The sequence below is a fragment of the Triturus cristatus genome, chromosome 7, assembly GCF_964204655.1.
Source record: "Triturus cristatus chromosome 7, aTriCri1.1, whole genome shotgun sequence".
Taxonomy (NCBI): Eukaryota; Metazoa; Chordata; class Amphibia; order Caudata; family Salamandridae; genus Triturus; species Triturus cristatus.
This window is the reverse complement of record NC_140590.1, coordinates 1,760,806,863-1,761,383,578: the sequence shown is the minus strand read 5'-3', so window position 1 is coordinate 1,761,383,578 and position 576,716 is coordinate 1,760,806,863. Positions and strand designations below refer to the sequence as shown.

Genomic DNA, 576,716 nt, shown 5'->3' with positions numbered 1-576,716 from the left:
GGATAGAAAGACCCATGATTGTCCTCATATTCATTCTTTTCTGCTGAATCTTTATTCATGCTTGGCCACTCCGCAGCCATGATGTGGTGGAATGCTTGTCTGCTACTGATCTATCTCAGGGATCGTGTGGATGTGTCACTTGAATAGAATGCATCAAAGAACACAGTGTACCAGCCGTAGGCCGAGCCAGCTCGAGAAAAAGGAGCAGGAATCAGGGACATCCCAGTGCTTGTAGTATGGGGCAGCAACCCACATACTCAACAGTTTGTCGTGTTCACCACAAGCTGGTGCTGGTGTAGCATTTGAATGAAAGTGTTGTTAAAGAAACCTGTCCTTCTGTTTCTCTCATGGGTGGGTAATGACACATGTTGATGAGGCGATTCTGTAGTGGTAGGAGGCTCAGATGCTGCAAGGGTAGCATGTAATACCCATCCGAGGCAGGCCAGTCCCAGTGAAATAGTCATTAATACGATTAGACAGATCGAGTACCGGCCACGTATTGTCTTCATGTACTCTTGTTTCTTTATTTCTTTGCTCTTCAAGCTTTCAGTGTTCATTTTGTTCATCGTCTGCTTCACTTGGTCTTCCCTAGTTGCTGCCTGTGATTGGTGGTTGCTTCGCCGGTCAGTGATTCCAGCGGCCCTATTGGCACGTTCCGGTCCGCTGTACCGGCTCCGGCCAAAAGCGCCGGTGTATCACAGCCCTGCAGCGGTTTGTCAGACCATGTCAAGCAGAGGGCAGAGACCCTTGTCTCTTCAGTCCTTTTTTCTGGGTTGGAGGTTGTACCGGGTGGACCTGGGCGTTGGCTGATCAGGAAACAAAGGCTCTCGCTGTTGAGTGTCCCGCAACCTCAGATGCGGGGAAAAGGCAGATTGCAGGATGTCGTCGTCCTCTCGTTCAGATGAAGCCCAGGCAATGTTGGCGTCACTGAAGGGTACAAAGCACGGGACTCTTTCACATTCGTCGTCTCCCAGGCCTTCCTTGACCCACTGGTCGTATGGTAGTGGTAGAGGCACTTTCTTGCAATGCACTCCGTGGACCCAGTTTTTTCTTCCTGCCACCTTCACTGCAGACCTGGTAGCCAGCAACACTTGCTGGGGCGACTTCCACCTCGGCTCCAAGTTCTTTGTTCTCTGGAAGTTCCGGATGCAGACCCAGTCACCGGGCTGGATGGTGTGACCAGGGCCCTCTGGTGTGGGTGGCAGGATAGCTTGTACCTGACGATGAATGAGACGCAGGTTAGTGGTCAATTCATGTAAATAATCAATCAACAATGGGTATTCAATGTCAGAGTACTTCTTGGGGTACTCCCCAAACATTTGCTGGCCGACCAAACACTAGTTCGTATGGAGATAGTCCGGTACGAGAATGTGCCGTGGCTCTAGTTGATAGGAGGGAAGGGGCAGGGCGTCCAGCCAAAACAGTCCTGTGTCAGCCTGGATCTTTGCCATTTTTAATTTTAGTGTTCCATTGTGGCGCTCAACCAAACCTGCTGACTGGGGGTGATTGGCCGCATGGAATTTCTGCCTGATCCCCATCCCTACACACACTTTCTTCATTATTTCCCCTGTAAAGTGGCTTCCGTTGTCGCTCCAGATAATTCTGGGCATCCCAAATCTGGGAAAAAATTATTTCAACAGTATTTTGGCAGTGCTTATAGCAGTGTTGTCTTTAAGGGGGTAGGCTTCGATCCACTTACTAAAGGCACCCAAAACTACCAGGACATATCGGAGATTGTTGCATCTTTCCATCTGTATGTAATCAATTTGGAGCACTTCGAAGGGGTAAGATGGGGGTGCAAAATTCCCAGCAGGTGTCGGTGTGCCTTTTCCGGGGTTATGCATCAAACAAATCATGCAATGCCTGACTAACCTCTCAGCATATTTTGGGATGTGTTTGTTTTGCCATACCAAAGCTAGAAATTTGCAAATACCTTTTGCACTAATGTGAGCTGGGCCATGAGCCATAGTGACCACTGGCAAAACATAGGCATCGGGTAACAACCATCGCTGTTGTTCAAACAGATCAGTCCAACAGCCATTCTCATTCAATAGGCCTGTTTGCTCTTCCCAGAGAGCCTTTTCTTCTCTAGTCGCCTCTGCCTGTATTTCCTTCACATTCTCAATAGTGTCCTCGTGCATCCCTTTCTCCGGTACCCAGTTTGAGGGGTCAGCTACATACATGCGAGCAGAGACATCTTTAGCTGTCATCTTTGCAGTCTGGTCAGCAAATGCATTACCCCTTCCTATGTCATCAGTTACTTTCTTGTGGGCGCTACATTTGATCACAGCTATCTTTGAAGGAAGAGTCAATGCTTCTAACAGCCTGCTGACCAGACAGATGACCATGCTGTATCTTAGTACCGTGAGAAGTAAAAAATCCCCTCTAAGCCCATAGTCGCCTAAAATTATGGGCCACGCCAAAGGTGTACTGGCTGTCAGTGTAGATGTTGATGGCCATCCCTGTACTTAGTTCACAAGCTCTGATCAGTGCTACTAACTCAGCAGCCTGGGCTGATTGGTAAGGTATTCTCTCACTCTCCACTACTGTCTGTAACGTGGTGATGGCGTAGGCAGCAGTTGTGCTACCATCAGGGAGTTTGAAGCAAGAACCATCCACATACAGGGTCAGTTAGGGGTGTGTCAGTCAAATCCACACGGCCTTTAGTCTCTTCCTCCGTCCGGAGGACACAATCGTGCGGATCAGAATTAGTGTCATCATTAACATAGGGTAGCAATGTGGCTGGATTGAGCGTAGTGCAGTGGCGGATGGTGATATAACTGGCTAAGAGAGTCAATTCATATCCGGACAAACGTGCACTAGTAAGGTGTTGGGTTTTTGTCCTATTCAATAAAGTGTCAACTGCGTGTGGGACCATAACTGTAAGTGCAGTATCAAGGACCAGACCAGCAGATTGGCGAATGGATATGGCAGCAGCAGCTGCTGCCCTCAAGCAACTGGGTAGTGCACGGGCCACGGGATCTAAGACTGCAGAAAAATATGCACAGGGGCGTTGTCTGTCACCAAAACGCTGTGTTAGCACTGACAATGCGCAACCATCATGCTCGTGTACAAAAAGAGTGAAGGGCTTCTGATAACTAGGGGTGCCTAGCACCGGGGCCGAACACAAAGCTGTTTTCAGTTCTTCAAATGCATGCTGGCACTCATTTGTCCAAGGGAGTGGGAGAGGAACATCTTTAAGTGTGAGGGTCAATAAAGGTTTAATGAGTAAAGAAAAGTTGGGCATCCACTGGCGGCATTAGGAGGTGATACCAACGAAAGCACGGACCTCCTTCTGCGTCTTTGGTGGGGGAATTTTACTGATTGTTTGTATTCGTTCAGGGGTGAGGCGACGTCCCTCCTTCGACAGGAGATGACCTAAGTAGGTCACCTCATGTCGACAATATTGGAGTTTGGATAAAGAAACTTTGTGATTGAACTGGGCCAGATGTAGGAGCAATTTCATTGTAGCTTTTTAACACAACGCCGCGGTGTCTGCTGCTATAAACAAATCATCAACGTACTGGAGTAGTGCTGTACCTTGGGGTAGGGTCAGGGAGTCAAGTTGGCCTTTGAGGGCCTGACTATAAATGGAAGGGCTCTCTGTATATCCTTGTGGAGCTCTGCAGAACCGGAAACTCCGTCCTGCCAATGAGAATCCAAAAAGGTCCCTACTCTGTTCATCAACGGGTATACTAAAGAAGGCGTTTTTTAAGTCAATGACAGAGAAAAAACATGCAGACGGGGGAACCATAGTCAGTAGGTTGGTGATATCTGGGACCACAGGAAACTGGGGAACTACTATTTTGTTTATCTTGCGCAAATCAATGACAAAACGATAAACAGGGGGCTTGGAAGGATCGGTGCATTTTAGGACAGGCAAAATTGGGCTATTGCACATATTTCCTCTTGTCCCTTCAACTACACCCTTGTCAACAAGTTCAGAAATGATCTGGAGTAATGCCCTTTCCCCTTCTTTGGGTATTTTGTATTGGGGAAGTCGGGGAGGGCGAGCATTTTCCTTCAGGGTAACAGAAAAGGGGGGTATGGACAAAAGGCCGACATTAGTATCACCTTGGGCCCAAAGATCAGGAGGGACATTCTGAAGTTCCTGGGGAATTGGATCTGAGGAGGCTAAATATACTGGGTGTGTGGTGGGGGGACCCATAGTGATGTAAACCCCATCAGGAGAACAGTATATTGTTGCATGTAATCTTTTTAATAGATCTAAACCCAACAAATTTTCGCCACATGTGGAAGTCAAAACCAAAGGGGAATCAACTGTGTAGGGTCCTATCGTTAGTTCCAGTGGTTGTGAAATGGGGCTAGATACTGGGGTGCCAGAAAACCCTACAGAAATGTTATTCGCGCCAGACAAGGGGGCCCCAGGGACTTTGGACCTAGCAATAGAACTTTTGGTTGCGCCAGTGTCGACCAAGAATTTTTCCGTAGAGCCCAGTTTTGTAACATGAACATACGGTCCCTTCTGGTCAACAGGAATAGGCACGGGTCCCTTCTCTTGTCCTTGGCAATCCTAGTGGGACAAAAACCCAGTCCCTTCTTCAGGCTCATAATCCTCAGTAAAGTAATTGCGGTCCTCATAATTAGCGGTATCAAATCTATTCTCTTGCATAAGGGAGCGCCTGTCCTGTAACTGTGTTCTAGGTCCGCCTCGGCCTCGTCCTCTCTGGGGATGTTGTCCTGTGAAGCAGTCAGCGGGGGCAGAGTTGTTCTGGGCCAACAAGGGACACTCGTCACGCCAATGACCCTCTTGGTGACAATAAGCGCACTGGGTGGGTCCCAGCGGCGGACGAGGAGTCACGGGGGCAGGTCTCTGAGCTATTCGTTGAAACTTAGGGGCACCTCTGTTTTGGGTCTGGGTCGGGTATGCTTGTTGGAGTAAGACCTTTGTCTTTAAGTCTTTAGTCTTTTTATCCGTTCTATCTCGCTCTTTATTCTCCCTATTCTCATAGTACTGGGTCATTGTCAAAATATCAGACGGGGTGGAAATGGGCCATGCACTTTCTGACATTTTGAGCTTAGTCCCAAGTTCTGGCAACAGATTAGATACAAATTTATCCACAAACAGTCGCTGTCCCCCTTCTGTAGTCATGTCCTGTCCACTATAGTCATTGAATGTGCTTTCGAATCGTGTGAAAAAGTCAGAGACACTTTCATCTTTCTTTTGTTTGCAAGCAGCTAATCTGTCCCAATTAATACGGTGGGGTGTCAACATCTTTTTCATGGCAGTAAGTATCTGGGCCGGAAGGGCCAAGATCATGGGATCGGGTTTCTCACCGCCATTTCGAGCTCTGTCAGCTTCCTCAAATTCCTTCCACGTATGGCCAGATTCAGTTTGATCATTATGGCGTATTTTGGACCATACTTCAGTCGGTACTACTTGTCCCATTAACATATCTATAACTGCTAAAGTCATTACGCAAGATTGGAGTGTCTGAGTCAATTCCTTATAATAACCCGCTGGATTTTTACGCGGGTCAGGCAATTGATTTTTAAGTTGGAGGACGTCAGACCTTTTCCAAGGGACATGGACCCACATTTGCCTAAAACCTGTCGGTATTTCAGGGTTGCCATCTGCGCCAGCAACGCGATCTCTCCAAACAGGCTGTACCTCCCTCATTGGGAAACCCTTATTTAACGAAACACCAGGTAAGGAGTCTCTGTAGGCTACTAACGTGATTAGATTGCATAATAGTGCTGGGCCCTCAATGTCCCCTTTTTCAACCTTATAGCGAAGGTCAGACAGACCTAGGGGGGGACCTGATTCTACAAAATCCTCCCACATTTGGATCAGTATGTCACACATTTCACAAAAAATGTCAATCTGTTGAATGCGTGTCCACTGATCCATTGTCATCCATATATCCTGAGCGGTGTACATAGTGTTATTTTCCATCCATACATGAGCTTGTTGACTCATAGCGAGTTGTTCCTGTGTACTACCTATCTATCTGCGCAAGGTGCGTCGTCTGGAAGTGGGTGGTCTATGCGGAGTTACATAAGGGATATAATCACGGACCACTGACCATGCATTCGCTAATAGCCCTGCACTGGGGGAAGGAGTCGGATGACTGTCAACAAGAAATGGGTTGGTTGCAACGGGAGTTAAAGGCACGTTAGGTTGGACAGGTACGGGACTAGTGGAAGGTGCAACAAGGGGAAAGGAAGGGTGGACTTGCATTGGTGCGGTTGCCTGAACAGTCGGGGCGTTGGGAACGAGTGGCTGAGGTATCGGATGGACCGAGGCAGGGGCAACAACTGGAGCAGTAGCGGGGGTCAATTGGGCGGGATCAAGGGCCGGATACATGGCGGGAGTATAAGGGGGAGGGGTGTTCAACATGGAGGCCATGAGAGAGTCATCCTCCTTGTCCCGGGCCTTTTCCGGAACCTTTTTTGTAACGTAACATCCATTTATCTGCATTCTATTTAATCTATCATGTATTACTATACCCTCTTCTATTCTCTGATTATCATGATTCTGGGCTTTCTGAATCACACTCATACGCATTATTTTAGCTTCGTTCTTTTTGAGTTTGATTTCTTTCTGTTTGGACTCCTTGCGCCAAACCCGAAAGGAATCAAGCATTGTAGGCCTCACTTTTCTCTGAAACAATTTCTCCTCTAAATTATCTAATACAGGAGACTCAAAACTACCATATATTGGCCATTGCAATTCAGTATTACCCTTTGTATACTTGTGCCAAAGTGAAGAAAACATAATCGGGCCAACACTATGTTTAGCATAGACTTCATGATTAGGGGTCCCCAAAGGAGAAATCGGACAAGATTCCTCCAATGCGGAGTCCTGTGTACAATAACAACAACACCATTTCCGGAATTTACTAAGTCCAGGCATCTCTAGATGTGTATCCTGGATCCAAACGTCAAAGGGTACAATCGAATATTTACAGCCTATAACTGTGCTTACCCCTTGGCTTCGGCTTTTGCAAAAGTCGAATCAAATACCAAAACCAAAATACAATTCACCAAAGAAGTGGGCCACTCCCACTCTTACCTGACTGTTAATCTTCCGTCACACGGCAAGTGTCACAAAGGTCTCGATCTCCAAAGACTAGGAACGAGAACTGGGGCATCAGTTGGGGCCGCAGTCAGGTAGCCCACTGGAGGGAGGAATCACGCAATCGGAGGCCTCGGGCCCACAAAGACAATTTTCAGCCAATTTAGTGGCGTGCCTATCTTGGAATTCGATCACGGACCCCTCACAAACCACCAGGCTTGATGACGACCACCGAAGACGCCCCACGATTGGGCGCCAGATTGTAGAACCGGCTTTTTGGAGACCACCACCACTAGGAGAGTCAAAGCCAGTGGTGCAGGGGACACCTTAAAATCTACGGGTTCTTCTTGCTCAAATCATACATTACCAAAGAGACCAGGACAACCAGCCGTGGAGGAAAGTAAGTTATTTATTAGCTCAAGCTAAGGACAGAGGTCCTAGAATGGTACAAAGACAATTCTACGGAGACTGCTGTTTACTCCACAGCTCACACATATTTATAGCGCTAGCCACGCCCATTTGTACAATACACAGTTCCACATTTTGATAAGTTCCTCATTCTGACAAGTTCTTCGTCAGTCTTGTGGTGCAATCGTGGTCACGGGACATCTGTTCTCTGATTGCTCAATGTTCACAGCCCGTGCTTCCTTGCCCAACTGGTGTGGTCATGGGGCACAGCCTTGTGCTTACTCTATTAGTTGGTGTGGTCACAGGGTACAGCCTCGTGCTTCCTCTATCAGTTGGTGTGGTCACAGGGCAGCTGGTCGTGACAGGTTGAGTTACCAACAATGGACAGGATGTGGCTGAGTCTCTGGCACAACTGGGGGGTGAGGCACACAGGCAGCTTCTCGAAATCGGCTCGACCACAAGGAGCAGGGAGGGTTGGGCAAGTTTCAACAGGGACGTGGAAAGCAATTCTTCATCAGGTTGCCGAGAGCATGGCAACACAAAATGGAGTCATGTGGGTCATTTTAAAATGCAGTTCAACAGATAGAATACTTAAACCGGAAGAGAGAACAGCAAGCCTTGCAAGGCAAAAAGCAGGTCGATGTTAGCCGGAAGAAGTGCCATACTCTAGGTGAGTCGCCATTCAGCTAATAAGTTAAGCGTTAAACAGCGATTTTTTGTTGACAGCTCCATGTGGCAAATTAGCGTGAGTACGCATTATTTCACTTATTATGAGAACACCATAGTCAACTATTACAGGTGTAAACCACTAAGTCGAGTCATGACGAAATTAGTTAAGCTTGAAATATAGCGATTTTTGCAGACAGCCTTAAAGGTCAAAATGAAAACGCTTTTTTACAATCATAAAAAAGAGCATATCATTTCAAATGATATTAGTTGTAAACCCATTATGATTGATATGTAAGATATAAGGCTCAGTGATATATGAGGTTTAAAACAATCGGAAATACAATTAGCATAGCATAGACACCACCACATATTTTGCTTGTAAATCGACATATGGAACAAACTCAACGATAGGTGACTGTTTATACTCTAAGAGTGCTTTTTATGAATTGATATCATGTGAAATTAGTTACAATTTAACACTGAGCCTCTGGCTGATTATATACGTGCGGCAAATTAGTGTTATAACAATAAAATCTAATTTTGGCTATGTGGCCACCAACAAGTATGTTGTATGATCTTTGGCATTAAAAACTATGTAGGGTCTGGCAAGATATTGGTCGCATATTAATGATAATTAATGTCATATGGAGAGGTTAAGGGATGCCATATAAAAATATATCTGGTTGGCTCATATTTGAATGTGGCTCGTGACTAGAGCTAATTATTTCCCTTTTTTTTTTCTCGTTTATAACTTTGTGTTTACAGTGGCCTTGAAATAATCTAAAACAGACTTACGGAAAATGACTATGCTCATCTCAAGTACCTAAAGAAGAAAGAAACGGCGATATGTGATATTTTAGGTGAAGGCATGTTTTAATTTCCCTTTACAGTTATTGTAATGAGAGTAGAGTTGAGCTAGACATAAAAATATCTAGGTGCAATTATGGGTCTCTATATATGTTTTTTATTTTTATACATATAGGATTCTACAATTTTTTGCTAAACAGACTGACATATTTGGGAGATAATGAAATAATAATCGCGATACAGTAAAATTGTTCCTGTGTAAGCTAGGTTGGTATACATGTATTAATATAATGTCTATATAATTTAGTATAATAAATCATAAGGATTAAAAATGAGAAAATTAATTATTAATGTATTAATATTTCAGAAGAGATATATACATAAATACTACATACCGGCGACATCTACAATTAGACAAGATAATTAAATAGATGGAACAAAAAGCTTCTTAAAGTAAGTAGTAAAGAATAATAGTGTCAGCATCTAAGAAAAAGTGCGGTAGCATGATTGCTCTAGAGAAGAGATCTTTATAGAGTGTATTCCATGCTTTTCAGACAAGCAAACACGTAGGATCCACTCGTGTATCTCGAACAACATTGGAAACATTAAGAAATACTCACGTCTAGAAGCAGGTACCTTATAAAATGTGATTATAAGCGAATATAGTGATCCATATCTAAAAACAGTATTAGATCATAAAGATATACTGACAAATATAGATAACAAGTGTTTTATATTTTGGAATTAAATAGAATTGTCAGCTCATAGTTTAAAATTGGCGAATTAGTTGGAAGAATATCTTTAATAATATGGAGGGCATTGGTGATAAACAATTTGGCTAGTTATTGAGCCCTTGTTCTTTCTGATTGTGGCTCTACAACTATACTGGAAATGCTCATGTCAGAATATATAACATGAAATATCTCTTTAAGAGAAAATGCATAGTTACATCACTCACAGTGGCTGTTTACAGTGTTGTTCGATTTTAATCATCTTAGACCTCATTTCAGAATTTCTATTTGTGTGTTATATGTATACATAAAGTACAAGCATTTTTGAACTGGCGCAGATTAATTTTGGATGACAACCGTTATTTGTATTTAATTTTTATTTTTATTTTTAGTTTTCACTGGTAAGAAAATCCTGAAGAAGGCATTTGCCGAAACGCGTTGGTGGTATTCCTCAAATCACTGCCAGTGTTTTATCTATATGAGTTTGATTTTATTGCAAATTGTGGTCTGATAACAAAAAATGTGAAAAATATAGTATGCTGTTGAAATTATTGATTCCATATTATATTGTGATCAAATCTGTGCAATACAAATTATAATGTAAATTTATCTAGTTATTGAAAAGGATCATATCAGATTTTGAATTTGTATAAATAATTAATTGTTTATTAATGAGTAAAGGGAGATAAAATCATAAAACGACTAATATAAAAAAGGAAAAAAACTATTTTTATAAAAATAAAAAAAATTATAACTGATTTTTATTGTGTGTCATATTGTATAGTATGTGGTTGTATGTCTGAAACTGCGCCTTTTCTGTGTTATTTTCAATCGGCACTGAACCCGGTGCAACCTCTTTTTTCCAATATAGTTTAATTCCCTGATAGGGTTATCCAATTATTCAGGGGCCCCGTGTGTTTTTAAAAAAAACACACAAAAAACAGCTGTAGCACCCTCTCAAGAAAATTTCAATAGAAAGAAGTAAAGGAATAAAAGGGGAACTTTAAAAGGAGAATATTGGACACTAAAGGATTGTCTCACAGCCATAACACTGAATCCGGTCTTATTTTCAGGTGGATGTACACGCGATCACAAAATACTGTCATTCACACAGTAGAGAGCCAATGACTGATATGCGCTTAACCACTACCCCATACAGTACGCTGTTGTGGATGGAAGACAGACAAACCAATGGGAGAACAGAGCTGACCAAAAGTTATAAAGATAGACAGACAGACAGATGCACACCAACTTCTGTTGGCGAGGACACTGTTATGACGACTTGTAAAGGCAGTGATTGGCTGGTGAGCCTTCTGGGAGTGGTTGTTGTTCCAGCAGGAGACGCGTGCTGCTGCATCAGGTTCTTCAGCTCACCCAGCCCCTCTCAGGGATGGTCAGGGGTCTGCTCAGGGTCATCTTGAGAGGTACCAGCCTCACGTGTCCGTGTAATGATGCATTCTTTGTTAAACATCTATTTCTCATAAACTCATGCGTACTGCCCTGTCACCCCCTCCCAGGGCTCATTTGCTCTCTGATGACCTACAGCCCCAGCACCTCCAGAGTAGGTGGAATTCTCATAAGAGATCTGAATGTTACATGAACAGTGTTCATATCCCCATCAGGAGCAATAAATAGTTACAGATTTGTAATTTCAGAATACTGTAAAAAATGACGTCTTTATTGTCCCTACTCAGTGGAAATCATTGTTTTGACCTTGAAAGGATGAAAACTAAGAGGCTCCACCAGGATCTGAATCTTGCCCACAAGCTGCAGCACCTAAGGTGTAAGAACATGGCTGATCTACTATACTTCAATTATTAAGGTTCATATAAAAATGGTCCCAAAACCAGGTGGTAATTGTGGTCGAAGAAAAGAATACTACCCTGTTATGTTATTGATATTTATAAGGCGCTCAAATCACCCCCTAAGAACTGCATAGATTCATTTGATTGAGATTTACAAATTAAATAGGAAAGTTTTCAGTAGCTTTTTGAATGCCGATAAATTGGCACAGGAGAGTAGGTTTAGGGGCAGCTGATTCCAGTGATGTAGGGCCGATAAGGAAATGGCGTGCCCCCCCATACCTGACCGTTCAATGCACCAGGGGCATAGTAGCGGTTGATCCCTGGATCTCAAATTCCAGGTGGGAATGTCTGGTTGCACCCTATTTTGTAAGTAACAAGGCCCTTTTCCATGCAGAGACCTATTGGGGAGACATAGAAGTTTACAAAGAGCACGCTTTCTTATGGACACCCAGTGGAGAGATCTCAGAGTAGGCTCCGAAGGAGAGCGCGATGGTAGGCCTCAAACAACTGTGCTGTTTGTTTTGCATCACCTGGACCTTAGAAAAGAGACCCTCAGTCATTGCAACCATTAGCGGATTTCCGTAATCCAAGCGGCTCACAATGAGTGCCTGGATGAGTGATTTCCTTGTCTGCAAGAGTAGCCACTGAAAAGTTTTTCTAAGCGTTCACATTATGCCAAAACAGGTTCCGGAAATAGAGTTCACGTGTTCTTTCATGAACAGATTTTCATCAGTTAGAACCCCTATGTTTTTACTACATTTTTGGAGTGGGAGTGATGCCCAGATTCCTCAGCCACCAGTCATTTGACCAAAAAGAATGAGCTTTCCCGAAAAGCAGTATTTCTGTCTTGCCTGTTTTCATTTAAAGTTGATTAGCAAACATCCATGCGGCGATCTTGGTCATACATTCCCTGCATCTTAGTTTTGTAGATTCAGCATTGGGATCCATGCTGGGGACATGCTGGTTGTCATCTGCATACGAGATGACCCCAAAGCCACATGATCTTATCACTGTGGCTAAGGGGGCCACATAATTGTTAGAGTCAGGCTCAGAGGTGAACCCTTTGGCATACCCTTGTCCAATTCCATAGTTCTGGAATTGAACAAGTCCAACTGTATGGGCTGGGTTGATCATCCATGAAACTTTCCAACCAACCTAACACCTTGCCCTGATTCCAATCTCTCTCAATCTTTGAGCTAAGATTGCATGAGAGATGGCATTAAATGCTGTGGACAGTTCAAGCCGAACCAGCATGGCGAGTACCTCCCCTTCAGAGCAAGTTTGATAGAATAAAGGGTCTCTATTAGTGCTGTTTCTGTACTGTAAGATGCTTGGAATCCTGACTGGGAAGAGTCCAACAAGGAATGAGTTTCTGAGAAAAGTAATAAATTGTAGGTTAACTAGGGTCTCCAAACCTTCACCCAGATAGGGGAGCAATGATATAGGTCTATAGTTGGCCAGCTCTTGAGAGTCAGCCGTAGTCTTTGTTAACTTGATCTAACACCGGCGCTTTTATACTTATTCCAGACTCAGGGAAAGATTGAGCAGGTCGGTGACCGAGGGGAGAAGATAAGAGGTCAGACCAGCCATAATGTGCTATGTAGCTGGGGTAATCTGTGGACCCCGATTCTATTCTATTAATCAAGATCAGTATTTGTTCATAGGTAACTGGATTAAAAGTATCCAGGAGAGTAAGATCAATGGTTTCCGAAAAATTAGTCGGAGTTAATCTTGGCAGGTTCCTACCATTGGGATAAGACTTGTAGATGTTGGGATTTTTTTCCTCAAATAAGTTAGCAACATTATCGCAGAGATCCAGTGAGGCTGGACTCGTGTACCAGAGTCCATCCTTTCATCCTAAATTACAAGTCTAGACCACTGATTTGCATCCAACTAGGAAATCAAGACACTCTAGATTCGGTAAAAATATATAACCCTTATTTACACTCCAAATACGTAAGTTTAGTACTACCGGTACACCTAGTGACCACACCTCATAAGATCGGCCAAATAATGTCACAGGCTCTTTACCGTAGCTCTTGAATGGAGCTTCATGTGCTCCCTTTAAGTAAAATAGCCCAGTACCATAGACTATTTACCACTACTTCAATTACTCCTTTACATGTAGTCGGCTCGCAAGGTCTGATCTAAGAATGGGTAAAGAGGTTTTTTCTTTCTATGGTGGAAGTAAATCAAAAGATAATTCAGCCTCACAATCATACTCTTCTGCACCAACTGACAGAAAAATATTTAGATGAAACAGGGAGGTATTTCGCAATGAGCCACAAAAGACCAAGATTGGAAGGCCAGCCATCTCAATACAGATCGATGACAAACTGCATTGGCCTGAACTCAAGACAGTGACATTTTGAACGGCTGCACTTCATACAATCGCAACTGTCTGAAAGCAAGAACCATTTGGGATTAGCTGAATACCTTAAAAATGTAACTGGTGCTCATGTAAAGCATGCCAATACCTTCGGGTCGAGTTTGCACTATAGAAACTGCAAAAAAAAAGAAAATGGCAGCCAGCCATTGCGATTTGCTGCCATTCAACCAATCATAATACGTCTTTGCATTTAACCTAGTCTGAGTGGCTTCAGGATAGCCATTCAAAATAGCTATGGTCAGTATCTGTCAGTTTGGGGTTCGAGTAAAATAGAACTCTGTTACAAATACATTATCCGTAACTCCTATAGTTGTATTCCAGTAGATGGCGGCAGTCGTAAAAAAAATAAACGTCTAGAACCCAGACCGACTGGCCTGTACGCCTCTCCCCTTCTATTGGCATTTTTGTTGTTCACCCCTGTTTGTGTGCATAGCCAATATGCAGATAAAGATGGTTCGAAGCAGGCTGAGGCAAATGGGCAGGAGGCCTAGGTCTCAGGCCGAAAAGTCGGTAGACATCTCACCTCCACTAGCTTTTTTACAAAGCGTTCCATGAACCTGACCAAGGCGCAATTTAAGGTAGTGTTCTGTGGGTCGAAACAAGCCAGCACTGCACCTCTGCAAGATCTTACCTCCTTCTCGATCCAACCCCTTCGTAGGAGAGCCTTTCTATTCTCTAGGAGGTTAGGGCACGAGCATAGCATATGCATTATGTCTTCCCTATGGTGGCCACAGAGCCGGCACGTTTCCAGGGAGCAATCTCTTTTCCATTTAGGGAGCTAACAGTTTGTTGGGATCACCCCCATTCTCATTTTAAAAAAACAGAGCTTAGTGCGTGCATTGAAGGTGAGTGTTAAGTAGCTTTGGGGTTTCAACTGTACTTAGGTGCGACGGGTCATCCAACCGTGACTCCGTGCCAAGAGGCTGGCCCTGTCTTCTACTGAAGAGAGTCATTTTGCGCTGAGTTTTGCTAGACTCTTGAACTCATGTTGGCTTGCATGTAGGCCCATAGAGCTCGCTCAGGCCGAGAGTGCTAATGCCGCAGGACAAATTGCGATGCCCCGCTGGCCATCAACTTGTATTCAGCTGGACCCATAAGTGGTGAGCCAGGCTGCCCTCCTTTGACACCCTCAACTTATAGCAGCTTACTAAAAAAGTCGCCATTCGGCCCAATGACTGTCTGCCGATGCCTAATTCCAGCCTAATTTGTGCTGGTGAAGTGTAGGGAGGTAGCTGGAAAATCATTCTGAAAATGTTCATGACTATTTTATCTAATTGGCTGCTGTCCAGCCCTTTTAGCACTGTACTCTCATAAGTTAGAGTTGGAATCACCTTTGCCTGGGCCAACTGAAGAATTGGAGCGAATGTTGGGCCATTTAATATCTTTTGAGTGGAGCTGAGTGCAAATGACAGCGCAATTCCTTTCTTTTTTTTTCACCCAGTTGGTTTGCATCTCTGCCATTATTATTAAAAAAGACCCCTAAGTACTTGTGGCATCCGATTGCTTCTATTCCTTCCAGATTTAAAAACCATGCCAATTTCTTGGGCCCTGACGAACGAACCGCTAGAATTTTGGTTTTCTTGTTGTTGATCTGAAGCCCATTCCTATTTGAATATGTGGCGGTTGCATCCAGGAGACGTTGTAGTCCTACCTTAGTGTGGCTAAGAAGGACCAGGTCATCGGCATGCAATAGGTTGGACAGATGAAGACTACCTATTTTAAGTGGGTGTGAATTGACTGAATTGAGGGCTTCCGGGAGATCAGACAGGAATAAATTGAAAATTGTGGGAGCCAAAACACACCCCTGCTTAAGGCCTTGCGTTGTTGAGATTGGTCGTGACAGTCATGAGCCATCTCCGATCTTAATCCTGACCCACATGTCCTGATGCAGGAGCTGCAAGGCCCTAAGTAAGCTGTTTGGAATGTTCAATAAAGAAAGCTTCGGCCACAGCTTCGACATGTTGACCTTATCGAAAGCCGATTTATAATCAATAAACCACATTTATATGGGGCTAGTATTGGATTCAGCCTGGTCGATCAGAAAAGAAAGTGCCATAAGATTGACCGTTGTGCGGATGTTACTTCTAAATCCAGTTTGATTTGGTGGAATTATTGAACTTGCATCAGCCCATGCCAGAAAAGAATTTTACAGTATGCCTGCGAAGTACTTTGCTTCATTGTCGATTAGAGCAACCAAGCGGTAGTTGCCTGGAGATTTTTTGTCTCCTCCTTTGAAAATTGGGGTGAGTATCGATCCTTGCCATGAGGCTGGAATGATTTGCTTTTCCAAGATGGTAGAATAGAGCGGAGCTAGCGGAATGGCCCAAAAAGCTGTATCCTTCTTAAACAGGGCTGGTGGAATGTCGCCTGAGCCAGGGGCCCCAACTTTACGTCCCTTTTCAATCTGCTTTTAATTGTTGACACTGTATAGATATGCCCTAGAGGTAGGTTGTCATCGTGCAAGGAATGAACCGCCTGGGCATTACTGCACTCAATAGCAGTAAACAGATTGTGATTCAGGCCATGCAGATCATTAAAATGATTATGTAAGAAAATGTGCCACTCAGATTCCAGTATGTTAGATGAAGCAACTTTGGGGACTCTGCCCCCTAAGCTACTTATAGTGCACCAAAACCTCGCAGCATTGCTGGACCTTATATCATATTGTAGTCTGGCCCAGAAGAAATTCCATTGGATCCTTCATTGTTCCCGTTTGTCCGCTTTCAATTGACTTTGAGCCTCTCTTAGTTTGGTTATAGTGGTTAGGTCCATTGACTTCCTTTTAAAGCAGAGTGGTGTGGAGTAAAGCAGAGTGGTGCGTAAACATGCAGTTTGTACTTCTAGTAGTTGCTTACGAGAAGCAAGGCTGGCAGTAACTGTGCCTCTTCTTCTGCCAGCCGTGCTTCTGGTAAGCAAGGACTAGAAGTACAAACTGCGTGTTTACTCACCGCTTGCCCGTTTTCAAAACACATAAATAAAAGGCATTGTCATTTACAATGCCAATAGCTCACAAATGCGAGACCTATTGCACGGCAATTGCTTGTTGGCTTTGCCAGCCGTTGAACATTTTTTTCCCACAACTTAAATAGTGTAAAAGAGGGTGCCACACCTTAACACACGCATTAACAATTCCAGCAAAAGATCATGGCACTAGGGCTGCAGATACATCCTCCAAATCTTGGCTACATTCTTTGGCCAACCACAGCATCTGCCATTGTCGATGCTCGGCGTCATAATGTAAGTCACATGACAGCAAATGTTGTCAAGAAATACTTTGCATATAAGAAATATGTTTGAGGGAGCTTTACTTCAGCCCTCGTTAGGGGAGGCCTGGTGACCTCTGAGTCCCTGCGTCAACACCTGTGCAGTAGGGACATCACACAAAGAGCGTAGTGCTGAAAATGTATTTTTTGACTGTATTAACCCCAAAATGAGTATAGTGGTGATTTAAAAAATACACAGAGGTAAAGGTAGGCCTGTTGTGTCCAGCAATCCTTTATTTGTAAACAGGATACAATTCAGTATTTAAGTACACACTACAATTATAGAATCCAATTATTTGTATGCCACAATGTTGCAATCCACTTAATTTATGTTGAGAATCATATATATTTGTGGTTTCCATAGGATGAGGTTCCAAAATATATTTCCATCCTCGTATAAATGCATCTGTTAGTTGCCTTAATTAAAATCGGAAACTTAATTTTGATCATTGCTGGTGTGATTCGGATTTAGATATTTCAGTGGATTACGCGTTAACAGTGCCGTGGCAAAAAACACCGGTGCCAGGTAAAAGGGCTGAAAGAAATGACGAAGTGCGGTGTGGTATTCCACCTTTCATGACATCCCTTTGTTGTGGTGAATAGAATTGTAAGTATGTCATGGGGTTCTGAGGTTGAGAATGTAAAACTGTCAGTTAAGGCTGATGCTGGCTTGCTGATGGATGGGATCCTTCTCTTTCTCCTGGAATAAACTTCATGGTATCAGCCTTCCTGTGTCCTCAATTTGTCTATCAGGAATGCTTCATGAGGCAATCCAGTGCATTGTATGTGGTGAAGAGAGCCCCGGGGCTTGAGTCTGTTAGTTATTCCTATTCCTTCTTAATGTATCTATGTGGCAAAACACGCACCTTATAACATGACTCAGCAGTAAAAGTTTGTTTACAATAATTTATCTAGAGCAGCGGATTGGAACTCTTCCCATTCCTAACACTGCATGAAAGAATGATTTGCTCTGAAAGCACTTGAATCGAGTGAGCATGAAGCCATAAGTAGGTGTGTATTCGAGAACAGATCGCTGATGTAAATACCCAACAGTTACTGTTTTCTGTTGGAGAGGTCACCGGTGACCTGTGAAAGCCACTGATTCACAACTCCCGTGCCATAACATTCCCAGATTGATTGTGAAGGAGCACGCATTTGAAATATACTGATTTTTGTTCTCCAAAAGATCCTGTTTGTTGAGCTCTGAGATGGAGGCTGCAGCAGCCAAAGGAAGGCAGGAACCATGACGCCAGGCCATGTGTTTCAAAAGCATGAGGGAGGAGGAGGAGGCGGCAGCCAAAACAGACCTCGGGTCTTTCAATGCACAGCAAATGGGGCAAGTTAAGTGCAAGATTTACAGCCCTGTTTACAACAGAGCTCTGTAAACCACCAGCACTTAGCTCCAGTGCTCATGTTAAAGAAAGAAATAGTGCTCACAAGCCCTGAGTAACTACACATGTAACAGAGGCAGTCCCTGAAAATGGGCGGAGCTTTGAAACGCCCATATCTTGAATACAGCATGTCTCGCTGAGAAAGCGCAAGAGCTGCCTAGGCGAGACCTTAAGAATATCTCTCACAACAGACTGTGTGGTTTGTCCAGAAAAACATACTTGTCTCCTCCAGTTATGATCTGGCCTTGGAGTGGAATGTGCTCCCCCCAAACCTTAAAGCTGAGAAGGAGGGTCTATAATGTCATGAAAAAGGTTTTTTTTTTTTTTAAATGGTTGTTCAAGGTGGGTTTTCATATACAGACTTCCTCCCTCAAACATATGTGTTCCAAAACAGAACCACACTCACCTCTTGTGTTAAGCACTAAGGCTATAATATATACAAGTGACACTTGCATTTTTTTGTTTTGGTTCTTGTCCAACTTCAGAGCACATGTCTACTCCTCGTGTTTTCCTTTCTTGCAAGATGATTTATAAAATAAAGTTCTGGCAAGAAGTCGATCCCCACCTTTATCTTGCTTCGGTGAGTGCCTGTCTTAGGACACCTCCCTTTGCTCTGTCATCAGGACTGGGTGATTGAGCCCAAGGCGGCTTATCACACAGGGTGGACTTCCTGGAGCTGTCTCTAAGAGTGCATTGACTGTGGATGTCAATTCAACAAAAGGGCAGGGGTAGAGGGAGTGCGATTCTGCAACCTTTTACCCCTTACGCAGTGCTTTAAATGGGCCGGTACTCACCGGTACTGAGTACCGGCACTTCCGAATTTTCTGGCCCTTAGTACCGGCACTTTTCTTAGGTCAGGGAGAGTACCGGTACCCTCATTAAGAGCACAGCAGGCTCCGGCTAGGTATGTCCTCCAGCTCAGGGCAGACGCCGCTCTGCTTCGAAGGAGCTTGCAAGTCACTGAGCCCCTCAGTGGCCTTTTGCAGAGTCGCTGCTGGAGATTCCAGCAGCGCTCACTTGAATGGCCCCAGACTGCAGGGGTCTGAGAGGGCTTGTCTTGTGTCATGCTGTGATCAACAGGACAGGGTCTAGACAGACCCTGCACTGTTGATCAGGTGCACAAAGGCTACTTTCCTTTGTGTGCCCCTCCGACACTAATCACTGCCTTTGCATGACAACATGACTGACCTGGGTACTGGCTCCATGGGTGTAAAGTTAGCCCTTCAGTGCTTAATATGTACCTGTGTTTTCCGGTGCTCAGCACCGGCACTTATTTTCCAGGATCAGCACTATAGCTATCTTTTATGTGGGCAGCTGTGGTACAGATCATTTTTCAAAGAGGAATGCACGCAGCAGGGTTGCTGTATTTTCCTTAATCATCTTCCGAGCTGCTTTCACTTTTATTCAAAAGGCCTGCACCCTGCCCGAACCTCCAATTGGGGATAGTTATTGCTGGGGGCTGGCTCGTGACTCAGCTGGGGCGAGGCAAGCTTGGAAACAGCAAGCCCAGGACGATGAAGGAACGTGACAAACACACGAAAATGGGTACACTACGCTAGCCTGTGTGCTTAGCGCCTAGCAATACAATATTGCACAGAGGCCTAGGGCACACAGCTAAGCCGGCAGTAGGGCTGAGCTCACAGTTCTTCTCACCCCTCAGACACTGCCTGTGTCATGAGGGCTACAGAAATGTACGTAGTGGGTGAGGGTAGGTAGGCAGATAAATATCACTGTGCCTTCTTTTTAAAATTACGAATAGTGCCTTAACTTTGGACCTCTTGTTTCCTTCGCCGTCTTGTGCCATTGCTAATTCCTGGGACAGCCTCGTGGGCACTTCGTTGCCGGAGCTGGGCTGGATGGGACCGCTGGGATGCACTTCACTGTGAATCTGCCAGTGAATGTCTGTTTCTGCCTCCTCCTGTACTGGGCCTTGTTGAACATGCTCGGCTACACAGAAAGAGAGAATTTCAATACCTAATTATTGTCAACTTAGCCTGGGTAACAAATACGTGCGTGTTTTTTTTACATTTAAAAATCAAGACAGGCCCAGAGAGCCAACGTCTAGGCCCACACTACCACCACAAATCCTATTTCCAGTGCTTAATTTTAGCTGGTGTTTGCAGGTGCTCAGTAGCACTTATTTTTAGGGATTGGTTCAGAACGAGAGAGAAAGGCAAAAATGGGTGAAGATGCAAGAAGGTAACAACAAGCAAATTGAGACAAGGGGAAAAAGTAGGACTGAAAAGTACCTGCAAAACTGAGATAAAGAGGGAGAGAGTTTCTGGTGGTAGATGAAACAAATGTCAACCTCGCATTTGGCAGCGCTGGAAACGAGGTTCTGAGATAAAAATTTGAGCCCTGGCACTTATGTTTTTTCCAAATTAAGTACTGGCCCTTCCCATAGAGCAATGAACAGCAGGGAACGCTGCAGCACTCCAGGAATGAGCTCCAGGACAACTGGCAAATGGATTTGGTTGAGGGTAAGTTAAGATGAACATAGAAGGAAGGGGGAGGGATGAATGTATAGAAGTGAGGTGACAGGTGAAGTTAGGTTTGACACTTTTTTTCACATAAAAATACCAGATATTTGTTGATTTCTGAAATCATGAATGGGCTTTGAAATGGTATTTTAACACAAATTTGTGTACAGTCAAAAATCCTGTGCATTTCTTGTTAAATTTAACAATCGTTTAAACATACATATTTATATGTCTGTGTGCTTGCCAACCTGTGTGTCCCTATTTTTGTGTGAGAGAAAAGAGAGAGAAAGAGTGAGAGAATCAGGACACTCTCAGGAGATATTTTAAAGGGAATGGGTGGAATGCATTTGTGTTCATCTCAGCTTGTTTTGCTCTCTGTGTGTGTGCACGCTTGAAAATATATAGTATTGTGCCAAACACAAAATAACATATGGCATTAAGAAACAGCAAATATTACAAAACAAGGAAATGTTAACATATCCGTCCTGTTTGGCTTTCATTTTGTGTAATGAGTTAACCTGATTTGTTTACATAAACGCATTTCTCATGCGTTTTGATATATGCTACAACTGGTACAGAAGTCATTATGTATCATCATACCTTGCCCTTAGCCCCGCCCCTAGCCCCACCCCTAGCCCTGCCCATTTGTCACACCTCTAACTCATTTTAATGAGTACCTGCACTTATTTTTTCCCATTTAAAGCACTGCCCTTACGACATCACAATGTTGCCCTCTGGCCCCATCCCTAGCCACTAAACACCTTCTACTTACAAGGAGAGTGTATTGCAGAAAGTACAGAGGGCTCTGAAAACCATGCTACATTCTCTTCCCACTAATGCCTTCATCACCTCTGAGAGCAGAGTCACCATGGTAACCGTCAGGTGTGCCAAAGCGCGATGCCTGATGTAACAGCTGCTGTACCTGGCAACCCTTCATTAACTCCCATGACTTCACCTCCCGTATAATAACATCTTAATTACATGCGTGTCCCATGGGGGTGTCCATGCCTCAAAGCTGCAGGTTACAAAACAAGCTGTTGATAACACCTGGCATTGGTGGTGTTTTTCCACCAGATAGATCGATCGTGGATATTAGAGTGAGCACTGCCCAGAAAGGGGTTTATGCCTGCTTTGAGCTCAACACTAACCTGTTTACTCACAGACAGTGAAAAGAGGATGGTGACAGCAAGTGTTAGATATGAGCGAGGGAAACTTCCACTCAGTTCAAAATGTGCCCAAAGGAAGAATGGATGCAAACACCAAACACCGCGGTCACAAGGAGGCACTAAAAACAACCCTGGGGAGACTTAGACCTGATGCAAATTATTGGTCTGTTCCTCTGGGGACATGTTAGGATCCTGAGAGCAGCAAAAACTATACAGGGAAATGAATATTTACAAGGACTTGACATTTCTCTGCCCTCATCAAACATGAGCTTCTCATTCAAATTATAATCAAATCATAGACTTCATCTGTCCAGGAAGCAGATTACAAGCAAGGACAGGCCAACAGGTTTAAACAAAGGCAAGCACAAATACACACTGGCTATTGGTGACGTGGAACCTCTCTCCTTTTTACTTAAAGCAATAAAGTGAAAAAGTGGGTGTTGCTTTGCCATCATACTTACCGTAGGCCTATACACAATGTTCTTTCTCTCGCGAAATTCCCGAATTCTAGCAACCTGAAATTCAATAAATAATGTTGTTGTAAAATTCCGCACAATTTTGTTCCACTGGAGCCTGGTTTGAGAAAAGATGTATTATGGGTGCAGAAAATGTCTTGTGGGAGACATTTCCTTCCCAAACCAGTCCATTGCTGGTGTGTCACTTCACTTTTGAACATGAGACGTGCCCTTGCCTGCAATTTCTATTTAAGATACTGAAAAGTGTTGTCATGTGATATTTCACATAATGTCACATAATTGCCACATTTCACCAAACAACTTTTTGCAATTTTGTTCAGCCTTAGCATATACCTGTACCTGTTGATCGTGCCTTAAGTATGTGGATCACATTCCTGTTTAAGGGATGAAAAGCAGTGAATGCTTAAAGGGAATGTTTGACTTCGCTCACTGGCTTGGCTAATGTTTTGCATATCAGGCCCAATTCTTTAAAGGAAATCAGAAATTAGTTCCATGTGTTTATGCCTTTGTTTGGAGTAAATTATTTTCTTTTTGGAAATTCAAAGAGAATTTCAAGAATACACCCCAAAATCTGATCTGTAAAATAAGCACGCTCCCAAGAGAATTTCTGAAATTCTTTGTGATTTTAATATTACTTATATGCAAAATAATTTTTGCATGTTTATGCGTAGTAAGTGTACATCTACATATTCGTAAATGAGCGTCCGTAATAAGATGTGCTCTTGCTAGCTTTTTTGTAATTCATCAGAGTACATTTTCTCTCTTCTCCTAACATTTTTAGTTCAAGCTTAACAGCACTTGCTGTCACTTAGCAACCTGTTGTAGATGGTTTGTGGAGTTAAAGTCATCCCACTGGTTGCCACTGCTTTTTATTTGTCTGTGCTACTGTCATTTAGAAATCCTTGCTTGGATGTTCAACCAATAGGAGATCTATCAGCATCATTCGATCGCGCCTTGAGACCCTCACGGGTGAAGCAGCCGCACTCTACAAATCCTGATGGATTGATACTGGGCAATCGTTCCTCTTTTCCCTCCTTTGTGTTTCCACTTTCCTGCCTTGCAGCACCTGCCAAGTACTGCATCCTGCCACTTTCAGTGTTTATTTATTCCTCTAGCACTACCTTGTATTTTCTTGGACCAAGTTCTATATCTAGACAACGCGCCACCGCTTTTGTTTGCTCCTGAATATCAGTGCTGCACGCCATGCGTTATCTTTTTCAGTTTTCAAGCGCTTGTGTTTTCAGCCGATCCTCGCCCCCTCCAGTCCTTCTCTCCTGGTGAAAGGCATCCCTGCAGTTACATTTACTTAAGAGCTAAGGACACCAGAAATTGTCTGCACTCTGCAGAAACACTTACTTTAGAGGCGTCGACACTACCGGCTGCCTGCTCACCGTACTCCTGCAACTGACCCACAGCATGTGTGAGCGATTAACTTGACCATACCCATTTTGTTGCATTCTGTGTTTTGTGGCTTTTATTCTTGACATAGATCCAGGACTACAAGTCCCAGAATGCATATAGACATTGAGGACTGTGCACTCTGCTGACACAGCACAATATGTGGTGACACTCTTGTATATGCACTGCTCAGTCTGAGGTACACTAAGTTTGTCTTGCACTTAACCTGCCTTTGTAGGTACCAGAGGCTCTTGTGTTTGCCAGTTATTAACACACCTAATGAACCTTTGCCATTCCAAGATTTCCGTCCGGTTAGCGGCTGCTAATAGTTGTGCTGGAGTCTTGACCTATTTCTCTTTTTATGCTCTATTGTAAGGACTCGCTGTGGCCTGGGAAAGAAGGGTGGAACATGAGCTGCATCCAGCCGCAGCCTCTCTACCTTAGAAGCATGTATTACTGCAATGGGGTCAACTGCAACCAGACTGACAACGCCAAGGTAGGTGACCCTGGTTATTTCTGTCTGAAAGCTCCACACGAGTGCTGTGTTTTTACAAGCTCTGTCCCACTCAATGCAGAGCTCTCTCCCTACAGTTTTCAGACAGTCTGCCTGTTGCGCCCTCCCTCCCATCTGCCTCCCTCTCCATCCTCCTCCCATTTCCCTTTTCCTCTCCCAGCAGCCTCCAGACAGTCTGACTGTTGCGCCCTCCATCCCTGTCTTCCTCCCTCCCCTCCCAGCCCCCCCATTCCCTTTTCCTCTCCCAACAGCTTACCGTTTCAACCTGTGATAGGGTCCCTGCTCCTCCATGACCACCACAGCTCCCCGTCTCTGGCAATCTGTCGTCTTGCTGCCATTGGGGAGTATGATATGTGCAGGGAGACCAAATTTTGTAAACCAAAAACCGGGAGTTTACTTCACTTATTGCCATTTTTTTTTTAAGTTCAAATAATTTTATTGACAAGAATTTGAATTAACGGAACACAGTATACAAAAATAAACAGTATATCTTAGTATTCCAAGCTCATCAGATAAGAATAATAACATCGGACTGCCAATATAAGATTAAAAAGAAGAATACAGAACAACTAAAATATATATGTCATCCAGATACATAGAGATAACGCATGGAGCATTCAGGGAATCTAAGGTGGTTTAAGAACCTCCTGTTGAGAGGGTATTGGTAACGAACATTGCTTAGCACATGTATCAATGAACATTGTTAACAGGCGACCATAGGTCAGCACGTTTTGTAGCCATACGGGGAGGGTACACAAAAGCAGTATCTAATCTGTGATTATGGCAAACAGTGTACCACCAAGCCCTATAAGAGATTTTCGAGGAATCCTTCCAATTGACAGTAATCTGCTGGAAGGCGACTGCCAATAATAAATCAATAATTTGGACATTGAGAGTAGTGTGATCCCAGATGGGGGAAAGGCTACCTAAAAAAATATGAGTGAGAGAAAAAGGAAATTTAGTGCTGAAAATTAAATTAATTTGAGACCATACCTTTTGCCAAAAGCTATGTACCTGTGAACAATGAAACAGCATATGAGATAAATCAGCATTAGGGGAAGAGCATGTCCAACACGTGTCTGGAGTAGACGGGAAGTGTTTGGATAATGTGACCGGCGTAAATAACAATCTATTATAGACAAAAAACAAAGTTTGGGTGATATTAGCAGTTCTAGAAGCCTTACGTAATTTATTCCAGATGCCTTTCCATGTTGATAAAGACCAGGAGGTAGTAAAATGTCGTTCCCATGCCTCTTCAGTTTTTGTCTTCTGCCTGTTAGCATCAGTACCCTGCAAATAACTGTAAATAGTGGATGCCTTGGGCATAGTCAATAACAAGGTCTGAAGACAAGTGGGAGATTGTGGGTCACTTGGAGCGTCTTGTGTGATAGGGAGAAGGGAAAGGGATTCCAGCACAGTGTGTTTGAGCCGGTTATACTTATTAAGGAAGAAAGCCGGAAGATTGAATAATAGCCTGAGCCTATCAAAAGGTAGAAATTGTGACTCTGAAAATAATTGGTGGATCCAAATTAAGCCCCTATGTCTCCAAGTTTTCCAATAAAAGGGCTTACCTTGAATCAGCAACTTAGTATTGTGCCAGATTGTTGAGCTGAAAAAGAATCATGAGAATCCTTAAAAGAATATAAGGTGGAAGCGAGTAAACTGGAGGTATGTTTTATAACGGGGTAGAAACGGACTGTGGTTTACGAGAAAAAGACAGAAATTCATGAAATGACTAAGGTGCTAAAAAGAGGCGTTCCACTGAGGTCCAAAGAGGACAATCATCCACAGAGTCAAGCAACCAAAGAGAAGCCTGACGCAGTAAAAAAGCTTTCTGATAAGCCTGGAAATTGGGAAAATTGACACCCCCTGATTTAGGTCGAATCAATTTTAACAAGGACATTCTGGGTTTTTTATTACTCCATAGAAAAGAGGATAAAATAGAGTTAATTTAAAAAAAAAACTTAGTTGTAATTGGAACCGGAATGTACGAAATAGTGTACAAAACTAAAGGCGACAACATCATCTTGATGGTATCCAAGCGGCCCCACCAAGATAAATACAGAGGATGCCATTTAGAGGTCAAATCTGAGAGTTTCTGGATACACTTATTCATGCATAAAGTTACAGTTTCCGATATTGAAGGCGTGAAATGAAGGCCTAGATATTTAATATTGTTCGGACTCCATTTAAAATGGGAGGATTGAAAATCTGAACTAAAAGTGTATTTTGTTAAAGGCAAAATTTCGCATTTATTATTATTTAATTTATATCCAGAAATAAGAGAATAAGATTTCACCTCCTCTAAATATGCAGGGATAGATTCTTCTGGTTTAGATATAAAAAGTAAAATATCATCAGCGTAAGCTGCAAGTTTAACGTGGACATTCGATGTTTCAAATCCAGAAATATTAGGGTTATGACGCAATTTAGATAAAAATGGTTCAAGGGCGAGGTTAAAAAGGAAAGGTGAAAGAGGACACCCTTGACGCACTCCTCTGCCCAAGTTAAAAAAAGGAGAAATTAGGCCATTAGCACAGATTGCTGCACGTGGATTAGAATAGAGGAGAGATATAACATTTATGAAATTCGGGCCAAACCCAAACCATTTTAGAGTGTAAAATAAGTATTTCCATTCCACTCTATCAAATGCCTTTTCAGCGTCTAATGCTATTGCCGCTAGAGAATGATTAAAATGGGATGATTTCGACAAAATATCGAAAAAGAGTCGACTATTAAAGGTATTAACTCGGCCTTTAACGAAGCCAGATTGCTCTTTCCCCAATAAAGTTGGTAAGAAGGAATCAAGACGTATGGCTAAAGCTTTAGAATTTTTTTTATAATCGACGTTAACAAGTGAAATAGGTCTATAATTTTTGCAATACTTGGAATCTTTACCTTCCTTAGGGATAAGACAAATGTGTGCTTCTGAGAAAGAGCCAGAAGAATTTGTGGAGGAAGAAAAGAAACTAATAAGAGAAGATAACTTGGGAATTAGAAGCTTAGAGAAGTGTGTGTAAAATTCGACAGTAAAGCCATCGGGACCAGGAGCTTTGTCTTTTTTGAGAAGTTGAAGCGTGTTAAGAAGTTCATGTTGGGAAAGATCAGATTCTAAAGAAGAGAAATCCGGGGACGTTTCCTGGGGCTGTTGGATATTAGTGAAGATTTGCAATAACGAGTGGTCTGTGGGCTGAGTTTCTGAAGAATATAAAGATTTATAGAAAAGAGAAAATTCATTGAAGATTTCGACATCTTTGAACTTTAAAACTGAATTGTCGTCAAAGATAGTCAATGTTCAATTTATTTTGGCGCATTTTTTAATAATTGGCAAGGTTTTTCCCAGCTTTATTTTTACCCCCATAAAATTTAGCACTAGATTTTAGCAAGTAAAGTGAAGCGTCTTCAGTTGACTTCTTGTTAAATGTCAGTTTAGCATTAAACAGCGAGAGACTTTATTAAAATCTTTGTAGCGAAGAAGCGAAAATCTGCACGCGAGTCCACACTAGCGGGGGCGGGGGCGGCCTCTGCTAAAACAGTTTTTAAACAGTCCTCCGAATGGGAAGTATAATATGAATGCTCTAATGCTTTAATATCATGCAAGAGAGCTAGTGTGGACTCGCGTGCAGATTTTCGCTTCTTCGCTACAAAGATTTTAATAAAGTCCCAAAGTGAGTGGCCGTACTCCCACACACCGCCCGGTGTGTCTCCTTCGCACCCTTGGTTCCTTTCGTCCCTGTCAGCACTGCGACGCTGCTGTTGTAGGTGTGGGTGGGTGGGACTCAAAAACGTTGGTGCCGCTCCCCCAGCTCCCTGATGTAAAAGGTGAGCTGCCCAGGGGGAGCGTTGCCTTATATCTCCCTCCCCCTTTCCTTCTTCCCCTTTGTCCTTGGGGAGGGGGAGGAGAGGGCCTTGGGCGCTTTTGCAGCGCGGCGATTCCCGGATCCGTTTCTTGTGGGCACGGGCGGCCATTACGGCGCCGGCCCTCGAGGCCCCCTTCGGGGGCGGCCTCTGCTATAACAGCCGCACTGTGCCCATTCCCAGAACCGTCCCATACCAGTGTATCTGTATTACTACGCACAGCCAACAGTCATTGTTTTTTGTGGTGGTTGTTGGCCGCAGTTTTTATTTTACATTACATACGTCATATTTGTACAATTCCCCTGGACACCTTCTCGGGCCGGGGTCAAAAATCATTATCATACATTATCACAATTGGTTATCACTCTGTGTCATTTGGACATCATAAATCAGGGGTCATAAATCATAGGGTATCCTAAATCATTCTGTCACAAATCTGTCATCAGTTTGTTGCCATAAATCATGGTCGTAACTCATCGGGATGTCATAAATCATTGTCATAAATCTGTCATCCTTTTGTTGTCATAAATCATTCTGTATGGGTATCATAAATCATCAGCCATAAATCATCGGCTGGCCATAAATCACTGGTTTGTCTTTTGCTCATTTGCATATCCTAGGGGTCGTAAATCACCCTGACCGCTTGTAGATTGTTCTTTGTTGTTTTCCATGCACTTTGGGTGTGGGGGGTAGCCTTTTGCCGGAGCCAGGCCACAACTCGCTACCTTGCTAGTCTCTCCTGCGCCCTGCCGTCTGGTGGGGGCTGGGCTGCGAGTGCCGTCTCCGTTTGCTACCCCGATTTTTGTCAGGCGTACTCACCCAGCCGTAAGGCATCCCAGAGTGAGTGGCCCTCCTTCTACACACCGCTCTGTCAGTGTGTTTCCATTATCAAACCAATACACCTTTTGTTTCCGCCACGCCGCCAGGGAGGCTTCCGTCTTCCTGCGGCTCCCCCTACCCTGTGTCGTCTCTTTACGCCTCCGTTGCTCTTTGTGGGCCCGCCCATGCTGTTGTACCACTCAAGCGCTAGGATACCCACCTCTAGCTGTGTCTCTGGGAGGCTGACGTCTGGTAAGGTCTGGCAATCTTCCCCACAAACACCATGGTGTGCTCTGCTCCGCCCTTGCCCACATGTAGCAGCATGCTTGTGTCCTGTTCGGAGTCTTATGGCACTGTATTCTCTCGCCATGGGTCCCACATGAAATTAAACAAAATTGGGAGATAGTCAGATACCGCTTGTGGAGGCATGATACAACATACATTGCTTAATTACACCCTCTACTTCGTCCATGCTCCTGGCAGGCTCCCCCGGTAGGTACCGGTCTGCTCCTGTCTGGGGGCCAAGTGTTTAGCGCCCGGCCTGCCTGTAAGCCTCCTATGCTGCGCATCTTATTTATTTATTTAATTTGAAGTATCGCTACCCTTCCCTCCTGCAATGCGCAATGGTCGCGGGCGCAGGTCCCTCTAGTACCCTGGACACCCCAGGGGGCGCTCCCAGCCCTTGTCTACGGGAAGCCGGTCCCTAGAAACTGACTATGGCCTTCCCACTTGAAATACCGTACAAATAGGGGACACTGGTGCTGCATAACAGATGTTTATTGTTACCCATTCAATGGTACTGCTTTTATTTATTTATTTATGGCTCCGTGGACAGGCTATCACCAGAAAATTGTCTTTGATTTGACATACTCTACTGGTGAGCCGCTAACCTTCCTTCTTCCAAACTGTTTGTAAGCCCACTTTGGAGTACAATAACTCTAATATATTTGAAGGGGTTGGCTCATGTTGCTGCGCTAAGAATATATGTTGCTGAAACCCTCTGCCCTTCCGGCCCTGTGGATTGATCAAACCTGAATGGCCCATGTAGTGGCACCTCAGAAAACTATATATTGTGGTCCTTGACAATGAATTCCCCTGCTATGACTATTATATCCTATAACTCATACAGTTTTTTGTATTGGACCTTTCCCGCTTAAACTTCGAGCGGGCGCCCCGCGGAATGGAATGTTTTCAAAACATTATCCCCGTCGTATACCAGAAGTGCTGCTGCTCCATTACTACGCTGGATTCCTCATTACAACGCGACTGTGTGTTCCGTTGTGGTGCTTTCCCCATTGGATATTTTCTTTACCTCCTGTCTACAGAACTGCCATTATTTCATACTGGACAGGTGAAATACCGGGTTGGCCCTGCCTGGGGGCGCGGGAACCTGCCCTTCGTAGGAGCGAGACATGAAACAACCATGCAGGGGTTTGCGTTCGGAAAACCGATCAGTGTTTGTATCGCCTTGTTTAATACGAGCTGCGTTGGTAAATGGTCTGTTTAGCTGAATGGCCTCAATTGCATTTGAGTGCTCCCCCCTCTCGGGCCCCGTGCTCTGCGCACCGGCACGCCTGCCTGCAGTGCTTTCCAGGGTACTAAGTGGAAATATCACGTGAGCATTCTGCGAGACCACGCAAAATGTATTTATTTATTTAATTCCTCTTCTGTCCTGCCCATCTGGGAAAATGCCTGCCTTTCTCTCGAATCTTGTAGAGGAAGCGTTTTGGGTCTTTTACAAACTGCAAAGTTGGCAGCTATATAGAGAAAACAAGTAACCCTGTGAGTTTCCAGGCGAGACCGAACTCACCATCTACGAGTGCAAATTGAAACAGAAAGAAGTCAATCCTTAATTTAACAACGTGAAAGCTATTGGCTTCAGGGCCATTGGCATACAAGTCGTCACTGACTACCATTCGTAGAGGTAGTTGTAGGCTGCGCCTATAGCGTCACAGGCGGACCGTCTACTACACTTACCCGTTCGGGGTACTCCTTCGTCACGCAGTCTGTACACATTGCACCTGGTCCTCACTTGGGAGTTCCTGCTCTAAATATTATCGTTATTATTAAGGTAGTTTAGCGGAAACGCAAGCGATGATAACGAATTCCTCTTTCACTATTCAGAATCAGTCACACATTTGGGTGCAGCCTTTCAAGGTGATCTGCACTGGGCCCTGATCTTTGCAGCATGCATGTTAACCCTCGGCACTGCTTACTATAAATAAAACAAAAAGCCTTTGCGCCATCCCTGCTGCGATTACTTATACCATTTATCCGAAGTATGCTATTATTTGCCCCTGGATGTAGCGTGAGCGCGTGTAGAGATGTTAACGGCAACCAAAGCCAAGGAGCCCCTTTCAAATTAAATTCAATCCATGGGCCGATCGTTCGCTGTTCTGCGCACCACTCGGTGCCCACGTGCAGCGCCCTGGCCCTTGGTCGTTAGCCTTGCCGCCTCAATAACTCAGCTGGTGAGACATGCCTTATTCATCCTATATTACGTTGCGATATGCCCCAGCAACGCAGCACCAACCTCAAAAACAAGCGAGCTACCCTTCCCCGCTCATTTGTGCTGTAACTTATTCCGCGTAACTGACCTTTGCATCCCTGTTATCCCGGGTGTCCCACCGTTAACCCGGGATGCTTCAGTGCACTACAAGCTGCCGGTGGTATTCCCTGGACCCTAGGTGCTCGCTTTTTTTTTTTTTTTTTTTTTTTAGTAAAGGCAAATCGGTCTCAGTCTCCCCTTGTTCAGCTTATGCGCCCACCTGAGTTTGGAGCCACACAGCCACTAACTTTCGCGGAAGAGGGGAGCCGGGGCCACCACCCCAGCTGTGGCGTAGGGGAAGGTAAACTTTGCATACCCATCAGCGGCAGTGAGCGGGATTTGAGCAGCCGTTAGCGCCGTGTTCGAGCCTGCCCTCCCCCCCCCCGGTTTAAGACTAAACTGCCCTCAGAGCATGCCACAAATCGTTCCGCTGAGGGAGGGGGGGTGCGAAGCCCTGAATCTCCCGCCTAAACAATGCACCTTACCCCCTGGCCCCGGTTGGCCGCGGCTAACATGCCGCTCTAGAACCCTGTGGCCAAGACATGCCCTATGGTGAGTACCTTTAAAAATAAAGCATTTCTGCGTAACTTGACCAGCACGGGGGATGTTTGAACCCGGCTCGCGACTGCACATCCAGCGCTTAACTACTGAGCATTAGCCCCGGTAACTGTTCGAGCTCCCCTCCCAGAGCAAGTTTCTCCGTGCTCACCTCCACTGCCTGCAGACTCGTCTTCGGGGGCACCGTCACCCGCTCTGCCCCCACTCAGCAGTTCGCTCCTTTAGCCGCCAGCCCTTTCGTCGCGAGGCAGGGTCCCGGTGTGGACTATCCTGAGCATGAGAAGGCTCCGTCACTATCCATCCGCGTTCTTCCTCGTTGGTAGGCCGCAGAGTGTGGCCTAATTCTCGCTGCATAGCCCGGAGCGGCTTCGATTCTTCTTCCAAGGTGATGGGAATTGGAAGATGGGTCCCGCCACTCGCTGCGACTGGACCGTGCATGTAACTTCCCCTTTCCTCGATCGACCGGGTCCATGTCGCCTTCAACTCAAAAACGTTGGTGCCGCTCCCCCAGCTCCCTGATGTAAAAGGTGAGCTGCCCAGGGGGAGCGTTGCCTTATATCTCCCTCCCCCTTTCCTTCTTCCCCTTTGTCCTTGGGGAGGGGGAGGAGAGGGCCTTGGGCGCTTTTGCAGCGCGGCGATTCCCGGCGGCGCTGACCAGCGCAAACCGGATCCGTTTCTTGTGGGCACGGGCGGCCATTACGGCGCCGGCCCTCGAGGCCCCCTTCGGGGGCGGCCTCTGCTAAAACAGTTTTTAAACAGTCCTCCGAATGGGAAGTATAATATGAATGCTCTAATGCTTTAATATCATGCAAGAGAGCTAGTGTGGACTCGCGTGCAGATTTTCGCTTCTTCGCTACAAAGATTTTAATAAAGTCTCTCGCTGACGCTTTAAAGGCATCCCAAACAGTAGCGGGGGACAGAGAATCTATGTAGTTCCATTCCTAACAATCATTAAAGAAAGAAGTAAAGGAAGTTAAGAAGTTGGGATCTAAGAAGAGTGTGTTATTAAAACGCCATCTTTTAGGGGCAGTATTCTTGGGCAAAATATCAAAGCCAACGGAAACGGGTGCGTGATCAGATAAAAGAATAAGACCAATATCTGCAAATGTAAGGGATTGCGAAATATTATGAGAAACAAAGACATAGTCAATTCTTGATTGGGTGTGATGTGTGGGAGAATAAAAAGAAAACTCTCTAGTGGTAGGATTACAGAGGCGCCAAGCATCAAGCAATTTATGTTGGGCTATAGTGTGAACAAAAGACTTCTGCGTTTTGTTGGGAATGAAGGGCACTTTAGAGTTTCTATCAATGAAGGGATCAAACACTTGATTACAATATCCGCCCATAACAAAATTATCTTCAATGCATTTGGAGATTTGGGAAGCTAAGGCATTCCAAAACGAGGGATCCCCCCCGTAGGTGCGTAAACGTTAAGAAGGGAAAATGGAATATCTTTTAGGGATAATCTAACAAAGAGCCATCTTCCTACATCATCCCTTTCATGTGACAGAAGTGTAACTGGGAGGGATTTGCGACATAATATTCCTACCCCATTCCGTTTGCCATCTCCAGGAGAAAAATAAGCCTCTCCTACTGTGAGAAGTTGGCCTGGTATATGATGTTCACTAGTTAAAGTGACCACCTTGTACCATGCCAAGCAACCCTTATGGTGTGGTTGTAAGTCAACCTTTTCGGACTAGCTGCCCTAGTGGTAGCGTAGGCTAAGCAGTCTTTGAGGCTAAACTCGTGATGCGTGTTAAGCCAGCTGTTTTACCAAAAGTAACCCCCTTTTATACCAATGAAAGGACACCACACAGATATATATTCAAAATATATATGTATTTATTTCTCAAAGTAACCCCTAGTCTCTTTATGAGCACAGGAGCACAAATTGTCAAACAAGATTATCACAGAATACACAGAAGTTGCACTTTATATGGATAGGCCCTGGTGGCCACTCGAACCATATACTAAAATAGTGGTATAAGTACCACGAACAGAAAAGGGAAAAGGCCTAGGGCCTCTAGAATCGCTGGGCCTACAAGGAGCTAACTTCAGTTAGTGACCAGGAGGTCCACGGGTTGCGTGTGCAGAGCAAATAGTCACACGCGTGCTCCCATAGGTTTCAATGGGTGCGTAAAAAGTACAAAGTTACTGCAAAGAGGATCTTCCGGATGGGCTAGGAACTCAAGATTTGGAACACAGGCACTAGAGATGTAATACTACACTTGAGCACAGGAGTGCCAGCTTTACCTCACCCACAGGAAGCGGGTGCATAGGCCTCGAAGTGCGTCGGGTTTCTTCTATCTGTTCCGTGGAGCCTGAAGACAAAGATGCTGCAGGCGACCTGCCCGGAGGAGATGCAGTGGATCCAAGGGTGGATCGGAGATGTCGAAGACCTGTAAGCAGAGGGGACAGTGTTCACAGTCACTAGCCAGTGACCAGCGTGGCACCAGGTGGGTACCAGGCGATGTCGGGTGCAAACAGGAAGAAAGGTGTAGCTTGTCTCTGCAGCCACGTGGTCCCTGAAGGTCGACGACGTCCAGGAGTCGAGTCACGAGCTGTCCCACGCAGGCTCTCGCTGTCGGCGGCGTCGGCGATTTGATCGAAGCAAACAAGCCATGGCAAAAGCAATTGTTGTAGGAAAGAAAATAAGCTGAAGGCTCTGACCAGTAAGGTCAGAGGAACTGCTCCTTTGGAGGGGAGCAAGGGCCAGTCGGGAGCAACCAGACCAGTGGTGTATTTTGTAGAGTTCGTCGCCAAGATGGCCACTAGCCAGCGGGCCAGCAACCGGTTAGGCGCGTCGAGTGGCACAATGCAGAAGGGCCCCACGCAGATCGTGGAGATGCTGGAAGGCTCACCTTTGTTGCAGATGCTGCTCGAGGGTTGGGCTTCTCAGATCCCAAAGCACAACTTGGAGGGAGCCTCGGTTGTTGCACTTGTCAGCTTGTCGTGGTCGTTTCAAGATGGCTGGCTCCACGTGTCTCGGTGCCTCCACGGGTCTCCTCTTTTCAGGGACTGTGGATCGGGCGGTGAGAGGTCTGGAGGTCCAGGTCTTGTCAGTCTCTGGGCTCGGGCTCCGGCGGGAGGCGGCGGCAAAGCAGACGTTGATTCGCTGGATGGTGCTTGCGTTAGCAAGGTGGTCACTCCCTGACCACAGGGGAGATTGGCTTCAGTCCTCTGTGCGGCAGAGCGTCGAAGTTCCCGTCTTCTTCTTAGTTTCAAGTTGATTCCAGGATGTCTCAAGTCTTAGGACACAGCTCCTACCTTTAAGCGGATTCTAGGGGCCGGACTACCTGCTAGGTCCCTCCCTAAGGGTGGGACCAGGAAGGGGGGTGGTTACACCCCCAATCCTTTGTCCAGCTCTCCCCAGGCCCGGGACTGGTGTGCCCCAGGACCGGTTTGAACTGGCATATGCACCGAGGCTCCTTGTGAGCCTCAGGCATGTCTGATTCTATTCAGCCCTACCTGACCAATACACAAAATCCTGTCTGGGGGGGTGCACGCACCTCCCCTGGCAGGAAACCCTTTGTCCACACCTCCCAAGCTGGAAGGACTCCCAGCAGCAGGAGGGCAGACTTGTGTCTGTGGTGGCAGCATCCATTTTGTGGAGCTGAGGCTATGTCTGATTTTACCCGGGTTTCAGGTACTGTACATGTCGTGTCCCTCTAGAAGGGTGGAATGCTAACCCCGTCGCCAGAACTGGCGAGGGGTTAGTATTCCAATTCGTATGACACCTTACTCGACATGTTTTGATAAAGCCAAACTAAAGATAGCATTTAACCGCGAGGTTCATAATGCACTTAAGAGTATATGGTATGACGATATCTGGAAACAGTAGAAGGAAGTTGTTCCGACCACTGCAGACAGGCTCAGCTCATGCCAGAGCACCATCTCACATGGAACCAAGCACTCTGCCTTCAGGATTGTTAAGGCCTGCCATAGGAGTGACTTATAGGTTACCAGGTGTCCCATTTAAGGTTAGGTATAGGTATACTACACCTAAGTAAGAGGTGATTACACCAACTTACCCCAGCTGAGTGATCAGCCAGTTGTGTCAAATTTGTTAGGCCAAGCCTGGGGTGGCATAATACATGCTTCAGCCCTTGGTAGGCCTTAGATACACCAATGCCCTGGGTACCTAGTGTACACTGGTACAGGGGCTCACAGGGTGATCCAACCAATTGGGTATGTACCTAGGGTACATGGAGTCCATTTTAAAGAGAGAGCAGATAGCCTGAGAGCCTGAATGGCAGGATCTCAGGCCAACTAAGTCGAAAAACCAGCTAGACACTAGGCAAAAATTTGGGGGTAACCATAGTCAGATATCCACCTTCCTACACAATCCCCCCCCAAACGAAGGGAGATAAGGCTGACCTTGACCAGGTAAGCCTATATTGCCCAAGTGGCCATATAAGGAGGAACCAGCACTGGCATGGTTACCCCCTGTCTCATGGTCCACTAAGCAATCCCTCACCCTAAGGGTATCAGAGGGTCTCCACCATAGGGAATCTCTACCTTTGGTGTGTCTTGGCAAAGTAAAAGGCTGGTGTTGAGATGGAGTACTGAAGTGAGTGTCCTCAAAGTGAGGCCTCAGCTTCCTCCAATCATTCTTCACCATGGATGCCTTTCTTTCCTTAACTGAGTTGCACTGTGCTCTCAGGGTCAGCCTCTGGCTACCTAAAGCTGGAGGCTGGGTCCCTTTTGTGGGCTTACTGGAGGGACAGGTCAGGTTTGGGGCCCTAAGGTCCCAGGTTTGCCTGTGCCCAACAGAATCCCTCTGGGGGAGGTCCCTAACTACCTGTAAAGGAGATCCCTCAGGAATGTTTTTACCCATCACCTGACTAGGGCTACTAGCCAGGCAATCCTCATTCTTTTGATGGGGGGGTTCTTGTGGACAGGGGCCCTCTGGGGGTCCACTGGCCTCCCTGACCTCTGCAGCCCTGGGCTGACTGAGGCAGGGTAGAGAGAGGCAGGCTACCTGCACCAGACTGGATCCCACCTTGGAAGGGGCCACTGACATCAGAGGCTCTGCCAGGCCAGGCCTGGCTACCTCTGGGGCAGTTCCTTCACAAGGGGTGAGGTCAGATCCCTGAGGAGACTGACCTTTTCCTAATGTCTGGGGAGAGGGAGACTTTTCTTCCTCTCCACTACTCTCTGTTTGTGTGGAGTGATCCATAGTTTCAGGCTTCACTACACCTATGTCAGTCTGAGTATAGGCTGAGACCATTACAGCCTTGCCAACCTTTTCAGGGGGGCACTCAGTTTGTGTTTGAGCTGTGACTGTCACAGCTCTGCCAGTCTCTACAGGGAAGTCTGTCTGTGCCTGGGCTGTGGCTACCACTGCCCTTCCAACCTTTTCAGGGAGGAAATCTATTTGGACAGGGGTTGTGAATGGCACAACCCCCCTACCCTTTTGTGAAAGGCCTACCATTTTAGAATGGGTGTCTTGTTCAACTCCAGCCCAAGCTGAGAGTTCTAAGTCATTCCCCAGTAAGCAGTCTACAGGCAAGGTTGGGGACACTGCTACCCTTTTAGGGCCAGTGACCCCTCCCCAGCTGGGACATACCTCTGCCATGGGATGACTGTTCTGTTTGCCATCAATGTTAGTCACCTGGTAGGAGAAACCAGGCAAAAGCTGCTCAGAGGGAACTAGCCAATGGGCCACCATTGTGATGCTAGCTCCAGTGTCTCTGTAGGCCTCAGCTTTTGTACCATTGATGTAGGGCTCCTGTCTGTACCTACCCAAAGTGTTGGGACAGGCAGTGAAGTTGGCAAACCCCATGCCACCATCACAGACAAGAGTGGTTGCTGTAGGGGAATTGGCTAAGCCAGGGTCCCCCTGTGTTCCCCAAGTAAACCCACCCAGATTTCTGGGGGCACTCCCACCACCTGGGGGATTACTGCTGACAGTAATAGGTGGTGTGACAGGAGTAATTGGAGGAACAGTTTTGTTTTTAGCCCTTGGGCAACCGCTGTCAGTTTTCCAATGCCCAGGAGTTTTACACTCATGGCAGTAGGGCTTTTTAGCTGTGGTAGAGGAGGGAGCTTGGGACCCACCACCCTGTGTGGAGTTTTGGGGCCCTGAGGAAGGTTTCTCTTTTTCTTTATCCCCACCCTTCTCTTGAGGCTTGGTGGTATCTTTCTTTTGGTCACCACCCTGGTTTTTAGGCCTGATCCTGGTCCTGACCCATTTATCTGCCCTCTTTCCCAATTCTTGGGGAGAGGTCAAATCTGAGTCTACCAGGTGCTGATGGAGAAGCTGGTTTTGACAATTACTTAAAATCTGCTCTCTCATCATCAAATTATACAATCCTGTAAAATCAGATACCTTACTTCCCAGCAACCAACCCTCCAAAGCCTTAGTTGCACATTCCACATATTCAGACCAGTCCTGAGTCTGTGTCTTCTGGGTGTCTCTGAACATTAACCTGTACTGTTCAGTGGTTAAGCCTAACCCATCAACTAGGACACTCTTCAGGACTCTGTAGTTTCTGACATCCTCTTCTCTAACAGTGAGGAGTCTGTCTCTGCCTCTTCCTTCAAAGGAGAGCCAGAGGATTGCTGCCCACTGGTCTTCAGGAACCTGCTGTACTTTGCAGGCTCTCTCAAGAGCAGTTATCCATTTGTGGATATCATCCCCACTTTTGTAGGGGGGCACAAACTTAGACAGGTTCCTATTGTCAAAGACCCTATCTTTGTCCTTAGGGACAATGCTGCCACCAGTGGGTATAGACCCACTCTCTCTAGGTTGCCTAGCCTTGTTCAGTTTTTCTTCCATCAGGGCTACTTCTAGCTCCTGCTTCCTGATCCTCAACTGGGCTTCCTGCATTCTGGCCTCATGTTCCCTCCTCTGAGGGGTGGTCAGTCTCCTTCTGGAGTGACCTTGAGAGCCTCTAGAGCCATGGGAAGCATTAGAGTCACCTGAGCGATTCCTTTGCCTTCCAAGCCCTGTGTTAAGTCCACTGGGGAGATCCAATGGGGTGAACCCACTATCAGTCCCCAATAGCCTTAGTTTAGCTGGGCCAAGTATAACACTTGGCACTGGGCTAGTTCTCCCTTCATCCCCACTCACATCTGTATCCCCATCACTTTCTTCCTCTGTGGTAGGCATCCCATCTAAGAGGTGACTATTGGAAGGGGGTACCTCTGTGGCATCTTCAGAAGGGGGGACTCCTGTTCCTGTCCCTAAGGGGGCTAACTGGGAGGCTTTCCTGAGAGCTTTCTGATCTTCATCAGCCTGTAAAAGCTCCCTGAGTTCAGCAGAAGTAGGATTCTTGGGCTGTTTAAGGCCCCTGATATTTGCCAACTGCCTGAGCTCATTTTGATTAAGGGTAGCAAAGATGGATGGTGCCCTCTGGGGGTCACTCTCAACAGAGATGGGTACAGTGGACCCCTCTGCCCCAGCCATTGCTCTTAAGTGTGGGTGGATGTGTTGCAATCTACCTACACTTGGGTTTACCTACTAAACCTATCTAGTAGTTGTAGTTAGGGTGTGCTACTCCCTTTCCTCTACAACAACTAAGTTGAGTAGAACTTATGTATATCTAATCTTGTTTTATATGTACCTACAGGTACCTATGTGATCTTTCAATTGGTAACCAAGAGATTACAATGGTAAAACACAGCAAGCTCAAATCCAACCGCTGCTCACCAATGTGAGAAGTTGGCCTGGTATATGATGTTCACTAGTTAAAGTGAGCACCTTGTACCATGCCAAGCAACCCTTATGGTGTGGTTGTAAGTCAACCTTTTCGGACTAGCTGCCCTAGTGGTAGCGTAGGCTAAGCAGTCTTTGAGGCTAAACTCGTGATGCGTGTTAAGCCAGCTGTTTTACCAAAAGTAACCCCCTTTTATACCAATGAAAGGACACCACACAGATATATATTCAAAATATATATGTATTTATTTCTCAAAGTAACCCCTAGTCTCTTTATGAGCACAGGAGCACAAATCGTCAAACAAGATTATCACAGAATACACAGAAGTTGCACTTTATATGGATAGGCCCTGGTGGCCACTCGAACCATATACTAAAATAGTGGTATAAGTACCACGAACAGAAAAGGGAAAAGGCCTAGGGCCTCTAGAATCGCTGGGCCTACAAGGAGCTAACTTCAGTTAGTGACCAGGAGGTCCACGGGTTGCGTGTGCAGAGCAAATAGTCACACGCGTGCTCCCATAGGTTTCAATGGGTGCGTAAAAAGTACAAAGTTACTGCAAAGAGGATGTTCCGGATGGGCTAGGAACTCAAGATTTGGAACACAGGCACTAGAGATGTAATACTACATTTGGGCACAGGAGTGCCAGCTTTACCTCACCCACAGGAAGCGGGTGCATAGGCCTCGAAGTGCGTCGGGTTTCTTCTATCTGTTCCGTGGAGCCTGAAGACAAAGATGCTGCAGGCGACCTGCCCGGAGGAGATGCAGTGGATCAAAGGGTGGATCGGAGATGTCAAAGACCTGTAAGCAGAGGGGACAGTGTTCACAGTCACTAGCCAGTGACCAGCGTGGCACCAGGTGGGTACCAGGCGATGTCGGGTGCAAACAGGAAGAAAGGTGTAGCTTGTCTCTGCAGCCACGTGGTCCCTGAAGGTCGACGACGTCCAGGAGTCGAGTCACGAGCTGTCCCACGCAGGCTCTTGCTGTCGGCGGTGTCGGCGATTTGATCGAAGCAAACAAGCCTTGGCAAAAGCAATTGTTGTAGGAAAGGAAATAAGCTGATGGCTCTGACCAGCAAGGTCAGAGGAACTGCTCCTTTGGAGGGGAGCAAGGGCCAGTCGAGAGCAACCAGACCAGTGGTGTATTTCGTAGAGTTCGTCACCAAGATGGCCACTAGCCAGCGGGCCAGCAACCGGTTAGGCGCGTCGAGTGGCACAATGCAGAAGGGCCCCACGCAGATCGTGGAGATGCTGGAGGGCTCACCTTTGGTGCAGATGCTGCTCGAGGGTTGGGCTTCTCAGATCCCAAAGCACAACTTGGAGGGAGCCTCGGTTGTTGCACTTGTCAGCTTGTCGTGGTCGTTTCAAGATGGCTGGCTCCACGTGTCTCGGTGCCTCCACGGGTCTCTTCTTTTCAGGGACTGTGGATCGGGCGGTGAGAGGTCTGGAGGTCCAGGTCTTGTCAGTCTCTGGGCTCGGGCTCCGGCGGGAGGCGGCGGCAAAGCAGACGTTGATTCGCTGGATGGTGCTTGCGTTAGCAAGGTGGTCACTCCCTGACCACAGGGGAGATTGGCTTCAGTCCTCTGTGCGGCAGAGCGTCAAAGTTCCCGTCTTCTGCTTAGTTTCAAGTTGATTCCAGGATGTCTCAAGTCTTAGGACACAGCTCCTACCTTTAAGCGGATTCTAGGGGCCGGACTACCTGCTAGGTCCCTCCCTAAGGGTGGGACCAGGAAGGGGGGTGGTTACACCCCCAATCCTTTGTCCAGCTCGCCCCAGGCCCGGGACTGGTGTGCCCCAGGACCGGTTTGAACTGGCATATGCACCGAGGCTCCTTGTGAGCCTCAGGCATGTCTGATTCTATTCAGCCCTACCTGACCAATACACAAAATCCTGTCTGGGGGGGGTGCACGCACCTCCCCTGGCAGAAAACCCTTTGTCCACACCTCCCAAGCTGGAAGGACTCCCAGCAGCAGGAGGGCAGACTTGTGTCTGTGGTGGCAGCATCCATTTTGTGGAGCTGAGGCTATGTCTGATTTTACCCGGGTTTCAGGTACTGTACATGTCGTGTCCCTCTAGAAGGGTGGAATGCTAACCCCGTCGCCAGAACTGGCGAGGGGTTAGTATTCCAATTCGTATGACACCTTACTCGACATGTTTTGATAAAGCCAAACCAAAGATAGCATTTAACCGCGAGGTTCATAATGCACTTAAGAGTATATGGTATGACGATATCTGGAAACAGTAGAAGGAAGTTGTTCCGACCACTGCAGACAGGCTCAGCTCATGCCAGAGCACCATCTCACATGGAACCAAGCACTCTGCCTTCAGGATTGTTAAGGCCTGCCATAGGAGTGACTTATAGGTTACCAGGTGTCCCATTTAAGGTTAGGTATAGGTATACTACACCTAAGTAAGAGGTGGTTACACCAACTTACCCCAGCTGAGTGATCAGCCAGTTGTGTCAAATTTGTTAGGCCAAGCCTGGGGTGGCATAATACATGCTTCAGCCCCTGGTAGGCCTTAGATACACCAATGCCCTGGGTACCTAGTGTACACTGGTACAGGGGCTCACAGGGTGATCCAACCAATTGGGTATGTACCTAGGGTACATGGAGTCCATTTTAAAGAGAGAGCAGATAGCCTGAGAGCCTGAATGGCAGGATCTCAGGCCAACTAAGTCGAAAAACCAGCTAGACACTAGGCAAAAATTTGGGGGTAACCATAGTCAGATATCCACCTTCCTACACCTACCCATCCCCTTTTTAATTTCATAAACTCAATATCTGTAAGGTGCGTTTCTTGTAGAAAGACAATATCAGCATTTAACTTTGCTAAATGTGCTAAAACCCTCTGCCTTTTGATAGGAGAGTTTAATCCCCTAATGTTCCATGAAACCAATTTAAGCGACATATCAAATTAAGACAAATCGTAAATAACAGTTAATAACAACAGTCCGAATGATTGAAGTAAAATGAACGTCAATAAAAAAGTTCAAACTTATGATGCTAAAATCCAAACCTGTGCAAAAACATTGTAAGTTGATAGAGGAGAAAGAAGAAAGGAAGCTGAAGAGAATGAGCTTAGAGTAAAAATAAGCAAAGGTAAGAAAGAAGAAGAGGAAAATTCACACGGATAAGAAAAAGTGTATAAGCAAAAAGTTGAAAGAAAAAGATAGAACATATTACAGAGCAAAAAACAAAAAAGCTGACAAGGGACAAACAAACAAATAACATACCTACAAGGAGAAAACTCAGAGAAGTACGTGAGGGGGGATGGAGCCGCATAGGAAAGGCAAGACGACGGGGGTCAGCCACACGGGGAAGCCAGGAAAAACCACGGTGCATAAATGAGATATCTGTAAGGACGATGGATAATAAGAGTTAAAAACCATAGCTAAACAAATGTTGAGGCTGAGTAACAGACCTAATAGAAACAGGAGCAACATTAAGAAGCCAAAGAAAGAGCATATAAAAGTCATAACAAAGAAGTAAATACAAATACAGTTAAGATAAGTTAAGAGGTTAACTTATGTGTAAGTTGCCGCAGATATAGACCAACATCTAAATAGATTGAAAGTAATACACAAGAAAGCCAACAATAAATGGAGAAAGAGTCAAGAGGATAAAGAAACATGCAATCCATGAAGAAATAGAAACTATATAACTTCAAAAAGTTCATGAAGTATCCGAAGGAGATGATCGTCGAGTGTCCATAGCATTTGGATTACAGGAATTGATGAAACACTGCAACCTTACTGGATCTTCATACGTTGTTGTTATATGTGACCTTAAACAAGCACGGATGGAAGAGACCATAGCGGGCCCCCAATGATCGAAGAGCTGGCCTCAAATTAAGAAAAGCTTTCCGCCTGGCAGCCGTAGACTTAGCATAGTCCTGCGCAAAGAACAAAGTCGAGCCAGACCAAGTAATGCGTTGAGCGGATTTGACCGCAGATAGCACCAATAACAGATTTGTGTACTCTAAGAAATGAATGATTACTCCTCTTGGTCGATGGGAAGATGAATTTTTGGGGAAGGACGACCCAGACGATGTGCCCTCTGAATGTTGAGGTTTATGCCTTCCGCTAGATGAAGAACCTTAGGAAGGAAGGACGCAAAAAAGGCCAGGGGATCTGACCCTTCAATTCCCTCCTTCAGGCCATAAATGCATAGGTTGTTCTGTCTGCTGCGATTTTCAAGGTCCTCGACCTGCTTTTGGAGCGTCAGAACTTGAGACTGAAGCTGAGAGACATTCGCATTTGTATCGCTGAACGTGGAGATGCTTTGTTCAACTGCATTGACTCTTACATCAAGTTGAGACCAATTGTCTGTGAGGACTTGTAACTTAGAATTAGTCTCCTCCATAAAGGGCCTAAGAGCTCTTATCTCATCCAACAGCATCTCCATGGATACCGGAGAGGCTGGTTTAGGAGGAGAGGGAGAGTTATGTTTTAAGCGCTTAGTGAGCGATTTTCCAGGTGGTGTAGGTAAAGGGTCCATGTTGGCTGTCAGGGAACTTGACGACGACTGCAAAGAATCTTCTAGGTGAGAAAATGCAGTACATTTTTTTGAATTTTTAATAAAAGCGTTCTTTTGTTTTGGCTTTGTAGGTAAGGCACCTTTTACTCTGCCCATAGAGACGTAACGGAGCCTCGAAGACAAAAGAGGTGCAAAAGAGAATGATAATGAACAGAGGAGCGTTTCGAATGGCAACCGAATACGCTGGGAGATGACTAGGTCAGAGGCACAATACCCAGCAAATCAGCAGCAAAGCAAACAAAGTTTATTATAAAATAATAATTGGACCAAACATGAAGAAGAAAAATTAAAGTGTCACAATCCTTAGTACATGACACTACAGCGTAAAAAATAAAATTGGTGCTGCGAAGGTCCAGTAAGCTGAGGTAACAGCATCAGAAGGAGTTTCAGAGGCAGTTAAAAACAATTAAAACGGCCACCAGTAAACCTCTTCAACCAAAAAAAGAAGAAAGAAAAAAAAACATTGAGGAGACAGCAACTTGGCAAAAACTGCATGTGCGGAACAGAGGAGGACCATAATGCAGAGCAAATGAAGTAAAACAGTCTTTTGGTGAAATAGGTAGAAAGAAAGATGCAGCGCTGCAATAATATAAAGTTTTACCGATCGCGGGTAAAACAAAATGGCGTCCGCGACCTCATTTGCAAAGAAAAAACAACCCACGAGTCAAAAATCCATAAGGTGGCGAATGCAGCGTCGTCAAGGCATCCAGGGTGGTCAGTAGGGGTTCCAACGTCCTATGTGCGAAGACATAGCGGCCAGCGCTTCCTAAAACCGCAGAAATCCAAACTCCCGGCGGAGCGCTTCACACCGACGCCGCCATTAGCCGCGGGCGCCAAGCCACGCCCCCTTCACTTATTCCCATGGAAGGACCACACTGGCACATCCCATAAACCATTTTGTTAAGCTCTGAAAAAGTAGGTCGCACACCGCTCGTCACACCAGCAAGTTGCCCCAAAGGACTGTGGGAAATGTAGTGGCGACGGCAGGTACGCCTGTGCCACAAAAAGTCAATAGAACAGTATGTGTATGCGTTAGCCATCCCTGGACACGTGTTTCGAGGTAGTTGCCTCTCGTCAGCAGGGAGCAGGTCAGTGTAAAGGGGTGCCGCGTGGACTGCCAAATGTAATTAAAAGCAGGTCAAGTACCTCTCCTGGCGCGCAGGTGCAGACACAAGGCTCGTCAGCCCGCCAGCCGAAGCCGTTTAAATTGTGAAAAAGTAGGTCGCACACCGCTCGTCACACCAGCAAGTTGCCCCAAAGGACTGTGGGAAATGTAGTGGCGACGGCAGGTACGCCTGTGCCACAAAAAGTCAATAGAACAGTATGTGTATGCGTTAGCCATCCCTGGACACGTGTTTCGAGGTAGTTGCCTCTCGTCAGCAGGGAGCAGGTCAGTGTAAAGGGGTGCCGCGTGGACTGCCAAATGTAATTAAAAGCAGGTCAAGTACCTCTCCTGGCGCGCAGGTGCAGACACAAGGCTCGTCAGCCCGCCAGCCGAAGCCGTTTAAATTGTGAAAAAGTAGGTCGCACACCGCTCGTCACACCAGCAAGTTGCCCCAAAGGACTGTGGGAAATGTAGTGGCGACGGCAGGTACGCCTGTGCCACAAAAAGTCAATAGAACAGTATGTGTATGCGTTAGCCATCCCTGGACACGTGTTTCGAGGTAGTTGCCTCTCGTCAGCAGGGAGCAGGTCAGTGTAAAGGGGTGCCGCGTGGACTGCCAAATGTAATTAAAAGCAGGTCAAGTACCTCTCCTGGCGCGCAGGTGCAGACACAAGGCTCGTCAGCCCGCCAGCCGAAGCCGTTTAAATTGTGAAAAAGTAGGTCGCACACCGCTCATCACACCAGCAAGTTGCCCCAAAGGACTGTGGGAAATGTAGTGGCGACGGCAGGTACGCCTGTGCCACAAAAAGTCAATAGAACAGTATGTGTATGCGTTAGCCATCCCTGGACACGTGTTTCAAGGTAGTTGCCTCTCGTCAGCAGGGAGCAGGTCAGTGTAAAGGGGTGCCGCGTGGACTGCCAAATGTAATTAAAAGCAGGTCAAGTACCTCTCCTGGCGCGCAGGTGCAGACACAAGGCTCGTCAGCCCGCCAGCCGAAGCCGTTTAAATTGTGAAAAAGTAGGTCGCACACCGCTCGTCACACCAGCAAGTTGCCCCAAAGGACTGTGGGAATTGTAGTGGCGACGGCAGGTACGCCTGTGCCACAAAAAGTCAATAGAACAGTATGTGTATGCGTTAGCCATCCCTGGACACGTGTTTCGAGGTAGTTGCCTCTCGTCAGCAGGGAGCAGGTCAGTGTAAAGGGGTGCCGCGTGGACTGCCAAATGTAATTAAAAGCAGGTCAAGTACCTCTCCTGGCGCGCAGGTGCAGACACAAGGCTCGTCAGCCCGCCAGCCGAAGCCGTTTAAATTGTGAAAAAGTAGGTCGCACACCGCTCGTCACACCAGCAAGTTGCCCCAAAGGACTGTGGGAAATGTAGTGGCGACGGCAGATACGCCTGTGCCACAAAAAGTCAATAGAACAGTATGTGTATGCGTTAGCCATCCCTGGACACGTGTTTCGAGGTAGTTGCCTCTCGTCAGCAGGGAGCAGGTCAGTGTAAAGGGGTGCCGCGTGGACTGCCAAATGTAATTAAAAGCAGGTCAAGTACCTCTCCTGGCGCGCAGGTGCAGACACAAGGCTCGTCAGCCCGCCAGCCAAAGCCGATTAAATTGTGAAAAAGTAGGTCGCACACCGCTCGTCACACCAGCAAGTTGCCCCAAAGGACTGTGGGAAATGTAGTGGCGACGGCAGGTACGCCTGTGCCACAAAAAGTCAATAGAACAGTATGTGTATGCGTTAGCCATCCCTGGACACGTGTTTCGAGGTAGTTGCCTCTCGTCAGCAGGGAGCAGGTCAGTGTAAAGGGGTGCCGCGTGGACTGCCAAATGTAATTAAAAGCAGGTCAAGTACCTCTCCTGGCGCGCAGGTGCAGACACAAGGCTCGTCAGCCCGCCAGCCGAAGCCGTTTAAATTGTGAAAAAGTAGGTCGCACACCGCTCGTCACACCAGCAAGTTGCCCCAAAGGACTGTGGGAAATGTAGTGGCGACGGCAGGTACGCCTGTGCCACAAAAAGTCAATAGAACAGTATGTGTATGCGTTAGCCATCCCTGGACACGTGTTTCGAGGTAGTTGCCTCTCGTCAGCAGGGAGCAGGTCAGTGTAAAGGGGTGCCGCGTGGACTGCCAAATGTAATTAAAAGCAGGTCAAGTACCTCTCCTGGCGCGCAGGTGCAGACACAAGGCTCGTCAGCCCGCCAGCCGAAGCCGTTTAAATTGTGAAAAAGTAGGTCGCACACCGCTCGTCACACCAGCAAGTTGCCCCAAAGGACTGTGGGAAATGTAGTGGCGACGGCAGGTACGCCTGTGCCACAAAAAGTCAATAGAACAGTATGTGTATGCGTTAGCCATCCCTGGACACGTGTTTCGAGGTAGTTGCCTCTCGTCAGCAGGGAGCAGGTCAGTGTAAAGGGGTGCCGCGTGGACTGCCAAATGTAATTAAAAGCAGGTCAAGTACCTCTCCTGGCGCGCAGGTGCAGACACAAGGCTCGTCAGCCCGCCAGCCGAAGCCGTTTAAATTGTGAAAAAGTAGGTCGCACACCGCTCGTCACACCAGCAAGTTGCCCCAAAGGACTGTGGGAAATGTAGTGGCGACGGCAGGTACGCCTGTGCCACAAAAAGTCAATAGAACAGTATGTGTATGCATTAGCCATCCCTGGACACGTGTTTCGAGGTAGTTGCCTCTCGTCAGCAGGGAGCAGGTCAGTGTAAAGGGGTGCCGCGTGGACTGCCAAATGTAATTAAAAGCAGGTGAAGTACCTCTCCTGGCGCGCAGGTGCAGACACAAGGCTCGTCAGCCCGCCAGCCGAAGCCGTTTAAATTGTGAAAAAGTAGGTCGCACACCGCTCGTCACACCAGCAAGTTGCCCCAAAGGACTGTGGGAAATGTAGTGGCGACGGCAGGTACGCCTGTGCCACAAAAAGTCAATAGAACAGTATGTGTATGCGTTAGCCATCCCTGGACACGTGTTTCGAGGTAGTTGCCTCTCGTCAGCAGGGAGCAGGTCAGTGTAAAGGGGTGCCGCGTGGACTGCCAAATGTAATTAAAAGCAGGTCAAGTACCTCTCCTGGCGCGCAGGTGCAGACACAAGGCTCGTCAGCCCGCCAGCCGAAGCCGTTTAAATTGTGAAAAAGTAGGTCGCACACCGCTCGTCACACCAGCAAGTTGCCCCAAAGGACTGTGGGAAATGTAGTGGCGACAGCAGGTACGCCTGTGCCACAAAAAGTCAATAGAACAGTATGTGTATGCGTTAGCCATCCCTGGACACGTGTTTCGAGGTAGTTGCCTCTCGTCAGCAGGGAGCAGGTCAGTGTAAAGGGGTGCCGCGTGGACTGCCAAATGTAATTAAAAGCAGGTCAAGTACCTCTCCTGGCGCGCAGGTGCAGACACAAGGCTCGTCAGCCCGCCAGCCGAAGCCGTTTAAATTGTGAAAAAGTAGGTCGCACACCGCTCGTCACACCAGCAAGTTGCCCCAAAGGACTGTGGGAAATGTAGTGGCGACGGCAGGTACGCCTGTGCCACAAAAAGTCAATAGAACAGTATGTGTATGCGTTAGCCATCCCTGGACACGTGTTTCGAGGTAGTTGCCTCTCGTCAGCAGGGAGCAGGTCAGTGTAAAGGGGTGCCGCGTGGACTGCCAAATGTAATTAAAAGCAGGTCAAGTACCTCTCCTGGCGCGCAGGTGCAGACACAAGGCTCGTCAGCCCGCCAGCCGAAGCCGTTTAAATTGTGAAAAAGTAGGTCGCACACCGCTCGTCACACCAGCAAGTTGCCCCAAAGGACTGTGGGAAATGTAGTGGCGACGGCAGGTACGCCTGTGCCACAAAAAGTCAATAGAACAGTATGTGTATGCGTTAGCCATCCCTGGACACGTGTTTTGAGGTAGTTGCCTCTCGTCAGCAGGGAGCAGGTCAGTGTAAAGGGGTGCCGCGTGGACTGCCAAATGTAATTAAAAGCAGGTCAAGTACCTCTCCTGGCGCGCAGGTGCAGACACAAGGCTCGTCAGCCCGCCAGCCGAAGCCGTTTAAATTGTGAAAAAGTAGGTCGCACACCGCTCGTCACACCAGCAAGTTGCCCCAAAGGACTGTGGGAAATGTAGTGGCGACGGCAGGTACGCCTGTGCCACAAAAAGTCAATAGAACAGTATGTGTATGCGTTAGCCATCCCTGGACACGTGTTTCGAGGTAGTTGCCTCTCGTCAGCAGGGAGCAGGTCAGTGTAAAGGGGTGCCGCGTGGACTGCCAAATGTAATTAAAAGCAGGTCAAGTACCTCTCCTGGCGCGCAGGTGCAGACACAAGGCTCGTCAGCCCGCCAGCCGAAGCCGTTTAAATTGTGAAAAAGTAGGTCGCACACCGCTCGTCACACCAGCAAGTTGCCCCAAAGGACTGTGGGAAATGTAGTGGCGACGGCAGGTATGCCTGTGCCACAAAAAGTCAATAGAACAGTATGTGTATGCGTTAGCCATCCCTGGACACGTGTTTCGAGGTAGTTGCCTCTCGTCAGCAGGGAGCAGGTCAGTGTAAAGGGGTGCCGCGTGGACTGCCAAATGTAATTAAAAGCAGGTCAAGTACCTCTCCTGGCGCGCAGGTGCAGACACAAGGCTCGTCAGCCCGCCAGCCGAAGCCGTTTAAATTGTGAAAAAGTAGGTCGCACACCGCTCGTCACACCAGCAAGTTGCCCCAAAGGACTGTGGGAAATGTAGTGGCGACGGCAGGTACGCCTGTGCCACAAAAAGTCAATAGAACAGTATGTGTATGCGTTAGCCATCCCTGGACACGTGTTTCGAGGTAGTTGCCTCTCGTCAGCAGGGAGCAGGTCAGTGTAAAGGGGTGCCGCGTGGACTGCCAAATGTAATTAAAAGCAGGTCAAGTACCTCTCCTGGCGCGCAGGTGCAGACACAAGGCTCGTCAGCCCGCCAGCCGAAGCCGTTTAAATTGTGAAAAAGTAGGTCGCACACCGCTCGTCACACCAGCAAGTTGCCCCAAAGGACTGTGGGAAATGTAGTGGCGACGGCAGGTACGCCTGTGCCACAAAAAGTCAATAGAACAGTATGTGTATGCGTTAGCCATCCCTGGACACGTGTTTCGAGGTAGTTGCCTCTCGTCAGCAGGGAGCAGGTCAGTGTAAAGGGGTGCCGCGTGGACTGCCAAATGTAATTAAAAGCAGGTCAAGTACCTCTCCTGGCGCGCAGGTGCAGACACAAGGCTCGTCAGCCCGCCAGCCGAAGCCGTTTAAATTGTGAAAAAGTAGGTCGCACACCGCTCGTCACACCAGCAAGTTGCCCCAAAGGACTGTGGGAAATGTAGTGGCGACGGCAGGTACGCCTGTGCCACAAAAAGTCAATAGAACAGTATGTGTATGCGTTAGCCATCCCTGGACACGTGTTTCGAGGTAGTTGCCTCTCGTCAGCAGGGAGCAGGTCAGTGTAAAGGGGTGCCGCGTGGACTGCCAAATGTAATTAAAAGCAGGTCAAGTACCTCTCCTGGCGCGCAGGTGCAGACACAAGGCTCGTCAGCCCGCCAGCCGAAGCCGTTTAAATTGTGAAAAAGTAGGTCGCACACCGCTCGTCACACCAGCAAGTTGCCCCAAAGGACTGTGGGAAATGTAGTGGCGACGGCAGGTACGCCTGTGCCACAAAAAGTCAATAGAACAGTATGTGTATGCGTTAGCCATCCCTGGACACGTGTTTCGAGGTAGTTGCCTCTCGTCAGCAGGGAGCAGGTCAGTGTAAAGGGGTGCCGCGTGGACTGCCAAATGTAATTAAAAGCAGGTCAAGTACCTCTCCTGGCGCGCAGGTGCAGACACAAGGCTCGTCAGCCCGCCAGCCGAAGCCGTTTAAATTGTGAAAAAGTAGGTCGCACACCGCTCGTCACACCAGCAAGTTGCCCCAAAGGACTGTGGGAAATGTAGTGGCGACGGCAGGTACGCCTGTGCCACAAAAAGTCAATAGAACAGTATGTGTATGCGTTAGCCATCCCTGGACACGTGTTTCGAGGTAGTTGCCTCTCGTCAGCAGGGAGCAGGTCAGTGTAAAGGGGTGCCGCGTGGACTGCCAAATGTAATTAAAAGCAGGTCAAGTACCTCTCCTGGCGCACAGGTGCAGACACAAGGCTCGTCAGCCCGCCAGCCGAAGCCGTTTAAATTGTGAAAAAGTAGGTCGCACACCGCTCGTCACACCAGCAAGTTGCCCCAAAGGACTGTGGGAAATGTAGTGGCGACGGCAGGTACGCCTGTGCCACAAAAAGTCAATAGAACAGTATGTGTATGCGTTAGCCATCCCTGGACACGTGTTTCGAGGTAGTTGCCTCTCGTCAGCAGGGAGCAGGTCAGTGTAAAGGGGTGCCGCGTGGACTGCCAAATGTAATTAAAAGCAGGTCAAGTACCTCTCCTGGCGCGCAGGTGCAGACACAAGGCTCGTCAGCCCGCCAGCCGAAGCCGTTTAAATTGTGAAAAAGTAGGTCGCACACCGCTCGTCACACCAGCAAGTTGCCCCAAAGGACTGTGGGAAATGTAGTGGCGACGGCAGGTACGCCTGTGCCACAAAAAGTCAATAGAACAGTATGTGTATGCGTTAGCCATCCCTGGACACGTGTTTCGAGGTAGTTGCCTCTCGTCAGCAGGGAGCAGGTCAGTGTAAAGGGGTGCCGCGTGGACTGCCAAATGTAATTAAAAGCAGGTCAAGTACCTCTCCTGGCGCGCAGGTGCAGACACAAGGCTCGTCAGCCCGCCAGCCGAAGCCGTTTAAATTGTGAAAAAGTAGGTCGCACACCGCTCGTCACACCAGCAAGTTGCCCCAAAGGACTGTGGGAAATGTAGTGGCGACGGCAGGTACGCCTGTGCCACAAAAAGTCAATAGAACAGTATGTGTATGCGTTAGCCATCCCTGGACACGTGTTTCGAGGTAGTTGCCTCTCGTCAGCAGGGAGCAGGTCAGTGTAAAGGGGTGCCGCGTGGACTGCCAAATGTAATTAAAAGCAGGTCAAGTACCTCTCCTGGCGCGCAGGTGCAGACACAAGGCTCGTCAGCCCGCCAGCCGAAGCCGTTTAAATTGTGAAAAAGTAGGTCGCACACCGCTCGTCACACCAGCAAGTTGCCCCAAAGGACTGTGGGAAATGTAGTGGCGACGGCAGGTACGCCTGTGCTACAAAAAGTCAATAGAACAGTATGTGTATGCGTTAGCCATCCCTGGACACGTGTTTCGAGGTAGTTGCCTCTCGTCAGCAGGGAGCAGGTCAGTGTAAAGGGGTGCCGCGTGGACTGCCAAATGTAATTAAAAGCAGGTCAAGTACCTCTCCTGGCGCGCAGGTGCAGACACAAGGCTCGTCAGCCCGCCAGCCGAAGCCGTTTAAATTGTGAAAAAGTAGGTCGCACACCGCTCGTCACACCAGCAAGTTGCCCCAAAGGACTGTGGGAAATGTAGTGGCGACGGCAGGTACGCCTGTGCCACAAAAAGTCAATAGAACAGTATGTGTATGCGTTAGCCATCCCTGGACACGTGTTTCGAGGTAGTTGCCTCTCGTCAGCAGGGAGCAGGTCAGTGTAAAGGGGTGCCGCGTGGACTGCCAAATGTAATTAAAAGCAGGTCAAGTACCTCTCCTGGCGCGCAGGTGCAGACACAAGGCTCGTCAGCCCGCCAGCCGAAGCCGTTTAAATTGTGAAAAAGTAGGTCGCACACCGCTCGTCACACCAGCAAGTTGCCCCAAAGGACTGTGGGAAATGTAGTGGCGACGGCAGGTACGCCTGTGCCACAAAAAGTCAATAGAACAGTATGTGTATGCGTTAGCCATCCCTGGACACGTGTTTCGAGGTAGTTGCCTCTCGTCAGCAGGGAGCAGGTCAGTGTAAAGGGGTGCCGCGTGGACTGCCAAATGTAATTAAAAGCAGGTCAAGTACCTCTCCTGGCGCGCAGGTGCAGACACAAGGCTCGTCAGCCCGCCAGCCGAAGCCGTTTAAATTGTGAAAAAGTAGGTCGCACACCGCTCGTCACACCAGCAAGTTGCCCCAAAGGACTGTGGGAAATGTAGTGGCGACGGCAGGTACGCCTGTGCCACAAAAAGTCAATAGAACAGTATGTGTATGCGTTAGCCATCCCTGGACACGTGTTTCGAGGTAGTTGCCTCTCGTCAGCAGGGAGCAGGTCAGTGTAAAGGGGTGCCGCGTGGACTGCCAAATGTTATTAAAAGCAGGTCAAGAACCTCTCCTGGCGCGCAGGTGCAGACACAAGGCTCGTCAGCCCGCCAGCCGAAGCCGTTTAAATTGTGAAAAAGTAGGTCGCACACCGCTCGTCACACCAGCAAGTTGCCCCAAAGGACTGTGGGAAATGTAGTGGCGACGGCAGGTACGCCTGTGCCACAAAAAGTCAATAGAACAGTATGTGTATGCGTTAGCCATCCCTGGACACGTGTTTCGAGGTAGTTGCCTCTTGTGAGAAGTTGGCCTGGTATATGCTGTTCACTAGTTCTAGTGACCACCTTGTACCATGCCAAGCAACCCTTATGGTGTGGTTGTAAGTCAACCTTTTTGGACTAGCTGCCCTAGTGGTAGCGTAGGCTAAGCAGTCTTTGAGGCTAAACTCGTGATGCGTGTTAAGCAAGCTGTTTTACCAATAGTAACCCCCTTTTATACCAATGAAAGGACACCACACAGATATATATTCAAAATATATATGTATTTATTTCTCAAAGTAACCCCTAGTCTCTTTATGAGCACAGGAGCACAAATCGTCAAACAAGATTATCACAGAATACACAGAAGTTGCACTTTATATGGATAGGCCCTGGTGGCCACTCGAACCATATACTAAAATAGTGGTATAAGTACCACGAACAGAAAAGGGAAAAGGCCTAGGGCCTCTAGAATCGCTGGGCCTACAAGGAGCTAACTTCAGTTAGTGACCAGGAGGTCCACGGGTGGCGTGTGCAGAGCAAATAGTCACACGCGTGCTCCCATAGGTTTCAATGGGTGCGTAAAAAGTACAAAGTTACTGCAAAATGAATCTTCCGGATGACCTAGGAACTTAAGAATTGGAACACAGGCACTAGAGATGTAATACTACACTTGGGCACAGGAGTGCCAGCTTTACCTCACCCACAGGAAGCGGGTGCATAGGCCTCGAAGTGCGTCGGGTTTCTTCTATCTGTTCCGTGGGGCCTGTAGACAAAAGTGCTGCAGGCGGTCGGTCGGGAAGAGATGCAGTGGATCCAAGAGTGGATCGGAGATGTTGAAGACCTGTAAGCAGAGGGGACAGTGTTCACAGTCACTAGCCAGTGACCAGCGTGGCACCAGGTGGGTACCAGGCGATGTCGGGTGCAAACAGGAAGGAAGGTGTAGCTTGACTCTGCAGCCACGTGGTCCCTGAAGGTCGACGACGTCCAGGAGTCGAGTCACGAGCTGTCCCACGCAGGCTCTCGCTGTCGGCGGTGTCGGCGACTTGATCGAAGCAAACAAGCCTTGGCAAAAGCAATTGTTGTAGGCAAGGAGATAAGCTGATGGTTCTGACCAGCAAGGTCAGAGGGACTGCTCCTTTGGAGGGGAGCCAGGGCCAGTCGAGAGCAACCAGACCAGCGGTGTTTGTCGTAGATTTCGTCGCCAAGATGGCCACTAGCCAGCGGGCCAGCAACCGGTTAGGCGCGTCGAGTGGCAAAATGCAGAAGGGCCCCACGCAGATCGTGGAGATGCTGGAGGGCTCACCTTTGGTGCAGATGCTGCTCGAGGGTTGGGCTTCTCAGGACCCAAAGCACAACTTGGAGGGAGCCTCGGTTGTTGCACTGGTCAGCTTGTCGTAGTCGTTCCAAGATGGCTGGCTCCACGTGTCTCGGTGCCTCCACGGGTCTCCTCTTTGCAGGGACTGTGGATCGGGCGGTGAGAGGTCTGGAGGTCCAGGTCTTGTCAGTCTCTGGGCTCGGGCTCCGGCGGGAGGCGGCGGCAAAGCAGACGTTGATTCGCTGGATGGTGCTTGCGTTAGCAAGGTGGTCACTCCCTGACCACAGGGAAGATTGGCTTCAGTCCTCTGTGCGGCAGAGCGTCGAAGTTCCCGTCTTCTTCTTAGTTTCAAGTTGATTCCAGGATGTCTGAAGTCTTAGGACACAGCTCCTACCTTTAAGCGGATTCTAGGGGCCGGACTACCTGCTAGGTCCCTCCCTAAGGGTGGGACCAGGAAGGGGGGTGGTTACACCCCCAATCCTTTGTCCAGCTCGCCCCAGGCCCGGGACTGGTGTGCCCCAGGACCGGTTTGAACTGGCATATGCCCCGAGGCTCCTTGTGAGCCACAGGCATGTCTGGTTTCTTTCAAGCCCTACCTGACCAATACACAAAATCCTGTCTGGGGTGGTGCACGCACCTCCCCTGGCAGGAAACCCTTTGTCCAAACCTCCCAAGCTGGAAGGACTCCCAGCAGCAGGAGCGCAGACTTGTGTCTGTGGTGGCAGCATCCATTTTGTGGAGCTGAGGCTATGTCTGATTTTACCCGGGTTTCAGGTACCGTACATGTCGTGTCCCTCTAGAAGGGTGGAATGCTAACCCCGTCGCCAGAATTGGCGAGGGGTTAGTATTCCAATTCGTATGACACCTTACTCGACATGTTTTGATAAAGCCAAACCAAAGTTAGCATTTAACCGCGAGGTTCATAATGCACTTAAGAGTATATGGTATGACGATATCTGGAAACAGTAGAAGGAAGTTGTTCCGACCACTGCAGACAGGCCCAGCTCATGCCAGAGCACCATCTCACATGGAACCAAGCACTCTGCCTTCAGGATTGTTAAGGCCTGCCATAGGAGTGACTTATAGGTTACCAGGTGTCCCATTTAAGGTTAGGTATAGGTATACTACACCTAAGTAAGAGGTGGTTACACCAACTTACCCCAGCTGAGTGATCAGCCAGTTGTGTCAGATTTGTTAGGCCAAGCCTGGGGTGGCATAATACATGCTTCAGCCCCGGGCAGGCCTTGGGTACACCAATGCCCTGGGTACCTAGTGTACACTGGTACAGGGGCTGACAGGGTGATCCACTTCCAATTGGTTATGCACCTAGGGTGCATAGTTTTAATTTAGTAGAGAGAACAGCAGGCTGGGGGTCTGATTGGCAGGCCCACAGCCTCAATATGTCAAAAACCAGTGAAGCAAAAAGCAAAAATTTGGGGTGACCATAGGATAGCAGACCCTACTCTCCTACACAACCCCCCCCCAAACGCTGGGACATTAAACTAGCCTTGACCAGTCTCGTCTTCATGTCCTAAGTGGAAGTACCTGGAGAGACCATCTGCATTCCCATGGTCAGTACCTGGCCGGTGCTCCACTGTAAAGTCCATCCCCTGTAGGGAAATGGACCACCTAAGCAGTTTGGGATTTTCACCCTTCATCTGATTTAGCCACAAGAGGGGCTTATGGTCGGTCTGAATCTTGAAGTGAGTGCCAAACAAGTATGGCCTCAGCTTCTTCAGGGCACACACCACAGCAAAGGCCTCCCTCTCAATAGCTGACCAATTCTTCTCTCTGGGGGTCAACCTTCTGCTAATAAAAGCAATGGGTTGGTCTTGACCATCTACATTAAGTTGTGACAGCACAGCTCCCACACCCAACTCAGAAGCATCTGTTTGGACAATAAACTCTTTGGAGTAGTCAGGACTTTTCAGGATAGGTGCAGAGCACATGGCCTCCTTCAGGTCATCAAATGCCTTTTGACAGCTTACTGTCCACTGAACCTTTTTGGGCATCTTCTTGGATGTCATATCATTAAGAGGAGTCACAATGGACCCATAGTTCTTAACAAACTTCCTGTAGTACCCAGTCAAGCCCAAGAAAGCTCGAACTTGAGTCTGGGTGGTTGGAGGGGACCAATCCTTGATGGACTGTATCTTACTCTCCAGTGGTTGAACTTGGCCTCCACCTACAAGGTGGCCCAAATACACAACCTTACTCTGCCCTATCTGGCACTTAGTAGCCTTGATAGTGAGGCCTGCCCTTTGCAGAGCCTCAAGAGCCTTCTTCAGGTGGATCAGGTGATCCGCCCAGGTGGAGCTAAAGACAGCAATGTCATCAAGATATGCTGCACAAAAGTCATCCAACCCAGTGAGGACTTGGTTCACCAACCGTTGGAAGGTGGCAGGTGCATTCTTCAGACCAAAGGGCATCACCACAAACTGATAATGCCCACCTGGGGTTGAGAATGCTGTTTTGGCCTTAGACTCCTCAGCTAATCTGATTTGCCAATAGCCAGCTGTTAAGTCAAATGTGCTCAAAAACTTTGCAGAAGCTAGTTTGTCTATGAGCTCATCTGCCCTTGGAATAGGGTGTGCATCTGTCCTGGTGACAGCATTGAGTCCTCTGTAATCCACACAGAACCTCATCTCTCTCTTGCCATCTTTGGTGTGAGGTTTGGGGACCAGAACCACTGGGCTAGCCCAGGGGCTCTCTGAGGGTTCAATGACACCTAATTCCAGCATTTTATGTACCTCAGCCTTTATACAGTCCCTGACGTGGTCAGGTTGTCTGTAAAGCTTGTTCTTTACAGGCAGACTGTCACCAGTGTCCACAACATGGGTACACCAGTCAGTTTGACTAGGTATCAAGGAAAACATATGTGAAAATGATTGTAGAACCTGTCTACATTCAGTCTGCTGATGGGCAGTGAGGTTGCCTCCAAGGGTCACTCCTTCAACTGAGCCATCTTCAGGGTTCTGAGACAACAGGTCTGGGAGAGGGTCACTCTCTTCCTCCTGTCCCTCATCTGTAGCCATGAGCAAGCCCATGTCTGCCCTGTCAACATATGCTTTAAGCCTGTTAACATGGAGTACCCTGTGGGGACTCCTGGGAGTTCCTAGGTCCACCAAGTAGGTGACCTCTCCCTTTTTCTCCAGGATTGTATGGGGTCCAGACCATCTGTCTTGGAGTGCTGCTGGGGCCACTGGCTCCAACACCCATACCTTCTGTCCTGGCTGATACTCAACCAAGACAGCCTTTTGGTCATGCCAAGCTTTCTGTAAGGCCTGGCTTGCCTCAAGGTTTTTGGATGCCTTCTCCATATACTCAGCCATCCGGGAGCGGAGACCAAGTACATAGTCCACTATGTCGAGCTTAGGCTTTTTGAGAGGTAACTCCCATCCTTCCTTCACCAAACACAGTGGGCCTCTCACAGGGTGCCCAAACAACAATTCAAAGGGGCTATAGCCAACCCCCTTTTGTGGGACCTCTCTGTAAGCAAACAGAAGGCAGGGTAGAAGGATGTCCCATCTTCGCCTGAGCTTTTCAGGTAATCCTTTGATCATACCCTTTAGGGTCTTGTTGAATCTCTCAACAAGCCCATTGCATTGTGGGTGATAAGGGGTGGTGAACTTGTAGTTGACACCACATTCCTTCCACATAGCTGTCAAGTATCCTGACATAAAGTTGGTACCTCTGTCAGATACTACCTCCTTAGGAAACCCCACTCTGGAGAATACTCCCAGCAGGGCCCTGGCCACAACAGGTGCTGTAGTGGTCCTAAGGGGAATTGCCTCTGGATACCTGGTGGCATGATCCACTACCACCAGTATAAATCTGTGCCCAGATGCAGTGGGAGGATCCATGGGACCCACTATGTCTATTCCCACTCTTTCAAAGGGAACCCCCACCACAGGTAGTGGTATCAGGGGGGCCTTTGTTGTGCCACCTGATTTGCCACTGGCTTGGCAGGTAACACAGGAGCGACAAAACTCCTTTGTATCTTCATTCATATGAGGCCAGTGAAAGTGAGGGACAAGTCTGTCCCAGGTCTTATTCTGGCCTAGGTGTCCTGCTAAAGGAATATCATGGGCCAAGGTAAGAAGGAAGCCCCTAAATTGCAGAGGTATAACCAACCTCCTGGTGGCACCAGGCTTGGGGTCTCTAGCCTCTGAATAAAGGAGCCCTTCATCCCAATACACTTTATGGGTACCTTGAGCATTCCCAGCAGCCTCAGCAGCAGCCAGCTGTCTGAGGGGTTCAAGAGAGGGACAGGATAACTGAGCCTGCCTCAAGTCAGCCCTTGAAGGTCCCCCTGTCCCCAGAAACTCAACCTGATCAGGTTCAAGCTCTTCAGGGACAGTTCCTTCAGGGTTCTCTAGATCAGCTTCCTGGGAAGACTGATCATCACTCTGAGGCAGGGGGGAAGGCACAGCCTTGACCCTCCTGTTCTTCTTCTTGGTAGGTGCTTGGTCCATTGTTCCAGGATCCAAGACCTGTGGTTCAGTGAGGCACTTTTTGGCCTGTGACCTGGTCACAGCAAGGACATGTGATGATATACCTAACATCTCTGCATGAGTCCTGTACTCCACTTCTGACCATAGAGAACTCTCTAGGTCATTGCCCAACAAACATTCTACTGGGAGGTCTGCACTAACCACAACCCTTTTGAGGCCAGTTACCCCTCCCCATGAGAAGTTAACAACTGCCACACTATGTGAAGTAGTGGCATTGCTGGCATTGGTCACCAGGTAGTTCTCACCTGGTATGTACTGTCCAGGGTCCACAAAGCCTGGTGTCACCATAGTGACACTGGCACATGTGTCCCTGTAGGCTTGAGCCACTTTTTCGTTTATTAAAGGAGTCTGTCTGTACTTGCCCAGGTTACTGGGGCTCACAGTCAGGGACAAGTCAATGTCCCCATCACAGATCAAGACTGCCTGTGTCAGGGTTCTGTCTAAGTCAGAATCTCCTTCAGTTCCCATAGTGATTCCCACTACACCCTTTGTCTGGGGACCAACACTGCTAACAGTAGTACTGGGAGCAGGTGCCTTAGGGGCAACAGTGTTGGGGGCTCCACCCTTTTTGCAATCACTAGTCCAGTGAGTTGTATTTTTACAATGATTGCACCAGGGTTTCTTTTGACCTTCTTTCTTCTTTTTGGACTGTTGGGACCCACCCTCCTTAGCAGTAGTTTGGGGCCCTGTTGAAGACTTCTGGTCTTTAGGTTTCTGATCTCCACCCTTTTGGTCTGTTTTCTTCTGATCACCCCCTTGGCCCTGGTTCTGGTTCTTTTGCTTAACCCTGGTTCTGACCCATTTGTCTGCCTTCTTTCCCAATTCTTGGGGAGAGGTCAGATCAGAGTCAACCAAGTGTTGATGCAGTTGCTGGTTTTGACAGTTATTTAAAATCTGTTCTCTCATCATCAAATTATACAATCCTGTAAAATCAGATACCTTACTTCCCAGCAACCAACCCTCCAAAGCCTTAGTGGCACATTCAATGTATTCAGACCAGTCCTGAGTCTGTGTCTTCTGGGTGTCTCTGAACATTAACCTGTACTGCTCAGTGGTTAAGCCTAACCCATCTACCAGAACACTCTTCAGGACTCTGTAATTTCTGACATCCTCTTCTCTAACAGTGAGGAGTCTGTCTCTGCCTCTTCCCTCAAAGGAGAGCCAGAGGATTGCTGCCCACTGGTCTTCAGGAACCTGCTGTACTTTGCAGGCTCTCTCAAGAGCAGTTATCCACTTGTGGATGTCATCCCCACTTTTGTAGGGGGGCACAACCTTAGACAGGTTTCTATTATCGAAAACCCTATCTTTGTCCTTAGGGACAATGCTGCCACCAGTGGGTATAGACCCACTCTCTTTATGCTGTCTAGCCTTGCTCAGTTTCTCTTCCATCAGGGCTACTTCTAGCTCCTGCTTCCTGATCCTCAGCTGGGCTTCTTGCATCTTGGCCTCATGTTCCCTCCTCTGAGGGGTGGTCATCCTTCTCCTGGAGTGACCTTGAGAGCCTCTAGAGCCATGGGAAGCATTGGAGTCACCTGAGCGATTCCTTTGCCTTCCAAGCCCTGTGTTAAGTCCACTGGGGAGATCCAGTGGGGTGAACCCACTGTCAGTCCCCAATAGCCTTGGTTTAGCTGGGCCAAGTATAACACTTGGCACTGGGCTAGTTCTCCCTTCATCCTCACCACTGTCTGTATCCCCATCACTATCTTCCTCTGTGGTAGGCATCCCATCTAAGGGGTGACTAGCGGAAAGGGGTGTCTCAGTGGCATCTTCAGAAGGGGGGCCTCCTGTTCCTGTCCCTAAGGGGGCTAACTGGGAAGCTCTCTTGAGCTCTCTTTGATTCTCATCATCTTGCAAGAGTGCTCTGAGCACAGCAGAGGTAGGGTTCTTGGGCTGTTTAAGGCCTCTAAGAGTTGCCAACTGCCTGAGCTCATTCTGATTAAGGGTAGCAAAGATGGATGGTGCCCTCTGGGGGTCACTCTCAACAGAGATGGGTACAGTGGACCCCTCTGCCCCAGCCATTGCTCTTAAGTGTGGGTGGATGTGTTGCAATCTACCTACACTTGGGTTTACCTACTAAACCTATCTAGTAGTTGTAGTCAGGGTGTGCTACTCCCTTTGCTCTACAACAACTAAGTTCAGTAGAACTTAAGTATATCTAATCTTGTTTTATATGTACCTACAGGTACCTATGTGATCTTTCAATTGGTAACCAAGAGATTACAATGGTAAAACACAGCAAGCTCAAATCCAACCGCTGCTCACCAATGTGAGAAGTTGGCCTGGTATATGCTGTTCACTAGTTCTAGTGACCACCTTGTACCATGCCAAGCAACCCTTATGGTGTGGTTGTAAGTCAACCTTTTTGGACTAGCTGCCCTAGTGGTAGCGTAGGCTAAGCAGTCTTTGAGGCTAAACTCGTGATGCGTGTTAAGCAAGCTGTTTTACCAATAGTAACCCCCTTTTATACCAATGAAAGGACACCACACAGATATATATTCAAAATATATATGTATTTATTTCTCAAAGTAACCCCTAGTCTCTTTATGAGCACAGGAGCACAAATCGTCAAACAAGATTATCACAGAATACACAGAAGTTGCACTTTATATGGATAGGCCCTGGTGGCCACTCGAACCATATACTAAAATAGTGGTATAAGTACCACGAACAGAAAAGGGAAAAGGCCTAGGGCCTCTAGAATCGCTGGGCCTACAAGGAGCTAACTTCAGTTAGTGACCAGGAGGTCCACGGGTGGCGTGTGCAGAGCAAATAGTCACACGCGTGCTCCCATAGGTTTCAATGGGTGCGTAAAAAGTACAAAGTTACTGCAAAATGAATCTTCCGGATGACCTAGGAACTTAAGAATTGGAACACAGGCACTAGAGATGTAATACTACACTTGGGCACAGGAGTGCCAGCTTTACCTCACCCACAGGAAGCGGGTGCATAGGCCTCGAAGTGCGTCGGGTTTCTTCTATCTGTTCCGTGGGGCCTGTAGACAAAAGTGCTGCAGGCGGTCGGTCGGGAAGAGATGCAGTGGATCCAAGAGTGGATCGGAGATGTTGAAGACCTGTAAGCAGAGGGGACAGTGTTCACAGTCACTAGCCAGTGACCAGCGTGGCACCAGGTGGGTACCAGGCGATGTCGGGTGCAAACAGGAAGGAAGGTGTAGCTTGACTCTGCAGCCACGTGGTCCCTGAAGGTCGACGACGTCCAGGAGTCGAGTCACGAGCTGTCCCACGCAGGCTCTCGCTGTCGGCGGTGTCGGCGACTTGATCGAAGCAAACAAGCCTTGGCAAAAGCAATTGTTGTAGGCAAGGAGATAAGCTGATGGTTCTGACCAGCAAGGTCAGAGGGACTGCTCCTTTGGAGGGGAGCCAGGGCCAGTCTGGAGCAACCAGACCAGCGGTGTTTGTCGTAGATTTCGTCGCCAAGATGGCCACTAGCCAGCGGGCCAGCAACCGGTTAGGCGCGTCGAGTGGCAAAATGCAGAAGGGCCCCACGCAGATCGTGGAGATGCTGGAGGGCTCACCTTTGGTGCAGATGCTGCTCGAGGGTTGGGCTTCTCAGGACCCAAAGCACAACTTGGAGGGAGCCTCGGTTGTTGCACTGGTCAGCTTGTCGTAGTCGTTCCAAGATGGCTGGCTCCACGTGTCTCGGTGCCTCCACGGGTCTCCTCTTTGCAGGGACTGTGGATCGGGCGGTGAGAGGTCTGGAGGTCCAGGTCTTGTCAGTCTCTGGGCTCGGGCTCCGGCGGGAGGCGGCGGCAAAGCAGACGTTGATTCGCTGGATGGTGCTTGCGTTAGCAAGGTGGTCACTCCCTGACCACAGGGGAGATTGGCTTCAGTCCTCTGTGCGGCAGAGCGTCGAAGTTCCCGTCTTCTTCTTAGTTTCAAGTTGATTCCAGGATGTCTGAAGTCTTAGGACACAGCTCCTACCTTTAAGCGGATTCTAGGGGCCGGACTACCTGCTAGGTCCCTCCCTAAGGGTGGGACCAGGAAGGGGGGTGGTTACACCCCCAATCCTTTGTCCAGCTCGCCCCAGGCCCGGGACTGGTGTGCCCCAGGACCGGTTTGAACTGGCATATGCCCCGAGGCTCCTTGTGAGCCACAGGCATGTCTGGTTTCTTTCAAGCCCTACCTGACCAATACACAAAATCCTGTCTGGGGTGGTGCACGCACCTCCCCTGGCAGGAAACCCTTTGTCCAAACCTCCCAAGCTGGAAGGACTCCCAGCAGCAGGAGCGCAGACTTGTGTCTGTGGTGGCAGCATCCATTTTGTGGAGCTGAGGCTATGTCTGATTTTACCCGGGTTTCAGGTACCGTACATGTCGTGTCCCTCTAGAAGGGTGGAATGCTAACCCCGTCGCCAGAATTGGCGAGGGGTTAGTATTCCAATTCGTATGACACCTTACTCGACATGTTTTGATAAAGCCAAACCAAAGTTAGCATTTAACCGCGAGGTTCATAATGCACTTAAGAGTATATGGTATGACGATATCTGGAAACAGTAGAAGGAAGTTGTTCCGACCACTGCAGACAGGCCCAGCTCATGCCAGAGCACCATCTCACATGGAACCAAGCACTCTGCCTTCAGGATTGTTAAGGCCTGCCATAGGAGTGACTTATAGGTTACCAGGTGTCCCATTTAAGGTTAGGTATAGGTATACTACACCTAAGTAAGAGGTGGTTACACCAACTTACCCCAGCTGAGTGATCAGCCAGTTGTGTCAGATTTGTTAGGCCAAGCCTGGGGTGGCATAATACATGCTTCAGCCCCGGGCAGGCCTTGGGTACACCAATGCCCTGGGTACCTAGTGCACACTGGTACAGGGGCTGACAGGGTGATCCACTTCCAATTGGTTATGCACCTAGGGTGCATAGTTTTAATTTAGTAGAGAGAACAGCAGGCTGGGGGTCTGATTGGCAGGCCCACAGCCTCAATATGTCAAAAACCAGTGAAGCAAAAAGCAAAAATTTGGGGTGACCATAGGATAGCAGACCCTACTCTCCTACACCTCTCGTCAGCAGGGAGCAGGTCAGTGTAAAGGGGTGCCGCGTGGACTGCCAAATGTAATTAAAAGCAGGTCAAGTACCTCTCCTGGCGCGCAGGTGCAGACACAAGGCTCGTCAGCCCGCCAGCCGAAGCCGTTTAAATTGTGAAAAAGTAGGTCGCACACCGCTCGTCACACCAGCAAGTTGCCGCAAAGGACTGTGGGAAATGTAGTGGCGACGGCAGGTACGCCTGTGCCACAAAAAGTCAATAGAACAGTATGTGTATGCGTTAGCCATCCCTGGACACGTGTTTCGAGGTAGTTGCCTCTCGTCAGCAGGGAGCAGGTCAGTGTAAAGGGGTGCCGCGTGGACTGCCAAATGTAATTAAAAGCAGGTCAAGTACCTCTCCTGGCGCGCAGGTGCAGACACAAGGCTCGTCAGCCCGCCAGCCGAAGCCGTTTAAATTGTGAAAAAGTAGGTCGCACACCGCTCGTCACACCAGCAAGTTGCCCCAAAGGACTGTGGGAAATGTAGTGGCGACGGCAGGTACGCCTGTGCCACAAAAAGTCAATAGAACAGTATGTGTATGCGTTAGCCATCCCTGGACACGTGTTTCGAGGTAGTTGCCTCTCGTCAGCAGGGAGCAGGTCAGTGTAAAGGGGTGCCGCGTGGACTGCCAAATGTAATTAAAAGCAGGTCAAGTACCTCTCCTGGCGCGCAGGTGCAGACACAAGGCTCGTCAGCCCGCCAGCCGAAGCCGTTTAAATTGTGAAAAAGTAGGTCGCACACCGCTCGTCACACCAGCAAGTTGCCCCAAAGGACTGTGGGAAATGTAGTGGCGACGGCAGGTACGCCTGTGCCACAAAAAGTCAATAGAACAGTATGTGTATGCGTTAGCCATCCCTGGACACGTGTTTCGAGGTAGTTGCCTCTCGTCAGCAGGGAGCAGGTCAGTGTAAAGGGGTGCCGCGTGGACTGCCAAATGTAATTAAAAGCAGGTCAAGTACCTCTCCTGGCGCGCAGGTGCAGACACAAGGCTCGTCAGCCCGCCAGCCGAAGCCGTTTAAATTGTGAAAAAGTAGGTCGCACACCGCTCGTCACACCAGCAAGTTGCCCCAAAGGACTGTGGGAAATGTAGTGGCGACGGCAGGTACGCCTGTGCCACAAAAAGTCAATAGAACAGTATGTGTATGCGTTAGCCATCCCTGGACACGTGTTTCGAGGTAGTTGCCTCTCGTCAGCAGGGAGCAGGTCAGTGTAAAGGGGTGCCGCGTGGACTGCCAAATGTAATTAAAAGCAGGTCAAGTACCTCTCCTGGCGCGCAGGTGCAGACACAAGGCTCGTCAGCCCGCCAGCCGAAGCCGTTTAAATTGTGAAAAAGTAGGTCGCACACCGCTCGTCACACCAGCAAGTTGCCCCAAAGGACTGTGGGAAATGTAGTGGCGACGGCAGGTACGCCTGTGCCACAAAAAGTCAATAGAACAGTATGTGTATGCGTTAGCCATCCCTGGACACGTGTTTCGAGGTAGTTGCCTCTCGTCAGCAGGGAGCAGGTCAGTGTAAAGGGGTGCCGCGTGGACTGCCAAATGTAATTAAAAGCAGGTCAAGTACCTCTCCTGGCGCGCAGGTGCAGACACAAGGCTCGTCAGCCCGCCAGCCGAAGCCGTTTAAATTGTGAAAAAGTAGGTCGCACACCGCTCGTCACACCAGCAAGTTGCCCCAAAGGACTGTGGGAAATGTAGTGGCGACGGCAGGTACGCCTGTGCCACAAAAAGTCAATAGAACAGTATGTGTATGCGTTAGCCATCCCTGGACACGTGTTTCGAGGTAGTTGCCTCTCGTCAGCAGGGAGCAGGTCAGTGTAAAGGGGTGCCGCGTGGACTGCCAAATGTAATTAAAAGCAGGTCAAGTACCTCTCCTGGCGCGCAGGTGCAGACACAAGGCTCGTCAGCCCGCCAGCCGAAGCCGTTTAAATTGTGAAAAAGTAGGTCGCACACCGCTCGTCACACCAGCAAGTTGCCCCAAAGGACTGTGGGAAATGTAGTGGCGACGGCAGGTACGCCTGTGCCACAAAAAGTCAATAGAACAGTATGTGTATGCGTTAGCCATCCCTGGACACGTGTTTCGAGGTAGTTGCCTCTCGTCAGCAGGGAGCAGGTCAGTGTAAAGGGGTGCCGCGTGGACTGCCAAATGTAATTAAAAGCAGGTCAAGTACCTCTCCTGGCGCGCAGGTGCAGACACAAGGCTCGTCAGCCCGCCAGCCGAAGCCGTTTAAATTGTGAAAAAGTAGGTCGCACACCGCTCGTCACACCAGCAAGTTGCCCCAAAGGACTGTGGGAAATGTAGTGGCGACGGCAGGTACGCCTGTGCCACAAAAAGTCAATAGAACAGTATGTGTATGCGTTAGCCATCCCTGGACACGTGTTTCGAGGTAGTTGCCTCTCGTCAGCAGGGAGCAGGTCAGTGTAAAGGGGTGCCGCGTGGACTGCCAAATGTAATTAAAAGCAGGTCAAGTACCTCTCCTGGCGCGCAGGTGCAGACACAAGGCTCGTCAGCCCGCCAGCCGAAGCCGTTTAAATTGTGAAAAAGTAGGTCGCACACCGCTCGTCACACCAGCAAGTTGCCCCAAAGGACTGTGGGAAATGTAGTGGCGACGGCAGGTACGCCTGTGCCACAAAAAGTCAATAGAACAGTATGTGTATGCGTTAGCCATCCCTGGACACGTGTTTCGAGGTAGTTGCCTCTCGTCAGCAGGGAGCAGGTCAGTGTAAAGGGGTGCCGCGTGGACTGCCAAATGTAATTAAAAGCAGGTCAAGTACCTCTCCTGGCGCGCAGGTGCAGACACAAGGCTCGTCAGCCCGCCAGCCGAAGCCGTTTAAATTGTGAAAAAGTAGGTCGCACACCGCTCGTCACACCAGCAAGTTGCCCCAAAGGACTGTGGGAAATGTAGTGGCGACGGCAGGTACGCCTGTGCCACAAAAAGTCAATAGAACAGTATGTGTATGCGTTAGCCATCCCTGGACACGTGTTTCGAGGTAGTTGCCTCTCGTCAGCAGGGAGCAGGTCAGTGTAAAGGGGTGCCGCGTGGACTGCCAAATGTAATTAAAAGCAGGTCAAGTACCTCTCCTGGCGCGCAGGTGCAGACACAAGGCTCGTCAGCCCGCCAGCCGAAGCCGTTTAAATTGTGAAAAAGTAGGTCGCACACCGCTCGTCACACCAGCAAGTTGCCCCAAAGGACTGTGGGAAATGTAGTGGCGACGGCAGGTACGCCTGTGCCACAAAAAGTCAATAGAACAGTATGTGTATGCGTTAGCCATCCCTGGACACGTGTTTCGAGGTAGTTGCCTCTCGTCAGCAGGGAGCACGTGTCCAGGGATGGCTAACGCAACACATACTGTTCTTTATACATCGTGGCATAGGCGTACCCGCCGTCGCCACTACATTCACCACAGTCCTTTGGGGCAACTTGCTGGTGTGACGAGCAGTGTGCGACCAACCTTTGCACAATTTATTACGGCTCCCTTGAGCCAACGGGCTGACGAGCCTTGGATCTGCACCTGCGCGCCATGAGAGGTACTTGACCTGTTTTAATTACATTTTGGCAGTCCACACGGCACCCCTTTACACTGACCTGCTCCCTGCTGACGAGAGGCAACTACCTCGAAACACGTGTCCAGGGATGGCTAACGCAACACATACTGTTCTTTATACATCGTGGCATAGGCGTACCCGCCGTCGCCACTACATTCACCACAGTCCTTTGGGGCAACTTGCTGGTGTGACGAGCAGTGTGCGACCAACCTTTGCACAATTTATTACGGCTCCCTTGAGCCAACGGGCTGACGAGCCTTGGATCTGCACCTGCGCGCCATGAGAGGTACTTGACCTGTTTTAATTACATTTTGGCAGTCCACACGGCACCCCTTTACACTGACCTGCTCCCTGCTGACGAGAGGCAACTACCTCGAAACACGTGTCCAGGGATGGCTAACGCAACACATACTGTTCTTTATACATCGTGGCATAGGCGTACCCGCCGTCGCCACTACATTCACCACAGTCCTTTGGGGCAACTTGCTGGTGTGACGAGCAGTGTGCGACCAACCTTTGCACAATTTATTACGGCTCCCTTGAGCCAACGGGCTGACGAGCCTTGGATCTGCACCTGCGCGCCATGAGAGGTACTTGACCTGTTTTAATTACATTTTGGCAGTCCACACGGCACCCCTTTACACTGACCTGCTCCCTGCTGACGAGAGGCAACTACCTCGAAACACGTGTCCAGGGATGGCTAACGCAACACATACTGTTCTTTATACATCGTGGCATAGGCGTACCCGCCGTCGCCACTACATTCACCACAGTCCTTTGGGGCAACTTGCTGGTGTGACGAGCAGTGTGCGACCAACCTTTGCACAATTTATTACGGCTCCCTTGAGCCAACGGGCTGACGAGCCTTGGATCTGCACCTGCGCGCCATGAGAGGTACTTGACCTGTTTTAATTACATTTTGGCAGTCCACACGGCACCCCTTTACACTGACCTGCTCCCTGCTGACGAGAGGCAACTACCTCGAAACACGTGTCCAGGGATGGCTAACGCAACACATACTGTTCTTTATACATCGTGGCATAGGCGTACCCGCCGTCGCCACTACATTCACCACAGTCCTTTGGGGCAACTTGCTGGTGTGACGAGCAGTGTGCGACCAACCTTTGCACAATTTATTACGGCTCCCTTGAGCCAACGGGCTGACGAGCCTTGGATCTGCACCTGCGCGCCATGAGAGGTACTTGACCTGTTTTAATTACATTTTGGCAGTCCACACGGCACCCCTTTACACTGACCTGCTCCCTGCTGACGAGAGGCAACTACCTCGAAACACGTGTCCAGGGATGGCTAACGCAACACATACTGTTCTTTATACATCGTGGCATAGGCGTACCCGCCGTCGCCACTACATTCACCACAGTCCTTTGGGGCAACTTGCTGGTGTGACGAGCAGTGTGCGACCAACCTTTGCACAATTTATTACGGCTCCCTTGAGCCAACGGGCTGACGAGCCTTGGATCTGCACCTGCGCGCCATGAGAGGTACTTGACCTGTTTTAATTACATTTTGGCAGTCCACACGGCACCCCTTTACACTGACCTGCTCCCTGCTGACGAGAGGCAACTACCTCGAAACACGTGTCCAGGGATGGCTAACGCAACACATACTGTTCTTTATACATCGTGGCATAGGCGTACCCGCCGTCGCCACTACATTCACCACAGTCCTTTGGGGCAACTTGCTGGTGTGACGAGCAGTGTGCGACCAACCTTTGCACAATTTATTACGGCTCCCTTGAGCCAACGGGCTGACGAGCCTTGGATCTGCACCTGCGCGCCATGAGAGGTACTTGACCTGTTTTAATTACATTTTGGCAGTCCACACGGCACCCCTTTACACTGACCTGCTCCCTGCTGACGAGAGGCAACTACCTCGAAACACGTGTCCAGGGATGGCTAACGCAACACATACTGTTCTTTATACATCGTGGCATAGGCGTACCCGCCGTCGCCACTACATTCACCACAGTCCTTTGGGGCAACTTGCTGGTGTGACGAGCAGTGTGCGACCAACCTTTGCACAATTTATTACGGCTCCCTTGAGCCAACGGGCTGACGAGCCTTGGATCTGCACCTGCGCGCCATGAGAGGTACTTGACCTGTTTTAATTACATTTTGGCAGTCCACACGGCACCCCTTTACACTGACCTGCTCCCTGCTGACGAGAGGCAACTACCTCGAAACACGTGTCCAGGGATGGCTAACGCAACACATACTGTTCTTTATACATCGTGGCATAGGCGTACCCGCCGTCGCCACTACATTCACCACAGTCCTTTGGGGCAACTTGCTGGTGTGACGAGCAGTGTGCGACCAACCTTTGCACAATTTATTACGGCTCCCTTGAGCCAACGGGCTGACGAGCCTTGGATCTGCACCTGCGCGCCATGAGAGGTACTTGACCTGTTTTAATTACATTTTGGCAGTCCACACGGCACCCCTTTACACTGACCTGCTCCCTGCTGACGAGAGGCAACTACCTCGAAACACGTGTCCAGGGATGGCTAACGCAACACATACTGTTCTTTATACATCGTGGCATAGGCGTACCCGCCGTCGCCACTACATTCACCACAGTCCTTTGGGGCAACTTGCTGGTGTGACGAGCAGTGTGCGACCAACCTTTGCACAATTTATTACGGCTCCCTTGAGCCAACGGGCTGACGAGCCTTGGATCTGCACCTGCGCGCCATGAGAGGTACTTGACCTGTTTTAATTACATTTTGGCAGTCCACACGGCACCCCTTTACACTGACCTGCTCCCTGCTGACGAGAGGCAACTACCTCGAAACACGTGTCCAGGGATGGCTAACGCAACACATACTGTTCTTTATACATCGTGGCATAGGCGTACCCGCCGTCGCCACTACATTCACCACAGTCCTTTGGGGCAACTTGCTGGTGTGACGAGCAGTGTGCGACCAACCTTTGCACAATTTATTACGGCTCCCTTGAGCCAACGGGCTGACGAGCCTTGGATCTGCACCTGCGCGCCATGAGAGGTACTTGACCTGTTTTAATTACATTTTGGCAGTCCACACGGCACCCCTTTACACTGACCTGCTCCCTGCTGACGAGAGGCAACTACCTCGAAACACGTGTCCAGGGATGGCTAACGCAACACATACTGTTCTTTATACATCGTGGCATAGGCGTACCCGCCGTCGCCACTACATTCACCACAGTCCTTTGGGGCAACTTGCTGGTGTGACGAGCAGTGTGCGACCAACCTTTGCACAATTTATTACGGCTCCCTTGAGCCAACGGGCTGACGAGCCTTGGATCTGCACCTGCGCGCCATGAGAGGTACTTGACCTGTTTTAATTACATTTTGGCAGTCCACACGGCACCCCTTTACACTGACCTGCTCCCTGCTGACGAGAGGCAACTACCTCGAAACACGTGTCCAGGGATGGCTAACGCAACACATACTGTTCTTTATACATCGTGGCATAGGCGTACCCGCCGTCGCCACTACATTCACCACAGTCCTTTGGGGCAACTTGCTGGTGTGACGAGCAGTGTTCGACCAACCTTTGCACAATTTATTACGGCTCCCTTGAGCCAACGGGCTGACGAGCCTTGGATCTGCACCTGCGCGCCATGAGAGGTACTTGACCTGTTTTAATTACATTTTGGCAGTCCACACGGCACCCCTTTACACTGACCTGCTCCCTGCTGACGAGAGGCAACTACCTCGAAACACGTGTCCAGGGATGGCTAACGCAACACATACTGTTCTTTATACATCGTGGCATAGGCGTACCCGCCGTCGCCACTACATTCACCACAGTCCTTTGGGGCAACTTGCTGGTGTGACGAGCAGTGTGCGACCAACCTTTGCACAATTTATTACGGCTCCCTTGAGCCAACGGGCTGACGAGCCTTGGATCTGCACCTGCGCGCCATGAGAGGTACTTGACCTGTTTTAATTACATTTTGGCAGTCCACACGGCACCCCTTTACACTGACCTGCTGTAGGAGAGTAGGGTCTGCTATCCTATGGTCACCCCAAATTTTTGCTTTTTGCTTCACTGGTTTTTAACATATTGAGGCTGTGGGCCTGCCAATCAGACCCCCAGCCTGCTGTTCTCTCTACTAAAGTAAAACTATGCACCCTAGGTGCATAACCAATTGGAAGTGGATCACCCTGTCAGCCCCTGTACCAGTGTACACTAGGTACCCAGGGCATTGGTGTACCCAAGGCCTGCCCGGGGCTGAAGCATGTATTATGCCACCCCAGGCTTGGCCTAACAAATCTGACACAACTGGCTGATCACTCAGCTGGGGTAAGTTGGTGTAACCACCTCTTACTTAGGTGTAGTATACCTATACCTAACCTTAAATGGGACACCTGGTAACCTATAAGTCACTCCTATGGCAGGCCTTAACAATCCTGAAGGCAGAGTGCTTGGTTCCATGTGAGATGGTGCTCTGGCATGAGCTGGGCCTGTCTGCAGTGGTCGGAACAACTTCCTTCTACTGTTTCCAGATATCGTCATACCATATACTCTTAAGTGCATTATGAACCTCGCGGTTAAATGCTAACTTTGGTTTGGCTTTATCAAAACATGTCGAGTAAGGTGTCATACGAATTGGAATACTAACCCCTCGCCAATTCTGGCGACGGGGTTAGCATTCCACCCTTCTAGAGGGACACGACATGTACAGTACCTGAAACCCGGGTAAAATCAGACATAGCCTCAGCTCCACAAAATGGATGCTGCCACCACAGACACAAGTCTGCCCTCCTGCTGCTGGGAGTCCTTCCAGCTTGGGAGGTGTGGACAAAGGGTTTCCTGCCAGGGGAGGTGCATGCACCACCCCAGACAGGATTTTGTGTATTGGTCAGGTAGGGCTTGAAAGGAACCAGACATGCCTGTGGCTCACAAGGAGCCTCGGGGCATATGCCAGTTCAAACCGGTCCTGGGGCACACCAGTCCCGGGCCTGGGGCGAGCTGGACAAAGGATTGGGGGTGTAACCACCCCCCTTCCTGGTCCCACCCTTAGGGAGGGACCTAGCAGGTAGTCCGGCCCCTAGAATCCGCTTAAAGGTAGGAGCTGTGTCCTAAGACTTCAGACATCCTGGAATCAACTTGAAACTAAGAAGAAGACGGGAACTTCGACGCTCTGCTGCACTGAGGACTGAAGCCAATCTCCCCTGTGGTCAGGGAGTGACCACCTTGCTAACGCAAGCACCATCCAGCGAATCAACGTCTGCTTTGCCGCCGCCTCCCGCCGGAGCCCGAGCCCAGAGACTGACAAGACCTGGACCTCCAGACCTCTCACCGCCCGATACACAGTCCCTGCAAAGAGGAGACCCGTGGAGGCACCGAGACACGTGGAGCCAGCCATCTTGAAACGACTACGACAAGCTGACCAGTGCAACAAGCAAGGCTCCCTCCAAGTTGTGCTTTGGGTCCTGAGAAGCCCAACCCTCGAGCAGCATCTGCACCAAAGGTGAGCCCTCCAGCATCTCCACGATCTGCGTGGGGCCCTTCTGCATTTTGCCACTCGACGCGCCTAACCGGTTGCTGGCCCGCTGGCTAGTGGCCATCTTGGCGGCGAAATCTACGACAAACACCGCTGGTCTGGTTGCTCCAGACTGGCCCTTGCTCCCCTCCAAAGGAGCAGTCCCTCTGACCTTGCTGGTCAGAGCCATCAGCTGATCTCCTTTCCTACAACAATTGCTTTTGCCAAGGCTTGTTTGCTTCGATCAAGTCGCCGACACCGCCGACAGCGAGAGCCTGCGTGGGACAGCTCGTGACTCGATTCCTGGACGTCGTCGACCTTCAGGGACCACGTGGCTGCAGAGTCAAGCTACACCTTTCTTCCTGTTTGCACCCGACATCGCCTGGTACCCACCTGGTGCCACGCTGGTCACTGGCTAGTGACTGTGAACACTGTCCCCTCTGCTTACAGGTCTTCAACATCTCCGATCCACTCTTGGATCCACTGCATCTCTTCCCGACCGACCGCCTGCAGCACTTTTGTCTTCAGGCCCCACGGAACAGATAGAAGAAACCCGACGCACTTCGTGGCCTATGCACCCGCTTCCTGTGGGTGAGGTAAAGCTGGCACACCTGTGCCCAAGTGTAGTATTACATCCCTAGTGCCTGTGTTCCAAATCTTAAGTTCCTAGGTCATCCGGAAGATTCCTTTTGCAGTAACTTTGTACTTTTTACGCACCCATTGAAACCTATGGGAGCACGCGTGTGACTATTTGCTCTGCACACGCCACCCGTGGACCTCCTGGTCACTAACTGAAGTTAGCTCCTTGTAGGCCCAGCGATTCTAGAGGCCCTAGGCCTTTTCCCTTTTCTGTTCGTGGTACTTATACCACTATTTTAGTATATGGTTCGAGTGGCCACCAGGGCCTATCCATATAAAGTGCAACTTCTGTGTATTCTGTGATAATCTTGTTTGACGATTTGTGCTCCTGTGCTCATAAAGAGACTAGGGGTTACTTTGAGAAATAAATACATATATATTTTGAATATATATCTGTGTGGTGTCCTTTCATTGGTATAAAAGGGGGTTACTATTGGTAAAACAGCTTGCTTAACACGCATCACGAGTTTAGCCTCAAAGACTGCTTAGCCTACGCTACCACTAGGGCAGCTAGTCCGAAAAGGTTGACTTACAACCACACCATAAGGGTTGCTTGGCATGGTACAAGGTGGTCACTAGAACTAGTGAACAGCATATACCAGGCCAACTTCTCACATTGGTGAGCAGCGGTTGGATTTGAGCTTGCTGTGTTTTACCATTGTAATCTCTTGGTTACCAATTGAAAGATCACATAGGTACCTGTAGGTACATATAAAACAAGATTAGATATACTTAAGTTCTACTAAACCTATTTAGTTGTTGTAGAGCAAAGGGAGTAGCACACCCTGACTACAACTACTAGATAGGTTTAGTAGGTAAACCCAAGTGTAGGTAGATTGCAACACATCCACCCACACTTAAGAGCAATGGCTGGGGCAGAGGGGTCCACTGTACCCATCTCTGTTGAGAGTGACCCCCAGAGGGCACCATCCATCTTTGCTACCCTTAATCAGAATGAGCTCAGGCATTTGGCAACTCTTAGAGGCCTTAAACAGCCCAAGAACCCTACCTCTGCTGTGCTCAGGGAGCTCTTGCAAAATGATGAAGATCAAAAAGAGCTCCAGAAAGCTTCCCAGTTAGCCCCCTTAGGGACAGGAACAGGAGGCCCCCCTTCTGAAGATGCCACTGAGGTACCCCTTTCCAATAGCCATCCCTTAGATGAAAACCATACTACAGAGGAGGAAAGTGATGGGGATACAGAAAGTGGTGAGGATGAAGGGAGAACTAGCCCAGTGCCAAGTGTTATACTTGGCCCAGCTAAACTAAGGCTATTGGGGACTGACGGTGGGTTCACCCCACTGGATCTCCCCAGTGGACTTAACACAGGGCTTGGAAGGCAAAGGAATCGCTCAGGTGACTCCAATGCTTCCCATGGCTCTAGAGGCTCTCAAGGTCACTCCAGAAGGAGAATGACCACCCCTCAGAGGAGGGAACATGAGGCCAAGATGCAAGAAGCCCAGCTGAGGATCAGGAAGCAGGAGCTAGAAGTAGCCCTGATGGAAGAGAAACTGAGCAAGGCTAGACAGCATAAAGAGAGTGGGTCTATACCCACTGGTGGCAGCATTGTCCCTAAGGACAAAGATAGGGTTTTCGATAATAGAAACCTGTCTAAGGTTGTGCCCCCCTACAAAAGTGGGGATGACATCCACAAGTGGATAACTGCTCTTGAGAGAGCCTGCAAAGTACAGCAGGTTCCTGAAGATCAGTGGGCAGCAATCCTCTGGCTCTCCTTTGAGGGAAGAGGCAGAGACAGACTCCTCACTGTTAGAGAAGAGGATGTCAGAAACTACAGAGTCCTGAAGAGTGTTCTAGTTGATGGGTTAGGCTTAACCACTGAACAGTACAGGTTAATGTTCAGAGACACCCAAAAGACACAGACTCAGGACTGGTCTGAATATGTTGAATGTGCCACTAAGGCTTTGGAGGGTTGGTTGCTGGGAAGTAAGGTATCTGATTTTACAGGATTGTATAATTTGATGATGAGAGAACAGATTTTAAATAACTGTCAAAACCAGCAACTGCATCAACACTTGGTTGACTCTGATCTGACCTCTCCCCAAGAATTGGGAAAGAAGGCAGACAAATAGGTCAGAACCAGGGTTAAGCAAAAGAACCAGAACCAGGGCCAAGGGGGTGATCAGAAGAAAACAGACCAAAAGGGTGGAGATCAGAAACCTAAAGACCAGAAGTCTTCAACAGGGCCCCAAACTACTGCTAAGGAGGGTGGGTCCCAACAGTCCAAAAAGAAGAAAGAAGGTCAGAAGAAACCCTGGTGCAATCATTGTAAACATACAACTCACTGGACTAGTGATTGCAGAAAGGGTGGAGCCCCCAACACTGTTGCCCCTAAGGCACCTGCTCCCAGTACTACTGTTAGCAGTGTTGGTCCCCAGACAAAGGGTGTAGTGGGAATCACTATGGGAACTGAAGGAGATTCTGACTTAGACAGAACCCTGACACAGGCAGTCTTGATCTGTGATGGGGACATTGATTTGTCCCTGACTGTGAGCCCCAGTAACCTGGGCAAGTACAGACAGACTCCTTTAATTAATAACAAAGTGGCTCAAGCCTACAGGGACACATGTGCCAGTGTCACTATGGTGACACCAGGCTTTGTGGATCCTGGGCAGTACATACCAGGTGAGAATTACCTGGTGACCAATGCCAGCAATGCCACTACTTCACATAGAGTGGCAGTTGTTAACTTCTCATGGGGAGGGGTAACTGGCCTCAAAAGGGTTGTGGTTAGTGCAGACCTCCCAGTAGAATGTTTGTTGGGCAATGACCTAGAGAGTTCTCTATGGTCAGAAGTGGAGTACAGGACTCATGCAGAGATGTTAGGTATATCATCACATGTCCTTGCTGTGACCAGGTCACAGGCCAAAAAGTGCCTCACTGAACCACAGGTCTTGGATCCTGGAACAATGGACCAAGCACCTACCAAGAAGAAGAACAGGAGGGTCAAGGCTGTGCCTTCCCCCCTGCCTCAGAGTGATGATCAGCCTTCCCAGGAAGATGATCTAGAGGACCCTGAAGGAACTGTCCCTGAAGAGCTTGAACCTGATCAGGTTGAGTTTCTGGGGACAGGGGGACCTTCAAGGGCTGACTTGAGGCAGGCTCAGTTATCCTGTCCCTCCCTTGAACCCCTCAGACAGCTGGCTGCTGCTGAGGCTGCTGGGAATGCTCAAGGTACCCATAAAGTGTATTGGGATGAAGGGCTCCTGTATTCAGAGGCTAGAGACCCCAAGCCTGGTGCAACCAGGAGGTTGGTTATACCTCTGCAATTTAGGGGCTTCCTTCTTACCTTGGCCCATGATATTCCTTTAGCAGGACACCTAGGCCAGAACAAGACCTGGGACAGACTTGTCCCTCACTTTCACTGGCCTCATATGAATGAAGATACAAAGGAGTTTTGTCGCTCCTGTGTGACCTGCCAAGCCAGTGGCAAATCAGGTGGCACAACAAAGGCCCCCCTAATACCACTACCTGTGGTGGGGGTCCCCTTTGAAAGAGTGGGAATAGACATAGTGGGTCCCATGGATCCTCCCACTGCATCTGGGCACAGATTTATACTGGTGGTAGTGGATCATGCCACCAGGTATCCAGAGGCAATTCCCCTTAGGACCACTACAGCACCTGTTGTGGCCAGGGCCCTGCTGGGAGTATTCTCCAGAGTGGGGTTTCCTAAGGAGGTAGTATCTGACAGAGGTACCAACTTTATGTCAGGATACTTGACAGCTATGTGGAAGGAATGTGGTGTCAACTACAAGTTCACCACCCCTTATCACCCACAATGCAATGGGCTTGTTGAGAGATTCAACAAGACCCTAAAGGGTATGATCAAAGGATTACCTGAAAAGCTCAGGCGAAGATGGGACATCCTTCTACACTGCCTTCTGTTTGCTTACAGAGAGGTCCCACAAAAGGGGGTTGGCTATAGCCCCTTTGAATTGTTGTTTGGGCACCCTGTGAGAGGCCCACTGTGTTTGGTGAAGGAAGGATGGGAGTTACCTCTCAAAAAGCCTAAGCTCGACATAGTGGACTATGTACTTGGTCTCCGCTCCCGGATGGCTGAGTATATGGAGAAGGCATCCAAAAACCTTGAGGCAAGCCAGGCCTTACAGAAAGCTTGGCATGACCAAAAGGCTGTCTTGGTTGAGTATCAGCCAGGACAGAAGGTATGGGTGTTGGAGCCAGTGGCCCCAGCAGCACTCCAAGACAAATGGTCTGGACCCCATACAATCCTGGAGAAAAAGGGAGAGGTCACCTACTTGGTGGACCTAGGAACTCCCAGGAGTCCCCACAGGGTACTCCATGTTAACAGGCTTAAAGCATATGTTGACAGGGCAGACATGGGCTTGCTCATGGCTACAGATGAGGGACAGGAGGAAGAGAGTGACCCTCTCCCAGACCTGTTGTCTCAGAACCCTGAAGATGGCTCAGTTGAAGGAGTGACCCTTGGAGGCAACCTCACTGCCCATCAGCAGACTGAATGTAGACAGGTTCTACAATCATTTTCACATATGTTTTCCTTGATACCTAGTCAAACTGACTGGTGTACCCATGTTGTGGACACTGGTGACAGTCTGCCTGTAAAGAACAAGCTTTACAGACAACCTGACCACGTCAGGGACTGTATAAAGGCTGAGGTACATAAAATGCTGGAATTAGGTGTCATTGAACCCTCAGAGAGCCCCTGGGCTAGCCCAGTGGTTCTGGTCCCCAAACCTCACACCAAAGATGGCAAGAGAGAGATGAGGTTCTGTGTGGATTACAGAGGACTCAATGCTGTCACCAGGACAGATGCACACCCTATTCCAAGGGCAGATGAGCTCATAGACAAACTTGCTTCTGCAAAGTTTTTGAGCACATTTGACTTAACAGCTGGCTATTGGCAAATCAGATTAGCTGAGGAGTCTAAGGCCAAAACAGCATTCTCAACCCCAGGTGGGCATTATCAGTTTGTGGTGATGCCCTTTGGTCTGAAGAATGCACCTGCCACCTTCCAACGGTTGGTGAACCAAGTCCTCACTGGGTTGGATGACTTTTGTGCAGCATATCTTGATGACATTGCTGTCTTTAGCTCCACCTGGGAGGATCACCTGATCCACCTGAAGAAGGCTCTTGAGGCCCTGCAGAGGGCAGGCCTCACTATCAAGGCTACTAAGTGCCAGATAGGGCAGAGTAAGGTTGTGTATTTGGGCCACCTTGTAGGTGGAGGCCAAGTTCAACCACTGGAGAGTAAGATACAGTCCATCAAGGATTGGTCCCCTCCAACCACCCAGACTCAAGTCCGAGCTTTCTTGGGCTTGACTGGGTACTACAGGAAGTTTGTTAAGAACTATGGGTCCATTGTGACTCCTCTTAATGATCTGACATCCAAGAAGATGCCCAAAAAGGTTCAGTGGACAGTAAGCTGTCAAAAGGCATTTGATGACCTGAAGGAGGCCATGTGCTCTGCACCTATCCTGAAAAGTCCTGACTACTCCAAAGAGTTTATTGTCCAAACAGATGCTTCTGAGTTGGGTGTGGGAGCTGTGCTGTCACAACTTAATGTAGATGGTCAAGACCAACCCATTGCTTTTATTAGCAGAAGGTTGACCCCAGAGAGAAGAATTGGTCAGCTATTGAGAGGGAGGCCTTTGCTGTGGTGTGGGCCCTGAAGAAGCTGAGGCCATACTTGTTTGGCACTCACTTCAAGATTCAGACCGACCATAAGCCCCTCTTGTGGCTAAATCAGATGAAGGGTGAAAATCCCAAACTGCTTAGGTGGTCCATTTCCCTACAGGGTATGGACTTTACAGTGGAGCACCGGCCAGGTACTGACCATGGGAATGCAGATGGTCTCTCCAGGTACTTCCACTTAGGACATGAAGACGAGACTGGTCAAGGCTAGTTTAATGTCCCAGCGTTTGGGGGGGGGTTGTGTAGGAGAGTAGGGTCTGCTATCCTATGGTCACCCCAAATTTTTGCTTTTTGCTTCACTGGTTTTTGACATATTGAGGCTGTGGGCCTGCCAATCAGACCCCCAGCCTGCTGTTCTCTCTACTAAAGTAAAACTATGCACCCTAGGTGCATAACCAATTGGAAGTGGATCACCCTGTCAGCCCCTGTACCAGTGTACACTAGGTACCCAGGGCATTGGTGTACCCAAGGCCTGCCCGGGGCTGAAGCATGTATTATGCCACCCCAGGCTTGGCCTAACAAATCTGACACAACTGGCTGATCACTCAGCTGGGGTAAGTTGGTGTAACCACCTCTTACTTAGGTGTAGTATACCTATACCTAACCTTAAATGGGACACCTGGTAACCTATAAGTCACTCCTATGGCAGGCCTTAACAATCCTGAAGGCAGAGTGCTTGGTTCCATGTGAGATGGTGCTCTGGCATGAGCTGGGCCTGTCTGCAGTGGTCGGAACAACTTCCTTCTACTGTTTCCAGATATCGTCATACCATATACTCTTAAGTGCATTATGAACCTCGCGGTTAAATGCTAACTTTGGTTTGGCTTTATCAAAACATGTCGAGTAAGGTGTCATACGAATTGGAATACTAACCCCTCGCCAATTCTGGCGACGGGGTTAGCATTCCACCCTTCTAGAGGGACACGACATGTACAGTACCTGAAACCCGGGTAAAATCAGACATAGCCTCAGCTCCACAAAATGGATGCTGCCACCACAGACACAAGTCTGCCCTCCTGCTGCTGGGAGTCCTTCCAGCTTGGGAGGTGTGGACAAAGGGTTTCCTGCCAGGGGAGGTGCATGCACCACCCCAGACAGGATTTTGTGTATTGGTCAGGTAGGGCTTGAAAGGAACCAGACATGCCTGTGGCTCACAAGGAGCCTCGGGGCATATGCCAGTTCAAACCGGTCCTGGGGCACACCAGTCCCGGGCCTGGGGCGAGCTGGACAAAGGATTGGGGGTGTAACCACCCCCCTTCCTGGTCCCACCCTTAGGGAGGGACCTAGCAGGTAGTCCGGCCCCTAGAATCCGCTTAAAGGTAGGAGCTGTGTCCTAAGACTTCAGACATCCTGGAATCAACTTGAAACTAAGAAGAAGACGGGAACTTCGACGCTCTGCTGCACAGAGGACTGAAGCCAATCTCCCCTGTGGTCAGGGAGTGACCACCTTGCTAACGCAAGCACCATCCAGCGAATCAACGTCTGCTTTGCCGCCGCCGGAGCCCGAGCCCAGAGACTGACAAGACCTGGACCTCCAGACCTCTCACCGCCCGATCCACAGTCCCTGCAAAGAGGAGACCCGTGGAGGCACCGAGACACGTGGAGCCAGCCATCTTGAAACGACTACGACAAGCTGACCAGTGCAACAACCGAGGCTCCCTCCAAGTTGTGCTTTGGGTCCTGAGAAGCCCAACCCTCGAGCAGCATCTGCACCAAAGGTGAGCCCTCCAGCATCTCCACGATCTGCGTGGGGCCCTTCTGCATTTTGCCACTCGACGCGCCTAACCGGTTGCTGGCCCGCTGGCTAGTGGCCATCTTGGCGGCGAAATCTACGACAAACACCGCTGGTCTGGTTGCTCCAGACTGGCCCTTGCTCCCCTCCAAAGGAGCAGTCCCTCTGACCTTGCTGGTCAGAGCCATTAGCTTATCTCCTTTCCTACAACAATTGCTTTTGCCAAGGCTTGTTTGCTTCGATCAAGTCGCCGACACCGCCGACAGCGAGAGCCTGCGTGGGACAGCTCGTGACTCGACTCCTGGACGTCGTCGACCTTCAGGGACCACGTGGCTGCAGAGTCAAGCTACACCTTTCTTCCTGTTTGCACCCGACATCGCCTGGTACCCACCTGGTGCCACGCTGGTCACTGGCTAGTGACTGTGAACACTGTCCCCTCTGCTTACAGGTCTTCAACATCTCCGATCCACTCTTGGATCCACTGCATCTCTTCCCGACCGACCGCCTGCAGCACTTTTGTCTTCAGGCCCCACGGAACAGATAGAAGAAACCCGACGCACTTCGAGGCCTATGCACCCGCTTCCTGTGGGTGAGGTAAAGCTGGCACACCTGTGCCCAAGTGTAGTATTACATCCCTAGTGCCTGTGTTCCAAATCTTAAGTTCCTAGGTCATCCGGAAGATTCCTTTTGCAGTAACTTTGTACTTTTTACGCACCCATTGAAACCTATGGGAGCACGCGTGTGACTATTTGCTCTGCACACGCCACCCGTGGACCTCCTGGTCACTAACTGAAGTTAGCTCCGTGTAGGCCCAGCGATTCTAGAGGCCCTAGGCCTTTTCCCTTTTCTGTTCGTGGTACTTATACCACTATTTTAGTATATGGTTCGAGTGGCCACCAGGGCCTATCCATATAAAGTGCAACTTCTGTGTATTCTGTGATAATCTTGTTTGACGATTTGTGCTCCTGTGCTCATAAAGAGACTAGGGGTTACTTTGAGAAATAAATACATATATATTTTGAATATATATCTGTGTGGTGTCCTTTCATTGGTATAAAAGGGGGTTACTATTGGTAAAACAGCTTGCTTAACACGCATCACGAGTTTAGCCTCAAAGACTGCTTAGCCTACGCTACCACTAGGGCAGCTAGTCCGAAAAGGTTGACTTACAACCACACCATAAGGGTTGCTTGGCATGGTACAAGGTGGTCACTAGAACTAGTGAACAGCATATACCAGGCCAACTTCTCACACCTGCTCCCTGCTGACGAGAGGCAACTACCTCGAAACACGTGTCCAGGGATGGCTAACGCAACACATACTGTTCTTTATACATCGTGGCATAGGCGTACCCGCCGTCGCCACTACATTCACCACAGTCCTTTGGGGCAACTTGCTGGTGTGACGAGCAGTGTGCGACCAACCTTTGCACAATTTATTACGGCTCCCTTGAGCCAACGGGCTGACGAGCCTTGGATCTGCACCTGCGCGCCATGAGAGGTACTTGACCTGTTTTAATTACATTTTGGCAGTCCACACGGCACCCCTTTACACTGACCTGCTCCCTGCTGACGAGAGGCAACTACCTCGAAACACGTGTCCAGGGATGGCTAACGCAACACATACTGTTCTTTATACATCGTGGCATAGGCGTACCCGCCGTCGCCACTACATTCACCACAGTCCTTTGGGGCAACTTGCTGGTGTGACGAGCAGTGTGCGACCAACCTTTGCACAATTTATTACGGCTCCCTTGAGCCAAAGGGCTGACGAGCCTTGGATCTGCACCTGCGTGCCATGAGAGGTACTTGACCTGTTTTAATTACATTTTGGCAGTCCACACGGCACCCCTTTACACTGACCTGCTCCCTGCTGACGAGAGGCAACTACCTCGAAACACGTGTCCAGGGATGGCTAACGCAACACATACTGTTCTTTATACATCGTGGCATAGGCGTACCCGCCGTTGCCACTACATTCACCACAGTCCTTTGGGGCAACTTGCTGGTGTGACGAGCAGTGTGCGACCAACCTTTGCACAATTTATTACGGCTCCCTTGAGCCAACGGGCTGACGAGCCTTGGATCTGCACCTGCGCGCCATGAGAGGTACTTGACCTGTTTTAATTACATTTTGGCAGTCCACACGGCACCCCTTTACACTGACCTGCTCCCTGCTGACGAGAGGCAACTACCTCGAAACACGTGTCCAGGGATGGCTAACGCAACACATACTGTTCTTTATACATCGTGGCATAGGCGTACCCGCCGTCGCCACTACATTCACCACAGTCCTTTGGGGCAACTTGCTGGTGTGACGAGCAGTGTGCGACCAACCTTTGCACAATTTATTACGGCTCCCTTGAGCCAACGGGCTGACGAGCCTTGGATCTGCACCTGCGCGCCATGAGAGGTACTTGACCTGTTTTAATTACATTTTGGCAGTCCACACGGCACCCCTTTACACTGACCTGCTCCCTGCTGACGAGAGGCAACTACCTCGAAACACGTGTCCAGGGATGGCTAACGCAACACATACTGTTCTTTATACATCGTGGCATAGGCGTACCCGCCGTCGCCACTACATTCACCACAGTCCTTTGGGGCAACTTGCTGGTGTGACGAGCAGTGTGCGACCAACCTTTGCACAATTTTGTTAAGCTCTACCTAGCTAAAGGACGACATTACAAAGACCTAAAGTTGCTTCAGAGTAGATCATTGAACCTATTGGCATTCTGGGACTTGCAGTCTTGGCTGTACCTGTAAAAGGTGCACACGGAGCTGATAGGGCCAAAAGCAAATTATAAAACTAAGACTTGATAAAAGAACACACGTGCCTACAACATCTAACATGGAGAGATGCACACAGATCCTTAAAAATATATATATTTGCCTTGTCTAAAATATAGAATCAAAAATAAAACATACAGGGTTTCTTTTTGAAGGTGAGATAGCATTAAAGTTGTGCCCACGTACCACAATCCCCCAAAAAATAGTGTAAACAGCGTTTTCATTAAATAACCCCTCTCCTTCCTTCCCAGATGTTGTGATGAACCTAAGGGGACAGCTTTAAAAGCTTGGCCATCAACTGAGGGTCTTTTCAGATTCTGGTGTGCCCCTCTTTACCTCCTGCTGTGCTGCTTCATTAACACTGCAGCAAGGTCGGAGAGTCTTTAAAACGAAAGAAAACCGTTTACGTCAAATGTGCACGCTACCCGTCCCTCTCCCCCAAACCGGAATATTAGTCAGTTTTAATTAAAACTGTTGGAGGCCGGGACTGTACGGGGAAATCCAGGACGTCTGGTCACCTGAGATATGTGCCCACAGCAGGATTTAGCACCCCCCTATGCATCCCAGCCCGGACTGATGCAGTTTCCAGGAGACACAAACACACAGTCCATGAGCTTTGATAGAGCGCTTATAGAACTCTAAATTGTATGGGTGCGCTATACTCATGGTTTAAATACACTTACATATATTTTTATTGTTGCATGTTTTATGATTATTAAGATGCATTTATTCGAGTTACATTAGCTTCGTAATGTAGTGTGCACATTTAAGTAGGCTTTGTATGTATTAAAGAAACTTATAATTCCTGTATGTGTAATGTGCAGGATGAATTTATACTCGTGTAATGTAATTCGTATTTAGTTTAAGTTGACTGAATTGTAGGCCCAAATGGTAGGTTGTTTTGAGTTTCATTTCTCCTTGGTTGCTCAAGAATTATAATTAAATTAATCTTTTTTGTGCTCGAAGACAGTATGTTCTCATCCTACTGCAGGTGCCGGAATTCGACCTTGTTATTCTTAGATTTAAGAAGATACTCGGAATGTCTTTGAAGAAGTCTGGAAGGCGAAAAGGGAGGACGCCTTTCGTTTCTGGCCTATCTGGGAACCAAGGCCACTGGAAAATAATCAATTTAATAAAAGGCTTCTGTGGAAACCTACTGAACTATGGTGCCAATGAATATGACATATTGTGGGTTGAACATTGTCTTTTTGTTTAATGCGCAGGGTCAGATTCGAAAGACTTCTGCTTATTTTTGGAGGAGAAGAAACATCTTAGAGCGAGCTCCATAGCGTTAACCTATCAGACCCATTTGACGTGAGTACTTCTTAGGAAGTCAACATGTGCTGACACCTTTGTGATAGGGTATTGGGGAAATAGGTAGGACTTCCATTTAGAGTAGAGCAGGGAAAGATACTTTTGTTATTCTCTTAAATGAAAAGAGAATTTGACTCAGCTTCTATCCTTTATTGCGTCTTGATTTTGGAGTTCATCATATTATGCTTCTTACGCCGAATGAATTATATATAGGCTTTCCTGTTTTCAGTTTCTATTTTTGGTAAATTCTGGTGGGTGTTTTTCAGTGTTTTCTAGTGATTTCAATACCTTAAAAAAACAGTGGTTATCAGTGGTTACAAATTTCCGCGCCATTAAAAACAACAGAAACAGCGTTTTCCGGTGTTTATGGAACTTTTTGCCTTTAATATTGCTTGCTTTCTACACTGATAGTGCATGGTATATAGAAAGTTTACGTACATTGTAAATGAGGTCCAAATACATTTTTACAAATCAAACTTATCGTAGTACACCATACAATACTTCTTCAGTCAGTCTTTAGTCATGCACTCTCGCTCTTTCCTTCCCATGTAAACTTTTATCTGTGAAAAGGCCCTCTCAACATTGGCACTTGAGACAGGCAACGCCAAAATAGCCAGTACACAATTTTCTAACTTTGGCCACTGACATAGCTTTCCATGTCAATACTGGTGCACCTGAAGATTGTGATTCTCTGCAACAGGTTCTGCAACATTTGCGTTGAACTGGGTGCGTAGACCCTCAGAGTTATTGAAGCGGTTACAAATGAGGCAGCACTTTTGAAACTCCAGAGAAAATTTCCCTTTATGGAAGGGATCTATAACTCGTGCAGAGTACCACCGTGAGGCTTTATGGACTTCAAATGCCATGGTTGGTGAAGGGCTAATTCTCATACATTGTAAAATAAAAGTTCCTGAATTGCTCCTCAACATTTCTTTGCTTGCTAAGTGGCAAGCACTCTAACATGGAATATGTTGCCGTGCCAAGGTCACTGAAAGTTTCGCCCCACCCTACTCTCAAGGAGATGTTTTACATCTACACCAAATATGTTGAACACTTGGCAGACAAGGGTGTTTTCAGACTCTAGTTTTTGTTATTATGTCCACTACAGCAGTCATGCTTTCCTGTAAAAATCTAAGACTGCAGTAGAGTGTACTTTTTTTAAATCACTATCATTATCCTACCAAAGATCCTCACTTTTCTTGCCTTTGGCATCATCGCTCAGCAAAAGTTCTATAAACGGTTGGCTCATGGATAATTTAGCATTCATGGCCTCTGAGAGCCACCAGCTAAGTGACACAGTTGGGATGACTCTTTCTTTGATGCCACACAAAGCACAAAATGAGAAATATTGGCGTTTTAGTTTCTGTGCATAACAAAACAGTGCGCCAGAATGGACTAAAAAGTCAATGGCATTCTTCATTAACTCTGAAGATTGTAAAGATGCTTTCAGCATACCATCTAACAAGTGGCAAGGATCTCTTACAGGAAAGCACTTTAGCTCAGGTATTGATTTTGACAGTCATCACACAACTTTTACATATACGCAGCTAAATCACAGTAAATACTAACAAAATCACTACAATCTTTGTTGAACTTGGTAAGAACTTTTTGCAGCAGCATTCCAAGTGACACTGCGCTCCATGTTTTCCAAAAGTCTGGTGTCATATTTTCCTCAGTCTCCCAAATGCTTTGTGACTGCACTCTTTCCACATATACCTGTCACTATACCTTGCATGGAATGTTTAAAGCCTGGGGTGTTTGGCAATTCACCTACTGTCAATACTGACTCAGTAGAAAAGGGGGATGATGTATCGAGGCTTTTCACCAATTCTCTGTGAGTAAATATGATGGTACATATTGGGAAAAATTCTTATGAAACTTACATTTTTCCCATCAGTGAAAGACTCACACGAAGCCAAAAAATCAGATATGATTTTGATATTTCCTGGTTTTCTACAGTTTATAAAATAAATATTCAACACCTAAAACATGCTTCTAACCCTTGAATCGTTAGACCAAAGACCATAAAACTGAAAAAAGGAAGAAGAAACAATATTTTAGTGACATCTCTAAACAACAAAATTCAAGCAGAATAATGTTAGCCCAATCTTTCTTACTGCTATCTTATATAACAAAGTCACATTTTATTGGCCTTTTCAGGAAGAAATAAAAATGCCTCTTTCACTCTCCTTTTCCTTTCTTTGAATAGCATTTACTTTGTGGTTGTGCAAGGGTTTTTTCAGTGTTTATATGTTTACACTGGTGAGAGCTATTTCCCATCTGGTGGGGTTTTATCAGTTATTATAGGTTTAAACATAAAACCGGTGTGAGAAGTTGGCCTGGTATATGCTGTTCACTAGTTCTAGTGACCACCTTGTACCATGCCAAGCAACCCTTATGGTGTGGTTGTAAGTCAACCTTTTTGGACTAGCTGCCCTAGTGGTAGCGTAGGCTAAGCAGTCTTTGAGGCTAAACTCGTGATGCGTGTTAAGCAAGCTGTTTTACCAATAGTAACCCCCTTTTATACCAATGAAAGGACACCACACAGATATATATTCAAAATATATATGTATTTATTTCTCAAAGTAACCCCTAGTCTCTTTATGAGCACAGGAGCACAAATCGTCAAACAAGATTATCACAGAATACACAGAAGTTGCACTTTATATGGATAGGCCCTGGTGGCCACTCGAACCATATACTAAAATAGTGGTATAAGTACCACGAACAGAAAAGGGAAAAGGCCTAGGGCCTCTAGAATCGCTGGGCCTACACGGAGCTAACTTCAGTTAGTGACCAGGAGGTCCACGGGTTGCGTGTGCAGAGCAAATAGTCACACGCGTGCTCCCATAGGTTTCAATGGGTGCGTAAAAAGTACAAAGTTACTGCAAAAGGAATCTTCCGGATGACCTAGGAACTTAAGATTTGGAACATAGGCACTAGAGATGTAATACTACACTTGGGCACAGGAGTGCCAGCTTTACCTCACCCACAGGAAGCGGGTGCATAGGCCTCGAAGTGCGTCGGGTTTCTTCTATCTGTTCCGTGGGGCCTGAAGACAAAAGTGCTGCAGGCGGTCGGTCGGGAAGAGATGCAGTGGATCCAAGAGTGGATCGGAGATGTTGAAGACCTGTAAGCAGAGGGGACAGTGTTCACAGTCACTAGCCAGTGACCAGCGTGGCACCAGGTGGGTACCAGGCGATGTCGGGTGCAAACAGGAAGAAAGGTGTAGCTTGTCTCTGCAGCCACGTGGTCCCTGAAGGTCGACCACGTCCAGGAGTCGAGTCACGAGCTGTCCCACGCAGGCTCTCGCTGTCGGCGGTGTCGGCGACTTGATCGAAGCAAACAAGCCTTGGCAAAAGCAATTGTTGTAGGCAAGGAGATAAGCTGATGGCTCTGACCAGCAAGGTCAGGGGAACGGCTCCTTTGGAGGGGAGCAAGGGCCAGTCTGGAGCAACCAGACCAGCGGTGTTTTTCGTAGATTTCGTCGCCAAGATGGCCACTAGCCAGCGGGCCAGCAACCGGGTAGGCGCGTCGAGTGGCAAAATGCAGAAGGGCCCCACGCAGATCGTGGAGATGCTGGAGGGCTCACCTTTGGTGCAGATGCTGCTCGAGGGTTGGGCTTCTCAGATCCCAAAGCACAACTTGGAGGGAGCCTCGGTTGTTGCACTGGTCAGCTTGTCGTAGTCGTTCCAAGATGGCTGGCTCCACGTGTCTCGATGCCTCCACGGGTCTCCTCTTTTCAGGGACTGTGGATCGGGCGGTGAGAGGTCTGGAGGTCCAGGTCTTGTCAGTCTCTGGGCTCGGGCTCCGGCGGGAGGCGGCGGCAAAGCAGACGTTGATTCGCTGGATGGTGCTTGCGTTAGCAAGGTGGTCACTCCCTGACCACAGGGGAGATTGGCTTCAGTCCTCTGTGCAGCAGAGCGTCGAAGTTCCCGTCTTCTTCTTAGTTTCAAGTTGATTCCAGGATGTCTGAAGTCTTAGGACACAGCTCCTACCTTTAAGCGGATTCTAGGGGCCGGACTACCTGCTAGGTCCCTCCCTAAGGGTGGGACCAGGAAGGGGGGTGGTTACACCCCCAATCCTTTGTCCAGCTCGCCCCAGGCCCAGGACTGGTGTGCCCCAGGACCGGTTTGAACTGGCATATGCCCCGAGGCTCCTTGTGAGCCACAGGCATGTCTGGTTTCTTTCATGCCCTACCTGACCAATACACAAAATCCTGTCTGGGGTGGTGCACGCACCTCCCCTGGCAGGAAACCCTTTGTCCACACCTCCCAAGCTGGAAGGACTCCCAGCAGCAGGAGGGCAGACTTGTGTCTGTGGTGGCAGCATCCATTTTGTGGAGCTGAGGCTATGTCTGATTTTACCCGGGTTTCAGGTACTGTACATGTCGTGTCCCTCTAGAAGGGTGGAATGCTAACCCCGTCGCCAGAATTGGCGAGGGGTTAGTATTCCAATTCGTATGACACCTTACTCGACATGTTTTGATAAAGCCAAACCAAAGTTAGCATGTAACCGCGAGGTTCATAATGCACTTAAGAGTATATGGTATGACGATATCTGGAAACAGTAGAAGGAAGTGGTTCCGACCACTGCAGACAGGCTCAGCTCATGCCAGAGCACCATCTCACATGGAACCAAGCACTCTGCCTTCAGGATTGTTAAGGCCTGCCATAGGAGTGACTTATAGGTTACCAGGTGTCCCATTTAAGGTTAGGTATAGGTATACTACACCTAAGTAAGAGGTGGTTACACCAACTTACCCCAGCTGAGTGTTCAGCCAGTTGTGTCAAATTTGTTAGGCCAAGCCTGGGGTGGCATAATACATGCTTCAGCTCCTGGCAGGCCTTAGATACACCAATGCCCTGGGTACCTAGTGTACACTGGTACAGGGGCTCACAGGGTGATCCAACCGATTGGGTATGTACCTAGGGTACATGGAGTCCATTTTACAGAGAGAGCAGATAGCCTGAGAGCCTGAATGGCAGGATCTCAGGCCAACTAAGTCGAAAAACCAGCTAGACACTAGGCAAAAATTTGGGGGTAACCATAGTCAGATATCCACCTTCCTACACAACCCCCCCCCCCCCCAAACGAAGGGAGATAAGGCTGACCTTGACCAGGTAAGCCTATATTGCCCAAGTGGCCATATAAGGAGGAACCAGCACTGGCATGGTTACCCCCTGTCTCATGGTCCACTAAGCAATCCCTCACCCTAAGGGTATCAGAGGGTCTCCACCATAGGGAATCTCTACCTTTGGTGTGTCTTGGCAAAGTAAAAAGCTGGTGTTGAGATGGAGTACTGAAGTGAGTGTCCTCAAAGTGAGGCCTCAGCTTCCTCCAATCATCCTTCACCATGGATGCCTTTCTTTCCTTAACTGAGTTGCACTGTGCTCTCAGGGTCAGCCTCTGGCTACCTAAAGCTGGAGGCTGGGTCCCTTTTGTGGGCCTACTGGAGGGACAGGTCAGGTTTGGGGCCCTAAGGTCCCATGTTTGCCTGTGCCCAACAGAATCCCTCTGGGGGAGGTCCCTAACTACCTGTAAAGGAGATCCCTCAGGAATGTTTTTACCCACCACCTGGCTAGGGCTACTAGCCAGGCAATCCTCATTCTTTTGATGGGGGGCTTCTTGTGGACAGGGGCCCTCTTGGGGTCCACTGGCCTCCCTGACCTCTGCAGCCCTGGGCTGACTGAGGCAGGGTAGAGAGAGGCAGGCTACCTGCACCAGACTGGGTTCCACCTTGGAAGGGGCCACTGACATCAGAGGCTCTGCCAGGCCAGGCCTGGCTACCTCTGGGGCAGTTCCTTCACAAGGGGTGAGGTCAGATCCCTGAGGAGGCTGACCTTTTCCTAATGTCTGGGGAGAGGGAGACTTTTCTTCCTCCCCACTACTCTCTGTTTGTGTGGAGTGATCCATAGTTTCAGGCTTCACTACACCTATGTCAGTCTGAGTATAGGCTGAGACCATTACAGCCTTGCCAACCTTTTCAGGGGGGCACTCAGTTTGTGTTTGAGCTGTGACTGTCACAGCTCTGCCAGTCTCTACAGGGAAGTCTGTCTGTGCCTGGGCTGTGGCTACCACTGCCCTTCCAACCTTTCCAGGGAGGAAATCTATTTGGACAGGGGTTGTGACTGGCACAACCCCACTACCCTTTTGTGAAAGGCCTACCATTTTAGAATGGGTGTCTTGTTCAACTCTAGCCCAGGCTGAGAGTTCTAAGTCATTCCCCAGTAAGCAGTCTACAGGCAAGGTGGGGGACACTGCCACCCTTTTAGGGCCAGTGACACCTCCCCAGCTGAGACATACCTCTGCCATGGGATGACTTTTCTGTTTGCCATCAATGTTAGTTACCTGGTAGGAGCAACCAGGCAAAAGCTGCTCAGAGGGAACTAGCCAATGGGCCACCATTGTGATGCTAGCTCCAGTGTCTCTGTAGGCCTCAGCTTTTGTACCATTGATGTAGGGTTCCTGTCTGTACCTACCCAAAGTGTTGGGACAGGCAGTGAAGTTGGCAAACCCCATGCCACCATCACAGACAAGAGTAGTTGCTGTAGGGGAATTGGCTAAGCCAGGGTCCCCCTGTGTTCCCCAAGTGAACCCACCCAGATTTCTGGGGGCACTCCCACCACCTGGGGGATTACTGCTGACAGTAATAGGTGGTGTGACAGGAGTAATTGGAGGAACAGTTTTGTTTTTAGCCCTTGGGCAACCGCTGTCAGTTTTCCAATGCCCAGGAGTTTTACACTCATGGCAGTAGGGCTTTTTAGCTGTGGTAGAGGAGGGAGCTTGGGACCCACCACCCTGTGTGGAGTTTTGGGGCCCTGAGGAAGATTTCTCTTTTGTTTTATCCCCACCCTTCTCTTGAGGCTTGGTGGTATCTTTCTTTTGGTCACCACCCTGGTTTTTAGGCCTGATCCTGGTCCTGACCCATTTATCTGCCCTCTTTCCCAATTCTTGGGGAGAGGTCAAATCTGAGTCTACCAGGTGTTGATGGAGAAGCTGGTTTTGACAATTACTTAAAATCTGCTCTCTCATCATCAAATTATACAATCCTGTAAAATCAGATACCTTACTTCCCAGCAACCAACCCTCCAAAGCCTTAGTTGCACATTCAATGTATTCAGACCAGTCCTGAGTCTGTGTCTTTTGGGTGTCTCTGAACATTAACCTGTACTGCTCAGTGGTTAAGCCTAACCCATCAACTAGGACACTCTTCAGGACTCTGTAGTTTCTGACATCCTCTTCTCTAACAGTGAGGAGTCTGTCTCTGCCTCTTCCCTCAAAGGAGAGCCAGAGGATTGCTGCCCACTGGTCTTCAGGAACCTGCTGTACTTTGCAGGCTCTCTCAAGAGCAGTTATCCACTTGTGGATGTCATCCCCACTTTTGTAGGGGGGCACAACCTTAGACAGGTTTCTATGATCGAAAACCCTATCTTTGTCCTTAGGGACAATGCTGCCACCAGTGGGTATAGACCCACTCTCTTTAGGTTGCCTAGCCTTGTTCAGTTTTTCTTCCATCAGGGCTACTTCTAGCTCCTGCTTCCTGATCCTTAACTGGGCTTCCTGCATTCTGGCCTCATGTTCCCTCCTCTGAGGGGTGGTCAGTCTCCTTCTGGAGTGACCTTGAGAGCCTCTAGAGCCATGGGAAGCATTGGAGTCACCTGAGCGATTCCTTTGCCTTCCAAGCCCTGTGTTAAGTCCACTGGGGAGATCCAATGGGGTGAACCCACTGTCAGTCCCCAATAGCCTTAGTTTAGCTGGGCCAAGTAAAACACTTGGCACTGGGCTAGTTCTCCCTTCATCCTCACCACTTTCTGTATCCCCATCACTTTCCTCCTCTGTAGTATGGTGTTCATCTAAGGGATGGCTATTGGAAAGGGGTACCTCAGTGGCATCTTCAGAAGGGGGGCCTCCTGTTCCTGTCCCTAAGGGGGCTAACTGGGAAGCTTTCTTGAGCTCTTTTTGATTTTCATCATCTTGCAAGAGTTCTCTGAGCACAGCAGAGGTAGGGTTCTTGGGCTGTTTAAGGCCTCTAAGAGTTGCCAAATGCCTGAGCTCATTCTGATTAAGGGTAGCAAAGATGGATGGTGCCCTCTGGGGGTCACTCTCAACAGAGATGGGTACAGTGGACCCCTCTGCCCCAGCCATTGCTCTTAAGTGTGGGTGGATGTGTTGCAATCTACCTACACTTGGGTTTACCTACTAAACCTATCTAGTAGTTGTAGTCAGGGTGTGCTACTCCCTTTGCTCTACAACAACTAAGTTCAGTAGAACTTAAGTATATCTAATCTTGTTTTATGTGTACCTACAGGTACCTATGTGATCTTTCAATTGGTAACCAAGAGATTACAATGGTAAAACACAGCAAGCTCAAATCCCACCGCTGCTCACCAATGTGAGAAGTTGGCCTGGTATATGCTGTTCACTAGTTCTAGTGACCACCTTGTACCATGCCAAGCAACCCTTATGGTGTGGTTGTAAGTCAACCTTTTTGGACTAGCTGCCCTAGTGGTAGCGTAGGCTAAGCAGTCTTTGAGGCTAAACTCGTGATGCGTGTTAAGCAAGCTGTTTTACCAATAGTAACCCCCTTTTATACCAATGAAAGGACACCACACAGATATATATTCAAAATATATATGTATTTATTTCTCAAAGTAACCCCTAGTCTCTTTATGAGCACAGGAGCACAAATCGTCAAACAAGATTATCACAGAATACACAGAAGTTGCACTTTATATGGATAGGCCCTGGTGGCCACTCGAACCATATACTAAAATAGTGGTATAAGTACCACGAACAGAAAAGGGAAAAGGCCTAGGGCCTCTAGAATCGCTGGGCCTACACGAGCTAACTTCAGTTAGTGACCAGGAGGTCCACGGGTTGCGTGTGCAGAGCAAATAGTCACACGCGTGCTCCCATAGGTTTCAATGGGTGCGTAAAAAGTACAAAGTTACTGCAAAAGGAATCTTCCGGATGACCTAGGAACTTAAGATTTGGAACATAGGCACTAGAGATGTAATACTACACTTGGGCACAGGAGTGCCAGCTTTACCTCACCCACAGGAAGCGGGTGCATAGGCCTCGAAGTGCGTCGGGTTTCTTCTATCTGTTCCGTGGGGCCTGAAGACAAAAGTGCTGCAGGCGGTCGGTCGGGAAGAGATGCAGTGGATCCAAGAGTGGATCGGAGATGTTGAAGACCTGTAAGCAGAGGGGACAGTGTTCACAGTCACTAGCCAGTGACCAGCGTGGCACCAGGTGGGTACCAGGCGATGTCGGGTGCAAACAGGAAGAAAGGTGTAGCTTGTCTCTGCAGCCACGTGGTCCCTGAAGGTCGACGACGTCCAGGAGTCGAGTCACGAGCTGTCCCACGCAGGCTCTCGCTGTCGGCGGTGTCGGCGACTTGATCGAAGCAAACAAGCCTTGGCAAAAGCAATTGTTGTAGGCAAGGAGATAAGCTGATGGCTCTGACCAGCAAGGTCAGGGGAACGGCTCCTTTGGAGGGGAGCAAGGGCCAGTCTGGAGCAACCAGACCAGCGGTGTTTTTCGTAGATTTCGTCGCCAAGATGGCCACTAGCCAGCGGGCCAGCAACCGGGTAGGCGCGTCGAGTGGCAAAATGCAGAAGGGCCCCACGCAGATCGTGGAGATGCTGGAGGGCTCACCTTTGGTGCAGATGCTGCTCGAGGGTTGGGCTTCTCAGATCCCAAAGCACAACTTGGAGGGAGCCTCGGTTGTTGCACTGGTCAGCTTGTCGTAGTCGTTCCAAGATGGCTGGCTCCACGTGTCTCGATGCCTCCACGGGTCTCCTCTTTTCAGGGACTGTGGATCGGGCGGTGAGAGGTCTGGAGGTCCAGGTCTTGTCAGTCTCTGGGCTCGGGCTCCGGCGGGAGGCGGCGGCAAAGCAGACGTTGATTCGCTGGATGGTGCTTGCGTTAGCAAGGTGGTCACTCCCTGACCACAGGGGAGATTGGCTTCAGTCCTCTGTGTAGCAGAGCGTCGAAGTTCCCGTCTTCTTCTTAGTTTCAAGTTGATTCCAGGATGTCTGAAGTCTTAGGACACAGCTCCTACCTTTAAGCGGATTCTAGGGGCCGGACTACCTGCTAGGTCCCTCCCTAAGGGTGGGACCAGGAAGGGGGGTGGTTACACCCCCAATCCTTTGTCCAGCTCGCCCCAGGCCCGGGACTGGTGTGCCCCAGGACCGGTTTGAACTGGCATATGCCCCGAGGCTCCTTGTGAGCCACAGGCATGTCTGGTTTCTTTCATGCCCTACCTGACCAATACACAAAATCCTGTCTGGGGTGGTGCACGCACCTCCCCTGGCAGGAAACCCTTTGTCCACACCTCCCAAGCTGGAAGGACTCCCAGCAGCAGGAGGGCAGACTTGTGTCTGTGGTGGCAGCATCCATTTTGTGGAGCTGAGGCTATGTCTGATTTTACCCGGGTTTCAGGTACTGTACATGTCGTGTCCCTCTAGAAGGGTGGAATGCTAACCCCGTCGCCAGAATTGGCGAGGGGTTAGTATTCCAATTCGTATGACACCTTACTCGACATGTTTTGATAAAGCCAAACCAAAGTTAGCATGTAACCGCGAGGTTCATAATGCACTTAAGAGTATATGGTATGACGATATCTGGAAACAGTAGAAGGAAGTGGTTCCGACCACTGCAGACAGGCTCAGCTCATGCCAGAGCACCATCTCACATGGAACCAAGCACTCTGCCTTCAGGATTGTTAAGGCCTGCCATAGGAGTGACTTATAGGTTACCAGGTGTCCCATTTAAGGTTAGGTATAGGTATACTACACCTAAGTAAGAGGTGGTTACACCAACTTACCCCAGCTGAGTGTTCAGCCAGTTGTGTCAAATTTGTTAGGCCAAGCCTGGGGTGGCATAATACATGCTTCAGCCCCTGGCAGGCCTTAGATACACCAATGCCCTGGGTACCTAGTGTACACTGGTACAGGGGCTCACAGGGTGATCCAACCGATTGGGTATGTACCTAGGGTACATGGAGTCCATTTTACAGAGAGAGCAGATAGCCTGAGAGCCTGAATGGCAGGATCTCAGGCCAACTAAGTCGAAAAACCAGCTAGACACTAGGCAAAAATTTGGGGGTAACCATAGTCAGATATCCACCTTCCTACAACCGGACAGCCTAATTATATACGTAGACTCGGCTCTGTATTGATTTTTATATACCTATATACTCTGATACTGAGATGTGTTTATATTTAATTGTTTTTGGCCTTATAATAAATCCACAAAACTGGAATTCGGAGTCTGTGGTCCTTTAAAAAAGCATGTCTAATTGAAAGTATAATCTTGAATTGTTTTACTCCCCTCCACACTTTTTAGCAGGCAATAAAAGACTATCTGCCTTGAACTTAGTAGGAAAGTTAAGGAGCAAAATTAGCGTCACCAAATGGTAGCAGAAATGGATGGTTGCCTCTAGAAGTGAGGGGAGAAAAAGGGAGATTAGGAGTAGGACTGGTAGAACAGTAGGGCTTTGGATACGGCGTAGAAGACTGATGGAGGTCAGCGGACGCTGACGGTGCGGCGGAAACAGTGGTAGCGTGAGTATGAAACTGTGTCGTGTGTTAAATTGCGGTGATGAATTAATTGTGTGATGTCTTGCGAAGTTGGGATGCAAGTTGAGTGAGTGTGGGTTTATCGGTTTACTGGTCTGGACAGGTGCGGATCAGGAAGTTTGGTGAGCGGACTCAAGAGAAGTCCAAGATCCCGGAATAGTTTTTTATTTGTAATAGTCTGATCAATACTGTGGGTGTCGTAAAGCGCTATCGGCGATTCACTTGTGACAGGGAACTTTGTGTGAATGCAGGATTACGTCGCGGGTAGAAAGCCTCCGGTACCGGGGCTGGACTACGGCGATTGAGTGACTGACGCAGGTCGGGGGTCACAGCGGATGAATGTTCTTGCAAGAGTGTTCTATCGACCTTTTAGCAGATGGACAATTACTTGTTTTATGTAACTGTAAGTTATTGTGACTGCGTTAGCAGCAGTTACTTGGTTTAATAGCTTTTGGATATACAGTTACTTGTTAGTACGAATGTGTGAGCGAGTGTACATGGTGAAATTGTAAAGGAGGGTGAGCTGCTGCAAAGAGGGAGCAGTGACGTCAGTGTGCGCCGCGCTGTGATAGATCGGTTGGTGTAACGTCACGCTGGGATTGGTGGCAGTTCATCCGAAGTTGAATAGTAAAACTTGTGTTGCAAATAATTGATATTAACAATGAGATGTTTTAATGTGTTACGAGATTTGTGTAGAGGCGACACAGGGGTGGTGACTCGGGTAGGAGAAGAATCTCCATCAGAGGATACCCCGGCACATTATATGGCAACAAATGTAGGACTTCATACTATAGCGTGGCTTTACAATTGGCATAAAATTACAGAGAAGGAGGGAGAATTGGCTTTCACTCATTATGGGTCATTTCGTATGGAGGTGCTGTACCAGCGCAGGGGAGTGATGTCTTCTCTGAAATCTCCGCCCGGACCAACACAATTTGAGGCATTAGATAGATGGATAAGAGCAGCAATGGCAAAGAGAAGAGAAGCTTCACAGGGAAGAATGAAGAAAGCAATGAGGGCATATCAAGATGCCAGGTGGGATGCACAGCTGAAGAGATGGAGAATAGACACTATAGAGGGAGAACAATTGTATCCATTTTGGTTGCTAGAAGGAGGGTCTGGAGGAAAGAGTAAGATGGAAGAGGAAAGTGATACAGATGACAGATTTCTTGATAGATTGTTAGCAGAACGTACTCCACCTTGTGACTCTAGGTTGGAAACGGAGAGGACGCAGCAAACAGAGGAAACTTTAGGGCTGGGACGGATGGGTTCAGAGGATCAGACAGTAGGAGTAAGAGGGAGGATTTCAGTGGGATCGAGAATTGCAGGAGGGTCTGGAGGGACAGGATACGCAGATCCTGAGTCAGGAGAAACTGCATGTAACATGTGGTTACCAGTAGCTCTTACGGTACCAGTTTCTATTGGACCTGTGGGTTCGATAGATAACCCCAGAGAGAGAACAGGTGGAAGTCAACAGCAAACATGTAAAGGGGAAGAGACTTTATCTGTAAGAAGTCTTACAATGAGTGGAACGGGTATGGTTCAGATACCAGTGGAAGTTAGCACTCCACTGCTAGCTACAGCTGATCCGTCGAGAATAGACAGTGGGTCGGAACCAAGACGAACAGGAGCTTTGGCAAATTCTAGATCAGACATCAGAATGTGGGTTCCACCAGCGAGGGAGTCAATTATATGGAGAGAGGAGATGGGGATGAGACGAGAAGCACCTAGGGTACTGTTCGAACCACAGAATTTGGGTGAAGATAACCATTGGAGAAGTCGAAGTTGTGAGAGAGAACGTTGCCCAGTTTTGAGAATGGAGGAGAGTGGGGGTCAAAAAAGAACAAAAAGTTGTGACGGTAGGAATCTGGAAGTGAAAGAGGTCAGAGTATTTTACAAGCTGCAATAAAGGCACCATTGTTAGATATGGTCAAATTAAAAGCAGAAATGGATGAGGTGATTGAAGGGAATCTGCCATTGCACAGAATTGAAACATATGACCCAAGCGAGTTGCTATTTGTAGCCAAAGATGTTACTAGAAGGGCAAAGCGAGCTCATGAAGCATTGTCACAGTTGGCACAAAGGTTTGAGGTGGATTTGACAAAGACAAAAATGATGCAGGGAATTTGCAGATTATATTATACTGATAAGGAGTTGGAAGAGAAGCGAACAATTGGATTAAAGGCACAAATTAGAGAATTGGTGATAGGGATGCGAGCATGGAGGGAATTAGACAAATGGGACGAGAGGTGGTCCAAAAAGAAAAGTGCCAAGAAAGTATTAGGAGATAATCCGCCTCCGGGTGGAGGGACGGGACAAGTAGGAAATTTCTTTCTGAGAGAAGTACAAAATGGGGAGTATGTACATGTGCCATGGAGCAGGGGTGATTTGAAACATTATAGTGGATTGGACACTATTTAGCAGAAGGATATGGGACAGTTTGTCTCGAACTTTGTGTTGGGATTAAAATCTGATATTATTTTGATGATACAGCAACACTTGATATGTTGGCAGAATAAGTCGGTGGACGAAATTCTGTGTAATGCAAAATACTGCAGTGATCAGGTGGAGTCGGCACAAAAGAAAATGAAGGACAAGTTGATGTGAGTGCAGTTGAGGAATGCCGAAAGGCCTGATCTGATGCAATGGGTTGGAGGAGCGATGGGTCGAGGAAGAGGAAGTGGCAGGGGAATGGGTCAAAATGTGGTAGCCCAACCTGGACAGGGAAGAGCAAGGGGAATGGATGCAGGTACAGGAGGTGAATGGGTGGTGAATTAAAAGAAGGTCACTGCTTGTCATTATTGTCACAAAATCGGGCATTGGAAGCGCGAGTGTCAATTAAATCCGGCAAATCAAATGCAGAATGAGGGAGAGGGACAGATGTCCGAGGGTTTGAACATCGTGAATAGACCTAGGTCCATGTATGGGGGAGGTTATGATCCGCAGATGCCGATACCTCAGCCTTCAAGAATATCAACAAATAATCAGGTGTATCAACAGATGCCCTATTTTGAAATACAAGACAGGGTTGACCAAACTCAAGATCCTTATGAGTGTCAGAGGGGGGTGCAGGAGGAATGCACTTTGGGTGCGGCCTTGGAAGTAGATCAGAATGGACCGTTTGTAGATGCAGAGGTTAATGGTCACCCTGTTACCTTCTTATTCGACACTGGAGCTGCGTGCTCCACAGTGGTCTCAAATGTATCCCTTTCAGGACAATCGATTCAAGTGGTGGGAGTCAGCAATCAGAGAATGACCCATTAATAGACGAGTTACCTGTAAGAATAGGAACGTTACGAGACAGACATCAATTTCTTGTGTGCGATTCGAGCCCGGTCTGTCTGTTGGGACGAGACCTTTTGTGTAAGCAGAATTGTACCATATCTTGCACTCCGAGGGGTGTGGAGCTGCAAACGTGTGATGACGATGCAGATTTTAAAATGGCCAATATGAACTTTTGTGCAGAAATGTTTGTGTTTCTCACAACAGAGGAGTTACCACATGATTTGAGGGACTCAGTTTCTCCAATAGTGTGGGATTTCACGGGAGAGGAGATAGGGTTGATTCGAGGGGTTGAACCTGTTAAGATACAGGTCAAACCAAATGCTGAATTTCCACGAACTCCGCAGTATAAATTGACTCCAGAAACTGTGGCTGGAATAAGACCTGTAATCGAGTTTATGATTGCACAAGGCATTCTCAAGGAGATAAGAGGAAGTCCCAGCAACTCACCTATTATGGGACTGCAGAAACCTAGTGGCAAGTACAGAATAGTGCAGGTTTAGCGCAGGGTCAATGAAATGGTGATTCCATGTTGTCTTGTTGTACTGAATCCAGCTGTCATATTATTTCAGATACTATGTGAGGCAGAATGGTTTACAGTCATAGATTTATGTCAGGCATTTTTCTCCATACCGTGGCATGAGGACAGCCAATTTTTGTTTGCATTTAGGATGGAAGACCTTGTGTTAACATGGTGTCGTATCCCTCAAGGGTATACCGAAAGCCCCTCTATCTTTAATCAGATTTTGAAAAAGAATCTTGAAGGGCTGGTGATGCCTCAGAGCTCAGATCTGGTTCAGTACATAGACAACCTTTTGGTCGCTTCAGAGACTGAGGATGCTTGCAGGATCGATACTGTGGCTTTGCTGAATCATTTGGCAGAGAATGGACACAAAGTGTCCCCAAACAAACTTCAGTATTGTCAGACTGAAGTTCAGTATCAAGGTCATCAGATTGAAAAGGGAAAACCAAAGGTGTCACTAGATCGCATAGAGGTGAATCTGCAAATGGGAATTCCGAAAACAAAAAAAAGAAGTCCGTACGTTTTTGGGAATGGTTGACTGTTGTCGACAGTGGATCCCAAGTTTTTCCTTGCAAGCAAAACCATTATTGAGGTTGACTCAAAATGACATCAGTGATCCGGTACCATGGGATGAAGACTGCTTGAGAGCCTTCCACGAGCTGAGAGAGAGCCTATGTCGTGCTCCAGCACTGGGAATGCCAGACTATAACAAAGTGTTTTTGCTATTCTGCTGTGAAAGAGAGGGGTGTGCGTTAGCGGTCCTTGTACAGACACATGGGGGTGCCCGTAGACCAGTGGCTTACTTTTCAGCTACATTAGATCCATTAGCTTCTGCGTTGCCTGGATGTCTTAAATCCGTAGCTGCAACGGGTGTCAGCATTGAGAGGTGTGAGAGCATAGTGATGGGTCATCCACTTACCGTTCATGTGCCACATTCAGTAGAGCTGTTAATGACAAGAACCAAGACACAGCATTTAACGAATAATAGACTTACAAAGTATGAGCAAGTTATATTGGCTTCTGAAATTGTCACTTTCAAACACTGTACCACTTTAAATCCTGCCACATTGTTGCCACTTCCGCAAGAGGAAGGAGAAGATTGTGAAGAGCATGACTGCCTAGATTTTACTGAGCTATCTATCAAACCCAGACCTGACATTGTTGCTGAACCACTGCCTGAATCTGATTTTGTCCTTTTTGTTGATGGGTCATGCTTAAGAGACAATGAAGGGTGTTTGAGAGCAGCGTTTGCTGTGTGCACCGTCTTGGGGTTGTGGCAGCTGCCTGTTTGAGGAGAGTATACTCTGCTCAGGTGACCGAGATAATTGCTCTGATACATGCCTGTATCATCTTGAATGGAGTCCGAGTAACTATCTATACGGACAGCCAATAGGGGTTTGGAGTGGTTCATGATTTTGGGCAGTTATGGTCACAGAGGGGATTTTTTACATCCTCAGGATCACCGATCAGAAATGGAGAAATATGTGCGCCAATTGTTGGAAGCTTTCAGAAACCTAAGGAGGTTGCAGTAGTAAAATGTGCAGCCCATAGGAGAGGAGAGGACTTTGTTATAAAAGGAAATAACTACGCTGATGAAGTAGCTCGTTTTTGTGCTGTACATGCTTGTGTTTTCAATGGAGAATAAGTAGGAGAGAGCACAGAAGAGACCGAGCTCAGCATGATGTTAGCTGTTGCCGATACCTGGGATGAGGTGAAGCGGCTGCAGGATGAGTTCTCAGAGGAGGAAGCTGCATCATGGGTTAGAGCAGGCTATGAAAAGAGAGAAGATGGCATTTGGGTGTCAACAGATGAAAGGACAGTGTTACCTACTGAGCCCAATGGCAAGGCAAATTCACGGAGCAGTTCATCTTGGAAGAGATGCCACGGTGAGAGTGTTTAGGCAGACCTGGTTTAAACCACGATTTCGTGTGTGTGCTGAAGCAGTGTGTCACAGATGTGTTACATGTGAACAAATGAATATTGGAAAGAGAACTGTGGTTGCGATGAGTCATATCGGAAGATCAGGAGGTCCTTTCAATAGGATACAGTTGGACTACATCGAGATGCCTAGGTGCAATAGGCTGAGATATGTTTTGGTGGTGGTGTGTATCTTTTCACGTTGGGTTGAGGCATATCCAACTAGAAGATGTGACAGTCTTACAGTGGCAAAACTGCTGTTGAGGAAGCTGATTCCGCGATTCGGATTTCCAACCTCAGTGGAGACAGACAGAGGAACGCATTTCTATAGCGAAATCATGAAGTTGTTGTGTACAACTTTGAACATTGATCAGAGATTCCACTGTAGCTATAGGCCAGAGACATCTGGTCTTGTGGAGCAGATAAATAGCACGATCAAGATGAGGCTACCAAAGGTTTGTTCGTCGACTTCTTTGAACTGGCCAGATGTGCTGCCATTGGTATTGATGAGTCTGCATAGTACTCCTGATAGGAGGACAGGGCTCTCTCCCCACAAGATATTGATGGGAAGAGCTATGCGATTGCCTACGGTGCCAGCTACAGTATTGATAAACATCACAGATGATTTGCTTTTGGATTATTGTAGTGGACTGGCTGACGTGGTTAATTCTGTGTCCCACCAGGTCGAGGCTGCGACTGCACCAACCTCGAGAGACTTGCTGCATGACCTTAACCCTGGTGACTCGGTGCTTGTCCGAAAGCACATGAGGAAGAGCTGCCTTGATGCTCGCTGGCGAGGACCGTACCAGGTGATTTTGGTCACAAATACAGCTGTGAAGTGCGGAGGATTGCCAAACTGGATTCACGCTTCACATACCCGCGAGTTCCAGAGCCTGCTGAGGGAACGACTCCCCTTGTTCCGAGAAGTGCAGCCGAAAAATGCAACAGTAAAGGAAGGGATAGGTCAAGTCGTAAGAACTCTTAGTGAGGCTGGTCAATCAACAGAGCAGGGAAGAAGAGATCAAGCTGCTCCAGAGTTGAGTTCAGATTCTGAGATAGATGAGATTGCAGAAGCGAACCTTGAACCAGATCAGAGTGAACAACCTAGTGAAGAAGGATCAGATCGAGAGGAAGAGAGGAGAGCAGATGCTGAAGCAAAAATGTGGCCAGCAAGAAAAGAGAGGCTGAATATAAGGCTTGCATCTGAAAAGAATCTCGCTCCTATTCCTGAAACATCTGAATCCGATCAAAGTGAAACCGAAGACAGACCAGATGGTCTAAGACGATCCAGAAGAGAGAGAGTGCCGCCTCAAAAATATGCATCTCCTGAGTTGACGTACCTAGTTGCAGATGCAGAGACCGGGGAGATCCGGGAGGCTGGGGACCGGTACAGTGAATCACGGAGAGAACACCTTGACGATTGATATTCAGTTGCTGGTCCCTGGAGTTGATGCTTTTGGAATCCTGACATCCTGACAGCCCCCGATCCACCAAGGCTGAGTGGTTTGTGATTTTTGATCCTTAACCAGGTTGCTTTCCCTACCTTTGGTCGACAGCCCACCGCACAGGAAAAGGCAGAGATTTGTGCAGAAAATCTGCAGCTTGTTCTTACTATGCTTGGATCTAATATCATTAATGATGAAGCTTGAACTGTGAAAGAAGAACTTATTAGCCTTTCGAAAGATGATAACCTAGGCCCAAGTGAAAGAAGATTTAAATTTAGGGCCTTAAGAGAGTCAAGGCGGACCCACCAAACCCAGACTCTCCCATTAAGGGCAAGCGAGACATTAACGCAACAATGGATACCATACTAAGCAAGTTAGCTGAGGTTCATGATCTCGCCAAATCAACAACGGAAGAAATCTCTGCGATTAGGCAAGACATCAGAGACACTAACGTAAGACTGTCTGAGACAGAAAACAAGATCAGCCATCTAGAAGATACCGAAATCAGAATGTGTAAATCCCTCAAAAGTCTAACAGTCACAACAGACTCCTTGACAAAACGCCTGGCAGGGCTTGAAGACAGGAACAGAAGAGGGAATATTAGAATTTTGGGGAATCCGGACGGAGAGGAAGATCCCTCAGGCTGATGCATCGTCTTCCTGGAAAAATGGTTTGCGGAAGCCGCCAACTTGACCTTTACTAAGCCGCTGGAGTTAGACCTTGCCCAACGGGTCCCTACTAGACTTGTAGCAAGTCAGAGATCACCAAGGCCTACTGTATGCAAACCTCTCCGCTACCAACATGTAGAGCAGATCCTTGGCTTAATGCACAAAAATAACCATATCCTGTGGAGGAACAATAAAATCTACATCTCTCAAGATTACAGTAAATAAACTATGGACACCAGAAAGGCATTCCTAGCACTTCGACCAAAGCTACGAGCCTTGAACTAGCAATATGCCTTCGCAGGACCAGCAAAATTCAGAGTAATGATCCAGGGTTCCCCGCACTTTTTTACAGACCACCTACAACTAAAGAAATTCCTCGATGGCTCCGATGATCCCGCCATGGACACGGCGACACCGGGTCCTTCTGCTACAGGCTCTTAGTCCGCTACTGGGTTACTTATATTCACTTTGACACTCTCAGGTTGTGTAGCGCTCAGATATTTCGAACCTATACAGGTCGTTGCAGATTGTTGCAGGTTGTTGATCCCTGATCATGTTGTGTTCTAAAAATCTGCTGTGACATGTACAACAGTGTTTGTCCTTCTCTACTATGGTACCTCGTTATGGATAAACAACTAGATGCCAACTACCCAACTAACTGCCTGAAGTGCCTGAACAACCCATTAGATAGGCAGGTCATTAGATAGGCATTAGATAGGCACTAGATAGACCGTGTCAGACATTACTATATGTTGCTAGATATTGCTATATGTTGCTATATATTACTATATTACTATATGTTACTATGTATTGATATACTGCTATATGTTGCTGGAGGTTGCTGGATTTGCTAGATAAAGCTAGGTGAATTGCTAGATATTGCTAGATACCGCTAGATACTGCTAGATTTGCTAGATATATTGGCAGATATATTGCTAGATTTATTGCTAGATACTGCTAGATATTGCTATCAGTGGATTTTGCAAGATTAAGGGACACTGCTCCCATGAATTTTGCGTTATATCGTGGAATGAGCCGACCCGTGAACCCAGCCTCATTCTGCTGTCAGTTCCTAGTTCTGAGTTCTTAGTTCTCAGCTTTTAGTTCCTAATGATGAAGTTGCTACTCTCAAGCCACACAATGATCTCATGCAACTAGTACATTTTGTCTGGCTCACATGGGAGGGGAACTTCTTCCCCAGTCACCATGTCTGTTTTCTACCAAGAGGGTTGGGTGGGAGGGTCTGGGTTGATGGTGGGTAGGGTCGGGGTTTTGGATTTTGCGTTCTTTATATTATTACTGCTTTTCATTGCTTTTTGTCCTTCCAATGATGCTCACAACTGTTTTCCTTGCTCAAGGACCTTGCTTACTTCATTAAGTATTGGCCTCCGCAGTGATTCACGCAATGACTCCTCAATGCAAATAGGTGCGACTAATCTGTATGTGATACTCCTCAGACGTAATGCATGTTGTCATGCAGGTACAAAGTTTTTCTACTCAAAAGTATTGTCTTACAGAAATAACTTCATATATGCATGGTACACCCCAACCGGTGATATACGCCAAAGACATGTCATATTTCTCGACCTGCTCACCATGCCTTTTCTATTAGGTACCAGATCTTGTTATCATACCTCGATTTACAATACCCTTATTCACAAGGGCGGAACTGCACTGATATGTAGTTTCTCTAGCCCAGTATTTCACACACCCCATCACCATACAGTGAGTAGAGTGTACAAAAGTAGAAGGAGAACTGGGGACGCATATACAATGTTGATAACACACTTATGATGTTGCAAACCTCCCCAAAGGTCTCCCCGTGGGTCTCAGCACATAATAACCTCAAGATACTTTCACTAAACGTTAAAGGCTTAAACCACCCGATCAAACGGAGGAAGATTCTCGATTACCTCCAAAAACAAAAAGGTGACGTCATCCTGCTACAAGAGACAAAGATTGACTCAAAGCAATTTAACTCACTTAGAAATAGGTTCTATAGTGAAGTTGCTGGTACTGATGCAATAGGGAAAAAGAATGGTGTCCTGACTCTAGTAGCAAAAAAATCAAACATCGACATGGTAGCACACACATCCGACACTAAGGGGAGATGGGTTACGACAAAATTGGCAAATGACAATACCGAATTCTACATTACTAATATTTATGCACCTAACAAAGACGACTTGGAATTCTGGGAAGAGCTAAGCAAGCAAATTGAAACTATTCCAGGCACTGCTATGCACATACTAATGGCCGATTTTAATCTACCCATGGACCCGGCATTAGACAGGGACTCACGGTGGACGTTTCCCAGCAATAATTCTCACAAAGCCTTTATTAATCTCTGTACACGTTTCAATCTGTTAGACACTTGGAGGTTACAAAACCCCACAGGAAGGGAATTCACATTCTACTCGTCACCACACTACTCCTACTCACGCATTGACTACCTACTTATTTCCAGCAATTCCACTGCAAGAATTGAAGAAACATCGATAGAGCCAAGAGTGATCTCAGACCACTCATGTATTACCCTACCTATATCTGACACAAAACCGGTCAAAAAACAGGCTCAACAATGAAGTTTTAGAAAAAGAGCACCACAGACGGACCATTGAAAATGCAATACAGAATTACCTCATGGTTAATAAAAAGGATGACACATCGGATCTCACCCGGTGGGAGGCTTTGAAGAGTAATATCAGAGGAGAGATTATTAAAATTAGAGCCGCCATGAATAGGGACTATAAAAATAATCTTGAAAAGCTAGAAAAAGAGATTGCTCTACTAGAAGGGAAACATGTAATACCAAGGGATGCAACAGTCATGAATGAAATAGTGAATAAGAAATACGCGTATAATAAAATTCTCAGTGACAGAGCGGAAATATGGATAAATAGACAAAAAAGCACAAAGCTCTGTGAGTCCAATAAGGCTGGAAAGAGCCGAGCTGCATACTTAAAGTTTAAAATACAGAAGAACACAAATAAAAACCTAATAGATCATAAAGGCTTAGCTCACTCTGACCCGGATAAAATTGCAGAAATGTTTAAAGATTTCTACAGTACTCTCTATAGCAAAAACCAAGAGCTGGACAGCACAAAAGTGCAAGACTATCTTAGTGAATGCAAACTCCCCGCACTAACAGATCAAGAACAGCTAGAAATCAATAGCCCAATCACCGCCTCAGAGGTCGAGAGCTCAATTAAATCCCTCAAAACTGGGAAGGCTCTGGGGCCTGATGGGTTTAGTGCCAAATTTTATAAATGCTTCTCCTCACTACTAGCTCTTCCACTCTTAAACCTGTTCCACTAATTCAGTAGCTCTGGCAAAGTTAATGGGACACTCGCAGAAGCCATTATAGCAGTAATCCCAAAAGAAGGGAAGGACCCAACACTCCCCAAAAACTATAGACCGATATCCTTAATTAACTTAGACTGCAAAATTTATGCAATGATTCTCGCCAAGTGTCTTCAAAAAAATTTTACCCAAACTTATTTACCCCTTGCAAGTTGTTTTGAAAAAAAAAAATAGACTATCTAGTGATAACACCAGAATCCTAGCTCATGTATTGGAGAAAGCTAAACTTACTGACTCACCAACAGTGGCTATCACGTTGGATGCCGAAAAGGCTTTCGACAAGGTAGATTGGGCCTACCTAGAAGCAACACTGGGTAAATTGAACCTGGGCGAGAATTTTACATGCCTGGTAATGTCAATCTATTTTAACCCCTCTCCCAGGGTAAGAGCGGGAGGCTCACTCTCATCCTCCTTCAAATTAGCATAAGAAACAAGACAAGGCTGCCCCCTTTCCCTCTCCCTATTTCTGCTTGCTTTTGAACCCTTCCTATACCATATTAGGAGCAATTGCCAGATCTCAGGGATACACTTCAATGATTGCACAGTAAAGATCACTGCGTATGCTGACGATGTACTAGTGGTCTCTGAGAATGCCGAAGTTGCTATCCCTGCTCTCATGTCTTCAATAGAAGAATTTGCAGTAGTATCTGGGTACAAATTAAATAAAGATAAGACTGAAGTAAAACTCCTAAATAACCATGGTGGTAAAGAAATTATGGGCAACTCGGGTCTCCTGTGGCAACCCAAGTGCTTCAAGTACTTGGGCCTGGACTTCACCGGAGACGCGATCACCACCCTTCAAGCCAACGAAACCTCACTTTACAAGAAAATCTCTTCACATCTAGAAGGTTGTGCTCCTAAATATCTTTTGTGGTGGGGTAGGGCTGAGACATTAAAAATTATGGTGACTCCTCTAGTTAACTATCTAACTAGCATGCTACCAATGAATTTCTCAAATGACTTCTTGAATAGAATCTATAAACTTTTTAATATGTTCCTTTGGCAATGCAAGAAGCCCAGAATATCAATGACAAAGCTCTAATTACCGAAAGAGAAAGGTGGTCTGGACCTTCCAAACTTTAGGAACTATAAGACAGCATTTCTTTGCAAACAGGGTGCCAAATGGCTAATCATGCAGACTGACTGTACCCCAGTCTAGTTAGACATAGAAAGATCAATCATCAATGATATGCCTCTAGCTGCCCTCCTTACCATGGATGTATCCCACCTTCCCCACTCAAAGTACATTCTGCTTAACACCAAAAGAGCCCTCTTTCGACTAGACCGCCTCTGCAAACTAAAAGTCAATAAGTCCAACATGTTCGCCCTCTGGCGAAACCCGAGCTTGAAGATCAATGGTGAAATGCTCCACTGGGAACATCGGTCTCAAAAAGGCATAAATCTAGTCAAAGACATCTTTATAGGGACCCTCCCATTACCTTTTTCTACCCTCCAAGACCAGCAGAAACTAAAACCGATGGACTTTTATAACTTCCTCAAACTAAAATCTCTCCTCTCGATCCGCTCTATTAAACCCTGCGACCCGACGATAGTCTCCAAGATGTCACAACTACTAGAGTTAGGACACACCGTCTCTAAAATATATAAACTTCTCTCTCCCAAACATCGTAAATCTCACAGAAAATGTGAAGTTAAATGGGAATCTGAACCCAACTCCAACAGCAACCCATATGACTGGGATAAAATACACATCACACCTTTTTCAAATAAAATATCTCCAATACTGTCGCAAACCAAACTTAAGTTAATAAATAGGGCATACTGGACACCAGAAAAAATCTTTAAACTCAATCTAAGTGAGAGCCCGACATGCTGGAACTGTAAATCCAACGTTGGTAACCTCTCCCACATGATCTTCACTTGCCCTGCTTTACAAACATACTGGGTCAAGGTTTACGATTGTATAAGTCACACCTTCAACATAACCCCTCCAAGGGAATTTTCATGTATTATATTAGGTGCCCTGGACCCTAAACTCGGAAATGTAAATGACCGGTACCTGCTAGACCTCATGCTTACCTTAGCCTGTAAAATTGTATTGTGTAAGTGGAAAACACCAACGATGTGTCTTTTAGAATCTGGCAAGAATGGCTATCTTCCCACAGAGGAGCAGACAATGCCGCGCTCCATACTTCTCCATGGCGTAAAACCCACAGGAAACTTTGGAAGTCACTTGATGCCTCATCATTCTCATATGACTTACCATGAAAATCTTCAGTCTTCCATTGTAACTCATGCCTCTATAACTGCGTAGTATGTAAATACTTGACACATTTGTGCTACATACTGCACTGTATACCCTTGTGAACTCCCATGGTGAACTGTGCTGGCTCATTTACCTCTACGTCTTCCACAAACTAACAACGGATATCTTGGCTGGGCACTTGAGCAATTTATAATTTAAATTTTATCGTTTATAGTTCCTGTTTATTTACTTACGTTGTCTCTGTATCTGTTTTCCCCGGTTTGATTGATTTACTTATTCTTATTATTCTTTATTATCATTATTATGAAAGTTCTTATTATTTGTATTTCCTTATAACTCAATAAAAACGATTTGAAATAAATAAATAAATAGGGACTTTCAATAGAAGAAGAACTGAGGGCTAGGGTTGACTACATCTTTACTATTGGTTAGCACTATTTTACTGAATACTGCAATAATTGAATGGGAAAAGGAAAATAAAAGGACATTGTAAATTACAGGACAAGGCAAAGAAAAGAAGAAAAAGAGACTTTGTTGATTTCGTCTACACCTCAAAAACAAACAGTGACACAAAATGAAGCCTGGGAATTCAGGTCGCAGGCAGAAGTGCATAATCGGTACCCTTATTGTTGTGGTGCTTATTGCCATAACTGTGGTGGTTGTTACATCTTTGGTTGGATCTCATGATGCGGAAGGGAATGGGGAACAGACGACACCTACCCCACCTTCCTCAGATTTAGAAGAGGGTGCATCCGCAAAAGATAGGGACATGATTAGGGAAACTAGTCGGTTGTTGCATATAGATTTGTCAAAGGGTGATTTCACGTTGAATGCATATGCTCGTCTGTTGTATGAGTATGTTAATACAATGGAAGCGAAAGACTGCTATGTGTGTATACAACTGCCAGCACCAGTAGAAGAAGGCATTCAATACCATCATTTACCTTTTACGTATGGCATCACATGTAGGGTGCTGTTGAGCATGTTCTATAGTAAGGCACATTTTGAGTACTACTTCTCTAATTATGATGTGGTACTCTCAGAAGTTCCAGTTCTCAAGTACATGAATAAATATGATTACTATAAGGAGGTAGAGAGGATGTCTACGTATTTTGTGCCTCCTATCGCTTTAGATACATCCTATGCCCATAGACACAATTTGACATTCATGTTATCTGACATCGAAAAGAAGTTTGTAGATCAGATAGAAGATCGGCATAGGCAGACTTTATTCAGACCAGATCCTAAGCATAAAGTTATTCCATGGACCCATGAAGAATTAGATAATAAGGCAAAAGGAAGTTCTGGTCCAATAGCTTTAGATTTCCAGCAAAAAGGGAAACTGTGGATTAGGCACCCGTCAACATATTATGACAAGATATTTGTGGGTGAGAGTGATTGTGAACATATTTTCTTGATTGAGGACTCAATAAGGAAGGCGCTATTGGATAAATTTACCATAGTGCCAAATGTTTATTTTGTGTGTGGAAAAAGTGCTTATGTGAAATTGTCTAAGAATTGGTACGGTCGGTGTTATTTGGCTGTGGTATTTCCTAAAATTTTCCATGTAGATGATTTATGACCTTTGGAGGGGAAAAAATCTCATAGAGGAAAACATGGTGTAAGTGTGGGAGAAATTGTTGGGGATGTGTTTGGCACTATGATACCTAGCTTGGGTGTGATTTTGAATGATGTGAAAATTAGAAAGTAGGCAACGCTGGTGGATAAGCTCTCTGTGAATGCAGCTCAAATATTATTACTTGTTGATGGAGAAATGGATTAGATAAGAGCTATGGTACTTCAAAATCGTTTTGTATTAGATGTGCAAAAGCTGGAGGGGTCTGTAAATTATTGAAAGTTCAACAGTGCTGTACTCATATTCCTGACAATAGTCAGTTTATAAGGAAGTACATTAGTAACATTTCGGAGATACATCAAGATTTATGTGATCTGGCTGCTGATGGACTGTGGGAGCAAATTAATAAGGGATTTGGAAAGAGTGGGAGCTGGTTTGGAAGCCTGGGAAAAGGAATAATGGGATACATCTTGAGACCTATCATAATAGCTGTCATTTGTATAATTGTATTATTGGGAGCCATCAAGGCTTACAAATGGCAAAGGGCACGACGTAATAAAAATTCTTTGAAAAAGCGAGAGCAGCAGATGGAACGACTGCAGGACAGTCATTATCTGCACCGTAAGAAGTTAGAAGGATTTAGACAGGGACGGCAAGCTACAACTTCTGTTTAGGTTGGTCTTTTCTACAAGGAGAGAACTGAGAGAGGGTAAAGTATTGGGGTTATGACACTAGTCATAAGAGGGGGAATTGATAGAGCACTTATAGCTCTCTAAATTGTATGGGTGCGCTATACTCATGGTTTAAACGCACTCACATGTATTTTTATTGTCGCAGTGTTTCATGATTATTAAGATGCATTTATTCGAGTTATATTAGCTTCAAAAATGTAGTGTGCACATTTAAGTAGGCTTTGTATGTATTAAAGAAACTTATAATTTCTGTATGTGTAATGTGCAGGACGAAATTATACTTGTGTAATGTAATTCGTATTTAGTTTAAGTTGACTGAATTGTAGGCACAAATTGTAGGTTGTTTTGAGTTTTGTTTCTCCTTGGTTGCTCAAGAATTATAATTAAATTAATCCTTTTTGTGCTCGAAGACAGTATGTTTTCATCCTACTTCACGTGCCGGAATTCGACCTTGTTATTCTTAGATTTAAGGAGATACTCAGAATGCCTTTGAAGAAGTCTGGAAGGCGAAAAGGGAGGACACCTTTTGTGTCTGGCTTATCTGGGAACCAAGGCCACTGGAAAAGAATCAATTTATTTAACGGCTTCTGTGGAAACTTACTGAAGGATGGTGCCAATGAATATGACGTATTATGGGTTGAACATTGTATTTTTGTATAATGCGCAGGGACAGATTCAAGAGACTTCTGCTTATTTTCAGAGGAGACGGAGCATCTTAGAGCGAGCTCCATAGCTTTAAGCTATCAGACCCATTTGACGTGAGTACTTCTTAGGAAGTCAACATGTGCTGACACCTTTGCGATAGGGTATTGGGGAAATAGGTAGGACTTCTATTTAGAGTAGAGTAGGGAAAGATACTTTTGTTTTTCTCTTAAATGAAAAGAGAATTGGACTCAGCTTCTATCCTTTGTTACGTCTTGATTTTGGAGTTCATCATATTATGCCTCTTATGCGGAACGAATTATATACGCAGACTCGGCTCTGTATTGATTTTTATGTACCTATATACCCTGATACTGAGGTGTGTTTATATTCAATTGTTTTTGGCCTTATAATAAACCCACAAAACTGGAATTCGGAGTCTGTGGTCCTTTAACGCATGTCTAATTGAAAGTATAATCTTGAATTGATTTACTCCCCTCCACACTTTATAGCAGGCAATACAAGATTTTCTGCCTTAAACTTAGTAGGAAAGGTAAGGAGCAAAATTAGCGTCACCAGCTGCTGTGGGCTCCATCGGCATTATCTGGCATCTTATCTCAGCCTCACCTGAGTATTTCCCAGGTCTTTAAAAGACCATTAAGATCCCTTTGGAACTAGCTCACAAGGCTTTGTAATACATTTGGTGAATACTAGCAGCAGTGGGTCATGGTTTGCAGGGGGAAATGTATTAACTTCTGCATGTCTCTGCATCCCTAATTCAGCCCTGCTGTTGCTGCTTCATTGCTTGGTTGGTTCCCTTCCTCCTTACCCCACCTCCTCCCAGCTCTTTCTGCTTGCTTTCCCACCCACTCCCACACCACCATGGGTCCTGCTTTAATTACCACCAACATGCCTCCCTCGTGTTACTTGTTTATTTTTTTGTGAAGGCCGGTCGATAATGAGTGCCTGTTTGGCCTCACACATGAAGGGGTTTGTAAATTAAAATTCAGCAGTCTCGTGTTTCTGTTGACCTTCTTTTTTGTGCCAAAGGTCAAAGCCCAGCTAGGGGAAGCAGATGTGAATAGTACAGCGTGGCTGCCCCTCACCAGACACACATGAGGAGAGCACCCACACCTCCCTCTGAGGTTCCCTGTGTATCTGCAGAGAGCCACATTGTCTGCCATGTTTTGTTATTTTTTTTAGGTCGAGCCTGGGCAGTGCATGCACTGCTCTGCGGGGCATGCTGTATTGGACTATGCACTTTAATGCCCACCCACTCTATGCCCATATTTGTCATTGGCTTGTGTTACTGTCCTTTGTAAATGCTGGCTTCTAATTTGTAAATAGGCTTGTAGCCCCTCCTTAGTACCGCCTTGTCTTCATTTCTAACCTCCCATGAGGACACCCCCATTTACATGTGTTGTTGCTCTGTAGGCCTTAATTACAGCCTACGAGCACTATTTCGTTTAATGGTTTTTGCATGCCTGCTGTTGCAGGCAGGACACGCTCTCTCACCAGCGTTATTTTATTTTTACATAGCACAGCACGCCATGCTGATAGTGGCGGCCGTGCCTTTGTTTTACTTGCCACAACAAACGCAGACGCATGGTTTTTTTTAAACTTTTTTTTTTTTATTGCCCAATGCCGCACTTACACTTTAATGTCTGCCATGCCCCTTTCCTTAAATGAGCCGAGTCTAAGGAAAGGGGTGTGGCCGCCATTAAAGTGAAAGCGTGGCATGGTGCGCGTTTACAAAAAAGCATTCGCTTGTCATCTTGACAAACAAGTGCTTTGTTTTGTGAAACCACCCCATTCTGCGATTTCATTTTAATGGCGGCCACGCCCCTTTCTTTAGACATGGCTGGTATAAAGAAAGGGGAGCAAATAATATAAAAGTTAACGTGCCTCATGGGCGTTTTTACAAACTAGCATTTGTAATGCAATAGGTGTCACATTCACGTAAATGCAAGACCTATTGCATTGCAAATGCTTGTTTAAAGAACTCTTGGGCTGCGTCTGGAATGCTTGCATGAAAATGAATTTCGTCATAAAAGCATACACACATTGCTTCCACAAGCGTGCTATAAAGTGGTTCATAAGACACTGGGGAGCAGACTTGCGCTTTTGTGCCTGGAGTTGTAGTTGTTTGTAAAATTACTTGTTGCAGATTGCTTCTCCCACCCAGTCAAGGCGTATCTTTGTATAAGCTGTTTAAGTTACATGCTACCCAAAATACGTTATTGCTCTCTCACCAATTAGCCCCTCAATGGCTACAGCCCATTCTGGCTTTGACTTCTGGCCACTGCTACTATTCCCTAGGGCACCACAGCCCCTCACTGTTGAGTTCTTTAAATAAAGGAAGAAAATATTGCCAGGATTCTAAAGGAAGCTGATTGTCCCAGTGCTCATAAAACAAGCATTTACAATGCAATAGGTCTCGCATTTACGCGAGTTTGAGCTATTCACATTGCAAATAACAATGCCTTTTATTTGTGTTTTCGTTTTTCAAACATAAATAAAAGGCATCGTCATTTACAATGACAATAGCTTAAACTCGCGTAAAGGCGAGACCTATTGCATTGCAAATGCTTGTTGTTCCTTTCACTGTAGCAGTGACCTGGTTTGTTTTTAAAAAACATAAGACCTTGGGCGTCATGCTGTTTGTTCATTTGCATCTCACTGATGCTGGGAACAAAGAGATTGCAATCTTTACTGCAGATCTTAAAGCACTTAATTATCTTGTCCTGCTTTCGTCTCTCAGCTGGCGCAAACAAGCGGACACTTCACACTGTACCAGTCTTTCTGTCTCTCTTTTTCACATCATATTCCCAATTGAAGGACAATGCGAAGTGGCTGCTTGGGTGTTGTATGGACGCGGGTAGAAAACACTAGTGTTATGGTGTATGCAGAAGAGCTGCAAAAACACAGTATCGGGAGAAAAAATTATTATAGGGAACGAAAGGTGAAGTAAAATATGTTAAATGTAAATTGGTATTGCATCGCTGACGTGAACTAATAGAAGGGTTTTTATAGTTAATGATTAGAAATTGATCAATGCTTTCACGGTAAAGATAAGGACATGAACACAGAGCACGGTTTTAATAATTTCCGGGTCTGAGTCTCGCTCCGCTGTAAGCGCTGCTCACTGCTCCATTTTCTCGCACTCATGTTTCTAAATTTGCAACAGTGACAAGGGGCCATCCCCCGAGTACCACCAAGAGAAAAGTCGGGTGTAATTAACCTAACGGTACCTGGTACCTTAAAGCCAACAAGTGTGGCACCAAACAAGGCACCATAGCTACAACCTAATACAGGGTGCGGGGTCCCTCATACTACAGAAAGGGCGCTCAGTGCACAAATGGCACGATGGAGAACATGCGCCTTATAACTCACAAGGAGGTGTTGGCTATTGTTTTATACCACACAAGGGGAAATCCAGCATCTCTAATCCCACAAGGTGGAGGGGGGTCAAGCACAACCATCCCAACATGGGTGCTTGGTCCATTATACCAAATGAGCGGAGAGTGACACACCACTAAGAGTAATGGGGTCTGAAGCAGTGCTTGATTGGAAAAATATAAGTGCAGGTACTCTGTAAGGAACCATGGACCCGACAAACCAAGAGAGGGGTGATGCAGCACCGCAGACCTCAGAACTGGGGAGTTCTACTGCTTCGGGCCCCACAGTGGGGGAATGTGACCCCTCACATCCTACAAGGGAATAGTTTCTTATGTCATACTTTGGGAGTCCAGGTGCGACTAAGTAAACAAGCTGGGGTTCTGTAATTGTGCGGAGCATTTTGCTATTTATTTTAGTAACTTTTGATCTGTTCAAGCTAATGACAAAAATTATTTTGGTGAAATATGCAAATTATGCAGCAGGTGGTGAATTATGTGGCAACAACGTAATTCTGAGTAAAGCACAGCAGCCTCAATATCCACATAATTCCGGTGCAGATACCAGTTTTGTCTGCAGGCTTTGATGAGACACCTCCACAGTATTTCTGGCACACAAAGAGTATAACCACCTTGGCGACCCTGCTCCACCGAAACCAGAGCTTTAAAATCTGGTTTCGGACACCTGAGAAAAAGCAGAGCACTTCCCCTTGTGGTGCCGGAAGGGGATATATATGCAGAGCTGCGGTTTCCGAGGACAGACTGATTGCGACAGCACAAGCTAACTTCAGCTTTAGAATTAAGGTAGCGAGTAGTCTGCAGTGTCCTTAAAAAGGTCGGTCTGGGTGTGTTTTATAGTGTCACAGTAGGAAACAGCTTACCTTCTGGTTAGATACTATAAGATTAAAAAAAAGGTGAGACCTACTGGCTATGCCAATGCTTGACACTCAATCACGAGTTGGCAACCTCACTTAATAGGGCCTAGGCATCATGTTAATTAGGTATAGAACACCTCTCAGTGGAGTGGGTGGGAGTAGAATGCATAAGTAGTGTAACAGAGAGGGGCAGGGTTGATGCTGTGGTGTACAGGTCTGCGTATTTGGTAAGAGGAGAAAGGTCGTAATAGCTATACTTTAAAAAAGCCTTGAAGCTAGTCGGGAGCATTAGTGAAACAACTGCATTGAAAGGCAAAATCAGATTCTGGATTACTTTAAAGACCTGTACTTCAACTGCAGAAGGAGAAATACCAGAACTGTGAAAATGTGTTCAAAACGTATTAGCAGTAACAAAGCAGTGTAATTGGTTCCCAGTTTACTTAAACAGAGCAATGGAGTGTTCAGGTGCGAGGGCCATCTGGCTGGATTGGGATCGGGGGGGAGGGAGGGAGGGGGAAAGAGGCTACTGGAGACAGAGCGAGCGGACAGCTGTATTATAAACCTCGGACACGCATGCACCTAGACCTCAGACAAATCTGTTTGTGAAACGTATTAATATGACTGGGGCGTTCTGTGCTCTGCATACCAAACGTAGCTACTCGATAACAGAATACAACGCAAAACCGGCGTATTTCAGTAATGTTTACAGCTCACTTGTGCTTCAAAGGAGTGGAGGTTAATGGAAAAGACGAGTCAGAATGGCTTCCTGTGAGGTCACAGCGTGCATCTAACCAGGCTCCCATGTACTTACCAACCTGCCTCGTGTACTGCAGTGTCAGTCGATGTGCACCTGCACCCCTTTGCTACATGCTAACGTGCTGCAGTGTTCATCCAAGGGAAGCATACATTTGAATAAATTAGGCACCCTCTGAAAACAGCTGATCTCTAAGAACATGCTTTATAGGACCATTTACTAAAACGATGCTCAGAGCCTAGGAGCCAGTGACAACACAAGTGCTTATGAGGACTGCTCTTACCGGCTGAACTGAACAAAGCAAACTCAAAGTTTGAAAATGCAAATGTCGTGAACTCTGCTGACACGAGCCCAGGCAAAAACAAGACAAGCCCGGCGGAGCGTGGCGCGTGCGTGCTTGGGGGCGGGGGAGCGGACCCTTTGAAGTGCTCCCAAAAGGCGGATTGCATGGCGGCACGATGCGCGTGATTGTGCGCGTGCTAGCCATGCAATCCGCTTTTTGGGAGCACTTTTCAAACCCGCTTTCTATAGTCTCGCTTTGCGATCGCTTACGCGATAGCAAGGTCGAGACCTAAAAAGTGCATTTATTGCATTTTCAGGTCAGTAAAGCGAATGCAAACAAAGCCCTGGTTCTGCTCTGCAGCCTGCGCTTTGCCACAAGCTCACACCGTAAGCTGTGTGTGAGCTGTGTATGCTGCGCAAATAGCGCTTAGTTAAGAAATGAGAGCCTATCTGCTATAGGTGGTGATTAATGCTCATTTTAAATATTTTCTCGTGTTTTGTGCCTAATATGGTAGATTGAATTGAAGGCTTGCAGAGGCTTACTTTTGTCACCACTGAGATCCATTTCCCTGCATTTGCTTCTCTAGAGAAGCCACTGTGTGTTTCAGACGATATGGCATCACTACACTCAGAGCGCGCTTTAATATATAACAATCCCCGTGCCTTGCAGTGTCATAATTGAACTGCAAGTAATATGGGTTATAGTCCAATTATCGACTTCAGAAAGATGAAAACCGAAGTCAAATAAGTGAAATGTGAACAGACACCTCCAGGCAACAAAGAAGCATCTGCAAGGCTGCATTGCTACACTTTCTCTGAGCAAGCCTGGTGTCTATATAGACTGCTCAGGGGCTTACAGGCCGCTCATTGCTTAGCATTGGTTTGCTTTATCGTCAGTCTAATGTCCTTGATTCTCTTTGGTCAGTGCGTACAAGCTTCATCTTCTCTTCATGTGTTTGTCCCTCCCCCGGAGCGTGACGCAAGAACTGCTTCCTTACCGAGTGACATTCCACTGCTCACTCTTTTGGAGGTACTTTTTCATTAAGTTGCAGCACTACATAAGAGTGCATGTGTTTGCTGGCCATCTCCCCTGTCCTGCTGTACATTGCTGCTTACCCCATCCCATCCTGTCCTTGCTGGCCCATTCCATCCAGTGCTGGTTGCGTCATGTTGCTTTTTTTCCAACTTGACTTTTAGCCATGCTGCACAGCCACGCGGCTGTATAATAATGCTAAAAGACACTGGCAAAGCCAATAGCTCTTGCATTGGCAAAATCAATCAGCTTCGCCAATGCTTGTTGTTGTTTGTTAACGCCCAGAGAACAGCACCTAAAAATAAAGCTAAATACAGAGTTTTCTTTTACTAAATGTCTTGAACTTTTCTGGATAGTTCTCCAGTGACCCTGTCCTCCAAGGCAAAGCATGTATGGGTTTTCTTACACAGCGACCCAGCCTCAACAGTACCTGTCCATCCCATCCCACGGAACCGGCATTAGTCCACTCAGGATCCAGTCCTCCAGCAGATACGCTTTCTTATAATGGTAAGCCGCCTCCTTTGGGCACACAGGACCCGTTCTAAGCCAATGTTAGAAGAGGACAAAGCCTGCACATGATATACACTAATCCCAGAATACAAAGATCCAAATATCCCTGTGGATACATTTCAGAGGTTGGCTCGTGGCAGCCCTGTGAAAAGTTGGTTTCAATTGAGGAATTTAAGTGTTTAGTGAGCCTGAACCCACATTTTTTTCTCACATGTGCAACAGGAAAATTTGTGTTTCCTTTACTTCAGGTTTGGTATTGGGAATTGTTTTGTAGAACCTTTTGCAAGAAAAATCAAACAAGCAATTGGATTTGAATACCTAGAAAGAAAGTGCAAACATCATTCACGCAACAACTACTTCAACTTTCACAGCAAGGTGTTCTAGCACAATTGCCGTAGTATTAGGTTTTAGGCAGTCTAAATCCTAAAGAAAATTCTCAGAAAGATTGTGAATGTAGAGAAAAGTACTCCTTGGAAAAGAACTGCCTTCTAAAATATAGAAAACCTGCAGCATTCAAAATGTTCCCTCCCAAAAGTACAAATATGTTCTTCTTTGTGGAAGGGTCTGGTCAGGTATCCTATAGGTTTCGTATGATAATGAACCAGGAGGAAAACTGGCATTTCAAGAATCCTGGCTGATCAAAGTGATATAACTCCAGTGGTTCTGTCGGATTTATCACCGGTGGGGATTAAATACAAGGCCATGTACTGACTGAGAATTCCAAAAGCATAAGAGGCAAGCTGAAGACACAGAGAACCATCAAAAGCAAATATAAGACAAGGAACTGAAGAACACTATAAGTACAGATGCTAGATAATAAGGTGCTGCCTCGGTGCCCATGTGAGGTGAATAAAGAGTAAAAAGTGTTACTTAAACAGAGAAACAAAACAAAAAAAGAGTTGTGGCGGTTAACAACTGTTGAACAGTGGGGCATTATAACATTTCAATAATTCCATTGTAGCTTTAGTAATTGGACACAATCCAAAACAATTCAATTATTTCGACCCAAAGGAAATGACTTAGCAAGGGTCTTCATCAGGGCCAGTGTCAATGGACTTTTGCCCAGCACCCGATCATTAATTGATCAAAGCAGTACATTCAGGACAGTTAATGACCAGGTGCCCCATTCGAAGTACAGACACATGGGCAGGTAATTATTCACTACGAGCGGGGCGTCTGATGAAATGTTTGAGACTGGACTTAGTCTCTGGCAGCTTCAGAGCAGGTGGTAAATGTGACCATTAAAACACATGGAGTAGGGAAATCATGCAGAAAAGGGTCAGCATGGTTATTCCCCATTCCATATGGACTAACTTGTGGCAGCCACATTCATGGTTTTGACCACATTTATGGTATTGACAGACATAAATCACCATGAATTGTAATTGAGGAGACCTTATGGTAATTGGCATGTTGTTATTATTGACTCAGTTGCTATGGAGGACATGTAGTGGCTGCAGAACCATGCATCTGCTCTGGTGGCATCACTCTCTCTTTGTATTAAAGCAAGAGCCTTTGTTGTGCATTGTGCTTGATGCATTAGTTGTCTTCTCCAGGGTACTGGGTAGGACAGATAGATGTGTTTGGCAAGCTGTGGTCTCTTGTCTTCAATGAAATGAAGTAGTATTGTGATGTGCACTGTAGACTCTTACCTGGTGCTTGTCATCATGAGTGGTTAAGCTTCTCTGTGGATTACTGAGATAAACATGCACGGTGCTGAGTCTGCGTGTGGCCCTTGGGAAAGCAGGGGAGGAGCATCCAGTCAGTATGGATGTCATGTTGGTTTTCTTTCGTGGTTGGATGTACTGTTTGCATGTTTCTTTTGGACTCTCCTAGCAACGTCATTGTTGGAGCATTGTAAACAAGTCAATGTTCAGGGTTCTTAAATTTCATAACTTTATGGTTATGTTGTTAGTGTTGGTTCGTTGTGAGTAACTGGTCTGTTGCACACAGTTGCATGCTGCTCTGTTGTTGTCTGGTGTTTGAATTCCTGGCAGAGTATTAGTCTTGGAGTGTTGAGCTAGTTATAGAAGTTGCGGTGGCTGACAACTGGTTGTGCCCTGGTCTTTGGTAATCCCGGGCATGGCCAACTCTATTAGAACTATCTATCTAGAGTGGACTGTCATTGATTGGGATGTTACTTCATGTTTTTGGGGGAACTTGCCTGGTGGGCTTCAAGGCAGGCTGCGGTCCTAATGTAATCTGTCATGTGGTAGATTAGACTGTTAGTCATAAGGATGCTATTCTCTGTTTTTGGACAGTTGTTGGGTGAACGTGCATAGCTGGCTGTATGACAGAATGTGGCTTTCATAATGGCAAAACAGCGATTGTTTTGCTGCTCTTATCTTTCAGGGCATGGTCCTGCTGTTGCTGATGAACAGTTGTTCTATATAAGGTTAGGGTCACTAGTTTGTTCTCAGGCTGTGTGGTTGAATGTAGCTGGCTTCCTGAGGAGAGATCACGGTGGCAGTGTGTGAAGCAAGTGAAGTGTTATAGTTTGGTTGTAGGTGTTTTATAGTCATATTGTTAGCGGTGCGCCAAACTCGCAGTGTCTTACACAGCGGAATTTCGGGGAATAACATAAAAACTTTGCAAGATTTCATGGAATTCCGCGAGCAGGCGGAAATTTGCACATCACGCTGCTTACACTGATTTATAGTGATGGTAGCTTGTTCTGTGCTGTAAAATCAGTGAGAATGGCACCATGCGGCATGCCAGAGGGCGCTGCGTCTTACTGTTCAAGTAGATATACTGCTACAGCGGCAGCTTTCTCAAAGTGAATGGTCGCTACCTGCCACGACCCCCCTTGCTGAACAAATCTCGCAGGGTGGCATTCTAGCTCTTAAAAGTTGTGCTAGGAGACACAAATTCTCACTTGCGCTCACCAACTTAACATTGCACTCGTGAGAAAAAGCTCTGCCAGTCGCCCTTTGTGGAGATTTGCTGGAACACCGTGATACCTGCGTAGACAGAGTGGGCAAAGCTTCGCAAACTCTGCTGGCGGAGTGGAATTTTCCGCCCACCCCTACATATTGTGTGCTCGTTGGATGATTGCATGTGGTTGAGTTGTTGTTTGATTTGTGAAATTATCAACATTAATGGGATCTGGACTTTGAGTTGCCTGGGGAATTTGTATTTCTGTTGTCATTTATAAAGAGCGGTGATGAGTAGTGAGTGTCTGTATTTAGTGCTGTCCCTTTGCCATACATACTGACAAGGCATCTGTATTTTATCAGCTTGTTTTAATATGAGTCACTTTGGTCAGGTTTTGTTTGCTTCAAGTATTTATTATGTTTTAGCAAGCATTGCATTTGTTACTTCGGGGAAGCTTAGTTAACCATTAACATCTTGCTCGTGGCGGGGCGGGCATTAAATACCTGACTTTATCTGCCTGTTCATGTCTGCAATAAATCTACTTAAGTGCAGCAGCTGGCCCCAGTCTCCTTACTGTTTACCGGGCCACATGGTTCAATAAAACACCTGTAAAACTCCATGCTTTGACAACACCTGTAAAACGTAAGTGATGCCAATGAAGTGTTAGCGCGCTGAGCAGACCTGAGGTTAGATTAAAGGGGCTGATGAACAAAGTGCCTTCCGTGACCTCCACCGCTAGAATACTCGGGCATAGGGCTGGGTCTTACAGCTGCACCGGTGTCTCGTCTCTTGAGGTCCTTCATGAATGGCTTCGATTGGGCAGTAAGACCTATTCGACACTCACGTCCTGTGACCCCCAACAAATGTCACACTCTGGCTGATGCTGGAATGGGATAAGAAATAGGAATCAGGCACAACTGAGGAGACATTAGTTAACTCTGAGGATATCATTCCTAGGAAGTATGCGAGTGCTTTAAGTGCTGATAACTTCCATAGAATTCAGACTTATTGATCATGTATCAATTCATTTCCAAATTGCTGGGTATGTTCTCTTTCATACACATTATTTGGAGCATCGGAAAGCAGTGGGTAAGGACGTTTGAGCGCCCCCCCCCCTGCAAAGTACTTAGATGACCCCCCCATGCTCCTGACCCAGTCAGGAACTCTCAGCCACCGCCCGTGCACCGTGCCGGAGGGGGCCCGTGAAGCTCGGGGCCTCCTCTCCGCACTGCAGGGGGTATTGTGACGCCACTGTCTAAAAGGTTGTTCAGGGAGCCATGGATGTACAATTAGCGTTGACAGGTGTCAATCTGGCTTCCAGGCTCTTGTCAGTTCGTCCAGCTGCCTGCGATTCGTTGGCTTTTTCAGCCACCAGCATGTTTTCGTTGACACGTTCTTGCCAGTGAGTTCTGGATCCTCTGGTGAGTTTGAACAGCTTCGCACATCCAGTTGACACATTGAAGACACGTCACACTGGTAGACAATGTCCTACTGGCTGGGGAAGCAGGAACATCACGTGCATCAAAGTGAGAAGCTTTCAAAGCACTCCCAGGCAGATTGGGGCTGCCATGTCCTCCCTTTGTGGAGAAGGCACGTGATGCAAAGTCCAGGATCCACTCGACGAACCTCCAAACTACCAGATCAGCTTTGGAATGTGGCAAGAAAAAGACTCACTTTTAGAGCTCTATCTTCTCCTCTTAATGCTTGTATCTCGTAAGTGTTTTTATCAACTTGTTTCGTTAAATTTTCCACAGCACCCACCCTATCAGAGATTGCGTTCAGTTTAATTTCAAAATTCTCACAGACTGCTTGTATTTTTAGTTGATTGTTTTCTGAAACCGCAAATTTTTCTCTGATTTCCGTGAGTAAAGTTGTTAATAGTCCTTCTGTAAGGGAGGACACCCCTCCAACATTTGCTGCAGCTGTACCATTTATAGAGTTTAAATCGTTCGGGGGGTTCTCTCCTCTCCCCCAGGGTTAAGGTGGTCCTGTTTGGGCGGCATGGAAGGTGGCGCATCTACAGTAGCGCTGTTCTCCAGCTCTAAAAGCTCATATCTGTTTTCAAGTACCAATGGCTCCATTCTTTCCTTATTATTTTTATTATTTTTTTGGGGATTCTGTAAGGTGGAGCCTTCAGCTGTAGGAAATTTAGCTTCTCCTTTTTTTAAAGCCATATCAGTCTCTGGTTGATCTATTTTGCCCCCGACAACGAGTTGCGCAGTCTGAGCTTTAAAGAAGGATCTTAGTGAGGGGGTAACTCTATTTGCTTTTGCTTTGCCCGGATTTTTCCTTTCTTTCTTGTCAGCCGTGATGGAAGTTGGGGTTATTACTTTCTTGGTAGTTCTATCTATTTTAGCGCTTTGCTTTTTATCTAATGTAGCCGTGTTCATGGGAGCTGCGGAGTCTAGTTCAGGGGAAGCTCTCCTCCTCCCCAAATCTCTCTACTTCTGAGGGTATACCTGTTAGGCTTAGTTTTGTTGCTATCTAGCTGTGGGCTCTGATTTACTTGAACCCCCGTTTCCCTATCAAAATGGAGTTTGGGCCCCCAGTCTCTCCCCTTCTCCTTACCGGAATCATTGAATTTCGCCATATGTTGGATTCAGCCTCCTCCTGTCCTTTTTTACCTCCCGGCGTATTTGTATCTGAGAAATCCTGCAAATGATCGAGAGTATCGTTGTTCCCCCGATGCGAGGGGCTAGTGGGCTCCACAAACAGCCTCGCCGATCTAGTCCCAACTCTTGCTACGGCCCCTCTCCTCACCGCGAGACCGGCGGCGGCTTCATACCATCGCCCTCCACGAGCCTCCAGCGCCCCCCCAGTGCCGCTGCCTTGTATCAGGCGCTAAGCGCCGAACATTAGGACCGAGGGAGAGAAAGACGCCAGCCGATTGCGCCCGAGGTTTTTTAATTTTTTTTTGCCACCGCCAAGACACCCTTGCTCCTGAGCGCCGAAGTACTGCAACTCCCGAATCCAGACAACTTCACTTGCTCATAAAGCCCCTAAAGGTTACAAAAGTGGAAAAAGATGCCTATTTAAATGATACTTGCTGCCTTCCCGTTTTTAGCCTTTCCGGACTCCTTCAGCGATTTCGCATGTTGCCGAGAGACGCGAGCCTGCGACTGCCTCTAACCAGCTGCCGCCATTTTCCCCCACAATCCAACTCTAAAAGAAAAACTAGAAGTTTTAGAAAATGCCGCAAGAAGGAACAACATTCGCCTCTTAAATGTCCCGGAAGATGTAGAAGGTAGCGATATAAAAGCATTTGTTATCAATATCCTATGCGATATTCATCCCGATTTAGATAAAAATATCTTGGAGGGAGATATACAAAGAGTCCATAGAGACCCTTACTTTAAAAAAACCAGGAAGAAAAACCCCAGAAAGATCCTGGTTAATTTCAAATCATACACTTTAAAGGAGAAGATCTTAACAGGAGGTCTGAAAGCAGGAGAGTACAAGAGATCTGATTGGTCCCTCCGAATTAGATCGGATATATCCCATTTTACTCAGGAAAAACAATGGGAGCTGGGGAAATCATTGCAGGAATTGAAAACCATGGGTGTTACAGCGTCTCTACGGTTCCCAGCATCTCTGAAGGTTATGTGGGATAATAAGATGTACATTTTTAAAGATCCAGAAGAAGCAAATGCCCTTATAAATCGAATTAAGAGCTCCTCAGCGAAATAAAATAAATACTTGTATGTCTTGAGCCGAGACTGAGCCTGAAAATAGAGGAATTCCTCTAGTAGTTGAAAGGGAGGTTCCCCTATGGGGTGGGGGTATGGAGCCCACCTATAAATTGGAAATATTGTTTATTTTTAACTTGCACAGGGTGGGGAGCATATGGGAAAAAACAAAAAAATGTCCTCAGCTGAAGTAGCAATCTCCAAAAAACATTCAGTTTATCTCTATCCTAATCAAAACACTGAAACAATTAAAATAGAATGTTGTCGAGGATGAGGAAATTTGATTTAGAAATAATGACGTGGAACGTAAATGGTTTGAGGGTACCCAGAAGGAGAAACAAGATATTGGAGTTTTTAAGATTGTCCGAGTGTAAGGTTTTTCTTATACAAGAATCCCATCTACTGAGGGAAGAATGGGAGCTAATTATAAAGCAGCATAGGTGGATCGAACACTGCATATGCACAAACCAACCTTACACTTCTAAAGGCTCCGCAATACTAATCAAAAAATCAGCACTGGCAGTGCTGAAAGAAAGTATTGTGGATCCTGCAGGTGGATGGGCAGTGGCAAAAATAAAAATAAATGGTTATGGAATGTCGCTTGCAAGCTATTATGGCCCCAATTGGGATGATCCGAATCCCCTATATACATGGATACCCCATTTATTAGAAGTCGACAATGATATAATTTTAGGAGGGGATTTTAACTTGGTCTTAAATCCAGGTAGAGACTCGACTTCTTCCAGAGCTGTATCTACCACAGCAAAAATGAGAAGAGCCTTAAGACAGTTAATGGTGGATATAAATCTAATAGATATATGGAGCGAGATGCTGGCTAAATCAAAAACGAAAGGCAGCAAGTTCACTTTTCATAACAAAAAATGCGGCCATAGATCAAGGATCGATTTTTTTTTAGTAAGTACAACATTCTTTCGTAATACGGTCCTAGTAGCTCATGCCCCCCAACACATGCCAGATCATTCCGCAGTTATTATAAAAGCAGCTATATGTAAGACTCAATCATCCCGAAGGTGTACCATAAATAGAACATTATTGTTGGAACAATCTATTATTCAAAAACTAAAAATAGATACTAAAGAATTTTTTGAAAATAACTTAGATTCTACAGCAATTCAATCAGTTTGGGATACATATAAAGCTTTTTTGAGGGGGATACTATTAAGCATAAACTGTAATCAATCCAAGAAGCAAAAAGAGGAAACTGGAAAGTTAGAAATGGAGCTACAGAAACTGTATGGAAACCTTGAAATGGACGAAGATAATGAGAACATCCTAAATAGCATAAAATCAGTCAAGTGTAAATTGAATAACCATTTAGAAGCAATATTAAAAAAGAAATGGGAGGCCAGTAAATTGGCTCATCATGAATATGGGGAAGGGTGTGGCAAGGTTCTCGCTTGGAAAACAAAAACGGACCAGACGAGAAATATGATAAAAGATATACGTTCCCACAAAAACGGGCTCATAGTCACAGAAGAATTGGAAATTGAGGATTCCTTTGTCCATTTTTATGAAAGTCTATATCTGGGGGAGGAAAACCTGGACATGGGAGGAATGGAGGAATACTTGAGGGGTCTAGACCTCCCACTGCTTCGACAAGAAGATAAAGAATTTCTCAACGCTCCAGTAGAAATAGATGAGATGAACCAAGTATTAAACTCCCTAAAAAAGGAAAGGCTGCTGGCCCTGATTCTATCCCCAATGAGATCTATAATACACTTAGAGATGAATTAGCCCCAGTTCTTCTCCAGTTATTTAACGCATCTTTTTTAAATGGAGATAACACTCCCTCTTCATGGGATGAAGTAACAATCATTGTCCTCTTAAAACCGAATAAAAACCCACGTGGGTGCGAATCATATCGCCCAATATCACTTTTAAACTGTGATCATAAAATCTATTCACAGATTATTACAAAAAGATTAAATAAAGTGATAGATCCACTCATTCATCAGGACCAAAAGGGTTTCATGAAAGGGAGGCAGTTGAGCGAATTAACTTACGACCTTATTGGGGCAATCGACCTGACGCAGACATATAAGATTCCCTTGACGGTTATGACATTCGATGCCGCCAAGGCTTTCGACCGGGTCGATTGGTCATTTTTATTTAAAATTCTACAATGCTTTGATCTCGGGGATAGATGTATAACAGCAATAAAGGCATTATATAAGAACCCTTCAGCTAAAATATTGATTAATGGGAATCTAACTAGAGCAATACATATTGGGAGAGGAACGAGACAGGGCTGTCCCCTGTCACCGATACTCTTTAATATGTATATTGAACCGTTAGCACACAATCTAAGATCATCTCAGAAAATCATTCCCTTTAACTGCAATGGGTGGGAAAAAAGAATAGGCCTTTACGCGGACGACTTAGTTATATTCACTGGAAATCTGGAAAAATCATATGTGGGGATATGGCAGGTAATAGAGAACTTTGGAAAGGTCTCGGGCTTCCTTCTCAATCAACAAAAAACAGAACTTATGAAGTGGCATATGGACTTTGAGAGCCCCTATGAAAAGAAGGAGATAAGATATTTAGGAATCCAGATTGTGCAAGATATCAACAAAATAGCGCAAGTTAATTTTGATAAAACAACTAAAGAAATAGCCTCCCAGTTACAATCATGGGGAGCGCTTTCTCTCTCTTTTCTGGGTAAATCTAACATTGTGAAAATGTCCATTATCCCAAAATTCACTTTTCTATTTAATGCTATCCCCCTAGAGTTCCCAAAAATGTGGTTTGGGAAAGTACAGGGGCTTCTCTCAAGGTTTATATGGGCTAATAAATGTCCGAGGATTGCACGAAATAAACTTAGGAAAAAAAAGGAATACGGAGGAATTGCAAGCCCTGACCTCTATTTGTACATGTGTGCATTCCAATTAAAAAACTTTCGACAATTAATGTTAGAGGACTGTATGTTCTCACCTCTCTTCAAAGCCCTCACAAAAGATTTCTCTAAACAAGCTGGGAAGTTTCTTTTTAAATTCGGGAACCCCAAATTTTTCAAAAAAGTAAAACTCAAGATACTGAGTGCGGCAATAAAAATTTGGACACAAGTAAGACGATTTCTAAAAATCCCATACTATAACGAATCCGCGCCAATTTGGGACTCCCCTGGCACTCCGGAATGCTTAATGGACAGCTTGGCAGTCCCGTTAAGAAGATCTGGGATCAACACCTGGGGGAAAATTTTACATGAAGCTGAAATAATTTCCTGGCCTCATTTATCATCTATAACTGGAGGTTCGATTTCTAAGTTTAAATTTTATCAGCTGACAAGTTGGATTAGATCTGCCGGGAATGACGTGAAAGGGAACTCAAATTTGGCGTATAAGATATGCACTCGTAGTGGCAAAGAAAAAGAAGTGGCTGTCTGGTACTGGTTACTTGCCCAAGGTGGAGATGAGGACCAGGCTGCATTTATGGAAATTTGGAAAAAAGACCTTCCGGATGAAGACCTTGGAAAAATTGGGCAAGTATCTATGTTCTATCTCTGGTCCTATGTAAATGCTGCTTCTTTAAAAAAGAATCACATCTTTACAGCGCACAAGGCATACTGGACTCCCCAGAAAATGTCAAAGATGGGAAGTCGAGACATCAAGAAGTGCCCCAAATGTGGAGATGAAATGGCTAACGAGGAACATATGTCTTGGAGTTGCCCAGTCTTAACTCCCTTTTGGGATAAAATTGGTAAGACTCTCTCTTACATAAGGGGTTTAGAAATAAAGCTAACAATAGTTTCGGTTCTTTTTGGGTTACTTCCTAGTGAAATTGAAGAACGAAGACTATCTAGAAACCACAAAGCGCTATTTTTTGTTTTGATCCTTTTAGCCCGGAGGGAAATATGTATCAAATGGATATTGCCATCTCCCCCGACGGAAGTAGAATGGATACATTCCATCCAAAGGATAGCGATGCTAGACCAAGTAGGGATCCACAAGAAAAAAGCTAGATACTGGGAAATATGGGAAAATTGGGTTGAGTCAGGGACTAGTTATACATAAAGGGAAAGGGAAGAGGGAGAGGTGACATGACAGGTAAAAGAAACTAAAATGTTTAGAAATTAAAATATCTTGTTGCTTTTCCTTTTTTTGTTCTTTTTCTTTTTTTCTTTTTTTTTTGGGTCCTATGATTATCTAACATGCCCAAGGTTAAGCCCAGGCGTATGGGCTGAGAAGGCCTTCCTTTATGGGCAACGTGTTACCGGGGGCCAATGTAGACTCAAGACAAAGGCGAAAACCCATATAAGGAGTCAAAGGCACGGTTTTTGGAAGATACATTGTATCCTCCCCGCCCCGAGGGGTGACCTCAAATCGGTAATTACAGGAGTACTCCTTCAGACTTCAAATAGGGTTAGAGACTCTTTTCTCTTGATTCTTTTTCTTGGAGCATGTTATCTTCATATGAGGACTAAAAAAAAAAAGAAAAAAAAAAAAGACTCACTGTGGCAGAGAAAGAGACTCACTGGGCAGAGAAAGAGACTCACTGTGGCAGAGAAAGAAACTCACTGGGCAGAGAAAGAGACTCACTGTGGCAGAGAAAGTGACTCACTGTGACAGAGAAAGAGACTCACTGTGGCAGAGAAAGTGACTCACCGGGCAGAGAAAGAGACTCACTCTGGCAGAGAAAGAAACTCACTGGGCAGAGAAAGAGACTCACTGTGCCAGAGAAAGAGTCTCACTGTGACAGAGAAAGAGACTCACTGTGGCAGAGAAACAGACTCACTGTGGCAGAGAAAGTGACTCACCGGGCAGAGAAAGAGACTCACTGTGGCAGAGAAAGTGACTCACCGGGCAGAGAAAGAAACTCACAGTGATAGAGAAAGTGACTCACCGGGCAGCATAATGTCGCCTCAAGGGCCAATCCCTTAAGTAGCCTTTAAGAAAGAAAGATGTTTAGGACCACAGCACGACTTTATTTTGGAAAACGTGTTAAACGCACAAAAGAGGGCTGTCCGGTGTGAGATGAATTCTCGAGGTCTTTTATTATCTGCTGTGGGGGAGAGGGAAAGAAAGGGCTCATGGATTTCCCCATCTGTACACACAAGCAAAGATTGGATTCTGTGGTGCACTGGGAAAGAAATGATGAAACACGAGAGGGCAGGATTAGTAGCTGATCTGTGAATTGGGAAACCATAAACACTAGAACTCTTGCTGGCTCTGTTTACAGTGTCCATTTACAGGGATACCATTACTAAAGGGAAATATTATTTTTCGGTCATTTAGAAGCCAGGTGCGCAGGTTTGAACAAACAGAGACCAAATGTGCAATTGAGACTACTACTCACCTTGGATCTGGCATGATGAAGACCTTACAGGTTTATTCCACATGTTGATAAACATTGAAATAGATAAGTGGCTGGTGATTTCTGTAAATTTTAGGTCCTGCCTAGCAGACAGCGCAAGTTGTCTGGTTGCACAATAACTACTGGGGCTTGCCTTGAACAGAGGGTCTAAAGCCTGCCCATTGCTTAGCTTTATTGCCTCTCTCATGTCCTTGCTTCTAATTTGATGGTTTTCCTTGTCCATCTAGTTCCATCTTGGGATTGTTTCATCCCTGGATCTTAGCCTCTTTACCATTCTCTTGATGGGCTGGCTTGTGTCCTTACAGGAATACTTTTTTCTTTTTGATTAAGCACTTTATGAGCATACATGTGTTTTACAGCTGGCTCCCTCCTGTGCTTCTTTCATTCCCACTCCGTGTTGTTCCCTCTTGCCCATGTGTTTCTCCTCGACCCACGCGGCCAATGTTGCTCTCTCCCCACCCCGGTGAAGTTTTCTTCCTCGTGTGCTTCTCCCCCATCCCCGTTTTGCTCTCTTCTTGTGTGCTGCTTTTCCCTTCTTCTTCAACCGCCTTTATTTTCACTTTAATCCCCACCCTCCCCAGATACACTTTCCTGTTGCCCCCTAATCCATGCAGTTTTTTACTTTTTTTAAACATTTTTTTGGGGGTGGGAGAGCCATGCAGGATAGTGTTGCCAGTCCCTCTAATTTGAAAGAAGAAAGCTTAGTTTTCATATTTTGAATTTACTGATCCCTCACAGACCATAAGTGAAAAACAATGGCACCCATGTTATTTCATAGGGGCGTGCATGCATGATGGTGATGGGACCGGTTTCTTGCCTACCTGATTATCTCCAAGAATCCTCTCAGGTCGCCAGGATCTTTTTATCTGCTAAATAGCGTTGAAGGGAGGAAATATAATTATCAAAACATAACCGCCGGAATTAGATTTCATTTGGAAAGGACCACTGACTCCGAATCTAAAATTTATAGGATTTTATTACAACCAGAAATAACTGAACATACAGACACCTTAATACAAGGTGAAGAAGATAAATGGGCACTAATACAAATGCAAGCCTATGCAGGAATCTCAATCAACTTAAAAGAAAAAGATTCACTGACTCTAGAAGCATCAAGAAAACAATGGTTAAGCCAATGTCTACATGAGGAACCATCAGTCTGAAAGAAAATCGATTAGTCTATCCCTACACTGTCTCTAAGGTGACATCCCTACTTAGCTTTTCCCATCCCAGGCAAGAGGGTCAAAAGGTGTCAGAAGTGAAGACTTCCTAAGAAGTACATTCACTTGATCAGAGCTCGATTTAAGATACTCTTTCTAGCTCCACGTATAAACCTCATCTGCTCAACCCACGGGGCATTGTCCCTAATACAAAACCCCAAAAATGTAGAACACGCCCTTCGGCAAAACCTCTTCAGCCAAGTCTTCTCCCAGTAGTTTTCCACCAAAACTCGTATGGCATCCAACGACGGTTAGCTTGACCTTGGATCCCAGGCACCTTCTCCGCTGAAAGTATCATCCTCACATTCCAACGTACTCCCCTGTTGGCTTCTCATAGCATCCTGACTCCTAAAACAAAGACCTAGTCTCACTAACGAGCTAAATGTCCTTGCACCTGCAACAGAAACATGGGAACAGAGAAAAAAACATTTCACTTCTCTAGGATTTTGCATCTCCCTGCAACCCAAAGCCTTTACCAAGGGAAATCATTTTCGGCCTACAACGTTTAGCTAAGATAAGGAAATAAGCAGGCCTTTCTCTTCAAACGTATATGCGATCAGGCCTTTACACTGTTAAACACGCTACTAAATCACACTCTAAGCATTAGTTCATTATTCTCATATATGTTAATAAGCAACCTACACGTATAACTTTAACATGGTACGTGTTTAACTAATACATTGCATTACATGAAAACGAATCATTATGCTTTTACTGAATACATTCACGATAACTTGCAGCGTTACTTTTCCCGGAAAGCATTATTACACTTCTAATCACCTCTATGTTAAACGATTTTGGCACTACATTTCTATGGCACCTTTTAGTTTACATCGATTAATATGCGGGTGCTGACTAACCGTGAATATGATGCACCCCTACAAATCTCAGAGTGACAAGACGCTCTATCAGTTCCCCCCTTTGATGACAAATGTCATCACACCATCACACAATTTCTTCCGTTGGAGAAATAACCGACCCAAACAATACTTGTTGACATTCTCCCCGTCGGAACCTCTCCATATTCTTGAGATTCTGATATTGACTGTCCTGCAGTCTAGCCATCCACACTTCACTCGCTCTGAGAGCTCTTTGAATCCTGTTTCCTCTGTACCACTCATAGGCTCTGATGAGTCCCCACAAGCAGACAACACAAACCACAACAATAACGAGGGGCTTCAGCATGAATCCAAGGAACCCCTTTCCCAAATTCGCAAACCAACTTGCCACATGACCAAATCCTTTACCATCCTTTTCCCACACACCCTCCTCAGTCAAGTCCTCAATCTCCTGATGAATCATGGTAATGTTGTCTATATATCTCTCCAGATCCTTGCTATTGTCTGGAATATATGTACAACATTCCTGAACTTTCAACAATTTACAGACTCCGCCCTCTTTTGCCAATAATACGTCTAAAGCAAGACGATTCTGCAAAACCATCGTCCATATTGACAACATCTCTCCATCCACCAGTATCAATGACCTTGCTGTATTCATTGACAACTCATCAACCACAGTCGCCAACCTTCTGATCTTCACATCATTTAAAATCACACCCAAACTTGGTATTATTGCTCCAAAAACATCACCAATCACTGCTCCCGCACTCACAGCTCTCCGTACTTTAGAATGATGTCCAGTCTCCAAAAGATCCAAACCTTCCGCATGATAGATTTTTGGAAAGATAATAGCCAAGTAACATGTACCATACCAATTCGCTGGCAACCACATGTAGGCATTCCTTCCACACACGTAATAAACAGTTGGAATCACTTGCACCGGACCTTGCAAAAAGTTCTTAGCAGACTCCTCCATGGTAAAGATATGGTCACAAGTACTTTGTCCCACCGAAACCTTTTCATAGTAGGTCTGTGGCCGTCTCACACACAACTTCCCCTTTTGCACCTGATCTAACGCTATAGGGCCATAACTCCCCTTAGATCTGTGTAACCTCTCCTAGTCAGTCCAATCCACTGGACTCTCCCCTGTGTTTCGTGACTGTGTTAGTTTTCTATATCTATCTTCTACCTGACCTATAAACTTCTTCTGTGTATCTGACAATGAACATGTCAAATTATGTCGGTGAGCATAAGCCGTATCTAATTCCAAAGTCGGTATGAAATACTTCCGAAGTCTGTCTTCTGACTTGTAATAATCGTATTTATTCAAATGCTTATAAGCTGGAACTTCAGGAAGTACTGCATCGTATTTGGAAAAGAAATACTCAAATTGTCTTCTCTCATAAAAGATACTAAGCAACAAACTACAAGAAATTCCATATGTTAGTGGAAGGTGATGGTATCTAATACCCTCATCTACAGAAGATAGTAGCTGCATGCACACATAACAGTCTTTCGCATCCATCGCATCCACATATTCATACAGCAACTTCGCATAAACATTAAACTTAAAGTCACTTCTAGAAAGATCTATGTGAAATCTACGACTCTCTTCAAGTATCAAAGCTCTTTTAGCTCCTATAGTAACCTCTTTCTGGCTAGAGGTGGTGGGTGTAGGTGTCCCCTGTACCTCCCCCTCCTGCTCATGTGAAACGATATATGGGGCCACAACTATCACAACTATAGAGACTATCACCAACCCTAAGAGTGTACCTATTACTAATTTAGCCCTACGGTGAGTATTTCCAGCATCTGCCATCTTTGCAACGTTCTCAAAAGTTCTTAGCTCGGCAGCAACAAGTAAGAGTCTCTTTCTCCTTCAGATATTGCTTATCGACCAATTCAGACAACACCTCAAAGCTGGAAATCCCCTTGTAATTTTCAGTTCCTTATTTACACAGTCCACGAAAAGACTTCCCCAGCCCGCTTCACCAACTTGATGGAAAGTCCATAACTTTATTCTTCTTCCACTTGGGCCTAGGTTATCTTCTTCTTTGGACCTTTATGTACAACAACGTTTTTACCTTCAGTCCAGAACAAGATCGGCTCCCAAAATCTCTAAGACACCTTGCAAAATTTCAAGACAAAGTACCACTAGTTCTTGGTGTGGTGGTACGATGCCAAATGTCGGAAAAACCAGTGTCTCCAAGATCAACTCACGAATCTTACTCAGAAGTGGTGAATTCGGAATATTGAGAGTCAGTATTCCTTCGATTTCCACCCCTGGAACTCGTAACAACATGTCTATTTTCAAGTTCGGAGAATTGCTGATCAGTGTCAAGGACCTCAGCCTCCCCGCGCTCAATACGCCTGGCATCAGTCACAACGTATGTCCACTCTGGTGAGGCGTACCTTTGACACGGCACTCTTGTTCTCCTTGACCTCCTCAGATTAGCTTGAGCTTGTTCTTCGTCACTTTGTTCAGATTCAGACGTTTCAGAAACTGGGGCAAGATCTCTTTCAGGTTCAGCCGCCTCTGACTCACAGGCCAAACTCTTTCTGCTTCTGTGGCACTTCTGCTCTCCCTTCGACTACCCTGTGCACTACTTCCTTCTTCAGGAGAATTTGACTCTACTCCACCCACAGCAACACTTTCTCCGTCTGAGTCAAATTCGGGGCTTCGATTTGTACAACCCCTTTCAGCTCGATCTAGTGCACAACCAACTGCATCAGCAACCCTCACAGCTTGGCTTGTCCTCTCACATGGCCCTGCCACCTCAGCTGGATTTTCGTTCACAAGAGGGGCTGTATCTTCCAAGGGTGCTGGAACTCTGCGGGTATGGGAGGCATGCACCCAGTTTGGCAGTCCCCCACACTTCACTGCCGTGTTTGTGACCAGTATTACTTGGTACGGACCACGCCAACGAACATCCAGGCAGCTCTTCCTCACGTGTTTACGCACAAGCACCGAATCTCCTGGGCACAAGTCGTGGCACAGGTCACTTGCGGCTGGAACAGTTGCTGCTTGCACCTGCTGGGACACAGAACGGACCACGTCAGCCAGTCCCTTACAGTAGTCGAGAATCAAATCATCAGTTTGTAGTAATCCACTCCTTTTAGTAGTGTTGTAGTAGGTTTATTAGAGCAGATAAATACACAGCCACCTTCAGCTTCACAGGCATTACTGGTTATACATAGAATCCTGACATAGCTGAGATTCTGTTACATCACAGCCTACTAAACCATTCTAATCATTTCCACATATCTCCCTCCTTATAATAAAAGAAAACATTTGAAAATATTCACAAATGAAAAAGAATTAAATATTAAAATTACAATAAACATTACAATAAACATCTACACAATAGTTTAACTTACATCTCGTAAATACATCAGAACTATTCCTCGTTCTTTATTTTATAGATGTGATACTTTGCACAGATCCCCAACACTCCACCTCCTACCGTCATCCAATAAAGCCACAGTACCATTCACAGATACCACTTTATGTGGTTGAGAGAATTTGCTTTCTCCTTTTTTCACAAATCCGAACCTTCTTATCACAACCCAGTCACCTTCCTGAAACACTATCTCCTTGACAGCTTTCCTGTGATCAAACTCTAACTTTCCACGAAACTGACATTCTTGTGCTCTTGATTTCATTTCCTCTCTATCCACCCAAACTTGATTTTTCTCTCTCAACCACATTGGAGACTCTTTAGTGCCCGGCTCCCTTCCTTTCAAAGCTATAAAAGGAGAAATGCCTGTCACTGAATGAGGAGTAATCCTATGACCCCACATCATTCTTCTCAACTCATCCCTCCATGACAGACCATTAGCTAGTGAAAGTTGAATACTACCCATCACAATGCGATTCACCCTCTCCACAAGTCCATTAGCTTGTGGATGGAATAAGGCAACTCTATTGTGAGATATCCCAAGACTACTCAAAAAACTACTCATTTCTGAAGATACCAATTGCACACCGTTATCTGTCACCAATGTCTTAGGCACCCCCTCCTCCAAAAATACTTCTTTCAAAAATTTGATCACATTAGTAGTGGTGACTTCACCCATTGATTTGCACGTAAACCATTTGCTATGGTAATCTACCAACACTACCAAATAACGATTACCACTTCCTAATTTCTCAATTGGGCCTAAAACATCCAACGCCAACTTCTCCCATGGTTTTTCCGGTAACTCAACACATTTCAAAGGAGCTTTTCTCACAATTCGCGTTTTATCACTGTTGCTACATGCATAACATTCTTTCACCAACTCCTCCACATCCTTATCCATTTCCGGCCACCAAAAAGACTCTCTTAACCTCCGCTTAGTCAAACTCCTACCCAAATGTCCTTCGTGCACAATTCTCAATAATCTCGTTCTCAATTGAGTCGGCGGAATAATCTTATTCCTTCTCAGTATTTTATCACCTTGTAAGCTAAGTTCATCCTTTACTGATAAATATTTCTTATGTACAGCTGTCACCTCAGAATTATTCCAACAATTGATAATGAATTCCTTCAATTGTTTGTACTCACAATCCGACTCCATTGCCTCTTTCCACTCATCTCTACTAACAGCAAATTCAGCTGCCACATCCAAAACTAAATCATCCAAAACTTCCATGCACGAATCACCTTCCACTGGCATTCTGGAAAGACAATCGGCTATAACATTTTTGTTCCCGCGAACATACTCTACAACAAAATTGTATTCTAAAACAGATAACAACCATCTCGATATTCGAGGAGTCACACTACCTTCCCACCCTCGTCGCCAAATTTGTAGTAATCCACTCCTTTTAGTAGTGTTGTAGTAGGTTTATTAGAGCAGATAAATACACAGCCACCTTCAGCTTCACAGGCATTACTGGTTATACATAGAATCCTGACATAGCTGAGATTCTGTTACATCACAGCCTACTAAACCATTCTAATCATTTCCACATAGTGATGTTAATCAAAGCAGTGGCAGGTATCGCTGGTACTCGCATTGCCCTCCCCATCAAAATCTCGTGCGGTGACAACCCAGTCCTCCTATCGAGAACATTACGGAGGCTCATGAGAACCAAGGGCAGTGCGTCGGGCCATTTCAGGGATGTCGAAGAACACACTTTTACCATTCTTGCTTTTAAAGTCCCATTAATTTGTTCTACAATCCCAGAAGCCTCTGGTCGGTAACTGCAATGCAGTCTCTGATCCACATTCAAGGCAGCACAAAGCAATTTCATGATTTCACTATGAAAGTGTGTCCCTCTATCTGACTCCAAAGAGGTCGGGAAGCCGAACCTCGGGCTAAGCTCTCTCAGCAACAGTTTGGCTACAGTGAATGCGTCACATCTGTGTGTTGGGTAAGCCTCCACCCATCTTGAAAAGACACATACCACTACTAAGATGTACCTCAACCCATTGCACTTCGGCATCTCAATAAAGTCTAACTGCATCCTATTGAAAGGCCCTCCTGACCTACCAATGTAACTTAAAGTCACAGCAGTTCTCTTTCCTGCATTCATCTGCTGACATGTAACACACCTCTGACATACAGCTTCAGCAACTGCGCGAAACTTCGGATTGTACCATGTCTGTCTGAACACTCGTACCATTGCATCTCTACCAAGATGTACTGCACCATGTATTAGTCTTGCCATTGGACTCAACAGACATTCTGGTAACACTGCTCATCCATCGCTCGAAACCCACACATCCACATCTCCCTTCTCACATCCCAATCTTATCCAGCCATCCCTTTCTTGATCAGAAACCTCATCTTGTAGTCGTTTTAGCTCCTCCCATGTATCGGCCATGGCTAACATCATGCTGAGATCGGTTCTTTCTTGGCTTTCTCCAGTATACCCTCCAGTAAATATGCATCCTTGTTCTGCACAAAACCGGGCAACTTGTCAGCATAATTGTACCCCATAGGTACAAAGTCACTTCCCTTAGAGTGGGCTGAACATTTGACAACAGCAATCTCTTTCGGACACTGCAATGCTTCCAACAACTGTCTCACATATTCCCCATTTCTGATGGGTAAACCCCAAGATGTCATGAACCCTCTCTGTGACCATAACTGTCAGAAATCGTGAACAACACCAAACCCGTACTGACTGTCGGTATAAATAGTTATCCGAATCTGGTCAGCAGCGAAACAGGCACGGGTCAAGGCAATGATTTCAGCTATCTGTGCGGAGTGTACTCCCTCTAAACAAGCAGCTTCAACCACCCCTGTAATGGTACATACAGCAAATGCTGCTCTCAATCGACCGACATTGTCTCTTAAACACGAACCGTTCACAAAGAAGGTTTCATCAGACAATATGATGTGGGAGCACACCGCTGACCTCTCAGGCAAGGTTCGCCCCTGGCATTCTGGGAAATGCAGTTTCTTCCAATATTTGAGTGTTTCGCCAAGGTTGGCGCAGATAGTGCTGATCTCTAGACACGTGTTTCTGGTTTATTAACCGTCATCAGTAGAGAATACAGCCAATATTTGGGGTTGCTGAGTAGGCTGCCAATCATTACATCAGGTCCAGTACCACTCACTGGCGCGCAGGTGCTTCATCCACTAGCTCGTCAGCTCAATGACTCACGGGAGTACTTTAAATAGACAATATGATGTGGGAGCACACCGCTGACCTCTCAGGCAAGGTTCGCCCCTGGCATTCTGGGAAATGCAGTTTCTTCCGATGTTTGAGTGTTTTGCCAAGGTTGGCGCACATAGTGCTGATCTCTAGACACGTGTTTCTGGTTTATTAACTGTCATCAGTAGAGAATACAGCCAATATTTGGGGTTGCTGAGTAGGCTGCCAATCATTACATCAGTCACATCAGCTTAACCTGGATTTTCACAGGCTCAACCCCTTTGACTAATCCAATCTCTTCTCCACTGAGATCCCACACATCAATTGACACAGAATCCCTCAAATCAAGTGGGAGTTCCTCCACCGTCAGCGCTGGATACATTTCTATACACACACGCTGATTAGCAACCTTAAAGGTCGCATCATCATCCTTAGTCTGTACTTCCACTCCCTTCGGTGTGCAATAGATGGTGCAATTCAGCTTGCACAAAAGATCCCTCCCTAGCAGGCAAACTGGACTCGAATTGCACACCACAAACTGGTGTCGATCTTTGAAAGTTCCTATTCTCACCGGAATTGGTTCAGTCAGTGGACTAGTCAGTTTCTTATTTGCTACACCAACAACTTGGATCAATTGTCCTGAGAGGGGTAGGTTGGGGACTACTGCTGATCTCACAGTAGACTGGGTAGCACCAGTGTCAACCAAAAAGGTGGTAGGGTGACCATCAATGTCTGCTTCCACAAATGGTCTTCTCTGGTCTACCTCTAAGACTGCTCCAAGTGTGCAGTCCTCCTCCCCTCTCAGGCACCGTCATGCCAACGGATCTGGGCCGAACTCCTCACGCCCCTCAAACATGGGCATCTGCATGTAAGTTCAGACTCCTTGTTGTATGTTCTGAACGCTAGGTGGTTGAGGGACTTGCACTTGCGGGTTATTGGTCCCCCCTTTCACCATCCTAGGTCTAGTCACATTGGGAACGATTTCAGATACAGGTACCTGAACTATCTCTCCTTCCTGTTTGTGAGGAGGAGCCCTCCTTCAGCCCCGTGACAGACCTTCACGACCGTCTGTCTCCCAGTGAGAGGTGCGCGCCCGTCCAGCAGGGGTTAACCCACCCGAACTCCTCTTCCCTACAGGAACGCCCCATGAGAGAAGCAAACCAATGGGAAGACACCTGGGACCATAGAAGGACGGATTCGACAGTCCAGGAGGCGGTTGCGGAAGACGCCTGGAAGGAGGAAGACGGAGAACCGAAGACCGAGAATGACTACTGGGAGGATCAGCGTGCGAAGACAGCGGAACCGGGACCTGGAGAGGACGGTGACGGCGACGATCCCATCCTGGTCGAGGAAGACGACGCGGTGGCGGAACCGGAGTCCTGGTCGGAAGAGTGGTGGACGCCCCCGGAGGATACTTGCATGCCGCCGTAACTCCGGAGAGTTACGGCTTCTGCGGTACGTGGTACAGGGCAGAGGGTCACAAGTGGGGGAGGGAGGGAGCTACGGCCATTTCCGTGGTTTGTTTCATAGGTGGGGAAAAGGGGAGCACCGAGAGACATATGCCTAAGGACTAAAGAGCACTATCCTCTCTAACCCTACGAGTGGAGAAACCGGGGTAACCAGCCATATATCTCTGCATATACTTGTCACCTGAATTAAGGGACGAGGTTGTGACTATACATACGTTTAGTTTGCTAGGTTGTTTCTTTTCTTATCACAGACCTACACATCCCTCACCTCCTTAGCCTGAGCACTGGGTGTGTCCGCCCCTTCTTTTCCCCTGGGTGACGGTAGCGAGTAGAAACCCCTAGACAGAAATACTTACCGCCTGTTGTCTCTTCTCTTCTATGATACCCGGGGAACGTCATCACCAGTCACCGGGAGAAGACCCATCAGCAGACGAACCTCCGGCATCCTTCACGACTCACCCTTCATGAAGCCTACCTATGTTTACCCTTCAAGTATTTCATCTGTGTCTCTAATAAATACGCCATCATAGATCCATGCATAAGACCTCCTCGATTCTTTTTCCGCCCTTCCCTCTCACACTGTTGCATCTGATTCATCGGGTTCAAGGGACACTCGCGTTTCCAATGTCCAATCTGGTGACAAAGATGACACGCAGTGGTCTTTTTCAATGTCACCACATCCATTCCTGTCTTAGGATCAATTGACTTTGGTCTTCCCTGACCTTGGACATTCTGGTTCCCTCCTTGATTATTTCCCTGCTTCCTTCCTAACGCTCCCCGATTAGGCTGTCCCTGGGCTGTTTGCATCTGAACGAGCATCAACTTGTCCTTCAACTTCCTGTGCTTCGCTTCTGTCTCATCACTACAGTACCTAGCATACCGTAAGATCTCATCCCCGGGCTTGTTCTGCCAACAAATCAAATGCTGCTGTATCATGAGACTAACCTCGGGCCTCAACCCCAACACAAACTTTGAAACAAACTGTTCCATGTCTTTTGTATCCAATACCTCCAATCCGCTGTACTGCTTAAAAGCCTGTAAAAGTCTCTCATAAAACTCATGCACCGTCTCCTTTGGCTCCTGCACTGTCCGATCTATCTTGACCCAATCAATGTCCTGAAGGGAAATTTTCGACTTCAACCATGTCATCACCTGTTCGAACTTCTTCATAACTATGGGTGATGGACCATTCGAGACTGGGTCCCTATCAGGCTCTGAGGTTGGCCACTCAACGGCGATTTTACATGCCGACCATAAATCACTCGGAACCACAATATAAAACAATGTATTCAAACTGACCCACAACACGTTCGAGATCTTGACAAACCGATCAACCTGCTTATACGACTCCACAGGCTTTTCCCTTAAATGGGGAAAATTATTCGTAAATGCAGCCAAATCACCCCTATTCCAAGGTACCTGTACATATCCTCCATTCTGTACCTCTCATAAAGGGAAATTCCCTACCTCCGTCATCCCTCCCCCTGGAGGTGGCGTCTCTCCCATCGCTCTTCTAGAACTCTTCTTCTTGGACCACCTCTCTTCCCACTTATCAAGCATGATCCATGCACGCATTGCCACAATCAAATCTTTGATATGGGTCCTCAATCGCATGACCCTCTTTCTTCCAATTCTTGGTCGCTATACTGCAATTTATGACTTCCCTGCAATGATTTCGTTTTGGACAGGTCCACATCATACTTTTTGGCCAACTCTGACAATTTCTCATGTGCAGTTCTTGCCTTGCGAGTCACGTCCTTCGCCACAAAAAGTAACTCATCTTGCTCGTACATGTACGTTCTCTCAAGAGGCAAGTTTCCACTTATTATCTCATCTACTTCTGCTTTCAACCTTACAACATCTAACATTATTCCTTTCAGAGCGCCATTCAATATTTCCCGACAAGCTGCTCCATTTAGTTCATCATATTCGCATTCCCATTCCTGAGACCTACTCTCTTCTGACATACTCATGGGAACAGAACGATTTACTACTGTGCCTCGATCACTTTCTACCGTCCTCTCGCTCTGATTCGGATTTCTCACTGGCAGTGCCCACATCCGTAAATCTGATCTCGACTCGGCCAAAGACCTTGGCCTCTCTGATCTCGCATCCCTCTGTCCCCTAGAGGAGTCTGCTGTAGCTGGCAATGGCGTACTCCATTCTATAGGGTTTGGAGTCTGCTCCATTCCATTTACTGATCCATTTCCCTCGACCACACTCCTCGCTCCTACAGCTGACTGTACTGAACTCCCAACCCTCTCCTGATCATAAACGGAAACAATGGGTCCAATTGTGACCGGTACCTTTAGAGCATCCGGTAACCTCACACCTCTCCCAGCATCTGTGCTGGCTACAGACTGATTTTTAGTACCCTCAGTTCCTGTCGAAATTTTTCCTTCTACTCTCACTTCTGACTGAGTCGGTACTCCACTAGTCCCTTCTGCTTGAGCTGACCTCCCTTCGTAGGGGTCTGGATTATATGGAGGCTGTCTCTCAGACAGCAACCTCTCTAGTAGGCTGTCATCTGTATCACTGTCATCATCGTCCACACTCTTTACCTTCGAGCCATCAGTCTTTACCAGTAATGGATACAACCTGTCTCCCTCTATTGTTTTCACACTCCACCTTTTCTCTTCTGCATCCCATCTTGCATCTTGAAATGCCTCCATCAACTTTTTCACCCTTTCCTGACTTCTATCTCTTTTCCTGTCATGCACTGCTCTAATCCATGCATGCAACGCCTCAAACTGTGTCGGTCTCGGCAAAGGTCGTAAAGCCACCATCACAGATTTCAACTGGTACAACACTTCCAACCTGAAAGAACCATATCGTGGGAAAACCAATTCACCCTCACTCTGAGACATTTTTTGCCAATTTTCAAGCCAAATTATGGTATGCAACCCCACATTTCTTGCCATGTAATGCGCCAGGGTATCCTCGGGAGGGGCTTCTTCTCACCCACGAGTAACTACATGTTTGTCACCTCTACATAACTCTCGGGAAACTTTAAAACATTTCATGATCAACAATTTTCGGTCGCACACAATGTTTTTGTTTACTTCCTGATGTCCAACCCTCCAATAGCAGCGTGACTCACACCAACCGACCTATCGCAGCGCGACACCTCCGGACGTCACTCCCCCTCCGCTCGCAGCAGTTCCCCTCCTTCACAATTCATGTCTCACCCTTACATTCGTCCCATTCATACGCTGAAATAACCGCTTGTCCCAAACAAGTTACTTCTCTGACTGTCCGTCCACAGTCTCTCGAAATTGTCGACCTCGGCTGGCAACTGTCTGTCCGCGAACGACCAGACAATCACCTCTGATAGGTTACAAATACTCAAATTCCACGTACAACAACCCACGACCAGCGTCGGTTCTTCACGCACTCACACATTCGCTCCCCCTAGCTCGGTCCGGGTAATCGATGACGTCTCACGATCCCCTTTCGGTGGTCAACAAAATCTACCTTAGGTGTCTTCAACACCACAATCGCTTAAGCTACTCGTCGAGCCTAAGACTTTCCCGGGCTGCGCGCGCTCACAGTCTGATCTCACAATCACTCAACACTCACTCCAACTCCGCAAGACATCACACAACAAATCAACACCGCAATCTACAAACATCTCACCCTATTTATACTCACTCCACCACGAACTGCTGCTTTCCACCGCACTTCTACTCTCCGTCAATCTCCATCAACCGCCGTCGTCCTCTGCTCGCCATCCGATGAGTCACCATCACTTGACTTCTATGGGCCTCTAGAATCTCTTATCCTGTCTAGATCTCCCCTCACTATCAGAGATAACCATCCTACTCTGCTACCAACAGATGGGACCGGCTTCTTGCCTACCTGATTATCTCCAAGAATCCTCTCAGGTCGCCAGGATCTTTTTATCTGCTAAATAGTGTAGAGGGGAGGAAGGAATATGCTACTTACCAGTGTGCATCTGTTCTTGGCATGTAGAGCTGCAGATCTATACACTGTGCATAGATCGCCATCTGGTGTTGGGCCCGGATGTTTGCAGTTTGTTTTTCCTCTTGGAAAGTCTTTGGAAGTCACGAGGACGGTGACTCCTCCTTTGGTTCGTATTGCGCATGGGCTTTGGCTCCATCCTCAGATTGCTTTTCGCCAGCAGGGAAAGATGGAGCGTAGTGATAACAGTAAAGAAACCCATGTGTGTTGTATCTAAATAAGATAGACTGGAACGGATACAGGTAGCCGGGGAGGCGGGTGGGCGTGTATAGATCTGCAGCTCTACATGCCAAGAACAGATGCACACTGGTAAGTAGCATATTCCGTTCGAGGCATATGAGCTGCAGATTATACACTGTGCATAGACTTTATAGCAGTACCCAACCCTAGCGGCGACCACCGGCATCCGTTGCAGTTGTTTGGAACAGTGTTTTTAGTACAGCCTGGCCCACACTAGCTTGTTGCTTGGTTTGCACATCTACACAGTAATGTTTTGTGAAAGTGTGCGGTGTTGACCATGTTGCTGCTTTGCAGATGTCATCTAATGGTATGTTCCCTAGAAAAGCCATAGAAGCCCCTATCTTCCTTGTAGAGTGGGCCTTAGGGGGAACAGATAGCGTTCGCTTTGCCTTGTGGTAGCAAATCTGTATGCATTTTACAATCCACCTAGCTATCCCTGATTTAGAAATAGGGTTGCCTTTACGTGGTGGAGAGAAAAAGACACATAGCTGTTTGGTTTTTCTGAAAGGTTGTGTTCTTTGGATGTAGTAAAGTAAGGCCCTTTTAACATCCAGTGTGCGTAAAGCCCTTTCCGCAACGGTTTGAGGTTGTGAGAAAAAGACTGGTAATTCTACCGACTGGTTTAGATGGAAGGGAGAAATGACTTTGGGTAGGAATTTTGGGTTGCTGCGGAGTACAACCTTGTTCTGATGCATTTGGAGAAAAGGTTCCTGTATAGTGAGTGCTTGTATTTCACTGACCCTTCTAAGGGAAGTGATGGCCACCAGAAAAGCTGTTTTCCATGTGAGAAATTGTAGCTCACATTTATGCAATGGTTCGAAAGGCGGTCCCATTAGCCTTGTGAGAACTATATTTAAGTTCCAGACAGGTAAGGGTGGTACTCTGGGTGGAATTACTCTTTTGAGGCCTTCCATGAAGGCTTTGGTGGCAGGCACCCTGAAAAGTGATAGGTGCTGTCTGTTTTGTAGGTAAGCAGCAATTGCTGCGAGGTGTAACCGAATGGATGTATATGCTAGGTTACACCTTTGTAGATGGAGCAAGTAACATATAATGTGCTGTATGGATACATCTAGAGGGTTGATTGTGTTGTCATGGCAGTAAACAACAAATCTTTTCCACTTTGCAGCATAGCATGCCCTAGTAGTAGGGCGTCTAGCTTCTCTAATAATGTTCATGCAATCAGGGGGAAGGTTAAGGTATCCGAATTCTAGGACCTCAGGAGCCAGATCGCAAGGTTGAGCTGAGCTGGGTCTGGGTGCCTGATCTCTCCATGGTTCTGGGTTAGGAGGCATGGTGAGAGGTGTAATTTTTGGTGTGGCACTACCGAGAGTTCCAGCAGTGTGGTGTACCACGGTTGTCTGGCCCATGTTGGAGCTACCAGGATGAGCGTGAGGGAGTGCTGTTGTAGCTTTCGCACCACTGGAATTAGTGGGAGAGGTGGAAAAGCGTACGCAAATTTGCCTGACCAGTTCATCCATATCGCATTGCCTTTGGACAATGGGTGTGGGTATCTGGCAGCGAAGCTTGGGCATTTTTTGTTTTCGTGGGTGGCGAAGAGGTCTATCTGAGGATGCCCCCACTTCTGAAAGAATGGGTAAAGAACCTGTGGGTGAGGTTCCCATTCGTGGATCTGTTGCGTTTGTCTGCTGAGCAGATCTGCCATGGTGTTTTGGACTCCTGGGACGTGTTGGGCCAGGAGAAAGATTTTTTGCGGAATTGCCCATCTCCATATGCTCTGTGCTAGTTGAGAGAGCTGTGGAGAGTGTGTGCCCCCCTGTTTTTGAATGTAGTACATGGCAGTCATGTTGTCTGTGCGAATGAGGACTGCCTTGCCTGAAATCTGTGTCTGAAAGGATTTTAGGGCTAGAAAGATTGCCAGTAACTCCAGATGGTTGATGTGGAGTAACTTTTGTTGCGGCGTCCATGTGCCCTGCACTGTGAGATGTAACAGATGAGCTCCCCAGCCGGAGAGCGATGCGTCCGTTTTTAGGATTATTTGTGGATTTGGGTCCAGGAACGGTCGCCCTTTGGAAAGGTTTGTGGTGTTCCACCACTGCAGAGAGCGATGGGTGCGACCGTCCACCAACACCAGATCTGTCAGTTGCCCCTGGGCCTGGTTCCACTGGCGTGCTAAGCACTCCTGGAGTGCACGCATCTGGAGTCTTGCGTGAGGCACTATGAAAATGCAAGAGGCCATCATCCCTATCAGTTGCATAAACACTCTTGCTGGGAGAGAGTGTTGAAGTATGAATTTTTGGCGCAGAGCCTGGATGCTTGCGATCCTGGCAGGACTGGGATAGGCTATGGCTTTTGAGGTGTCTATGGTAGCACCGAGGTATTGCTTTGTGTGTGATGGTATCAGGTGAGACTTTTGGTGGTTCACCGTGAAACCTAGCTGGTGAAGTAGTTGGATTGTAGCAGCGGTGTGGTGCACACATTAGTTGTAGGACAAGGCTTTTATTAGCCAGTCGTCCAAATAGTGGAAGACGTGAATGTGCTGTCTTCTGAGGTGTGCCGCCACTACTGCTAGGCACTTGGGGGCATATTAACAAGCCAGGCGATAAAATTATCGCCGCTTTAGTGGCAGAAAACTGCCGCTAAAACGGCGATAATGGGCTTGATAATATGCTCTATGGAATTCCAATTGAAGCCCATGTTAAATGTGAAGGGCGTCTAACATGGGCTTCAATTGGAATTCCATAGAGCATATTATCAAGCCCATTATCGCCGTTTTAGCGGCAGTTTTCTGCCACTAAAGCGGCGATAATTTTATCGCCTGGCTTGTTAATATGCCCCCTAGTGAACACCCTTGGTGCTGTTGTGACTCCGAACGGGAGCACTTTGAACTGGTAGTGTTGCCCGTCCACTACAAATCTGAGGTACTTTCTGTGAGCATGGTGTACTGGAATGTGAAAGTATGCGTCTTTCAAGTCCAATGTGGTGAGAAAATCGTTCTGGGAGAGGAGTGGAAGAACCTGTTGAAGGGTTACCATGTGAAAATGGTCTGAATGTATGTAAGTGTTTAGAGGCCTGAGACCTAGAATAGGTCATAGAGTCTCGTTTCTTTTTGGTATCAGAAAGTATAGGGAGTAGACCCCTAAATTTTGCTGATTGATGGGGACTTGCTCTATGGCTTGTTTTTGCAGGAGGGAGATAACCTCCTGTTTTAGTAACGTGAGATGATCTTGTGACATTGGGCGTTGCCTGGGTGGAATGTTTGGGGGGTAGATGTTAATTCTAGGCAGTACCCTGAATGAATAATTTGGGTCACCCATCTGTCTGAGGTGATGGTCTCCCAGATGTGAAGGAAATTTTGTAGTCTACCCCCGACCGGAGTGGGATGGTCTGGAGGGAGCGGGGGAAAGTCATTGGGTAGGCGGTGTGGCAGAGCGGGCGGTATTTGTTTTGCCTGCCTTTATTATTATTGCCTCTGTAGCCGCCTCTTTGATAACCCCTTGTGAAGGTGGACTCAGGAGGGGATTTGTAGGACGTGGATGCGCTATCTGAGGAGTAGCCTCTGCCCGTGCCCCGAAAGGAAGAGCGGCGAAAGGAGCGCCTAGGAGTGTGTGACTGTAGGGCTCCCATGGATTTCGCCGTATCAGTGTCTTTCTTCATCTTCTCGAGGGCTTCATCAACTTTTGGACCAAATAAATGTTGTTGATCAAATGGGTGGTTCAATATGGATGCTTGCACCTCAGGTGTAAAGCCTGAAACTCTAAGCCAGGCGTGGTGACGAAGGAGGACACTGGTGTTTATGGCCCTGGAGGCTGTATCTGCCGCATCTAGGGCACAGCGTATAGGTATTAGTTATAGTTTTTCCCTCTTGGATCAATTCATTAGCCCTATTCCTGTGTTTTTCAGGGAGATGGTGCATGATGGTTTCTAGCTCATCATAATGCGCTCTGTCATATCTGGCCAATATCGCTTGAGTGTTGGCGATACGCCATATATTAGCGGCTTGTGACGCAGTGCGCTTCCCTGACGCGTCTAGGAGCTTGGACTCTTTGTCAGGTGGTGGTGCTTCGCCTGACGCCTGAGAATTTGATCTCTTCCTAGCTGTAGATACCACTAAGGAATCCAGTGGTGCAGGGCCTTTAATGTATGCAGGGTCTGTGGGGGCGGCTTTATATTTTTTCTCTATACGTGGGTTTAGGACCCTAGCCCTGACTGGGTCTTTAAAAACCTCTGGTGCATGTTTGATTACTCCTTTTAGCATAGGTAGTATAGCAGTAGACCTATGTGCAGTATCAAAGGTGTCTAGGAGAAAATCTTCCTCCACAGGGTCAGTATGTAGCACTTCCCCGTGGTAATGTGCCGCCCTCTGTAGTAGGTGGTGAAAACCTAACGAGTCTTCTGGTGGGGATGGCCTGGATGGATAAAGGTCATCCCATGGGTCTGGGGATCCAGTAGGGGTGGGGTCTTGTGGCACATCTGCTGGATCGTAGTAAGGGTCCCCTTGATCATCATGGTCTGGAGACAGGGTCGGAGAGCGATGAGGCAGGGGTGGAGAAGGTGGAAGTGGGGAGGGTGGAGGGGGTGGAGGAGGTCGGGAAGGCACTCTGAAAGGGGAGGTAGCAGTGTCCTTCCTCTTTGGAGGTGGAGGTGGAGCTGGTTTGTCCAAATGTCTCTTTTTTGAAGACAGTGTCAAATGTCCTGTTTTTGGATCCTTGGTAAGTGTCTTTTGCAAAGGATCCGGTGTGAATAGTTCTTGCGACACTGGTTGTTCGGTCGGCGCCGAGGTTTTCGGGGCCGACGGCTTTTTAGGCTTGTCTGTGCCGTGCTTTTTTGGGACCTCCGATTTTTTGTTCGGTGTCGAGAGAGGCTTCGGCACGGGAGTGTCGGCGCCGAGGGCCTTATGATGTTTGGTCGGCACCGAGAGGGCGGGTTTCGACACCGAGGGCTTTGGTGTTGAGCTCGGTGTGGAGGTGGAGGCCGATTTTTTCTTCGGTGCCGAAGGGTGTTTTTCGGCACCGCTGGTAGGCTGACTCGAGCCCGAGCTGCTGGAAGGCTTAATAGGCTTCTTTACCGGGCCCGAAGGTGGGGTGTTAGAAGCAGTGTCCTTGGTCTTGCCTAGGCTCGAAGGCGAAGGCGTGACGAAGCCTTTTTGGGTATCGGCGTGGGTGTGGGAGGGGGTATAGTACTCACGACCCTCTGCGCCGGGGTGATGTCCTCCACATCTGAGTCGTCGGCCTTGGAAGCACTGACGAGGTCGTCGTCATCTTCTTCGATGTGCTGCTGTCCCGGAGCTTCGACGTCGTCCCCGAAGATGTCGACTGGAGCGGAGGTCGAGGAGTGTGCCATGTTGCGTCTGGCCCTTCGATCTTGAATAGTCTTTTTCGATCTAAAAGACTTGCAGGCGGGACAGTCTCGAGCCTCGTGTTCAGGGGAGAGGCAGAGGTTGCACACCTCATGAAGATCGGTGTGGGGGAATTTGGACCCACATTGAGGGCACTTCTTGAAGGGAGTTCTTTCCATCAGCCGAGACCGGAGCCGGGATAGGCCCGAAGGCCGCCGTCGACGACCGAAATCGAAGAAGTGTCGAAGAGAAGGTGATTAAGATGATTTATTATCTGAAGAATCTCGATGAGCGAGGATTTGCGTCGATCGTTGAACTGGAAAAGTTCGGAACCGGAGCGCGAAGTATTACATCCGTGCCCGATGGCGGAAAAAAACAATCTGAGGATGGAGCCGAAGCCCATGCGCAATACGAACGAAAGGAGGAGTCACCGACCTCGTGACTTCCAAAGACTTTCCAAGAGGAAAAACAAACTGCAAACATCCGGGCCCAACACCAGATGGCGATTTATGCACAGTGTATAACCTGCAGCTCATATGCCTCGAACATATAATTATCAAAACATAACCACCGAAATTAGATTTCATTTGGAAAGGACCACTGACTCCGAATCTAAAATGTATAGGATTTTATTACAACCAGAAATAACTGAACATACAGACACCTTAATACAAGGTGAAGAAGATAAATGGGCACTAATACAAATGCAAGCCTATGCAGGAATCTCAATCAACTTAAAAGAAAAAGATTCACTGACTCTAGAAGCATCAAGAAAACAATGGTTAAGCCAATGTCTACATGAGGAACCATCAGTCTGAAAGAAAATCGACTAGTCTATCCCTACACAACTCTAAGGTGACATCCCTACTTAGCTTTTCCCATCCCAGGCAAAAGGGTCAAAAGGTGTCAGAAGTGAAGACTGCCTAAGAAGTACATTCACTTGATCAGAGCTCGATTTAAGATGCTCTTTCTAGCTCCCCGTCTAAACCTCAACTGCTCAACCCTCGTGGCACTGTCCCTAATACAAAACCCCAAAAACATAGAACACGCCCTTCGGCACACCTCTGCAGCCAAGTCTTCTCCCAGTAGTTTTCCACCAAAACTTGTATGGCATCCAACGACGGTTAGCTTGACCTTGGATCCCAGGCACCTTCTCCGCTGAAAGTATCATCCTCACATTCCAACGTACTCCCCTGTTGGCTTCTCATAGCATCCTGACTCCTAAAACAAAAACCTAGTCTCACTAACGAGCTAAATGTCCTTGCACCTGCAACAGAAACATGGGAATGGAGAAAAAAAACATTTCACTTCTCTAGGATTTTGTATCTCCCTGCAACCCAAAGCCTTTACCAAGGGAAATCATTTTCGGCCTACAACATTTAGCTAAGATAAGGAAATAAGCAGGCCTTTCTCTTCAAACGTATATGCGATCAGGCCTTTACAATGTTAAACACGCTACTAAATCACACTCTAAGCATTAGTTCATTATTCTCATATCTGTAAATAAGCAACCTACACGTATAACTTTAACATGGTACGCGTTTAACTAACACATTGCATTACATGAAAACGAATCATTATGCATTTACTGAATACATTCACGATAACTTGCAGCGTTACTTTTCCCGGAAAGCATTATTACACTTCTAATCACCTCTATGTTAAACAATTTTGGCACTACATTTCTATGGCACCTTTTAGTTTACATCGATTAATATGCGGGTGCTGACTAACAGTGAATAAGATGCACCCCTACAAATCTCAGAGTAACAAGACGCTTTATCGATGGCACATGCAATCTTATGCACCACCACTCATGCAGGTGCTTACAAAGTGAGGCAGCCACGTCATTGCTCCTTTTTTCATGCAGCGTTGCCAAAAAATGTTTTTTGCCAATGCCCTACAGCACCACCAATAGGCATTGTCAAAGCCACTAGGTCCCAAAGGCAATGCCTACTAGCTTTGCTTATGTTTGTTGAATGGATGTTTTTAGGTTGTCACGCCACTTGTGGTGCCACCATTTCCACGGTCTTTGGAATTTTGGGTTACCAATCTGAACCCGACAGCAGTGAAATCCCTAACAGTGGTTAATCTTGGTAGGATGAGGTGAGTATCGAATAAGTGTGAATGGAAGCTTTTTGTATGTCTATAATTTGGCACATTTTGAACCACTAATGGGAAGCGACATTACAGATCCCACAAGGAATCCAGTTGGAAATGAACCAATGAAATCAAGCGATTGCAGGCTGAAGGAGCGCAGAATGGGATTTACGATTCCAATCTCTCACATTAAAAAACTGGGGAAAGGAGTGCCTTTGTGAAATTGGAGCTTTTCAATGAATTGGGCACCAACCAATCATCTGCAGTTACTTTATGTGGCAACTTAGAGCTCTAATTCACAAATAAATCCATAAACTCACATCCAGTTTTACTAGCTAGTATATGATTAATTGGAGTTCATAAAACCATCCAGTGTTACACATGTACATTTGCACCATTTGCAGCTTTTCAGGCATAATAGGGGACAGTGTGGCGGATTCCTAATTTTTTGTTGATGACATTCAACCAGCGTAGAATTGTATGCGTAATGCAGTTGCTCATTTTGCAAAGTCAGCACCTGGGTTCAATGGCACACTTTTGTTTCATTAACCTATGGGAAAACTGCTCTCTACCTCTTCTCCCATAGCCTCACTAAGCTTAGGGGGTTCGATTTCCCTTCCCATCAAGGAAACAATTTACATCTGCCCATGAGAGAAGTACATTTTTAACTATTTTTAAGGTCAGAAGGATTCAGACTGGAGTTTGTGATTGGCCACAATGTCATCATTTTGTGGGTGTTGCCAACATTTTAATGCTAATTATAACAATATTTGCTCACTCCCCACCAATGGCATAGAATTTACTTACAAATAACACTACGTAATTGCGTGGTAACATTGTACATGAGTAACATTCCTACTGGCACGACTCATAGGGAGGCACCCAGACTTTTTGACCGCACTGTTACCTTGGCTTCTACCCGCTCTAAGGGAGGGGCTTATCTCTGTGCGTGTTGGGGGACATCTGCCCAGGCACTTTGCCTGAACTCTGCTAAGTTGTTGCATCCTGGGACTCATTGCTGATCGCTCCATCTAAGGCAACTTATCTTCCCAACGTGATTCAGTGGTTCGACCAGCCGTTTAAAAAACATAAACAAATGACTATTGAATCGAGCCCAAGTAGGTTCAAAGAAAGCAAAAAAGGACTCTTGGCATTTTTGTCTGTGCAGTGTAAGAAATGCAGGTCTTCTTACCTGTTATGCCCTGGGAGCGGCCGTCTTGGAATGGTCATGCTGCAACAAGTCACAGTGCACTGTTTTTCCATAGTTGTTTCTGTGTGTCATTGAAGATCGCTCCTTGCTGGATTTTATCTCTCCAGCTCTCATCTGAGGTACGACCAGCTAACTTAAAATACACAATTGACTATGGATTGAGCCCTTGAAGGTTTCTTCAGAAAATAAAAATTGACTTGTTTGTCCTTGCATTGAAACATAAGCTGTTCTCCTTACCTGTTATGCCCTGGGAGCGACCATCTTGGAATGGTGTAGCAACTTTGAGGGCTTTGTATCTTAAGGTGGGATATTTCACTACCCTCTGGTGTCATCTCAACAATAAGTTTTGTGAGTCTCATATGAAGATAAATATTTCTCTACCCTCTAGTGTCCTCTCAACAACGAGCAAGTGTATCTTTGTACGTTGCTCTGAATGCTTGGAATCTGTCTCTCAACAACTAGCAAGTGTATCTTTGCACATTGCTGTAAATGCTTGGAACCTAAAGATGACATATTACTCACCTAAAGTTGGAATATTAATCCACTCTTATGTTGGGCATATCAACATCGAGCCGTGATCTTTCCACACCACTTGTAGTCTGTTTGCTATTCTCACCATGGCACAACCTACAACTAGCTCCTCCGACTTCCTAACACAGGTAGGTCTTAATGGTTTTCAGATTGCCTACCCCCAAACTTTCAAAGAAAGCAGCAAAGACCTTTAAACACAATCTGCTCAAACCATGTCCTGAAACTCTCATCTTTGATACCTATTTCTGCACGTCAAAGTGTGTTGTGGTTACAGACCTAATTTTCCACACTACTAGAAGAGCTCAGTGGAGAAGAGCTTTAACATCAATGCTTCGATCCAAACCTCTGAGCAATCCCCCCACACGGTTTGCGAATAAACCTATTACCCTCACCAGTCCTTAATGCTGATCTTGCCATATCCCTCTACAATAATGGTAACATCCTTATTCAAGCTTCTGACCTGAACCTTGAACGCTCTGACAGAATCTTTATGAGGGTTACCAATACATTTAATGATATAACTTCTTCTAGTCTACATAATCAAAGTTTCCCCTCAGCAGCAGAACCTTTTGCTCCCTCCTCCTCTGCATTCACCCACTCCGCTTCCCCCTCTCTCCCTCTGAGCCGGTCTGACATATCCCCCAACACAGATGATGAGTGCAATACCTACAAACCTAACCTTGATAATCTAACTCAAGTCTCCCAGAATACCAAATCGAGTGCTTTTCCTACCCTTCACCCAGTTTCATTTCCCAATAATTCACCTGCAAATCCTCAACTTCCTATCTCCTCTCATAGTACTTACCCCATTTCACAGGATAAAGCCACTTTGCCCACCATCAATCCTCCTCAAGGTTTGTCTCTTCAATTAATTACACCGAGACCTGACGTCCTCTATGCTAACCCTCCCCCATTGGTGGATAATATGACTGAACTCAAGCTGGATCCCGTCCCCTCCTGCAACTTGTCCCTTCGCACCTGTGAGGGAAATATTTTGCCATCTGACTCCCCTATCCCTAAGGGGTCCCATCCATTATCTAATCCTAGTCCGGCCGCTGGTAGTGATAGCCTCCCCTGCATTGAGGATAAGCTTGCCGACCTCAAGCAGGATCTCCTAATTGTTAAAGATAGCCTGCAGACCCTCTTACATTTCTCCTTGGAGATGGAGAAGTTCTGGAAACTCTATCCTTCCTTTGTGACCGATCAACCTAGCCTCCCAGCAAGTGTTAAACACTGCAGGGGGAAATTTCTTCTCTCAATAGCCCGCTCAGCCTACTCTGGAGAACTTGGCTTCTTCCAAATCACCACTCCAGGCCCCATGGGTCTATGCCCCAGGTGTCTGATGATGACACTCTCTCACTTTTTCTATCGTACAGAAGCTCTTGTTGTGTCTCCTCTCACTTACCAACCAACATCCAAAGAAACAAAAAAGAACCTGAGATGTGTGAAGAAGAATAATCTACTACGGCTCACCACTTTTCACCTAGAAGCGGTAACAACCAACTCGCACATCAAATCGATGCGTCTCAACTGTAGGTCAGCAATGAAGCATGCAGCGGATATCTCTGACCTCATCATCTCACAAGAATTGGACCTCCTGGTCCCTCAAACCTGGCCTAATGACTCCTCCTCCCCAATTCTTCACATCTTAATCCCTCCTGAATATGACATTATCAGACTCAATAGACCTGTTAAAATTGGGGGTGGCATTGCTTGCATCTATCGCTCCATACTCACGCTGAAACAGGCTCAATCTGCTATGATGTCCTCCTATGTACACCTAGACACCAAAATCTGGAACAATGGCAAGATTGTCTGCATGCTCCACACAATATATCATCCCCCAGGTGATAATCTGCTGTTCATCAAGCAAATCATGGAGTTCATTACCTCATGCTCTGACCAACACCCCAGCCATGTCTTCCTCTGGAGTTTCAACCTTCACTGGACCGACACAAATGATCCCTTATTGTGCTCCTTCAAGACTTCCTCTCCGATCTCTTATTCACATAGGCCTGCAAAGGACCCACCCACAACAAGGGCTCCATCCTTTATCTTATCATTGCTAAAGACAACAACATACAACTTGATTACATTACGCCCTGTGACTGGTCAGATCATCACAAATATCCTTTCACATCCTGGAAAAGGTTCTGGTCAGACAAGTTCAGCTGCTCAAAACCAAACAGCTGGTTCATAATCTGAGAGACATCAACATCAATGATCTAACATCCATTAGCAAGAATCTTCTTCCACCATCCCCTAACATGACCAATCTGGATGACCTTCCGGATCATTACATCCACACCATGACAAATATTTTTGACACAATTGCTCCAAAGCAACTTAGAAGGATTCCGACCAAACAATTCAAACCCTGGTTTAATGGCTCCCTAAATGAGGAACGTCACAAACTAAGGCTTTTGTAGAGATTATGGAGAAACTCACCATCGTTTACAAGCCTCAAACATTTAAGGACGACGAGAAGCACATAAAACAAACATATCCGTAGTGCTAAAACAGATCACTTCAGGGCACAGCTTGACAGCGCTAAAAAACAGACCCAAGAAACTATTTCAAATCATCAAACAACAAGCTAACTGCTCTACCAATCAAATCTCGGCATCCATGATCTCTTGCCCCATTGCGGAGGACTTCTCAGCACACTTCTCTGAAAGGGCAAAAAGAAATTGAACTTGAACTACAACACGTCGCACCAAATTTGCTCTTTCTGAACTCCCTCGCACCCTCAGCAGGGCTAACGGTAACGAGAGCACCTACTTCCTACCCGACAGTTTACACTCCTAAAAACAATGCATCTTGGAATTCCTTTCTACTTCCAGATGATGCGGAGCTGCTCCAATCTATGGGTTCTTTAAAACTGTGCAATCACTTCAGAGATCCTCTACTCGCAAAGTTTTTTTTAAAAATTCAAATCGGCCATTCTTCCACTTTGGCCCCTGATTATTCATGGATTGCGGGAAAAAATGTATTGTGGGTGCAGAAAATGTCTTGTGGGAGACTTTTCCTCCCCAAATTAGTCCATTGCTGGTGTCTCGCTTCACTTTTAAACATGAGATGTGCCCTTGCCTGCAATTTTTATTTAAGATACCACAACATTTTGTCATGTGATATTTCATATAATGTCATATACTTGCCACATTTCGCAAAACAACTTTTTGCAATTTTGTTCAGCCTTAGCATATATCTGTACCTGTTGATAGTGCCTAAGTATGTAGAGTACATTCTTTTTGAAGGGATGAAAAGCAATGAATGCTTAAAGGGAATGTTTGACTTCACTCACAGGCTTGGCTAATGTTTTGCATATCAGGCCCAATTCTTTAAAGGAAATCAGAAATTAGTTCCATGTGTTTATGCCTTTGTTTGGAGTAAATTATTTAGTTTTTTGAAATTCAAAGAATTTCAAGAATACACCCCAAAATCTGTGAAATAAGCACATTCCGAAGAGAATTTCTGAAATTCTTTGTGAATTTAACATTACTTATATGCAAAATCATTTTTGCATGTTTATGCGTAAGTGTACATCTACATAATCGTAAATGAGCTTCCGTAGTAAGATGTGCTCTTGCTAGCTTTTTTGCTCTTCTTCAGAGTCCATTTTCTCTCTTCTCCTAACATTTTTAGTTCGAGTGTAACAGCAATTGTCACTTAGCAACCTGTTGTAGATGGTTTGTGGAGTTAAACTCCTCTCACTGCTTACCATTTTATTTGTCTGTGCTACTGTCATTTAGAAATCCTTGCTTGGGTGTTCAGTCAATAGAAAAACTATCAGCATTATCCGATCGCGCCTCGAGACCCTCACGGGTGAAGCAGCCGCATCCTACAAATCCTGATTGATTGATTGATACTGGACAATCGTTCCTCTTTTCCCTTCTTTGTGTTTCTGCCATGCAGCACCGGCCAAGTACTTTCTCCTAATGCTTTCAGTGTTTAGGTATTCCTCTGAGCACTACTTTGTTTTTTCTTGGACCAAGTTCTGTATCTAGACAACGCGCCGTGCTTCAAATCTTACTTTAAATATGGCAGGTTCCCGCTTTTGTTTGCTTCTGCATATTAGCGCGACATGCATTGCTTTATCTTTTTTAGTTTGCAAGCGCTTGTGTTTTCAGCCGATCCTCGCCGCCTCCCGCACCTCTCTTTTGGTTTAGTTTATTTTGAGCAAGCACCTGTGTTTTCCCCCGATTCTCTCCCCCTCCAGTCCCTCTCTCCTGGGGAATGCATTCCTGCAGTTACATGTGCTTATGACCTAAGGACACCAAAGATTGTCTGCACTCTGGAGATACACTTACTCTAGGGGCGATGACACTACCGCCTGCCTGCTCCTCGTATCCCTGTAACTGACCCACGGCAGGTGTGAGCGATTAACTCGACCATACCCATTTCTCTGCATTCTGTTTCTTGTGTCTATTATTCCTCGAGACCTTCACGGGTGAACCAGCCGCACACTACAAATCCTGATGGATTGATACTGGGCAATCGTTCCTCTTTACCCTCCTTTGTGTTTCCGCTTTCCTGCCATGCAGCACCGGCCAAGTACTGTTTCCTGATGCTTTCAGAGTTTAGGTATTCCTCTGAGCAATACTTTGTTTTTTCTTGGACCACGTTCTGTATCTAGACAACACGCGATGTTTCAAGCTTTCACTTTAAATAGGGTGGGTGCCTCACTTTTGTTTGCTTCTGCATATCAGCTCAGCACGCCATGCTTTATCTTTTTTAATTTGCAAGGGCTTGTGTTTTCAGCCGATTCCCGTTTAGTTTGCAAGAGCTAGTGTTTTTCACCCAATCCTTGTTAGTTTACAAGCACTTGTGTTTTCAGCCGATCCTCGCCCCCTCCCCTCCAACACCTCTTTCCTGATTTAAATTGTTTTAGGCAAGCGCATGTGTTTTCAGCCGATCCTCGTCCCCTAAAGTCCCTCTCTCCAGGTGAGGTGAAAGGCACCCTTGCAGTTACATTTGCTTGTTGAGATTGTCTGCACTCTGCAGATACACTTACTTTAGAGGCGTAGACACTACCGGCTGCCTGCTCCCCGTATCCCTGTAACTGACCTGCGGCAGGTTTGAGCGATTTACTTGACCATACCTATTTCATTGCATTCTGTGTCTTGTGTCTTTTATCCTGATGTAAATCCAGGACTACAAGTCCCAGAATGCAAATAGACATTGAGGACTGTGCACTCTGCTGACACCACACAACATGTTGTGGCACTCTTGTATATGCACTGCTCGGCCTAAGGTACACTAAGTTTGTCTTGCACTTAACCTGCCAAGACACTGCCATATCTCCCAGCACCTGCGCACACTCCACTGGCTCCCCGTCGAAGCTAAAGTCACCTTCAAGATGCTAACCCACGCTCACAAGGCCCTCCACGACACCGGACCAGCATACCTGAACAGCCGACTCAAATTCCACGCACCCCAAAGGACCCTACGATCAGCCCAGCTCTCCTATGCCGTGGTCCCCCGCACCAGAAAGACCAGATCGGGAGGCCGCTCCTTCTCCTTCCGCGCTGCCATAGCCTGGAACGATCTTCCGCTCCACCTCAGACAGATAACATCGCTCCTCATCTTCGCAAGAAACCTAAAAACCTGGCCCTTCGACAGACCCCCTCCTTGATGGAGTGAAACCTGCGAACCCCCCCCCCTTACACTCCTCAGCGCCTTGAGACCCTTACGGGTGAGTAGTTGCGCTTAACAAACACCTGATTTGATTTGATTTAAAGGTTCCTTTGTAGGTACCAGAGGTTCTAGTGTTAGCCAGTTATTAACACACCTAATGAACCTTTGCCATTCCAAGATTTCTATCCGGTTAGCGGTGGCTAATAGTTGTGCTGAAGTCTTGTCCTCTTTCTCTTTCCATGCTCTATTATGAGTACTCGATATGGCCTGGGAAAGAAGGATGGGACATCAGCTGCATCCAGCCGCAGCCTCTCTACCTTAGAAGAATGTATTACTGCAATGGGGACAAGTGCAGCCAGACTGACAACATCAAGGTAGGTGACCCTGGTTACACGAGAGCTGTGTTTATACAAGCTCGGTCCCACTCAAAGCAGAGCTCTCTCCCTGCAGCTTCCAGACATTCTGACTGTTGCGCCCTCCCTCCCATCTGCCTCCCTCCCTGTCCTCCTCCCATCCCTTTTCCTCTTCCAGCAGCTTACCGTTTCAACCTGTGATGGTGTCCCTGCTCCTCCATGAGCACCATGGCTCCCTGTTTCTGGCAGTCTGTCGTCTTGCTGCCATTTGTGGAGTATGATATGTGTAGGGAGACCAAATTTTGTAAACCAAAAACCAGGACAGGTCACAAACATAGAAGTAGGACTATAATTTTGCATCGACTTAAGGGCACACAAAGTCTTAATTGACAGTAGAAAACAAACATAGGAAAGACAGGCAATGGGTACTACAGGGAATTAAAAACAACTTTTACTCACTGTATTATCTGTGCTAACTAAATTGCTTTCTGATAAGGGTTAATAATTCTGCTCTAAAATACATGAAAACTTTCCCCCCTTTGTACTATCTATCCTCTTCGAAATCCAAGATATGCGCTGAAACTTGTAGGGAAATTTTGTGAGTAAACAGGCCTGCCTCAGCAAATCCAAGACACCAGGTCACACTAACATAAATGAGTTCACTTATTGCCATGGAAGGATTACACTGGCACATCCCATAAACCATTTTGTTAAGCTTTACGTAGGTGTAAAGGATGACATTACAAAGGCCTAAAGTTGCCTCAGAGTAGATCATTGAGCCTATTGGCATTCTGGGACTTGTAGTCTTGGCAGCACCTTTAAAAGGTGCACACAGAGCTGAAAGTGCCTAAGGCAAATTATAAAACCAATACTTGATATAATAACAGACATGCCTACACCATATAACATGGAGAGATGCACACCGATTCTTGAAAATATATATATATTTGCCTTTTCTAAAATATAGAATCAAAAATAAAACATACAGGGTTTCTTTTTGAAGGTGATATAGCAGTAAAGTTGGGCCCACATCCCAGAATCCAAACAAAAATATTGTAAACAGCGTTTTCATTAAATAACCCCTCTCCTTCCTTCCCAGATGTTGTGATGAACCTAAGGTGACAGCTCAAAAGCTTGGCCGTCAACTGAGGGTCTTTTCAGATTCTGGTGTGCCCCTCTTTACCTCCTGCTGTGCTGCTTCATTGAAGCTGCTGCAAAGTAGGAGAGTCTTTAAAACGAGAGGAAAACAGTTTATATCAAATGTGCACCCTACCCGCCCCTCTCCCCCAAACCGGGACATTTGTCCGTCTTAATTAAAACTGTCTGACGCCTCAGGGAAATCCAGGATGTCTGGTCACCCTAGATATGTGCCCACAGGCTTTAGCAGCCCCTTCATGCGTCCCAGCCCGGACTGATGCAGTTGCCAGGAGACACAAATACACAGTCTTTGAGCTGCTGTGGGCTCCATCGGCATCATCTGGCGTCTTTTCTCAGCCTCACCGGAGTATTTCCCATGTCTTTAAAAGACCATTAACATCGCTTTGGAACTGGTTGACAAGGCTTTGTAATACATTTGGTGAATACCTACAGCAGTGGGTCATGGTTTGCTGAGGCCTGTGTGTTTTTTTAAATTGTGCTTCTTTCACAAGGCATGTTTATGTTTGAGAGGTAAAGTGCAATATGCTGTGTGCAAACTAATAGGTCCTCCTGCTGTTAGGGCCAGGCCTACTAACATCTCGATACCCCAGAATGTTTATGTCATGACTGATGGGGAGTCCTGTGGTACTTTGAAATTTGGGACTGCGTGGGAGACAGGGCCCCACCCCTGTCTATCCCGGTATTAGCGAACCGCGAATGGTCAATGCGGTATGTACAAGTGCTTTGTATAACGTTCTAGCTATGAATGCACTGTGTATACGATATTATACATCACTACGCGGGTTCCATCTTAGAGCGGTGGCCATCTTATGGTTGCCCTCACATAGGCTACATATTACGAGCAAATACGGGCCTTTAGAGCACATGTGCCTTCCTTTGACTTCTCGGTGACCTGGGCAGCTTGGCTCCGCTGCCCCAGGTCAGTCCGGTCTCACGAGCTCCCCGTCCTACCGCCACCTGTGATTTACATCAGGGTTTGACACACCATAAAGCCTTTTCATCCCACACGAGCCTCCAGCTAATCTCTTTCACACCTGACTGTTCCTGCTTTATGGCTTGTTTTCCAAACAGGAGATGCTCGTGTTTATTGGGGCCTATCTATATCTGATGTGGGATCTGAGCCTTGCTGGGTAAATAATTGTGGGCTGGCTTAACTGGAATGTGGGATAGTCATCATGACTCTGCCTTTTCGTTTGTAATGTATACATTTATATGGCCATATCGTAAACCAAGGAATGTGTGCCTGAAGCATGATATTTTGTATTTAAGGAGAAGCCCGTTTCTGTAACTTGAAGCAGTCTCCTGAGAACATACACGCTGTTGTACTTCTAGGATACCTGTAATTGGTCTGCAGCCAATAAACTGATCTCTGACTTCACCCAGAAGACTCTGTGTTTCTGTAGGTCTGAAACAGGCAAGAACCCGAAGTCATAGGGTGTGTCCCCTGCACCGCTGGGCTTAAAATTCCCAGTACTTCAGTTGGCGCCCAACTCGGGACGATTTCAGCGGTACCAGTCCAAGCCAGAGGTTCGTGAGGAGCTTCGTGTGGAAATTCCGGAGGAAGGCCGCCACTTCATCGACCCCTGCATGTCGACGTGGTCCGAAAGTCTTTTCTGCGAGGTTCTCCGCGTCCCGACGGCTACGAAGGACTGCTGCCCTGATTAATCGCCCTGTTTTGGACCCTTGACGGTTTTTTGTAGTGTGAAACAATCGCGAGAGTCTTCTGGTGACGCCATTGATCATCGATATTCAGTTAAGTATAAGTGGAGCGTCTCCCAATTTGTTTGGTATCCTTCGGGATCATTTTGATTTGGAGTTTGCAAACGCCAAAACCAGAGGACTCGTGTATTCACGAGACTATCGTAATCGATAATCCTTTGAAGTTTGGAACTAGACTAGTGAGCAAAGATGCCTGGTACTAGTGTATTTGGAAGATTGTTTTGTTTGGGTTGTGGAAGGGATTTCCAGTTAGAGGATTCATGTCCGGTTCCTCCAATTGGAACTTCAACTTATGAGCTTTATGTAAAACATGGCGTGGGCCCCATTGCATATAATGAAGTATGGATCCGATACACCAAGAAGGACGGTGTTTTAAAATGGCCCCAAAATGGTAGTTTCGATACAGATATCTTAGATAATTTGGAAGTGAAATTGTTTTAAAAGAAAGCCCGGCCGGCGATGTTTGATTCTTTCCGCCTATGGCGAAAGGAAGCCAAACAAAAGGAAATTAAGCTAGCGAAAAGGAATAAGAGAGAAAGAGGTATGTCAATGATGCAAGCGGCTGTGCAATTTAAAGATAATGAGGAGGAACAAATGAATGAGCAATTGCACAGACAACGCAAACTAGGGATCGATAAATGTTACCCTGTTTTGTCACCCCTTGTGCAAGATGAGACAAAAGAGAAAGAGAAAGATTCCCTAATGTCCCATTTGCTAAGGTCGCCACCCCCGTATGCGCAAAATGCCACCGCACCTCCACAGCTTGTAAATGCGCAGCCTCCAGTAAATATGCCGCAAGCCTTCCCGCAGCCGCCAGCTCCTCTTCAGCTGGCTCCTATCCCTGCAGCGCAGCCCTCTCAAGGGCCGCCAGTTGTGTTACCTGTTGCCCCCGCGCTTCCTGCGACTTTGCCTAGCACATCAGCTGCCTCCCCTGGCGCTCCTTCTTACACTACCCAGGTACCTGTATCTGAATCCGTTTTTCTTCCCTCTGTCTATCCCCCCGTTTTCGCCTCAACTTCTCCTTCAGCACGACAACGACTAGCTAATGTAGTTACTAGTTTAATGTCGCCTCTCTTTGGATCATCTAGTGCGACTCCTGGTTTACAGCGTAAGCAATTGCGCAGTCAGCTGCCTGGTTCTGACGAGAAAGAGGTGTTAGATCATCTGGCGCGTAGGTGGATTGGTTTCCCTTCACTCTATAATGTGGAATCAGTTGTTAACGTTTTTCACCAATGGGATGCCCCAAAACAGAGGTATGTCTTTGACAAAATGTGTGAATTCCTCTGTGAGGAATTGGAGGATAATGGTTCAAACCCAAACCCACAGGAATTGTGTCGAGTGCGATTTGATTTCGAAGCAGGTACAATTGTGGGTCCCAATGTAGATAAAGCAGTTGCGATTTTACTGTCCTTCAGAAATGATGATTGCCAGCAATCGTTGTTTGAGCAGGATTTCCCTGTGGGGAAGAAGGTAAAAGCACGCCAATATCTAATGCGTGAGGTTCCTCCAGTTTGGAGACCTGGTGATTTGGCTGCTAACCCACCTGTTCAGCCATATTTTCAGCGTGTTTGGGTGCATGTCCCTTGGAAGCGATCTGAGGTGTTAGCGCTTAAGCAGACATTGCCTGACCCCCGTAAAAACCCTACAGGATATTATAAGGAGTTATCACAAACTGCAGAATCATGTGTAATGAATCTGGCTGGCATAGATATGTTGTTTGGGAATGTGGTTCCACAGCCTTTATGGGGATCCATTCGTAATGTAGGTCACGCTGCAGAATTGCGTAACACCTGGGCTAATATCATTGCTGCAGATGCTGGCCAAGTTGGTGGCGCGAAACCTGACCCTTTGGTAGCAGAACTCCCTGGTAGAATTATTACATACATGAAGACTATAATGCCCGCGATGCGCGTAAATTGGGATAAACTGTCCGCATGCAAGCAGAAGAAAGATGAGACAGTGTCCGATTTCTTTACCAGGTTTGAAGAAACGTTTTATCGACCACAGTGGTCAAGACATGAGCACTGAAGGTGGCCAACGGTTATTTGTGGATACATTTGTACAGAATCTACTTCCCGAGTTGTGTAAGAAATTAAAAGATTCCGAAAGTTCTTGGGCTGTTTCCTCTTCAGCGCAAATACTGGCTACTGCACAGTATTATGAAAATAGAGACACAGACGAGAAAGATAGAATAGATAAGAAAACGAAAGAACTGAAAACGAAGGTCCTTTTACAGCAGGCTTATCCGCCACGTGGAGGACAGAATAATTATAGGCAAACCCAAGGTATCTATCAGCAACCCCAACAATTCCAGAGTAATCAGCAAATGAATGGGTATTATCAACCACGCATCCCTGTAGGTCCCAATCAATGTTCATATTGCAGAGAGGAAGGTCATTTCAAGTATAGTTGTCCTAAATTAATGCAGCGTACTAGTAATGCGTATGGCGCAAGAGGCAGAGGTGGTCGACAAGCTCCTAGAGGCAGAGGGCGTGGAAATGTTCCCCAGAACGCGCGTCCTCTTCCGCCTCAAAATACCATAAATAGCTTTGATCAGCAAGCCAATGCAACTGGTAACACAGCTCAGTACTACAATAATGATTATTATGCAGAAGACGACAATGTAGAAGATAATGATTACTAGGACAGCCGTAGACAGATGTTAAATGGCAGCGGCAGTTTCAGTCGATAATCTTTCAAGTATTTGCCCGGCGGTAATCGCCTCTCATACCACTCGATGATTTACCAATAAAAGAGGCAGGCGCCGGAGACTAGAAGGCAGGAAACAAAGTTTTATTCCGTCGGAGCAGAACACATCAGATCAGACAGCAAGGTATCGTCACGAGGTGCTCTAACTGCATCTCTGAGACCTGGTCTCTTATACACTGGTTTATTGCTTTATTACACATAGTACATTCTTGAGATTCCCTTGATGCCTGAAAGAACATCCCCTGAAGCCCCGGCTCAGATCCGATCCCACACATAGATACAGTAGAAGTTCCCACCCTACCCGCAGTGGGAGATGGCTATCGCGCAGCAGGGAATTCCGCTAATTCCCGGGGGTGTGTGCAACTGGCCGGGTCTCAGGGGGTAGGGGCTTTGATCTACTGTAATCCCTTTGATGTGGGGTGTTTCCCTTACAGTAGGGGCAGTAAACTGCATCCGCAGGGCTAGGTGATGGCCTGGGACCAGTTCAGACAATGGGGCGCAGAGGAAGGGGGTTATCAAAGGAGAGGCATGACCATGTATGGGTTGTCGGTTGGGAGTGGTTCCGTAGCAGGGTCGCGCAGAAGGAGAGGGTTTATGGCCCGTATGAGAGAGCGGGGGTGGCCGGCGCGCGGGGGATGCTTGCAGCGCCAGGGGAAAGCGCTGGCGGTCGAGAGTGAGCGGGGAGAGAGTGGGGTGCCTAAAATGGCGGCCGTGCATTCGTTGTGCGTGGCGCTGGGGAGAGGCAAGATGGCGCAGATGATGTTCAGTTTGCACGCTAAATTTCCACAGTCCTCCCTTTTAACATATCTCGCCAGCTTGCCTAGTTTGGATCTATCCCCATAATACCCCGCACCTCCACCTCGTTCAGAGCTCTCATCCGCTCAGTTTCAAAGTCCAAAGTCTTAGGGCAGATGCGGTTCATAAAAAGCGAACATAAAGGTGGCAGACACTGAATCCCCAAGCAACATCCACATAGTATCACAATTGGTATCAGGATAAATGAAAACAGCCTCCATCCCCAACCTTTAATAGTGTCCCAAAACCAACTCCCCAGCGACCATTCTTCTTGTTCTTGATGGACCTCTGCGGACAGTCTGTGGAGGTGTTCAATTGCTTTGTAGACTGAGGGTGAGTTATCCGGTACGTAGGTACAACAGCTGGACCCAATGATGCGGCATGCTCCTCCACGATCTGCCAGAACCACGTCTAGAACAAGGCGGTTCTGGAGAGCCACCAGGCGGACGGCCTGAAGCTCAGCGGTGTTGTTGGCGAGGGCGCCAGCTGTAATGTTCATTGCCGTTTCGACTGCCTGGGTTAAGTGGCGGATGGCACGGCTGTTTGCCATTGGACCCCAGAGTGGAACAAGGCCTTTGACTGCGTCCATGAACTGTGCTCCGGTGGAGTCGGCCTGTACAATGTCTTTGGCCCGTTTCTGTCGGTGATGGTTTGCTGGAGCCACATACGTCGGAGGAAGGACAAAGGCGATGTAGCAGGTGCCTCCCCAACCTTTCGGAAGCCAGGTGTAGGCCTTAGTACCACAGATGAAGTACATATTCGGGGAGGCAACAAAGGAGGGTGGGTCAACTGAGTCCAATGTTCGGGTGATGAGGCAGGAGCTGTGGCCCACCAGCTGTGCCCCCAGGCCTTCGAGGCATACAGACCCAGTGATGTTGATGACGGACAGGGCCACTGTTAGGGTGGCGGCCGTCCGTTTCCGGAGGTAAGAGAAGGTGGGTCTGGCTGGATTGTTGAACACTTGCATTTCAACTCGTTCTTTGGCAGGGATGTCCATGTGAAAGGAAGTGTTCAATCTCAGAGGGCAGAAGAGGGCAGAGGTTCTTCCAGTTTTGTTCAGCCAGAACCCATGGTAGAAGTGTGACATGGTTCTGCCGGAAGTGGCATTGTCCTTGTAGCTTTCTTGCAGGAGGATTAGCCAGGCGAGGCAGGAGCCATGGACAGAAAAAGGTGAAGGGATGAAAGGGATAGAGTGTCCAGTGGCATGTGGTAGCAGTCCACAGATCCAGCAATTAGTGGCGTTGGTAGCAAGATTGTGTTGGTGGAGCAACTGTACAAAAGAGTTATTCCAGAACTCCTTACGCCTTTCTCGGAGTTGGGGTGAAAGCGAGATCAGATGATGTTCTTTCGTGGTGGTAGGTTGAACGGTGGCCAGTAATGTCTTATGAGCGGGTGTGCTCTCCTCCATGATCCAGAAGGTGACCATGAGGAGAAGGCAAAAGAGAAGGGTAATGAAAAGTGCAATAGTCTTTAAGCTGTGCATTCGGTCAGTCTTTGGGTTTCTGTAGTGGATCTTCGGACGTCCCATTGCTTCCATCATCTTCATGTTGGGCGCTTCCATCACCTTCAAGAGACTCGGTAGCGGGCAGAACCACAGACTTTGTTTGGTTTCTCTTCTGGTGGCCTTCGAGGTGACTAGGCTACTGCTTTGAGATTTCCACCTAGCTTGTGGTCTGCTTAGCCGAAGTTCTCTCCTTTCGTCGCAAGTTATACCCTTCTTTGGATGGCACAGTGGGATCAGGATATCTCACTAACTCGAGTGTCTCTGTATCTGGGCAGTGGCTCAGGGGTGGTCGGTCTTTGTCCAGAAGTTCCTCTTGGGCGGTGATGTTGTCCGTGGTTGTCAGGGTCGGTGATACCTTCTTGCAGTGGTGTGCATGCAGCCAATTGCGTTTCCCCTCCACTCGAAGAGCTGTTCGGGTGGTGATCAGGACTTGCAGGGGACCCGTCCACCGGGGCTCCAGACTCTTGGTGCACTGGAAGTTACGCACTAGAACGAAGTCGCCGGGTTGGATGTCGTGTCCCGGGCCCCTGGAAACATCGGGAATGGCGTGCAGCACCTGCTGATGGATAACAGACAACGTCTTAGTTAGGTTATACAAATAGTCAGACATGAGGACGTCCGGGACGTCGTGGATGGACGATGGTTTTGGTGCAGTCCAAAGGTTCATGGGCCGCCCGAAGACGACCTCGTAGGGGGTTAAGTGGTGTTTGGTGGGGGTGGAACGCATTGATAGCAATGCTAGTGGGAGAGCGTCTGGCCATCTTAGCCCTGTGGTGGCGACTATTTTTGCTATCTTAAGCTTCAATGTGGCATTGTGTCGCTCAACCAAGCCTGCAGATTGGGGATGGAAGACCGCGTGGAACTTCTGTTTTACACCCAACCCTTTTAAGATGAGTTGGATAACTTCGGCTACGAAGTGGGGGCCATTGTCGCTCCACAAAATTCGACAAAGGCCGTATCGGGGGAAGAATTCCTTCAGTAGTACTTTTGCGGTAGTCATAGCGGTGTTGTCGTGGGTTGGGTAGGCTTCCACCCACTTGCTGAAGGCACACACAACGACAAGCACATACTTTAAACCTTGGCACCTTTCTAGCTGGACGTAGTCCATTTGTAGGACCTCAAAGGGGTGATTGGGGACCCCAAACCCTCCCCGGGGTACAGCAGTTCCTTTCCCAGGGTTGTGTTGGAGGCATACTAGGCATTGTTGGACCAGTCGTTTGGCTGAGTCTGGTATTCTGTCGTTGTGCCAGACTTTGGAGATGAGTTCGATCATGGGGGCAGACCCTATGTGTGCGGGGGAGTGTGCCATGGTCAGCATGGGGATCAAGTATGAGTCGGGCAGCAGCCATTTGTTCGAGTCTTTAGTTCGCCAACAACCGTCATCGTCCTTCAATCCTACCCGGGCCCAATCAGTTAATTCGTGTGGTGTGCTGGCTAGTTGGATATCCCTAATCGTTTCCCTAGCATCCTTCCAATTCTCAGTTTGTGACCTGGTCACGTACATGCGGGTCGTGGACCTATTCTCGGCTGTGGTTCGGGCAGTAATGTCAGCTAGTGCGTTTCCCTGACCTATAATGTCTGTCACCTTCTTGTGTGCCTGGCATTTGATCACGGCTATCCGTGTGGGGAGGAGGATTGCTTCGGTCAGGGCAGAGACTAGATCTCCATGCAGGATGGGTGTGCCATGCGAGGTCAAGAATCCCCTCTCTTTCCATAAGAGCCCGAAGTGGTGAACTACCCCAAAGGCGTATTGGCTGTCTGTGTAAATGTTTGCGGTTGTCCCTGCTGCCAGGATGCAGGCTCGTGTGAGGGCAATTAGTTCAGCCGCCTGTGCGGATCGCTGGGGGATGCGGGCTGTCTCAACAACGGTTCGGGCCGTGGTGACTGCATAGGCAGCTGAGGTGGTGCCATCGGGGAGCTTGATACATGAGCCATCCACCCACAGTTCTCCGTCAGGGTTCGGGAAGGCAGTATCCCGGAGGTCAACCCTACTCTTGGTCTGTTCGTCGGTGAGGGTCACGCAGTCATGTATAGGGGACGCATTGGGGTCAGTGTCAGGGAGAGGTAGTAGAGTGGCTGGATTCAGAGTGGTGCATCGTTTCAATGTGATGTGGGGTGCAAGCAGAGTCAGTTCGTACCCAGTCAGTCGTGCGCTAGTCAGGTGTTGAGTTTTGGTTTGGTTCAGGAGGGTATCAACAGCATGGGGCACCAATACAGTGAGGGGGTTCGAGAGCACGATCCCCTCACTTTGTCGGATAGAGACAGCAGCGGCGGCTACTGCTCGAAGGCAGGCGGGCAAGGCTCTGGCTACGGGGTCGAGAGTGGCAGAGAAGTAGGCACAAGGGCGTTGTTTAGGGCCTATGGACTGGGTTAGGACAGACAATGCGCATCCCTCCCTTTCGTGGGTGTAGAGGGAGAAAGGTTTAGTGTAGTTTGGGGTTCCTAGGACTGGGGCTGAGCAGAGGGCGTCCCGTAATTCTTTGAAGGAGGATTGGCATTCGGGTGTCCAGGGGAGGGGGAAGGGGGTATCTTTAGCCAGCAGGGAAAGCAGAGGTTTTACGATAAGACTGAAATTTGGCAACCACTGACGACAGAAGGAGGTGAGGCCCACTAGGGACCGCACTTGCTTCTGAGTTTTGGGAACAGGGGTTTCTAGGATGGTTTGAATTCGGTCAGGGGTAAGTTTCCTCCCGTCTTTGGATAGTAGGTGGCCTAGATACGTTACTTGGGGCTGGCAGAATTGCAATTTCTTTCTGGAGACCTTGTGACCGTTCTCCGCAAGGAAGCGGAGGAGGTGAATGGTGGCTGTGACGGCAAGTGGAGTGGTGTCGGCCGCCAAAAGAATGTCATCGACGTACTGTATCAACGCCACTCCATCGGGTAGTTGGACTGCATCTAGTTGCCTCTTGAGGGCCTGGCTGTAAATACTGGGACTCTCAGTGTAGCCTTGGGGTGCCCTACAGAATCTGTACGAACGGGCTTTTAAAGTGAAGCCGAACAGGTAGCGGCTGTCTGGGTGGATGGGGATGGAAAAGAATGCGTTCTTGAGGTCAATAACAGTAAAGATGGTGGCGGTGGATGGAATCAGGGTGAGGATGGTGGTGATGTCTGAGACTACGGGGTACTGGGGTATGACTACTTTGTTAACCTCTCGCAAGTCAACAATGAAACGGTAGGCTTTCTCATCCCCCTCGCCTTGCTTCTTTACAATGGGTAGGATAGGGCTGTTGCAAACATTACTCGCTACTTCTTCTACCACTCCTGCCTCGACCAGGGACTCGATGATTTCCACCAATGCCTTCTCGCCTTCGGGGGATATCCGATACTGAGGAAGCTTTGGGAGCACTGCGTCCGGTCGGACGGTTATGTGTACCGGGTCGATCACCATGCGCCCTACATCTGAGTCGGTTTTAGCCCATAGATGTGAAGGTAATGTGTCGAGTAGGGACATATCGGCATCGGTTATAGAGAGCATACGCCGAGTGTGACAGGGTCTGGACAGATCTGGGTTATCGTGTAGGATGACTCGAACTCCGTCTGGGGAGCATCTGATAGTGGCTCGAAAATGTTTTAGCAAATCAAGTCCCATAATAGCATCGGGGGTGTTGGAGGAGAGCAGAAAGGTCGTGTCAGTGGTGTTATCTTCTAAATCAAAGGGGATTGGTGCTGATAAGGGGTTAGTGGAGGGCGTTCCGTCAAAGCCTATTGAGGTTACGTGTGAGCCAGACAAGGGTGCCCTAGGAATCAGTCGTTTAGATAACGCACTACGTGTCGCCCCAGTATCTACCAGGAATGGAGATTTTGTGCCCAAGACCTTAGCGGTGACGTAAGGACCTTGCTGGTCAACACGGAGTTCGACTGGATCCCTCCCTTGCCCCTGGCGGTCCTATGCGAAGTCATGAGTGCTTTCATAGTCGGACTGCTGACACTGGTTTTGTCGGGGGCGATCAAAGGTGTTTGGTCTGCCTGGCCTGTCGTTGATGGCGTCGTTCGTGTGCCCTCGTCCCCGTCCTCTATTTCTGGGATCATATGCTGTGTCTCTGGGGTTCCTATTTTTATTCATTTCCAGAAGGACCGGGCACTGGGATTTCCAGTGTCTGAACCCTCTACAGAACGCACATTGGTTCCCATCTAAGTCTCTCCGTCCGTTGTAGGGTGTAGGTGTATGGTCTCTAGGGGGTAGCTTTCCAGGGGCGGTTGGTTGGTAGTTCTCTTTCGGGGGTTCCCTTCCTATGGTCACCCCTTGCAACTGAGCTATCATCACCCTCTCCTTTAATTCCTTTTTCTTCTTCTCTGACGCTCTATCGTTCTCGTTTTTCTGGTTTTCGTAGTATTGGGCCATCTGGAGAATTGCTGCGGGTTTGGAGGCTGCCCAACTACTCTCGCTGGTCTGTAACTTCTGGGAAACTTCTGGCGACAGACCCTTTACATAATTCTGGACAAAGAGGTGGTGTCCGGTTGCGGTGGTCATGTCTTGGCCACTGTAATCGGAAAACACAGTCTCGAATCGGGAGAAGTATTCAGACACATCTTCCTGGGGTTTCTGGCGGCAAGCCGTCACTATCGACCAGTCTACCTTTCTTTCTGGGATTAGAGTCTTCAGCTTTTGTACAATCTTGTCTGGGAGCTCTAAGATGGCTTTCGGGGGTTTCTGTCCTGGCTCTCGCTGTTTATCTATGGTATCGAGTTGTACCCAGGTATATCCGAACGGCTCAGCGTGGTCAACTTTCCGGATTTGTTTCCACACATCAGCCGGCAGACATAGCCCAAAGAACAAGTCGATATCTGCTAACGTCATTATCGTTGAGCCTAAGGCTGTGCCTAATTCAGTGTAGAAGGCAGTCGGGTTCTTTCTCAAGTCGGGTAGGGTCTTTCTAAAGGTCAAAATATCTTGCCGGTCCCACGGCTGGTAGACCCAGTTATATACAACCCTTCCCTTCGCATCTTGGTGGTTGATGTCGTCGTGCGTTCCCTGACCCCGTGGGGGGACCCAATAGGGGGCAGCTTCTTTAATGGGCATCATAGCATCGGTCCTTCCTCCCTGGGGTTTAGTTGCTATGGGGGTTTCTGTTTTGGTTGTCTGTCCATGTTCTTTAAGGTGTCGGTAGACCTCGAGTGTACGAGTGAAGAGGTTCGTTACATCGCCCTCTCTTTCTTCCCCAATGTCTACCTTCCTATATAGGGCCGCTAGGCCTTCGGGACCTTTATCGTGGTACCTATCCTCATATGTATTCAGGGTGTGATAACAGAGCCGTACGACGAAGTGTCGTCTGCGGCTGTCGGCATACGATTTATACACGTCCGTTATATACTCCTCACTTTCTTTTCGCTCCACCAGCGTCCCTACTATCTTGTCAATTCCTGCTCGTTCATCTTTAGTTAACCGATTCATTCTGGTGGACTCTTCTTTCCTATCTCATGGTTGTCTAGCGTTGTAGTCGACGTTAGGTTCAGTACAAGAGGCTCAGCCGGCGCGGAGGCCGTGAGGGCCGAGGCCCCTGTACTGCTTTCGTTCGTGTTCGGGGGTTGTGGGTGTTGCACTACCGATTGGGAGGGTGCATACGGAGGGGGCATGTAAATGGTCGGGGGACCTAACAGTAATTCGTCATTCGTTTGCTGCTTGGAGGACAATACAGGGTAGAGCAAAGAAGGGGTCCTAACAGCGTACTGGCCTGAGGTTTCGGGCTCCTGTCTTAGTTTAGTTTCCCTTCTCTCCTTTATGTCTTCTTCTAACTTTTTAGCGGCTAGGTGAGCTGCCTTTCGTAATTCCTTTTCTGCTTTTACTTCTTCCCTCTTTTTCCGTTGCGTCGCTTCTTTGCGCCACATGCCAATACTGTCAAGCATAGTAGGCGTCGTCTTATTGCTACGCAGAGCTACTTCTAGCGCTTCTATCTTGCGGTCGTCGAAGGATCCCATCAGTGGCCACTGACTTTCGGGGTCCTTCTTGGTATATTTATGCCACAGCTTGCTATAAGCCACGGCGACTAGTCCGTATTTAGTGAACATGTCCTTATTAGGGGTGCCTTCCAGTGGAGCCGGGTGGTTCACCTCTAATAAGCGGTCCGGGCAGAACCAACTACTAATCAGTGGGGAGAAGATAGGCATGACGGGTTTCAACGGGGACAAAAGTCAGCACTACCTATCTTTTCACTGCTTGCAAAGACTAGACAGAATATCTCTATTCCTCGTTATTTGTAAGCAGAGAATACCTCCAAAGAACCAATATCGAACAACTAGTGTTCGGACAATCAATCAATCAATCAATGGGGAGATAAAGATAGGCACGACGGGTTTCAACGGGGACAAAAGTCTGCGTTACCTACCCTTCACTATTTGCAAAGACTAGACAGAATATTCCTATTCTACGTTATTTGCAAACAGAGAATATCTCAAAAAGTACTATTCTTCAAAACAATCAATGTTCGGACAATCAATCAATGGGGAGATAAAGATAGGCACGACGGGTTTCAACGGGGACAAAAGTCTGCGTTACCTACCCTTCACTATCTGCAAAGGGAGAGAGAGAGAGTATTTCTACTCCTCCCCGTTTGTAGACAGCGAATATCTCAAAAAGAACAATCAATGAGCAATACTAGTATTCAAACAATCAATCAATTATTTCGCACTTTTGTCGTATTTCACGACCTTACCCGGACCGCGTGGACAGTTTCTCGTCTTCCGCCTCCAGCGCCCGATCGTCCTCTATTCTCCGTATTTGCCGCGGCACTCCTGATGGTTCCCAGTCAGGACCGTAGATCACTCGAGAGAGGTCTGCTCGGAACCAGTGAAGTTCGGATGATCGGCTGCCAGACGAGGGTCTATTGGGCAGGAGCTCTCCCGATCGTTGCAGTCGTTCACTCTGTCGTCGGGACCTCTCCCACTGGATCCACGTGTCGCTGATGGGCCCCACGTTTGGGACGCCAATTGTTAAATGGTAGCGGCAGTTTCAGTCGATAATCTTTCAAGTATTTGCCCGGCGGTAATCGCCTCTCATACCACTCGATGATTTACCAATAAAAGAGGCAGGCGCCGGAGACTGGAAGGCAGGAAACAAAGTTTTATTCCGTCGGAGCAGAACACATCAGATCAGACAGCAAGGTATCGTCACGAGGTGCTCTAACTGCATCTCTGAGACCTGGTCTCTTATACACTGGTTTATTGCTTTATTACACATAGTACATTCTTGAGATTCCCTTGATGCCTGAAAGAACATCCCCTGAAGCCCCGGCTCAGATCCGATCCCACACATAGATACAGTAGAAGTTCCCACCCTACCCGCAGTGGGAGATGGCTATCGCGCAGCAGGGAATTCCGCTAATTCCCGGGGGTGTGTGCAACTGGCCGGGTCTCAGGGGGTAGGGGCTTTGATCTACTGTAATCCCTTTGATGTGGGGTGTTTCCCTTACAGTAGGGGCAGTAAACTGCATCCGCAGGGCTAGGTGATGGCCTGGGACCAGTTCAGACAATGGGGCGCAGAGGAAGGGGGTTATCAAAGGAGAGGCATGACCATGTATGGGTTGTCGGTTGGGAGTGGTTCCGTAGCAGGGTCGCGCAGAAGGAGAGGGTTTATGGCCCGTATGAGAGAGCGGGGGTGGCCGGCGCGCGGGGGATGCTTGCAGCGCCAGGGGAAAGCGCTGGCGGTCGAGAGTGAGCGGGGAGAGAGTGGGGTGCCTAAAATGGCGGCCGTGCATTCGTTGTGCGTGGCGCTGGGGAGAGGCAAGATGGCGCAGATGATGTTCAGTTTGCACGCTAAATTTCCACACAGAGAGAGGGAGTTGTTTCAGTGCCAGTGGATCAGAGCGGACCTTATGTTAAAGTAACTACAGCAAATGTAACGGAGCCCTTTCTGCTGGACACTGGTGCTGCAAAGAGTTCAATCATGCATTCAAAACTCCCTGGCGCGCCTTTGTCTGGTGAAATAAGTGTTTCAGTAGGTTTTTCTGGCGCCCCAGTTAGGAAGCCGATTTCTAGTCCTATGTCACTTTCTGTTGGACCTTGCGAGTTAAAAGCACCCCTCATCCTAACAACAGGTTGTGGTGAAAATTTACTAGGATTAGATTTGCTAAAAAGATTGCATGCAACGCTATATTGTTCTCCCTCAGGAGTACAACTTACATTAGGTAAGAAAGTGATTTCCCCGATGTATTTGTCTAAGAATGCGATGCCGCCTGAGTTGTCATCCCTTCCGGATGTCCTTTGGGCTACTGGTCCCAATGATGTGCGTCTTTTGGAAATACCGCCATATGTGGTCACTTTAAAAGCCAATGTCAGATTGCCACGTATTCCCCAGTACAAGATCTCCAATGAAGGTCAGAAAGCGTTGTTAGCCATTGTTAGCGATTTGATTAAGAAGGATGTAATTGAAGAGACAAGAGGCAACGTTTGCAATAGTCCGGTTTTACCTGTCTTAAAACGAACGGACCCTTCACAGCCACCTGTTTACAGATTTGTGATTGATCTTAGAGGGGTAAATAAGATTGTTGTGCCACAGTTTCCAGTTGTCCCTGATATAAATGCCTTGTTAACCATGATTCCAGCCTCCGCTGCATGGTTCTCAGTGATCGATCTAAAGAATGCTTTCTTTAGCATCCCAATTGCTGAGGAGAGCAGAGACATTTTTGGCTTCAGTTTAGGAGGTCGCAGCTTTCGCTTTAAACGCGCTCCACAGGGCTACTGTGAAAGTCCATCAATATACAGTCAAGCTTTAAAAGCACAGCTTGATGCACTGGTTTTACCTAGTGGCGCTATCCTCATTCAGTATGTGGACGATTTACTAATCGCCGCGGACACTGAAAAGATTTGCAAAGAAGCTACATTGTCATTGTTGTGTCATTTGTCTGCCTTCCATCATAAAGTGTCTCTCTCAAAGCTGCAATATTGTCGACAAGAAGTGACCTACTTAGGTCATCTCTTATCGAAGGAGGGAAGGAAACTGACCCCAGAAAGAATTCAAGCCATTGCACAGTTGAGTGTGCCTAGAACACAGAGAGAAGTGCGTGCTTTCTTGGGCATTACTTCATACTGTAGGCATTGGATTCCCAATTTTTCCTTGTTGGCAAAACCTTTGTTAGCATTAACATGTAAAGACACACCGAATCCTATCCCATGGTCTGAAGAGTGTCAGAAAAGTTTTTGGGAATTGCGTAATGCATTGTGTTCAGCTCCTGTGTTGGGTACCCCTGACTACAGTAAGCCTTTTAGATTGTATGTTCACGAAAATGACGGTTGCGCATTATCAGTGTTAACACAGCCTTTTGGCGACAGACCGCGTCCATGCGCATATTTTTCGTCAACCTTGGACCCGGTAGCGAGGGCATTGCCAAGTTGTCTGAGAGCTACAGCCGCCGCAGCTATGTCTATTCGACAGTCTGCTGGACTAGTGATGGATAATACACTGATTGTTATGGTTCCACACGCTGTGGACACATTGTTAAACAGGACCAAGACACAACACTTAACTAGTGCGCGATTATCCGGATATGAGTTGACACTGTTAGCAAATCACATACACATAAAGAGATGCAACACGTTGAATCCAGCTACACTATTACCAATTCCAGCAGACCTAGATGAGATTGAGCAACATGATTGTCTGTTCAGAACAGAAGAAGAGACGAAAGGGAGAGTAGATCTTAAAGATACTCCCCTGACTGAGTGTGATGGTACTTTATGGGTGGATGGTTCGTGTTTCAAGCTTCCAAATGGTGATACGACTGCTGCATATGCTATCACGACTTTGCATACAATTGTTGAAACTGCATGTGTGCCACAAAATTCGGCTCAAGCAGCAGAACTGATTGCCCTTACAAGAGCATGCGTGTTGTCTGAAGGAATGAAAGTGAACATATATACAGATAGCCAGTACGCCTTTGGCGTGGCTCATAGTTTTGGGCGATTGTGGAAAGAACGTGGGTTCCTGACCTCACATGGAGCTAAGATTCAGAATGGCAAGTTGGTGAATGATCTCCTTGAGTCGCTGACCCTACCGTTACAAGTTGCGATTATGAAATGCAGTGCGCACAAGAAAATCACTGATGATGTTGGTCGTGGTAATGCGTTTGCTGATGAAGTCGCGAAAGAAACAGCAAAAGATGTGAAGACTCGAATGTATGTTGCAGGCCCTGCAAGATGGGTTGGTGATGTTGGAATGTGTGAAAACACAATAGAGAATGTGAAGTCCCTTCAAGCTGAAGCCACCGAGAAAGAGTTGAGGAAGTGGAGAGAAAGTACGGGTAAGTTGGATGAGAATGGTTGTTGGATTGATTTGTCAGAACATAGGCGATGGTTGTTACCTGATGCGTATGTTCTTCCAGTGGTTACTATGGCACATGGAATGGCACATATCAGTATGAAAGGAATCTGTAAGTTGTTGGCTCCAGTATGGCAGAATGCTGGAATTCCAAAGTGTGCAGAGAATGTGGTCAAGAATTGTATGGTATGCTTGAAATACAACCCTGGTAGGGGAACCCCAACTCCAGCTGGTCATTTTGCGCCTCCATCATATCCATTTGAAGTTTTGCAGCTAGATTTTATCCACATGGAAAGGTGCAAACACTTAAAGTATGTATTAGTTGTTGTGTGCGCTTTTTCAAAATGGATAGAGGCCTATCCCCTAAAAGACAACACTGCTCTATCCACAGCCAAAGCCCTTGTGAAGGAATTTTTTCCTAGGTTTGGAATGCCAAGAATGGTGTGGAGTGATAATGGGAGTTAGTTTGTGGGACGAGTGATGAAGAATGTGTGTGAGGGGTTAGGGATCAAGCAAAAGTTCCACGCTGCAAATCACCCCCAATCAGCTGGATTAGTAGAGCGCTACAATGGCGCTCTAAAACTCAAGCTGGCCAAAATCCAGGCGAGCTCCGGTCTTAAATGGCCTGACGCTCTGCCTCTAGCACTCCTATCCACCAGAATGACTGTGCATTCCCGAGTGGGACTCAGTCCATACGAGGTGGTTTTTGGCCGCCCGGCCAATGTATGGGGTGTGCCAAGACCGACGAAATTCAGCGAAATCGAACATCCAGTACTGCTTGATTACTTGTACGAATTGACGGCTAAATTGCGTGTTTTACACCAACAGGTGCATGATACTCTCCCCCAGACCTCTGAGGCTCCAGGACACCCTATCGACCCTGGCACATGGGTGCTCATCAAGAATTTCCAGCGCAAAAGCAACGATGAGCCCCGTTGGATTGGCACTCACCTCGTACTTCTGTCTACAAGATCAGCTGTTCGAGTAAAGGGGAAAAAGAACTGGATCCACGGCGCCCACATCAAAAGGATCCCTTTGCCTCTGCCGTATGACCAGTGGGTCCAGGAGGGTATCGCTGACTCTGAAACAGACACTGTACCTCGTTTTGTGCCAGTCAGTGATGCACGAGTAAGAGGCACAGCTTCAGCACAAGAAAGTGACGATATTTTGCAAGAAGCTGTGCCACCGTCAATTCGATTGGATACCACAGAGCCTGAACTCTTGTTTCAAGATCAGACAGTACCTGGCCGTCTCCACTATAACTTAAGACCAAGGCCTATGGACAAATAAATATTCTTTTTCTTACCTTTTTGGTTTTTGATACCATAGCTCTCCCATCTGAAGGACTTTCTTGATTTTTTTTCGTTTTTCGAACCACCATCCGGGTTCAGCCGCAGGGTCGCGGTGCCAAGACTTTGGGGTACAGGCCGAAGACGTTAGGTCAAAGGTTCTGGTTGGTCTAGGGCGTTCCCTGGACCGACAGGCGTACTCCTTAGCAGAAGATACTCACCCGCCGCGAGCGGCACGATTAGAGGATGGAGTTTTTCAAGATGGAGAGACTCGCTGAGGAAATGAACTTTAAAGCAAGAATGTGTAAAATAATGAAGAGCAAACGCTTTGTATTTTTATGACTGTTTATACTATGTAGTATGATAGTGTTTACTGTAGGATTTGTATTTTTCTCCTCTCAAGAGCCCATTGCATCCACTGTACAGCCTATACCTCCTCCTACTGTCTCCTCACACTCTTTTCACCCTCTGCCTGAACATGAACAAGCTAGACGATCAGAGTTTGTAAACAACTCGTTTATTCAGCTCCTACACCAGCACCAACTAGTCATGAATACAACCAATTGCTGGGTGTGTGGTTTAATGCCACATACAATTAATAAGGGTATTCCTTATCTAGTGCTGCCGTTTAGTTACAATGGATCGTCATGGGCATTCCAGACCATGTTTCTCTTTGCACTAGATGCCTACTCCCCGCGACAACCGCGTTCCATCAGACCTAGCACAAATAATAAAGCTTTAATGAAAGGAGTTGCCGATATGAGCAGAGATATCGACGCATACTCATCTATTCCCAAGGAGGAATTGAGAGCTTATGTAGGGTGGAACGCGACGGGGTATAGTATTAGTCTAGGTGAAAGACAGCGGAAAATTTCATCCCCAATTTGGGTCGTACCCCACATAGGCCGGTTCTGTTTACAAGGTAATGGTCAGAATCCCAGAGCTCAACTGGGGAGAAGTGACTGTACTGAAACGTACACTTTTCCGTCACAGTTTTCCCCTGCGTTTTTGGCTGCCAAGGGTACATATTTTGTCTGCAGTGACCGAGCATATACATTGTTGCCCCCTGATTTCTCGGGCACATGTTATATTGCAAATCTGCTACCGCCAACATTTACTGCCGCCTCTGACTATCACAAGACCAGAGTTGTGAGAGGCGTGATTAGTAAGGAGGATACTGCCGGTCAGGAAGCAGGAGACTTCTTTTTGGGTTTCCTGCCGTTTTGGGGACCTATGGTCAATAGTAGGAACCTGAGACAACTGACTCGTGTGGTTGAATCCACCGTTAATGTTACGGCTGGTGCCCTTGGTAATTTGACAGCTGAGCTCCAAGTGGATCGCCTCATGACTCTGCAGAACCGTATGGTTCTAGACGTCATACTTGCAGACCGCGGTGGGGTATGTAAGGTTATCCAATCTAGTTGTTGCATTTTCATACCAGATAACGCTCCAACAGTTTATCAAGCCATCTCCAAACTGCATAAAATATCAGAATCCATACACGTGGATAAAGGAGATTGGTCACTGGTGGGGTGGTTCTGGGAACTGATATCTGCCTGGGGTTGGAAAATTCTGATGGTCATTGGAATGATCTTAGCCATCCTTTTCCTGTTCTGTCTGTGCATACAGTGTGCCCCTGCAATATGTGGCCTCTGTGCTACATTATGTGTAAGGAAACCTGTATCGAGGGACGAGCTAAGTAATAGGATGATGCTACAGCAACATCTCCATGACTTCATGAATATTGACATAGACTCGGATTGATGTGAGTATAGTTGTTGCCTATGTAAGGGCAAAAGGAGGGTCTGTGGTACTTTGAAATTTGGGACCGCGTGGGAGACAGGGCCCCACCCCTGTCTATCCCGGTATTAGCGAACTGCGAATGGTCAATGCGGTATGTACAAGTGCTTTGTATAACGTTCTAGCTATGAATGCACTGTGTATACGATATTATACATCACTACGCGGGTTCCATCTTAGAGCGGTGGCCATCTTATGGTTGCCCTCACATAGGCTACATATTACGAGCAAATACGGGCCTTTAGAGCACATGTGCCTTCCTTTGACTTCTCGGTGACCTGGGCAGCTTGGCTCCGCTGCCCCAGGTCAGTCCGGTCTCACGAGCTCCCCGTCCTACGGCCACCTGTGATTTACATCAGGGTTTGACACACCATAAAGCCTTTTCATCCCACACGAGCCTCCAGCTAATCTCTTTGACACCTGACTGTTCCTGCTTTATGGCTTGTTTTCCAAACAGGAGATGCTCGTGTTTATTGGGGCCTATCGATATCTGATGTGGGATCTGAGCCTTGCTGGGTAAATAATTGTGGGCTGGCTTAACTGGAATGTGAGATGGTCATCATGACTCTGCCTTTTCGTTTGTAATGTATACATTTATATGGCCATATCGTAAACCAAGGAATGTGTGCCTGAAGCATGATATTTTGTATTTAAGGAGAAGCCCGTTTCTGTAACTTGAAGCAGTCTCCTGAGAACATACACGCTGTTGTACTTCTAGGATACCTGTAATTGGTCTGCAGCCAATAAACTGATCTCTGACTTCACCCAGAAGACTCTGTGTTTCTGTAGGTCTGAAACAGGCAAGAACCCGAAGTCATAGGGTGTGTCCCCTGCAACGCTGGGCTTAAAATTCCCAGTACTTCAGTCCCTGCCCTCAGCCAATGATGTGCATCAGATGGTCGTGTATTCTGGGCTAGCAGTTCCCATATCCTGGGGCCACATAACTGTAAAGGATGCTGCAGATGTCCCTTACGTGTGTCAGTTCCAGTTGGTGGTTCTCCTATGAGCGAGCTGCTAGATGCTGTTCTGTGTTCAGTGGCCAGGGGCTGTTGTCCTCTCTTCCATGAGTGAAAGGCAAATCAAGCTTGTGAATTTCCCCAGTCTAGCTAGTGTTCTTGGTATGTTTTCAGTAAAGCACACATCCGAAGCCTCCTTACAGCACTTAACCCCTTTTGAATGGCACAGTGGGAGGAGCATAGGGTGTCGGTCCTCAGTCAGTTTGGGGCAGCAGCACAACAGATGGATCCAGGATTCATTTCGGTAGTTACACAACCTGCATGAAATTACCTCATCTTGGTGATCCCAGCCAGGATTGGAGTCTGAAAGTGGCGGTGCAATTAGCCTCATATAAATAATTTTCATACGGGCTTGGGTTGAGAGCGCTTCTTTGAAGTATGTCTGTGCCTTCCCAGAAGTATAAGATGCTTTCAACGCCTCGATCAGGGTGCTGGGTCGAAGACTACCGATATTCCGTTGAAAGGACATTAATAGCACTTGCCTGTTCACAACTTTGTTTTCCAGGCAGAGTAAGGAATTTCTTGGAGATGCAGGCTATCTGTCCTGATTTTCAGAGTGCCGGTTGCTGTTGCTAGCTGTAGCCGCCAGGGAAACCGTGCTGCATTTAAGATGGATTTCCAATGGTATTTGAGCTGCAAGACCCTGCGATCGAATTTTATTAGAGCCCCCAGGCCCACGAGGTCAAGGCAACCGAGGGCCAGCTCCAGCCTCAACCTTGTTCTTCTTGCTTGTCAGGGGCGAGTGAGATTTGCTTGTACGCCTCAATCTGGGAGTTTAATAGAAATGTGTCAAAGGTGCCATGAAATGCCCAGTGAGCATAGTTGAGAGCAGACGAAAAACAAGGAGAGAGCAAGGGAAAAACGGGGTAAGTCCTTATCCCCAATGTAATACTGGACTAAACAATGTGGACGAACCCACTAAATCAGTGCGTAACAATCACTGTAGTGATCAGTGTATGGACCCATTTGGTGTACTTAAAAGACTCCTCACACACCAACCTGGTTGGTGTCATGCTTCATCATTGGGGTTCCATTGGGGGTGGCTGAATGCTCCTCGGTTGTGCTAAAACGCCTGATTACAGCGGAGATGTGTGGTGAGTTTTATTAAAATATATCTCTGAGAATCCTTGCCTTGACAATTTATTAATGGTGGCTCAGGATATGGTTAACAAATGTGTATTGCAATTATTTTAGAATTTATTATCCTTAGTTGACTATGTGATGTGGTCTACATGTTTCAGCCTGAAAAGAATGTATATGTGGGCTTTCTTCAGGACCGGGGTGGTGAGGATGGTGAGTGGCAAAGTTGAGAGTGCCACGTGAAAAAAGTGAAGTGCCTACACACACGCTAAGGTGTGTGGTCTGAGTGCTGGTGTACTCACCGACACTATGGTTAAAAACACTAGATTAAGGTTAGGGCAACTAATCGAGGCTCGGGATGGGTCTCATCCGATGTTCCAATTTGGTATAAGAGAGTGTCCTGCCTTAAACCTGCAGTGGTCTCCCTTAGACCACATCACATAGTCAAGTGGTTGACTCTGCCAATCTCAGCTATTTATCATGTGTAACATATGATCAGTTCAGGTGGAGGTAAGGGGCTGTGAGTCTAAGAAACAATCCCTAATTGTGAAAAAATGTGAGCGGGCGCTCAACAGTGCCATTCCAGTGGTCCTAGAGAACAGAAGCCATCAGCGGTAATGAGTTGTCTATAAATAAGTAGGCATCGAAACTGGGTGGTGGTTTTCTAACGTACATAACCAGGCAGGTGCTCAAGCTTTTCAGTGCAGAGTGAAGGGACCTCTGGAGGAAATCTATAGCTACCAAGTGAACCATGGCAAGTGTGCCACCTTCACTTAGTTGGCTTGCTTTCTGAGACATGTATTTATGCTTGTCCCAGTAGAAGAATGGGTTGATGTATCCCAGCATGCAGCACAATGTTGGCTCCAAAGCGAATGCTGGTTGTAGATGTCACACATGACTTAAGGCCAGGCATAGGTGCTGGAAAGAAGAGTGCAGGGCCTCCCACTGAAGTAGTCCCCTAAGACATGTCCCAGGCCCTACCGGAGGCCCCTATCCCCCCATAGGATAACATTGGGCCTCAGCACTCTGCACCGGGCCGCCCTAGTGCCGCTGAGGGTGTAACGAGAGTGCATCCTCAACTCTGGGGGACCCCTTGTACTAACCCCAGAAGCTCAACTCCAAAGACCGATTACTTACCTGATAACAGTCAACTTCATTTCTCTCCTTAGGAATCCATTGACTGTTTTTCTTTGAAAAATGTTGTAAGTGTGGAGTTGATCTGTATGGAAATCAGAAAAACAACAACTGTGCAAAACTGATTTTACTTACCTTTTCTCTATGAAATGTCCCAGTGTGATATCTAGGCATATCACACTGAGTAGAAAAAGTAATCTCAAAAGTAATCTCAAAAGTAACGTAAAAGTAACTTACCTGTAATTTTCATTGCAAAGTCGATACTAAGTATATGTACAGCATTTCACAGTATTGCATTACCAGTAATTCAAACTGTAACCATTTCAAAGTACATTTACAATTACATTTCAAAGTGTATATTTACAGCAAAGTATTTATCAACTTACCTGTGCCAGGCTTGCTTGGTTCTAGAAAATAAAATAGCTAAAAGTATATTTTTATACAAAACCAATTGGTCTGAAGTTCAGTCTTTGAGTGTGTGAAATCACTTGCTGAACGAGTGGGTACAACAAATGCTTAACACTGTCTTCTGATACTGCCTTACTGCTCGACCACACTACCACATATAGAGAGTAAGGTTCCATCTAACTTTGCCTCTGCCTACCTTTGGTGTTCCACTGGACTCTGTGCACACTATACCTCACTTTGGTATAGTATATACAGAGCCAGCTTCCTACACTTACAGATCAAAAACAACAAAACCTTTAGCTACTACTACCCTATGGGGCCTGCCTAAAATAGTAGCCCATTACCCCTGTGGGACTCGTACCATCTGCTGCTTTGCCCAAAGCTATCACACGTAATGATTTAGAACTATAAACACCTTTCAATTTACATTCCTTCACTAACTATAATAGTGAAGGAGATGTTTAAATTATCGCTTCCCTCTATGGTCTCAGATACATCGGGAGGACGGCTATGAAAACAAGAAGTAGGATCCCTGAATATTAAAGCACAAAAAGATGCAAGCTGAACACTACTAAAATGACGAAGCATTATAACTCAATGGAACACACAGAAGATGCTGTGAACTGATCAATAATCAAAAAAACATCCATGAAGTGGTCACCAAATGAAAAATCCACAAATTATCATATGGGCACAATGCTGGATACAGAGGCTAAAGGCTGATAAGCATGGTTCTAATGATGATATTCCATAGATCTTGGTATCCCAGAATTTGTAAGCTGCTACTACCAGGTAAAAAGACCAACATCGGACCACAAAGATATTTCTTAACTACAATGAATACAGTTGATACGCAATATACTTTTTCTCAGATGGGCCATGGACTACTATTACTACACCCATGGGAGGCCAACATCCACTCTTTTCTGATATATAAAGAAATGGGTATAATCCAGTTTTTATCCTTTTAGATACTACAAAGATTAAATGTAGGGCACCATCATTTTTGTATATCCACCAACACCTACAAAGCTGACCGGACAAACAAGGACCATACAAATGGTATTCTTTTGAAACACACTTTTATGAGAATATACACAAATCACAAAAACAAACCTCTTTTGGCATTTGATGTGAAATTGATCAAAGTTTTAGTGATTAATTTTTTACTTCTCATGAGGATACCCTTTATATTGTTAAAAGGTTTGGCACTAAATACACTAAAAGTTTCCCACATATAAAAAAAATTAAAAGTTGTCCACAACATATTATCCACTTTGTTGCGATTTGCCACTATAGATGGATCTAATATTTGCCATAGGAAATTGACAAGCAGGAATCAATCAATCAACCAATAAGGAAGTTTAAAGCATGCTACTCACCCGTGGGGGTCTCAAGGCGCTGGGGGGGGGGGGGGGGGAGTGGGGCAGCTCTGGTCAGTTGAAGAGCCAGGTCTTGAGGGTCTTCCTGTAGATGTGACGGGTGGGGGCACGTCTGATGTCGTCCAGGAGCTTTTTCCAGGTCATGGACGCTATGTAGGAGAAGGTTCCTCCACCCGTTCTTGTTCTGTGAATGTGCGGGGCTTCAGCGAGGGTGAGATCGGCAGATCGGAGGTTCTTCTTGGGTACATGGAAGGAGATTCTATCGTTGAGATATTGGGGGCAGGTGTTGTGGAGGCATTTGTAGGCATGGGTGAGTATCTTGAAGGATACTCTCTTCTCCACAGGGAGCCAGTGGAGGTTACGCAGGTGTTGGGAGATGTGTTGGTGTCGAGGGATGCCGAGGACAAGTCTGGCTGCGGTGTTCTGTATGGTCTGGAGTTTGTGGAGCAGAGACTTGTTGATACCGGCGTAGAGGGTGTTTCCGTAGTCCAGTCTGCTGGTTATGAGTACGTGGGTGATGATCTTCCTTGATTCAGGGGGATCCATTTGAAGGTCTTTCAGAGGATGCGAAGGGTGTGAAGCAGGTGCAGGCGATGGCGTTGACCTGTCAGGTCATGGAGAGGGAGGAGTCGAGTATGATGCTGAGGTTTCGGGCATGGTCCGTGGGGGTAGGGGGCCTCCCAAGGGCTGTGAGCCACCAGGTGTTGTCCCATGCAGAGGACGAGGGTCCGAGGAGGAGGACCTCTGTCTTCTCCGAACTGAGCTTCAAGCAGCTGCTGCTCATCCAGGAAGTGACGTCCTTCATTCCTTCCTGGAAGTTGAGTCTGGTGATGAGGGGGTCCTTTGTGAGGGAGAGGATAAGCTGGGTGTTGTCAGCATAGGATACTATGCTGAGTCCGTATTGTCCGACGATGGCGGTGATGGGGGGGCCATGTAGATGTTGAAGAGAGTGGGGCTGAGCGATGATCCTTGGAGTACTTCATAGTTGATTTCCATGGGTTCGGAGAGGGACGGTGGTAGTCTGATTCTTTGGGTTCTGCAAGTGAGGAAGGAGTGGATCCAGTCATGGGCGCTTCCCTGTATGCCGGTGTCGTGGAGTCTGGGGGTAAGTGTGTGGTGGGAGATGGTGTCAAAGGCTGCAGAGAGGTCGAGAAGGATCAGGGCTGTGGTGTGTCTTGGTCGAGGAGGGTGTGGATATCATCTGTGGTGTCGAGTAGAGTGGTCTCAGTGCTGTGGTTGCTGCGGAATTCGGATTGGGAGGGGTCAAGGATGGAGTTTTTTTCGATGAATCTCGTGAGTTGGACGTTGACGGTCTTCTGGGTGACTTTGGCAGCGAAGGGGAAAAGGGAGATGGGCCAGTAGTTCTTAAAGTCCGTGGGATCTGCTGAGGGCTTCTTGAGTAGGGGGTCTGACTTCTGTGCGTTTCCAGTCATCAGGAAGATGCCAGTTTCGAGGGTGGGGCTGATGGTGCTCCATAGTTCCAGGGCAATGGCGGTGGCAGCTCTGTGGAAGAGGTGCAGGGGTCTGTGGGGGCTCCTGAGTGGATGCCTTTCATGGTCAATGCGGTGTATTCTGTGGTGACTGGGGTCCAGGAGGAGATGGTGGGCTGTCTGGCGTTGCTGGAGGAGGGAGTGGTTTCGGTGTCAGGTGTCTGGTCGTTGAAGTTGTCGTAGAGGCTACACATCTTATCAGCACTACATGGGACTACATTTCCTGGCATGTCCTGAGAAGCGTTGTGGGGTGTACCCACACACGATGTGAGGCATCATACAAACTAACAATGTCAGAGAGGCCAAAAGATGTGCTGTGTGTCAGCACCGCTGTCTTCTTGTTAGAAAGAGATGCAAGCATAACACGGACCCAAAGGCATCTCAGGTAAGCAAACCTCTACCCTAGCCACAATGAATGTTTGCCTGATAGTCTTGAAACCAAGTGGAACCCACAGCCACAATCATTTTTAGAACAAGGCATGACTGTGACTACATGCTAATATCATAACAACTTTCATAATTGTTGGTTACATTCTGTTCATACTTTTATTTGGCTGCACGGCTCATAGCGAGATGATGCAATATAACACTATTGGACCGGTAAGACTTTATTTAGTTTTTTTAAAGTGTGCAAATATACTCTGCACTATGCTCTTGAATTACCTAAAAACTACATAAGTACACTTTGCATTAACCTAAGTATGTTTTGTTTTATAGAAACTATGCTATCTACTGAGAGAAGCACACATGACTAGTTGTTAACGTTAATATTTTACATTTAGTAGAGAGGGACACTGGTCCTGTAGAAAACCTCATTAGATGGTAATTAAAAAGTGAAACATGTTGACTTCTCAGATTGAATCAAAATAACTCCCATTAATTTTAATTCTACTCGATGGGGACCCAAATAAAGTTTGCTTATATCTATCAAGGGGTAGTTTTCACATGATCCTTTCTCCCTTGCACCACACCACCATTGACTCTTCTCATTAATTAGCGCATCCTACCCAATCCTGGTAGTCTATTAAATAAAATACCTCTTGAACTCCTTATTACAGGTAGTAGCTTCCACCGTGATCCAAGAGACCAGTGCCAGGAGGGGCCCCATGATGAAGCATGCCACCTTGATGGAGAGGAGAGGGCTTTCCATCTTGTTGACAGGAAATCCTTAAATTAATATAGATTCTCAGGCTCAGGTCAGAGATACCTGTTGTGTTTCTGTCTTTCTTCTGTTGTTCTATGTCTACATGTATATTCTTTGATATCATTGTCCTGTGGAATCCCTGCTCTGTGGAGGGTCTTGTGTACAAAAATGGTGTTTCGGTGTTTTGTGAAGTTTCAAAGCTTGATGGCTTGCAACAGTGCATATTTTTGTTTTATTTAAAGGCAAAGATGGCAAAGATGCCAATTTGTGTATAATAGTAGGTATTGTCAAAAAGAGGCCATATGCTGCTGCAGGCACATCTCTGCTGCTCAGGCAGGCCTACCACGCCCCTACTCGCTGAGTTCATGTCCTGTCCAAACACTGGACGTCCCAGGGTAAGACTTGCAGCAGCTAGATCTGTGAAGGTTCTGGCCCATTAAGTTTTGCAATTGTCATTCAGGGTAAGCAGCCTAATGTGATACAGAGAAAACAATTCTCTACAACTGGATGACCCGCAGGGCTCCAAGCTGCTGGAAATACACAACGAAAAGATGAATTGTCTCCTCGGGTAAAGTGGGACAAATTTCATCTTTCTTTACAAAGGGAAAAGTTGTCTTATTTATCCTTGTTAAGCGGGTACAATTAAAAATATATGTATCCTTAGCTGGAATACCGTTATTCCACCAGGTTCAGTTGGTGTCTGAGCTGAGGATGGGTTGTACAATGGTATCAACGATCCTAATAGGTTATGTAGTACACGTAAGGTGATGTTAGATCCTACTTAATGCACCTCTTTCAATGTGAATCTTCTGGTTTGGATATTGGTCAAAATACATTCCTTGCTGTTAGATGTCTGTGCTGCTGCTTGTGAGACCTCTCTTACCTCCTGAGGGATAACTTTGTTGACAGAAATCTAGCTTGTATAACCTTTGAAAGGTAAGGGATAGCTTAACTGTCAGGTGTCTGTAAGATGGGAAACAACCTTTACAACGCAACTATTACATCGCACTACACTTACAACGCAGGCATTACAACGCAACATCCTTTACAAAGCATGACACTACAACGCATACCATTACAACGCAGGCCCTACATCGCATGTCACTACAACGCAGGCATTACAACGCATACCATTACAACGCATACCATTACAATGCATACCATCCAACACTTACCCTACTGGTGCACCCCCTGGAGTTAGAAAAGTAATTTTTACCCCTATACTATCCAATACTTACCTTAAATGCAATTTAACATTATGCGTTGTAATGGTATGCGTTGTAAAGGTAGTATGCGATGTAATGGAATGCGTTGTAAAGGTGGTTTTTAAAAATGCGTTGTAGTGTCATGCGATGTAATGGAATGCGTTGTAGTGGATGTTGCGTTGTAAAAATTGCGTTGTGAGTGCATGCGTTGTAAAAGTATGCGCTGTAACGTCATACATCCCTGTAAGATCCGTGGATCAAGCTTCCATGTTATCTCAAATACAGGTATTTCATTTTCACTCACTCAGCAGCAAACTGAACATAGTCGAGGCCATCACTGAATACAGCTTCCTCACCCTGAAGATGCTGAGGAAGATCTTCAAATGGCTCCCTAGCAACACTAGACAAACCGTTACTCACGTCCTAGTCATCAGAAAGATGGCCTACGGGAAGCTCGTCTATGCCGGGATCACCTAGCAACTCACTAGAAGGCTACAAACCACCCAGAACATTGCAGCAAGACTCATCCTCAACTTCCTACACAAAACTCACATCATACCACACCACACCTCAAGGAGCTAAACAAGCTCCAAGCACACAAACATGCTAATTTCAAACTCCTCACACACATTCAAGGCACTACACAACTTAACCCCACCTGCCAGAACAGTTGCTTCTCCTTCCACCAACTACCCAGACACCTCAGTTCTGCAGGACTCCTACTCACACACACACCCCACGCATACACAGAACAAGATCGGGAGGATGGGCATTCTCTTCCATTGCTTCAAAAGCGTGGCACAGCTCTCACTCAACAACAGACCCTACTCCTCTCTTCTTGAATTCCATCAGAAGCTGAATACATGGCTTTTCGATTAACTAACCTACCGTAGGCAGGGCTAGGCACTCACCTGCCTAGCACCAGGATACCCTTGTGGGTGATAGCATGCTTTACGAGTACACATAACATAACTTTTAGATCCAGATTATGCAGACAAATGAGGTTTCGGTGCAGATATGTAAAACTATTTTATTACAAACTGGTACCTATCTTTTTCATTTAGCGTTCCTTAGTTGATACTCCACATCATTTGCAAACAGTCAAAAGAGTTTCATTCCCTTAGCTTTACAGCTTGGGGCTTCCTCAAGGCTTGGAAATTCTTATTTATGCTCAGTCAAAGCCCCATCATAGCCTTCAGGCAGTTTAGTTGTGCTGTTGAGTAATCAAGAGATCAAGTCTGTCCTCCCTGATTTTTCTTGATTTGAGTTTTGCATAGCAAGAAAGAGGTATGCTGGTACTGGGAAATATGATCACAACAAAACAATCTGAAGTGAAAATAAGTACTTTTTAATAGTTCTAAAAAATTTGAGAAGATATTTCTGAGAGCTAATGAAAGAAGGAAGAGTGTTCCAAGCTTGAGATGTAACAGCAGGAAAGGAGCGACCCCCAAAGGTGGACTTTTTGAATTTGAGATGAACAAGGACATGTAGCTATTGGAGGACAAACTATGGAAAGATTTTTGACAAGAATACAAGGTCTTAAAAAACAGCATTTGCACATAGGTAACCAGCAAAAGATGGAAAGATCACTTGCTCCCTCCAAGGATGAGGTAGGCACCTGCGTTCTAGATACGTTGTAATTACTGAAGAAGGTGACGAAGCAAACCTATAGGAAAGCAATTGCAATAATCCAGCCTGAAGATGATAAGGACCTGAACTAAAGTATTTCTAGAAGGTCTGGAACGCAACAAGGTTATTTTTCTAATGGTTTTAAGCATACAATAGCTGTTGGAATTGGCCTTCTTAATGTGTGCTTCAACGGTTAGCCTGTCATCGAGGTTTATGCCAAGGTTCCTAGTAGAACGAGCAGGAGCTGCTCCAAGACGGTCAGACCACAAGCTGGAGGACCAGATGGAGGGCTTTCCAAAGATGATAATCTCTGTCTTATCTCAGTTAAATCTGAGAGAGTTAGGATTGATCTGACTGGCTACCGAGCATAAGCAGGGTTTGAACTGGCTCTGTAGGAAATTAGAATCTCCATCTAGCTGCAGAATAATCTGGGTGTCATCCACACAAGCATGGAATCTAAGGCCATAAAATGAAAGTAGGGCAGTAAGTGGAGCCGCTAAAGATGAACCAGATCATGATGAGCCAGAGTCGCAGCTTGGAATTGCCCAGTTATAGACGGTGCCAGCGATAGTAATGGCATTCAACCTTCCAAGCAAGATGTCATGGTAGACCATATCAAAGGCTACAGACAGATCCAGAAGGACGAGGGCAGCTGAGCCTCGCACATATAAAAACATCCCAATGCCGTTGGAAGAAGCCACTAACACAGTCTCCGTGCTATGGTTGAGAGCAAAATCCAGATTGGAAGTTACTCAAAAAGACATAAAACCAGCTCATAGTTTGAAAAAATCCAGCTGGGTCTACAGTACATTTTCTAACAGAGGTATGACCAAAGCCTACTTCAAAAGAGAGCCAGCAAGGAACCTGTATGAAGAGAGTGTTACAAATGGATGACGTGTACAGAGTGAAGGAGGAGGCAACACATTTGACTATGTTTGACAGGTAAGGATTGAAAAGAGACCCTGAGGAAATAGCCGTTATCTCGGCAAGAAAGTCATCTGAGTGTAGAGTAAATGTTGACCAGACAAGGATCACATTCGTAGAAGCTGTAGAGTTCAATTGCACTGATTAGCTGCTTGGAGGGTAGAGTGGCAGCAGTGGGATGAGAGAAAGCGCTATCTATAGAAAAGAATCTTTGGAGGGATTATTAGCTGATAGATTTCGCTCATGATAGTATTTTGCTTTTGTGTTTTGTACCAACTTTTTAAATGAGCTGCCCTCAGTTTTATATGATGCTTTATCAATAGTACTGTAGGTAAATCACCATTGCCTTTCAGATCCTTTGTAGCATCTTGTTCTTGGGCCCAGGATAAGAATAAACTGATGGGACCCAGTACAACGACATTAGAAACCATATAGAGAGAGGATTCAGAAGCACCAGGCCTTTATCCAAATGATCCTAATCTGTAAAGTCTGTGTAACCTGAGAGATAGCTCTGTTGTCTCAGGCATTAGCCCTTAAGATGCGAGTGACCGGAGGGGTTACTTTGCTTTCAGGTCGTAGAGCATGTAAGACATCAGTGACCTAACTGGTTGAGAACTAACTGCTGAAGGGCCCAAAGCCCTTATCTTGTTTACCTAATGAGCGTCTGTCTTTTGGGGGAGACTGCTCCATCCATAAGGCCACATCCTCAATTTATTTTATCTCCTCCTTTCTCTTTCCTAGAATCTCTTATATATCTTTGAGAAATAATTTTCCGTGATTGTTAGAATATGTTGAGAGGTGCCCATCTGGGCTTGTTGTTCTTTCTTGAAACATGCTGGTATGTGATCGTTAGATGAATGAGAAGCACAATTTATTGTTTATTATATGTCTCTGAGATGCTGGTCTGTGATTGGTGAACATCATTAAGAGATGCTAGGATGTGCTTATTAAACATGTGCTAAAGTCATTATGTGGCAAAGTGATATTCCACAAGCCCACTCCTTACTGAGCAGCTATTCACAGAGGCAGCGGGATGCACTAGACCAGCTCTCCCACTCCCACATGCATATGTCAGGACTAAAGCCATCCGGGTGGGAAAGTGATGCTCCACACCAAGATAACAAGCACACCAACACTTACTGCTGCAATGGAAAAAACTGTTAATCAGTTCACCTGCACTCACACTCTTGATTGAATGACAGAATATTGAGGAGTAAATTATTGTTGGACAAAAACATTGTTGAAAAAAAGGACCAAAATATTGAGAAGTTAAGTGCAAAGGCGTGAGTAGAGATTTACAAATCTTACCTCTACATCTGCGTCTCTTGAAGACATATATTGTCATGAAACATATGTGGAGTTACAAATGGTAAAACTTTGCTTACTCTTTGAAATTTGCCTGCACAATATTTTTGTCCTCATTATTTCTGTTGGACAATACCTTTCCTTCGATATTTTGATCAAACACGTTGACAACTGTTCACCCTTTTGGAATAAGAGGGCAAAGTCCTCTGGACCACTCACTCAACACAACACACACATAAAGGCTACACAAACCCAGACACAACAAACCACATAGGAGTCCTCCCCAAAGGTCTCCATTAACCAGGAGGAGCCAGAGTTAGGCGATACAGGTCGCAAACCTTGTGTTTCACTAAACAGCCAAAGAGTTTTCTGTCTCTCTTCATGTTGCTCAGTGAAAAAGTCCAGAATTCTGAATGAAATCATTCTGGCTCACCCAAGAGTGATACAAGGCCATACACACGTGTGGATGCTCTTTTGTGATCTCATTAATACAACACAACATGGCTCTGCGGTAAAAGGCATGAGCGTGTGAGATCTGTTGATATTGACAGACAGGCGTTACCTTAAACCTGTAGTATCGCTAATACCCAACTGTGCTGCTTATTCTGAGAGATCACTTCACCATGTGGAATGGCTCAGTTGTCCGAGGCTTGTGCACAGTAGCGGCTGCTCTCACGGCAGAGGGGCGGGGTGTGAGGTGGGGGGATGGACGGATGACAAAAATAAAGAAAAAAAATTACTTACCTTCTCCTCGCGGATCGCCGCTCTTCTCCTTTCTGCTGTGGCTCCCAGGCTCCCCTGTGGCCAATCTCTCCTGATGGTTTATGCATGAGAGAAGTGCTGGGATTGGCCTCAGCGGACTGGTTTCCTGCTCCAAAGGGGACTGGGAGCCTACACCTATTTTCTCCACCCGGAAATGCAGCTCTGGTTAGAGAGATGTCAGTGCGCATGACTGTTTGGCTGCCCTGAGACAGCCGGCCAAACCACAATGCGTACTGAGTGCAGTGCCACCACTCCTCCTGCGACTGCCCCCACGATGGCCATGCCCACAAGACGCGATAGGAAAGGAAAAATAAAACAATAATAAACACATGTAATTACCGTTTTATTTTTCTGATTTTTAGGCCACTGGCAGAGGGGGTGATGGTCCTATGCCATAGCAGAGGGGCTGCCATTGCTTGTGCAGTGTCTGTGACCAGAGAGGTTGCTCTGAACCCTCAGCCTGTAACATCGCTACAGCATGAGTGAGTGCTGCTTATCTTTGCAGCATGTGTGTAACGGCATACACAACTTTACTGTACGGAGATCAGTCCTACCTTAAGATCTGCGTGTGAAATTAGAGACTGCTCGTTTGGTAGCGGCTGAGTGGAGTGGAGGGCTGCGGGGAACGGGTGGTGGGGTGAAGAAAACAGTAAAATAAACAGTAAAAAGAAAAGAACTTACCTGCCCGCCGAAACCCCACTTGAAGGCAGCACTCACTACTCCCCCCTCCTGACTTGCCACGCGATGGCCCTGCCCCCAAGCCTCATTCAATGAAAGAAAAAGAAAACGATAATAAACAAGTATTATTTTGTTTTATTTTTTCAAAATTTGAGGCTGGCGGGGGGAGGAGGGAGTGACGCCCCTCCACCAGAGCAGAGGAGCCACCGCTGGCCTCGTTTAGAGTTTGGAAGAAACAGAAATCCCTCAAATTTTGGAGGAAAGTTCTCTGTGTGTGGGTAAAGAAACTGCAAGGCAGGTCAGCGCAGCCATGCACAGCGTCATCACATCCCGGTAGTCAAGATACAGACTCTGCATAGCTCAGTGTGCTCTGCACTGTGCAAAAGAGCACTTCAGGGGTACGCCACAGTGCGTTCTGCTGAAGAAAAGGAAGCATTGGGACAATTGTACAAATATCAGCTGGTCCAAACATCCCCTGACACACCAATGTCTCTGATGTGCCTTACAGGCGGGACCACTGGAATTATCCAGCAGGGGAAGACCAAATTACCTTCCACTGCATGTGTTGCAGCTTTTCAGTAACCTTTGATCCAATTGACCTAGAGGCTAATTTATTTTTGTTAAAATCTGTAGATTATACATAAAATATGGATTATGGCAAATCTGCGGAAATCGACGAAGTACAAAAGTTGCAAAATTCCAGTGTCCATGGCATATGTGCATGGCATGGGGAAGGGTACACAACTTAAACAGAACCAGAAGGATATGGATTCTGACACCACCAGCATCTGCCTCCCATCTGATTCTGTCCAGGACCACACGGAACCGATCTCGTATCTGTATTTGTCAGCACGGCTGTGCCTGTGGGGGGCGCTATGCCGCTCTGCTCATGGGGTAATAAAAGTGAGGTGAAGTTCAAGTCCGGTTTGCCAGGAAAACATTTCATGGTGAAACATTGAAGTCTGTTAATCATTTGTGACATTGAGACTCGTATCTCTGTGCAAAGATAAGACTGCACTCTGCTATCAGTAAAGTCAGTTTCACAAACAGCAGACTTTGAGCCCCAAACATCACCGTCCTTATTGATTATTCTGGCTCTAGGGAGATGTGACAGGAAGACCGGGGGCAAGCTCGGTGCGATGCCACGTGTGCGGCAGGCAGAGGTGACAAAAGGACAGCTGCATAGATTCTTGTGCGCTCAGCAGTTTGAGGCGATAATAACAGCAGGATAACCCTGGGGGTCGATGCAAATCCTCGATTTGCCACGTCACAGTTGTGACTCCTGATAAAGTAGCACAGGAGGTTAATGCTCCCGCTACACAGCACAGCACCACAAAGCGGATGCAAACCTGGTGTCAAGTTTTGTTTTGGTATTTACATTCTAGGGCAAATCATAAATTGCTTTGGGAAAAAGTTGCACCAGGGACTACTTTGTGTCAAGGAGGCGTACCGTAGGTGGTGCATTGACGATCCCAAGATTTTTAATGGAATCTTTCTTTTAGCTTTGGTAGAAAGGGTTTTGCATCAAAACATTACGCCTCCTCGAGGAAGGCGTAAACTTGGAGAAAAGATTTATTTTCTCCAAACTGTTCCGACTTTGCTTTGCATGTGTGCTGCACCGTACAACACACTCACATAGTGGCAAAGAGTTAAACGTTTTCAAAGCTTAGAATTTTTGCGGATAGGGCGCTCTTCCAATGCCAAACCTTTGCTTGACAACACGCGCACATCTACGCAGTAAGGTGCAATGGAGCCTGCATTGGTGCAAGACAAGGTGAGCGCCAGCACTATGGGAGAAGCTGGAGTGGGGGCTACAACATCTTCAATGCTATGACTGGTACAAAAGTGGAAAATATGTCCATTAATAAAACAGAAATATATTTCATGACCATGGACGCATCATTAGACCCAAGCACACATATTTTAATGCCACAACATTTTATGAAATTCATGTAGTTTTTATGACACACATTTTGTAAACCTTTTTCTCATGTGAGAACTGTCTCATGAGTGTATCCAAGGGCCACATGCCTCATTGTAAATTGCGGTTGCAAAGGGGAAGATTCGCAGAATCCGCCCCTTTGCAACCGCAATTTTTGCATTAGGGAGGCATCATCCCAAATGCAAAAATCGCTATTTAAGTAATCGCCAAAATTGCGATTACTTAAATTGCGATTGCATTTAGGGAATTGCAAATGGCGATTCCCGAAATGCAATACAACAACCCCCCAAAAAAGGCGATTTTGCAATTAAGAAACACAAATTACCATCAATTCAAAGTTGATGGTAATTTCCGAGAACTTTGAAAAATGCACAAAAGTGCATTTTTCAAAGTTCTATGTTGCACACATAAATGTCCTTGGGGCATGTGTGTGTGCAACATGTGTTGAAATTGCAATTTCAGGGGTGCATCAGGCAGAGGCGCAACTAGAGCCAAATTTCGGGGGGGCTAAGAAAACATTTCGGGGGGGGGCTAAATCTTTTAAGCCATAGGCAAAGTGGAACTGCAGGGGCTCTTAGAAGGGTGAAACAACAGCAAGGCCTCATTAACATGCAAATGGTCTTTTAAAGACCTGTGAAGTGCTCGGGTGCGGCTGTGTGTGCGCCGGGAAGCTGTCTCATCCCGGGCTGCCACACGCGACGGGGGGGGGGGGCTGAAGCCCTGTGAGTCCAATGGGTGTTGCGCGCCTGGCATCAGGGTATCCTTTTGGCACCCTTGCACCTTTGAAATTGCATGCGCAATTTGCGAGTACCTATTTGCTACTCGCAAATTGTGCATGCAATTCCCATTGATTCCTATGGGCCTCTAGGCACATAGGAATGAATGGGAAGTAATTCCTTATTTGCGAATCACAATATGCGAGTCGCAAATAAGGAATGTGTAGAAATCACAATTTGTTTGCGATTCCTACATGCATAAGCATTTGCGATTCCTAAATTGCGATTTCTTAAAAATCACAATTTAGGAATCGCAAATGCACAGTTTAATGCATGTGGCCCTAAATGTCTATTGATAACGAGGTATGCCATTGAGATTCAGTGATCATGAGAGCTACTGTTCAAAGACATTTTGTGGCATGTGTACTCCTACATTATTTTCTCAAACATTTGGTGAGAAAAACACAGTATCTTTAGGTTCAAACGATTTCCATCCTAGAATGAAACCGCAGCCGGTATGTCTATATATCATCGATACATAATGTATCACTTAGATGATTTTCTGAGTAATCATTCTACTATTTAAAGGTTTCTAAGAATGCTATATTGATCTGCTTTCTAAGGGCTGTTTCAGCGTGGAACCTGGAGTTCATGGCAAAGGCTCATATGTAATCAACTGGCTCTTTGCTTCAGCTGGGGTAGTCCGGGGTAGGTTCAACAGCAAGGTGCAAGAATCTGAGTATGAGTGTCTAGTGGCGTGTTGTACCACAGGGTGAGGAGAGTAGGGCGACAAGAAGGAGCAGGGCCGGAAGTGACAGCCCCGATTATCATCTCTTTGCTTCAGCTGGGGTAGTCCGGGGCAGGTTCTACAGCAAGGTGCAAGAATCTGAGTATGAGCGTGTTGTACCACAGGGTGAGGAGAGTCAAGCGACAAGAAGGAGCAGGGCCGGAAGTGACAGCTCCGATTATCATCTCCTTGTTTCATTTCTGCTTTTCTCTGAAGCCGCCACTTGCACGCCTGGGGTTACGGAATATCAAGGCTGCCTAGACTTGATTCCACCTCGTGTCTTCCTTCCACCACTCCACACTTCCTACCATTATTTTGATCTCTGCCTTTGTCACTATTTTCTTATATTTTCTCCTCTTTTCTATTTTTTGCCTCTCTCGCTCTCTCTTGGTCTAGGCCAATGTTCAATGATGAAAAATAAGTCCAAGTGTCCAAAAATGAGCGTTAGTTAGTGCCTACCTCCATCTACCACCGGTACAAATTAAGCACTGTGGCCATGCAGGCCTTAGGTCTTATTGGTCTACCCATGGCATGGTGATTTTTGTGCACCTTGATGACGGACTGTTTTTTCTTCTTCACCCCACTTATATTTCTTCTGCAGCGACTGCTTTTTGTGCTCGGCTATCTGTCCCTTTCCAAATCACAGACATCACTGTTGTTCCTTTGGGTCCTGGCACCCCCCTCGTCCTCACCCTCGTCTCACTTCCGGTCAGAGTGCTTCTTCTGTGGTACAGAAATATGTCAAGGAGATCTTCGCTTACATGTTGTGCTCATTCTGTTTCTGCCATTGTTTTCATGGTCCTCGAACAAGGGGATAGCGTGAGAGATACCCCGGGTGGGAGTAGTTACTCCGGCTACAAACAAAGTGATGTTCATGTCCACATTCAAGATTTAAATAAATACAGGAACCATGAGGCTGAAAAGGGTAGCCAAACCTGACAGTGCTGCATGGCTACGCGAGTAACCAATCAGGACTTTACATTTCTTGATAACTTAGCATAAGGGAAGTGCTAGAACCTATATTGCCAATTGCCTAAAATATCATTTCTGGAGATCACTTTGACCATGCCTGCCAAGGGCAAGTTGCCCATCTCATCTGGTTCGTGAAGCCTCACCCCTACTGTGATACCACCAGTGTTTCCAAGGTGTGTATTGAACTGGATTACTGCAGCTGTTGGTTATCTCAAAGCACGTGTCAATGATGCTCAATCACCCTGTATGTCACAATAGTATGTTCCACTTTGAAACAATTTAAACTATATGCTCGTTTGCATTATTTGTCATTGTTTTCAGTAGTGTTTTCTCCAAGAGCTGCACTTTACTCAGCCCCTGTTGCTCCTCTTTTTGCCTAGTTGAGTTATTAGTGACATACGATTAAAATGAACACACTTTGGGGTATATTTACAAGGGAAGTGGTGGAGCGCCCCGTTACTTTGGGAACGCAGGGCTGCACCGTATGTGTGCTGCTTTGTGCAGCAGAAATAGAAGTTGCAAATCGTCATTTTTAAAATGAGTGTTTATGACCAGGAAGGGGCACCTTCCTGCACATAAACAATCATGCATGGTGTTTTGCTGTTTCCATGTGTGCTGCACAACGCAGCACATATGAAAACAGCAAAAAAGAGGAGAAATAAAGCATTTCTCCTCATTGCACAGTGTTAAGACGGGTTTTTTTTGGTCTTAGGCCAACCCTTGTAAATATGGGGCAGCGTCAAATCAATGGGTGTTGCAGCGGAATGCCTACCACAACACCCATTGCCCACCCCTTTCATACTAGGTATAGCGTGAAAGGGGGCCTTATTTATAAATCAGCGTTAAGCCACTTTAACACTCCTTGCACATAAGTCGAAACCGGTATCGCGGCAGGAACGGCTTTAAAAGTGACGTTCCTGTGGCGATAGGGGCTTGTAAATATGCCCCTTTGTTTAAGTACTCAATACATGCAGGGAATTTACATGCTTTGGCATACATTTACTAAGATTTTGGGGCAGCAAAAAGTGACACAAAGCCACACAATTTGTGTTTGTTATTTACGTCTGGAGCAAAAGGTGTTTTGCGTTGTAAAGGTGCCCTTTTCTCAGGGCAAAAACTGCTTTGCATCAAAGCGGCATTACACGGACAGATCAGCGTCAATACCTATAGGTTTTAATGCAAAGCCCAATCTACTAAGATAGCCAGATAGAGCTTTATTTTTAAAAAATATCCCTCCCTGGAGCAGGTGCCAATAAGAAGAAATATGCTCACTTTTTTTTTTTTTAGTTTGAAAAGCTTTATTTAAGAAAATGTCAATACAAAGATATCAGCGAAGGTTGAAGCAATAAGCAAATAAAAATGAAATTACAGTAGAAAGCTAATATCATAAAAACGAGCAAAAGCATTTAATACAGTTTTTAAGGAGAAATGGGAAAAAGGGAAGGGAAAGGAAGGAGATGAAAAAATAAAAGGGAAGAAAGGGAAAAGGTGATAACATATTATAAAAATATAAAATTATGCTTTAAAGAGTGGGTGCTGTAGGCAAAACAACAATCAAAAAGCAACTTAGAAGAACAAGTAGAACAATAAATAAATCCTGTACTATTAATATAGGAGAAGAAGGAGTAATTCCCTCAAGGCGACTTAAAATTTTCCGAAGTGGTAGTTGATACATTCTTCCGAACCATCTGATCTAAGTATGAGGTAAGAGGTAACCAGAAGAGATCTCTATTATGTGTAGGACCACAGGAGGAGGCAAAAGCAGTATCAAGCCTGTGAAAATGACATAGAGAGTTCCACCAATGACGGATGGAAAGTTTTGTAAGGGATTTCCAGTTAGAGGAAATGTGTTGAAAGGCTAAAGCAAGCATGAGGTCAAAAAGACCACGAGAATGTAGAGGAATATCTAAAGAATCAGATAAACTGCCTAGAAAAAGGGTAGATATTGAATATGGAGATGAGAGTATGAAAATACGAGAGATGTATAGCCAAACAGAATTCCAGAATTGAGAAACAGAGGGACATAAGAATAAAAGATGAAAGAGGTTATCGTTAGGGGCAGAACATGTCCAACAATTAGACTCAGAAGAAGAAGAAAAACGAGCTAGAGAAAGTGGGGAAAGAAATAGTCTATGATATAGGTAGAATAAAGTTTGAGTGAGGGAGGAAGAACGAGAAATTTTCAAAGATCTGGACCAAAGCTTATCCCACAAGGCAACGGACCAAACACAACCCAAGTCCGCCTCCCAAGAAACTTCCAGTTTAGATTTAAGACGATCTGGATTAGGAGATGAAAAGAATGTATAAATGAGAGAGGCTTTGGGAAGGGTTGAAAGAATTTTAAGAAGAGGAACTTGGGAAACAGAGGAAGGAGAGGAAGGAAGAGAGTAAAAAATATCAAGGATAAGTGTCATCAGAGTAACAAACTTTTGTAAAAAGGAATGGGGACAATGAAAAGACATCTGAAATTGGGGAAAGGAACAAGGAGACGCTCCATCAAAAAACTGGTTCACCCATATGATGCCCAGAGACCTCCAAGACTTCCAGAAGATGGGCCTATTATTTATAAGGATGAGCGAATTATACCAAACAGTGGAATCCAGAAAAGATTCCCGAGTAATAGGCATAGGAATGAAAAGAGGCTTTAAAAGAGAAGAGGTATGTTTAAACAAAGGAAATGACGAGTGTGGGGCCTTGGCAGAAAAACGCATGACCTCTCCAAAAGAAAAGGGCAACAACAATATTTGCTCAATGTGAAGCCAGAGAGGAGCGAGAGGAGAAGGAACTGACGCAAGCCATCTGGACGCCTGACGAAAAGAAAATGACTTATGGTAGAGACGAAAGTCTGGGAAATTGACACCACCATTGGACTTGGAATTACGAAGCCGCGCTAAAGAGATTCTAGATTTCTTTTTGTTCCAAAGAAATCTGGACAAACAAGAATCAATACGTTTAAAATGAATTGCGGGGATATGAACGGGTAACATGGATAAAACGTAAATTAAAATGGGGGCTATCATCATCTTGATTGAGTCCAATCGCCCCCACCAAGAAAGAAAGAGGGGGTTCCAGGAGGAGAGTAATCGTTCAATACGAGACAAAACCGCAGACATGTTTAGGTTAATTGAAGAGGAAATAGAATTGGAAAACCATACTCCTAAATATTTAATTTTGGAACTATTCCAAGCAAATCCAGTAGGGGGAAGGCATGAGGGGTGCAGAATTTTGTAAGGGGAAGGATTTCGGTTTTATCCGAATTGATTTTATATCCCGAGACCTGAGGAAATATGAATTTTGTGATCAGTTATGTCCCCTATCTTAGACCCCAACGGCTCCATGTATATGCTACAAGTACATGTATGTTCCCTCCAGTTCCAGTTATGAAGACGCAAACACATGTGCGTCCACCGTCAACATGTCCTCTTTCAGATCCGCCATGAATGGGCCGGATATTCCATTCCTAAGTATGAAAGGCCACCGACTTTATATGGCTCGTTTACTCCATTTTGCAGTTCAGGCGAGTAGGCCCTGAATTCTGCCATCAAGCCTTTTCCTGCCTTCTACCTTTGACAGCTCCAGTCTGAGCTCGCATCTATATCCATGAACTTTGTCCTACTCCCTGCGCGGCTAACGGTGTCTGACTCGGCCTGTTTGCCTGCCAAAAACTGTATTTCACCTTCAAGATTATCTGCTCCGCTCCTCATCCAATGCATTCCTGTCTAGTAGTTTAGGTAAACATTCTTCCAGCTACCGAGCAAGGGGCCCGACTTCTCTGTCTTTATGCAAGTAATTCATAGCCCTGTTACCATGGAAGATTTCTGCCCCCTCGCATTTCATGTAGACACTTAGACGCTTGTACACGCACTAACAGTCAGTATAGAATAGATTTCGTCCGAGAGACCTTTCCTTTTGGATAACACAGTTCTTTAAACATAAGATATTAGATATGATTTAGGAGTTAGGTTGACTTGACCCTCCAGACTTTTGTCTCCACATGTAGAGCTAAATGTCAAGTCCCCTTCACTCTCTAGTTGCACGTCAATCACACGTCATGCGGCTGCGCGCGCATCTCTGCCAATTATTTCTGCTGACATTGCAGGATTCTCTTATGGATCCACCCATTTGTGAGATCATGTATAATGACGTTTCTAGTTACGCCCAAATGTACGCCTTTTTTTTATTACGTATGTATACTTTTATCTGTATTATCAGCTGTTACGCCTCCTGCATCTGTCTTAATGTAATTCTTTTCATATAAATATGATTACCTGTCAATAATGTATTGCCTTCCCTTCCTGAACCCCCGTGGTGATGGAATATGATGCCTGCAGTTCGAACTGTAATTCCTTTATAGAGGAATAAAGCCCTTTCAGAACCTCTAATACCACGGATTCTGCCTCTTATTTTACTGAGTTATTCTTACTAGATTTACCGCATCAAAAATAGTACAGGTAATTAAAATATTTACCACATAAATTGGCGCCCGAATAGGGACACTTTCTCATCTCACGCGCCGGAGGTGCGTTGCAGGCCCGGTCTCCTGCCACAGCTGGACGGACAACAACGCGTACCCACAGGATTTCCTGTATCTCCCTCCGGCCAGGCGGGGGTGACTGAGGCTGCGATCAACACCCAGACGAGGCGGTGAGAAGTGCGAAGTATCCCGACCAGAGCCTAGCTGAGAGAGCAAGATCCGAGGTATACAGAGGCCCACCAGGTTCCGAAGCTCCGTGTCGAGTCCAGTCCGGTCCAGTCCAGTTCAGTTCCGAGGCCTTCCGTTCCGAGCTACCCGGTGAGTACCATTGCCGGGGAGGCATTTAGACGTGCACATAGTCTGTGCCGGTCAAGACGGGTTTGGGTACACAAATCCGGTCTGCACTGTTTCAGCAGTGTATCTGTACTGTTTAGCAGTATATCTAGTATGTCTTGTACATAATTCAGTATCATCTAGTGTCAAGTATTATGCCAGTAACTAGTTTCCTATTAGTTATCATTGTTCGTTAAATGTTAAATGTTAAATGTTTTCAAATACGTCCTACATATTGTGGTGTGAATGACTGTTCATTATTGTGTTTATTGTATTAAGCGTGTTCAAGATTAAGTAAACAGATCTAAAAATGCCGCTCTTTTCAAAATTAAGACAGATCAGAACCAGAAAAGAGGTACTCGAAGAAGCTGTTCCCATCCCACCTAGGGACACTCCAGGGTACTTCATGTATCATAAACATGGCCTAGACGCCGTATTATTTCTTGATTTATGGGTGGACTACACCAAGGACCTAGCCGAAAGTCAGAGGTGGCCCGCAGCTGGGACCTGGGATGCAGATTGCATCATGAGAGTAGAAGAAGAATTATGGAAAAAGAAAGCCAGACAGTCACAGAAAGATGCCATTGAATTATGGCGTAAAGAATCATATAGACGTACAGAAAAAGCACTCAGACAGGAAGAGAAAAGCAAGGAGAATTCAAATAAAGCTCGAGAAAATCTATTAATTGAGGAAGGTACCCGAGTAAAGTCAGAACAAATAGGTAGACAAAGAAACACCCTTATGAATGGTATGTATCCTCTTCTGGCCGAAGGGTTACCTAAGGCTACCCCGGAAATACCGAAAGATTTGCCACCTCCATTGCTCCCGACAAAGGCACATCCCAAAGTTCATCCCAAAACCGCAAAAGATGTTTTCCTTTCCTCCTATTTAGATGACGTAGCTCCCGAGTATGCTAATGCCACACTACACATACCGCATGACGATGGTGTTCAACGCCAAGATCATCCGTCTGTATCTCCGCAACAACAAACTCCTACACAAGTTCCAACAGGTCCGTCCGTTTCTACCGCTTTTCCCGCATCTACAATTTCTATTTTACATCCAACAAATCCTTTCTTGCCCAGCACCTCGGGTGGTGCTACAGGAGGTACGACAGACATGTTTGCCACACCGCCGCGAAATAAACAGACCCTTAGAGATTTAGCACTCCAACGTACACCCCAACTAGCGACTTTCGACATGTTTAAAGAGCATCTTGTGGATTGTAGATATGATCCAGTGCCAGGTAAGCAGGACAGACTGCTACTGTCATCACTACGTATACGACGAGCTACATTATATTTAATGACGATACCAGGAATGGTTGAACACCTAGACAATATATATCACTTTGTCCAAACAGGGCGAGGCCCAGAAAGTATTAACGAAGCTATGGAATACCAGAAAGTGGATGTACAAAGACAACTACTACGTTTTTTCATAAACTGCGTGATTAGGAACCAAGACAGGCCCGGGGCAGATCATGATACCATGCAAAAACTTGCCAAATGGGGTCAGAACATATCAGACGAGAAACATGATAAACAGGCGTGTATAATCGCCATGTATCGAAAGATCCGCAAGGAAGTAGAACGAATACATAAAGAAAGACGAGAAGCAGACAGAATTGAATCAGAGGGAGAGGAGGAGCAAGAATCAGAAATAGCCGCAGGACAATTAGAAACGATGGCTTATGTAGGTAGAGGAAGACCTCATAATAATACTAGAGGCTATAATGATCCGATACGTCCAATACGCCCAGAATGTAACAGAAATTTCCAGACCCCTATAATAAATATAAGGTCTCCTGAACACTTATTCCAAGCCGCTGATAAATTACTCCGAGAACGAAGGGGATATCATATGCTCGATTCTATGGACGAACAAGAATTAGCCAGGTCAGCAGTCCTATGGGCTGACAGTCCCGGAAAATACAGTGATGATGCGCTAGCACACACGTTTTTAAACCTTACCCCAGACGAACAGCGTTTAGCTGGTATATACATGATTCAACAACTCCTTATATTATATAAAAGCCAACACTCTGATCCTGGTCCCCTACCCGACATATTGACAGAATTACTCACGAATAGATGGAGAGGTTCAGGTACTGATTTAATTAAAGAAATTCTAGAATTCAGAAACCAGTACATTGTCTTCGTATGCCCAGAACATGTCTCAATTCCCATCAAGGAAAGAACGACGTATTACATGGACAGACAGAATCCCTTACGCGAAGTACACCCAATTAAAGGCGATGATAATGAGTTTAAACGCGTGTTTGTATACACACCCATAACTAAAATTGAATTATTAGAAATGAAGAAAGTAGTACCTAGCCATGACAAAGACCCAGCGGGTTTCCACCGTGAGATCAAAGACATGTTACTCATGGGAGAATATACCTACCCTGACATTATGAAAATATTGAAAGTATTAATGCCTGCTGGCATTTACGAAAAACTCAAAGAAAAAGATTGGGAGGTGGGAGACCAAAAGATAGATTGGACAGCGTTAGAAAATGAAGAAAAGGCCCGAACTGCAGGATCAGGGCTTGGGGACAAGACTACAGCATTACCAGGATTACTAGTGCAGGTACTGCCACGTTTATTAACTACGAAAAAGGAAGACTGGGGTGCAATCTCAGCCTGTAAACAGAAACAAGATGAAGACACTAGTGATTTCTATTCCCGAATTGAAAAATGTTTTGGTATTAACAGTGGCATAAAAGCAAGTAGCGAGTCATATCCACATCTGTTTGTGACAAAATTAGTTGAAAATTCCCTGCCCCAAGTCAAGAATAGAGTATTGAAATTCGAGAGTACCTGGCAAGGTAACACCCCGTCACAGATGTTACAAATGTTACAATACCACCACAATAGAATTAGAGAGGAACAAGAACATGAACAAAGACGTATGAAAGACACGAAAATGAAAATGCTTGTGGCTCAGTCAGTTCCAGTTGACGGTCATAAAAAGGGTGATTCCGCAGGTCCTGTAAAAGGGACATGCAACTATTGTAAACAGCCAGGTCATTATATACACGATTGTGCAGTTCTAAAACATAATATCGCCACAGGTAAAACACAGGAAAGACCACGTCCACCTAGACAGGATCAGAACCAACAACGAGCACCTCCACATGCACAGTCCATGCCAGCCCCACAACAGTCCAGGCCAGCTCCACAACAGATCGTAGTTACATCACAGCAGCAGCCTATTGCTGCCACACAAGCAACAACGCAACAGATGTATCAGTATGCACAAGCAGATTATCCCGATTATCAGCGATACGTATGAAATAGCCTAGAGAGGGAAGTTGGCTTACCCCTTATCGAGGTTCCTGTAGATCAAGAGGGACCTTATGTACATAGTGAACTATTAGGCCAAGACAGAAAGTTTTTACTTGATACAGGGGCAAGCAGAACAACTATACGACGCAGTGAAGTTCCAGGGGCACCCCTCTCAGGCTCACAGAATATTTCCCTTGGATTCTCAGGAAAGCCTATCATTAATGAAGTATCGCAACCGCTTCCACTCACGGTTGGTCCATTAACACGAACTACAGATTTATTGCTTACTAAATCATGTCCAGAAAACTTGTTAGGTATAAAAACTTTGAAAGCTCTAGGAGCCATAATATGTTGTTCTCCGGAAGAAGTAAGATTATTTCTACGTGACTTTAAAGGTCACTACGTGTCCAGAGACATGGATCACCGGCTGCAGAATTTACCTACACATTTACGGGAACAAGGCCCCACTGATGTTGGTTGCATGAACATTACACCATATCGAGTCACACTAAAAGCAGGAGTGGTACTACCACGAATGCGACAATACAAGTTACCACCAGATGCTGTAGTGGCTTTACTGCAAATCATTGACGAGCTCATAGCACAAGGAGTGGTTGTGGAAACCGACTCAAATGTATGTAATTCCCCGATAATTCCGATTCTTAAAAAAACGGATCCAAAAGCTCCGCCAGTATATCGATTAGTTATTGATCTGCGTGAATTAAATAAATGCATTGTACCACAATACCCTGTGGTCCCAGATATCTCTTCATTATTAACAGCCATTGATTCCAAAGCAACGTTCTTTACTGTAATTGATCTCAAGAACGCCTTCTTTAGCGTCCCAATCGATCCGGAAAGCCAATACTTGTTCGGATTCAGTTTAAATGGACGAAGTTTTAAATTCACACGCGCACCTCAAGGATTCACAGAAAGCCCCAGCATCTATAGCCAAGCACTGAAACGAGAACTTGACAGTATCGACATGCCAGTTAACACTGCCTTGCTTCAATATGTCGATGATCTGCTGATCACCGCTCGAAGCGAACCTGAATGTGAAAAAGCATCACTAACGGTTTTACAGTTTCTGGCCGGAAAGGGGCACAAGGTGTCCCCTTCTAAGCTGCAATTTTGTGTCCAGCAAGTTGTTTATCTTGGGCACTCGCTGTCCAAGGAGGGAAGACAGCTTACACCCGATCGCATCCAGTTCATTGCTAACATGCCAACACCCAAGACACAAAAGGAGGTGCGGGCTTTTATAGGCCTCACTTCATACTGTAGGCAGTGGATCCCTCAATACGCATTTCTAGCAAAACCACTCATTCAGTTGACAACACAGGAGGCAGCCACATCGACTGTCCTCCCTTGGACTCAAGAACATACACAAGCCTTTGAAAGCTTAAAGAAAGCTTTATGTCAAGCACCTGTTTTAGCAACACCATGTTACAGTAAACATTTTACACTCTTTGTTACAGAACGCGAAGGTACTGCTTTGTCAGTACTCACTCAGGAACAAGCAGGATCATACAAACCATGTGCTTATTTCTCTAGTACATTAGATTCCGTAGCTCAGGCTCTTCCTGCGTGCCTGAAATCAGTGGCAGCAACAGCTTTAGCGATCAGACAAAGCGATGCCATAGTGTTAGGACATCAATTGACAGTACAAGTACCACACGCAGTAGAGGTTCTCTTGAACCGAACGCAAACACAACATTTGACTATAGCAAGACTTACTGGTTACGAATTGACATTGTTTCAGCCACACATTGAGATCAGACGTTGTAATACATTAAATCCTGCCACACTTTTACCAGTAAATGGAACAGACCCACTAGCACATGATTGTATTGAAGTCATTACTATCACGACAAAACCCAGACAAGACTTGACAGATATCCCATTGTCAGATCCAGACCTGACGTTGTATGTAGATGGTTCATGCATGAGAACAAGTACAGGAGAGTTAGTGGCCGCTTATGCAGTCACAACGGACACTGAAGTCATTGAAACAAATTGTATTAACACTTTGTCAGCTCAAGCAGCAGAGCTCATCGCTCTGACACAAGCCTGTATTCAAGCCACAAATAAGAAAGTCAACATATACACAGATTCACGTTATGCATTCGGAGTCGTTCATGACTTCGGCGTGCTGTGGCGAGAGAGAGGTTATTTAACTTCTCACGGTGCCCACATCCAGCACGGACCCCTCATTCAAGCTTTATTAGATGCAATTCATCTACCCATTGCAATATCGATTATGAAATGCAAAGCCCATACGAAAGTTACCGATATCATTTCTCAAGGTAATGACCTAGCTGACAGAACAGCTAAACAGACTGCTCAAACTCACACAACTGACACGACAAAGACAATAGTTCCGACACCTACACATTGCATGACAGTTAAAGATCCTGCACTTGATATAATTGACATACAGACACATGCTACACCAGAAGAAATAAAGAAATGGACTGAATTAGGAGGGATCCAAACGGATCAAGGATGGATGACGAAGGAAAAATCTATATGGTTTCTTCCTGACTCCATGGTTCAAGTCATCATTAACACAATACATAGTCCAGCGCACCTAGGAGAAAAAGCTATGCTAGACAGCATTCAACACATCTGGTTCAACAAACATTTGCGAGCAGCAGCTAAACAAAAAGTTCGTACCTGTATGATCTGTTGTCAGTTTAACCCAGGTAAAAGCATCCCCGTGGAACAGGGTGGATTTCAACCTCCTGATCACCCTTTTGAAGTCCTCCAGATGGATTATATCCAGATGGAACGATGTCGAGGATTCAAATATGTTCTCGTAATTGTTTGTGCTCTTTCCCGTTGGACAGAAGCCTACCCGGTTTCAGATTACACTGCCCCGACTACTGTAAATGTAAATGTAAATGTAAATGTGCAGATATTTATATAGCGCAAATCACCAACCGGTCTCTAAGCGCTTGCTTAGGGAACCCGTCCTGGTATTCCCCTGTGAGATAACCCAGCAGGGCATCCACAAGGTGAAAGCCAGGCATCCCGCCGCGAGGGGCCATTGTGGAGATTAAGCAAGCTATTGCCCAGAGTCGCAGAGCGTGAACCCATGAATTGAGTATGCACTGGAGCGAGAATTATCGAGTCCATGGACAATTTATGGACTCAAGACCCAGCCGAGCCGGGAATTGAACCCTGGTCCCGGGCTGACCTCTGCTTCCAGGGCTGCCTACTCTAACCAGTGAGCCACACTTCTCTACTGCCAAACAGTTAGTTCGAGAATTCTTCCCACGATACGGTTTACCACGTGTTGTCTACTCAGATAACGGCCAGCCGTTCTCATCCGAACTGATGAAACACGTTTCCCTTTTGTTAGGTTACCAATGGAAATTCCACTGTGTCCGACATCCCGAGGCAGCAGGTCTCGTGGAACGCCATAATCAAACTCTGAAAATTAGATTGTCCAAAATATGTAGAGAAAAAGGTGTTGATTGGGTAGTAGCCTTACCAGTTGCACTCTTTTACATGAGAATGGTAGCACATTCTCGAACAGGGCTATCCCCGTATGAAGTGATCTTCGGTAGACCACCAAATATGTGGGGGACGCCTATACCCCGTAAAATAACTGATGTTGACTGTAATATGCTGACAGATTACCTGGCTTCCTTGATGTCTGCACTACAATCTTGTCGTTCACAGGTAGCTGCAGCTTTTCCTGATAACACTGAGGTGAAGCCCCATGACGTGGTTCCAGGTGACCTGGTTCTGGTGCGGAATTTCGACCGGAAGACCCAACTGGAGCCTAGGTGGAAATCGCCTAAACTCGTTCTGCTAACAACAAGGACAGCCGTGAAGATCGAGGGACGTAAAGGGTGGTTACACTCGAGTCATATCAAGAAATTTTATGGACTACCGTCCGATGTGAACACTCAACCTTGCATTTCTTCACAGACTGATTCAAAGCTCCCCTTGGTTGAACCAACGAAAACTGAACTTTACAAACTGAAATTAAGGTCTAGCAAGTCAGACAATTTGATTGTTTAAGTCCTCTCCAAGGTGAATCGGTTGAATTTGTCTCTGACATGTATCCTCTAGATCGGAATAGAGAAAGAAATCGACAGATGCAGCTTAAAAAACATGCGTATTGTAAATCACTTCGTAGTCACTGCACAGTAACATTATTAATTTTGTTTTTTCTAAGTCTTCTGATCATCATAACTAGTGTATTACTTCATATGTATTACCCTATTTCTAAACGTGCTTACAATGTTACTGCTGAACATTCTTTTAGCGAATTACCCCCGCATGAGTTGTCCTATAGATTTGCGCTGCGCAATAACACTTTCATTAGTATGTTACATCATTCCCATCAGACCAGCAATGCTACCAATTGTTGGATATGTGGCCGACTCCCTCCCTATCAGAATTATAAGGGAGTTCTGCCTCTCTTTCCATATCCGTTTACGCACAATGGCTCCTGTGGAGCATGGTTTAGTTTGATTAATTCCTTAGATTCAAATTCAGTAGTTTATCAAGACAATTGGGTATGGGGAAACCTGAACCTAGTTTTACTTAAAGTCTGCTACCCTAACAAGGAGGGACTTCCCAAAAGAACAGGAACTGATCTAGAAAATGAAGTATATGGATTAGGTAATTTTACAGTTAACCTCATGATCCTGAATGTTGAATCCGAAGCCACACCAATTTTGCCCGCTATGTCAGTATTCCCAGTTAAAGGTGAATTATGTGTAAGAAAGAATGGTTCGATACATATGGGCCATAGTAAATGCACCACTGTAATAGAATTCAGTGATCAAGGCAAGTCTACATTTAGAGCTTCCCGTCATTCCTACTTCGTATGTGGTCAGACTGCATATATACGTTTACCTCTAGAGTGGGATGGTACCTGTTACATCGCATTCCTACTGCCACCTGTTTTCCTAGCCCCTCCTGATTATCACAGAAATACCCATTTAGTACACAATAGAGAACGGAGAGATCTCCCAATTGTCGATTACACTGAAACAGCATGGGAAAAATATACAGATTTCAATAAAGGTTTCTTTCCCTATATAGGTACAGTCACTAATAGTAAGCTGATACGTAGATTAACTAGAACCCTTGAAGCCGTAGTAAATGAAACTACTTCCGCCTTAGGCAACTTAACAGAGGAGCAGTCTGCGATGCGGATTGTTGTTCTTCAAAATCGTCTTGTCCTTGACGTCATCCTGGCCGATAGGGGCGGAGCTTGTAGGGTCATCGGATCAAGTTGCTGTGTTTTCATACCAGAAAATTCGCCGTCAGTATATAAAGCCATAACTCGCCTTCATAAGATTGTAAGCCAGATACACCAGAATCCAGGCACCTGGACTTGGTCCGGTTGGTTCTGGAGCGTGTTGTCAGCCTGGGGATGGAGGATCCTATCCTTCCTAGGTATTGGCTTTCTCATTCTATTCAGTTGTTGCTTATGTCTACAATGTGGGCCAGCGATTTGTGGTCTGTGTGCCACATCGTGTATTCCACATCCAAGTTTTCACTCAAGATCCCGGAAGAAGAAAGAAGAACAAATGATGCTATATGAACAGATCGATGGATTGATGAAGATTGATATTTCCTGAGGGTCCGTAGGGGACAAGGAGGGAATGAGGAAATATGAATTTTGTGATCAGTTATGTCCCCTATCTTAGACCCCAACGGCTCCATGTATATGCTACAAGTACATGTATGTTCCCTCCAGTTCCAGTTATGAAGACGCAAACACATGTGCGTCCACCGTCAACATGTCCTCTTTCAGATCCGTCATGAATGGGCCGGATATTCCATTCCTAAGTATGAAAGGCCACCGACTTTATATGGCTCGTTTACTCCATTTTGCAGTTCAGGCGAGTAGGCCCTGAATTCTGCCATCAAGCCTTTTCCTGCCTTCTACCTTTGACAGCTCCAGTCTGAGCTCGCATCTATATCCATGAACTTTGTCCTACTCCCTGCGCGGCTAACGGTGTCTGACTCGGCCTGTTTGCCTGCCAAAAACTGTATTTCACCTTCAAGATTATCTGCTCCGCTCCTCATCCAATGCATTCCTGTCTAGTAGTTTAGGTAAACATTCTTCCAGCTACCGAGCAAGGGGCCCGACTTCTCTGTCTTTATGCAAGTAATTCATAGCCCTGTTACCATGGAAGATTTCTGCCCCCTCGCATTTCATGTAGACACTTAGACGCTTGTACACGCACTAACAGTCAGTATAGAATAGATTTCGTCCGAGAGACCTTTCCTTTTGGATAACACAGTTCTTTAAACATAAGATATTAGATATGATTTAGGAGTTAGGTTGACTTGACCCCCCAGACTTTTGTCTCCACATGTAGAGCTAAATGTCAAGTCCCCTTCACTCTCTAGTTGCACGTCAATCACACGTCATGCGGCTGCGCGCGCATCTCTGCCAATTATTTCTGCTGACATTGCAGGATTCTCTTATGGATCCACCCATTTGTGACATCATGTATAATGACGTTTCTAGTTACGCCCAAATGTACGCCTTTTTTTTATTACGTATGTATACTTTTATCTGTATTATCAGCTGTTACGCCTCCTGCATCTGTCTTAATGTAATTCTTTTCATATAAATATGATTACCTGTCAATAATGTATTGCCTTCCCTTCCTGAACCCCCGTGGTGATGGAATATGATGCCTGCAGTTCGAACTGTAATTCCTTTATAGAGGAATAAAGCCCTTTCAGAACCTCTAATACCACGGATTCTGCCTCTTATTTTACTGAGTTATTCTTACTAGATTTACCGCATCAAAAATAGTACAGGTAATTAAAATATTTACCACATAAATTGGCGCCCGAATAGGGACACTTTCTCATCTCACGCGCCGGAGGTGCGTTGCAGGCCCGGTCTCCTGCCACAGCTGGACGGACAACAACGCGTACCCACAGGATTTCCTGTATCTCCCTCCGGCCAGGCGGGGGTGACTGAGGCTGCGATCAACACCCAGACGAGGCGGTGAGAAGTGCGAAGTATCCCGACCAGAGCCTAGCTGAGAGAGCAAGATCCGAGGTATACAGAGGCCCACCAGGTTCCGAAGCTCCGTGTCGAGTCCAGTCCGGTCCAGTCCAGTTCAGTTCCGAGGCCTTCCGTTCCGAGCTACCCGGTGAGTACCATTGCCGGGGAGGCATTTAGACGTGCACATAGTCTGTGCCGGTCAAGACGGGTTTGGGTACACAAATCCGGTCTGCACTGTTTCAGCAGTGTATCTGTACTGTTTAGCAGTATATCTAGTATGTCTTGTACATAATTCAGTATCATCTAGTGTCAAGTATTATGCCAGTAACTAGTTTCCTATTAGTTATCATTGTTCGTTAAATGTTAAATGTTAAATGTTTTCAAATACGTCCTACATATTGTGGTGTGAATGACTGTTCGTTATTGTGTTTATTGTATTAAGCGTGTTCAAGATTAAGTAAACAGATCTAAAAATGCTGCTCTTTTCAAAATTAAGACAGATCAGAACCAGAAAAGGGGTACTCGAAGAAGCTGTTCCCATCCCACCTAGGGACACTCCAGGGTACTTCATGTATCATAAACATGGCCTAGACGCCGTATTATTTCTTGATTTATGGGTGGACTACACCAAGGACCTAGCCGAAAGTCAGAGGTGGCCCGCAGCTGGGACCTGGGATGCAGATTGCATCATGAGAGTAGAAGAAGAATTATGGAAAAAGAAAGCCAGACAGTCACAGAAAGATGCCATTGAATTATGGCGTAAAGAATCATATAGACGTACAGAAAAAGCACTCAGACAGGAAGAGAAAAGCAAGGAGAATTCAAATAAAGCTCGAGAAAATCTATTAATTGAGGAAGGTACCCGAGTAAAGTCAGAACAAATAGGTAGACAAAGAAACACCCTTATGAATGGTATGTATCCTCTTCTGGCCGAAGGGTTACCTAAGGCTACCCCGGAAATACCGAAAGATTTGCCACCTCCATTGCTCCCGACAAAGGCACATCCCAAAGTTCATCCCAAAACCGCAAAAGATGTTTTCCTTTCCTCCTATTTAGATGACGTAGCTCCCGAGTATGCTAATGCCACACTACACATACCGCATGACGATGGTGTTCAACGCCAAGATCATCCGTCTGTATCTCCGCAACAACAAACTCCTACACAAGTTCCAACAGGTCCGTCCGTTTCTACCGCTTTTCCTGCATCTACAATTTCTATTTTACATCCAACAAATCCTTTCTTGCCCAGCACCTCGGGTGGTGCTACAGGAGGTACGACAGACATGTTTGCCACACCGCCGCGAAATAAACAGACCCTTAGAGATTTAGCACTCCAACGTACACCCCAACTAGCGACTTTCGACATGTTTAAAGAGCATCTTGTGGATTGTAGATATGATCCAGTGCCAGGTAAGCAGGACAGACTGCTACTGTCATCACTACGTATACGACGAGCTACATTATATTTAATGACGATACCAGGAATGGTTGAACACCTAGACAATATATATCACTTTGTCCAAACAGGGCGAGGCCCAGAAAGTATTAACGAAGCTATGGAATACCAGAAAGTGGATGTACAAAGACAACTACTACGTTTTTTCATAAACTGCGTGATTAGGAACCAAGACAGGCCCGGGGCAGATCATGATACCATGCAAAAACTTGCCAAATGGGGTCAGAACATATCAGACGAGAAACATGATAAACAGGCGTGTATAATCGCCATGTATCGAAAGATCCGCAAGGAAGTAGAACGAATACATAAAGAAAGACGAGAAGCAGACAGAATTGAATCAGAGGGAGAGGAGGAGCAAGAATCAGAAATAGCCGCAGGACAATTAGAAACGATGGCTTATGTAGGTAGAGGAAGACCTCATAATAATACTAGAGGCTATAATGATCCGATACGTCCAATACGCCCAGAATGTAACAGAAATTTCCAGACCCCTATAATAAATATAAGGTCTCCTGAACACTTATTCCAAGCCGCTGATAAATTACTCCGAGAACGAAGGGGATATCATATGCTCGATTCTATGGACGAACAAGAATTAGCCAGGTCAGCAGTCCTATGGGCTGACAGTCCCGGAAAATACAGTGATGATGCGCTAGCACACACGTTTTTAAACCTTACCCCAGACGAACAGCGTTTAGCTGGTATATACATGATTCGACAACTCCTTATATTATATAAAAGCCAACACTCTGATCCTGGTCCCCTACCCGACATATTGACAGAATTACTCACGAATAGATGGAGAGGTTCAGGTACTGATTTAATTAAAGAAATTCTAGAATTCAGAAACCAGTACATTGTCTTCGTATGCCCAGAACATGTCTCAATTCCCATCAAGGAAAGAACGACGTATTACATGGACAGACAGAATCCCTTACGCGAAGTACACCCAATTAAAGGCGATGATAATGAGTTTAAACGCGTGTTTGTATACACACCCATAACTAAAATTGAATTATTAGAAATGAAGAAAGTAGTACCTAGCCATGACAAAGACCCAGCGGGTTTCCACCGTGAGATCAAAGACATGTTACTCATGGGAGAATATACCTACCCTGACATTATGAAAATATTGAAAGTATTAATGCCTGCTGGCATTTACGAAAAACTCAAAGAAAAAGATTGGGAGGTGGGAGACCAAAAGATAGATTGGACAGCGTTAGAAAATGAAGAAAAGGCCCGAACTGCAGGATCAGGGCTTGGGGACAAGACTACAGCATTACCAGGATTACTAGTGCAGGTACTGCCACGTTTATTAACTACGAAAAAGGAAGACTGGGGTGCAATCTCAGCCTGTAAACAGAAACAAGATGAAGACACTAGTGATTTCTATTCCCGATTTGAAAAATGTTTTGGTATTAACAGTGGCATAAAAGCAAGTAGCGAGTCATATCCACATCTGTTTGTGACAAAATTAGTTGAAAATTCCCTGCCCCAAGTCAAGAATAGAGTATTGAAATTCGAGAGTACCTGGCAAGGTAACACCCCGTCACAGATGTTACAAATGTTACAATACCACCACAATAGAATTAGAGAGGAACAAGAACATGAACAAAGACGTATGAAAGACACGAAAATGAAAATGCTTGTGGCTCAGTCAGTTCCAGTTGACGGTCATAAAAAGGGTGATTCCGCAGGTCCTGTAAAAGGGACATGCAACTATTGTAAACAGCCAGGTCATTATATACACGATTGTGCAGTTCTAAAACATAATATCGCCACAGGTAAAACACAGGAAAGACCACGTCCACCTAGACAGGATCAGAACCAACAACGAGCACCTCCACATGCACAGTCCATGCCAGCCCCACAACAGTCCAGGCCAGCTCCACAACAGATCGTAGTTACATCACAGCAGCAGCCTATTGCTGCCACACAAGCAACAACGCAACAGATGTATCAGTATGCACAAGCAGATTATCCCGATTATCAGCGATACGTATGAAATAGCCTAGAGAGGGAAGTTGGCTTACCCCTTATCGAGGTTCCTGTAGATCAAGAGGGACCTTATGTACATAGTGAACTATTAGGCCAAGACAGAAAGTTTTTACTTGATACAGGGGCAAGCAGAACAACTATACAACGCAGTGAAGTTCCAGGGGCACCCCTCTCAGGCTCACAGAATATTTCCCTTGGATTCTCAGGAAAGCCTATCATTAATGAAGTATCGCAACCGCTTCCACTCACGGTTGGTCCATTAACACGAACTACAGATTTATTGCTTACTAAATCATGTCCAGAAAACTTGTTAGGTATAAAAACTTTGAAAGCTCTAGGAGCCATAATATGTTGTTCTCCGGAAGGAGTAAGATTATTTCTACGTGACTTTAAAGGTCACTACGTGTCCAGAGACATGGATCACCGGCTTCAGAATTTACCTACACATTTATGGGAACAAGGCCCCACTGATGTTGGTTGCATGAACATTACACCATATCGAGTCACACTAAAAGCAGGAGTGGTACTACCACGAATGCGACAATACAAGTTACCACCAGATGCTGTAGTGGCTTTACTGCAAATCATTGACGAGCTCATAGCACAAGGAGTGGTTGTGGAAACCGACTCAAATGTATGTAATTCCCCGATAATTCCGATTCTTAAAAAAACGGATCCAAAAGCTCCGCCAGTATATCGATTAGTTATTGATCTGCGTGAATTAAATAAATGCATTGTACCACAATACCCTGTGGTCCCAGATATCTCTTCATTATTAACAGCCATTGATTCCAAAGCAACGTTCTTTACTGTAATTGATCTCAAGAACGCCTTCTTTAGCGTCCCAATCGATCCGGAAAGCCAATACTTGTTCGGATTCAGTTTAAATGGACGAAGTTTTAAATTCACACGCGCACCTCAAGGATTCACAGAAAGCCCCAGCATCTATAGCCAAGCACTGAAACGAGAACTTGACAGTATCGACATGCCAGTTAACACTGCCTTGCTTCAATATGTCGATGATCTGCTGATCACCGCTCGAAGCGAACCTGAATGTGAAAAAGCATCACTAACGGTTTTACAGTTTCTGGCCGGAAAGGGGCACAAGGTGTCCCCTTCTAAGCTGCAATTTTGTGTCCAGCAAGTTGTTTATCTTGGGCACTCGCTGTCCAAGGAGGGAAGACAGCTTACACCCGATCGCATCCAGTTCATTGCTAACATGCCAACACCCAAGACACAAAAGGAGGTGCGGGCTTTTATAGGCCTCACTTCATACTGTAGGCAGTGGATCCCTCAATACGCATTTCTAGCAAAACCACTCATTCAGTTGACAACACAGGAGGCAGCCACATCGACTGTCCTCCCTTGGACTCAAGAACATACACAAGCCTTTGAAAGCTTAAAGAAAGCTTTATGTCAAGCACCTGTTTTAGCAACACCATGTTACAGTAAACATTTTACACTCTTTGTTACAGAACGCGAAGGTACTGCTTTGTCAGTACTCACTCAGGAACAAGCAGGATCATACAAACCATGTGCTTATTTCTCTAGTACATTAGATTCCGTAGCTCAGGCTCTTTCTGCGTGCCTGAAATCAGTGGCAGCAACAGCTTTAGCGATCAGACAAAGCGATGCCATAGTGTTAGGACATCAATTGACAGTACAAGTACCACACGCAGTAGAGGTTCTCTTGAACCGAACGCAAACACAACATTTGACTATAGCAAGACTTACTGGTTACGAATTGACATTGTTTCAGCCACACATTGAGATCAGACGTTGTAATACATTAAATCCTGCCACACTTTTACCAGTAAATGGAACAGACCCACTAGCACATGATTGTATTGAAGTCATTACTATCACGACAAAACCCAGACAAGACTTGACAGATATCCCATTGTCAGATCCAGACCTGACGTTGTATGTAGATGGTTCATGCATGAGAACAAGTACAGGAGAGTTAGTGGCCGCTTATGCAGTCACAACGGACACTGAAGTCATTGAAACAAATTGTATTAACACTTTGTCAGCTCAAGCAGCAGAGCTCATCGCTCTGACACAAGCCTGTATTCAAGCCACAAATAAGAAAGTCAACATATACACAGATTCACGTTATGCATTCGGAGTCGTTCATGACTTCGGCGTGCTGTGGCGAGAGAGAGGTTATTTAACTTCTCACGGTGCCCACATCCAGCACGGACCCCTCATTCAAGCTTTATTAGATGCAATTCATCTACCCATTGCAATATCGATTATGAAATGCAAAGCCCATACGAAAGTTACCAATATCATTTCTCAAGGTAATGACCTAGCTGACAGAACAGCTAAACAGACTGCTCAAACTCACACAACTGACACGACAAAGACAATAGTTCCGACACCTACACATTGCATGACAGTTAAAGATCCTGCACTTGATATAATTGACATACAGACACATGCTACACCAGAAGAAATAAAGAAATGGACTGAATTAGGAGGGATCCAAACGGATCAAGGATGGATGACGAAGGAAAAATCTATATGGTTTCTTCCTGACTCCATGGTTCAAGTCATCATTAACACAATACATAGTCCAGCGCACCTAGGAGAAAAAGCTATGCTAGACAGCATTCAACACATCTGGTTCAACAAACATTTGCGAGCAGCAGCTAAACAAAAAGTTCGTACCTGTATGATCTGTTGTCAGTTTAACCCAGGTAAAAGCATCCCCGTGGAACAGGGTGGATTTCAACCTCCTGATCACCCTTTTGAAGTCCTCCAGATGGATTATATCCAGATGGAACGATGTCGAGGATTCAAATATGTTCTCGTAATTGTTTGTGCTCTTTCCCGTTGGACAGAAGCCTACCCGGTTTCAGATTACACTGCCCCGACTACTGCCAAACAGTTAGTTCGAGAATTCTTCCCACGATACGGTTTACCACGTGTTGTCTACTCAGATAACGGCCAGCCGTTCTCATCCGAACTGATGAAACACGTTTCCCTTTTGTTAGGTTACCAATGGAAATTCCACTGTGTCCGACATCCCGAGGCAGCAGGTCTCGTGGAACGCCATAATCAAACTCTGAAAATTAGATTGTCCAAAATATGTAGAGAAAAAGGTGTTGATTGGGTAGTAGCCTTACCAGTTGCACTCTTTTACATGAGAATGGTAGCACATTCTCAAACAGGGCTATCCCCGTATGAAGTGATCTTCGGTAGACCACCAAATATGTGGGGGACGCCTATACCCCGTAAAATAACTGATGTTGACTGTAATATGCTGACAGATTACCTGGCTTCCTTGATGTCTGCACTACAATCTTGTCGTTCACAGGTAGCTGCAGCTTTTCCTGATAACACTGAGGTGAAGCCCCATGACGTGGTTCCAGGTGACCTGGTTCTGGTGCGGAATTTCGACCGGAAGACCCAACTGGAGCCTAGGTGGAAATCGCCTAAACTCGTTCTGCTAACAACAAGGACAGCCGTGAAGATCGAGGGACGTAAAGGGTGGTTACACTCGAGTCATATCAAGAAATTTTATGGACTACCGTCCGATGTGAACACTCAACCTTGCATTTCTTCACAGACTGATTCAAAGCTCCCCTTGGTTGAACCAACGAAAACTGAACTTTACAAACTGAAATTAAGGTCTAGCAAGTCAGACAATTTGATTGTTTAAGTCCTCTCCAAGGTGAATCGGTTGAATTTGTCTCTGACATGTATCCTCTAGATCGGAATAGAGAAAGAAATCGACAGATGCAGCTTAAAAAACATGCGTATTGTAAATCACTTCGTAGTCACTGCACAGTAACATTATTAATTTTGTTTTTTCTAAGTCTTCTGATCATCATAACTAGTGTATTACTTCATATGTATTACCCTATTTCTAAACGTGCTTACAATGTTACTGCTGAACATTCTTTTAGCGAATTACCCCCGCATGAGTTGTCCTATAGATTTGCGCTGCGCAATAACACTTTCATTAGTATGTTACATCATTCCCATCAGACCAGCAATGCTACCAATTGTTGGATATGTGGCCGACTCCCTCCCTATCAGAATTATAAGGGAGTTCTGCCTCTCTTTCCATATCCGTTTACGCACAATGGCTCCTGTGGAGCATGGTTTAGTTTGATTAATTCCTTAGATTCAAATTCAGTAGTTTATCAAGACAATTGGGTATGGGGAAACCTGAACCTAGTTTTACTTAAAGTCTGCTACCCTAACAAGGAGGGACTTCCCAAAAGAACAGGAACTGATCTAGAAAATGAAGTATATGGATTAGGTAATTTTACAGTTAACCTCATGATCCTGAATGTTGAATCCGAAGCCACACCAATTTTGCCCGCTATGTCAGTATTCCCAGTTAAAGGTGAATTATGTGTAAGAAAGAATGGTTCGATACATATGGGCCATAGTAAATGCACCACTGTAATAGAATTCAGTGATCAAGGCAAGTCTACATTTAGAGCTTCCCGTCATTCCTACTTCGTATGTGGTCAGACTGCATATATACGTTTACCTCTAGAGTGGGATGGTACCTGTTACATCGCATTCCTACTGCCACCTGTTTTCCTAGCCCCTCCTGATTATCACAGAAATACCCATTTAGTACACAATAGAGAACGGAGAGATCTCCCAATTGTCGATTACACTGAAACAGCATGGGAAAAATATACAGATTTCAATAAAGGTTTCTTTCCCTATATAGGTACAGTCACTAATAGTAAGCTGATACGTAGATTAACTAGAACCCTTGAAGCCGTAGTAAATGAAACTACTTCCGCCTTAGACAACTTAACAGAGGAGCAGTCTGCGATGCGGATTGTTGTTCTTCAAACTCGTCTTGTCCTTGACGTCATCCTGGCCGATAGGGGCGGAGCTTGTAGGGTCATCGGATCAAGTTGCTGTGTTTTCATACCAGAAAATTCGCCGTCAGTATATAAAGCCATAACTCGCCTTCATAAGATTGTAAGCCAGATACACCAGAATCCAGGCACCTGGACTTGGTCCGGTTGGTTCTGGAGCGTGTTGTCAGCCTGGGGATGGAGGATCCTATCCTTCCTAGGTATTGGCTTTCTCATTCTATTCAGTTGTTGCTTATGTCTACAATGTGGGCCAGCGATTTGTGGTCTGTGTGCCACATCGTGTATTCCACATCCAAGTTTTCACTCAAGATCCCGGAAGAAGAAAGAAGAACAAATGATGCTATATGAACAGATCGATGGATTGATGAAGATTGATATTTCCTGAGGGTCCGTAGGGGACAAGGAGGGAATGAGGAAATATGAATTTTGTGATCAGTTATGTCCCCTATCTTAGACCCCAACGGCTCCATGTATATGCTACAAGTACATGTATGTTCCCTCCAGTTCCAGTTATGAAGACGCAAACACATGTGCGTCCACCGTCAACATGTCCTCTTTCAGATCCGTCATGAATGGGCCGGATATTCCATTCCTAAGAATGAAAGGCCACCTACTTTATATGGCTCGTTTACTCCATTTTGCAGTTCCGGCGAGTAGGCCCTGAATTCTGCCATCAAGCCTTTTCCTGCCTTCTACCTTTGACAGCTCCAGTCTGAGCTCGCATCTATATCCATGAACTTTGTCCTACTCCCTGCGCGGCTAACGGTGTCTGACTCGGCCTGTTTGCCTGCCAAAAACTGTATTTCACCTTCAAGATTATCTGCTCCGCTCCTCATCCAATGCATTCCTGTCTAGTAGTTTAGGTAAACATTCTTCCAGCTACCGAGCAAGGGGCCCGACTTCTCTGTCTTTATGCAAGTAATTCATAGCCCTGTTACCATGGAAGATTTCTGCCCCCTCGCATTTCATGTAGACACTTAGATGCTTGTACACGCACTAACAGTCAGTATAGAATAGATTTCGTCCGAGAGACCTTTCCTTTTGGATAACACAGTTCTTTAAACATAAGATATTAGATATGATTTAGGAGTTAGGTTGACTTGACCCCCCAGACTTTTGTCTCCACATGTAGAGCTAAATGTCAAGTCCCCTTCACTCTCTAGTTGCACGTCAATCACACGTCATGCGGCTGCGCACGCATCTCTGCCAATTATTTCTGCTGACATTGCAGGATTCTCTTATGGATCCACCCATTTGTGACATCATGTATAATGACGTTTCTAGTTACGCCCAAATGTACGCCTTTTTTTATTACGTATGTATACTTTTATCTGTATTATCAGCTGTTACGCCTCCTGCATCTGTCTTAATGTAATTCTTTTCATATAAATATGATTACCTGTCAATAATGTATTGCCTTCCCTTCCTGAACCCCCGTGGTGATGGAATATGATGCCTGCAGCTCGAACTGTAATTCCTTTATAGAGGAATAAAGCCCTTTCAGAACCTCTAATACCACGGATTCTGCCTCTTATTTTACTGAGTTATTCTTACTAGATTTACCGCATCAAAAATAGTACAGGTAATTAAAATATTTACCAGAGACCTGAGAGAAAGAGTCAAACTCGGACAGTAAAGGGGGAATGGAGGTTTCTGGAGCAGAAATGAAGAGGAGTATATCGTCCGCATACACAGATCATTTCAATTGATTATCCCCATAGGGAAAACCTGAAATGGAATCATTGGTACGGATAGAAGACAAAAATGGTTCAAGGGCAAGAACAAAAAGTAAAGGAGATAAGGGGCAACCTTGACGAACACCCCGCTGAAGAGGAAAATATGAAGAAACTTGACCATTGACCAGAACCGAAGCCTTAGGAGAAGAGTACAACAAAGAAATAAGAGAGATAAAATGAGGGCCAAAACCATGCCAACGCAAAGAAGCAAATAGGAAAGACCAGTCAACTATATCAAAGGCTTTTTCAGCGTCTACAGAAATAGCCGCTAAAGGAATAGAAAGGGATGAAACCTGATTTAAAACATTAAGAAAAAGGTGAGAATTATCAGAGGTAAGCCTACCTTTAACAAAACCACATTGCTCCTTACCAATGAGGAGGGGCATTAGGGGATCTAGGCGTAAAGCCAGTACCTTAGCAAACAATTTATAGTCCACATTTACTAAAGAGATCGGGCGGTAGTTCTTACAGAATTTGGGATCGCGACCGTCTTTAGGAATAAGACAGATGGTGGCTTCTTGAAATGTACCCTCTGCCTTACCCGACAAATAAAACGATTGAAAGAGAGAAAGAAGTTTGGGGAGCAAAAGGTCAGAAACGTGCAAATAAAATTCAACTGAAAAACCATCAGGACCTGGAGTTTTACCTTTGGTGAGAGTATTCAAAGCCGTAGAGAGTTCATGCAAAGAAAGATCAACTTCCAGGTCTGGGAAATTAAGATGAGAAGTCGAGGGCTTAGGAAGCTTGTCAAAATAAGCTTGGATAAGAGAAGGAGAGGGAGAAGATTCAGGTGTATAAAGAGTACGATAAAACAACTGAAACTGGTCAAGAATGTCTTGAGCTTTATGCAATAAAGTATTATCAGAAGAGTAAATAGAATCAATAAAGGAGCGTTCCTTGCGCGACTTAAAATAGTTAGCTAAAAGCTTCCCTGCTTTATTGCGACCACCATAATATCGGGCACTACTACGAAGAAGCATAGACGAAGCATCATCAGTAGTAGATTTATTGAATTCTAGCTTGGCATGAATAAGATCCGGAGAGACGGAATTCTTAGGGGAAGAATAGAACTTATGCTCCAAAGATTTAATATGGGCTAGTATATTTTTCTGCTTCTGAAGAAAACGCTTCTTTTTCTTGGAAACAAAGTCAATAACAAACCCATGAGCCGTGGCTTTAAAGGAGTCCCAGAGAAGATGGGGGGAGATGTTAGAAACATCATTTAACAGGAAGAAATCAGTAGCAAAGGAGCGAAAAGAAGAGGAGAAAAAAGGATCAGTAAGAAGAGAATTGTTAAATCGCCAACGAGAAGGCTTGGGATGCGGAGGAAGTAAGTCAAGATCCGTTACAATAGGAGCATGGTCCGAGATGAGTATAGGTTCAATAGAAGAAGAAATTAAATTTTGCGACAAATAGAGAGAAAGAAAAATATAGTCAAGGCGAGAAAAAGATGAGTGAGGAGGAGAGAAAAAGGAGTAGTCAAGGGTGTCAGGGTGTGAAAGCCTCCAAGAATCAGTGAGATGTGCTTGAGAAATAGTATCAAGAAATTGCTTGTGAGGTTTGTGAGGTATGAATCGAACCATTGACTTACGATCAAGAAAGGGGTCCACAATCTGGTTACAGTCACCACCTAGAATGAAGTCATCTTTATATTGAATACATTTGCTCGTAATTGAGGGCCAAAAAAGTAAATCGGGTTGTGTAGGACCATAAACATTAAACACAGTCAGAGGAATAGAATTGATTGATAACTTAGCCAATATCCACCTACCATCAGAATCTGTTTCTTGTAATAACACTTTACATGGTAACTTTTTATGACATAAAATAGCAACGCCATTCTTCTTATTAGTAGAAGGAGAGAATAAAACCGTACCCACCCATCCACGCTTTAACTTGAGAGATTCCGCTTCAGAGAGGTGAGTCTCTTGTAAGAGAACTATGTCAGGATTATAAGAAGCAAGGTGGGAAAGAATCCTCTGACGTTTGATAGGGTTGATAAAACCTTTTACATTCCAGGAAATTACTCTGAATTTAAACGCTGGAGAACATTAACAGAAACAATACCTACAACAACAGATAAAAAGCAAGAAAAGTGCAAAAAGTGGAAGAGAATAGAAGCAAGAAAAGAAGGCTGAATTAAAGGAGAGGAAAATAAAAATAAAAAGTGCGAAACTGAGACAAAAAGAATAAAAAGAGAGGACAATGATAGAAGCAGAGGAGGATTAAAAGCAGATAAAAAGAGGAGCGGAGGCAAAAGGAAAAAAGGAGGAGGGGAAAAGAGAAAAGTACAAGAGGTGACAGTACAAATCCAAAAAGGACGACTGAACATAACATACCTGAAGGGGACACGAAGAGGATATCAGGACAATGGAGAGACGCAACAAGAATGACCTCCCGAAACCAGGAGACCAAACCGGACCGCGCCAGGACGGAAGATGATGAGCACAAATCGCAAAAGGGAAGAGGGGAATACAACAATCGATCTGGATAAAGAAAATAAATAGAAAAAACGCTGATAATGGAAAAGACACATAAAGAAATGCATAAGAATGGAAATGCAAACCATGAAACAGCTAAAAAGTTAAAAGCGATAATAAGAAGGGGAGAGAAAAAAGGGATGTAAAAAGAAAGAGAACCAGCAACTTAGTGAAAAACAATGAAAAACATCAAATAGAAACTCGTAAGAATGAATCAAAAAGGCGAATCACCAATATAATAGACAACGGCAGTATAAAAACATTATAAGTGAAAACCTGCAAGAAAAAGAAAAGTTAAACATTCAACCACAAGCAGAAGCAGAAGTGTCCATGCCAGAATTGGATTGGATATGAATAAAGTCTTTAAGTTCCGCAGGATCTTGAAAAGTCCAAGTTTGATTCTGGTGAGTAACTTTGAAGGTACAGGGGTGGAATAGGCCGTATCTGGCACCAAGAGTGCGTAATGGGGCACGAAGACTCAAAAATTCTTTCCTTCTTGCTGCAGTAACATTGGAGACATCCTGAGTAAGAAAAACCCTCTGGCCCAACCAGGAAACTTGGCGCTTAGCTCTAGCCGCAGAGAGGACTAGAAGTAAATCTGTAAATTTCAACAAAAAGAATGATGACTCCTCGAGGCTTAGTTGAGGTGGATAAACGAGGACCAAGTCTGTGGGCTCTTTGAATACTCAGAGAGGTGGTAGCAGGCATGTCTAAAAGTTTTAGGAGGAAGGAGGAGAAAAACGCGACAGGGTACGCACCGTACATACACGGGTGGGGGTTCGACTCGTACGTACACGGGGGGTTCGACTCGTACGTACACGGCGCGTACTCACGGGGGCTGGGGGGGGGTACGGCGCGTACCGGGCCCCCTAATCTGGTTGTTTTGCGGCGTACTTTGCTTTTCCGGCACTTTTTGGGTGCCGTACAAATATTGCCGTCCAGACTGCTGTCGGTTCGAATCGTACTTCCTGGTTCGTTAAACGCTGCCTGAAAGCGTCCCGACGTCACGTCGGCGCTTTCCCGGATCACATTTGTATGTATATTTTCATCGGTCGGAGTTTTGTACGACTCGTACGGAAATGGTGTTTCCGTGCGAATCGTACTTGCATGTTTGTGAAGTTTTACAACCGGGTACGAGTCGGACGGAGAAAACGCTCCGACCGACGGTTCGTACCCGGTTTTTCCAGGATCGGAATCGGCACCCGTATGTTTTGGGGCAAGTCGCCTGATGGTCTGGGACTGCTTCACTGCAGGGGTTCTTATATGTCTTCCATGTTTGCATTAGTGCTATGACCTGTAAAGGACATCAGAGTGAGAGTGCGTTCTATCAAAGTTAGATTGTCATTATTACGGGCTGAGATCTGGACGGACCTGCTGCACTGAAAGTCCCGACCCTGAGTTTCTGAGGTCTCCTAGGCTTTGGGACATTGCCTTTTAAATAATGTTGTTCCTTGGGCAGCCCGTTCATAATGTGTTGCTACAAAGCCCAGGCAAAGGGCCTCTTCCACGGGGTCTTGCAGCCCTGGATGATGGATGCCAATCCCAGGAAGAGGGACCCCCTACATTAGGGCTCATTGCAGACATGATCCATCACTGTGAGACCCAGGGGAGGAGGACCTTCTCCCTGGCCTCATAGCGCTACATTATGACTGCAAGGTCCAGGGCGGGTCAAAGCATTCATTAAAAGGCAGCGCTGAACCGAACTAAGGTGAGCGGCACAAACCCAGGGTCAGGGCTTTCAGTGGCGAAGGTCACTCTGGGTCCCAAGTCCCGCAGTGATTCAAATCTGACTTTGAAAGACATCCATCTTACGCTTTACTTTGATATCCTTTACAGCGTAAAACACTGGTAGATATCCCACCAGCGACTGTAAAAACATATTACGGTAATCCATGCCAGCCATGTCAGTGAGGCTGCGCCTAGTTACACTTCACACATGCTTAATTTGCTTCTCTAACAGTATTACATTTTTCCTGGATTATGTTTTAATGTGTTTTTCAATGCCACATATCAATATTGTACTAATGCACACTATGAATTGACTCGCCCATAGGTGCATATGTGAGCTCAGGTGACGGGTGCGTGTTTGCAGTGGGCCGTGCTTGAGAGTGCTGGAGTGGAGTATAAAGGCGCTGGGGAGTTCTCACAAGGGGCTGCCAGTGGGTCACAAAGGTGTGTACAATACTTGCTCATCCAACCATGCACACAAAGCAGTGGTAACATGACACTTGTCATTGTAAATATATGGGAATGCGTGGGAATTAGATGAGGGGTCGTGGGTCAGTGGAGGAGGGAGCTAGCATGGCAGGGCTCACTCCACTCTTCATCATCAAAGCTCTACTCCGCAGCTTCAAAGCCCAGGGAAGGGAGCTCCACCCCCCTGTGCCCCTCAGCACTGGATCATGGCTGCGAGGTCCAGGGGTTGGGCCATGCAGCCATGATCCAGTGGTGTGAGGCCTATTGCAGGGACTCACCCACTCCTGGACCGCACAGTGCTACACTATGGATGTGATGCCCAGAGTCTGAAACCCCCTCCTCTGGGCCTCACAGCTCATGCCGTGGACAGTCATTGTTGAGATATCCATCAGTCTTTTACTCCGTAAAGCATGTCAATACAGATGTGATCAAAATTACTGGGGGGCTTAAGGCCCAGAAAACCTCCTCACTCCAAGCAATAACCCTGGGTTTACCCTGCCCACTATGCTTTGGTTCAGCTCTGCTGTTTAACACATGCGTTTCCTTACCCTGAGCTTCGATTCTACGTCATAGCGCTACGAGGCCCAGGAGAGAAACTACCCTGCCCTAGACAACACAGCACTAGATCATTGGTGCGGGGTGGGGGCTCTCCAGGGCTTGGCACCCATTATTCAGCGCTGTGATGCTCAGGGTAGGGGGGCACCTCTCCTGGGCCTCATAGCACTACATTATGCAGCGAGGTCCACGGCAGGTGAGAGGCATTAGGCAGGACTTTGAGGGAGTCTATATTGTGCTCTATCTTGATCTCCTTTAAGTGCAAAACACTGGTAGATATCTCAAGAATGACTGTAAAAACATGACAGTAATCCATGGGAGTCATGCCAGTGAGGTTGCTTCATTTACTTCCCTACGAGTGTGTGTTTTTTCCTGGATTTTCTTTTTTTAGTATTTTTGCTTGCAACATGTCAGCCTGTTATTCTGCATACTGAGTATCGACTTGTCTATCGGTGTTTGTGTGAGTTCAGGTTGAGGGGAGTGAGTAAAATGGGCCATGATTGAGGTCACTGGAGTTGATTCTAAAGATAGTGCCAGGTCCTCACAGTGGCTGCCAGTGGGTCACAAACGTGTTTAGAACACCTGCTCAACCAACCTTGTGAGGCCCCTCTGTGGAGGGCAAAGAGTGATGGTGACATGTACTAATTGTACTTCTAATTAAGTGCAAAACTGTGTGAAGGAGGTACAAAGCTCCTGTTGTAATATTTACAGGGCAAATGTAAATGCAGTGTTCACAGGTGAATGGCTGTGCTGTGTGTGTGTGTGATGGTGAATGGTAAAGGGAAGCAGATGCAAGAAAATATGTGCAGCAGAAGGAGAACGTGAAAAGGGGGTTCAGAAAAGAAAGAGAGGAGGTCTGAAATATGTACATGGAAGATTTCAGAAAGATGTGGGTAGAAAAAAGTGCAAGTGTCTCACAGAAAGGTGGCAGAGGAAAATGGTGTGAAGAGACAATAGGGATGGTTACAGCACTCTAAAGCCCACTACCCCTTCCACAGTCTTTAGTGATGTTTAACTCCGTTCCATATTTTCAGAATTCAAACTATTTCATTTCTAATTATTCACAATAATGTCAATCTTCTAACCCATTTGTCTGATGCTGTAAACAGGTGCTAGATGGACTCATTTAATTTGAGTATTTATCTTTTTATTGATGTTACTGATAATAAAATTAGGTCACTTCAGCAATGCCAAAGAAGATTAATAGTCTTGTGATGTCACTTCCTGTGATGTCACATCACATGAAAATTAGAGGGGCCTCACGTCTTCCCTTTCAACCAAAGTCCCAAAAGTCCTTGGACTGGTCCTGCTTAGTGGTATCTGTTTTAGGGGTTAATATGCAATTAAATCGCCACAGTGTATACTTGCACCTGTCCAGTAATTAAGTGCTACAGTCAACCAGTCATAAATTGAGGAGTCATTATTACGAGGGCAACAAATGTGAAAACTACTAATAACTGTCTTTGAACCATTCCCTCTGCAATTGCCCTTCATTTCCCCTTATCACCAGCAATCTGAATACGTCTCCAATATTTTCCTCTAGCAAAACTGTAACCCAAGGGAGTAACGTAGGCTCCTGCAGCACCTGGGGGCCCCACAAATTCAAGGGGCCCTAACCCTGCTTCCCCCCCCCCCCCCATTTTGCTCAAGTCCAAAGAATACCTGTGAGGTAATGGAGACTCAGGGACACCTCACTCCATTCTTCAGGGGTCTCCATCATTTTGCATTACACCTCTGCTCTTACCCCTCGATAAAGGGCAGCTACCAACCCGTGAGTGTCTCAATGTGCTTGGGGTGAGGGGAGATGCTCCGTTGAGTGCTTGGGTCATCCTCATAGCCAGGTCTTGAGGTCCTTCTTGAACTGGGGCAATGTGGGAGATTGCTGGAGGTGGAGGATGTTCTAGGCTTTCGCTGCAAAGTAGGAGAAAGACTTTCCTCCTAATTTGGTCTTGTTGATATGTGGAATGGTGGCCAGAGAGAGCTGGGCTGAACGGAGGTGTCTTTTGGGTGCTGCGGAAGGAGAAGCAGCAGTTCAGGTATGCGGTGTCTGGTGTTGTGAAGGACCTCGTATGCATGGGTGAGGAGTTTGAAGGTTATTCTTTTTTTGACTGGGAGCCAGTGGAGATCGCAGAGGTGTTGGGTGATGTGACTGCGACAGGGGATGTCGAGGATCAGTCTGGCGGCGGCATTCTGGACAGTCTGGAGTTTTTATGAAGGAGTTTCTTTTTGATTTCGTCGTTGTCGTAGTCCAGTCTGCCGCTGATGAGTGCATGTGTGACAGTTATTCTGGATTTGGTTGGGATCCATCTGAAAGTCTTTTGAAGCAAGCAAAGGGTGTTAGAGCAGGTCGAGGATACGGCGTTGATCTGGCAGTTCATTGTGAGCACTGGGTCTAGTATGATGCCAAGGTTTCCTGCACGGTCCATCCGGGTGGGGGGATTTCTGAGGGTGGAAGACCACCAGGAGTTGTCCCATGCAGAGGGGGTGGAGCCAAGGACGAGGACTTCTGTCTTTTCTGAGTTGAGTTTCAGGCAGCTGTTTTTCATCAAGATGGCATCTGCTTTCATCTCTTCTTGGAAGTTGTGTTTAGTGATGTTTGGTTCGTTGGTGAGGGAGGGGATCAGCTGCGTCGTCGGTGTAAGAGATGATGTTGAGCCCGTGGTTCCTGATGATGGTTGAGATGGGGCACATGTAGACGTTGTAGAGGGTGGGACTGAGGGAGGAGCCCTGGGGCACTCCACAGTTGGTCTCTGTTGGTTCCGACAGGTAGGGAGGGAGTCTGACCAGCTGAGTTCTGGCAGTGAGGAAGGAGCGTATTCTGTCGAGGCCCTTGCCGTGGATGCCCGCATCGTAGACTCTGGTGGCTAGGGTGTGGTGGGAGGCGGTGTTGAATGCAGCTAAGAGGTCCAGGAGGATGAGGGCTGCCTTTTCGCCCTGGTCGAGGAGGGAGCGGATGTCATCGGTGGTGGCGAGTAGGGTGGTCTTGGTGCTGTGGTTGCTTCGGAATCTGGATTGGGAGATGTCCAGGACATTGTTAGATTTGATAAAGTTTCCAAGCTGGGTGTTGATGGCCTTTTCAATGACCTTGGCTGCAAATAGAAGCAGGGAGATAGGGCTGAAGTTCTCGAGGTCTGTTGGGTCTGCAGAGAGTTTCTTCAGGAGGGGATTGACTTTGGTGTGTTTTTAGTCATCGGGGAATGTGACGGTCTCGAAGGAGCAGTTTCTCATCCAACGTAGTTTGGGTGCGATAGCAGAGGCGGCTCTGTGGAAGATGCGGAGTGGGCAGGGGTCTAAGGGTGCTCAGGCGTGGATGCTTTTCATGGTCTTCAAGGTGTTTTCTCTCGCGAGCAGTATCCATTTGAACAGGGTCTGTGGGGTTGCATCACATGATGGGGAGCTGGAGCGGTGAGGTGGTCTTGGTTTTCGAAGGTGTCGTTGATCATCTTAATCTTATGGTGGAAGAAGGTGCTAAGTCTGTTTCAGAGGTCTTGGGAAGGTGGAGCGTCTGTTGTTTCACTGCAGGGTTTAGTGAACTCCTTGATGATGGAGCTCTTTGGTGGTGTGTGTGTTGGTGAGGATTCTGGCTTGGAGGGATTTCTTCCTTATGGATTTGATGAGTTGAGTTGGTGGTATGTAGTGGTAGCTGCCTTGTAGGGGGTGTGTGTTTCCAGGGATTGGTTGTTCCTCCATGTCTTTTTGAGCCATCTGCAGGAGAGTTTGGATTCTTGGAGTGCAGAAGTGAACAGCTTGCTTTATTGAGGATGCAAGCATGTCAGCGCGGTTCGTGATGCACCAGTGGAGGTTGCATGCTGCGATGTTTGCATCCGATGTAGTCGGTGGCGAGGTGTTGACGAGGCCGGAGATGAGCTTGTCTTCAGTGACTTTGTTCCAGCTTTTGTGGGGGAGGCGGTGGGCATGCTTGTGTGCAGTGTTTTTTTTAAGGAGAATGGGCTGCAATGGGGATCTGTCCAGAGGAGTTCCATGGTGTGGCTGTAGGAGACGCTGTTTTCTCTGGTGAAAACGGGGTAGAGTGTTTGTCCTGCTGTGTGCATGGGGGCAGTGACTAATTATTTCAGTCCTATGTTGGCAAGGTTCTCTAGGAGCGAGGCTGTGTTTGAGTCATCGTGGTTTAGGTCTCTGAGTAGGATGTAGTTTGTGGATGTGAGGGCGTGGGGTGCGATGAGGTCGGTGATGGCGCGGGGGATAGCAGTCACACTGACGAAGTCAGTGGTCTTGCTCCCTCGCCCAGAGCAAGGCAGATTGAGTCGCACAGTCACTTTGTGGCCCAGATCTCTGACCCATCCATGTTTCCTTCTCGGTAGGGTATTTCCCTTCCTGCCTTAAACCACATGAAATACTCTTATCCAGTCACTGGTGGTAAGCCGCCTGCACTAGTGCAATGCTCTGCTGGTTCCATGGAAACATGCACCAGCAGTGGTTGTGGCGTGCTCCTTCATTATTAATTAATGATCCAGGCGGACACCCAGATGTTTTACCACCAGTTTAGGAGTCGGCACGATGCCCAGTTCCTCTGGCCACCACCTAGGGGAACACTTCAGTGGTGCTTCTCCAAACAACATGATCTAAGTTTTTCCAGCATTAAGCTGGAGGAAGTTATCCATCATCCAGCCAGCGATGGCCATCATACCCTCCGAGAAGATAGACTGGGTGTTGGGATTGTTCTTATCGAAGTAAAGTAGGAGCTGAGTATCATCAGCGTAAGATATTGGAACAAATCCTAAATTCCTTAGCAATCCTGCTAAGGGAGCAACATAAATGTTAAATAGGGTGGGGCTAAGACAGGAGCCCTGAGGTACTCCCTTAGTCAGTCTTGTAGTCTTTGAACAGAAAGACCAAGGTTGATAGTCTGAGTTCCATCAGACAGAAAACTCCACATCTATTGTAGGGCTCTCCCTTGGAGGCCAATTTCCCTAAGTCTTCTGAGCAGAGTCTGATGAGAAATCATGTCGAAAGCTCGCGACAGACTGAGCAACACCAGAAGCACTGCTTTCAGCTGATTGCGTGTGATCCTGTTAAAGTTTAACATATCAGTTATAATTGTGGGGCATAATGTGAGCTTGAATGAGAAGGAAATGAACAATACAATTCAAATTTGAATAATACAATTCAAATTTGTTCCGTTGAATGGCCCCAAAATATGATTTGGCCGGGGCCTCCAAAATACTTAAGATGACATTTGTAAGTTAAATGTCTCTAGTGGACTGCACCCCTTATTTTGCTACCACTGAAAAGGTAAAACATGACTCTGGTCCTAGCTGTGCAGTACCTAAACTGCCATTTTGAATTGTCAAAATAACCCTCTTGACAGGCTTAAGCCTTTCTTTTAAATATTAATAATTCACCCTTTCTAGGCCTTACCAGCCCTAAGGCAGGATGAATAGGATTTAGAAGTAGGACATGTAGAAATGTAACGTTACACATGTCCATACAATAAAATACCCTAAGACCTATTTTCACTGTGGCAAGGCTGGCTGTTCTACAGGAAAGCCCTGGTGTGCTGTATTATGTTTAATAAGACTAATTTCGGTTTAGTAACAGCCAGAAAAATGCTCCAAGGACTCATTTAAATAATTATTTAAACTCCAACCCGATGGAGAGGTCAACACATTTCTATTCAATTTTAAAATGTCAACTTTTCTTCTGCTTAAAGTCTCTAAAGTCCTTTCTCCTGTATCCAGGTGTCACCTGACTGCTGAAGGTTCCCTCAGTAGGAGGTGTGAATTGCTGTCTCAGACAGGAACAAAAGGCCCATGGGAGGAGAAGTGTGACCTTACCTTGATAGGATAGCTTTGATGGATGTGCTCCAGAACTAGTCACACTTCAAAGAGACCTAACCTGTCACAAGCAATGTACCTTACATTTGGCTTTCCTCATCCTTTGTCTCCTTAGTCAGGCTGTCTCAAATTCCAGTGAGAGGGAAGGTTACCCTAGAACTGGTTTAGAGAGATGTGAGGAGATGGTTTCGCCAATTCCCTAGCCCCACCTCTGGGTGGGCACAGGGAGCTCAGACAAGGGGAAGAAAGTTCTTGCCATATGGATTAGGTAGAGAAGTGCAGTGTAGGGTTGTTTTCAGTCAAAAAAACAACAACCGCTGGAAAAGTGGGTAGGGTTGTCCCTGAGGACTTTATTTCCTAGTGGTCACAGATGAGCCAGGAGTCACCCCCACCCACACCCATAAGTTAGTGCAAGGCATAAATGTGGCCTCCCAAATACCTTTATTAGAACACTACTGAACCTGTGGTAGCCAGTAGACAGACAGCACCTGCAGTTGATATCTGTGAGGAGAACCCTAAGGACAGGACCTGCTCCCACTCGTACCTAGGATGAAGGAGTGAACTCCAAGAGTCATTTAGCTGACCTACTATTACGTTACAGGGGCACAAAACTAAGAAGCCCACATTCCTGGGCCCTGCTGGTGGCTTTGGTTGGAGTGAAACCTGACCCCCAAATGCTGGTCAGAAGGTCCTGTAACCCTTGGCAGGTGCCAGAGTGCACGCCTCCTGCGTAACCCTAAAAGTTGGGACTTTTAGACTTTTTGCCTAGAGAACCATCAAGGGACTGGGACCAAACTGCCAACCAATCAGCTGAGGATGCATCACCTGTGGACCTAACTTTAACACAGTTTTCCTTTCCTGTTCTATATGCTTTCTTCCACTGCCCACTTTTTTTGTGGTCTTCAGAGAGCATTTTTTTAATGCTACGTGGTCCTGGTGCTCCTCCAGTAGTTGGACTGACAAGGTAATATCCTTGTTCACTTGAGATCTCATTCACTGAAACAAAAATTATTATGACAAGTTCTTAGAGACTGATGTGGCATTAACTCTTGTTTAAACTTTGATAATAGCAGAGCACCTTACACTGCCTAGTTTGCAACAATGCTTATTTTAATGGCCATTTTCATGTGTGCAGGAAGTATGTCATACGTTTTATCATTTCCTTCAATATTGTCTGCCTTATTGTTAAGTCTATTATTTCCAGTCACGTAGTATGTTGGGCAGGCTATTTCGGTCTGTTAAATCAGCCCCAACCTTTAGGGAAGAGGGAGTGGCTTCTTCTTCACCATGAACAGTTCTGCACTGGCAGCATTGTTTTAAATAATATATTTTTCCTTTTGTTTGTTCCAAACTATTCTTAGACTTTGCCATTTTTTATAACAAGATGGCCGCATCTGCTTTCGATTCCTCTGGTTATTTTACATAGAAACTCTCTACCATGAGATTTTGAGCCCCTACATTGTGCTTACTCAAAGCTAATCTGATGTTTTGTGCTTTGGTACTGTTAGACCTGGCATCTTTTTGGCGTGTTTCCCCTGGCTTTTTGCTTTCTGACCTCCCGGGTGCTGGTTAAGGGCCTTATTTATGAAAAGTGACGCATCGCGGAATGAAAACATCGATGCGTCACTTTTCATTGTACCCTCCTTGCGACATGAGGGATGCTTCATATTTACTGTATGATGCATCTTGTCTCAAGGAACGACAGATATGTCAGTTTTACTGACGTATCTGTCGCCGCAAAAATGGCGCATTACTCGAGCTGTGTTGGAAGCGTGACGCAACTCCAGTAATGCAGGGGGAGGTTCTATGAATATAGAACTACGTCACCCTTATGCCTGCCATGAGGCGGGAGTAAGGTTTGGATTAGATTTCACTGCGTCACTTCTACGAGGCTTTATAACGTGGAAACGTTCCCACCCTGCATACATTATACCTGACGCAGGTATAGTGTAGCGCAGGTGTTTGCAAAGTGACCATCTGCTTAGATGCATCACTTTGTAAATAGGGCGCCACAGGGGGCATGTTTTACACCACCGATGAGTCACAAAACTGTTGCAAGATCTCACAAATAAGGGCCTTAGTGTCTCTGCGTACTTTCTCACTGCTGTTCAGTATTATATTGCAAGTGCTCCTGTTGTAAATTGTGTATGGAATGGTGTTTCCATGATTGACATATTTAGGTTACTGGTAAGCTCCTAGGAGAGTGCACTGAGAGTGCCAGGGCCTGTAAATCAAATGCTGCTAGGGGCCTGCAGCCCTGATTGTGCCACCCACCAAAGCAGCCCTGAAAAAGGGTCTCAGACCTGCCACTGCAGTGTCTGTGTGCAGTTTGTAACTGTCATGTTGACCTGGCAAGTGCCCCCACTGCCAGGCCCTAATCTTTCCTTTTCTTACATGTAAGCCACCCCTAAGGTAGGCTCAAGGTAACCCTGTGGACAGGGTGCTGTCTATGTTAAAGGTAGGAGATGTACTGGTGTGTGTGACATGTCCTGGTGGTGAATTACAGTGTATTTCATTTTTCACCACTGCAAAGCTATCTGTCCCATATGAGTGAATGGGAGGTTGCTTATACCATCTTCTAAGCATATCTTCCCATTGGGGCAAGATAGGAAATGGGTTTTGGTATGCCTGGATTCAATGTAAAAATGCATCTTTTAGTAAAAAATTATTTTTATGTTTTGTGTTTGAAAATACCACTTTTAGAAAGTAGGTATTTTCTTGCTTAGCCATCCTGTGTGCCTCTGCTGGTTTTGTGGATTGACTGTCTGGCTTTGGAGTGACAGGGGATGAGGATGGGCATTCACTGTAGACTGCCACTGGAGGGGTTATGGTGTGTCCTGCCTTTCCTGTATGTCTGTATGAGTCAGGGCTGGGCTAAATAGAAGTGGGCTGCATTTAGAGTAGGGGGAAGAGATTTCTGTGCACCTGAATGGGCCTGGTCTGCCTTACACAATGCTGTCTCCACCTCCTGCTGGGAAGCTGGGCCAGAGAGCACAGAGCTGGTTTGGACTCAGCCCAAGTTCTCTCTGCCGGAGAGAACAAAGAGAAACTGAGTATAAATATTGGGGCCCAAACCCCAGAACTTTAGAACTCACTGGAATCAGAGGAAGCTGCCAAGAAGAAGAGCTGGAAGAATTGCCAGGAGGTGTACTGCCCCTTGGTTGTGTGGTTGCTTTGCTAAGTTGGCCTGCAGATGCTGCTTCTGCCTTGGACAGTGAAAGGACGGGACTGAACTTGCTTTACTTGTGTGAGTATCTCCAAGAGCTTGAAGTAGAGCTTGCCTCCTGTTCTGAAGCTTCAGGGACCGCAAAGACTTCAACGACCTCTGGGTACCGCCGCTGGAACCATGGTTTCAGGTGCCACAGAGGCAGGAAGGTAACCGACTCCTTCACTGGCTCTGTGTCCTGAAGGCACATCAGAGGGCACCGTCTACATCTCGCACCGTAACCCTGGTCTATCTGACGACCGACACCGTCACCACCGAGCCACTGCTTGCACGGTGGCCTGTGGGCACCGCACTCTGCACCTCCTAGCTTCACTTCGCCATCCTGGTCTCACTGTCACTGCGCACTGACTGTGATTTCCATGACCACATCGTGGATTGGGGGTACCACTCATAAGTCTCCTGACACACCGTCCCGTCCCACACTGCAGTCCAGACTGGCCGACGCCAGCTTCCTGCAACCAGCTCTGTAGCCTGCACTGTGATCTATCAGCACCGTAGACAGCACCGCCTTCACTCCGCACCGCAGCCCTGGTCTCACCAACGCCGCTGGACGACCGTTACCGAGCTGCTGCCTGCACCACGACTTGAAGGCACTGCACCCTGCACCGCTATGTTTCGCATCACAACCGCGAAGGTTGCCACGACTGGGCCACACCAACGTGTCAACCGCAACACAAAAGGTACTGTTTAGAAGTCTGGCGACGCCCCTGACCAATGCAGTCAGACGTAACTGTTGGATTATGTTGTTTACAGTACCGCGGTAGCACCGGACGGAGCTACTGACTCCAAGGTTTTTAACGTATTCTGGCAAAGTGCATATTTTTAAAGTATTGTATGTTAGATTTTTGTCATTTTGGTCTTGTTTTTGATATATAAAATATTGGACATGTTTCTAAAATGGTGTGGTGTCATTTTGTAGTGTTTTCACTGTATTATTATTGGTTATGTGCACATGCTTTACACACTGTCTCTGAGTTAAGCCGGACTGCTCACACCAAGCTACCAAGGAGGTGAGCAGGGGTTATTTCACCGCCTTGGTAGCTTAGTTATCCTGACTAAAAGGAAGAGTCCCCACTTGGACAAAGGTGAGAACCATTGCCATCTAGAGACCCCCATTTGTAACAGGTACCAACAATTTTTACCCAAGGAATTACATTTGTCATTAGCATTTATAGTCATCTGCACCCCTTGAGGTACATTCTCGGTACCAAATACATCAAGTGGCTTCCGAGGGAATACTATTTTATCTGAAATTATCAGTTCCAGTTCCTGTTCCTCTACCATAGCAGGAGTCCTAGCATCTATGTTTTGGACAGGAGTGAAGTCTACCTTGTTGTCTATATCTATACCCAGGCTGGGTTGAATCAGTAGTCCAATTGCAGGGTGAATGAGTTCTGCCTCCATCAGTTCCTTGTTGGACAGTAGGTTTTTCAAGTTTAACATTTGGTTGCCCTACTGTTTTTTCTTTAAGGCAGTCTAGTGTAGCTTTTAAGTCCAGTTTTCCAGGGGTCCTCTGTATGTCCATTCTCCCTTATCAGTGGGTGCCGCTCAGTTTGTAGAGCACTGTACTTGTCTGGTGAAGGTCACCTCAGGTTTTATCAGCCACGCTCTGTCTCACCTGTGCGTCTAGAAAGTGAGCCAAGCCATGAGAGGCAGATGTCTAAGGTACTTTTAAACAGAGCACCGCCTTATGAGAGTTGGTTAGTGCTTTCTGCTGTGGACATCGGAGCATCAATGCTGCTGATGGAGTCTGAAACTAAGAGGATGGCTGCCATGGAGCAGATGTGGTGGCTAGATATCTAAGCTCTACATTTTTCCTGATAGATTGACATTTTATGGTTGGGGGCTACTACAGAGCTTTGAAGTATGGCTGAGATGTTATGGTTTGCAGTGGGCATGTGAAGATTGCTTACCTAACATCCCATTGGATAGACATTTTTTGCTAGAGGTGGAGAGACTACAGTTGAGTTACCAGAGCCACAATTTATTTATTTATTTTTAACATTTATAGAGCATACTGTAACCCTACGGGCAACCTGGCGCTATGACATTGGGAAGGAGACTGGCAGAAGAAGTTACAGAGCTAAGCCAGAGACTCATACTTTGGGGAAGAGCCACGCCTTGACTTTCTTGCGGAATGTCATTAGGTCCTGTATTCTCCTAATTTACAGATTAAGACGATTCCAAGGGCGGGCAGCTGCCACGCAAAAACACTCTTCTCCCCAGAGTTACTTTCTTTATTCTGGGAATCCTAACAAGACTGGCAGTCGACAAGCGAAGGTTGCGTGCAGGTTCATACCATTTGAATCTGCCTTGAAGCAGTTTGGGCCCCTGTCCATGAAGTGCCTTAAACACTATACATAGGGATTTGAACAGAATCCTTTGAGTCACCGGGAGCCAGTGCAGGTCTGCCAGCGCTTGGGTTGTAGAAGTGCGGCGTGCCCGAGTCAATGCAAGCTTTGCTGCTGCCGCCTGGCTACTCTGGAGCCTGGCAATGAGATATCCCGGAGACTCCAAGAGCAGGGCATTGAAATAATCCAGGCGATTCAGAATAATGCTCCTAACTACCATAATTCTTGCCTGGGCTGGCAGTAATGGTAGCACTTTCCAGAGTCCCCGGATAAGAGTATAACAACCTCCCATCAGTTTGTTTACATGGAATTCCAAGTTCAACTTCTCATTAAAACTGACCCCCAGATTGCGTACTGTGCTCACTGGTACCAGAGGGACAGCTGCAGGTATGAGCACGAAGTCAGCTGGTAGCACTGATGGGACGCCACCCACCTTACAGTGCAAAATCTCTGTTTTCTCACTGTTAGATTGTAGCGAGTTGTCCCTCAGCCAATTCACCATTTCTTGCATGCACGCATGAAAGCTTTCCTGTGAGTCCGCGTGGTCGCCGTCCAAGGATCCAATAAGCTGGGTGTCATCGGCGTAGTTGACCATGCTGATATTATGGGTATTAATGATATCCAGAAGTGGCCGCATGTATGCGTTAAACAATATGGGGCTGATTGAGGACCCCTGAGGTACCCCATGTTCATTTTTAATAAACTCCGATTGATACGGGGGAGCGCTACTGCCTGACATCTATCAGATAGATAAGAGTGCATCCAGCGTAGTGCCACACCTACCACTCCCAGAACTTTCAGCCTTGTAAGAAGAATGGTATGGTTTACCGTATCGACCCCTGTCCGCCCACATTCGGAGATTATCCAGGAGGGTAACCAAGGCTGTCTCTGTTCCGTGGCCAGGCCTAAACCCAAATTGCTCATCTTCCAACTTATTGTTTGTCTCCAAAAAAAGGGACAATGATCTGCTTACCAAACATTCCACAATTTTAGCTGGGTATGGTAAGAAGGAGATCGGCCTGTAGTTCTTATGGCAACCTGGGTCCAGTGTGGGTTTTTTCAAGAGCGGTGTTATAATTACCTGCTTCCAGCCGGGTGGCACCACTCCGCTACTGAGAGACTGGCCACACAACTGACGTAACATAGGAAAGATCTCTGGTCCTAGTTTTTTAAATATTTTGTGGGGAATGGGATCCAATGGTGATCCTGAGGAAATTCCTAGAGCCACTCGGACAAACTCCTCTTCCGATGGCATCACAAACTCATTCAAAGTGAGCTCGGGGATAAGTGGACTAAGGTTATTATCCCTGTCTAGGTTGGTCTTTGATGTTTCTCCCTCATCCCGATCCGAGGAACCGGGTGGGGTCACATGTTTCAGACCTTCCACAATCTTGTTTAAAGAAAATTACCAATCCATCACATAGCTCCTGAGTTGGTGGAACTGTATTGTTTATAGTCAGGGTAGGTCATATCTCTTACTATCCTAAAAATGTTCTTGGAACTATTGGATGACTTAAAAATAGAGATAGCAAAATATTCCGCTTTAGCAGTTGCTATTTCTCTTTTGTACTTAATTAAGGTTTCTTTCCAGCTGACTTTATCGTTTTCAGCGTAGTGCTTTCTCCACTGTCTTTCTGCCATCTTACAATCCAACTTATAGTTCCTTAATACCTCCGTGTACCATGGAGCTGAGGGTCTTCCCCTTTTCCTAATATTCTATAAAGGTGCAAGTTGGTCAATTGTCCTGGTTAAGTGCTCACAGAGAGCTATGTAATTCTCTGCTACCTGTTTCTCAGGAGTGAACAGTGTCTCTGTCTCAGCGGTCGCTCCAGTGTGACGCTAAATAGTCAACACTGAGCGTGGAAACTAGAGCGCTAACCCCACAACACGGCGGTCCCACTCTGACAGGTAGACACCGTCGGGGCTTTGAATGCGCTATCGGTGAGTAATTACTGAAATTACAATCAATAAGCTGAGGTGGTAAAGAATGGCATTGCACTGAAGCAGGTGAGCTATTCTAGCGTCTCCGAGTTGAGTTAATTAAGCCAAGCTGAGGAGCGAAGATGGAGTGACTTGCAAGATAACCAACATTGCAACGAGATGCTACAGCCTTTGAGAGAGACCTCAGGAATGTAAAAGAAACAGACGACGATGGAGTGATGGGATGGTGCTGGGGACAGATGCAGCTATGTAATGGCGGAAGTGGAGACTGCTGTGGGAGAGTGTACCCTGATATGGTGCTTTACAGAAATGAGGAGAAGGATACAGCAAAGTAATAGTAGAAACGTACCCTGATTTGAAGCATTACAGAAACAGGGAGAAGGATGCAGCAATGTAATGGGGGAAGTGGAGACCACTATGGGAGAGCGTACCCTGATATGGAGCATTACAGAAACGGGGAGAGTTACGGAAGTGGGATGCGGTATGCTGGTGGTGGCATGCAGTGATGAGGGAGTCAGCGATTCAGAAGGCATTCTCCAAAGAGTGCAGAGTAGGGATGGTATTGGGGGTGCGTACAGCTCTCCCCAAAGGTGATCAACGCATTGGTTTGGCCTCTACCAAAAATGACACATAGGAAGAAGATGCTTTCAACACAAAGAATATGAATAGAAGGTGTGAATATTCTGCAATCATCTAACCCCAGTAAATAAGAGGTGAAATAGTGCAAGCCCTGCTGCTTACAGCCATAATGTACCTTTGCCAAGGAGTAGATGCCTTAAAAAGAAACAAGAGCTTTATAGTCCATCCAAGACCCTTGAATTGAAAGCTGAAGTAATCACATAAATGTAAGCTATTTCTAAAGCATACTGTACACAAAGTACCTGATGTGACTAATAATAGTCATGCTTTTTTAAAACTATTCCCAGGTTTTCATGGGCAAAGTTGTGTAGATTAACAAATTTATTCAAAATCTGGACTCTAGTTTAGAAGGTCTACCCAAACTCCCTCTTCAGGAGAAGGCTCCAAATTCATACCACTATCTAGGCAGCAGGTCACCACTCTAATTAAAGTTACCAAATCGGGTTCTCCTATGGACCCCTGTACGTCTACAGTCATGAACATAGCTGCAGAAATGATGGCCACCCGTTTGACCATTTCTTTTAACTCTAAGCTAGAATCAGGACTGTTTCTACAATCTGAAAGGAGGCATCCATCCTTCTGCTGTTAAAAAATCCAAATCTAGATTCTAATGAATCAAATAATTACACGATAACCCATTGAGTTCAAAAGATGAAATATTTAGTGCTTTCGAGGGTAAACAAATTGCCAGTGATCTCACAGTCAAACATATATCGAGACCAGCCCATGGCCCTAAATGGTTTGATAGCAACTGCTCTCTCGCCCATCGCCTATTAATCGAAGCACTGAAAACAAAACCTCGAGATAGATCCCTGATAGCGGTCCTACGCAAACAATATAAGTTGGCAACTTATAAGCGGAAATCCGAGATTAAGGCTGAGGCGTGGCACGCGTTACTATCTGTAGACGTTATCTGGTATGGCTCTAAATTTTGGGGGATTATCAATGCTCCCTTTTTCTCCGGTTTGGACAATGAAATTCAGGATTGCCACATCACTGAGGCTCAATAGTTGTCTCACTTTGAGGCAATATATGCCTCTCCTGAGAATTTGGATCTCTGCTCTAGCGTCCCATTTGTTGAGTCACGATCTACACTTGTGTTCTGCGAAACAGATGTGGAAAAAGCTATAAGAGAATCTATCAGTGACAAGGCTCCTGGCCCTGATTTAGTCCCGGCTGATGTATTTAAATCAAACCCTAAATTTTGGGCGAAGATCCTGGCCAAAGTTTTTAATGTCTCTGGCTCCCTAGGGTTCCCCGCATCATGGTCCTGCTCTACAATTATTCCAATCTTTAAGAAAGGTCAGAGAGGGGACCCGCGGTGCTACAGACCTATATCCTTGATCGATTCTTCTGTGAAGATCTTAGGCAAAGTAATTTTAATGAAAATTTCTGACTGGGCTGTTGATAAGAACATTATTTCAGACCTACAATATGGTTTTAGAAAAAACAGAAGTACCATTGACCAGTGCCTTAACCTGTCATTACTAATCAACAAATATACTGTGGCGAAGGAAGGCTGTATTAGACTGGCTTTCATGGACTTATCCTCAGCTTTTGACCTGGTTAACAGGTCTAAGCTGTGGACTATTCTGTTAGAAAAAGGTCTTGATCCTCCCCTGGTTCATTTTTTGTCCGTTCTTCACCAGGATCTCTTCGCCTCGGTCAGAATCTCGCGGGAGGGAAAATGTACAAGTTCTTTTAGATCTGCCCGCGGTGTTCGGCAAGGGTGTATTTTGGCACCAGTTCTTTTTACCCTTTATATTAATGACCTAGACAGATCACTCTTATCTGCAACCCCGGATATTCCGCGTGTAGGAGACTATTCCATCCCGGTCCTCCTATACGCGGATGACGCGGTCCTTATTGCCCGCACTGCGGTTGCTTTACAGCGGCTACTGGATGCGTTTGGGGCCCACATGAAATCGTTGGACCTAGTTGTGAATAATAGTAAGTCTCATATCTTGTCAAATCAAGAAAACCCCACCCCTTTTTTTGTAATGGCCAAGAGGTGACCTCGGTCTCCTCTTTTACTTATCTAGGGGTAGTCTTCGATGAGAAGTTTTCCTGGATCCCGCAGCAGAAAATTAAAAAGAATTCTGTCACACGTTCTGCTATCGGACTTATGGGGTTTGCCAAATGCTTGGGGGCAAGACCAATTAAGAGCATACTGAAAATATATAGCGCCAAGTGCGTTGCAATCGCAACTTATGGTTCTTCGATCTGGGGCTATAAGGATCAACCAGGCATCCAAATAGCCGAAAATAAATTCTTACGCAGTCTTTTATCAGTTCCACAATCAACACCAGTCTTTTCTATACACCAGGAACTTGGAATTGGTTACATCTCAGACACTTTGAGTCTAGCTCCGTTACTTTGCTGGCTCAAAGTGTGGTTAAATTCTGAATTAACGTTGAACCATAAAATCCTAAGTGACTGTGTACGTTTGGACAACTCTAATAAAATTAAGTGGTTGACCTATGTTAAAAGCGGGTTAACTAAGCTGGGACGGCCTGAGCTATTTGAATCCCCCGAAAAGATACGGAAGGAGGATGTTATATGGGTAAAAAATAATTTTAAAAAGATATTGTCTGCAGAACGGGAGGTTACAGAGCTACAGAAACCACTTGTAAGGGCTCATTTTTTAACAAAAACTAACATCTGTATCGAACCCTATTTGATACTAGTTAATATCCCATACCATCGCTGGCTTTTAACTAGATTTCGTTTTAATCTAGTTCCATTTCTACTAGGTGATTTCCAGGAGTGGAGTAACCCAGAGTTTTCAACACCCTGCAAATGTGATAATTTTTCTACCCAGAATACCCTTCATTTTATGATGTTTTGTCCCTTTTATTCCACTATGCGGAATAAGTATTTAATTCCAATCTTGAAAGGGAAGGGCTTCATGCAGGTTAGACCAGCATTACTTTACCTGCAGTTACTAAGTACACCATGGGATATTTTTAACATTGCTAGCTTTCTGGTCTCAGCCACACGTTCCAAAAAGATGAGAAATAGACTTCTGCTTTCTGACTGTCTAGATTTTTAAAGGGTATATTGTAATTTTAGTTTTGTATTTTTGTATGCTCGGCACATTGCACATAGTACTTTCCTTGGTCCTGTCTTTGCTTGACGCTTTGCACTCAGTATACTCTATGACTGTACTGTTAGATATGTTTGCACTTTAATCCGTATGCGACATTTGCACTATGCATTAAGCACTTCATGTATCATATGATAGGTATTGTGCATAATTTCCCTTAGAACTTGTTCGTATTTTGTATTTTTTATGCTTAGAAATGTACTGCTTTTATCTTTGAAATTCTGTTTTTAACTGTTTTGTAATTCACCATGAGCTGGTAGACGATACACTGTTTTTTTTATTTATTTTTTTATTTGTAATTGTATCATATGATTGTTCGAATTGTTTACTTTTATGACATTAATTTGTCGAATAAAGTATTTGAACTGAACTGAAATAATTACACTCCAATTTTCTGTTTACCACTTCCAGCTAAAATAATGGAAAAGGCCATGAACTAGCAAATTTCTCAATTTCTATCCGACAAACAGACTATTGATACTATCCAATTTGGGTTTAGAAGCGGTCATAGTACTGAGATGGCCCTAATAAAAACTACCAAACAGTTAGGAGCTATGGTTGATGGCGGTGGTAGCACGGTGCTTGTGCTACTCAATTTATTGGCAGTCTTTGATACGGTCGACCACAAGATCCTGGTCTGCCTGCCTTGTGGGGTCCCTAAGGGGTACACCCTTAGCTCCATTTTGTTCAATATATACGTTAAGCCCTTGACCACCCTCATAAGATTGTTTGGGCTTGATCTGACCTCATACACCAAAGACACCCAAATTGTGGTAGCCATGTCTTCATCCAACGCAGCCTTAACTTTTCATGACTGCATGCTGGTTACTGGCAATCGGATAAATCTGACTTGCCTAAAACGTAATGTCTGAAAAACAGTTGTTATATTTGTGGTGTTCCAACTTAAGAATATTCTTAGTTGTAGAATGTTATTTGTATTCTATTCATGGGAATTCCACGAGCGTTGGGAGTGAAGTAAACGATATTGCCAGCTGTGGATGTTTAAGCTGTCTTCTCCAAATAAACTACATTTTCTTTGATGAACCTGCGTTGGAACTCACTTCACAATTTGACGACGATCGGGATTTATGGAAAGACAGCGCTCACATTTAACGAGAACGTTTTTAGACAGGTACTGTGTTTTCTGTTAATCCTGTGTATTGATTACACCAGCGGCCGTTTTGAATTTAATTGTGCTCTGATAGCACCAGCGGCTGTTTCTGGAAACACGTTCCTGGACTGTGTGGAATTTTGTTTGAAAACTGTTATATCCTGCTAATGCTAATGCATTGCCTGTCTACCACCAGTGGAATGTTATTGTGATGATGCTGTCAGAATGTTGGGAATCTGCAGTGAGTGATGACAGTTGACTGGGCTGAGCTGCCTGCTGGCTGCTCCTGGTGGGGTCTTTATCTGGTCTATTTCTAATCTTCCTGTGATCCTGTACCATCCTCAAATAAAACCTCTCAAAATCATCTCAACTGAGTGGACTTGATCACTACAGAATTTTGGCGACGATTTTAACTGAAAGAACCTACTTCTGTCACCTCTACAAGAACTTCAAGCAATTTGTAATATACAAAACCTCCTGCAACTCAAATCAAGTATCCTCAACTGGCATCCTGACCCCACCAGTGACCTCCCATCGGTCGCCCATAGCAGTCTGCCAGTTATTTCTATGTGTCTGCGCAAGTGCTGTGCCCTCAGTGAGAGTAAGCCTGCCAACATCTTCAACGTCTTTGCTTTGTGCTGCGCCTTCATGTGAGGGTAAGCCTAACATCTGGGAAATGCTGTATTTCAAATTTGAAGGTTTTGGGACACATCTTTAATGACATTTCTCCACCTGGTGTGTTTTTGCCATTCTTTTTGTGGGGTTGTCACAGGGTCTACATGTTACTATTCTTGACTGTTTGCTTTACAGGTTTAATATCTTGGTGCGCAGTTTGGGGTGTGCTCCGTTCACACTACTCTGGTGAGGGATCGCTCACCACCCTGGTTAAGCCGGTTTTATACATTGTGTCGTATAGGTCTTGAATAACTTTCCAATTATAGATCTAGTTTGATGGTGATATGTTGAACTTATGGGAACCTGTGTTTTTAGCGTATGTTGAAGTTTTAGAAGGAGAAGATTGTTGTACGTTTATACAATTTTCAAGTGTGCACTATTCTCTTTCCCTCTCACAGAGGACAGGACCCATGCAAAGGTTATAGTCTTATTGCACAAGTGCGGGTTCCGATCCAAACACTGTCAGTTCTACCCTTTTATAGGGAATTCATGCAAAGGTTACAGTCCTTTTTGCATTACTATGGGTTCTTACCCAAATATTCCTATCGTTGTTGGGAATTTGTCATGAGTACCTACTCATATGTGCTGTTTTATCGCAGGTAGATTAGTACAGTGCACGGTGTAGTTTTTCAACACCAAGTTTGTCCCTACACTTATATCTATGGTGAGTATTTCCAGTTTTGTGCACTACTCATCTCTATCCCTTGAGATTAGTCGTGGGTTTTCACCCATGTATTTGAGTTACATATTTAGCTTACGTTTTTATCATATTTGGGTGCTTTTCATGTTTTCATTGCTAAGTATGTTCTGTTGATATTTTATGTTTAATGCTATTTTTGCATTATTATCTTTGCATTACAATTTTGTGTTTGTGTTATTTTAGCGTTGTTTTGATGGGGAATCGCTCTTATTTTTCCTCATTCTCCTTGTTTATTTCTCCTTTTCAGTGTTCCTTCTGAGGTCTCCTTCTCGTGTCTCTTGTGGTTTCTGGTATTTCCTTTGTTTTTCTGTCGTGTTTTCTTCCTCTGCGTTCGTCGCTGCCTGTAGTCCGGTGTTCTGTTTGTTTTCCATTTTCAGCCCCATTTCATTCCTGTTCTGGCCGGTGGGTGCGTTTGGAGGAAGTCTTTTGTGCTTTTTGTTGTCCTTGTCTCTTAACCCCTTCGCTGCTGCGGACATTCCGCTGCAGCGCTGGGGGGGGCAGGGGGGCAGCGCGGTGGGCCTGTGCTCATGACGGAGCCGCTCCGTCATGAGCCACGGTTGAGCTGTGCTCATGACGGAACGGTTCCGTCATGACTCCGCCCATTTGCGTTGTCCCCCCGCACAGGCGGGGAAACAGCGCCGCGTAGGCGGAGCGGCCGCCAACGGTCGTGTCATGACGGAACCGTTCCGTCATGAGCACACGGCAACCGTGGCTCATGACGGAACGGTTCCGTCATGAGCGGGGAAGGGGTTAAGTTGACTCTTCTTCGCTGTTGTGTAAGAAGGGAGGATGGTTTCTGTTTGATTTTTTTTTCTTCTCTGTTCTTCGATTTCTCTCTTGTTGGCTCTTCTTTTAATGGTTGTGCTCATACTGCTTTTCTGTTGATGGATGTTTTGCTTTCACTTTCTCAAGTTCTCCTCTTATGTTTCTAGCTTTATGTTTTCCCGTATAAGAAAGGGGGATATGTTATATCCTGCTAGTGCTAATGCATTGCCTGTCTACCACCAGTGGAATGTTATTGTGATGATGCTGTCAGAATGTTGGGAATCTGCAGTGAGTGATGATAGTTGACTGGGCTGAGCTGCCTGCTGGCTGCTCCTGGTGGGGTCTTTATCTGGTCTATTTCTAATCTTCCTGTGATCCTGTACCATCCTCAAATAAAACCTCTCAAAATCATCTCAACTGAGTGGACTTGATCACTACAGAAACTGAGTCGTACTTTATCCTACAAGTGTATATTGAATGCACCCGCGGTGGTTGTAATTACTCAAACTGCGGCAGATGTACCTGTTTTACAGTATTGACTCTTATTGTCAGGATTTCAACGTGATACACGTGTTTTGTGTGCCGAATGTTTTTATTTTTGGCGGTGGATTGTGTTTCACTGTGCCTGTGTTCTGCGCTGTTAGTTGGACATCGCAGTACTGAGGAATCGAATCGCAAGGTTATACATCGCAGTTCTGAAGAATTGCGTTTACGATCAGACCAGAGTGTTTTTTGTTGCTTTTAGATGTCATATCTCCTAAAAATTCATTCTCTAGATGGTAAAAATGACATTGTTTTAGTTTAAAACTATTCACCGGTTTCTGCACGAGCCGTTTTCTTTCGCGTGAGCCCCTAAGAATTCTCAGCTTCTATTTTACGTTACAGCGTGTTGCACTCAGGGAATTCATCCACGTTATTACGTGCTACTCGCCTGTGTCGACTTTTCTTTACTTTCGTTTCTGTTAGACCTGTCAGCCCTAGGGTGGTCTTCCCCTGTATTTTTGCCATTGCCTCATTTTTTCCACCCTCCTTTTTGCGTTGGACTTAGGTCTCCGGGCGCCTTTTCATTGCCAATCAGTGTTAAGGTGCAGGTGCTCTCTTCCCCTAAGATGGCTGCCACAGGCCCCTGCTACTGCGGAGTGGCCTTTCTAGTAGCACCCTAGCTGCCAGGAGCTGGCTGGGACCCTACAACAATGTTGCGACACCAGCCCGCCTTTTCTGTCCTATACCTAGAGTGGGGAAGCTCCTGGAATGTGCTGGAACCTTCTAGAAGAAAGGTGGGGTTTTACTTTTGCCGCCTTAGAGAGCGGTCACCTGACCTGGGGCTACTTAAGAGAGGGAGGGAACATTTTTTAGTCAGTTGGAGTGACGCAGACCCTGGGAACCCACGCAGGAGTTTTAGGCGGTAGGGCCTAGTCAGGGACCTATGCCTCTGAAAGTGACAGGGCTTAGGTGCTGCCTTTTAAGTGAGTGAGGGATCCTGAACTAGTCCACTGATCTAGCCCAGCGGGAGGGGAATGCAGGGGCAACCTACCAAGCCTGACTAGGAGCGAACTAGTCACCAACTCAACCTACCCCCCCCAACTGCGCCACTAAGACAACTGAAACCTCCTGCTGAAACTTACAACTGGAACTTACAACTGAAACTTACTGCTGAAACTTTCTACCACTTACTGCTGGACTGCTGGGGGATCAACCAGGTACTAGCGCTGTGACCCCTGCGCTCCCCGACCTTGCCTGGATCCCCCCTAACCAGTCCTACCCAACCTGCCTGCCCGCCCCGAGCTGGGGCGTCACTGAGGAGAAGGGGGCGCTGGGCACCGAAATAATCATCACCCCGTTAATTGTCGCCACCCCCGGCGGGGTGGCCCGCGAGAATAACTCACCGCCGTGTCCCTACCCCCCCTCCAGCCATCGCCAGGGCCCCGTCGCTGCCGGCGCAGCCGAGGTATCGCGGCCCCCGGGGCTGAGGAGGCCGCCGTAGAGCAGCGAAGGCCGCGTAGGCCCGAAGCCAAGAACCATCATCACCTGACGGGGGCGGACTGCCGAACGCCGCCCCCGCCGTTGCGCCATTGGTTGGTTCAGCCGCACCCCCACAGACCGCACTGCCATTGGCTGCTGCGGGCGCGGGCCCCTGAAGTAGCGAGGAGGTCCCCAGAAGCACCGGTGAGGCCGGTGGAGCTCCCCGGTCACGTCTGACCCGACCGGGAACCCCGTGCTCTGTCCCCCCCCAATCTCCGCGCTACTCAGCCCTGCGGGAGAAGCCCTCGGTGGAGGCCCTCGACCTGGATACCGCCGGGAGGCCGGAGATCACCGCGAGGTCCCCGCCTGGGAGGAAGAAGGCCAGCGACGCAGGTAATCTCCGGGGAGGAGGGCGTGTGCGGCCCCCAAGGCCCGGAACACGCCCCTCCCCCGGGGAGATCCCACGCCAGGTCTCCTCTCACCATCGAGCCTGTCAGAGGCTGGGCGGACCCCTGACTGCCTCCCAGGGACAGCGCTTAACTTCCCCAAGACTGGTACTGAGCAAAGCGCTATGTTGAACTGCCTTATTTAAAGCGCCAAGGAGTTACTGAGCAAACCGCTATGTGGAACTGCCAGATTTAAAGCACCCATGATTCACTGAGCAAAGCGCTATGCTGGACTGCCCTGAAGCGCTAGTCAAATACTAGGTACAGCGCTATGGTCCTAGGTCTGATTTAAAGCGTTATTCAATTGCTAGGTGCAGTGCTATGTTCCTAGGCCTGATTTAAAGCGTTATTCCATTGCTATGTGCAGCGCTATGTTCCTAGGCCTGAGTTAAAGCGCTATTCAATTGCCATGTGCAGCGCTATGTTCCTATGCCTGATTCTAAACGCTGTTTAGTTGCTACGCGCAGCGCTATGTTTAACCGCTGTGTTTGACGCTCCCCAGGATCACCAGGTGTCGCGTCTTGGTCCCATACCAGGTTCAATGTATTCAAGTATTGCCAGTTGAAACATAATGAAATGCTTTTGACCCTGATGTCTAATGTATTCAGGTAGTGCCAAGTGAAACCTAATGAACTGCTTTTAAATCTACCGTGATTTAGATAAAACTGATTGATTTTCATTGAGCCTACTGTGTGGTGTCAGTTATTGCGTGCGTTTCCTGCTTCAGGGGATGTGTGTGTTGTATGGTCGCTCTACACTTAAGCCTTCGGGTGCCTACCTGCTCAAGTCACGTTACCCCCTTAGGGCCTGGTGACTCCCGGTCCTACAGTTTCCCTAGCAGCGCGTCTCATTTTCCTGCCGAGAGAAGACTTCTTCTGTTACTCGTTCACCATTTCTTTATTTGACAATTTTTGCACAAATATTCTGCATTTATCTGATACTTCATGGGTACTACTGTTGAAGCGTTATAGATTTTGACACTACTCGGAAATACACAGACTTCGGAGACTACTTTTATTATTTTAGTCTTGTTATTTTAGTAACCCATTTCCTTTTCAGATTTTCTACGAATGTGACTATTATTATTATATTACATAAGTTTAGATCTTTTCATTAGATTTAATGCTTAAAAATACATTTTAGTGTTTATTGTTCTCCCATTTTCTTCTGTTTTGAGTCATGTCTAATATTGTTGCACCCCCACATTTTTTGCCGGTGGCCTGTGAACCCAAAATGGAATGGGACTTGTGGTATCCAATGTTCCTGGCTTATGTTGACGTTTTAGAAGAGGATGGTTGTTCTCCTAAGAGGAAACTTGCACTCTTAAGGCACTGTTTAGGGGAGGCAGGTTTAAAAGAATTTGCAAATTTACCACCTATCGAAGGTTCTGGGGATACCAATGTTTTTTATATTGCTAGTCAACAAATGAGCATTAGATTTGGTAGGAAAATGAATACTGTCATGGAAAGGTTTAAATTCTATTCTCGTGCACAAAAAGAGGATGAGTCCATTGAGGACTATGTAGCTGTTTTACGCACTTTAGCAGGATCTTGTGCTTTTGAAACTATTAATTTCGAACAAGTTTTAAGGGATCAAATTATGATAAACTAAAAGCAAGAAAATTCAAGAAAGACTATGGATGGGTACTGAATCGTCCTTAAGTGCTGTAGTAAATATTGCTTAAGGTATTGAACAATCTGAGAAGTTTTAGTGAAATTAGGGGACAAGTTGTTAAAGTTAATGAGGCTGTTCCCGAAGTGTCTGTAGGAAAGGATCAATCAACTTCCGAAAAATGTTCCCCTTTCCTCTCTAAGAAAGACACTGTGGGAAAGGATAACAAATTTTGGGGGGAAAAAACCCAAATTGTTTGTTATAAGTGCGGTGGTCTTGACCACGTTGGAAGCTACAAAGGGTGTCCTGCGTGGAACAAGAGTTTGTATTAAATGTAAGAAAACTGGACATTTTAGTAAAGTTTGCAAGTCTACTCAAAAAATTAATTTCATGACACACGAAGAGAGTGAAACTCTCCTAGAGGTCAATAGTCTACTGTGTGTCGATAATACAAATTGCAAAGGTTTTCCAAGCGGCAAAGTGTCAATTGATGGTATAGAAGTTTCTATGTTAGTGGATTCATGTGCTTGGTACAGTATTATTGGCAGAAATATTTTTGATGAATTTTGGAAGATGAAAAAGTTATTTCCACCTGACATTCAACTTGGTGGTTACTCTGGTCACAAGATTGATCTTGATGGGTTCATGTGGGCGGATTTAGAATTTAAAGGCAGAAGAACCAGGGTAAAAGTGTATGTAGCCACCAAAGGTGTATCTATACTTGGTTGGCCTCATCAACAAGAGATGGGTATAAAGTTAGATCCCAATGCCTCGCCACCCGTCTGTCGTGGCATCCAACAATGAGGAACTTGCGACTGAAATAAGAGACAGGTTTCCTACTCTCTTCAACGATTCTCTAGGGAACTTCGTAAATTTTAAACACAAAATTATTCCTAAGGAGGGCGCAATCCCTGTTAGACACAGAGTAAGAAATGTACCATTGGCGTATTGTGATAAACTTAAGGAAATATTAACTGATTTAGTTTCATCATAGAACATCATTGAACCCATAGAATCTTCTCCATGTTTCTCTCCGGTCGTTTTATCCCTTAAAATTAATGGCGACCGTCATTTGTGTGTGGATCTTCGTAGTCTTAATAAAGAAATATGGATTGATAGACATCCTTTACCCCACATACATGAGTTGATTTCCACCCTTTCAGGTGCTTGTGTTTTATCCACAGTAGATTTAGGCAGCACCTATCATCAGGTAGTTCTACATGAGGAATCTAAATTTTTGACAGCCTTTGTTACGCCTGAGGGTATGTTCCAATTTTCACGTATGCCGTTTGGCTTAGCCAGCGCCGCTTCAGTTTTTCAAAGACTTATGAAGGAGGTTTTGGAAGGATGTTCTGGTGCAATTGCGTTCCAGGATGATATTTTAATTTTTGGAAAGGACTACGAGGAACATGACAAGAATTTGGAAAATGTGTTAAGATGTGTACAAAATAAAGGTTTGACTTTTCTAAGAGCAAATTTAGGCAAAGTAAAGTGTAATATTTGGGACATGAGATCTCTAGTAACGGTATAAAACCTAAATGTAATCATGTTCAAAGCATTTCTAATGCTCCTGCTCCTACTACGAAAGAACAATTGTCTTCTTTTTAGGCTTGACAGAATTGTATAGCAAATTCGTACAAGATTATTCTTCAAAAGTACATTCTTTAAGAATATTGTTTAAACAAATGTGACGTTTACTCGGGACAAAGAACAAAAATTAGATTTTGAGCTTTTAAAGAAAGAAATTGTTGATGCAACATTTTTGAGACCTTTTGAAATTGGAAAAGAAGGTACTGTAGCTGTAGACGCCAGCAATGTAGGTTTATGCTCTGTGTTAATGCAAAGGAACAAAGGTGATGAATATGTTGTCTCTTATGCATCTAGAATGTTACGTGGTGCTGAATATTATTATTCCACCATTGAAAAAAAACTGTTAGCATGTACATGGGCTGTGCAACATTTTTGTCAATTCTTGTGGGGTACCAAATTTCGCTTAAGAACAGACCACAAGCCTTTAATCAATATGTTAGCTGTTGGTGGTGGTAGAACATTAACAGCTCGCTTAGCACGATTGGCTGCCAAATTACAAGAATATCAGTGTGTTGTTGAATTTTTTCCAGGGGGTTTAAATGTACATGCAGATTGCATGTCACGATTACCTTTGTCAGATGCACCTGACACCAACAACAATGGTGTTGACTTTGATGTGGGGTACACGATTGACGATGTTAATAGTGGAAGTACTAATGTATTGTCATCAGAAGCTATTTCTGAAATTGATTGGAAGAATGCAATGTGTGAGGACAGTATCTTATCTAATGTGGTGAAATTTTTACAGGTGGGTTGGCCTGAAGAAAGGAAATTAAGTGGCAAACGTGTGTCATTTTGCAAGATCAAGGACGAGCTAATGTTTTCTCAAGGTATTGTAACAAGAGGGGATAAAGTTGTTCCTCCTTATGAAATTAGAGAAAGAATTTGGACCATGGCTCATGAAGGCCACATGGGTATGTCCATCACCAAAAGACGGATCAGAGAATTTTACTGGTGGCCTAGTGTCGATAGTACGGTTGACAAATGGGTCAGACAGTGTCTTCCTTGATCTAAAAGTGATAAATCAGTCAAACCACTGTCAGTGGATGTCACTCCTATTGAGTATGTTCAAGGTCCTTGCAGGAAACTGGGTATCGATATTATTGGTCCTCTTGGTTTGTCTCTCAAGAAGGATGTTTATGCTTTAGTTTTAATAGATTATTTTTCAAAATGGCCTGAGTTGAAGATTGTAGCTAAGATTACTTCAACTCAAATAATTGAATTTTTAGATGAAGTGTTTTGCCGTGAAGGGTTGCCTGCAGAAATAATCTCTGATAATGCTCCTCAATTTGTTAGCATGTAGTTTAATTCATTTCTTGAAAGATGCGGTGTTTTGCATAAAAGAGTGTCCAATTATAACCCACAAGCCAATGGCCAGGTAGAACGCTTTAATAGGGTGGTCAAAGAATCTATCCAGCTTGCTATAAAAAGTGGGTTTAAATGGAAAAAAGCTTTACGTGCCACTCTATTGTCATATCGTACTTCTCCGAATTCTGTTACGGGTCTATCTCCGTTTGAGATGTTACGAGGAAGAAAACCTGGTTCCAAGCTTTTGCCCTGGTGGTTGAAGGTAAAAAATTCTAATGATTCCACTTTGGATCTATCCCAAGTCAGGGAGCGTGTCCAGAAATATCAAGAGAAAATGAAGAACAATTTCACGCGGCATCAATACTCTGGTTCCAAGATTAAAGTGGGAGATTTTGTTTGTGTCAAGTTTGGTGGTCTTTTTGGCAGGAAGTGGACCAAGTGGTCTGATCCTGTTAAAGTACTGGAAGTTTTCAGCAAAGCAGTAAGAGTAGATGGGAGAAAAATTTGGAATTTTAGACGTATATCCTTGTGCAGATTGGAAAGCTCACAGTTGGGCTCTCAACCCATTGTCTCTAAATTTACTGATGAGAATGATAATGGTTCTATTTTTTTGGACACATATGAAAATTTTATGCCCAGTTCAAATGTTTCGGAGTCATGTTCTAACAGTATTGACAATTTTCAGAGTATAGCTCCTACTATGTCTCATGACAATACTACTGAAGCTTGTGATAATATTCCTGAATCCGAGAGTCATCTGATTGAATTAAGGAAAACCTATCGCATTAAGCATGCTCCTGTCAAAATGAAAGATTTTATTCAATTTTAATTGTTGATTATCTATTTTTCTCTCTGTATTGCAGTCTTATTATCAGTTTCTTTTGTTGTTGTTTTTTTTGTTTTCTTTAATAGGGGGAAGGTGTGTGGTGTTCCAACTTAAGAATATTCTTAGTTGTAGAATGTTATTTGTATTCTATTCATGGGAATTCCACGACCTTTGGGAGTGAAGTAAACGTTTTTGCCAGCTGTGGATGTTTAAGCTGTCTTCTCCAAATAAACTACATTTTCTTTGATGAACCTGCGTTGGAACTCACTTCAATATTGTTTGGTAACAACCCAACCCGCTGGACACCATTCTGGTGGCCTCTGGAAATGGGAGTCCTTCCCACCCCGATGAGTAAGGTTAAGAAACTGGGAGTGGTAATGGATAAAAATCTCACTTTTGGACTGCAGGTGCTATTTTGGGCAATTACCTCGCCACCTTCCTGATATTAAGAATGCTTAGAAAGGTTTTTCCAGTCAACTCTACCAACCTCCAAAAATAGTAATTTCTGCTCTGGTGTTAGCCAAAATATATTACTGTAATGCCCTTTATCTTCATATGCAGCAGCAACATCTTACTAAACTCCAGGTTTTAGAAAATGGGGCCGCAAGAATCCTGACTGGGATTCCTAAATTTGAGTCAGTCTCCATAGCCATCAAGCATCTTCACTGGCTGCCTGTTAGTGAATCTTCTTTAACGCCCTGTGTCTTGCCCATAAGGCTCTACTTGGGGTGGTACCAGAGCTTTTTAAACAATTTTAGGTCTCAGGAAGAAACCTTAGGTCTATGGGGACTGGAAAACTGGTGGCCAATAGGTTCAAACAAAAACTGGGGAGGCCAAAGTTTTGTTAACTCAACGGCTAAAGATTGGAATTCACTTCCCGCTCATATTAGAGCTATTCCCCACTTGTTTCCATTCAGGAAGGCTCTAAAAACCTCCATTTTCCCTAAGTAATCTCTTGCTAGCGTCATGTTTATCTTCCACAGTGCTAGCGCCTTGACAGCTTCAGGTATTTGTTTGCGCTCTACAAATCACTGTAACATAACATAAACATAAAAATGCTACACATCAGCATGACACAAGTTGGCTGCCCTGATATCGTTGACATTCTGCAGACTCTCCGGGATTAGCACATCAGTGAGAGAATGCAAGTAGTGACTGAACAGTGGCCTGCTCCTCTTCTCCCTATGGTCCATTATTTTCAATTGCCTGACTCCACAGCAGCCATCACTGAGTTACTTATTGGTGGGTGCACTCTGAGAGGCTGGGATCTGCATATATTCTGAACCCCTATATGACCCACTGAAGGGCACTGAGAGAAACTCTCACTGTCTTCAGCCTGGGCTCCACAGCACTCAATCATGGCCCATTATAAACCTGCACCCACAAACGGGACTCACATAAATACATAGAGGTGACTCTTTTCACAGCACACACTATACACGAGTAATATCCTGAAAGAAAAAAACTGCAGAAACACACCATCCTGGAAAAGGCAAATACACGTATATTATGCAAAACATGAATTGTAAACAGGAACAACATCACTGTCTCCAGAATGAGTGCACAGTCACTTTTTGCTAACTTGGGCTATCAACTGGTGTGAGACACAAGGGGGAAGGGTGGATGGGCAGTTACAGATGGGGCGCCCACCCTACCTGCCCTGCAGCTACACCGCTATATGCACAAACTGCACATGAAGCTGCGGTGATGCTGAGGTGCTTCGGGCTGCCACAAGGTGATATGTTTTCTGAAGAAGCCAAAGGGTTGGTTGGTCATCTCATTAGAACTACAGGCTACCATTTAATAACTGTGAAGAAGAGTGGTCCTTCATTCAGATGGTGATATCCCCCCTTGTGCTGTTGCTCATATTTCTGTGGCTGAACCTGACTTAGGCATCATTTAAAAAACAGTAACCAGCACTGCGGGGAAAACCCGTGCTATTGTCAGGGCGGGAGATGTACATGGAGGCAGAGGTGGAGATGAGGAGAGGCACAGACAGAAAGAGGTACTGTGGTGGAGGTGAAAGCAAAAGAGGAATAATTAGGGACCGGGGAAGGGTACAGAGCATAGGAGGTGTGAGGGGCAGAGTATAGCGGACAGGTACGATGCATAGGAAGTGCGAGGGGCAGTGCACCAGGGAAGGGTATGGGGCATAGGAGGTGCAGTCGGAAGGGGCAGTGCACCGGGTAAGGATACAGAGCATAGGAGGTGTGAGGGGCAGAGTACAGGGGATGGGTACGAGGCATAGGAGGTGTGAGGGGCAGTGCACCGGGGAAGGATATGGAGCAGAGGAGGTGCAGTCCGGAGGGGCAGTGCACCAGGGAAGGATACAGGACATAGGTGCCGTCACCAGGAAAGGGTATAGAGCAAAGGAGATGCAGTCAGGAGGGAGGCTATGCAAAAGAGGGATAAGCCTTTCTGGCGCTTCTGGGTCTATCGGAACTGAGGTCAGCAGTCTAGCTGCAAACCTCACTTACTTAAACAGATGCCTGGCACGACGCGCAGCGGATACGCTAGAGACAGCTTACAGATTGGAGAACGGAATTATTTGATCTGCAGCATTTTAATGTAACTTTCCCAGTAGGGGTTTTTAGCATTATGTCTACTTGATCACTTGTTTGTTTGTGTTTTTAGCCTAAACTGCCAGATTAACCTACCTGTTTGCCCGCAGCACTGCTTTGACGGTCGCGTTTCTCCCCGGTCTGCCACAGTTGTTCCCGCTGGAGTGGAGGGAGACTACGCAAAAGCGGGAGGGGCCTTTCTGGCGCTTCCAGGTCTATAGGAAGTGAGGTCAGCAGTCTAGCTGCAAACCTCATTTACTTAAACAGATGCCTGGCACGACCCGCAGCACATGCGCTGCTGGCGCGCCAAAGGCACGCCTAAAGCAAGCCCGTCTGTGCCCGTCCGTGCCTGGGCGTCGCCAGGGGCCAGGACCCCTGCATGTTCCACGTCAGACTCAGGTAAAAGAACAAGGGATTTGGGCAGATGTACGAGGCAAGAACTCCTCAGGCTCAGACGTGATAGCCCATACAAATGCACACATCTGAAAAACATCATGCTCAACACTTCTATAGTCATGGAAGGTCCCTTTACGTGTAGGTGATGCCGTTTTCAGAGCATGAAACAGGAACAACCTCCTACTAATAGTATGATATTCTACCTGAGTAGTGGTCAATGTCGCCCCCAAGACCAGATTGACTCCTTTACCTTGACCCCTTTGGAAAACCGAGGCTGGAGCTGCCTATTAAGCAATGTCAGATCTTTACCGAAACACGCAGCTGAAATATGGGACCTATTTTCTTCTAAACTCCCTGATATCGGGTTCCTAACTGAAACCTGCATTAAACCCAGCTCTATCCCTGCAAGTGCGGTGGCACGTCCGTAAGGTTATCGGATCCAAAATTTGGACAGATCATCCAGGGTGGGGGGGGGGCATAGCTATTATCCATAAAGACTCCATTAAAGTCTCCATACTCGATCAACTAAGTAATGATACATTAGTAATCTTAGTTTTTAGAATCGGTCTGCTCTCCCAACATTGCTGGAAAGGTGCTCTCCTATACCGGCCCCGGGGTCCCATTTCTAACTTCTCGCTCCATCTTATGGAACTTATCTCTCCACATCATCTCAACTAGGAACATTTTGCTTCTAGGAGACTTCAATGTCCATAGTGAAAACATCATAAACCAAGATACCTCTACACTTCTGGCAGATCTAACCTCACTTGAGTTAAGTAAGATCAACGATGGCCCCACTCATTCAGCTGGTCATACGTTAGATCTTATCTTAACTAACTCTCCTAATATCATCTGTGGAGCTACCTATCCACTGACATGGACAGACCATTCATTAATAGAATTTCAGATCAGGGGCCCCGGGACACCCAACGTTTCCTGCACTAACCCCCCAGGTGGCGAACATAGTGGCACAAACTCACGGCGGATCATTTTCAAAATATTTTCCCTACACTGCTGAAATATGACTCAGATAATGTAGAGGAGTGCCTGGCCTGTTTTACCTCTACTATTAAAACCACCATCGATCGTCTAGCCCCTCTGAAACAATGCTCCAGCCTGACTAGACGTCCTCAGACAGCATGGTTTTCTCTAAACCCTCGGATAGAAAAGAGCTGCTGTAAAAAATTGGAATGACATTTGTGCCTTTTACACGACAAACAGTAAAAATATAGATACAAATTCGCTTTGGCTCAATATCATAAAAACAGAAAAACTGCCCGTAAAGCCCACATAGTGCAGCAACTTGAACATGCAGGGAACACCCCCAAAACTGTCTATCAGATTTTAAAAACTTTCACCAATCCCAAGGCTGGCGATAATGAAGAAACCCCTCTCAAGTCCTATGTGACAAATTAGCAATACACTTTACCCAGAAAATGTAAGTGATTTACAATAAAATCACCTTAGCCGGAAGTCCTCAGATGGACTTCTCGGGATATCACCCTGCGGCCACAGATGATGCACAGAGGTTAAATACATTTACGGCACTTAAGTCCCAGGATATAGAGTTGCTACTAAATACGATAAAATCAGGCTCCCCGCTGGACATTATTCCAGCTAAAACCACCTCACTGCTCGCCAAACAACTTGCTGCCCCTATTTGTTCAATCCCGAATTGTTCTATGGAAAAGGGTCTCCTTCCCTCCAAATGGAAAGCGGGACAAATTATCCCCATCCGCAAAACTCTTAAAACCCCTATGGAGAATTTATCGAATTATCATCCCATCTCATTGCTACCTCTCCTGAGCAAGACACTAGAAAAACTTATCAATAAACATCTGTCTGATTTTGTCGCAGCTTTGAGCTGTCATGATCGATCTCAGTTGGGCTTTTGACCCAGACACAGTACGGAGTCTGCTTTGATTGAGGTTACTGAAAACATTAGAATGTCCCTGGACAACGGACAAGTGCTGCTTCTTGTTTTGCTCGACTTATCGGCAGCCTTCCACACGATTTCCCACCAGATTCTGCTCAGGAGACTTAGGGAACTTGGCCTCCAAGGGAGAGCTTTACAATGGATGACGAGCTTTCTGTCTGACAGAGCTCAGACTATCAATCGTGGCCCTTTCCACTCAAAGACTACTAAAGTGACTAAGGGAGTACCTCAGGGCTCCTGTTTGAGCCCCACCCTATTTAACATCTATGTTGCTCCCTTAGCGGGATTACTAAGGAATTTAGGATTTGTTCCAATGTCTTATGCTGATGATACTCAGCTCCTACTTTCCTTTGAAAAGAACAATCTAAATGCCCAGTCTACTTTTTCATAGGGTACGATGAACATCACTGGCTGGATGATAGATAGCTTCCTCCAGTTTAATGCAGGGAAAACTGAGATCATGCTGTTTGGAGAAGCATTGCTGAAGTGGTCTCCAAGGTGGTGGCCAGAGGAATTGGGGATTTGCGCCGACTCCTAAACTAGTGGTTTAAAATAATTGATAATGAAGGAGCACACCACATCTACTGTTGGTGCATGTTTTCATCTGCTAGGTCTTCTCCGGAAGGTATTTCCCTTTCTGCCTCTACCCACATGAAAAACACGTATCCAAGCACTGGTGTTAAACCTACCGGGCCTATTGCAATACTTTGCTGATTTCAGCAAATGAAGCCTCCTTAAACAGATTGCAAATAGTCCAGAACACTGCAGCTCTCTTGGTATCCAATGCCCCCCCTCAAACAGCATCCCTCTCCTTTTTACTACAGCTGCATTGGCTTCTGGTGTGGAAGCGGATTAGGTTTAAGATCTGTTGCATTGTGCACAAATCTCTGAATGGCAAAGGTTGCAGTTATTTAGCAGATAAACTTTCCAAATATATGCTGCCCAGGTCTCTTCGATCAGGGTCCAAATCTCTACTTTCTGTTCCTCGCTACAAAAGATCTCGCTTAGGTGGCAAAGCTTTCTCTTACCTGGCCCCCTTCTTTTGGAACGCACTCCCTATCCACTTGCGACAATGCCCATATCACCTACAGTTTAGATGGCTCCTTAAAACCGCACTGTTCTAATGTCCTACAATGCGGAGAGAGCGGTTGGTTGGTGATTCAGGCGCTTTGCAAATAAATAAATCAAATCGATTCAAGTGCACCAGGAAAGGGTACAGGGCATAGAAGGTGTGAGGGGCAGTGTACCAGGGAAGGGTATGGGGATTAGGAGGTGCAGTCAGGAGGGGCAGTGCACTGTTGAAAGTACAAGGCATAGAAGGTTCAATCAGGAGGGGCAGTGCACCAGGGAAGGGACGGGGATTAGGAGGTGCAGTGAAAATGGACAGTGTACCAGAGGGCACGGTAGTTGCATTCAGGAGGGGCAGTGCACCAGGAAAGAGTATAGGGAGTAGGGCATAGAAGGTGCAGTCAGAAGGGGAAGTTTTTCACACGCCCTCATCATTCCCACTGCCAACACTGGGCATTCCTCACAACCAATGCTGTTCCTTCACCGCCGTTGACCATATGGGTCTTTCACTCGTACTGTGTGCTACAGCACACAGCATCATTCTTGTCCGCATGTTGAGCATCACGCTCACCCCACTTTTTTCGTATTCAGATGTATATATGTTCTACAATTTCCAAACGGTTGTTGACTAGATATGCTTAAAGTTTGGTGGACCATAATTACTGTTTAAAATCTTGTATATTCTCTTTTTCTTCCTTGTCTCCTGTCTCACAACTTTACAGGCTGGTTCAAAAACTTATCAGGCAACAGTTCACATTCTAGTCCTGATGATGATCCCCCACTATTAAGAGCTAGGGATCGAAACGTCGACTTGTTTAGCAAAACACCACAATTTAACCACTGTGTAATTCCTATTGTGTTGTTTGCTGGTATGAGTTTACGCAAGATTATCATGTAATGTAAGCCACCTTTTGCTCTTCTTGTAAACAATTTCTTTGCCTGTGACTTCCTCTTTTCTATTCTCTCCATCCCTTTTATTTCCAAAGCTCGGTACAGGATTGTGCCTTTTTCACCCTTGTTGTTCCCCCTATTCCGTTCATTCCCTTTTATTTTTGAATAAACGTTCCTTTGTCCAGCTGGACTTTGGTATACTACTCATAGTGCTCATTGTAGTCTATGTAGCAATGCTTTCATTATTTCCTCCTATGCTAAGGACCATTGTTCTTTAAAATAAGCTACTACCCGAGGTCCTTAGGCTACCAGATCGGGTCCCCTTGTTACTTCTCCTCACACGTCAGAAGGGGAAGGGCACCAGGGAAGGGTAGAGGACATAGGAGGTGGAGTCAGGAGGTGCAGTGTGCCGGGAAAGGATATGGGGCATAAGAAGTGCAATCAGTAGGGGCAGTGCCCCAGGGAAGGGTACGGGGCATAGGAGGTGCAATCAGAAGGGGCAGTGCACCAGGGAAGGGTAGAGGGCACAGGAGTTGCAGTCAGAAGTGGCAGTGCACCAGGGAAGGGTACAGGACATAGGACGTGCGAGGGGTAGGTTACCGAGGAAGGGTACGGGGATTAGGAGGTGCAGTCAGGAGGGGCAGTGCACTGCTGAAAGTACGAGGCATAGAAGGTGCAGTCGGGAGGGGCAGCGCACCAGATAAGGGTACAGGGCACAGGAGGTGGAGTCAGGAGGAGCAGTGCACCGGGGAAGAGTACAGGTCATAGGAGGTGTGAGGGCCAGTTTACCGGGCAAGGGTAGGGGGATTAGGAGGCACAGTCAGGAGGGGCAGTGCGCCGGGGAAGGAAATGGGGCATAAGAAGTGCAGTCAGTAGGGGCAGTGCCCTAGGGAAGGGTACAGGGCACCGGAGGTGGAGTCAGGAGGGGCAGTGCACTGGGGAAGGGCACTGGGCATTGGAGGTGTGGTCAGGACGGTCAGTGCACAGGGGAAGGGTACACTGCATAGGAGGTGCGAGGGGCAGTTTACTGGGAAAGGGTACCGGGATTAGGAGGTGCAGTCAGGAGGGGTAGTGCGCAGGGGAAGGATATGGGGCATAAGAAGTGCAGTCAGTAGGGGCGGTGCCCCAGGAAGAGTTATGGGGCATGAGAGGTGCAGTCAGAAGGGGCAGTGTACCAGGGAAGGGTAGAGGGCACAGGAGTTGCAGTCAGGAGGGGCAGTGCACCATGAAAGGGTATTGGGCATAGGAGGTGAAGTCAGAAGGGGCAGTCCAGCATGGAAGGGTACAGGACACAGGAGGTGGAGTCAGGAGGGGCAGTGCACCGGGGAAGGGTACAGGGCATAGAAAGTGCGAAGGGCAGTGCACTGGGGAAGGGTATGGGGATTAGGAGATACAGTCATGAGGGGCAGTGCACCAGGAAAAGTACGGGGCATATAAGGTGCAGTCAGGAGGGACGGTGCTCCAGGGAAGAATATGGGGCATAAGAAGTGTTCTCAGTAGGGGCAGTGTCTCAGGGAAGGGAAGGGGAATAGGAGGTAAAGTCGGAAGGGGCAGTGCACCAGGGAAGGGTAAACAGCACAGGAGTTGCAGTCAGTAGGGGCAGTGTACCAGGAAAGGGTATAGGGCATAGGTGGTGCAGTCAGAAGGGGCAGTGCCCCAGGGAATGGTACAGGAAACAGGAGGTAGAGTCAGGAGGGGCAGTGCACTGGGGAAGGGTACAGGGCACAGGAGGTTAAGTCAGGAGGGGCAGGACACTGGGCATAGGAGGTGCAGTCAGGAGAGGCAGGGCACCGGGGAATGGTACAGGGCATACGAGGTACAGTCAGGAGGGCCAGTGCATCTTGAAGGGTACAGGGCATTGGAGGTGTGGTCGGGATGGTCAGTGCACGGGGGAAGGGTACAGGGCATAGGAGATGCGAGGGGCAGTTTATTGGGAAAGGGTACAGGGATTAGGAGGTGCAGTCAGGAGGGGCAGTGCGCAGGGGAAGGATATGGGGCATAAGAAGTGCAGTCAGTAGGGGAAAGGGTACGGGGCATAGGAGGTGCTGTCAGAAGGGGCAGTGTACCAGGGAAGGGTAGAGGGCACAGGAGTTGCAGTCAGGAGTGGCAGTGCACCATGAAAGGGTATAGGGCATAGGAGGTGGAGTCAGAAGGGGCAGTGCACCGGGGAAGGGTATGGGGATTAGGAGGTGCAGTCAGGAGGGGCAGTGCACCAGGAAAAGTACGTGGCATAAAAGGTGCAGTCAGGAGGGACGGTGCTCCACGGAAGGATATGGGGCATAAGAAGTGCAGTTAGTAGAGGCAGCGCTCCAGGGAAGGGTATGAGGAGGTGCAGTCAGAAGGGGCAGTACAGCATGAAAGGGTATTGGGCACAGGAGTTGCAGTCAGGAGGGGCAGTGCACCATGAAAGGGTATCGGGCATAGGAGGTGCAGTCAGAAGGGGCAGTGCAGCAGGGAAGGGCACAGGAGGTGGAGTCAGAAGGGGCAGTGCACCGGGGAAGGGTACAGGGCATAGGAGGTGCGAGGGGCAGGTTACTGGGGAAGGGTATGGGGATTAGGAGGTGCAGTCAGGAGGGGCAGTGCACTGGGGAAAGTACGGGGCATAGAAGGTGCAGTCAGGAGGGGCATTGCGCCGGGAAAGGATATGGGGCATAAGAAGTGCACTCAGTAGAGGCAGTGCACCTGGGAAGGTTAGACGGCACAGGAGTTGCAGTCAGTAGGGACAGTGTACCAGGAAAGGGTATAGGACATAAGAGGAGCTGTCAGAAGGGGCAGTGCCCCAGGGAAGAGTACAGGGCACGGGAGGTGGAGTCAGGAGGGGCAGTGCACCAGGAAAGGGTACAGGGCACGGGAGGTGGAGTCAGAAGGGGCAGTGTACCAGGGAAGGGTACCGGGCACAGGAGGTGCAGTCAGGAGGGGCAGTGCACTGGGGAAGGGCACTGGGCATAGGAGGCGCAGTCAAGAGGGCCAATGCATTGGGATGGGTACAGGGCATTGGAGGTGTGGTCAGGACGGTCAGTGCACTGTGGATGTGTATGGGTATAAGAGGCACAGTCAGGAAGAGCAGCGCACCGGGGAAGGGTGCAGGGCATAGGAAGTACATTCACGATGGGCAGTGAACCACGGAAAGGTACAGGTCACAGGAGGGGCAGTCAGGAGGGGCGGTTCTCCAGTGAAGGGTGTAGGGCAAAAGAGGCGTTACTTTTACTGCCGCGCGGCCAATGGTTGTTTAAACGTGTTGTTTATCTCAAGCTTACCAGACAGTGCATCCCGCTGGTTGCAAAAGACCCATTGTGGGCTTAGCGAGAGCTTACAGGGGCTTAGTTGATTTATTGTCACACTTAATTTGCTTGCTTCTTAGTCGATTTTTAGGTCTCGCCTGAGCAAGCGCTTTAGCGCTGCTCTGGCGAGAGTTTTAGTAAACGGGATTTGGCAGTGCAAACTAGTGGCTTTTCAGGCCTCTAGCTACAGTGCATGTGCGCCGCCTAGCGCGCGCACCATTTGTCTGCCTGGTGATCACTTTCGCGGCCGCTTTGATGTTCTCAGTGAGCCGCGCGGCCACTGAGAACATCAAAGCGGCCGCGAAAGTGCACACCATATGCTCTGCTCGCATCTCTCTCCTCCCTTTTCAGAACATGGTTCGCGGCGCGCGCTTGTTTTCTTTTACCAGTTCTTTTCGGTATTTCATTCTCTCTGGCTCCATCAGAAATTATTTCGTTTTGCTTCTTTTTTCTTTCAGTTTGAATTACTCTTTAGGTCTCGCCTGATCCAGCGCTTGCGGTGCTCTGGCCGAGACATTTTGTTTACAGGCTTTTCAAAGTGCTGTCGTGGCCTAAAGCTTCAGTGCACGTGAACGTGCACGCGCGCAGCACCATGTGTCTTTCCAATCGCGATCACTTTCGCGGCCGCGTCTTCATGTGCCAGGCGGACTGATCATATTTCAGTTTTAACTAGGACCTGTTTAGACAAAACATCTTCCCTGCCCAGCACGCACCACAGAAGCCGAGGTAGCAGTTCTGCTCTGGGTGTGATTTGAGAAGAGAGGTTCTTATTGTTTTGAGGTGCTTCTTGCTCTTTTGATCTGGAATGGTCCGTGGCCATTGTGAATGGAATTTTCTCTTGAGTTTATTATGTTTCTCTTTGCCGCTGCTTTTGTTTTCGGAGTTGAGGTAATGAATTGCACGCTGGCAGGCAGCGCCTTTTAGAACTGTTTGCTTTCTGGGCAGAGTCCTGCCGCGGCGTTGAACTTAAGCATAGCCCGAGAGCCTGCTGTATTGTTTGTATTTTCCCATATTGCCTGCATCAACTTTTTTTCCACGCATTAATTTCCAACATTTTTGTTTTCTCTGAGTAATGCGCACTGTTACTTCCTTCAGACAGCAAGCAGAGTTTTAAAGGATTGTTTCAAGGACCCCGTCAGTTGTTGACACACCGGAAGGTGAGGGAACTGTTTGCTTGCAGTTACGGACCTTCGTTTGGGGTTTTTAGTATGGTATAGGCGGAGCAGCAGAAGTAGGTTTCCGTTCTGGACTTTAATTCTTCCGAGCTCTGGGAGAAACCCCGAATGGACTCTAGGTATCCTGCCGCACACTACTGCACGCCACACACTGCTGCATTACACACTGCTGCATGCTGCACACTGCTGCACGCCACACACTGCTGCACGCCACGTGCTGCTGCACGCCTCACACTGCTGCACGCCTCACACTGCTGCACGCCGTCGCACACTGCTGCACGAAACACTGCTGCACGCCACACACTGCTGCACGCCACACACTGCTGCACGCCACACACTGCTGCACGCCACACACTGCTGCACGCCGCACAATGCTACACGAAACACTGCTGCACGCCGCACACTGCTGCACGCCACACATTGCTGCATGCCGCTGCACGCCGCACACTGCTGCATACCGCACACTGCTGCACGCTGCACACTGCTGCACGCTGCACACTGCTGCACGCCTCACACTGCTGCACGCCTCACACTGCTGCACGCCACACACTGCTGCACGCAACACACTGCTGCACGCAACACACTGCTGCACGCCACACACTGCTACACTGCTGCACGCCACACTGCTGCACGCCACACACTGCTGCACACTGCTGCAGTACTCACTGCTGCACGACACTGCTGCACGCCGCACACTGCTGCACAGCACACACTGCTGCATGCCGCACACTGCTGCACGCCACACACTGCTGCACGCCGCACACTGCTGCACGCCACACACTGCTACACTGCCGCACGCCACACTGCTGTACGCCACACACTGCTGCACGCCACACACTGCTGCACACTGCTGCATTACTCACTGCTGCACGCAGCACACTGTTGCACGCCTCACACTGCTGAACGCCACACAGTGATGCATGCCTCACACTGCTACACGGAACACTGCTGCATGCCGCACACTGCTGCTGCACGCCACACATTGCTGCATGCCTCACACTGCTGCACGCCTCACACTGCTGCACGCCGCACACTGCTGCACGCCGCACACTGCTGCACGCCACACACTGCTGCACGCCACGCGGTGCTGCACACCTCACACTGCTGCACGCCGCCGCACACTGCTGCACAAAACACTGCTGCACGCCACACACTGCTGCACGCCACACACTGCTGCACGCCACACACTGCTGCACGCCGCACAATGCTACACGAAACACTGCTGCACGCCGCACACTGCTGCACGGAACACACTGCTGCACGCCGCACACTGCTGCACGCCGCACACTGCTGCATGCCACACACTGCTGCATGCCACTGCACGTCGCACACTGCCGCACACCGCACACTGCTGCACGCCGCACACTGCTGCATGCCGCACACTGCTGCACGCCACACACTGCTGCACGCCACACACTGCTGCACGCCACACTGCTGCACGCTGCTGCAGTACTCACTGCTGCACGCCGCACACTGCTGCACGGCACACACTGCTGCACGCCGCACACTGTTGCACGCCGCTGCACGCCGCACACTGCTGCACGCCACACACTGCTGCACGCCACACACTGCTGCACGCCACACACTGCTACACTGCTGCACGCCACACTGCTGCACGCCACACACTGCTGCACGCCACACACTGCTGCACACTTCTGCATTACTCACTGCTGCACGACACTGCTGCACGCAGCACACTGTTGCACGCCTCACACTGCTGAACGCCACACAGTGATGCATGCCTCACACTGCTACACGGAACACTGCTGCATGCCGCACACTGCTGCACGCTGCTGCACGACACACACTGCTGCACGCCGCACACTGCTGCACGCCGCACACTGCTGCACGCCTCACACTGCTGCACGCCTCACACTGCTGCACGCCGCACACTGCTGCATGCCACACACTGCTGCATGCTACGCGCTGCTGCACGCCTCACGCTGCTGCACGCCACCGCACACTGCTGCACGAAACACTGCTGCACGCCGCACACTGCTGCACGCCACACACTGCTGCACGCCACACACTGCTGCACGCCACACACTGCTACACTGCTGCACGCCACACTGCTGCACGCCACACACTGCTGCACGCCACACACTGCTGCACACTTCTGCATTACTCACTGCTGCACGACACTGCTGCACGCAGCACACTGTTGCACGCCTCACACTGCTGAACGCCACACAGTGATGCATGCCTCACACTGCTACACGGAACACTGCTGCATGCCGCACACTGCTGCACGCTGCTGCACGCCACACACTGCTGCACGCCGCACACTGCTGCACGCCGCACACTGCTGCACGCCTCACACTGCTGCACGCCTCACACTGCTGCACGCCGCACACTGCTGCATGCCACACACTGCTGCATGCTACGCGCTGCTGCACGCCTCACACTGCTGCACGCCACCGCACACTGCTGCACGAAACACTGCTGCACGCCACACACTGCTGCACGCAACACACTGCTGCATGCCACACACTGCTGCACGCCACACACTGCTGCACGCCACACAATGTTACACGAAACACTGCTGCACACCGCACACTGCTACACGTCGCACACTGCTGCACGCCACACACTGCTGCATGCCGCTGCATGCCGCACACTGCTGCACGCCGCATACTGCTGCACACCGCACACTGCTGCACGCCGCACACTGCTGCACGCCACACACTGCTGCAAGCCACACACTGCTACACTGCTGCACGCCACACACTGCTGCACGCCACCGCACACTGCTGCACGAAACACTGCTGCACGCCACACACTGCTGCAAGCCACACACTGCTACACTGCTGCACGTCGCACACTGCTGCACGCCACACACTGCTGCACACTGCTGCTTTACTCACTGCTGCACGCAGCACACTGTTGCACGCCTCACACTGCTGCACGACGCACACTGCTGAATGCCACACAGTGATGCATGCCTCACACTGCTACACGGAACACTGCTGCACGCTGCACACTGCTGCACGCTGCACACTGCTGCACGCCACACACTGCTGCACGCCGCACACTGCTTGTTAGAAAGGTTAGACGGACCGGGAGGGTCGGCCGAGGTCAGGGGGAGAGGTCTCCGGGGAGAGCCGTCTCCAGCGATTGTACAGACAAGTAACTTCCCCCCCACAGACAGATACCACACACGGATAAGGTTCAGCGTTCTTTATAAGCACTTCTTAAGGTACGGTTGAATGGTACAAGGAGGTCTGGACTCAGGGGTCCCCTCGATTCAAGTCTCTCAAAGTAGGGAAGGGGGTAGCGGGACAGTCTGTTTACCAGTCAGGTAGTTCGGATGAGATGATGATTAGCTCACAATCCTCGAGCTTGGTGGTTTTAGCTGGTACGGGCCGCGGCAGCGCCAGCAGGTCCCGGTCGAGATGGTCGGTACACGGTCCGCGGCAGCGCCAGCAGGTCCCGGAAAGATGGTCGATGTACGGTCCGCGGCAGCACCAGCAGGGCCCGGTGAGGATGGTCGTTACAACGACGAGGTCCCGACGAGGATGGATGTTGCAGAAGGCCGCGGCAGCGCCAGCAGGCAGGATGATGGTTCACAAGATAGGGCTACGGCAGCGCCAGTAGTCCGTCAAGGCTGAGTTCTCTCGGTGTCTCTCGACTCCAGGATACAACTGCCTTCCTGCTCCGGAGCTGCCCCAGTTATAGCGCAGGCGCCCTTTGATGTCCGGACCCTCGCACTTGGCGGTCGGAGGGCCCGGGATGAAGGTGTCCAGACACCCAGCAGGGGGTGGAGCCAGCGCCTGGGGGAGCTGGAGGCGATCGGCACCTGGTGGGGGAAAGAGCTCTTGACGCTCCGTTCTCCCATTGACCTGCCAAGTGGTCCGCTCACCTCCCGGGTGGATGGTGGTGCCGGGATGTCGGGGCCGGCCAGGCCCGGGGTTAGGGTCGGGGCGAGGCCACGCGGCCTCGTGGTGCAGGTCCCAAGATGGCGGCTTGACCCAGCCGGGGAAGCCGATGGGGCTGGGCCCCGTGATGTGTGGAGGTCCGTGGGTAGAAGATCCGCCGGGAGACGGGGTGCAGGTGCTTTCCGTGGGTTACGCCTGGTGGGCCGGAGCTCGGGCCCTGTCGTGCGGGGAGGGAGCAAGCCCTTCGGGTGGCCTGTCCAACATGCGTCCCCCCCAGCTGAAGGCGGGGAGAGTCACCCATCTCCTTGGGGACTCTCTTCGTCGAGGCGGAAAAAGCGGGACAGGCCATCCGCGTTGGCGTGGTCTTGGCCTGGTCGGTGCTCCACGGTGAAGTCCATTCCCTGCAGGGAAATGGACCAGCGCAGTAGTTTTGGGTTCTCCCCCCGCATCTGCATCAGCCACTGCAGGGGTCGATGGTCGGTTTGTACCCGGAAGTGGGTACCGAAGAGATAGGGCCTGAGTTTTTTGAGGGCCCACACCACTGCGAAGGCCTCCCTCTCGATGGTGCTCCAGCGCTGTTCTCGGGCCAGGAGACGTCGACTGATGAAGGCCACCGGCTGGTCATGACCTTCGGGGTTTAACTGAGAAAGAACTGCTCCGATGCCGTGGTCGGAGGCGTCGGTCTGTACCACGAATTCCCGACTGTAATCGGGGGCCTGGAGCACAGGGGGGGTGCACAGGGCGGCCTTCAGCTTCTCGAAGGCCGCTTGACAATCAGAGGTCCAGTTAATCCGCTTCGGTTGGTTCTTGGACGTGAGACCCGTGAGGGGCCCCACGATGCTGCCGTAGTCCTTCACGAACCGCCGGTAGTAGCCGGTGAGCCCCAAGAAGGCTCGGACCTCGGTCTGGGTGACGGGGGGCTGCCAGGACTGGATGGCAGCAATCTTAAGTTGCAGCGGGGCCACCAGCCCGCTCCCTACTTGGTGCCCAAGGTAGGTCACGGACCCTTGGCCAATTTGGCACTTGCCGGCCTTAATTGTGAGGCCGGCCCGCTGGAGGGCCTGTAGGACCTCTTGTAGGTGAAGGAGGTGGTCGGACCAGTGGCGGCTGTATACTGCGATATCGTCCAGGTAGGCAGCGCTGAACTCTTCGAGCCCCGCCAAGACCTGGTTCACAAGGCGTTGAAACGTGGCGGGGGCATTTTTCATGCCGAAGGGCATGACCTTGAATTGGTAGTGGCCATCGGGGGTAGAGAAGGCTGACCGTTCCTGAGCCCTGGGTGTGAGGCCGATCTGCCAGTAGCCCGCTGTTAGGTCGAAGATACTAAGGTAGCGGGCGGCCCCCAGCCGGTCGATCAGCTCGTCTGCTCGGGGAATCGGATGAGCGTCGGTCCGGGTGACAGCGTTCAAACCCCGGTAGTCGACGCAGAATCTCAGTTCAGGTGTGGTGCCGGGGGCAGCGGCTTTGGGAACCAACACAACCGGGCTGGCCCAGGGACTGTCCGAGGGCTTGATGACCCCGATTGTGAGCATCTTGGCCACTTCCTCCTGTATGCAGGCCCGTACCCGATCTGGTACGCGGTAGGCCCGGTGTCGGACAGGGGGACTGTCCCCGGTGTCCACGTCGTGCAAACACCAAGGGGTGACCCCGGGGGTGAGGGAGAACAGGGTAGCGAACTGCAGCAGGAGGTTCCGGCAGCCCTGGCGTTGCTCCGAAGTGAGGGCGTCAGAGAGCCGGACCCCGTCCACGGAGCCGTCATTCTCCTGAGTCTTTAGAAGGTCCGGGAGGGGTTCGGAGTCCTCCTCCGCCCCACTGTCCGTAGCCATCAGGAGGCTGAGTTCTGAGCGCACAAAGTGTGGTTTGAGTCTGTTGGTGTGGAGGACCCGAAGGGGGTTCCGGGAGGTCCCCATGTCAATGAGGTAAGTGACGGGGCTTTTGCGCTCGACCACTTTGAAGGGCCCCGTCCACTTATCTTGCAAGGCACATGGTTCGGTGGGGGACATCACCCACACTGGCTGACCAGGCTCGAACTCAACGGAGGAGGCATTGTGATCATACCACCTCTTCATGTCCTCCTGGCTGGCCTCGAGGTTCGCCTTGGCCAACTCCCGGAAGCGCCGGGTCTGATTGCGTAGGGCCAGGATGTATTTGAAGACGTCTGGAGGGGTCTTTAGGGGGGCCATCTCCCAACTTTCCTTGACTAGGCTGAGGGGCCCTCGCACAGGGTGCCCGTACAGGAGTTCAAAAGGGCTAAAGCCGAGGGACTTCTGGGGGACTTCTCGGTAGGCGAAGAGGAGGCACGGGAGTAGTACATCCCACTGGCGACGGAGGGGCTCTTCCAATCCCCCAATCATCCCCTTGAGAGTGCGGTTAAAACGCTCCACTAGTCCGTTCCCTTGAGGGTGATAGGGGGTCGTGAATCTGTAGGTGACCCCGCATTGTTGCCAGAGGGACTTCATGTACTTGGAGATAAAGTTCGTGCCTCGGTCGCTGACGACCTCTCGGGGGAAGCCCACCCGGGAGAAGATCCCCATTAGGGCCCGGCCAACCACCGGAGCTGTCACGGTTCGTAGGGGCACCGCTTCGGGGTAGCGGGTGGCATGGTCCACCAGTACTAAGATGAACCTGTGTCCTTGTGCCGTGCGGGGGTCCAGAGGCCCCACAATGTCTATCCCCACCCTCTCGAACGGGGTGGTGACCACAGGGAAGGGTTGCAGAGGGGCTTTCAGCTTCCGACCACTCTTCCCGCTGGCTTGGCATGTGGGGCAAGATCGGCAGTGGTTCAGGACGTCGTTCCTCATTTTCGGCCAGAAAAAGTGGGTCACTAGGCGGCTGTACGTCTTGTCCTGGCCCAGGTGTCCAGCCAGGGGAACATCATGGGCCAGGTTGAGCAGGAAGTCTCTGAAGCGGAGAGGTACCACCAGTACTCGACCGGCCCCCAGCTCGGCGATTCTTTGTTCGCTGTAGAGCAGGTTGTTATCCCAGTAGACCCAGTGAGTTCCGGTGGAGTCTCCTGCGTTCTGGGCGCTGGCTTGTTGGCGGAGTCCCTCGAGGGAGGGACAGGTCTTTTGTTCCTGGCGGAACTGTTCTTGGGTGGGCCCCCCTTCTTGACGCCACTGAGCCAGGCCGGGAAGGTCCTGGGGCTGCGCGTCCCCTTCGGTTGTTGGTTCCGGGGGGCTGGCCTCGTCGTTGCCTTCTACTGGGGCGACCGGGGGCGGAGGTGCTGGCCATTCCGGTTCTTCTGATCGGGGGACGGCACGGGCGGCCATGGACCGGGTGGTGATGCAGGCCCAGTCCGGGAGGCCCAGCATCCCCAGGTGCTCTCTTCTCTCAACGGTGGCCCACGGGGAACTCTCGAGGTCATTCCCCAGGAGGCAGTCTACGGGGGCATCGTCCCGGACCGTCACCTTCAACAGGCCGGAGACCCCTCCCCATTCGAATGGGACGCAGGCCATTTGACACATACTTTCGGAGTTGTCTGCCGAGCGGACGGGGCAGAGAATGTTCGGCAGGATCTGCTCGGGCTTCACCAGGTGACAGCGGACGGCCGTCACACTGGCGCCGGTGTCACGCAAGGCCTCGGCTCGCTGTCCATTAATGGTCGCCCATTGACCGTATTTCCTGGTGTTAGCGGGTAGGGGAGCCCGCGGGACCATGTCTCTTCCCCCTAAGCACGCCAGGACCATGGCGGCCGGTTCCCACTCTTGCTGGGCCGGCTCATACTCTTCTGGTTCCTCCGATAATTGCTCTTCCCCCAGTGCGGCGGCCGCTACCTGGCGGGGCTTGGGTGTCTGGTTCTGTGGACAGCTCGGGTCATTGGCGTAGTGGCCGACTCGCTGGCATCGGTGGCACGTGACGTTGGCTCGGAACCCAGGACGCAACGGGGGGTTGCCCCGGCCGGCCGGAGGCGGGGTGCTGGCCACGGGTGTTGCCGGCAAGGCGTCTCCCCCTCGCCCCTGGCCTCCTCCTCCTCCCCGAGGACGGTGCTGGCCTTGGTTGCTTCGGTTCTGCTCGTGTGGCCCTCTCCGGCCCACTCGGGTGCTTTCCCACCGGTCAGCTTCGGCGGCGAGCTGCCGGGGGTCAGTCAGCTTACTGTCGAGGAGGTGCTGCCTGAGCTCGACGAAACAGTTGTTCGACAGGTGCTCCCACACCATAAGGTTAAAGAGTTGTTCGTAGGTGGTGACATGGCTCCCCTTGATCCAACCCTCGAAGGCACGGCTGAAATAGTTCACGTACTCTACCCAAGTTGTACCTGGGATCCGGGTGCAATCTCTGAACCTCTGGCGGTACATCTCGGGTGTGAGGCCGTAGCGGGTGAGGAGGGCAGCCTTCATGTGGTCGTAGGACGACATTTGGTGATCTGGGAGCTGCAGCAGGGCATCGCGACCCTCGTTGACGAACCTCCCCCATAGTCCGGCTCCCCAATCACTCCGGTCGATCCGGTGGGAGGTCATGGCGATCTCGTAGGCTTTAAACCACTGTTGTATGTCGTCTTCTCGGACATACTCGCGGACAACATCCTTGGGGATGTGGACTTTTTTCTCGGTTGGCCCCGGGGTGTGCGGTCGCTCAGGCACCCCCAGTTCTTTACTTTGTTTCCGAAGTTCTATTTCCGCCAGTTGGCGCTCGTGTTCGAGCGTTATTTTTTTCTCCTCCAGCTCTCTCTGTCTCTGCTTCTCTTCTCGTTCTTCTCGGAGCCGCATATGCTCTAGGTTGAGTTTCTGTTCGGCTAACTTGAGTTCCCCATCCATCTTGAGTCGTGCCATTTCCAACTCGTGCAACCTGGTTCTTTCTCTTTCTCGGATCTCCTCCTGCGAGAGGCCCGTTCCCCGCTCCTCGGGAGCCGTGGCGTTCCCCTCTGGTGCGATACTGTTTTGGTCGGAGGGTCCGGCGACCCCAGTTTCTGTCCACGACTCAAGGGCGTGCTTTAGATCATCCTTGGTACTCAGGCCGGTGGTAGCAATGCCAAGTTCTATGCAAAATTGTTTCAGTTCGCGGTGGCTGTATTCTTCTAACTTATCCATTTGGAATTTCTCAGTGGAACCGCTATCTTTGGCTGACATCGTGGTTTTGTCGTGGGGTGAGCTACTCTCTGTACGATTACGCGTTGATTCGGATCGCGCCGCTGGCCACCAATGTTAGAAAGGTTAGACGGACCGGGAGGGTCGGCCGAGGTCAGGGGGAGAGGTCTCCGGGGAGAGCCGTCTCCAGCGATCGTACAGACAAGTAACTTCCCCCCCACAGACAGATACCACACACGGATAAGGTTCAGCGTTCTTTATAAGCACTTCTTAAGGTACGGTTGAATGGTACAAGGAGGTCTGGACTCAGGGGTCCCCTCGATTCAAGTCTCTCAAAGTAGGGAAGGGGGTAGCGGGACAGTCTGTTTACCAGTCAGGTAGTTCGGATGAGATGATGATTAGCTCACAATCCTCGAGCTTGGTGGTTTTAGCTGGTACGGGCCGCGGCAGCGCCAGCAGGTCCCGGTCGAGATGGTCGGTACACGGTCCGCGGCAGCGCCAGCAGGTCCCGGAAAGATGGTCGATGTACGGTCCGCGGCAGCACCAGCAGGGCCCGGTCAGGATGGTCGTTACAACGGGCCGCGGCAGCGCCAGCAGGTCCCGACGAGGATGGATGTTGCAGAAGGCCGCGGCAGCGCCAGCAGGCAGGATGATGGTTCACAAGATAGGGCTACGGCAGCGCCAGTAGTCCGTCAAGGCTGAGTTCTCTCGGTGTCTCTCGACTCCAGGATACAACTGCCTTCCTGCTCCGGAGCTGCCCCAGTTATAGGGCAGGCGCCCTTTGATGTCCGGACCCTCGCACTTGGCGGTCGGAGGGCCCGGGATGAAGGTGTCCAGACACCCAGCAGGGGGTGGAGCCAGCGCCTGGGGGAGCTGGAGGCGATCGGCACCTGGTGGGGGAAAGAGCTCTTGACGCTCCGTTCTCCCATTGACCTGCCAAGTGGTCCGCTCACCTTCCGGGTGGATGGTGGTGCCGGGATGTCGGGGCCGGCCAGGCCCGGGGTTAGGGTCGGGGCGAGGCCACGCGGCCTCGTGGTGCAGGTCCCAAGATGGCGGCTTGACCCGGCCGGGGAAGCCGATGGGGCTGGGCCCCGTGATGTGTGGAGGTCCGTGGGTAGAAGATCCGCCGGGAGACGGGGTGCAGGTGCTTTCCGTGGGTTACGCCTGGTGGGCCGGAGCTCGGGCCCTGTCGTGCGGGGAGGGAGCAAGCCCTTCGGGTGGCCTGTCCAACACTGCTGCACGCCACACACTGTTGCACGCCTCACACTGCTGCACGCCGCACACTGCTGCACGCCGCACACTGCTGCACGCCGCACACTGCTTTTATGCGAGTCTATGCTACTGACATTGTAAATGACAATGCCTTTTATTTGTTTTAAAACCAAAACATAAATAAAAGGCATTGTAATTTTACAATGCCAATAGCTCAAAGTCTTATAAATGTGAGACCTATTGCATTGCAAATGCTTGTTTTATTTCCCCATAATAATTTCCTATTCTTGTTTTTGTTGGCATTGGGAACCCCATCACACCAGCTACTCACCCTTCCCTCAAACACGTGCTTACCTTCTTCATGATCATGCCCAACCACTCTTTCAAGTCCTGCTGCTTGCAGTTCCCTGACCTATGTTTGTATATCTCAAAGTTTTTTAAATAAAGATTTTTGTTGATGGAAAAAAAAAAAAAATCTGTCTTGGATGGATGGCTTTCACCCCATTTCTATTCTTTTTGGAACGCCTGCTGCTTAAAAAGCTGCAAACTGCGTTATCCATTTGCACTCTCATTTCTTTCCTCTCATGTTCCTTTCCCTTCGCTGGTGTTCACGAAGGCATTGATAATCCCTTCTGTCTGCCTGTTAACGGCTTCCCCCCTCCCTCCTCACACTTGGAGCCCTCCCCCACCCTCCAAGCACACACACATAGCTGTGGGCTTCTCATGGTTGAGAGACCTTGCACTGCGAAACCCCCCTCCAGCACTCCCTCCTGCCTGCCTCTGTTTACTCCAGCAGTGGCGGCATGTGCATGTGATTAACCCTTTCTTTCCTCCTTGTTTTAGAAGCTCCTAAACCATTAACTCAAGAGTTTAAGCTACAAAAGCGTATTTAAATTCTTCAGCTTATGCACGTTCATAAGACAATTGTCTGCAAGGTTCAGTTAAATTGCGTCTACGAACTTGCATGATTGTTAGCCACTTGGGGTCCTATTAGAGATATACAGTCCAGAAGGCAGGGGCGTAGTGGGTCTGGATTGTGTTTCAGACCGGTATTTGAGCCCTCTTCCCGTGCATGCAATTACTACTTCTCAGCCCCGTAATGAACAAGCATTGGCATAGCCAATAGGTCTCGCTTTTGGGACATTATAAGTATTTAGTTATGCAACTGTTGCATGGCTAAACACTTAGAAGGTCCCAAAAGCGAGACCTATTGGCTATGCCAATGCTTGTTTTTTGTTCCCATTTGTCCAGCCTGTGTTTGTTCTTTCCCGGGTGGAGTAGCCTCTTTACCATCTTTCCCAGTGGATTCCATCTTTTCTCTGTGGGCTTCTTCACCGTGACAAACTCCCCTGATGCTTCGTGCTGCTTTCCCCGTCGTGTGCTCTGCCCTCTGTATTGCTTGTCACTCATATACTGATTTTAGCTGCCTACCCTCGCTCACTCCTCGTTGATTCCCCTATCTGTTTGGTTTCTTATTTATATACATGTGTGTGTATATATATATTCTTTTTTTTTCTTTTGGAGAGCAGGGTATGATTGATGTCTCTCAACCAGTACTCATCACAAATCCTTAACCTCCCTCTAAGTCCTCACCCCTCCACTTCACACAGTAATTTGCTTCCAGAAGTAGACTCGTCTGTAGACCTAGTAACCCCATCCTAAAGCCCCACCCCGTTCCTAGAAGTAAGCTCGTCTGTAGACCTAGAACCATACTTGAAAACAGACAAGTTGATGGTGAAGCACAGAAGCCAGAATAAGACTAATTCAGAGCCCACAACTATTTAATCAGAAGCCTGCGAAATCCAAGAGATAATACACCCAAAAGTAAACGTATGGCAGCAAAGGGCCACATGTCCGGTCATACTCGCGGACATGTCCTCCCTTTTGGCAAGGGGTGAGCACCAGTGTGCTCCTCTTAGTGGTGAAGGCCCCACAATTAGCTACCCATGAGTCAGTGGTCAAACGTCAACTGCGCCCACATCTCCCACAGAAAGAAATATGAACCAACTGGTATCCATGCACCACAGACCAACCCACATTGAGATATCTAGTCACACAGACCAAGACACACAGAGCCAAACACACAAATAACAGAGGAAGGCATGCACAAAAAATAAATCATGAATATAGTTATACTCCCAAGACATATCTAGACACATATAATGGCAGACAACAAACATAAATGCAGAAATGGACGGACAATGAATAGGGGGACAGACAAATAACATACCTACAGGTAGTAATGTATGCAAAGATCAATACACATACTGACACTCAAGCACGTCAACTGACATACAGACACTGTAGGAAATGGGACCCCCGGCCGGCCAGGGCTTGCGCCACAGCCAGTCAGAGACCACCACTCCTATGAAAGGTCGACCCCTGCTCGCCCTCTAGGTAACGCGGCGCGGGCAGCCAGGCCTATCTCGGAGGACATGTGAAGCATTTGCGCAAGCACCCAGCAACAACACCCCAGGCCCACCACACAGGAAACTCCACACAAGGTATTGTATAAAAATAGCCTCTGTATTATACACCACACATTAAATAAAGGCACACACTTTACAAGGTGCCCACAGGCACGGGGAGAATGTACAGGGGATTATATATACAGGGGACAGGGCCACATGGACCACTGTCCGGAATCAGCACTGTGTAGAAATTAGCATTTAGAACATAGGAATAATATCACAGTAGCACAAAATAACGTGTAGCCACAACCGGTAACTACTGGTATCGGAAAGCACCACCTACGCAACCCTAACCACCTTAGGAGAAATATTGCGCAGGGAATCAGGACCTCACTAGCACTACCTGTACTAGGAGAAAGCAAACAACCACCTAAGTATCACCATACCTGTAGGGGTAATAGAACGTTACACATGATGCATGAACACATTCAGAGGTGTAGAGCAAGGAACAATTGCGCCAGAACTCATATGCCACCACCTGTGGTAGTCCCCAGGCCCACTGGCCTTGTCCAGGCTAAGACGCCCTGTGTCCAGCAAAGTCAGGGGCAAGACTGCGCAGGAGGCCCAGTCCAAAACTCAGAGGGGCACGACCTAAACGTGGCAGCTGCCCACTAAGTGCTGGGCAGCTGTGGAACGAACTCAGGCACCGGCGTGCCTCTGTGGCCCTCTCTGGGCTATAAAACAATTGAAGGGCCCCCTAGAGCCTTCGTGGCCCTAAACGTTACTGGGGGGGCAAAGGGGGAGCGACCCGCTGCCATCTGGGGCCGCTCCGTAAAGAAACAACTGGTGCCCCTTGTGGGTGGAGCCTCGCTGGGCTCTTTCAGAGATCGCCCCATCGTTGGAGCCTTCTCAAAACAATTGTGCCCCCTCGTTGGAGCAGCCCCACTATCAAGCGGGGGCTGCTCGGGGAAAGACGGGATCCAGTGCAGTGCCTCGTCCGGCACGCACACGGGAGAGGCATGTTGGAGCGGCCCACTGTAACGAGGGGCCGCTCAGCACTGCACGGGTGCCTCCATCTGGCGACCTCCCCCCTCCAGGCAGCTCTACTCACCAGGCTGCTCTCCAGAGGCGGCGGCGGCACTTCTCATGCGGCGCGGGGCTTCCCTCGCAGATCGGAGCCCCGCGCTGTGCTCTCAGTAAACCCGGGTCTCGGGCTTCCTCTCCTCGCCCGGTCCCTCTTCCGGGACCGGGACTTCTCTGCTGGTGGAGCCTGCGAGGCTCCGGGGACAATGGCGGCACTTCCGCTTCCGTCCCGCGGCCCCGCCCACAACCAGGCGGGCCGCGGTGATTTTCAAAGGCTGCTCGGGCCGCGGCGGTGACTCCATCACGGCTCAGATGTGGGGTGGGCACCCGTAGATAAAGATGAAGCGAGGTGGGCTCTCGCTCGACCAGGCAAATGCGGGGGGGATCCCTACGCTGGGGACTCCCTGCCTCTACGGTGAGGTGCAGCCCGGTGCTGCGACAATCCAGCGCTTCCTAAAAGAAATAAAGCACCCCAGCGCTCCCAGGGCGCTAAAAACGGCTGCCTGAAGTCTCTAAAGTCCTGGAGGCACAAGGAGATGGAGCAAAAAGCTCCCAGCAAAGAGGCCTTTAGAAAGTATGGGGCAATGGCAAAGAATGGTCCCAGAAGTCCTCCAGCGTCCAGGGCATCAGGGGCTGGGCAGGGCCCAGGGAGGCAAGCCTTCCCCTGAGCCCCAGCAGCAGCACGCCCCTGGCAGATTCAAGTACAGAACAAGAGCAAGTCCAGAGTGTCACAGCACCCTTTTTATACACATATTCTTGGTCTGAAGGGGCAGGCAGGGGGAGAACCAGCTGGAACTGGTTATGGGGGATTCTTTACACTGGCCAGGCTAGGAACATCAGCCGCACCCCAGGGGGTGGAGCCAGCAATGTCTGGGGAAAACCCAGCCTCATTCATGACACTCAAACCAGACGGTCAATCCACAAGCAGACCCAGGCTCACTCCTCCCCTCACATCAGTATGCTAAACACTCCATTCACCACCGGCCAGACCCTCCCAGATCCTGGGAGCCAGGCTCACCAGCCAGCCCTGGCCAATCATACGCCAGGCACATATTCCACAAATATGCCACTTCCCAAAAGGGGGACTTCTACACTAGACACACTCATACCTCATATACCGTTGCGCAGCATTCAACCTCACGAGTTCATACATACCAGACTTGACCCGGCACACCCTACGCACCGGGAACTACCCAGGACTCATCCATTCCCCATGTATTCCTATGGAAGGGTGGGTCTCTCTCTCTCCTCACACTCACTCAGAGGGGGAATCACCATCCCCAGGTTACATATACCATAAAAACTTCAGGGGCGGACCTGCCAGATGGGCCACGTCCAACACATGCCCCTCCCAGCCCAAAGGCAGGGCAGACCAATCACTACCGTGATGGACTTCCCTGCGTGCAGGGCGATAGAACATGGACGTGGCCCGTGCTACCGAGCCACCCTCCAGCTCAACGCCCACCTGGACCGATAGACACACACACGCTAAAGATTAAGAAAAATAAAAAAAATAAAAAATAATAAAGACATAGGCCCAACCAGGCTACCCCACGGACACGCCTTAGTTGTCCGTGACCGGGACCAGGCCCTGGGCTACCCAGACACCACTGGTCCCTGCTAATCCGGAGTGGGGGGTGGTAACCCCGGGCCCACAATAGCCCTTCTCCCCTCCCTTTCTCGGGGTAGCCACGCCTACCACTGTTCCTTCCACCTAGGGTCCGCACCCTCAGGCTTGCCAGAGGTCACGGGCAAGAATGTCCCACCCTACCTCTACTTCTGAGGTTCCGCGTCCTCCCAGGAGGAACACCCTCAGAACACACTTTATCAGTCTTGGAACTTCCTCCCTCCACTGGTCTTCCACCTGGGAACTAAGCGTTCAGCTCTCCCCAAGGCAAGCCGCGGCCGAGCCAGCAGGTCTTCCTTGTCCGGGATACAACTACCATAATTTTAACAAAAACGAGCCGCGGCCGCGCCAGCAGGTCTCAAGGTTCAGCTCTCCCCAAGGCAAGCCGCGGCCGAGCCAGCAGGTCTTCCTTGTCCGGGATACAACTACCATAATTTTAACAAAAACGAGCCGCGGCCGCGCCAGCAGGTCTCAAGGTTCAGCTCTCCCCAAGGCAAGCCGCGGCCGAGCCAGCAGGTCTTCCTTGTCCGGGATACAACTACCATAACTTTAACAAAAATGAGCCGCGGCAGCGCCAGCAGGTCTCAACGTTCAGCTCTCCCCAAGGCAAGCCGCGGCAGCGCCAGCAGGTCTTCCTTGTCCGGGATACAACTTAACATAAATTCAGCCAGGGCGACACCTGACGCCTAAACCACATTCAGCGGGGTACGGAAGGACAGGACACCTGACGCATCAGACACATTCAGCGGTGCACGGAACACATGATGCCTCCAACACATTCAGCGGGGTAAGGAAGGACAGTATTAACGTTGACTCAGCAAGCTCCCCATCCCGGGGAACTTATATTCCATTACTCATCATACCTCAACATTCATGCACATACCGTCCCCTAGACTGGTAGGACAGTTTTTTTCCACCGCCCCGGATTCCTCAACCTGACCCTCGGGGCACGGGTACCATTACTCTAGGGCAGGGACATGGACCATACATATTTGACCACAATTTCGCAACCACTACTGGATCCCACCCTTCTGGTGAATCCAGAGAACCATATTACACTAGGGAGATGATTTACCCTCCCAAGCTAGGGACACCTAACTTGAACACATCTTTCACAGAACGGACATTTACGTAACCTCTTAAAACAATAATCTCCTTTCTTTGCAACCATGTACTATACAGAGTTTTGCAGGGAGGCCAGTTATCGTTGGGGTACTGCGCAAACACAAGTCCGGATCCCACCGCTTGCCACCAATGTAGGAAATGGGACCCCCGGCCGGCCAGGGCTTGCGCCACAGCCAGTCAGAGACCACCACTCCTATGAAAGGTCGACCCCTGCTCGCCCTCTAGGTAACGCGGCGCGGGCAGCCAGGCCTATCTCGGAGGACATGTGAAGCATTTGCGCAAGCACCCAGCAACAACACCCCAGGCCCACCACACAGGAAACTCCACACAAGGTATTGTATAAAAATAGCCTCTGTATTATACACCACACATTAAATAAAGGCACACACTTTACAAGGTGCCCACAGGCACGGGGAGAATGTACAGGGGATTATATATACAGGGGACAGGGCCACATGGACCACTGTCCGGAATCAGCACTGTGTAGAAATTAGCATTTAGAACATAGGAATAATATCACAGTAGCACAAAATAACGTGTAGCCACAACCGGTAACTACTGGTATCGGAAAGCACCACCTACGCAACCCTAACCACCTTAGGAGAAATATTGCGCAGGGAATCAGGACCTCACTAGCACTACCTGTACTAGGAGAAAGCAAACAACCACCTAAGTATCACCATACCTGTAGGGGTAATAGAACGTTACACATGATGCATGAACACATTCAGAGGTGTAGAGCAAGGAACAATTGCGCCAGAACTCATATGCCACCACCTGTGGTAGTCCCCAGGCCCACTGGCCTTGTCCAGGCTAAGACGCCCTGTGTCCAGCAAAGTCAGGGGCAAGACTGCGCAGGAGGCCCAGTCCAAAACTCAGAGGGGCACGACCTAAACGTGGCAGCTGCCCACTAAGTGCTGGGCAGCTGTGGAACGAACTCAGGCACCGGCATGCCTCTGTGGCCCTCTCTGGGCTATAAAACAATTGAAGGGCCCCCTAGAGCCTTCGTGGCCCTAAACGTTACTGGGGGGGCAAAGGGGGAGCGACCCGCTGCCATCTGGGGCCGCTCCGTAAAGAAACAACTGGTGCCCCTTGTGGGTGGAGCCTCGCTGGGCTCTTTCAGAGATCGCCCCATCGTTGGAGCCTTCTCAAAACAATTGTGCCCCCTCGTTGGAGCAGCCCCACTATCAAGCGGGGGCTGCTCGGGGAAAGACGGGATCCAGTGCAGTGCCTCGTCCGGCACGCACACGGGAGAGGCATGTTGGAGCGGCCCACTGTAACGAGGGGCCGCTCAGCACTGCACGGGTGCCTCCATCTGGCGACCTCCCCCCTCCAGGCAGCTCTACTCACCAGGCTGCTCTCCAGAGGCGGCGGCGGCACTTCTCATGCGGCGCGGGGCTTCCCTCGCAGATCGGAGCCCCGCGCTGTGCTCTCAGTAAACCCGGGTCTCGGGCTTCCTCTCCTCGCCCGGTCCCTCTTCCGGGACCGGGACTTCTCTGCTGGTGGAGCCTGCGAGGCTCCGGGGACAATGGCGGCACTTCCGCTTCCGTCCCGCGGCCCCGCCCACAACCAGGCGGGCCGCGGTGATTTTCAAAGGCTGCTCGGGCCGCGGCGGTGACTCCATCACGGCTCAGATGTGGGGTGGGCACCCGTAGATAAAGATGAAGCGAGGTGGGCTCTCGCTCGACCAGGCAAATGCGGGGGGGATCCCTACGCTGGGGACTCCCTGCCTCTACGGTGAGGTGCAGCCCGGTGCTGCGACAATCCAGCGCTTCCTAAAAGAAATAAAGCACCCCAGCGCTCCCAGGGCGCTAAAAACGGCTGCCTGAAGTCTCTAAAGTCCTGGAGGCACAAGGAGATGGAGCAAAAAGCTCCCAGCAAAGAGGCCTTTAGAAAGTATGGGGCAATGGCAAAGAATGGTCCCAGAAGTCCTCCAGCGTCCAGGGCATCAGGGGCTGGGCAGGGCCCAGGGAGGCAAGCCTTCCCCTGAGCCCCAGCAGCAGCACGCCCCTGGCAGATTCAAGTACAGAACAAGAGCAAGTCCAGAGTGTCACAGCACCCTTTTTATACACATATTCTTGGTCTGAAGGGGCAGGCAGGGGGAGAACCAGCTGGAACTGGTTATGGGGGATTCTTTACACTGGCCAGGCTAGGAACATCAGCCGCACCCCAGGGGGTGGAGCCAGCAATGTCTGGGGAAAACCCAGCCTCATTCATGACACTCAAACCAGACGGTCAATCCACAAGCAGACCCAGGCTCACTCCTCCCCTCACATCAGTATGCTAAACACTCCATTCACCACCGGCCAGACCCTCCCAGATCCTGGGAGCCAGGCTCACCAGCCAGCCCCGGCCAATCATACGCCAGGCACATATTCCACAAATATGCCACTTCCCAAAAGGGGGACTTCTACACTAGACACACTCATACCTCATATACCGTTGCGCAGCATTCAACCTCACGAGTTCATACATACCAGACTTGACCCGGCACACCCTACGCACCGGGAACTACCCAGGACTCATCCATTCCCCATGTATTCCTATGGAAGGGTGGGTCTCTCTCTCTCCTCACACTCACTCAGAGGGGGAATCACCATCCCCAGGTTACATATACCATAAAAACTTCAGGGGCGGACCTGCCAGATGGGCCACGTCCAACAGACACCTAAGCTCAAAGACCAAAAGACATGAAGACATCCATGTCTAAATTTAACATATAGACACTCAGCCACACATGCATATAATTCAACAAACATACAGAAGCCAACAAACAGAACAAAAGACATACAAGTAGAAATACAAACTGACATACAGTTACTGATGCATAGACAAACAGATATAAGGGCAACAACGCATATCGAACAACACACAAACTGGCACTGACACGGATATACAAGTGGTCACTCATGCATACATGCTAAAAAAATTACAGACTCAAAGGCAGATGACATACTGCAACAAATATAGACAGAGGTACATATAAACACACATACAGTAATACCCAATAAACAAGCAGATACACATGGATGGAAGGCCACAATAGATAGATACCAACTTGGTAATAGACGCTTAATTGGTGCCAAAGAGCGCGTCTCGCGGCCACGGGTCTTGCATTTTTCGCAGTCTGGTCTGTATCTGTCCTGTGCTTTCGGCACTCTGCCGCAACCAGTGTTACTGCTTTAATTTCTCCGTGTGCTGTACCTTTCGTTACCACCGCCTACCCTGTCCTTGCTTGCCTCTACCCCACACCCCAACTAGAGCTGGCAGGCACATTCCATGTCAGTCGGTAGTGGCTCTTGCTCAATCCCTCCGCTTCCCCTCACTTTTCTTCGTCTCTCAATTTTGTTTTCGTTTCCGTCCTGCTTCCTTCATTATCCTGCTGTGGCCACTCTCTCTTTCAACATTTGTGCCTCTCTCTCTCTCTCTCCAAGTCCCCAATGGTCACTTCTCTCCTTTTGTTGCATATTTATATAGCGCGAACTCGACCACGCAGGTATTGGAGCGCTTTACATAGCACCGTGTTTACATTACACATTCAGGCATGGGGAGATTGAGTCATTTGCCCTGAATCACAGGATGTGGACGCGACCTCGAGGCTCGAACCCTGGTTTCCTGCACCAGAGGCGGCAACGTAGCCGACGGACCACATCCTCTCTGACAGTCTGTGCATGGGTCCCTCCATATTTGCATGCTTCACTTCCCCCCCCAGCGGAGTTAAGTAGGTGCATATGCATGAATTTGATGCACATGTTTTCTCTGCAGAATTCATGGCGCTGAAATAAGTAGGAAACTTTAAGCAAAACAAAGATAAGAAATGTTAGGCTTCATAGATGGCAATATATACCTGCTTCAGTCCACCCTTCCAGTAGTCCAAGTGGCCATGGACAAGCCGTGTGCAGCACCTTAAGCCGTTTCAGAGTTTCTGCCAACTCAGCTTTGCATTCTGGGAATTGTAGTTCTTCGTTGACCAGATGTCCTTAGAATTCAAAAAGAGTCCACAGGGTACATGAGTGACTTCCCTGGTCGTCCTTCCCTATGTGACCCACTGCCCCCACCTCATTTCTTTAGCGCTTAAACTACACCTCACATAGTGTTTTCCCTGCGGTGAAGCTCTCGGTCATCTGCCTGAGGATCAGTACAAGTAGCGCCTCGAGGCGGAGCGCCAAATGACATGCCTCTGCACTGCTGATGAACATCATATAATGCGCATCACAAATGCGTCCCGCTGCACACATCTGTGTCTTCACACCTGTACGTGTACACGAGTGCTAGTGTATGTGTTGTACGTTGAGGGATTGTCTGTGTGCCTCTTTGTGCATTCACTGCACAGAAGTCACACCAGTTGGCTTTGCCAGTGCTTGTTCTTCTCAGGCTATGGGCATATAAGGAAAAAGAAACACTTTTCTTGCTTTCTTTGTCGTATATTTATGTAGGTGCAAGTTACTGCAGGTTTACCGAGTTCTGATTTCTCGGTTGTCGCTGCTTTAATTAAACATCTTCTGAATTTGATTTAAATAGATTTTAGATGGTCATGTTTTTTTTTGTAACCTGATTTCTCTCAGCTGTGGCACGTCGGATATATTTACAGTCTCCTACTTCCGCTCGACCGCCTGAGCTATCTCATTGTGTATTCATTGGAGCCCTCCAATGCAACCCTCCTTCCCAATGAGACATGAAGGCTGTTTTAAACTGACATCCAATCTCTTATTTATGTCAGATGTAATTAATGTTCTCTACTTTGTTTAATTATGCGTTTTCTCATAAACTCACCTTCACATCACCCGCCTGTGTGCACTGCAGGGGATTTGTACGCATGAAAAATCCTTGACACATTAGCCCCAACATATGTATTATCAAGCATTCACCACAGTCGGTCATCGACTAATTAACTTATAGACTCTATTATGATTACCAGCTGTGCACAGCTATGTGTGGTTAGTCAGTCACACAGACTGTAACCGCCCCTTAACCTCCTTGGACCTCACAGAGCACTTGTATCAGGTTCAGGAAGTGTTTTGTGCTGATCTGTGGTGTGGGTCACATGCCACGGTTGCCATGGTCACATCACCCTTGCTATTGCTCTGCTTTGACACTCCTTAAAGACTGATCTTTGAAACATCCATTCCACGGTGCAAGAGGAGCCCGGGTCAGAAAGGGCCGGATCCTCTTTTCAAGGTAATCATTGGTTTCGGCTCTTGTACTCAGCTGAACAACAACAGTTCTCACACGTTCCTCAGTGACTTGCGCTTCTCAAGGGGCAGTTCCCTGGGGCGGCTCCTCCCCTCTTACTGACGGGGATTGGTTCGGTGCTTTCTCATCAGGGCCATCTCTGCGGTCGATCTGTGCTCGTGCTGTGAAGGCAGCAGGGCTTTTGCCAGTCAGTTCCCCCGTTGACTGCTGCAAATTAAGCCTCCTCCTGCCTTCCTTGGAGCCCCACCCTGTAGGAAGGTGGAATCTGACTATATGGTTGCCCCCACTTTTTTCCTGGTGTTTGAATGGTTTTTGACTAGTCTGGCTGGGATCCTGCTATCCAGGACCCCAGCCTATCTGCTTACTCCCTTAAATGATTGGTGTGCATATTAGATGCACTAGTGATTGGATACTGTGGTACCTTATGAGCCCCTAGTATATGGTACCTTAGGTACCTAGGGCATTGGTACTCCACAGGCCTACCAGGGGCTGCAGCATGTATTATGCCAACCCTGGGAAGCATTCACAATCTGACACCACAGGCCTGCTACTGCAGCCTGTGTGAGGTAGTGTTAGCACTCCTCACTGAGGTATAGGTTCCTATATCTCACCATACACACACATACAAACCTATCAGTCACCCCTATGGTAGGCCCTATCAATCCCAAGGGCAGGGTGCTTGGTTTACTAAGTGAGGGGGTGCTTCTGCCTGAGCAGGACCCCTCTGCAGCTGGCAGAGTCTATTCTCTGCTGCTGTTTGTGGATGCGGTTAAACCATATACTCTTAAGTGCATTATAACCTCGCGGTAAATGCTAACTTTGGAATGACTGCATCAAAACATGTCATGTTTGGTGTCAAACATCTTGGAATCATACCCCCACACCAGTGGGAGTATGATCCCACCCTTCTAGGGGGGATGACATGTACCCACTGTACTAACCGGTAGAAATCTTCTAAGGCACTGGCATCACAAAATGGATGCCACCAGCACAGACACCGGGCTGCCCTCCTGCTGCTGACCGAAACTTGCAGTGGAGGGAGCTCAACAAAGGGTTTCCTGTCACAGGGAGGTGTCACAACCTCCCAGACAGGATTTAGTGTATTGGAGCTGGGTGGGTGCACTCTTAGAGTGCTTTGAAGTCCTGCACTGGGGGAGCAGTAGGCTCCTCTGTGCATATGCCAGCTCAAACCGTTTCAGGGGCTACCTGCCCCTGTCCTGGCGCGAAACTGGACAAAGGGAAGTGGGTGTAACCACCCACTACCCTGGCCCTCCTAGAAGAGTGGCCATAGAGCTAGTCCCTCCCATCTTTTCACTATAAGATACCAAACATTGCCAATGCAATTTGGATTACACCTGGACGAGGCTCTACGAAGAAGAATCCTGGCCCTTCAACGTTCTACTATCTTTAGAAGACCAAAGGATCTCCCTTGGAGTCAAGGAGTGACTCCCCTGCTTGGCAGGCACCAAAACTATTGAACTACGGTTGCAAACTTTACCGCTCCTGCCGGAGCCCGAAGTCCCTGCGTCCCCTGAAGTGGATTTCCTGACCTCTCGACGGCCATTTTGAGTACCTAGCGAAGCTGTGGCATCTGGACCCCACGAGTGACGAGGAACAGCAATACCAGGGAACCGTGCACTGATTTCGAGTGCAAGCCCTAATCTGCGTGCTACAAACTTGTGCTTTGGCCCATTTGTTGTCCAAATCCCTAGCAGGTTTAGTACCAGAAATCAGCGGCCTACCTCGTCTCGAGTGACCGTGGGCTGTTGGTTAACTTTTCCTGCAAAGGCATCTTCGCAGTTGCTTGCCCGTTGGCTAGTAACTCTCCAGAAGACTTCCACATCGACTTCAAGGTCTCGCCTGGTTGCTCTGGGCCTGCCCTCACTTGCCCTCGCTGGGTAAGTCCATCAGACCTTGCTGGTCTGCACCATTGCCAATATTCACTCCACACGAGGCTTGCAGTTGCCAAGGCTTGTTGGCTCCAATCCGGGTGCCGACACCGTCATCAGCTGCAGACGTCGTGGGAACCTCTGAATCCAGCTGCTGGTCATCGTCGATCCCTCCTGGACCTCGTGAGCGAAGAGACAAAATACCATCATCGACCTGAAGAGACGCGACAGCTGTGGTCATCCATCTTGCTGGCCACCGGTCACTGGCAAGTGACTCTGAACTCTGTCCCCTCAATTTCTAGGTCCTCTGCAACTCCAATCCATCTTCGGATTCGAACGGACACCTCTCCAGTCGTCACAAGCAGCAAGTCTTCAGTGATCTCCATTGAAAACAGCATCGCGACCAGACACCAAAGGACACCTATGCACCCAGCTTCCCTGGGTGAGGTAACTCGTGCACTCCGGTGCCCAAGTGTGTGTTGGCTATAGAAATACTTACCCTGTAAGTTTCTTGCTTGTTGACTTTTGCGAAGTGTCCTAAAACTGTAAAATACAAACCGCGACATTTGCCATTGAAACCTATGAGAAACCCGCGTGTGTGTTTAGACACTGCACACGCCTCCTGTGAGCTGATTACTTACCTGCTAACACTGCAGAAGTGAAGCCCCAGCGATTCCCAAGGCCCTAGGCCTCTTCATTTTGCATGTCGAGTTTGTTATACCATTTTTTTAGTATATGGTCTGGTACGCCCCTAGGGCTACAGCCATATTTTGCTTAATTTATTGAGAACTGTTGATCTTTTGAATGTTTACCTGGCTCTAATCTCATAAAGAGATTAGTAGAGTATATTTAGTAATAAATACATATATATTTGATATATATACCTGTGTGGTGTCTTTTCATTTGGTAATTCAAGAGATTATAAGGTAAAACAAGCTGCTTTACATTCCTCAGAGACTTAGCCTGAAGGCTGCTCTCCACAGCTACCACTAGGATAGCTTTCTTTAAAAAGGTTGTCTTTAAACCTATCTACCAAGAGTCGAACTGGACTGGTGCAAGATGGCCACTATAACTAGTGACCAGCATATTCCAGGCCAACTTCTCACACACCCTTGCTGAACTAATGTTATGTTTACCTTGCCTCAAAGGTGCCCTGGGGTTTGGTATCGGCTCCGGAAGCGGTGTGGTGGCCGCGATGTCGCCGTTTATAGACTTTGCTGCGGCGAACACCGCTCTTTCTGCAGAAACCGCGGGACTGCACCTAAGGGGGGGGGGGAGGAGGGAGGTTCCGACAGTCTGACCCTCAAAGGACTGTGATGTGTTCTCTCTTTCAAGCCTCCTATCCTCTTTACTCCCCAAAGAGGTGTTTGTGGGAACCAATGTGGGGCCCGTGCCCACTGGGCCCGCATCCACCACGAGGCGGGTGCTCGTGGCAGAGCACTATAAGAGGTGGCGAGGTGCGGGACCATGTAGGTCTGAGCTCTTTCCTGCAGGCTGGGAGGATGGCTCAGCTTAAGAGGTACAATATGAGTTTGCTTTGGTAACAAACATAATACAAGTGAACTCTCTGCCCCAAGAACTATGAATGTCCCCATCACTCGACCCTCTTTAGTAGTAACCCGAAGACCCACATCTATTGAACACATCCATCAGCACCACACCCTCCTTCCACGCTCCTCTTCCTGTTTGTGTAAAGAAATTCCTACCATAGGGTGGTCTTTTTCAAAAGCTCAGATAGCTCACGCTATATAAATTATGACAAAAAAGAAGTGAAGGGTGTCCAGTTAGATGTTAGTGTCAGGTCGAAATCTGCAATACATCCAGAAGGACCAACACTGAACTTCAGGTCTCCTCGCGCCTCAGTTGACAAACTCTAATGGGATAAAAGCCACTCGAACCAGAAGAAGAGGGCCCCGTGCTGGGATGGGGTACAGAAGAGGGAGAGAAACACCAAGAAACTCGGGGAAAACACTAAAAATCAACCTTGGAAGAGAAGAAACAGATCTCTAAAAATAAACAAAACCATTAATAAAACTATTTTTTGGCTTTGGGAAAATGGCAGAATAAAAAGCTTGAGATTTCGAATCCCATCTAGCTTGAGACCCATTTGTGGTAGTAAGTCCCATTCTGCATGAAATTTAAATCGTAATTTTGAATTTCCATCATTTTTTACATGCCCAATTCATAATTGCCAATGCACTAGGCCCCTTCTGGATGTAGAAATATTTGTCTGTTAAGAAAATGTATGTCTGTGATACCCAGATAAAAAAAGATAGGCAAATAAATATAATTGGAGTTTAATAAAGATCTATTCTTTTTTAGGTCTCGCCTAGGCAGCGCTTGCGCTGTCTCGTTGAGACATGCAGTATTTACTATAGTGGGGAACCATTGTTTAAGCTCCGCCCACTCTCCGTCCATCTTTTGGATTGGCTTACATCCTAAATGCTGCATTCTGATTGGTTTTCGGCTTGTTAGTCCCTCCCCGTGACGGTCATGTCGTCATTTGTGTCCTTCCATGGCTATCAGCCCCTTTACTGCACAGACTATTTTCTTCCTGTCTTTTCCCCTCCCTCCCGCAGTCCCTGACTTCTTGCCCACCCTACCCCTGGAGCATGAGGGCTCCAATCCGGAAGTCACCGCTACTGTCCTGGTGTCCTGTTGTTTTTGCATTTGTCACCCCGAGTGGGACGGGTATTCTCGTACGTGAGTCCCGTTCTCTCCATGCCACTGAAATCAAGCTGAAGAGGGGTGAAACCCCGAAACCGGTTCTAGGATGCTTGGATCCAGTCCAGAGAGGACCTGGCTTGGCAGTTCGGGCTGGACTGTTCCCATGAGGCACAGGGTCAAGACTGATTTGCATATGGCTGGGTTCAAACTGGAATGGCATGGTGAGCAAAAAAACTATGGATTTAGGCCCAGATCTCTGTACTGGGTGAATGTACGATATTGTTCTGCATTCTGTCCATCAACTGTTGTTTTTGCATTTGTCACCACGAGTGGGACAGGTATGCTCAGACGTGAGTCCCGTGCTCTCCATGCCACTGGAATCAAGCTGTCCTGACTGAAGAGGGGTGAAACCCCGAAACCGGTTCTAGGATGCTTGGTTCCAGTCCAGGGAGGACCTGGCTTGGCAGTTCAGGCTGGACTGTTCTCATGAGACACAGGGTCAAGACTGATTTGCATATGGCTGGGTTCAAACTGGAATGGCATGGTGAGCAAAAAAAGGATGGATTTGGGCCCAGATCTCTGTACTGGGGTGAATGTATGACATTGTTCTGCATTCTGTCCATCAACTGTTGTTTTTGCATTTGTCACCCTGAGTGGGACAGGTATGCTCAGATGTGAGTCCCGTGCTCTCCATGCCACTGGTTTCCAGCTATCCTGGCTGAAGAGGGGTGAAACCCCGAAACCGGTTCTAGGATGCTTGTTTCCAGTCCAGGGAGGAACTGGCTTGGCAGTTCGGGCTGGACTCTTCCCATGAGGCACAGGGTCAAGACCGATTTGCACATGGCTGGGGTCAAACTGGAATGGCATGGTGAGCAAAAAAGCGATGGATTTGGGCCCAGATCTCTGTACTGGGGTGAATATATGACATTGTTCTGCATTCTGTCCATCAACTGTTGTTTTTGCACCCTGAGTGGGACAGGTATGCTCAGACGTGAGTCCCGTGCTCTCCATGCCACTGGAATCAAGCTATCCTGGCTGAAGAGGGGTGAAACCCCAAAACCGGTTCTAGGATGCTTGGTTCCAGTCCAGGGAGGACCTGGCTTGGCAGTTCGGGCTGGACTGTTCCCATGAGGCACAGGGTCAAGACTGATTTGCATATGGCTGGGTTCAAACTGGAATGGCATGGTGAGCAAAAAAACGATGGCTTTAGGCCCAGATCTCTGTACTGGGGTGAATGTATGACATTGTTCTGCATTCTGTCCATCAACTGTTGTTTTTGTATTTGTCACTCCGAGTGGGACGGGTATGCTCAGATGTGAGTCCCGTGCTCTCCATGCCACTGGTTTCAAGCTATCCTGGCTGAAGAGGGGTGAAACCCCGAAACCGGTTCTAGGATGCTTGGTTCCAGTCCAGGGAGGACCTGCTTGGCAGTTCGGGCTGGACTGTTCCCTTGAGGCACAGGGTCAAGACTGATTTGCATATGGCTGGGTTCAAACTGGAATGGCATGGTGAGCAAAAAAACAATGGATTTAGGCCCAGATCACTGTACTGAGACGCCACCACTGCAAAGCCCCAGCCCCCATCTGTGGTATGGCCAGCGCGGACTAGCACTACCAATTCCAAATGATCTTCCTAGGGGACGCCACGGCAGGGAAGACGTTGCTGGTGCAATAGTACACCGAGAAATCCTTCCTGGAGCAGGCGGTGTGCACTCAGGGCATGGATTTCCATGTAAAGATGCTGACGCTGGCGCCCGGCGTGCAGGTCAAGCTGCAGATGTGAAACACTGAAAGGCAGGAGCGCTTCAGGTGAGTGACTCCCACAACCCCACCGCCACAGCCGCAGTGATAGTTCACTGGGCAACCTGCAGTGCGCACACTTTCATCCCCACCACCATAGCAGCAGGGACAATTCAGTGGAGTGCCTGACCTGCTGTGCATACTTGTACTGGAAGTTACCGAATTCACTAATCCTGCGGGGCAGGAGCACTAGAGGTGAGTGTGACTCTTCTGACCCCACCACCATTGCGGCAGGGACAATTCAGTGGAGTAACCTGCAGTGCATGCTTGTACTGCAAGTAACCAAATTCACTAATTTATTTATTTATCATAATCCTGCATGGCAGGAGCATTACAGGTGAGTGTGACCCTCCCGACCCCAGCACTATAGCAAGAAGTGGCGTGACTGCAGGATACTCTCGCACTGCACATAACTGCAGAAACATTTCAGGCGATTGGTGCTCCAGTGCACATTTCAAAGCAGCAACATTTCAGGCGAGTGTAATCCTCCGCGCAGGCGTACTGCACTCCAGGTGAGAGAGTGTCTTCTATGTATGACCTCGGTTCACACCTGCATTTCCTCACCTTGCGGCAGTGCTTTAGCTCGGCATTCATGGAAACATTTAGATACTACAAAGAGGGAGATTTTGGAAACATAAATCGAAGGACTTTATTTTCCCTGTCCCTTTAGGCTGGAGACTCTTAAATAAATCAATTTTTGGCTTAAAAATCGGGAGTTGCCTGCCTAAATAATTGAGCATGGCCCCAAGGAACAGCGCTTGCCCACCCCCACACTGCATCTTTCTGCTCCCTATGCATACCCGCTGCATCCTTCAAGGGGACACAAGTGCTTCTCGTTAGCATGTCACTCGTGTGCAGGCATGCACGGAGTCCTCAATGCACACAGTACACACCTGGCATAGGCACGTAAGACAACAATCGTTCTAGAGTGCACACCCCCGAGAGATCCCTGGGCTAGATATGTGTGGTTTGTGACAGGGCTCCGTAGCTGGTAGACCTTCTTGTGTTAGGACCGTGTTCTGAGTGCAGGCGGGCCACTCTCGCAATGAGAGCTTCATGTATCCGTGTTTTGGGTGCAGGCCCTGTCTTGCTGGTAGACCTTCCTGTGACCGTGTTCTGGGTGCAGGCCCTGTCTCGCCATGAGAGAGAGCCTTGGTCTAGAAGTGTGTGATTTGTGGCAGAGTTCGGTTGCTGGTAGGCATATCTAGGCTGTGAGTGCTCTGGGTGCAGCAGGCAGGCCTGCTGTGAGAAGGAGCCTTGGTCCGAAAGCCCTATCAGTGCTCGGTTGGTGATAGGCTTATCTGTGCTGTTCTCTAGATTCCAGTCCATAGAAATTGTCTTTCACGAGCACCCGTACACAATATTTTTTTCAAATCTTGTATTTTCAGTAATATGACCACTGAAGGCCCTGATTTTATATTAAAAACAGAGCTCTGGACTATATCATTCCCCACTAAAAGGCAATATTTCTCTCCATGTGTTCCCATACCTGGCGTGTCATAAAGTTTGGTGCTTTTTTCCCTCCATGTTAAAGAACAGTGGATGTGTCAGCACCCAGGCTAATGTGCTGCATAGCTAAATACATATAAGGTCCCAAAGGCGAGACCGATGCGTTGCAAACGCTTGGTTAAAGATACTTTCACACGGAACCCTGTAGGTGTATTTGGATTAGTTGGATGCCAATACCAAAGCTGAGAAACTCAATGTAAAATAATCTGTAAACTGTATATTGGTTTACCTCAGCTGCGCTTGAATGACATGCCTTGTTGGTTTTAAATTCACAGTCAATATCAAATATTTCTATTCAGAACCATAAACAACAAAACAAGGCCATATAAAGACAGGGTGATGTACCACAAGTGCCCTAATTATGAATCAGGCAGAGAGGATTTATGCATGGAAGTCACTCCACCTGCTCTGAGAGGGCCTTAGCTCCGCAGCCAGTTTCACCGGGTGCAAAATCACGTGACCGGAAGTTTCCAGCGGGTCATTTGAACCGAAAAGTCTGATGGGATTTTGGCTTCGGAAGCAGCAAAGGCTCATTCTGCAGATGTGATCTTACAAAGGGTAGCAGCAATGCCCCTGCAACAACAACCCATGGCCTTCCCTCACCTGCTACCCCCACTCCCTTATCCCCATCCCACCCACAGGCCAGCACATACATTTAACATTTGCTCTTAGCAGATGGTACATTTATGCAGTAAAACCCCTTGGAAAGGCAAATTCCGCCCCACCCAGTAATTCCCCGTTCCACCGGGTTTAACTCACAGTTGCACCGTACAGCATGGTAATAGTAATATTGTGATGAGTTTTACTCTTACCCCAGTACTGTGCAACTTGTCATCAGTTCCAAGGCGTTTTAATATTGCCTGCACTTATATTGTCTCCCCAATATCGCCTACCTACATATTGTCAAGGTAACTAGATGTGGTGTTAAGAAAACTGAACCTGTACTTCCATACCTATTCTTAACTTGATGACATGCTCGTCATCGATATTGTGGAGCCAATATATGTACAGATCAATTATTGATCTTGATATTGTTGGATACAACCTACAGCAGCAAATATCTACAGGAAACATATGAACATGAGGATAGTAAGTTTCCATGATGATACTCAAAATTTGCAAGTCAGAACCATGACTGTCAGGACCTGTGCTCGGTATCGAAGTCTGGTTAGTGACTCTAATCCCTGCTGGAGGATTGTTGATTTCATGTAACATCTCAACACCCCCTATAGCCAGTTATTGGTCACTTCTGGTCAGTTCTAGCCTTTTTATTGGGTGATTGTTTCTTTGCTAATCCACAGGATAATGATGGATCCCGGATGATCTTTCATTTCCGGGAAATCTAACATTTAGACCTTCTGGATGGTAATTTTCTTCCTGTACCTCTAAACATTCTACGGGGCTGAGTGAGTTGTTGGGACAAACAGCTGCTACTGCAACCCAAGCCTAAAGCAATTTTCCTGGCTGGATGTCCCAGCCTGTAAAATTGGGTCAGGTGTTCCTACACCACGGAATTCTGAAAGTGAAAACACCAGTCTATATAGGGAATTCCACATGGGAAGCCACCCTGCCCAACTCATGAATGTGCCCTACTTGGGGACAACTGAAGAGGTGCAAGCTCACAGTGAGAGGAGTGAAGAACCTCTGATTGGGCCCAAGGGAGGTCGGGCATGCTAGTTCATCTAGTGCACTGCAGAAGAACCCCGATCGCAAGGTCTTCATCATGAACGTCAAGTCCCTGCCGAGTTCCGCCTTCCTCTATGCCTGAACAGATGTTGGAGAGACGCCATAGTCACTCAGAGGAGGGGTCACACTTCACAATGCGGTTCAGGCCCAAAGCACCTGCCCAGAAGTCACCCAACACCGGCCCAGAGGAGCACAGCCGATCCATGGACCTTGAGCCCTGTTCACAAAGTTCATCAGGGGACTAAAGGATGGACTCAGCAGCCTGTGCTCAGGATCACCAGCACACGACGAAAGGCCAAACAAGCTTTTTGTCCACATCCTGCTTCTTGTTCCCTTGTGTTCAGAGGAAGTGCAGCTACACCACTTGATGTCAAAAGTGGTTAAATACATCCGACCAGAATGTTTTCTTTCTGTCTTTGGTCTTCTCTTGCTTCCCTCTTTCAGGAAGCAAATGATGACTCAAACTGTCAGTGACCGTGTTGATCCGAGGTATGGTTAGAATTTTGAATGCAGCACACCGACATTAGAAAGTAACATGTCTAGTATAAATACATTTTTGCTCCAAAGTATAAATCAAACATTAAAAAAAGCAATGCAGTATGTTTTGCCATCATTACTTGTTGCCCCCATCTTTTGTACATCCTTAAGGCTGCAACACGTATTTCGCCCTTACTTGGTGCCCAGGCCCGGGGCTTTTTCAAGGCAAAGAAATGCTAAAAAATAACAGTAGATAATGAAGTAAATGATGAGGCAGGATACCAAAAAGGTATGGCAACTTGAAGACTTATTCTTAGAAATCAGCACCCAAGACAGAGGGCTCCCGCTGCGTACCAGGATCTCTGCCAACTGGCAAACGTTCACAGAATCCTGGCACGCATCCTTCTGAACCCGAACGTGGAACCACAATTAGACAATGCCTTACATGCTAACAGATCAAATCAAATCAAATGATAACTGATTCCAAGGCATTACTAGAGAAAGTTGAAAAGGAAACATCAGATTTTAGAGACTACACCATCAATAAAAAAGGTAATAAGTTTGAAAAAGATAAAAGGAACTTCACATTGGAGAAGGTGTACCCATATCTTCAGTCGGATTTTTATTCAAGATCGGAATCACGTAGATACCTCCCAGAATTTCAAGGTAGATCATCGAATAATTTCATAATGTTCTCCAAAACATCATCCTCCTCAAGTGGCAGTGAGTGAGAAACCAACGAAGGACGTAGAAATATTAATAGAAGAGGACATTTTCAGCAACAACAACCTCCTTTTTTAGGGAGAGGCCAACAAAAGTCACAGGGGCGGCCACGATTCAATGACCAACCATGGGAGATGTCCACCCGCCGACAGAACTACAAAAACGAACGGTATCACCGATATATAATCTGTTAAAGAAAACCGTAACCAAAGATGAACAAAGCATACTTGAAAGGTGTTTATCTTTTGTTCCTTGGAACAGTACAGATTTTGTGGGGTAAAAAACAGAAGCAATTGAATTCTGTCGTAAAATACAGCTAAAAACATATTTTGCAGAAAACCCATACACTGAAACTATGGAGCTAACAGGCCTAAGAAGAAAATCGTCTTTTTGCCCACCGGCCAATAAAATTCCTAAGGAGGTAACAATCTTCGAAAAAACTATTCTATCAGCAATTTCAGACATGGAAAAGAAAAAAAGATGGGTGAAACACAACACATCAAAATCTGAAATGGAAGCCTTATCAAACCTCAAAAATGATAATTCAATCATAATAAAGCAGGCAGACAAAGGCGGCTCCATTGTGGTATGGGATACATCAGAGTACACTTTGGAAGTAATGAGACAACTAGGAGACATTGAGTGTTATAGAAAGATCACTAAGGATCCAACATCTGACCTAAAAAGCCACCTATTAAGGATTTTGGAAAAAAGGTTTCCATCAAGGATTTTTGGGTAAAAAGGAATACGAATATTTACAGAGTAAGAACCCTAGAATTCCCTTGTTTTATGTTCTTCCTAAAGTACATAAAAGTGAGACTTCACCGCCTGGACGACCCATCGTTTCTGGGTGTGAATCGTTGATGGAGCCAATTTAAAAATTAGTAGACCATTTTTTAAAACCATTCATGCCCCAAGTTCCATCTTTTCTACGAGACACCACTGATTTTATTAACAAATTAGCATCAATCCAGTTTGAAAAAGAATTTCATCATCTAGTGACATTGGATGTGGTATTGTTATACGCCCAGATACCCCAAGACGAAAGTCTGGCAGTAATTTTCTCCTTCCTTGAAAGTAGAGAAAGACCAATACAAGTACCAACAGAATTCATAGTGGAACTAGCAAGTTTTGCACTTAAGAAGAACTATTTTAATTTCAATGGAGGGTTCTATTACCAAGTGAAAGGAGTAGCGATGGTTTGTCCTTTTGCCCCTGAGTTGGCTGTGCTGTTCATGGCAAAGTATGAGGAGAAGTTCGTATATAATGACAATCTATTTTCGCAATTTATTGGTGATAGTATCCGGGTTCTCTGATTGGCACAGGTAGGTAGTTGTGACAAGCAGGGAACCTTTCCTCTAGTCAGGGTAAGGGGTTACACTCCTAAAACAACCCCTTGCTCACCCTCTAGGTAGTTTGGCGCGAGCAGACCAGGCTTATCTCAGAGCGTTATAGGTTAAGCATTTGTGAACACATACAGTAACCAAGTGACAACACTACAAATGGACACCGCACAGGTATTTATATTAAAAATAAGGATTCTTTATATAGGATTATCACAAGACCATTAAACGATTAAAAATACACAATACGGTTGCTTAGTTGGTAGAAGATTGCTTAGTTTCTCTTAAGTTCTTAAATGCGACACTTTAAGTCAATGTACCTTAGATGCGACATGCAGGGTAACGAAAGTGTTGCAGCGATGCAGTTGCATTGAAGTTCTTGGTGCAAAAGAAATAAAGACGGGATCTTCCAGATGCGTTACGCTTCTCCGATGTTGCGAGAAGGCTCGACTCGATGCGTCAGCTACAGCGGCGTCACCCTTGACGAGATGCGACGACAGCGGCCTTGGCAGTGGCACTCTTCTCCGACGTTGCGAGACGCTTCCGCTCGATGCGATGCTGCAGCGGCGACACCCCTTCTGCGAGATGCGACGACAGCGGCTCGCTTCTCCGTGGATGCGAGGCGCTTTTCTGGTTGCGGTGCAATGCGACAACTACGATGGCTGCGATGGCGACACGCTTCCTCCTCGATGCGAGACTCTTCTCTCGATGCGGTGCAATGCTACAGCTACGATGGCTGCGATGGCGACACGCTTCTTCGGCATTGCGAGACACTTCCGGAATGATGCGAGACGCTTCCGCTCGATGCGATGCTGCAGCGGCGACACTCTTTGCGAGATGCGACGACAGCGGCTCCGACGGCGGCACGCTTCTCTTCCTTGTGTCGCACTTCCAGCTCCTTGCGACACGCAGTCCCTCAGAAGGCCCAACAACAGCAGCAGGCACTTCCAAAAGACTCTGGGGAGCTGGGGGTGAACTCCACTGGTCCTGGGACTTCGTTCAGGGGGCAAGCTCAGTTCAAGCCCTTGGAGATCTTTTCAAAGCACAAGTTGAAGCAAAGTCTTTAGCAGTCTTTCTCCTCTCCTTCAGCAGCAAGGCAACCACTGCAGGCCAATCCCCCAGGTCAGGGACAGTTACTCCTCCTACAGCTTTCCCAGTTCCTTCTCCTCTGGCAGAGGATCTTCTTGTTCCAGCAGGATCTAATTTCTTGGGAGCAGGGTCCCAATACTTATACCCCTAATTCCTTTGTTCCTCTGGGGTTGAGGGGCCTTTGCCCGGTCCAAACCAGTTCTTGAGCACTCTGTTGACAGGACTCTGCCTTTCTATTCAGGTTGCAGGGCAGAGCCATCAGCCACTCCGCAGGAGGTGGAGCCAGCATTGTGGTAGCAGAGCACAACCCTATTCAGAGCCCAGGTGTACTCCTCCCACCCATCCGACTGCCAATCTTCCTATTCACCACCAGGCTGCCTAGCCCTGCCCCTCTGGGTTTCCCCAGCCCTGTCACCCACACAACCAGACAGGCAGATACACATCAAGCAGAGGCGGGCTGAAATGGTCAAGCAAGCACATACCAACTTTCTAAAAGTGGTATTTGCCAACACAGAATATTAAAATAAACTTTACTAAAAGATGTATTTTATTATTCTGAGTTCAGGCATACTAAACTCGAAATTCTACCATGTTCCCTGGGTCTGTTAGGATCATAGGATGTAACAATTCTAACAGCCCATTCTGGCCTATGGAGAACAGGTAGCCTTACAATAGTGAAAAACGAAAATGGCTATAATTCACTATTAGGACCATGCCACACACATCAGGGCTTGTCCTACCTTATGCTTACAATGCACCCTGCCCTTGGGCCTACCATAGGGGTGACCGATATGAAGTTAAGGGAAGGTTTAGGGACCGGCAAGTGTGTGCACTTACCCAGTCAGCATGACAGTACCAGACTGCACGCAGGTTCTGCAATGGCAGACCTTAGATACATTTTACCAGGCCGCTTCTGTGGGTGGCACAACCAGTGCTGCAAGCCCACCAGCAGCATTTGTATTTACAAGCCCTGGCACTCCTGGTGCATTTTACTGCGGTCTGACAGTAAACCAAATAAGCCAATCATGGAATCCAACCAACATATACATTTTAAATAGGGAGCACTTGCACTGTGGCACTGGTTGGCAGTGGCACAGTGCTCTGAGCAGTTAACACCAGCAAAAACACATGAGGCACAGCGACAAAAAGTGGAAGGGAGACTCACGCCAAGGTGCCAGGTCTAACAATTGGAAATTGGACTCTTTATATAGACGATGTATTCATGTTATGGACAGGCAATGAAGAAAATCTCTGTGAGTTTCACAAATGGTTGAATAACAGAACAGAAGACATAAAATTTAGTATGAATCATTCAAGGACGAAAATGGCCTTTCTTGATGTGAAAGTGTATCCGGCGGAGGGAGGGTTGGTCACAACCCTTTTTAAAAAACAAACAGACCGCAATAAAGCCTTACATTTTTCAAGTAATCACCCCAGGAACCTGAAGGAGAACTTGCCCTATGGGCAATTTCTCAGGAGAAGACGGAATTGCTATTATAAGGATGAATACATACTCCATGCCACAAAATTGTCAGAAAATTTGAAAGAGAGTGCTTATCCGAAATAAATTGCTAAAAAGGGCAATGAAAAGGGCATGGTGGACTCCAAGAGAAGTCCTTCTGGAAAAACGGATAAGACCATCAGTAGAAAGAATTGTTTGCGTTTCAACATTTTGTCCAAATTCCAACCTTTTAAAGAAAGTTATTAACCAAATCTGGCACTTGGTGAAAAATTTAGATCAATCATTAAACACCAATCCCCTTTTTACATTAAAAAAAGATCGCAGCATTGCCAATAAAATAGTTCGTACAGCCCTGCCTCAAATAAACCAGATCTCTGTCAGGGATTATGTAGGCCTTCTCCCAGTTTCTGGTCACCATAAATGTGGGACCTGTATTTGCTGTGCCACCACAGAAAAAAACATTTGATGTGTTTGGTTAGAGAGAGGCGATATAGCACAGATTGGAATGGATAAAGGTTTGTTTTCCGATACGCTTCTTTTTGATATAGATGGTAGTTTGAATTTGCTAGATCGGCTGATCTAGACTACGGTTGAGGTAAGCAAATGTTGCCAAAAAGGGTGCAGAGTTCAAGGGGAGGGCCGCTAGGGCATCTAATGAGACTGAAAGAGTTTTTTGTTTCTTTGTCCAGCTTTTAGTTCCTGATGAGAACCCCGAGAACTGAAACGCATAGAGCTTCTTTTTTGGCCATAAGAATTGTTAACCATTTGAAATTGTTTTGATTCATTGTACATATGATATAATGTTCTTTCTATAGCTTGTTTTTGAATGAATCTAAGAGAAAACATTGTTGTTTTGTTTGTAGTGTGAATGCTGGGTGATGTGGTGAGCGAGTGACAGCAGGGAATGAGTATGTATGGAATGGTATGAAGTTGGGGGAATGGATGTGAAGAATGTTAATAATAATGTCTTTTAACTAGAGGGTTTTTGTGGTGTGATGTATAAGGGTTTGAAGAATTGTAGATTTTTTGGTATATAAATGTAGAAATAATTTAAATAAAGGAAAGGTTTTGGATTCATTCCGACGGAAAAAGAGGTCTGAGGTACATGTTGTTTCATTTCAATATGGCCCCACCTGAATAAATGAGTGTGAATAGGCATCAGTACTGGCAATTGTTTAGTTCTTTGGTTAATTGAGGCTTGGCCTTACTGATTTGAGCCCAAACCCAGTTTGGTATTGGTTACATGCTAACAGGCCGGAGACATCCACGCGCTGGGGACAGTGCGAGATGCCTCTGCGAGACGCTACACACCACAACTTTTCCCTCCCCAAAAAGAACAAAACACAGGAGTGACACAGGAGTGAATGAAAAGTAACAATGTGAACAAAATGAGAAAAAACATTGAACATGTTTCAACAATCGTGCAGATACTTGTAGTAGGTCTAGGTACAAATTCATGACAAAACATAATCATTAAGTCTGGAAGGTAATCTTCTTTGTCGGGTACCCAAATCACCAGTTTGCAATGATACAGCATCTCTGGATGCAGCTGCCTTTGAAACAGGACTGTGGTGCTGACTGACGTGTGGGGTTAAACACCAAGAGACAGCAGTTTTCCCTGCGTTGCCTTCTTTTTCACGAAGTGGCACAGTAGATGAAAGATCACACAACCAGCTAGTCCAGTCACGATGTTCAACCTCCTGTTTAGACAATTTCAGCAAAGAACTAACCTGAGAGTCCGAGAGATGCATCAGCGATCTTTTGTTCCACCACCCCTTACTACCAAGTAACGCTGAGCACTTGCTCACATCTGTAACCTGAACTGGAACGGAGAATTTAGACATACCCTTAGTAAACGTTTTGGGTTTTTTGATAAGAACCCAATTGTTTACCTTTAGATCCATATTGCTAAAACTTTTACCCGCATCATGCATTGATTTCCTGAGACTCTGCTTCTGCAACACTCGAGACATCACACCTTTGTCTACTTGGCTATGCTTGTCATGTTTATTCTGCAACTAATTAGGACACAAATTTGTGTGAGCATTCCTTCCTCTCAAGAGAGTAAAAGGTGGGAATACTGTGGTACAATGAGGTGAGATGTTGTAAGACCTTAACTTGGCCTCAACAAAATCCTGTACATCCTGACCAGAGGAAAGCACTGCCTGAATAGCGTCCTTAACTAATCTGTTTGCCCTTTCAACCAATCCATTAGACGATGGAGAATACAAAGCAAGGGGGATACACTACTGACATAATCCATGCTCACCCCTGTGGTAGATTGGTATGAGTAGTAAAGCTTATGTCAGAGGTAGTGTGTGAAGCATTTGCCCACAACCAACAGTTACACAGTGAAAACACTACAAAAGGACACCACACCAGTTTTAGAAAAATATAAAATATTTTGTCTGTGCAAGAAGACCAAAAACGATAAAAGTCTACAATACAGTTCTCAGAAATCTCAATAATTAAAAACAGACTTAAAATACATGTTACATGCTGTATTATTAGGTGCATGTGTCTTTAAGTAGGTTCCGTGTCGCATGCCACTGCATGCGACATGTTATGTTTCATGAGGGTTCCACATTCTAGGGAGAGATCTTGGTTGGGGAGATTAACTGTCTGAGGGATTTGATTTGCTGACCTGTAGCTGATGGAAGGATTTTGAATGTGCTGCCAATAAACCACTTTATTTGATGATATTACATTTTGAAGAGCTTTCATTTCAACATTTTGGCGACGACGGGAAACCACTGAGCAGCACAGAGTAATTCAGTGGTTGGACCTATGTTTTTTGTTTTTATTGGAGATTTACAGCGTTTTGAGAATTCTGGTAAAATTGCCATTCCAGCGATTTTTTTTTAATAAGTTACATTAATTTTATGATCGACGGAGGTTGGATGCATCTACATTTTTTTTGGTAATAATTTCCAGGGAGAAAGACAACGGGAGGAGTGTGACACTTACGTTGTGAGAAAGACAACGGGAGAAGTGTGACACCTACGTTGTTTTGCCGCTACATCGGAATTTGGATGTCTACGTTTTTTTTGTTCAGGTAGCAAATACTTATTTTGGTGTGAACCTTTTTCGAAGAAGATATGCTCCTCGTACTTTCAGCGCTTGTCGTGTAGTTGGAGTTACGCATTTATCCTGAGAGAGTGAAGACATCGAGCTTATGGTGCACTTCGGCCGTTACCGTTGAACTTTGTTTGCCGATGTGCAATAGTTTGACATATAATTGGTGAACTTCGCTCGCACAGTTGGGAAAATATTTTCATTGTTATTTTCTTTTAAAAGGTAAAGAATCTTACTTGGTCATAGCGTGTTCATTAAGCTTCCATTTCCACCATTATCGTCAGCATTCCATCTCCGTCATGATTGTCACGCACGCAGTAAAGTATGCGCGTTCGTGATGCCACACGCTGAAGTTGATGTTGCTAAGCAACGCCCACAACAACCAACGCGTTGACGCACGAAGAAGTAAAAGATCAGGTTTAAGTCCGGAAATTGATCTGGAAGCAACGCGCGTGTTGGGGGAAGTAAGTACTTTATTGTTCCGTGGCTCGAGTTAAGTGTTTTTTTTGTGTTTTCAAAGGTATACGAACTGTGAGTTTTTTTTTTTTAAGCACCATAAGTCATTTTGCTACTGGCACATCTGTCTTAATTTAGGTGTACATTCTGTATTACCAGTGTTTATGTAAAAATAAGGAAGTAATAAGAAAATTAAAATGCAATTCGACCCGCCTGCGAAATTTCTACAAGTTAAAGGGGATCCACCCATGCCATGGCCAAGGTGGAAAGAAGAGTTTTTAAACTACATGAAAGCCATTGACGGTGAAAGGATGGGTTCAGAAAGGAAGAAAAGCATTCTGTTACATTGTCTGGGCTCAGAAGGGCAGGTTATTTTTAGGTCACTTCCTCAAATCAACATTCCAAATGCAAGCGGTGACTCAATGAATGTCTACACAGAAGCCTTGGCACGATTAGAAAAAAGATTCAAACCAACCATTAGCATAGCGCTAAACCGATTTAAATTTTACACCAGGAAACAGAAAGAGGATGAGTCACTCAATGATTTCCTAACTTCGTTAAGGTCATTGAGCATGCATTGTAATTTCGGAAACATGTCAGATGAGATGATACGTGACCAAATAATAGTTCATGTCAAGTGTAAAAAAACTCAAGACAAGTTATGGGTAATGGGTGATCCAAATTTGAATGAAACTATTGCTACAGCTAAAGCGCAAGAACAATCAGATCTATGGATGGACACCATCAAAAAATGCTCTGATAAAAAAACAACAGAAGAGGAAATTTGTGCAGTCCGTTACAAAGCTACAAAACAGAACGCAACACAAAATTGGGGAAAGCAAAATTTTAATAAAGCCAAGCAGTTTGTTCCAAGACAGTTTGAAGGAGCTGTTAACCAGGGAATGTGTTTCAGATGTGGAAACAAAAACCATTTTGCTTCGTTTCCAGGTTGTCCAGCATTGAAGAGAGAGTGTAAAATTTGCAATAGGATTGGACACTTTAGCAATATGTGTAGAGACAGACGTGGACAATTCCAAAAGTAGGGTCCTGTTTCAACAATTTCAGAAGAAGATAACACCTGTATTAATACTGTCCAAGAGCATGGCTTTGTTGTATCTATAGTGGGGGATGTTCCAAGGCACATAAGTCCTCCTAAATGTACGTTTCAAGTTTGCGATGTAGATATTTTGCTTATGGTAGATTCTGGTTCCCCTTGGACCATCATATCTCATGAGTATTACATATCATTATTGGTAAATGTTTTACCGTTAGATACATTAGAAGAGCCAGACATTGTTGCTGAGAGTTTTTGTGGTACAAGAATTGACATGATGGTTTTTTTTTCTATTTGCTTACATTTCAAACACAGAATGGCAAATGTCAAACTGTATGTTTCTAAAAAAGGGGTAAATGTTTGGGATGGTTGGATCAATGGAAATTTGGCATCATACTCAATGCGAGATCTGTAGAACCAGTTTCCTTATGTGAGGATCATCTCATGAATTCTGTATCTGTAATTGAGAAGGGTAAAGTAGAGGAAACAAATGAGGTCATTAAGGATCAAGTAAGCAAACTCATCGGTAGTTTTGGGAAAGTCTTTATAGATAAGTTAGGTAGGCTCAAGGATTTCTCACACAGAATTGTACTTAAGAGTAACCATATTCCTGTTGTACAAAAAATTAGGAATGTGTGGAAATATGGATTTTTATGATCAGTTATGTCCCCTATCTTGGACCCCAACGGTTTCATGTATAAGTCACAAGTACATGTATGTTCCCTCCAGTTCCAGTTATGAAGACGCAAATACATGTGCGTCCACCGTCAACATGTCCTCTTTCAGATCCGCCATGAATGGGTCGGATATTCCATTCCTAAGTATGAAAGGCCACCGGCTTTATATGGTTCATTTACTCCATTTTACAGTCCAGGCGAGTAGGCCCTGATTCTGCCATCAAGCCTTTTCCTGCCTTCTGCCTCTGAAAGCTCCAGTCTGAGCTCGCATATGTATCCATGAACTTTGTCCTACTCCTTGCGCGGCTAACGGTGCCTGACTCGGCCTGTCTGCCTGCCAAAAACTGTATTTCACCTTCAAGATTATCTGCTCCGCTCCTCATCCAATGCATTCCTGTCTAGTAGCTTAAGTAAACATTCTTCCAGCTACCGAGCAAAGGGCCCGGCTTCTCTGTCTTTATGCAAGTAATTCATAGCTCTGTTGCTATGGAAGATTTCTGCCCTTGCATCTCATGTAGACACTTAGACGCTTGTACACGCACTCACAGTCAGTATAGAATAGATTTTGTTCGAAAGACCTTTCCTTTTGGATAACATAGTTCTTTAAACATAGGATGTTAGATATGATTTGGGATTAGGTTGACTTGACCCCCAGACTTTTGTCTCCACATGTAGAGCTAAATGTCAAGTCCCCTTCACCCCCTAGTTGCACGTCAATCATACGTCATGCGGCTGCGCGCGCATCTCTGCCAAGTATTTCTGCTGACATTGCGAAATTCTTTCATAAATCCACCCATTTATGACATCATACCTAATGACGTTTTTAGTTACGCCTAGTAACGCCTATTTTGGTTACGCATGTATGTCTTTATCTCTGTTATCAACTGTTACGCCTCCTGCATCTGTTTCACTGTAATGCCTTTTCTATAAAATGATTACCTGTCAATAATGTATTGCCCTTCACTTCCTGAACCTCTGTGGTGATGGAATATGAAGCCCACAATTCGAATTGTTATTGGAATAAAGCCCGTTCCGAACCTCTAATACCACGGATTCTGCCTCTTATTTTACTGAGCTATTTTTATTAATTTTCCGCATCAAATTAAGTACCGGTAATTAAATTATTTACCACAAATGTACCCATTAACATCAGGGATGAACTCAAGGAAATGCTAGATGAGTTACTTAGAGAGGGCATAATTGAACCTATAGAGTCATCCGAGTGGGTTTCTCCCATAGTTTTGGTGCGGAAACCCGATAAAAAGTTGAGGGTGTGTGTGGACTTGAGAGCGTTAAATGCTAATATCATTGTGGACTGCCACCCTTTACCAAACATTAATGAGCTTTTATCTTTGTTGCATGGTGCTAAAATATTCTCTACCCTCGATCTCAGATCAGCATATCACCAGATCGAACTCTCTGAAGATTCGAGGAAATACACTGCGTTCATCACTCCACAAGGTTTGTTTCAGTACACTCGCATGCCTTTTGGTTTGGCGTCCGCAGCTTCCGTATTTCAGAGAATCATGTTCCAGATTTTCAGGGACATTGATGCTTATGTCAAGTGTTTCCAAGACGATATCTTGGTCTTTTCAAAGAGTACACAGGAGCATCAATCTCATTTGCAAGAAGTATGTAAAAGACTGGAACAAAATGGTTTGACTCTCAAAGCACACAAATGCAAGTTATTCAAAGTGTCTGTAGAGTATTTGGGACATACGCTTTCAGGGGATGGTGTAGTGCCCAAAGAATCTAATGTTGAAGATATATCTAAACCCCGTTCCCAGAGAATAGAGATCAATTACTCTCCTTCGCAGGAATGTGTGAGTATTACAGTAAGTTTGTGGTTAACTTTGCCACCAAGATGGAACCTTTGAGGAGACTTTTGAGGCAAGGAGTGAAATATGAGTGGGGGGAGTCTGCACAACGATCGTTTGAAGAGATCAAACATGATATTGTCAATGCACCCACACTCAAACCCTTTCGCATCAAATCTGAATGTATCATCACAGTGGATGCAAGTCTTTACGGCTTAGGGGCGGTGTTGTCCCAGAGAGAGAGTAAGGAGGAATGGAACGTGGCATTTGCGTCAAGGACTCTTAATGAGTGTGAACATAAATATTCTGTTATTGAGAGGGAGTTGTTGGCTGGAGTTTGGGCTATTGAACATTTTAGGTTATATGTATGGGGTTCTAAGTTTGTTTTGAGAACGGATCACAAGCCACTAGTAAACATTTTATCGGTTGGTGGAGGGAGGAATTCCACTGCCAGAATTGCCAGGCTCATGTCAAAGTTGCAGGAGTATAATTTTAGTACGGTGTATGTTCCGGGCAAGAAGAATGTTACTGCGGACTGTTTGTCACGCTTACCGTGCAAACAGAGTGAAATTAATTCTGTATGTGAGTTGGATGTGGTAATGACTATTGATGATGTACTTCAAGGAGATTTTCAAGACATTTCTGAAACCCGTTGGAAAGATTGTGAGCAGAAGGATGCTAAATGGTCATTGCTTAAGGACTACATCAAACATGGGTGGCCAAGGAAAGATAGAATTAGTTCTGAGCTTTTACCATTTTTTAGGGTTATGGAAGAATTAGAACTTGATGGTGACTTTATTTTTAAATCAGGGAAGTGTATTCCACCAGAAGGAATGTATGAGGTGATTTTGACAATTGCTCATAAGACACACCCGGGCATTTCATCTATGAAGCGTTTAATTAGATTGTTTTTCTGGTGGCCAGGTATTGACAGATTTATTGATAAGACAGTCAGGGAATGTCCTGAATGTGTATCTAGTGAAAGGTCACTCAAGGTTTATACTCCACCGCTCAAGGTTGTAAAATGGCCGTCTGTACCACGGAAGAAAATAGCTTTTGATATTTCAGGTCCGTTTCACATTCTTCCAGAAAGTGCACGTTATGCTTTGGTGATAGTTGATTATCACTCAAAGTGGCCTGAAGTGAAATTTGTTCCGAAGGCGACCACTAGTGCTGTCATTGGATTTTTCAAAGATGTTTTTGCCAGAGAGGGGTGTCCTTCATGTTTAATTACTGACAATGGTGTTCAGTTAACTTCGGGAGAAATGGATGAGTTTTTAAAAAGGTGTAATATCACCCATAGATTTACTTCCTTATATGAACCACATGAGAAGGGGCAAGTAGAACGTTTTAATAGAGTGTTGAAGGGATTTGTCACGGAAGCGATTAAGTTTGGTGCAGATTGGGTTAGTGCTTTGAGAGAACGTTTATGGACTTATAGGATTACACCACATTCCACAACTGAAGTTAGTCCTTTTAAACTGTTTAAAGGAAGAGATCCAGCTTCATTTGTTTTACCTTGGTGGTTAAAAGAAAAATCTCATTACTTTGACTCTGATAAGGAGAATTTGGAAGTGGTTGCTAGACGTGTGGAAGCTAAACAGATGGTGACTAAAAGGCGGTATGATGAGAAATAGAAAGTAAGGCCTCATGAATTTCGTGAAGGAGACTGGGTGAGGATATTGAAGCAGGGTTTAGTTTGTAAAGGTGAAAATAAGTTTGGTGATCCCATTCAAGTTAAAAAAGTTTTTGAGAACAGTGTTATGACACAGGATGGTAAGATCTGGAATGTGGGTAAGTTGGCGAAATGTGTTAAATCTTATGTTTCAAAGGATTTATCATTCTACAAGAGTAATAATCACAACAAGGATGATTCTGTGGCCCACAGAGTCAAAGACTGTAAACGAGAAATTAGATTACCCAGAAGATATGCAAACTTCGTGTGATTGTTTTTTGTTTTATCCTTATGTTTCATTATTGTACTTTCATGCTTTTGTTAAATAAGGGAGATATGTTACATGCTGTACTATTAGGTGCATGTGTCTTTAAGTAGGTTCCGTGTCGCATGCCACTGCATGCGACATGTTATGTTTCAGGAGGGTTCCACATTCTAGGGAGAGATCTTGGTTGGGGAGATTAACTGTCTGAGGGATTTGATTTGCTGACCTGTAGCTGATGGAAGGATTTTGAATGTGCTGCCAATAAACCACTTTATTTGATGATATTACATTTTGAAGAGCTTTCATTTCAACAATACAGTTCCTTGAAGTTGATAACTCCGTACAGGGCTATCATGGAGTCATGAACAACAAATCCAAACAGTTAAGGCTGACTGCAGCGTTGTGGGCCAACTAGAGTGTCGGGAAGACCAGCAAAACAGTACCTTTAGAAATGCAGGACGTCAGCGACCTCTTATTGAGCTCCAAAGAACCGCCATCGGCAGGCATCGGTTACGGAAGTCAGTGTAGGAGTCATCAGGCCCTTGAAGTAACATGCATTGCAGATCGAACTCCTCGCGGGTGAAGTTGGGAGCGCCGACATCGGGCTGTGGTGTGAAGTGCAGCGGTGTGGTGTGCGGTGCTTTCAGGTCACGGTGCAGGCAGCGGCTCGGTGGTCCAGTGGTGTCGGTGAGACCAGGGCTGCGGTGCGAAGTGATGCGGTGCTGTCAGATCACTGTGCAAGCAGCGTTGTCGTCATTGCTGAAGTGCTGTCAGCTGATGAACTCGAGTTAATGGTGCCGGCCTTGTTAGGCCACAGCGGCGGTGTGAGAAAGTGCCCTCTTTCACTTTTTGCTGAACTGCTGATGTACTTTGACTGAGTGTGCCCTAAGTGTGCCCTGAGCTCCTGCCAATCAGGTGCAGAGGGGCCTATGTTCTTTCCCTAAAACTTCATTGAAGACCAAACCCAATTGGCATTCTCTGGCTACAGGTCAGTCCCTGGTAAATGGTACCACAGGTACCCAGGGCACTGTGACCAGGGAAGGCCTCTAAGGGCTGCAGCACCTACTGTGCCACACTTAGAGGCCCTGTACCCTTACACACACACTGCCTTTGCAGGCTGTGTGTTTTGGTGCAGAACAAAGTGAAGAGTCAACATGGCACACATGCCTGTGTACTATGCCTACAATCCACTGCTCTTGCATAGGTCTGTCACCCCTCTAGCTGGGTGCACTATACCAGTGGTGAGAGTGCATGTGCATGAGCCCTGTACCCCTACAGTATCTAAGTCAATTCTTAGACATTGTAAGTGCAGTACTACCATTAAGAGTATATGGTGCTGGGAGTTTGTCATTACGAACTCCACAGTACCATACTGGCTGCACTGAATACTGAGAAGTTTGGTATCAAAATTCTCAGTACATTAAACCCACACTGATGCTAGTGTGGGATTTATTGTAAAATGCACACAGAGGGCCTCTTAGAGATGCCCTCTGAAAAACGACCTACCACTATTGTCCAGGCTGAGTTGCTGCTTCCAGCTGCCACCACCAGACATGTTTCTGGACCTTTGGGTCGAGAGCCTGTTGCTCTCGGGGGTCTGAAACAATGGATATCCTTGGACGAGGTGCCAAGCCTCTTTCCCCAGGATAGGCAGGGCCCATATAGGGGAACCTTCAAAGAGAATGTTGATAAAAAATTGCAAGTGATTATGAAAGACATCCCATCATTTATACAGGATTCAAAGGATATTCTCCTCAAATTACAGGACATCACATGGGAACCTGACTGTGTACTAGTATGCATTGACATTGTCAGCTTATACACCTCGATCGAACATCTTGATGGTATAAGAGCAGCACGACAATCTCTCTGGACACAACCAGCACAGTTTTTGGAGACCAACAAAATGGTACTAGAGATGCTCGAATTTTGTCTGGGAAATAAAGTCTTCAGCGGACAACTATACAAACAGACTCACGGAACCGCAATGGGGGCTAAATTTGATCCTACGTACGCCTGCATTTTGATGAGCCACGTAGAGAGATACTGGCTGTGGGATTCCCACTTCTCAAACTTCACCTCCCACATCATATTATGGCAAAGGTACATAGACGATATTCTGCCAAGGAGACATACCACTTCTACAAACATTTCTCAGCATCCTTGACAATATCCCATGGGGAATCAGAACCACCTCAAATTTTTCACGAAAGAAATCAATTTCTTGGACCTCACTCTGTACATAAAAGAAAATACCCTACATAGCAAACTTCACAGGAAGGAAACAGCTGCGAATTCAATCCTGAGAGCAGACAGCTGCCATCCCCATCATAATGTGAGGAATATCCCAAAGAGGAAACTGCTACGAACACGTAGGAACTGCAGCGAAGAACAAGTATTCATGGCCAAAGGGAAGGAAGTGATTTGCCGACTAGAACGACAAGGATACATCCGCAGTACTTTGGAAAACACCCCGATGACGGTCTCCAAGATGGAACAGAAGAACACCTTAAAACCCAAAAAGACAAAGGAGGGGAACGCCGGAATCCGTTTCATTACCAATAACCACAATGGACACCAGCACATAAGAAAAGTTTTGAAACGTCACTGGCACCTTCTACAACACACTGCAAGCCTGAATGAACGTCTCAAGGACTACCCAGAAATGACCTTCCGAAGAGCTCCTAACCTGCAAAAAATGCTATGCCGTTCTGAATTAACCGATAAAAGAAAACAAATCTCCACATTCCTGGACAGACCACCAGATTTCCACATCTGCCATAACTGCAATATATGCAAACTTAGTACAAACAAAACCGTTAATGTACCAGTGCCACAAGGGAAACACTTCACCATCACAGAGTGGATAGACTGCAGCAGGAAATTATTTGTAATTTATGTTATCTTTTGTCCCTGCAATAGACCTTACATTGGAAGTACCATCCGACCACTACGAACCCGCATCCAAGAACACTATAGGAACATCTACAACTACAACACAGCCCATCCACTGACTGAACATTAACATCTTGAACACCCACACAAAAAAAGAGTTCTCCTTTTTTGGTCTAGAACTGATCCGACTAGCCAAACGAGGGGGAAACCGTGAACTTAAATTGAGGAGAAGGGAAAGTGAACTTATCCTTAATTTTAACACAGTCAAACTGGGCTTGAACAAAGACGCAGAAATGCATGTCTGGCTAGGCGATAAATGATCTCCACGAAATCCCTACCAGATTACGTCTAACTGTTGGTCCTGCTGGTCATAAACTTGTATATGGTGTGACTGACAACTGAGAAGTCAACAACGATTCACTCCAATGAAATATTGCTTAACTTGACAAAACCCACCAGGCTTTTACCCCACTATGCCTGGTGGAATGTTGGTTATCTTACTTATGATTTTGAACCTTCTAACTTTCTCCTTTGCCCTTTGAAAACTTATGTCGGATTCCTAATTTGCGTATTCATTTTCAACTAATGTCCTTTTTACTCTATACTCAATTGGGTTTTAATAATGCTCTCCTGATATTTTCAGATAAGTCACCACTTTACACAATGGGACACCGCTTTCTATCAATTAATCTATACAAGGTAAACGGGACACCACATAATGTTTCCCATCCGTGCACCTTATACGCCTATCCCTGTACACAACAGGACATATGATAGTCACAGTGGGACCCCATTCCAAGATGGCGCCCACCGCGATCCATGACACCGGATTAGAAACAGCCTTCCGCCCATTGATCCGGAAGTACTCACCCTAGGCGAGTATATCAGACGGTCCAGCACCCCTGCATGGCTGCTTACGCCGACCGCTGAGATTTAGTGCTATGAGGCATTGTGCCATCACTTACAAGGTAAGCATTCTTGAAACCAAATGCGGTTCATACCGCCTACCAATCAGAACCCAACCCCGATACCTACTAACCAATATCGCCCTACCCACAGCTGACGTGACCAAGAACCGTACTTTCTGGGACAGATTATGTCCCCAACCAGATTATTTACGGTAAGCGTGCCTCACTTACACGCTACCACAGAGCTTCCCCTTCCCTCACGTCAATATACGTTACAAGCCCTGATTATTTCACGCTTCACATTATTACTTGTAGAACTTTAGTACCACCCAAGCACTACAGTGTACACTCGAGACGGCGCCTTTCTCTATTAACACCCCTCCATGTCATAGTCCATGGGACTTGCAGGCTATGTCTTTCACCACAACATAGGTTTAATACCTGAGCCCACTTGTCACCACCCCCTCACCCAGATACACTATACCATCTCTCATCTTTATTTTCTCTTTCCTCCTCTCTCCCGATCCTATATTGAATCATGGATCCGACCTTCAACGGGAAATTGTAATTATGCTTTATACTTTCATTTTTTGATGATGTATGATACCTCACTCTGTATTCTTTTTGCATGTATATATAAACAATTTCTACCTTTCACACACATGCTCTTATGCATATTGCCAACGTTTTGATGTATCATTCTGCTGGCCTATTTCCTTCCCTTCGGCACATGCTAATCTAAACCCTGTGAATTACCAAATACGTATCGATCATTTGTGATATTTGCTTACATCTTGACATTTTTCTCCCTTGTTCATGTACAAACTGATACCTACGCCTGCCCCCCCTCTTTTGGATGCACACGACCATATTTCTTGACCAATTGTCTAATGCGCCACTTGATCATTAATAATGCGCCTTTCTAAACTCGTGTGTCCTATTAAAATGTATACGCATGTCTCTTTTGAACTGAACGTTGCCATACTCCACCTTATGGACAATGCACGCCTTCCGGGACACATGTCCCAACTTCATATAAATTGCGCAACTTGTTTCCTTTACCATACTGCACTGTAAATATTGTATACCTTTTCACATGTAAATATACAGCCCTGAGGAAGCCCCAGGCCGGATGGCCGTGTAGGGGGCGAAACACGCGTTGGCTGTCAAATTTTCGCCACTCTCCAGAGAGGAAGCCTTAACCTCTAAAACTGTATAGAAAACACTGCACATGATCAATCGACTCGTGGAATTTTTCCGTGAATGAACTATTATCTGCTTAATTTGTCCTGACAATCTTTTGGAAATTCCTTAGCGCCAGTGGGATGGGGGTTACCCACTGTCAAGGACAAAATACTCTATGCTTACTACACTCAAAAATACGGCCAGTAAGGGATTGGGACCATTTTTGTTCTCCCTTCTTATCCTGAACAAGAACCCCGATGACCTAGCCTGCCTCAAAAGAAAAGTCTCTGTCTACCGTGAACACCGGATTTGTTCACCAACAGACTCCAGCTTCGGCAAAATCCGCGAGTCTGCATCACTCTGCACCCGACGCCCACGGCCCAAGTTTGAGTGGCCCAACCCCACGAGGAGGTCTCTCTGGCGATCCTGACCCAAGACCCGGTGACCCCTGACCTCCTACAAGCCTCCAGCTGATGCCTGCAGCCTAAACCCGGAAGGTCCCCCCAACCGCGACCAGGAGCTGGTAAGAAGATCCGACCCTAAAAGGCACCCCTGAAACCGATGCCCCACGACCTTGGGTAGCCCAACCGATGGTGCCTAACCATCCCTAGCATCCCAAGTTACCTCTCAAAGTGGTGGTCGCAACCAGAAGACCTTCATCCCTGAGCCTGCAGTGTGTTTGCAAACAGCAGACTCCCAATTGAAATTAACAGGGCACCTGGCGCAAACCAGTACCCTGCACCCTGCCGCCCTAGTGCCACTGAGGGAGCACCTTCTGTGCTATCTCAAACCCCCATTTTCCATGAGCTTAATTCCAGGAGCTTTGCACCCACAACCTTGTGGCCTGCTTGTAAACAGCCACCAACCGGAGGCCCTTATCCCCCATTGGATAACATTAGGCCTCAGCACTCTGCACCCGGTCGCCCTAGTGCCGCTGAGGGTGTAACAAGAGTGCATCCTTGACCCTGGGGGACCCCTGAGTCTACCCCCAGAATACCAACTCCCACAACCGAATACTTACCTTTGAACCGATAACCTCGTTTTCCTCCATAGGATAGCATTGACTGTTTATCTGTGAAACGTTTCTAAGAGTGGAGTTGGAAAATCTATAGAAGACTCTAAAACTGTAACCAAATAACACAAACGATTTTACTTACCTGTTTATAGGAAATGTCCCAGTGCAGTATCCAGGTATACTACACTGTGTAAGAAAAGTAATCTGTAAAGTAAACTACTTGACATTCTAATGAAAAGCCAATACAAAGTGTATGTACAATATTTCAAAGCATTGCATTACTAGTAGTTCTACTGTAATCAAATCAAAGTATATATACAAGTGAAATACAAACTGTTTACAAACTGTATTATTACTGCAAAGTACTTATCACTAACCTGTGCCAGGCTTGCTTCGTTCTAGGAAATAAAATGACTAAAATAATATTTTTATACAAAACCAATTGGTCTGAAGTTCAGTCTTTGAGTGTGGGATATAATTTGCTGATTGAGTGTGTACAACAAATGCTTAACACTGCCCTCTGATAAAGCCTTACTGCTGACCCACACTACCACAAATAGCGAGTAAGGTGCCATATTCTTTTACCTCTGCCCACCTTTGTGGTTCCTCTGGACTCTGTGCACACTATACCTTACTTTAGGATAGTATAACCAGAACCAGCTTTCTACATTGGTGCCAGCGGTGGGATATACAGCTTTGCATTTGTTGGACTAAATTGGTTAGCACCTGATCACACGACAGAACTCTTATATTGTCTTTAGAATTCAGATTTTTGAATTGACAATTTTTTCCAAATTACTAAAGGTCTTGTTAGGGTCTTGGTTAAGTCCCTTTAGAGTTTTAGAAAAATAAAAAATCATTTTAGCGAGGGATAAGAGGGGTTAGAAGTTGTTTTACTTTGTCTCTTAACAAGGACCCAGCTGTTAGTGAAGATAACCGGAATGACATAGAAGACCAGGATGCGGAGCTTGACCTCACCCCTTACCTTCACTTGTCTTTCAAGGAGGTAAGGTCCCTATGCAAAATTAAAAATATAACCATCGGGTCCCATCCCACCAAACAAAACCTCTAGGAGCCGTTGGCTGCGTATGCTAAGGACCATCGCTCTAAGAATGGTGAAGACCTCTCAGATGTGGAAGAAGATGGAGGGGATGAGAATACATTCACACCACCCCCCACACTTCATAGGGAGAGAAGGGCCCCAGTGGCCCTGAATCCAAGAATAAACCTCTCAGTACCTGGAGCCCACGAAGGTGGATCAGGCACTACTGAGGACATTGAGGACAGCCTCAATGAGGAGCACAACCTGCTAGAAAGGTTGGCCAAAAGATTGGACCTAGAGACCAGACTACTGGTTATAGAGAGAGAGGGAGAGAGAGAGAAGAGATGGGCCTAGCACCCATCAATGGTGGCAGCAATTTATTTAATAAGAATAAAGAGCAATCGTATGATCCTAACATTCCCAAATGGATTGTCCCAAATTATGAAGAGCGTGATGATATCACAAAATGGTTCACAGCCTTTGTGAGGGCTTGTGAAATGAGAAAAGTGAAGAAGTCACACTGGGGGGGCACTCCTTTGGGAACTGTTCTCTGGTAACTGCAGGGGCAGATGCTGGGTGTTATGACCTCATGAAGAGAACTCTGATTGAGGGATTTGGACTCACGAATGAGGAATACAGAATTAGATTCAGGGGGGCTCACAAAACCGAAAACCAATACTGGATTGACTTCGCTGAATACTCAGTTAAAACACTAGATGGTTGGTTAACTGGACACAATGTGCATGATTTCAATGAACCTTACAATTTGTTTATGAAAGCACAAATTTTAAGTAATTGCACTAATGAACAGTTTCATCAGCATTTGGCAGACCTAGGTCTAATTTCTCCCCAAGAATTGAGAAAGAAGGCCGACCATTGGGTCCAGACAAGGGTGACAAAAACAACCACTGGGGGTGACCAAAAGAAAGGGATTACAAAACCTCTTCAGAGGCAAGGTGGTGAGAATCCCCAAGATAAAAAGCCTTAGTCTTCAAAAGGACCCCAAAAACCTGCGCAGGGGGTTGGGTCCCAAAACTCTTCCCAATCTACTAATATGAACAGGGGAAAGTACTTTAGGCCTGGTGTAACTACTGTAGAAAGTTGGGACACTTAATTGGAGATTCTGCTTGTCCTAACAAGAAGCCCCCTCTTCCTACTACAGCTACTCCTGGGGCAGCCAGTCTGCAGATGGGATCAGCAGTGTGCCAAGAACAAATCGGGTTGCACACTGAAGCACTTCTAGTCACAGAAGGGGAAGTTGAGTTTGCCACTTTAGCTGTGTGGCCAACCAACTTCAAGAAATACTTGCAATACCCTTGGATTAATGGGACTAGGATAGAAGCCCTGTAGGATACAGGTATCAGCGTCACTATGGTGGGAGATACACTGGTTTCCGCAGAGCAATACTTGATTGGGAGAACTTACCCAGTCACCAATGCTGACAGTGTTACCCCTAACCATGCAATGGCTATGGTGACATTAGAGTGGTGGGTGGGGGATTACTGGCCTGAAACTGGCCTGGTCTCTCCAAAGGTTCCAGCTGCATGTCTGCTTGGTAATGACCTGGAAACCTCAGCATGGGCTGAGGTAGAATTCAAAACCCATGAAGAAATGCTGGACATCCCTTAGATGGTGTGTGTAAACATAAGAGAACAGAACAGAAAAGAGGGTGAAAAAGAAGTGTTGGAGCCTAAAAGTATGGCCCAACCTTCCAAGAGAAAAGATAGGAAGACTGGGAAACCAGCTTCTGTACAGAAAGAGGATCAGAACACCTCTTCTCAGGGAGAGTACTTGGACACCCCCAGAGGAACTGAGCCCATGGAGCTTGACCCTTACCAGGTTGAACTCTTAGGCCCAGGGGGACCCTCCATGGAAAGGCTGTGCCTTGGACAGCAGGACTTTCCAACATCTTGAAAGCCTGAGGCAGCAAGCTGCTACCCATGAAAAGGGAGATGCCAGTGGAACCCACAGAGTTTATTGGGAGGAGGGACCGACTGTACACGGAGGTCAAAGACCCCAACCCTGGAGCCACTCGGGGAGTGTTAGTGCCTCAGAAGTATAGGGGGTTCCTACTAATGTTAACTCATGACATCCCCCTAGTTGGACATCTGAGCCAAACCAAAACCAAGGAAAGGCTAGTGAGCCACTTTTACTGGTCCCAGATGTCTCAGAAAGTAAAGAAGTTTGTCATCTTCGGTGTCACCTGTCAAGCCAGTGGCAAAACAGGTGGACACCCAAAGGCCCCCTTGATACCATTACCTGTGGTTGGGGTTCCCTTTGAAAGGATAAGTGTGGACATAGTGGGTCGACTTGAACCTCCCACAGCATCAGGAACCACATTTATACTAGTGGATCATGCCACTAGGTATCACAAGGCAATTCCCCTTAGGACTACTGCAGCTCCTGCAGTAGCCAAGGCCCTCATTGGTGTCTTCACCAGGGTAGGTTTTCCTAGAGGTGGTTTCAGACAGAGGTTCCAACTTCATGTCTGCTTACCTATAACACATGTGGAAAGAGTGTGGAGTGTACCACAAGTTTACTATACCCTATCACCCACAAACCAATGGTCTTGTTGAGAAGTTTAACAAGACATTGAAAAGCATGATTAGGGGGCTCCCTGAAAAACTCAAAAGGAGATAGGATGTCCTCTTATCATGCTTGTTTTTCGCCTACAGAGGTTCCTCAGAAGGGAGTAGGGTTTTCCCCCTTTGAACTTCTCTTTGGCCATCCTGTTAGGGGACCACTCTGTCTTGTAAAAGAGAGTTGGGAGAAGCCTCTCCAAGAACCCAAACAAGATATTTTGGACTATGTGCTTGGCCTAAGGTCCAGAATGGCTGAGTACATAGAAAAAGCATCCAAGAATCTTGAGGCCAGCCAGGAGCTTCAGAAGCACTGGTATGTCCAAAAAGCTGCACTGGTAGAATTCCCACCAGGGCAAAAGCTGTGGGTTTTGGAGCCAGTGGCACCCTGGGCACTTCAGAACAGATGGAGTGGCCCTTACCCCATCTTAAAGAAGAAAAGTGAGGTCACCTACTTGGTGGACCTGGGCACAAGCAGGACATCAAAAGAGTGATCTATGTGAACCGCCTTAAGCTTTTCCATGATAGGGCTGACATCAACATGCTGATGGTGACTGATGAGGATCAGAAGACAGAGAGTGAACCCTTCCCTGACCTCCTCTCATACAGCCTCAAATGTGGGTTAGTGGATGGAGTTGTCTTTTGAGACACCCTCACTGCCCAACAGCAGACTCATTGCAAGTAAGTCTTGCAGCAGTATGATAAGCTCTTTTCCTTGACGCCTGGTCTGAAAAACTGGTTGGCCCCTGATTTGGAAACTGGTGACAGTTTACCTATTAAAAACAGAATCTATCGATAGTCTGATCAAGTCATGGAAAGTATCAGAGCTGTAGTCAGGAAGATGCTGGAGTTAGGGGTTATTGAGCCCTCTGAGAGCCCCTGGGCCAGCCCAGTGGTTCTAGTCCCCAAACCTCATGCACAGGGCAGAAAGAGAGAAATGGGGTTCTGTGTGGATTATAGGGGCCTAAACTCTGTCACCAAAACAGATGCTCACCCTAACCCAAGAGCAGCTGAGGTGATAGACAAATTGGGTGCAGCCAAATTTCTAAGTACCTTTGACTTAACTGCACGATACTGGCAAATTGGTATGGCACCAGGAGCAAAAGAAAAGACAGCATTCTCCACACCTGATTGGCATTATCCGTTAACTGTTATGCCCTTTGGTTTAAAGAATGCCGCTGCCACCTTCCAAATGTTGGTGAACCAAGTACTTGCTGGGTTGGAATCCTATAGTGCATCTTATCTAGATGATATTGCTGTCTTTAGTTCCACCTAGTAGGATCACCTGATCTACCTTGGGAAGGTTTTAAAAGCCCTGAAAACTGCAGACCTAACTATCAAGGCATCCAACTGTTAAATAGGGAAGGGAACTGTGTTATAATTGGGCCACCTTGTTGGTGGAGGCCAAGTGCAACCCTTACAGCCCAAGATCAAGGCCATCCTGGACTGGGCAGCTCCAACCACCCAGACCCAAGTTAGGGCATTCCTTGGCTTGACTGGGTACTGCAGGAGATTTGTGAAGGGATATGGGTCCATTGTGACTCCCCTCACAGCACTTACCTCCAAGAAGATGCCCAAAAAGGTAAACTGGACAGTTAGCTGTCAAAAGGCATTTGACACCCTGAAAGAGGCAATGTGCTCAGCACCAATTCTCAAAGCTCCAGACTATGCCAAGCATTTCATTGTGCAGACTGATGCCTCTGAGCTAGGGATAGGAGCGGTCCTATCCCAGACCAATGATGAAGGCCAAGACCAACCTGTTGCTTTTATAAGCAGAAGGCTTCTCCCCAGGGAGCAGCGTTGGAGTGCCATTGAGAGGGAGGACTTTGCTGTGGTTTGGTCCCTGAATAAGCTGAGACCATACTTGTTTGGTACTCACTTCCTAGTTCAAACTTATCACAGACCTCACAAGTGGCTAATGCAGATGAAAGGTGAAAATCCTAAACTGTTGAGGTGGTCATCTCCCTACAGGGAATGGACTTTGTAGTGGAACACAGACCTGGGAATGCCCATGCCAATGCAGATGGACTTTCCAGGTTCTTCCACTTAGAAAGTAAAGACTCTCTAGGGAAAGATTAGTCTCATCCTCTTTCGTTTGGGGGGGGGAGGTGAAGTTGAGTGAGAAAGTGCTCTCTTTCTGCATGGTTGCCCCACATTTTGCTGAACTGCTGATGTACTTTGACTGAGAGTGCACTGGTCTCCTGCCAATCAGGTGCCCAGGGCCTATGTTCTTTCCCTAAAACTGCAATGAAGACCAAACCCAATTGGCACTCTCTGGCCACAGGTCAGTCCCTGGTAAATGTTACCACAGATACCCAGGGCACTGTAACTGGGGAAGACCTCTAAGGGCTGCAGCACTTATTGTGCCACCCTTAGAAGCCCTGTACCTTTACACTCACACACTGCCTTTGCAGGCTGCGTGTTTTGGTGCAGAACACAGTGAAGAGTCGACATGGCACACATCACTGTGTGCCATGCCTACAACCCACTGCTCTGGCATAGATCAGTCACCCCTCTAGCAGTGTGCACTATACCAGTGGTGAGGGTGCAGGTGTATGAGTCCTGTACCCCTACAGTATCTAAGTCAATTCTTAGACATTGTAAGTCTCAGCACATTAATCCCACACTGATCCCAGCGTGGGAATGAATGAAAAATGCACACAGAGGGCATCGTAGAAATGACCCCTGAAAAACAACCAACCACTAGTGTCCAGGCTGAGTGGCTGCTTTCAACTGCCATCACCAGACATGTTTCTGGACCCCTGGGTCGAGAGCCTCCTGATCTCGGGTGTCTGAAACAATGCACATCCTGGGACAAGGTGTCAAGCCTCCTCCCCCAGGATGGGCAGGGTCCACGAAGGGGAAGCTTCAAAGGCTTGCCGCCTTTGTGAGCTTCCCCAGGCCTTTTGCTGCTCGCAGCAACTGGTCCCCACCGGTTCTGACCCCCACTTTGGGCTGGAGAACCGGCAGGAAAACCAAGGAGGTTTGCCCACCTCTGCCAACTCCACCCCTCAGGTGGGGGAGGCGAGGTGAAGCACAACTCTCAGTCCCCGCCATCTTGCAGATGGGGGCACCCAGCCAACCAGAGTGAGGCATATGCCCTCATCCCACGGGAGGGTGGCATAATAGAGAGTGTACCCACCCCAAGGAAGGGACCCATTGGTCCCAACCTTTTTACCTACCTGTAACTCCCCTAAATCTAGTATTTATGGGCACCCCTGAACCCTGCCTCCTCAGAAAGAAACTACAAGAAGAAAAGAAGAGGGATCGAACAGCCGTGCCACAGCTAAGAAGAGGAGGACGCCCACTGACTTGGCCTCAGCCCTACCGGCCTGTCCCTACTTCGAGCCTGCAGAAGCAAAACTCCGGTGTGTCCTGCAGCCAGCAGCCTCAAGAACCCTAAGGGCCTGCCTGCCTTCAAAAGAAAAGACTCTTTCTCCCGTGAACACCGGGTTTGTTCACCAACAGACTCCAGCTCCGGCAAAATCCGCGAGTCTGCACCACTCTGCACCCAATGCCCGAGTTTGAGTGGCCTAACCCCACAAGGAGGTCTCCCCGGCAATCCTGACCAGAGATCCGGTGGCGCCTGACCTACTACAAGCCTCCAGCCGATGCCTGCAGCCTAAATCTGGAAGTTCCTCCCAACTGCGACCAGGAGCTGGTAAGAAGATCCGACCATAGAAGGCACCCCTGCACCCAAAGCCCCACGGCCTTGGGTGGCCCAACTGATGGTGCCTAACCAACCCCCAGCATCCCAAGTTACCTCTCCAAGTGTTTGTCGCACCCAGAAGACCTTTGTACCTGAAGTGTGTTTGCAAACCGGAGGCTATTGAAAGTAATAGGGCACCCGACAACAAATCAGCACCATGCACCTGGCTGCCCTAGTGCCACTGAGGGTGCACCTTCTGGCTATCTTCAACCCTCATTTGCCCTGAGCTTAAGTCTAGGAGCTTTGCTCCCACAACCTAGTGGCCTGCTCGTAAGCAGCCACCAACCAGATGCCCCCATCCCCTATTGGATAACATTGGGCCTCATCACTCTGCACCCGGCCACCCTAGTGCCGCCGAGGGTGTAACAAGAGTTCATCCTTGACCCGGGGGGACCCCTGAGTTTATCCCCAGAATATCTACTCCCACAACCGAATACTCAGCTTTGAACCGATAACCCTATTTTCCTCCATAGGATAACATTGACTGTTTTTCTGTGAAAAGTTTTTAAGTGTGGAGTAGAAAAATCTATAAAAGTCTCTAAAACTGTAACCAAATAACAAAAACGCTTTTACATACATGTTTACAGGAAATGTCCCAGTGCAGTATCCAGGTATACTACACTGTGTAAGAAAAGTAATATGTAAAGTAAACTACTTGACATTCTACTGAAAGGCCAATACAAAGTATATGTACAATATTTCAAATCATTGCATGACTAGTAGTTCTACTGTAATCAAGCCAAAGTATATATACAACTGCAATACAAATTGTTTACAAACTGTATTATTACTGCAAAATACTTACCTGTGCGAGGCTTCCTTGGTTCTAGGAAATAAAATAACTAAAAAAAATATATATATATATATTTTTTAAACATTTTTTATTGACATTTTCAAAACAGATAAACAATCATTGGCATTGAATATGTTGAGATTCAGTCCATTGATTTGCGCATATGCATTCAGCATCTGACATAATACATTGATATGACAATAACAGTGAATCCCCTGCTGCCCTCTACCCTTATAGTGGACTTTCCTAGTGTTCATTATTCTACCATTTATCCTCTTTAATCCTTCAATCACTCACGTCTAAATCTGAATTTTCTTTTGGGGGGTCGCATATATTCCCTCGATAGGCGTTCCATCCTCCCCATATCTGGGTCAATTTTTTGGGGCAGCCTCTATGTATATATACTGTTTTTTCAACGATCATTGTGGTATCCATGTCCCTACACCACTGGGGAAGGGTAGGAGGCTGTCGGGATCCCCATCGTAAAAGAATATTTTTATACAAAATCAATTGGTATGAAGTTCACACTACCTCAAATCGAGAGTGAGGTGCTATCTACTTTTACCTCTGCCTACCTTTGGGGTTCCACTGGACTCTGTGCACACTATAGCTTACTTTGGTATAGTATATAAAGAAGGCAGCTTCCTACATGCGGTGATGGATGAGGACGGTGCAACATGCGGTGATGGATGAGGACGGTGCATCGTGTAACTTACAAGCGGTGCCCTCGAACCACGAGGCAGGCAGCGGCAATAATGTGGGCGTGGAACGTTGTCGTCAGGGATAACAGTGCGGCAGTGTGAAGCGAGGAGGTGCAAAGTGCGGTGCCCCAGGTCGCGGTGTAAGCAGCGGCTTGCTGGTGACACCAGGGTTGCAGTGCAAAGTGTGGCAGTGCCCTCTGCGGTGCCTTCAGGACACAGAGTCGGCAGTGGAATCGCTGACGGCGTCGGGTTGCTTTTGTACTGCTTCAGCACAAAACACACTGTTCCCAGTGCCGGTAGCAGATGAACCTGAAGTCTTTGCTGTTCCTGAAACTTCTTGAACAGGGGGCAAGCTCTACTTCAAGCCCTTGGAGAAACTCACATGAAGAAGTTGCAGAAAGTTCAGTCCAGTCCTTTCACTGCCCAAGACAGAAGCAGCTACTTCAGGCCAACACAGAAAAGTTGGCAGTCTTCTTGGTCCAAAAGAGTTCTAAAGTTCTGGGGTAAGGGCTCCAATATTTATACAGCATTGTCCTTTCTTCTCTGTGGCAGAGAGTCTCTCTGCTCAGTCCAAACCAGTTTTGTCCTGTCTGGCCCAGCTTCCCAGCAGGAGGTGGAGACAGCATTGTGTAATGCAGACCAGGCCCATTCAGGTGCAAGGAAATCTCCTCCCACTACTCTAAATGCAGCCCAGGTCTATTCAGCCAAGCCCTGACTCATCCAGGAAAGGCAGGACACACCTCAACCCCCCAGTGGCTGTCTGAAGAGGATGCACATCTCCAGCCCCTGTCACTCCAAAGCCAGATAGTCACTACACAACCCAGCAGAGGCGCACAGGATGGCTAAGCAAGAAAATACCCCCTTTCTAAAAGTGGTATTTTCAAACATACAACATAAAAATCATCTTTACTAAAAGATGCATTTTTACATTCTGATTTCAGGCATACTAAACTCAATTTCCCTATCTTGTCCCAATAGGAAGTTATACTTGTAAGATGTTATAAAGTATCTCCCATTCTATCCTATGGGACAGATAGCCTTTCAATAGTGAAAAACAAAATACCCTGTATTTCACTATCAGGACACGTCACAAACACCAGTACATGTCCTACCTTTCACATACACTGCACCTTGCCCATGGGGGTACTTTGAGGGGTGTCTTACATGTAAGAAAAGGGAAGGTTTGGGGGCCTGGCAAGTGGGTGCACTGGCCAGGTCGACAAGGCATTCACATCTGCGTGCAGACACTGCAGTGACTGGTCTGAGAAGCCTTTTGAAGGCCTGCTTCTTTAGGTGGCACAACCAGTGCTGTAAGCCCACTAGGAGCATTTGATATACAGGCCCCGGCACACCCTGTGCACTTTACTAGGGACTTACCAGTAAATCAAATAAGCCAAACATGGAAACACCAATACATAACCATAATTTAAAGTAGGCGCACTTGCGCTTTAACACTGAACAGCAGTGAAAAAGTGCACAGAGACACTAAACCAGCAAAAGCAGAGTCAAAACCAGGAGGTCAGAAAGCAAAAAGACATAGGAAACATAGGAAACATGCCAAAAGATGCCAGGTCTAACACATGCCCCCTCCAGCTGAAAGTAGGGAAAACTACCCGACTACCTGGGAGTTCTCTTCACTAAGGCAGAAGAACCTGGACAGACCATCAGTGTTGGCGTGTTCTGTGTCAGGGTGGTGTTCCACCTTAAAGTCCATTCCCTGTAGGGAAACAGACCACCTCAACAGGTTTGGGTTCTCACCCCTCATCTGCATTAACCATCTGAAGGGCCTGTGGTCGTTCTGAACTTGTAAGTGAGTCACTGGATCTACCGGTCTCCGCTGGACCCGGCCTATTTGCTGGATAAATATCAAATGGGCAGGGAGGGTTACCTGGGAGCCCTTTACTCTAAAGTCCGGAAAGGTCAATGCCTGGGCTCAACAGCCCATACGGTAGAGATATGGCGTCAAGCCATTGGACGTCTCATTTGGTCCGACGTACTGACACTGGCTACCCCACTATGGTCCACCCAACAGCTTGGTTTCCTCTGTAACCAACCCAGCTTTGATAGATGGGACACTATAGGGATCTCCAAAATAGGCCATCTTGTTAAAAGGGGAAAGATGCCAACATTTGCGGAACTGATGGAGCAATACCACCTAGCTCAGGGAGAGGCCTTCCGCTACCTACAGGTGCGGCATGCCCTCTATGTCGCACTCCCCAACATGGCTAATATACCGGAATCATCCCCTCTGGAGGACCAACTGATCTCGTAACCTATACCAGAGAAAGCTGTGTCTTTAACATACAAGAAACTATGTAATAACCTGCCAGATATGTTTCATACTCTTCGAGAGATGGCAGGCTGATTTAGGGCAACTTGACGATGATGACTGGTAAACAGCACTGAAGTCCCCGAGGGAAGCGGCCATTCCCCTTAGACTTCGCCTTATCCAACTGAAAATCCTACATAGAACCTATTTTACTGGGGTTACGTTAGTGAAGATAGGGAAGAGACAAGATGCGCAGTGTCTCCGCCAATGCAATCACAAAGCCAAATTTTACCATCCCTATGGGAGAAATCAATAACACACATGCAGCGAGCACTAGGAAAAGAGATTATCTTAACACCCCAACTGGGACTCTTGAATATATGGGAGGCTACAGACCTTACAGAAGTGGAGCAAAAAGGACCACTCTCGGATATACACTAGTGAAACGTGCAATTGCAATGAAGTGGGGGTTTGAAGAGAAGCCATCGCTGAGGGGTTGGTCTAGGGAAGTCGACAAATGTATGATAGCAGAAAAAGAGGCGTTCAAATCCAGAGGCTGCCCTAAAAAAATGGGATTAAAAAAGGGGCGCAATTGGAATGTGTATCGAGGGGGACTGTGTATCTCACCTACTACAGAGATGGAGATGAGGGGAACTAATGGGACTACTATGAGACCAAGCGACTGATTCACTAATGATTCCTATTCAATGTACGAAGATTGTAATTGTGCGTATATGTATAAGAACAACAACATGTGACATATATGTTTTCAAATTAATGAAAAATAGTTTTATAAAAAAACTGCTAAAAAACAAAATAAGACCTATTTAAAATTCAAATCCTTTCTTGAAATGATCAGTTTTCTAAAGTGCACTAATTGATATTGCAAGAATACAGGATAATATATTGGTCTTCTTTGCAGCATATTATTGTAACAATTCCTGTGATTCTTAACCATTAATAATCTTCTTGATTATGGTAAAGTGGCATGTGCATCAGTATAAAATTAACTACTAGTTTTGTTTATGAAAGTATCCGCAGCTCCAAGTATCAAAGTCCCACGGTTGTGTCAATGTCATATCAATGTCTTTTGCTCGCAATCTAGGTCAAGTTCCTTATACTGATGTAAGCTGCTTGGAATTCTGTTTGATTGCTTTATCATGTAATTGTAAAATCTTCAAAAGTTTGCAATTTAGCTGGGGGGTCTATGGAGTCAAGGCTTCTCATGATAGATGTTCTGCATGTACGAATCCCCTCTCGTTAAATAGGCGCTTTAAAAGTATACGACGTACATTATTTAATATGGGACATATGCAACCCAAATGCAAGAAATCCTCTTTAAGGGCCCCACATAACCTGCACATTTTTGGGCCTTTGTATCTCCGTGGCGGTTTATCTGCAGGATGGCAGGTCTCCTAAGCGTATAGCCAATAATTTTCACTTGAGATCCGCCGGATAGGATAGATGTAAATATGCTTTCGGTTGCAATGTGACATATGTTTGAATTGTCATCCAGGCATTGGATCGCCGCGAGAATATGTTGTTATCTTCGAATAGCGAATGAATTTTTACTGCTTTATTTATCACATGACAAAAAGTAGAATGCGTCAGATTTAGGTCCCATAAATCACCCGTATTAGATATTTGTAATGATGATAGCAAATATTTGTTGTAGCTTGAGTTCTCGTCGTTAATCAGAGATTCCCATAAAGGACTGACTAAAGGGCTGGACTGATTATTTCATATTTTATGCAAGGATTTGATGAAATGGTATCTTCTTGCTATATTTGGCTGAGTCATTCCAAATTCCAAACGGATTTGAGCAGGAGAAGCATTACAAGGGAGACCAAAACCCGTTTGTATGTTTTGATTTGTAGTCTATCCAATATTTTAGAATCCGTACTTGCGTAGGTTAGCGACAAAAGCAATTTTGCTTTAATAACAGCAAGCAGTAGTTGATAGGAAGGACTGTCGACATTTTTTGCAAGTACACAGAATGTGTGTATTAGAGTATTCTTTTTTCTAACCATGTACTGCTGTGTATCTGAAAATTAATTTTATCAAAATTGAAGCCCAAGTATTTGTAAGTGCTGAATTCTTCTATGGTTGCATTACCCAGCTTGATTTTTAATGAGGCATAGGGATTGTTTCCTATAGACAAGGTTTTAGACTTAGCGATATTAATTTTGAAATTGTTAAGTTTTTTTATATGCCGCAGTTTCTTTAATTAATCTTTGTAGTCCCACTTCTGTGTGACTCAACAGCATGATATCATTGCTGTATGACAGATGGGATATCACTAATGGGCCTAGTCTTGGAGCATGCAAGTTTACTTGGTCCAGGTGGATAGATAAATCAGCAGTAAAGAGGTTAAACAAATGTGGTGCTAACACGCACCCTTGCTTAAGGCCATTTGCAGTTGGTATTTCCCTTGATATTCTCGTACCATCTCCCACCTTGATTTGAATCCATATGTCTGTATATAGCATTTCAAGTGCTTTTTCTTGAATGCCCCATCATCTTAGTTTTGCCCATAGGAGTTGTTGATCCACCTGATCGAAAGCTGCTTTCAGATCGATAAAACAGAGTTGTAATTTTTTCTTTAAACGTTTACTTTTTTCCACAATTATTGCAACTGTTGTCATGTTAATTGAGGTACCGTACCCTTTCCAAAATCCTGTTTGTTGGGGTGGAATCAAATTCTTGGCATTTGACCACTCTATTAAATCTTCCAATATTAGTGATGCATAATATTTTGCTTCTGAATCAATAAGTGCTATTAGTCTATAATTTGCTGGCTTTGTTCTATTGCCCCCCCTCCTTAAAAATTGGGTTTATTATTGATCCCCTCCAACTATCTGGGACCATGCCTGTGTTTTCGACCTCTTTAAGCAATGCCATTATCGGGTTAGCCCAATATTTTGGATCCCATTTATATATTGCCTGTGGAATGCTATTTGGACCTGGGCAATGTCACTTCGGCCAGCTTTGATCATGTTTTTCAACTCTTAAAAGCCTACAAGATGTATTATCTGAAGCAATTACATACTCAAAACGAGGCAATGTTTCGATATTGGTTGTTTTCTGTCTTGGTGGCTTTGTTGGTTTTTTTTAATTGTAGTTGCTCTGCTTTGGAGAAGAATTTTGTCAGATAAACAATCCAATCTTGTTCCGTAACATTTGATGATACTGTTGCATTATTTACCTTGTTTAGGCCATTTATTGTTTTCCAAAAAACTTTAATATTTGATTGTTTGCAATTATGGAGCAGCTTTGTCCAGAACTCTTCTGTCCTTTTTTTCCTGTCAGACACGTTTCTTAAATTCCTTCTTATATTGTTTAGTTTTTCCCATGTGGCTGCTTGAGTACCCAGATTTTTTTACCTTCCTCATTTCTCTTCTCAATTCTTTTTTTAATTCCTTAGTTTTCTGAGATGATGGATGAATGTAACTTTTAGTTCTTCTCCATGTTAAATTTGGTTTTTGGTTTGTCAATTCTATCTCAAATTTAGTCCAGGAGTTTAATGCCGTAGGGGAAAACGCTATACTAGCATCCATGATCGTTTTAGCTTCATCTGCGAGTTTTGGAAGTAGATGAGATGACCAATTTAATTGTTTTTAGGTAATTTCTTCACTTCCCTCGTCGATTGTTGGTGCAATCTGTCTGGATTTATATTTATAGCTATTTGCTGGATTGAATGGTCGCTGTCTGTAGTACAATTAATTTTTAACATGCTTAGTTGCTGTATTAATCGTAAGGAAAGTGTGTAGTTGATTATAGACCCAGATGTCGGTCCATAATATGTTAAATTTGGAGGATTATCATCCAGTGTTCTCCCATTGATTACACTCAAACCGAAATATTCTAAGGTGGAGACCATTTCTTTGCCCACTTTGTTAGCTTTCCTCCAAGGATGGGTCGCTTGATGATTTACCGACCCAATTTCATTTTCTGCTGCTAACTGGTCATCATCATCTGGTGTGTGAATGAGATGGGTATTAAAATCACCTGTAATCAATATTTCGCAATTTGGGGTGTTGTATCTTACTTCGGCTATTTCATGTATTAATTTTTTTAATGTTACTGATTTATCTTGGGCATTTGGATGAGCATAGATGTTAAAAAAGATTATTGAAGTTATCCAATGATCACTGCCAAAATTAATTTTAATTATCTGTATGTTTGTGGAGGTCACCAACAACTGTTCTGATTCTACCTTAAGGTTATTGATATATAGACAGATAATACGCCTTTCGGCCTTCCAAAGCGACTTTTCGGGCATCCACCTGGTGTAATGTAAAATCTGGCAGTTGAAATGGACCTAACAGCCAGGTCTCTTGCAGCGCTATGATATTATATGCAGCCCAAGTTTCTGTAGGGTATTATCCGTGAGTTTAATTGTTGCACCTGCAATATTCCAAGAATGTATATTTAGCTTAGCAGCTTGCAGGGCACATGTTGTTTCGATAATGGGTCATTGCATATTTGAGTTTATGCTAGCGCTGAGCAGAGCCCGTGATTTTGTCTTCTTTCCAGTGGTGTAGCTATATCTGTGCCCGTTGGTCCTCCGGTGCTCCGCAAAATCGAGTATACAGGAGTATGAGGCTATGCCTGTAATCCCGTTGAACCAGTAGTGCTGGGCAGTGCTGCAGAGTAGGTTTCATAATTAATATGCCCCATGATTCGAATTGCTCTTTGGCACTACGAATTAGATTAGCTATTTTCGCTGACTTCCATGATGTTACAGTTATCTCAGACTGATCGTTATGTGTGTTCAGCAAAAACTTCACCGATAGTAAATCTGTCTTTTTGATAAAACGTAATGGTCGTACTTCAGCTAGCAGCCTCAAAATGTCTTGCTTGCCTCTTGAATTGTATTGATGTATTAGTTTGATTTGCCACCGGTCACTGCTATCCTTTGGATAGTCTTGCGTTTCCCTTTTATGTTTTGTTTGACCTACATAATTTGCACTATCATTTCTTATGTCTGTGTCGTCAGAGAGGGCCGGAGCAGTGTTTTCTTCACAGTGTTGCTCGTTCACTGTATTATTTTATAATAGGGGGCATGTGATCACGATAGTTCTGTCCGCCCTAGATGTTATTATACGTTCGTGTATTTTTATGTTGTTATGGTATGTGGAAAACATTGGAACAGCAGAAGCCTCTGCTATACTGCTATTGGTGGGTATGACCCTTTCCAAATGGTTCAGTTCAGAGTAATTGCTAGATGGTACCTTTAGGATTTTGAGTCGACTAAGTCGATCTTGGTCTTTTGTATTCTTTAATGATGTGTCATTTTCGACGTCTTGATCGTCAGATGTCGATGTCTCCATTTGTGAGTTGTCTGTCAGATCCCATATGAACAATTTATTTTGCACCTACTTTTTGGGGAGATACAACTTGTTTGGGTATGATTTATTTATTTTTGTCTTTCTGGCTTGACTTCTACTTCTTTGCGGTGTCATCAATAACTTTATTTTCTACCTTGTTGGGTGATGCCCGCAATGATCCATCCAATAATGTTGGCACTGTGAGTTTTTCTTCTGAGGGCTTTATTTCTGGAAGAAGTATCTTTTGTTGGGTGGCATTGAACACTGGATACATTTCTTGCCATTTTCATCCTTTTGTATGGAACCGTTAGTGTTGGTTCTTTCCTTTCTACCTGTTTTTTTAACAGAAATAGATGTTTGTAAGATACTTAGTAATGAGGAATGTAAAAAGCATAAGTTCTCTGTATTAATTTGATTGGTGTGCTTTTTTGGTTTATAGGTTTCATATCCTCCTACTTTAGAGTTATTCTGCTGAATGGGTGGTATACTTGGACTTTTTCCTGTTTGAATATCGAATTGATCCTGCCTTGGACTAAGTACTGGACCATTTATTGAGCTATATTTTGAGTCAATTTGAATTTGGGATGGAGTGGCTTGGTATTTCTATAATTGAAAAAATGTCCTGATTTTTTGCAACGTCAATTGATTTTACAGAAAAATCTTGATTCAGATTGTATGATTGGTTTGTAATTTCTGCTTGTGGTGTTGCAGGAATAATTGCCAAGTTTGTCTGATTTATTGTTTTTGTCTCCGAGACTTCTACAAGTTCTGCATTATCTGTTATTAATGTAGAATGCAACCAAGCAGCTTGCAGATCATCTTCCTCCAGACCCTTGATAGTGTAGGGGTTATGAGGAGATCGTACAGTTGATTCTGTTCAACCAATTTATCTTTGTTAGGGGTTGACTGCCGGTGGTCCAGCGTTTTGATCTTTGCTGCCAACTCTAACTCACCATGTTGTTGATTTTTTCCCGTAAATTAAGTAATAGGTTCTGTAGTTATTTGCTTTGCGAATTCCGACTCGTTTTTGTGGTTGTTCGAGGAATACATTTTTGCCTGAGCAATAATTTTGTTGTTTTTTGTCATATAGATTTTTCCTATCTGTTGGCTCTGTTATTATTTGGGCTGTTTTTACTTGGCTTTCACTATCTGTAGGCTCTGTAGTTCATTATTTGTCATAAGATGTTGGTTGTTACACCTCTTGCCTTTTTGATGAAGTTGTTTTCTGTGGTGCAAGAGGAATGATCAAACCCTTTATGTTTCCTGTTTCAGAAAAAATTGCTGCCGCCGGGTCCTTCAGGGAAAATTTTAAAAAAGTTATTCCGATCTTACTGATTTTCCAAAATACGTTTCCAGTGGTGAAATTATTGGGCTGGACTGGCCAACTATTGCTTGCGATCCTATTAATGCTGACCCCCTGTTGTAGTTGATTTCTTTTGGGACTGTTTTTGTTGGCGTGGTTTTTGAAGAGGGTGTGCTTGCCTGACCCATCCCGATCTCATCTTGCCATTTCAACTTTTTTAGTGTAGAACAAGTTGGCAATTCCGGCGCAGTTGCCTTCCGGTCAATCAGTAAAATCTCTTTTTCCGATGAGTCTTTCTTGATGTATGAGTTTTGACCTTTTAAAGATCTGGTCCCTACTAAGACAGTAAGAGTGATGGGAATGATAGGAGTAAGCCAAACATCAGTTTCCAGTCCGGCACTATACAGTGGAGTACTTTTTGGGGGCTCTGCGATCTCTCCTTCAACTCTCCTCGCCCTCCTGCCTTTCAACGTGGTCAGCATTTCCTCTGCGGGGATCAGCAGGGTTCAATGCAGATCAATAAAGATCAACAAGGCTCCTGGGGTTGACATAACTCCCCCTCCCGGCCCTCTCCCAGTTCAGTAAAACGGGGGATTCTGTTTCTGCCCTGTCTTTTCTGTCTCATCTCCCACCCTCTCTGCAGCTCAATGGCAAGAGGTGGAGCAATAGGCGCGGAAAGGGGGCAGCACGGTGCAGGCCAAGCGTCTCCAATGCAATCGATCAGCCAGCCAGACAAACAGCCACGTGCCAGCCAGCCAGCAACCGAATTCACAGCAGTTTCCAGCTGTCACCAGAAGCCTCGGTAGCCAGAAGCCTCGGGAGCCACCCCGTCCCCCTACTCCTTCTCCAGAGTCAGCCGCTATCTATTTACTTTTTTTGTACTCTGTTTTGGACTTCGTTTTTTAGGTCTCGCCTGACCCAGCGCATGCGCTGGTCTGGCAAGACTTTTTGTGAGGGCTTAAAAAAATGCTACCATGGCCGGCCTAGAGCTACAGTGCATGTGCGCGGGCGCATGCTGCGCTTGATCGCGATCACTTTCACTTTCGCGGCCGCTTTGATGTTCTCCGTGAGCCAATGCTTGTTTCTATGGCCAATAGCCTACTGGGGGAACTCAAACGCAGCCACATTATTTCAGATCATTGCTTCCCTTTTCATTAATTAAGAGCTCCACAATGAAAAATGATTTGCAATTTGTGCCCTGTATTATGAGGCATTGGCACTTTAAGGTCATTCTACATTTTTAGACCAGGAAGCAAAAACAGGGAAAGAATCCTAGAACTCAAAATTAGTAACTCTCAAATCATCACTCCTTCTATGCACAAGCCATGGTCCAACCTGCTGCTCTCTCACTTCATGGCTTTTACAGTATTTTGTTTTCTTGTCTAGGCTGCAGTCTTTTTTCTCTCTCTTCTGTAACCATTTGCCCTTTCAGCTTACACCCCAAACTCCTCCCAGTGACTGCTCGCCAGCCTTACCCACTCATCTTTCACAATGTTACTAATCTCTGAAGCTCCATGAAATCAGAAATTGAGCATTTCTCTCAGAAGGTCATGTGCTACTGGATCTGTTGTACTAATGATGTCTAAGCCCCTGATTTTTTCCAACTAAGCTCCTTAACTGTCCCAGAGCCCCGCCACTTCACCCAAGCACCCCTTCCGTGGCAGGAGAACATGACCCTCCATATGTCGTTTCTATAGCCTGCACCACCTGTCTGGAGGAGTACCCCTGAGGCTTGAGGCCCCCGAGGCCCTACCCCGCAGTAGCATTGTCGCCCATTCATATCATTTGTGTAGCATAACTCACTATGTGTGCTGTACGCAGCACTTTTAGATACTTAGTGCTACTCTGAAAGTTCTAGAATTTGGCCCAAAGATCTAATGCCGCTGAGACCGGATCAATGTCGGGCATCATTTGCCCGTCCACTAATCACACATGCTATTTGCTCATGTGTAAATTGTCAACCCTGTGCTTCTTCCTAAAATGCTTCCAGCAGGTAAAATGTATTGTGAATCTTGTTGGTAAATTCTGACAGGTTTTACCTGATCTAAGGCCTGACCTGTTATCTTTCAGCTGCGCCAGAATGCTCAGTCACCTCATATATAAGAATAATGTCACCTCCATTAAGGTAGATGGGCCATCATTTCACCTGACATTGAGGCATTGACTGCCAGCTCTGCAGCAAAGCTTGGGCGCTTGTTCCTCCGCTACAAGCACATTTTAATAATGTAGTTGTACAGTGTAGTGTGCACGCCACAATTTCCCACGGAGCCTGAATAGCTGTGCGTGGCTGGCTTAGTAACAAGCATTGGCATAGCCAATAGGTCTCACCTGTGGGACCTTATAAGTGTTTAGTTATGCAGCACAATATCCTTGGGGCAACAACATCAACTGTTGCATGGCTAAACACTTAGAAGGTCCCAAAGGCGAGACCTATTGGCTATGCCAATGCTTGTACTCCTTTGACTACAGCTCCCAAGCTCACAGTAGGGAAAAAGAGAGGAAGGCGGAGCGTCAGCGGAGTGCGGCGGGATGCGAGCCAGTGCCGGCGGGTGTGTCAATGGGCGAACACGCAGGGCATATGCAGGGACTCACTCCCTCTCCACCTCACCTCGCTTCCTCGCTCAGCTGCTCAGCCCCTGCGGTCACAATCACGGAGCAGCCGCGACCACAACAGCTATTCCACCGCTTTTTCACCAGTTGCTGCCAGTCACTGCCATATGCCTCAGCTGCCTCACCCTTGCCTTGCTCGTTCGACATTTCTGAATAAAACAAGCATTTGCAATGCAATAGGTCTTGCATTTGCGAGAGTTTAAGCTATTGTCATTGTAAATGACAATGTCTCTGTTTTGCTAATTAACACAGAAAAAAAGGCATTGTCATTTTACAAAGCCAATAGCTCAAACTCTTGTAAATACAAGACCTATTTAAAGAGCGCCTGCTATTGTCCCGGGCTGCTCGGAAAGTGAAAGCATGTAAGGCACGCTTGCAAGAAAGCATGTCATGCCTGCAGTAGGAGAAACTCATTAAAGAAAATAGTGCTTACAAACTAAAAAAGACGTACTGTGTAACAACCGAAGTAAACCTTGCCGGGAGAGTTGCTCAACCTCCAAGATTGGCGTCATGTCAGTGCCCAGAGAAAAATCCAGAAAATCCCACTTTGAGTTTACAGAAGTGGAAACCCAAGTGGCCATCCTTAGCCAAAAGCAGAAGAAATCTCTTGGCCCAGATAGAGTGCCAAGTGATGTCTACCAAGATGATTTGCTAAAATGGGCACCGGTTCTAACAACGGTATGAAATACAGCCTGGGACACCGAGGCGGTGTCTGCATCGAGAAAAACAGCAATCATTGTTCCCCTCCACAAAAAGCTTCTTGCAATGATCTGGCAAATTATCAACAAATTTACTTATTAGATGTAGCTGGCAAGATCTACAGTAAACTATTACTCACCCAACTGGAAGCTTAGGCTGAAGAGAATAGGATTCCATGGCCTTTACAAGCTGGCTTTAGAAAAGCCCACGACACAGTCGACCAAGCAATGAGGCTGCACAATATATGCATGAAATATGCATATATAAAGAACACAACCTTGTTCATGACTTTCATCGAGCTGAAAACTGCCTTTGACTCAGACGACAGATCCATCCTATGGCAGACTTTGCATGACCTTGGCTTACTAGATAAGTTTGTGACTGTTTTAAAACAACTGCTTCACGCTAAAAAATCTGCAGTCAAATATAGCCCCAAAGAGGAAACCAAGTCCAGTTTTGAAATAAATGTTGGTGAAAGAGAAGGATGTGTCACTGCGCCGTTTATAATGAATCTTTTTATCAATTATGTCAACATGAGCCTTTTAACTTTGGATTTTCCATTTATGGGAGACAATAAAATATTGATTCTGTTAATTGTTGATGACACTGTCCATCTGTCCAGCACTGAGTTATCAATGCACAAGCTGCTTAAAAGATTCGAGAATTATTGTATATAAAAAGAAACTTACAATTCTTACATTAAAAGCTAACTTCTTGATCCTAAATCCATAGCGAAACCTGAAGAAGAAATTCTAAATTTATGGCAAGGCCCGAAGCAGAGTCGATCATTGCGACTATCTAGTGGTCAGTTTCGACCAGAAGCTGTTGTGACTAAGCAGTTATAAAAAGCAAAGTAACCTTGAGCCTGTAAGACAATTTGGTCCTAAGGTTCTCCAATAAATGCAGCCACAGACTAATTGGACCTGCCTTACAAGTCTATCAAATTAATGCTGTGGCCACAAGTTCACATGGGGCAGTACTCTGTGGGTGCAAAGAGACGACTGGCCTAAGGAAGGCTGGAAACAGATTTTTACGTAGCCTACTTTGTCTACAACTTGGGACTCCATGACTGAGCTTAGGGTGGACTTGGGCTTAAAGATAATCAAGACCATCCGTGCACTTAAAGCACTCTTATACTGGGTACGAATTTGGACAAACTCAGAGAAACCTTTTTGTTAAATTTGGACGATCAGTAGTTTGAAAAAGTTGCTATGGTTCAGTACCATCGAAAGTACTCTATCGGCTTTAGGCTGTGCTGAATTTGGGACTAATCCCAAGATAATGACCCCCTCAAGCATGCTACTAATCAAAGGCAAATATTGGTCCTGCATAAAAGAAAAGTAGGGGGTGAACTAATGAATTACTTAAACCTATTACCCCGTTTGAACAGTATATGGACTGGCTGTTTCTAAAACTGAAAAGGTTGCTGTATGTAAGATTTAGGCTAGGTACATTGTCGGTCAACACCATTGCCAGAAATTGGACAAAGAAAGCTGTGGGTTCAGCTGCCTGTAATTGCAATCAAAGTGGAGACAAAACTATATGCACTTTATGCTACATTGCACTAAGTCCTTGCAAGCAAGGAGGCTGTATTTACAACCTCTTTTTAAATCAGATACAATACAAGACTCTGCATAGCTGCTCTGCCCTTATGCCTCTAAGCTGACTCAGATACATTTTTTATCCCAGTGGCTTATATATTTACCCCAGCTGGAAAGTTAACAGAATGAAACATTTCCTAGTAACCATGAAGGAAAGTTTCAATTCTATTAAGGACGCGGAGGCGAGGATTATGCTCATCTTTCATTTATTTCCTCACTCCAGCAACTTCAACTTTAACAATAAAAACATATTATTCCCATAATCCATGTAACATTGAGGTCAATGCAGTCCACCAATAGACAGTTCTCATGGTTCCCGAGGGCGTGCTGCTGATGACACACTTCCTCTTTCTTGACTGCGACCATAATAACGTCGAAGCTTGTCAGTCTGTCTTAGAACCTTCAGACCCTAAGGAGAGCCAAATGTGAAAACACAATGACTCTATTCTCCAAAACTTGTGCACAAAAACCATCAAGTGACTGTACAAGAACATTTTACAGGTATCAACCAAAACCAAACAGGAACATCAGATACATGGGATGCCCTCTAGAGAGTCAAACAGTCTCAAAACGCATATACTTAACCCAACGAAGGGGAAAACACAGCTTGATGAGTCCGCTTTAACTTCACCTTTCGGGTGGGTACAGGTCTCCTTGAGCCTAGGGAGGGAATAATCCTCGCCTCCGCGTCCTTAATAGAATTGTAACTTTCCGTCATGGTTACTAGGACATTTTTCATTCTATGTGTTGGAAAACGAGGCAGCATCTGTGAGGCCTGCACAAATAACATGACTACATTTGTCCTTCACTGGGAACCAAACACCCAATTGTAGCGCCTGACTCTCAGAGGGTAGCGTTGCAGAGCAGTCTGAGGCTTACTCAAGGGAGGTGGTGTGGGCTAGTAATCGCCATTTGCAGGTGTGCAGAAATAACACTCAATAATTGATTGTCCAGTCTGTACGTTGCTTTATAAAAGTAAGAGTACATTTATTAAACACACTACTCAATACTATGCACCAATTTACAAATATACATAAGCTGTTGGAATTACTTTGTGACATTGCATAACATCTCCACCCCTCCCGCGGGGGGGTGGGGTCTAGTACCACCACTCCCATGTATGCACATCAACTTGCCCCCAATGCAGTTAGTTGAACATAACCTGGAGTGAGGGCCCTTCGCATTGGCACCATCCCAGTGGCGACCCACCCCATTACCTCAACAAGCATTAAAAAGGGATAAACCTACCTTGGTGACACATGACCCTGACTGAGCATCTCCTTCTGACCATGAAGTAGGTACCTCTATATTTTAAGGGCTAGCAGTCTGGGGTCTTCACCGAAGCGCAGCAGCAAGAATCCATGTTTAAGCGTACTTTAGACTGACAGTACTCATCACCTTAGTTGATCATTTGAATGCATTGCAATTACAGCCCCTAAATGCATCACAGATGAAATCACAGGATTACGCATATACAGCCAGACACCCTAGCAGGACTGTCTGGCAACATAACCCCACTTGGCTTATGACATCACCTTACACCAGCACATCACATTAAACAAATGAACTTCAGTCCCTCTGAAAGAAATAACCATTAGTAAATGCATTTCGGTGCAGTTACACCACTTTACCTCCAGGAGATGCCCTTCTCCAGACATCCCCAACTCAGCCCTTCACTCCATGATGCACTTCGTAGTACACTCTCAGCTGTAGAACATAAGTTCCAGCCCAGAAGGTGATAAATGCTAGCTGAACCCTTGAGGGGTTATTATTTCAGATGCCCCGTGAAACTTATGGGGGGACTGTTCTCCTTTATGCTGGGGGAGGCTGTGGTGCTCCTGCAGCCCCCCTGCACTTCTTTTCACACATGAGGGTGACTCCCCTCTTCTGGGGCCACCAGGCGCCAAAACAGCAGACTTCCAAATGCCTGGCACAACATTATGGGGCGATTGTGCTCCTGTTCATGCATAATAGATGAGCGGCTCTCCCGCTGTGCCGGGGAGAGCCGCGCTGGTGGTGCCGGCGGCTTCGCCGTTTCTTCCCCCTCCGGTGGGGGGCCCGGTCCCACCCGGACCCCCAGGTGATGATCAGTGGCTCGGGGAGCCCACCCCCGGCCGCTCCTTCCGATTTCTGGGGCCTGGTCCCACCCGGGCCCCTCGCACCTTCCGTCTTCATGTTCGGGGTCCCGGTCCCACCTGGGACTCCCGCATGCCTCCGTGATGGAGGGCAGCCCGGGAAACCCACCCCCGGCTGCCCCTGCCGGCTCCCCACCCGGCCAGCACCCTCGCGTGCTACCGCGGGAGCCGGCATGACTCTTCTCGTCTGCCCACTCCAGCGGGCAGACACGCAGCATCCTCCATGGAGCGGTTCTTCGGGGGAGTGCGACGGCACTTCCCCCCACCTTCTCCACGCTCGGGGCCCGGGGATGGGGTCCCGGGCCCCCGAACATCTTCGGGGGGGCACGACGGCGCTCCCCCTCCTTCCGCATCAGTGGGGGCCAGGGTGGGCTCCTGGCCCCCTGCCTAAGGCAACTTTCACGAGGAGCGCGACGGCGCTCCCAATCTTCCTTTTTCGGCGGGGGCCAGGGTGGGCTCCTGGCACCCCGCGGAGGGTACCTTCACGGGGTGCGCGATGGCGCACCCCGACTTTCCTTCCTTGGGGGGCAGCCCCCGGGACCTGACCCACCCCAGGGGCAGTTTCCAGACCGACAGCAGAGCCCCACGTTCTTCGCTGTCGGTCCCGTCAAAGGTTGTGTACCTTCTTGGGGGCATATCTCAGCCCCTAGGGGTCCGATCTCCTCCATTTTCGCGTCCTCTTGCTCCTGGTGGCGCCCCCCAGCCAATGGGAGCACTCTTTCGCCCTCTGGGTCTCCAAGAGGGTGCCTTCTGCAGAGAACGGTCTTCACTGGCTCCCTGCGCCAGACTTTCGCCTGGCTTTTCTTCTGGGCCTCTCTTCTCCCTGCGCAGAGGCCACTGCTCCTGCGCACCGGTCCTGGACTCTTCTTCTGGTGCTGTTAGGGTCCTGGGGGCAGTCAGGGGGTCTCTCCTTCCAACTGGCCATTGCGCCAGGCTCGAGCATCTTCAGCCTCAGCAGACCACACCCCAGAGAGAGCTTCTCTTCCTGTGCAGGCACTTTTTAAAAGTTGAGTAGGGGGCTGGCAGGAAGTCTCTGTTGGTCCTATCAAACAGCGACACATCACGTCCCTGCCCCTGCTCCCTCCTTCTTGTCCAGCCTCTGGGTTTGTTAAAAATGGCGTCGTCCAGTGTCTCTGGCCACATGGCCTCTGAAACCCAACTCCTTCCCTCCTTGGTGCAGCCTGGTGCCTGGCACCTAGTGATGGATGAGCCTGTAGCCCCACCCATCATCTCTTCATGGAGAGGAGGCCCTCGCTTGTGGAAGAAAGGTTATCAATCCATCCAGCTGAGGTCAGCCCTCAGCCTGGGTCTGGTCATGGCTGACTCAGAGAAATATGACAGTTCTGGATGACCCAAAAAGCAGTACAATTATGACTTTGGACTCTGCAGAATACTTCTGTTCACATTTGCTACATTGGACTTAGTGCGTGTCTGGAATCTGTAGGCCTAATGGAAGTTAATCTAGCCCCTGGCTCCACATTCCCATAGAGGAATAATGAAGTGAGAAAACAGTAAGACACACTGACTTTCCCTGGCAGGTTTCATTCCAGTGTATAAAGCCTATTCCATGTCACCACCCAATACTGCATAAGTCCTGCCACACCATTCACTTTGTAGCTGCTCCTGGACTGCGCACGCTAGGAATCTCCCCTGCAAAGCCCGTACCTGTGTGCACAAGCATGTACACATGTCTGCATGTAACCAGCCCGGTGTCCCTTACTCCAGCTGCTGAATAGTGGCCTGGTCAAGCCAGGGGAACCCCAGTAAAATCCCCATGCAGACTCTTACATCCTGGGTTCACTGTGGGTGAGTCCCAACTTATGAGGCTCCCCCACAGTAAAAGCTCAACAATTAGGTGCTCAAAAAGCAAAAAATCCGGGCGGCCCATAGTGTCAGAACCACCTTCTAACACAATGTCAGGACCGGAGGCAAGGATTATGCTTGTTCAAAGCTTATCCACCACCAACGACGCCATGTCCATGACTGGTTTAAAATAGAACCTTTTAAACAACGAATCCGATGACCAGTCTGCATTTAAAATATCCTCCAGTCTGGCACCCAGTGAGAAGGCCTTAGAGGCCATTGCTCCTCTCACAGAGTGTGCTCCAAAATGCGAGACATTTATACCCGCTTCTTGCATCACCCATCTGATCCAATGGTTGGTGTCGAAAGTGCTTTGAAAGGTTTTTGCAAGGAGATCAATAACTGGCGCTCCCCTGGTGGGTGAGTTTCCTCCGTCATACTCTCGTATTCCTTGAGACATCTGACCACGCACAGTTTTGGGGCTTTATCAAAAGCGGGGTAGGACACTATTCTAGAGTCCGACTTGGTCCTACGTACGATATGAAAGGTGACCCCTTCCGGAAATATCTAGTGCCCTAACATCCGACACACGATGGCAAGAAACCAAGCACAAGAGCATAGCCAGTTTGGCTGAAAGTTCTTTACAAGATAGATATTTATTGGGTTGCCAAGATTCGAACAGGCGTAACACCTTATTAACATTCCATAAGGAAGAATACCGGGGCTCCGGAGGGAGCGAAAGTCGAATCACTCACATCAATTTACAAACCAACTGGTGCTCACACACAGGGGATCCCATGACCGGAAGATGTCCCACTGAAATCTCCGATCTGTAGGAATTGATAGTGCGGTAAGCCAGGCCCTGGGTTGCCAATGAAGCCAAGAAGTTCATAATGGCTACCACTTCGCACCCCATGGGATCCTGGTCGTTATGAACACACCAAACGACCCATCTGGTCCATGCTGACTTATAGCGCTTGTTAGTGCTGTCGTCCCAAGCTGCTCCGGGTAGTGTCTGAGCCTCAACCTATAGGCCTGAGACTCGCTAGCGATGCCTGAAATCTGCCATGCTACCAAGGGCATCCTCCCTTGCTGGACTAGAGGGTGTAATCCTCCCAGAGGATCCTTCAGGAGAAAGGGATCTCGGGTAGAAGGATTGGAGAATCCCATGAAAGTTCAAGAAGAACTGGAAACCACACCTGAGACCTCCAGTAAGGGGTGACCAGAACCACCCTTGCCTGCTGTCTATGGACCTGTATCGTGAGCCTCATTATCATGGCGAATGGGGGAAACGTATATCCTGACTCCTTGGACCAATCCTGGAGGAAAGCATCCATTGCTACCGCCAGCGGATCCGGTTTGCAACTGAAGAAACGTGGTAGCTGGTGGTCCAGTCAGGACTCTAAGAGGTCCATCGAGAATGGGCCCCACGTGTCCTGGAGCCTCTGAAAAAATGGAGGGTGCAGTTGCCACAGGCTCGTGTCTGACCAGCTCCTGGAGCACCAATCTTCTATCACGTTGGAAGCCCCAGGGAGGTATTCCGCTGTCACCGAGACGTTGTGGGAGAGGCAGAACGTCCAGAAATCCTTGGCTAAATCTGCTAGGGCTTTGGACTTAGTACCCCCGAGATGGTTGATGTACCGGACCGCCGACACGTTGTCCATCTTCAGGAGTATGCTGCAAGCTGCTTTTTCCTTCATCCAACATTGGATTGCGAAAGACCCCGCCATCAATTCTAAGCAGTTGATGTGGAGTTGGCCCTCGTCTGGCAACCACTTTCCTCCAGTAAAGGAGTCACCGCATGGGGCTCCCCAGCATGACTTGCTGCCGTCGAATTCTATCGTTCGCAACCGAATATGGCTCTGCCATTCCAAGTGTCCATATGGTCGAGCCCCCAGCGCATTTCCCTGCGCACTTCGTCTGTCAGGGGCACCTGGTTGGAGTACTGTAGACCCCTGTGGAGTTAAGAGGCTTTCAGACACTGTAAAGCTCTGTGGTGGAGCGGACCCAGGAAGATCGCTTGAATTGATGATGCCAGAGGCCTCCCAGCCGAGCAATCTGCCTGAGAGAGGTCGAGGAACGTGCTAAAACTCACCGCAATTCTCTGCGGATCTTGGACATCTTCCTTGCCGGCAGACTCAAGGTACGGGATACCGAGTCCACTACGAACCCCAGAAAGGTTACCTGTTTGGAGGGTGTCAGGAGTGATTTCTTGGCATTGACTACGAACCCGAGGTTCTGAAGAAAGTCGTCTGTCTCCTGCAACTACTGGGAGAGATGGAGAGGGCACTGCTCCAGTAGGAGGATGTCGTCCAGATAAATAAGGCGAAAGCCTTTGGCTCTTAGTGTCTCCACCACTGGCTTGAGAACCTTGGTGAAGCACTATGGGGCTGAGGACAAACCGAAAGGAAGTGAGGTGAACTGGAACACCTGGTCTTTCTACAGAAACTGCAGAAAGCGACGATGCAGGGAAAAAATGGGGACCGTCAAGTACGCGCCCTTCAGATCTAGTCTGGTCATCCAATCGTCCGGTTGAAGGAGATCTCTGAGCAGTTGAATGCCCTCCATTTTGAAATGGCGATAAACCAGCCATTGATTGAACTCCTTCAGATTTATCACTGGCAGCTGACCCCCATCCGTCTTGTATACCAGGAAGACATTGCTGAGGAAACCCCTGGGGTGAAGGTGTGTGGGAACCACTGCCCCTTTTTGCAATAGATCTGCTACCTCCTGATCTATGAGGTCTGCCTGATCGCGTGCAAAAACCTACAGCCTGGGATGAACCTCCTGCACTGGGGAACCGTAGAACTCTATTTGGAACCCTTGTATGGTTTGCAACACCCATGCATTGGAGGTAATAACCTTCCAGTTGTATGCGAAAACCGCCAACCTGCCACCCACCTTTAGATGTGGAAGTGGGGAAAGTCTCACCTGAGTTAACCGTGGATTGGCCTCTAATTGCTCCTCGGTCACCGCGGCCTCCAAAACCACGTCGGTACTGGAAGAACTCATGTCTGCCTTGCTCCGGGTTCTTCTTGCCGGTACCTCGTTCAGGGCCTTGGGTGAAGAAGCGGCCGTTCAAACGCCCTCTGCCACGACTGGCCCCGACAAAAACTCTAGGGTGGAAAATCTTTTTTTTTATAGAGGATTGCGCTTTATCAAGCGATGTAAACGTGGAGACAAACTTAGTCAGCTCTGTTATGAATGGCTCTCTGAAGAGGCCACCTTGCACCACAGCCCCTGCTTCTGAAGATGCTAGGTCTCCCAGCTTTGAGATGACTTTTAGCAGGAAGGAGCGCCTCCTTTCTGTAGAAAGGGCGCAATTAGCATTGCCCAAGAAGACAATTGCCCGCTGGGCCCATTTCGAGATTCTTTCGAGGAAAAGTGGGGTGCCTGCCAGTTTGGCTTCTTCAGCCAGCTCAAGGATTTTTGTGATGGAACCTGCGATGTCTCACAGTGTATCCTGACACAATTTCCAATATCGGTCAATCCCTTTTTTAGGGTCACGGATATATTTCTGGTGGAAGGTGGCCATCCTAGGGTCGACTTCCGGGGTCAATGCCACTTTGCCCGGTAGGGCTGGGCGCGGGCACTCTGCCCTAAGGCAAGCCCTCACCTCCTTTTCGAGCGGATTGTGCAAGTGTCCCGCTACGAACGCCGAAACTTTAGAGGAGGGGGCCCATTTTGAGGACTAAGGAAGCACGAGGTCTTCAGGGACCAGCATATCAGAGTGGTCTTCCTGATCCTTTGCTATGTCTGTGGCTGAGGGCTCTACAGGGCGCCAAGGTCTGAAGGGGCCCACCTCATTGGCGGATTCATCTAAAGAGTCCTCCTCCTCCTCATGTACACTAGAGACCTCTGGAACCTCGGGGAGAGTACTCTGTGATCCCCCGGCTGGTCTGGCCAGAAACACCTTTAGATATTCAAAGGCTCCTAGATCCATGTCTGAGGTGCTTTTGCGCTTCTGAGGGCGCTGGGTCTGGCAAGCATATGCAAATTGCATAATGCGCCGCTCAAAAGGTCCCATGGCAGCTGAGACTGCCTGGTGGATGGACGCATCCACTGCGTCGCAAAACTCATCATTGAGGAGAAGGACTTGAAGGGACTCCTCTTCTGTGTACTCTTCCTCCATGACGAGATGAGTAATGTAAAATACGGAGCAGACTTGTATTGGAGCAGGGGAAACAAAATATTTTTGTACCCCTTTGAAATTAATGACCTCATAACTTTAATGATACTAATTGTTTGAACGCATGTACTAATCAACAAATGCAGCTATATTAGACACTACCTGTGGGAAAACTAACTGGCTTTTGCTAAATATAATTTACTTACAAGTGTGAATTAAATAATATAGGTTTTGTGTGATTTGCGTAATAGAGTAAAATCGCATGAATTTTTGTGTAGTAAAATTGTACTGTGGCAAAGAATGCAGATAGTAAGTAAAATGGCTTTGAATGTCGCTTTTGCTAGGTAACAACTAACACGGGTCAATAGAATGACGGGTGGTAAACAGAGAGGCTTATTTTCTATGTCTAAATCCTGTTGTGTTTGTTCTTATACTAGTTTTGTTCGGGCCTAGTAGGCCATGCCTGAAAATGGCTGCCGGAGAGGGACGGGATTGCGTGCGCAGAATAAGATGGCCCCGCGCATGAGCAGAGTGGATGCTTCTTTCATGTGTATTCTGCCTATGCCCGGAGTGAGAGATGTCAAGGCCAGCCTGACCTGAAACGAGCGTCGTGCCAAGAGTTCAGCATGTATGCATGGGAACGGATGAGAGAACTGAGCTATGGAAGATGACCATCGGAGTTTGTTACAATTTCATTAACAAGTTAAATATCCTTTGAACATTGTGGATCACGAGAACTACTGTATGCATTTATTGTTTGCAAATCAGTTCGAACAAGGAGGGCAATGAGGTGACCATCACCACCCCTCCAATGGACAAATCAGAAGGAATTCAGCCCCTAAATATTTTAATTTTGAGTGTAGCAAGTTAGAGAAAAGGGTATAAAATGAGCCTGCGCTTACGTTATGGAGTTCGACATTCCTTCATTTTTCTATCCTGAGACGCAAGACTGTCATTTTGGACTTCAAACTTTGATGGGGAGTAGGAACGAGGCCGTTGCGGGAGTTGCCCTGGGAGGAGATTGCGTCCGAGGAGGTTAGAGGGACAGTCAGTCAGTTTTGGGAGATCTATCCTGTGCTCTGCGGTTCATTCTTCATTTTTGTGAACCATTCTCTTCAGCGCCCTATGGCCAAGGGTAATGAGTATTTTCCGTTTCTATTTTAATATTCACTTAAATGCTTACTGATGATGTTGAATGTATTTGCTTAATAAAATGTTACTTATTTACTTTTATTCAATTAATTCAGATAAAACCATATGCTAACTCTAAATTGAGTCTGTGATTCTTAGGTGAAAATGATTACTAAAAGTTAAAGGTTTAATTTTGTAATTGAGCTGGACTTAATCACCATCAACTGATTCTACTAAAAGTTAAAGGTTTAATTTTGTAATTGAGCTGGACTTAATCACCATCAACTGATTCTACTAGTTGGTCCATCGACCGAATAGCGCAGTAACTTGATGTTTAGAACTAATAGGTTTTAAGATCAATGTATAGAATGGGTATAGTGTACATTTGATCAATTTAATATGGTATCCCGTTTGTCCTGCAGCACGTCTACTTATCGTTAATCCAGAAAACTGAGTAGATTTGTGTATTCGGTGTTATGGGCCCCACCGATGTAGGTTTATAATAGGTGTAGGGGTTTTCTGAGTTGATGTCATAAGGGAAAGGGTTTTAATAGCCGCGCTGCATCAGATTTCTTGGTAGCAGAGTTATGGTTTCTATAGGTCAGTTTGGGGATTAATGATTATTGATTTTTCTATGTCTAACATTTATGTTGCGTTTGTATTACGTTATATGTAGTCAGAATTTTGAAGCTTCTAGGAAGTGGACATGTGTGACAAGAGAAGTCACATGGAATTGTGCATTGTCTGATTTTAATCTGGTTATAACACAGGACTGTGTTATGTTAGGGAAATTCATGTGTGAATTGCGTTGAGTGAAATAGCAACAGGTTTTCTTGTGAAACTTTGGCCTTCATTCTCAGGAGCAGTGTATTCTCCACATGTGTTTTATCCCCAGAGAAACGGGTTTACCTCTTGCTTGAGAGAAGGGTATGGTAGAGGAAAGTGCTACACTTATCGTACAAAGCAGTATTCAAGAGTTTGAATAAAATATTTCTTTTGTCTCGAGAAACAGACAATGGAAATGTGTTTTACATTGTAATTAATCGATTTAGTCAAACCAACAAGTTAAGAATTTGCGCCGATAATTTTTGTAAAGGAGGGGTCATCAAAAGCAGGAGTAGAGCGGACGTCAACAAGGACCGCGCTGGGATTGGCCAGTCGTGGTAGAACAAAGAGCTTTCTGATTGGTGCACTGGTGTAAAGTCACGCTGGAATAGGTCAGTGTGTGAGTGACGTAGAGCTTTCTTATTGGTGTGTTAGTGTGAGTCGCTCTGGGATAGGACAGAATAGTCAAGCAGATTTGAAAGAGTATAGTGTGAATTTGTACCGACAAACAATAATAAAATATGGCTTATTACACGATGAGCGAGATAGAGAGAAACTGTCATGCTTTGCGAAGTTAAAGAATCTTTTTTAAGTAAGACAAAAAGGTTGTAACGAGGGAAGGAGAAGTGCTTCCTGCACCGAAAACACCAGCATCTTATATATTTTTTTGTTGAAATTTCTTTATTGGGAGTTTTACATTTCTTCGGACATAGTTACACGTCATTATTAATACATGTTGACAGGTGAGTGCAGGCAATTGAATGGTATTATTGCATCAATGAATAACCATCCCATCATATAGTTTACATCACAGGTAAGAAACAACGAAATGAAATGGGGACCACCCTTCAGCTGGACTATTATGTGCAATGGTAGGTTCCTTGGTGCCTGCTTACGTGGGTTTCCCTGAGGTGTGTGTTGGTGTTCAGTCCCCAGCACTATCCCCGTAAACCTACTTGTATAGTGTCCATGAGTGCGTTCCCAATGCGGGTAGGCCGACTTCGTGGGCGTCGGGGGGGGGGGGAGGGGGGGAAACGTAGAACAGTTAACTGAGGGGGGGACCGGGAGGGAGGGGAGCCTACGGAAGGTATCTTGGTAACTGCCCATTATGTGGTGATTCTGGTTTGCTTGTTAGTATACTGTGGTGTCTGTGGCGGGGGAGAGAGGAGCCTGGGGTGGGGGGGGGGGAACACCAGCATCTTATAGGATGGGGAAATATGGCTATCATACCTTCATTTGGTTGGAAAATTGGGCAAAATATACTCAAATTGATGGAGCATTGGCATTTCCAGAAACTGGTTCGTTTAGCACAGCGGTGCTTCGGAATTTAAGAAGCAAAATGATGAGACTTGAACCGAGACATAGACCGACTCAGTTTGAAGCTCTAGGTGAATGGGAAGATGAGATGTATGAAAGAGAGAGACACAGAGGTACAAAGGATTATGGTTTTATTTCTGGAAGAGTATGGGGTTTGAGTCATGAAGACAGGATGAGACGATGGCGGTATGCTAATATGACGGATGGTATGTTTCCTGCTAGAACAGTTGAGGAGGGAACAAGGAAAAAGTGTACAGAGAAAACGAAGTATGCAGTATCAGAAAGGTGTGGGTACGGAGTTAGCGACACAGATGAGCTGCTGGAGGACATTTAAAAAATAAAAAAAACTCCATATCAACAGGCTTCTGCGGTGGTGACACCGAATGAACCGCCAATGGAAACTGTGATGAACAAAAGCCCTGACCAATTTTCAGAAATAGATAGTTCATTTAATAAACAAAGAATACCACGGACTGTGGAACCCGATAATCAAAATGTGAGCGAATTAACCAGAACAACAAGAGAGTTGACTGAAAAGATAAGAGAATTGACAAAGAATGTAGAAGCTGTAACTGTGCCAGTAACTATAGGTCCAGTAATACCAGTGTTTGAAAATCAAAAGATAGATGAACATTCCTTAACATTTCCCTTGAATTCTAGCATGCAAAAAGTGTGAGAAAAAATAATTCCGGAAGTCAGGGTGGCAAAAGATTCGGTTAGATCAACTCCACCCATGAATTTGAAAATAAATCAGAGTTCAATAAATAAAACTCCTGTTGGGACCGAGTCAGTAACTAAAACCCGAGAGAGAAGTGTGAATAGGGTAGAATTAAATATGACCCCTGTGGGTCCAACTGCGGAAGAATTAAATGATTGGGTAAGGAGTTTGCAGAAGAAAGACACAGAACAACAACCTTTGGATATGGTTAGGTTAAAGATAGATATGGAAGAATTGATTCTAGGGACGATTGGTACAGAGCGGCTAAAAACCTATCAAGATGATGAATTAATGTTTATGTGTAAAAGTATTACTTGGAGAGCTAGGAACTTGCATGCAAAATTGGAAGAAACAGCAAATGAATTGGGAGTAGATTTTGTAAAAATTAGAGGGTTACATAAACCGTACAAAGTAGATTTTGTTGAGAAAGATATAGAAAATCTGAACACTTCAGGACGGTTAACACAGATAAAAGAACTGATTGTGTTACTAAGAAAATGGGGAGACGTAGACAGGTGGAGAAGCAGGTGGATAAGGAGAAAGGAAGGAACGTCAACATTAGCTTTCCCCGTAAAAGAAAAAGAACCAGCAGTAATAGAATGTCCGATGAGAGAAATTCCAGGAGGAGGTTATGTACACGTCCCATGGTCCAGACAAGATATATTGTCGTTTACAAATGATTTTCCAAGATTAAGAGAAAAGCCTCTAGAATGGTACAGACAGGTGGAAAGGTTTGTAAAGGTTTCAAAAGTATTATGGGAAGATTTGGATGGATTATTTGAGATTGTTTTTCATGCTGATTTATGGACAGAATGAAAAATTACAATTGACTGACCAAGGAAGAATATCCTAGAGATGCAAAACCAGGAGCCCCAGGTCGAGAAGTAATGAGAAAATATGAGCAGGCAATCACATTCCAGAAAAATAAGATTCCAACGAAAGAAACAGACTGGGTAAACATTGATAGAACAACTCAGGAGAATAAGGAGTCTGTGCATACTTATTATGAAAGGTTGCTTTTAGTCTTTAAACAGTATAGTGGATATGAGAATTTGAGTGAAAAGGACATGAGTCATTTTGTATACCAATTTGTGTATGCATTAAAACCTGAGATAAGTGAAATGAATAAGCAGCATATGTTGTGCTGGCAGTCTAGTACAGTGGACGAGGTATTACGGTATTCAAATTATTGTAGTGATGATATTGAGGCCAGACAACGTAAGCTCAAAGAAAAAGCAATGTGGGCACAAGTAAAGGTTGCAGAACAACAAGAAGCCCAGATGAGTAACCAGATTAGTGATGGAGTGCAGACCAAGTTCAGACCTAACATTGGTAAAGGAAAAGGTCAGATGAGTATAGAAGAAGCCAAAAAGAAATGGCCATGTTTTAATTGCGGAAAAATTGGGCACTGGAAAAACGAGTGTAAATCACCTCCAAAAGTTAATACCGAGAATCAATCATTAAATCCACAGGTGCAGAATGAGGTGAGTTACCAACAGTCACGACAGCAGCAGGTAGTTACTCAACAGAGTCAGGTGCCGCAACCACCTCTCCCAAAGAGTGTAAATCCTCAAAGATACAGTGCAGAGGCAAGATTCTACGGTGGAGAGCAGGTAACAAAATTGCCGAGCGCAGCTGCTGTTTCACAATACTGGTTACAGCCAGATGGAAATGACTCAAATGAAAGTTTATGATGGTGCCTAGGAGAGGAAGAGGAGTGCGTGCTTGGCGCAACTCTAGAGGTAGATCAGCCAGGTCCATTTGTGGATGCAAAGGTGATTGGTGTAAATGTTACTTTCCTTGTGGACACTGGTGCTGCCCTTTCTACTGTAAGATCAGTGGAGATTTCAAACATTCCTCTCTCAGGAGAATTCATCCAAGTTGTAGGTGTTTCCAACAGGCAAATTAAACCCCTCTTACAAAACCAGTAAAGGTGGAAATTGGTCGATTTAGAGATATGCATCACTTTGTGGTATGCGATTGCAGTCCTGTAAATTTACTAGGACGCAATATACTTTGTAAAATGAATTGCACCATCTACTGTACCCCAGATGGTATTGCTTTTCAGACACCAGATGATGATGTTCTGTATAAGGTGACTATGGCAGAACTAGAACCAGAAAAATGTGATACATTTCCTGTGTTTGATGCAGAGAAAATCCCTACTTAATTGAAAGGAGCAATGAGGACTGATGTGTGGGATTTCACAGGTGAAGATATAGGCCCAATGAAAGGAGTTGACCAGTAAAGATTACTGTAAAAGAAGGAACAAATTTCCCGAATACCCCACAGTACAAATGGACACCAGAAATTATTGAAGGAATAACCCCTCTGATTGATAAAATGATTGAACAAGGAAATTTGAGAGAGATAATGAGCAGTTCCTGTAATTCACCTATAATGGGATTGAGAAAGCCTAATGGGACATATAGGATAGTGCAAGATTTAAGAAAGGTAAAAAAAATGTTGTTCCTTGCTGCCCAATTGTGCCAAACCCTGCTGTGATACTGTACCAAATCCCTCATGATGCAGAATGGTACACAGTCATTGATTTGTGCCATGCATTCTCTTCTATTCAATTACACCCTGGCAGCCAGCCATTATTTGCTTTTCGGTTCGGCGAGCGTATTTTGGCATGGTGACAAATTCCTCAGGGTTATACTGAAAGTCCTTACATTTTTAATCAAATATTGAAAACCTCTTTAGATTGTTTGAAAATGCCTAAAAAATCTGTGATGGTCCAGTACATTGATGACCTATTGGTGGCATCAATGACAACAGAAGGATGTGTCACCAACACAATTGCACTTGGCAGAATGAGGATATAAGGTGTCCCCATCAAAATGACAGTTTTGTCAACAAGAAGTACAGTATCTAGGTCATAAGATTGAAAAAGGAATGAGAAAAGTGAAAACAGAAAGAATCAGGATTATTAAAGGAATGTGAGCCCCAATGACACAGAGAGAGGTGAGAATGTTCCTAGGAATTGTCGACAGTGGATAAGTGGATTTTCATTGACAGCATACCTTTACAGCAATTGACAAAAAGTGATGTAAAAGATCCGATTGTGCTGAGCAAGGAAGAGATGGAATCTTTTGAGCAACTGAGAACCAGTTTGTGTGAAGCTCCAGCATTGGGAATGCCTGATTATGAGAAACAATTTGAATTGTACTGTAGTGGAAGAGATGAATGTGCACTCTCATTTCTAGCACAAATACATGGAAGAATGAGACACTTTTGCTACTGGGTCCAAAACAGCTGATGTCTGAAAGCAGTAGCCGCTACATGTGTGAGTCTGGAACAGAGTGAGGGCATTGTAATGGAATATCCTTTATGGGTATATGTCCCACATTCAGTTGAAATTCGCCTGACCAGAATAAAGACCCATTACATGACACATAGTCGGCTGACTAGTATGAAAAGGTGATTTTGGGTGCAGATAATGTGACGATTGTAAGATGCATAAGTGTGAATCCTTCCACCTTACTGCCTGATGCAGTAAATGCAGAGGTCAAAGATGATGTTGATCGGGGGCGTGGCTTCGGCGTCTTCGGTGATGGCCGCCGATTTCGGGAGCTCCGTGGTGCCGTGACACAGTGCACCCTCTCCAGGATATTTTCGCTCCTTTTCGGAGCGCGGAAAGTGCATTTATCAGCGTCGGAAGTGTATCCAGATGCAGCGCAATATCTTTCCCACCGTTTGGTGAGCTTCTAACAGCTTTTTCTCCTCAAAACGGCCGAAATGCACTCGCGGCCCCCATTTTGTTTCATTTTTCAGGCGTTTTTCGCATTCCCTGCTATTCTACCTCAGAAGTTGCGTATTTTCGCCTGAAATGACTGCCTAACCAGAATCTTTCTATTTTTCTATGGTCTCATTGATTTCCTGTGTTATGATGCGCTTGGGTCTTCATATTTGAACATTGCAGCTGTGCTCTTTATTTACTTCAAGTTATTTGGCTTCACGTTTGGATCTGGATATGTGGGTTAAAAAACTGATTTGTCAAGGCTCCACATTTCTGCCAGCTTGCTTTGCGTCATAATACTCTCCGGGTCAGAATCTTTTGGAGCCGTCACCAGCATTTCTGCGTCTAGAGTGGTATTGTGTTTGTTCTCAATTTGGAAGGTTTCTACAGTAATTTTGTTCTCTGGAACTTTGCTGAGAATCTCCCTCTTTCAATTCTAAACTATGGCGACATCTCGGACCAGCCGTAAAGAAGTGCCGCAATCCGCTGGTGCCTCTTTAGAGGACTTCAACCCTTTTACTATTTTACAAGAAAATACAGATGAAGCTCTCAGTGACTCTATGGCCATAAAAGGCTCCTCTTCTTCTACGACTTGTTTGGGCTCCAAACAGGGGTCTAAAATTCCATCTTCAGCTCCCTTCACGCCGAGAAAAAGAGGGAAAACGAATCCTCCATCTCCCACTAACTCCTCTACGCCTCTTTCAATGGAACTTCTTCTTGAGGAGATCCGTGCCCTCAAACCCTATATGGAGGAAACCAACACCCGTTTGCTGAGCTTAGAGGATAACTGGTCTCACACTGAGCAGCGGGTTGATGTTCTGGAGAAACGTGTTGACGCTGTTCAGGAGTTCGCTGACAAGGTTCCTCTTATTCATAAAGATGTTGAACGTCTTCAGCAACAGGTTGAACAGTTGGAAAATCGTAATAGGCGTAATAACTTACACATTTATGGTTTGGCTGAAGGTCTTGAAGGTTCTAACGCCATATCCTATTTTCAGACATTTCTTCCGACTCTTCTTGGTCTTCCGGAATCTCCTCCATTAAATATCCAGCATGCACACCGTTTGGGGCAGAGTCCCCGTTCTCCATCTTCATCAACACAACCCAAAGGAGTAATTTTGTACTTTCTGGAGTATACGGATCTACTTAAGGTCTTACAAGCAGCCAAACAAAGAGGAAAAATTTCCTGGAACGGTTCCAATCTCTTCTTCGCTCAGGATTATGCCAAAATAACTGCTGACCGTTGAAAAAGGTTTTTAGATATGAGACCAGCTCTACGCAGTGGATCCCTTTATGGACAGGAATTCCAGCTCCAGATTTGTCCCGTCTTTTATGCATTCTCAATTCATGTCCACTATTTCTCAAAGAGCTCTTGTAGACTCTTGGAGGCTTTGCCATCCTACACTACAAGAGTATACTTATTATTCACCTGCTCACTCCTCCCAATCCCGAATAGATTACCTTTTTATTTCCAAGGCTCTTCTTCAGCACATTTCTCATTCGGACATAGGTTCTATTCTACTCTCTGATCATGCCCCGGTTTCCTTGAGTTTAGATTTACTTCCTCCCATTAAAGGAAATAGAAGCTGGAGATTCAATAACTCTTCTTTTAGACCCTAAGTTCACGCCAGCCTTTCTCGAATTCGCTTCCTTATTCTTTGTAGAAAATGAATCCCCCCAATTATCTCCTCAACTTGTATGGGATTCCTTTAAAGCTGCTTCTAGAGATTTTGTTATATCCTTTGTTGCCCGAAAACGACGTGCAGCTTTTCTTTCTTCTCAAGCACTTACTTTACAAATTAAAAAACTGGAACATCTTTATTATTTATCGAAAAGTCAATCTACCTTGAAAGAATTAATTAGTGCTAAACTCTTTCAATAAGCTTTCTACTGACTCTGCAAATTTATATTTACTCAAGTCTAGTGCTAAATTCTATAGTGCGCAGAACAAATCTGGCAATATTCTTGCTAAATATCTCAAGATAAAAAAGGAACATACTAAAATTGATTCGATCGTATCCTCTGCTAATGCCGTGCTTCATAAAGATGAAGACATTCTTTTGGAGTTTTCTAATTTTTATAAATCCCTATATACTCCTGAATCTACTCCTCTCTTATCTGACATTGATCAGTATTTAGCTTCCATCCCTCCGCCTCCTTCTTTAGATGTTGACTTCTCTGCTTTAGAGTCTGATATTCATACTAAAGATATTCTTACTGCTATTCAGTCACTTAAAAAGGGGAAAGCTCCAGGTCCTGATGGTTTTACCATAGAATTTTATACCCACTTTTCCAAATTACTTATCCCCAAACTACTTAATTTATTCTTGTTTTTTATATCTTCCCGAAAATCTGAAGGTTATTTTAAAGAGGCTTTGATTTTTCTTCTTCCAAAAGAGGGTAAAGATCATACACTATGTAAAAACTACAGACCTATTTCTTTAATCAATCTGGACTATAACATTTTTGCAAAGATTATTGCGCTTCGTTTGGATAATATTTTACCTCATTTAATTGGCAAAGAACAATGTGGTTTCATTAAAGGTCGTCATCTCTCAGATAACACTCGCCTCTTTTTCAATGTCCGTAGTAAATCTCATTCCCATAAGTCTTCGTTAGCAGCCGTAGCTTTGGATGCTGAAAAAGCTTTTGACAGGGTTAATTGGCAGTTTATATTTTCGACTCTTACTTGGTTTGGTTTTGGCCCTAGATTTCTTTCCTATATTTCTCTACTCTACTCTTTTCCGAGGTCGTTTATTTTAGCTAATGGCCTTGTTTCTTCTTCTTTCCCACTTTTCCGCGGTGTCAGACAAGGTTGTCCTCTCTCCTCTTTTATTTATTTTGACTTTAGAACCCTTTTTATCTAAAATCCGGATGAACGACAATATTACTGGTTTCCCTTATGGCGATAAACACTTAAAAATCTCGGCGTATGCTGATGATATTCTTTTATTTCTATCTAATCCTCAGACCTCTCTACCGGCTTTTCTTTCAGAAGTTTCGTCTTTTTCTTCTGTTTCAGGATACAAACTTAATGTAGATAAATGTGAAATTCTTCCATTAAATAAATATTGTTTCCATGCTGATTTTGTATCTTCTTCTTTCCACTGGAACCCTACCAAAATTAAATACTTAGGTTTATGGTTCACTCCTTCTATTAAGGAAACTGTATCGCTCAATCTTAAGAACCTCCAGTCAACTTTAATTAGCTCCACAACACGATGGCATCCCTTGTTTTTATCTTGGTGGGGTAGACTGGATTCTGTAAAAATGATGTTGGTTCCTATAATCTTATTTTTCCTATCTAATCTGCCTGTTAACATCCCTAAATCCTGTTACAAACAAATATATACTATTTTATCAAAATTTGTGGCAGAACAAAAAATCTAGGATGTCTTTTTCCAAACTTAAACAACCTAAAAACTTGGGTGGGGTTAATTTCCCCGATTTTGCATTATACCATACTTCCTTCTTTCTTAAGAATTCCTCTTCATTATGATCTCAAAATACGACTGATTTGTTATCATTACCTCTGTGGGCAGATATTGAATCCTCTTTCATTTACCCTCTCTCATTTGATGACTTTTTATCTATATCGAATACTCCTCAGAAATTCTCCCTTTTCATTCTTAAGCATACTCGTAAAACTCTTCATCCTCTTATGCTAGATGGTTTAGATGATCGTACTCATTTCTTGCAATCACCGATTTGGTATAATACTCGTATTAAGATAAAAAATCGGACTCTTTTTTGGAAAGAATGGTTCAATCTTGGTCTTAAATGGACTCATCAGCTTTTCATAGGAGATACTTGCATACCCTTCCCTATATTGCAACGGCGTTTCTCCCTTCCCTCCTCATTCCATTCTAAATATAAATTATTGACCTTAGCTGCCCAAAGTTCCTATGATAAACTCATGACTCCCTCCACACAGATCATTTCTTCTCCTGTTACGATTTCATTCTTGAAAACGAACCCCTCAGCTTCTCAAATTTACAATAAATTGAGACACACTAGTCAGACTCGGGACAAATCTGCAGTTGAAACTAATTGGGAATCCGATTTAAAAACTTCCTTTTCTACGTCAGTATGGGATAACATTTGGACTAAGATAAGGAAATCTTCTTGGGCAGCAAATACTACACAAACATTTTTTATATATAATAGACTTTTAATTACTCCAGCCAAATTACATCAGATTAATCCTCTCTCTCCCTCTACTTGTTGGTCATGTCTGGCTCCTGTTGCAGACCTTAATCATATGTTGTTTACTTGCCCGGTCATTCATCAATTTTGGATTAAAGTTTGGCAGCAAATTAACAAAATATTTCACACGCATATCCCCTTTTCTTTCTCTCATATTTTTCTAGGTAGTGTTGCGGAAGTTTGGTCCTCATCCACTTCCCTTAATACCCTCATTATTGACTTACTTATTGCTGTTGCCTTTCAACAGATCACTAAGTCGTGGAAAAATGCTTCTAATGTTTCTTTTCAGGCCTGGTGGTATGGCGTTTGCTATAATCATAGGTTAGATAGAGCTTATGTTTACCCGATCACTCTGGCTATTAAACGTGACCTCTTGTGGCTTCCTGTTACCAATTTTTTAGATTTATCTGCTCAATCATTACCATCCCATGTTCCAGCCATAGAAGAAGTTTCCAAACCTCCTTAAATTAAGGTTATTTACATTAAGGTAACTTAAATGTTGTTCTATTTTATATATACTCTCAATATATAAGTGAATTTGTGGTAGTGAGTTCATTATGATGTACCTGTTCTATTTTGTGTATAATACTTTTCTATGGTATTATTATAGGATATACATATATTTTTCTTTTTCTCTCCCTCCCCCCTTCTTCTCCCCTCTCCTCTTTATCTTCTTTCCTTATTATATATAGCCTATTTTTTATTTGTATTGCTTCTATATGCTATGTCGTATTATTGATGTATCTTCTGCTTATATTCAATAAACTTTCTTTAAACTTAAAAAAAAAGATGATGTTGATCATGACTGTTTGAATGTGCTCAAATTCTGCACAAAGTCTCATCCTGACATTAAAGATGGACCTCTAGAAAAGTCAGATTATGTGATGTTTGTGGATTGGTCATACCTGAGAAAGAAAGGAGTTTTAAGTGTTGGGTATGCTGTATGCACAGTGGCAACCATAATGGAAGAGTCTTGTTTGAGAGGAATACGTTAAGCTCAAATTGCTGAGCTGATCGCTCTAATCTGAGCTTGCAAACTGGGAAGAAATTTACGAATCCCTGTGATCACAGATAGCCAGTTTGGCTTCTGGGGGTCCATGATTTTGGACAGATCTGGTCCCAGAGGGGATTCCTGACTTCCTCAGGGTCTCCTATTGGGAATGGCGAGTTTGTAAAGATGTTGCTTGAGGCGATACAGCTGCCTAAACAAATTGCAGTAGTGAAATGTGCTGCACACAAAAATGGAAATGACTATATTACAGAGGGAAACAAGTTTGCTGATGAGATAGCTCAATACTGTTCCAGAAATATGAACTCCCTGAATCGGAGGAGGGAAAAAGAACATGTTTCATGTCCATTGCTGATTACTAACATAGTTGAAACATGGGATGAGGTGAGACAACTGTAAGAAGAAGCAAGTGATGAGGAAAAAGATACATGGATAAAAGCAGGCTGTAGACGAAGAGAGGAAGATGAAGCCGGGTTTACAGAGATGAAAGACCAGTTATGCCTGATAGCATGATCTCTCACATGGCACGGATGTACCATGGACAGGCACACATAGGTAGAGATGCCATGATTAGACTTTTCAAACAGACTTGGTACAACCCCAAATTAAGGGCTATAGCTGAAAGCCTTTGCCAAAGATGTCTTATATGCCAACAGCTAAACCCTGGAAGGAAGACAGTAGTGAGTTTGGGAACAATAGGACATGAAGGAGGTCCTTTTACCAGAATGCAATTAGATTTTATTGAAATGCCCCCGAGTAACCGATTGAGGTTTGTCTTGGTGGTTGTCTGTTTGTTCTCTCGTTGGGTGGAAGCCTAGCCGACAAGAAAGAATGATGGAGTTACTGTAGCTAAGCTCCTACTGAGATAATTCATTCCTAGGTATGGTTTTCCAGTAACGATATAACCAGATAGAGGAAGCCATTTGCAGAATTAAATAACCAGCTGATATGTGAAGCGCTGGATATTCAACAAAAACTGCACTGTGCCTACAGACCAGAGGCTTCTGGGGTGGTTGAGCAAGTAAATGGCATCATCACAAAAAGGCTGGGAAAAAAGTGTCAGGCCACAGGACTCAAATGGCCAGATGCCTTGCCCCTCGTGCTCATGAGCCTAAGGAGCGTACCAGACAGAAAAACAGGTCTGAGTCCTCATGAAATAATAATGGGACGAGTAATGAGACAAGCACACATACCTGTCAACAAACTGCTGACTATAACTGATGAACTCATTCTGGACTATTGCAAAGGATTGGCTGATGTGGTACATTCTGTGTTTCATCAGGTTGGACCGGATGCGATCACTCGAGAGAAAACCAGCTCATGATCTGAGTCCAGGAGACTGGGTCCGCATAAAAGTCCACAGAAGAAGAAATTGCTTGGTTCCTCGCTGGGATAAGCCACGACAAGTGATTCTGGTGGCTACCACAGCAGTAAAGTGTGCAGGTGTGAAAAATTAGATTCATGCCAGCCAATACGATCAGATTTCCAGATCCTAAAGATCGACCTGTAAGTCGACATCTGGAAATATCAGACACCAGTTTGGCATCTGAAGCAGAAACTGAAGCAATCAGAGTTCCAGATTCTGAAGATCGACATCTGGAAATATTTGATACCAGTTCGACATCTGAAACAGAACAATCTGAATCTAGTGAAAGATAAGTAAAGGAATTTGAAAGACAAATAATTGATACTGAGACAGGAGAGACTGAAATAATTCACAGTGATGATGAACCACCAAGTACAAGTTTTAGGGAAATCCCTGCATAAATAATTGAAACAGAAGAAAATCCAGATTCAGATCAAGAATCAGAGATTATAAAATTCTAAGTTAAAGAGCATGAAGTGAGATCTGAAACAGAATCCGAGGAAAGTGAAGAAGAGATAAGACTAAGACGAGGACCGAGAAAGACGGCTTGGAAAGTGGAATGTGGAGAAAAGGAGAATGATTAACTAAAAAGGCCAAGGAAAGGAGACAATTGGCCTGACGAGAATAAAAGACTGATATATAAAATCATAAATTCAAGCAATAATAAAGAAGAACAAGTGAATGAAATAACAAGCCAGAGAAACCAAATAAAATTGAACAAAGGACAATTGCAGAGACCTAAAAGAGTGAAAAGACTTAATCTGAAACACAAATCGCCTGAATGGACATACATAGCACTGCCTGACATTGAAGAGGTGAATAGCAGTCACGAAAACCCAAACGAGGACTGTAAGCAAGTGGGTGAGAGTGAATTATAGTTCACTATGGTAGACACTAAGAGTGGAAGATCTAGATGTGAGTTCTTCCGTAGATGGTGTAAGATGTGTTTCTAATGTACAGGTTTGTTGATGCTTATTTGGTTTATTTTAGCAATGGTTATTCCACTTAGATTAGCTAAAGAAAATACATCTAAACTCAATAATGACACGAATAGTGACAAGACATCTAACATAAAGGACACCGCAACACTGATAGATAGTGCTGAACTTCATAGAGAAAAGTCAATAACTGATTTTTCCAAGAATGTTTTCACAAAACTTTTGTATGAATATGTAGAGACAATGGATGTTAGGGATTGTTATGTCTGCATGCAGTTACCTGCGTCTGTGTCAGAAGGTGTAACCTATCATCACCTTCCTTTGACGTATGGAATGACTTGTAGTGTTTTAGCAAGCCTATTTTATAAGACAGGCAAATTAGAATATTATTACACTGACATAGATGCTGTTTTTGCTAAAGTTTCGGTAGTCCCTGAACTAAATAAGGTAAAACTTGCTAAGATTTTGGGAGAATTTTTCTTAAAAACAAAAGAATTAACATTAGATTACACATTTAGACACAATCTTACTTGTAGATTAAGGAAAGAAGAAAAGGTCTTTTTAGACATGGTAGAAGACAGAAGGGTTAAGTTTCAAAGAAAAGCAACAGGAGAAAAGATGAAAACGCCACCTTGGGTTTTTGAGGAAGGAAGTTACAATAAAGGTGAAACCAATGCAGCAATGGTTTTAGATTGGCCACAACAAGGAAAATTGTGTATTAGATAACACCATGTATGATAACTATTTTGTGGGTTCTAGTGAGTGCCAAGATACATACAAAATTATGGGAGGATGGGGATTCAAAGGAGGAAAAGATCCAGTATTTCCAGGGATCTATTATATTTGCAGGAACAAATCCTATTATAGGTTACCGCACCATTGGTGTGGAACATGTTATCTAGGCCTGCTCTTTCCAAAGATATTTCATGTAGAAAGGGGAACCATGGGAATTCAAAAGATAGGTAAACCATTAATACGTAGGAGATGAGAACGTTTCTCAGAAATAATAGGTGACATTTTTGGAGCATTGATACCAGCAGTGTGTGTATCTTTGAATGCATACAAAATTCGGAAATTGTCTACAGTAGAAGATCGTTTGACAACGAATACTGCTGGAGGGTTCTTGATGGTAAATACAGAAATGGTTGCTATGAGAGCTATGGTAATGCAAAATCGACTTGCCCTTGATATTCTTTTGGCAAAAGAGGCTGGAGTCTGTGGAATGCTGAAGGTACAACATTGTTGCACTTACATTCCAGATAAAAGTCAAAATATACAAAAATATATCAAGAACATTACTGAATTACATAAAGAAATTGCCCCACTGGAGGTTGAAGGTGCTTGGGAGAAGCTTGGTAGGAGTTTTTCCTCAATAAAGAAGTGGTTTGCCGAAGTAGGTAGTTCCCTAATTGGGAAAATACTAATTCCAGTGACATTAGTAATATTGATGACATTAATGTTGAAATTAGCATGTTTGTGTGTTAAAAAGAGAAAAAGACAAAATAAAGTAAAAAGAGAAAATGAGAAAAATAAGGAAAGAACAAGAAATGGGAGAAATCGAATTAGAAGAATTTAAAGAGAACCTGTATAACAAGTCTAAGAAACAAAAGTAAAAGAACACAATTGTCTGAAATAACAAATGCAAATGGAGAAGAAACCGGACTCCTGATAAGTTAATAAAGATAGAGTTTAGTGGTGATATTAAAAATCACCAAAGGGGTGGATTGAGGGAGCTGGGGAGACAAAATATTTTTGTACCCTTTTGAAATTAATGAACTCATAACTTTAATGATACTAATTGTTTGAACGCATGTACTAATCAACAAATGCACCTATAGACACTCAGTGGCGGCTCCTCTATAGGGGCGTTTGGGCGCCGCCCCCCTGCTTTCTCGCAGTGCAAGAAGGCAGAAACATAAATGGTAATAACTACCATTTATGTTTCTGCCTTCTCGCACTGCGAGAAAGCAGAAGTGCCTAGTTGGGGGTGGGCAGTCCTGCTCGAGGGCAGGGGGGAGTGGCTTGCTCACTGTTGTGGGTATTGACAGTTTGGTCGGCCCCAGGCCGACCAAACAGTCCGTATACACAACAGTGGGGAAGCCACTCCCCCCTGCCCTCGAGCAGGACCGCCCACTCTCCCGTTTCTCTATGTAGGCTGCTGCATGCAGTAGCCTACATAGAGAAAATGGCCCAGGTGGGGCGCGCTCAGATTCGCCTCACCACTTCTGATTGGCGGTGGGGAAGGAGGGAGGCTGCCTTTCCTGATGACGTGAGGAGAGCTGCAGCCGGACGGAACTGGAAAACGCAGGAGTCAGGACCGGATGGCGAGAGATGGCGCGGAACGGTAAGGTTTATTTTATATATTTATTTTCCATTAAAATCCTCCAGCCTCCCCACCCCCCATTCCCCCCGTGGTGCGACGACCCCAATGCCAGCCACGACCGTGGGTAATAATACTACTCTGTTTCCCATCCCAAATCAAGTATCCAGTTACTGTAAAGTTAAGAGCAAGCGTACTAAAACCGAACTCGGTGCCCATAATTCACCATACCAAGGGCAGAAGGATACACCACTACACATCTGATCTGACTGTTCCATCCTGCTTCTTTGAGACCCCTTTCTCCAATTTTCATTTCAGCGCGCGCCATCACTGACAGATCGACTGCGTCTTTGCACTTTCCTTCTTCGACAAGGAAACTTTGCAACTGTCGAGATATAATCACAATAATTAGGAATAACGCCTTCCTTTCCCCAAACTAGCTGAGCAGAGGCCAAAGACACTGCCATGAATTCCCTGCTTGTGAACGCGGCTCACAGTAACAGCATAAAGCACGTGGGGCACAGGTGAGATGCGGGTGTTAGAGATTGCACTGGAACTGTCTGAGTTCATGTGCCCTCCCCTTCACCCAAGCGCTCGCTCATCCAGCCGCATAGGCACAACTCTCTCTTTTTCTGCTCCTCTGCTTCACTCTGTAGACGTACCACTACAGCTAGCGATTTGGTGTTGCAGATATAGAATGATTGTGTTAACAGTAAACCGTATGAGGTTTTATATAACAGTGTGTTGTGATACGGGCTAAATTGTTCTTTATTTAGTGTCCTACAGTGGAATGTGATAGCCAAAGTAAACGGGTAAAGTGAACGAGGAGGTAAAGTGAACGTGGATTTATTTTAGCTGTGTGTGTTGTGATCTGGATGTCACGATGTCGTACTTCTCAATGAGTTATGGCTTGGCACATTTTTTTTGTAAGACTGAAGTGAAGCTATACAGTGTGCTGTGATTGGTTTTGTCGACGAATTCATAATGGGGGGCTGTGTATATTGTTGTGTGTTCTGACCCTGGTGTATGGTGTGATATAAGTTGCCGGAGGGGACTGCAGATCACGGAGAGCGCCAGGGTGTCTAATTAAAACAAAGGACGTAGTTATAGGCGATTAAATCAATGTGGTCATTATTTACTGCAGACATCACCACATTGTGATTCGGCTAGCATCAAACCAAACATATTTGTTATTTGTACATGAGTGAGGGCAGATGAATGTACGGCACTTTCGAGGAATTTTGGGCTCATGCTGAAACCTTATTTTATTACTCAGCACCCATTGGCCAATATACATACTCTGTATTGACTGTCAATGTAATGTATGTCTTTACGCTTCTACCCAAGATTAGAGTCGGAACGAGTTTTGGAAAAATGTCCCAGCCGTTGTTTACTTTCATGCAACGCTTTTTTGACTATAGCTTTGGCTGTTTCCTGATCTGTTCTGTAAGACCGGTGTGGCACACTCTGCAAATGAAATGCATTTTTAATCTCATTCCTTTGATGTATGGCAGCAATAATAAGTTAACCGTGAGGATAAATTCATAACCCCTGGGACACCTGCTGGGGGGAAAGAATGCATGTATTTTAACGAGCGCTAAAAATAGGCGAAGTTGCAGCCTCCTGCAAGTCCCCAGTGCCATGGCTCTGTGTTTCTATGGAAATGTTTCACATATGTGCATGTGAGTAGGTCTAATGAGTGTTGTGTTTCCTGCACGGGTGCAGACATAGGACAATTAGCCATGGTGTGTACAGCTCAAGGCAGCTCGCTGCAGCTGGGAAGCAACCAGGCAGAAGTGATGGGCCACTGTGTTCCCCTGTCAAATCGGGTATTGAAGAGTATCTCAAACAAAATGCAGTGCAGTTATGTGATTTCAGAATATAGCAATCATTGGGGATTGATGTCAAAACTAACTGGTGACCAAAGTGCAATACAAAAGCTCTGTAGCATGATTTAACACTTAACGGCATTTAGAAAATTACTGGAAAATGCACCATTTCTCCACTCTTTTTTTCAAATTTTTCTCGGGGTAAGAGCCTCCCCATAACCCTCGTGGGTTGTTCGGGCTCGCTCGCTAAAGTGCAGTATGACAATAATTTTACGTCTTACCACTTTCAAATGTCACCAGCCGCCACTGTAGACACTACATGTGGGAAAACTAACTGGCTTTTGCAAATCTAATTGACTTACAAGTGTGAATTAAATAATATAGGTTTTGTGTGATTTGCACAATAAATAGAGTAAAATCGCATGCATTTTTGTGTAGTTAAATTGTACTGTGGCAAAGAATACAGATGGTAAGTAGAATGGCTTTGAATGTCGCTTTTGCTAGGTAACATCTAACACGGGTCAATAGAATGACGGGGGGTAAACAGAAAGTCTTATTTTCTATGTCTAAATCCTGTTGTGTTTGTTCTTATACTAGTTTTGTTCGGGCCTAGTAGGCCATGCCTGAAAATGGCTGCCGGAGAGGGAAGGGATTGCGTGCGCAGAATAAGATGGCCCCGCGCATGAGCAGAGTGGATGCTTCTTTCATGTGTATGCTGCCTATGCCCGGAGTGAGAGATGTCAAGGCCAGCCTGACCTGAAACGAGAGTCGTGCCAAGAGTTCAGCATGTATGCATGGGAACGGATGAGAGAACTGAGCTACAGAAGATGACCATCGGAGTTTGTTACAATTTCATTAACAAGTTAAATTTCCTTTGGACATTGTGGATCACGAGAACTACTGTATGTATTTATTGTTTGCAAACAGGTCCGAACAAGGAGGGCGATGAGGTGACCATCACCACCCCTCCAATGGACCAATTAGAATGAATTCAGCCCCTAAAAATTTAAATTTTGAATGTAGCAAGTTAGAGAAAAGGGTATAAAATGAGCCTGCGCTTACGTTAGAGTTCGACATTCCTTTATTTTTAGGTCTCACTTGACCCAGCGCATGCGCTGGCCTGGCGAGACATTTAGTAGGTGGGTTTTGAAAGTGCTACCCACATTTTTGTGCTGGCGACAAGCTAGAGTGCACGATGGCGTGCACGCGCACAGCTGCTCCCCGCATTCCCCCCTCCCTTCTCGCCCAGCCATCAGCCTTTCCTGCGCCAGCCTTCAGCACCATCTCCACCCCTCGCCCCGCTGCTGCGCGCGCATCCCTAGCGTGCTTTAGCGCGTCATCGTGTTCGCGATCACTTTACCTTTCAGAGTGATCGCGATGACTTTCACTTTTACGGCCGATGCTTGTTCATACTCTTTATAGTCCAGGACCCAATATCTACTAAAGTCATGTTTTTTCAACACGAAGAATTGCCCAACATTTGACCATTGACCACATGCTTCTTGCATACTCACTGGGTGATACTTCACATACTAATCCAGGGACCAAACTCACGTCAAGCAAATAATTTCATAAGAGTCGTTATCACAGGGAGTTTCAGGCACGACCTGAGAAGAAAATATTGCTACGTAGAGGGTAAACGAGAAAACTAATAAATAGCGTTAGAAGGCCATCGAATGGTAGACTGTGCACTAGAAAAACGTCAATAACGTTATATAACTACTGACTGATGTGTTTCAGCGCCTACTATTGCGTGGGAGACCTTGCTCACTATGCTATATCGTATTTGTGTCCTCAATGACGAAAATGCCATTGAACCTGTCAAAGCATTCGTTGCACTCTGAATGGAACAAACGTTTTTGGAACACTAACTGCTCCCAACAACAGTCTACTTGTTGCTACAGCTGCAGTGATGACACTGTCTCAAATGACTGCTGAAACTCCATAGCTACCCTGGGCATCTAAACCATGTCTGAGTGCTCCAGACAGCCCGAGTTTTCAGTCAATGGCATTATGCATACTGAGATGTTGCAGTACATACTATCAAAGTCAAAAGCGAAACGTAAAACCCCCAAATATAATGGGTGTAAGTTAAAAGGCAGGGCGTCTGAATGCGTCCAAGCAGCATTGAGTCATTTGGCATGTACGCAGATGTCTCAATAACGACCTGACAGCTTGCTTCAACCTCCGTGTACAAGGAAGGACCTTCTAGAACAATACCGTCTGCGATACCTCTGCAATCTTCCGGCTGTTGTCCGCAACCACTCGTACTCCCGTGGCCTCCCTGCACACTCTCTTAGCTCAAGCCCACCTCGCACCTACTGCGACCCTTCCTATTTTTCATCGCCTGGTTCTCTTCCTTGCTTTAACACGATCCGTCCACACACGCGATGTGCCTCTGTTACTTGCGTGGTCCTGCATCCCCCATACCTCACCGGCGCTTACCTCCAGTTTACACCAATCCATTATCTAAAGCCTGCTGTTCTGTGCGACACTAGGACAACCTCACGTCATGAGTCACATGCTCCAATCATGTACACGTGAGGAGAAGAATTAGAGGGAGGAGATACCATAGAGAGCAAAACATCGACTAGAAAGCTTTCTGACGTAACTTCCGGCTCCCGTAACAGGTGTGATAGGCTGTTTCCGTGGTAACTGGCGCGTGAGGTGGCATTTTCGGACTCGGCAAATAACACTGAAGCGGTGGATGCTTTCGTCTCTCGCCTTTCAGTCTTAAGGAAACGGTACCCCTGATGATAGGGAGTAACAGTGCTCACACAACATAAACAAAAGCAAAACACCCTCATCACATTCGAAATATATGTGCATGTACATCCGCAAATACAAATAATTGTTCAAAACGCAGATAATATAACCTATAAACTTCATCACCAATACTTGTCTCCCCCTCTATATACGAGAGAAACCTTATAGACAGAAGGAAAAAACAGAAGAAACAAGCATTGGCATAGCCAATAGGTCTCGCTTTTGGAACCTTATAAGTGTTTAGCCATGCAACAGTTGATGTTGTTGCATCAAGGATATTGTGCTGCATAACTAAATACTTATAAGGTCCCAAAAGCGAGACCTATTGGCTATGCCAATGCTTGTTCTATCCTGAGACTGTGCTAGACTGTCATTTTGGACTTCGAACTTTGAACTTCGATTGGGAGTAGGAACGAGGCCGTCGCGGGAGTTGCCCCGGGAGGAGATTGCATCCAAGGAGGTTAGAGGGACAGTCAGTCAGTTTTGGGAGATCTATCCTGTGATCTGCTCTTCATTCTTCGTTTTGGTGAACCATTCTCTTCAGCGCCCTATGGCCAAGGGTAATGAGTATTTTCCGTTTCTACTTTAATCTTTACTTAAATACTTACTGATGATGTTGAATGTATTTGCTTAATAACATTTTACTTATTTACTTTTATTCAGTGAATTCAGATAAAACCATATGCTAACTCTAAATTGAGTCTGTGATTCTTAGATTAAAATGATTAATAAAAGTTAAAGGTTTAAATTGTGATTCAGCTTGACTTAATCGCCATCAACTGATTCTACTATTTGGTCCATCAACCGAATAGCGGAGTACCTTGATGTTTAGAACCAATAGGTTTTAAGATTAATGTATAGAATGTGTATAATGTATATTCAATCAATTTAATACGGTAACCCGTTTGTCCTGCAGCTCCTCTACTTATCATTAATCCAGAAAACTGAGTAGATTTGTGTATTTGGTGTCCTGGGCCCCACCGATGTAGGTTTATAATAGGTGTAGGGGTTTTCTGGGTTGATGTCATAAGGGAAAGGGTTTTAATAGATGCGCTGCATCACTTGTATGACAATCAAATTAGAAATGTTAAATTACTGTTGCCGATGCCACTAACCTTAGTTCCAGCGAGGCTCAATCCACAGGAGTGACGATTTACTCCCCACTTCCCCTAAATCAAAGCTCGCTTGCGACAAGATACTAAGCAGTACCAAGCAAGACACTGACTTTAGGAGAGGTGTGGATAAAATCCTTGGAAATATGGAGTTCTGAATTTTCTTCTCCAATGTACAGGGATGACTCTTGGAACCAGGAAGGGTGAGAACCTATAGGAAGAAGTATAGGACAATAACTGCTGTGCTCCTTCCCTTATTACTACTAAACAGTACTACTGGTCAGACTCTTAAAAAGTGTTTGCTCTCAGGAAATGAAACAACACTCACCGCCAACCCAGTCTGGCGTTCAAAGGCAGACTACAGCCTCCACAGGAGAATCCAGAGAAAAGACAGTCTTAATCCTCGTAGCAGCACTTGTAGGACTCAAACAAAAAAGAGTGACCACTCCAGTCCAGAAAATCAAACTATGGCAATGTACTTTCCCAACGATGAAACTGCTTGCCTTCTGTTCTCCTTTACTGTAGTGTGGATAATAACTCATTTGCTTCCAAGGACAAAAAGGAAAAAAAAAAAAACGCTCGAGAGGCGCCTTCGTGAGCGATACAATGTATCTTCTGAAACAGACGGGAAAAACAAACAATCGCGTTTTGTCCTTTCAGATGCGATATTTAAAAGAAGTGAAATTCCAAGAACACCGTCATTGAAGAACTGCATACAGCCAGCGGTCCAGAAGGTAGTATGCTGGAGATTGCAATCTTTCGTTCAGCGGTCGTTTTAGTTTTATAGTTCACCACTAGCGACTCGGGCAGCTTACTAGAAGTGACTGGATATCAGCGGTAAAGGCAGGCGTGCAGGTTCCGTAATGGCGGATAGGTCAGGAGCCGGGATATGAGGTTTAGAAGGGTTTATTTCGCGGGTAACTAGAAAGCTGTGAACAGGTCACAGCGAGGGCTCTCGATTCTTCCAATACCGAAAGCGAGCTCCTTGTTATGAAGGGATGTGAAGAATCCGTTCTTGCAATGCTGGAAGGATCGCGGGACGGGACTGGAAACACACGAACTCCGAGCAGTCAGAAGGCACGGTTACACGACAGGACTCGTAAGCCAAGCAACGGCTTACCCAGCTGGTGAGCATTTTGAAGGTGGGGAGTATCCACAAACTCCGCCTCGTGTAGAAAGTTCAGGGACCGTCACCAAAGTATGTGATATTTCACAAAGAGCAAACACCTAAACTGCCCTTACGTTACAGTTTATGCTGCAGGATGCTTGATGGCTAACAATTACCCAGGCGCTCTATCTGCTCGTAATGGCACTATAAATCAGGAGGTGGGGGAGGTTTTGGCGTGAGAGACTCACTGAAATTTTGGGCACCCCGGGAGTGCTATCCGGACTTAACGTCCTTAGGGGCGACTCACCCTGGATCTATTGGGTGTCATAGGTCTGGGCCCGCCCCCAACAAACGCACCCGCCGAAGGCACAACACTTGCTAAACTCGCCGTGTGGCGTTCAATATAGACCCGCAATGTGGGCGTAAGGGGGAAAACAAAAGCAGCTACTGACCCACAGTGTGAGCGTCAGGGCTTCCAGATGGTGGAGGTGGTGTGGCTGTCCGTTGGGGCGTTCGTCCGACACTCTTTGGTCCCGCCGCAAACAGCGTGACACGAACCAACGAGACGCGGACAGGCACCCCCTGGCTTGTGCGTACATGCTGCCCGCCTCAAGAGGGGGCCGCCAGTAGAGCGAACATAGCTCCTGCAGCCCCTAGCTGCGAATAAAAACGGTAATTAGTGTAAAGTAGCGCACACTTTTGCACAGCACAAAACGCACAACAAAGCGCGATTCAATTATTGCCCAAGCAAGCAAATTACAGTCAAAATTATAATCAAAAACGTCCTCTGCCCTGACGAGCAAGGGAAAACACACTTAACTTGCGGGAGAGCAGGAAAGAAAGAGAAAGTTTGTCATCAGCAGCACGCCCTCGGGAACCAGGAGGACTGCCCATTGGTAAATTGCAATGACCTCAATGTTACAAGGACTATGGGAATAGTCGTTTTCAGGTCGAGGACTACCGGTCTGCCGAAGGCAGAACCGGAAGTCGGAAGATTTAATGTTTCCTAGAGTGGCTATTTAGCCCGCCTCTCTTTTTGCTTCTCCTCCATTGGCTGGCTTCCTAAACGGAGGCCCGCCATTGGAGGAGAGAGCCGTCCCTCCAAATAGGCTCCGTCTTTTTCAGATTCGGGGGCGTGTTCCTTGCTTTTCTTTCCACTTTTTAGCCACGCCCTTTTAGAACAGCAGGAACACGCCCCCGAATCCGAAAAAGTTACGATTCTTCCAGCCGCCATTGTTTTGCTGTTCTCTGGCTGTGACGATTGTTCTCTGGCTGTGAGGATCTTTTTTTGCTGTTGTGCGTTATTTGTAAGGCATTTTCCTTGTTTGTTTGTCTCGTCTGCCACCGATGATCGTTTTGCTTTTCTCTTTCCATTCGGCTTTAGCAAAGTCAGCCGTCTGTTTACTTGTGCATTGCGGTTTCACTTTTGCGCGATGCGTGTTGCTCTGACTTGTCATTGATAATGGTGTTGCTGGGACCCGTGTGTTGACGTGTTTGTTCCTGCTTGCCTTGTGTTGTTGTTTGCCATGGCTTTGTACGTTCGACGGGTATGCGTGGATTTTTCGTCTTGTCACTCGTCTCGTTTCTAGGTAAACTATTTTCACTCAAAATTATGTCCGCAATTTGTTTGTTTCCTCTCCTCGCCGTTAGTGCTTTGCAGCGGCCTGGAGCAGAAAACGAGAGGAGAGTACTCCTCTAACGGGAGGGAGAGCCTGCGCCCTTCCTCCCAGAAGCAGTCCCTCCTTTTCTAGAATGGATGTGGTTCGCACTGGTGTTCACGATAGAGGGGCGCCATGACCAGTGTACAGCGAGTGCTTGGAGAACTGCGCAGGAAAGTGGCGCCGGGCTACACTGTGATCCAATTAAAAACTGAGGCAATCCTCAGGCTTGTAGCAAACAATGAGACTGCATTAGGAATGCTGAGCAGCCCCAGTCGGCGCTCTTTATCTTTGCCTTGAATCTCATTCTGTGAGCCTGGTTGTTGTCTTGCTTTGTGTCAGCGAGGCTTGCCTCATCCCGTTGACTGCCTCCGTGAAGCGCCACACACTTTCAAATCCTTCCAGAGCTCTCCTCTAAGAGCTCGCTTGCACCCTCCCTTCTGAGGAGAGACCGCCGGTCTTTTTATGGTCCGTGCCTGAGAGGGTAACAGCTGGAGGCAGATGCGTACACACCTCTGCGGAGACTGTGTACAGTACACATGAAAAACACTCCACGCCCACAGCAGACTCGGACGAAACAAAAACACTCCCGTTAGAGGAGTACTCTCCTGATGGAGAGGGTGAAGAACTTTTAAAAAGCACTTTTATTTCATTCTTTGTAGAGCACGTCAAAGGCTCCCAGCTTCAGGCCACTTAAATAGATGAGTAGCATTTCACAAGTCTGGCAGCCGTAGCAATCATATGAATGCAGGCATGTACACATGTCTTTAAAAAAAATAAAGAAATTTTAAAAAACACAAGTGATATACAACTCAGCAAAAAACTGAAGTTCAGATTTTCACACACTACTCTCTAGGAAAACACACTTTAGCTATACAACCATTATCTCAGCGGATTCATAAATCCAAAACACTCACGGTGCAATTGAAGGAAATGTGTAGGTGCACTGGGAAACAATTGTCATGATAGTACAGGCCTAGAGCACCAAACAGAAACAAAGACAAGAAACCTCTGAAAGTAGAATCACCTTTAATCAAAATCCCATGACTATAGTAAACAGTTTACCGAAGGGGAGTAAGGAACAATTTAAAAATCTATTGTTTAAAAGAACTCTCTTGAAGCATCATTGCTGCCACCAGGTACTCAACATAAGCACCTTGGAAAGATGAGCTGCTGAGTGAGCCCTGCTTGTGTCCAAACCCATTACAGGGTGGTGTCAGGCCTCTCTGTGCATCAGGTGCATTAGGCCACTGAGCTAAGAAATATCCCCCAGATCCACACACCCTCTGAACAAGGAGAAGGTTGACACATGTACAGCAGAGCAAGACGGAGAATAAAGACGTTTCCCAAAAGATATCAAACTGACATCCTGTTTCCCAATTTCCAAATCCTCTGCGGTTTTGAAATGCTTTTGAGCCACATTTTGCATCTTTGCCAACATGATCCATTCTTTTGAATCTGAGGAGTCAATACCTTTAGAATACACCTGCAATTAGGATTGTAAGAAAATGTGGAGCGGTGCTGCATCACTGCCCCAACATGTCCGAATGATGCAATGTGAGAAGGAAGGCATTTATAATATCATTCATACTGTAAGATTGCAACTACAGGTCACTCGCAACTACAAACTAAGCCAGGATTAAAACACAACATGCACAAGAGACAACTGAGAACACCCAATAAGTGCACCAGAGGGGCCGGGTGACATAATTAAAATTTATATATATACGAAGCCCAAAGGCGAGTGATTTGTAAAGAGCACAAAAACACCTATTCCTCACCACACGTTGGCTGCGTGGGATATAATCGCTATATCACACCTTGCCAATCATGCAGTCTATGTATTACGTTTTAATGAGATTTTGTTGGCATGAAAATCAAGCTGTTTTTTTCCACCAAACAATAACATTTGTGGAAGAAAGCAATTTAAATGTTATACTGTTTGTCAGAAGTAGAAAAAAAGAGTGGAACACCTTAAGTTACATTAGCTAGAAGTTAGAGTTCGAGTGACAAAGTTCGGCTGTTTTGAGAGCACATTTTGTCAGCAGGAGTGCGGGGTGGGCAGTTGCTCTTCACAATGTTCCAGTAAGAATGGACCACTGGTAGCAAATAACGCTTCGGTGGCCTTCCATGGGCTGCATGCTCTTTTAAAAAAAAAAAATGCAGCGATTACGTTTCATGGAATATATGCTGCAGCCAGGGCATTGTTAGGACTGGAAACTACTTAACCACTGTGAATATATAATAATTAAACATTAACATGTTTCTTGCATATCTTATTGAGTGCTTTACGGATGAACATTTAAATTATGTTAAATCCTAGATTTTTCGTGGTCTCTGAAATTTTGAATTTCTACCCTGCAGCTCTCACCTGCACAGCACCATCCCTACTTACGAGATATGGTCAGTAACGGACACGCGCTATGCAATGCAATAGGTGTTGCTTTTGGTATTGTAAATTACAATGGCTTTTAGTTTTTTTGAAGGCATTGCCATTTACAATGCCAATAGCTCAAAAAATCGCAGTTGCGAAACCTATTGCATTGTAAATGCTTGTTTCTGCTACTTCTCAGTGAAGAACCTTTCCTTTTCATTCTTTTCCCCTCCAACAAGATTATTTTCTCATTGCTGACATTCCTTACCACTCCACCAGTTTGTTTCCCCTTACTATTGTCCCAAGTTTGTTCACTCCACCGCTTTATACTCTCACATCCTCCCCTTCTTAAAATCAAGTTCAATATTGTCTCCCATCTTCACTCTCCCATTTCATTTACGTTCTTTGCTCCTCTTTCACCGTTGATCTCATCCCACCCCAGAATCATTCTTCTCCCCTTTCTCATTCTAATCCATTTTATAGTTTAGCATATTTCTCCACCTCTTTCTTCACTTTCTCATTCCTTTTTGCCCCTTTCTGCAGTGGACTATTACTTCTCCCCTCATTGCACTAATGTATCATCCATTCTCACCAGTATCTCATATATTTAAATATTTTTCAGTTTATCATCTCGCCCCTCATGAAATTCCTCCTTTACTACCACCATGTGCCACTCTTCCTTCAATTTCTTCTTTTCTGTTCCCCTTTCCTCGCATCCTGCTCCCTCCATCTCTCAGTGTTCTGCCCTCTCTGCTATCTTTCCTCGGATGCTGCAGTGTCCTCTACAGTCGCAGCTGCTGGGAAAGCTGCAGATGAAGCCCCATAAAGTTCAGTAGAGCGTGGCAAGCTCCTGCATCGTGAGCCCCCGCCCCCTCCAGCCTGGCACTGCAGCAGACTGCAGGCTTCTAGCAGGAAGCAGGGGCATCGGTCAAGCTGGAGGGCATTTAGCAAGCTTTGGGAGCAGTGGCAGCCAAGCTGGCGAAAGTAAAAGCATGGTGTGGGGGGGGGGGGTCATCCAGGCTGGAGCAGAGACAGCCAGACAGCTCACAGAGGAGAAACCAGGAAGAGCGGCGAAGAGCAAGATAAAAAGAGGCAGGAGAAGGTCTACCACAGGCCACCTCAGTGGGTATAGGGTCGGTGAAGGGGTGTGAGCTAACCCCGCTCACCTTACTTACGAGTAAACTCAGGAAACAGGCCTTAAGAGGGACAAACTCCCACTGCTCTTCCAGCAGAATCCGCCGTTCATGCTGAGGTGGCCATGACAGGTCGCAGACAAAGATTTGTACCTCAACAGCAATCTGACAGGTCAGAAGACTGGGGGTAGCTCCAGGATTGACTTCCTCGAAGTTAGTGCCATGAACTCCGTCGCATACAACAGCACGTGCATGCAATGGCAGGTGTGACATGCTAGCAAAGGTGGGATAACACACTTTATGAACATCTACCTCAAAAAAGCACAAGGTCTGCAATCCACTACCCGCAACAAGACAACACAACAAGCATTTACAATGCAATGGTCTCGGCAATATTATAGGTAGAGCTATTGGTATTGCTCATTATTTTTTTTATCATTTTTGTATCCCTAAATAAATGGCATTGTCATTTCTATTGGCTTTTTTTTGCATATGTGATACCTATTGCATTAGCAGAGAGAGAGTGAGATAGAGAGAGAGAGTGAGGTATTGAAATAGAGAGTGAGGTAGTGAGAGAGTGAGGTAGATAAAGAGTGAGGTAGTGAGATAGAGAGTGATTGAGGTAGTGAGTGAGAGTTCTGCCGTCAGAAAATACCTCTCACTAACTCACTGTTTCACTACCTCACTCTCTATCTACCTCACTCTCTCTCACTACATAACTCTATACATCACTACTCCCCTCTATCTATATCACTACCTCACTACTTCTCTCTCTAAAAAGATCACTACCTCACTCTCTCACTACCTCACTCTCTATATCACAACTTCACTCTCTCTCTAACTCACTACATCACTCTCTCCCTATCTCTCTACCTCACTCTTTCTATCTCTCTAACTCACTTTCACTGTCTCTTTCACTACCTCTCTCTATCTCACTACATCACAACACCACTCTGCTTACATCTGACTACCTCACAACATCCCTCTCCCTCACTACATCACTGTTTCACTACCTCACTCTCTCACTACATAACTCTCTCTACCTCACTACTCCACTCTATCTCACTACCTCACTATCTCACAACTTCTCTCTCTCAAAACATCACAACTTCACTCTCTCTCACTCACTACCTCAATCACTCTATCTCACTACCTCACTCTTTCTATCTCACTAACTCACTTTCACTCTCTCTTTCACTACCTCTCTCTCTATCTCACTACATCACAACATCACTCTATGCTTATATATCACTACCTCACAACATCCCTCTCCCTCACTACCTCACTCTTTCACTACCTCACTCTCTATCTTACTTCCTCACTCTCTATCTACCTCACTCTCTCTCACTACCTCACTCTCTATTTCAATACCTCACTCTCTCTGCTAATGCAATAGGTATCACATATGCAAAAAAAAAAAGCTAATGCCAATAGAAATGACAATGCCATTTATTTAGGGATCCAAAATGATTAAAAAAATAATGAGCAATACCAATAGCTCTACCTATAATATTGCCGAGACCATTGCATTGTAAATGCTTGTTTATTGTTAAAGTTGAAGTTGCTGGAGTGCCGAAATAAATGAAAGATGAGAATAATCCTCGCCTCCGGTTCTGACATAGAATTAGCTCTCTTGATGAACATCCTCCTATATGAACGCGGGGCCCCCATTGATTAACCCTATAGTGAAATTATGGAGAATCCCCTCTCTTGATGAGCCCCCTCCTCTATAAACCTGGGGCCTCCTGTGTTAGGTCACATGAGTTCCATATTGCTCTCGTAGCTGGCACCCCGCTTTTAGCAGAGTGAGTAAGGACAAGCAGCCCAGGCATTGAGGCGCTCACCATATTTAGCTCAGGAGGCATCATATTTATAATACTTTTTAGAATTTGATAAATTGCACTTTTATCAGCGCATTTTATTACTATATTGGTAGATGAAATAGGATGAGTGTGACATACCAACTGAGTAGCCTCTAAAGGTCTTCACTTATAAATTCCGATAGAAAGACTTTACATTTGCAAATTTGCACTTCACATCATCCACCAGCAGTTCGAAGGACATGAACGAGGAGCCCCCCCCCCCACCCCCGAAATTAAGCATATTTGCAAAGTATTTTTAACATGTGATAGAAGCTTATCATAATAGATTCCTTGCAGCGCAGTCTTTATTAACATGTGTATTTTATGTCAGTGCATTCATGCTGGTGCTCAACCGCATAATTCTAAATGCGAGGATTTATTGCGCTCTTTCACAAACCCGCTCTCATCCGTCTGCTCATGAATTGCATATTTGCACAAGGAAGAGATGCAACTCTCTTCCCTTTTTAAATGTCCTGTATTCCAATTCTGTGTTAGTTTAATATTTTGGTTAGCGCTGCTGGCCAACTGATATAAAAAGTTAAATTGCCACAGCAAGCCAATAGCCGGGCCGAGACTGCAATCATTTAGACTGCTGGATGACCGAGCATGTTCCACGAGATGATCTGATAAAACACATATGGTCGGCTGAAATGTTAAATGTTTCATCAACATATGCGTTATTGCAAGGCCTGCAATTATCTGTCTGCAGAAGAACTCCCTGGTGCATAAGAACTGCCGATTTATGTCAGGAGGATAAAGAACTCAAGTCAAGAATAACTTTATTCGGTTCACGAAGTACCATAAAAGCATGACACATGTATTAAATAAATAAAGTTTACATAATAAATTTTACAGTGATATGTCACTTGATTAAAATACTCAACAGTTTAAAAGCAAGTTAGATACAAATGTCTAAAAAAGAAGAGATAAAGAACTCTTTTCCATGAAATGCTTTTTATGGTTCCTCTGTGCTAACCCAAAATTCTGATTAGTTTTGCTGTATATCCGATATAAGCTCTAAAATGCCAACGTGAGCTGCTAGCCTGGTGGTAAATGAAACATTGTAGACTGTCGAATGATTCAGTACGAACTTCAAGTTGACCTGATACATGTATAAGCTTGATTGTAATTTTAAATTTTGTGTTATGTGTCCTTGCATGGCTGACATTTGTGAAGCTGAAACAATAAAGGATTGGTAGCAGAGAACATGTGAAAGCGAGGGAAAGTATAATAAAGCTTTACTTCGTAGTATGCCGGTGTTCGTGTGATCTCTTACCCAGCACCCCGGGTACACCTAGCTTACCTTTTAATGCCGCAGGCTACAGCGAGCATTTGTTTTTAGTTTCCATCCGTGGGAACCAGTAATTCACCAGACAGAAAAGTGAAAGTACAACTCTTGCCCGTGGACTCGGGCGTGGACTCGTGGCGTACGTTAGTATATAACGAGACGCAACAAAGAACAAAGCTCCGGCTCCGCAGATTGCATTCAAAGCGGCTCTCTCGGGAGTGTGACACTTCGGCGTATTTCTTAATCACGGACTTGCAACTTAGTGTGAGGTGGAAGGAACCCCCCATTTTGATTCGGATACCGCTTTTGTGTGCGTTTTACACATTTTCCTTGGTAGGAGGCAAGCTCTGCTCCCCGAGAGGTTTTATCCCAGAGGGTCCGGCACAGATTCGAGTCCGCATTTCACCCAGGGAAAGGAATCCATCTTTGTGCCTCATAACACCGCAGGTGCCGTAACCAGGGGCCGCGGGGGCTTGAATCCGTCTCACATCGGCCACGGCCACCTTCCTCTGGTGCACTTGTGAATTGTGAGTCCCTCTCACTGCTCGATCATGGGGGCCCCCGAAGAACGCGCACTCACTGGAGACCCGAAGTTCGTGGTCGTGAACGAAACTTGCACTGAGGGGGCAAAGCACAAAAGGACCCACAACGCACTGCCAGGTGAGCCAATGCCCACCCCTTCCCCCGCAGAACTCCGTGCCAACCTTTCACACTCAGTCCTGCACTGACAGACACACAGCACACCTTGCACCAGAACATTTTTGTTTAAGGAGAGTGTTTGTGGGTTTTTAGCGCCCCCTGGAGTCTTCAGGCAGATCTAAGTTTCAGGATAAAGATCGAAGGCCGGCGTGACCATTGAGTTTGAATGTTTGACTCGTCACTTGTTAATACTTTAATATTGTGGGTTTACAGGCGCCGAACGTGTCCAATTAAAGGTCACCAGAGAGTGTAGCCTGAAGACCTCAATAGCGTTGAATCAAAGAGTAGAAGAAAAGACGCGGGGAGGCGGGGTTCAGAATGTGTCCCGTCCAGCACAACACACGCGGATGGTGCAGCACTCTGAAAGCGTCCGAATTCATGTCCTACTTGTCTGCCTGCTTCAGATCCCATCGAGGCAAGCTTGCGTTCGTGCGTCTATGGGCGAAGCAGGCCCTTATAGTGTTAAGTCTCTAACGTCAGTGTGGTATGCTGCTGCTCAGCCAGAGTGATACCTGTAAGAATGTTGGGATGTGGAATGTAATGTGGAGTGCTGGAGTGCCTGGTCAGTTGGTGTATGGGCTGAGCAGCAGGGAAGCTGCTCCTGGTGGGGCTCTACTCTGTAACATATTATCTTGAATAAACCTACATGGAAAACTACTTACACTTGTCATCATTCAGCATACTACATTTGGTACCAGGAGTGGGGTATCTTCAGTTTGAAAATAGAAGAGGCTGAAGAAAAATAACCCACAATCAAGATTCAAGATCAAGAGGATTTCATTTAATACTTAAGAGTAGGATTTCAATTTAACTGGCACCAACGAGCCCCACCAGTGACCTTGCCATCGGTCGCCTACAACCCAGTCTAAAAGTGCCAGTCCCTACTGCCTGCCATTTCCTGCCGCAAGCTGAGACAACTTTATTTCACCATCTCTTCCTGCCTGCTGTCTCCAGTACTTATAACATCCTTCGACCTCATTTTATTGTTTCCTGCTCAGATTAGAGTAAATTACACAGCCCAGATCGGGGGATAGGAAATGTGAACCGGTGCTTCCAATGCCAGCTGGTGAGATCAAAAACCAGAGAGATTTTGTATAACAAGAGGCCGTTTGACAAACCAAACCCAGGAGCCAGTTGCATTGTCAATTTCACACTTCGACAATTTAAGCTGCACTCTAATTTCCTTGGTTTTTAAAAACGGAACTGTATAAATATCTGCTGCCATCTACTGGAGGTTAACGGGAATTTTATTTGCCTGCAATTTAGTTTTGTTGAAAGAAAATGTTCCGTTCTCATTTCACTCCGGTAATTAGTTTCATGCGACAATTGAACACGGCGCAGGTACTGTATTTGTGTGTTTTGTGAGACTGCCTAATTTCTTTTAGTCAAGGCGACATTGTAATTTTCGGGCTGATTTAATACTCTAAACTATCTGGCCATTTTACTTCGTTTTTACTATTCCCTGTTTAACCGCTCATTCGTTTTGAAAACATTTTTTAAAAAAACCTGTCACGAGCACATACAGAGCGCGCAGCCTACCTCTCCTCAGCCTTACATTCTGCTGCCTCGTGAATCCATTCGTCACTCCACTGTGACGTCTTCAAGTGTTCAGAGATATTAAGCTGATTTGGTGCACGGTGATGCCAGAAGCCATCCGGGGTGGCGTCACCGTGCATGCCGCCATTTTGGGATTGCACCAACACCCTGCCAACCACGTTTCCTCTGCCAACCGCGTTTTCATTTACCTCAAAAAAGCGTGAGGCTGAGGATCTTCGTGGTTCTATGTCCCACTTGCCTTTTGTTCTGTGCCAGCAGCTGTGTTTTCCGATGTCCTGTTTTTAAATATTTTCTCTCGTCCTGTTTTTGGTTCGAAGTAAGGAGTTATGCTACAGTGCCATCTAGTGGCTGTTTGGCGCCACTGCTCCTTATCAATAAATAGAAAGACTCTCGTTGGTGTCTTCGCGAAGTTTGCCTGTCCTGTTGAGTACTGACCGTGATGGGCATTACACCAAGTTGGCTCCAAGGGGAAGGAAAAATAAACAAGGTGAGTGAGATGTTTTCTAAATCATCTAGGGAGGCCTGAAGTGGATACAATTAACAGCTGATATGAAGAGACTTTTGGATTGACCTTTTGATTCGAAAAGAATAGAAGAGTTAATTATTTTAGAAATTGCTGCCTGTTCACATGTGTTTTGAGATAAGCCGTTTTTGGGAACATTTTGCACCGCATTTTCTCAAAGGAAACAAAGTTTCAGCTGGTTCAAAGCTCAAGTTCTATTGGAGTTACCTGCAAGACTCATGTCATTACCTTGTGGCATTTACTATTTTCCAGTCTTAGCATCTCCAACTCCTTAAACTTTTTCATATTTCCTGTTATTGTGCGTTTAGTTGGAATTTTAATGCTTTATGTGGTCTTTCTCCACATCTATTTATTTTCATGTGGTCTTTCTCCACATCTATCCATTTTCATGTAGCACATCGTGCTGTGTGCCCTGCTGCACACCTTTTCACCCAAAATTTTGTGGTGATGTTCATTTAATTGGAATTTTAATGCTTTATGTGGTCTTCCTCCACATCTATATCATTTTCATGTAGCACTTTGTGCCGTGTGCCTTGCCGTACACCTTCCACCCAAAAATGTTGTGGTGATTGTCATTGTTCTAGGTAATTGCGTTAGTGTTTTACATTACTTTAACCTTCTGTGCAACAAGGATGTCAACGGCAATGTTGTTATGTTCTCCAAGGAAATTTCTTTGCACAATGTAATTCTTATGGTAGTTGCTGTATGGTATTTTATACCATACCTTGTGTTTTGCTGTGTGGTATTTTATACCATACCTTGTGTTTTGCTGTGTGGTATTTTATGCCATACCTTGTATTTTGCTGTGTTGTATTTTACACCATACCTTGTGTTACTGTGATATTTTACGTCACACTAGTTTTACGTTTCTGTATGGCAATGTATTGTGTGGTTCTTCCCACACCTATTTCAGTTTTGCATTTATTTATTGCAATGTACTGCAATGTATTCTGCAATACCCAGGATTTGCTGTCTTTCTGGGGACTTTTCTCCATACTCTTGCTTGAGTCAAAAGCAGCTATCCTTTTGTTTGTTCTACCTATAGTTGTCTTTCACTCTTTCAATCTATTTGATTCTGTTTTCTCTCTTTCACTTTGTTGCTTATACCCTTGTATATTTTTATGTTTGCTTGGCCAGCTTTCGTATCTTTGTACATGGGTTTTCTTTTGTTATTTATGTGAGGGAGGATGTGGGTTTGTCTTTGTGAGAAAGGGTGTTGGTGCATTAGTCACTTAGTCACTGTTTTCTTTTCATCTTTTCTTGGTTGCGTTTCCTACTTTTCCACTTTTCAATTTATGTTTTTCCGGAGTATTTTCTTCTCTATTTTTTTCATGCTTATTTTCTGATGTATTTTGGTTCTTCCTTCTTTTCCATTGTAAAGAAGGGAGATCTGTGGTATGCTGCTGCTCAGCCAGAGTGATAGCTGTAAGCATGTTGGGATGTGGAATGTAATGTGGAATGTTGGAGTGCCTGGTCAGTTGGTGCATGGGCTGAGCAGCAGGGAAGCTGCTCCTGGTGGGGCTCTACTCTGTAACATCTTATCTTGAATAAACCTACATGGAAAACTACTTGGACTCGTCATCATTCAGCATACTACAGTCAGCCTGCTCAAGGCACTGTTCAGGCAACACCTAGAATGGCTGGACAATCTCACATCTTCGCTCTCCATCAGCTACAAGGACATCTGTTTCTATTGTAGATTGTGAGTGGACCGGCGGTGTGAGAAAAGCGCTGAACAGAGTGACCAGAGTCCACGCGGCGCTGGGGCTGGCAGCTGCTCTGCTCATCGTTATAACGGGTCACATGGTGTACTTCGTAGGTGAGTATCAAATTCAGGGGCGGCTGGTGACATTTGTAAGTGGTGAGGCGTAAAATGATTGGTATACTGCACCGTTGCGAGCGGGCGTAGCGAGCGAGCCCGAACCACCATAAGGGGGGGTTCTTGCGATTCTCTTCCCGTGCAAATTTTGAAAAAAGATAAGAAAATGGTGCATTTTCAAGCAAATTTGAGAAAGCAGGAAGGTTAATAAAGCAATTGTGAAAGTGCCTCTGTGAACTGTCACTTTTCTCTTTACCTATCTCTCTCCCAGAATTCACCACCTTCACCTGTAAGTGGCTGCAAGCTGCTCTATCGGCGTCGCTCTCTTCCAGTGACACTCTCACTTTCCCATCATCTAAGTATCCCTTCCTACCTTATCTCTTTCGCTATGTCAGCATCTCCCCTCCTCTGTCACTGGCTGGGTGCTGCTGACACTGCCCGGTGACTGTCTCTTGCTGCCCCTTCCATTGTCTCGCAACCCCCCCCATGCTCTCCTCTCTCCCTATCTTGCTTCCTCTTTCTATCTTGCTATCTCTTCCTATCTTGTTGCTGTCACATCCATCTTGCTTGGTATCCCTCCCTACATCTCAGTATCCCTTCCTCCCTCGTCTCTTTCTCTGTCTCCACACCTCCATTCCCCCGTCATAGCAAATGACAAGTAGTTACGACAGAGCACATCTCACACAAGAATCGGATGAACTATCTCTAGACTCTACTATAGCGCCTAATATGTACCGGTGATTGCAGGTGGTGGGCGCTTAGCGCTGCCACTCTTTTAAGGTCTGGTGTCCGGTCCGGGACGTATTTCTCATCATCGGCCTTCACCCCCAGAGCAAGAAAGAAAAAAGTCAGTTAACCGGGGAATAGAAAGAGAAGGAGACAGTGACATAAGGGAACGAGGGTGCAGAAAGGAACGTGTGAGAGTAACGGAGCTGACCTAATACCCATTGCTTTTATCATTACAAAACGAAAGCAGAATGGTTTAAAAAGACCACGTTTGTGAATACAGAGCCGCAGTATGCATTTTGTTTTCCAATGCACGCACCCAACAAGCTGGTATTTCAGTACCTCCAGTAATAGTGTGCTTTCCCACCCAGGGAAAACATGGTTGTGCAAAGAGCGAGGAGGCGACAAAAGTAGGGCTTCACTGGCAAACACTGCAATGTGGCGCTAATGTGTTTAGGTGTGAATAAATCAATATGGCCACCTTGCTTTAGTTAGTTAGTTTTCATATTTTGAATGTTTTATTTCTCTCTACCCTGAGGCTGCACTTAGAAATTGAAAAATGTCAGCAAAAGACCACGTTTCCAGCAAGTGTTTTTCTTTTTTGGATCCATTTCACAAGGAAGCAAATAAACGAAAGGAGGAAAGAGAAGGTAATACCTGTTTCTTGAAGTCTCGGACCGGTTTTTACTACATGAGGAGGAGCGAGACAGAGAGGGAAGAGGGGGAACAAAGGAGGGGGGAGGCAGCTGCCAGCAGCGGGAGAACTGGACTCAAGCAGTGACTTACGACAGAGCACATCTCCCAATCGGTTGAACATCATGAACTATCTATCTATAGAGCCTAGTGAGACCTAATGCCCATTGCTTATATCATTAAAAAACAAAAAGCAGGATGGTTTAAAAAGACCACGTTTGTGAATACAGAGCCGCGCGTGCAGTATGCATTTTGTTTTCCAATGCACGCAAAAACATTCTTCAAAGAGCGAGGAGGCAGTGGCGAGGGAGGGTTGTGGGGGGGGGTTGCGCGGGGGTGGGGGGCCGAGGGATAATAAAATTAAGACGAAAACTTACTTGACCGCCTCTGCTCTGTGTTGGCAATGACGCCTCTTGAGTTGAAACAGGAACAGCACTGGAGTGGCAACCCCTCAGCCAATACTGGCGCTGCTGCAGCGCCAGGATTGGCTGAGGGCACAGCTTACTCTTCGCCCGACGCCTGCCCATTAGGAGACCGAGGGGCTCCTAATGGGCATGCGCAAGTCCGTGAAAACACAAGTGTGCATGACTGGGCACGGACGAAAAATTTGCGCACTATCCCCACTCATGCGCACTTGTGCTGCTGCCTGTCCCTGGCTGGTCTGACAATGCATGTCAGTCAACATGAGGCCGGACCACCCACGGTCCGACGTCATGCTGACTGACATGCATTGTCAGTTCTCCCTCGGCGTCTCTCAACTTAAGTAAACTAAGTTCAGCGGCGCGGAGGGAGCTGCGGGCGGGGGGGGCAACGCCCCAACGCCCCCAATTGACGCACCGTCACTGGTATCGATCACTTCAGTTCATGTTGCGTAGGCGGACGTCGTTAATGAACGACGTGCGATACCTAGTGGCCTTTGCTGGATCTGCTATCAATTTATGGAATACAAGTGTTTTATAAACATTGTGCCTTGACAATATGTACAAATATTTAGAGGAAGCTTACTTATGTACATTTTTTGGTAATATGGTCTTTAAGTAAAAGAAAAACGCACCCTATCTGCCTTGTCCCCCACCCCTAAAAAAGCATTTTAGAATACTGTCCCCCAGTAGGGTGACCAACTGGCATGGGGACAAATTCAGGATGGTCAGTGTAAAATTTAAGGACTAAGTGTTAAAATTCAGGACACAAATTCAGGACCGAAGGTCAAAATTTAGGACAAGCATTTGCAATGCAATAGGTCTCGCATTTGCGAGAGTTTAAGCTATTGATATTGTGAATGACAAGGCCTGTTATGTATCTGTTTTTAATAATTAACACATAAATAAGTCAGTCATTTACAATGCCAATAGCTCAAACTCCTGGAAATGCGAGACCTATTTCATTTCAAAGAAGCGTCCGCCATTTTCACGGGCTGCTTGGAAAGTAAAAGCACGCATGGTGCGCTGAATGCTGCAGGAAAGCATGTCGTGCCTCCAGTAGGAGAAACTCATTAAAGAAAATAGTGCTTACAGATTAAATACAAAGTAAAAGGGCCAGCCCTCATGTGAGTTTACAAATGAAGACAAGGAGGTACTAAGGAGGGACTAACAAGCCTATTAACGAATCCGAAGCCAGCATTTACAAATGACGACGCAAGCCAATGAAAAGTATGGGTGGAGAGTGAGCGGAGCTTCATGTCCATACTCGAATACAGCATTGCTCCAAATGGGTATGTCTGTGCCTTCCATGCAGTGTGCGGTTTACAGAACACAGAAGCGATCTACACATAGCAAACACCTGGTCCGATGCCTTTTAGCAGTTAATCAAGGTATCAATCAATTTCTGAAAAAACAATCATTATTACTAATGTGCTTGCATATTCATTTATTTGATGGCTTTTTTTGACAGCATATGAACTGTCTCCCGCCATTGATTTACCCCCAAATTTAATATCTTAAATGGCTAATGTAATAGATAATGTGCTGCCTGGCTAAAAACGTATAAGGTCCCAAAGGCGAGACCTATTGGCTATGCCAATGCTTGTTGTAAACAAAGGCGTCTTGCAGCGAGATGTGCTAGCTTATACTCTTGCTGGGTCAACCATAAAAAAGTGGTTATGATGTCAAAGTAATACCTCACAGGTGATGACTGGGAGGAGGAATATAGAGTAATGAAGATTACCAGTAAATAATCAGCTCACACTGAGGGGACAATTGTTTTCTCCTCTCAAAGAGTACCGCCAAAGCCAGTAAAATGCCACACATAGGCAAACTACAAAAATGGGAATGCAGAGATGTAATATTTCCCAAGTACCTCTCCAGTTGCTTTTTTCTATTTGCAGTATAATTCATGTCGGTATTACACTGAGACTACAAGTCTCACCATGCAAAGATAAAACGTGGCCTGGACGAGCAAAGCCTGAGATAAAGGGAAGGACCGGGTAAGAAGCAAAGAGCCTCTGGTGAAAGGAGGGACAGAATGACGAAAGGGGAGAGAACCTATGATGAGCAGTTGGGAGCGAGTGAGAAGCGGAGAATAAAAGTGTAAGATGAAAGGAGGATCAGAGTTAGGAAAAGAAGCAGGGAGTCTCGTGATGAATTAAGGGAGCTAAGAGTAGGGAAAGCAGAGAGCTCGCAATGAATGTATGGACAGGATGAGAAAAGGCAGAGGGGGCCTCTAGAGAATGGAGGGGCAATGAACGACGGACAGAATGCACCGAGTAAAGGAACAGGCTAAAAGAGGATGAAGACCTGCATCACCCCGTCAGTGGTACTATGCGCTATAAAAATGCAATTAAATGAATAGCGGGGCTGAGTGAGGAAGGCAGAGCCAGGGCGTGAAGGGGCAGTGAGGACAGAATGACAGCCTGCAATAACCGACGAGACAGAGTGAGGAGTAGAAACATGTGATGGAGGGACAGGAGCAGGAAAGGGCAGGCAGGGGCCTGTGGTGTGTGTGGGCACAGGGAGGTTGCTTTGAATGGAGAGTCAGAGTGAGGAAAGACAGGCACTGTTTTTACAGAGAGACGTTACTAGGATGTGAGAGTGAGAGAGTTTTGGGTTGATAGAGTGAGAGAGGAAGTCTGCGTGCGGGAAGAGATAAGGTTGGAGTGGAGACACAGCCTGCAAGAAAATACAAGACAGAGAGACAGGGCCGTTATTGGGTGCAGGTTATGGAGAGATGGAAAGAGCACCAACCAGCGGCGGATCGACAGTCAGGGTGAGGAGAAACTGATGACAGCCCCTGCCTCAGGGGTGCACTCCCTCTGTACAGAAGCAGGGGAAAGTGTCCCGGCGCTCATCACTCTGAATGCATCATTGAGGAATGGGTTCCTGGCACTCCGCGCCGGCCACACGCCCATGCACTGCACCTTGGCCTCTTTGCTGAGACTGCAGACGTGGCCCAACCTAGGAGGGCAAGAGGTTCTGCAGGGTTAGGGGCAGAGAGGGTCTCTCTGATCATGGACAGGGTTAGCAGGGTTAGCAGAGGCGGGACTCAAAAACATGCTTTGCTACCGCGAGAGCCACTAACAGAAAAAACTTGGAAAACGAAGACGGCATTAAGTACAGGCTGCAGAGAAAAACGAGAGTTTGAGCTATTAGCATTGTAAATGACAGTGCCTTTTATTTATGTTTAAAAAAAAAAAAACTTAAATAAAAAGCATTGTCATTTACAATGCCAATAGCTCAAAAACTGAAGCTGAGTGGTTAAAACAAGACCTCCAGACAACCTACAACGTTAGCAAGTACGACCCACGGTCCATTGTGGTAGCACGAACATTCAATAGGTGAGATGAGGAAGGCAGGTACTCACTGTCTGTTCCTGTAGTCCGCCACACGCCACTCTATTGTTTACAGAGCATCACAGTTGTGCACGCGTTTCCAGTCCCCAATCCACGATAAACAGCAGAGGAAAAATTGAACAAGCCGGGCCACGGAACGGAAAGCGAGAGGCCAAAATTCTAAGGGGACTATGTGGGCGTGTGACACTAGGACCCTCAATCAGTGCTCCGTCGTAGAAGAAGGACTAAAAAGGATAGAAGCCTTTCGAAGCTGGTTAAGGCTAAACAGGGCGGCCATCTTACAAAGACACAGTTGTTGATGGAGTGGAGGAGAAAGCGGACCTGCTGAATAATATCTTCTTGAATTTTGATAGTGTTTTTTCTTAATTGAAAAAATGAACTAACTTGTAAACATATTTATGTACTTTTTCAATTTTCGTCCTCAGTGGGAATGCTTTAGCTTCACATTGGAAAAAATATGAAAATTAAAGATGGACGCTAAACGGATGGTTGACGGACGGCGAGAGCGCACTGCCTGTGGCCTAAAGCTTGAGTGCAAGGGAGTGGTGCGCGCGCAGCAATGATTGGCGGCTGCGCGCGTGTGCACGCTCACGTGCACTCAAGCTTTAGGCCACAGGCAGCACTTTAAAAATCCCAACTTTAAAATGTCTCTCCGAGCCAGCGCATGCGCTGGCATCAGCGAGACCTAACAAAAATTTGGGAGAAAACATACGTTTTACAGACATATCCGAGGATCTTGCAAAATAATATATAAGTAAGTAAATAGGCAACCAAAATAAGTACAAGTCAAAGTAGGTTTATATAAGGTTGAGACAATCGTGCACTTCAGTTTTTCAGTGTGTGCGCAGCTTTGCAAAGCGACATCAGGCCCTTGCTGCAATCAAGATTTGTGCTAATGCAACAAACATTAAATAGTATTTTTTTTATTTGTATGTTAAAATCTGACTTTTAAATGTACAGTGAAAACGCTGTTAGTTATTTTATTTTCATTTTCTCCAGCATGGTGCCAGGACAAAAGCAGAATGCCTTGCCCTAGTCTGATGCAGGAGAAGACCCACCACATGCTGTTACTACAATAGGGCCCATTGTCATTCTATAAGTGCTAATCAGCTGCAGTCTCAGAATGACAATGGGCCAGTCCGCAGTCAGCAAGAGGTGCGGTAGGGGCCGCTGCAGGCAGCCTCTTCAGTTTAAAAGATAAGTGCGAGAGGCCCCGAGTGCAAACTTTTAAATTCATGGGGATCTCGCAGGGAAACAGCATACCTACCTGAAATTTCCCAATTTGATTTTAGTATGATGTCTGTAAGGCGTCCATAAATTAGGGACCGCAAATTACAGACACCTTGCTGACATCATACTAAAATAACGGACGGTCTGTGAAATTGACGGACGGTTGGTCACCCTATCCCCCAGCACGCATAAACCATATTTCGAATATTAAAGAATAAAAAAATCTCACACAATTCCTGTGCACTGGGATCGGGGTGCAAATCCATTCCCACGATGTTTGTGGCTCATGTGATGGGGATAGTCAAAAGTCGAGGGTAGATGCCGACTACCCACTATTTTCTGAGGGTAGATGCGGTCTACCCTGCTGCAAAGCTGGCCACTTTCAGCAGAGTGCCACACTACTTTCCTACTTCTCCCCGAATTTACAGAAATATGCTGAATTCGTTGCGGTGTAATTCTCGAACATCGAGACACTTTCAGCAGGCCTGCAGTTGTCTGCCTTTGTTCCGAGCAGCAATGAGTAGGTGAGGAAGGGGCTTATCAGATTCCAGCTACGCCCCTAACAAAAGCCGGAGTTAAGGTGACTGTGGTGGCTGGCACGGATTGGGGGTGGCGGTGAGGCGGGCGGGTAGAATTTTTTTTTTTTTAAAAATCACTTACCTTTTCCCTGTATCCCTCCTCATTCGTACCTCGGTGTCTCTTCTGGACAGAACCAAGTAGGAAGCACAGAGGCCCCCCTAAGCCAATTAGGGATTGGTTTTAGCGCCATGGTTTGGCACTCACACATGCAGTGGAGAGGACATGCAAAGTGCCCATGACTGTTTGGCTGGCCCAAGACAGCTGGCCAAAAAGTAATGCACACTTACAAAGTGCTCACCAATCCCCTGCTCTGCCAGCAAAGCAGACCAGTTACCAAAGTAGAGAGGGAGGCAGAAGTAGAGGCTAGGTTTATCCTCCTGACAGTTATGTAGTGAGACAAAAAGCCAGTATATTGAAAAAACCTGCCCTTTGGGAATTAGATAGGATACAGCAAGAATTTGTTGTAATCCCTTGTCTAGAAAAAAAAACTTATTTCTAGAGACCCCTCACCCACCAGGATTAAGAGGAACCCCAATGATGCAGCATGCCACCTAGGGGCAACCCTGGAAGGTGAGGGGTCTCTAGAAGAAAAGTCTTTTTTTCTAGACAAGGGATTACAACAAATTCTTGCTGTATCCTATCTAATTCCCTAAGGGCAGGTTTTCTTCGATATATCAATTTTTGTCTCACTACCCAAAGCAGACCAGGCATGCCCCACCCCACAAAACTGCTTCAGTAGGGCAAAATAAACTAATAACCATATGTTGTCATTTTAGTTCTCCTTTTTACACTGCTGAAAAGCAGGGGGGTGAAGCTCCTCCGCTTTAGTCAAGAAGGCGCCCTCTTTATGTGGAGTATCCTGGCTGGAAGCTATCGGGAGCCTTACACCTCGATGCAGGGCCAGCCTATAGCATGGGCGAGCTGAGCCTGGGCAAAGGTCGTCGATTTTATGAGGGGTGCATGGAGCTGTGTGCATTAGGTTTATGCCAACAGCAGCACCCTACTCATCTTGCTCTGTCCTTGTCCCTGCCTGTTGGTTTCTGTCTGATTTTCCAGTGTAATGTTGTTTTACCCCATCATCACACTGAGGCAATATTTTAACTCCCGCTTTAGTCCCCTTGCTTCCCCTCCATTCACTCTCTAACCCCTGCTGGCACACATCAACAAAACCATCATCTGTGAGACAGCTAAGCTATCAGTGATTTGGGTGAGCTGGGGGAGGTCTGGGGATGTTTGTGTTCAGGGGCCAGTTCCTGCTCATCCTGGTACTGACCAGTGAACAAAAAAGGGACCACGTACTACCTTATTTAATTCACTGCCATCATCAAGGGTGCCACATTTCTACCCGCCCACGCCCAGGGCTCTATCTTAGCAAAGGCTAGCCGTGCCTAGATGCAATGGAGGCGAAGCAACGGCTCACATCTTATCACTTCACAGGTACTCAAGAGAGAAATGCTTTTGACGTTGTTCAGTCCCTGTATATAGAGATATGCATGCACTGGAAGGCTGTCAGATGTGTTGGTCGCCCCAGTCTTTACACAACTAACAACTTGAATACCTCTATTTTGTTTTGTTTCTTTTATAGCACTTTAGCACTACTCATATCAGTTCATGGTGTTGGAGCGCTTCCATCACTCGTACAGATTAAAAATTGACAATACATCATGTGTGCATCAATATAAAGGATGTTTCATAAGACAGTCAGTGTTTCATGGTTTAGGAGATACATCCTCTATACTTCACTGTACTATATTAGAAGGAATACAATTCATGAACTGTATGTAACAAAAGGATCTCTGTGTTAAAAGCAGTAACCTATTAATATCTGTCATCTGCGTGTTACATAATGTGCTTTGCAGTTGACATATTAACCCTCTATAATATTTTGATTTAAACCTGGGACTAGGCAAAACACAGATTTCTCCAGCAAATACGTTTTCCTCTAGAGTTATCTTACCATTATTATTCTCTGATCTTTAGCTGGTACATAAAGATCTCTGAAGCAGGTGCCTTAACCCCATAGTATATTTTAAAACACAGACATTGCAACTAATTGAGCAGAACAGATTTACTTCCACGTTTCTCTTTACTGCCAATTTCTTCAGGGTTTAAAAAAAGATATATGTACAAGTTGAGACCCAGATTTTGTGTTGGTGATGCATCTATATTTTGGCACAACCCCAATGCAAAATCAAATTACTTAATATTGTAATGCTCTCAAATGTACTTATGATAGACCTGCTAAACATATGTAAGGGCTTAAGATCTGATGTCACTTCTTGTGAGGTCATGGGTTGTGATGCCTCTTCCTGTGATTCCACAAGCGGGTCTTCATCAGGACTGTGGAGGAGGGGCCGCCCTAGAATTTCAAGGGCGGTCAAGGCAAATTGATTGAAGGGGTTTGGTTATTCTAACAGGATGTCAACTGTGATATGAATTGCACAGAAGATCAAAGAATGATTGTTTTCTTGAGCTGGTAACACGGAGTCCTCACGAAACACTGCTTCCTGGTTGAGGAATCAGTGTTTGCCTTGACCGCCCTTGAAATTCTAGGGCGGCCCCTCCTCCACCAAGCGCCCATAGGGTTGAAACGTTGACGAGTTGCTACCAACTATATAATTTGTTTAACTTACTTGTTACTGCATTTTGAATCTGGCCTTTCAAAACAAACCACATCCCCCCCACCCCCACCTCACTGCACTGTGTATCTATATCACCACTGAGCACCACTATTTCACTATTGTGTATCACTGTATGAATTTGGAAGTATAAAATTATGCAATGTGTTTTTGTTTACATAACAAATGCTATCAATTCTGATACATAAATTTATGAAAACCCTTTCTCTGTGTTCTTGTTCCTTCCCCCTTTTGTTTAAGAAATGTTCTTGCTTTCAGAAATGTATTATATGTTATGCTGAAGTAACTACGGCTAACTACAATACGCATTGTTTCTGCCCAAGGAAACCATTGTTCTTTATACATGATCCCAACGAGGCAGATAGGGAAGACTGTGAGGTAGCATTTACCTTACAGGATATTAATGTAGTTGGTGTGGAATGAGGAGATGGCGAATTACGTTGATCTTAACAAGGTACTACTGTATTTTGCTGATTGGCCAGAGGAAAGGGAGCTGTCAGAAGAATTTTCGGGGTATTTCAAGGTATGGGAGGAACTTACTGTGGAAAATGGTATCGTAGTGGGAGGGGTCAAGTTTGTACCTTTTTTAATTTTTAGGAAAATAATCGTAGATTTGACCCAGGAAGGTCACATGCCTATTCAAGCACTAGAAGGCATGTCATGAGAAATTTCTGGTGGCCAGGGATAGATGTATTTTTTTGAACACCTGGTATGTGTGTGTGTGTGCGCAGAATGTGCTTCCAGTGATAAATCAACAGAGCATATGTCTACCGATCCGTGGCCTGTTGATTTTCCTGAAGCACCATGGCAGAAATTGGGGTTGGCTATTATTGGCCCATTTGCTGTTTTGCCTAGTCAGTAGACTTTTGGAATTGTGTTAGTTGATTACTACCCTAACTGCCCAGAGGTTAGGATGGTAAAGGAAGGTACTTCCATGCAAGATCTGCTCCGGAAGCACTCTACCCCGAGACTGGACACTCGATTTTATATCTAATATGCTGCACATGGCAAGAATTGGGAGATTCGATGCTTGGAGAATCATGGATTACAAGCCGAGCTTTGAATTTTTTTAGATTAGCCTTGATAAAGTCTGCTGCTATACCATGCGGCATAGACGAAACACGTGTTGGCAGAAGTAGTTAAAAGTGCATAATACGGTTTGGAAAAGAATAGGCGATTGATGACTATCAAGGTAACAAAACATGCATTTATGTGAGAGTGCTTGGGAAACTGTCACAATTCAAACCATGCTCCCCACCCCCACCCCTGCCTCAGAATGTGTACAGCAGCCCTTATGTCTCACATATATTCATTAGCTTTGGTGATCGTGTGGCCCCTCTGAAGGGTTCGGGGGCCCCTGAAGCTTTTCGGGCCCTCCTGCTCTGCAGGGGCGGGTGCTACACCCCTGCCACAGATGCGTTGCCAGCTCTGGTGTGTGCACTCTAACCCGTTGTGGAAGGAGGCCTCCGGGGTCAATCACTCCATTAACCCAAATATGCCGTTCTTTGAGCACCTAGTCACTTCCAAAGCTAGCACAGGGGCGCGAGAGTATAGCAGGCGGACTTCAGATGGTTGCACGCGAGCTCTGTGTGCCTGGGTCCTGACCAATGAGGGGACAGTGATGCCCCCGTGAGGGTGGGTGCATCCCAAGACTACATTATTGCAAGATTGCGCCCATGCACCGTGGCATTTCATCCTGTAAACGAGGTATGTCCATATTTTAGGGAGGATCTGCAAAAAAGAAGTGTCACAATAATACCACAATTTTAGACTCTATATTTGCAACGATTGTAAATCATACACCAATATTTACTTTACAAATGTTGTTGCTTCTCTATTTGGTGTGCGTAGTCCAATTCCTTGTGAGCTATTTTATCAAACATCAAGGCTGAATAGTGGGACAGCTTTGATTCTAACGTGCACATTGCCAGGTCCACACATCTTTGGTTTAGGGGCCCCATCCGCTGAACTATCGCAGTTGCTACATTTGCACTTGCGTGCCTCCTGGGTCCTTGATGATCCATTCCCAGTGCTTGTGTCCAGATTTCACCCCAGAAACAGCCTGTCCTGGTGACCAAGGATGCCAAACTGGCCTGCCCACCCCCGACAATTTAAGTACACCGCCCTTGCCCATATTTTATAGCGATGCTCATTGTATTTTTATCATAAATTTTAGTCTTAGGCACATTTTTTTATTTCAATTTCTGCTTTTGCCAGTTCTTAAGGGAAGCCAGTGCTCCGAACGACCCCAGACAAAAGGCGCACAAAGCAATGCTATTGCTTATGGAAAGGACGGTGCAATGCTGCCCCCTTGCGGGGATGAATGGATCCGTTACCAGAACAAGTGTTTCTATTTCTCTGAAGAAGAAGGAAGCTGGACGGAGGCCAAAGACTGGTGCGCTGCACTCAACTCCTTCCTCGCGATGATTGACACCCAGAGGGAACTGGTAAGACTGTGAAACTGTCTCACCTACTTTCTTTTATCCAGGAAACCATGATTGGAGGAAGCCGTTTTTTGGGGGCAGCCAGTGGGATTGGGAAGAGCAGGCAGTGTTTGACGCCTGGCATTGACGGCAGCCTTGTACCGATGGCGGTGTGGGATGGAGGAAGGTGGGGGGGAGGGGGACGGGGGGGGGGGCGAAGTGGGGGGGGGGGGGAGAATGGAAAAAATGTTAAAATAAAACACTTACCTTGAGGAGCGACGTCCTCCTCCACCGGTCGTCCCCTAACCATTCCTGGCACTGTTCTCTCCAGCATAAGAGAAGAGTCTGGCTTGGAGGGAGCGACCTCACTCCGCACTCAAGAGCACTGGAGACCGATGTAGCGGTCTAGTTGTTATCGCGTCACGTGGGCGTGACGCGGTCAGGCACGTTGGCGCCGGCATGCGCGCGCATAGCGAGCGTGGAGCGAGAGAGAAGTAGCGCGCTGCAGCGAGGTACAGTGTAGTGGCCGGCGCTCCTTGGAGTACTGCTTAGTATCGATGCCAATAAAGAGAGCGGAAAGATCACACGTGTCCTGAGTGTTCTTTGGACGACTTTACAGTGGCGACGAGGTCGGGACAGAAACCAGACCGACGGGGAAGCGCAGTAGAGGGCAACACGCCACGTGGCCCCACGAGTCGAAGGAAGACACGCTACCAGGCCATCAGGCCCAAACAAAACACCGCACAGGCCGCCTGGAGTGGGGGAGTCGTGGGATACGCCTCAGCCAACCGCGGAGGTCGACCCAAGGCACAGAGCAACCAAGGAGCGTGGCAGTGCCACGGTACAGTACCCGAACCACATACAGGCCATAGAGACGACGCCGTCCACAACCAACAAAAGCACACGAGCGGCCTTCGCACGTAAACAAGCACAGAGAGCGCTGCACTGGCTACCAAGGAGGAGGAAGTGGGGTCCAGTGATAAGAGCCCCCAGAGGATCAAGCACACAAGAAACAACGACAACACCCCAGGCAGCCCCCCGAGCAAAGCCACCAACGAAACAAGCACCAAAGAAGCAAAGATGAGTACCCCGGCAGGGTATGCGATTGCACCGGTGCAATTCCTAACGAAACCCGGTGAACCAGTGATGAAATGGGAGGACTGGAAGGAATACATAGACAATTTCATAGGGGTCTTGGAGGACGAGAACGAAGAAAAATTCACACCCCAGAGAAAAAAACGCATCCTGCTACTGAATCTAGGGCCTGAAGGTCTGAGAATATACAAGAGTCTAGTACCCACGAAGAGAGAAGACACAGACGATGACGTGTATGCGCACGCGGTGGAAGACCTGGATGAGCGATACCGCCCCACCGTCTGTGTTTCGGTAGATAGATATAACTTCCAGCAAAGGAAGCAAAAGGTGGGGGAATCCATAGAAGAGTATGTGGCAGCACTGAGGAAGCTAGCAGCCCCGTGCAGGTACGCACTGTGGGAAGACGAATTTATAAAAGACCAGGTGATCATGCACACCACCAGTGCAAACGTGCAAGACAAGTTGTGGGCGAGTGGGGACACCACACTCAAAGAAGTAATGGTCATAGTGAAGAGGGCAGAACTCTCAAAGAGGTGCGCCGATGCTACCAGAAAAGACACGGGCACCCCAACCATGGTGAACAGGATTCAGGAGGGAGATCACCGCAGGGACCAGAAAACCAAACCGCCCATAACCAAAGGGACCAGCAGATGGCAAGGGAAACAAGCGGATAATGAGAACAAGAAAACGTGCTACAGGTGTGGGAGTTGGTCCCACGAAGCCCACGACAGACGTTGCCCGGCCTTCAGAGCCAAATGCATGCACTGCGGTATCATGGGTCACTACGAGAAGGTGTGTCGGAAGAAACAACAGAAAGGAGTGGTGAAATACATGGACCAAAGCACAGAAGACCAGGAAGAAGCCACGGAGGAAGAGGTGGTCACCGTATTGTGCATATACGACCAGGTACTGAGTGTGGACGCCAAGAGATCAACCAAACCGGTCCTGGAGATGTCCATGGGCGGCATAACCATCTCGGTCGTAGCAGACACCGGATCCCCATTTACCATCATACAGAGAGCAGTGTGGGTAGAACAATTCCAAACCAAGTTGGGCCCTGAGCTGGAGAAGCTAGACATACGACCGGTAACATATAATGGTGATCGCATTCCCATGCTAGGGTTCCGACGTCTACTGTTCGAGTTCAGAGGCCGATCAGCGTGGTGCAAACTGTATGTGGCCGAGAAAGGACCCTCCGTCCTGGGATGGTTGGACCAGGGCGACCTGGGCATAAAACTCGACCCAGGGGGAAAGGAACAGATCCTGCTCACAGACCAGGTGGAATGGCTGGACACGGACAGATGGAAGAAAAACTACCCAAAGGTGTTTGGGGGCACAGTAGGAAAAATGGAGAAATTTCAACACAAAATAGTACTTAAGGAAGGAGCCACACCAGTAGCACACAAAGTGAGGAATGTGCCCATTGCAGTAAGGGAAGCTGTTCAGACAGAACTCCAAGATCTGGAAAAGAAGGGCATCATAGAACCCATAACCTGTGCTGAATGGTTGGCGCCTTTGGTGGTCGTGATGAAACCCAACGGGAAGGTCAGGCTCTGTGTGGACTTGAGGGAACTCAATAAGAACATAGTGGTGGAGAAATTTCCCCTTCCCAAGATAGAGGAGATGCTGGCACGAACCAGGGGAGTCCAGTGGTACTCCACCATCGACCTTACATCAGCTTACCACCAGGTAGCTCTACACCCGGACAGCAAAAGTCTCACATCGTTCATTACCCCGTTTGGGTGCTACAGATTTTGTCGCATGCCGTTCGGGCTAGCCTCGGCGGCGGCCGTCTTCCAGAAGATGATGCACCAACTGTTCAGAGACTGCAAGGACGTACAGTACTTCCAGGACGACATACTAGTGATGGGCAGAGATAGGAGGGACCATGACCGGACACTGGAAAAGGTATTACAGACACTGGAAGCTAAAGGTCTCACGGCGGAATGGTCGAAATGCCGGTTGGGAATGCAATCGGTGACCTATTTGGGCCATGAAATAGGGCAACAGGGGATCACTCCCAAGATGGAGAACGTGAAGGCCATCGTTGAAGCTCCGGCCCCCAAGAACAAGGAGGAGGTCAGGTCTTTCCTGGGGATGGCGGAGTACTACAGCAAATTCGTGGTACAATTCGCATCCAAGACCTACAACTTGAGGAGGCTGACCAGAGAAAGCACGGTGTTCCAATGGACACCGGAAGCCCAAGCGGAATTTGAAGTTATCAAAAAGGGGATCCTAGAAGCGATACCACTCAAGGGGTACGACCCACAAGGCGCCACCATACTCATCACGGACGCCAGCGACAAGGGGTTGGGCGCTGTACTAATGCAAGACCGAGGAAGTGGAGACATGGAGACAATAAGCTTTGCCTCCAGAGCACTGACGGAGACAGAAGGCAAGTACAGCGTCATTGAGAAGGAGATGTTGGCGGTAGTGTGGGCCATGACGAGGTTCCGGCAGTTCCTATGGGGTACCCGGTTCCTGCTCAAAACGGACCACAAGCCGTTAGTGAAGGTTCTGACATCGTGCGGACACGCCAGCGCCACACCCAGGATATCGAAGATGTCCCTAAAATTGTTGGAATTCAGGTATGACGTGGAGTACATCCCGGGAAACAAGAACCGAGTGGCAGACTACCTGAGTCGAGCGGCAGCCATGGAACCGGGAGAAGAAGACCCCGCGGACAGAGGAGAGATGGTGGCTCTCATCGAGGATCAAGAGAAGATCATCAGCATACAAGAGTGGACGGAAGCTTATGAAGAAGATGCTGACCTGATGGAGGCAAAGGTGCACATCACCCAAGGGTGGCCTGATAAGAAGAAGGTGAAACTCAACCTCAAACCTTTTTATGAAGTGAGAGAAGAACTGACAGTGGGAGACGAGGGCATATTCATATACCGGGGAGACAGAGTAATCCCCCCCACGAACCTAATCAACAAACTGCTGGACCTATTACATGAAGGCCACCTTGGCATTGGGAAACTCAAAGCCAGATCGAAACAGAACTACTGGTGGCCAGGCATGGACATGAGAGCAGAGAGACACGTCAGGGAGTGCCCCCAATGCCAAGGGGCCGACAAAACGTTGAGGCCATTACGCCCGGCTCTGGGAAAATTCGACACTCCCGCGAACCCATGGGAAGAATTGTCAATAGACATCTTGGGGCCGGTGCTGGATGACCAGAGCGTACAGAAATACGTGTGTGTCCTCATCGACCGTTATTCCAAATGGCCAGAGATAAAAGTGAGCGAGACGATGGACACGGAGAACATCCTAGAGTTCCTATCGGAGACATTCACCCGAGAGGGAATTCCCAAGTCCATCTTAAGCGACAACGGGCCACAGTTCACATCAGAAAAATGGAAACAGTTCATGGGGAGAAACGGCATCTCGGTAAAGCACACGGCCATATACCATCCGGCAGGTAACGGTCTAGTGGAACGATTTAACAGGGTGGTGATGGGGGCCATACAAGCGGCCATCACCTGTAACAAAGACTGGAAGAAAGCGGTGGAGAACATGGTATGGGCCTACAGGATAACGCCCACAAGCACAGGGTACAGCCCATTTCAAATATTGAGAGGACGTGAACCCTTCACGCACGACAACAGAATCTGGAAGGAGAAGGTAGTGACCAGTGAATGGTCTCCAGCGGTCGTAAGAGCAAATCTGGAGAGGGCACAAGCCATCTACACCAACAACTACAACAAGAGGAGGAGCGTGAAGGACACTCGGTTGGAGAGAGGAGAATGGGTGAGAGTAAAGTTGGCTACCCTACAAAGGAAAGGAGACAGCAAGTACAGCAAGCCCATGCAGGTCAAGGAAGTGTATGATAGAGCGGCTCTGCTCAGTGATGGGAACGTGTGGTCGCAGGACCGCATGGCCCGGTGCAACAAGATATTGAGATGGGAACAGTGGGAACAGGAAGGTGAAGACATGGAAGACGTGGATGAAGGGAATAAGGCGAGCGGAAGTAAAGAAGGGGAAGAAGCAGGTGCAGGAGAGGAGCAAGTAGGAGAGCCAGGGGGTGAGACCCCAGTGGCAGAGATGGACAGGCTGAGAAGTAATCTGAACTGTGGAGGAGCGATGACCGAAGGAACAGGACGCGAGGAAACACAGAGCCAAGTGGCTCGAGGGGACAGTGGTAAGATGACCAGGAGCGGAAGACAAGTAGTAAGGCCTTCCAGGTTCCAAGACTTTGAACTGGACTGCGAACTGTAAGTGACTGATCTTTGGGTTGGTAAAAGGGGGAGATATGTAGCGGTCTAGTTGTTATCGCGTCACGTGGGCGTGACGCGGTCAGGCACGTTGGCGCCGGCATGCGCGCGCATAGCGAGCGTGGAGCGAGAGAGAAGTAGCGCGCTGCAGCGAGGTACAGTGTAGTGGCCGGCGCTCCTTGGAGTACTGCTTAGTATCGATGCCAATAAAGAGAGCGGAAAGATCACACGTGTCCTGAGTGTTCTTTGGACGACTTTACAACCGAGGCGCAACTAGAGCCATATTTCGGGAGGGCTAATAATTTCCAACAATAGGCAGAGTGGAGCTGCATGGGCTCTAAGAAGGGGTGAACACACAACAAAACCTCGTTAACAAGTAAATTGTCTTTTAAAGACCTGTGAAGTACTCAGGTGCGGCTGCAATAAGACTGTCACCAGATCGGGAAGGTCTCAGCCCGAGCTGACACAAGCCCTTTGAGCCACCTGACCTGGAGGCCTCCACTTTCTCTAACCCAGCTGTCCTAGACAGATGGGTTAGAAAAGTTTAAAATGTGCATGTCTGGCTGGCCGTACCAAGACGGACGGCCAAAGACATTCGCCTTTTAAAGCGCACAGCTCCTTGCTGCTGCCACTCAGCAGCGCTGGTCCCGCCCCTTCCTGACACTTAGTTTTGGACTAGTTGCTGAAAAATAAAATGGTAAACTTTATCACCACTTTATTTTCAGCTCTGACCTGTGAGGCGATTCTCGTCCGCTCAAACGGAGGAGGCCCCTGATTCACCTGGAAGCATGTCCAGCCAGTGGTGTCAATAACCTGAATGGTAGTAGTGAATGAGAAGAGGCACCGAGGACGAGCAGCACAGGATGGAGGATCTGAGGGGGTCGTCTACTGCCAGTGAATGAAATAATGTGTTTATTTTCAAAGTCACACCAATCTGTGGTGGAAAGAAGTTCAAGCGGGCAATTGTAGGGGATAAGAGGAGAGAAGCTCTCTGTGGGTGGTGCCGAGGAAAATTTGCGAACAAAATTTAAATTGCATAAAATCCCAAATAATGGGAGCAGGGAATTGAAATAGCACCATTAATTTTGTCAGTTTCTCAGTTACACAAAAGAAGAAACCTACGCTTATTGTGCACATCACTACCTTGTCCCCATGTAGACTATTTCGCTCTCCCTCTTTCTAGGCAAGGGTTCATGCAGCCTGGGAGTGGTGGAGACTTATATCTACATTTGCAAAACAATCTCTACCCTCTACCCCACTGGGCAGTTTAACACGTGGCTGTCTACTAGAAATAAATGCAGCAATTCACACATGTTTATTTCCTTTTTCACGCGGTTGAGAACGTGCTTAGTGACTCGAGGCCATCAGCCATTCCTGACTTTTTAGAAAATGCAAGTTGCATACTTGGGATTGTAGGTTTTCCTAGAATAGGCGGAAGGTGCCACCCATGACTCTAGGTAGATATGATATAAATGTTATTAGTGCTCTAGCCCATTGTAAAAATTCTGCTGGTTTCCCACCCAGAACAAGAAGTAAGCTTGGTTCACGTATTATCTCGTGCATTAAACCCAGCCCTGGCAATGTCAATCATATTGGCTTTTTTGTAGCAATACGCTTTACCACAATCTTCAGTAGTGCACAGCACAGGACACTAAGATTAAATAAATAGGTGTGAGCAGCAAGAGTAGCGGTGCATGGTTTTCACACTCAGAACAGGTAGGAATAGTGCACACTTCCTTTCCTCACAGAATATTCTAAACTGGAGCGTATACAGTGCACTCAGCTCTCGATCATAACCAGCAACGAGGGTGATGGCAGGGAAAAGGTTACTTCTTTGTATAACAGCTAGAGCAGTGTAAGCTCCCCTCTCCTCTGGTACAGCGTGGGGAGCAACAGCGCAAGCTTCCTCCTCACCTGACGAGGGAACGGCAGTGGAAGGGTCCAGTCTTCATAGTATAGAAGCAGTATGGCAGCAACAAAACCAGCTTCCCTCTCCCACTGAAAGGTGACTGCAGTGCAAGCTTCTCTTCCCTGCAGAACAGATCAAACACTGCAGCAGTAGAAGTGCAAGCTTCAGTCTCTCACATAACATGTACAGTCAACGTTTGAGTGGCATGTAGGTTACACATCTCTCACTGGAGCAGGTGCTTAATCCTCAGAAGTGTTGGTGTAGAGGTGGTTTAGCGAGTGAATACGTGAGCCCTGTCATCACTCTAGCGGCAGTCCTATGTCTGCACACTTTCTACTGTTCCATCTTCTGGTCCAGTATTCTCTGCGGTGTTAGTCACATGCAGAATGTATTGATGTGACTTTTGTTGTTGCATCCTGTATTTCCTCCTACGGCCATTCACTTGGACTTCTGTGAATTAATGTTGAACTATGAAGCCCGTTTCGGGCCAGGTGTGCTTATGACATATACCATAGAGAAACAGGCATTGATGCTTCAAGTATCCATCCACTGTCAAGCCTAATGTAGGCAATAAAACCCCAGTGTTGTGCATATGGGGAGTGGGGACACATAGCAAGGTTCTGCCTTAAGAAAAGAGAGGAGGAACCTATGGAGGTGTGATATATTCAAAGACCAACGTGTCAATCAATCTTAACATTTGTTAAGCGCCACCACTTACCCGTGAGGGTCCCAAGGTGCTGGGGGGGGGGGATGCTACTACTGCTCGAATAGCCAGGTATTGAGGAGTCTACTGAAGGTTAGCAGGTCCTGGGTCTGCCGTAGGGGGATGGGGAGGGTGTTCCAGGTCTTGGCGGCGAGGTGGTAGAATGATCTGCTGCCGGAGGCCGCTCTTCGGATGCGGGGGGACTGTGGCGAGGGCGGCGGAGCTGGCGGTTGGGGGTGTAGAAGCTGTCATCTGAGGTATGCTGGTCCGGTGTTGTGAAGTGCCTTATGTGCGTGGGTAAGGAGCTTGAAGGTGATCCTCTTGTTGACGGGGAGCCAGTGCAGGTCTCGTGTGATGTGGCTGCGGCAAGGGATGTCGGATCAGGCGTGCGGAGGTGTTTTGAATGAGTCGTTTCAGGAGTTTGGCCGAGGCTCCTGTGTAGAGGGTGTATCCGTAGTCCAACTTGCTGCTGACGAGGGCCTGAGTGACCATTCATGTTTCTGTGGGAATCCACCTGTAGATCTTGCGGAGCATGCAGAGGGTGTTGAAGCAGGAGGACAAGATGGCATTGACCTGTTTTGTCATGGAGAGAGTAGAGTCCAGGATGAACCCTAGGTTGCGTGCGTGGTCGGTGGGTGTTGGAGCTGTTCCCAGTGCGGTCGGCCACCAGGAGTCATCCCAGGCCTAGGGGTGGAGCCGAGGATAAGGACTTCCGTCCTGTCCGAGTTTAGCTTCAGTCTGCTGTTCTTCATCCACTTGGCAACTGCTTTCATTCCTTTGTGGAGGTTGGTTTTGGCGGTGAGGGGGTCCTTGGTGAGGGAGAGGAACAGCTGGGTGTCGTCGGTGTAGGAGATGTTTAGGTCGGGCGACGTGAAGTTGAAAAGGATTTATTGAGCGCTCTATCACCATGCAGTTTCTTGGCGCTGTAGGCAGAAACTGAAACCTGAAGGAGGAATGAGAGATTTAAGAGGGGTAGGCTAGGGAAAACAAATGGGTTTTGAGTTTAGCTCGAAAGTCTGAGTAGGAGGGGGTGGATCGGATCGCAAGGGGAAGTGAATTCCAAAGAAGAGGGGCAAGGGTAGAGAATCTGGTGCCACCAGATTTCTTTTTGCGAAAGCGGGGGACCTTAAGAAGAAACTGAGTGGAAGAACGGAGGTCTCTGCAGGGGGCAGATGCGTTGATTTTAGATCTGATAAAAGCGGGGGCAGTGCCAGTAAGGGACATGAAGGTCAAGCAGCCTATCTTGAAGAGTGAGCGTTCCCTGATGGGAAGCCAGTGCAGAGTCCTTAATACGGGGGTAATGTGGCTAGATTTGGGGAGCCTGTAGATAAGGCGGGCCGCTTGGTTCTGGATGAGCTGCTGGCGGCGGCATTCGTAGGCGGGAATGCCGACGTAGAGGGCATTGCCGTAATCCAGGCGGGACGAGATGAGTGCTAGGATAATGAGTTTAAGGGCTTCAGCTGAGAAGTAACGTGAGATTTTGCGAATGGTTCTGAGGGCCAAGAAGCAAGAAGAGACTACGGAGCTAATCTGGGGGCGCATGGAGAGGTCTTGACTAACTTTAATGCCCAGGGTTTTCGCAGAGGCTGAGGGTAATGGGGGGGAACCAAAGATGGGGGGCCAAAAAGCAGAGGACCAGGGGTTGGAGGGACCACCAAGGAGAACCAGCTCGGTCTTATCGAGGGTTCAATTTCAATTGGTTGAGATTCATCCAGTTGAATATGAACGTGAGGATGGAGTGGACCTTGGAGATGGAATCAGTGGAGGGAGAGAGATTGAAAATGAGCTGGAGGTCATCGGCGTGGTTAAACGCCGTGACCTCCATGTCCTGTAAAGCAGCGATGAGGGGGTGAATGTAGAGGTTGAACAGAAGGGGAGATAGTGAGGAGCCCTGGGGTACTCCGCAGGTGACAGAGTTGGTGGGAGCAAGAAAGCCCTCCAGGCGAACAGCCTGTGTGCGGCCGGTTAGAAAAGAGGTGAGCCAGGCCAGGGCCGAACCCCGCAGGCCAGCGCCCCCGACACGGTCGAGGAGAATGGAGTAGTCGACCGTGTCGAAGGCAGCAGAGAGATCGAGAAGGACTAGGGCCTGGGGGGGGGGGGGGGGGGGGGGGGAGTTGGTATCGGCACTGTGCCTGAGCTCATCGACTACAGAGAGGACGACGGATTCCGTAGAGTGAGCCGGCCGAAAGCCAGCCTGATTATTTGCTAGGAGGTGATGAGCTTCAATGTGGTTGGAGGGTGAAGTAGTAATGTGGCTCTCCAGAATTTTGCTTAGGAGTGGCAACAGTGAGATGGGTCTGAAGTTTGAAAGGGCGGCAGGATCGGCACCGGGCTTTTTGAGGATGCGAATAACAGTGGCAGATTTGAACGAATCAGGTACAATACAGAGGGTGATGGAAGTATTAAGAAGGGTAATAGGAGGGGCCGGGCAGCGGGAGAGAATATCTCTTAAGATGTATGCCAGGCAAAGATCGGCAGGGGAGCCCGAGGTGACGTTACCCAGGAGAGTGCAGAAGGCCTCTTCAGAGATCAAGGGAAATTGGTCAATGAAGGAGGATGGCGGAGGTAGCGGGGGGCAGGTGAAAAAGGTGGATGCCGAGGGGAGGTTCTGTTTTATGATGGCAATCTTCTCAATGAAGAAGTCATTGAGGGCATTACAGAGGGTTTGGGAGGGAATGGGCCTAGAAGCAGCTCTGTCAGAGGCAGAAAGTTCATGCACAATTGTGAAAATCTCCTTAGGTTTGTTAGCTGCCAGATGAATTTTCTGAGAGAAATATTCCTGCTTAGCTGAGAGGATGGACTTTTTGTACGCCTGCAGAAGGGTCAGATAATGAAGCTTGGAATCGGGACAGTATTTGCGGCGCCAGTGGCGCTCCGCCTGACTGAGTGCGAGTTTGAGTTTTGAGGGTATTGGAAAACCATCTGTTGGCATCGTGGGGGCGGCGAGTTCTGACACATCTGAGAGGGGCGACCTGATTGCAGGCTTCAGAGAGCCAGGTGTTGATGAGGGCTACCTGCTTAATTGGGGGAAAATCAGTCAGGGTGGGGACCGAAGAGGCTTAAGAAAAACCTAGGGCGACCATGTCTACTCTGTTCCAATTACGGGCATAGGTGTTTTTAGGGCAGGGAGGAAGGTTAACCTCTGCCAGAGGAGCAGAGAAGGTGATCAGAGAATGATCAGACCACACGCAGGGGGATATATTAGGTATGGAGATGGGTAGGTTAACAGTCCAGACTTGGTCGAGAGTGTGACCGTGAGTGTGAGTGGGAACAGAAATATTAGGGATGAAGTTGATACTATGGAGGGTGTCAGAGAAGTCTTTAGACATGGAGTCTTTACGCAGGTCCCCTGGCCAAAAATTGAAATCACCTAATAGCTGAAGGGAGGAGTTGTTGACAACCAGGGTGGCTAAAAGGTCCTGTATGGCTGGGATGACTGGAGACATGGATTGAGGGGGACGATAGAGCAATACAACGGTAAGAGGAATCACAAGATTGGTAGAGCGTGCCACCAGAAGGTCGACAGATGAAATGGGAGGGTGAGGAAGAGGTTGGAATAGAAGGTTAGAGCGAACAATCATAGCCACTCCCCCGCCGTCTTACCCTCAGGGCGGTCAGCGCTGAGGATATAATAGGAGTCTGGTAGGGAAGTGAGAATGTCAGGTAGGGAGTCGGCGGTGTACCAGGTTTCAGTTAGACACAGGATCTCGAGGCTGGAGGTGTCGAGGAGGTCGAAAAGCTCCAATTGGTGCTTGACGGCCGATCGGGTGTTAAGGAGGGAGATCGAGGCCGAATGAGGGGGGCTGTCCAATGATTTAGGGGAGAGAGGGAGAGGTAAGGCGTGATAGTATGACGTGGGGCTTAGGTATGGGGTTAGAGGGGTCAATGTGGACGGGTCGCGCAATATCTAGAGAGTTGATCTTGGCCAGGATAGGTGGACTGATAGGCCAGGAGTCATGGCAGGCCAGCAGTTGAATAGGTGATTATGTAAGGGAACAGGCAGAGTTCAAGGCCCCGGGACGCGGACAGGCGCAGACAGGCTTGCCTTTGGCGCGCTGGCGGCGCGCCCGCTGCGCGCGTCCGCTGTGCGGCCGTGGCAAGCACATCGTTGAAGTAGGGCCGGAGGGGGCGTGGCCTAGCGGTAGTGGGCGTGTTCTCGGCCCAGGGATTCCCCAACAATGGCGGCAAAACTATCTCTGGCCCCGCAGCAGCGCCTTAATCGGCTGCGCGGTCAGAGAGACAGGGGGTGAGTGAGCACAAAGTGACGAGCGGTGCCATGTAGATGTTGAACAATGTTGGGCTGAGGGATGAGTCCTGGGGTATGCCGCAGATCTTGGTGGCTTCGGAGCAGAAAGGGGTAGGCGGATGCTCTGGGTTCTGCCGGAGAGGAAGGAGGTGGTCCAGTCCAGAGCCATGTCTTGGATCCCAGCGTCATGGAGGCGTGTGCGTAGGGTGCGTTGGCAGACAGTGTCGAAGGTGGCTGACAGGTCCAGGAGGATGAGGGCCGCGGTTTCTCCGTTGTCCAGCAGGGCTCTGATGTAGTCAGTGGCAGGGCAGTTTCGGTGCTGTGGTTGCTGCGGAACCCGGACTGGGATGGGTCCAGGATGCTGTTCTCCTCGAGGTAGCAGGTCAGTTGTCTGACGGTCTTCTCGATGACCTTTGCCCGGAACGGGAGCAGGGAGTTGGGACTGAGTTTCTTGAGGTCCTTGGGGTCAGCCTTGTTTTTGAGTACGATGTTGATCTCGGCGTGCTCTCCGGGAAGGTCTCGAAGGAGATGTTGATGGCTTTCCGGAGATGAGGTGCGATGGTGGTGCTGGCTTTGTTGAATATGTGGTGTGGGCATGGGTCTGACGGAGATCCGGAGTGGATGGGGTTAATGTTTTTGATGGTGTCGTCATTTATGTTGGTCCAGGAGAGCAGGGGGTCGGTGTGGATGGTGGCCGTGGGGTCGGAGGTCTCAGTGGTTGTCGGTGCGGTCGGGACATTGAAGCTGTCTTGGATGTCTGTGATCTTGCGATGGAAGAAGGTGGCAAGGGAGTCGCACAGGTCTTGCGAAGGTGGGATGGCGTTGGTGTTGGAGCTGGGATTGGAGAGTTCCTTCATGATTCTGAAGAGCTCTTTGCTGTTGTGTGCATTATTGTCTAGGCAGTCTTTGAAGGAGGCCCTTTTGGCGGATCTGATGAGGTGATGGTGTCTGCGGGTGGCGTTCGTGTGCTGCGTAGCTGTCCGGTGTCTGTTCACGGTGCCATTTCTATATCTTTTGGCAGGTTTGGTTGGAGGCCTGGAGGTCTTCAGTGAACCAGCTGGCTTTCTGGTTGGCGTGTCTGTTGGAGGGTTTCTTGATCGGGGCGAGTGTGTTGGCGCAGTCGTCGATCCATTGTCTGAGGCTGCGGGCAGTGTCGGTGGGGTCGGCGGGTGGTCTCCGGGCGAGGGTGGTGGTTAGCTGGACTTCAGTGACTTTACTCCAGCAGTGGCGGGGGATCTGCTGGGTGCGGTGGTGCGTGGTGGGTTTCCGGAAGGTGAAGTGGATGCAGCGATGGTTGGTCCAGTGGAGTTCGGTGGTGTGGTTGAAGGAGACGTGGGCGGTGTGGTTGAAGGAGACGTGGGCGCTTGCGGAGAAGATTGGGTCAAGTGTGTGGCCGGCGGAGTGGGTAGGTGTTATGAGTTGTCTGAGTCCGAGGTTGTCGATCAGGGTGGTGGAGTTGCGGTCGTTGTTCGAGGTAGAAGTTCAGGTCCCCGAGAAGGATGTAGTCGGTGGAGGCGAGGGCGTGTGTACTGACTAAGTCGGCGATGGAGTCTCTGAACTGTGGTCGGGGTCCGGGGGTCTGTAGACAAGGGTTTCTCTGAGGGTGGTGTTGGGATCGGTGGGGATCTAGAAGTGCAGGTGTTCGGCGGTGCTGAGGGTGTGGTCTGTCTTGGTCGAGACTCGGAGTGTTCCTGTGGACGATGGAGATTCCTCCTCCTCCTGCTCTGTTGGAGCGGTGCCTGCGGGTGATCTTGTAGCCGTCCGGGATGACTATTGTGATGTTGGGTGCCGAGGAGGGGGTTCAGCCAGGTCTCCGTCAGGAAGGCGACATCTGGGGAGGTTGAGTCGAGTAGGTCCCAGAGTTCAACGGCGTGTTTACGGGCGGAGCGGGTGTTGAGAGGAATGCATCTGAGGTAGTTGGGTTCTTTCCCGGTGGGTGGATTTGCAGATCGGACGCTGGTGAAGCTGCAGTTCCGGCAGGAGAAGGGTCCTTGTGTACGTTTCAGGGCGGCTAGGAAGCAGGTGTGTGATCGTCCGATGTAGAGTGCGTGGAGGGTGCTCGCATCGTAGCGGCAGTGGGTGTCGTGGTGTTTATCTTCGCATTATACTACAGATCCAGGGACACCCTTTCCTTGACCTATACAGGTTTGTAGGAGAGTAGTTGATGCCCTGTTAGATTCAGGGTGTAAACAGTCGGTTATCCATCAAAATCTTGTACAGCCCCACAAATCCTTCCAGAGATAGTAGTAGTTCAGTTTTTCCATGAATGTAGGAAAGAGTAACCTTTGGCTTATGCTCCCTTAGAGGAAATGTAGACAGGAGAGCAAACAAGGGTTAGCCATGAAACCTGCTTTACTTCCACATGAAATAGGGCAAAGAGGACAAACCTCAGAGCTTTTCAGTCAGAAGGCCCAACCCAAAAAAATTGAATGTCTAAACAAGTTTAAAAGGGAAACTGGCAAACCCAGGTCGGACCGCACTTTATCAGAACAGGTTATTGTATAGTGGGAGGGAGACGGCAACAACTTCAGCTGTTGGTTCCAGAACCCTTTAAAGAGCAAATCCTGTTTTTAGCTCATGGTCATCTACTAGGGGACACTTTGGAGCCGAGAAAAATAAGGTGAGGATATTTGAGCAGTTATGTTTTGGCCTGAAATGTATGCCCAGATAAAAGGAGATTGTTTGGAATTGCCAGAACGTTAGACTAAACCCATACAACCTCCCCCCATATTTCTCCTGCAGAGAAATCCCTTAATCCGGGTCCAGTACAAAGGGTTGGCATGGATATAATTGGACCTTTTACAGTAGGCGGTACAAATACTTGCTGGTAAAAGTAGATTATGCTACACGCTACCCAGAAGAAATAACCCTTCGATATCAAGATGAATCAAATAGCCCCTGCCATGGTGGAGATATTTTCACAGGTAGGATTCCAAAAACAAATCCCAACCGATCAAGGAACACTTATTATTAAATTAATGGTTGACGTTTGTAGTTAATTAAGAATTCAACAATTGAGAACCTCAGCCTATCCTCCCCAACAGACTGCCTCATAGAACACTATAATGGCACATTGAAGATTCTCTTTCTGTCGGCTGTAGCATGTTTTCCTGCATTTACCACTGCTTGTTCCTAGTCTGCTTCGGTTATAATTTTCCCATCGCCGAAATACTGTTACCATCTGCTTTGGTGGAACAATTTTTTCATAAAGTTTTGCCTCTTTCTGCTTTTTCTTCCTGCAGCAGATTTATATAGCGCAACTGGAGAGATTAAGTGATTTGCCCAGAATCACAGGATGTCACGCCTCCGAGACTCGAACTGGGATCTCCAGCTCTCGAGTAAGCAGCTCTGGCTACTGCGCTACATCCTCTCCACTCCTGTGATACATGTTGAATTTTGAAGATACTTAACTTCTTGATGTACAGGACAACTGTTACCAGGGCTCAGCCCTTACATGGGCTCTTAATACTAGAGCTGGCCATTGACTTGGCTCTCCATTATTAATTTGTTGGCTCGCCCACTGTGGGGGCGTGGTCCTCTCTGTTGTGCATCTGTGACGGTGCAGTTGAGTGAATGTGCGCTGCTAAATTAACTTAAAAAGCCTGTCTGCTAATGCACTGCTTGGCACTTTGGTGACGTTCAGTAACTGTCTGCTACGGAGCATAACCCACGAAGCAGTACTAGTAGGACACAAGGGTCTTTGGAGTGTGCGTAGGTGTTTGTTAACACTGCCCGCCTTTTGCAGAATCCCCCGTTTTCTTGTCTGGCAATAAATACACTCCACGCTGTATGTTAGCGTAAAATGCCATTTATTAGGACCAGGTTGTCAACACAGTACTTTAACCAAAAACATCATTAAACTTCTAACAATCTGTTAGACCTGTCAGCCCTAGGGTGGTCTTCTCCTACATTTTTTTTCCCCTTTTTGCCTCGCTATAGACCACCATTTTTGCTGGACATAGAACTCAGGGCGCCTAACCGCTGCTAATCAGCGCTGAGGTGCAGGTGCTCTCTCCTAACAACCTGGTTGCCACAGGCCCCTGCTACTCCGGTGAGGCCACTGTCCTATCTGCGCACTAGTAGCTGGGGTAAGGCTGGGACTTAATGCTACTGTAACCTTGACCGTCCCTCCTCTTGTCACCATAGACAGCCACCAGTGTCCCCAGATTCTTCTGGAACCTTCCAAATCCCCCCCAGGTTGCCGCCAGAACTTGCTGCCTTTTTGAAGGGTCACCTGACCTAAGGGTATAAAAGTAAAGGAGGGAACCTGATAAGTCAGTTGCACCACTGAACCTGGGAACCCTCCGCTGGAGTGAAGGCTGTTGAGGTAGGGGGATTACTACACTACTGGGGCTGACTGATCCTAGGACCTTCTAACCCAAAGTTAGATGAATTACCCTGCCTGCTGACCTTGCCCTGTGAGAGGGGAACCAGGGATACCAACTCAAGTGTGCCTGCCCGGGACTGCCATATTCCCTTCTCCTACCAGCGCTGTGACTGGGAAGCACTGAGAGCCTGGACACTGCAATACTGACCAAGGTAACTGACCTGGAGGCTGCTGCGGCGTTGTGGTCTTGTAGCGCCCTGGGGGTGAAGCGCTGTGCCTGGGGTGCGCTGTGTGCCTGAGTCTGGGACTGCTACCCTGCACTGTGTCAGTGAGGTGCCGCTAGAAGAGAGCTGTGCCCAAGATCACTGCCGCGGCACAGGCGCCGCTAGAAAGAGACGCTGCGCCCCAGGATGCCTCCGCGGCCCCTGAAGTGAAGTGAGGCTCGCCGCGGTTTCTGCCGAGGCAGCGTTGGCATCGGGCGCGAAGAGACGAATGTGGCCTGGCAACCGGGACGCCAGCCGCGTCATCCGCTGCGCCCCCGGGAAGCCGTGACCTGATTGGTTCTCGGACGGGGAGCCCTCCTGGAGATCCGGGGCTCGGCCACGGCGCTCGCGAGAGGGGCTCAGAGGAGAGCGGGAGCCCCTGACTTCCCCAGACCGGGTCCCTGGAAGAAAGGACCCCGGTGAATGCGGAGAGTTAATCCGCCTCCCCAGTCCAAGCCCCGAGTAAAGGAGGGAGCGGGCTGACTTAGGAGGAGGCGTCCAGCGCAGGCCAGGACTGGTGCTGCTTCGTGTCTAAATTCCCCCGCAGGGACTGACCCGGTGAGTCGAAGAGATCTGGGGCCTAGGCCCGAGCGGAGGCCCTGTCCTGTATGCAGCAGGGGCAACCCCAGGGGCTCCTGGGGCCTGAAATACCTGTTAAAAGACTCTCGGACACGGGTAATGACTGTCTGGGAACTGCCCCCCCTGCTGGAAGGTCCTCTTTGAATCGGTATTGAGCCTCTGCTTAAGAAATATTGCCTGTATTGGATCTCTGCTTAAGACATGCTGCATGTATTGAACCTCTGCCTATGAAATACTGCATGTATTGAATCTCTGCCTAAGACATGCTGCATGTATTGAATCTCTGCCTAAGGAATATTGCATCCATGGAATAGTCGCCTAAGAAAGGTTACCTGTACTGCATACCTGAATGAGCGTTGTTACCTGTATAGACTGGAGGTTACCAGAACCTGTTTATCCTGCATACTGTGAGAACCTTACATTCCTAACCGTGACAAGTAGATAGAGACTTGTTCTTATAAATGAAACTGGAGTGGTGTCTCCTTATTGTGTGTGCTGTACTGTGTCAGTGTGGGAGTGTGCTGCACAACTACTTCACACATAGCCTTGGGTGTGCCTACCTGCCTCGCGCCAAAGTACCGTGTCAGAGTCCGTGGTCCCTATGACCTCGGTTCTAACATTAATGGCAGCGGTGGGATGAGGACTTTTGCTTGTGCAGCACCCTACAGTGGCTCAGTGTGCGCCACAATCTGACACCTGATGTAATGCAAGCTCAAAATTCTCCCTGATTACCTGATTGTAAGTGCTCTTGTGTTAAGCCTGTTACCTACGTCCTAGTGGTTTTCCCTGAAATTATCCGAGGCCCTACCTAGCAAGATGGAATTCGAGCTGGCCAACCTGGAAACGTACATGGTGGCGCAGCTTAGGGAGTTCTGCCAGGGGAAAGGGGTCTTCAAGCCAGGCGCCAAAGGTGAGGAGCTTCAAAAAACCTTGAGCATGGGCATTGGCCCACCCGGAACGTAGAGGGGACGAGGGGCAGGGAGACAAGGACGCTCCAGGAGAGCTGGACCTACTTGCACATAGATACTAGTGAGAATGTATTGCCAGGAAGGCGTTCCAGGGCAGGCAGTAGTGTCTCAGTAAAGAGTTGTCCGCCGAGGAGTTCGAGCACAGGAGATAGGAGAGACAACGTAAACTAGAGCTAGCCAGGTTAGAGAAGGAGTGTGAAGAGAAGAGGTTGGCTATGGAGGAAAGAAAATGTGTCCATGGGCTTAGCCTGAAGGAGCTGGAAATAAAAGCCCTACAAATAGGGGCTAACAGCAACGCAAATGGTGGCAGAGTACCCCCTGAAGCTTCACGGGAATCTAGGTTCTACATGCCCAGAGATGTGGTGGCCAGTTTTAATGTGGGGGACGACATAGACAAGTGGCTCGCGGCCTACGAGGTGTCTTTAACAGCCCATGGGGTCCCTGAGAGTTATTGGGGGGGGGGGGTAGCCTGTACAGGTACATGCCTCCGGTGGGGAGGGACACTCTTGATGCTAGACAAGGCAGACCGGACCAACTATTCTGTTATGAGGGAAGTGTTACTAATGAAGTTTGGTCTTATCCCTGAGAAGTATCGGCAGAAGTTTAGAAATAGCCACAAACTTCCCACACAGAACTTGGTACATTTCCTGGACTACGCCCGCGAACCATTGGAGGGTTGGGTGCGGGGCTGCGAGGTGACTAATTATGAAGGGCTGTACGATTTGTTCTTAAGGGGGCACCTTCTAGATAAATGTTTTCCAGACCTGCGCCAACACCTGGTGGACCGCAAGGTGACCGACCCTAGGGAGCTTGCGGAGGAGGTGGACACCTGGGTCAGTACCAGGGTGTCCAACAAGGGATCCGGGGGGACCCCCAGAAGGGTGGACAGGGTTTCCCCCAGAAGAGGGGGGGGGGAGAGATAAAAAGGAGTTCTCCAACGGCCCCCAAAACCGACCGCAAGGGAGAGGGTTGGCATCCCAGCTACAATCTGGCTACCAGAAGCCTACTTGTCCTGACAAAGGTCAGTAGCCCAGAACTGTCCGGTGCTATGAGAGCGGGGAGGTTGGACACTACAAGGGGGATCCCCTGTGTCGTAAATGGTCCCCAGCCCCTACTGGAGGTATGAACCCCGAGGTGGCTAGTGTAGCGCTGGGGGACGAGTTGTCCCTAGATAAGGAGGGTGAGTGGGCAGGCTTGACCCTAGTATGCCTGGGAGACAGGGAGATGGTCCAACAGAACTAGGTGCCCTCAAATACTGCCAAGTGCAGGCAGAGGGTCCTTGTCAACGGGCAGGGTGTGGAGGCTCTGAGGGACTCGGGTGCCAGCATGACGATGGTAAGGAGACAGCTGGTGTCCCCGGAGGAAGTGATTCCTGATGTATTCCACCCGGTTGTGATGGCTGTGGTTCACTATCCCGTGGCCGAAGTTCCCTTTGAGTGGGGAGGGGTTTCGGGGCCTTTGAGAGTTGCAGTGAGCCCTGCCATACCAGTTGACTGTTTGTTGGGAAACTATCTTGAGCATACTGCCTGGAAGGAGGTTGAGTTCAAAGCACACGCCGAGATGCTGGGACTACCAGAATGGACCTGTGCGATCACACGGTTCATGGCTGCCCGGCGAGGGATTCAACCAGGGCTGGAGCCTGGTACAATGGCCCAGGCCACTGCTGATGAGAAACTCCTTGGAGAACGCACCTTGTGAGATGGATGGGGTACCCGCTGCGGTTGCACCGGAGTCCACGGAGGGTGACGTTGTTCCTGTGGGGGACTTGCCAACCCCTGCAGAGTGGCAGGTGGAAGGAGGGCCTACCCGAGAGGAATTCTGTCGGGCGCAGAAGGAGTGTCCCACCCTTGAGGGCATGCCGCGACAGGCCGAAGCCCAAGCCGCTGGAAATGCTAATGGAAATTACCACATTTAGTGGGAGGATGGCCGCCTCTACAGTGAGCCCAAGGCTCCGGTGCATGGATCATCAAGGGCCTTAGTGGTCCCCCAATGCTATTGGGCCTTTTTGTTGGAATTAGCACGAGATCCCCCTGGCACGACACCTGGGCCAAGATAAAACTTTTGCTTGCCTGGTCCCACACTTCTATTGGCCCAGGATGAGGATTGCCTCTGATGCCTTTTGCAAGACTTGTGACTCGCCAAGCGAGTGGGAAGACAGGGACCAAGTTGCAGGTCCCCCTGGAACCACTACTGGTCGTTGGTACCCCTTTTGAGCGGGTGGCCATCGACCTTGTCGGGCCTATGGATCCGCCGACCACTTCTGGACACCGGTTCATCCTAGTTCTGGTGAACTACGCCACCCGGTACCAGGAGGCCATCCCTCTGAGGACCATCACCGCACCTGCAGTGGCGCGGACCGTAATGGGGATTTTTACCCGGGTGGGTTTCACCAAGGTTGTGGTGTCGGACAGGGGTAACATCTTTATGTCCGCCTATATGCAGGCCATGTGGAAGGAGTGTGGGGTGACATGAGTTCTCCACCCGTTACCACGGACTCGCAGAGGGTTCCAACAAGACCCTGAAAGGAATGATCAGGAGTCGAACTAGTGGTCGAACCCCCTCAAACCTTAGGTTGGACAGATCACTCGGCACTTAGCTTCACTTTGTCGTCTTCAAACCCAACTGCTTGCAGGCAAGGTCACACATTTCTGTAGGCCCTGGAAAAAGGTAACCACTGCTGCCTTCAGCCAGGTATATAAGGTTCCCTCCGACTTCACAAACTTCGGATCTACCGCCAGAATCCTCATCAACATACACAAATCGAGAGAACGTGCCGCCTGCCGAACAGAGCCCAACAACCAAACTACTCTTAAAACAAACACCATCTCCTGATAGGTCGGACACTGCCCCCACGACCATTACCATAGATAATTCAACTCTAACAAGCAACCAAGCTTTGAATAAAACTCGTAGAACGAAGAAAAGGAAAGGAAGGAACAGGTTGCCAATGAACGGAAGGCATTACAAAGAGACACAACTGTCCCACCCCGCCTTAGCAGCAACTAGCGACCAAAAAGGAAAAAACAATGATCAACCACCAGCCTCCCATAAGACCATAGACAGCACCACTTCTCCTTTTATAGTACCTTGCGATAAACACACATCCAATTCGACCCAGGATATTGCCCTAAAAGAACCTGAACAGGAATGCCCTCAAATCAATCTAAACCAATCGGTACATAATGCTCACAACGTTGATCTAGCACCTGTTGATCACACTCGAATAAAAAAAAGTGCGGACAACGCTACAGTCACCAAAACAGAGTTGCCGCTTCAATCAAAATGGCACTTAAACAGCAACACAAGGCCACAAAATGCAATGCAGCAACTAAACCACTCAGACACAACACGCCTAGTACGTTCCCCTCAACCCTTCCACCAAGATAACGCGGGACTTTCAAATTCGATAGTACCTCAGCAGTTGTATAATCCGGCATCAATCCTTTTCATTCCTGAATATACATCCAGAGGAAGGGATGACATATTGAACAGGGGCAACATACTGAGACTCTTGCACTCAGTTAGTACCCTAGAAAACATTAGCTCTACAGAACTTGCACAAATAGAATTTCAGCCAAACACCGAACCCCACCGCCCGGAAATAACAAAAGCAACCTGGAACTCCACCGAGACAGTGAGCAAAATCATGGAAGAAGAAGAAACATTCCGACAATGGGGGATAGAGTTGAGATTAGAACAACGCCCCCGCTATCCAACACCCCTGTTACCACCTAATAGGTCTCTAGCACCCAAAAGAACCAACTCAATTCTAAGAGGTGCTAGGAGTAATTCCCCGACGCGATACTCCAAAGACAATAGTAAATTACAAATAGAGCAAAATCCAAATTACAGTACTTACTTTCCGCGAGATTGTAATCCTAATTGGAAGTCAATCCAACGCACAATTAGCACAATGGCTGGCGCCACTTGACAAAAAAGGCAAGAACTAGCTAATCCTTCAAACAGGAAGAGGGATATCAGCATCTGCTCATGGAACATCAATGGCTTAGCCAGTAAAAGCAATGACCCGGAATTTCTTCAATATCTGAACAGATTTGATCTCTTATTGCTCCAAGAAACGTGGGAAGGAAAAGCACTAGATCTATTGGGGTTCGCATCATGTTGTATCCCGGCTAACAAAAACTCCATCTTTGGGCGGAGATCAGGTGGATTAATGCTTTTTGCATCTATACAAACCATAGGTGAAATCATAGAAATAGACTCTCACATATCTCCCCCGAGTGCAATACAGGTGGTAAAAACCTCCCTTTGGTTACGGAACATGCCTCAAGAAGTAATCATAATCAATGTATACATACATCCAAAACAAAAGCAAAAGGCCGCAAAAGATTTGGGAGCAGCCTTGGAGAAGATAAGGGAAGAACAGGACTCCGACTTAATCATCATGGCGGGGGATTTTAACATGCTTCTCATCAGTGAGGACCAAGACGATGACCTTATTCGAGATTTGAATGTGGCATGGGGCGTTCCCACACAAGGCTCGGTAAAAAACAGCAAACTAACTAAGTGTTCAAAAACATTGCTCCAAAATTTGGAACATCTCAACCTAAGGGCCTTAAATGGGCGTTATGACGAAGACAACCCACCAGTTGCAACCTTCCACTCTAATAAACAAACCTCTCATCTTGACTACATGTTTATATCTTTAAACATGTTTAGCTGGACCAAAAAGTTCAGAATAGGGATGAGTGACCTCAGCGACCATCTACCCTTAGAAACCACAATAAAAGTCACCTCGAAATCGGAAAAGGAAATATACAAAGGCCCCTGCTTGGAAGTCACGTCAAACCTACGGCGGTTACGATGCAACATCGACAACATTAGGTCAGTAAGCACAACAGCAAAAAATCTTTTCACTCAAGCAGCCAATTCCTCACGCAAAGCGTTGGAAAATTGGCAAAACTTCATTACAAAAATTAGCGAGAAGCTGATAAACAACAAGCCGAACACGTCACGCCAGGGGAAGAGAGTCCCTAATAAAAATCTAGCAACCCTAGAAATGAAGACTCAAAAACGGCAAATAAATCAAACACTAAGGCTGTTACGAAAGGACCCAACAAATTGCAGTTTGCGAACAGCCCTACAGACAGCAAAAAAACATCTGAAACGGATGAAATGGGAAAAAAGGAAGGAACAGAACGAAAACCTATGGGCAAAACTCCATTATGAAGGGAAGCAGAAAAACAGCTCGAAATTCTGGCAAATGGTTAAAAAAATAAATAACCCCGACCACCGGGGTCAAAACTCACACATACCAGAGGAGGCTTGGACAAAATATCTGTCATTGCATTTTAACAATGATGACATCACAGAGGGAGCCGTAACACACATACCTCATGCAGTAACCATGTGCCCCAAAATCGAAGGCATAGAAACCAGCCGCATATCCACAAGACTCCAGGAAAAAAATGAGAATGGATCCAAGATCTCACTTAAGCTTGATAAATTAGTACCAATGGCAGAAGTTACGATATGTGCGGAGCAATGGCAAAAATTAATTACCCCAGCTGACGTACAACGACAAATAAAAAGAGGGCGATCCGCGGGAGCACCGGGCCCAAACGGCATTCCACCCATGTTGTATAAGGAAGACGTGGAATTTTGGAGCAAATCATTGGCATCTCTATTCAATAGTCTAACTTATACCCAGATACTTCCCGAGTCCTGGTATGGGTCAGTCATCAGCCCGATCTATAAGCACGGTAGTAAGAAGCATCCAAATAACTACCGACTCATTGCATTATTAGATGTAGAGGCCAAATACTTTGCAGGTATAATTCTGGAAGAGTTAACAACATGGGTAGCTGAAAAATCCATTATCCCGATCACTCAAACAGGATTCTGTAGAGGCCAAGGCACCACAACCAACATCATGGCGCTGTCCCTGCTCATGGGACAGGCCAAAGAGTCTAAATCACCTTTATATCTAACATTCATCGACTACACTGCCGCATTCGATCACATAGATCGTAACAAACTTTGGCAGAAACTAAGCCACTGGGGCATACCGAAACATCTCTTAGATGTGTTAATACTACTTCACTCCAACACTTGGATTAAAATCAAACTTGGAACAGGAACACACCTTTCGAAACCTATCAAGACAACAAAAGGACTAAAACAAGGGTGCGTACTGGCTCCTCTTTTATTTAATCTTTACTTGGCTGATCTACCAGGAGAACTTGACAAATGCTCCAACCATGCGCCTAAACTCGGGTCAATTATCCTCTCCAACTTACTATATGCAGACGACCTAGTGTTAATAAGTCGCACCCCAACGGGCCTTCAACATCTTTTGAATGTTGTATATACCTTCTCTGAAAGAAATGCCCTTCAAATAAATCTTAAAAAGACCAAGGCCATGGCTGTGAATTATAAGAAAAAAAGGGAAACTCGTTGGTACCTGAATGGAGAGCAAATGGACCTGGTAACAACCTATAAATACCTGGGAGTAATCCTGGACGCAAAAAACACGTCCAAGCCACAACTTGAATCCCTACGAGGGAAGGCGACTATGATCCACCTGGCCATCAAATCACTAAAGGCAAAACTCCCCGATCTTACACTTAAACCCCTCCTACAAATACTGCGTGCAAAACTGCAGCCGACCATCACATACGGGAGCGAATCCCTGCATGGGAAGGATGCTGCCCTACTGGACATACTTATGGCCAAATCATATAGGGCCATTTTCAATCTTCCCAAATACGTTTCTCCTGCTCAGATTCGGCTGGAATTTGGAATAACTAAACAGACAATAGGAAGGCAGTGCGCGTACGCAGGAACCTGGCACAAGATTCGCACCGCTGAGAACGGCTCCCTAAGTTCCAACGTATGGGGGGAGCTATTTCGTCACCAAAAGTCATTGGCCAGAGACTATCTATTGGAATCACTTCAAGCCTTGGGCCTGAAAGACTTATGGGAAACTCCAACAGACCACGTGACCTTTAAAAAAATTGCAAAAAAGTCGGCGCGCATTATCTCAGTAATTGAAGATAAGAATGATCTGGCGAAAAGAGTGCATGGTTGGATAACTCTGGGTGATTACGGGCCAGTACAACCACAAGTATACCTTAGTACTGGCATGAAAATAAAAATCAAAGAAAGGTTTCTGAAATTACGCCTTGGAGTAATTCCTATACTCCCACATTTGCCACCTTGGGAGAGGAATAACTCCTCAGAGCAGTGCCGGCTGTGCAAAACTGGCAAGGAGGACATTGTCCACGTGATCTGTATTTGCACTAAATTGAATGACATAAGGCATAACTTACTACGCCCTTTTTTTAAGCAGTTTGGCACGCGGACTTGTAGACAAGCTGTAATACTGTGTTTTAATCCGAAATATACCAAACTGAATTGCCAGGTCGTAAAGTTTTTCGATTTAATGTGTAAAAGACTTAAGAGCACCTGACGACAACTAAAAAAAAACAAAAAAACATTTTAAGGTTACTTAATTGATCTTAAGTAAATTTTTAGCCAATGGCAATGTATCAACGAATTTTAAAACACTCATTTCGATGTTTTTATGATATTTTGTAAAGATTTTAATTAATCATGTACAAATAAACAATTACCTTACCTTACCCTCATTTAGTATGGGTGAAGATTGTGATGCAGCTTTGGGAATGCTTGAGGGCGCAATCATAGAAACCCTGGATGTTATAGCTCCACTCAGAAGGGTAAGAATACAGGTTAGAGCAGCTCCTGCTCCTTGGTATTCAGATACCCTCAAGAGGGAAACAGCTACATGCAGGGCCATGGAAAGAAAATGGAGAAAATCCAAGACAGAGCAGCACGAACAACTTTACTGAAAGACGCACAGAGCCTATCTCAATAGCTGCAATATAGCCAGAAGAGCACACTTGGGCTCTCGCATTGAGACAAAGAACTCCCCGAAGGAGCAATTTAAGGTCTTGAAGGAATTCACGAATCCTAAGGCTAACAACCCATTGCCTCCCCCCCACCCAGGAGCTCTGTGAAGATTTAGCCACTTATTTCACTCATAAGATTGATGTAATTTATTGCTCTGTCGAACGGGTGGAAGCAGACCCTCCTGTAGATCCTCTGCTGGAAATATTAAATCCTCCTAGGCTAGATTATTTCCCTCATGTTACGAGCGAACAGGTGGGCTCCTTATTAAGTCTTGTGAAATCAGGATCTCCATTAGATCCTGCACCACAGACCGTTATGTCAGAACTCAGCCCGGTCTTGGCTGATGCGTTGGTAGAGGTCTATAACATCTAGTTAGACACTGCCATGTACCTGAGGAAGTGGAAAAGCGCACGCATTAAACCACTGCTTAATAAGGTGCTAGCGGATCCGACTGATCTACAAAACTACAGGCCGATCTCTCTTCTCTCCTGCTGCTCGAAGGTAATTGAGTCCCTGGTAAACCAGCATCTGTCTCGTTATCTGGAACAAAATAACCTTCTGGATCCTTTCCAGTCCGGATTCCGTACCTCGCATAGTACAGAGGCCGCACTGTTGGAGATCACGGATACTATAAGGATGACATTGGACAGGGGGACCCCAGTGATTCTAGTCCTTGATCTGTCGGCAGCCTTTGACACCATCTCTCACAGGATCCTGTTGGATAGACTGCGAGGGATTTGTGTCAGAGGCATGGCTCTTAAATGGATACAAAGCTATCTATCAGAGCGCACCCAAAGCATTCAGTTGGGTACCTTTGTGTCTCAAACCACACTGGTAGACAGGGGAGTTATGCAGGGATCTATCCTGAGTCTCACCCTGTTTAATGTTTGTGGCTCCTTTGATGGAAATTATCAGAAGCTGTGGGTTTGAGACCATCTCATATGCCAACGACACGCAGCTGATTGTCGCCATTGAGGATGACATTGCATCCACTCAATCAAAATTTAAAAGCTGCATATTTAGCATTGCAACGTGGATGAAGAAGAACTTCCTACAGCTCAACTCATCCAAAACAGATAATGCTGTTCGGGAAGGCCGAGGAAATCTGGTCTCCCGACTGGTGGCCTTTAGAGTTGGGAGATGCTCCTTCCCCCAAAAATTGGGCTAAGAATCTTGCCATCAGAATTGATAAGTTATCAAAGGAGGAGCAGGTGAAGACATTGTCAGGGACCTGCTTCGGAACCATGAGGATGCTAAGAATCTTTCCCTGGATTCCACTCTCGGCAAGAACAACCCTTATCCAGTCACTCTTGGTTAGTCGACTGGACTATGGCAACTCGTTGCTTGTCGGAATAAGGGAAGACCTATTATCCAGACTACAGGTGGTGCAGAATACTGCAGCATGCCTCACCCTTCACAAACTGGCCCGCACTCCTTCTGCACCCCTCTTGAGCCAACTTCATTGGCTTCCGATTAGGAAACGAGCTATTTTTAAGATGCGATGTGTGGTCTTCAAGTCTCTACAGGGGAATGGCCCAGCCTACCTCAAAGGGAAGTTTACGCTGTACAACCCTACACGGCAACTAAGATCTAGCAACTGTAACTTCTTGTGTTCACACAGAATAAATAGAGCAAAAATGGGGGGTTGTGCCCTTTCTTATCTGGCTCCCAGTCACTGGAACACTACCAGAGAAGATCCAGTCCTGTATTGAGATATCCTGCTTTTAAGAAACTCTTGAAGACGTTTTAGGAAACTTTGACCATGAGCACTCATTTCTCTAAGCGCCGAGAGATCCCTGTGGGAATGATTCGTTTGTGCTATATAAATGAGTAAAAGTAAAGTAAAGTCTGCCTGAGGAGGAAGTGGGACGTCCTCTTGCCCTGCCTGTTTTCTTACCAAGAGGTGCCGCAGAAGGGGGTGGGCTTCAGCCCCTTTGAGCTGCTGTACGGGCACCCAGTCAGGTGACCTCTCAGTTTGGTAAAGGAGGGGTGGGAGAAGACTCCTAGGAGGCTTCCCCAAGATGTTGTGAGCTACATGTTGGCATTCCACAGTCATATGGCTAAGCTGTGGAAAGAGGCTTCTGACAATTTGGAGGCCAGCCAGGAGGTCATGAGTGGTACGACCGGAATGCCCAGCCTGTGGAGTTGGAATGGCCCGTACGAGATAATGGAGAAGGGCCAGACCACGTACATGGTGGATCTTAAGACCCCAAGGCAGAGATCTTCAATCTGTGGGGCGCGCCCCCCTAGGGGGGGGTGACACCATGGCAGGGGGGGGGCGCACACTCCTCTCTAATCTTACCTTCGTTCCCTGCGTTGCAAGTCTTCTTTTAGAACTCCAGTATGGTTGGAGGGGGGAGGGAGGGGTAATTGATGGGGCACTAGGTGCCCATGCTTTTGTCTTGCTAACTCTGGGGGGGGGGTAATTCATGGAGCTGAAAGGCTTCAGCTGCAGTGGGAGGCAGGATGTCTCCTCTGCTAAAACCGAAAGCAAACGAACAGACAGTCCTGTTCCTTCACGTTCAATATCATAGCAGAGGAGACCCCTTGCCTTCCACTGCAGCTGAAGCATTTCAGGTCTATGAATTATCCCCCTCTTGGGAGAGTTGGCTCTTCTCAGAAAGGAGACAAAGTTTCCAGGGACGTTTTAAGGCATGGGCAAAGTGGGCTCTGGCCCAGGGCCCCAGCCTTTTAAAGCTGGGGGGGGGGGGGGGGGGGAGGGCTGAAAGAGCCAGCTCTGTTCTACAGAGTCTTGCCCTCATTACCTTGACATTTTTTTAAACACAAAGTTGTAAATAGCGTTTTTCTATCACTCATTTTTAATGTGTAAGTCTATTACAGACATTTTGCAGCCAAAAGTTGTTTATGCGGCATGTAACATCCATATAAAAAGTTATTTTAGATCAATACAGGACCTCACATATGAGAAATGGGAGGGTGTGACAGATTATTTGCAGTAATATTAGTGAACTGCAGTTGTTACATACTGAAAACACACATCACTATCCCTGAATATCATATGTACATACATTTAGTATTTGACCAAAGAAGGCATGAAAGAGCTGAGACTGGATCATAAAATCAAAGCTGGTCCGAACAGGGGCCCCCAAAATACATTTGGCCCAGGGCCCTCAAAATCCTTAAAACGTCCCTGAAAGTTTCTTTTAAAATTACACAGGCAGGCGCGCAAAATGCCAGCCAGCCATGTGTTGTTTAAACAGCCTGCAAATTGCTTGTCTGGACACTAAATATGGTTATAAATAAAGATGTATTCATTTGTATTGTGACTTTTCTGTCTTTGTTCCCTTTTATTATCAGTCATGGATCATTCAGGCAGCCCCAGAAAACAATTAAAAGTTCTTTCTATTTATATTTGCTGTTCAAAGTATGCACAGACAAGTGCTGAAAATACGGCTTTAGGCGACTGCTTATTTTTAAACCATCTGTGATATCAAAATAATGAGCTGGCTACCCTAATCATAAGACTGGAAGTTTGTTGAGGGATCAGCACATTATTTCTTTCCTCCACCCTGATCCCTGGTTACTGCCATAATAGCAATAGTTTAACACATTTGAAACCCTATGCTGCCGTCAATAACATGCTGAGTTACTTCAAGTGTCTGGGATTGCACCTTGCATTCAGACAACTCGCTCCTCATTCTCGCCCTTCACTTTCACCCTCACCCTGCACTCACACTGATCCGATACACTCACACCATTCACCCACTTACCCTCCACTCGCACTGATCACCATGCACTCACATCATTCACCCACCACTCACAGTGATCACTCTGCACTCACAATGCACTTGCGCTGTTGACCCTATACCTCACCCTGCAGTCACACAAGCACACTACTCCTTCACTCACTTGTCCCCCTCACTGCTCAATCTGCAATCTCACTCAAATAAACCCACCACTAACCATACATTCATTCATCCCACTCTGCACTAAAATGCGCCCCAAATTCATATGGATACCTCCCTCACCCCTGTACACAAGTATCGGCATGTCCTGCCCCATCAAGGTTTTCGTCCTAAATTACAAAAGGAGACATCTAAATGCACTGCAATCCAGCCTTCCAGGGGCCTCTTGATAGAGACAGTTCTGTTTTTGCCCTGATGGCCTGGAATAATTCCTAAATAGATTCTTGCAAATACAGTTGTGTTTAATATCTTTTTAATGTGATTGATGTGAGGGAGTCTATTACTATTTCCAGAGAAATGTTTGTTTCATGCAACAACCATAAAAAGTTGGCTCCAAAGCGGGTCCTCACATATGAGAAAATATCAGATATTATTCACTGTAAAATTAGTGGGCTGCTGCTTTGTTACAACAGTGAAAACACATCACTATCTCTGAATATTAGATGTAAACGCTTTTAGAATTTCAACTACAGCGCCTGTGCACCGTTAGTATCCTGGCTAAATAGGGTATGGCAGAGCTGAAAGTAAATCATTTAAACTCAAATCTGTACTAAACAGGGGCCCCAAAATAGTTTGGGCCTAGGGCACCCAAAATCCCTAACATGTCCATGCCATCACAAAGTCTGTCAGACACCATTACTCTGAAGTAATATAGACAACATCATTAATTTATTATTAGTTCTATTTTTTCTTAAACATAAGCCTGACGTGTCCTAAACCCCCACTGCTTCAGGCAAGCAACTTATCATACCACTAAGGAATTCTCAATTAGGTGTTCGTTCAACGCCCTCTCTGTGGACTTTCAACTGTCTTCGTATCCATAACTGGTTGGTGGGCAATTATCCCATTATAATGCTGCCTAAAACGTTTATTAATGAAATCTAGAGAAAATTTGTTTCTCGTGTACCAGCTGTGAGCTAGGGAGTGCTCGAAAAATCTGACATCATGGTCTCCCTTTCAGTCCCTGTCTTGGCCGAAAATTTCTGCAGAATATTCAGCTTTGGGAGAAACTGCTATCAAAACTCTCTTGCCTTTCAGCTCGTCCTATTTATGTGAGATTGGGTTCTCAGCACTTGCGGTATTAAAGACTAAGTACCGTTCAAGACTGAACGTGGAGCACAACCTGAGGATGGCAGTAGCAAAATTCCGTCCACAGATTGACCGTCTCTGAAAAACAGGCACACCTTGACATTTATGTTGAGGGTGTTATTATCAATCTGTCATGTGTAAAACAAAGCATTCAAGTAAAAACGATCTGCGCACATTTTATATTGAAAAGTGGTGTTTTGAGCTGTGTAATAAGCCTGTCATTTCACCCTACCCACTCACAACAGTTTACTAAACACTCTTATTGTATTGAACATTATTTGCTGGATATGCCCCGAATATGCACGTGGCGGTCGATTCCAGAAATTTCTGTCAGCTGGTGGGGGGTCCAACATCTAAAAAAAAATTCAGCTTGGGGGGGGCTCAACCTACAAAAGTTTGAAGACCTCTGCCCCAATGCAACCCCACAGAGTGTTGCATGTCAACCGACTCAAGCCGCACCATGAGAGATCTGAGTTTACCCTCCTGATGGTGACTGATGGGAGCGAGGAGGAGGAGAGCAAGCCTCTTCCGGACTTTCTGGCGTCCCAAGAGAAGGATGGATCGGTGGAGGGAGTGGTTCTCTCCCCGGCCTTGACCCCGAGCAACAGAGGGACTGCTGCCAGGTATTGGAGAAGTACTCTTCTTTGTTCTCCCTCACACCTGGAATTACCCAACTGTGTACCCATGATATGGACACGGGGACAGCCCCCTCTGTCAAGACCAAGTCTTACAGGCTGTCGGATGAGGTGAAGGCCAGCATCCAGAGTGAGGTCGCTAAGATGTTGGGTGATGAAACCTTCAAGTAGCCCCTGCCTAAGAAATATTGCATGTACTGAATCTCTGCCTAAGACATGCTGCATGTATTGAATCTCTGCCTAAGGAATATTGCATGCATGGAATAGTCGCCTAAGAAATGTTACCTGTACTGCATACCTGAATGAGCGTGGTTACCTGTATAGACTGGAGGTTACCAGAACCAGTTTATCCTGCATACTGTGAGAACCTTACGTTCCTAACCGTGACAAGAAGTAGATAAAGAGATTTGTTCTTATAAATAAAACTGGAGTGGTCTCCTTATTGTGTGTGCTGTACTGTGTCAGTGTGGGAGTGTGCTGCACAACTACTTCACACATAGCCTTGGGCATGCCTACCTGCCTCGCGCCAAGCTACCGCGTCAGAGTCAGTGGTCCCTAGGACCTCGGTTCTAACACAATCCCAAACCTCAAACCTTTCATCCACCATCCATTCCCACGCTCCTGTTGCTCTTCCCGTTTCACTCGGTGATCTCCTTCCTCATTCCATTCACTTCCTCACTTGCCTTTCAACCTCCTCTCTAGAATATCCAGCCGTCACACTCTTGCATCCCGCACCCCCACCATGCACCTGTATCCCCTTCCCCGGAGGGGTGACTATGCCCGTCATTGACTCCCCACCCCCTCCAAAGTACTGCCAACCAGGGAACCCGCGTAGGGCAGTTACCTACCCACCCATCTCCTAGTGCGCACATTTTGCCCCTTAATCCCTGCAACACCAAATGGATTAGCTCTACAGCTTACTAATGACATCCCTCATCTCCATCATATAATAAGCGTTGCCCATCCTCAAAAGTATAACCCCATCATCTCGAAACAGCAAAGGCTCTTCCAGCCACAACCCCACATGTGCAATCACTGATGCCCCTTGTGCTGCAAAAAACTGTCATAGCCGTGTTTAGCTTCCAACTAGCCCTCGACAGCGGGGGGCTTCAGAGCCCCTCTCCAGTCTCTGCGGCACCAATTCAGTCCAAACAATGCATGTGCCTGCTAGGTTGCTCTTCATGACTTCCAAATCCCTTAGCATCAGATGTAAAAGAGCCAAACCCGACAGCCTGATTAAGTAATTCTCGCCCAGGTGCAGGACCAACATATCCGGACAGCCTCTTTGAGATCATTTGTCAGCCAAGGCAGCAATGCTCCCCAGTGCATCCCTCCTTTCCCCCACCAATGCACCTCATGATGGCTGCTTCTCAGACCCAGGTTATGACCGTAGACCTGCCGATCTACGTACTTGGCTGCCCAATGTACAAACGAATGTCCAACGATCCAGGTAACCGTCTTGGTTCCTGGGCTCAGCACGCAACCTGCGATAAGGAAACGGGTGTTGGTGCACGAAAAACACAGCTGCTCCCCCTTTTTGCCCCAGAACCCTTACACCCCAACTGCCAACCCTTACTCATTTGCGCACATATCGTTTGCAGCACCTGGACCTCCACCGCCCGATCTTGCGTATCCTGACCCAAGACCAACCCAGGCGTGCTGCCGCCGTGCCAGTGCGAAATTAATGTGTACCATACCTAGCAGGGTCCCTATCCAAGTGCTTCAACACCATCCGCAGCACTGCCAACACCTGAAAAGCCGTCAAACGCTCCTGAGATGCATGCCAAAAAATCTCGCCTGATGCGCCCCGGGCCCTACGTAGGTAGACTTGCCATTCCTGCACCAGGCACCCCACCCAAACAGCCACTTTCGCTCAACCATACCCATTTCCCTCTCCCAGCCTGGTCCATTTTAGAACGTCCCAGACGTGCCCCATCCAGTCGCACCTCTTCATACAATCTCCATCCCCTCCCTCTCGTACCCACCCACTCCGAAACCCAAAAAGCCAGAAAAAACATCCACACCATGCACAAACGAAACACAGAGACCTCGTAATCATCATAACAGTTGGGCAACTCAGCCAACAAACTCTAACAAATCTAAGGTAATCGCCTCCGTAGGTGCCCCCCTGTACCCCTCCCCGCTCCCGTCCCCAACTTCAACATCTTACTTAGTAACTCATCCTTGGCAGGATCAAAACCCATGTATAATTTGCTGTGAAAAGCAATTCCTGCCAGTTTACCCGCAATCGTAGTTGGAGACAAACCTTTATCAATGCAACTCAGAACAAAACGTACAACTCCCTGTTCACGGTCCCGTCGCGACATGTGCCATGTCTCACTGGTCCATCCCAGAAATGTGCAAAATTCAGCCCAAGCCACCCTGTAGCTGCGCCTCGTAGAGTCTGCTATGGATTTTTCGACCAGGCTTACTACTTTTACTTCCCCCGCCCCCCCCCCCCCACCAAGCCCAGATGCCGTCTGGGAGCACTGTCTTGCAAGCATTCGCTCCCAGAGAAAAACGTCTGAAACGCTGCCACTGCGAACAAGACAATTCATCCGCAGTGTTATTGCTTTCACCTGGAACATGCTTCACACGGAAGATTACATTCAGACGCAGGCATTGCAGCATAAAACTTCGCATCAGTTGCAAAACCTGCAAATTCCTCGCCTTCTGTTTATTCAATAGTTCCACAACTGTCATGTTGTCGACATGGAACAGCACTGACCTATTTCGAAATTCAGGGCCCCAAACGGCCAATGACAGTAACCAGAGAAAAAAATTCCAAGAAAGCTATGCTCCTCCCTTGCCGCAACCAGTGCACTGGCCATTGCTCCACGCACCACCTCCCATCCCAAAAGACCCCAAAACCGGAAGCCCCTGCAGCGTCAGAAAAGTTGCACCTGCCAGATTGTTCTGTTGTCCACAAAATCCAGTGACACACCATTAAAGTCCGACAAACGTCTTCCACACCCTCAGGTCCACCTTGACTCCCATGGAAATTCTGACTCTGGTGCGGAAGCACTGCCCCAGACATGGCCATGCCAAGGCGGCGGCAGAATGTTCTTCCAGCTCTCACCACCCGACAAGCGAAATTCAGAAATGCCATGAGTTGCTGCACTCGCCGTAAGTCAATCTTTTTCTCCCCAATCAGGGGAATACTTGCATGTCTGTCACCTTCCCCTCGGGCAACCTGGCCACCCACAGGACAGAGTCCAACTCAATGCCCAGGAAAGTCAACCTGCAGCTGGGACCAGCTGTTTTTTCCAGCGCAAGGGGGACCCCAAACTTGTGCGCCAAAGCCTGAAACTGTCTAAGTTCCCTCCCACACTCAGCGGACTTGGCCTTCCCGACGAATAGAAAGTCATCCAGGTAATGTGACACTTCCCAATTTCCACTACCCTTCAGCACATTTCTGCAGTGGGCGTTTACGAAGGCCTCAAAGAGGGCACAAGAAATCGCGCATCCCATAGGCAAGACTTTGTCGTCAAAAATGGCCCCTTCAAACTGCATCCCCAGCAACGAGAAATCCGTGGGGTGTATGGGAAGGAGGCGAAAGGCCGATTTCCCATCACATTTTGCCAATTCCGCCCCCTGCCTGCACAACCGAATCACATTGTCCACAGAAACATACGGCACCCTTGAATCCTCCTCGGCAATGAGGTCGTTAACAGACCTCCCTTCGGGCCAGAATAGATGGTGAATCAACCTATACTCCCCGGGCTCTTCCTTAGAGACCACCCCAAGTGGTGATATAATGAGATCTTCCATGGGCCAATGTTCAAATGGGCCTGCTTTCCTGCCTTCTTCCACTTCCTTCCCCAACTTACCTGCAACTACTTCTGGCAACTCCTTGGCTGACCTCAAATTCTCCAACCACCTCCGTTCCCAGGGGCCTTGGTAACCCACCTGAAAACCTTCCGTAAAACCCCATTGAATCTGCAACGCGGCCTCTCTATCTGGGTACATTGAGAGCCACGGGCCCATGCCTCAACCCAAACTAGGGTAGGAGACCTTTGGCCCAGACTGTCCTCTGCCCTTTGTGGCATGCCATTGCTCGGCTGGCGCGCCAACGTAAAACACTGCGTGAGCGGGTGGTGTCCCCCACATTTCCAGCATTTGTGCTTAAACTTGCAGGGGTATCGTGCAGAAGCCTTTGTTGAAATTCCAACAAGCTCCCGTGGTACTCCCTCCTGGCTTAGGTGGGGGACCTGCACTCCCTGTGTTACCACTATGCCCTTCCACCCCAGCCTGGGCGGGATGCACCGGAGAGGACAGATATGTCACCGGCTGGCCGTGTGTGGGTGTGGACGACTGCGTGGAGGACAGCCACTGCGTCCACAACTCCTGGTCCACCTCCCCCCACGGCTTGTCAGGCTTGACGCTAATTATAGCCATAAATTCCTAGTCATAGCTTAGCCTCGCAAAACCACCGAAATGCATCTGTGCTTTTCGGATGATATCCATGTATTTCAGCAACGCTATTGCCCCATCCAGATGCTTCTCGCAATATATGCTGACATAAATAAGAAGAGCGGAGGTCCTGTTTTCCATGTTGACTGGCACCAGAGGCCTCCTTGTCAGTTCCCACTCTTCCTCCTTTGAACCCTCCTTGGCCTAAATCTCTATATAACAGTTTAAATAAGTCCACGTATTCATGCTTCGAAATCCTACTCCTAGTCTTTTCCAACAAGTGAGACCCCAGTGGCATGGCCAAACCCATGTACGGCAGTTTCTTGTGATTGTCTGTCGTCGCCCTTGTCATCCTTCCTTCTCTTGCCCTTCGGTCCTGTCGGTCAGTACACTTGCCCCCACCAAGTGCTTCGTCCCAGGCTCCATACCCCCCACCGCAGGCGCCGTTGGTGCGTTTGCTGGCGCTCCCTCACTGACCCCTCCCCCACACCGACCGGCAGGCTTTCTTCCACCCCCCTTCGGGGCCATTGTCCCTAGCGGCCACCAATCGCCCTCACCTGACAAGTTTGCGTGCACCTCCCGGTCCTTGCCTTTGGCGCCAACCTTCTTCTTGCTTGTCGTCTTGCTCCTGCTGGTGCTAGCCGGTGGCAACTGTAAGACACCAAACTTCCCTGTTGCCGAGGTCCCCGATGGGCTCGCAGTCGCCCGCGTCCGGTCTTCATCCGCACGCACTTCCCTCTCTTCCAACTCATCACTCATCATCGTAATCCAGTTGCACTTCCGCCCAACGACCGATCCTGCCAAGCGAAAAACCACACAGCTGCTGTCGCTAACCTACCCCGCACGAATTGACTGATTTGGCCTACCTAAAAAACTTCAACCAACTGCCCTATGCACTCTCTGCCTACGCTATCCAAAGTTCTGAACGACCCTTCCCCAATGGCGCTGGGTGCAGGAAGAGGATTTAACCTCCTCCCCTGCACCTTATAACCCCTCGCCCTAAACCCCACCCTGACCCCACCACACCTTGTCATTCCTCTCAATGCGCGAACACCCTGGGGGAAGACTGGTCTGTCAACCCTACTTCCCCCAGGGGCCAGCATTCGCACAGTCTATGTTAAGTTGCACACTGTGAGATCATTTACCGCAGTTTAAGATCATTTTCATCACGTTACATAATCATTTTCAAGCTAGTCAGACTGACTCATCCAAGATGGAAAATGTATGCAAATATTTTCTCTACAAACTTACATTTGGTATGCTTTTTCTGTGCACAGTGGCAAATATATGATTTTTTTTTTTCCTCTTAAAGTCTACCTTTTGTGATGTAACTTGTTTCAAGAGTCACGCTTTTTAGGTCGAGCCTATAGCAGCGCGCATGCGCTGCTCTGGCGAGACTTGTAGTAAGCGGCTTTAAAAAGCTCACCACTCGCGGGTTACCGCAAGCAATAGGCCACACATGCACAAGCGTGGCCTAATGCTTGTGGTTACCCGCACGGGCGTCATATGTTTTGAAATATCGCGCCCAGACACGGGCACGATAATTCAAAACATATGGCCTGGTGCTCACTGTCATGTGCGCGCCACTCGCATTCCATTCCTTTTTTCTTTTTAAACTTTCAGTGCGAGGCGCGCGCGCTTGTTAATGCAATGCAGCGTAGTGGTGTCATGGTTACAAGGAATAGCTGAACTCCCAAGACCCTTAAAGAGCAGCCGTGCCACCGGGCATGCACTGCTTGTTGTGTAGTCCTGCAGAACTTTGCAAGATCAGCGACGCCGGCTCCGATGCTTTATTTAGACTGTTGAGACTTTGAATTACTGCTGTGTGCTGGAGAGATCTGTATTTATACTTACTCGTGCAAATCTTCTGGCAGCTGCTTTAGGGAAAATGTTAGTTTCCCCCTTCCTGATTTTCTCCACCTTTTCAGAATAGAAGCACTCTTCACTACCCCCTAACTGTCCGGGCTAAGAAAGCGGGGCCTGCTCCTGTTCATGTAAATACGCAGCAGGTCTTGGCAGGTAAAGACATACCTGGCTGCAGGTTTCACTTTGTGTACAGACATGGGAAGGTCAGATCCCTAGAAATGAACAAGGTACACACTCTGGAAACTGTTATTCTGCAGTCTTTTTGTGCAGCTGGAATTAAAAAATTGCTGAAAACCCACTTGACCATTTACAAGAGGGTTGCATCCCATTTTAGAAATCTGGGATCATGGTTGTGTAATTGTAATGAAGGGCATTCTAGATGATTCCAGTTGCATCTTCGACTTGGTTATTGGTGTCTAATTGTGCGTGCTGATGTTTCGTCACCAGTAGCGAATACTTGTTTTCCATCTCTGCCAAGCGATCAGTTTATGTTTGTGACATCTGCAGGAGTTCTCACTACTCGTGAGTGAATGTCAATGCAGTGCGGCACTTCCAGTGACACTTTATCAAGCGTAGAACAAAGGACTGAAGTCAAGAATGACCCCATGTGGCAGTGGACTAGGAAAATCCTTAAAAGCTGCAGCACCAGGGAGCGTCCCTGCAAGGTCTCTCTTTACTGGGTGCCCACCTCACTCCATGTCTGCGGTCCTAAACTTTCACCTACGGATCACTGATTTCAGGTGTTAGTCTAATTATTGCAGTGGAAGTTAAACAAAACTACAACACCCATAAGGCATTAGGCTAGCACACAAAAGCCAGGACTAGACACCATGTCTGTAATGACTAAGAGGGAGGCTGCCATCCAGGACTGGCCGAAGGTGTAAGTTGCACAAGACACTGCGACTTCCAGTAATAACTACCCCAAAACACACTCTTTCTTTTGCACTTTCGCTCACTCGCACTTTTGCTCACTCGCACTTTCGCTCTTTCATTTGCTCTTTCTCTTATACACTCACACGGATTAATAGGGACTGGCATGTACAATGTACTAGGAAGGATTGACTGATCTCGTTCTCAGAAGAATATAATAATAATATAATAATATTGGATTTTATACAGCGCGAACAGCTACCTCACGAGGAGGTGTCCCGGCGCTAGTAGAACACAGTAAACCTGGGCAAAAAAGGAAGGAGAACTAGCGTGGATGGGTGAAGAGCCAGGTTTTTAGCATCTTCTTAAAACCGGGTTCGGATGGGGCCTGTTGGATTGCTTGTGGCAGGGAGTTCCACAAAGCGGAGACATTTGCTGAAAAGGTTCGACCGCCAAGTCGAGCCTTTTTTGCTCGCGGGACGACCAATTGGACACGGTCATTGGACCGTAATGCGCGGCTTTGGGCGTATTTTGGAAGGCGTTTTTTTAAGTAATGTGGGCAGGAGCCATGTAAAGATCTGAACGCAAGCGTCAGAGCTTTGAATTTTATTCGGTTGGCCACTGGCAGCCAATGCAGGGTTTGAAGATGCGGAGAGACTGACTGCTTGAAAGGGATTCGCAGTAGCAGTCTCGCAGCCGCATTTTGAACTACCTGTAGTTTGTGAGTCAGGAATTTTGGGAGGCCCAGGTACAAACCATTGGCATAGTCCAGCCGTGAGGTGACAGTTGCATGGACGACCGTTTTCCTACAGCTCTCCGGTAGAAGTCTAAGAATTTTTCGGAGGTTTCTTAGCTTGCTCAAGCAGCATCCGGCCACTTGTTGGATATGGGATGTAAAAGACATTTTATCGTCCCATCTCACTCCGAGGTTTTTTGCCGAGTGACTGGGAGAGGGGGGGGGGCCCATCTCCAAAGGCCACCAGAGATCAGGGGCGGGAGTGGGACCCTTGCCGAAGAAAATGACTTCGGTTTTATTGGCATTAAGTCTTAGTTTATTAGTGTTCATCCAGTGAGCAATGTCCTGGAGACAGCCTTTAAAGTTTGAGAAAGAGTCCTGCGTCATCTCAGAGTAAGGAAATACCAACTGGGTGTCATCGGCATATGAGATTGCCTTGACACCCCAGTTGGCAATTAGCGTGAATAGGGGGGCCAGATAGATGTTGAACAAGAGAGGGCTGAGGGCCGATCCTTGCGGGACTCCACAGCTGAGGGTTTTGGGTGTGGAAGAAATCGTCCCTAGTGCCACCTTCTGCGTTCTCTGAGATAGGTAGGAGTTTATCCACCCCAGCGCTCTGTCATGAATGCCTATCTCTGCCAGCCGGCTGAGTAATCTGGCGTGGTCCACCGTATCATCTTGAAAATCATCTGTTTACTTAAATTATGGGTTTTTTAAGTAAACATTAAGAGTAGCAGACTTCCTTATCATAGAGCAGACGAGATCCAAAGACTGCCATGGCATGCAGGCAGCTGAATATCGGACAGTGGTTTCCTGTGCATCAACTTTATATCATAGCTATACCGGAGTTGTCTTAAATCTGTCAGATGACCCCATCCAATATTGACCTTTTAAACCATCTGCTTCATAAATTGCATTTTGGGACTTGTAGTTTCGCTTTTTAACTTTGCTGATGGTAAAAAGCCGGGGCCAGTTTAAAGTGCCCCACTTGCTGCTGGACATAATTCTTTCTGAGCTAAATACCAAGCAGTGGTGCGTGCATAAGGGCCAACATTACGAACTCGGAGGTCCGCCTGGTGAATCGTCGGGAGCCTCCGTTTGCGCCCTCCATTTCAGTCCCATAATATTACTCCTCATGTGGAGCCACACCGTGGTGAGAGCAGCACCTCTTACCGCGCGCTGCCAGAGCTGCACTTTGCTGTCCTCACGCCTTCATTCTCCAAGAGCCTTTCTCCGAGGTACTCTGGTCGTTGCTTGACATGTGGGGCACAGGTAGCTTATCCAGGGCCACTGGAATTATGCGACTGCCTAATTTGCTAAATAAACAATCTGCATTTTCTGCAGAGTTTAATAAAATTAATAGTTTCGATCTCAGACAGTTCAAAAGTTAATAAGCACAGCACGTGTTTTGCTTTGCAGTGGAAGACCCTTTGCAAAGGTTGACTGGTCATCTTTCTCCAGCTTGTTGCTATATTTAGGTGTAAATCTGCTATTTAAAAAGGTGCACCTAATGCCCAGACAGCTTTAACAAGTTTAAAATTGGCAAAATATTTAAGTAATTCAATTTAAAAAATGCCGCATAATTTGGTTTTCTTGCTGCATAATTTACTCAACCTTGCCTCATAATTTGTCCCTCCACATCCGCATAATTCTAGTGGCATTGGCCTTAACCTAGAGTACCTAATAGTTTCTGGCAAGTTTCGGTACTCTCCAATTAAAGGACTGCACCTCTGAGAAGTGCAGGTACTCTCTCTCAAAATAGAGAAGTGCTGGTACTCAATGCAAGTCCAGTAAACTCATTGGCAGCGGTGATATAATACGGGTTTCACAGCATCCATGGCTGCCAGTGCCAGCTAATCCGTACACTCTCCATGGACAGGGAGGCCTGTAGAGGGGGTAACAGTGCCCACCAATAAGGGCAGTGTGGCTGCATGATTGCTCGTGTTGTATCCAAAGGCATGCTCCTACCTTAAACTAAGCAAATGCGGACGATAGCACCGCATGGTCCATTTTATGGGCACAGTGCAAGTTCCGTTGGTTTTCTTCCAGTGTTCAATATTATCAGGATGAGGAAACATTACCCGTCTGATTTAGTCTAACCTGAGATGCGTAGCTGTTTGTGTGCACAAGGTGTGTAACGCCTCACGTGCTTCGGCTACATCAGATGGAAACAAAACATATGGTCTGGTACTTACCCATGTCCCCAACTCTAGAACTCTAAAAGACCGACCTGGTGGTTATGGATAACATCCCCCTCACCCTCAATGTAACACGTGTGAGTCCACACAGATCATTTTGTATTTTTGGATCAGGGGGGGGGGGGTAACGACTCCCCCCCCCCCCCCCCCCCCCCGCCCTTATTAACATTTAACAAAACAAATTTAGAAAAAACATGATATACACAAACTTTACGCAGCGGCGCGCCCTAGTCAGCCCACGCCTTTTTCATTTGCAGTAGTGAACTCGCATTTACGCAGGTTGTAAATCCGTGTGTGGAAGCCGCCATCTTGTGTGGCATGTGATTCCGCTTTCACGAGTCTTCGGTATGTATATGTTATGCTCCTTTCCATCTGCCTTGTGTGATCCAAAGGGGGGTGAGGGATATTTGGCACCTCCTTTCTCAACACTGGCTTAGCAAAGTTGTCATGGCCCCTAATACAAGCAAAGACAATGCTCCTCCTTCCGTGGTTTGGTAGTTAAAAAGGCACAGCTATGTTTGGGGCTCCTCTCTGCCCTGAGCCCCGGTGACACTGCACCTGCTGTACTGCAGATTGCTACGTCCCTGGCGCTCAGTCGTTGGCAGTCTCTAGACCATTTACGAGCATTGCTTTTAATGGCGCTGGCGGTCCCTGGAAGTTATATAGCCTTGTAGAGCACTAAAGCGTCTCCTCCTGTGTATACAGGACACAAGGGATGGGAAGGGCAGTTGACACAGGCCCTAGCTCTCTGTCAAGCATGTTTACCCAGCTCTTCACCCGACCTGCGCGCACTCTGCCCCTCCCCTCCCTATGGAGCGAGTCAAGCACGGGCAGATAACGCACACCTTGCAGATGGCTGTTAACATCGTCCACTGACTGCCTCTCCATGGCAATTTCACTTCTTTGTCGTCATTTGTTTTTAAAAGCTCTGGTGCTTCGGGCTGATTGGCTGGGACGCTGTTGGAATAGGCCCTTCATAAAACTGTTCAGAAATCGCCCCTCCTCAAGAAAAAGGCCTGGATGTTAGTGACGTGTGTATGGAATGTGTGTCCATGGACTCTCGGGTTAAAGCACAGCCTTTGCTCTTACTATATTTAATCGTATCCCGCGTGTCGGCTCTAGAGGGGGAGAGGCCGAGAGGGTCCTCCGGGGACGCACAGCTGTGATCCGCACGCCAAGCCTCCCAGCATCTCTGGGCTAAACACGGTACTTGCAGATGGCGCTCAGAGCCGTGTGGTGGTCACACCCACCCTGTTTTGCAGGTTAACCCAAATTTTGCCGTAGCTGGGGAGATGTGACCTACAGATTACATCTCAGGAATTTACAATACCCTACGAATGACTTTCCTTGGAGTTGAATATGGCACCAAGTCTCTGCAGCACGCGTATGGTCCCGTGTACCTATCTCACTGGCACTGGAAAGTACAAGTTACACCTGCAGATGTCTGCAGCAGGTATATTTTTTGTGGTTTAATTTTTTATTGAAATTTACAAAAGAATACATATAGTATAATAACTGTTTGCATTATCATACAATAAATATATAAGAATTTTTTTATATAAAAGCATATAATAAAACTTTCTGAATAATTAATCATATTATATAATTTAATAAATACATAAACAGATCCATGCAAAAACAAATATTTGACTTTATATTGAGGCCATAAAAGATGGAATTACGGGAAGGGGGGGGGGGGGGAGAGAGAAAGGGAAGGTAAAGAAGGGAACACAAAAGAAAACTATAAGTGAAAATGTACACAAATATAAGACATAATGCTATATAAAGCTATATAAATATGTTCCTGAGAAAAGAAGACACTCTAGAAAACCAATAAGAATAGAGAAAAGATGAATATAAGGGATAATAATTTCACTTGATGTATAAATATATATATTAAAAGATACAGAATTATATGTAAGTGTTCTGGTGAGTAGCTATAAAAAACAACAACAAATAGGTAGACACAATATGTATTAAGATTTATTAACCACCAATAATGAATGATGAATGAGAATGAAAAGGGATAAGAATTAAATTACTGCGTAGATGGGTCATTATTATTAGCATCGGTATTTAAAGCTAGAAAAGGTGACCATACTCAAAGAAAGAGATCAGATTGATCCTGTATGTTGTATATAATACGTTCGTAGGAAGCTGTTTGAATCATGGCCACCATCCATATTTCTTGTGATGGTGGTTGAGGTGACTTCCATTGCCGTAGTATACAAATTTTGGCTGTAGCTAAGGCTGTGTGTAAGAGTCGGGCTTGTGGTTTAGAGAGTGATTGTGATTGACGTGTATCATGCAGAAGAATGGTAGCATGCGAAAGTGGAGTTTGTAGAGGCATCGTGGTGCAGCAGGTATATTAACCCGGCACGCTATTCAACTCCCAGATTATACATCTCTGCAGCTGGTGCATTAGCCAGACAAGCTATATCACTGATCTTGGAACATATGAATGGCAGATAAAGATTGCTCCAGCGGGGGCCTGGCACCACCAGGTATTCCCGTGAGTCATTAAAGTGGGTTTGAAATTTATAACCTGCATTTTATCACCTTTAAACTACTTTTTAGGCTTCATTTCATAAACGTTTTGGATTCATTGACTTAATTTGTACAGTCCATTGAAAGCAGATTACATTGGTGCAGTTATTTTGTTTAGTCTAATACACCTGAGAAATTCTAATTTTGTCGATCGGAAAGCTAACAAGCATTGGCATAGCCAACAGGTCTCGCCTTTGGGACCTTATAAGTGTTTAGTTATCCAGCACAATGTCCTTGGTGCAACAACATCAACTGTTGCGTGGCTAAACACTTATAAGGTCCCAAAGGCGAGACCTATTGGCTATGCCAATGCTTGTTTCATGTTGGGAATGTCGGACTGGTCTTATACCTTATAGACTGCAGTGACCTTCAAGCCGTATAACTTCACACGTGTTTCAAGCCCAAGGTTTAAAGTGAGAACGTTTAACTTCTAGCAGCCTATGGATGGTGATATCTAGGCACAGTCTAGTCTGGAAGTCTCTGGAGGATGAGACAATGTTTTACTTCCTGAAGGTCTGGAAAGGAGTATCCCCAACATCTGTGTGCTGGGCGGTGTAGGAAAACAAGTCATTGTTTTTACTTATTCCACGCTCCTCTGATGCACGGCCCTGGCCTCGTGTGGTTTAGGACTTGGGCTGTGTTTTCTGGGCTAAATTTCCAGCCTGTGGTCATTCTCTTTGTTTTGGTGTTTCTGTGATTTTTAGATACCATATTTTGCAAGTTTGAGGTTTCTTCCTTGTGATCTGCAGCATTGAACCTTGTGGTAGTCACATTTGGCAAAACGCGTGTGTCTCTCAGGATATGGTGTATTTAAGTTCTACAGTAGGCCTGTCTCCCAGGATTTGTGGAGACAGGCGCACTGTTTCACCATCTGTACTGGCAAATTTTAGACCGTCTCAGTGGTGGCTGGGGACATTTGAAAGTGGTGTGACGTAAAATGTTGTGATAAGTTGTGTGGCGAGCGTAGTGAGCGAGCCCAACCATTATAGGTTGGGTTTGGGGGTTATCCCCCTTGAAGAAAAATTTGAAAAGATTCTGCAAATGGTGCATTTTCAATAAAATTTAAGAAAGCAACCAGGTTAATAAGGCAATTGTGGAAGTGTAGTTATGATCTCAATAAACGGATTGCATATGATAAGGACATACGTAGCTGCTTATTCAGTATAACCACAGTTCATCTCCCTGGTTACTGACAGACCCACTTGGGCTACCATGCTCCATCCATGTAAGACATAAAGCATGGCATATCATGGAGTAAATGTGATCTTCATGTGATGGAGCTTTCAGTACCCAGTGTAAGAAGTCCTTTCCTTAGTGCACTCAACAGTGCTGTTGTGCTTCCGCCAAGCCCAATCCTTATACCACTCAAGTGGCAATGTAGGCCAGTGCCAGACAATGCTCAGGGTCAAAAAGTAAGAAGAGCGACTTGAAAAAGTAAAGGGGGTCTTCACTTCATGGCTCCCGGCAAATCGATCTTTGCCGACCATCTACAAATTACTATTACGTGCAAGGAGTTTTGTCCTAAGACAGTTTGCTTCAAGGAATGTGTTAAAATTGCATGTCAAGTTTCTCATGAAAGGGTGGGGCCTGGAAAGGATTGGTATTTAAAAATTTGGGAAGAGAGCTGCTACTGACTGCAGGAGCATTAAAAGCGGCACTGGGTTGTGTGCCGAGGCAGCAAAGTCCATCATGATGGTCCCCAGAATAGCAAAGCAACAATTGAACCAAAGTAGGAGAGACAAGCTTCATAATTCAAACATTATCTGCTAATCCACGCATATGATGCCAGCTCCCACATTCAGCATGCCCAAAAATGCTCGTGAAGTGACGTCAGTGTGCCGTAGCTGCAAACAGGTTTCATTTTGGACCAAATACATGTTGGTTCTGACGAGAATAACGAATGAAGTGATAAATGCAGATTATCTTAATAGTTTTCTAGACAGAAAATATCCTTTATGCATGTGGAAGAGTGCAGCATTTTCTGATGTTTATCTAGAGAAACTAGTGGTTCTTTTTTTATACGTCAGTCCAGCCCTAACAACAAGAGCACATTTTTGCGCCTGAGTTATAATCTGTGACCACGAAGAGAAAAAGAGGCTTCATGGGTAGAAAATTAATGTGCAGTGGTGGAAGAGACCTTCAGAAACCCCTTCAGTCTCACAGGCCCATTTGTTAGCGCAGCTTGTTATGAAGTACAGAGCTGAAACTCTGTGCAGCTCGAGGCTGTGCACACCTCGCTGTGAACCGAGACTCATGCAGTCGCAGGCGGTGGGGGGGTGCGTGCATGGAGGGGGGTAATTTCATAAAATAACTTACCTTTGCCTCCAGTGCCGGACTCCCGCGTCGCACCTCCTGCTCTCTGCACACAGGAGGCAGAAGCAGGCAGCCTCCCTCTCCTCCCCAAAGCCAATGACAACGCTGCAATGGCAGGGTTGTGATTGGCTCGGACGCCGTCCGCACAGGCGTCTATGGGGAGGCCATTTTTTTCATGCAGGCTGCGCAGCAGGCTACATGAAGAAAATGGAGAGTGCTATGACGTGGGTCTCTTGCTCACTTTCCACTGGATTCAAGATAAGCTGGCTGAGGGTTATGAACCCGAAACCGGTCCCAGGATGCTTGTTTCCGGTCCAGGGTAGACATGGCTTGGCAGTTCGGGCTGGACTGTTCCAATGAGGCACAGGGTCAGACTGATTTGCATAGGGCCATGTCTGAACTGTGGTGGTGGAGTGAGCTAAAGAATGATGATGGATTAAACCCAGATCAGTTGACTGGGGTGAGTGTTTGATTTGCTCAAACGCTCCGTCCATCATCCCCTTTGGTACGCCCCCCCACAGGCATGATAAGACATGCCGATTGTATATTCAAAGACCCTGTTTGTGCTCGTATTCTCACTCCCAGTATAGACAACATATATAAGCCTGCTCCCTTGGATCCAGTCTTTATTAAGGGGAAGTTACCACTAGACTCACTGGTTGCCTCTAATGCTCTAAAACGGGCTAATTCACAAACCTTGTGGATGCTCCCCCTCCGTACAAGGCGTCAAAATTATTAGACGCACACAGGCAGCAAATCATTGGCTCATTGCCAACACCCAGGCCCTATTAGCCAGGTATGATGGAACGCACTGGGATGAAATGGAGCAATTGCTCCAATATCTCCCAGCTAAGTACAAAGCTAAAGCTCCGGATTTAGTACAAGAAGGAAAACTTATCTCCAAATCCTCTATTAGATGTGCTTTAGATGCAGCTGACACCGCAGCTCGGGAGATTAACACTAGTGTGTTACTCAGGAGGCACGCCTGGTTAAGGATTTCTGATTTTAAACCTGAAGTCCAACAATCCATCTTGAATACTCCATTTGACAAAAAAACATCTCTTCGGGCCCCAAGTAGATCAGGCATTGGAGAAAATGAAAAAAAGACACTGAGGTAGCTAAATCAATGGGAGCCCTAGAATCTCCTTCAAATCGTGGCTCCTTTCATTGCTCCGTTTACTGTGGGGGGTTTGGGGGGGGGGGGGTTCCAAGGTGATGTCCTCAGACAGTGATACTGCCTTGTACAAAAGCAATAATCAGTCTTCTTCCGAAAGTGGCTTCTTTAGAGGAGGATACAGAGGGAACAGTGGCAAAGGTAGGGGCAAGGGGTATACACCACATAATTCCCCTTCCCCTTACAAACAGTGACTTACCTATCCTTTCCCCGATCATTTAACACCGGTCAGTGGATGTCTTCCACTATTCCTTCCCATTTTGATAATCCATAACTACAGACAAATGGGTGTTAGGAATTATCCAGCATGGTTATTACCTGGAGTTTACCACCAATTTTCCAAACAGTCCACCTTGTTCTTACAAGATGTCACCAGAAACTTAACACCTGCTCAAACAGGAAGCCCAGTCTCTATTAATTAAGGGAGCCATAGAACCTGTACCATTACAATATCAAGGGTCTGGGGTGTACTCCCTGTATTTTCTGATTCCCAAAAAGGACGGCACCTTAAGAACTATTCTGGATCTCGGAGAACAAAACCACTACATACTGTCGAACTTTTCACATGGTGACACTTCAACAAGTGCTCCCACTTCTATAGCAGGACGACTTTAACTCTACTGTTGATTTAAAGGACGCTTATTTCCACATTCCAATACACCCTGCTCATCGCACATATCTCAGATTTGTGATGGAGGCTCAACATTACCAATTCATGGTACTACCATTTGCAGTCACCACTACTCCCAGAGTATTTACAAAATGCCTGGCAGTAGTCGCAGCTCATTTGAGAAGACTGCACATCCACGTCTTTCCATACCTGGACAACTGGCTTCTCAAAGCCGGCAGAGGATATGATAATCTCCCCATACCACTGCCCCATGGCATTGGACCAGCATCAATGTTTGTGCCAGTGTCTTTGACCCAAGTCAATATCTCCATGTTGGTGTTCCCTTATCTGTGTCCCAGTGGTACTGTCCCAGTGGAAATGCCCTTCTGTCAGCATCAGAAGTGTCTCCAACACACTACATCCACAATTCACCTACGGCATCTTGTGTTTACTACAACAAATGCTTTGAAATCCCACCTGCAGCCTTCAAACACAATCTTATATGAGAGACACTTAGCCACTCAAAGCTCTAGCTTCTCCCAATGCAGGCAGAATTCACAGTATTCAGTCTCTTCTCGTTCAGTTTCAGCCCAACCACTCATTACCAGCCAGCGTCTCCATGCAACTGCTGGAACAGATGGCGTCTAGCATCATAATCGTACCCCATGCAAGACTTCACATGCGTCTCCTTCAAGAATGCTTAGCAAGGCAGTGGAACCAGTCACAGGGTCTATTAACCGATCTAGTGTTGGTAGATGGCCACACCCATCGCTCTCTGCAGTGGTGGAACCCACAAAATCTTTCCAGAGGGCGGCTGTTCATTGACCTTGTTCCACAGACAGTGATAACAGCAGACACATCGGTTACTGGTTGGGGTGCTCAGTTACAGGATCACAAAATCCAAAGATTGTGGATTCTAAAGCACAAAAGGCTTCATATAAATCACCTACAACTACTAGCAGTGTTTCTAGCGCTCGGAGCCTTTCAAAGTCACCTCATAGGCAAAGCTGTCTTAGTTCGTATCATCCGTTATCTTTTACATTTACAGCAGTCTGGACTAGCCTATACGTCTATTCGCTTACATCTAGCAGCAGTAGCTGCATACTTACAAAACAGACAACACTTATCTCTATTCAGAGTACCAGTGATTAAAGCTTTTATGGAAGGAATTAAGAGTGATACCACCAAGAGTTCCACCTGCACCAGTATGGAACTTAAACATAGCCTTAACAAGCCTAATGGGTCAGCCATTTGAACCAATGCATAGGTGTCAATTACAATTCCTCTCATGGAAGGTAGCTTTCCTCATTGCAATAACTTCAGTAAGGAGATTTAGTGAACTTCAGGCATTACCTACACAAGAGCCCTTCTTTTAATTTCATAAAGAGTGATTCTTCAAACCAATCCTAAATTTCTCCCTAAAGTAGTTTCTGCTTTTCATACCAATCAATCAGTTGAGTTACCGGTGTTTACTCAACCTGATTCTGTAGCAGCATGGGCTGTGCATACACTTGATGTGAGACGAGCTCTACTATATTACGTAGAAGGAACTAAAGAATTTTGCAATCCAAAGCAACTCTTTGTTGCTTTTTCTCCACCACACAAAGGCAATCCCATATCTATATCAGGTATTGCAAGATGGATTGTAAAATATATTCAGACATGTCATATCGAAGCAAAAAAAACGTTGCTAATGCCCCCTGGAGCGCATTCCTCTCGCAAAATAGGGGCTACTATGGTCTTCTTAGGGAATATACCCCTAGCTGAGATCTGTAAGGCAGCAAAATGGTTTACACCGCACATATTCACCAAACACTATTGTGTAGATGTGTTAGCGAGGTAACAAGCTAATGTAGGCCAGGCAGTACTTAGAACACCGTTTCAGACAACTACAACTACTGCATGTTAGCAACCGTTTTGGGAGGGTATTGATGTTTAGTCTATGCAAAGCATTTGATCTGCAGTTCACATGCCTTGAACAACTAATGTTACTTACCCAGTAAGCATCTGTTCTTGGCATGTAGAGCTGTAGATTCACATGCGCCCACCCGCCTCCCCGGTCTCATTTAGTTGTTGCAGTTCAGTTTACATATGAACGCATGGACATCTCTATTCTACATTTAATACCTTCATTCTCACCCTCTGCGGGAAAACAATAGCCGATGCCCGTGCGCACTATCAACGAAAGGAGGAGTCACCTTACCTCATGACTGGAAAGACTTCTTCAAAGACAAACATCTTGCAAACATCCGGACTCAACAGTAGATGGCAGGAGTACGCAAAGTATGTGAATCTCCAGCTCTACATGCCAAGAACAGATGCTTACTGGGTAAGTAATATTTTGCAGCGTGAATCTTTCTGGATTCACTATGCTGTGCATTATTCCGCGATCTTGTGGTTGGGTCCGGATTCGTAGTCTTTTCTTTGTTTTTTTTTTTTTTTTTTGTAGCCCAGGTGGGCGGCGACGACCACCATTTGGTGCACCTTCCGTGACGTCGTCGTGCTTCCTGCGGAAGTCCCACCTTTGGGGCGCCATCTTCAGATTCTTTTTTCCGCCGTTGGGTCTGGATCGTCATCGAGAAGCTCCAGAGTTACAACCGAAGGAAGAAGAAAGAAAAGCGAGTTTCGTCGACAAATACTACGGAGATATCACAGGAAAGGAAGATATTTAATCAGGAACGCGAAGAAAAGAGGTTCAGCGCCCTTTTCTTCGACGACCTTGGAGAATGCGCACTCAGAGGCCCTGAGCGCAATGGACAAGACGCCATTCAAGTTCTGCCCAAACTGCCACCACAAGTTTGCGCAGAAGGACCAGCATCCGGTCTGCAACCTCTGCCTACTGGTCGAACACCAGAGTAAGGACTGCAACGCCTGCTCAGCCTTCGCGCCGAAGACGCTCAGGGTGACAGATCGGCAGAGAAGAGCCAACGCCAGCATGGATGGCAAGGGTAAGGCCCCGTCGCTCTACGATCTGGGCCTCTCCACGGACGACGAGGACAACGTCGCCGAGACAGCCAAAAACTTCACGGTCGTAGAGACCGACAAGAAAAAAGAAGACGAGGTAAGAGAATCGTCGAGCGCAAAACAGAAAGTACCTCGAAAACACGAGGGTGACTCGAGAAAATCTGAGTCTAAGTCCACGAAGGGAGCCCCGGCGCTGAAAACTTCGATGACCAAAGGGGGAACCATGGACAAGAGGCCGAGCGGATCCTTAGAAAAGGACTCCCTGGTGCCGAAAGACGCCGAAAAGCAAGGGTCGTCGAAGACAACCCAGGAAACGGGCCGATCGACGCTGAAAGAACGGTCGACGTCGACGCAAGTTTCGACGAAAAGACCCGCGGTCGACGCCGAAAGCATCTCCGAGATGGAGAAAAAGAAGAGGCGGCTCGAGGCCGAAATGGAGAACATCCTTCAAAGGAAGAAGGAGTTCGACGCCAAGATGAAGGAATTCAAGATTCCAACGGTTTCATCGGCGGACGTCGTCGAGGACGAATTCGACACCGAGGGCCTGACGAGGGATCTCGAAGAGGAAGACGAGACCTATTATGACGAGGAAGCCGAGGAAGAAGACCAACAGTTGGTCTACGGCTCGGCACCATCTACCAGCCACGAGATCGAATGGCAGGATCTCGACACTCAAAACCCGGAGGAGCCCGTGGACACGTACCCTTCGAGGCCTTTGCCACCCGACGACATCGGGGTGTACAATATGGTGGTCAGGAGCGCAGCGACAGCCTTCGGCGTCAAACTCGACGAAGAGAAGCCGAAAGCCGATTTTCTCCTCGAGACCCTGCTCCCCATCCAGACGAAGAGCCAGTTCCTCCCCATGCTACAAAGTGTGATGAATCAGGGGAGAGAAGCCTTCAAGGAACCAGCGACCTGCCGGTCGATCACGCCCAGGACTGAGAAGAAGTATAAGCACTCTTCCCTGGACCCCCCTTACATCAAAGGTAGCGTGACCGCCGACTCCATCATAGCTTCCACGGCCAGGAGAAGGGCCAACGTACCAGCAACCTCGGGCCCACCACCTGATAAAGAGAGCAGGAGGATAGACCTCACAGGAAGAAAGGTCGAGAGGAACGCCGCTATGCACTGGCGCATGGCGAATTCCAATGCTCTCCTCAATAGACACCAGTACCAGCACTGGGACGAGATGGGGGAGCTAGTAAAGCACCTCCCCGAAGAATACCGCCAGAGAGCCTCACACCTAGTAGATGAAGGCAAAAACATCGCCAACTCCTGCATAAAGACGGCGTTGGACGGGGCAGAGACTTCAGCAAGACTCATGGCCATAGGGGTCACCGAGAGAAGGCATGCATGGTTAAGAATCTCGGGATTCAAACCGGAGGTGCAGAACAACATCCTTAGCACCCCCTTCAACGGAGAGACACTGTTCGGAGCAACAGTTGACGAGAAGCTCACCCAGCTGAAAAAAGAAAACGAAACGGCGAGGTCCATGGGGGCCCTACAGCTGAGGGGAATGAGGCGAGGCAACCCCTCAAGGAGACCCTACGGTAGGGGAGGAAACCAGCAGGGGCCGTCGCACCAGACATTCCAGCAGGGTCAGCAGGGTGAAGGTCACGGACAGGGTCAACAGAAACAAAACTGGCAGTACCAACCTCGGGGCCAGTCCTTTCGCGGGAGAGGGAACGGACGTGGCCAGAGAAGGAGAGGGGGGGGGGACCAGCCCTCATCAAAGTGACTCAGCACGCAGGAGGACGCCTACCCTCGACATGCCCCCAGGGGTGAGGCGCGAAACAGTAACATCGAGGGGGAGAGAAGGATCAAAAGCCTGCGAGCATACAACACCAGTAGGCGGAAGGCTGAGGTTCTACCTTCACGAGTGGCGGCGTATAACCACAGACAAGTGGATACTGAACATCATGCAGTACGGATACTGCGTAGATTTGGAAAAGAAACCGCCAAACAGGAAGCCAAAGGGAAGGCAAAGATCGGCTCAAGAACTGACCCTACTCAGAGAAGAAACACGGAAGCTTCTAGAAAAGAGAGCCATAGAGGCAGTGCCGTTCAGAGAACGCAACAAGGGGGTCTACTCAAACTACTTCGTGGTCCCGAAGGTAGACGGGAGCCTCAGATCCATCCTGGACCTGCGATACCTAAACAAGTTCATCAGAACGCAAAGGTTCAAGATGACTTTGCTGCAGGAGGTACTGCCCCAAATAAGACACGGAGACTTCATGGTCACCGTGGACCTCAAGGATGCCTACCTGCACATCCCAATAAACAGAAGACACAAGGGACTTCTAAGGTTCAACATCGACCAGGAACACTACCAGTTCACAACCCTGGCATTCGGATTAAAATCGGCGCCGAGGGTTTTTACAAAATGCCTGTCGACGGTCGCGGCCCACCTACGAAGGCAGGGGATACACGTCTACCCCTACTTAGACAACTGGCTGGTCAAGGCAAACTCACGCGAAAAGTGCGAGAGACACGCAAAACGCGTAACAGACACTCTCACGAACCTGGGGTTCTCGATTCACTGGGGGAAGTCGTCGCTGGAACCGGAGCAGGTGAAGATTTTCCTGGGGGCAAAAATCAACTCCCTGAACAGCACAGTGGTGCCCAGCGACAGGAGGACAGATGCCCTACTGAAGGAGACGCGGCTCTACCAGAAGGGGTGAGCTCTGACAGTGAGGTCAGTGAGCAAGATGATGGGGATGATGGAGTCGTGTATCCAGCTGGTGCCGAATGTACGCCTGCACATGAGACCATTCCAGGAATGGCTACAACAGCAATGGTCACAAGCAAACGGAAGTTGGGAGGATCTAGTGGTTGTTACGCACGCAGTGCAGGAGGAGATAACTTGGTGGAACAGAGACAACATGACAGCAGGGAGAAGCCTGACACCACCAAACCCAACAATGACCATTACCACGGACGCATCGCAAAAGGGATGGGGAGCGCACATGGACAACCTCAGAGTGAGGGGTCTGTGGGCTCCAGCAGATGCGGTTCGCCATATCAATTACCTAGAGTTGAAGACAATCCTGCTAGCCCTGAAGGCATTCCAGAGGCACCTGTACAACCAGAGGGTGTTGGTTCAAACAGACAACACCACGGCAATGTTCTACATCAACAAACAGGGGGGGACACAGTCGTTCCCTCTCTCCTCTCTGGCTCAGGAGATTTGGAGATGGGCCATACCTCTCAGGATAGATCTACTAGCAATTCACCTACCGGGGAAGGACAATGTGGAGGCAGACTGGCTAAGCAGGCAGACCTCGGCATCGCACGAGTGGGAGCTCAATGGCCAGGAAACGGAGAAGCTTTTCCGGAGATGGGGAACTCCCACAATAGACCTATTTGCAACACGCCAAACTGCAAAATGCCAAAGCTTCGCGTCCAGGCAACCAGATCAGCAATCCCAAGGAAATGCCCTATGGATAAGCTGGTCGAGGACATTTGCCTACGCCTTTCCACCGATACCCCTGTTGCAGAGTGCTCGACAAGTGCAGAACCAGCAACATGACTCTGATCCTAGTGGCTCCGCAGTGGGCGAGGCAGACATGGTTCTCACAAATTCAAGAAATGGCACAAGGCAATCCGTACAGGTTCGAGAGGAGAAAAGACCTGCTCTCAATGCAAAACGGAGAGGTCCTGCACCCAGAGCCAGAGACCCTCAACCTGGCGGCATGGCTCCTGAAGACCTAGAGTTCGCACACCTAAGATTGCCTCAGAGCACTATGCGAGTGCTACGGGAGGCAAGGAAACCAACTACATGAAAATGCTACAGCGCAAAATGGAAGAGATTCACTGGTGGTGCAGGAAAAAAGGCCTGCAAAACAGAATGACAAGAGACTCAACAGTGCTGAGGTACCTCACACACCTTCTAAAGAGTAACCTCTGCTCGAGCTCCCTAAGGGTACACCTAGCGGCGATCGTTGCCTACACCAGAGGTGAAAAGGGTGGAAGTTTCTTCTCCTCGCAGGTGGTGAAGAGATTCATGGAGGGAGCCAAAAGAATGGCCCCTCCGAAAAGGTTGCCGCCGCCGGCATGGAATCTAAACGTGGTTCTGACGGAGCTCATGAAGGCGCCGTTTGAACCCATTCACAAGGCCACTCTGCAAATGTTGACGATGAAAACGGCCTTTCTAGTGGCCATAACCTCACTACGCAGGGTGAGCGAGCTTCAAGCGCTAACACTACAGGAACCCTACATTCAGATTCACAAGGACAGGGTAGTCCTGAGGACAGACCCACACTTCATGCCCAAGGTGGTGTCGGCGTTCCACATGAATCAGGGTATTCAGATACCAAGTTTCTTCCAAAACCCGACTTCAAACGCAGAAAAGGCCCTGCACACCCTCGATGCCAGAAGAGCGGTGATGCACTACATTGAGAGAACCAAGGAACTCAGGAAGTCGAAGCAGCTGTTTGTGTCCTTTGCTACTAGCTTCATGGGTAGGCCAGTGACTAAGAGCACCATCGCTAGGTGGATTGCCCTCACTATTCAATTCTGCCCCAAACAGGCTGGACAGGAGCTAGCGGAGGGACCCCAGGCTCACTCCACAAGGAAGAAGGGGGCCACCGTTGCCTTCCTGGCGAACACGCCCATCCAGGACATTTGTCTCGCGGCAACTTGGGCATCTGTGCACACGTTCACGAAACACTACTGCGTGGACATTCAGATGAATAAGGAAGCACAGGTCGGACAGAAGGTGCTGCAACACATTTTCAACGACCAACGCTCATCTTCCACCCAGCCACCACAAAATTAGGAAAACCGCTACAAAGTCTATGCACAGCATAGTGAATCCAGAAAGATTCACGCTACAAAACGAAGAGTTTACCTGTCAGTGTAGTTTTGCAGCTTGAAGATCTTTCTGGATTCACTAGCGAACCCACCCACCTCCGCCAGGAAGATGAGGCTGGAGGAAGAGGGGGTGAAATGGAAAAGATCAAAGAAATGAAAACGTACAGAAAAATGGACAAGAAGGATTAAGCAATCGCCTAGGGTTAAAAAAAAAAAAAAAAAGAGAAAGGGAAAAAAGAACCCGAAGATGGCGCCCCAAAGGTGGGACTTCCGCCTGGGCTACAAAAAAAAAAAAACACAAAGAAGACTACGAATCCGGACCCAACCACAAGATCGCGGAATAATGCACAGCATAGTGAATCCAGAAAGATCTTCAAGCTGCAAAACTACACCGACAGGTAAGAAACTATTCGTTATCCTTTTTACTTGTGTTTTTTGTGTGCAGTGGAATAACGTAACAGTTAAAGCAGCTGACTTTGAAATTGGTGTACTATGTTTTAGTTTGAAGATTGATTAACCTTATTGTATGTGCAGCAGATGAAGCATTAAGAAATACTGCCAGATCCATTTAGCTTTTGGTTTACTGAGCCTTATCTCTGCTTAGTTAAACAGTTTAACTGACTAATCTCCCTGAGCGTGCCTAACTATAGAGTTATTGTTTCTCTTTAGTGTTAAATTCATTCAGTTAAATCATATGAAAAGATGCCTAGTGACTATTACCTGTTCCCTTGTGCAAAGTCATTATAACTTGCAATCTGTGAGGCAGTAAATAGCATTTCCTTTGTCAGTTTCACTGTATTGTATTATGGAATTTGACCGTTGCAATGTAGTAATAAACATGTGAAGCTCTGTCTGTAGGTATTCCTCATCAAAGTAACGTTTTATTGGGCCACATTTTTATTTTTATTGGCATGGTAATACACACAAACCCACACACATGCTGCACCCTTAGTCCCTTTTATTTTATCTTCAAATAATATATGTGCTAATTAAATATTATTCAGCAAGAATTGTACTTCCAATGTAAAACAGTTTACAGCCAGTTTCATGAGGTGCCTCTAGTTAGTTCTTCTAGAAATATTAGTATTTTAACACGATCCTTTAAAACTTGGAACTCCAACAACCTCTGTCAAAAAGTTGAGTAAACCACACCAGTGTAGAGGTAAATGTGTTTGTTTTCTTTATTGCGATTAGTGTCTCATCATTTAGGTAAAGTAACTGAGGTAATTATCTAAGCATGCCTGAAAGTTCACGTGACACAGCGAGCAACTCTAGTTGGTAAAATGTTTTATACATTGATATGTTTACAGTAAAACAGTATTTATTGCCAGTGAACATGTGATAGTGTGCCAAGAAGCATGAAACTAGATCAAATTCAATGGTTTACCTTTCAATTGAGCAATAGGAATACGCTCACTGGCGGAAATGGGCAAAGATGCCAGAAGTAAACATTGTTTAAAAAAAATGTTTTTATTGGTATTTTTATACATACAAACATAAAACCTATAATCAATCATCGCTTTTTCAGTACAGGGTAGCAGCCCCACCTGGTTATGTTGCTGGTATAGTTGGTTAACACAATGTTCGAGGCATATGAGCTGCAGATTATACACTGTGCATAGATCGCCATCTGGTGTTGGGCTTGGATGTTTGCAGTTGGTTTTTCCTCTTGGAAAGTCTTTGGAAGTCACGAGTTCGGTGACTCCTCCTTTGGTTCGTATTGCGCATGGGCTTCGGCTCCATCTTCAGATTGTTTTTTTCCGCCATCGGGCTCGGATGTAATACTTCGCGCTCCGGTTCCGAACTTCCCAGTTCACCGATCGACGCACAAATCCTCGCTCATCGAGCTTCTTCAAAGATATAAATCATCTTACTTCTCTTCGGCACTTCTTCGATTCCGGTGGTCGACGGCGGCCTTCGTGCCTATTCCGGCTCTGGTCTCGGCTGATGGAAATAACTCCCTTCAAGAAGTGCCCTCGATGTGGGTCCAAGTTTCCCCACACCGATCTCCATGAGGTGTGCAACCTCTGCCTCTCCCCAGAACACGAGGCCCGAGACTGTCCCGCCTGCAAGTCTTTTTGCTCAAAAAAGACCATTCGAGATCGACAGGTTAGACGCAACATGGCGCACTCCTCGACCTCCGCTCCAGTCGACATCTTCAGGGACTACGTCGAAGCTCCGGGACAGCAGGACATCGAACAGGAGGACGACGACCTCGTCAGCGCTTCAGAGGCAGAGGACTCAGATGTGCAGGACATCACCCCGGCGCAGAGGGTCGTGAGTACAATTCCCCCTCCCACGCTCACGCCGATACCGAAAAAGGCTTCGGTCACACCTTCGCCTCCGGGCCTAGGCAAGACCAAGGACACTGCTTCTCACACCCCACCTTCGGGCCCGGTAAAGGTAAAGAAGCCTATTAAGCCTTCCAGCAGCTCGGGCTCGAGCCAGCCGACCACCGGTGCCGAGAAACACCCTTCGGCACCGACCAAAAAACGGAGGTTCCAAGGAAGCACGGCTTCGACAAACCTAAAAAGCCGTCGGCCCCGAAACCTTCGACGCCGACCGAACCACCAGTGTCACAGGAGCTTTTTCACACCGGATCCTTTGCAAAAAACCCTCACCAAGGATCCAAAGACTGGACACTTGACTTTGTCTTAAAAAAAGAGACACTTGGACAAGCCAGCTCCACCTCCAAAGAGAAAGGACATTGCTACCTCTCCTCTCAGGGTGCCTTCCCCACCCCCTCCACCTCATCGTTCCCCCACCTTGTCTCCTGTCCCAGACGATTTGGGGGATCCCTACTATGATCCAGCAGATGTGCCACAAGATCCCACCCCTACTGGATCTCCAGACCCATGGGATGATTATAACAATCCGGACATCCCAGATGTCCCACAGGATGACCTTTATCCATCTAGGCCATCCCCTCCTGAAGATTCCTTGGGTTTTCACCATTTGTTACAACGGGCGGCACACTACCACGGGGGTGGAGTTACATACCGACCCAGTGGAGGAGGATTTTCTCCTAGACACTTTTGACGATACACATAGGTCCACTGCCATTCTACCTATGTTAAAGGGCGTAATTAAACATGCCCCTGAGGTTTTTAAAGACCCAGTCAGGGCCAGGGTCCTAAACCCTCGGATAGAGAAGAAATACAAAGCCGCCCCCACAGACCCTTCTTACATTAAAGGCCCTGCACCATTAGATTCCCTAGTGGTATCTACAGCTAGGAAGCACTCAAATTCTCAGGCATCAGGCGAGGCACCCCCACCTGACAAAGAGTCCAAGCTCCTAGATGCGTCAGGGAAGCGCACTGCGTCACAAGCGGCCAATATATGGCGTATTGCCAATACGCAAGCACTGCTGGCCCGATACGACAGGGCGCATTATGATGAGCTAGAGACCATCATGCACCATCTCCCTGAAAAGTACAAGACTAGGGCTAATGAACTTATTCAAGAGGGAAAAACAATAACCAATACCTCGATACGATGTGCCCTAGATGCAGCAGATACAGCCTCCAGGGCCATAAACACCAGTGTCCTTCTCTGTCGCCATGCCTGGCTCAGGGTTTAAACCAGAGGTTCAAGCCTCTATATTAAATCACCCTTTCGACCAAGACCATCCATTTGGCCCTAAAGTAGACGAAGCCCTCGAGACGGCGAAATCTATGGGAGCCCTACAAACACAGACTCCCAGACGCTCCTTTTGCCAGAGGCAAAACAAATACCGCCCGCTCTGCCTCATCTCCTGCCCAATGACTTTCCCACGCTCCCTCCAGACCATTCCACTCCGGTCGGAGGCAGACTACAACATTTCCTTCACGTCTGGGAGACAATCACCTCAGACAGATGGGTGACACAAATTATTCAGTCAGGGTATTGCCTAGAATTAATATCTACACCCCCCAACATTCCACCCAGGCACCGCCCTATGTCGCTAGAACATACTGCGCTACTAACACAAGAGGTGATCTCCCTCCTGCAAAAAGAAGCAATAGAGCAGGTCCCCATAAATCAACAAAATTTAGGGGTCTACTCCCTGTACTTTCTAATTCCAAAGAAGGACGAGACCCTACGACCTATCTTAGATCTCAGACCTCTAAACACCTACATTCATTCAGACCATTTTCACATGGTAACCCTCCAACAGGTTCTTCCACTTCTCTCCCAGAACTATTTTCTCACCACTCTGGACTTGAAAGACGCGTACTTTCACATCCCAGTACACCAGTCTCACAGAAAGTACCTCAGGTTTGTGGTAGACGGACAACACTACCAGTTCAAGGTGCCCCCGTTCGGGGTAACAGCACCAAGGGTTTTCACCAAGTGCCTGGCAGTAGTGGCTGCACACCTCAGAAGACAGCACATTCACGTCTTCCCCCTATCTGGACGATTGGCTGATAAAAGCCACGTCCTACCAACAATGTGTGCAACATACCGCCACTACAGTCCAACTACTTCACCAGCTAGGTTTCACGGTGAACCATCAAAAATCCCACCTGGTACCATCACACACACACAACAATATCTTGGTGCCACCAAAGACACCTCAAAGGCCATAGCCTATCCCAATCCTGCCAGTATTGCAAAAATACAGGCGCTGCGTCAAAAATTCCTATGTCAACACTCTCTCCCAGCAAGAGTGTTTATGCAACTGATAGGGATGATGGCCTCTTGCATCTTTATAGTGCCCCATGCAAGACTCCAAATGCGTCCACTCCAAGAGTGCTTAGCGCGCCAGTGGAACCAGGCCCAGGGACAACTGACAGATCTGGTGTTGGTAGACGGTCGCACCCATCGCTCTCTGCAGTGGTGGAACACCACAAACCTTTCCAGAGGTCGACCGTTCCTGGACCCGGTCCCACAAATAATCCTAACAGCAGATGCATCGCTCTCCGGCTGGGGAGCTCATCTGTTACATCTCACAGCACAGGGCACATGGACGCCACAACAGAAGTTACTCCACATAAATCATCTGGAGTTACTTGCAATCTTCCTTGCCCTAAAATCCTTCCAGGCGCAGATTTCAGGCAAGGCAGTCCTCATTCGCACAGACATGACTGCCATGTACTACATTCAAAAACAGGAGGGCACACTCTCCACAGCTCTCAGTTAGCACAGAGCATATGGAGATGGGCAATACCACAAAAAATCTTTCTCCTAGCCCAACAAGTCCCAGGAGTACAAAACACCATGGCAGATCTGCTGAGCAGGCAGACACAGCAGATCCACGAGTGGGAACTTCACCCACAGGTTCTTCACCCGTTCTTTCAGAAGTGGGGGCATCCACACATAGACCTATTCGCCGCCCACGAAAACAAAAAATGCCCAAGCTTCGCCGCCAGATATCTACACCCATTGTCCGAAGGCAATGCGATATGGATGAACTGGTCAAACGTATTTGCATACGCTTTTCCACCTCTCCCACTAATTCCATTAGTGGTGCGAAAGCTACAGCAGCATTCCCTAACTCTGATCCTAGTAGCTCCAACATGGGCCAGACAGCCGTGGTACACCACACTGCTGGAACTCAGTAGTACCACACCAAAAGCTACGCCTCTCGCCATGCCTCCTAACCCAGAACCATGGAGAGATCAGGCACCCGGACCCAGCTCAGCTCAACCTTGCGATCTGGCTCCTGAGGTCCTAGAATTCGGATACCTTAACCTTCCCCCTGATTGCATGAACATTATCAGGGAAGCTAGACGTCCTACTACTAGGGCGTTCTATGCAGCAAAGTGGAAAAGATTTGTTGTTTACTTCCACAACAACACAATCAACCCTTTAAATGTATCCATACAGCACATTATATGTTATTTACTCCATTTACAAAGGTGTAACCTAGCATATACTTCCATTCGGTTACACCTCGCTGCAATTGCTGCCTATTTACAGAACAGGCAGCACCTCTCACTTTTCAAAGTGCCTGCCATCAAAGCCTTTATGGAAGGCCTCAAAAGAGTAATTCCACCCAGAGTACCACCCTCACCTGTCTGGAACTTGAATATAGTTCTCACACGGTTAATGGGACCCCCTTTCGAACCATTACATAAATGTGAGCAGCAATTTCTCACATGGAAAACAGCTTTTCTAGTGGCCATCACTTCCCTCAGAAGGGTTAGTGAAATACAAGCACTCACCATACAGGAACCTTTTCTCCAAATGCATCAGAACAAGGTTGTACTCCGCACCAACCCGAAATTTCTACCCAAAGTCATTTCTCCATTCCATCTAAACCAGTCGGTAGAATTACCAGTCTTTTTCTCACAAGCCCAAACCGTTGCGGAAAGGGCTTTACACACACTGGATGTTAAAAGGGCTTTACTTTACTACATCCAAAGGACACAACCTTTCAGGAAAACCAAACAGCTATTTGTCTCCTTCTCTCCACCACATAAAGGCAACCCTATTTCTAAATCAGGGATAGCTAGGTGGATTGTAAAATGCATACAGATTTGCTACCACAAAGCAAAACGAACGCTATCTGCTCCCCCTAAAGCCCACTCTACAAGGAAGATAGGGGCTTCTATGGCTTTCCTAGGAAACATACCACTAGATGACTTCTGCAAAGCAGCGACATGGTCAACACCGCACACCTTCACAAAACATTACTGTGTAGATGTGCAAACCAAGCAACAAGCTAGTGTGGGCCAGGCTGTACTAAAAACACTGTTCCAAACAACTGCAACGGATGCCGGTGGTCGCCGCTAGGGTTGGGTACCGCTATATAATCTATGCACAGTGTATAATCTGCAGCTCATATGCCTCGAACGGAATATGCTACTCACCAGTATGCATCTGTTCTTGGCATGTAGAGCTGCAGATCTATACACGCCCACCCGCCTCCCCGGCTACCTGTATCCGTTCCAGTCTTATCTTATTTAGATACAATACACATGGGTTTCTTTACTGTTATTACTACGCTCCATCTTTCCCTGCCGGCGAAAAACAATCTGAGGATGGAGCCGAAGCCCATGCGCAATACGAACCAAGGGAGGAGTCACCGAACTCGTGACTTCCAAAGACTTTCCAAGAGGAAAACCAAACTGCAAACATCCGGGCCCAACACCAGATGGCGATCTATGCACAGTGTATAGATCTGCAGCTCTACATGCCAAGAACAGATGCATACTGGTAAGTAGCATATTCCTTACTTATCATATGACAAACTGAACATTTACTAAGATCTAATGGATGATGAACATGGCAAGCAGGACAAACCTATTACCCATTTATGTAGCATTGGGCGCGGAGTTCGCTGTAATATGATTTTTTAATTTTTTTTTTAATAAAGAACTCTCATCTCCCAGGCTGGAATCCTGGTTAAGATGCAGGAGCAGTCACAGTTGATCCATTTATTCACCTAGTTGAAGAGGCAAGCGCTCAGCTTTGCACGGAATGCCATCATTTTACAGACAGCGAAGATGTGTAGGGAGAGGTCATTCTGCCATTTCGGAGCCAATTAGGAGAAGTTACTTCTCCCTGTTCTGGTTCTGCATATGCTTTGAATGTGTGGGAGTCTAAGTCCAGCTGAGAAAAGGAGTCTGGAAAGTTAGGTGGTAAAATGTATATTGTCCTCCTACTAAGAATGTGAAAATCATCCTGTACCCTTTTTCAATAACATTGATTATGATACGTTAATAGTTGAGTTTGCACCCTTCTGAAGTAGAAGTGTCAGTGACTGAGTCCCGCAGGATGTTTGTTTGGCTTATTACACTTACCCTGGTTCTTGTGGGCAATCAGGGCGGTCCTTGTGTTGTATACTTAAGTCCCCTAAAGAACACTTCAAAAAGTAGTTAAGATGTAACTTTTTTGCCACACTGGGTACTTTGTGATAACGTGGCATATGTTCCGTCCACCATTATGTGTAGTGTGGTGACTATAATGCCCTTGTCATTCAGCGACCTGAACACATACAACTATCTGATGACTGATAAATGTGTTGAGCAGGCCATAAGTAAGTCCATGATTTTCTCAAGTAGAGGGGAAAAAAAATGTTCTACGGCTGCTTGCCTAGTGAAGTAGTGGTTCATGTGAAGTAGGTATTCATGTATAACCATTGAAAGATATCTGTTACACCAGCTCCACCTCAGTCAATTTCCTAGTACTTCACAGTTGCATGGCATAACATAAGGCAAGTAGGAAAACATACGACTGGTGGAGATGGACACTGGGTCAGTAACACCTTCTGGGCTTTCCTTCATTAGAGCAGACTCTACAATGAAGACATGGTCGAGTCTTTTTAGCTGTTGCTGGAAAGCGGTTAAAGTGTCAGCCCTGCAGCCTTGCTATATCCTCAGGAGCAGATGAAGTGTAGGCTGCTTCTTCTTTAACAGTAAGACTTTCAATGAAAGTCAACTGAATGTGAACTCTGGTGGTCTGACGATAAACAAAAACACATTGTAGGTTGCTATCTTGATCAGGTGGGTAAACAGCTTCTTATACCAAAGGAGAATTTCACGGCTCTCATTGTTTGGCTGAAGAACCTGGTTATTCTTATCCACTCCACCATGTACTTGTAGTCAAGTATACAGGTAGGCTTGTGAACTTCGACTGCCCAACCCCAAACTTTGACTGTGGAAGTGCTCTCATCATGAATTGTAGTGAGCACGTACACGTCACATCTTAGCAAACTTGACTGCGAGCAGTTTGTTGGAATGTAATACAGTGCTATGGAATTTTTGAAGCTTCTTACAGACAAGCTTCTTTGATACTTTGCTACTGCAACACGCTGTACCAAATGCCAAAGTGCCACCTTTGTACAGCTCACTGAACATCTCTACTCCAGCATAGAAGCTGTCCACATAAAGGTTATAACCTTTGTGAAGGAGTGGCTGGACAAGCTCCCATGGAATCTTTCCCTTGACTCCTAGCGTAGGAGGGCAACCTAAAGGGTTTAGAGTGGAGTCCTTCCCTGCATACTCTCTAGCTGTACACATAGCCAGTAGAGCTCACACAGCATGAACAACTTAAGGTCATAGCAAGCTCTTTTGCTCACAATGTACTGCCTGAACAGCAGCCTCTCTAAGTACAGGAATCGTCAATGGCTATATTCTGGAAACCTAACAGGCCAATTTTTGAACAGCCTGTCATGGTTTGGGTGGTCTCAAATGCAGGAGAATTATCATTGAAATGCAGCATACTCTGCAATCGCAAAAAACGATCTCTACTCATGTAAGGTGGGAACATGGTTGCTACCCAAACCGTGTGAGTAGACCTGTAGGACTGCAAGCTTAAACACTAATCCTATTTTGAGATTAAGGCCCAAATATTTCTTCAAATCAAGTGAAGTAGGAGTCCGCCAGTGTGCCCTAGATTGAGGCCCTAGAGTACCGTCCATGCTTTATCAGACAGTTTAGCACGCAAATCTGTTTGCTGCACAAATTGCTCAAGGAAGTCCATATCTAAAAAGAGATGGACATAGTCCATCGGCAAAAAATGCCTGTATCAATTTTACACCCAGTGTCAGGGAACAGGAGAATTTGGAGCTGCACTAAATTGGGGGACTGCCATGACAGCACTCCTTCTGTGCTTGCTCTCTGGGATGGTCCATTTGCCAGTATAAAACGAATTTCATAAATCCAAAAATCTACCTGCACATAGTAGCCCCTGCAACGTTGTGCGCAGGAGTGCTTCTTGTGAAGATGCGTAGTGCTGGCACCATGGTCAATGGAATTGTGTAGCGGGAGAGCACCTAATTGTGCTGCAGGATGGATTAAATTATGCATCTAGGAAAGGTATATCAATTGGCACATTTTAGTATGGTATTGCTTCAAATATTTCACGACGTCATCCCTGTGTAGCAACAAAATAAAGAAATAAGATACTGAAAGATAACCAGTCAACCTTTGTGCACCGACATCCATTGCATGTAAGCACATGTTGCCACTACTATATTTTTAGTAACTTTTGGTCTGAGTTACAAACATTTTAATATGCAGATTATGCATTATATAATGCAGTGTACATGCCAATAGACCCGCTTGAAATTGCCTTTTATTCAATAAAGTCAATGGGGAAATACTTTTTCAAGTTTGTTTTTTGACAAAATCTCCCACTTCCCTCTTCTAAAATGCTGCACCATATAGGTACATTGTGGCATTTTTTTAGGCCTGGGCGGTGAAATTCGCTTCATTTGCGGTTTGCAGAGTTTTCTGCACTTCGTGCTCGCGGAGTACAGTAAACTCCCCTTCGCATAGTGCAGCGGAGTTTTTCCCCCTCTCGTGCTCGCGAATGGTGAGTTTGCGATGGCGAACAGTAATTTCGCACTGCACTCCGCCACTTGCAGAACTCCGCTGAGTTTTTTTGTAACTTCGCGGAGTTCCGCGAAGCAAAACTCCACGAACTATGCCCAGGCCTGCATTTTTCTTTATAAATTGTTGTTTTCCTCTGGGTAGGTGGGCACAATTGCACCACCAGAGGAAAGCACACATTTATACAAAAAAAAAAACTGACCCCAAAGGGGTTTTCCCCATGTCCTCCAGGCTGACCCCACCTACATTTCTTTTATATATTTTTTGTGAAAAGTGTTTTCCTCTGGGGGTCACGATTGCCCCCCACAGGGAAAAGGCACCTACCCCAAAGGTCTGTCTGTATGTCATGTGCGATGACTCCCTTTGGCGGCCTAGTGCTGGTTTCCTGGTTGTGAATTGTGGCGCAACCGCGATAAACAGTTGGGAAACAGAGCCAGGACAGCCTCATTGGCAGCCGCGGTCCGTGCAGGTAAGAGCAGTGGGGCCTGGTGGCAGGGACTTAGACAGACTATGATGAGGGAAAATGTGATAATTTAATTTTCCCTTGCCATCGTCCGTCAATTGCCCCTCACCTGGACTCACTGCTCTTACCTGCAGGGACCGGGGCTGCTCGTTGGAAGCCTGTGGAGGTCGCTTTTGGCATCTTTTCCCCATCAGAGTGGGAGACTGCACTCACCTGCTCCTATTCGTCACTCCAGTGGGAAATCTGTGACCTAAGCATGCCTTGCGGTACCCTGATGTCACATATGTACGGGGGATTGTGGGGGTTGAGGTGGAAAAGATTCTGCATCTCCCCCGCCTTTTGTTACAAAAAAAGAAGGAATACTTCTGTGCCTGCACTGGACAGCCCTTTCCAGCTCTCCCTAGCGTGGGCCAATGGCGACATCGGCATCAAATGGGTTAATGTAGGTGGCTTCATTTCTTATTTCTTCATGCTTTTATTTTGTATTTTAATTTACTGTAAACCTAATCCTTATGTTATTTTTATTTTTTTAATTGTTTCTCAGTTTAATAACCCCAAGATTGTTGCCTTCATAAAAAAAACTAGAGAATATTGTCGCAGTAGAAATAAAAAATAAATGCTTATCCGACCAGCTCTATTTGAGGTCTCTTCGAGATAATTACAGCGGTTTTATGTTCCTGTTAAAAGTACTAAATCCAGACAGTATTGCGATGCAGTGATCCGGGAAATGCCTACGGTGGCTGCTTTCTATGAGTATATTCACAACATCATGTTTGTGGTTATAGACGGTCACAAATATATGGCAAACTGGCTATCGTACAATTTTGTACAGATGAACTTCGAAATTTCCCCCACCTCTCCACCGTTCTCTTACGGCAACTTAACAAATTAGTTGATCAGTCTTGTGCAGAGGGATATATACACTCTATGGCAGTACTGTGAATCAAATGATCTCGTTTCTCAGCGACCAACTAGTATTTTTGAATTAAATCAAGTTGGCCAAATGAGGCATCAAACAATGAATGTTCAAATGCAGGTTGCAGTCTTGTTTCTCTTTGCTGGTCACAAAAGTCTCCTAAATGTATTCTTAATTCATTTTTGAAATCTGTCTGCACTCTGCAACTCCACGAACTACTGTGCTGAACTCTAAACTGTGCATTTCTTAATTTCCCTTTTTTTTGTTGCGTTTACAGGATTTCATGCTGCGTTACAAAGGGGATCGCCATCACTGGATCGGTCTGCAGAGGGAAACTGATCAACAGTGGAAATGGGTCAATGGCACCGAATTCCGCAACTGGCAAGTTATCAATATTTTCCTGAACTCACTGCCAGAGTTTAAATCAGTAATGCCATATGATGAATTGATCACAGAAACAACTTAATCAAATTGCATACTTTCTGATGGCGGAGTCATCAGTTACAGGTGGACTGCCTGCACGAAAGAGACCAGTATCGGTCTTGAATTAAGAGACTGGTTGCATTTCTATTCAAGATTCACTTTATAAAGACTGAGGTCATCCATGACCCTTGTGCCCCGAGGCACCCATTTATCTCCCTTAATGCACAGGACCAATGACGGTATGGCAAAACCACGTAAAGGGTGTGTCATTGTCAGAACCTCTTCCTCAGGGCCTCTGGGCTAGAGCTACTGCTCCCAACAGTGATTGAGGCCTTTTACTCCTGATTTCCAGGGCCTGACGTACTGTGAGTCCTGAGCAACTGGGACAAGTACCCCTTCAGCACTTGACTCTGTAGCACCACAAGCTGAGCAGTTCAAGGCTTCTTGGGGATAATGCAAGTGAAACATGAACACAGGTTCACAACTTAACATACATTCAGCAACTTCAATAACTGAATGCCCAAAAAGTGAAATACAGTACACACTAACTAATAACACACTACATAAGATCTGTATCCGATCACTGTCCGTGGGTACATCAGTGTCTCCCTTTTTTAACTAAAGAGTGGGGTTATTCTGCATTTAGTTGAGCCATCAACCAGGTTAGGCCCCACCAGAGAATACAAGTTTTAGAAGCCCCACAGTGGCTAATCAAAGTCAAGTGTCTGTGCATCTTTAGCACTCTAATTAGAGCAGATTCTCCCCACAAAGGTTTTGCGAGTCGAGGTGCAGTCTTACTTGCCACTGTAGACAAAAACAGAATGCCTGGGAGCATTCACCTGTCCTGGGTCGAGGTTTACTTCGGCCTGTGCCGGCACAGGGTCTGGAACTCCATGGTGCACCTTTGTTGTTGCCGTGAGTACTATCTGTCTCCGATGGCAGACCAGGGGTACTACTCAAGTTCCAATGACAAAGTAGCCGTTCTGAGTTCATTAGGTCTCGGCTAGCGTGGCTGCGCACATGCGTAGCTCACTCGGCGAGATTTAATGTCTTTGAGGAGTTTCAGTAAAGGGCTTTAAGCCCCCGCCCCTCTTTTCCATTGGCTGGCGTCACCGTTTATGCTAAACGGTGGCCAGCCATTGGAAAAGAGCTGTGCGTTACCTCCCCTTGGCTTTTTCTGCCGTCCTACTTAGACGGTCTCGCCTGCTTTCCGTTCGTCGTAAACGATTTCTTATCTTTATGGGGCCATGTGTTTCTAACACATAGCCCCATAAAGATAAGAGATCGGCTGCAGCGCGGTCCTCTCACTTTCGGGACCGTACTTTTTAGGTCTCGCCTGAGCCAGCGCTTTAGCGCTGCTCTCGCAAGAGCTTTTGTAAATGGGGGATTTGAAAGTGCAAACTAGTGCTTTCAGGCCGCCAACTACAGTGCATGTGCGCCGGGCGCGCGCACCATTTGGCAGCCTGCGTGATTATTTCTCGGCCGCTTTGATGTTCTCAGTGAGCCGCACGGCCACTGAACATCAAAGCGGCCGCGATTACTTTCACTTTGATGTTTGATCTCGATCACTTTGCATAGCCAATAGGTCTCGCTTTTGGGACCTTATAAGTTTTTAGTTATGCAACTATTGGGTAGCTAAACACTGTTAAGGTCCCAAAGGCGAGACCTATTGGCTATGCCAATGCTTGTTCTTATTTTTAAATAAGTAGGAAATGCTTTTGCAGCGTTAGCGTTGAAATAATTTCACCACGTGCGTGCCCGTGCAGAATCCGTTGTAATATTGAGTCCCCACTTGTGGGCACCTCATCCATGTTGAAATAAGGAGTCGCCACATGCGGACTTGCTGCAAAATCTGTTGAAATGAGTCCCCACGTGCTGTCTAGTGTAAAATCAGAGTTGAAACTGCACAGGGTGAATTAGTAGCTCTGGTTACAGGTGCGTACACTATAGATTTCTGCCAGCATAGCACATACTCTGAGGGAGCACTGTTAAACGTTTGAGTGCCATGTTGTGAGGGGCCCTCTTAGTCGTTCACCAGTTCTCACTGCAGCTTCAATCGTCCCTACATGTCAGAGCCTCGCTCAGCCGTTCTTGAATGCCAGGGTCCCTCGCACTTTTCCCCACATGTCTGGGCCCCTCTCGGCCGTTCTTGAACACTGGACCCTCATAGTCATCTCTGCGTCCTGCACACTGAGCCTCACTCGTTCTCCCGCTAATAACAGCCTTCGGTGATTTGTAGAGGGGGAGTTTCATTACTATTAAAGCACCTTCACTGTATCAATGGGAACCACTCTCTGCGCCTCTTATGATAGGGAGACGTTAGAATTTACCCTCACTATGAAGGGCGTCAGCATAACCTGCGCCCATCCTTGCCCATCGGACAACCTCGCGTCACAAAGTTTCGTAGTTCCCATCTGAACACAAAACATTTTATTGAGAGGTTGGCATTACTTAGAGAACGATAATCTGCCTGCCTTCCAACAAATGTATCGAGCGAACCAAGCCAGAGCGGAGCCAAGGATCTAGACTGGCTGTAACAGCCCTAACACCAGCTTGATCATAAATATTTTTTCATGTAAATCATGCAATAAAATTCATTTAAAAATATAAAGATTTATCACCATGTTTAAAAAGATTTAAGCATTAGTTCTTCTTTTCAAGTAGATGTATAGAAAGTATATGTTTCTAAACATGCATTTAGAAGCATTATAAAAATCTCGAATACCCTGACGACTTTGACATGAGTGAACCAAGAAATGGCTTTGACACGAAGACATTAAGTGACCAATGTCGTTAGATGTGAAGCATCGTACGGCTCTCCTCGGTTGCTCCCTCTCTCCTGTGTGTCTGTCTGTGTGTGTGTGGACAAGTCCCGCAGCGGTGGCAGCGCACTGTAATAAATTGAAATTGTGCTGCTGCAGGGTCACCTGTCCCTACGCTGCAGCCGCCCATGATGCTCCAGACTACATAATCTTACTCCCCTCATTCTAGTGCCCGCTGAGTGCTGAAGAGACGTGCTCAACGTGAGAGAAGGCATTCAAGGCTTTGCCAAGGATGTGGGCAGTAAGCTGATGTCAGTGGTAATTAAGGATTCAGTTCCCATGCCACAACACACTCCCCTACCTACTTATATTTACTTCACGTTTTATTTATTTTCCCAAACCCTACATTTGTATGTCTTACGTTTTCCCCTTTAAAAAAAGTTTTCGCTGCTTCCTTCTCTGTATTTGTCTCTCAATCGTTCTCTTCTTCGTTTTTCTTTCTTTTTCTTAGTTTTGTTTTTGTCTCCTAATTCATGCAGTCACTGGGACAAGGTAGCAATAGCATCAAATAGATTGCAGAAGTTCCCTATTAATCTAGACACTGAGTACTTGGTCTGGAGGGAAAGTTGACATCTTTGATTTTTCGGGGTTCATTAGCCAGGCAGTTAAAACCTAGCTTAAATGTGGTGGTATGGCGTTTGAGACCAGATACAGTATAACCTGGTCCCGTGGAATTATGCAACTGTGGAGGACCAAATTATGAATAAGGGTTGCAGCAAGGAGAGGCAAACTATTTAGCGTGATGCAGCACATTTTGTGATGGTAATCCTTCCTTTTTTGTCATTTTTACACAGGTGGGTGTAAAATTGACTGTCTGGGCAAAGGACTGGCAAAGGTTTTGTTTCATTAGTTCCAGATTAACATCCAAATACACAATAAGAATAAACAAGCATTACAAATGCAATAGGCCTCGCCTTTTATTAAGTTAAAGCCATTTGCTTTGCTATACATTAGCAAAGCAAACGGCTTTAACTTAATCAAAGGCGAGACCTATTGCATTTAAAATGCTTGTTTTTGCACAGTGATCAGGGACAACGGCCTTCAGTTTCCTCCGCGTCTCCCCTCCACCCCCACCTGGCATACAGGGGTCGCACTCCATGCTCTGAAGATGGCTTCCCTTTTCAGTTCACACTGCTGCACAGGGCATTGGCCCTATCTTCACTACAGTATTGCACCAGGGTGATGGCCCGTAAGATTCACTGCGCCCCCCCCGGAATACACTCTGTAATTAAAGGGGTATGCCGAAATGACCCTCCTATACCTGGGCATAGAACATCTACGATATGTAACAGTAAAGAGTACGGAGGGATCAATCAATTTTATTTTGTTTCAAGGCACCATCAATTACCCTGATACTTACAATATTTTGTACATCTAAATATATGATTCTATTGGAAGCACATGTCGTGTAACGAGACGGGGTACAAAAAAAATCAAACACTTATACATTGAACGTAGTATATACAAGACATGGACAACTACATAATAATCACATATAAACCACAATCACATGTATAATGCAATAAATATACTCAATATATACAACATTTACAAAGACCCTAATTATAACTTAAACTGATGTACACTCCTTATTTTGAGTAATACACTCTGAGGTAGTCCTCCGTGCGCCCGAGTTATCACACCTTCTCTAATTTACTTAGGCGCCACTACTAAACAAATTCAAATTAATAGGACTCCCCCTGGAATACAGCAGTCATGAACAACGCACACGTGCAGATGACTCTGATAGTTGCGGCAGTCCTGACAGAGCAGAAGCTGCTCCAGGACCCACTCTGCAGGATCCCCCTGGACCATTCTCCCTCCAGGCAATCTCCATCCCACAGGGTTCTCTGGGGTCAGGCTTTAGCTCGTGCTCCAGGTAAGTGTTCTTGATTCTCCTGGGTAACATCCCCTTAGCCTGCATGGGAGACTGGCAGACCCTCAGTCATGGTCACAACCAGCAGAACTCATACTGAGCTTCCCCAAGCTGATGTATAGCTCTAATCACGCCTCATTTTCCCCGTGCCGTGTTCCTGACTAGGGTCCTTGGGGTCAGAAGATATCCAAAGTGTTCATCTTGATAAATAAGCCAAAGGAGGAGTGCGACAATTGTTGTTGGTGTACGAAGGGATTCAAGTGTATTGTCATAGTGGAAAGGTAGAGCAGATATTCAGATTTGAGAAATGATTCTCCCTATTGAGACTCACTGGACAGGGGATGAGTAAATTTGGTCATACAGAAAAAATGCCACTCACAGTTTGCTATATAGTTTTGATATTGGACCAACATTATATTTTAATTTATTATCCCAGTTCAAGAAGCAATAATGGAAGACTCATGAAGAGTGGTCTCCTTAGTTGTTTGTTGAACATTATTTTGAGGGACATGGAAAATGTGTATGGAATGTGTATTAGTGTAGTGGTGAATGAAAGAAGGCTATATAATAGATACATAAGGAGACAAAGCATTCCACACAAACACTAACTACACACTCACACCCATAAGCCAACAGGCACAAGCCAGAGAATCTCATACTTTGCATTCTGATTTATATTGTAGTTTGATGCGCTGCATGTGACGGTTTGATATGTTTTTATCGAGGCTATCGGGAGATAAGGTTTGGGTAATTAAATAAGCTAAACTAGATACACACACACACAAAATAAACACACAAATGTGAGAGGGACACAAAAATCAGAACAGATGATGTGCTACAGTAACCTAGTTAATTACTATCTCATTGGATCAATCAATGGTCAATGTAAACTTTATTCGATATGTAAAAACAGTATCATAAAAGAACACAAATGGATTTAAAAAAGAATCAATTAAAGTACAGTTATAAAATACCACAAAGGGTCATAAAAACATTAAAAAGAGTGCGCTGGGCATAATCACAGTTATTTAGCAGCTATCACAAAGTCATTTGAGGTAGAGGTACACAACAAAAACATTAAATCATGTGTCATCTAGGGCTGCGTTGATGCCCTCACTCTCACAATCGCTTTTAAGTAAGAGGAGACGGCGGCCAAGGCTAAAGGAGTGTCCAATGTTTTTAATTTGTAGTAAGCCGCTCTGCATTATTGTAGACCCCATGATTTAAGCAGAGGTTTCAAAAGAGTGGCCCTTGGCAGTTGGTAGAACCTGCAGAATAAGATGCAGTGGACCATCAGTTTTGATTGGGAAATGTTAATAGTCTGAAGAAGGTATCAGTGCGAAAACGAGTCACGAGCATACGAATAAAAGGTGATGGTATTAAAAGTAGGTATTGCTGAATCCCATTTGTTATAGTGGAATGTTGATAATAGACTATCGTGCTCTTATGTTTTTCGGAAGACCAACGGCGGCTGGTCAAGTGGCTTGAGACTAGTCGTTTTAGTGTAACTCTTGCTATTTTGTTCAGAGTTGAGGGTTCAGAAAAAAATTCGGGATGCCCTAAATCGGAAGACAAGTTTTACATAATTCAGCCACTTAATGTTGTAACCTCGTTCAGTGTAAGACAGTCTGTAATAATTTCCCTGTTAAAATGGTGTCTCTTGGTTGGTCCAGACTTTATGCCATAAGATAATAGGGGCAGAGTTTATAATGTCCGCAATGTGTGTAAGGCCTAGTTCATTATGCACCACGTATGTTGATGTACCACGTGGGGCAGCCAGGCGGTAGCGCAAAAATGAATTCTCAAAACGTTGAATTTGATCAGCGTGCTCGATTCCCCAGATCCCAGATCCATAAGTGCCGGTTGAAATGCACTTGGCGCGGTAGATCTGTAATAAGGGGTTAATAGGGCGTCCCCCCAACTTTTTAGAAAAGTTGGTCAGTGCACCTATAGCTTTGGAAAAAGCAGTGCCCCGGGCTTGGGCAGCAGCCCGCCAGGTGCCCCTCTTATCAAAAATAATGCCCAAATAAGGAAATCTATCAGTACTATCCAATTTTCTACCTTTTAAAAAGATGGAGCATTGTTTTTTTCCGATCCCTAAGCCGCAAGACATGGTAAAGGTTTTAGAGGCATTAACATTTAAACCTCTCCTTGACATGAAATCAGTAAATTCATCAACTGCCCTTTGTAGCCCCATGCGGGTCTGCGACATTATTGCTGCGTCGTCCGCATAAAGTAGTATGGGTATGGATTTGCCATTTATGGTAGGGTAGTCGTGGTAGGTTCTGTTTAGATGGTGACCGACAGAGTGTATATAGAAGGTGAAAAGTAGGGGGGCTAATATACATCCCTGTCTTACACCTCTCCTAATATAAAACCTATCAGAGCATTCTCCACTTCTACCGTATCTAACACGGGCTGATGCTCACTGGTTAGAGTAGGCAGACCTGGAAGCAGAGGTCAGCCCGGGACCAGGGTTCAATTCCCAGCTCGGCTGGGTCTTGAGTCCATAAATTGTCCATGGACTCGATAATTCTCGCTCCAGTGCATACTCGATTCATGGGTTCACACTCTGCGACTCTGGGCAATAGCTTGCTTAATCTCCACAATGGCCCCTTGCGGCGGAATGCCTGGCTTTCACTTTGTGGATGCCCTGCTGGGTTATCTCACAGGGGAATACCAGGACGGGTTCCCTAAGCAAGCGCTTAGATACCGGTTGGTGATTTGCGCTATATAAATATCTGTACATTTACATTTACATTTAATAAATGCGAGGATGGAAGGTTCTAATCCAATCTCTGCAAGAGATTGGCAGAGCAGCTCATGGTCAACACAGTCAAATGCGGAGCTGAGATCTACAAAGGTTACAAAAAGATTTCCCTTATTTGCCTGGGTGTATTTGGCAATTATAAGGGTCAAATTCAGGCCTTGCTCGATAGTGCCTTAACCCTGTCTAAAGCCATATTGTAAATTGGAGATAATGTCTTGGTCGCTTATCCAATCATGAATTCTATTTAAAATGATTCGCCCTGCTACCTTCATTAGGGAATCAAGCAATGAGATTGGGCGGTAGTTAGAGGGATTGTTCCTGTCACCTTTTTTAAAAATCGGAACTACAACCGCCTCAGGCCAGGTCGAGATAAAGCCTGTGGCATTCAGGGAATTCAAGACATTGGTAAGCAAAGGAGCCCATAAATCTGGCTGTGATTTAAAAACGTCTATAGGTACACAGTCCGGGCCGGGGGCCTTCCCAGAAGGGCTCTCTTTTAGTGCCACAAGTACCTCTCCATGGTCAAAAAAGATGTTCAGAGGGAAAAAACTAGAAATATTTAACTCTGACTGAGGATTAGGGTGGCTTTCCCGCACGCTCGATTGTTCTATAGAATCAGGTGGATTGTATAAAATGCTAAAATGTTTAACCCAGGTTTCGGCGGTTATGGCTAAGTCCATCTTTGGGGGCTGGGAGGACCGCAAGATAGGTGCATTAACTGCCCTCCAGAAGGCGGTGTTATCCCTTGTACTGGAAGCTTCCTGCAGGGCTTGCCAAGCCTCTGATTTCAACTGGTTTTTCCTGGCCAGTCGGACTGCACGATAATTTTGTCTGGCTTGCCGAACTTCTAACCGATTCCTTGGATTAGATTTTAGAGCGGCTTTCAAAAGGTTCAAAGCTTTGGAGCATGTCCTATCAAACCAGCCTTGACTGCACGATGAGGTTTTCCTTGGAGCTCGTGCGAGTAATCTTTTGATCTCCAACAAGATTATGGAGAAGGAATGGCTGATTGCCTGGGGATTTTCTGTAGTTGACAAGCATATCTGTATATGCTCGTAGGTGTTTTTGACCAGTGAGTTAAGAAAGACAGGAGGGACTACTTTGTCCCATTTTAAATAGAGCCCGGTGGTAGTTCCCAGCTTAAGTGACGGGGTATAAGGGGGATTCTTCCTTGCATTGGGTTTAGCGAGCGGGGTTAATTTTAAAGTCACCTCAATGGGGTAGTGATCGCTAATAGCAGTGACAAGGGTCTCCCAGTCAAATATAATCCCTGAGTGCCTGGAGGATATTGGGGTATAATCGATTGTGGTATGACAGCCTCTCCCATTATAAGTAGGTTTAAAGCACTTTAGTGGGAGACACAGCTTGTTAACAGAAGATAAATTAAAATGGGATGTTAGACCGTTTAAAAGGTCTCCTAATTTAGTGTGCAAAAAATGGGTAGAGGAATCCTCGCTAACAGTAACCATTCCACAGGTGCCTTTGATACTCTGTGGGCACAGGGGGCAGTTGAAATCGTCCACCCAAATAATCAACATATCAGTTTTAAGCTGGTTCTCTATTTTTATTAGATCGGTCCCCATTGAGAACCGAGTCATAACGGGGACTTGGGATGTTATAAAAGTTGACCAAAATGATATTTTTAGAGGGTCCACCTTTTAGACTAATAATCTGATAGTTTTCGGTCCCTGTAAAGTATACTGATTTTAATCCACATTCCACGGTAATGTATGTCAAAAGCCCCCCCCCCCCCTTATTTCTGCCGTGTGGACTAGGAGAAGCTGGCGTATGTAAAGTCTGGTACCCTAAAAGATGAAGTTCAGTGATAGTCCAGGTTTCCTGCAAACAGATAATACTGTGTCGGGAAACAATTTGAACCCATGAGACATTAGTCAGTTTGTCAAGGAGACCTGCCACGTTCCAAGACAGTAGACTGTCACCCAATAAGGATTTATTCATACAGATGTTACTGTTCATAATATCCTTCGAGATCTCGGAGATTTCCTGAGATAGAAGGGTAATTAATGGGGGTGGGGTATCCCTCGTTGGGTGGTGGATCGACAAAAGGTTAGATGTTAAGCTACCAGTTAGGCTATCAGATTCAGGGATTGAAGAATGGAAATCGGTGGCATAAGTTAACTTCATCTCAGGCTTACCAAAGTTCAAGGTGTTTTTCTTTTGATTAAGATGATCAGAATCCAGAGTGATTTGCGAGGGTCTCGTATTAGAGGAATTATCAACCACAGTCTCAAAATTTGAGAGTCAGTCTAAATCATCCAAACCAGAAAGGGTGACAAATCGGTTGGCAGTGGGAAGAGTGAAGTGGAGGGCCTCTGTGTTAATCCTGGGTAATAAGTGTGATTTTAGGGGGTTTGAGAGAAGGGAGCGGGGATAGAAATAGCTTAGGTCGTGCGTCGAGATACCCACGCCCCTTCTCGCGGTGTACCAGTCCACTATATGAGGTAATACCCTGCGATCCCTGAAGTTGATAATGATGTCTCCCTGAATGTCCTTAGGTCTGGATCCCAGCCACATGGAGTATTTCGCCATTGATATCAGGGGGAAGTGGCCTGTTTTGGCTTAACCAGTGTACTACCTTATTTTTGAGTTCCTGATGTCTCTCCATTTTACCCGGGGCAAGCTCCGGAACACCTGTGAGTATCACTACGTAGGGAGCTGCTTCGGGGGGCAAGTCGATGTGGTAAGTCGTTTCCATCCTATTATTCAAGGGAGGCTGCGGGTTGAGATTTTTGCATAGGGGCTCTACAGGGTTAAAAGGTTGATCACCTCTAGCATCCCCTTCGACGATAGATCTTTTCTCTGCTATGGACATAAGAGCATCTGTGTTCTCCGTACAGACCGATGGAATAAGCTGGTTAACTTTTTGATTAAAATGAAGGGGGCCCAGCATCGGAGATGGAATTTTTTAACAGGTGAGTGTTCAGTTCCCTATTTGATGCAATGATTAAAGTATTTGATGCTTCCAAAGATGTTAACTGTGCTGCGATGTTTTTAACCCTCTCCACCAGGGGTAAAAGTAAGGATTTTACCAGGTGCTCTATGTCGGCCAATAAATTAGAAGAAGACGATGTAGGTGGCTGTGTACAGGCTTCTAAGGGCTTTACAGATGTAGAAATCAGCGGGGTTTGAGAAGTAAGATTGAGAGACTCAGGATGGGCAACTTTCCTCCTTTTTTTCTGGCGCAAAGATTTCTTTGCTGGGAGCGGTAGGTTTGTTTCTTATTGACAGTTTGAATTGGAGTCAAGTCCTCGAAGGAAATGTCCGTTATTGATTGTGTACTTGGAGTATGTATGTTAATAACCTTTTGTGTGGCCGGTATATCTATTATGTCATGCAACTGTGGGGAGGAGCCAGCATCGTGTGCAAGATCGGGGCCCGTATTGGGGGTCGGAGGTGAAAGGACGTGCTGAATGAGACCTAGGGACGAGCGCTTATGGTAAATAGGGTCCAGGGACAGACGGCGCTCTGTGATGGCTATCTCTTGCTCTAGGACAGTAGCAGCCCTGGTGATAAAGTGGTCTAATATCCCCCTGACGGAGCCCCCCCACCATGGATTGCCTAGTTTTACTTAGACGTGTAGCCATAATATGGTAGTGCAGTTAATGCGCAATCAGTGTGGGCACAAACTAAAGAATATAAACAGCTACAGATAAAAGACAAATGAGGACAAGAAGAAGGTTAATAAAGGTATATCCAGCCCCTTATACACATAAATTGATAAAAATAAACCTCTCGGGAGAGTCTAGTAGGGGCTCAGCAGCCAGCGACAGGGGGGGTGGCCCAGCCCAGCCTCAGTCAGCCTTGGACGGCCGTAGACGGCCCGCCCTTTGCCCGGGCTTCGCCTGGCACGTCCCGCGGGCGTCCCGCAAAGCGGGATGCGCGAGGTGCTTTAAGTCCGCTGCGGGAGGGAGGGAGGGGTTACTGCTGCTGTCACTCTACCCCCAGGCCTGCTGGAACCAGTAGTTTTCCTTGCTCTGCCAAAACGTATCCACAACACTCCCCTCTCATTGGATACAAACGCTGATTACAAGAAAGTAGTCAGTCAGCCACCATTCCTTAGGGGTAGGAATCCTCAAAAGCCTTGGCGTGTCCTTTTGGTTTTATGAAATGTAGCACTAGAGAGATGGGCCTTTTTTTTCTAAAAGGCGAAACAAGCATTGGCAAGGCCAATGGGTTTGATTTATGAATGAAAGTGCCTTTAGTGTTATTGATATGTTTAGACACCCAGTAAGTCTTCATGCATGCTCACTCACACACCCATGCATCTATTCACTTATTCTTACATTCACCCACTGACACAACCGCAATAAACTCCATTCAAACTCAAAGTGCAAAAAATAAAACCTGTTGCCTTCTAAATACAACAGCGATATGCTTGCAATAACAAAACTAAACATAGCCGTGGGTGTCTGCCTTGCAAAGGTATTGTAAATAGTCTATCATTGTTTTTAAAGTTCAAGCACAGCCACATCATTTAGAACCACAGTAGTGTTAATCTTGGAATGATAAAACAAAGATACCCTGTGGACATTAGCATCCCATAATGATCTCCTGGTTTAGAGGAAGTGGCTATGTGGGATGTGGTGCACTGCAGATAAAATCGGCAGCAAGCAAGCGACTAGTTAGCACTGCCTGGAGAGCTGTAGTATCCTTTCAAACATTAAAATAAAAAGTGCATAAGAATCGAAATGAAAGAAGAACTATAAGAGAAGAAAATTTAAAACTAAAGGACTATCCAACCAGCCCTGACACAGAAGAGCACTCCTTTTCAAGTGGAGGTACAGATGTAATCCAAAAATGCCATCATTAACAGGGTAAGAGCGCCAATGACTGATGCGGAATTGCTACTGTGCAAATCTTCTCCCTAAAAGACTTGGCCTAGGTAGCAAACAATATAAACATCATTCCATACAAAAGTAATGTGACATTTTATAAATACCTATCTGTAGACTTTAATACACAGTAATAACAATTCACACAAATGCCTGTTGGTTCTCAAATATGCTTTTCACAAGAGATATGTCTGACCTAATGCATTTATTATATCTTTTAATAATAATCAGATCAGACCTATGGCAACAAAATTGTTTCCTTGTGGACCAATTGGGCCTGTAGCTGTTTTCATAGGCTTGTCACCATTACCAACTGAGGCCTCCTGTACTGAGTGCAAGTTTTTTGAAAAGGGATCCATGAGGCAAACCGTCATAAAATTGCATAGTATACAGCGTCTCAGTTGGCAAAGTAAAATACTGTATCTCCTAAGGGTGCCTTTATAACGATCACTGACAGTTTAAACCTTCTGTAACCACCAGTTGTCCAAGGGGCTAACCAGCACCAAAACCCTTGCCTAGTAAGGAAATTTATTAAACAAAATGCTTATCTGCAGCTTTTAATACAGAGTATTAACAATCTATCCTTAAATTCCGACTGGCTGTAAAGTATGTTTTTCACAAATTAATTAGGCCTATTGCCTTTACCATAACTTGTCATTTAAAACAATCTGCCCTATGACCTTGATCACTGAATTGTTAACATAACAAAGTCAGTCCTGCGGTGTTGGTTCATAAACCTTCCTACAAGGCAATCAAAAGGTATACTGTAAGAAAATTACAAATATGTACAAAATACAGTTGTAGGAACAGTACACAATCCCTACTAATAGAGCCTAGTAAGGATTACCATCCTGCAAATAGTCTATCCCCCTGATTTGGTCAGGTGTATCACCAGCACCAACCCAGTTGCCCTATACAGTAATCTGAGAGATTCCATGTAGCACAATTCCTGCCTACAGGCTTTAGCACAGTGTAATGACAACCCATCCTTAAATGCCTATTCGCTTTAACACATGCTTTTCATAAGAAAGCCATAGATGCTTTTTCCTTATAGACACCATAGGAATCCAACATAACTTTTCACAGTGAACTTATGGGACCGTGAGCCTTTACCAATGGCTTCACAATATAAACAACCCAGGCATACATAAGTGTGCAGAAGCTGGCAACCATCAGGCACACATTTGTAGAAAGAATTTGTACAAAATTACAGTTGGTAAAACTACTTCTCAATGAAGCCTAACAATCATCACAGTGGCATTCTGTCTTAGGATTTGTCAGAGTGGGTGAGTAACACTAAATCTGTTGCCTACTATGGTAATGTGTAATTACATGCAACCAAATATCTCTATTCGCTTTACCATATGTTTTTCACAATAGATAAGCCGGGCCTACTGATTTTGTAATTGCTTTTCATAGTAAACAGGCTAGACCGATAGCTTTGGGCACACCGGTCAAGCCTATAGCACTTATCTTTACCTTCTCAGCATAACCAACTCAGGCCTACTGTACTGACCGTACACATTCCCACAAGGTAACCACCAGGAATACGGTCATAAAATTGTAAATGTGAACAAAGTTACAGTTAACAAAGCAAAACACACTCTCCATGGCTTTTAAAGGATTCTCACAGTGCAAACCTTCTATACTCATGGTTTGTTAGAGAGGGTGACAAGCGCCAAAACTTTTACCTACTAAAGTAATCTGAGATAATAAACCTACCTGTAGGGTTTACTACAGAGTAGTAATAATCCACCCTGGCGTTAGTACAGGGTAATGGCAATCTATCTTTGAATACCTATCGACTTAAACCTATGTTTTTCACAATCTATATGTCAGGCCTTTTTGCATTTATCATAATGTTCCATAATAAGCATCCGGCATATAGCCATTCTCATTGGATCATCACCATAACCAACTCAAGAGCACTGTTCTTACTGAGTGTAAGGTTGCCACAAGTCAACCTTCAGGTTTACAGCCATAAAACTGCAAATGCATATACAATTACAGTTGAAGCAAAATTCTATCCGTCCTAAGGGTGCCTTAGAAGGATTACTGCCGTGCAGATCTTCTACCTGCAGTTTGTTTGGGTGGATCACAAACGCTTGCCTACTACGGTAATCTGTGAACATCCGTGTAACAAAATTCCTTGCCTACAGGTATGAGCGCAGTGTAAACACAACCCATCCATAAAAGCTTATTATTTGTAACACATGCTTTTCACAATAAGTAGGTCAGGCCTACTGGCTTTTTCATTAGGTTTCATAATGAACAGATCAAACCTAACAAATCTGACATCACTTTTGCTAATGAAGCCTTTACCAATTACCATTGGCTTTACAGTTTACCCAACATTTAAGTGCACATCAACCATCATGCATACAGTTAAAAAAAATATAAATATGTAGAATAATACTGTGCACAACCAAAATGTTAGTGGAGCCTAAGCCACTCTTTAGTAGTACTCTGAAAGCTTCTTTTTTTTGGTTGATCACATAAGGTCAGGCGACAGTTGCATTGTCAAGCCAGAACAAAAAATATCCCGGTATACTATCGTAGTCCTGGGCTCTCAAACATAAAACTGTACCCCGAACTCTAAAGTTAATGACGACCCTCCCCATCTATGTATGTCTAGAGTAAACAAACATAAACTATATAGTTATGTAGGACAGTTGTGTAGGACACTTTATTAGCATTACAATGTCAGGCGTTTACCCTTGAAAGTTGAAGCTCGGACAGCCATACTGTTGCTGGCTGAGGCATCTGGATAATTAAACAAATACAGGTGTGTGGAGGGCAAGCACACTTTTTTTTTTTGTGGCCAATCAAAATATCTAGTCCTGGCTACCAGCATGTGGGTGGAGCCAAAGGTCCTCTCCTGGTAGTGCTTCTTAAATACCCTTGTGAGTTAATCACATAATGTCAGGAGATAACAGTGCTTTCAAGCCAGACCTAAAAACACAAAAGTCTCAAGGTCATTTTATAAGTCTCAGTATCTCACGTCCAATGCTCGTACACCCTCCTTGGCAAGAGCAAATCTAGGGCAGTGGGTCTGACAGCACAGCTGTTTAACAAATGGGATCTGAGCTGCTGTCTCAACAGTTTTAACCAATTTAAGATGACAACAAGGGTTCACAGGGTATGAATGGAGGTAGTGAGGAAGAAGGTGTTGTGTGGCGGAGCAGAGAAGTTCTTATGTTGCTACTCTTCAGTCAAATAAGATTTTCCAACAACCAAGAGCCAAGGACAGCTCATTTTCTGAAGTTGCCTCATAGCAACTGTAGGTCCCTAGCCATCTCTGCAAAGAAGTAACACTCCACCAGCCGGAAGCCAATCATTGTTAATGTTTAAGAAAAGAAGTATAAAAGACATAATGCAGAAGAGTAATTTGAAGAGCAAAAAAACTTGTGATCAGGTGGGCTGTATAAGACACAGCATACACTTCAGAGACCATATTACACATTGTTTTCCAAGGCGCAACAGGCTTATGCAACACTTTATGTGCCCCAGGGCACTCTGGTATTTCAGAAGGGACTGCAGATGCGTGTGCATCCCCTTCTGTAATATAAATAGCACTCACGAATATGCAGCACCAGCTCTATCTTGTGTAGGCATGCCTCTATTTACATATGGGCGTGGCTCCATGCAAATAAGGAAATTACTTTGTTGCCGGGAAAATAAGCGGGCGCAGAAGCAGAGTCAAACATGCCTTAGGAGGGACTCTGATGGTGTGCCACAAAAAGGCGGTGCACTGTTTGTGTGGCCCTTGGGTAGAACTTAATTTAAGCCGGTGCTTTCTGGTGCTCCGCACCGGCACCTAATTGTCAACACCATACTTGGAACAGTGTAGCACATGGTGGCGCTGCTCATCTAATTCGGAGATAAGCAGAAACACGGTTGTTCAGGAATACAATATACATTGAAATTGCTCATACCTGCCTCCCCAGCCATTCCTTCAGCTTTGGGGACCTGGAATATTCTGAACTGTCGCATTTACATGCAAAAGAGATGGTTAGCAGTACTTTGGGCAGCGATTACAAGGGCAATGGGTGGTGCAAGCTGCAGTGGCCCCCCTGGTCAGAGCCCTGGCACCTAATATTTTACAAATTAAGCACTGCCCTTAGGGGCTGTCTTCTAGAGTTTGATCAGTCACTTACTGTTCCCTCTTTAAAGTTCAGGCGGCAAACTTGGTGTGGTTTGTAAGCAGCTGGTCCGTATTTCACTTGCTCCTTCCCCGAGGGCATTAAAGATTAATGGGGTGACCCAGTATGTCACAGAACATGGGGGCTATGACAGTATGTATTAGTGGTTAGTTCTGTCGTGCAAGGCAGAATTTCTTTAATACTTATATTGGTCCCGATCACTAGGAAAAACCAATCCATGATATTTATAGTCCATATTATATACCATACAGACACAAACACAGACTGACCGCGAGCTCAAAAAAGTTAATATGTATTAGTCCTATATCGTATAGCACACTACATATACAAATATATAAAAACACAGAACAATTCAATACCATATTTCTTTACGTACATAGATATGTGTCATGTAATTAACAAGACCAACATTTACAATACACATTGAGAAGAAAAGCATTTATTCGTTAAGCATCCGTAGTAACTTAGCCTATTTAGCACTTATAGCCTTATCTTTGGGCACCAATATTTGAAGTGCTAGTGCGGAATATCTGTTCAGTACGTCGACGTTTTGACCCTTAATATAATAGTGTAAATGAAAAAAATCTCCATGGGTCTTCTTTAGGACTAGGGATATATTTAGAGACCGCCTGCGCGGCGGCCATATGTTTACTAAAGGTATCGGGTGGTTCCGAAAAGAATAAGTGAGTCCTCCATTGGTACCAGTTAGGCAATCCGGAAAGTGTAGTCAGCGATTCCTTATCACATTTGTAGATCTAAGAAAAAGTTCCCTGCAACCTTGTATTTCTTCAAGAGATGGCCCAACAGCATCCGTCTGTTCCCGCTGCCTGAATCAAGTATTTGTCCTGAGGGCAGCACATTCATCCTAATTGGGCACACTCTTCCGGTCATCACCTGTTGCACCTTTCGCAAGGTTGCACCATAAATCAAACTGGCCCAGTGTGCCAAAAGTATAATACAGGCCCATTTAATGGGTTTTGAGGCTTTTGAGAGAGTGTTATAGATGACCATTCCTTTAAAAAGCTACCTTTGCCAGATGGGAGTCCTAGAGTAGAAGAGTCTATTGAGCCATTACCCCACAGAAAGGTGCCCAACTTGGATTTTGTCTTGTTGAATTCATTATCTTCCAACCTTGAAATGCTGGATGCCAGGCTTTATTCATTTTTTATTTTTACACACAAAGATTAAGTGATTTGCCCAGAATCACAAGAAGTTTCAGGGATAAATAAATGAAAGACGTAGGAGGAACAAAAGGATCCACAGACCTGCTGCACGAATACTATTTCCTTATACCTTTTACCATTAAACCCTGATGTGTTAGCTTTGCAAGTGCTTGTTACCTGCTATAACTTTATAGTTGTAGGTGATCACATTTAAGAGATTTGCCTCTGTTGTACAGTTCGAGAGTATTAGCTGTACTTACAGGAAACTGAGTTTCAAATGATTAGGCTTTGGATCATGAATTTTGCCACTGTTGTGCACATATTATGCCTCTTAAATACTGTTCTGAAATAAAATAAGGCTTGCATCAGGGAGCATTGACAATAAGAAACACTGAATTTTGAGATCAGATCTGGAATTCTTGCCACTTATGCTAATTTCTTTCCTCCTCTGGCTACACGCTCCATAAATAGTGTCTAGCTGTACTATGAGCAACTGGTGTTGTGTCCATTTACTTTACTCTTTGTTGTTTCTATTAGTTCTGTTGTGCCTCTGTTCTGTGTATTAATCTTTTTTTTTTTTTAATCCTTTTTTGTAATTTTACTCCTGCGTTCCCAGCCCCCAGTTCTCTATTGTGACCGGTTAATTGCAATATCCATGTTAAGCCAAATAATGTAACCTTTATCATTGTGTCGGTTTTGCTAATGTCTCCCTTCGGTGCATGTATAGATTATGTGCCTTTCTCAGGGGCGTGGGAGACACTACATTTCTGGGGGGGGACAAAGACAACCTTTTGGACTTTCCAGTGACCCGATACAAATTGACTGACCATTGTCTGAGAACCGTACACTCCGTTAAACGAATACAATCACATAGTTTTGTAGTGAAACATTGATAAAGAAAGGCATGTAGTGACAGTTCGCAAGTATGCTTTAATTGTTATTTACATTCACAAAGTAATAAGACCAAATGTGAAAACTTGTTTTTGAATCTTACATCTTCATTCACCAGGCAGACAAAGGTGGGACGAAAAAGGAAGAATATACTGAATACTCTTTGCGACATTCCTAAACTTCAAAATGCAATTGGACTAATATTGGAGTGTATTGGCGACAGGCTACAAGCACACGGAGCTGTAAGAGCAGAGAAATATCCACTTTGTAAAAGTGTCATATCTAAAATATTAATATGAAATCCAACCTTACCATTAAAGAGGATTTATCATTGACATTCCAAAGATGCAAAACATGGCACAGCTACTCTAAACAGGAATTACAGCTCAAAAGTGTATTGAGGAATTCCCAATGTTAAGCTATGAGAGTAGGCATCACAGAAGTGAAAAACAAATGTAGGTGTTTTTCACTACAAGGACATGCAAAACTTAAAAGTACATGTCCTGCCTTTTAGTAACATAGCACCCTGCCCTTTGGGCTACATAGGGCCTACCTTAGGGGTGACGTATGTGTAATAAAAGAGAAGTTTAAGGGTTTGCAAGGGTCTTTTAATACCAAGTCGACATGGCAGTAAAACTTCACACAAAGGCTCTGCAGTGACAGGCCTGAGACCTGTTTAAAGGGCGACTTGTGTGAATGGTACAATAAGTGCTGCAGAGCCACTAGTAGCATTCAATATACAGCCCCTGGGTATATGGTATGCCACTGTAAGAAGGTACTTACAAGTAAATTAAATATGCTAGTTGTGCATTCATCAACGTTACCATGTTTAGGGGAGAAACACACACACTCTGAACTAGTCAGCTGTGGTAAACTGCTCGGAGTCTTAAGGCCAACTAAAGGATTCAGCAAAAAGAGTAGGCCTAGGTGGAGAACTCCGCTTGCAGAGTTTTCTGCACTCCGCGGAGTTCTGAAAAACTCCGCCGCGCGTAGCGTAGTTTTTTCCTTGCTCACGCCTGTCAACGTCTAGTTGGCGAGCGCTAGCGAGGAAAATCAACCTCATAGCGAGATTTTTCCTTGTTCGCGATCATCAACATCAAGTTGGCGAGCGTGGAAAATCAACCTCCCGGCAAGATTTCTCAACGTGGGGGTCATGTTTATCATTGCAAGGGGTCGCGTATGCTCGCGACAGCTCGCATTGAGAAACTGCCCGTTCGCATTGAGAAAGCTGCTGCTCGAGTAAAAATGTACTCAAACAGCAGAAAAAGGAAAGCTTGCGCTGTGCACGGTGCCGTTCGCAATGATTGCACAGTGCGTACAAGCATCCGTAACTGTGCAATCACCGCCAACTGCATTTTTCTATCATACTCTACCGCTGGGGGAGCTCCGTGTACTGTGGCAGAGGTTTTTTTTGCACTTCGGGGAGTTCCACGTAGCGCAACTCGGAACTCCGCCCAGGGTTAAAAATGAGGAAGTAAACAAGCAAAAGGGTATGGGGAAGACCACCCTAAGGATGGCAGGTCTAATCGAATGGTGTAGGATTCTGTGTGTCTGAGTATTGAAGTCAGTTGGATCCCTTTGGGAAACCCTTGGTTTAGCAGGGCACAAGAAGGAAAACAAGAATAGTTTCTCAAACACTGAAAGCTTATTGCCTGCATTCCTGTGACTGGAGGGTGAAGAAACCCTTAATGCATTGCAAAGTAAACTACAAAATACAGAAGCGTTTGTTGTCTAATCTATGAGAAGCGTTATTGCAGATGGATGATACAAGTGTAGAGTGCACTCCACCCACATTATCTTCCACAAAAATATAAGGAGCCCTATGAGATAAATTTGCAATAACAATTAGCCTTGTGTGGGATGCTCACAAAAATGGGATGTACAGTGTTTGTGTGGAAGAGAGATGCTTACTAATGTAAAAAGGCCTGCTGTACGAGACACGTATGATATGCTCACAGAACACAGATATAGCGAGATATGAAGAATGGGGTGTGTGGCAAAGCTCAGATATGAGGTGTTAGTGATGAACACCAGAAACAGTGTTTGTGTGTGAGCTTACAAATGAATAGTGGGTGGAAAGTCACAAATGAGTAGTGCATGGAATGCATTAAAGCACAAAAACTTTGTTAAATGGGAGGCTCACAAAAACTATAAAATGCTCAAAACAAGCAAATATGCCTTGTGCTAAGATTGATCCAGCCACAATATTGAGCATTTAATTGAAACAATGATTGGAGGCCTTGCTCAAGACTATGGTTTATTTACAAGTGTCATTTGGAAGGTTGCATATTAACAGTGAAATAATCTTTGGGGAATAGTTATTGCTACCAAGAAAAAAGGTCAGATGGGCAGGATAACTTGGATATGGGTGGTGATGCTTCAGAAGATGTGCCAGGGGTGTCCAAAACCAATGAGTCTGCTTCTGAACATGTCCGGGAGGACATCTTCATGATTTTGAAAGAAGATGCAGACAATTACAAAGTCTTGAAGAGTGCCCTCTTGGGTTAATCACTGAGCAATACAGGCTTAAGTTTAGGGGGACACAGAAGGCAAACACTCGGGGCTGGGTAGATTTTGTAGATTGTGCTATTAAGGCTCTGGAAGGCTGGCTTCATGGATGTCATGTGCATGATTATGAGGGACAGTACAATTTATTTGTGAGGAAGCACATCCTTAACAACTGTCAAAATCAGCACCTACACCTGTACATGGTGAACTCGGATCTGACCTCTCCACAAGAATTGGTAAAGAAGGCAGATGAGTGGGTCCGCACCAGGGTGAAACAAAAGTTTCATGGTGGTGGTGACCAGAAGAAGCAAGATTCTTCTAAGGCCCAAGAGAAAGGTAGGGAGAAATCTAAAGTCTTCTGAAGGTCCTCAATCTCCCTCTGGGGGAAGGTCCCATTCTTCTAACATGAAACCTTGATGCTATTTGTGTAAGGAAAAACGACAAAGTATGCTGATTTCTCGAAGTCTAGCACCAATACTGCTATACTACTCCTAAACCCTCTAGTGCCCCTAGCAATAGCACTGGTGGTAGTAGTGCCCCCAAGAGTTTAGCTGGGTTACCCATGGGTACTGAAGTGGGATCTGGTCTAGTCAGGACACCCACTGAGGCTATTTTAGTCTGTGATGGTGGTACTGAGCTTGCCACCCTTATTGTAAGTCCCACTAACTTGGGGCAAATACAGACACCAGTCTCTCATCAATGGTCAGGAAGCTGTGGCATACAGGGACACAGGGACCAGTGTCACTATGGTGACAGAGAAACTTGGGTCTCCTGAGCAGATTCTAATTGCTCAGACAGATTTACCAAGTGACCAATGCTAACAATACCAGGACAGATCATTCCATAGCAGTTGTCAATCTCAGCTGGGGAGGGGCAACTGGCCCAAAGAGTTGTGGCATCCCCCAACCTACCTGTGGACTGTCTACTGGGAAATCATTTGGAAACTTCAGGCTGGTCTGAAGTGAAGTTCAGGACTCCTGCAGAAATGAGGGGAATTTCAGCCAGTGTCTTTGCTGTCACTAGGGCTGAGGCCAAGAAGTTAGGCACCGAGGGAGCCCTGGATCCTGAAGAAATGGACCAGTCGGCTCCCAAGAGAAGTAGCAAGAAGGATAAAGATGTATCCTCCTCTCATTCTCTCAATGAGAATCCGCCTCCTGAGGGAGATTATCTCATTACCTGTGAAGGAACTGTCCCAGAGGAGCTTGGGTCTGATAAGGCAGAGCAACTAGGGGCAGGGGTCCTTCAAGGGAAGACTTTAGTCTGGAGCAGAAGGCCTGCCCCTCTCGAACAACTCAGACATCAAGCTGCTGCTGAGGAAGCAGGGAATGTCAGTGGGTCCCACAGGACTTATTAGGAAGAAGGGCTTCTGTTTTCTGAAAGTAGAAACACTGAGCCTGATGCCACCAGTAGGTTGGTTATACCTCAGAAGATCAGGGGTTTCTTAATGACCCTGGCACACAACATTCCCCTTGCAGAACATCTTGGGCAACGCAGGACTTGGTGCAGGCTTGTCCCTCACTTTCACTGGCACCACATGTCTGAAGACACCAAGGAGTTTTGTCACTCCTGTGTCATCTTCCAAGCCAGTGGTAAGTCAGGTGGCACTACAAAGGCCCCCTTAATTCCACTACCAGTGGTTGGGGTTCCCTTTGAGAGGGTAGCGATATACAGTGTAGGTCCTTTAAACCCTCCAACAGCATCTGGGCATAGTTTTATCTTAATGGTGGTGGATCGTGCCACTAAATATCCAGATGATATTCCCCTTACGACCACAACCGCTCCTGTAGTGGCCAGGGCTCTCCTGGGAATCTTTTCCAGAGTTGGGTTTCCTAAGGAGGTCTTGTCAGACAGAAGTACTAACTTCATGTCTAGCTACATCACTGCTATGTGGAAAGAGTGTGGTGTTAACTATAAGTTAACCACACCCTACCATCCACAGGACAATGGGGTTGTTGAAAGGTTCAACAAAACCCTCAAATGTATGATCATGGGACTCCTAGAAAAGCTGAGGCGAAAATTGGATGTCTTACTACCTTGCCTTCTCTATCCCTACACAGAGGTTCTTCAGAAGGGGTGGGCCACAGCCAATTTGAACTTCTGTTTCGACATTGTTAGGGGTCCATTATGTCTAGTCAAAGAATGATGGGAGCAACCTCTCAAGACTCCTAAACAGAGCATAGGTGTTCTGGGACAGTGTTCACATGGTTGAACATATAAAGGCCAGCAAAAACCTTGAGGCCTGCTAGGAGCTTCAGAAAGTTTGGCATGACCAAAAGGCTGTACTTACTGTTTACCATCAAGGACTGAGTGTGGGTGTTGGAGCCTGTGGCCCCAGCAGCCCTCCAAGACAAGTAGAGTGTCCCGTCCCCTCCATCCCCCCCCTCCCCCAAACATTCTGGAAAAGAAAGATGAGGTCACCTACGTAGTTGACCTAGGTACTCCAAGAAGTCCCCATAGGGTACTTGATGTGATTCGCCCGAAACCGTTCGTTGACAGGGCTGACATGAGCCTGCTCATGACCACTGATGAGGGACAGGAGGAAGAGAGTGACCCTCTCCCTGATCTCCTCTCTCAGGACCCTGTTGATGGATCAGTTGAAGGAGTAGCCTTGGCAGACAGCCTCACAGATCAACAGCAAGCTGATTGTATACAGGTTCTCAGTTTTCTCGTATTTTTTCTGACACCCATTCAAACCACCTGGTGTACCCATGATGTGGACACAGGTGACCGCCTCCCTGTGAAGAGAAAAATGTACAGACATCCTGACCATGTCAGAGATTCGCATCTTTTGGACCTCTGTCCTGATGCAGAGTTTAGTCATTCTGCCTTCAGATATCCCTTGGGCTAGTCCTGTAGTCCTTGTACCAACATCACACCCAGGAGGTTAAGAGATGAGGTTTTGTGTTGACTATAGAGGCCTCAATGCAGTCACTAGGACTGATTCCCATACAATTCCAAGGGCAGATGAACTGATTGATACTTTGGCCTCTGCCAAATATCTCATTACATTTGACCCGACTGTTTGTTACTGGCAAATCAGGCTCAATGAGGATGTCAAACCAAAAACAGCATTTTCAACCCCAAGTGGGCATTATCAATGTATTGTGATGCCTTTTGGTTTGAAAAATGCACCTGCCACATTTCAGAGGCTGGTGAATAAAGCTTTAACAGGCCTGGAAGCCTATAGTGCAGCATATCTAGCATTTAGCTATCAGAAGGCTTTTGATAACCTATAGCAAGCCATGTGCTCTGCTCCAATTCTTTTTTTTTTTTTTTTTTTAAATATATTTATTGAGGTTTTAATTGTCATGCCACACATATAACATACATTGCAAAAAATATGTCCGTCATTACCGAACTGCCTGACCAGTTGTACCAATCATTATACATTCTGTTGACATATTACAACTCAAATCACAGGCCATGACACTTTAAACAAAACCACCCCAAATAGCCCCCCTTCCCTCCCCATGAACCCTCATAAATTGCATGTAGCTAGTAAAAAGACACAACCCACTCAAACAAAGGTCGGACTAGCAGCAACTCCTTTGCATATAAACATTGCATATATGATCCAATGATTACGTCTTAGCCACCTCCCACACAGTTGTTCATACAAAAATGCATGACCCCTTATCCTCCAAACCCCGACCACATCTCCCTTACAAGTCTTTTGCCTTAAATTCTTCCAGTATCGCATTCCACTCTAAGGAGATGGGCTTTTTGCGCATTCCCCGGTCTTCTTCCCTCTTAAGTTCTGCGCCCTCTGCTTTGCCCCACCTCACCAACTCGCCATGCCACTCCATCACCAACGGTGCCGTAGCAGTTTTCCAGCGTTTAGTAATTGCACGCTTGGCCAGTATTAGCGCTAAGTTAGCAAATCTGATCATGGGGTTGCCACTTTTGGCTTTCATACCCCACCCCAGTAGAGAACGTTCCGCCAGTACACCTCGCCCTCCAGGCACCACCTCCCTGAGGACCTCGTGCACCTCCGCCCAGTAGTGCTGCAAACGCGGGCACGTCCACAGCATATGGAGCAGGCCGGCACTAGGGTTCTTGCATCGTGGGCATGCGTCCGCTGCGGTCGGATACATTGCGTGCAGCCGGCGGGGGGTCAAGTAGGCCCGATGTAAAATCATAAGTTGGATGAATTTAAACTTCGCATTACGGGACACCTTTCTGGGATAGTCTAGTATAGAATCCCATTCCTTATCAGTAAACACCCTATTCAAGTCTGCTGACCACCTATCCCGGAGTGTCTGTAGGGACGTTCCTGCATGTGACCGAATACCCTGGTATAACCATCTAGTCAAATGGCGGCCATTCCCCATTAAGTATTGCAAATGGACCAATGCGTGTGTCGGAGGTTCCTCACCTGCAGGAGCCCAAGTGGTTCTAATATATCGCGCTATGAGAGCGTGTAGCAGAAACAGAGAATTCGGCACCCCCCTCTCCTCTACAAACGTGTTGTGGTTCATCAGTGTGTGATCTGCAAACAACATACCAACAGTATCTACACCCTCCTCCGCCCATGTAGAGATGTGTCTCCGTGAAACTGTTCCCAGGGGTGCAGTTATACCAAGTAATGGTATATTAGGTGCATATGGAGTACATGTCTTCGTGTAAGCCAATGCTCTTTTCCAGTACGTTATTGCCACCTTCAGCAGCGGGGGAGCAGTTGGCGCGAGCACTCGACCGGGCAGCAGCAGCGCATGCAGGCGGCCTCCATCCCATTCTCTCTGTGACATTTCTATTTCCTGGAGGTTGCGCCCCACTATCCAATATGATAACCACTGCAGCTGTCCCGCATAACAATATGCCTTAAAATCCGGTGCGCTCATGCCCCCGCCCCTGCTGGCCAGCTGCAGCTTGGCTAGGCCCACTCTGCGCCGACCCGGACCCCAGATCAGCTCCACCAGCAATGTATCCAGCAACTTGAACACACTCATCGGAAGCACAAGGGGTAGGTTTGTGAAGTAATAAAGTAACCGCAGGAGGATCACCATTTTGGCAATAGCCACTCTACCGGCCACCGAGAGGGGAAGAGACGTCCAGAACTTTATTTGACCTCAGTGAGTTTATCGCACGGATGACATTTCCATCTATGACATCCCCTGGTTCCCTATACACGTTAATACCCAAATACTTAATCGTGGTCGGCGCCACCCGGAATGACCACTGCCCAAATTGTATAGTGTCCTGCAGCAACCCCTCCGTAAACGCGAAGGCATATGACTTAGATTCATTGATAGCAAGCCCTGACAATGAGCGAAATTCGTGGAATAGCGCAGGGAGGGGCGATGAGACACCCCCCAGATCTGCAAGATATAGGATAATATCATCCGCATAGGCGGAGACAACATGCGTATCGTGGCCAATTGTAATACCCTTATGGAGCGCCAGTCTACGAACCTTCTCCCAAAGGGGTTCCAGAGCCAACACGAAAATCAAGGGGGAGAGCGGACAGCCCTGTCTTGTACCTCTCGCCACTACATATTGTCGCGAAATATATTGTCCCGTACGAGCTCTAGCAGTGGGGTTAGTGTATAAAAGGGAAACCCATTGTATGAACGCATCCGGTATCCCGAACCGCGGTAGAGTCCGGAACATGTAGTCCCATCGTAGAGAGTCAAAAGCCTGAAGCATGTCTAATGAAATACACCCCTGATGTTGAGGGTGCATTCTGGAGTGCGACATAAGGTGATGCAACCGCCGGATGTTATGGGCTGTACTACGGCCCGGTACGAACCCGCACTGATCCGTGTGAATCAGTCGGGGTATGTGGCCTTGGAGCCTATTAGCTAACAATTTACTTAAGATTTTATAGTCGGTGTTGAGTAATGAAAGGGGTCGGTAACTTGCAATATCCTTATTGTCTCTACCCGGTTTGGGCAAAGAGACCACCAGAGCCTGAAGTGTGGTAAGTGGCAAAGAGCCACGTTCCAGAGACTCCTGATACATTTGGCGCAGATGCGGACCCAGCAATGGCATATAAGTCACATAAAACTCAGCCGGCAGGCCATCCAGTCCCGGAGTCTTATTCCTAGGAAGTGCCCGGATAGCCGTTCTGGTCTCTGCCTCCGTCACCAGGCCCTCAAGCCCTTTCCCGATCTCATCTGTGACCTGCGGGAGGGGGAGTCCCTCGAAGAAGGAGTCAAACTCGCTCTGGTCCAGCTCCGCTGAGGCGGCATATAACGTCTCATAATATGATTGAAAGGCCATGTTTATTTCTAGTGGTGTGGTTGCAAGAATACCCTCTTGTGTATTAATTTCAAGCATCGGAGCCGTCTGTGGGGCGTCGCGTATTATCCTGGCCAACAATGGTCCCATCCTATCAGCCTCAGCATGCTGTTTTCGGGTGTATAAGGTGTAATCTAGCACTCGTAAGTCTTCCAGCAGTTCTGCGTATTGAATATTAGCGTCCTGCAATTTCCCGTTCCCCGAAGCACCCCGTACAGTCTCCTGTTCTAACTCCCGTAGGCTATTCTCAACAGCTTTGAGCCGAGTAAGTACAGCAGCACGGGCCCCCACCTGTGTACTAATTGCAACTCCCCGCAGCACTGTCTTAAATGCGTCCCACTCAAGCTGCCGCGTGCTGGAAGTATGTGCATTCACCTCAAAATAACGTGTTATTGCTGTGGATAGCGCTTCCCTGAACACCGAGTCCTCTAGCAGAGTGGGCTGCAGTTTTCATGTCGGAACAGGGGTAGGCACCCTCCCCCATTTCACAACTACTTCCAGCGGGTTATGATCAGAAAGGGTTTTACCTAAATATGTAGTGTCCAAAACATTAGCTACCAGGGACAGTGAACAAAAAAACCTGTCAATACGGGTGTGCAGGCCATGAGGTGGTGAATAGAAGGAGTACTCCTTAGCTGTTGGGTGTTTCATGCGCCACACATCACTCACTCCCCACCCATCTGCCCATCTACGCAGAGCCTCAGCCTGTTTCTTGATTCCTGTATTGTGCAATGGCGGGTGGGACCTATCCAGATCTATATCAAGCACTGCATTGCAATCGCCACCCAACACCCACGGGTAGGAGTCCCACCCCGCCAATGCTGTGGATAACAGATTCAGAAATCTATCCTGCTCCACGTTTGGGGCATATATACTTCCCAATACCACACGACGCCCCTCCAGAGTACTCAACAGAAGCACATATCTGCCACTCACATCAATTCGCTGCTCTAACAATGTAAAGGGTGTGCCATTCCGGATCCAAATTGCGGCTCCCCTAGCAAATGCCGAGTATGAGGTATGGAACAACTGCCCCCTCCATTTCCTTTGCATTTTAATGGCCTCAGCCGTCGTGAGATGAGACTCTTGCAGGAGCGCAATATGCACCTTCCTGCGGTTAAGCTGCGCTAAAAGTCTATGTCTTTTGTGTATGGAACCGAGCCCACGCACGTTCCAAGACGTAAACGTATATGTGCTAGTGTGCCATCCAATCTTATCTTACAAACAGAGACCTGTCTTGCCTTGTCTGCCCGTGGTGGAGTGTGTTGCGAACATGCAATATGGTTCATATCCAAACTTCCCAATACTAGGTTCCCCCAAAAAACGTTAGAGGACCAAACTAAGAACCAAAAACGATACCACAAGGCAGTCGCCATAGGGGGAGCGGCAACCACCACGCTATTGCACACTGTAGCCCGCATGCAGTGACATTATGTACAGCGCTCCAACTCCTGCCCCATCAACTCAAAGTAATTTTAAAGAACAATACCCACCGGCAGCATTATGTACATTGGAACACAATAAGTAGCAACTTATACGATACCATCTTTCGGAGGGACCACTATATTACTTCAACATTCGTTCACTGTCTGTGGGGTAACCGATGGAAACAGCACAAGACTATGCTCAGAGTCTGACTGGACTGTATCGTCCTACGATGAATGAACAATCTTATCTCGGGTTTGGGCGTCATGATCCGCCAGGGCCGCAGCCGTCAGGAGAGCGTCCCTTTGACATTCCGATATCTGCTCCGGAGATGGGCTCACACCGGTCCCGTTGCTACGTCTCCCATTCCCTGCCGAGCCTGTCGTTCCCGTGGTTCTCTCCAAAGACCTTGTAGATCGACTCGGTGACGCCCCGGTCAGTGACACAGGTGGCATAAATGTGACCTCCAGCCATTCCTCCACTTCCTTAGGATTATCAAAAAAGAAAGTTTTTTTTGCCATGTATAACCTTCAAGCGGGCTGGAAAGAGCAGGGCATATTTCAGATTGTGTCGTTGCAATTTCTTTTTGGCATTTTGAAAAGTGGCTCTCGCTTTCTGAACTGTGATCGTAAAATCCGGGTACAGGGAAATGGTCTTGTTTTCATAACGGATGGGAGCGTTCTCCCTAGCAGCCCGCAGGATTGTGTCCTGATCCTTGTAATTCAGTATTCTGGCAATTAATGTTCTAGGCGGGGCCCCCACTGGGGGAGGCTTGGACGGCACCCTATGCGCCCTTTCTACACTATAATGTGCCGACAGGCCCTCCCTCGCGACATGTTCCCGCAGCCACGTTTCCACAAATTGAGTGGGATTACGCCCTTCACTTCGTTCCGGTATGCCCAGCAAGCGGACATTGTTGCGGCGGGAGCGTCCCTCGGCTTCATCCACCTTGTCCTGCAATCCCCGCAGCTGGCGCTGGACTTGCTCCATTTGGGAGGTGTGCGTCGCTTGTTGAGGGATCAAATCATCCAGTGCAAGTTTGTTTAATTTCACCTTTTCAGCCAGCTTCTTGTGGTCTGCCTGCAGGAGATTCAAACCAGTGGAGAGCGTCCCGATTTGCGCTTCAAGCGCTCTTCGTGAGTCCCGTATCTCTTTTAGTATGAGATCCAGTTTATCATGAGGTTGTACAGACCCCGCGGGAGGCACCACCTCAGTGTCCAAACCCTGCGACCCATCAGTACGTACAGCAGTTTGCGGGTCGCCTGACGCAGGAGGGTCAGGTTGTTTCACCCTGGGGCGGCCCATTGGGGCTGTAAGGGATACTGTCCCTCCACAGAGTCCAGACCAGGAAACACTTACGGAGGAGTCCCCCTGTGCTCTTCGCGCTGTGCAGAACATGCAGGCCGCACCACCAGCCGGACCGGACCGTCCCTTTCTCAAGGAATGCAATCAGGCAGGAGGGGCCCCACTCCAATCAGTACCCGCCAGGTCTCCCAGGAGGGACAAGTGTCGCAGACCACCTCACGAGGTAGGGATCCCTCCAGCAGTCCACAAGTGCGTCACAACAGCTGGGATAAAGCCGCCTCACAGCCGGGCCACCGTGGCGCTACGCCGTAGCACGAGGCAGAGCGCAGGGCAGTACAAGGCAATAGCTCAGTGGACTCGCCTGTGTGTGTCGTCCTCCGTACCAAAGCTGACAGTAATCAGCCACACGTGCAGCAGTAGCAGAGCCGCTCCTCCGCGTCTGATGTGCAGGGCCGCAACGCAGTATCACACCACCCGGGTCTTAGCTCCTCCGGTCGCCAGCCTGCAGGAAATCCCCCCTCACGATTCACCGAGGGTATGACAACAGTCCCCTGCGCCCGCGGAACGCTCCTCACAGTGCACCAGCAGCCCCACCGCGTTCAGCAGCTAGTCGTTGCCTCCCGCAGTCGCCATCTTGCCACTTCCCTCGCAGTCGACCTTCACAGGCTCAGTCCCCGCACACAGCGCGACTCATAGATGCCTTCCCGGGCTGCATAAGCAAGCGCGGTGCCGGCGATCCTCTCCTCACAGAGTGCGCACAGCAAGCCCCGGCAGCTTCGCTCGCATCCGCCTCCCCGTCCGGCCGCGCCTCACCAGGCCACAGCTCCCAGGCAAGGCAGCACGGATCCCACCGCAATCCAATGCCGGGTCCCTCCAGAGGTAAACAGTCAGTGCCACAGTTGTTCCGCCGTCCACCGCAGCCGGGTCACATCCCTCGTTCCATCAGGATATAGAGCAAAGTGTCGGGGCTCGATGCGGAGCTCCGTCAAGCAGCGTCCGCCATGCTCGGCAGTTGGCCACGCCCCGTGCTCTGCTCCAATTCTGAATATTCTTTACTACTACAAACCATTCATTGTCCAAACAGATGAATCTGAGATATAGGGATAGGTGCAGTATTGTCACAGCTTAATGCAGAGGGCCTGGATCAACCAGTAGCTCCCGAGAGGCAACTCTGACCATTCTCCTCTGAGGGTGGACCTGACTTTCCACAGACGCTTGGCCCGAGGCCCCCATAATTATTAATCCATGGCTCCGAACTATTCCAGATATCAGAGACTACCTTCTCGAACACACAGATTATTATTTTACAGAAAACATGGGCTCCGTAGAATCGGCGAACACGATTTGGGAGGCCTATAAAGCTGTAATTAAGGGTCGTGCCCTGGCTTTAAAAATTGGCTACCTCCAAAAACACAGCGAACAGCTTACCCAGATGGAAGGTGACCGTCTCCTTCTGGAGACGGAACCTCCACAATAAACTGGAATATAAAGCTCTTGGACGAGAAAAAGCCCAAGCCAGATTGTTACACACATGCCATAGAGTCTATGAACTGGGTGAACGGACTGGCAAAATGCTTGCATGGTTAGAAACACAAGATAAAGAAACGAGATGGGTCCCTGAAATCCTACTGGATGATGGGAGGCGAGTAACAGATCTTCAGGTTGTAGCGGAGGCATTTGCGGATCACCTGGAAGATGTATATACATCCAGAACTACTTATTCCTCTGAGGACTCTCGTCCGCTCTTGGAGGAAATGACTCTACCTACGTTATCTGACACGGACAGATGCCTAGATGCGGATATTACGGCTGATGAGATCTGCAAGGCTATCTTTGCTATCAACTCCGGGAAAGCGATGGGGGTCCAACGGGATCCCCATTGAATGTCTCAAAGTGATAGCCCTCAAAGTAGCTCCCCATCTCAAAAACATGTATGACAAAAGTAGAGAGAAGGGCATTCTCCCCTTGGACCAACGATTGGCCTCCATAGTCGTTATTCGCAAACTGGGTAAACCGGCGGTTCAAACAGACCTATTTCTTTGATTAGTTCGGAAACCAAGGTGCTGGCCAAACTTCTTGCATCTCGGCTTCTAACAGTACTCCCATCTCTGGTTCATGACGACCAATCTGGATTTCTACCAGTTCGAAATACCGCCCTCAATATTCGTCGGGTCCACTATGTTTTGGGCAGGCAGCCATATCTTCAGGAAGAGGCAGTCATCCTGTCTCTGGACACCCCCATGGCGTTCGACTCGAGAGTGGCCCTAACTCTTTGAAGTCTTGGCGAGATTTGATATTGGCCTGTGATTCAGACAATGGGTGGCGTTGCTATGAGGGTTTGCTAGGTCAAGTCAGGGTGAATAATCACTTCCCGCACATTTGCCTTGCAGAGGGGAACGAGGCAAGGGTGTCCCCTACTCCCCTTATTTGCGTTGACCCTTGAACCCCTGGCCCACTGGATAAGACTAGACGCTTCTATCAGAGGGCTGACATGGAGTGAAGACGTGGAAGACAAAATATCTCTCTACGCAGATGATATCCTTGTATATCTGGTGTCCCTCAGGGCTCATCAACAGTTTATTACACGTTTTCACAAATTTTGGCAAATACGCAGGATACACCATCAACTGGTCCAAATCGGTATTGTATGTGCTACACGGCCCCCCGCCTCACCTGCCTCGCGGTTATTCGATAGAATTGGCTACAACTGGTTTTCAACATTTAGGCATTTTTATTACTCCGGATCCCAAATTGTTCTTTGAACACAATCTTCTGAGCCCCCTCAGGTGGCTACAAGAGGATGTTAGACACTGGAGGTCACTGCCCCTTTCCCTCATGGGCAGGGCGGCTCTCTTTAAAATGCTAGCACTTCCCCGATTTTTATACATACTTCAAAACTGCCCATTCCCCATCGCTGACAACTACTTCACCACCATAGAGGGAGAACTCCGTATCTTGCTGTGGGATGGGAGGGCACCCCGTATTGCCCTGCGAAAGCTTACTAAGGGGTGGTATGACAGAGGTATAGCCCTTCCGGATCTGCGCCTTGATTATTGGGCCTTACACCTGGTAGCAGTCAACAACTGGATTTACGGATCCCCGGCGAACCCGGCATTCCACCTAGAAAAATGCCAAACTGGACGAGAGGGATATCTGGGGGCCCTCTATAGTAGGGTTCAAAGGGGCCGATACCTGGGCCCTATGTCACAAACTGTTGCAATATGGCATACAACCAGCAAGTGCCTGGGCTGGCTGAATACTCACTAAAGCTACACCGCTGTGGTCATCGCAAAGGTTGGGGTCACTCTGCTTCCACGCGGGGTTTGATAAATGGGACACTATTGGAATCTCTAACATAGGAGACTTGGTCAACAAAGGGAAACTTCTCACCTTTAAAGAGTTACAAACTAAATATGCCCTTACACAAGGAGAGGTCTTCTGGTACTTACAGGTCCGTCATGCCATCCTCACCAACATCCCTGACCTCCCCTCCTTGCCAGACGCCTCCCCCTTGGAAGACCGGTTGCTCACCGAGCCACTCTTGACCAAGGTCATCGCCTGCACATACCGTAAACTCTGCAATAACCTACCTGACTCCTTCCAGACTCTGCTTGATCGCTGGCACGGACTTGGGGTTGGTAGACGATGGAGACTGGCAAACAGCACTAATGTCCCCCCAAAGAGACAGCCATACACCACCGCTTCCGCCATATACAGCTAAAAATACTCCACAGGTCCTACCTATCGGGAGTGCTCCTGGCCAAAATAGGAAACCGGGGTGATGTATCCTGCCTCAGGGGCTGTGGCCAAGACGGTACCTTTTACCATATCCTCTGGGACTGTCCCCTTGTACGCCCTTTGTGGGATAGGATGACCAAGAAAATGACACACATTGGGTAAACACATTCAACTATCACCACGAATGGGGATTTTAAATATATGGGATCCTAACGACCTGATGGAAGTGGAGCAGCAATGGGTGGCACTCAGATATTTATTGGTTAAATGGGCTATAGCGATGCATTGGGGATCCAACAGACTGCCGCTAATCATTGAGTGGGTGGCGGAGATGGACAGATGTATGATTGCGGAGAAGGAGGTATATAAACGCAGAGGCTGCCCTAAGAAGTGGGATAACAAATGGGGAGTTTGGAATGCCTTTAGAGGAGAAATTTGTACTTCTCCCACTGAGAACTGGACTTGGTGACCTCTTACATCCCTAAAATTGTGAAGATACACATCAAAGATATTGTACTGTATAACCTTTGATTCACACTGTGATAATGTATTGGTGATTCTGTGCTTTATGTTCAATTAAAAAAAAAAAAAAAGAATCCACTCTTGGATTTCACCGGACTCTTCGGAGGCATCTTCACTGAAGTCCTCCATTGTCGTCTACGCAGGTGCCAATGTCACCTTTACCCCTATGGACCCGGCTTCCTAGGTGCAGGTAACCTGGTTCCTGGGGCATCCACGGGTAGGGTGGCTCTCCAACCTTCCGTCTTCCAAAGGGTTTCTTCTGGGTCCTCTGGGAAGGGTTCTTCTGTGAAACTACAACCGCAACTTCTCCATTGACTTCTATTGGGCACACGGCTGTGTTTCCATTCTGCACGCAACCTCCGTGGGGTTCCTAGGTACTTACCTTGGGTACTTCCTTGTGTCCCCATTTCCTATTAGTCTTCTGGTCCAAGTCCCGTTCTCCTTGAAGTTTGCATTCCACTTTCTTAGTATATGGTTTGGTCTTCACATGGACACCAGTGTATATTTGTGCTACTTATCTAATTATTTTGAAGTATTCTTGTGTGTATTGTTAACATCTCTGGGTAGGAGATATAGCAATGTGTTCGTGATTGCGCTGCATAATAAATAGCCTTATTTATATGAACACTGTGGTTCTACACTGTTGATTAAATGTGGCATTACTCTCCTTCAAGATGAGCCTGAAGGCTGCCCGCCAGAGCTACCACTTTGAGGGCTTTAAGGTTATCCAAGACCACTAAAATCACCATAAGGGTTGTCTGGATTAGTGCAAGGTGCATCACTCCTGAGTGTACACAATATACTAAACCAGCCTCCAACAACCTCTGAACACCAGTTCTCCAATATACTTCTCCCACCAGGTCACAAGTCCTATTAAAAAAAAAGAAGTGGAGCACTAACCAAGTTGGGCAGTATGTACGTGACATCTCACGTGACACCACAACCCATGACCTCACAGTAAGTGATATCACAAAAAATGACATCAGATTCTAAGACCTTGCATATGTTAAGCAGGTCTAACATGAGTACATTTGAACACAATATAATATTTAACAAATTAGAGTTTGTGTCAGAGTTGTGCCATAAAAGTGATGCAACCTCAGTGCAAGATCTAGGTATTCGCTAATACATTTATTTATTAAAACACTGCCAGCAAGAAATTGTCAACAAGGAGAAATGTGGCAGTGTATCTGTTCTGCTTAATTGGTTACAAAGTCTGCATTTTAAAATATTGTATGGAGTTAAGGCACCTGCTGCAGAGATCATGGCTATTAGCCAGACCTCCTGTGACGGGACACTGGAGATCTCCATTGGTGAAGGATACATATCTTGGCCGTGGTCAGAGCTGTATGGAGGAGGCAGCGTTGTGGTCGGGAAAGTTCTGGTGAGTTCAGTGTATCGTGGAGAATAGCTGAGGGGGTGAGTGGTAGCTGCAGAGGCATTGGGGCACTAAAGACTGACCCAACATACAACCAAAAATGTTGGATCGAGGCACATTCAAAGATTATATGTGCCGTATCAAATTGGGTGCTCGCACATCTACAGCAGTGCACGTGCAGGAGACCTGCTCTATTCAGTTAAGTCTGGGTCCAACGACTGTCCTATAGCAATTTAAAAAGACCAATTCAGACGGGCCTCTCTCGTACCCTTGTCCAGAGCCTCTAAGGTGTCCGCCCATTTGTCGCCTTCATGTGACAATGTTGTGCATGGCATTTGGTGCGTAGGGCTTGCGAGAGTGGCAGTGAGAAAAGGTGGGATGATAGTGTGCCATGTAGTCCTGACATCACCCCTTTATACCTCCCCCACGTGTGCATATAGGTTACTATGGGTGAGGACTGAAGGGATCACGGGCGAGGTCCCAGCCAGGTCCTCAAGCAGTGTTGTAATTGCAAGTAGCACCAGGTTTCTCTCAGGTGGAGGCCAAATTCTTCTCTCTATTGGGCAAATGATTAATGCCTCCATTTAGTAAGAGTTGGTCTATAGTGTGGGTACCAGTTTCCTCCAGTGAGTTCAGTGTAGGGTTTGTCCGTCGATACGAATGCTGGCATTGCCCCCCTTGGGGGCCTTTTCATGCAATCGTAGGTTCATCTCAAATAGGTGGTGTGCGTGTTGCCAGTCCTTTTGCACGGAGTTCAGCACCAGATGGGTAGTGTCGTGGCTGCTGGGGCAACTCCATACAGGATAGAAAGGCCCGTGTCGGTGGGTATTATGGCCCATTCAACGTGAACCCACTGTGGCGGGTCATGGACGCTAGGTAGCATGTATGGCAGTTGGGAAAGCTAAAGGGCAAGGGCGCATTGTTCCACCGATGTTAGGCCTAGGCCACTGTAGGAGCGTCGCGCTATGAGCTTGGTCGCGGCTAATCTCGGTTTTGAAGAGCCCCATACAAAACACCGGAATTGGGGGGTCAATGAGACAGTGTGGATAGAGGTACGTGAACTGGGAGCATCCAAAGCGTGGTAGCGTTACCATCCGCACCGTCTGCCCCACATGGAGAGCTCCAGCGCAGCCCATTTTTCGTAGTCGCGCTTTATCTGGACTAGTTGTGGTCCATGTTGTGTAATGCCGGACGAAATTGGGAGGGCTTCGCTTTTGTCCCAGTTTATTTTATAGCCGGAGAGTGTAGAGAAATCATTGATTATGTCTAGCAGGGCCGGGAGGGATCTTTGTAAATCGGTCAGAGTAAGGAGGAAAGCGTCCGCATATAAATATATCTTGGAGTGCCCGGTTGGACGTGGAGTGCCGAGTATGTTAGCATAAGTTGACAGGGTATGCTCAGACGTGAGTCCCTTGCTCACTTTGCCACTGGATTCAAGCAAGCCTGGCTGAAGACGGCTGAAATGGCACAAACCGGTCCTAGGAAGCTTGTTTCCGGTCCAGGGAAGGCATGGCTTGGCAGTTCGTGCTGGACTGTTCCCATGAGGCACAGGGTCAGACTGATTTGCATATGGCCATGTCTGAACTGGGGTGGCAGAGTGGGCTAAAGAACGGTGATGGATCAAACCCAAATCTGTTGACTGGGTGTGAGCGTTTGATGCTCCGTCCATCACCACCCCCTTTTGTACGACTATGTTAGCAGAGCTGCAGATAGTAGAGGCTAGGGGTTCCATGGCCAGGAGGAAAAGGAGCGGTGTAATGGGCCATCCCTGACATGTATGTATGTATAAAATATTTATAGAGCGCACTGCAACCCTACGGGCATCCTGGCGCTAGCGACACAGTGAAGGGTAGGAGGGCAAGGGATTATGCTCTAGGGAAGAGCCAGGTCTTGAGCTGCTTATGGAACGATGTCAATTCCTGTCAATTCCTGAACCTGTCTTGACTCCATGGGGAGACTGTTCCACAGACGAGCGGCCGCAGCACTAAAGGCTCGTCCCCCCAAGGTGGATCTCTTCGTCTTGGGAATTTTGGCCAGCCTAGCTGCCGAAGAGCGCAAGCTGCGCATGGGAACATACCAACTAAAGAGATTTTGCATCGGCCCGGGGCCAAGGCCATGAAGAGCTGAAAATACTATGCACAGAGATTTGAACAGAATTCTCTGTTGCACCGGGAGCCAGTGGAGATCAGACCATGCCCTAGTGCTAGAGGATATACGCGGTCTCAAAAGGGCAAGTTTTGCAGCAGCTGACTGAATACGTTGAAGTCGCTGGATCAAATATCCTGGGGACTCCAGCATCAAGGCGTTGCAGTAATCCAAACGGCTGAGAATAGTGCAGCGAACCACTGTTCCTCTAACATAGAGAGGAAGCAGTGGTAGGAGTCTACGTAGGCCCCTCATGATCATGTAACAATTCGAGACCACTTTGTTGACATGCGACTCAAGACTCAGCTTCTCATTGAAACAAACCCCCAAATTACGCACGTTTTTCACAGGAACCAGGGGTGTGTCCAAGGGAAGGGGCCAGAAATTGGAAGGCAAGGCTTGTGGCACTTTGCCCACTGAACAGTGTAGAATCTCAGTCTTAGCACTATTAAACTGCAGGGCATTCGTTTTCAACCACGACGTCATTTCCAGCATGCAGTTATGGAAGGAAATTAGAGGGTCCACCTGATCACCTTCCAAGGAAATAATCAGCTGCGTGTCATCAGCATAATTGACTGCCATGATGTTGCTAGAGTTGATAATTTTGACTAATGGTCGCATATAAACGTTAAACAAAATCGGGCTGATTGAAGAGCCCTGAGGAACACCATGTTTGTTGGGCAAGAAATCTGATTGATACGGCGGCAGAGTTACTGGCTGCCGTCTATCTGAGAGATAGGAACAAAGCCACTTCAGGGCCAGATCAGTAACCCCCACCTCTTCAAGCCTATGCAGAAGAATGTTGTGGTTAACCGTATCGAATGCGGCGGATAAGTCTAGCAAAATCAAGGTTGCGGAATGCCCCTTATCCGCACGCATCCGGAGGTCGTCCAAAGCGGTAATCAGTGCAGTTTCGGTTCCGTGCCCTGGGCGGAAACCGAATTGATTCTCCTCCAGCTTACAATTGCTCTCCAGGAAACCCGAAAGCTCCTGGCTGACCAGGCGCTCAACTATCTTAACCGGGAAAGGCAGCAAGGAAATAGGACGATAGTTCCCGTAACAGGCGGGGTCCAGCGAAGGTTTTTTCAGAAGAGGAGAGACCAATGCATCCTTCCAACAAGCCGGGACCACACCACAAGTTAGTGACTGATTAATAATCTGATAAAGGTGCGGGAAAGTTTCCGACCCTAATTCCTTCCAGAGTTTCTGCGGCATGGGGTCTAGCGGAGAGCCAGAGCAGACTTTCTTGGCCATGTTGGAAAACTCTTCCATAGAAGGGCAGGTCCAGTGATCCAAATAAGGCCCTGCCAAGGACTCTGGCTTAATCATAGGGTCTGCACCAGTCACAGGGTCAGATTGCAGACCCTCAATGATTCCCTTTATGTGCTCCTTCAGATCGGGAATGGGTCGAACGGGAAGCCCCCTCAATTAATCTGGGCAATCATATAGCAGCCGTACATTCGCTATTAATTGGTCCCACAGACCGAAACGCTTCATTGTAGCGAAGAGATAGTCCCATTCAATGCGGTGGATCAAGCTTTCAAGATCCTTCAACCTTTGGGGAAGTCCTATAAGAGCCTGGACACACCGATCTCTCCCAGTACAAACTCTTACAGTTGGCCTGGCCTGAAGTTTTGCTGCTGCGATTTCTGGAGGACAAATTTATGAAGCTCGAGCAGTTTGTGTGGGATATTATAAATATCTTAAATGACAAGTCTTTAAAAGAAAGGCCATGGGCGTAGGAAGTGTGGGGGACGTGGGGGATATATCCCCCCCCCCCCAGATTTTGTAGTGGGGGGACACTGGGGACAAGGTTGGGAGGTGAGGGGGGCCAAATAATTTCCCCTCTCTCTCTTCTGTATGTGGCAGGGCCATTGGTACGTCAAAGCGCGAGTGCTTGGACGTGCTAATGGCTCTGCACTGGACTTGTGATCTTCCATTTTGTTGTGCACAAAAGCTCCAGGAATTCTTCACACCTTGTCCTCCCTGCCACGGCTGATTGATAACTGTATCCTGCCCCTCCTCAGCTGGAACCCTACCTCATTTGACTGTTTCACACTGCGCAGTTCAGCCACTCGAAGCCTAATGTTTTGCTGAAATGTTTATTTTGAGCAGTTGAACCTCGCCCTGGAACCGGGGAACAATTCGCATCAGACAGAGTCTGAGCATACATCTTGCGTTCTGTTGTATCAGATGTGTTGGTCTACCCTAAACTGTACACAAAGAACAATTTAAATACCACTATTTTGTCTTATTTCTTTTATAGCACAACCCAATCCAGGGTGTCCGAGCACTTTACATCACACATACACATTATACATTGACAATAAAGCATGTGTAAATTCATTTCCAGATGTGTTACATAAGTTAGTGAGGGTTACAAAGTGTATGAGACACCTGTCCTTTCCATTATAATTCGCTGTGCTATATTAGAAGTATTACAATTTATGAACTGCAATTAACTAAAGGATATCTGTGTGAAAAGAAATAACCCACTTACCCATCTACATAAAATAAAATAGGTCATCTGTGTGTCACATAATGTGCTTTGCGTAAGACATACTACCCCTCTATGCTACATTGATTCAAAACTGGGACTAGACAAAACAAGTCTCTCCAGCAAGAGCATTAACCTCCAGAGTAATCTTACCATTATTATTATTTCCTGAGGTTTACTGGGTACATAAAGATCCAGATGGCTTCACACAAGTGTCATCTATAACCTGTAAGACCAGACCAACCTGTTGTAGGAAGCTTGCTCTGTATATACTATACCAAAGTGAGGTATAGTGTGCACCGAGTCCAGTGGAACCCCAAAGGTAGGCAGAGGTAAAGTTAGAAAGCACCTTACTCTCCATTTGTGGTAGTGTGGTCGAGCAGTAAGGCTTTGAGAGGACGGTGTTAAGCATTTGTTGTACACACTCAGTCAGCAAATGAATTCACACACTCAAAGACTGAACTTCAGACCAACTGGTTTTTGTATAAAAAAAAATCTTTATTTTATTTTCCTAGAACCAAGCAAACCTGGCACAGTTAAGTGATAAATACTTTGCAGTAAATTTACATGTACTATGGATTGTAATTGTATTTGCACTTGGTTTTGACTTACAGTATTGTTACTGAGAAATGCAATGCTTTGTAAATACAGTACATATACTTTGAATGGGATTTTGAGTAAAATTACAGTTGTTACTTTTGAGATTACTTTTCTTACACAGTGAATTATACCTGGCTACTACACTGGGACATTTCCTGTAACAGGTAAGTAAAAGCGTTTTTGCTTGTACAATTTTAAAGAATTTCTTTAGGTTTTCAAACTCCACACTTTCCAAGAAAAAAAGTCAATGTTATCCTATTGAGGAAAACAGTGTGTTCGAGGCATATGAGCTGCAGATTACACTTTTGCATACATCGCCATCTGGTGTTGGGCCCGGCTGTTTGCAGTTTGTTTTTCCTCTTGGAAAGTCTTTGGAAGTCACGAGGTCGGTGACTCCTCCCTTGGTTCGTATTGCGCATGGGCTTTGGCTCCATCCTCAGATTGTTTTTTTCCGCCATCGGGCTCGGATGTAATACTTCGCGCTCCGGTTCCGAACATTTCCAGTTCGACGATCGAAGCGGAATCCTCGCTCATCGCGGTATTGTTCAGATCCTGATCTCCTCAATCACCTTCTCTTCGACACATCTTCGATTCCAGTCGTCGACGGCGGCCTTCGGGCCTATCCAAGCTCCGGTCCCGGCTGATGGAAAGAACTCCATTCAAGAAGTGCCCTCGATGTGGGTCCAAATTCCCCCACACCTATCTTCATGAGGTGTGCAACCTCTGCCTCTCCCCTGAACACGAGGCTCGAGACTGTCCCGCCTGCAAGTCTTTCAGATCAAAAAAAAGACTATTCGAGATCGAAGGGCCAGACGAAACATGGCGCACTCCTCGACCTCTGTTCCAGTCGTCATCTTCGGGGACGACGTCGAAGCTCCGGGACAGCAGCACACCGAAGACAACCTAGTCAGTGCTTCCGAAGCCGACGACTCTGATGTGGAGGACATCACTCCGGCGCAGAGGGTCGTGAGTACTATACCCCCTCCCACACTTGCGCCGACACCCAAAAAGGCTTCGGTCACGCCTTCGCCTCCGGGCCTAGGCAAGACCAAAGACATTGCTTCAAACACCCCACCTTCGGGCCCGGTGAAGAAGCCACATAAGCCTTCCGGCGGCTGGGGCTCGAGCCAGCCCTCTAGCGGTGCCGAGAAACACACTTCGGCACCGAAAAACAGATCGGCCTCTACCTCGACACCGAGCTCTGCACCAAAGCCCTCGGTGTCGAAACCCAGCCTTTCGGTACTGACCAAACACCACAAGGCCCTCGGCACCGACACTCCCGCGCCGAAGTCTACCTCGGCGCCGACCCAGAAATCGGAGGTTCCAAAAAAGCACGGCAAGGACAAGCCTAAAAAGTCATCGGCCCCGAAACCTTTGGCGCCGACGGAACAAACATTGTCTCAGGAACTGTTTACACCGGATCCCTTGCAAAAGACACTTACCAAGGATCCAAAAACTGGACATTTGGCACTCTCTTCTAAAAAGACATTTGGACAAACCGGCTCCGCCTCCACCTCCAAAGAGGAAAGACTCTGCTACCTCCCCTTTCAGAGTGCCTTCCCCACCTCCTCCACCCTCTCCACCTCCGCCTTCTCCACCCCTGCCTCATCGCTCCCCGACCCCGTCTCCAGACCATGATGATCAGGGGGACCCATATTACGATCCAGGGGATGTGCCACAAGACCCCACCCCTACAGGATCACCAGACCCATGGGACAATTATAATAATCCAGACATTCCAGATGTCCCACAAGATGACCTTTATCCATCCAGGCCATCTCCACCAGAAGACTCATTAGGTTTTCACCACATACTTCAGAGGGCGGCACATTATCACGGGGTAGAGCTACACACTGACCCAGTAGAGGAAGATTTCCTCCTCGACACCTTTGATACCGCACATAGGTCTACCTCCATACTACCTATGCTCAAGGGGGTAATAAAACATGCGCCAGAGGTTTTTAAAGACCCAGTCATGGCTAGGGTCATTAACCCACGCATAGAGAAAGTATAAACCTGCCCCCACAGATCCTGCCTATATCAAAGGGCCAACGCCACTAGACTCCCTAGTGGTCTCCACTGCACGGAAGAGGTCAAACTCCCAGGCGTCAGGCGAAGCACCACCACCTGACAAAGAGTCAAAGCTGCTAGACGCGTCAGGAAAACGCACTGCGTCACAGGCAACCAATATATGGCGTATCGCCAACACTCAAGCGCTATTGGCCAGATACGACAGAGCGCATTATGATGAACTAGAAACCATCATGCACCATCTCCCAGAAAAAAACAAAAATAGGGCCAATGAATTAATTCAAGAGGGTAAAACGATAACTAACACCTCTATATGCTGTGCCTTAGACGCAGCAGACACAGCCTCCAGGGCCATTAACACCAGCGTCCTCCTCCGTCGCCATGCTTGGCTGAGAGTTTCAGGCTTTAAACCTGCGGTGCAAGCCTCCATATTAAATCATCCATTTGATCAAGAACATCTATTCGGCCCAAAGGTAGATGAGGCCCTCGAGGATGAAGGACACAGATACGGCGAAATCTATGGGAGCCCTGCAGTCACACCCTCCTAGGCGCTCCTTTCGCCGCTCTTCCTTTCGGGGTACGGCCAGAGGCTACTCCTCAGATAGCGCGTCCACTTCCTACAAATCCCCTGCTCAATCCACCTTCACAAGGTGTTATCAAAGAGGCGGCTATAGGGGCAATAACACTAAAGGCAGAGGCAAAACAAATACCGCCCGCTCTGCCACAGCGCCTACCCAATGACTTACCCCCGCTCCCTCCAGACCATCCCACTCAGGTCGGGGGCAGGCTACAACATTTCCTTCACGTCTGGGAGACCATCACCTCAGACAGATGGGTGACCCAAGTTATTCGTTCAGGGTACTGCCTAGAATTGACATCTACCCCCCCAAACATTCCACCCAGGCAACGCCCAATGTCACAAGAACATTCCACGTTACTAAAACAGGAGGTAATCTCCCTACTACAAAAACATGCGATAGAACAAGTCCCCGCCAATCAGCAAAATTTAGGGGTCTACTCCCTATATTTTCTGATACCAAAAAGAGACGAGACTCTACGACCTATTTTAGATCTCCGGCCTCTAAACACATACATACATTCGGACCATTTTCACATGCTAACACTTCAGCAGGTACTTCTGCTCCTCTCCCAGAAAGACTTTCTCACCACCCTGGACTTGAAAGACGCATACTTTCACATTCCGGTACACCATGCTCACAGAAAGTACCTCCAGATTTGAAGTGGACAGGCAACACTACCAGTTCAAGGTGCTCCCATTCGGGGTCACAACAGCACCAAGGGTATTCACCAAGTGCCTAGCGGTAGTGGCGGCACACCTCAGAAGACAGCACAATCTGAAAGAAACACGTTAGTTAGATTCCTCACCTTAGAATATCCCCAGGCGTCAGACTGGATCCGGAAGATTTTTCGTCAGCAATACCCCTTGCGCGTCGCTAGGCGTCGTCTGCGGCTCCGCGTCCGTCGTCGGCGTCGTGCGCCGGGATGACGTCGTCGGAGTACTTAGACGCCGCCCTCGCGCGCTGACGTCAGTTCTTCTTTTTTCCGCGCCAGTAAGCGCAGATCCGGGAGAGCTACCCCTTTTAGTCTTTTTTGACTAAATCTTTTGATCATTTTTGATCCTTGTCTGTCGACATCTGGTGCCGGTAGGATGCCTGGGTTCAAGGCTTGCGAAGATTGTCATCGACTGATGTCGGTGACCGATCACCACCGCCGGTGCCTCTACTGCTTAGGCCTCGACCACGACGCGGAGTCGTGCAATGACTGTCAGGCACTGACTTCGAAGGCTAGGCGGGAGCGGTCCCGCAAGCTTCTCGAGCTTCGCCACTCGGCTCCGCGTCGTGCGCGATCCCGGTCCAGGAGGAGGTCCAAGGATCGCTCGAGGAGCCCTAGCCGACGCCACCATCGATCGTCGGGCTCCAAGTCGTCGGGTAAGTCCAAACACTCTAAGAAGTCCAAGCGGCGACATCGCTCTTCGGACTCCCCTCGCCGGTCGCGCGACTCGGCCGAGGGTCCAAGTGGTTCCACCCCCGCGGCTCCGGCGGAGCCGCAGGTGCCGCGTCCGCCCCCATACCTTCCGGTCCCTGGGGCTGACGCGGCGCCGGCGGAGATCAGTGCCTTCCTCTCGGCCATGAGGAGCCTGGCCCCGCCGTCGACGCCCGCTGGCGCGCCTTCGGGCCCCGCGGACTCGACTGGGCGATCTCGCATGCCGGCGGCTCCGGCCCCGGCGCCGTCGACGACTCCGGTCTCGACGCCGCAGGTCCCCGCGGGGCCCTTGCCTGGGCCCCAGTCGACGCCGGTTGACCTTGTCACTCCTCCACCGGCGCCGACGCCTGAACCACCGACGCCGTCACCGGCGCCACCGACGCCGACGCCTGTGACGCCGACGCCCCGGTTTAGCCCTCATCCGGACCCGACGCCGGCGCGGCGTCCGCCGACGCCGCATCCGACGCCGCTTGAGACCTACCATCTCTACAGTCCGGTTCCGATCATTCCTCCTGTCTATCAGGAATCGGAAGAAGGGGGCGACTGGGAGGGGTTCGAGGACCCTATGGCTGTTCAGTCACAGCTTTCTCAGGACTGGGCAGATGAACTGGGGGAGGCCAGCGGGCTGGACACCTCGCCAGACGCTGGATTCACTTCTCCTCCGACCGTGGCTTCGGAGGAGGGTGCAGCATTTTCTGTGGTGCTGCGCAAGGCGGCTGAGGCCCTTGGGCTCGAGTTGCCTGCCGTGGCTGTGAGGACCAACATCCTCACTGAGGTGCTTCAAACCTCAGCAAGCTCCACTGAGCCTCTGCTGCCGTTCAACGAGGCCCTCACTGACGTTCTGCAGGGCACCTGGTCCAAGCCCTCCACAGTTCCTCCTGTGGATAGGAACGTTGCCAGGCGCCACCGCCCTGCTCCGGGCGACCCCAGTTTCCTGTCCCAACACCCCACCCCCGAGAGTCTGGTTATCCAGGCCTCTACTTCCCAATCCTCCTTCCCGACCGCTCCGCCGGACCGGGATTCCAAGAGACTCGAGCAGTTTGGCAAGAAACTGTTCTCGTCCCTTAGTTTGGGCCTGCGGTCCTTAAATACCGCCTGTCTCTTGGACCGTTATTCCCATTCCCTGTGGGATACGGTGGAGGACGTGCTGCCCCTGTGTCCGGAGGAGGTCCGGACACGTCTTACCCAGGCTTTGGCCGATGGGAGGGATGCAGCACGGCACGCCATAAGATGTGGGCTTGACACCACGGACTCGCTAGGTCGGGCGATTTCCACCACGGTGGCGCTCCGCCGCCACGCCTGGATGCGGTCCACGTCATTTTCCGGGGATGTCCAGAACACCCTCATGGACATGCCCTTTGATGGCACTCGCCTGTTTGGTGAGAAGGCGGACAGTGCGCTGAACCGCTTTAAGGACTCCCGGGCTACGGCCAAGTCCTTGGGCCTCTCGGCTCCGCGTGCGCACACCTCCGCTTTTCGCCCCTTTCGTGGCCAAGGAAGGGGCGCCTCCTCACGTCCGCAAAGCCACCAGCCGCAGAACCAACCTGCGCGCGGTCGCGGACGTGGCTTCCGCCGTGGCGGAAATGGAGGCCGACGTGGTCAGCCCACATCTACCCCGGCAGCATCCGCCTCAAAGCCTTCCTAGTCCGAGCTTTCAGGCCCATACCACGCCAGTGGGCGGCAGAGTTCGCCATCACCTGCTCCACTGGCGGTCCATAACATCGGACAGGTGGGTGCTGCAAATCGTCCGAAGGGGCTACTCCCTCCCCTTCGAGACGACCCCTCCAGCCATGCCACCGCAGCACCACCGTATCTCGGGGGATCATTTGGATCTTCTCCGCGAGGAAGTTTCGGCTCTCTTGGCCAAGGGGGCCGTCGAGCGCGTTCCGAGTCCAGAAGTAGGTCGTGGTTGTTATTCCCACTACTTTCTGGTTCCCAAGAAGGGCAAGGGGGGCCTGCGCCCTATCTTGGACCTCCGGAACGTCAATGCCTTCCTCCGAAAGGAGAGGTTCAAGATGCTTACGTTGGCTCAGGTTTTAGCTGCCCTAGACCCTGGAGACTGGATGGTAGCGTTGGACTTGCAGGACGCATATTTTCATATCCCCGTCCTGCCGGCCCACCGGCGTTACCTGCGGTTCACGGTGGGCCAAGAGCACTTTCAGTTTACCGTGCTCCCCTTCGGCCTCACCAGTGCCCCTCGGGTGTTCACGAAAGTGATGGCGGTGGTCGCAGCTCATCTGCGCAGATCAGGGGTTTCAGTCTTCCCCTATCTCGACGACTGGTTGTTGAAGGCGGGCTCGCCCCAGGCAGTCGTCTCCCACCTCCAGACTACGGCGGATCTCCTGCATTTGCTGGGGTTTTCCATCAACGTGCCGAAGTCACACCTGAGTCCCACTCAGAAGCTCCTCTTCATCGGAGCGGTTCTCGATTCGGCGCAGTTCCGGGTCCATCCACCGGAACAGCGGGTCCGGGATATACAGGCCCTGATTCCCATCTTTCGGCCTCTATCCCGGGTTTCGGTCAGGCTAGTGTTGCGGCTTCTGGGGCTGATGGCCTCCTGCATCCTACTAGTGCATCACGCCAGGCGGCGCATGCGGGCTCTGCAGTGGGACCTGAAGTTTCAGTGGGCCCAGCATCACGGCAACCTGTCCGACCATGTCTTGATCTCGGAGGGCACTGCACAGCAGTTGCAGTGGTGGCTCACGGACCGCGAGTGGGTCAAGGGCAAGAGCCTCTCCCTTCCCCAACCGGAGCATGTCGTAGTGACGGATGCGTCCCTCCTGGGTTGGGGTGGCCATATGGGAGAGGCGGAGATCAGAGGCCTCTGGTCTCCGGCGGAGTCTCGTCTCCACATCAACCTGTTGGAGTTGAGAGCGATCCGGCTTGCACTGAAAGCCTTCCTTCCCTCTGTCAGGGGAAGTGTCGTGCAGGTGTTCACGGACAACACCACCGCCATGTGGTATTGCAACAAACAGGGCGGGGTGGGGTCGTGGACCCTTTGTCAGGAGGCTCTGCGCCTCTGGACATGGCTGGAACACCAGGGCGTCACCCTAGTGGTTCAACATCTGGCGGGCTCTCTGAACGCCAGAGCAGACGAACTCAGCCGCCGGTGCATGATGGATCACGAATGGCGTCTGAACTCCGAAGTGGCGCAAGGTCTCTTTCAGCAGTGGGGAGAGCCTTGGTTAGATCTATTCGCCACCGAAGAGAACGCGCAATGTCAGCAGTTCTGCGCGTTGGAATTTCCAAGGCGGCACTCGCTCGGCGACGCTTTTCGTCACGAGTGGAGTTGCGGTCTGTTGTACGCCTTTCCGCCTATACCACTTCTGCCCAGAGTGCTGAAGAAGATCAGGCACGACCGGGCCCAAGTCATCTTGGTGGCTCCGGATTGGGCACGAAGATACTGGTATCCCGAGCTACTCAGTATGTTGACCGATCCTCCGATACGTCTGCCCCTTCGGGAGGATCTTCTGTCGCAGCAGCAGGGGACGGTCCTCCACCCGAACCTGTCCAGCCTCCACCTCCATGCGTGGAGATTGAGCGGCGGCAGTTGATGCCATTTGACTTGCCTCCTGAAGTCTGTGATATCATTCTGGCAGCCAGGCGTCCCTCCACAAAGTCGGTATACGCCTGCCGGTGGAACAAATTTGTGGCATGGTGCACAGCAAAGGCTGTGGATCCCCTTTCCGCCCCTCTTTCTGAGGTTCTCCTCTTCCTTCTTTCTCTGGCCCGGAAGGGCTCTGCCCTGGGCACCCTGAAAGGTTATCTTGCTGCCATCTCCGCCTTCTTGCGGCTTCCTGATCAGCCATCTCTTTTCAAGTCCCCTGTGGTTACACGCTTTCTCAAAGGCATTACACACACGTTCCCTCCTGTCCCTTTTGTAATGCCTCAGTGGGACTTGAATCTGGTATTGACATTCCTGATGTGCGCTCCCTTCGAGCCTCTTCACAATTGTCCTCTTCGTCTTCTGACTCTTAAGACTGCTTTTCTGGTAGCCATCACCTCGGCTAGACGGGTGAGTGAGCTCCAGGCTTTATCTTCAAAGCCTCCTTTTCTATCTGTTCATCCGGACAAGGTTGTCCTTCGGCCTCGTCCCTCCTTTCTTCCTAAAGTGGTGACTCCATTTCACCTTGGGCAGTCTGTCACCTTGCCCACCTTCTTTCCGCCTCCGCATCCTTCCAAAGAGGAAGAGAGGCTCCACCGTCTGGACCCAAAACGTGCGCTCTCCTTTTATCTGGACCGCACAAAACAGTTCCGGGTGGACGACCAGCTTTTTGTTGGGTACGTGGGCGCTAAGAAGGGGAAAGCTGTGCACAAACGGACCATCTCTCGGTGGGTCGTTTTGTGTATAAAAATCTGCTATTCCTTGGCTAAAAAGGACCCTCCTGTTGGGCTGCGCGCCCACTCCACTCGGGCCACAGCGGCTACTACTGCCTTGGGACGGGGAGTCCCTTTGCAGGACATCTGTCAGGCGGCGACGTGGGCTTCGCTACACACGTTTGCCAGGCATTATTGCCTTGACAGCCAAGTCCGGAGGGATGGCTTCTTTGGCCGTTCTGTCCTCCAGGACTTTCTGGTGTGATCTTGGTTCGCAGACCCACCACCGGGGATGGTATTGCTTGGGTATCTATTCTAAGGTGAGGAATCTAACTAACGTGTTTCTTTCAGATGAACAAGTTACTAACCTTCGGTAACGATGTATCTGTAAGAAACATTAGTTAGTTAGATTCCTCACCGACCCACCCATCCTCCCCGTTCTGCGAACTGACATCTAGGGTTAAGGTTATCCTTTTCAGGCCCCTAGATTTTATTTTTGGCACCAGTGTCGGTCTTTGCATGGCTCTGCGTTCCTGGCGCGGAAGGCTATGTACAAGAACTGACGTCAGCGCGCGAGGGCGGCGTCTAAGTACTCCGACGACGTCATCCCGGCGCACGACGCCGACGACGGACGCGGAGCCGCAGACGACGCCTAGCGACGCGCAAGGGGTATTGCTGACGAAAAATCTTCCGGATCCAGTCTGACGCCTGGGGATATTCTAAGGTGAGGAATCTAACTAACTAATGTTTCTTACAGATACATCGTTACCGAAGGTTAGTAACTTGTTCTTCACGTCTTCCCATATTTGGACGACTGGCTAATAAAAGCCACGTCCTACAACCAATGTGTACATCACACCGCCACTACAATCCAACTACTTCACCAGCTAGGTTTCACGGTGAACCACCAAAAGTCCCAGCTAATACCATCCCACACAAAGCAATACCTCGGTGCCACCATAGACACCTCAAAAGTCATAGCCTACCCCAATCCTGCCAGGATTGCAAGCATTCAGGCTTTGCGCCAAAGATTCATACCTCAACACTCTCTCCCAGCAAGAGTGTTTATGCAACTAATAGGGATGATGGCCTCTTGCATTTTAATAGTGCCTTATGCAAGACTCCAGATGCGTCCACTCCAAGAGTGCTTAGCGCGCCAATGGAACCAGGCACAGGGGCAACTGACAGATCTGGTGTTGGTAGACGGTCGCACCCATCGCTCTCTGCAGTGGTGGAACACCACAAATCTTTCCAGAGGTCAACCGTTCCTGGACCCGGTTCCACAAATAATCCTAACGGACGTATTGCTCGCCGGCTGGGGAGCTCATCTATTACACCTCACAGTGCACATCTGGAGTTACTGGCAATCTTTCTAGCCCTAAAATCCTTTCAGACACAGATTTTAGGCAAGGCAGTCCTTATTCGCACAGACAACATGATGGCCATGTACTACATTCAAAAACAAGGCGGCACACACTCTCCACAGCTCTCTCAACTAGCACAGAGCATATGGAGATGGGCAATTCCACACAAAATCTTTCTCCTAGCCCAACATGTCCCAGGAGTCCAAAACACCATGGCAGATCTGCTCAGCAGACAGACGCAGCAGATCCACGAGTGGGAACTTCACCCGCAGGTTCTTCACCAGTTCTTTCAGATGTGGGGGCATCCACAGATAGACCTCTTCGCCACCCACGAAAACAAAAAATGCCCAAGCTTCGCCGCCAGATACCCACACCCATTGTCCAAAGGCAATGCGATATGGATGAACTGGTCAGGCAAATTTGCGTACGCCTTTCCACCTCTCCCACTAATTCCATTAGTGGTGCGAAAGCTACAACAGCACTCCCTCGCACTGATTCTAGTAGCTCCAACATGGGCCAGACAACCGTGGTACACCACGCTTCTGGAACTCTCGGTAGTGCCACACCAAAAGTTACACCTCTCACCATGCCTCCTAACACTGAACCATGGAGAGATCAGACACCCGGACCCAGCTCAGCTCAACCTTGCGATCTGGCTCCTGAGATCCTAGAATTCGGATACCTTAACCTTCCCCCTGACTGTATGAACGTCATCAGAGAAGCTAGACTCCCTACCACTAGAGCCTGCTACGCTGCAAAGTGGAAAAGATTTGTTGTTTATTGCCATAACAACACAATCAGCCCTCTAGACGTATCTATACAGCACATCATATGCTACTTACTACATCTACAAAGGTGTAACCTAGCATATACATCCATTCGGCTACACCTGGCAGCAATTGCCGCTTACCTACAAAACAGACAGCATCTATCACTTTTCAGAGTGCCTGCCATTAAAGCCTTCATGGAAGGCCTCAAACGAATAATTCCCCCCGGAGTACCACCCTCACCTGTGTGGAACTTAAATATAGTTCTCACAAGGCTAATGGGACCGCCTTTCGAACCTTTGCATAAATGTGAACTGCAATTTCTCACATGGAAAACAGCTTTTCTTGTAGCCATCACTTCCCTTAGAAGGGTCAGTGAGATACAAGCACTCACTATACAAGAACCTTTTCTCCAAATGCACCAGAACAAGGTTGTCCTCCGTACCAACCCAAAATTCCTACCCAAAGTAATTTCCCCCTTCCATCTAAACCAATCGGTAGAATTACCGTTTTTTTTCTCGCAACCTCAAACTGTTGCAGAAAGGGCTCTACACACGCTAGATGTTAAAAGGGCCTTACTTTACTATATCCAGAGAACACAACCTTTCAGAAACACCAAATAGCCGTTTGTCTCTCTCTCCACCACATAAAGGCAACCCCATCTCTAAATCGGGGATAGCCAGGTGGATTGTAAAATGCATACAGATTTGCTACCACAAGGCAAAACGAACGCTATCCGTTCCCCCTAAAGCCCACTCTACACGAAAGATAGGGGCTTCTATGGCTTTTCTAGGGAACATCCCATTAGATGATATCTGCAAAGCAGCGACATGGTTAACACCGCACACTTTAACTAAACATTACTGTGTAGATGTGCAAACCAAGCAACAAGCTAGTGTGGGCCAGGCTGTACTAAAAACACAATTTCAAACCACTGCAACAGATACCGGTGGTCGCCGCTCGGGTTGGGAACTGCTGTATAGTCTATGCAAAAGTGTGTAATCTGCAGCTCATATGCCTCGAACGGAATATGCTACTTACCAGTATGCATCTGTTCTTGGCATGTAGAGCTGCAGATCTACACACGCCCACCCGTCTCCCCGGCTACCTGTATCTGTTCCAGTCTATCTTATTTAGATACAACACACATGGGTTTCTTCACTATTATTACTACGCTCCATCTTTCCCTGTTTTTTTTTTTGCAAATCTGTTTTTATTGCTTTTTTTTTTTTTAAGGTATAACAAAGAAAGCATACGTGGGTCAGCAGGATACATTACACATAGAAGTATATAAACATATGCGGGTCGCCGATCCGTGTCTGGCCTAGCCAGCCAGACATCCCCACAGTCAAGAAATGTACCAGTCGCAACCTGCCCGGGGGCTGGATGCATGTTTATCAGTTCCAGTGTTGTCTCTTGAAAGGGGGCAGCAGCCACCACACACCAGCCACTTAGCCATACAAACCAGTGTGAGCCATCCAAGCAACTTAGACATGGAGAACCAATAAATCGCAAACTGGTCAAAAAGAAAACTCAGAACAGTGGCAGCCTGAATAATTGTACACAGAAAGTTCCCCCCCTTTCTCGCCCACGACCCCCCACCCCCCAAGTCCGCTCCCCCCCCCCAGCCCTAAAAATGCAGTTGTCTCCATGTGGCCGCAGGCGCCCCTGTCTACGGGTCAGAAGCATCAGGGACTATGCTATCCCATCTACGGGGCAGCTGATCGCACGCCGTCACTCGCGCAGGCATTTCCAGCCATCCCCTCCTGGTCTGTGCGCCCCTCCCCTTCTAAACGCCGGAGCTCAGCAAGTAGTTGCTCCCAGCGGTCCGCCATAGGTTCCCTCCGCAGCCCCAGAGTCTCCTCCCTACGGATGGTGGTCCCCTCCGCCCTAGCCCACGCCTGGAATGAGGAGCTCCATGCCCACGTGTGTGGCGAGTCGTGTGCCTTCCATCTCTTGGTAATGAGGCGCTTTGCAACTACGAGCCCCAGGTCCATGAATCGGGACGTTACCTTGTCTTTGTGCGGTCTCTTGAAGAGGTGCAAAATGTGCTCGGGCCAGTCAAATGGGATGTTGCGTCCCACGCTGCCCTGCAGTAGCCTATTGACCTCTCTCCAATTGGCGCTCAACCCAGGTCAGCTCCACAGCATGTGTAAGAACCCCGCCCCCAGCTCTCCGCACCTCGGGCAGAGTGCGTCATCACGGCGAAAGTACCTATTGATCAACTCGGGGGTGAGGTAGGCCCTGTGCACTATGAACAGCTGGATTTGGCGGAACCGCATATTTCTGGGGACACGCACTGGGCCTTTAAGCACCCTCTCCCACTCCTTATCGGCGAATGGCCGCCCCAGGTCCCGCTCCCACTTGACGCGGAGTGGGCCCAGATCAATCGCCGCGTGCTCCCGCATCGAAGCCGCGAACCAGCGGACCAGGTGCCCGCCCCTCCCCATGACGTGCAGGTATTGCACGGTCAGGTGCTGGCGGGGCTCCGTAGTCCTGCTCCCCCATTTAGCGGTCAACCTCGCCAGAAGCGAGCGGTGTGTAAGAAACCCACCGGGCAGGAGCCCGTCCTCCGACACCAAAGTCTCATACGGTATTAGCTCACCGTCCCTATATAGGTCCCCCAGCGTGTGCACGTCGGCCTCCCACCAGCCCGCCAATGCAGAGGCCGCAAGCACCCCTCCGCCTCCGGGGGAGCCCTCCAGGGGGATGGCCGGCGCGTATGGAACGACCGCGCGAGTGAGGTACAGTGCCCTCCGGAAGCACCTATGTGCCACAGCTAGGAGGAGCGGCAGCGGCCCCCTGACCGCAGCCAGGGGGTGAAAGAGACCGGTAACACGTTCCAGCGAGTAGGGTGTCTCCGCCGTTGCTGTGTCGTCCCTGCCTCGATCAGCCAACCATCGTGCTACCCATTGCAGCTGGGCAGCCAGGTAATAGTGCTCAAAACAAGGAGCCGCCAGACCACCCCTGTCCGTCGGCAAATATAGTTTTGCGAGCGCAAGCCTGTGTCTCCCGGTTCCCCAAACAAAATCCCGCAACATCCTAGTGAGTGTACCGAAAAAGGCGGGGGGAACATACGTCGGCAGGTTAACAAAGAAGTACAGGAGGCGGGGGAGTATAACCATTTTGGCGAGTGCCACCCTGCCCGTGGTCGTCAGGGGGAGCGTGCTCCAAAAACACACCTGCAACCGGAGCGCCGTGACTGCCCTTCCCAGGTTGCCATCAAATAGGTCAGTCGGGCAGCGGTATATTTGCAGCCCCAGGTACCGAAAGGTGCCCTCCCACCATTGAACTGGCGTGCCGTTCAGGCGGTAACCCGGGTCCTCCGTTTCTGCGCTAAAAGCGTATAGGCAAGATTTGCCTGCATTTACGCGGAGCCCCGAGATAGTGGCAAAGGTCTGCAACAACTGGGCCAACTGTTCTGGGATGCACCCCACATCCTTGACGTATACCAACAGGTCATCGGCATAGAGCGACACCTGATGAACCGCGTCCCCCAACGGTATACCATCTCCCAGGGTCATCCGCATGGCCGCCGCCAGAGGCTCCATCGCCAGGGCGAACAGCAGCGGGGACAGAGGGCATCCCTGCCGGGTGCCCCGGCCCACCGGCACCGGCACCGCCTCCGAGACATAGGGGCTCAGCCTGACACGGACCGTGGGGTTCCTGTAGAGCAGGTCGACCATTTTGAGGAATTCCCCGTCCAATCCGTACTGCAACAATACCGTGGACAGGTAGCCCCATTCCAGGCAATCGAACGCCTTCTCCAAATCAAGAAGAAGGCACCCCGCTCTGGGCCACCCGTGCACGGCCTCGCTAGCCACCCGAAAGTATCTCCGAAGGTGCAATGACGTGGACCTCGCAGGGACAAACCCGTTTTGGTCCGGATGCACCAGATGAGGAACCACTGGCGCCAGCCGGTCCGCCAGTGCCTTTGCTAGGATTTTGTAATCCACGTTGAGCATTGCCAGGGGTCGGTAGGAGCCCAGGGATGTGCTGTCACGATCTGGCTTAGGCAGAGAAACCAGGAACGCCTCCCGCATGGAGGGTGGGAGCGACCCGTCCTCCAGCGCCCTACTGTAGAGCGCTCGCAGCAGCGGCACTAAAGATTCGCGGTATGCCTTGTAGTACTCCGCGGGCAGTCCGTCCGGCCCCGGCGTTTTTCCCGACGCCATGGACTGTATCGCCTCCCCAATTTCCTCCAGGGAAAGGGGCCCACTGAGCGCTGCGTTGTGTTCCCTGGAGGCCACTGGTAGGTGGACGGAAGCCATAAACTGCCCAAGGAGGTGCCGAGGACCCGTCCCCCTGGCCGTGTACAGTCGCCTGTAGTGATCCGTGAAGGCCCGATGTATTTCGTGCTGCGTGTACACTACCACCCCCTCTTCCGTGCGGATCGCCCCGACCGGGTCCCGACGGTCGTCCTGGCGGATCAACCAGGCCAGCAGGCGGCCTGCCCTGTCCGCTCTAGCGTGTGTTCTGGCTGTGTGCGCTGCATAATTGTGGCAACGGAGCCGCTCCAAGAGCTCCGCGTGTTTCCCACGGAGGTCCTCCAGGCTACGGGAGTACCTACCCCCTCCTTCTCCCTCCCTCTCATACTGCAGGAGTTCGTCCTCCAGGCGCGCCAGAGAGTCGGACAGGGCCTTACGTATGTTCCACTGGGCCCCCAGGCAGTGCCCCCGAACGGCCACCTTATGAGCGTCCCATTCCACCAAGGCGCTACCCGCCGTCCCCTCATTGGTGTCAAAGTATTCCAGCACAGCCGTGCCAAGAGAAGAGCGGAAATCCGGGTCCTCCAGCACGCTCGGCTGGAGTCGCCAGGTAGGCACCGGCGGACGATCCGCCACCCAGCCAATCCTAAACCACAAGGGGTTATGGTCGGAGTGTGTCCGCCCCAGGTACTCAGACTGCTCGATAAGCGGGAGCAAGGACCGGGAGCCCACGATCCTATCCAGCCGTACGTGTAGGTCATGAACTGCCGAATAGTAAGAGTATATCCTGTCCTGCGGGTGTAGTATGCGCCACAGGTCCAGCAGCGACCAGTGTGTGAGCCAGTCTCCCAGCGCCCGGGCACCGGACTCTGCCGCCGTGGCACAGAGGGGAGGGAAGGATCTATCTAACTGGACATCCAACACCATGTTGAAGTCCCCTCCTAACATCCAGGGGAGCCCAGCATAAGGATGAAGAAGCTGCGTCAAGTGCACTAAAAAGGAAGCCTGATCTACGTTAGGCGCGTAGAGCGAGCCCAGCAACATCTCCTGCCCATTCAGCTTCCCTCGCACAAGCGCGTATCTGCCTTCCCTGTCCACCACCACCTCTTTGCAGTCGAAGGGGACGCCTGCCCGCACCCAGATCAGCGTGCCCCGTGCGTGCGCCGAGTAAACAGTGCCATAAGTCCGCCCCCTCCAACGCCTGGAGAGTCTGCCTAGCTCCGTCTGGGTCATATGCGTCTCCTGTAGGAGTGCAATCCCAACGGAATGTCGCTGTAGGTAGGAAAAGATGGAGTACCGCTTGGACGGCGTGTGCATGCCCCGTATATTCCAGGTCACAATGTTGGTGTGCGCCATTGCGAAGCCAGTCGAGCCAGCCGGGCCAGGGGCAAAGCGTCCGCGCCGGGGGAGGGAGGCGGGCCACAGTGCGGAGGGGGCATGTTAATGCGCTGCCATACAAACAGTGTAACTACCATGAACAATTTAACAAATGGGGCGTATTCCCAACGGGGCATCCGTCCAAACTTCTGAGATGCTAAGCAAGATTAGGCTATGGCAGGGTGGTGCCTAATGGGGTTCACGCGAGTGTAACTACTCTTTAGTGACGGTTCCCTTCCCCTATCGCTGCTGATAGAAGGAGGGGCAGCATCGTGGCAAGGACCAAACTGCCGCGCAGACCCAGCGCAAGGCGCGACGGAGGGAGCCCGCAGCTGTGACATCTAGTGGGGCTCGCCATGTGCCACCCCCCCCCCCACTAGGCCAGTCGCTCCCAGCGCCAGTCCCTGTCCCCCCCCCAACCGGGCCTAGGGTCCCCAGGGCCACCCAGCGCGGCGCCACTGCAAGCACTCTGCACCATCTAACCTGCATGGTCCCCACCCAGCCCGCAACACTGCAACAGCTGATCACACCATTAGGTCGGCAGTTTGTGGGGTCACCACAGGCAAGAGCAAGTCTTCCGAGACCACTGTGGACGGGGACGACGCCCCACTCGTGCCCGGGGCACTGTGCGTACCAGTCTCCATTCGCCCACTGGCAGGCGATGCCCCAAGCGTCGCCACTGCCTCAAGTGCCTCCTGCCGTTCCATCCGCATTCTTTCTGGACTAGGCGCCACTCGTCCTGGATGCGCTAACTGCCGTGCCCCGTTACGCCCCCGTCTTCTGGATCGTCTCTTAGGGCGGCCTTCGCTGTCCGGACCATCGGGTCTCGCCCCCGTCCACTGCCCCGTCTCCTCCAGCCAGTCCCACACGTCCGCCGGGGAGTCGAAGAAACGGGCCCCCTCTTTCGCCACCACTCGGAGGCGGGCCGGGAACAGCAGGGAGTAAGGTAGCGCCAGCTCCCGGAGTTGCCTCTTCACTGCCATGTAGTTGCTTCTTCGCCGCTGCATGGCTGCAGTGTAGTCCGGGAACAACATGACTCGGCTACTGCCCACTGTCAGGTCGCCAGACTTCCTGATTTCACTCAGAACTGCATCCCTGTCCCGGTAGTTGAGAAGCCTGAAGAGGAACGGCCGGGGCCGGGCCCCCGGCTTGGGCTTCTGCGCCGGCACCCTGTGTGCCCGTTCCACCACGAAGTGCTGGGACAGTACCCCTTGGGGCAGGAGATCACGCAGCCAGGTCTCCACATAGCGCTCCGGATGCCTACCCTCCACTCCTTCCGGAAGGCCCACTGCGCGGATGTTGTTGCGCCGGGAGCGCCCTTCCGCATCGTCCACCCGGTCTTCAAGGGCATGGACCCGGTCCAGCACATCCTGCAATGCTGCGCTGTGGCTCTGGACAACAGGTGGGAGCTCCTGGAGCGTTTGGCCGTGTGCCGCTACCCTCTCGGCCAGTTTGCGATGGTCAGCATGAAGGAGGGTGAAGTCCGATGCGACCTTGTCGATCCTCGTTTCAAGGGACTCCCGTGTCTGGTCCAGGGTGGTGCTGAGTCTCTCCACCGCCGCGAGCATGGTGTCCATTTTGACGGAGAGGGCCGCCGTTTGCGGCTCCGCACCTCCCTCCGAGCGCCCCTGCGGGGGGTCCAGGCTCCCGGCGCGCAGCTGTCCCTGCTGCGATTTGTCTCGAAGCCGGCCCATTGCGTACTGCTGGGCAGACGGCATTCACAATTCGGCCCCAGGCGTCGCGGCCACAGCCAGGCGTGGGCTCTCCGGACCCACCGACACGGCGCCCGGTGCGGCCGCCGGGGTCCTCCTCGGCCTCCGAGGGCGCAGTCGCCAGGCCGCGAACAACCGGGAGGAGGACAGAGAGCACCCCACAGTCCGCTCAGACGACAGGCTCCAAAGGGAAGCACACCAGTAAGGCTCCCCCGCCCAGATGGGGCGCTCGGGACCAATCACCTCTCACCCCTCAGGGCACCGCACCACAGCACCTGTCCCTGGCGTGACAACCGGCCGTCCTCCAATCTAGGCCCTCTCCAGCCCTGCCAGGTACACCCGACCGGTGCCCGCTAGCAGATCGCTGCACCCCCCGACGCACTCTGCCCTCGCCGTCTTCATGTCCACTGGGGCGCTAGGCAGTCCAGGCGTGCCAGCCCCGTCAGCCAGTCCCACGGGTGGGGGTCCCACTCCCGCGATCTCCACTCCCCAGCTCACTGTCTCATGAGGGGGGCCCCAGATTGCTCCATTGCGTGCCGGTCGGCAACCCCCGCAGCGTCCAGCAGACCAGGCGCTTCCACAGCCGCACCTAAGATGGCGCCTCCTGCGGAATGGCGTCCGCCCCTGTTTATGCCAGGCCTCAGGTTCAGCAGCGGCCGCCCGCGCGCGGCCTCCGGGTCCTCCGGGCTCGCTGTACCCCTCACCGCCCGGTGACCCTCAGTGTGCACCGGCTCCAGGCTACTCCAGTCCAGGCTCCTGCGCCCACGTCTTGCCGCAGGCGCCACCGTGGATCACCCCCCGGTGCCAGGGCCTTCCGCACCTCACATCGCTGTCGCAGTCATAGCGGGCTCACATTCATCAGGGAGACCGGCACAGGCCCCCGGCCCCAGCTCACCGTACTGTCCAGTTCTCGGCGACGGTTCGTGGCCTCAGGCTCCCCCTCACAGTCCGGGTCTCTTCGTCCTCACGGGCCACAGCCCCACGATGCCCCGTCTCCAGTCACCTCACAGGGTGCAGCAGGCCTCCAGCAGGCAGTCCTGGGTACCGCCTCGTGTCGCCTCTTCCGGGCCCCTCGCAATGCCCCAGCACCCGGCAGGGCTCCCGCCAGGTCGCGTCCCCAGGCGCCGGCAGTGCGCAGCCTGCAGGTCTCTCCGCTCCGAGGCACCGTCGCAGGGCCTCCGTCAAGTGCCAGCGCGGGCTCCAGCGGCCGGCCCCTCCTCGCAGGCCGCCGCGCACGCCCTCGTCTCCCAAGCCGCGCCGGGTCCCGGCGCTATGAAATCACCGCCCGCTGGTCTGCGCGGACTCCTCGCAGCCTCCTCTCTCTGGGCCCGCGTCTCGCCGCCACGTCCTGTCCCCTCACAGGATCATCGCCAGGATCATCCGGGGATTACGGTCGGAGCCTCAGCATCTCGCGTCCGCCATGTTGCCCGGTTGGCCACCACCCTCCATCTTTCCCTGTAGGCGAAAAACAATCTGAGGATGGAGCCGAAGCCCATGCTCAATACGAACCAAGGGAGGAGTCACCGACCTCGTGACTTCCAAAGACTTTCCAAGAGGAAAAACAAACTGCAAACATCCGGGCCCAACACCAGATGGCGATCTATGCAAAAGTGTGTAGATCTGCAGCTCTACATGCCAAGAACAGATGCATACTGGTAAGTAGCATATTCCTTTCGGTTTTAGTGTAAGTATTCAGTAGTGGGAGTTGAGGTTCTGGAGGTAGACTCAGGGGTCCCCTAGGGTCAAGGATGCACTCTTGTTACACCCTCAGCGGCACTTGGGCGGCCGGGTGCAGAGTGTTGAGACCCCTGACCTCCTGGTCAGAGATCTGCTCTACTCCCGCAGCTCCGCTGTCAAGTGCCACCGCTCCGGCACTGTTGCTCTGGGCGCTGCTGCTCAGGTAGGTCTCTGGGCCCTCCTCCACCCGCAGGCTCCTTCCTGTGCCTCATCCCTGGTGGTCCAGTGGGAGAGCCTTACTCTTCCGCTGGCTGCTGCTGTCTGAGTCTCTGTGCCACTTTTCTGTTTTTTGTCTCTTTTGTGACTGTCTGTCTCTCTGCCATTTTCTGTTATTCTGTCCCCCTTGTGCCCGTTTTCTGCCTCCTCTCTGTCCTTAATTGTGCCTGTAATTGTACCTGTTCCTCTCCTTAGCTGTTCCTGTCTCTGTGCCCTTCCAGCCGCTGCTGCCTCCGTGGCCCCTCCCCCCCCTTACGGTTCCTGCTTCCTGCCTCCCAGCTGCGCTTCCCTCCCACCTCCTTAATGGCGGGCGTGGCCGAACCGCCTGCATGCCGAAGGCGTGCCAAAGGCAAGCTTGTCTGCCCTGTCCGCAGCCAGGAACCCTGGATTTATGACCTTACTCCTCGCACTCAACCCCGGAAGAAACAACTGTCAGAGATCGACGCCGAACACCACCCTCAGTCAGTTCTCCTGCCAACATTGCCGACAATCCTTCACCATCAACAGCCCCCACACGACCACTGAACCCACGATGGACGCCCGCACTACCGAAGCCTGGACGTGCATACCCCTCAATGTGCGCTCCCTCCACAGACACGCCACGGAGATCTGGGACCTGCTTGACACCCTCTCGCCAGACGTTGCCTTCTTCACGGAAACATGGACCAACACCACCTCTGCCACTGACATCGCCACCGCCATCCCAGACAGGTGCAAGATACAAAGAAAAGACTGCCCCCACCGCCCGGGAGGAGGACTCTCTATCGCACACAAGAACTCCCTCTGACTCTCCAGCACGAGCGACCCCCCCTCCCCCCCCCTCCCCTCCAACACAGAGCACCTCCAGCCCCAGAATCATGCTGCGTGGAATCCTCATCTACAGACCCCCTGGCGCCTGCGGCTCTTCTGCCACCACCATTGCTGACCTCGTCACACCCCACGTAATCGCCTCAACGGACTCCATTCTTATCGGATACCTGAGCTTCCACCTCGACAACCGAAGCGACCCGACTCCACCACCCTCCTTGACAACCTCGGCCTGAAGCAGCTCGTCGCCACCCCCACCCACAGCGCCAGACACACCCTTGACCCCATCTTCGCAGGAGGGACTAACATCCACTTCAGCCACACCACGCAGTCCCTCTGGACAGACCACCACTGTGTATACCACCTTCAACACCACCACTGCACCCAAACCCGCCCGCACCCGCCACAAAGGACCTGGAGCAAAATCAGAGGAACACCTCAACACCACCCTCCTCCATGACCCCGCCATGACCAACGCTAACTCCGTAGTCAAAGAACTACACCAGTGGATCTCCAGCTACACCGACAAGCTCGCACCCCGTCAAACACCCCCTGAAGGCCACCTGGTTCACCACCGACCTCCAAGAAGCCTCCACTCTGGCGGAACCGGAAAACCACCGAAGACGAGAACGTCTACAGGAACGCCATGAATAAATACCACCAGCGCATAAGCACCACCAAGCGGACCTTTATCAAGAACAAAATCCTCGCCAACTCAAGTAACGCAAAATAACTTTTCAACGTCATACAGCAGGTTCCCCAAACCCTCCAGCGAAGCCACGGACATCACATCATCCCAGGACCTCTGCAACAAGCTCAGCTCCTACTTCCACTGGAAAATCAAGGCCCTCTACGACAACTTCAGCAAACTGACTGCAGACACCACCCCCCTCTCCCCCGCCGACCATCACCACCTGGAAACCTGCTACCCTTGAAATCACCACCACGAGCATGAAGAACACCCACTCAGGATCCCCCACGGACCCCTGCCCATCGCACATCTACCACAGAGCCACCGCAGCCATAGCACCCGAACTAGGCTGGACCATTAACACCTTTCTTGAATTCAGCATCTTCCCCGACGACTGGAAGCGGGCTGAGGTCAAGCCTCTCCTCCAGAAAACTACGGCCGACCCGACAGACCTGAAAAACTACTGGTCCATCTCTCTCCTTCCCTTCGCAGCCAAAGTCACCGAGATATTCTGTAGGAGAGTAGGATCTGCACTTATGTTGCCCCCACTTTTTTTCTGATGTATACACTGGTTTCTGGCTATAGTCTGGCTGGGTCCCTGCTAATCAGGGCCCCAGTCTCTCTGTTCTCTCTAAACGACTTGGTGTGCATCCTAGATGCACTAGTGATTGGATACTGTGGTACCTTATGAGCCCCAGGTATATGGTACCTTGGGTACCTTGGGTACCTTGGGTACCTAGGGCATAGGCACTTCACAGGCCTACCAGGGGCTGCAGCATGTATTATGCCACCCATGGGAAGCATTTTCAATCTGACACCACAAGCCTGCTACTGCAGCCTGCTAGCACTCCTCACAGAGATATAGGTTCCTATATCTCACCATACACACACATAAACCTATCAGCCACCCCTAAGCAGGCCCTATCAATCCTGAGGGCAGGGTGCGTGGTTTACAATGTGAGGGGGTGCCTCTGCGTGAGCAGGGCCCCTCTGCAGCTGCCAGAGTCTATTCTCTGTTTGTGGATGCGGTTAAACCATATATTCTTAAGTGCGTTAAAATGCTAACTTTGGAATGACTGCATCAAAACATGTCATGTTTGGTGTCAAACAACTTGGAATCATACCCCCACATCAGTCCATGATGTGGGAGCATGATCCCACCCTTCTAGAGGGGACGACATGTAAAACGATAGAAATCCTGTAGAGCCCCGGCATCACAAAATGGATGCCACCAGCACACACTGGGCTGCCCTCCTGCTGCTGACAAACTCGCTGTGGAGGAGGCCCAACAAAAGGCATCCTGTCGCAGGGAGGTGTCACCACCTTCCAGACAGGATTCAGTGTATTGGAGCTGGGTGGGTGCACTCCTAATGTGCTTTGAAGTCCTGCACTGGGGGAGCAGTAGGCTCCTCTGTGCATATGCCAGCTCAAACCGGTTCAGGGGCTACCTGTCCCTGCTCTGGCGCGAAACTGGACAAAGGGAAGTGGGTGTAACCACCCCCTACCCTGACCCTCCCAGAGGAGTGGTCCTAGAGCTAGTCCCTCCCCTTACTTCACTATAAGATAACAAACTTTGTCATTGCAATTCAGATAACCCTGGACGACGCTCTACAAAGAAGAATCCTGGCCCTTCGACGTTCCACTACCTTTGGAAGACTGAAGAATCTCCCTTGGAGTCAAGGAGTGACTCCCCTGCCTGGCAGGCACCAAAAACCTTAATCAACGGTTGCAATATTTCCCGCTCCCGCTGGAGTTTGAAGTCCCTGCTGCCCCAGAAGTGGATTTCCTGACTTCTCAACGGCCATTGTGAGTCCCCAGCAAAGCTGTGGCGAGTGGACCCCACGAGTGACGAACAGCAATACCCGGGGACTGTGCACTATTGTCGAGTGCAATCCCTTCACGACGTTCTACGAACTTGTGCTTTGGACCATTTGTGGCCCAAGCGTCCAGCAGGTTTTGCAGCGAAAATCAGAGGCCTACCCCGTCCCGAGTGACCGTGGGCTCCTGTGAAGTATTTCCTGAAGAGGCATCTTCGCGATCACTTGCCCGTTGGCTAGTGGGTCCCCCGAAGACTTTCTTATCGACTCAAGGAGCTCCCCTGGTTGCTCCAGGCCTGCCCTCACTTACCCTCGCTGGGTGAGTCCCTCAGACCTTGCTGGTCTGCACCGACTTTCTTCAGTTTACACGAGACTTGCAGTTGCCAAGGCTTGTTGGCTCCAATCCGGTTGCCGACACCGCAGTCAGCTGCAGACGTCGTGGGACACTCCGAATCCAGCTGCTGGTCATCGTCGATCCCTCCTGGACCTCGTGAGCGAAGAGTCAAAACACCATCGACGACCTGAAATCACCCGAAATCTGTGGTCATCCATCTTCTTGGCCACCGGTCACTGGCAAGTTACTTTGAACACTGTCCCTTCAATTTTCAGGTCTTCTGCATCTCGAATCCACCCTTGAATTCCACCGGACACTTCAGTCGACGCGAGCAGCAAGTCTTCTTTGGTCTCCATAGAAAACAGCGACGCGACCTGACACCAAAAGACACCTATGCACCCGGCTTCCCTGGGTGAGGTAACTCGTGCACTCCGGTGCCCTAATGTGTGTTGGCCCTCGAAGTACTTACCTTGTAAGTGGCTTGCTTGTAGACTTCCTCAAAGTACCCTAAAACTTTAAAAATCAAACCGCGACTTGCACCATTGTAATCAATAGAGAACCCAGGGGCTGTGTTCACACACTGCACGCGTCTCCCGTGGGCCTGTTAGTTACCTGCTAACACTGCAGTAGTGACGCTCCAGCGATGCCCTAGGCCTTGTCATTTTTATACCATTTTTTTAGTATATGGTCTGGTACGCCCCTAGGGCTCCAGCCATATTTGTGCTTAATTTATTGTGAAACGTTGACATTTGAATGTGTATCTGGCTTCTAATCTCATAAAGAGATTAGTAGAGTGTGTCTAGTAATAAATACATATATATCTGCGAGATTCCTCGTCCCATCACGAAACCACTTACTTGCAAGACCGAGTACGCCGTGTATGTGCTGGAGTGTCCGTGTGGCCTGCAATATGTGGGTAGTACCAAGTTGCAGGTCCACAAACGGATACTCCAGCATATGCGGGCAATCAATGGTAGTGATGCCTCTTATCCGATGGCACGCCATTTCAAAGAACTACACAATAACAGAAGTGAACTATTAAAGTTCTTTGTCATTGATGCAGTGCTCCCTTTAAGAAGTGGTGGCAACAGAGAAGCATTGCTTCGTGCCCTAGAAACGAGGTACATCCTAGAACTAGACACAAAGACACCGCAGGGCCTTAATTCTAGTGAAGACCTCTTTACTTGCCTTTAAATTGGGTTGTATCTAATTTGACTCCCTATGTGTTAAGCTGCATTGTGTGATGGTCACACCTCCTCCACCCACTGTTGGTTTTAATAATTTTAGATGACACATCTTTTGATATACTTTGTATTTTATATGTCCTCTCTGCATTTTGACATATTTTGACATTTGTCAGAGTATTGGTTAAAACATGGATTAGAACAAGGGCTCCTATATATGCACTTTACAGTAACCTTTCATGTTACTTTAGGGCTTGTAGGTTGCACTGCGTCTTTAAGGCAAGTAGGAGCAATTGTGTAAAATGTCCTGGCTGACAAATTAGTGTTCAAATTGGAGTGCACTTCTAACTCAAGCTTGTTAGATTATACCCACTTGGGTCTGATGTAATCTGCCTAATTTTGCACATTGTTTGCTCGCTTTGTACATTTAGGAAAGCATCAATATTCAGTTCTGTTATAAATAACTTTATTGCTTTCTGTTACACTTGCACGAGATCAAAAAAACATCAAAAAAACAACAAAAAATGTTGTTTCAAGTTATTTTAACATGAGTTACTTGCCAGTAATGATGAAATAATTTTATCATATAATAATTTTATCATATGAAATTTGTTTTTTTTCAGTATTTTAACTGTTTAACGCAGATGCCTTCTATATTACTGCCCTGCTCTGATGTTATCCATTGTTCAAGAAACTTTTCTATGTCTATCCATGCGGGGTTTGAATCAGCCAATTGTGTCATCTTATTAATTAGCATTTTGCACTTTAAAAAGCGGGATCACAACTCCCATGGCGTCATGTGATCAAGGCCTCTGGGAGGCTGAAACGCGTCATGCAGGCGGTGCTGTGAATTAAATAAAACAATCTACTCACTCGCAATCTGGGTCGGCTTCCGTTTGTTCCAGCTCTCCTTCAAGACAGTTGGCGTGCAGGAGTGCTTCAGGCGGAATCCTCGTCATATATATATATATATATATATATATATATATATATATATATATATAATATATACACCTGTGTGGTGTCCTTTCATTTGGTAATTCAAGAGATTATAAGGTAAAACAAGCTGCTTTACATTCCTCTGAGACTTGGCCTGAGGGCTGCTCTCCACAGCTACCACTAGGATAGCTTTCTTTAAAAGGTTGTCTTAAACCTATCTGCCATAAGAGTTGAATTGGACTGGTGCAAGGTGGCCACTATAACTAGTGACCAGCATATGCCAGGCCAACTTCTCACATATTCGTCAACACCCAGCTGACCACCTTCATTGAAGAGAACGCCATCCCGACTCCTCCCAGTCCAGATTTCGCAGCAACCACAGCACCGAGACCGCCCTCTTCGCCGCCACCGATGACACCCACATGCTCTTGACCAGGGCCACATTACGGCCCTCATCCTACTAGACCTCTCCGCTGCCTTCGACACCGTCTCACACCGCACACTCGCAGCGAGACTTCATGATGCCGGTATACGAGGAATCGTCCTTGACTGGATCCGCACCTTTCTCTCCGGCGGAACCCAAAGGATCAGACTCCCTCCCTTCCTCTCCGAATTCACAGTTATCAATTGCGGGGTACCCTAGGATCCTCACTCAGCCTCACACTCCAACATCTACATGGCCCCCCTCGCTGCCATCGTCGGACAGCATGGGCTCAGCATAGTATCCTACGCCGACGACACCCAGCTCATCCTCTCCCTCACAAATTTCCGAAGACACCAGACACTGCTTCCAGGAAGGAATGAAGGGCTTCACGGCCTGGATGAACAGTTGCCTGAAACTCAACGTCCTTGGACCCTCCTCCATTGCCTGGGACAACACCTGGTGGTCCTCCGCCCTTGGAAACCCACCCACTCCAACAGACCATCCCCGAAACCTCGGCATCATCCTAGACTCCTCCCTCACCATGACCCGTCAGATGAACGCCATCGCCTCCACCTGCTTCAACTCCCTCTGCGGGACCTTCAAGTGGATCCCCCCCCCGAATACAGAAATACCATCAACCACGCACTTATAACCAGCAGACTGGACTGCGGCAACGCCCTCTATGCCCTAATCAACCGAACCCTGCTACACAAGCTCCAAACCATCCAGAACACCGCGGCCAGACTCATCCTCAGAACCCCACCACGTGAGCACATGACCCAGCACCTACGAGACCTCCACTTCAAGCTACTCATCCACGCCTACAAATCACTCCAACATCAGACCCAAATACCTCAACGAGAGCGTATCCTTCCAAGTACCCAAAAGAAACCTCCGCTCCACCGACCTCGCCCTGACCGAGACCCCTCGTATCCGCAGAACCAGAGCAGGTGGAAGAGCCTTCTCCTACATTGCAGCAAAGGCCTGGAACGAGCTCCCAGTCCACATCAGACGCTCCCCTACTCTGCACACCTTCAGGAACTGCCTCAAAGTTCCTTTCAGCAGCACTAGGGCGGCCGGGTGCAGGGTGCTGTTTCGATGTCGGGCGCCCTGTTGGCAATGGGGAATCTCTGGTTTGCAAAGGCACTGCAGGCTCTGGGATGAAGGTCTTCTGGGTGCGACCACCACTTGGAGAGGTAAGTTGGGGGTTGGTTAGGCACTGTCAATTGGGCCACCCAAGGCCGTGGGGCGTCGGGTGCAGAGGTGCCTTTTATGGACGGATCTTCTTAACAGCTCCTGGTTGCGGTTGGGGGTACATTCCGGTTTGAGGCTGCTGCGTCAGCTGGTGGCTTGTGGCAGGTCAGTGATCACCGGATCTTGGGTCCGGATCGCCGGGGTGACCTCCTCGTGGTGTTTGCCCACTCAAGCTCGGTCCATGGACGGCGGGTGCAGAGATGTGTGGATTCGCGATTTCCGACCGAGGTTGTTGTTGAACAAGTCCGGTGTTCACCGGAGACAGTCTTTGTGGATGAAGGCAGGCAGGTCTTCCTGGGTTTACAAGGTTGCTGGCTGCAGGATACACCAGGATTTTGCAGGAGCAGGTTCGAGGTGGAGACAGGCTGGTAGGGCTGGAGCCAAGTCGGTGGGAGTCTTTCTCTTGTTAGCTGCGGCACGTCTCTTCGGTCATCCTCCTTTTCTTGTAGTTGGGTCTTGTCTGAGGAAGCGAGGTTCAGGGGTGCCCCTAAATACTAGATTTAGGGGTGTTATAGGTAGGTAAAAGGTTGGGACCAATGGGTCCCTTCCCTGGGGTGGGTACACCCCCTATTATGCCACCCTCCGGTGGGAGGGGGGGCGTAAGCCTCTCCCTGGTTGGCCGAGTCCCCCCATCTGCAAGATGGCAGGGACTGAGAATTGTGCTTCACCCCGCCTCCCCCACCTGAGGGGTGGAGTTGGCAGAGGTGGGCACACCTCTCTTCCTCACTTGTTTTTCCAGCCGGTTCTCCCGCCCAAAGTGGGGGTCAGAACCCGTGGGGACCAGTTGCTGAAGGCAGCAAGTGGCCTGGGGAAGCTCACAAAGATGGCAATTCTTTGAAGCTTCCCCTTCGTGAACCCTGTCCATCCTGGGGGAGGAGGCGTGGTACCTCGTCCCAGGAAGTGCATTGTTTCATGGCCCCCGAGAGCAGCAGGCTCTTGACCCAGGGGTCCAGAAACCGGTCTGGGTGTGGCAGCTGGGGAGCAGACACTCAGTCCAGACACTAGTGTTGGTCTTTTCAGGGAACATCTCTAAGATGCCCTCTGTGTGTATTTTTCATTAAAGCCCACACCAGTGTGGGTTTATTGTGCTGAGATGTTTTATACCAAACTTCTCAGTTTTCAGTGTAGCCATTATGGTGCTGTGGAGTTCATAATGACAACCTCCCAGCACCATATACTCTTAATGGCGGCACTGTTCTTGGTGTCTAAGAATGGACTTAGACTATGTTGGAGTACAGGGCTCATGCACCTGTACTCTCACCACTGGTAAAGTGCACCCAGCTACACGAGTGGTCGTCCTATGCCAGGGCAGTGGATTTTAGACATGGCACACAGGGATTTGTCATGTCGACCCTTTACTTTGTTCTGCACCAAGACATGCAGCCTGCAAAGGCAGTGTGTGAGTGTCAAAGTATAGGGCCTCTAGGGGTGGCACAATAAGCGCTGAAGCCGTTAGAGGCCTTCCCTGGTCACAGAGCCCTGGGTACCTGTTGTACCATTTACCAGGGGCTTACCTGTGGCATGGAGTGCCAATTGGGTTTAGAGATCAATGCAGTTTTAGGGGAAAGAACATAGGGCCTGTGTGCCTAATTAGCTGGAGCCCAGGACAAACTCAGTCAAAGCACATCAGCAGTTCAGCAAAAAGTGGGGGCAACCATGCAGAAAGAGGGCACTTTCTCACACCTATTCCTCCAGACATGGACTCCCTTCCTACGGGATGAGAACAACGGTGGGCACTCTGCCCTGGGTGCTCCAGACCCTCTACCCCAATGACCTACGCAGGGCCACACTGAAACGGCAGACTGTAGCTGTTCTCACCACACTGACCACTTATTTGCCACATCACACCCCACTCCCCCATCTCTCCTACCTTCAATAGTATATTAGCCTCGGCCTTCCTCCCCACCATTACCACACCCCGTCCCCCCATGCCCAGTTCCTTCCTCTCCCCCCTCCCCGATACCCCCCTCTTACCATGCCACTCCCTCCCCCTAAAAACCCATGGACCCTTCTCCCCACCAGCTCATTTCCTGTTTCCTCACGAGACCCCCTCCTCCCATCGCTCCCCCTCCTCATAACCCTGCCCCTTTTCCCCCTGTGCCTCCCACCCCTCTTCTCTACCCAACCCTCCCTCTCCACAACCCCTCCACCCCTCCACCTCCTAGACATACAGTCCAGTCAACTGGCGAGGGGCACCTCCCCAACGCCAGAGCCAGCAGACGAGGCTATCGGGTTCATCAACCCGGTCCCCCCCCTATTTTTTCTCTTTTCCTCTTTTCTTTCTTTCTCTTACTGTATCCCCGCGCAACCCCCCAGCACTATACAAACACACAAACGCCAACGGGACCGGAAAGTAGCCCTCCCTCTACCTAATCCGCACCTCACTTTTGATTACCGCCCTTAACACTGCTGATACCACCTGGCCTCAGACACCGTACCTTGCCACAGGTCCTGTTCTCTTCCCACCCAGGACACTTCTTCTACCCATGATCCTTACCACACTGCTATTGCTCCTGCAAAACCAGACCACTATCAGCTCTGCTAGATAAGCCCCCTGAGAACCATCCCAATGTCGGTGACTCGGGCCTTTCAGGGTCCTATCCCTCTCCCTTATAAACTATTAGCTCCCACCCCAGATCTCCAGCATCGCATGGGAGCAACTGTCTGCATTCCCCCCCCCCCCCGGCAGCCCCCACTCAAATATCGCTCCTAAATTCCACTTCCCACGATGCCCTCCCTACACCCCCTCCTTCTTACTGCTCTGTATCCATCCATCATGATTTATCATGATTACTCTTTCTATTGTGTAATGTCTTCACGTTCTATTTGAACGAGGGATGGCCATCATCTTTTTTCTTGTTTAATAAACAATTGCAACACAAAAAAGTAAAGATTGTTCCAAAAAACGTACCCACATATACTCCAGCTGAGAAGTGATGTAGAACTGCTTGGTTCATGCTTAACAAGCTCCGTGATAGCAAATTGGTATTTGAAATTTGCACTGGTTTTACGTTTGCTAGCATAGTGCACGCTACAAAATGACATGGGCTGCCGTGTCGAAGGCTTTTTGCTTTTTTAACTTTAGCCATTCTGCCCAGCATGGGGAGGAGTGCAGCACGGCTAAAAAACACTGCCAAAGCTAATTGGCCACAATGGTGAGACCTTTTAGTTTTGGTGGCTGGAGCCGCCTGTGCAGGTAAGGGCGGTGGAGCCGGGTGGGGGGAGATTCGACCGACAAAGACTAGGGAATATTATTTATTTAATTTTCCATCACCCCACCGATCTTACCTTCACGGGCTAGTCCTGTATTGCCAATGCTTGTTTCGATGAAGTTTGCCTGTGCCCCAATCGGCAACCTAACTTATGCTTTGCCAATGCAACTGAAAAACTACCTGAAAAGCATTGAAAAGATCAGGTACAATAAGGTGCTGGAGACAGGAGGAGATATGTTTCCAAGGGCGTAGTATCCGTGTTTCTTTTCAGTTTATCATTACAGTTCTCATCTAAAATATGCCATTCAGTGCTGTTTTATTTGAATTAATAAAGTATCTATCCACGGAGGGACTCTGACAGGAATGTGAAGATGGGACAAACTGGGGTTATCACGGTGAGAGGATGGGGGGGATCTTTTATAATCTCCTTTTGTACGCCATGTACTAAGTACAGCACTGGCTTGGTTTCTGAGGGTGGATTAGTTTACTCAAATGATGTACCGATATATTTAGTATACACAACGGGTGAGTGATTCGGTTGCGGAATTCAGAGGCTGGAATCAATATGATACGTTTTAAACAAAATGTTGCCTCAGAAACCATGGATTCAGTTTTGTTTTGTACCACAGAAGTTTTATTAATTAACTCTGGGTTACCTTATTTTGCATCTTTTTTTGATGCTTTTTTCACATTCAAGGTTCCTATTATCAACTCTTTTGAGCGAACCCTGGTTGTTTTCTTTGTAGCAAAGCAGCAACATGTACAATATTTACAATACTTACATATATGAAGACATGGACATCACAAACATTTTTTCACATAAATACACATGTCTTTGCGATCAAGATGTATTACAAAACCAATCACTTTACAGAAAAGTAGTGTTCCTTTAAGAACTCTTGTAGTCCTACTTATTTTGATCTAATATAGGGACATTTATTTTTTCGCCCTCAATACCGCTCTTCCATAGGTCCTGTAGTGGTCAGAGACTATTTATACACGTCTAGTTTGAGCTTATTCTTTCAGCTGAAAGATGCCTTAGTTGTTTGGCAGCAATTCTAGTCCTTGTTTACTCTTGACCTCATATGGCGTGGTAGTCAACGCGTTTCGACCTTCGCAATAGGTGGACCAAAGTTTTTTTTTAAGAGAAGGTCTTCATCAGGGCAGGACTATTTTTCGTGTAGGACTTCTAATACTTAATATTCCATTCTCACTTGGATGCGGTTGTTCACAACCGGGACTTGCTGCAGTCTGTACTTTTCATGACTGTGGACACATTGTTTCTTTTTATGTTTGCCTCCAATATCTCGGCAATCTTGCTCGTAGATTCTTTTGCAGTCTTGTGTTCTATACAATTCCCGACAAGACCGCTCCTTCACGTCAAAGTTCCTCATATATTTAAGCAGTGACCAGTTGGATACGGAAAATAGTTCTTCCTTTCTTTTATATGCTGCTACAGTTTGGCAGGTATAGGAGACTCTGAATCTTTGACTGTTAAATTGCTTTTGTGGTTTTTTTTGTTTTATGTATGCATCCTTTTGAAGAGCAACATGGAGGCTGCATCTTAAACAGCTTGAGTAAAGTGTGTTTTCCTCACAATTGCTTTCATTCACACCACTTTGGCTCCCTAATTTTGAAGATGTAGTTAATAAGTGTAGGGAAGTGACCCTTTTTGCATGGTTTCCCCACTTTTTTCCTGGTATCTAATGCAGTTTTGACAAAGTGCATAAGGTTCCTGCTGTCTAGGTCCCCAGTGCCAGATCTCTTTCCCAACATTGTACAATTATACCCCCTATTGGCAATTCCTTTAGCACCCTTTGTAAATACCTAGTAAATGGTACTCTTAGTACCTAGGGCAACTAGGCTAAGGAGGGTCTCTGGGGGCTGCAGCATGTATTGTGCCACCCTAAGGAACCCCTGAGCACCCACATGCAAACTGTCATTGCAGACTGTGTGTCATGGTGCAGAGAAGACATGACATGGCACAACTCCTGGGTCAAGCCTGCAGACACTGCATGCGGTATAGGTAAGTCACCCTTTACAGCAGGCCTTACAGACCTAAAGCAGGGTGCACTATTCTACATGTGTAGACATATCTCCATGAGCAGATATGGCCCTGTGATGTCTAAGTCAACTCTTCGACATTGAATTGAACTGGGTAGCAATTTTGAGTGCATGTTCTGGCCACTGATTTTCACGAGTTCCCTGAATGTAGGAAGCTGGCTCTGTATATACTATACCAAAAAGTGGTATAGTGTGCATAGAGTCCAGTGAGTCCCCAAAAGTATAGCAGAGAATAAAGTAGATAATACCTTACACTCAATTTAGTGGTAGCTGGGCTGAGCAGTTAGGCTTATCAGAGGCTAGCGTAAATGCATTTGTTGTACATACTCATACATGGTAGGAACAGACACTCAATGACTTAACTCCAGGCCAAATGGTTTTAAAATTATTACTTTAGGTACTTTGATTTTAGGAACCAAGTTGAACTCAGTTACCGGTAAGTAGACTTTTCAATTATGCAATACTTTCAATATTGGCGAAAGGTTTGTATAGCTATAAACAATACTTTTCATGTACAATAATTACTTTTGAGTTTGAAGAAAGATACTGTCAAGTACTGGCCAGTCAAGACCTGTGTAACAAAATAGCTAAAAATTTCTTTGAAAAGGTAAATAATATTTTTGTCTTTCTCTAACTCCATTAAGGAAAATATTCAGACTCCAGTACCTTCACATCCTGACTCCTTGTCTAATAGTCCGTCCCTACAGAACTTTGTTCTTTTAACAGAATCTGATACATCCAAGTTAATGCTGAAGACTATGCAGGCTCCCCTTATGACCCATGTCCAATTAGGGTCATTTTAACTGCAGTAGAACCGATTTCAAAAATATTGAACCTCATTTTTAACATGTTTTTAGATGGATACTTTCCAAAATGCTGGAAGCATGCGTCACTTTTACCTCTTTTTTTTAAAAAAACCCAGTCTAGACGTCAATGATCCAAACAATTTTAGACCCATATCAAGAATCCGATTCCCAGCAAAGGTTGTAGAGAGGAACATCAATGCCCAACTTAACAAATTTTTGCAAGACCATCAAGTTTTGGATCCTACTCAGTTTGGATTCAGAGGGGGGTCACAGCACTGAAACTGCCCTGCTAAAATCCACAGGTGAGATCAGAAACATCTTAGACCAGGGAGGGAATGCCGCCCTGATCCTGTTGGATCTCTCAGCGGCTTTTGATACCGTGCACCACGGTATTTTAATGAAACGCCTTTCTGAGATAGGAGTTAAGGGTTCAGCCTGGAATCTCCTCCAATCCTTCCTTATGGATAGAGTACAAACTGTAACTCTAGAGGACTTCCAGGCAGAATCATTCTCCCTACCTTGTGGAGTGCCCCAGGGTTCTTCTTTGAGCCCGACCCTTTTTAATATATATGTTTCTTCTTTGGCACCACTGGTGGAACTAATTGGGTTCTCCCTAACTTCCTATGCAGATGATACCCAAATAGTGGTCAACCTGCTTCCAGGTAACTCTGTACATACACCTTTAAAACTACAAAATTGTATGTCCGCGGTGGGAGACTGGATGGCAAAACATTGCCTAAAACTCAACTCCAATAAAACGGAGGTTATTCTGTTTGGCAATAACCCCAATTTATGGTCCCCACGCTGCTGGCCGTCAGATCTTGGTCTTCTCCCTACCCCGGTAAGGAAAGTGAAAAACCTTGGAGTATGGCTGGATGATAAACTGAGTGGTAGGGATCAAGTGAGTAAAGTTGTTTCCACTACTTCCTATATACTTAAATCGTGCAAAAAAATTATGCCACTACTCCCTAAAGTTGCACAGCAAACGGTGATCACTGCCCTCATTATGCCAAGATTAGATTACTGCAACAGTCTCCGGATGGACATCGATGTGTGGATATTTAGCGTGACATAGAGGACATCTCTTGAAGGGAGTCCTCGATTCCATCTTCAACGTCGATCGCTGTTTGGACCTAAACTCGGTCCGAGAAGGGGACTAAGAAGTTATCGATACCGAACGCAAACAATACCGTCGATACCTAAAGGCTGTTGCCTTAAAGAAGTTTTCCTAACTTGAGCTAAGATAAGCACATCCGAACCCAATGGCGGAAAAAAACAATCTGAGGATGGAGAGGATGCCCATGCGCACTGTAGTCCAGGGGAGGAGCCACCTATCTCGTGATACTTCGAAGACTCTTCCAGGACAACAATGTGCAATCATCCGAACCCAACACTAGGCGGCGATCTATGCACAGATATGAATGTCAGCAGCCCTACATGCCAAGAACAGATGCATACTGGTAAGTAGCATATTCGATCTTGCAGAATGCGGCTGCTAGGTTGCTCACAGGCATACCCAGATCCGGTTCCACTTCTACCCAAATTAAGACCCTTCACTGGTTGCCAGTGAGACAACGTATTCAATTTAAGGCTCTGACATTGGTTTTCAGAGCCCTTCATGGAATGGGACCTCAATTTCTAACACAACAACTCCAGTGGTATTCTCCTACTAGAACCCTACGATCTTCGGACGCCAAATTGGCTACAGTCCCTAGGGCAAAGAAGGCCAATTGGGGTGGCAGAGGCTTTGTGGCTAATGCGGCCAAAGCCTGGAACGCGCTCCCTCTAGCTTTGAGAAGCATGCCGGATCTCCTTCCTTTCCGAAAGTCATTAAAAACATTTCTGTTTAAACATTAATCTTCTCCCCTCATCTCTCTCCTTCTTGCCCTCCTGTTGGCCTCCTCTAAGCGCCAGGACACCTTTTTGGTAACAGTTGCGCTCTATAAATATCTGTAACGTAACATAACATAACATACTTTGTATTCAGGATATAAAGTTTGCGCAATGCAGAGAAAACACAATGCAATCCTATGGGAGAAAAAGCATGTGCGTAACTTATTGGCATGTAATCGGTTTTCAAGTTCAGTCTCATGGGGTTTTGATCAACACTGGGCAAGGGTCGGACCATGGCATGTACTGTGCCACCAGCCGCATTGGGGCGGCCGGGTGTAGAGGTCACAGGGCCCAACGTTATCCTATGGAGGCAGGGGGCACCTCAAAGAGGCACCAGTTACAGGTAAGTACCTGCGGTTCAGGGACACAGGCCCTGGGGTTTGATATCCACACCAAAGGGGCCACTAAAGAGCACCGATACTGCACAACCAGTGGCACAGGAACAGCTTGGTGCAAAGGAAGCATCGGGTGCCTGGTTGAAAACAATGGAGATCTTCAGTCGGGGAAAAAGGCTGCAGGCTTGTTCCAGAAGGCTGGTTAAAGAAATCCAGTGACTGGTGAGGCAAGGTGGATAGTGGAGGGATGCCTAGACACCGTTGTTTGGTCACACCAAGGCCTTGGGGTTGCGGGTGCAGGGGTGTCTAGAGGCGTCGGGTTTCTCCAACGCTGGATCCCAGGTCAGGATCGCCGGGGAGACTTCATTGGATCGGTGGGCCACCTGGACTCAGGCCGTGGGCATCGGGTGCAGAGTGGTGCTAAGGTTGCGGATCCACCTAGATCTGGGGTCCTTTGGGATAGTGCTTGGCTGGACAAATCTGGTGTCCACGGGAGACCAGATTCTTTGTTTAAGACTGTTTAGGTTACCTGTGTTCTTGAAGTTTGCTTGCTGTGGGCCACGCCGTTTTCTTGGAGCAGGGTCTCTGGAGGAGGAAACAGGCCAGTAGGCCTAGGGCCAAGTCAGTCATCTTCTTCACTACTGCACGGCTCATCGGTCCTTATTCTTAGGTCGTTGAATCTGAGGAACGAGGTTCAGGGAAACCCTTAAATGGTTTGTTACTTACCCTGGAGGCATCTGTTCTTGGCATGTAGAGCTGTATATTCACATGCTTTGTAAACTCCTGCCATCTAGTGTTGGGTCCAGATGTTTGCGAAATGTTTTTCTTCGAAGAAGTATTTTCCAGTCACAAGATAAGGTGACTCCTCCTTTCGATGATTGTGCGCATGGGTTAACTCCATTGTTAGATTGTTTTTCCGCAAGAGGGTGAGAATGGAGTACATGTAGTACAGAGATGCGTATGTAATGTAGTTGTACTTATTTATTAACTGTTGAAGTAATTAAAATCATTACAGTAAAAACAATCAGCGTGTAAAACTAGAACAGTAATACAAAAAGCTTCAGTTTATGTTAGGTTAAAATTTAGCACCCCACCCTAATGTCAACACGATCGGCATTCCCCAGAGTTTGTGGTCTGTTCCGTGTGGCCTTGCGCTCCTTCGTGGGCTCCTCTTTAAGCCTGGGAGAATAAACTACGTTACAGGATGATGAACTAAGCACTAGCGTTCCGATTGACCCTCTCTGGAATTAGCGCTATCTTAAAAAGGCGGGCTGGAGGTGTTTAAAGCAGCAGACCTATTTAGAGAGCCGATCAGCTTTCTTCCCCCAAATTTGCAGTACCCTTCACCAGAGTTTTATTCCTTTCGTTGGCAACTTTTAGAGCAATCCTGATTTGATGGATGAATTTTGCCAGTCTTGCTAGTCGTCGTGTCTGTTGTAGATAGGCACAAGGCTGAAGCATCACTGCGGCATTTTATTCCATTGGTGATACAGATCGGGCGCAGGAGACGCCAGCGATAGTTATTAATGTTGGAGCAACAGCATAGAAGATGCAACCAGGATTCCCTCGTGTAGGGGCACAGTCTGCAGTTGATAGATTCCCCCGTATGGGCCCATGCGGGGTTAAAAATCAGCAATTCCTTATATGATTAATCTCATGTAGATGATTTTGCTTCGGACCGATGGAGTGAGAGCCTCACTTAGGTTGTGCTTTGCCTGCCTTGTAGGAATTATTCAGAGGATCTAAATGGGCGCTTGAGTGGAGTGATTTGAGATCCAAATCAAAGGAGGATTCACATACTTGTTTATAGATCTTTTCAAGGCGTTCAGAGGGATATCCAGCTGCGGTATGCTGTCTTCCTTGATATTCAATGTTTTAAGCGCTTTTCTTAGGCTGGTATGCCAGGCCGTACTTGACCCCTCAAAGATGGATCTCAAATGGTGTTTCAAGGAGTCAACCGGGGCCCTTAAAATCCTTAAGTATAACTTTAGAATCTCTACCTGGCATATCGGGTCAGGCCTCGCTAGGCCTAACTCCAGCCTTAACCTTGCGTTCTTATCTGACCTCGGAATGTGTAGCACTGATTTGTATGCCTTAACTTGGGCTGAATTGAGGGAGGCATCCTATAGCCCGGGAAAGGCCAAGTGACCGTAGCTAATACCTGGTAAAAGTTTCGCTTTAGGACAGTTAGTATTGGACCAGCAGACAGACTAATCAGGTGGTGGATTAGTTGTTTTAGTAGGTGTATGACATTGCTGGCCTTGGAGATCTGCTGTTTCAGGTGGGCCTTCTCCTTGGTCCGTTCCATCAGCCAAACTCCTAGATAGTTACATGAAGCCACCGTGTTAATTTGCAAATTTCCCATTAGCCAATGTGTGTTCTTCTGATGGTAGGTCCCAAAAATGACAACCTTGGTCTTGCCTTGGTTGACTGTCAAGTTGTTAGTATTATTGAAACAGTTTAATGCATTTAGGGCTCTTTGTAAGCCCACCTTCGTGTGATCCAATATGGCTGTATCCTAGCGTATTGTAGCACCGGCAACCTCACGCTACCTAGTGTAGGAGTTACGGGGGTTATAGCTGTCAAGAAGGTGTGATTGTACAACAGAGCTAGGGTTGCTACCGAGAAATCAGGGGCCATTTTAAAGACCGGTGCTGGAATCCCGTTGGGCCCAGGAGCCCTATCGTTCTTCATGTTCTTATTAGTCTTAATGACCATTTGGGGGGAGTATCCAGGCTGGTGGAGTATGGTATGCAACTGCCTGGGATCTAATTTCCGTAGGCAAATTGCCTGCGTTAAGGGTCGTGTCTCCTGGCTTTGTGCTTGCTTGCCAGGCTTGACTTTCTCCACAGCTGGTCCCTTCTGTGCAGGCTATGTTGATGGGTGTGGTTGCCTATAACTGCTTCACATGTATCATCCAATCTTTCAGCTACACCATTTTCTCTGGTGGCCCCTCGTCTACTCAGCTGATTTTTGTGTCTCCATAGTCCCGCTTGATTATTTTGCTGAAGCAGGGAGTAAATTCTGAGACATTCCCTTTCCATATTGGCTTTTTTATATTCCCATACCTTTTTGCGTAGTGCTGCCCTCAACGATGCAACGGGTGGGCCCTCTGTTAGGCCGCCCCTCTTTTCTTTATTGCTAGGGCCTTATGCAGGAGCCGTTTGCATTCTCGTATGCTTTGTTTGACCAGGTGCTTCCAGATCTTATTTGCCCGTTGGGCATGGGGCGTTGGAACTGGGGGTTTCCAAAATGCTTGTAGTTCCTCAATATTCTCCCAGCCTTTTGTGGGTGAATATGTAGGAGACAAACACCCTTCCTGTTTCCGTTCCAACCATGTTTGGAGTGTGTTCCCTATCTTATCGGACCATTTAATCCTTCTCAGGACAGTGTATCTTTCATCCCCTTGTGACTCACCAATAATTTTGAGGGTGTTAGCTGAAGGGACCTCCAGCTGGAACACCGCTCTCAGTGACCTATGGTCGCTATACGTCCTATCTTCAACTACAAAATCTTCCAATCTGTCCGCCATCCCTTCGCTGGCCATGATATAGTAGATTCTTGAGGAATCCCGAAAGGTGGGCTGGGGCTCCGATGAGTTTGAACGAGCTTTTTTCAGTATGTAGGTTGAAGTCCGCTTATAGTTGTTGAGAAGGTTGTGGAGGGGTGCTGCCCTGCCTTGTCCCTGAAGAGAGGAGTCAGCTCTATCAAGGTACTTCAGGTTAAAGTCCACGGCTAGAATAACCTGATATGATTGATGCTTGTTTAGGAGGTCTTCTATTTTCCATGACAGTGTCACCAGCTAATTTTTCATGGCGGTCTGCGTGGGATTGATATAACAGTTTATTATTATTAGGCGCGTTGGGTATAAATTCTGGTTTGTGCCTCTAATCTGTAAAGCTTGCAACCCTGATGAGTCCAGCTTAATGTCGAGGGCGCATTCGTGTTTTATAAAAACTGAAAGTCCACCAGCCGGACGGCCAAAATGATTCCTTTTTATGGCTGGGACAAAATGCTCATGAAACCCGGCCAGTGGAGTACTGGACAACGCCCAAGTCTCCTGGAGACAGAGTATGTCCCCGGATTACAGGAACTGCTTCAAATCTTCGTTTCCACTGATTTTGCGGGTTCCCTGCTATATTCCAGGAAATTAGTTAATTTCTGCTTGCAGGAAGCTCCTCGCTTAACCTCTCCCCTGCCGGGCTGGCGTTCTCCGCCATTAGGAATGCTGCGGCATCCATCTTGGAATTCCGGTGTGACCGGGAATAGAGGGGGCTACACAAATGTCACAATGGTTATTTCGGCATAAGATCCTAATGCCCATTGAGTCCCTAGGGCCCAACTGACTGCTAACCCGGGAACCTACACTGTTTGTCCCATGCAGAACCGACCAGGGTGACTTGCCCCCAGTAACTGGTGCTAAGACAAGTGGATATTTTGAATGCGGCACCAGCTGAACGTCAATGTCCCACTCTGTGAGCTGTGTGGTGTTCAAGACGGCTTGTTGTATTTCTTTGTTTTTCAAGCCTACCACTGTTGAGTCTCCGTGTGTGTCCCCCTTCATACTCAGAAATTTCACCCATTCTACGTCCCCAGATTGAGTCTTATCTAGGTAAGCCAGATCTTTGAAAAGGCGTAGAATGTTGCTCCTCTTCAAAATATCGTGTTGTCCCGTGCTAAAATCTCGGAGTGAGGACTACCTCATGGGCCACTATTATTGCGCCCGATAGATGAGCTGCCTTTCCCCTTCCCGAGGTGGGCTCTGCCGAGGCTGATCCTGTACTGGTTCTTCCTTGACTGGTTGTGACTGATCCTACTTCGGTCCAGTTGCTATAGCCTTGCTTGCCCCTAGAACTGGACTGATGCCCAGGACTTAGCTGTGGTATATTTAGAGCGTCCGGCTGCTGTGATGTTATAGCCGACGCTAACGGAGAGTATTTCATGAGGTGCCGTGCTTGGTCCTACGGTTGCGTCGTTACCTGCGGGCTGATTTGGCCTTACTGGTGACTTTGGCCCATCGCAGTGGTGATAGTCGATGATAATATGTGCATTAGCTTGTTTCCCAGGAGCAGGGGCACCTGAGCGTCTTTTTTGCCCCAATTATTAGCAGTAAAAATTGGATAAGGTTGGGTAGCTCTGGTGTCCCCTTGTAGGGGTGGGTGATCAGTCTTCTGTAGCTGGAGATATCTCCCTTTTGACTTTGTTTTTTTCAATTGCTTCTTCTTTTTTTTTTTTACACTCCTTGATAGATTATCTCCATGTGTGGCCGTTGTACTTGGAGTATATTCCTGCAAGACTGTTATGGGGGTGTCACTTTCCCCTCTGTTCGGGTTTGGTGTTCCTTTGGCTGATTTTAGAACTGCTGGCGGGCATCTTAATCGTGTGTGCCACGCCTTTGCCCTGTTCAGCTATTTTCATCTGTCACGACGGGCCCCTGCTGTCTGTTGTGCCTCCGGGAGATGACTGTTGGGCAGCGCCCTGTCGCCTGTATTGCTTGAAGTCGATACCTCCCTATGACCTTTGGCTATCTCCACTATGTCTGCTAGGACCTTGGGGAGGGAGGCCCATTTCTCCATCAGAATTGAACTACAACAAGAGCAGTCCCCCGGGTTAGACCAAGTACTGGGAGATCCTGTTGTCCACATCCTCCACCCTGAATACTAGGTTGACTAGGCGGCCTGCAATTGCCTGTACGAGGTCTATTAGAACTTCCATCTTAGTTGCTTGCCACAAAAGGGCTTTATTGGTGGCACTGTTTTCCTCAGTCGGGGCGTATTCTCCAGTTCCACGTCTGCACTGATGATGACGTAATGGTCTGCTTTTCCATTAGGGACCTATGGGGGTGCTGATGCGGGTGCTGCTGGCCACAACGGATTTGGGGTTAATTCGAGAGTTATTTTGATCTTTTGGCCTAAATTTTGAAGGAACATAGCTGTGAGCTCCCCAGCCAAGGGGCAAGCTAGGCCCAAGGTGGCTGAATGGAACCAGGGGCTCATAAGCTTTCTCTCTGGTCTCTTGTGGGGGTCTCGATCTCCACAATCTGAGGATCTGGGCCATGGGCGTCGGATTGATAGATATGCGTCCTCGTCACTGCAGTAAAAGCGTTTTTTGCTGATGCTGTATCACAGGTCTTGCTAATTGAGGCGTTATGCCCCATGTCTATAGGTGACTAATAATAATAACTGCAACAACCGCAGGTGTCTGGGGAGGAGGGAGGGCGCATGTGAATCTACAGCTCTACATGCCAAGAACAGATGCTTTCAGGGTAAGTAACATAATCCATTTGAGTCATGTGTGGTGTATATACACATGCTTTGTATTTACTGTATAGCCGAAATCTCCCTAAGCGGTGGCTAACCAGTGGGTGTTGCAGTTGTCTGAAAGTGTTTTTAGCACTGCTTGTCCTACATTAGCTTTTTGATGTGCTAATTCATCCACACAACGTTTGATAAATGTGTGTGGTGTAGACCATGTAGCTGCTTTACATATGTCTGCTATGGGAACGTTACCTAAAAAGGCCGCAGATACTCCAATTTGGGAGTAGAATGTGCTCTACAAGTTATAGTTAAAGTTCTTTTAGCTTTAACATAACATGTTTGAATACATTTAACAATCCATCTATAAATACCAGATTTAGATATAGGATTTCTTTAATTAGATGGAGCAAATGCAACAAAAAGTTGTTTAGTTTTGCAGAAATCTTTTGTTCTATCGATATAATAGTGCTCTTTTGACATAGTGTGTTTAGAGCTCTTTCTGCTACTGAATCAGGTTGAGGGAAGAACACAGGTAACTCAACTAATGGTTAATATTAAAAGCAGAAACTACTTTTGGAAGGAATTTTGGATTTGTACGAAAAACCACTCTATCTTTCTGAAGTTGAAAGAAAGGTTCTTCTAAGGTTAGTGTCTGTAGCTCACCAACACGCCTTAATGAAGTGATAGCAATGAGAAAGGCAACCTTTCAAGAGAAATTGTAATTGTCAATTGTGCAGTGGCTCAAAAGGTAGACCCATTAGCCTTGTGAGAACAATGTTAAGGTTCCAGACAGGTGCAGGTGGTATTCAAGGGGGGATTATTCTTTTAAGGCCTTCCATAAAGGCTTTAATTATTGGAACTCTAAATAAGGATAAATGTTGTCTGTTTAGTAGAAAAGCAGCTGCTGCCGCCGGGTGTAGTCGAATAGATGTATAGGCTAATCCAACTCGTAGATGCCAAAGGTAACAAATAATATTTTCCATCGATGCATCTAACAGATCAATTGTGTTATTACATGATATAACAAACCTTTTCCACTTTGCGGCATAACATGCTCTAGTGGTAGGTTTTCTTGCTTGTTTAAGAATTGTCATTCAATCTATTGGTAGGTTTAGGTATCTAAACTGACTTCAGTAGCCAGATCGCTAGGTTAAGCTCTTTGGGTTTTGGATGTCCGATTTCTCCATGGTTCTGTGTGAGAAGGTTGGAATTGGGATGCAGCTTTTTGTGTGGAACCACTGACAGTAAAGTAGTGTGGTGAACTATGGTTGGCAAGCCCATGTGGAAACAACTAGAATCATTGTGACATGTCTGCCTGAGTTTCCGAACCAGAAATGGGAGAGGGAAGGGCGGAAAAGCGTAAGCAAATATCCCTGACCAGTTCATCCATAGGGAATTGTCTTTGGCTAGATCGTGTGGGAATCTGGAGGTGAAGTTTGGGCATTTTGAGTTCTGTGCTGTGGCAAAGAGATCTGTCTGTGGAAATTCCCATTTTTTGAAAGTATCGAAGGAGAACCTGGAGATGATGATCCATTTTGTGTACTTGTTGCCGCATCCGGCCGAGGAGGTTGGAAAATTGATTGTTCATGCCTGGGAGGTGTTTTGCCAGAAGATGAATTCTGCTGTGTATTGCCCAACGCCAAATGGTTCGAGAGAGGTATTACCACTGTAGAGGGATTCCCCCCTCCCCCCTCCCTGTTTTTGTACATAATACAAAGCTGTCACACTGTCCGTTCGGACTAAGACAACTTTCGCTACCAGGTGAGGCTGATTGAGAGACAACTGTACTTAGCATTCCAAAAACCCTGAACTGTTAATTGCTGAAGATGGGCACATCAGCCTGTGAGATGCACCTGTTAGCACGATTTTTGGAATGGGGTTGATGAACGTCCACCCTTTTAATAAGTTTTGTGTGTTCCACCACTGCAGAGCGCGATGAGTGCGGCTGTCTACCAACACTAGATCGTTTAATTGACCATGTGCTTGATTCCACTGACATGCTAAGCATTCCTGTAGAGGACGCATGTGTAATCTTGCATGGGGCACTATGACAATGCATGGTGCCATCATCCCTAACAATTGCATGAATGTTTTGACTGTTGGGTATTGACCGTTTTGAAACTGTAGTAGTAACATTTAAAAATGTTGAATTCTGGCTGCACTGGGAGAGGCTAAAGCTGTGCAAGTGTTTATCATCGCTCTCCAATATGGTTGCACTTGTGTGGGTTAAAGATGGGATTTTTGTACATTGACTGTAAATCCTAATTGATGAAGGAGGTTTATGGTAGCTTGAGTGTATTGTAGACACTTTTGCTGTGTGTTGGTCTTGATAAGCCAGTCGTCCAGATATGGAAAGAAATGAATTTGTTGTCTTAAGTGAGCTGCTACTACTGCTAGAGATTTTGTAAATACTGAGTGCAGTAGTTATTCCGATTGGTAGTAATTTGAACTGATAGGGATTTCCTGCTATTACAAATCTGAGATATTTGCGATGTACTGAGTGTACAGGAATATGGAAGTTTGCATCTTTTAGGTCTAGTGTGGACATAAAGTCGCCTTGCTGTAGAAGTGGAAGCACTTGTTGAAGGGTAACCATATGGAAGTGCTCTGTCAATATGTATAGGTTTAACCTTCTGAGATCTAAGATTGGTCTTGGGGATCCATCCTTTTTGGGATTAGGAAGTAAAGTGAGTAAACTCCTGATCCTTGATGTTGTAATGGAACTGGTTCCATAGCTCCTTTTATTAATAGAGCTTGTACTTGTTTGAGGAGCTGTTGGTGTGTGGTGAGAATTTGTGAATGCGAGATGGAATATTGGAAGGATTGCTGGTAAGCTCCAACCAATTACCATGTTGGATAATATCAAAAACCCATTTGTCTGTTATTGATTGCCAAATGGGAAGAAACTGTTGTAATCTTCCTCCGACAGGTGATGAATGGTCGGGGGGGGGGGGGGGGGGAGAGTACTGGCAAGTCACTGTTTGTTAGTGGACTGAGAGGTGCGGGTTGGTGTACCTCTACCTCTTCCTTTAACATTGTTTCCTCTATAACCACCCTTGTAGAATCCTCTAGAAGGGGAAGATTGTGTTTTGTATGAAGACGTGGCCATATCTGTGGTGTTAGTTTTGAAGCCTCCTCTGTAAATGTAGCACCGAAAGGAACGTCTGCTAGAAGGAGATTGAAGTGCTCCCATAGATTTTGCCACTTTTGTATCTTTCATTTTTTCAAGGAATTGCTCTATTTGAAGCCCAAATAGGTGTTCCTTATCAAAGGGTGCATGGAGAATGGTTTGTTGAAGTTCTGGTTTGAAACCAGAAATTCTGAGCCACGCATGTCTCCTTAATAGAATGCTTCTGTTGATTCCTCTTGCTGTGGTACCTGCAGCTTTTAATGCACACCTGATTGATGAATTTGAAATAAGTTTACCGTCCTGCCCTCTTTTTCTATGTTCTTCTGGGAGATACTGCAATAATTATTCCCTTTTGTACCAGTGAACTCTGTCGTATCTGGATAACAGACCTTGCATGTTAGCTATACACCAGTGGTTGACTGAGCAGCTATCCTTTTTCCCCGATGCATCTATACATTTGGATTCTTTATCTGGAGGTGGTGCCTCTCCTGATGTCTGTGAATTTGCCCTTTTTTGAGCATTAGAGACCACTAAAGAATCAAAAGGCAACTGACCCTTAAAAAAACTGGGTCAGATGGGTGGGGGTTATATTTTTTGTCTACTCTAGGTGTTCGGATAAGTGCTCTAACTGTGTCTTTAAAAATATCATTAGTATGCCTCATCATCCCTTTTAACATAGGCATCATTTGTGTTTTGCGTGTGTTTCCTAAGGTTTCAAATAGGAAAGCCTGTTCTTGGGTACTCCATGATCATTGGCTGCCCTAGCAATTAATTTCTGATATGCAGTATTATCATCAGGAGGGGAAGGTTTTGCTGTATATAGATCAGGATCTGTATCTTGAGGCAGATCTATATGATAGTCATCCCAAGAATCAGTTGGTGGCTGACTACAATTATTGTCATCTCCTAAATCTGGATTTGTGTTGGGAGAACCTGATGGTGTAATGTGTAGAGGATCTATATCTGGTATAATGGGAATCGGTGAAGCAGGTGGAGGGGTTTGAGGAATTTTAATAGGGCTGGAAGCCAAGTCATCTTTCTTCTTCAAAGGGATTTTGTATTCAGTGTCTGCCTTTCTTATTAAAGGTACAACTGGTTTAGCTTTTATTTGTCCAATACCAGGATTTATATAAAAATTTTAAAAAGTAAATCCATATTTGTAAAGCGCGAAATACTCACCCTTACGGGTCTCAAGGCGCTGGGAACCGTCGTGGAAATTAGGTGAGCTATTGCCCAGAGTCGCATGGTGCTGAGCTGCCGCCGGAGCCAGGGATCGAACCATGAACCCTGTGCTCCGAAGTCAGCTACCCTGGGCGCTGCACCACACCTCTCCACCCTATATTAATCTTCTTTTGTTTAGTATCAAGCGTTTCTTTCATTTTCTCTAAAACGGCTCCGGTGGTATGAAGGGAGCGTCTTTTTGTTTCAGGGCCAACATTATCGGTACCGAGCTAGTTTCCCCTCCGGTTCCTATTTTGATCTGAAATGTTTTGAAACCGTATCCTCTTGACTCTGGACCGATCCAGAAGGCTTGCTTGTCTGTTTCAGTGCCAAGGAGCCTGTGAGAGGCTGTCACTCCCGTTTTTGCAAACAGTACGGTGATTTTACAATTTGTCTCGTGCACTTTCACCTTTATTTTAGAAAATATTGTTTGTCATTCTACGTGGTGAGCTGCATTTTGTCTCTTACCTGCAGGTGCTGGTGCTCTTTCCGCCCCGGTCCAACGCGGCAGTTAGTGCCGTTGCGCGGAGGGCGGGGGTAGGTTTGAGCCGCACTTCCGCTTCCCTGGGGGGGGGGGGGGCGAGGTCAGTGGTCTAGTCAGGGGAGGAGGGCTATAAATCACGCATGCATGAGCGGATGCGCTGCTGGCACGCCAAAGGCAAGCCCGTCTGCGACTGGACGGGACCCAGGGCCAGAACCCCTGCCCGGATGGGGGCAGCTTGCAGGTATACCTCTGAGCAACTTACTGCTTTATGCCCTCCTATTTCGGAGCAGTGTAAACATAGTATTTTGGCAGGGAACCGGTGGCATAAGTGCAGCCACTGCCCTTTTATGTCTGTGACCGGCCTGAAAACCAGAGATAGCAGCCAACTCTTGAACTGCTCTCTGATCAACTGCATATCTCTGCAGAAACAAACTTGAAATTTATGATTATCTGAGGGATGCCCAGCCGGACGTGCTATTCCTCACGGAGACCTGGCTAAATGAGTACTCTGCTCCTGATATTCTGGAATCCCTTCCTCAGTATTATGGTATTATCAGAATTGACCTTATGACCAATAGGGGCGGAGGAATCACCATTATACATAGGCTATCTATTCAGTGCACCTTAGAACCTACAGAGATTGAGGAGTGCGAAGCAGGGTTCTTTTCTATCATGGCGCCTTCAAATTGCTGTATAAAGGGGTTCCTGATTTATCGTCCCCCGCGGCCCCATACGTGTTTTGCACCCAGCCTGATTGAGCGAATAATGCAACCCGCTTTACGCTATGCCAAATTGCTGTTGGGGGGGAGGGGATCTGAATTTGCATTTTGATGATCCATCTAATTGTGCACAGGAGGTCTGCCAGGCATTGGCAGTTCACACCTGACGCTCAAATCAGAACTTCCTACTCACCAACTTGGCCATTTGTTAGACCCGATCTTTGCTTACTGGGATGCCTTACAAATTGAACCCCCGATCTCGGTTTTGTGTACTGATAATTTTGTGTCCCCTTTTGGGATCATGTTGCCCCAGTTTGATGTGCCATATAAAATGGGTACCTCAAAACCGCTGAGGAAATGGGCTACGTTTTCTACACCTAGCTTTAATATGGCCCTACAAAAGGGTGGGCCGCCTGGGGGCACTGATATTGTGTTTGCATGTGATGCACTCGATAAACGCATCCTGGAGGCACTGGATAGCACGGCTCCTTGGTCCTTGAGAGCACCGGGTAGGCAGCTTAAAAACGCTCCTTGGGTTAGCAATGAATTGCTAAATCAGCCTGTAAGCGTCTTGAGAGAGCTTGGAGGAGGAATTATGATGTACCTACTAAAACTGAATATAAATCTAGCCTAAAAAAATATGCTATGATTAGGAAAGCGCGGGCCACCTATTACAGCAACAGGATCGAGACAGTAAAAAGTTCTTTAGAAGAGTTCTCAGCTATTTTTAAAGAGATCACCTCGCTAGCAAGAGTAACAGCTCCTGACATTCGTTCAGTTGATTCTTGTAATAGGATATTGGATTTATTTGCGGAGAAGGTGGGAAAGATCTATGCCACTTTCCCTGATTCAGCACAACATGGATGCGTTAGCAGTAAGGGGGCATCCAGGATTCCACAGGCGGAATGCCTCTGACTTGTAGTCCCCAGTGGGGACATACTTAAAGAAGTAGCCCTCAGTATGAAGTACGGCTCACCTAGAGATCCGGCCTCTCCTCAGATCCTTAGTGGGAGTTTAGCTGTAATAGAGCCCTATATCAGACATCTTGTTGAGCTTTCGTTTTCATCAGGAGTTGTCCCTAAAAGATGGAAAGAGGCTATTGTCAGAAGGTGGTAAACATCCAACTGACTGCGCATATTATTCACCATAACCTTCTCCACCCTACACAATCTGGCTTCCGTGCCACTTATTATACTGAATCGGCTCTGCTCTTATCTACTGAAACCATCCGTAGACATAGAACAGACGGTTGCTCTAGTCCTTTTAGATCTCAGTGCCACATTCAACACTGGTGCCCATCACACGCTACTACAGCGCCTTAGAGAAGGAGGGGTGGTTGGTAGGACGATGGAATGGTTAAGTTCCTTCTTACTTGACCATAGTTTTCAGGTGTCACAGAAACCTTTCCTCTCTAAAAGCGTTAAGCTGGACCAAGGGGTCTCACAAGGCTCCATACTGAGCCCAACTCTCTTTAATCTCTACATTACCCCCCTGGCAGAGATTGTAGGGAAGTTTGGAGTCAGTGTGGTGTCATATGCTGATGACACACAGCTTGTGGTGACTCTTACTCAAGACTCTGAGGAGGCAGCATTAAACTTCTCAATGTGTCTTCAAGAGTTGGCGTCTTGGATGGCCTTTAATTGCCTTAAACTTAATGGCAATAAAACAGAGGTTCTAGTGATAGGTAAGGCCCCCTAGATCTGGTCCTCTGCTTGGTGGCCTCAAACCTGGGCCCAACTCCATCTCCTAAGGACCAGGTAAAGAACCTGGGGATGTGGCTGGACACAACTGTCTTTTGAGACTCATACCAGGCGAGTGACGGGAAATTGTGTTGGGGGTCCTGCGCACTCTCCGGAAGACCTTAGATGTACTCCCGGTGTCAGCAAGAAAAACGATGGTCCACGCCCTTGTGACATCTCGTTTGGACCACGGGAATGTTCTGTACCTAGGAGCTAACATTAAATGTGTTCAGAGACTCCAGCGCATCCAGAATGCGGCTGCGGGTCTCGTTTTAATGATCCAGAGGAGAACCTCATCCAGTAACGCCCTGGCTTCCCTGCATTGGCTCCCGGTGAGGGAACGTGTTCTGTTTAAAGCTATGTGTGTCAGTCATCGTATTATGCAGAAGAAGGGCCCCTCCTATCTGCATGACCTTCTTACTCCGTATGTTCCTACGCGGGGCTTAAGATCTAGTGGGATGGGTCCGGTCAGCATCCTGATTATCAGGAGAACCAGGATGGGCGGGCGCTCCTTTAGCTTTTTAGCAGCTTCTCATTGGAATAAGCTTCCGATAGAGCTCCGGCTGGAATCATCGGAGGCTATTTTCCTTAAAAAGCTCAAGACGTGGCTTTTTCCATCTGGTAACTCTACTGTCTGACATCTCTCTGCTCTATCCTCTGCCTGGAACGGGCTCTTGTCGCAGCGCGGGGACGCACTAGCTAGTGCAGCCATGCGCTTTATAAATTTGATTTGAGTGCTGAGCCCGAGGGTGGGGCGTTGGAAGCAGTCTCTCGGCGCCAACCATGGCCAAGAGGCAGTGATGGCCCGAAGCATTTTGTATGGTGGAAGGAATTTTGAGAGGCAAAGGGGCTTTATTACTCAGTCCCCTGTCCCACTGGTAATTATTCAGACTCCAACTCTATTTCCAGTTCTGAGTCCGATTCTTGAATATGGAAGGCTGCCTCCTCTTCTGCTGCTTACGCCTCCATTTCCTCTTGCTCTGTATCTTCTCCGAAGATATCCGGGGTATTTTCAATATTCTGCTGCTGCATGTACCTTCATGGAGCCCAACGGTCCTGCAAAGTCTTTTTCGATTGGAATGATCGATAAGCATCGCAGTTCTCTTCTTTGTGCTCTGGTGAGAGACACAAGTTGCAGACTTTATGCAGGTCGGTGTGCGGAGTGCACCGAGGACCGAATTGAAACGGAGTCCGTTCCATCAGCAGAATTTTGGGTTGTACGTAACGGAGTGTAAGTCAACCAACACGGCTTGGCACGAAGGCCGCCAACGATGTCTTCGATACCAAAGACAGAGTTTTCAGATTTTTTTCACCACGCAGAAAATGGTGAAACGCGGACGAAACAATACCGACGAGGGTACAGTGGATTGCGCACCAAGGGGATCCCAAAGAATGATCTCGAGCCAGAACGCCGCAACCCACGTCCAAACCAGTTTGCAGAAAGAAAACAATCTAACAATGGAGTAGATGCCCATGCGCACTATCACCGAAAGGAGTCGCCGCCTTACCTCGTGACTGGAAAAGAGTTCTTCGAAGATAAACAACTTGCAAACATCAGGACCCAACACTAGATGGCAGGAGTATGCCAAGCATGTGTATCTACAGCATAAATGCCTTGAACTCGAAATTTAAGGGCGTTACTGGTGTTGGAGGGCAGTAGTCAATGGCTGCTGTCCCTTAGTGTGATTACATCCTCCAGGTGTCCCTTTGGGAACATGGGCACAGCCCTATTCCTATTGAGCCTATTCTCCAAAGCAAGATGGAGCATTTTCAGCCAGGGTGAGCACTCCTCCTCTGATTACTAATTTTCCCGCCTGTCCTACTGCCAAAAGTGGGTCCAGGACAGGGGGGCGGACATCTCCACTAGTTGGAGCTGCACAAATCAGCATGACACCCGGTGGGAGCCTTTTCGGCTCGCCACCAACTGTTGCTGTTCCTGCCTGGGGGAGGTGTGAACCACCTCCACCCAGAGTAGGCTTGGTTTCTGACCTCCGAGAGCACAAAGGCTCTCACCCCATGAGGAAAGAAACCTGCCTGGTGGTGGTCTGGCTGGCAGGGACCAGTCAGCCAATACACTAGACTGTGGTCGTTTTTCAGGGGGCATCTTTAAGATGCCCACTGAGCGAATTTTATAATAAATCCAACACTGGCATCCGTGCAGGTTTATTATGCTGAAATGTTTTGTACCAAACATCTAAGGTTTCAGTAACTCCATCATGGAGTTGTGGCGTTCATGATGACAAACTCCCAGCCCATGTACTCCATATGGCTTCACTGCACTTACAATGTCTGTGAATGGCACAAACACTGTAGGGGCATATTGCTCACCCAGCTATGCCCTCACCTGTGGTATAGTGCACCCTGCCCTCGGGCAATGAGGCATGCTCGAGAGGTCACTTAACTATGCCACAGTCAGGGTTCGTGGGCATGGCACACAGAGGTGTATGCCATGTCGACTCTTTGGGTTGGTCTGCACCACAATATGCAGCCTGCAATGGCAGTGTGTGGGTGTTAAGGTGAGGGGGTCTCTGAGGGTGGCTCAATACATGCTGCAGCCCTCAGATGCCCTCTCTGGTCACTAGACCCTTGGTACCAGGGGTACCTCTTACAAGGGACTTACAGGTGGCCCAGAGGTGTGCAAATTGTGGAGACAAATTTACAATTTTGGGAAAAACACAGGCCCTGGGAACCTGATTTTCAGGGAGCCAGGGTACACTTTAGTCAAGTTAGCATCAGTTATCAGGCAAAATGTTAGAAGGTACCAAAGCAAAAAGGGGCACTTTCCTACACCCCCCCCCCCTCCATGAAAAAGGATGAGATTAACTTTTCCCAAGAGAGTCTTCATTGTCTAAGTGGAAGAACCGGGAAAGTCCACCTGCATTGGCCTGGGCAGTCCCAGGTCTGTGTTTCACTGTAAGGCCCATTCCCTGTAGGGAGACAGACTACCTCAAAAGTTATGGGTTTTCACCTTTCATTTGCATTAGCCATCTGAGAGGTCTGTGTTCAGTTTGAATAAGGAATCGAGTACAGAACAATTATGGTCTCAACTTCTTCTGGAACCAAATCACAGCAAAGGACTTTCTCTCAATGGCACTCCAACACTGTTCCCTGGGGAGTAACCTCAACGGAGCCCGGAGGACAGTCCTTCTTGGTATCCGGAAATGTGGTTTGTGCCTGCCGACTGCAGGAGACTAGTACCTCTAGTCCTAGGGAGTCCTGGTGAAGTCTTTTGGTTGCAGAGGGGTTCAACTTCATTTTCGACCCGGTCTCTGGTCCGGGACAAGTTATCACTTATCAGCAGCCTTTAGAACAATCTCATGATTGCTTTTTGAAGACTCCAAACTCTCTCTCTCGGTTTTGGTAATATTTGTACTTGATGTATTTCCTGTTCTTAAGTCCTTAGTCTCCAAGTACTATCTGCTCATAGGCCAGAATTTTATATGTGACTAGGTGAGCTGCCGGGTTAAACTTGGACCGAGTTCTAAAATTGGTGGCTGCATTATGTAATCTAGGAGATGGATTATTAGCAAAGTAATACCTTAGTCGTATTTTTCTAAAGAACTGCTGTAATTAAACCTTAACATTAAAAGAGTTAGGGGGTGTTTTGGGAACAGAGGAAAGGCCCTTTCATAAGACATCTTTCTCAGATTCAGTAAGAGTATGGCTCGAGAGATTAATAATGGAATCTGAATGGTCATACAATGAGTGTAACTGTAAGTTGTCATCATACTGTGGAGTTAGTATGGATGATGATTGTGTACTTACCATCTGTAGGTTTGTCTCCGGGTTTCAATCTCCCCATGGGTCTCTTGTCGGTAAAACCAGACCCTCATGTTCCCTCTCTAAACGTTCCCTCTGTTCCAACCTCTGGGTCTGCCCCAATTCTGATCCTTACCCCGAACCCTGTTGGGCATCCATGAACTGTCCCCTAAAATAAGTCGAGTTGCTGTTTGGGTCTTGATAAGAGGCACCTTGGTTGTAAGTACGATTAGTGTTGCTATTGCCTGTTCATTCTGTGTCACTCTCAGAACCACTTCCCATTGTAGAATCCAAGAAAGTGGCAAACCCTCTAGGGCCTTGTCTGCCCCTATTTGTGAAGTAACTCTGGCTATCCTGCTGGTAATAGTCTTTGGATAGATAAGGGTACATAACCTTCTTGTCGTATGCTCTATCTCTGGCCATTTTATCTAATTTCCTGGTTTGTGTGAAAGCATTGCACTCAGATTGTTTTCTCTGCACGTTGCAGGGCTTCTTTTAAATTCCCTAATGCTTTGTCATCAATGATTTTTTTTTCAGATCAGCTTTTTAACATACTCAAGGGCAGTCTCTACTCCAAGTACCATCCAATGCCTTGAGCAAATGTTGGCTACAAAATGAAAGCCTTCCCAAAATTTCGGGATGTCAACAAAAACTGATGGTTCGTTTGTGCCTTGGAGTCATTCAGGGATAATATTAGATTGTAGGTACTTGGTTAAGAGATGACAATTTAATCTAGACCGTACCAGTTTTTTCTCTAATCTTTCCAATTTAGATAGTTTCTCATTAAGAGTAGTGTCCATAGATGTTCCAAATCCTAGGAAACAATTGTTTTCCTGATCTTGAATGAGTTTATTGATCTGTTCCTCACTGCATGAATGTCTTTCTGACATGGTTATAATACTCAAATATATATCAATATATACACACACAATCAATGTAAATGCAAAAAATCCTCGCAGGTAACTACTTGCCCTGGTAGACCATAAAGTCAATGGGATAACCCTGTGTCCCTCAGAACCTGAGTGATGTTGATCTATTCTACAATGTGCTCTGTTGCGTGAAGAAACTTCTTAAACGGACTTACAAATGACTAACAACCCTTATTACTCAGTCTAAATATAGATCTGGACACACAACTCTAACTAAACTTAGGCGGATGTCTTGTACATTTGTGTTGTCTATGTATTATTGTAATCTGTCAGTCTATAACTGTTATAAAATTGTGTTGCACTACATGTCACATCAGTCATTGATTTTTGTTGGTTTGTTCATTTTATGTATGACAGCCTAACTTACCAAATAAAATATACATATGAAAGTTGAACTACGTTCATATTGTGGTGTGTCCAGATCTATATTTAGACTGAGTAATAAGGGTTGTTAATCATTTGTCAGTCCGTTTAAGTAGTTTATTCACCCAACAGAACGCATTGTAGAATATATCAATATCACCCAGGCTCTGAGGGACCTGTTACCCTATTGTCTTTAATAGTTCTTATCAGAATTTTTATCATCGCCCCTCAAGCTCTTTTAGATGAGTGTTTGGGAACTTAACTTGAGGCGAGGGGCCTATTTCAGTCAATTTGAAGCAGCTGGAAGGATTCACAAAGCTGGAGTACAAGTAAAACAAAGTGCCACATTAATGTTGCAAGATGTCCATGTTTATGCTGCATAATTTTCAAATCTATGCCGCAATATCCTGGGGGGTCTGCCTGGAAGCCCATGTGCCACTTGTATTAACCAGCAGTGCATCCAGTCCTCTGTCCAGTGACTAGCCCTTCCAGGCTCCCATTCGCAGACTTGTTATATTGTATTTCAAATATGTATTAGTGTCTACGCCCTTTAGCTGGATTGAATCCGTGCCAATCGGAAACTTGCGTAAAATTGAAATCTGAAAATATTTTCTTTATATTGTAGGTTTGCGGTTGAAGATTTCTCGGAATGTGCTTATCTGAGTCACAAGAGAGTTAAGAGTGCGGAATGTTACGTCAAGCACAAGTGGATCTGCACCAAATAGTCCGCATATGAACGTAAGCGCAAAAAAGATCCTTCATTTTACAGCACTTTAATTAGTGACATTGAGAGAATGTTGCACACACTTATCCACAGTGATTTGTGACTCTGCCCTTCCCAAAAGCTGCCTTTGGAGATAATTTGCACTGTGCTGATGGCACCCCACAAAGTTGTGATAAATGTGCTGCTGTTCATGTGTATACTAATTTATATTGCTGCATTACAGTGTCCGTCGACTGATAACTGTGAAGTGAGTTTTTAATCATTTTCTGTGAACTCCGCCGATGGCGGGGTGATGGACTGCGGTTATTTAACCCACTTGGAGGGGTGGTTATGTTATGTTATGTTAGAAAAGTGTCCCGGCGCGGGAGCCAAATAGCAAAAGAGGAAAGAATGCTTATGAACCACCGAGAACTCCTGCCCAAAGGGCATTTAGTGGAAGAGTAAAGTTTTTGATTGTTTTTTTAAATAGCCTAGGATTATCCATGTTCCGTAACTCAAAGGGCAGGGTGTTCCAATCTCTGGCTGCTTTCACCGAGAGAGAGCAGCCACCTAGCCTCATCAGACGGAACCTAGGGATCGCCGCGAGGCATTGACCCTTCGAGCGAAGCTGCCGGGAAGGCTCATAAAACGCAAAACGCCTTCCGAGGTAGACAGGCCCAGTCTGATAGAGAGCACCATGTACCAACACCAAGGCCTTAACTTAAACCGAACTCGCTGTTCAACCGGGAGCCAGTGGAGTGTACGAAGGTTCTGGCTGGCACTGGATCTAACTGGCAAGCCCAATAAGGTTCTAGCCGTCGCATTCTGTACGATCTGTAACCTTTTCAATTGGTAGGCCGGAAGTCCAAGATACAATGCATTGGCATAATCCAGCCTGGACAGAATAATTGCCCGTGTAACCATTTCCTTGGCATCTTTAGGAAGTAGCGGCAGGAACTTCTTAAGTCGTTTGAGCATCTCAAAACACAACCCCGCTAGTTTGCTGATCTGGGTGTTGAATCTCAAATCCTGGCCAAACCAGATCCCCAGGTTTTTTGCTGGACAGCCAGAGGCATTCGGAAGAGGAAAGCCAACAGGCCAAATCTCTTCCCTAAAATTAGAAGGAAAGGCCCCATAAAGAAGCACTTCAGATTTCTCCTTGTTGCACTTTAATTGGGCCTTCGCTAACCATTTAAAAACCTCTGCAAGGCATGTCCTGGCAGTAGTAGGAGAGAAATCCATTTTACTCCATGTAAAGAGGAGCTGGGTATCATCAGCGTAGACTATAATTTTCGCACCCAGCTCCTCAGCTAAATAAACCAAGGGAGTCATGTAAACACTAAAAAGAAGAGGGCTAAGTGTAGAACCCTGCGGGACCCCCGTATCCAAGGTGTGCGGGGTCGAAGAAAAAGGCGGCAACCACACTTGTTGCGATCTATTGTCAAGGAATGATTCGATCCATTTCCATACCTGCCCTGAGATGCCAATATGGGACAACCGTGCCAAAAGTTGTTGGTGTGGCACGGTGTCAAATGCAGCCGAAAGATCTAAAAGCACAAGTGCTGCTTTGCTGCCCGCATCCAGGCAGTCTCTAATCGCCTCAGTCACCTCAATCAGAGCTGTCTCGGTGCTATGAGCAGCTCTAAAACCTGACTGGGCAGGGTGGAGAGCCCCAGAGGTCTCAACAAACTCAGAGTTGTTTATGGGCAGCTTTCTCACAGATCTTAGCCACAGCCGGAAGGAGGGAAATGGGACGATAGCTGGCAGGACATACGGGATCAAGGGAGGGTTTTTTCAGTAATGGAAGGAGCTTAGCTTGCTTCCACTCAAATGGAATCGTGGCGGTCTGAAGAGAGATTCACCATATTGTTAATTTCCGGGTTAACTGTATCAGCCACCGCTGCTAGAAGCCTAGCATGGCAAGGATCAGTAGGGGAGCCTGACTTCAGCGATTTAAGTATCGACAGTGTCGGAGAGGGATATAACCGCGAATGTGGTCAAAAAAGGACCAACCATGGTTGCCTTAGCCCCCATGGGAAACGATTGTGTCACCAGAGGCTGGCTAGAGGGCCCCAAACTATCCTGAATGGATTTAATTGTATTGCAGAAAAAAGCTGAGTTTTTCACACCAGTCATTCGAGCCTGGTAGGGGCCTGTGTTCAGCTCTAGGATTCAGAAAACTCTGCATGATTGAGAATTTCTTTAGAGTTGTTTTTAGATTGTGCAATGCGCTCCGCAAAGTAAACCCCCTTGGCCGTCTTTACCATAGCGTAGTATACTTTCTGAGCTTTTCTAAGAGCTAATTTAGCTGGGGGACTATACGCCTGTCTCCAAGTCCGTTCGAACGTTTTACAGACAGATTTTTGCAATTTAAGTTCATTGGAGAACCAAGGTTGGGATGGCAACTTTCTAGCTCTTTTACGATCAGGTGGAACGACAAATTTCTCCGCTGCAGCTGACAGCCATAGCTTAAATCCATCTACAGCTTCGGAAAGATTCCCTGGCAAATCCAACCGGGTGTCATCTAAAATCTTCCGAAATACCGAGGGTTCGATACGAGGGGGCGGTCTGCCCACTAGTACATATGAGGGAACGGAGGACGATTGAGTAGACCAAGAAAAATAAATTAAAAATTGATCCGTCCAAGTAACAGGAAAAGGATCAGACACTAGTAAAGGGAAGTTAGAACAAATCCCATCTATAATATGCCCTCCACTGTGTGTAGGGGATTTGATCCACTGAGTTAATTGGGCAAAGTCCAATGATTCTAAAAAGGAAAGTGTCTCAGGAGCTTCCTTACAATCGAGGTGAATATTAAAATCACCCAGCAAAATGTAGTTAGAATATTTTAGGGATCTCTGCAACAACTTCATCCAGCATCTTAAGAAATGAGCTGAACGATAGATTAGTGTGCCTCCCAGCAAAAAGTGAGGGGAAATAGAGAGGGAAAATCAAAAGCTGCACTTTCCACCACTTCCTGACAATTCAACTGTGTAAAAACCCAACATTCTCTATAGACAACCGCAACCCCTCCCCCCTTCCTAATTTTCGGTCCATCCTGGCAATTTTAAAGCCCGTAGGGATGGCTAGGGAGATAGTCGGGGCAGAAAACTCATTAAGCCAGGTTTCGGTAATAAATAAAGATCAAGCCGATTATCCACCAAAAGCTCAAATATATCCAATGCATGCTTAACCATGGAGCGAGCATTGATCAGGGCAGCATTAATAGTATGTACAGTCAAAGGGGGAGGAGAAATACTCAAGGGAAGGCTAAGGAAGTGCCCTACAGGCCCGAAACCAAACTTACAGCAGGTGCAGATCTTTTCAATATTATCCAGCACCGACCACACATGACATCTAATCAGGGACTCACCAATAAGACCTAATTCTTCTCTATTCCACACCCTGCACACAGCATGCCCCAGGGCCGCACCACGCGTCCTGACAGCGACCAAGGCGCAGACGGGCTTGCCTTAGACACGCCTTCGTGGTCAAAAAGCGAGGGTGGTCTGCCCATCCCTGCCATCCTTTGTCCTGCTCTGATGGGTGAGAAAATTGCAGGTGCACCAGATGTGCCAAAGGTATCTTGGAAGACAACAACTCATCTGGATTTGACCGCTCTACAGTGGCTGCTTGTCCTGAAGTGTGATTCGCCTAAAACAAAAATGCACTTTGCCACGATGGGGCCCTCATTGAAGTTTGGCGCCAACTTTGAATCTGAGTGCTGAGCCGGAGTGCTGAGCTGGAGTACAACTGCCTAAGTACTCGTTCTAAGCTGGCCCAATGGTTTACCCAGTGTTCATCTTTTACTCCACAATCCTGAGCACACCTGTGGAGACGAAGGCTGGGGTCAGAGGTAAATCTTTGGGTTCCTGTATCGTGGACTTTAGCACATGCTCCCGGAGGTGACAGTATCCTTTGCTGCTGCAGCTGAAAAAGTTCAGCAGCTGGACTGCTGTGTCTGGAGGGTCGGCCTTCTACACCCAGTGCACGTTTAACATTTGAGTGTCCGCTTGAGGAGGATAGATCTTTTTCACTGCACTCTCACTGGAAGCCTGCAGACTGCGGCCACCCTGAACAGAGGTCTCCCTGGTGAGTGACTGATGCCAGAGTGAGACCCTGGTGTGCTTCACCCCCTCCCTGTTGTCTGAAATCTTCAGCAGCGCGTGGGTTAACTTAAGTGACTTCACCCCGGAGCCTCTCTTCAGTGATGTTAATACCAGAGGTGCTGAACCCAAGATCTACGCTGCAGCACCGCTGAGGGGAACCTTACCTGCTTGTCGGAGTCAGGGTGCACGAGAGCCCGCTTCCCCTGAATGTGACATTAAATCTACTCAGACTGTGACGGCCTTCTTTCCCACAACTGGTATTAACAGACTGTGACGTTGCACCGAGCTGCTCACGGGGCTGTGAGAAGCCGTGTGACAAGTGTATTCAAAAGAGCCGGATGTAGCCCTGCTCTCTGGTGTTAATTCTGCTGGTGTGTTCTTTGCTTAAAACACACAACCCTGAGACTCCTGTAGGGAGTGTTTGAACTGCTCTTTTTGCCTGCCTGCACTAGAGGAGTCAGTGGACTACAGAGCCCAGGTGGAATCACTGCAGGAGCCGACTCATCTTCGCGTCAGCTGGCACATAAAGGCTGCTCTCGCCTCCAGCAGTCTTACTTCAGATACTTCCTTTTGCATATTACTGTTTCCCTTTTGTTCCCATCTTTTGATGACATCTATGTATACTAGAATATTACAGCTGCTCTGACTCAATGTTAGAATTTGGTGATGATTTGAGAGATGAGCCTGAGGCAGTTGGGTAGATGAGCTGTTTAACCTATCGCCTACAAAAAAAATACCAAGAAGAAACCATCACTTTCTCCTGTCATCATTCAGAAGATCCACCATTTAACATATATCGGTGAAGGAAGTATCCATTGATGGTTCGGGCATCATGGCCATACGGATTACCATGGAGCATGGACCTGATGTCCTGATCTACAATGTCTATTCAAGAGGCCAGCCGGATGGTAGGGGTTCAAGTGTGGTTACTGCCCTCGATGGCCACCTGGGATCCTCTAGGGGCAGTTGTAATTTGATTATCGCTGGTGATTTTAATTGTAGTTTTGAGCCTCTGGACTATGAGGATGGAAATCTTAGCGCACAGGAAGACTCACAGTGGAACATCCCACAACTAGAACTCTGTCCCATTAAAAAATGGACAGAGGCTGCTCTACAGTAAAGGGGCTATGTCTGGAAAGGGAGTCTGAGGGCAGCTAACGGACGTACGCAGTCAGATAAGAAGGGGCTCATACATTTGATAATGGCTCTACTATTAGCCGCATAGATTATATCCTCATCAACGTAGAATGCTGGTCATCTTTTTTGGACATGGAGGTGCAGGTACGGACCGAAAGTGATCATGATCCGTTGGTCCTTCATGTGCAAGCTCCTGCTTTTTTCTTACATCCTAAAACTAGGGCAGTCGAATATGGTACGGCTGAGGTCATGCTTACCAATGACTTGATGAGAGTTCAATGGCCCAGGATCATTGAAAACGAGGGAGCAATTGGACCAAATGAAAGAATTGGCTGCTTGTGCGACTACTACACTTAACTGTCATTCCCAGAAGGATATTAATTTTATTTTTCCCCAGGTCCATAATGACTTGTTTAAGCAACTGAAACCTTTTTTTATTAAAAGTAGTAAACCTATGAATAAAACTTGTGTAAAGGCGGCTTCTTGGTACAATAGCTCATGTAGACAGGCCTATAAGACCTTATCCAGGGCTATTAGATCTAAAGACATGGGCGATATCAAAAAGGCTAGAGCAATGTACAAGAAAGCCCAGCAACAAGCAAAAAAGGAGTGGGACGAGAACCGCTGTCAAGATTTGACCTCAGCCAGCAAGGAGAAAAATATGGTCCAATTCTGGAAGCTTTTAAAATGGGGCAGTGGAGTATTAGATCAGACACCAACAAATCATGTTGCCCCAGAGCACTGGGTTTTACACTGAGCTCAGTTCACTGCCAATAGTGGTAGTGATGATATTCCCTCATGGTCTATTCCAACAACCACTCTGTGCTTTTACCAGCTCAGTGTTAAAATCGATCCCAAGAGGCAGGGCCTCGGGCCCTGATTGTTTACCCGCTGACTTGTTTGTTTATGATAAAGATCATTGGGTATCTTATATAAAGTTACTGGCTAACGCTATTTCCAGTGGTGCTCCTACTTCTGAAACGTGGTCAGGTGCCGAAATCATACTAATTTATAAAAAGGGTGACCGCCCGCTACCAGGCAACTATCGACCAATAAGTCTTATTGATTCAATTCAGAAGATAGTTGCCAGGCTTGTTCTTGGCAGAATTCAGACCTGGATAGACGAGACAGATATTTTAACTCCTCTTCAGGCGGGGTTTCGGCCACACACAAGCACCCTTGACCAGGTTTTTAGATTTGTGCTCATCTTCTGGCGGGTGGTTATTATAGGAGGGGGTGCAATTTATGCGGCTTTTATTGATTTAAAATCCGCTTTTGATTTAGTTCCCCGTACGAAAATGTAGAACGCCTTTGTGGATGGGGGATGCCACTGGAATTGGTTGCTATTTGGTAAAATTACACCGCTCAAATTATACTCAGGTTGGCTGGGGAAAGCAGGGAAATGTTTGAGAGGTTTCCGGTTTCTAAAGGTACGCCAGGGGTGCGTATTAGCCCCAACCCTGTTCTCTTTGTTTATAAACAGGGTAGTCCAGTATTTTTCCACTCACCCCACAGATGCCCCAGTGTTGGCTGGTATGAAGATACCGCTGCTCTTGTTTGCGGACGACACCCTGATCATATCAAAGACTCGACAGGGCTTGCAAACCGCCTGGTCCTGCTTTGAGGTGTTCTACCACGAACTAGTGGTAAACGTGGAGAAAACGAAGTTGATGGTGCTCCACAGATCTAAAGTTATAACGGGGAGAGTATATATGAATAACGTCCCCCTGGAACAGACCAATGTTTTTACTTACTTGGGCATAGCATTGGGCAGGAAATTAAGTTGGAAGCCGCAGATCGACATGCTGGCTCTAAAATTCGCACAATAAGCTGGTGTATTGACCAAAGAGTTGAGGCATTCTCAGACTAAACCCATTGTCCCCTCTCTCAGGATTTATAACTCTAAAATCAGCACCTCAATCTTGTATGGTGCGGAACTTTGGTATTTTGAGGATTTGACCTCACTGGTAATAGCTCAAAATAAATTTGTTAGAACATTAACTGGTCTCCCGCAATCAACTCCACTCTTGCCACTCTATTTTGACTTGGGTTGTTATAGTATTGAGGACTCTGCACGCTTCAGACCTATAGCATTTTGGAGAAGGCTCTGGGCTACTCCAGAGCTTTCTGTATGCTAAGGCTCTTCTTGAAGTTCGGGGGTTGGGCCTCACATATAAGATTTCTTGGTTTAAAAACCTCAAAACAACCCTGGTTAATATGGGGATGAGCTCTTTGTGGGATGATCCAGCAGCTAATTTATTTCCATCTAAGAAAAACTTTAAGGAAGCGTATTGGAACATGGTTAAAATCAAGCGGTTTTCATCTATCATGAGGCCCACCCTCACTAAAGAATTCCTGGAGATCAAGTTCGAGACCAAGCTGGAAACCTAGTGGCACCTTATCACCAGGCCAATAGATAGGAAACAGTATCACCAGTTTAGGGTGGGCTCGCTTCCTATAAGATCATTTACCAGTAGCTGGCATCCGCCAACGGATGATAAATGCATTATATGCCCAACGGAAATTGAGACAATAGCGCACATCATGTTTGTATGCCCAGCCTACAATTTACCTAGGATCAAATGGCTCAAACCCATTTGTAGCGAGATGGGTACAAGATTAGCGATGGAGGCATTAAGGATCCTTAGGACAGACACCAAAGATCTGATAGTGGTCGCAGTAGCAAAATCTTTGAGCTGGATGTGGTTTATTCGCACAAACAAGATGAGGGCATATTATTCATGCTAGTTTTACTCCTGAGGGCTGAGGGGACATAGAAAGGGTATGTCGATAAAACTATCTGCCTATGTGATTTTGTCAATTTAAGAGCTGATTACTAGCTGACCCTTAATCTATAATAGGCCCTTATAATACGGACTGACAAATGTAAATAACTGTCCTGTTAGAGCTCTAGTGTATTGTATATTTTTTACGTTTTTTTAATCGTTTTTCAATATTTTTATAACATTTTGATACTTTATGCATTGTTATATAATATATTTGTAAATATATTCGTGGTTTTTACAAAAGTAAAATCGATTGTAGATTCCATATTATAATCCAATTGATGTATTTTGTCTTATGATTTTGTAAATCGAAATAAAGACTGTATTGACTGTACATATGGCAAAGTTGATAAAATCATATATACTATTGTGATCACCCTGCATAACCAAATATTGGGTAAAATATATTATAATAAATCGTTGCTCTGGTAGACTACTAGGTGAAGACTATTTATAGAACCTTCATTAAGGTCAACAAAGTTGTTCTTTAAAACAGGACACTATTAAAAAACAGCATGACTGAAGGTCCTCTAGATAAATAGGTATGTTCTGAAATCAGACACTAAATTGAATCAAGACAGTATGAATGAATTTCCACTTGAGTATCATTTATGTATTAAGTATACACTGAACCAAAAAAACGTAATCTAGGTCCACACGATTAAGGATTGTATTTAATTGTTTTATCATTTATTTTTAGATATTTGGTCTGTTATTATGGATTACCATTTTTTAATTAAGTCCTGCTGAAGGTGCAGAAGAACAATAAAAGACACCGAAACACGTCGACCCTTAGACAGATAAACATTGTTTTTGAGTTGATACTTGGACAAAGACTGTATTGTTTAACTATTTTTATGTGCATCATATGAAAAAGGATAATACACATTGTGAAATGAGTATACATAAATTTTAGTGAAATGTTTATAAAGTTCCCCTGTGGTCAAAAGTTGATTGACTTACTGTATAGTAAAACGTTTGAGATATTGTTTTTTATATTGTGTACAAGATTGATGTAAAAAATGTATTATCTATTTTTTAAGATATCCACTCAGATATAACAATGTAGAATAAAGAGATTTTTTATTAAAGTAAAAACGTGTTATGATACTTAAATACTAGGGATTTCCTTTTGGTTCAGTGATAAATTAAAGTGGTACTTTGAATGCATGTTGACACAAAAGAGAATTTCTCGTGTGAATAGAGTTTAGAGTAATCACAGCGGTGCAGAGTAAAGCTCATGTGAGGCTATACTGTAAAACATATAGAAGAGTACATTTGTTCCTAAATATAGTGTTTTTTCTATAAAAAAAATGTAAAGTTACATTTAGTAGACATTCTCTTATGAGTAGTGTATGTTTGGGGGTATATGCTAATGCAAGGAGGGACTAAGATGAAAATGTAGATTGTAAGGACTAGATTTACAAAAATCTCACCCATCGCAGCACAGCACCCAAAGTTGCTGTGTTGCATCAGAGGGAGAGAACAGGACAGATATGACCCTCTCCTCCTGGTGCCATCGCACAATCAGGCTGTCAAGCACCATGCAG

The 576,716-nt window shown here is 47.0% G+C and overlaps 1 protein-coding gene and 1 long non-coding RNA gene across 3 annotated transcripts; one reads left to right on the top strand and one right to left on the bottom strand.

The window, feature by feature from the left end:
• Nucleotides 1–133,695: 133,695 nt before the first annotated feature.
• LOC146813016 (uncharacterized) lies at nucleotides 133,696–386,503 on the bottom strand. 2 transcript variants are annotated; one of them, XR_014966943.1, is made up of 3 exons: nucleotides 386,371–386,503; nucleotides 229,486–229,632; nucleotides 133,696–137,833 (listed from the first exon to the last, which is right to left on the bottom strand). It is a non-coding gene; the product is annotated as an uncharacterized LOC146813016 (long non-coding RNA). The 2 variants fall into 2 exon arrangements; XR_014966944.1 differs by lacking the exon at nucleotides 386,371–386,503 and adding an exon at nucleotides 291,150–295,116.
• A 381-nt stretch (nucleotides 386,504–386,884) lies between these two features.
• On the top strand, nucleotides 386,885–576,264 carry LOC146813015 (C-type lectin domain family 2 member B-like). Its single transcript, XM_085620042.1, has 6 exons — nucleotides 386,885–387,015; nucleotides 390,834–390,953; nucleotides 402,822–403,051; nucleotides 471,296–471,399; nucleotides 567,057–567,169; nucleotides 575,867–576,264. The coding sequence occupies exons 1-5, from the start codon at nucleotides 386,907–386,909 to the stop codon at nucleotides 567,154–567,156; spliced, it is 663 nt and encodes a 220-aa protein (XP_085476168.1). The 5' UTR covers nucleotides 386,885–386,906; the 3' UTR covers nucleotides 567,157–567,169; nucleotides 575,867–576,264.
• Nucleotides 576,265–576,716: the final 452 nt, after the last annotated feature.

What these genes read in the sequence shown, in the direction of transcription:
- LOC146813015 (XM_085620042.1), top strand. Translation starts at nt 386,907, where the DNA reads ATGGGGGCCCCCGAAGAACGCGCACTCACTGGAGACCCGAAGTTCGTG. An exon ending in TTGACACCCAGAGGGAACTG is followed by an intron (nt 403,052 to 471,295) that starts GTAAGACTGTGA and finishes TTGCGTTTACAG; the next exon opens with GATTTCATGCTGCGTTACAA. An exon ending in GGCACCGAATTCCGCAACTG is followed by an intron (nt 471,400 to 567,056) that starts GCAAGTTATCAA and finishes TTTATATTGTAG; the next exon opens with GTTTGCGGTTGAAGATTTCT.